Below are 576,716 nucleotides of genomic sequence, written 5' to 3' on the forward strand. Positions count from 1 at the left end.
TTGAGAGTGCCCTGGCTAGGGTTAGGAGGGATGGCTAAGGTTAAATTCAGCCCCATTGGCTGATTGGCATTTCTTAAGCGAGGTGCTAATCCCTTCAGGAGGTCAGATAAGCTCCCTAGCGGCGCCCCTGATCTTAACTTTGAGGCCAGGTTAACTCTTTCCAGGGGACTGCAGAAGAACCCCAAAGTTGTGACTATTCCACATGGCCTAAAACAACAGCAGAGCTGGACTTGGGCAGGGCCCAGCCCGGGGAGGGCTGGTTCCTGAAATACAGAGTGGACTTTGCTATGTGACCATCGCTCCAACCAGGCCATCTGAATGGAGGGCTATCCTGGGACAGCCTTGTGGCTAATGAGGACAGAAACTACTTCTCCCTGGGAGGTAGCAGAGGCCTCAGGGCTAAGGTGGGTGGAAGGTGCCAGCAGGCAGCATTGAAGGCTGGGGATGCCTTTTACCACCAGTTCTGTGTTCCAACAACCCCCCACAGTCTGATGAGTTAGGAGACCCTTCCCTGCCCAATTTCCAGTGACTCTCAAAAGTAAAAGCAGAAAGCTCCCCTCTGTGTTCACTGGGCTTTTGGGGTTTCCTGCTACCACCTAGCCTGCTGGAGGCATAATGCCTTATCCTGTTTGCATAGTAAGGGGAAGTTTCTAGCCTCGCTTACCTAACTCCAGGGGCCCCTGGGGGCAGCAGGTAGGCAGTTCTCTATGGCCAGAGATGGAGGTGCCTGTCCTTTCCCCTTCCAGGGCGTGGGGGTTCTGGCTCAGTCTTCTTTGAGTCTGATCTGCTTCCCTCCCAAAGCCGGGGGTGCCGCTGTATTTCCTTCTATGAGGGGTAGGCTGTGCTCCTGGGTTTCTTGGAACCTCCCCCACTAGGACTGTAAAGTCTGTTCCCTGTGGAGTGTCATGGCCCCCAGTGGGCCGTCTTCTGCTTTATGGCTGCTGTATCTCTGCAGCGCTCACTGCCCCGTCACAGAGCTGTGGCATCCAAGAACAACAGCAACTGCTTGTTCCATTATAAACTCAACTAGCTGAAACCCGCTGAGATGGGGGTGGGGGGTAGGGATAAATTATCCCCAACAAGCTCTCCTGTTAGAAGCCAGACCCCTCCACTGCTACCGCCTGGCTCCCCTTTGCAGGCATCTCAGCAGGGTTTCTGGAGCCTGCCTGCTGGCTGTCCCCTTCCAATGCCCTTCCTACCTGCTGTCATGGCTTCTTCCTAATCACCAGTTGTGCCAAGTCAGGAGGCTTTGGGCAGAGGACTAAAACTGCTGGTGCCCAGAAATGGAGAGGATTGGATTTTATTCCTTCTGTTTCTTTCTGCTCTTCATCCGCGAAAGATACCTCTGAAGGAGCAGGATCTTAGCAGGTCTTGCAAGGTGACTCAGGAGAAGGGGGATCTGCCTTCCAGGCTGAAGCTACTTGGGTGGTGATGAGTGGCTCACAAGGGATATCCTAGGAGATGAGCCTGGGGTTGGCTCACAGAGGACCTTGACTATTAGGCCAGAGGGTTTGGACTCCTCACACAGGTAGGGGGAGCCAGTGGAGCTCCTGTATATAGAAACAACATGGTAAAGCTATCTTAGAAAGAATAATTGGGGCAAGGGAGAGAGGGGTGCTGGGATGGCATTGGCAAGTATGGGGAGGGGTGTCTCAAGGTCTAGTTGAGAGCTGAGCCATCTGCAGGTGCATCTTGACACTCTCTTGGGTGGAATTCACACTCTGGTATCCTAGCCCATAGACTCTAGGAGTTCAGGAAGGGAAAGCCTTGGCCAGGCTCATTTTGTGTCCAAGTGCCCTGGGCCCAGGACGTGTTCTCTCTACCCAGCCCAGGTTCTCTCTGGGGCTCACAGTCTTCTGGTGTTCTCTCTGCTGGGAGGGGAAGGAGAAGGCAGGCCCTCCTTTCCTGGAGGGAGGAAGACCTCAGTGAGTGTTTTTGCCTCAGTGAGTGTTTTTGCCTGGGCAGTGCAGCTAGTCATCTCCTTCAGGGAACAACTAAGGGTGGAGGGAGCCTTGAATCCTTCCCTGGGTTTTGAGCTGCTATTTGATTAGAAACCAAGGTGTCAGGTGCATTGGTTCTTATCTTGCTTCTTTGCCCTCCCACCGAGGCTGCAAGCAGCTTGAGGTTAACCCCAGATCCTAAGCACTGTTGGATAACACTGTACCATGACCTTTCCCCTGGAGCTCCAGTGCCTTCCCCCAGGGACTTCTGCCATGATTGGGAATGACAGGTTGGTCTGGGAGCAGGCTTCCCTTGGCAGCTCCCAACAGAGATTCCCTGGAATCAGAATGCACATGGTCTCTGTGGACAACATGACATGCTACTGGAGCCCTCTGGCAGCTTCACCACATCCCTCTCTTGTGCTTTAGGTGAGGTCCCAGGTCAAGGCAGCTGATGCATGAGTGATGGTGACATCTAGACATCCCAGCACCTGAGGAGCAGGAGGATGAACTCATCTAATTAGAAAGAGTGTGTGGATTGAGCCCCTAGCATCCTTGGAAAAAGAATTTGATACGAGTGTCCATTCTATAGCTGGCACTATATTGCACAACCTCGTGAGTTTGGTATTGTCTCTATTTTGTTAATGGGAAATTAAGGCCCAGAGAGATTAACTAGCTTTCTTAAGGTTGCATGGCCAGGGCAGGGGTTTTAACTCACTCGAGGCCATTGACTTTATAGCCCACATTCCATCTTGTCCTTGTTTGCCAGGGCTACTTAGGTCCCATGACATTCTCTCCGTGCTGCTACTCAGTACCCTGCTACCACTCCCATGATCTTGGGGATGCTCGAGAAGCATCATCTGTGTGTACTAAATGCTACTTTAGAGGAAAGTTCTTGAGGATGGAGGATTTCCAAGTCCTGGTCTCCTCCCTCCCTTAGTCCCTCCTGCCTGCAGAGATTTACTGAACCTTTGTCGCATGCCCGGCACAGTGCAGCACCCGAGAGATGCACAAGGAAACGTCAGAGCTCTTATCTCCTGGAATTCATATTCTTATAGGGGAGGCAGACAATAATATACAAACACTTCAAGTAATAATAGATTGTCATACAAGATGAGAAGGAAGCAAGGGAAACTTAAAGGGTAAGACTAAGCCAACCACATGACTACCTAGGGAAGAACGTTCTGGGCAAAGGAAACACCAAATGCAAAGTAGCATGGTGTACCTTGGGAACCAACAAGGGGGGGGTGTGTGGGAGCAGAGTACGGAGGAGGTGAGGAAGGCAGAGGCCAGATCACACTGGGACTTGCAGGCTGTGGGAAGGATTTGGAATTAGGAGCCTGAACCAGCCTGCTCTGTGGCAGCTGGGAAAGCAGAACACGAGTGCAGAAGTTCAAGAAGAGACGGCAGCAGTGGAGATGGAGAGAGGGAGAAACCAGAGACAGAACCAGCTAGTTGGACCAGAAACAGAAATTGGAGGCAGAACCAGCTGGACATGTGGATGGGACATGTGCATGGGACACCTGATCAGGTGAAGAGCCCCTGGTGACACACAGGTTCCCTGCGGCCAGAACATCAAGATTTCTTCTGTGAACTGATCGAGAGATCCCTGTGAAGCATCTGGGTGGATAGAATAAATAGGCAAGTGGGTTCCCAAGTCTGGAGCCCAGAGAGGGGATGCCTGCTTCAGCCCTGTGGTGGTCAAGTAGAGCTCTCTGAGATGCTGGGAGGCGCTCATGCTGCTAGACTATGGAAAGACAGTGAGATGATTGCATGAATGAATCATACAAAGGAAGGATGTTGATAATCCCTGTGGTCACATGCTTTGGGGCAGGGATGGGGATGTAGCTGCAATTAATATGACATTTCTGTGCTGCTGAAGAATTTGGATGCATTTGGTGTTCATGGAGACGGGGCTTGCTTGACCGTTATGGTCCTTGACAGTGGAAGTGGGTGTGCGTTTTCCCCAGAGTACCAGCTGGGCACCTCACAGAAAAATTGTACCATCTTAGTCCCACCCTGCTGGGAGCTTGCCTTCAAGAAAATAGCCACAACTTGAAATACACCTTTTGGGAGCCTACTAGATATGAGGCACAGTAGGAGATGTAAGATAAGAATTGGCTTAAGCAAGACCAACAAGGAGCAAATAGCTGCCAGGCAAAATGGGTTAGGTACCCATTTTGTTTCACGGACATGGAAGGGCAGGTGGAAGGTGGCGCGGGTAGAGGTCATGGACCCTCCATGGGAAGGATGGGCATTGATGAGCAGTAGAGGGTGAAGTGAAGGGTGTGGCTGGTAAGGGAAGAGCTTGAGGGTAGGCATACAGGCTAAAGGACTGGGGTGTATCACAGAGGGACAAGTACCCCAGATTGTAGGGGATAGTGGTGCACTAATGATGAAGAGTTGAGCCCATTTGATGTAGAAGGTCTCAAATGAGTGCCTGGCTGGAGAGTTCCAGCCACATGGTGTGGGCTGCAGGAGCCCTCTAGGGTCTGGACTAGGAGGCGTGATGATATGTTCGGGACAGAGCATTTGAATTGTGGTAATGACAGAGAGGAGGTGGGATGACCAACAGGGCCACCTCCCAGTGTTCCAGCCAAAGGGGTGAGAGCAGGAACCAGGCTGAGGGTGTGGAGAGGATGAAGTGAACCCAGGAGCTTTGCAGGGATATGGCCAACAGATTTGAGATGGACAAGATGCAGAAGGGCAACGATGACAGTGACAGTGGTGCACCTTGATGATGTTAGGCCATGCTCTTGTTCTGAGAGCTTTACAAGTTTTATTCTTTTTTCTTCTTTTAAGATTCAATTTATTTATTTGAGAGAGAGTGAGCATGAGCAAGGGGAGAGGGGGAGGGAGAAGCAGACTACCCTCTGAGTAGGGAACCTGATGCGGGGCTCCATCCCAGGACCCTGGGATCATGACCTGAGCTGAGGGCAGATGCTTCATAGACTGAGCCACCCTGGTGCCCCTATAAGTTTTATTCTATTTAATTTTCACAACCACCTTGTAAGGTAAATATATTAAGTGGATTTTTTTTGGAGATAGCACTCTTCTGTCCATTTTACAGATGAGAAGTCAGAGTCACAGAGCCCAACCAGCCCAGTTACATTTGGTAGGGGGTGGAACTGGGATTCACAAACCAAGTGTTCACTCCAGAGCTTGGCGTGAACAGAATGGAAGAAGAGATGAAGGAAATGTGTCCGCAAGGGGACACGGTAGAGAAGCACATTTCAGGAGACTGGGACAGACACCCTGATCCAGAAGACATTGTTCACATGGCAGTGACATCATGGAAAAGAAGTACCATCGTTCAGTGCAAGCAAAGGATCTCAGGCATTTTGTGACCTGAGGGGCAGCGTGGCCACCTGGAGCAGGTGGCATGATCCTCACCTGAGTCCAATGCCTTTGGTGTTTACAGTGTCATGCTCACAGACAGGACTGGTGAACCCCAACATGGAATCACGCCCCCTCCCACAGCAGTGGTTCGGGTGCTGGCTAAGCACCCCTCCTTTCTGGGCCTCAGTGACCTGCTTTTTGCAGAAAGGACAGAATCTGGAGGAGTACCTTGGTTCGCTTTTGCAGAGAGGTCAGAATTTTCCTGAAATGAAGCCAGGCTCTAGCTCCCCTGAGCAGCTGGTACCACTGATGTTAAGGGTTCAACGTACAAGTAAAAAAAAAAAAATGTTTTAAAGTAACTTCTTTTTCCAAAGATGCACAGCTGCCAAGTCAATGGGAGCGGCCCCTTTCCCTATTAATTTGAGGGTGTCTATTTTGTGGGTGCCCCTGGAGGCCACACCCTAGTCTCTCCACCTACAGTGTTGTTTTTTCTAGTTCTTCTGACTCCCGTGTCAGCCTATATCTCAAAAAACACTCTTGAGAGCTTAAGGGAAATGTGGAGCTGCAAAGTGCAAGCGTCTGCATTCTGCTGTATCCTCATCCCTCTCTGGCTACTGCTCTCTCTTGCTCTCTCTTTTTTTCTGTTGAATAAGCAAAAGGAAGAGCAAATTTATTCCTTGGGATCTCATATGAAAATGCGTAGTAATTGTTTCTTTTTGCTATTGTCAATATGTTTCTGTTCCATTCCCTGAACTTTGTTCTCCGTGCCTCTGCCAACTCTCAGTTTAATGTGTAGGTTCTTTTTCCTCTGTTTGCCCTTATAAAATGGCATCATTTGCCCCCTCCAGGCCTTGATGAAGGGAGTGCTTATCTGTGTGTGTGTGTGTGTGTGTGTGTGTGTGTGTGTGTGTGTGTGTGGCAGGGGTAGGAGAGGGGAGGGAGGGACTGCTGGGGTTTGCTTTAGATCTAGGCCTCCCTGCAGCCTAGACTTGATCAAAGCCCTCACTTTACTCTGCTCCTTCCAGGTATGGGAAGTGCCTGAGCTCAGAAGTAATCGATTCTGATTTATATCCAGGTTGGGGTATAATTAGCAGTCTTGATTTAATGTCACTATGGCCTGAAACGCTGCCATCTCTTTGCTCTGTTTGAGTGTCAGTACACGGCAGGTCCCTGGGGCAGGGGCTGAATGGGTATCTGGCTGAATCCTCGACTGGGGGACCCCAGCAAGTCTCCTGTCCCAGTGTCGTCTGTTAACTGGGGGGTTTAGATCACCAGGTAACCCTACATGACGGCACTTCTCAGGCCCAGCTCCGTCCAGGGCCTGGCATTTCCCCTCTCTGCTCCGTCCTGCGAGAGTGGAGGGAAACCTCTTCCTGAGATGGGGAGCAGGATGCAGGCCCGCAGTGTGTGAGCCTGTCCCTCAACCCCGAAGACCTTGTTGGGCTCTTCCCCCAGAGAGTGGACTAACCTTGGGCGTCTCACCTAACTCACACAGCTAGAGTAAGGATTGAGCAGAAGTGGAATCCCAGATCTTAAGGCTGGAAGGGATCTGGGATATTATGAAGTTCAATCTTTTGTTTTGTGAGTGGGGGAGCTGACTGGCTAGGAGGATCAATCTTCTTGCCAGTGGTCTGCGGCCGTTGACTCCACTGTGCGGGTGCTGTGCAGTCAGGTTCATTTCACCGCTCCCTCTAACGGCTTACCTGTTGACGAACTGAAAAGCATATGTAGGGCCGCACACCTCTCTGTGTGTGGTGGTGGACAGACAGCTGGCCTGTCTCCCACCATATGCTTGAAGAGTGTCAGGGATGGAAGGCGGTTAGCTCATGTGCTGCTGTCACACCAGGGATGGGGAGGCACTCCTGTTGCTGAGCTGAAAACTCGCCTTGCTTCCATGTCCCCATGTCCCTTCTTCACTCGGGCTCAGTTGATACCTGGCTCTTGATAAACAAGGACCTCTCTGTACCCAACACTGAGCTCTTTGCCAGACAAATGCACAGACAGATGTGACGGGAGGTACCTGCACACAGCCGTTCTAGGCTGGAACGCACACCCAGCAAGGGTCAGTACTGGAAAGGTGGAAGGAAGTTTTAAGGCTGATGAGTGGTTGGGCAGTTGAGCCACTGCAGAGTGTTGTGGTCAGGGTGGGATTGGCCAGCCTGGAGGAAGAGAGGGACATCAGCTGGCTTCGAAGGTCCCAGATTGGATCGAGAAAGGTGAGAAGGAGCCTAGTTTACCTGGTTCTAGGTAGGAGGAGAGGCTGTGAGCAAGGCATGGAGACAGAGATGCGTAAGGTGCATTTGGGGGACTTGGCGGTTCACGCGGGGGTGTGGGGAAGCTTCATGAGAATGACATTTTTTTTAAAATCTTTTTTTTTAATTTTTATTTATTTATGATAGTCACAGAGAGAGAAAGAGAGAGGGAGAAGCAGGCTCCATGCACCGGGAGCCCGACATGGGATTCGATCCCGGGTCTCCAGGATCGCACCCTGGGCCAAAGGCAGGCGCCAAACTGCTGCGCCACCCAGGGATCCCCGAGAATGACATTTTTACCTTTTACCTTGGCTCTCTAGCGTTAGTGATTGGGCAGGCCAGTGTCTGATTAGATTTAGCTTGTCTAAAGCGGCAAATGGTGTCATGATTTTGGTTCAGAGCGTTGCCGAGAACCTGATGTTATGTGTGGCCAACACTTGCTTACCCACCCCGAGGATGGAATGGGCCCCAAGAGAGGCACAGTGACTTCCTGTGTCTCCCTCTTTCTGAGAAGGCTGGGTCAAATGGGGCCCTTGGGATCCGGGGAGAGGAGGCCGTGAGCCCTAGTCTTACTTTGGATTCACTTTGGTCCTTTTTGGGTCACAGAGCTCGACTTCTCGCCTGCCTGCCCACCTCAGCCCGCCTCCCTGAGAGCTGGCTTTCCGCTTATCTTAATTTATTGATGAAAACTTGTTTTACGGTCCAGAGCACAGACGGCAGCAGCTCCCTGCCAAAAGAAAGCAGCTCACAAATCGGGAAAGCGAGCTGCCTCCCGGAGATGAGTGGCTGGGGAGCGGGAGGACGGCAGGGTGAGTAAAGCATGTCTGGGCAGACACACCATGCGGTCTGGGGGGGAGACTGGCGGGGGCGGGGGGGAGCACTGGGGGCTGGGGACGGCTGGGCTCCAGCCTGGGCAGGACCTCTCCACCTCTCTCCGCCGCTGGCCTCTGGCTCACAGCTGCTCTCCCTGGTCTCTAGAACCTGGGTGAATGAAGACTGCGGCCCATAAATACTAATAATGACTCCTGTTTATAGCTGTGTGCACGGCACCACGCTAGGAAGCTTATTTTCATGAATCTCATTTAATCCCAGCTATGACTCTTTGTTGGTAGGTACCACAAATCCCATGTTTAAAAACAAGCACTGGAATAGTTGTTTTCTCAGACACCCCCTGCCACCCCAGTGGTAAATGAGGGCACTGAGGATTTGAACCCAGTCTCCCTGGTTCCAAGACCAGAGTTGTGCACGGTGTGTTCTTCTATGTTGTGGCTGGTTTCTGTCACCTAGACTTGCTGGTCCAGCTGGCTCAGATGGTCCTGGGATGGGGACCCCATCTGTGGCTCGTGCTGCTATGGCCAGCACGGTGTCAGCTCAGGGCAGACACTCTGAGGATACCTGATGAGAGACTTAGGGCAGAAGGCTCTGTGAACAGGTTACCAGTCAGGCCTGCCTTGTTTTTCCTTTCTAGAAAGTGGCCTGTCTTTGAGTTGCTTCTGTGAGCTGCTCTGAAGCTCTGTTTCCTGGTGGATCAGATGAAGCTATTCCTGCCTACCACATAGGTTGTATACAGGCATGGCATGAGAGGAGGGCTTGATTCCCGTGGGCTGCAACATCCTCATGTATAAAGTGGGATAACACCTCCTCATGAGGCTGTTGGGACTGGGTGTGTGAGATAGTGAATGTGAAAGAACATTCTAGAAAACGAACAGTGGACGATTGATTATTTCCACAATCTCCCCTTTTGTGGAAATGTAGGCACAAAAGGAAGGTCTGTCGAGCTCCACATTAGTTTACTTTGTTTCTTCTTGCTTCTTCTTGCAGAGGTAAAGTCAACAATTTTCATAACTCTGGCAAAATCAGCGAAGTAGGTATATTACCCTGGCTGGACTTCAGCAGCTCCAACCCATGTACATCTCATACACGTGGCCCTGCCTGCACATGGGACATGTCTTGCCCGCCGCTCGCTCCCTGTCCTCGCCCACCCTCCTCTGCTCCCCAGCACGGCTGCTCCTGCCCCCACCCTGCCCAGCTGGGCACCAGGGATGCGCCTGCCAGCGCTCCATCTACCCATGGCACACTGGCTTCCCACCCTCACGCTGGACCCTCTTCAGGGTCCCTGCACTCTTCAGCACTCCATTCCCACCTGCTTCCACTCAGATTGGGCTGAAAAGTTGTTGAAAAGGTTTAATGAGATGAGGTCTTGGATTTTCCTTCAGTCTGTAGGAGGCACAGAGAGGTTCCAGCCATAGGATTTGAAATTACACCAAACTGGACTAAAACCCCAGGCCTGCCAGCTCCACATGTGAGCTTGGATGAGATATGTAATCTCTGATTCTTATTTTTCCTGTGTGCAAAGTGGAGGGGAGGGAAATAAGAGTAACTGTCTTGTCTGGCTTTGTGGAGAGATGTTGACAGTGCTTGGCATGTCATGTGGGGTCTGTAAATGCCCAGTGTCCTTACCAGGCCTGTTCCTGTCTTCATCATCAGCATTGTCACCCTCGATGCCACCCTGTCACCACTGCCACTATCCACCGTTGCTACCTTTTCTCTTCTGCGCCCCCCCCCCCCAAGTGCACATGTGGGCTTCAGGCCAGGCCACGGAGCCTTGCTCATGCACACCACACCACAGCTAGCCTTCTTTCCTCCAGATAGAAACATGTCTAGGAGACACCCTTTCTGGCTGATTTGGGATGACTTAGGTCTAAACAGTGGGGCATGGTGGGTCAGAACACAGTTTCTGGGGTCAGATATCCTGGGTTCCTTCACCACTTAAGCACTGTGTGCCTTTGTTCACTCACCTGTAAAGTGGAGAAGACAGAAAGAGCACCCCCGCCCTCTGCCACTGGATTGAGAGGGCTCAATGAAGCAGAAGAGGCAAAGCACTCAGAACTGTGCTGGCGCCCAGTCAGCGCTCACAAACGCTTGTCCCCAGCAGCATGGCATTGAAGGATTAACACAGGCAAGTCAGTGGGGCGGGGGCTGGGAGTGAGGCAGGGCTCCATCACCAATAAGCTCCTTGACCTTGGACAGGTTGGTCTGGCCAGACCCTGGACAGGCAGCTTTCAGCAGATTATCTCGAATTGCATGCACGTGTGGAATAGTAGTAGTAGTAGTAGGGTGGGCGGGGGTCTCCCATTCTGCCAGGAGGATGAAGAGACAGGTAGGGCCTGGCACAGGGTGGGGAGGGGCCTCAGGTGGTCAGTTGGGTTGCTGCTGAGACCATCGCTGGCAGAGGGACCTGACCATCACCGGCCTATGTCCCCCCACAAAGCATGTCAGAAATGCCAAATCCTGGCATGGGTGGACACGGCTCCCATCTGGCAGTGTTGAATAATCAGGCCGTGGGCATAGGATCCCTGGAGAGGAGACCAGTCATGTGTCGGCCACGTCCCAGGGTTATAGCGGAAGTGTGTGTAGGTGGCTGTCCTGGGCCACAGATGGACCTGGTTTCCAGCCATGATCTTTTCTGATATCTGTATGCGTAATTATAGAGTGTTATTTGCTGAACTTGAGCTGTAGGAGATTATTAAAAGGGTGTCCATTTGGGATTGTGTGAAAGGCACCAGCAATGGACTGTGTGACATCTCTTCACCTCTCAGGGGCAGGATGAGGGGCACCTTTCTTCCAACAGGAGAATGGTCTCCACCACCTTGCCCATTCCCCAGGTTGAGTTATAGTCTCATTTGCACTCTTTGCCAGAAAGATGTGATAGGCATTCAAGGGATCCTTGCCCTGTTCCCCTGCATTTCCCAAGGAGTTTGAATAATAGCACTGTACCTTGTACGATATTTATATTCTGAGGAACACAAAGTGCTCAGCAGACATGATCCTATTCATCCTCTCTGCATCCCCACGTGCTGTGGAACTGCTTCCTCTCCCTCATTCCTTGAGCAGAGCAACATCTCCGAAAGGCCAGGTGGCCCGCCAGAGCTGCACAGCACACGGCTGCCCCCTTGGGCGCCGTCCTGAGATCTGGGCTGCTGGCGTTTCTGCCTTCTCAGAGAAGCCCAGGTGGACATCCGTGTCACTGTGATCCTTGAAGGCCCGTTTCCTAAGCCCGTCCCTGCCTCCCATAGCAGCCCTGGCTTCACATATTGCTCCATGCTTTGATGCTGTCAAAGTGCCTTTCTCCCCGGATGCAGAAAATAAAACAAATGCAGTAAGGAAAAAATATGCTGGTGATTGGAAAATCCTTCTTCAGACTCCTTTCACAAGCTCTTCTGAGTCCTAGGCATCCTCCCTCCCAATTTACAGCAACTTTGGGAGTGAAGATGGTGCCTCCTACTGTGGTCCCAGGATGTGTCAGACAGTCGTGGCCCTGGGGGTGCAGGTAAGGAGAGCTACATGTACGACCCCCACCCCAGCATAGACAGTACCCTCCCTACACTGGCACCCTGCCTCAGTGTGTTACTGGATGTGGGTGGCCTCGGGCCCCAAGCTGTTTCCTGTGGATAAGTTCTGGAGTTTGGGGAAAAGACATGTCAGCGGTGATCCACCCCCCCACACTGTCCCAATGAAGGGCAGTCTGCCCTCCAGCTCAGGGAACAGAAGCTCTAGAGGAGACCAGGACAAAGGACTGTCAGCCTCCCCTGTGGGAAGTTCATCCCGTGTCTGCCGCCTGTCCCTTCTGCGTCCCTTAGCCTACTTCCTCTTGCATATTCCCGAAGAGGAATGTGAAGCAGCTGTGTTCTTTCCCATGTGTCCTCTTGTTAGTCCGTGAGCAGAATCTCACTGTCAAGGTGTCCATCCCCCTGTGGCCAGCAAGGAGTGGGATTGGGATGGCAGGGGTCAGTTTGGGAAGCTCCGGGCTCCCGGTACTGCTGTGTTTTCCTTTTTCCCAGTACCCCTAGCTGCATGCTTGGCCAGCCTGGGAAGGGCCTCAGTGTTGCCGGAATTGATGTTTATGGACTGGTGAATGATCATTCCTGCTTTATAAGGCTGGCGGGAGCTTTATTTCACCCACTGCTCTTGGGCATCCAGCCAAGGGCATTCTGTGGTCCTTCCGGGGGGTGTTCCCCAGGCTTCATCCTGGCAGCCCACGCCCACTTCGGGTCCCCATAGGGGGTTCTGGGTTTGTCTCTACCTCCTTTTTCACTTATCCCCCGCCCTCACAACCCTCTGCTTGATTTGAGAAGGTGGAAAGATGGCAGCACCTGACAAAGTTGATCTGTGCCCTACTGTCCGCATGGAGGCTTCCAGATGGTTCAGGGTCTAGGGTGCAGGTGGAAGTGGGGGAGGTGAGCCATGGCGCAGGAGACGGAGTTTAAAGGGGCTGTGTTAAAGCACCACAAGGTGGATGCCCCTTGCTCTCCAGGCATCAGTTGTATCAGGATCTAGGCCTGCTCTTGGTACCCCTGCCCTGGCCTTTGCAGACCTGGACTCTACCTGCCCCCAGGGCTGCTCACCCTGGAGTCCCACAAATGCCTTGGTTTGAGTGAGTCCCTGGGCAAGGAAGATGCCCTCTGTATGGAGGCCAGGCCAGGAAGCCCCATCAGATGGGTAGTGCTTCAGTAAAGCCAGCCTCCTGCCTTCAGGGGCTAGAGGACACCAAGCCCATTGTGCAGCCAGCTGGGGGCCAGGACTGCTGGTGACTGGACCTTCACCTCCACCCAAGACCTTCGGCAGAGGCTATCCTCAGAGTCTCATGTAAGATTTTCCTCATCACAGACTCTTTGATCGTCATGTGCTTTCTAGAGTTTGAGGGCACAAGAGGTATTGTGATAGGACCCACTCTCAACTGGTGGAGGGGGCAGGGGCGGGCGGGCTCTAGTATGTTGGAGAGGAGGAGTTCCCGTAGTTTCAGGGTCTCTTTAAGGTTTCACAGAGAGAAGTGGACTCTTGAAACATAATTTAAGAGCTCTCTGAACCTCAGAGTCGTGCAGCAACCAGACACAGTGTCCCTGAAGTTTGGCCACGTTTAAATGCTCTCTCCTAGAACTATCTGAGAAAATAACCTCATTCTGCAATAATCAAAATGTAACTGGGTTTTAGATATGCAAATGCTTTGTGTAATGTTTATTTGGAGGAAAATTCAGCTCAGAAATATGGGTGTGATCTTCCTGTCACCTATGTAAGCTGGTGATATTGGGGGCTGCGAGGTGAAGTTGTGAAGAAATTGGAAGCTTTGAGAGAAAGTGTGGCGTCAAAAGAAGAATGACCGAGGAGTCATGCTGTTTCATGTTAAATGATGCACAACCTCAGGGTGAGCCTAGACCATGGGGGGCTGGCCACCAAGCTAGGAGGGCTTCGGCTGGATTACTGGAAGTATAGAGCTCAGAGTGTAGGAGTTGAGTGGGGTATCTGTGTACTCTGTTCTGTCCCTGTCCAAAGCTGGAATCTAACTGCGAGTGTGGGACAGGGAGGGAACACAGATGTAAAAGCCTTAGAATAGATCAGAGGAAGACTTGGGGAAGAATATTAGTTACAGGCCTTCAAATATTTGTTTCTGGTGGGCTGCTTGGACACAACTAGGACTGGCACGTGTCAGCCACAGGAAAGTGCGTTCATTCTTGAGTTAATAAGAAAATTCTAGGTGGACCAGAACTGTGCAAAGGTGGGACAGCCCTGAGTGCTGGGACCCTGGGTGCACAAGCGGGGCTGGTCAGCCCAGGGCCAGGGAGAGCCTCACAAGGAGACTTCTCACCAAGTGGCTGCTTCCCCTTTGTCCTTTGATCTGCCTGCCTGCCTGCAGGGTGACTTTGGCAAAGACATTGTCTGTCTCCCTCCTTCCCCTCCTTTATGGCACTGAATGAGCTGCAGGGCCCCTTGGAAGCAAGGGATGTCTGAAATACAAAGTAGCTGCCCCACTCCTGGTGCTGATGTATTGTCCCTTTTCCCTGCGATGAAGTTCTTGGCAGGCTGTCTAATCTCAGGGCCGGGCTGGACCATGAATAGTTGCACGTCGGGCTGTGAAATTAAAGTCATTTTGGTTTTCCTTTTTATTTTCCACATACACTAATTTATTAAATGCCATTAAATGCTGTGCTTGGCTCTGGCGTGCAGAGAACACTGGGGAGTGCTGGGACCTAGTGTTTGAAAAGCTCCTGCAAAGCAGAGGGGATGAAGCTCTGGGGGGGCAGGGGGCAGGTTGGGGGGCTCTGTAGAGACACATGAGGCAGCAGGGATGAGAACAACCAGAGGGCTCTGAGGGGAAGTGGGGCAGGTGAGCCCGTAGCTTACACAGGCCAACGAGGGGCTAAGGAGGGTGAGGTGGGAGTAATTTGGGGGCACCTGGGGGTTCTAGGAATAGGGATTAGGGGGTGTATGGGGGGTTTCTTATTCAAGTGGGTTTGTGTGTCTGGGTCTGGTCCTTTTCCTAGGCTGTGGCCTGCTCGGACCCTCCCATCCCCTTTTATCCATCCATCCATCCATCCATCCATCCATCCATCCATCCATCCATTCTTCCATCCATCTGTGGAGCAAATGTTTATGTAGTATTCCAGGCAAGTTCTGGGCCCTGCCACAGGGAAGGAATGGATGAGTGTGAACCTGGCCCTGGAAGCGCTGGTGTCTTAGTGGGCCGGGGGGCGGGCGGGGGGGCAAGTCTACACAGAAAGTTTGGCGGGTCTCTGATGTGTTGCCCTGGGCCTGAGATCACCCTCAGGGAAGGCCACCCCTGCATGGGGGAGAGGCCTTTGGCAGCTATGAGGGGTACTGGGAGTGGCTGTCCTCTGAGCTAAGTCAGAGCTAGAAGCTCAGAAGGGAGGTTGGATTGAAGAGGAAACTATGGGACTCACCCACAGAGAAATGGGATGAAAATACTTAAGAACATAAGGCAGAAACATATATTAAAGCTACAAATCAACGTGATTCAAATGAAAGATGAAGAGAGATGCCAAGGGGATATTTGGCTAATTATAACAGGCTTAATAAATGAGGTGAGTCTGGAGTGCTTGTTCACTACATGGCCGTAGCCTGGCTGGGCCTCAGTTTACGTGGTGTGCACCTGGTGGATGGGCCCAAGGGTGATGAGGAAGGTCCTAAGATGGCCTCTCTGAAAGACCTGTACCTTCTCCCTTCCCCACTCGGCGAAGGGCCTGGACAGGAGAGCCTTGTAGGAGGGACACCCAAGGGCATCACCAAGGGTGAGGCACTGTTCTAGGCCCTGGGGATTTAGCAATGAACAAAATAGACCAAGGTCCCTGCCCGCGTAGAGATCAAGGCCCCGGGCGAATGCAAGGGTAGGAACTTGTTTTCTCACATTTATTAAAAACGTTTAGAGATGCTCTTGGTTGGGGGAGGGGACAAGGAGCAGGAATCTCTGTTGTCAGGAGGGTCACTGGGCCACCACTCCTCTGCTGGGGAGCGGCGCTGGCCAGGCCTGGACCATAACACCTTGGCAGTGACCTTGGGTCCGTCCCTGCTAACCCTGGCTAGAGCCTGGTTCCCTGAGTCACCCTGCCTCACCCTGCCTTGGGTTTGACTGTGGCTCGGTCATCTCAGCTGAGACAGTCCCTTGGTTTGGGAAGGGGATTTTCCCGAATGCCACCAGGTAAGTTCTCTGGCACGGGGCCTTGGCTGAGCTGCTGCAGGCTCTGCCTCCTTCCTGTGCAGGGCACCTTCCGTCTGGGGCAGCCCTCCTCTCTCCTCTTCCCTTCCCCCATTCCTGCCGCACCCTCCCCTGCCCCTTGCTCTGGCTTCAGGGTCTGCTTCCTGTCTTCTTGCCTCCCCCCACCCAGCAAACCTGTTCTGCTGTCCTGCTCAGGGCCAGGCACCAGACATTGGCCTCTTTGCTGTGCCTGCCCAGGTTCTCACAAGCTCTTTACTCCTCTCACGCTCTACTGTCCCTTTCAGAACCAGGACGCTGCTCCGGCCCTGGAGGAACACACCAGGTTCTTTCTGTGATGGCTGTCTTCTTGCGCTGATAGCCAGAGGGTGGACGCCTGGTATGGGGATGGGCCAGGACAGGCTTTCTTGACTTATGTCCACATTTGGGACTGGACAGTTGTTTGCAGGAGGGACTGTCCTGTGCACCGTTGGCTGTTTGGCAATAACCCTGGCCTCTACTCACTCAGATATCAGTAAGGGCCCCCTACTCCTGAGTCGTGAGAGTTGTTCCCGGAGGAGCAAAATCGCCCTGGGTTGTGAACCATGGGGCAGGGACATGGCAGCACCGTGTCTCAGGCTGGGCAGAGCCTGTGCTGGCAGAGACCTGAGGAATTCTCTAGTCCAGAGCCCACATTTTAAAGGAAATTGGGCCTCAGAGAGCTAAAGAATTGTAAGGTCACACAGGGGAGCAGCATGATGAAAGCCACATCTTAGAAAAAAAGACCTGGGCAGCTCTGTGCAGGCTGGGCTGGAAAACAGGCCAGAGGCAGGAAGGGCGCGCTTGGGACCTGGGCACGAGGCAGGTGCTGGGCAGTGCCTCCCACCTGCCAGCCCGGGCTCAGCGTGCGTGCAGCAGTCTCCTGGGGTGAGGGTGTGGAAGAGGCCCCGCACCCAAGGCCAGGAAACCAGGTGTGGGCCCTGCCTGGCAATGGGACGGCTGCGTGTCCCCTCTTACTGTCCTTATCTGTGAACTCAGGGCCTGTTTGTATTTGCTTCCTGCCTGGAGGCTCTGCTGCTGAGAGGGGAGCAGAGGCTTCATTGGGCAGGAGAGCCCTGACGGTATGGGAGAGTGGCAGTGGGTGTGCAGGAGCCCTTCGTGGCACTGCAGGGTCCTCATGCAATCAGCAGATGATGTGTCCCATGCCGCCTCCACCCCGGCACTTAAGTACAGGGAGTGTGTGGGGCCTGCCCCACCTGTAGGCAGTGGATCTCACCTGGGATCCAGCCAGGGGCATGGTGGGGCCTCAGGGAGTGAGAAGGGAAGCAGGTATGAGGACAGAGCCATAGTTCCCTTCTCTTACTGTGCTGGAAGGAGGCTCCTGGGTGGGTTGTGGGGAAGCTTGCAGACCAAATAAAAAATGTGGAGCATGAAGTCTGAGAACCATTTGGGGAGAGATATGACTGGGTCCTGGGCGTTTCTGGGCTGTTGAGGTTTTCCCAGATAGAGGCTCTTGGACCTCACGGCAGTCCTCCTCAGGAGGCAGATGGAGAATGGAGGTGCACAGGGGGCCTTGCCTGCCCACTCCCAGTGGGAGCTGGCTTCCAGGGAAAGGTGTACTGTGAGAACTTTTCCAGGTCCAGGGAGGGCCCCAGTGTCCCCACTGCAGGGTGGTAGAGGCATCCTGCAGCTCCCTGGGTCCCAAAGCCAGGTCTCTCTAGCAGGCTCCTCTACCTGCAGGGAGTGACCTGGCGGCCATGGGGTTTCCTCTCAATCATTCTGGGCTCTGGCTTTTGGAACAATAAATCTTCAGCATGAAGATCATGAATTTCCATGGTATGATTAATGGAAGAAAAATTTAGATGGCAGTGTGGAAACCGACCAGATTGAAAAAGTCCCTATGAGAAGTTGGGTGAGGGTTTCGAGCTCCGGACCCGGCCTGGAGCGCCACCTAGTGGTTCTGGGCGTGGCGGCCACCGTTCCCTCCGCAAAGCTTGGTGGATGCCCATTGGGTGGACGCTCTGGGCGGAGTGTGCCGGTCCCTGGGGAGCCTTGACAAAGTTCCACTGGGACTGTCCCTGGTACAGGGGACACAGGACCACTCCACAGTGTGGGCGACCTATGAAGCCGCTCCACGTCCTCGCCTTCCTCCCCGGCTGCTTGAACCATCTCTGCTTTAGTAATGCACGGGGACACCCCCACTACTTTTGTCATGCCCAGCCTGGGTCACCTTTCTGGTTTCTCATTTATGAAAATCCTACTCATCTTTTAAAGCCCGCACGTCCTGTCAAGCCTGCCTTATCAATACCGTTTCATCGTACTGCTGCTTACCACTCCTCCGGAGCTGGCTGGCGCAGGTCACCACTAGCTTGTGCCTGATCCCTGCCGTGGCCTCCTGGTGCCCCCCCAGCTTTCCCCTGTGCCCTTCGGTGGTCGTCTCTGAACAGCAGCCAGCGTGGTCTGTCAGGACCATGAATCACGTCACTGTCCAGCCTTAGGAGCTTCCCAGAATGCTAAGAACACTACCCACCTTGTCTATACTGATGCCTGCAAGATCTTGTCTCATCTGTCCCCTGCCACGTGTCACCTCCTTCACTCTGTTGCAGCCACGTGGACAGTTTGCTCCTCCTGGGGTGGGCCAGGCTCATTTCTGCCTCAGGGCTTTTGCACTTGCTGTTCCCTCCATCTAGAACATTCTTCCATCGCATCCCCTCTTCATTTGGGTCCTTACTTAAATGCCACCTTCCTGAGAGGCCTTCCCTGACCACTCTGTATCCCGATACTTTCTAACTCCTTGCCATCTTTGTTTTTCTTCATGGCATGTACCATCACCTGAAACTGTTACTGGTATGCTCATGGAACGTCTGTGTTCCCTATAAGAATAGCCTGTTCAAGGGGTGGGGGAGGCAGGGGTGGTTTGCCTATGCTGCTCATCACCACCTCCCCAGCACTCAGAACAGGCCCTGGCACTTACTAAATGGGTGCTCTGTTTGGGTTTGAGGGAAGGAAGTGCCCCTTCCAGGGGGCAACCTCTCCCCACACCCTTACCTTCCATGCACACATGTGAGAACTGCTCTGTGCCTACTCGTGGGCTACCTTGTCTTCACTGGTGCTTTGGGGTCTCCTCTCTGGAGGTAGGGCAGCTCGAAAGTGGGATGTGCTCAATTTCTGGGGTCATAACCCAGCTCCTGACACTTAGGAGCTGCTCAGTAGATACTCTTCAAAGACCAGCCAGCACCTGGCGCTGGTCAGCCACTTCCCATGCTTCTTCCATTTAAATTCTCACAACAATCCAGAAGGCAGGCTTACTGTCCTCACTGGGCACAAAAGGAGTTGGCAAGGTCACACCACCAGGAAAGCTGGAGCCGGGTATCAGATCCGTGTCTGTACCTCCAAAAGCCCTTGTGTGTATGCTTTCACCCTGCATGGAACGTTCCTGATCCCCACCTGCCCTATGTCCACCGTCCTTTAGGGACTGCCTCTTCCAACTGATATCTTGGGCTGGGACAGTGGTTGTCTTCTCTGAACTCCTCTACTATTTATTTGACACCAGTGTATACTGCTTGGGGTTGATGCTGCTTTTTCATTGTCCCCGTCCAGCTCGAGCAGAGGCCCCAGGGAGGCAGGTCTCTGAAGAGGTCGTAGCTCTTCTGGCACAGGACGCTGCAGGCTGTGGTACTCAATAAATACCGGTTGACTGATTGATTGGCTCCTCATGCTCAGCACACTTCCTCGGAGCTGCTGGAGGGAGGGAGGTGGAGTGTCAGCTATATGGAGCATAAAATAAGGCAGCTGTGGAGACTTGCAGCCAGTGAAACAGAAGCGTCCCCAGGTGAAGCCGGTGGCGTCGCAGCCCCGGGCGAGCATGGAGGAAAGTCGGTTTTGGGGCCCAAGCGCTGGCTGCTGGCTCCCAGGGATGGATGGCAAAGGCAGTGATGGACTCGGCCAGCCCACTGAGCTCCTGTCTACTTCCATCTGTGGGAAATTGGTTCTCCGGGCTCCTGAGAATAGTGGGCCTATGGCCCTTCTGGACAGTGCAGCAGGACACAGTCGCCGGAACGTCTGGGTCTGAGAAACTGGACTCTGACGTTCTTCCCGGCCCCAGAGACAAGTCCTTGCTCACCTTCCCTGACCACCGTGCCCCTCCTCCTGGATTCCTTTCTGAATGCTGGGGGCTCTCTGCTGACAAGGAGGGTAACCATGACCACTTCCGTGTGTCTGGAACCTTCAGTATGTATTACAGGGTTTTGTGTCGTTTAAAATTCGATCCTCAGAGTGACTGGAGGAGATTCGTGATGCTAGTAGAATGCCATTTGCCAAGATGGGAAAACTGAGACAATGAGAGGCTGTGGATTTGTCTGGGTCACACAGCCAGCGTGATTTGGGCCTGTAGCCATAGCTGACCTGTGGCCCCATTCTCACTCTTTCCCTAGGAGTTAGGGGTGGGGTCATGCAGCCTTTGGGTTCTGTGGACATGAACACAAAGGCAGTACTGATCTAACCACTTTCCTTTCTCTCCAGCTCTGTGGCTGTGGGCTGCTTGGAGTGGGCATTTGGCTGTCTGTGTCCCAAGGCAACTTTGCCACCTTCTCCCCCAGCTTCCCTTCGCTGTCCGCAGCCAACCTAGTCATTGCCATAGGCACCATTGTCATGGTGACAGGCTTCCTCGGCTGCCTGGGAGCCATCAAGGAAAACAAGTGCCTCCTCCTCAGTGTAAGTTGGACCCCCATACCCCAGCCCCCCAAACTCTGATCTCCCTGCACTTGGGCCACTAGGATGGGCAAGACCTGGAATGACTGTCAGCCTCCTGGATGCCCAACCTGAGCCCTGGGAAATTGTTTCTAGAATGTTTTTGCCTGACCACATCCCTCTTCCTGCGGATCCTTGATCATCCCTCCCACTCCTTGATTGGTTGTCTACTTTCTCTCCCTCTCTTATCTATCTGGTATTCCTCAGAAGTAGCTGGCCCCTCCCATACCTGGGAAGCCCGGTCTGGGTGCTTGCCTATCCCCTGCCTCCCTGCCATCCTTGTGTGCAACCCCATCCTGGCCATGACCACTACCACGTGACCATACCTAGGCGTTCTCTTTCCAGTTTTTCATCGTCCTGTTGATCATCCTCCTAGCAGAGCTGATCTTGCTTATCCTCTTCTTTGTCTACATGGACAAGGTGAGCCTTGTGAGAAGGGAGGGGGCATATGGCGTTTCACTGGGGCATGGCAGACCAGAGGAGAAGCACTGACAGGGACTTCCCTCTGAGGAAGGGAGAAAGGGAAATGGGACCAGGGAGCTAGAAGAGGCCTGGATGAAAGGTTTTGATGAGGGCATCATGGGGAAGGGGAGTTTGGGGGGCACGTGGGGAGGCTTATTACTTGTGTAGTCTTGGGAAATAGAATCCTTGAAATTACCCAGGGAGGCAATGGACAGCCTCTTGCATTAGGGAGCTCCCCATCACTGAGAGGATTCAAGCATAGTTATGTTGACTCCTTGGAGGAGGGATTCAGGTGTGTGCCCTCAACCTGACAGGTGAATGAGAATGCCAGGAAGGACCTGAAAGAGGGTCTACTGCTGTATAACACGGAGAACAACGTGGGGCTTAAGAATGCTTGGAACATCATCCAGGCCGAGGTGAGGGGTCGGGCTGGCTGGGGGGCGGGCCCTCAGACTTGACCTGGGGTCGCCATACAGGGGATGCCTCTGGAGAGAGACAAGCAGGTGAGTGGAAGAGGGTGGGCAGAACCTGGGCACAGGACGGGAGCCAGGGCACGTGCCTAAATGGGCCCAGGGAACTGGGACATGTGGATCATCTTCACCTTAGCAAGATCGTGGGTCAGGCCAGGAGGTTCAGATTCCAAGAGGAAAACAAGTCAGTGCAGCCCAGAAGCCCCATGTCAAGTTCTCGGGAGTAGGGGCCACCCACTTGGGATGATCCACAAAGCAGAGCATGTGGTCTGGTGCTCCCACCTGGGTCCAAGGCCCAGCTCAGGGAGGCAGGTGGGTGCTTCCCTTTTGGGTCCAGCCGAGACCTAAAGAAGGGACAAGAAGGAGGCCTTTGTCTCCTCTGCTGACCCCCAGAGAGGCAGCCTTTGTGGGGCCCAGTCGGTCCAGGCAGGGGAAGGTACAAAGGATGTGGCAAGTCTGACCCTGTGTGCTCCCTGCTGCAGATGCGCTGCTGTGGTGTCACGGACTACACAGACTGGTACCCAGTACTGGGGGAGAACATGGTTCCCGACCGCTGTTGCATGGAGAACTCCCAGGGCTGTGGGCGCAACACCACCACCCCTCTCTGGAGAACGGTGAGGCTGGAGGCACCTTCCCGGGGCTTCCTCCCAGAAGCCTGTGCGGAGGACAGTGTGGGGAAAGGACACCTGTGGAGGAGGGGTGCCAGGGACACGAGGGTATTGGCTTAACATAAGATGGGTGGGGGACACATGGGTCTGAATATCTAAAAGGCAGGTAGACAGTGGGGGGGGGCTGGACCCACACTTGGGAGTGTCAGAGGGTGGGGGTTGAGTGGGGGTCTCTGGCTGTGCAGGGGGGCCTTGTAGGTAGAGCCTTGGGGGGGAGGGTTGGGCCTGCTCCAAGGCCAGAGGACCAGGCCTGAGGGCCAAGGAGGGACAGGAGGAAAGAGCAAGGCTGGTGGAGGGGGGAGGGGTGTGTGAGGAGAGGGCAGTGAGGTGTGGGGGCTGGGCAGGAGGGGCACTCATGGTCCTGCCACTGCCTTAACTCTGGTCCCTGCTCCCCAGGGCTGCTATGAAAAGGTGAAGATGTGGTTTGATGACAATAAGCACGTGCTTGGCACGGTGGGGATGTGCATCCTTATCATGCAGGTAAGAGGCCTGTCTGGAGCCTCGAGGCTCCCCTGCTGGAGCTGAGCCAGAGGAGGAAGAGGAGGTACACGCACATGCACATCAGCTGACCAGGCAGCCTGCAGCCCGTGTGCCTTCCTGCTCTGCTCTGTCTTGAGGCCTTGTCTTTGGATACCTGTCCCAGCTCTGCAGGCACCGTAGGGCTGGGCTTCTGCGGCATTCCCCCTGGGCCTTGGGCCTGGTGCTGTCATTGTGCCAGTTCCGTGTGGGTTTGCTGGAGAACACGCCTGCCCTCCTTCCCAGGGACCTTCACCTGAGGCCTCGGGTAATACATCTGAGTGCAGGCTCACGCTCTGTTGGCGGCTGTCCTGGCCGCTCTGCCTATTAGTGGGCACGATCATCATGCCACTTCTTAGCATTAAGTGAGCTCAGTATGTGTCACAGGGTGCCGAGTGGGACCAGGCAGCTGGGAAGGGCTCTGCAGGCAGTAGCTGTTATTAGCAGGCATGCAGCGAGCAGCCACACTCTACAAACCCTGGCACAGATGCTGGAGACGGACCAGGAGGGAGTCCTCACCTCCCTTCCAGAAGATGAGGCTGGCAGGGCTGGAGGGGAGTGAGAGCCTCCCGACTTTCCTGGGACAAGCATTTCCGGGACTCTGTCCTTTGTCCATTTATGTATGACTCTAGCCATTTATGAATGGCTCCTCCAGCAGGAGCTTTCGATGCCCAGTTCCCCTTGGAGAGCTTGAACTTGACTGGCTGGTCCATGGAAAGACGGCTGACATCCTGCATGAAGTTTTCGTTCTTGCCCCTCAGCTCTTGGGCCTGCGGGTCTGAGGGTCTGACCGTGTCTGATTTCCCTAAGAGCTTTCCAGCTCAGCGGACGATCCTGCTGCCATTTTGGCCGAGCTCTGATATGAGATGTGTGCACAGGAGTGAGATTCTTTTCAGCATTGAGAACAGGGGCACCTCTCGGCTCCCTGTGGTCAGGCCTGGACCACAACCAGCCAGGGTCCCCTCTGGTTATGCCCAAACACTGAGTGCAAGAGCTGTGAGAGCCACGCAGTGTCTCCCGGTCCCTCTCTGTATGGCACGTGCCCACAGCACACTCTCTGTGGTGACTGTGAGGCCGTAGGCTGGCTTCCTCCTGCCTCCTGCACTGCTCTGCGTCCCCACTCCCTTCAGGGTTCAGGAGTTGAGGGAACACAGATGAGCATGAATGTTGTCCCAGGCACATCAGTGGTGAAGACACACCTGCTGCCGCCAAGACCTCATGTCGTGCTTTGCAGAACCAAACAGAGTGACTCGACCTCCCTGGTTCCCTCCTCAGTTCCATGGTAGCTGCCTCTTAGGATCGGGTCCTTTGCGCATTCAGTCCTCACCACAACCCTTGGAAATGGGCAGATTTCTGAGCCTCCTTGAGGCGTATAAGATTCTGAGGGGCTGAGCTCATCCGTGTGCCACCTCCTCTGTCACCACTGTCTGTCTGCTGCCAGCCGTTTTCAAGTACAGAGGGTTGTCCCCGCTTGCTCTGGGTGCTGTGTGGTAGACCCCAGGCCACCAGCTTCCCTCCAAGGGCCTCTCCCCCATGTCTTTCAGATTCTGGGCATGGCCTTCTCCATGACCCTCTTCCAGCACATCCACCGGACTGGTAAGAAGTACGACGCCTGAGCGGGCTGGTGGGGAGCACCCCAGCCCCACACGGACACTGTGCCAGGGGAGAAGATTTGAGCTTTGTGTTGCCTGCCCTCGCTCTCCGGACTGCTGACCCCTGCACCCACCTCCCCAGCCCACCTGCCCCCCAGCCCACCCCGCCTCAGCCTTCTTGGTGGGTGGAGGGTCAGGGAGGAGGAGGTGTGGACGAGGCACGCAGAGATCTTGAGAGGCTGGGGGGCACCTGGATTCCTGCATCTGTGTATTTGCCAAAGAAGACAGGGTGGGCTGGGTTCGTGCTCCGGGAGCCTCCCCGCCCCCAGCACTGATGCGTTTCTGCCCCTGCCCTTCCTTGCCCTGACACTTTGTCCCTATGGGGGTGGGGAGCAGAGCGCCCCCTCCTGGTGGAGAGACTGCCTGGCGGAGGCCGCTGGCAGCCGGGCACAGCCACCAGGCAGGAGAGCTGGCAGGGGCGGGGGTCTCACTGCCTCTGGGCAAGGCCCCTGGGAGCATCTTGCCCAGGCTTTTTATACTTTACAGTGTAACTTTTTTATTTTATTTTACTCTGATTATGATTATTCAGGAATATTATCTCTCAGATAAGTTTAGGGTTAGCTTTCTGATTTATAACTTTTTACTGCGTTGGTTTCTGTAATGGTTTGATTTTTTTTTCCTCTGAGGGTGGGGGACAGGTGGGGAGAGAGGATGTCCATCAGTTTTCAATCAGGACAAACCACTGTGCCATGCTTGGGAGGCCCTGAGGGGAGGCGCACTGAGCCGCAGGGAGAGGGGCAGGTGCCTGGGCCCAGGAGCCTGGAAGAGGCGTGTATAGCCGAGGGAGCGTCCTGCCCAGCACCAGGGTGTTTACTAATGCTGGCACCAGTGGCCAGGGCAGTTGGGGGTACTCTGAGGGGCACTGGTAAGTGCTTCACCAGAAACGTGGCCGGGACTGATGTGGGTCCTTTTACTTCACTGATGAGCAGTCTTTCTTTTTTCTCTTCTTCCTTCCTCCTGCCCTCTGCTGGCACAGGAGGCTCCCCTTCCACCCCACGCGGGCATTCCCGCCACAGGTTCTGCAAAGCCCAGTTACTTTCACAGACATTCCTGCTAGAAACTCTTGGACAAATACCTCTCTAGTTCAGATGCTGCTCACTTTCTCACATTGCTTCTGGAAGGGGAAGCAGTCCTGACACTTTGCTGCTCAGACAGTGGCAGAGGACCCATGACCATCAGGAGGGGAAGATGGAACTGGTGCCCATGATCATTCCAGCCACGTCCACTGGGCTGTAGCTTCCCTGCTGAGAGGGGGGGGAGCGGGGGAAGGTGGCCATGGGGCCACAGGGCTCTGGGGCTCACTGATGGTGGAGTGGGGGCCCCAAGAGAAGCACAGGGAGGTCAGTCTGGGTCTTGCTACAGCAGCCCCAGGAGGCCGACAGCCTAAAGGACCGACCGCAGTACTGATAGGGCAGGGGTATCTGACTGCAGCAGGCACCCCCATTCAGACTTTGTGCTGATCTGAGGGAGTGTTTTTGGAGCTTAAAAAAAGACAGTCAAGAATTCACGAGACTGAGCTCAGAAAGGCTATCTGCTAGCTAGGGCTAGTGCGCTTCCTCGACGGGGCCTCGCATGTCTCCTGCACCATTTGGCTCAGTACCTTGATTTACCACCAAGCTCACATCTCCCTCTCCAGCCTCTGCTTGTCTGTTCCAAAAGCTGAGACCCAGCCACCCAGCCAGCTACTCCTCCACTCGCCTAAGTCGGGACCAGAAGTACAGAACTTTGATGTATTCAGGATTCCCGGCTTGGGGGGTGGGAGTGGAGAGTGGGGTGGTCTCAACGAGTCCAGCTGAGTGAAGACCACCCCCTGAGACTGGAGCAGAGGTGCCCTGGGGAGGTGGGTTCTTGGGTGGGGGATGGGGCGGCACACGTGTGGGTCTCCTGGCCGGGAGCTTCTGCTGCCTCCCCAGGGACTCCCGACTGCAGGCTCACAGCCCGCAGGCACGCTGCCATGCTGCTGTAGACAGACACTTGGTGACCCAGCACTGGAGTCGCACGGTGGGCTTGGTGCCTAATGACCTTGTGCTTGGTTGGGGGTGGGGCGGGGCCGGTGTGTTCGTGCCCATCAATGCAATTTCAGTTTTTGTTAAAATCAACAGCAAAAGCCTAACACCTTGGGAAGGGATGTGTGCAGCCTCCCTGGCAATCTTGTTTCTGGAGCTTCAGGGGTGTGCTCCGGCCCTGCAGCCTCCGCCGCAGCCCCCCTCTGTCCCCTTACCTGTCCAAGCAGCCATGTCCACAGTCCCCCCGACTGCCTTCATGCCTCACCCCGTGCTTGACTGTGGAGGCACTTGACCGAGTTTCCCCAGGGGAAGGCACAAGTGGTGGTGGGTACTCTCCCAAGCCCCTCACCCTCCCTGCAGGGCAGTACTCACACCACCAGAAGTCCACGCCAGGTGGTGTCTGTGGTAGCGGCCCGATCTCTTCTCAGTTTCTTCCTGACCCTGAGCTCATTGGGGTGGGATTACCCGAATGAACTCTCTCACTTGTGGCTTCCCTCACCACAGTCAGAGTTCAGTCAGGTCTGAAGCAGGCTGCTTATAGATGAGACTTAGAAGGTCAAGGTTCTCCGGACTGCTTCCAGGGAGTGCTGGCCCTAGACTTGGCCTTTTCCTGCCGTCATCTTGCAGAAGAGGTGGGCAAGCAGGGACTGAGCTTTACCCTTGGGGGGTGGTGGCAGGTATTGGGGGGCAATAGCAGGTGTCCGGGGGCAAGTCTCCACCACCTTGCCCTAGCTGGAATACTGTCACCCCCTCTCCCTGCCACCATGGGCCTGCATCCTGGGCTCTTAATCCAAAAGAGTTGCTGACCCCACCCCACATCCTCAAGTGTGGTTTGACTTGGATCCAAGTGGCCATCCCTCCTTGCGTTGGTGGCCAAAAAGTAGTCCAGGTGGATGGAAATGACCGTCCCCTCCTCTGCAGCCCCCTGCCCACCCACACTGGTGGAGGTGCTAACTAGCAGGGACCTGGTGTGGGACGGGAGCTGGGTGCCAGGTGCCTGGAGTCTATCCTACATCCCCCCACCCCTCCGCATCCAGCCTCCTGAGGCCCTGGTCTCCCATCTCGCTCCTCCGCACCCCAGCGAGGCAGTAGTCCTGGCAGGCCCTGACCTCCCTGCCCCTTACAGGCACCCAGGGCCCAGAGCCAGGGGCTGGTGCCTGCAGCCTGCCCATGCCTGGGAGCACGTGAAAGCAGGGACAGCACGCTTGTTGGTTTCAGATGCACTTTTCTGCTTGCGATGCCGTATCTGTGCGCTTCCTTCATCCTGGACCTGGCTTTATTGAACATCATGTTTTTAGCATGTTTTTAAATAAAAACTGATAATGTGTCAAAAGCACAAACAGGTTGTCTCTTTGTGATTGAGTTTGTGTCCACTCAGCTGTGACTGTGACTTGACTTGTGGTGGTTGGTGTGAGGGTCACAAAGATGGGTTAGGCACCAGCCCTACTGTTTGTCTGAGATCCCTCAGAGCAAGCACTTCATCTCCCCTTCTTGGGCCCCAGTCACAGGTCTGCTGGGCAGGGTGGGGCTCAGACCCCCCTGGGATGCCCTTTGCCGAGTGACTACATGCAGTTATGGTCGGGGGCCAGTCCAGCAGGCCTGTACGAGAGGTCTGCTCACACCTCGGTGTCTGTCACTGGTCACATGTGGCCAGTCCTGTGGGACTGGATTGCCCAGGATTGTGCCCCCAGGAGGAGCAAGGAACGAATCATTCATTCATTCATGGCTGTTGGTTTTATACAGTTTTTCCCTGGTCCCTCTGACATCCCTGGGATTCATTTGGGCCTGAATGTCTTCCAGGAGTGGGGAGAACTCACAGCATGACTTGGCCCAGGCGGTGATCTCTTAAGGGGGGCTCTGAGACAACCTCAACGGCAGCATGGGACACCAAGTCATAGAGGTCAGCAGGGAGGAGGGGGCATCTTATGCCCCTCTGAGCCCACTGATACTGTGGCTTCAGGCTATAGATGTGTTCTTGGTTGGGTTCTGGTTTGTGGAGTTTCCTCAGCTGGCCCGTCCCAGTGACGAGGTGCAGGTGGGGGAAGCTCAGAGGTCATCCTTGTTGGGGGCCATGAGTACTGAGCTGGTATGGGAGTGAAGAGTGAATGTGTGGGCCCAGTAGCAGGAGAGGGCATCTCTGGACCCTTCTGTGTGTGGGGGCAGTCTCTCTCCCTCCTCAAATGCCAGGGCATTTTTCCAGAGTATCAAGGTTCAGGACCCCATCCTGCAGCTGCTGTGTCCCAAAGCTTCCAGAGGTCTGCTGAGGATGGAGGAGTCTGAGGGGACCCTCTGTCAAAGGTCTGACTAGAATGGGATCCCTGAAGCTCCCCTTAGGAAATTTCTCAGAAGGGACCATATGGGTGTGGAATTAGGAGTTGGTCGTGAACCAGGCCCTCTGACATCCTCTGAGGACCAACCACTTCATAGATGTGTGGGTGGAAGCCATTTCCTCTCTGCCCACTGTTCTGGCTGCCATCCCCATTAGGATGCTGGCCAGGTCCCTGTGCCGTCTGCTTTTGGGGGACAGAGTGAAGTCCGCTGGCTCCCAGGGCAATGCCCTGTTAGCACTGGGCTCTAGTCAAATGAGCTGAGCCATGAAAGGCAGGCTGCCCTGGCCAGGCAGGAGAGGAGATGTTCTTCTCCAGACAGGGCTGGGCATTGTTTATCTCTGGGGATGTCTGATGAGTAGGCCTGAGCATCTGTGATGGGTGCTGGGCTCTTCAGCCCGCACGAGGGGGGTGAACAAGATGACCCTGGAGGCCCTTCCCTCACCCTGTGTGCTATGGTGCTGTGGTGGGAGAGCTGCCTCCCTACCTGTGCTCAGCAAAGGGCACGTGAAAAAGGATGGCTTGTGAGCAGCAGCCGAGCAGGCTTCATCCCCATAACTAGAACTCTCAAAATGGCCAAGGCCAGGGCTTGTGGGGACAAGATGTTTATCTACCCAAAGAGGTATCGAATCTTAACTTGTGCCAACCACTGGGGTGCAGTGGGGAAGGGTCTTGAGCCAACCCTGTGCTTACAGAGCCAGCGATCCAATGAGGACCACAGAACAAACCGGATTGCAGCCCAGGGCTATGATCATGATGCTCGCGGGATGAGAGAGGCGCTGATCCCAACTTGGGGAAGCGATGTCACAGCTGAGAGTTGAAGATAGCAGTTAAGCTAGCAAGGATGGGAAGGTGTGCCCTGGTGATGGCACTGGAGCTGGTGCACAGAGCAAGCATGAAGAGGGCGTCTGCAGAGGGCGACAGCCACCCGATCACAAGGTACAAAGCCAGGGTAGAGTTGAAGTCGAGAACCGTGGGAGCTCACTGAAGTCGTGTGTGCCTGACTCACACCTGCCCTTGGGAAGGATCCCTCTGGTTCCGGCGTAGAGAGGATAGAGAGGGGCGTAGAGAGGGGTAAATGGGACAGGGTGGAAGCAGGGATGTCAAGGAGGGGCTGCTGCAGTGACAAGTGAGAGCTGATGGGGCCCACAGGGAAGTGTCAGTGGAAGGGAGACAAAAGCACCAGATTTGAGAGACATACAGGAGAATCACAAAGACTTGATGATTAGCTGGATTCACTGAGGGGGGTGCCTGGAGGGAGGGGAGACCATTCTTCCCATTCATCCGACATGACGTCCCTCGCCCTGGACAGGTAGATGACTAATTGCACCAAATGGAGGATGAGTGTGTTTCCCGGGGTTGGTGCTCCTGTGCCCGCAGAGACCAGCATGGTATAATTAAATCTCTCCTTTTGTTTGCATTGAGCTTCGCAGCTTGCAAAATGCTTCCACGTACGTTATCTAGGTTTCTCCTGACCTGTTATTTTATCTGCTGTCACGGGGTTGGAACTTCCAGCGTTAGAGATGGGCCATGTTCGGGTGAAGAGCACTGGTTTGGGAGCTGGAGGGTCTGAATTCTCACTGTGCGTGTGAGCCCTGGGGATCACTAAACTTGTCCTGCTTTTATCATCTGCAAAATGAGGACAATACCTATTTTGCAGATTTGCTGTGAGGATTAAGTAAAACTATGTATGTAAAGGCACCCAATCGGTTCCTGGACCAGGGTAAGTGCTTGGCAAGAAATTGGTCAGATCTGAGTTCTCAGGAGGCCCCAGACCAGAGGTGGAACCCCAGGGAGGAGCATCCCCCTGGCTGAAAGCTGGGGACACAGGAGAGTCATCTCCTGGGGACACAGGGAGTCGGTGTACGTGGGGTGGTAGTGAGCTGTGGAGTGGAGACGTGCGGGCTGGGTGGGCAAGCTTCCCCCATGCCTCCGTGTTGCTCTGGAATGGCAGCATTCAAGACTCCACAGAAACAAGAGGAAGTCAGATTAGATGAATGTCGCTTTGAACACAGAAATATTGGCATTGCGATGGTCCCATCTAAAGCACTCAGCAAAGAGGAGGAGGCTATCGATTGAGCCATCTCATTTCTGCTTAGTGTCTTGACAGCTGTGGAGATGGACTATTGCATGTCCTTAAGCTAACAAAAAGTGTTATGACCCTGCATGGGCCATGCTCAGGCCAGACTCTGTGACGCTGCCTGCTGGAATCCCCCCTCTGTGGCCCTACAGACCCCAGGCGGCCCCGAGCCACCCAGGGAAAGCCTTGGGTGCTGTCCTCTTTCCCGTGGCGTCCCTGGACACAGGAGGGCAGGGGTCTGGGGGAGCAGGGCCAAATAGGGGTCTGTGGCTGGGTCTGGTGGTGTGAGACTGTCGCCCAGAGACTTTCCTTCTGGTGGCTGCAGGGTAGGGTTCTAAGAGCTGGCCTTGCCCAGCATCCAGAGCAGGGCCGATGCAATGTGCAGACACAGTGCAGGGCCTACGTGCTATTTACGTATTGGCCTCAGGAAGCTCCTTGCTCTCTGCCTCCCTCCTCGTGCCCCAACTGACCCCCTACCTGAATTCCCGGGAGCCCAACACATTCTCAATATGTGTCTTTTTCCCTGGAAAGGGACAGCAGTTCCCGAAAGGACTCGGCCTTCTTATTTACAGCTTGGCACCTCAGGGAGACATGTTGAATTTGTTCTCATCCCCAACTCGGTGTTCTCTAAACCCCAATTAGGGATCTCATGAGCTGCTTTCAGTCTATTAGAAGTCGGGTAGAAATTGCTCATGACCTCTTCAAGAATGCCCAGGCTCACAGGAACATGGCCCTTGGGGCTCAGGCTGCCCTGGGCCTGTCCTCACTGATGCTGTTGGTACCTGCTGATGGCAGGGGACAGATGGGAGCTTTCCTCACTGCCCTCTTCACCCCTGGCCTGACCAAAGGATCCCAGTGAGTCCCTCGCAGCACCCTCTCCTTCGTGCCCAGTCCTTGCTCTGCTGGGTTTCAGCCCAGGGCAGAAGCACAAGGAAAAGGGACATAGGGGCTTCTCGTATATTTGTTTTTAAGGAGAAGGTAGTGGAATAATCTAGGCTTTTGGACCTCGTATCTCTACCACCCCACCCCACCCCCGCCCCGATAGCCTCTCTATTTTCAGTTGGGGAGAGGGAGTAGGAACCGGGGTCCCAGCTCAAAGTAGCCCACCTTGTGGTGACATGACAGCCTGACACTAGAGCACCTGCTGGGAAGTAGTGGCAATTGACAGGGCCAGCTGGCAGCCATCGAGGAGGATGGCTTCGCATAGCTTCTCACTGCTGCCCACCTACCTGAGGTGGCCACCAGAGCCTTTTCAGACAGCAGGGATATTCACCCACCGCACTCTTGTGCGGTCGACAGGGGCCCAAAGGAATGCTTGTCCCCCCAGGCACCTTTGTGTGCCTGTGTACGTGTGCCCACCCATTCACAGTGATGGTAGCGGAGAGCAGATGTCTGGGTCCAACAATATGGGTGACCTCGCACGGGCCCTGGATTGGGTCCATCCCCTGCCTGAGACACAAGCTGTCAGAGGGCTACTGCTGTGATTGTTCAGGGAATGAACTCAACCGAAGGGGCCAGAGACCCATGAGAGGTGGCCAGGCCTGTAGACGTCACCTGCTACATAGCAAGTGAGCTGGCCTCTTGCAGCTTCTCCCTGGCTGAGACGCTCTCACTCCCCATCTGCTTGCCCACCCCACCCTGGTCTGGCCATCTTGGAACCCCTGGAATCCAGCTTCCCCAGCTACTGTTCAGGATCACCCACTCACCTGCCCACCTCCAGCGAGTTTTCTAGACAGAAGAGTGGATGAGACAGAATGAAGGGTTTGTGTCATCACAGCATTTCCTTCTCATAGCTCCACACAGGGCCACCTAATGCTCTCCGCTCCTCTGAATAAGATTGACGTCATTCTGCATTCGGATGCAAGAGTGTGCCGCCCTGGATTTGAGGATCGGGATGCATCAGCTGGTCCAGGTGGAGAGCAACTGGTCTGGGTAGCAGTAGGAGTGTGTGTGTGTGTGTGTGTGTGTGTGTGTGTGTGTGTGTGTGTCTGGGCTCCTGACACTCGGCTGGGAGCCTGAGGGCCAGCGGAGGGGGCCCTTCGCCCCGACCCCTAACCACATGCAGCGTTGCTGCAGCTAGTGTAGGGCGATGCCCGTGGCAGGACATGCAAACACGGGCTCATCAACGAAGCTGGCTGGGCAGTGTAGTGAGCGACGTGGGGATGTGGGCTGACCACGGCTGAGAGCTTTCAGAGGCGCGCAGTCCGAGCCTATTTGCTTGTAGCCAGGAGCCAGTGGCACGTATGCGTAGGCTAAGGCAAGGTCCAATCAGAGAAAAGGTGAGAGCCGGCAAAAATAACGGTAAGTGGGACCCCGATCAGTGTGGTCAGTGGGCTTCCTCGTGGGGCTCCCCCTTTCCCTCCCTCTCCCCAGGACTAAGGTCCGCTTCAGCATGTACAGTGGGTTGAAAGACATCTGATGAACTGATGGCCTGGGATTTCCCTGTGGATGAGGAAAAAAGCCACAGAAGGTAGTCCTAGATACAATTCCTTTATTATCATGCCACCCAGCAGGTGAGGCCAGGCAGGCACTGAGGCCAGCGAAGTGGAGAGGTGTGTTTACAACTACAGTGACTTCTCTATATGCAGTAAGTTAAGGCAACTTCTCAGTCTCTAGAATATTGGGACAACCGTATCCAAAGGCCAGCTGGTTCCAGAAGCCCCCTTGACCTTCTACTGGGCTGCCTGGAATTCCTAGTGGCACTTGCACAGGGTGTCTCTGGGGCCAAAGCAGGAAGGGAAGGGGCACGTGAGAGGCTGGGGGTACAGACAGGGTGGGGGGCATTGTGCTAAACCAGAAAGTGGGGGTGATGAGAATGGAGCTGGACTCTCCCAAAGCACACAGGAGGGTGGTGGGAGAATGGGGCTGGGGACCTAATCTGTGCCCTTCCAGGAAGAGCACGCAGGCACCTGGTCTCCCAGCCATGGTCACAGAGGGCAGAGCAGGTGCTGCAAGAACGCACTGCAGGAGGGCGCGTTCGGGGCCCACTGCAATGCCTCACCCCATCCTCGCGTGGCCAGTGGGCTGGGCCCTGCTAGACCTCCCGAGGGATTCTGGGATGCTTAGGGTGATGCTCATACAAAGGAAGGTGGCAAATGTCCTTTGTGGGGAGCTCTAAAGCAGCGGTTCTCAAAGGGTGGGTCCGGGGCCAGGAGCCCCAACATCATCCAGGAACTTGTTAGAAATGCTCACTCTCCATGCTACCCCTGCAAATTTGAAGCTCTGGGGTGACACTTAGCAGTCTCCAGGTGACCTGATGCATCCTCAAGTTTGAGAACTTCTGGTTCAGACACATCACTAGCATCCTGGGCGATGTGAGTGCCACCCAGCAGTGACAGAAGATGCGTTTTCTCCTTAGCTCGTCAACCACTTTCCCCTATGCCTCCCCCACTCTCCCCAGGCCCAAAGTAGCCAGAAAGTAGAGAATATTTGCCAGGTGGAAATTGGGGTGGGTGGCGATGAACATGTTTCAGTTTGCTTCCTCTACCTCCAAACCCAGGGACGGACCGGAGTGGCTGCAGTGCACAAGGATTCCCCCACCCACCCCGGGGCTGTCCTGGCCCTGCCAAGCCTGAGTGTCTGTGGCTGTGCCCAGGCTGAGCAGCCTGCTGAAATTCCAGGCCATCAGCTCTGTGAGACAGAGGCTGCACTGTGCCACCCTCCAGCAGTACAGCGAGGGAAAGCTAGCTGAAGGTGGTTAACATGGGCCCCCGGGGTGGCTCTGAGTGCCTGTGACCTGAGACACCCCCCCCGGCTCCCAGCAGGGGGCAGCCCTCCCAGCCCTCTGGGCCCCTAGATATGATCTCTGCATGGGCACGAGATCCCACACGCCATGGGCAGGTTCTGATTGCTGAGGTCTGGTGTGCTCTTCCTTGGTGTCAACACTGGCACCCGAGGTGACAGGCTGGCAATTCCCCCGAGCATGGTCCCCAGGGCCCCCACGTGCTGCCTGAGCCAGTCCACCAGGAGGCCCCGGCTGTCAATCGGGAAAGGAGCCAGGCCGCTCTGCAGGTGTGCGGGGCGCGCTGGCGGTGGGGCCAGATGGATGGTTCCGTCCGATCTGGGAAGGGGGGCCAGGCCGCTGCTATTGGACAGAGAGTGCCCCCTGGGGGACCCGGTGTTTCCGAATGTCAGAATGTCAGCCAGATGGCTTCCTGCAGAGATGGAGAGCCACAGGATGCCGAGGAGCAGGGGCTCCCAGCCCAGCTTCCCTGGCTTCCATCAGCTGCTACCGCCTGGCAGGTGTCTTAATTGCTCTGAGCCTTGATTTGTCACCTGTAGAGGGGGGACCAGTACCTTCTTGTTGCGATCGCCACGGGAGAGCATGTACGTGACTCACACATTCAAAGCTCACGGTAGGCCCCCGGTGACCAGCAGCATCTGCTGTGGCCCGACCTGTACAGAATGCTGCCTTCCTTCCTGGGTCCCAGCGTGTCGGGGGCCTTTTGCTTGCACACGGCTGATGACAGCTGTCCACAGGCATGCCCTTCTCTATCCGAGGAATTCATGACCATGACGTCCAAGCAGTGCCCTGGGTGCAGATCCGCATGCTCTCAGGCAGGGTGGGCACATCCTTGGCTCCAGACTCCAGCCCTCTGTGTCCTGAGCCAGAGCCTGCTGTAACCTGGGCCTCCATCTCCTCTGCCCTTGCCTCACCTCCCGGGCTGTGGGCACCAATGAGCAGGTCACCGTTCCCTAAAGCTCTGCGTTGTTCCATCTCTGTAGCTTGGGCCATCCATCCTTGGTCTGGGTGGGCCGGTGTGCAGGAGCCTTTTGCTCGCAGCCAATCCTGCCTTCAGCCAGGATGGCCTAACCCAACACGGGGGGCTGGGGCCAGTGCTACCTGCCTATCACCCTGTCCCACCTCCACAAGCCCCACTGACCTCAGTAAAGAGGGCAGTGGCTCCAGCAGGGGCCACAGGACACAGCCCTTCCCCTGGCATCACCACCACCCACGGGCCCCTCCACTGGAAGAACACAGCTCTCTTTCAGGCCTCACTTGGTAAGACCTGTCAGTCTGTGACCTGGCCTTGCCGAGAGCTTGGGAGGTAGTTATTTCTCGGCTGCACGAGTCCCAGAGAATTGGAAGGCAGCAAAGATAGTCCCAGCACCCTTTTTCTCGGCCTTGGCACAGTCCGGGATTACCAGAAAGCTGGTTTCCCTGTTAATGGATTTGCAATCGCAACCCCAGGGCCCTGGGGGGCAGAGTTGCTGAGCCAGCCAGGGTTCCGACAGCCCCCAGGGGATCTCCGGGGTAGAGGAGCAATCTGCCCAGGGAAGCTGGTCTTTCCTGTGCATGTGAGTAATCTGCATTCGGAGGGCATACAATTTCTATACATGTAGGGCAGTGTCTGGGGACAGCAGTGACCTGTGTACGGAAGAGAGCACAGCCTTCACCCAGGACTGGCCCAGGTTACCAAGAGCTGCGCTCATCACCCTGGGGCTTGCCATGAGTTAGAGGCAAGGGGTGACCTTTCCTGGCCTTGATGTTGGCAACAAGGGGTCGCTCCCTCATGGTGGGTCCCCAGCCCCGGAAGCTTAGGACCTGGAAGGTATAGGAGCTAGGTGCGGGATTCCGGGACTATGAGCTACCCACTTGTGACAGTTACTTGGAGAGGGTCCCTGTGGCTGACTCCCAAGTTGACACCTGTTCTTTGGAAAACTGCCAGCGTCTCTACTCTGCCTTTTCCAGGGTTTTGTTGTTGTTGTTCCGTTCTATCTTAGTATTTAAGAAAATGGTTCCTGAAAATTCCCTGCCTGATTCAGAGAAGCAAGAGAGAACCAAAGGAGGGGACTGGATTCACTCTGGGGAGCAGAGCAAGGGCTCTGGGAGGGGCACGGTGGTGGTCATGGAGTCTGGGACTGTGGGCCCAGGAAAAGCAAGGCCCAGGGCGGAGCACCCCTCTACTCAGCATTGAGCCTTCTCAGTGGCCCCCATATTGCAGGGCCTGTGACTTGGTCTACCCAGGAAGGACTTTTCACTCCCACCCACACGAAGAGCTGGAGATCATTTAAAAACCTGGCATTCCTGAGAATCAGGCCATAGGAGATCCCTGCAGGGCCTAGTTACTACAGAGGGGGGGGGCACAAGCCATAGTGTTCTGGGGGATCTCTCCCAGGGATGGCTTCTGGGCAGTGCACAGGGTCCTGGGGCAGCATTTGCCTGTGACCTTACCTGCCCTGCTCCTCGCCCTGGTGGTGCCTAAGCCCAGTTTCTGGGGTCTCACCCCAGGCCTCTCCACTGCCAGGCCCTGTGAGAAGGAACCAGGCCAACAGGGCGCTATCTTCCAGGTGACAGGGGTGGGTCGGTGTATCAAAGGCTGGGGCTTCTGGGGGCAGAGCCCACCCTGACTGCCCCACCCCAAGCAGAGACAAGACGAGGGGTGCTCAGCACCAGTGGGGAGATGATGTGCCCCAGTGGGGAGTCCCAGAGGGGCCAGAGTTTTTAGACCTTCATTCTAGCTTTTGGAGCTGGGAGGGAGCAAAGGGTGTGATTCTCACCACCCCCTGCAGTCCACGGGACCCCACTGCTGGTGAGGGGTGCTGGTGGCTGTTTCCTGGCAGGATGCATCCTGTGCCCAGGGATCCTGGCAGTGAGCACTTGGTAGTGGAGAGAGGGGGCTGAGGGCCCCCGGCCTGGGTGGGAGCCACAGGAGCCATGGTCTTGGGCACTTGGTGGGTCCGAAGGGGCTAGGCACACAGTAGAGGGAGTTTCTAGGCAAGCTGGTGCTGACTCTGCAGGCCTGGAAGATGGGATGTGGGCACCTGTCCTTGCGAGGGGCAGTTGGCCATTAGTAAAAATGCAGCTGGAGCCTCCGGTGCAGGCAACAGGTGAGAACCATCCCACAGATCTGCCAGGTGGAGAGAGCAGAGGAGCAAAGAGCAATCAGAACCTCAGCAAGCAGCCCTCCCCAGAGTGCCCTGGAGCAGGCCTGTCACACTCGGGTGCACACATGGGCATCCTGATGAAGGCAGATTCCAACCTAGGAAATCTGGGGTGGGGCCCGAGATCCTACGTTACCAACAAGCTGTCCACTTCTGGTCTGCGGTCCCAGATCTCCAGAGACGGGCCAATTTAACTAGATCCTGGGTGGTAGTAGTTCCGCTCCCTCACTGCTGTCTGAAGCTGTCTTTCTCTAGGAGAGGTTCTGTCTGTGTTTCGCTGCTCTCAGACTCCAGAGCAACACTAAGGTTCATAGTCAGTTCTCTGGCTGATGTACAGAAGCCACCGGGCTCTCAGAGGCGCGCCCAGAGGGGTCGCCAACTCTTCCTGTTAAGCCAGCTTGGGATCCGGCACCAGGCCCAGCCCCAGCAGCTGGCCTGACAGTCCCTCCATTGCAAGGGGCTGAACAAGGAGGCACCAGAGCACCCTGCCCAAAGCTGGGCAGTGCTAGAAATTCCCCGTCCCCCTGGGGGGTCTCACTTCGCCAATCTCTAAATGCAGCACAAGAAGCTGTGGAAGTCTCAGACCCTCGAGGCCCGTGACTATGATCTTGCTGTGATAGCGATGCCATTGGATCCCAGAGGCAGAGGCGCCGCGGGGGCAGCCCCATACCTGTCTTGTGGCACGTGGGCAAAGGCAATTTCCTCAAAGATACAGAATAATGCCCATCGTCCCCAAGAGCTTCTCGCCCCTTTGCCCTGCTCTCCATCCCCACAGGGCGGACGCTGGAGTCCCTGAGCACAGCTCGCAGCTTCCGGACTTGGTCCTAAGAGCTGTGCTAATCCACTTTCACACTCAGCCACGAGCTGAAGGCAGCCCGAGAGGCTAGCTTGTCTCCCACTGGCTTCACGCAGGTGCCATCACAGCCACCACACCCAGGGGTCATGCGGCATGCCCTGCTCCCTGGCCCTTGTGGTCTGACGGCTAACCTGTGGGGCTATCTGGATCTTTCTGGTTCTGGCTGAGGTTGGGGAGGGTAGATGGGAAGGGTTGTGGCCACACCTCCTACAGTGTGGGGTTTGTGCCGGGGACTGGGAGAGTGGAACTTGCTGGAACTTGCCCGAGTGTTCCTGGGGTGCCTCCCAAGGGAAGGCAGAGAGAGGCTGGAGGTGTATGGGCCAGACTCTCCCCAACACATGTCCACACATACAGATGGAGCCTCCCCAACACATGCAGATGGGGCAAGGATGCACTCAACATGCATGCACACGTACGCACATACACGAGCACACACACAAGCACCCTGATTCATGCCAAGGAGTAGTGGCCATCTGATCCCTGAGGGAGCACCCGCGTCTCCTTCCTGAAATCAGCACCCATCGCTTTGTGTGGCCAGCACAGGGTGAGCAGAGAAAACAATTGACAGGTCGAGTGCAGGAGCAGGAGACGGCAGAGGATGGAGGATGGGGGGGGGCGGGGATGGCAGCGGAGGGGGCCCAGCTTGGGGCAGCGCTGCACGGGGCACAGCGCCCTCTTCTGGCAGCTGTCCAGGCACAGCATTTGCCACCCATGGGGCTCTTTTTTCACAGAGAGATGGCATTCTCTCAGTTGCTTTTGAGGTTTTTGAGCCAACACCTGATTGTTACCCAAGAGCATCAAGGAAGGGCCGGAGAGGTCCCAGGAAGCCAATCCAACATGATCTTTCAGCTTTCCCTTTTAATGACCTGCAGATCCCAATCTCAGCTGTCTTGTGAGTTTTCTCGGCTCTGCAACATGTTTCCATCCTCCAAACTGGGACTGTCCAGGTGGGAGTGCGGTAGCTTCTCTTTGGGCCTGTGTGATCTTGGGGACAGGTATATCTGTCTCTGAGCCTCAGCTCTTCCTCTATCAATAGGAAAGCCTCCAGACTGTTCAATAGCCTTCCCTGGAGAGATTCTTTAAAAACTAGGATGACAGGACCACACCATCACGGTTCCCCTCCTGCACCCTGAGCCTTTGATAAGCCAGGCAGTGGCCCTCCTGAGCCCTCGGAGTAAAGCCCTCCCTCCACAGCAACCAGTCAGGATTTTGCAAATTCAATTCCCTCACCCTGTCACTCTTCCCATCTTAATTCTTCTTGTTAAATCCCTTCAAGGTTTAATTATATATCACTTTCTCCAGGAAGCCTTCCCTGACTGCCCATGGCAGGTTATGGCCTCCTATATGCTACCCCAAGCCCTAGGTTGCACACGTGCACAGTGCCTCTGCCTGCAAGTGACAACCCATGCTCTATGTGTCTCCTCTCTTGAGTGAAAGCTTCCTGGGAGAAGGGACCACATCCTGCCCGCTGGTGGCCCCGGCACTAGGCTTAGCACCTGACACAGAGCAGCTCTCATTACAAAGCTGACAATGGAGGCTCAGCCCTCAGCATCCTCTGCACAGCCCCTGGGTGGGAGGCTTCCAGAGTGTGTGTGTGAGCAGGGTGGTAGGAAAAGGATGAGCCACTACATCCTTTCTAGACAGAAGCTTCCCTGCCAGAGTATGCTGGAAATTAGCTTCCAAAGTTATCTCAAGGTGGAGTGCCTCCAGAGTCTACCCACAGTAGAACACAGAGCCCCAGGACTGGGGTCCTCACTGGCTCTGCCATGGTGGCCATGTGACAGTGACCACATTGCTGGGCTTGGTGTCTTCAGATGTACACAAGGGGGGGCGGCGCCCAGTGTTCTCTACCCTGGTGCACACTGGAATCCCTGAGGGCTTTAAAAAATACCCAACGCCAGGCCTCATCTCGGAAAGTCCGAGTCTGAATCTGTGGAGTTGGGCCTTATTGTCACGTGCAGCTGGGGCTGCCAGCACTGGCCTAGGTACCTTGTAAGGTCCTTCCAGAACGCAGAGCGATTCGGAGGTATCCCAAGACCCCCATCATCCCTTTCAGGTCTGAACATCCTGAGTAGTGAGTGATGTGTCTGGGGTGGACACAGAGGCCCCGCAGGGTCTGGCTGAAAGGAGCGCCTGGCAGCAGCATGGAAGGGATGTGTGTGCCCATCGTGTGCGGGGCACCCGGCTTCAGTGGGCCGGCCGGCGTCCAACTTCTGCGGCAACCTGCAGCCACAGACAGCTCCGGGCTCAACAGGGACCACTGCCAGAGAGTTCCAATTGTTAACGGATTCTCCAGTCTGCCTCCTTGGAAACTCCACCTGTTGTTCCTATCTGTCTTCTGGTATCCCCGGAGTGTCCCCTTGCTCCCCCACATGCCTGCCTTTGGGTATTTAAGGACTGTGATGGTTCCCTCTCCTCCCTGGCCCCTGACCTTCCCCACGTCTGACCCTCCGGTGCCCTGTGGCTCCTGTCACTCACGCGGGCCAGCGTTCTCAGCCTGGCTGCACACTGGACCCACCAGGGAGCTTTACAAGGATGCTGATACCTGGCCGTGGGCCCCAGATGATGTGACTAAATTATGCTGGGGTGTAGCCTGGGTCTTGGGCAGTTCTGACGCTGGCCAGGTGGTCCCCAGGTGCAGGCAAGGTTGAAGCCTGCTGCCGTGGAGGCTCTGCGGAGATCCTGTGTCCCTCCAGCCCACCACCATCTCTCCTAAGTATATCAGCGCCTGGTCCGCGCACATCCATGGGGCCACAAGTGACATGTCGCCAAATATCTGCAATCAGGGTTTGTTATGTTAGCCACATTTTCTGCTTGGCGTTGAGAGCATTCACGAGACATGCTGTGATGTTCTAGAATATTGCAGCACGTGAGTCTCACTGAGGCAGGGTCCTTACCAAAAATCACAGAACCTGAGAGCTCCAACAACCAACTCAACCAGAGCGGCTCCTCGTGTCTAATACCCAGGCTCCTATGTGGGATTTCCACAGATTAGAGAAGTCTATCACTTCACGGGAGGCTTGAAAAATATCCAACTCCTCCATTTTATAGGAAGGAAGCCTGAGGCTCAGAGAGGGAACGTGACTTCCTCAAGGTCAGGTGAGAAGCGGGGAGGCCCTCTGACCTCTCCTCGGGTCCTGGAGACCAGGGGCACAGGACACCGCCTTTTAGCTGCTGAGGCTTGGGGATCTTTGCAGGGCCAGGCCGGGCATGTGTGGGGAAGGCGTCCGGTGCCCACTCCGGGGACCAGGGCTGAGCCTGGGGCCCGCCGGGTGGCCAACCTGGACTCGGCCAGCTGAGTTCCAGCATCGGCCAGCAGAGGGAGCTGTGACCGAGGCTTGGCTGCCCAGGGCCGGCGGAGCAGAAGAAGGGCACAAGCTGGGCGTCGGGCGAGGGGCGGGGTCCACGGCGGGGCCGGGGCAGCCCCTCTGGGGGCCCTGAGCGAGCAGCACCTCCACAGCAAGCTGCGCAGGACCAAGGAGTCATGGGGGTACGACATGGTCCTCCCCTCCCTGGGCAGTGCTCCCACCCCTGCCTATTTCACTTTGACCTCAGGCTTGGGGCCAGGCAGGCCCACCCCCTGCCCTGGGGGTCACTGGCCCTGTCTTCAGCCTCTCCAGGCTCCCCCAGGCCCAGGAGGCCAGGGGGAAGGGGATGGAGTGTGGTCCAGACGTGGTCAGTGTGCACACAGAGCAGGCCCCTCACACCTGAAGGAGACGGCAGGTTTCTGGAAACAAGTTATCCAGGAGCTGGAGCACACAGCTGCCCCTTCCTCACCCCCCAGTGGCGCCTCCTCAGCTCACTCTGTGGGGCAGAAGGCCTGCGCCAGGGAAGTGCCAAAGGGGGCCTGCGGATGCCACGCGGGGCTTCTGGCCTGCGTGCCAACTGTTGGAGATGGGGCAAGCTGCTCTGGCCAGGAAACAACTTTTCGAGAAGGCTTTTTTTTGAGAGACAATGTGCCCACATGGAAATGAATAAAATAACGAAGGGTACCATTTATTGAACACCTGCTATCTGCTCAGCGACGAGCCAAGTGATTTACATATATATTGCTAATCCTCTCACCAAACTAGGTATAATTAGCCCCATTTTACAAACAAGGAACTGAGGCCTAGAGATGGCGTAACTAGCCCTGGGTTGTCTGCTTCCCCCTACCCCCCCGGCCTCCAGCGGGTAGAGCCCCGGATGCACAGACCTACGTGCCCAGGCCGTGCAGTGATCTGGAAGGAGCCCACACTGGCGGGCTCTCTGAGCCAGCTGCCGCTACCGCCCTCTGCTTCTCTTTGCATGGAACTCTGTGTTGGAGGGCGGGTGGGATTGGGGAAAGCAAACACCACAAGTCAGGAGGCTTGGGGACCAGTTCAGGAGATGACACCCTTGGTCTTTTCTCAGGGTCCCAACCTTCTGATCCGTGGAATGGGAGAACGAGGACACGCCTGGCCTGGGTCTCACGTGGTGGCAGGAACAGAAAGCGCCTGAAACTGCTCTGAAGTCTACAGATAGCCTGGTAAACCACCACTTCTGCTTGCGGGGAGGCCTTCCCTGTTGAGCACAGTGAGCGTGTCATGCTCATGACCTCATTCTTGTCTAGACCTTCTGTTGCACGGCTGGGGGAATCCATGAGGCAGGCAGGGACGTGGCTGCTCTACGCCTAGAGCCCAGAGGATCTCCGGGCCTCTGACCGCCACCCCCCACCCCTCAGGGCTGGTAGTCCCGGTCCTTACGGGAAGGGCGGGGCGGCACTGCGCTCCCTCTGGAACTTGCTGCGCCAGGCAAGGTGGCCACGCAGGGCCCAGCCCCAGGGTGCCCCTCCTGAATCCTCTCTACCGACCCTGGACTGGAGCGACCGAGAGACTACCAGTGACTTCCTGGGTGTAGCAGGGAGGCGGGTGGAGCAGGGACACAGCAGAAGGCATCGCTCAGAGCAGAGAGCTGGGCATACAGGAAGTGTACATCCACGGGCAGGCATGTGTGTGAACACACACACCGGGGAATGAGTGCACATGCATGCACACACACACACACACACACATGCACCAGCACACCTGAACACATACCCGTGCACACAGTGCCACGTACACCTAGATGCATGCGGATGACCCACGGCCTCACACCTACCCCGGCAGGCTGCACACACACACCCGCGTGCACACACACAGGCAGCATGCACATACCTGAGCTCACACTCACACTCCTCAAGTTGGGCCCCAGGGCCCCCAGGCATTTTCCTTCATCTTTTCTGGGGAAGAGAGTGACCATGTGATTCAGGCTTGGCTGCTCAGGGAAGGTGGCAGAAGAGAGGGAGAGGGCAGGGCAGCACGTGGGAGTGCAGAGGGCAGTGATCTGCGATGCCCACCCAGGGGAGAGGGGTTCACAGCTCTGCTAGAAAACCCCGTCCTTATCTGCCCTGCCTCCAACTCACCTGCAGACAGGCCACCCCGATGCCCACCGCCCCCATGAGCAGTAGGTGGTCAGCCAAGAACTGCTCCAGCTTGGTGATGCAGCCTCCCTGTAAGGTAAGGGCAGGTTACACACGGTGGTCCAGAGGTGGGCGAGGCTGGGGCAGGAAGGGCTGGTGGGGGTGCTGCATCCACCCAGATGAGGGCAGGCCAGAGGCTTAAAGGGCCTGGTCCAGCATTTCAATGGCCCACAGGCTTCTTGAGTGACCCAGGGGCATGCCATGGTGTCCCAGGATCTCCCAGGGCTTTGTGGAGACCATTGAAGGCCAGCGAATAGGTGTTTCCTGCATCCCCCCTCCCCGCCCCTCTGCCAAAGCCTGCCTCTCGTGGGGGGCGGGGGTGCTCCTGGATGGCCAGGGCCATGGCAGAGCTCGGCTGGAGCTTGGGCACTCACCTCCACCTTGTAGATGTTGGAGGGATGGACCCGCTGGCCACAGCGCACCACCACCGTCTTGCAGCAGCTGTCTGGCACCCGGCGGCCCTCGGCCTCCTGAGACAGGATGTACGCGCTGTGCTGCCAGTCGGCAGAGCTGTTACTCCCGCAGCACTTGAACTGGAAGAGAGACAGACGCTGAGGGCCAGAGGCCTGGGGCTCCTCCAGCACCTCCGTGTCTGGGCTGCAGGACTCATTATTCAAATATTAACCCATCCCCGCTTTGTTCTCCCTGTGATTTTTCCTTTGCCTATTATGCGTAGTGTGCTGGTCTCTTTGAGGCCCTTCTCTCCAGGCAGGTGCAGAAGCTGGCTGTGAGACACCTGCTGGCTACCTTCTATCCACCCAAGTCCTGTAAGGAGATCATGCTCGGGGTTCTGAGGGCAGGGAGGGTCTGTGAGAAGATGCATGGGGAGTAGAAGCAGTTGGGTCCCTGAGAGAGTGGGGCTGTGCACCCCGGGCAGAGCCCAGGGCAGGGCCAAGACCATGTGGGAGTGTTTTCCTAGTCACCCAGGGAAGCAGGACCCCAGGGGCAGGGACCCCGCCTTGCCTCAGAGGTTCCTGGGCCCTCATTCAACCCTTGAAGCCTCAGAGCCCTCAGACCAACAGGAACACAGAGAGCGTCCCAGAGCCCAGGACAGGCAGGTCAGTGTTGACCAGAGGGGCGGTGTCAGTGCTGGATAAGACTGGTGGGCTTCTGCTCTGCTCCAGGGCAGGACAGCTCCAGCCCGGGGCCCCGGGGATGCAACAGGACACTGCTTCTCTCTTGCCTTTCTGAGTTGAGGGACCAAGTGCCCATGTGAGCCACAGAGCCAGCTGGGTGAGGCTGTCTGTGTGGGGGTGCAGGCAGCATGGGAGGTACGTTCAGTACAGTTAACGAGGGTGTGTTAGGCAACTACTATGCGCCAGGAGTGAAGCCGGGCCTGGCTCTTGCATCAGCCACCTGGTTCCTGGCTTTCTGACGCTTCTCTGGAGCTTACTAGGACAGACCCGGGGAGACGTGTGTAGCTCAGAGGAAGGGGCGAGTAACTCTGTTCACGAGCCTGAAAAGGCCCCACAAGGAAGAGGAGGAGCCCTGAGGAGGCAGGCAGGATGGAACAGCACCTGGGGCTGGGAATAGCACGGTGTGTGCGAGGAGTCACGTGGGATTATACTTCTGCGTGGCCCCTGGACAGGTTACTTGCCCTCTCTGGGCTTCAGTTTTGGCACTTGTAAACGGGGCAGATGAGGGACCTCAGTCTGGTGTGTGAGGACCGTGAGAAGTTATTCTATAAAGCCTGGAGAAGAGGGCCCTGCAGGGCAGAGCAGTTAGTAGGAGACACCCTCTCCTACGATGATCGTTTTGTGAGTACATGTGGGTGAGGCATGCAGGTGCCATTTGTGTACTGGGGTGCAGCCCGCGGCCCAGATGCTGGCCCTGGCCTGAAGCCGCTGCCTCCTTGAGGCTGCTTCCTCAGGCCTAGCTGCAGGCTGGGCCTGAGGTCCCTTGTGCACCTCTGGTTCTAACTGTGGCTGGCACGTGTGAGGTGGCAGACACTGGCTCCCACAGTGCCCTTCCTCATGCCGTTCCCTCCCTCCCTAGGCAAGCCCAGGACCTCCTTCCTGGCCCCCCAGGTGGCCTCCCCAGCTCTGTTCTCCACTCCGAGGGCCCTCCCAGCCTGGTGCTGGGTGCCGCTGCCGGCTCTGTGTCAGGCTCCCAGCGTGAGGCGCCGAGGGCAGGGACCAGATCCTCACTCGGGAGGCCCAACAAGTGCAGACCTAGCCTTGGACAGGGCTGCCCCACAGGGTGTGTGCAGGCAAAGCGTGTGGGTGTGGATGGGTGTCCCTATGTCACGGGTGCCTGAGCCACTGTAGCCAAGGACAAGAGACCACTTCATGCAGAGATTACTGGGGGCTAAGCCAGTCCTGGGGAGATGAGGAGGGTGCCTCCCCCACTCAACTAAGATGCCCCTAAAGCTCAGAGCCCCACCAACCTCTGCTCTGCTTACTTGCCTGCTATTCCTGGCAAAAAAGACCAAGGCTTCAGGCCCAGGGTGGGGTCTGCAGACACAGAGCTAAGGGTGAGGGTGGAGTGGCAGGGAGAAGGGAGACCCCAGCGCACAGGCAGAGCTTCCTCAGATTTTCAGACATGGAGCCATCAGGATCCTGGGGCCACAGTGTCCAAAAGAACTTTCTACAGTGACAGAAATGCCTTTTATGTGTGCTGTCCAATTTGGCGACTAACCACGTAAGGTTATTAGGCACTGAAGTGTGGTTTGTGACTGAGGAACTGGTATTTATGTGAAACAAATTTACATAATCACACACGGCTGTGACCACCACAGTGGCTGGTGCAGGTCTGAGGTCCACTTGCCCCTTCTCTACCTCAGGCAGGAGTGTGGGTGTCACTGGGAGAATTTGCTGAGTGTCTTCATAGACAGGACAGACTGCCCTTCTGCCCCACGCTCACAACTGGGAAGTTCTTACAGTGGCCTAACTGAAATACCTCCACTCCTCAGGGACTGTGGCTGTCTGCACCCAGAGGAGGAAGCAGGCAGCCTTGTTGATGGAAAGAGCCCGGATCCTGGCCAGGAGATGGGTCAGCCAGCTTGCTGCCCACCGGGGCCTGGCGGGGAAAGGCATGGGGGGTGGTGCTTGGAGGTGGCAGTTGGGGGGGAGCTGGGGTGGGAGAGCAGGACACAGGACGGGGAGGACAGAGCGAGGTTCAGTATGCAGTTTTCACAGTGGGGTGGACTTCTCCACATGTGATTATACTGAGTGCTCCACAGGCACTACGAGGCTGCAGTTTTAGAGGCCAGTGTGGCTCAGAGAAGGTAAGTAACCTGTCCAGGGCTACACGGACAGAAGGATGGAGTCGGGATTTGAACCCACGTCTGCAGGGGCTTCGAGCCCATGGGGCAGGTGCTTACGTCCTGCTGGAGGCGGTCCACCGACAAGGTGATGTCCACAGCTCCGGGCTGCCTGTAGTTCTCAGCCAGGGTCCGGGTCAAGTGCTGCTTCAGTTCCTCGCTGAGCTGGAGAGCGGGGAGGGGAGGCGGCCTCAGTGGAAGCACCCAGCCTGGTCCCACGCCCCCGGGTCCTTCTAACCAAGCCGGGAGGGAGGAGTGGGAGGCTGTGCAGGAGTTCACGGGGCGGGGGGAGGGGGGGGAGGCTGCAGAAGCCGGGGCCCTGACAGGTGCCAGGCAGAGCTGAGAGGCTGGCAGGGGGAGGCCCGGCTCAACACTGGTGGCAGGGCAAGGAGGCCGGGCACAGGGGCGCTTTTAAATCTGTTTTCATTAGATGATGAGGAAATATTAAAAATATTTACAACTGTTACCCTGCAGGCACGCATCGGTTGTACGGGTGCTGGCTTACAATAACCAATGTGTCATCTGTCTCACCCTGGTCGTGGTCTCAAGCCCCTGATTCCCAGAACCTGGTGGGAGGGCACCTGACTGGCCACTTCGTCCTTGTCCGAGGCAGGCAGGCAGGCCCCAGCCCCGGGCTTTCTCCTTGGATGCCCGCCAGCTGGACTCATCCTCTGCCTCTGCTGAGAAGGGGAGAGGGGCCGCCCCACCTCCCATGGGGCATTCCCACTCCCTGACTCCCACGCCGCACACCAGCATCAACAGATGGGGTGGAGAATCACTGGATGCGGGCCAAGACGTAGGACCCAGATGTGCCTAGGATTGTGGGGGCTGGAGAGACAAGCCCCCCCATGTGTCAGTGCCCTAGCTCCCCCATTCCTATGCACCCTGCCCTGTGCTGGTGCCCCCGTGAGGGGTGCTGATGGGGAACGTAGCAGGAGGATGCTTGCACTCACCCTCTGGTAGTACATGTGCGCCAGGACCCCCGCCACCAGCTCAACCAGGAAGATCACCAGCAACAGGCAGAAATACTAGGAGAAAGGAGTGAAGGTGGTCACCACCAGCATCAGGCCCGGGCGGGCAGATGGCACTTCAGGACTTCTAGGCCGAGAACTATAGTCTCCCCAAAGCAGCGGGAGAGGTGGGGCGACCTGCGAGGGACCCCATCACTCATACCATCTGCCTCCTCTTCCCAGCAGCTCTGGGTAGCCTCACCTTTCCTGGCTGCTGGTATGGAGTCTCCACACACCCCTTCACCTCCTGGTCTACCGTCAGTTCGTTAATCCATCCACCCGTCCAATGCTTATTAAATACCTCCTATGGGCCAGGTACCCTAAGTAAGACAGTTACTTCCCTCAGAGTTATTGGTGGGAGGGAGGGGGCACAGATAAATAAGTGATTACAATGCTGTGCTACAAATATTACAATGGGGTAAGCCCTAGAAATGATGGGTGGTCCTAGGTGGGGGAGGGCAGTCTGAGAAGGATTCCTGGAGGAGTTGACACCTGAATGGCACCTCTGAGGATGAGCTCCCAGGTGGAGAAGGCAGGAAGCATGTGCCAGGCAGAGGGGAGAGCATGTGGGAAGCCTGGAGGGGGCAGACGGTGGTGGAGAGAGCAGAAGAGGCTGTGAGTGTCGGGCTGGCTGGCAGGAACCAAGGCTCAGGAAATTGTAAAGGCACGTGGCCTAGGAAAGGCATCGGTGTGTCTTCAAGCCCTTCATGGCCCTGCACAGGGTTCTAAATTCCTGTTGCCACCACTGCCTGGCCTCAAGGCTCGGGGCTGCTCTGCACGCTTCACAGCCTGCTGGCTGGCTTCCCGGCTGTGCTCTCTTGCTCCCACCCGGTTTTACAGTCAGGAGGCTCCGGGACACTGTTCCATCTGCAGGTCAGAGATGCAAGTCAGGCCCACGTGGCCAAGCTGGGGACAGGGAGGAAGGGAGGAAGCAGGCTACAGGCAGGGGAGAGGGAATGAGGGGGAAGGCAGTAGAGTGCTGCTGCCTCCTCTGGGGGAGCCCAGCCTCTACCCATGCTCAGTGGTTAGTGACATCTCCCAGGCACCGCCTGTCCCGTCTGGCCATGGTCACTGATATCTCTGGATTGCAGGAGAGAGCTCAGCCTATGACTGAGCCCCAAAACTCCAGGGCTCATCAAATAGGGGAAGGGATGCAAGCAGGTGGGTCTGTGAATGGGAAGAAGGTGAGGGGAAGGCCAGGTGGGTAGGCCGGATGGGTGGCTGTTGGGCCAGTTCAGGGGTAAGGCGAGTTCATACCAGGGGCCTTGACTGACTATCTCCCAGAGCCCAGCATGAAACCTGGCATTGGGCAGGACTTAAACACAGAGGGAGGAGAGGGTATTCCTATTCACGAAGAACATTCCTTCCAGGGGCAAGGCTTCTTTCCAAGGTAAGTCAATAGTGCCCCTAGCCCCCAGACATTTTATTGAGCCCATGGTCTCCTGGGCTCAGCACTGGCCACCATCAGGGGTGAGGGAAGCTTTCCTGGACCTGAATGATGGTGGTAGGCCTGTGCTTCTCATCTATGGGGCCTAAGGCAAGAGTACAAATGGGAGTCCCTGGTACCCCCTTCTCCACCTGCTCCAAGCTCAGGGCCATACCAGAGAAGGCCTCTGGCCTACCTGTCCGAGCTCAGTCCATCCCCTGCCAGGATCCGCATACCCCACCCCTGCCACCACCCCTGGGGGGAGAATGTGGTGAGTTTAAGGAAACAGCCACCTTGTCACCTCTATGTGGGCTCTGGATGGAGGCCTATGCTGTCCACTGGCTCCTAGTCTAGAATGAGGAAGGGAGCTGCATGTCCCATGAGGGCATATTCCCTGGGCCTCATGGACTTCTTATGCCATAGGCGGGGTTAGAGGAAGGAGGGCCCCATGTGCCCGGGGCTGTGACAGGTGTGGGATGGTGTCCAGGTGAGCCAAGGCAGGAGGCTGACAAAAAGGTCTGTGGATGGGCTCTCTCTGCTTGATGAGCCTCTGAGATGCAGGGCCTGGAAGCCCGAAGAATGGTGGTGGAACGTCAGTGGATTTGGGTTTGAGTCGGGCTCTGCTACTTCCAGGCTCTGGATGAGCAGCCACCGGTGCCTAGTGTGAATTAGGAAAACGTGCTCCAAGGAGAAACTGTGGCTCAGGGAGTTGGGTGGGCTGAATTTTGATCTTCCCCAGGCTCACTCAGGGAGGCCCTGAGTCATAGCCCCGGGATGCAGCATCCAGGGCCATACACAGGGCCGTGCCTGTGGGATGGAGCCAGTGGATGGGAAGAATGGCACCCTTGCTGCCCTGCCCATCCCAAGGGGTTCAAAGCACCCAAAGGAAGGACACTATGCCTTACAGCGATGTGACCTGCTCCCTGCTCCCAGAGTGTGCGGGTGACAATGTGAAGTGAACCAGACTGGTCAGCCAGCAGCAGGCCTGATGGCCCGGGCCAGGCTGTGCCCCAACCGGGAGCTGCCCGGTGCCCCCGACAGCCCAGAGCAGCACTGACATCCTGCAGCTCCTCTGACACGGCTGCCCTTCCTGCTCACCCCAAATTGCCCCCCGTACCCCCTTGACCCCAGTATTCTGGGGCCAGCTCTCTTTCTGCGCACAGGACCCTACATGCAGAGATGGCTAGTCAGTGGCTGCCAGGCTCCCTGGGTGCACCCTGTGCCCTCAGGGGTGTTGGAGGCAGGCTGAGAGAGGATGCAGGCTGCTGGAGCAAGGAGGGCAGCATGTTGCCCCTCGCCGCCTTCCATCTGTGGGGGGGAGAGGCTCTTCTTCCCATCACTGATGTCCCATCAGCGGGGACTGTCAGCCGGGAGTCACGCTGGATGGTAGTCATGGAGGCTTGGCAGTGTCGTGCCACTCCCCCCGGGGAAGTCACTGCCACCGCCGCTGGAAGCTGGGCTGGGAGGAGGGCCGATGGGCCGGGCGGGCTGACTTAGTACACGCCAGCCCTCGACACGCTAGGAGGCACCGAACGGCAGCCCAACCTGATGGAGTCGTCGGGGGCGAGCAGAGCACTCCCGCCCACCTGGGAGCCTGGCTGTTCAGAGGCCTTCAGGAGGGGTGTGTGGGCCAGCCTGGGGTCCTTGGGGACTGATGGCCGCATGCTGGGGAGTGGGCAGGCCGGGTAGGCCGGGTGCTGGGGGTCATGGGCCCTGGCACCAGACAGCAGCAGCAGCAGCGGTGGGAGGGCTGCAGGTGCGTGACTCACCTAGGCGGGGGAGGCCCTGAGTCAGCCCCGGTGTGACGGTCCTCGGGAAGCTGGCAAAGGGTCACACACGTCGGGATCCCCCGCCCTGAGGGTCCTGGCAGCCCTGCCTCTGGAGCAGACTGCTGGAAGACTGGGCAATGGGGCCAGTGGCTAGTGGGGGTCGGCCATGCAAGGCCGTGAGCTGTGACAAATGTCTCTCCCCTGCCACTCCACCTTTGCTTTACCGAGCCTCCCTGACTCCCCTCAGGCCAGCCGGGTCATCCCAGCACTTCTAGAGCACAGGCTAGCTGGCTCCAAACCTGCAGAGCACCCCAGTGCCTGCACACGGTCCCTAAACATGTGCCAGCCTTCCAGCCCCCGCCTGTTTGCCCTCAGTGACTCCCTGCCTGGAATTCCAGGGCCCACCTGTCCTTTGTCACCCAGCTCCATCTTGGCCTTCACTAAGTCCTCCCCGGGTCTGCAGTAGGTGCTAGCCTTCCCAGCCCAAATGCCCACAGAGCTTCATCTGCCTCCAGCTTCTGCTCCTGCTCCTCAGCTAGACTCAGGCCCTAAACACTGTTCCTCCCAGGCCGGGTGAGTGACCTCACCTTGCCCCCTGCTCCAGAGGTCACCTCTGCCTCTGGTGTTATGGCCCTGTCTCCCCAGGATGACTGTGAGTTTCTGGGGAGCAGGGACCACATCTCAGGCTCTTCTGGCTCTCCCTCAGGGTCCACTATGGTGTTGGGTCCAGATGCATGCTCAGTAAATGCCACCTGATGAAGACCCGTGAGTGCCCTTTCACCAAGAACCCCACAAGAGACAAGGGGGACTGGCCAGTGTGTGCGGGCCCCAGGCGTGGAGGCAGGAGCCCAGTCATCGTCTGATCCATGGATGGCTCAGAATTGTCACCATAGTTTAATTTATACCAGTGGTTCTCTACCTGGCATGACTTTGCCCCAAGAGGACATTTGGCCATATCCGGAGATGTGTTTTTATAGTCGCACCTGGGGAAAGGAGGGCTCCTGGCTGGCGTCTAGTGGGGAGAGGCCAAGGATGCTTCTCAACGTCACACACGACAGGCCTCACCGCAAAGAATGATCCAGTCACCTAAAATGTCACAGGTGCCGGACTGAGAACCCCATCTACACATTTAACTTCAGAGTCTGAGGCTGCTGCTGGGACTTGATTTGCGTATGTGCCCCTCAGCCCTAGGGGAGACATAAAAAGAAAGATCTGAGGCAGGCTGGCTAGTTCCTGGGAAGCCTGGACCTGAGCACACACAGAGGCATGAGAGCGGCCTACTCTGTACCCTCCTCCGAGGGGACCAAGTGGCAGGATGTCGCCCACTCTGACTCCAGGATCAGTGAAGCCTCCAGGGCTCCAGTTCCTGGGCCCTTGGGCCGTGGGGCTGTTGTGGGGATGCTATGAGCCCGAGAGCATCCACAGCCTGTTTCCCGAAGCAGCTGGGTAGCCCCTGGCTTCCCCCACGTGAGCCGGGGCGGGCTGGGCGCTGCAGCCTCACGGAAGCATGAAGACGGCTCTGGCGCTGCCAGCTCCGACACCCTATGTGTAATTTGGAGGCGTCCTATTCCACTGCAGGTCGGGATTTACCGGCTTCTCCCAGCTACCTGGCCGGGGCAGGCCCGCGCTCTACCCCCAGGCAGCTGACGTTCTCTCTGGGGCCACCAGGATTCCTGCAGCCGAGGGGCGACAGCCCGACTCAGGGCGCCTGCCGTGCTTCTCCAGAGCCGGCCCCGTGGTTTCCTACCGAGAGTGATGGAAAGGCATCGCGTCCCCCCGAGACACGGAGAGAGCAATGAAGCTTCCCTGGCAGAATCAGCACCTCATGCACCTGCGCAGCCCCAGCACGCCGTGGGGGACCTGTGACGGCGAGGCCAGGGTGTCGCTCTTGCTGGTGCCCGTGCCTCTCGTGAGCACGTCTCAGGATGGCTCCCAGCCACCCTCGGGGCGAGCACGGCGTTGGCCTCCCTGTGACCGTGAGACGCGTGCATGGAGAGGCCGGCAGCTGGTCTGAGGTCACACGGCAGGACGTGGCCGAGCCCAGCGTTTCCAGCTGCAGAGCCTGTGCGCTGGCTTGCTGTGTGCGTCACCCCCAGGAGCGGCCGGGTGGGTGGCTACAGGGACCTCAGACCCTCGGCCAGGCAGGCCAGGCGTGCTCCGGGTGGCCTCTCCCAGCGGCCTCCTCTCCTTCCTCAGGGGCCCCGCCGGGCACTCCAAATGGTAGCTTCTGCCTGCCGGGCCGCTCCTTCACGCCTGTGCTGGGGCTACAGCCACGGCTCTCGTGCCATGCGTGCCCCGCCACCCATTGCTTTGCTCGGCCCAGCCCCATCCTGGGCCAGAGCCCAGTGGCCTGCACAGCTGTGCAGCGCTCCCTACGGCCTGCACCTTTCGACCTGATGTCGCCTGGGCCTCGCTGCCCCGACCGTGGCTGCGTCATACGTTGTTAGCCATCAAGTCTCAGCTTAGGTCAGGCCTCCCCCAAGCCCACCCTGTGCCAGAAGTTCCTGCGCATGACCTCACAGCTGACATCCTTCTTTCGGTGCCTCTGTTGGACTCCTGGGTCTCATGTGTGTCCTGCCCCCCAGGACCATGGGGACTTTGATCCTTGTTTGCCCTCCTACTCTGTCCTGTGTCTTATTCTGTCCTCACAGTCCCCAAGGAACCTTGGTGAACTGGGCCCAGCCTGGACCTAACTGCTCCCTGACCTCCAGTCCCACTTGCAGTTCTGTGACTGGCCAGTCCCTGCATTCAGGGCTGTCCCCAGTCCCTCCAGAAGCAACCACTGACGCTTGGTCTGATGGGGACCAGGAATGAGACTTCTATAGGAAGTTCTTGTAGCCTCTGCCTCTAGCACCCTCCGTGAGAACTATGCCACTTCAAAATCCACCAAAGGGTGCCCCAAACATAGAAGGAACCAGTTTGGAAAGCACAGAAGGGGACCCAAACATTTCTCTTCCCTCTGTACCATCTAAGTTTCTTTTTTTTTTTTTCCTTTACTCTTTAATGGTACAGTTTGAACTAGAAGTGAAGTTGGGTATTTTCTAAAACTAGAAATCCAAAATGAAGCTGGAACAGCACAGTACTGTCTGAACCAAACCAATACTTTCTTTAATGAGAAGCTCTGCAGGAGCTATGTGGCAATATTTCTAATGGTGACATTAAGGTGATTAATTAGAAATTGCATCTGCAGATGAGCTAATGCTGCATGAGGACAAGCTGAACCCCAGATATGGCTTCTGGGGCAGAGCCACTGGTGCATATGAGCCCAGACAGCTTGGCACCAGCTGGCATTCTCCCCACAGTGTTAAGACTTTATATGACTGGACTTTTGGAACTCCTTGCTGGGCTGATTCTACCACAAAGAAGGGAACCTGCTGATGCTTTCCTCCTCGGCCCCCTCCGCTATTCTGCAGGATCAGAGACGGAAACCAAGCCACAGCTGGAAAACTGAGGAGGCGTGGCGTCCAGGCAGGTGGAGGTGGAGTTCCCAGCTCATTCTAGAGCAGTGTGGCAACAGGAGAGGAGAGGGGACTCGAGGCGCTGCCAAGGTTATGCTGCCCGGAGAAGGGCGCCGCCAGTGCGGCTGTGTGTGAGAGGGTGACAGCGGCAGGCCGCAGCAGGGCCAGGGAACTGCCAATAGGCCACATAGGAAGAGAGGGAGCCCCTGTTTAAGCGGCGATGACCTCAGGTGCATTAATTTCTGGCTATTCACCACTGGCCGGAGGCAGTCAGGGCTCAGAGGTACGGCTGCCCAACTGTTGGTGCAGAAAAGAGAGGATGTGGGCTTGAGAGCCTTAAGCCATTCCTGTAAGGTGATATCACTGTTGGGAGGATGAAGGTGACCTCAACCCCTCTGGGCCCCCGCCATTCAGCCCCTCCACCTGGGGGGCCCTGCAGGCTACATACAGGATGATTGTATTCTGGCTGACATCTGAAATTCACTCTCAGTTCCGGCCCAGGTGGGGAGACCTGGTCCAACTAGAGATGGGAAGGTGGAAGACGAGGGGAGGGAACAGGCCGGGCCTGGGAGAGGCAGGAGGCCTTTGAGGGCCACATCAAGAGAATGCCATGGAGGCTGTCCAAGGTCCAAGCCAATATGCTGGGGTCAGGAGATCACATTGTTTGGGGGTGGGGGGTGGGTAGCGCACAGGAGGAGAACCTAATTTGGGACTCCAAGCCAAAGACAGGTATCAAGCCAGGACTGCCACAAGTTCAGGGTTGGATGGGCCTAAGACAGTGGGTCCAGAGGGGGAGGGGCCTGGCCTGCTGGCTGGCAGGATAAGGGCCAGACTCCTCTGGGCACACGTCCTGGCAACTCAGGGCATGCTGCTGCTGGAGGCATTTGGGCACAGGAGAAATGGCTGACTGCTGCCTCCAGCTGTCCCCTGGAAGGACCCAGATGTTCCTGTTGGAGTCTTCTCCCAGGCTGTGGGGGAGATGTGGCACAGCCCATAGACCTCTGTGCAGGCGCCTGGAACATATGAGATTTGCCTGGGCCCAGGGCAGGACCAAGGATGGGACTAGTGACAGGTTGCTAGGGGTGGGAAACTTAGAATTAGGATAGGGTTGGCTACAGGGAAGAAGGGAAGGTTGAGCAGGAGAAGGTCCTACCAAGCTTGGACGTACAGAACAGCGCAGAGAGGTCAGAAGCTTTGGCCAAATGGAAACAGGAATCCAAACCACCTACAGGGCTCTTGGTCCTTTGCTACAGGTGTCTTCTCATTAGACTCCAAGCTGAGAACTGGGCTGTAGGCCCCCTTGTGTCTTCTCTTCTCATCCTGCTTTGTGCCCAGTAGAGCAGGAAATTCTGGGAATGTGCTAGAAATGCTTGCTGAGGTCAATGGCAGCCCTATCAATGGAACGTGGAGAATGAATTGCAAAAAACTGTAGGAGAGGAAGTGGTGGAAATTAGGTGGCTGTAAAACCCACCCCATACAGAAAAGCTGCTGCAACAGGCAGGCAGTGATATTTTCATCCACTGCATCCTGAGATAGGTGGATCTTGAAGCCAGGATGGTGCTGGTCAGAGAAGAGTGATGTCACACAAGGTGCCTTGGTCTAGGGGTCTGGGTCCAGCTTGCCTCTGTAACAAGATGCTGTGTGACCCTGGGCAAATCACTCACCCTCTCTGAGCCTTCTGCATAAAATGTGGGGCTCAGATGGGAAAAACACCTTGGTGCTGTGGCGTCATCAATCCATGCCATGTACGGACTTTGCCTCCTCTGTCCTGGCCTCCTGCTTCCCACAGGGACAACTAGAGGAACACCCCCGGCGTCTCTTCTCCTTGCTCACTGCTTGTCCTATCTGGTGAGTGGGCCTTCCTCCTTCACTTCGGGACCAGCCTGCCCTCAGGATGCCAAATTTTCTTCTCTCCTGCATGCAGTGAGTTTAGTGGGGGCAGTTCGTAGAAAAGCATGTGAGCCTCTTTCAACCAGAGCTGACGGAGGTGCTAAGGCTTCTGGCTGCAGAGAGAAAGCCACTACTCCAACCAGCTTCACTAGTAATGACGGTGACCTTTTGCTGCCATCTCTCTGTCTCCTGGGTCTTATTTTTCAATTGATTGTAAATGCCCCTTAAAACCTCAGCATGATGTGTGGGAGATGGAGTAGGCATCTATGTCAAAGGCATGTATGTCAATACAGAGGCACCGACTTCAAAGCCAGGACCAGGACATGGTATGAGACGAGCACATCCAGACAGCTGTCCAGCCACCACTACTGTCCCAGGCCAAGGGGCGTGGGGAGGCCTGCGGCCACTGCCACAATGAGAATGAGGTGTGGATCAGACACAGCTCATCGATGGGTGGGGGGGGGGGCTCCTGCTCTCTGCCTCCCCCAGGGCTCTTGGCAGGGCAAGAGCCTCTTCAGAGCTGGACAGTACACACTGTCCAGCAGGCCTCACTAGCTATGGGGCCTCAGGAGAAGATTTTTCCCCTTGGGATCAGTTTCCCCCAGCTGCCAGCTCACTTCCAGGCCACCCTTGCTAGATGTCTGCTTGTGGAGTAAGATCCATTTGAACACTGGTGGGAGGGACACATCACCGGAAAGTCAGAAACATCTGCATGTACAGAAAGGCTTGCAAGGGAGTTGTGAGGGGCTACCTGGGGCTCAGATGTCCTGCAGCCCCAGTGATCAGGGCCCGGACTAGGCTTCAGTAGGTGAGAGGGACGCTAGCATGTCTCCTTCCTGTTACATGGCTAAACTCAGAATCTGCTAAGGAAGCGTAAGGAACCGAATGGTGGGGAGGAAGTCATCCGGAGTTCAGCAAACTCTTGCATTTGGGATATAAATAGATGATGTTTAGCAACCATCCCCTGCGCCACCCCCCCCCCCCCGGCAACACAGACACACGTGTGCACCTGCACTGTCTCTAAGCCTCCCCGGCCAGCCCTACTCTGAGTGAGACTTGCTTGGGCCCCAGCTGGGGCAGGGTTGGGGGATGGGGGATACAGAGAGCCACCATGATGGGGTGATCATCTATCCACACATAACTGAGTTGAACTTTCTCCCACTAGGCCAGCACATTTTCTTTGGTGCATTAACAGAGCTGCTTTCTGCCACACTGCCTGTATCCTCAAGCTTGCCCTTCACTTTTAAGTGGATCAGGGCACAGGCAGCTGCTAACTGATCCCAAGTTCTCCACATGCTTCACTTTTCACCTGGAATGCAAACCCTGAGGTCCTGAATCGCAAGATAGGTGAAAGCCCATTGCCTGTGTTGGAAGCATGCCAAAGGGAGGTGCAAAGCTAGCCTGGGGCAGCAGAGAAGGCCCTGGAGCAAAACTCAGGTATTGACTGGGCATCTACGTGACCTTAAGCATGTCTCTGACTCTCTTTGAAGGACCTCGGCAGGCCCTGCTGGGAGAGGCAGGGTACAGGCTGGCTGAATGGGTCTTTGAGGAGCCCTTGCCTCCGGACTCTGAGGGTATTCTGCATCCTACTTCCTTGTGAGGAGCCTTGGCGAGAGTCATCCCGTCCATTTCCCTGCCTCTACTGCACCAGGAGAGGAGGTTCAGATCAACCATACAGGACCAGGAAAGGCTATCCTGCTCTGATGCAGAGGACAGCCTTGGCTGTAGGATCCATTCTTTTGAAGCCTGTGGGCAGCTGACCCAAAGGTCAAAGTGCTACCAACCAGATGAGGCTATGGCCACCCGTTGGCTGGATGGCTGATGGAATGCTGACAAAGTAATGTGAGCCTGACAAAGGAGCAATGGGGAGACACAGTCAACCTCCCCTCTGCTCCCCGGGCACCAGGATCCTTCCTCCATTATCAGCTTCTATCAAGGAAGTGGTCCTGCCCAAGCTGTGGGGACCCTGGGAGTAATTGGCCCTAAGAATAACTCCATTTATTTAGGTTCCTCCTCAAAGGAGCTTGGTCATGGTGATGGTGATGTAAATGATAATTATAGCCACATTTTATGATCTTTATATAATGTGGTGACTCGTTTCCTAAGCCTTAGAATACTCCCTCGTTCTCTTCATACCTTAACCCCTAGATAAACATAGGGATCCCAAGGTGGCCAGAAGTGGCTGAGTGACTTTCCTGAGTCCCAGAGTAAGTTGGGCAAGCTTACTACAACTTGCTTTTTTTTTTTAAGATTTTATTTATTTATTTATTCATGAGAGAGAGAGAGAGAGAGAGAGAGAGAGAGAGAGAGAGGTAGAGGGAGAAGCAGGCTCCATGGAGGGAGCCTGATGTGGGACTCGATCCCGGATCTCCAGGATCAGGCCCTGGGCTGAAAGCAGCGCTAAACCGCTGAGCCACCTGGGCTGCCCCTACAACTTGCTTTTGTTTTGTTTTGTTTTTTTTTTTAAATTTTTATTTATTTATGATAGTCATACAGAGAGGGAGAGAGAGGCAGAGACACAGGCAGAGGGAGAAGCAGGCTCCATGCACCGGGAGCCCGACGTGGGATTCGATCCCGGGTCTCCAGGATCGCGCCCTGAGCCAAAGGCAGGCGCCAAACCGCTGCGCCACCCAGGGATCCCTACAACTTGCTTTTGAACCACAGTCCTTGATTCTAGATCTCATTGCCCTGGCTAACCAACTGTCAATATACTTGATGGAAGTGTTGCAGTCTGGGGTCTCATTTTCACAAATCAGTTCTAGCACTTCTTACACTTTAATCCATCCCCTAAATATAAAAGAGCCCCTGACAAGGACCCAGTTTAGCCTGAACTATTCATCATAATCTTCATTTGGCTTAAGATATAAAAGTTTTCAGAGCCCGTATTCAAAAATCTAAAAATATCCCTTTCTTTTGATCAGGGTGGTGTCTGTCCTGGTCACCGGCCTTAGGCTTAGATGGCCTGAATTATCTGGCTCCCTCATGCAGCCTTCGCTAAGACAGAAGATCTGGTGTAAATAATTTAAACCCCATTCCCTTTCCCCTGCGCAGATTTCCTATACCGCGCCGGGCGGCATTTCAACACCAGCAAAGATGTGCTATTCCTGTCTCTGATGAACGCTTCCTTCTTAGGAAAGTGACTTTAGGGGCTGCAGAGGTGCTAGGAGGAAGGGATCGGACCAGGGCAGATGTGGTGCCATGTGAGCTGGACCGTCTCACTCTGGGTCCTTCTCAGGGAACATCTGATGTCTGGCCTTGCCCTCTGCCTGGTCCAAGCTGGATCCACATCACTCGGATGCCTGGTCTTTCATCTTTCCCTTTCCTCTTTGGGGACCACTTTGTGCAGAGCCAGACTCACTGCATTTCTCCTTTGGAGTTTCCTGCAGCCCTTTAGCTGATGAAAGATTTCAAAAGGAAGTTAGACGAGGAGGGGGAAAGCATGAAATGAGAGCAGCAAGGAGCCTCCAGGAACCACAGAACACTTTCAAACTGCCTTAATGGCATCACTTGTATCTGAACAGGAGCCTGAGTTTAAAAGTTCCTACTTGTCCTAGCCGCCTTCTTGGTTAAACAGTCAAGTGCTCAATGATTCAGGGGCTGACAGGCCAGGATGTGGGTCACTCAGAACCGCTGCTTCACCTGTGTTCTGTCCTTGGGATGGTTCTGTCCGGTTCTTTCAGAGGGGCAGGGACAAGTAAAGGGAGAAGATTCCAGGCTTCAAGGTTTGCTGTCTGCTAGCCTGCTGCCCCTGGACTGGTGGCTGTGCATGTGCACTTTTTCCTGCCCTCACTTTCAAGCTGGTGATGTGTCTGGTCAGTGATGCTGGGCCACAGAGGTCAGAGGCATGGGATCAGTTCTGTTGGTTTGGAAGAGAGAGCAGACCAGGGGCTGGGGGATGTCAGGCAGGGCTGAGAAGAAGGAGGGCGTCTAGCCCTAGCCCATCCAGCAGCCCTGGTGCCCGAGCTCTGCCTCAAGGTCCAAGGGGATGAGGAAACCTCTAGTTTGTTGGCCCTCCAAAGGGCGAGCTGAGAGGTAGATGTGTGCCGTCCTGCAGCCAAGCCCAAGGCCCTGGCCTTCCAGAAGTCCTCACATCTTCCCTGCACAGCTCTGGGTATGGAGTTTGGTCCCCCCCAGGCAGGTTGTGGCTGGATGCTGGAGACATCAGCTTTCTTAATGGCTGGGCCTGGAGGGCGGCAGACCTTGCTAATGGATGGTATAGGTTGGGAGTGAAGAGGTGGCCGTGATGGGTGGCTCACAGAGCAGAATGCTGCCAGTTACCAACCCTTGGGCTTTCCTAGTGGTCTTTGAGCGCTTATGAGTAGACTGGTCTCCAAAGAGGCCGATAATGCTGAGCATCCCTCATTAATGCCCAGGTGACCCACACTTGCCAGTCCAATGTCTTTGGACTGGGACCTCTGGATGGAGTGCTGGACCTGATGGCCCTCAAGCTCCCTTCTACATGGTCATGCTCTGTCACACACTGTTATTTCCATATACTATAATGAAAGCAAGGAACTGCTAGGCCTCCCCCCAATTCCTCCTCCCCCATCGCCCCCTTGTCTCCTGCCCTAGTATTCCAGCTGGGTTCCATAGGGGGCTCCCTCTTGTACCCACCCTGACCTCTGAAAGCAGCTGCTCTGTGCTGACATCCACAGATACGGAGTCCATGTCCCTCCACCCACATTAGCCCACTCGGCATCCCATCCCTCTGCCTCCCACCCTGCCTGGCCTCCCTATGATGTGTATTCTTATTGGCAATTCTAACAGACTGGGCTTCACAGCTCCAGCACTTACTCTCTTCACATCTCCCTGGCCAGCTTGCTCATCTGCGCAGCGGGGTGAATGATGCCTTTGAGGCAGGCTAGCTGGGGGGACGCGAGCAATGGCCCGGGAGACAGACCTAGCTGCTCACTAGCAGTATGGCCTCTGGCAAATTGCTTAACCTATTTGCGGCCTTCCTCACTTAAAATGCACACCGTGAAAGTAAACACCTCACAGGGTTGGGTGAGGGTTAACTGAGCTAAATGCAGTGTTTAGAACAGTGCTCGGTGCAGAGTTCACAAAGATTATGACTTTGCAGGGCTGCTGTTGTAAGGGCAGAGGGAGGTGGCTCTCAATGAGAGCCATTCATGTTAGAATTGCACCCTGGGTGGACAGCGGGGCGCTGTTTCCCAAGGCTGAGGAAGTGATGTGGGACCTTTAGAGGGGACCATTAGAGTGAAGATGGCTCTGAGTGAGAAGGAAGGTTGCCAAGTGAGGGCCTTCCTTCCTGGGCTGCAAAGGTGAGTCCTTACTCTTCCTTGTGGAAGGAAGGGGCAGCTGGTGATCACAGGGCTCGGTGTGGGCCAGAGGGCTCAGCCTGAAGCCTGAGGCCAAGCCGAAGGCCCCATGTCCTAAAGGGTCAGTGCTGAGCAGAAGAGAGGTAGATCCACAGAGAAGGTAGGGAATGGGATCTCTCTGGGTAGATCCACAGAGAAGGTAGGGAATGGGATCTCTCTGGGCCCAGTTCCTGTAAGGGCTGGACTTTCTCCCCAGGCCATATAGCACAGGCCCACTCATGGAGTCATGCCCCGTGTCTTCATTCAGCTGATGCTGATCAGATCAAGGATGTCCAGCAGGCTTGCAAGGACTCATACCAGGCCATGTGAGGGAGGGCTGGTAGGTGCGGGGCCAGCTCAGGGCACACCTGTCCCAGTGCTGTTAGGACCGCTCACGTCAAAGCCCACGCTCTAGTGACTGGTCCCCTGTGGGACTTTGCCCTGCTGGTGGGCCACCATCCATGTGACCTGCACCTTGGCCCTGGGCTATCCCTCAGAGCAGAATTAAAGAATTTTTTCAGGCAGGGGAGAGCCATCCTGCTGAGCCTATGCACAGGTGCTTTTGTATCCTCAGCTAAATAACTAGGTCACCACTGATGTGAGAGTCTTCAGGGGACGGCCCCTCTGCTGCCTCCTGCTCCCTTGGTTGGATGTATAAGGGTACAGGGAAGCAGGGTGGAGAGAGCACAGCCTTCAAGGCTTCTTCCTGTGACCTGATTCCATTCAGGCTCAACCTGATTTTTCATCGAGACTCGGGCTGGTTCTGGCTCTGGCCCTTCCCTGCTAAGTCCACGTGTTCTGTGGCCTCCCTTGCTCCCCCCGGAGGAGGCTTGGCCCTCGGGAGGAGATTAAAATGGGAGAGATGCCACCCAGGCACCAGGGAGCCTGCCCAAGCAAAGGGTGCAGAGAAGCAAGGGGGTGGGTCTGGCTTCTGCCCCTGCCCATCCCACCTTGGCTTCTTTTCCTGACACGATGAGCTGGCTGTGGATGGACAGTCTTCCCAGCTTCAAGGAGACTGTCCTGCCCACAATGTCACCCATGAAATCCTCTTGCCCAAATAATTGAACCTGTGTTTGATCACACTTCTAGATTCAACTGCCAGGAGAACACTTTAAATGATGTCCTAAGGATACAATCAGAAAATCAGTGGGAGAAACCATAGAAGAGATGACCTGGTTCCTTCCAACAAATAAACTGCAAACAAGATGAAAGAGAGAGAGAGAGAGAGAGAGAGAGAGAGAGAGAGAGAGAGAGAGAGAAAGAGAAAGAGAAAGAGAAAGAGAAAGAGAAAGAGAAAGAGAAAGAGGAGAGAGAGAGAAGGGTAGTGGAGCTGAGAGACTGAAAGAGACTCAGGAGACAAACTGCCCAATCTTAATACATGGACCTAATTTAGGTTTCAATTCAAACAAACTGAAAAACAGAAAGGAGAACAGTTTATGGGTCATTTGGGGAAACCTGAAACTGCCTGGCTATTTCATGGTACTAAGGGATGACTGGTAATTGTTTTGGGGTGTGATCATGGTGTTGTCATGATTTCTAAAGAAGGACTCTTCAGTTCTAGGGGGGCGCACTGAAATATTACAAACCACACGCTGTCTGGGAGCCAAGGGGAGGGAGGCAGGAAGTAGGGAGGGAACAAAGTTGTTGAGTCTGAGTGATGGGACAGGCGGCTTCACTATCACGTTCATTTCTGCGTATCTTTGAAAAGCACTGTGAAAACACCCAGAAGGAAGAGGAGGAGGAGGAAGTGGAAAGGTAGGGTGGAATGGAAGATGAAGGAGCAGCAGGTGCCACCAGGACTGGAGTAGGTGCTAAGGACCTGGAGACTGTGGCCAACAGCAGTCTCGAGGGCGACTGTCCCTCTCTGGCTTTCCCCAGGCCTCCTTGCAGGGGCCTCCACCGCGTGCTGGGGGCTCTCAGGACAGGATCCCAATGCGGGGCGGGGGGGGGGGGGAACAGGGTGTGGGCTGGGGGCTCCGGCAGGCAGGGCACTCACCGTGGAGAGGCAGCTCCTATCTTCCCGGATGATGGCGCCGAAGCCCAGGAAGCCGGTCACCATGACAAGAGCCCCCGCGAAGATGAGGATGTAGGCGGATGCAGCGAAGGTGCTGGAGGCCAGGATGCTGAGGTAGCCGCTCTTCTCCACCAGGGTCCAGACGCCCACGGCCAGGACGGTGGCCCCGCCCACCTGCGGGAAAGCCTGGGTCAGGGCAGGAATCCTCGGATTCCAGGATTCCACTGCGTGGGCTGGACCTGCTGTGCCACTCACTTTGCTTTTAAAATTTGTTTTCTTCGAAGTGCTTTTTATTTCCTTCTAGATTTTATTTATTTATTCATGAGAGACACACACAGAGAGGCAGAGACACAGGCAGAGGGAGAAGCAGGCTCCCTCTTCCAAGTCCCAATGTGGGGCTTGATCCCAGGATCTGAGCCAAAGGCAGATGCTCAATCACTGAGCCACCCAGGTGCCCCTGGAAGTCCTCAGCACCTCCAGCAGGTAAGAGAGACAGGTTGAAGAACGTCACACAGCTGTGCCACTCCAAACAGAACAGGAGAGGCTAATGTGCCACATTTCTTCAATTCCACAATGCACATCTCTCCCCAGCCCCATTTGAACATCTCTATAAATGAGATGCATCTTATGATTAATGGCATCTTATGATTATAGTCGGCGGCGCTTTTTCTTAGTGGTATAGCAAACAATGGCATATCTCACAACTGGTGGCATCCTAGATTCAGTGAAATTCTGGACTACAATAGGTTTTGAAATTCCCTGTGAGCATATGCTCTCTTCGGCCCATACAGTGTCCATGACCAGGGAGGGAGTTCCTGAGTTTGGCTCAATGGAACTGTGTCAAGAGAGGGTTTCCAGCAAAAGAGCCTGCTCATATTCTTTCTGACCCCCACCCCGGCCGCCACGATACGACTGAAAGGCTGGGGTGAGGGTCCCAACTTCACCTAGCTAGCGGTGTGGCCTAGAGATAGTCAGTTTCTTCGTATCCCAAATAAGGGGCTGTATCAGACTAGTGATTCTCCGCCTAGAGCCACCAAGGCCAACTCTGATTACTTTTTCCTGTGGATCTCATATTTTGAAGCTTTTGCCTTCCAAATACAGTGAATTAATTAAGCAATAATTCATTTCTCATTTTTTATTAATCAAAGGCACATGGGAGCACCAGGAAGAGATTCTGAGCAGCATGAAACAGTCAATGTGACCACTTTGCATTGATCTTTTAAGAGGTGTAGTCTCTTTATAGAAATACACACATTATCCATTATCTGTCAGGTATGTCAATCCCACAGGCTGAGAATCAAATTCAGGATCCTCCATCTGGTCATGTGTGGGCTTGACTGGGGATGCTTTATCTGTTGTGGGACATGGAACCCACTGAAAATCTGATAAAAAGCTTTGGACACTTTGGCCAGAGAAATGGTAAGCCGCATAAAATAATGTGTTCAGGTTTGGGATTTGAAGTCTAATCTTGTAGCACACAACAAGCCCTGGTGTAGACAGGTCTCTAAGGCTTCCTCCACTTGGACACCCAGAGAAAGTGGCATTTCTCACCCAGACTGCATAGTCACCTGGGAGTACAGGTGACAAAATCCAATCACACCTGGAATCTCTGGGAGTGGGATCCAGGTGTAAATATTTTATTATATTCCCAGGTACCTCTGAGGAGAACCACTGCGTGGGTTCCATATTTAATGGAGGGTCACAGTGTCCTGTCCCTCTCCCCCAGGAGGCGGCACTGTGCTGAATCTCACAGAAGATGCTACTTCCTGGAAGATTCTGGGGCCTGCCCTAGGCGTCCCTACCTGGATAGTTCTGGACATTTGTTCAGGACTTGAACTCCATCCTTTTTCCTGTCTGTATTAGGGTGTTTGCTTTGGTAGGAGCTTTTAGGTTGAAGGTGGGGTAGTGAGGAGCACCATCCAGTTCAAAGGGATGAAAACCCTATTACGAAAAAAAGTAAAAACAAAAAACAAAAACAACCAACAACCCACCCATGGAGCTCCCGGAGGAAGGAGTAGGGGGCTGTAAGAAATGGAGCCCCGGGAGAGGAACAGTACTGATGCTACTAATGGAGGGCTGCTCTCTTCCAGAGTTCTTCTTGTCAGTCACAGAAAGGGCTGGAATCTTGAAAAGCAGGGAGAGTCCATAAGTCATCCAGGGTGGCAGCAGGACCCCTAGCCATAAGGGAGGGGGTGGTCTGGAAATGACCCAAAGGGACCCACCACCTTGATTAAGGTCTGGAGAACAAATCCATACTTGTTCCGATGTCCATGGCAACACCAACCCTCTCCTGAGATATCACATCCAGTGGAGAAGTTAGTGTCTACAGGGGATTTGCCCATCAGGAACAAAAAAGTTTCAAGTCCTCCAGGGCGTCTCCTGCTTGGGACTTGGTGAGCTCTTCAGAAAACAATTTTGCATCTGGACAGGCAAAGTAAAAGTTGCTAAATGTTGGAATGGGTCACCAGTGGGGTACTGGGAGGCCGAAGTCAGCAGGTCTGGGTTCTGGCCCTGGCTGTCCCCCTGCCTACCCATGTGACTGCGTGGCAAACACGTCACTTGGTGAAACCTCAGTTTCTTCATCTGTAAAATGGTGCTGCAGGATGCAAGTATCTCTGAGGTCTCTTCCACATGGGTAAAATGTCCCTGTTAGTACCAGGGGCCAGCCTGCTGCCAATGCTCCTCTGGCAAGATGCTTCTGGACCAGCGGCCATGGTATGTGGACACTGCCTAGGTCAGAAGGAAGAGCAGTGGACAGGGGACCAGGAGGAACACTGCCGGGTGGCAGGGACACATCTGACCCTAAAGAGCTACTTCAACTGCTGCTATGTGCATAGAGTTGATTCAACTGTATTTGGCTCCTTACAGAAACTGTGGAATATTAACTACATTTTTCAAAACCATAGCCTGTAGCCGATTAGCCAGAAAGCCCCACGGAGGGCGAAGCTCTTGCTGGTGAAGACCCAGGCAGTCCGGTAGGGCCATGGCGGGTCACCCACGCCTTGTAATTTTCAGAGCTTCCAATATAGAGAAGAGAAACATTGCCAGAATGTTCTCTAAAAAGGAGAAGGATTGGCCCGAGCAGCTGCACATGGCTGGGCCCTGACAGATGCAGGTGGCAGCAAACCACTGCCCACCACCCCCAGTCCCATCAGGCAGAGGATATAAAAGTAATTGCAGGATTTTCTTTGTTAGGCTACTGACGGGTTTCTGTGCTGGGATCTGGGGGATGGAGTGGTGGGGTGGGGCAGGGGCCAGGACTGTGGGGCTCTCAATAAGGAAGGGTCCCCCAGACCAGAGCTCTCTGCCCTCAGTGGGGAGGCTGGAACACACAGGGTACCATGTAGTTCACCTCTGTACATGTTTGCTGGGAGCCTCCAAAGTGCCAAGCTCCATGCTGGACTGGAGAGGTTTTGGAGCTAGATGTAGGTTCACCCATTTAGAACCACACTCAGAGCTCCTTCACCCCTGGCCAGTCTCATCAGTGGCACCACCATCTGCCCAGAGCAGAACCCCTAGGGTCACTCTGGACTCCTTACTCTCCTACCATGTGCTCATCCCCATCTGTCCTCCCACCATGTTCTTTTAACCATGCACTGGTCTGGCTTTGGCTCCTTGCCTCCCCACGCCTGTATCAGCAGCTTCCCTGCCCCTGCTCAACCCAGAGGCAAGAGTGTCATGCTTCAAATACCGATCCACCAGGCAACCCCACCAAAAAATTGCCCCTGGCTCCCTGGCACCCAGAGCATCAAGCCCAAACTCCAGCATGGCTTCACATATAGCCAGAGCCTGATTAATGACCAACAGCCCCCAGGGCCAGGCAAACATTTCTCCCAGCTCCCCCCATGCTCCTGTGGCCTTGGCGCCAGTTCTGTTTGAGTTGACTCTTCAAGGGTAGGCTTGTCCTGCTAAAAGCAACTTTCCACTTCAAGGCATTCTTTTCTTGGCTCTTTGGTTTTAAAGAGCCTTTGGTAAAATAAATCGGAACGCTATTTTCCCTCTTTCCCCAAACCAATTGACAAGAGGAGAGGTCATGGGATTTACTGAGGGTTGGAGCTGGGAAGGGACTTAACACTACCTGTTCCTCCTTCAAACCCAGCTCAGAACCTGCAGGGAACCTACCCCAGTCTTGCAAATCATTCCGTCCTCCCCATGGCTTCCATGCCTTATACAGGTGTCTAGAGTGACGCGTGTCCTGGCATATTTGTTGTATTTGTCACTTTGTCTCCCTTTTAGCCTTTTGGTGAAATCTCACCCATCTTAGTATCCTGAGCAGAGCACTACACAAGGCAGTGCCCGGTAACTCCCTAGAGAAGGAGGGAGGGAGGAACAGAAGAAAGATTAAGTCTGGCCCCTTTTATATTCTGGATGAAGAAACAAAGGCTTGGAGAGGTGACTTCCCAAGGTGCCATCAGTAGCCAGGGGCCAAGTAGGGACTAGAACTCAAGAGTCTGATTGGCCAGTTCAGTTCCAATTTTACCAGCTGGGCTGCTGATCCACACAGAGCTGCTCTGCCCATGAAGCCAGTCACTCTGCTCAGGGCTGTCACCACAGGCTTCCTCCTTGACTGGTGTCCCCACAATGGCCCTGTGAGGACCACATGTGCATCCCCCCTGAGTATGAGCCTGTCCCCCTGCAAGGATGCCCTCAACTCCAAGGGCGTCCTGTGACTTCAGTATCTTAAAGAAGTGGGGGGGGGGCAGCAGAAGAACCAACCATGGGATCCCTCCTCTGTGCTGTCACAGATGACATGACCTGGGAGGCAGGCAGAGGCCTGTTCAGTGGGAGGAATATGGGAGAACGAAGGGCTTTCTACCCTCTGCAGGAAAGGGAGCAGAGCTCTTCCTTCCTACACTCTCCATGGGAGTCCTAGAGAGGTGTCCTGAAGTCACCTCACTCCCCTGGCTGGGACACACATCCTCTACCATCACTGCCTCCTGTGTTGGCTCACTGTCTCCTCTAAGGGATCTGGGGGTTCCCTGGAGGCCAAGCCCCACTGGTCCCCAAGAGAAGCACCAATACCTCAGACAACACCCTGGAGCAGCACAGAGCTTTGGGAGCAGCCAGCTCTTCCCCCCTGTTCTCCCATAGCCTGGCATAGCTCCTGGGAGGCTGGGAAAGTTTTGATTATTAACACAGCCAAGCAGATAATTAAAATAATAAATTAGGGAACAACATTTGCAGGGGTGATGGGAGCTATAGGGAGCCATGCAGGAAACGGGAGGGAAGAAAAGCATTTCTGAGGCACCACGTAGGGAAGCCCGATCCTGTTTTCTTTTTAGGGTCGGGGAGGAGGGATGAAGGTGTTGGTATTTTTGGTTCCTGACCCGGAGCCAAGGGGGGCCTCCCTTGCCCAGTGAGAAGGTTCCAATCAATACTGGGTTATTTGAAATTCCAGGGGGGTGGGGTGGAGTCAAGGATAGGGTGATGGTGAAGGATGGGGGATCAGGCATGGGTTGAGTGTTGGGGGCCAGGGGGCCAGAGGTGGGACAGAGCTTGGGCACAGAAGATGGGTGTCTATTGTGGTGTTTCCTTTGTTTTACTTAGATTCTTCATACTCTGCATGTCTGAATGCCTACACCATTGAAACATCCTAATTCAAGTTCAATCTTGAACCTTGGGGCCATTTTGGATTCCAAGTAAGCATCAGAGTAGCAGGTCTATGGCTGTAATCATTGATCAGTGGCCTCTGTAGATGGGAAGACCACTGGACTTTGAGTCAGAAAACCCAGAAGTAACATAGGTTTCTACCAACCATGTGAGGCTCAGTTTCCTCTCTACAAAATGGGAATAGAGATATAAAAGAGTGGATGTAAGAATCAATGCAAAGGGTAAACTGATTCAGAACCCTCAAATTGTGCAAGCACAGCACAGCTGATTGGGAGGCAGGTAGACTAGGCTTAATGGCTCATTGAGACCACCAGGCCTGGCATGTGACCACTGGCATCTGCATCCTGCCCAAGTCAGGGTGGAGGTAGGGCCCATTTGCACCATCCGACTGCTCCGGGTTTTGAAACTTTGGAATTTAGCCCATTAGGGCTGTGAAATCAATTTGGTGGGGTCATAACCTGCATCAAAAAACAAAACAAAACAAAACAAAACGAAATGCCACCAAGTTGAAGAGAAAATATCAGACTGCATTGTGCCCAGTAAGGGTAAGCTTGCTTTCCTGCACAATTCTTCATGTAAGCATTTCTTATGCTTCCATGTATTTCTTACATGGGTCATGATCCCTGAAGTCTTAAATCCAGTGTTAATGGGCATGGAAAGCTATAAATGAGTCTACTCAAATAGCTACACACACAAGCCAAGCACCAAGCGTGTGTCAGAAACTGTGCTATTTCCCCAAATGTTCATCTTTAATTCTTACAGGGTTTTTTTTCTTTTTTCTTTTTTAATTTATTTATGATAGTCAGAGAGAGAGAGAGAGAGAGAGAGAGAGAGAGAGAGAGAGAGGCAGAGACACAGGCAGAGGGAGAAGCAGGCTCCATGCACTGGGAGCTCGACGTGGGATTTGATCCCGGGTCTCCAGGATCACGCCCTGGGCCAAAGGCAGGCGCCAAACCGCTGCGCCACCCAGGGATCCCTTTACAGGGTTTTTAAAAAAGATTTATTTATTTGAGAGAGGGAGAAAGAGAGTGAGCCCGTGCGAGTGAGGGAGAGGCAGAGGGAGGGAATCTCTAGCAGACTCCCGAGGAACCTGACATGGCCCCAAGTTCATGACCTAAGCTGGAACCAAGAGTCAGATGCCTAACTGACTGAGCCACCCAGGTGCCCCTAATTCTTACAGGTTTTTGACACTCCCATGGAAGATAAGAAAAGAGTGAAGCTCAGAGAGAGTAAGTGCCTTGCCTGTGTTGGCCTGCTCAAGTTACCATGATAAAAAACCACAGCTGGGAGGCTTCAGCAATAGAAATGTATTCCCATCTCTCACACTTCTGGGGCTGTAAGTCCCACAATAAAGTGCTGACCCATTCAGTGTTGGAGAGGACCCCCTTCCCTGACAGCTGCCTCCCTACCGTGTGCTCATACAACCTGTCCTCTGTGCACACTGATAGAGATCTCTCTCTTCCTCCACTGGTAAGGCCACTAGTCCTATTGGATTAGGACCCCACCCTTCTGCCTTCATTTAACCTGAATTACCTGCTCAAAGCCCCATCTCCAAATATAGTCACACTGGGGCTTAGGACTTCAGCGTATGAATTCTGAACGTTAGGGTCACAGTTCAGTCCCTAGCAACTAATGTCCCATGGCAAATAATTAAGATCTTGATTTGAACCCACACTTGAGCCCAAGTCTTCCCAGCATGCTCTGCTGTCTCACTAACCCACGTAGACCCCAAAGACAGTGAGGGAGTGTGCAGGACTTGGAGTTGAGTTGGTGGCCACGAGGTAGGCTTAGGGTGGAAGAGGGCTGGGCTCCAGCTCTGGCTTTCTGGGCATGCCGCTCCTGGCACTGCACAGTGGGGCTCTGACAGCACTGCCCAGGGCTGTGGGGGTGCTGGGAAGGTGAAACAGAATGGGGAGGTGAAGGCCTTGCACAGAGGAAGCCTGCAACAGTAAGTGCCATGCATCATAGGGACTCCGTCCACTGATGCATTCCAGGTGCCTAGCACAGTGCTTCATAAACATTGGGGATGGAGTTTTATTGTTATTATAATACCATTGTTATTATTGACCAGAATGCCTGGGTGTCAATGCTAGCTTTCTTTACCACCACTGTAAGATCCTTTGGGCAAGATCCTAAACTGGGTGAGCCTGTTCCCTGCCTAAGGATAATGGCCATACAGACCGCGGGGGTTGATTTGAGGATCGTGTGACATAATCCGAAGGTCTTTCTCCAGCGGTGCCTTACAAATGCTAGGCATCATATCTGCCCCGAGGAAGGGCTTTTTTTTTTAATCTTCTCTGTGCTGGATTTGGACAGAATATGGCAAGATGATGTACAGGGAAGGAACACTTTTCGGGGAGAAAGGGAGTTTGAGTGTTCACCCCATAGTAGAAGGGCACTCTGCCCCTGCCGTCTGGGCTCGCTCTCTGTGTCTGCACAGGGTAGTGGTGGTAGCAAGGGGCGTCAGGGAGCAGTAGCTGGAAGATCCTCCCTGATGCTCTGTATTAGAGTCAAAGGAGAAGGCAGAAGGAGTGGGAGCATTGACCAGTGTAGACACTCGCATTGCTGTGTGTCCTGTAAGAGGGGCTCAGATGGAGGGCCGGCAGCCGGACTCTGGGGTGTGCGTGGGGGGATCATTCTCTTGTGGGAAGGGGTCCTCAACGACACAGCCCCCTTCGTAGGGAATGCTGGTAAATTCCCAGGGCCTTGGCGTGCTACAAAATGTATGACATTGTGCCCTGCATGGGAGGAGATGGGCCAGCAGTCTGTCCCATATCTACTTCTGAGGAGACAGCAGCGCATCCAGGGGACAATGCCAGGATGTCCTTGGACTGGAGACAGAGGCCTGAACATCCCCGAACTGACCATCTGTTATAAGGTGGACGAGGCCTGGCTGAATGGGTCCTTGGGAAACTGGTCCATGTCCATCCAGGCCACCAGGCAGGGGTATTTTTAACCCAGAGCAAAGAGATCTCTATGGGGGAAGCTGACCCTCCCTGGGAGCTGCTCTGGTAACATGCTTGCTGCCCATCTGCCTAGGCTGCCACCCTCATGTCCCTCTCCCTGCCACTCCCAAGGGAATGCAAGCACTGAGTGGACAGACTCTGGCCTGCTCTGGCTGGAAGAGCCCCTAGGGGTGGTCACAGGCAGGACATGCAAGGTCAGGGCACTTCCAAAGATATTCTGGGCCGAGTGCCTCACAACAACAGCCATCTGGCCCTGCCAGCTACTGTCCTCGCTCTTCTCCTGGGGCCCAGCAGGTATTGTCTACATGGAGTACCTACTTCCTTGGCCCCTGCCCCCACTACTCTCCTGGGAGTTCTCTCAATACAGCCACCAATAAACTGTGTGGTCACACCTAATGGCCACTTTCCAGGCCTTAAAATACTTGATAGGTCCTGTCCCTTTAACACGCCAGCCCTGCCTCCCAGTCTCCTGCTTCTGGGACACTGTTCCTCCTGCTTTGCCTCCCCCTCCTCACCTGCTCTGACCTCCCCTCCTCCAGCCTCCCTGGGGGACCCCTCCTGTCGGCTTGCCTGGGGCTTTCCTGGTGGCAGCACTGAAGGTCTCACAACCTAGGAGCTCCCTTGGTTAGGGCAAATGGGGCCAGTCTCCATGCTGTCTTTGGGGGTCCTTACCTACTTCTGTGCCTGCAGCCACCATCTGGGTGGGAACGATCCAGACTTCCCATGAGCCAACTTCCCACAGAGCATCCCTGCTCATATGTCTTCTGGCAACTCAAACTCACTATGCCACCATCCAAATTCTCCTTCTGACGCCAAACTGCTCGTCCTTCTGGTCTACCACTGCAGTGAGGGGCTTCACCATCCACCCAATCTTTCCTCTCAACCAGCTCATGACCTAGTTTTACCTCCCAAGTCCCTTGCTTGTCTCCAAATATTTCCATTCCTGGTGTCACTCCCATGGGGCAGGTCACCACCATCTCCTGTCCCGATTAGGGCCAAATCTAGAGGGGATTTCAGCAGGGATCATCCCTAGGTGGTGAATATTATAGCTTGAATTGTGTCCCCAGAAAGGTTTGTTGAAGTCCTAACCCTGGGACCTGTGAATGGGACCTTATTTGGAAATAGAGTGTTTGCAGATGGAATCAAGTTACAATGGGGTCATCAGGGTAGGCCCTGATCCAATGTGAGTAGGGTCTTTCTAAGGAAAGGACAATGCCACATAAAGACAGAGACACGCAGGAAGAACAGCACAGGCTGGCAGACACAGAGATTGGAATCATGTAGCTGCAGGCCCAAGAATGCCAAGAATTGCCGGCCACCACCAGAATTTAGGAAGAGTCCAGGAAAGATTCTACCCAGAGTCTCAGAGGGAGCATGGCCCCAAGGATACCTTGATTTTGGACTTATGGCCTCCTGAGCTGTGAGAGGCTAAATTCCTATGGTTTAAAACCACCCAGTTTATGATACTACATTATGGCAGCCCTATGAAGCTAATTTACTGAGATACAGGCAATTTTTGTTTTATTTATACTTTTCGGTATTTCAGGGATCATCAATGGTGGAGAGATAGGCTTTTATGATACGGAAAAGCATACTTATTCCTAAAAAAAAAAAAAAAATCCTCACTCAGCGAGAATCCTAAGCACTCTATTGGATTTATCTCTAAGAATCAAAACTACCTGCACCCACACAGCTTACTGATCGCATCAGCGTGGCTTTGTTTAGTCCGCTGGTTTCATCAACCCAGCTTTACTATTCCAGGTAACACTTGCTCAAGACGATAAAAGTTGCAAATAAAATAAGTTCATTGTTTGTTTTAGGGACTTTGCAAAAGGCATTTAAACAAGCATCAAATGATTCCACTTTTTAACAGATAGCATCAAATGAGCGTCTACTCTCCAAGGCTCTCCCAAACTCTGGCCATGCTGTGCCCACCAATCCTTAACTACCATGTCATGATCCTTTGGGGTTTTAACACATTGCCCCATCTCAAGCAATTTCATTAGTCTTAGCGAAAGGCCCGGAACACACAGATATAACCTATCTGTGCCTTTGCTTCTCGGAGATGTTTCTAAGACTCTGTCAAGGGAGGGCATTGCTTCCCTGGGGAAGCAGGAACCTCAGATCTGCTCTCTCAGCAGGCTGATTTGGTGTTTTTTTCAGGCCTTCTATTGCTAACATATCTGAAATGCTGCATTTACGGAATGCCTTCTACATGCAGAGACCGAGCAAAGCACTTAACATGTACCATTCTAGGGCACCTGCTAATCGAATTGTTAAAAGATAAATTGAGGTATATTAAACATTTTAAGAGCTTCTTTGAGCAGAAATTGATTCCAATTGGGCAGCAGTCAGTCTAGCAGATAGAAAGGAGCTCCAATGAGTTTGTACCAAATGAAAGACTTTTATAGCCAGATGAGTGTGGGAATAAGGCTGTTATATTTGACAGAGAAGCAGGTTGGTTATTGCAAGGTTACTTCCCTTTACGGGAAGGCAGGGTCTATCAGGTGGGTTACCTAACTAGTGCTCATCAGGCGATTCCTGATTGATGGTTTAAGATGTCATTTCTAGGAGAGCCAAGACTGTAAGTATCGGTTTGGTGACATTAAGCTTAGCATGAGTGACTCCGTTTGGGGCCTGTTGTCTTATTTTTAATAAATCCCAAGCAGGTAGAAATGATTCCCATTTTGTAGCTGGGAAAGACTCAACCAATGTTAAGCGGCTTGCCTCCAGGTCATCCCATTAGTAAACAGCAAAGCCTGCTCTCCCAGGACCCTTCTGCCTCTCCAAGTTAAGGGAGACTGTAAAACAAAATACATACACGCATTCCAGGGTCTGGTTATTTTGGGGGAACCGATGATATTCTGCTCTCAATTACTCTGATAATTGCCTCAAGTAGACAGACTCCACTCCTCCTGGAAGACCTCAGCGAATAAGCTTCCTGAGAGGAGTCACCATGGCGGTCATTCCCATGGCCCCAGCCTTGTGCCCCAGGACTTTGGTTTCTCTTCCCTGGGCTTGGAGAATGTTAACCATGAGAGGCAAATGGCCTTCCATGGAAAATGAGCAATTATTTCAGGCAGGCACATTTCCCCCAAGGCACTGGTACAACAAGTTAGCAGGGAAGAAAGAGCTGGACCCGTTGTACAGCAGGCTGAACACAAAGCTCATTGTGATGTTTATGCATCCTCTATTCAGATGCCATGTGGTCCGGACTCTACGCCAACCTGCAGACCAGATTCTTTTCTTCCCCCTCAGTAGCAAATGTACATATTTGCTTTAAAGTAGGCAGAATTTGTCCATGGGTGGTCTTTGATTTGGAAGAAATCAACCTGAGTGGTGACTCACAAAAGCAAAGGTGATCTGACTCACTCCGTGCTGGGCCAGGGGATGTGTGTGCACAAATTCACTTACCCAGAAGAAGAAGTTAAAGACGAAGAGTAAATACTTCAGGTAGACGATTAGCCAGTCGTCCTGCTCCACCTTGTAATGGGCCATGGTTGCTGGGCCTGCAAAGAAGACACATGCGCTGGCAGGGGGCATTGCGGAGAACCACCTTGCCCTTCCCAGAGCCAGAGCCCCTTCCTAGCCTCTTTGGCTAGGTGGGTCGGAGGCTGTGGGTATGAAACTTGGGAGCAAAGATCAGGGAAATGTAAAGGCTGACGGATGCACAACAGACGTGAACTGGGCAGAATTTTTAGGCTCTCTGGATCTTGGTTTTGCCCCTTTGCCATGACTCTAACCTACAAGTCTTCCTACAGACTTTGCACTGGTCTTGTTGCATTCATACTCCCCTCTGCTGTGTCACCAGGGTCACAGGACACAGATGTACCTGTCTTACACACACACACACACACACACACACACACACACACACACACGTCTCCTCATGCACACCTGGCATGCCTGCTTGGCCCTGGACTCTGGCACTCAGGACCTCTGTGTGCCCAGGTGAGGCATGAGCTCCAGATCAGACAGTCCACACTGGAAAGGACCTCAACCTCACCCACTCCACCCCACTGGTCCCCTGTACCTCGACTTTCCAAACGAGGAAGTAGAGCAGCAGACCTAGTCATTTGGCAGAAGGAAGTACAAGAGCTCTGCAGTCTGACTCCCTGGGTTCAACCCAGGTCTGCCACAAGATACGCGAGACTCTGGGCAAGTCATGCAACCTCCCGTTCCTCAGTGTCATCATCTGTAGCAGAGATGATAATGATGCCTACATTGAAGGCTTGTTTAGAAGATTAAATCTATGTGAGGTGCTTAGCATAATCCTTGGCACACGTTAAGTGCTCAATAAATGTTAGCCATTACTATTAGCATGCATAGCAGGGATTAGGACCCAGGACTCCAGCCCTAAAATTCCTAGTGTTTGCCCTGGAGACATGCTCCCTCTCCTTGTCCTGATGCCCACTGATGGAGTCCCTGGGAACTGCGACACAGGTGGGGTGACACAGGTAGAGGAGGTTCACTGCACCTGGTAGTCCTAAGTGCTTCTCAGTGACTCTGAACAACGACCCTTGTACTTTCTTCTTCTCCTAGGCACCTGCCTGTGCTCTAACACTCAGAGTGGCTGCTCCCTGAGTAACTGGCTGTCTTGAGGGAACCTCTTTTATTATTTTTTTTAAATTTTTTTGGAACCTCTTTTAATCTAGAAACATAAGCAATGGGGCACTGGCTTTGCTCCCTTACATCTCTTTCTCCCTCACTGCCCCCCTCCAGCCACCCCTCCTTGCCACCACCCCACTCCTTTTCCTGGGTCAGTGCTGGGCCAAGCCCAGATCATTCCTCCTAAACCACCATTCTGCCTTTTATTTCAAGCTCCTGGGCTCCTAAGACAGGGAGAGGAAGAGAGAAAGGAAAAGGTGGCTTATTTGGGATTTCTATTTGCAGAACTTGAAGAAGGTAATATAAGAGTTTTAGTCTTCTGGTTAAAAAAGGACAAAACCCATTTTTCTCCAATTTTGTCTGAGAGGCAGTGTGGTGGAAAAAAAAATACAGAAGGAGAAAAAAGGAAGCCTATAAAAAAATGTGCAAAACATGGTGACAGATGGGGTCAGCTGGGCGACTGGAACCGGAGCTATTATGCGGTCATTCCACAGGTGGCCCTGACAAGAGCTCCTCTGCACCAGCGTGGGCCATTAGGAACTGGACAGTTTGTTTGGGGCCTGGCCTCTCCTGTCTGTAGCTCTCCTCCCAAACAGGGCCCACAGAACCATGCCACAGACTCTTCTAGACCTGTAAACTGGAGGAGTCAGGACCCTCTAAAGGAAGATCGTATTTCTGAAAAAGGAGTTGAGGCAGAAGACAGGATTTAACAAAAAGAAACACATTTTTAAAGGTAAAATTTCACCCATTAGTGGTGGAGACAGAACCACAGAATGTCAGGGTCATGGGAAATTTTGGGTTCATTAAGTCGACCTTCTGCAGAGACGGAATGTCCCCACTAACACTCTCTAAAATGACATGACTAATTGCTGGTCGCAGTTTCCTATCCCCCACTGCACCTCTGCTATAGGTAGGGCCCCATTCTGGGGGTGGCAGAGGCCCTGGAGAAGTTGGCAGTACCAGCTTGGAGCCAGATGCTTGGATCTACAAGCTAGCCTTGTCATTTCTCGGCTGTGTGACCTCGGGTAAGTTACCTGACCTGTCTGTGCAGCTCACATTTATTGGCCACTTATTATGTGCCAGGAACAGAATTAAGTGCTTTATACACGTTATCTTATCCCATGTTCCCAACAGACCTAGGAAGTACAAGTTACTTCCATTTTGAAAAATCAGGTAACAGAGGCTTAGCTAGTTACATAACCCGTCCAGAGTCACATAGCAAGTAAGAGGCAGAGGCAGGAGAGAGTGCAGAGCGTCTGAGCTGCCCAAGGTCTTACCAGTTGGGCGTGGCTCTCAGAACCAGAGCTACCGGGGGAGGCATTGAGGAAGGGACACAGATGGCTGGTTTCCTTGATACGTGTTCTCTCCGTTGGCCTCAGGACCCGAATCCCTCAGCGTTAGTGGGTACTGGCCACCTGGAGCAGACACTGCCTGGCACCCCTTCCTGTGGGGTGCAGCAGGGTTAACTCCTGGCATGTAGGCAGAAGTGCTGTACGCAGTTTCTTAGAGTTCTCATTTTGGGGGCGTATGTTTCACGTGCATTTGAATAAATGACATGAAAACTGCCGTTGTAGGGTACGGAACTCTGTGTGTTCGTTAGGCCAAATTCGTTAACAGCACTCTTCACATCTATTTCCTTACTGATTTTGTATCTGCTTGTCCCTCTCTCTGTTGAAAGACTCCCACAGTGACCATGAATTTGTCTCTCCTTCAGTTCTGTTCATTTTTACTTGAGACATTTTGCAATTATTTATACAGAGTTGGAGTTTTGGTATCATCCTGGTAGATCGATCCTTTTGTCATCAATAAATGTTATTCTTTATATCTGATAATCAGAAATATCCTTAGACTGAGGAGGGAGCATGTCTCTCCTCACCCTTTCCTTCTTCCTGCTGCCTGGAAGGTTGATTAAAGGACTGCAGCTCAAGCAGCCACTTTGAGCTACGAGTTGAAAAGAGCAGTCATAGTTTAAAAAAAGCTTGAATCTCAGATGATTTGAGAGCTGGGCAATCTTTCTCAGGGAAATCAGTATGCACAAGTTTCCCTTTTTTTTCAATGCAAACATGCTCCTTTACCTTAGACCTTCTTCTGGCTGCTTCCCTAGGCTTCATTTGGAAATATCTGCCCGAGTCCCCTCTCCCGAATCCCTAACCCACTGCCATCCTGCACTGATGCCACTCTGGCACAGCTGAATCCTCACCACCTCACATCACTGGGCTCTCTCTCAGCATGTGGCACTGTGGCCCAGCCCCTGCCCCCTGGCTTCTGGGACCCGCACTCCCCCGTCCTCCTAGTCTTTCCTTTGCACGTCAACCTCCCCTGTGGCTCCTTCTTCCCCCTCCCTGGGGTCATTCCCCCACTGTCTCTTAATGGTACTCACTGCCTGCCTGTGGGTGTCTGTCTCCTGCTCACCATCTCTGCTGCCACGGGTCTGGTTCAGACCTTGCCATCTCGTTCTTGGACTGCAATGCTAACTTCTTACCTGGTCTCTGGGCACCCAGCAGCCACAGCCCGTCCACGCCTGCCAGGGGACTCTCTGAAATGCAAGTCCCATCAAAGATGACTTCACTGAACCCCTTCCTGCCAGTCGACATCACCTTCAGGACACCACATGCCCTTAACTTGACTGCTTAGTGAGCCGGGACAGGTGGACAGGGAAGGGAAAGCAACCACCATCTTAGGAGAGGGGCATGCCTAGCCCACTTACCAGATGGGACCCCAGGCAGGCCGATAGCTGTCCTGAGTACACCCTCTACAGGACCTTGTTTTCCTTGGCCTCCGGTGTGGTTAGAGAGTTAATACATGGGAAGAGGGGTAGGGGTGGGGGTGGGGGCGGGTGTTCTGGGGGTGAGAATGGCCACAGTGGCCCCTGGAGAGGAGAAAAGGAAACATATGCTCCCTGACCCAACAGGTATGGAGGGACCAGGGCTTCTGAGCCTCTGAGAGTTCTGAGGAGTGTCTGAGGATTTGCAGGGAGCAGACTTTCTAAGTGGGTTTTACTTCTGTCCAGGGGAGTTGCACTTCCTGAACCAATGAGAGGCAGTGTCCTTAAGAGGCAAGAGGCAGACAGTCGGGGCAGGCAAGGCAGAGACACCTGCTCCCCTCAACTCCCACCACCCCCGGAGGTGGTGCTCAGCATCTGCCGTGGAGTCCTGCACTAGTCTGAGAACATAGAAGAGGTGGCGGTGCCTCCTAGGGCCTCGCTTCAGGCAGGCTGATGTCTTCTCTGGCCTCTTAGGAGACCTGCTGCTCCTCCCTCTGGGCCTTGGCTCCCAGGTGGCCCACATTTGGAGTCCCAGCTCTGCAAGTGCTGCCAGCCACATGCCCCAGGGTCAGTGGGGTCCCTCCTCACCTTCCCCACCTGACTGCGGTGCCCACCTGCAACAGCAACTGGTCTGGGTCCTTTTCAGTGTTTTTAAAATCTAACAAGCTGCCCGATTTCGACTTTGTTGCGTCTGCTGCATTGTGCGGCCTAAGACGGGGTGGCTGAGCTACACACGGAGGTGGGATGCTTGGGCTTGGGCCCTTTCTTGCTGCCTGCATGTAGGCACCTTACTTCTCTTCTCTGGGAATCTATTTTCCCATCTAGAGGGCAGGACAGTGGCCTTCCTGAGAAGGGTCAGAGTTATCTGGGGTGGCTAATGACCTAATTTGCCCAGCACCTACTGAGGGGTTTCCCAGAATATTGGACTTTCAGTGCTAAAACCTGGGTCACCCCAGGCAAACCAGATGATGCGTCACCCACTCCCAGACGCTGTGGCTGCTGCTGGTCTGAGGACCACTTTGAAACAGTTCTTTAAAGCCCCTTCTATGTCTGCAGGTCCATAACCCTGCACTGTGATAATCCTTTGCATCTGAATAGACAGAACTGAGTGGGGAGGGGGGATGTGTGTGTGTGAGAGAGAGAGAGAGAGACCTCTCGCACAGAATTCACATTTGGGACGCAGCTCCTGCTGAATGTCAGATTTCCCAGCCAGCCTGGTAATGGGACTTCAGAGTGCCTGTCCCTCCAGGCCAAGGCTCTGAGCACACAACAAAGCCGGTGGTCAAGGGCAGCCAGAGGCCTCGGGCTGCTAATGGCACAGTCAGGACCTACACCAGAGGACAGGATTCTCAGAAAAGCAAGTGCACACGCCTTGATGGTGAAGGGATAGATTTGAGGGACTTTCATCAGGCCAGATGTGTGAAGTCATGAGCTGTGAGAACTGGGGATCATGATATCTTCTACTGCCACCCCACCCCGCCCCGAGGAAACGAGTCTCAAATGCAGAAAAGATAAAGGGTATGTGGAAAGAGCCCAGCTGGCTGGCTGGGAACTCGTGCTGCACAGGGCCAGGCCAGGGCCAGCAGCTGGGAGCAGAGTGGACCCTTCCTGTGGGCTGCTGGCAGCCAGAGCTGAGTCCCTTAACGGTGATGGGTGGCAAGGGAGGCAGACTGTCAAAGTCACAGGTGAGTACATTGGCACACTTGGCCCCTGGGCCAGCCCCAACCTTCACTCATTCAACAGATGTGCACGGAGCACCCAGGAGGTGCCAGGAGCCATGCTCAGCACCACTGGCGCTAGTCCTACAGAGCTCAGGGCAATGGTGGGGGCGGGGACAGGCATGCAGATGACCCCTACCCCCTGATGGTGGCACAGAGGAAGTGGCAGTGATTCTGCCACATGGGGACATTTGATCTGGATGTTTGGTCCTTGAGGTTACTGTGGGCAGAACAGGAAGGAAGGCTGCTCAGGCAGCGGGGACGGTGTGATGTGAGCAGAGGCCGAGAGGCCTGGCTGGCACAGCAGAGAAAGGCTAACAGATCAGATTAGGAGCTGGGCCCAGTCTTGCTGCCACACTTCAGTTGTGACTCCTCCCCTTTCCCTCCACTCTCTACTTCTGGTCTTGCACAGACTTCTTCTGGGTCTGCTCCCATTCACAGCAGCTCAGGGTGGGTGGGGGGGGTCCTGACTCTCGACCTCCTAAGAGGTGAGCACCCTGTATCTGAGGTGGCGGAGGGGACTCCGGGGGAGCGAAGTGATTCTACAATAAAAACAAAACCAGTGTGCATATGCTAGGGACAAACCAGACCATACCCCATCCCCAGCCTTTCCGCTCAGTAAGTGCCAGTTTCTACCTCTGGGTTTGCGGCCAGGAAGCAGCCATGCCTGCAGGATGGCAAAAACAGTTGGAAAGGAAAAAACACAATCTGAGTGGTTGAATTTATAACTTAATTTAGGTTCCTAATGAAGCCTGGTTGCAGTCCTGCGTAGCGTGCTTCTTTCCCGCATACAGACAGCTTTGTCCTTCTTTGTCTTTGTCTTTCTCTCATTTAATTTCCACCTGCTGGACCCGTTCCTGGTGGGTAGACAGTCTTTCCAAAGCCATCAGGAAAGCGGGGTTTTCTCCAACCCTCTGAATAGGTTAGCTGAAAGATGCCCAAAGGGGCCCTGAGGGAGCCTTTTGAGAACTGAGCGAGCCAAGCCTGGGGTAGGCGTGGAGGGGTGGGGGGGTGGGGGTGGATGACACAGGGCCAAAGTCATGCTGCAGATAGGTAGTAGGGGAGAGATCTGGTCTCCTAGTTCCATGGCCACCAACAAGATTTTGATTGACTGATATAATAATAATAATTAAACACTTGCTAAGTGCTAACTACGTCGTGCTAGGTAGGCACTGAGCTAAGCGCTGTACGTGCAGTAAGTAATTTATTACTAATAGGATCCCATGATGGTGATACTACCCCTTTTACAGAAGAGGAAACCAAGACATGGAACTAGAAAGTGGAGAGACATGAGCATCGTGGATGCAGATGTTTTACTTTGGTCTGGACAGTTCTAGTTTTGGCTTCTTGTAACTTCTTTCAGTTTGGTGGCCTCTGGTTGAAGCTAAGAACAAGGAAGCCTTCCTCAGGCAGAGACCCCAGGCAGGGCTGGCATGCCTGGGTCAGGAGTACCATGGTGGCTGTCTCCACCAAGATACCAAACTGCTTGGGGGAACCCGGCGGGGGGGACACCACTCTCCTGGTCCTCCATTTCCTCGACTTCAAGGCTGAGGACTTGGCAGCTGCTAGGGCTACAGTGGGCCATGGGGTGGCCTGGGCCTCTGGGCCACCACCAGTTACTTTTATATGACCACACTTCTGGTGTGCAGGTAAAGGAATGTGGGCAACTCTTCTGGACCAAACTTAAGGTTCGATTGCTAACTATAGTGTCATGTGGATGGTGCTGTAGGCGGAACCTGAATTAAAATCCTAGCACTAAAAAGTCTTAGTCTTTATACTCAGAGAGAGATGTTCTCCTAAGTACATGGGTTATTTTTTTACTTCATTTCCAAGTGCCAACATGCATTATGTGGATCAGTCAGGGCTCCATTCATAACCTGAAACAGGTGGTTTGGCTTTTTCCTTGTTCTCCATATTTATAAATAAACTGAGGTTTGGACCACCCTTTCATATGTTTTTCCTGGGTCTTTTTGTAAATTGTAGCCTAACCCCATGAAATGAGGACCTCCCTAGTTCTTCTGACAAGCATCAATGAACACACAATGATAACTAGTCAGCAGGTTAGAAGACCGGGTGTGAATGCCAGCAGTGTGACCCTGGGCATCAGCTTCCTCTTCTGTGAAATGGACCTGATGCTGGGCCAGCTTTGTCTCCCTTGCAGGGTGGTGTGAAGATCTGGCAGGATGGAGAGTTCACAAGAACTGTGTGCACTGTAATTTCTTAGTCTCAGTGCTACACAAAAACAAAGGGATCATTACAACCAACTCCCTAAGAGCTTCTCCAATGGAGGAAAATGTGTGGGTAACCCCTAGAGAATACATTAGCCGGAGGCCATGTGTCTGAGAGCTGGAGATAGTGTCTCACGGCCCCTGCCCCTAAGCCCACCCACCTGCTAGTAGACTCTACCTAGATGATCGTGACAGGACACCTGTTCCCTGGTGACAAGAAGAATCCACCACAAAAAATCAGGACCTTACCTGAACATAGCAGATTGGTTCAGACAGGAGGGTCATTTTAAAAGTAGAGGAATACAGGGGCGCCTGGGTGGCTTAGTCATTTAAGTGTCTGCCTTGGATCAGGTTATGATCTCAGGGTCCTGGGATCAAACCCCAATATTGGGATCCTTGCTTAGTGAGGAGTCTGCTTCTCTCTATCCTCTGTGCCCCCCACCCCTGATCATGCTCACGCTCTCTCAAGTAAATAAATAAAATATTTTTTAAAAATAAAGAGTGACACAAATATTAGTAAGATTTAACTATGGTTAATAATAAGGTGAGCTCAAAATCAAGTAACCAGTGGTGGAAGGAGACAGGATAAGAATTATAGAGAATTATGTTTTCTATAGAAGTATAGAGGAATCAATTTGGGATTATACATTGGACCCTAGAAATTGCCCACTGACACCAGGAACAAGCTCCTTGGGTTTCCACTTCCCAGTCTGAACTTATGAAAATATATTGGGACATTATTTTTCCTAGTCTTCTCTTGCTCTCTCCCCCTCTCTCTTTCTTTTTTTTATCATTCATCAACATCTTACTTTCTAAGCTCAGTTTCTCCCAACGTGACCGTAAAATTCAACTTGTATATAATTTCCTGCTGGATAGGTTGGCCTAAGTTCCATTCAAAAGGTTCCTAAACTCTCCTACATTGACCACTTGAAATTTTCCAGTCTGAAAGTGTGACAAAAAAATCACTTTAGTTAGATAAGTCTTCCTTAGAATGTAGATATGATTAAACATTACTCACTTGTATTTTAGTGCAAATTTGTTATATCGGATGATTTCCTCTTTTTCTAAACTTTTAAAATTGAAACTTAACAAATATAAAGTGCAGAGGTTTTAATTGTATAGCTTTTAGATCTTTTTCAAAGTGCATACATGCATTCAAGGCTATGTGTTTTCCTCTGAGTTCTGCTTTGGTTGCTTTCTGCACATTTTGACTTGCGGTGTTTTCACTTCAAAGTATTTCATTTTGAAGCATTTTCTAATTCCCACTGCAACTTATTTCTTGCTCCAAGATTATGTGTGTGTCTCTTGCCTTTAAAACATTTTGGGAATATTTTAGTAGTCTTTTTCTTCTTTACTTCTGGCTTGATTCTACTGTGGCTACAGAACATGCTCTGTGTAATTCCAGTCCTTTGAAATTTGTTGAGACTTGCTTTATAGCCCAGAAAACCGTTCCTTTCAGTGGAAGTTCCATGTGCATTGAAAAGAATGTGTAGCCTACAGTTTTGTTAATCATGTTACTAAAATAATAAACGTTATGAAATAAATAAATAAAATATTTATGAAATATAAAATATTTAAAAATAAATAAAATAAATAAATAAAATAAAAGGCAAGGGTTACAGTGGTCATGAAGCACCTCATCTTGGCTCTCAATAGGGCAAGGCTCCGTCATCAAAGCAGGACTAATGAGGTCATTAAGCCCAGAAGGTGATGATGTACCCCTACCCATTCCCTCTCTTCTCACTATGACCCAGTCCTCACTCCTTTGACTCAAGAGGACTAGGTTTGCACCTACTAGCCCCACTTCTGCTTCTGGCTTGCTGGTGACCGTGAGCCTCAGTTTCTCTCATTGGTAAAACTGGAAGGACTATCTCACTCACTGACCACTTCTGTATCACCTAAGGCTCTGTGTATATGATCTTATGCCTATTATTAACAATGGCTAATATTAATTGATCATGTGCCATGAGTTGGGGATGGTTCTAAGAACTTTTTTTTAAAAGATTTTATTTATTTATTTGACAGAGAGTGAGAGAACACAAGCAGGGGGAACAGCAGAGGGAGAAGGAAAAGCAGGCTTTCCACCAAGCAGGAAGTACACTGTGAGGCTCAATCCCAGGACCCTGAGATCATGACCTGAGCTGAAGGCAGGTGCTTAACTGACTGGGCCATCCAGGCACCCCAGTTCTAAGCACTTTGTAAGTAGTATCTCTTTTACTCCTCACAGTAACCCTGTGAGTGGGCATGAGCATCATCCCCACCTCACAAACAAGGAAAGGGAGATGGAGGTCATAGAGCTTGCCAGGGTCCACACTGTTAGTAAACAGGGGTGGCATTTAGAGTCAGACAGTCTGGCTTCAAGGTGGACTCTTCTCGGAGGGACCATATGTTCCAGTCTGCCCACACAATACCAGTGTCTCCAGTACAACCCTGATTTGCACCTACTGACTACACATATTTATTGGTAGTGCCCCTTTTCATGTAAAAAATGTCCCAGTTTAGATGTTCAATCCTGGCCTTCATATTGATTCACCACTGTCTCATATTGCTTGTCAATAATACCCATTATTCCCCAAGCCCCTGAATTTCTTTGCCCTATCCCCTCCATATGCTGTAGATTTCCCCAACCCCCTACGTGCTCTTACACACAGGGCCACCAAGCCCCAATCGCTGAGTCTAAGGCATTTCTCTTAACTACATCATTTGCTAAAATCTGAGTTCAGTTCTGTACCCTGAACATCCACCACAGCACCCGGGTGATCACCAGATGTTGAATGGAGGAATGAACAGATGAACACATGCACTCATGGGCCATGGGAAAGCTCCTGAATTTTCTAAGAGTCATATAAATATTTCTCACACAGTTTCCCTGGACATCTAAGTCAAAGATGATGAAAAGATAGAAGCAAAACTCACCCTATCCCTTCTGTATCCTGAACCTGCATGAATGTGGAGGAATCTGGTGGATGTTAAGCCAGCCCAAGGACTGGCTGTTTCTCCCCAGAGCTTTCTGTGTCCCCTCCACACCATCCCCTCTTTCCCTTCATCTTTCAGTTCCAGCCTCAGGTGAGAAACACAGACCTCTGTCCAAGGTATGCCAAAGTAGAAAATCCTTTTGAAAATCACCCAGATGACGACACACTAACAGGGACAGGACAGCCCCTGCTGGTGGGAAACACCCGGTAAATGGTTAGATACTTCCTCATGGAATCAGACCTCACAAGGAAGCACACAGCAGGAGAGGCAGCCTTGACAGGCTTGGAAGATGAGTGTGCAGATAACCCCCTTCTGAACTGCACACCTTCTTTTTCTTGCCTTTGCACCCACCCTTCGAGATGGCTGTCCAGTGGAGGCTGGGAGAGTTGGGAGCCCCGGAGGCCCACCCCAGTGGGACCTCAGCACCAGTCACCTGCGGCTTCCTTCCTTCGTCCTGTACAAGGCTCAGCAGCCAGGCAGTGGAGCCAAGCCATGAGAGCTGGGAGTGTGTGTGCACCGGACCTGAAAGGAGCTCATTAAATAAACAACTGCCCGATCCGAAGGAGGCAAGCCATTCTGCCTGTGTTTCAGAAATGTAAGATTTCTAGTCTTGGAGACAAGGTGTTTGAGAGCCTTGAGAAGCCACCTCTGGTCCTAGTGGCCCTCCCAGACTCCCTGGCCAGGAGTTAGAAGCCTCAGTCCCCTGCAGTGGCAGCTAGTGACTAGGCCAGGTCTCTCATTTAGTGGTCTCAGGTGCCATCACCTCTACAACTGAGGGGGCTGAGGCTCCTCTGGCAGACCCAGAGATCCGTCGCTGGCACTGTTGGTGTCAAAGTCAAGACTCTCTGGTCTGGGCTATCATCAGGCTCTGAGGAAAAAAAAAGTATTTTTTTCAACCTCCAGCCAGAGTTGATTTCTCTATCCAAGCTTGGTACTAAGAGCATGGAGATACCTCCATGAGAAGCCTACCTTAGCAAGAATGGAGGTTTCGGAGGTGGCCCATTCGGGGAATGCTCAGGATTTATATGGTAAAGAGCAAGGGCAGGAGGAAGGCCCCAGAGCCTAAGGTATTGGGGTTCAGCAGAGGGGTGGCTCATAGGAATGCAACAAAGACAGGGCAGCTACATTACTCAACTCCAGGGTGAGCTGTGCACATCAGGGGCCCCATGAGAGGCTGCCCCTGGAGTTGTGCAGGGCACTGTCGATGCAGGTGTGTACAGCTGCCCTGGCAAGCACCCAGCTGCTCATTTCTGATCTTTCTCTCTCTCGCCCTGTGCTGAGACTGGATGTCTTTCATTTGATGAAGCCAACTGCGTGGACTCTTGACTTTTATTAGAAGTTTGCAAACAGAGGCCGGGCAGGACAAAATACATTAGTGGGCAGACATTTGGGGGCTGGTATGACTGACAACCTCCCACCCCCATGTAAATTTTTTTAAAAAGGCTTTATTTATTTATTTGACAGAGAGAGAGAGAGAGAGAGAGAGAACGAGAGTGTGAGGCACAAGCAGGGAGAGCAGCAGATTCCTCGCTGAGCAAGGAGCCCCAACATGGGGCTCAATCCCAGGACTCCAGGATCATGAACTGAGCTGAAGGTAGATGCTTAACCAACTGAACCTCCTAGGCAGCCCCCTGTGTACATTTTTAAACATATAAGCCTTAACTTTGACCTGCAGATAGGTATCCTCTTCTTTCTTCTAGAGGATGGGAAGTGGATTAAAACTGATTTAAATCTGATTTCTAAGATAGCCAAGACTGTTAGTGGTCTATCAAAAGTTGCTTCCCTTCCCTCATTATAATGAAGTTGTAAGTGGATACGTGGCCACCTACGTAGCAACCACATGTCCCAGAACTCTCAGCAGCTAGATCTGGCTGAGTGGTAGTTCTTGACAATGGGATGTGAGTAGAAATGCCACTTCCAGGCTTGCCCCTGCACATCTCCACGATCTTTCCCCTGACAGCAGACCACAGATGTGCCTGAAACCCAGCTTCCACCACACATGAAGGAGAGCACACCAGAGCAATGGTTCTCTAACTTTAGGGCACATTAGAATCACCTGGAGGGCTTTTACAACCATAAGCAGCTGGGCCACCTGGCCAGAGATTCTGATTCAGAAGGTCTGGGATGGTGCCTGAGAATCTGAATTTCCAGCAAGTTTCCAGGGGATACTGATGATGCTGGTCCAGGAACCACCCCTGGAGACCACACCCTGCTCTTGGGTATGATAAAGAAACAAGAAGGCAGGAACCCGGATCCCTGTGTGACTGTGTGGAGCAGAACAGCGTGCCTTCCCTGGACTGTTACAAGAGAGAAAAAGAAACTTCTCTGCCCTGTTGTGTCTCTGGTACAGAAGCCCAGCTTTGTTTCTAACTGAATCCTACCTCCAGGAGTCTTCTCTGTATAATGTCCCACTCGAAGAGAAGAAAGGAAGTCCAGTGAGGTGGTCGTCAACCAGACCAGTGCCTAGAGCCAGGATGCAATTGCAGGTGGAAGGCTCCCAAGCCTGACCTGGTTGACTTACTTCCCAAGTCCCATGTGGCCCTGCATCCTGTCTCCTTCTCAAATGATTGCCAGGCGCTTCTTCTCTTTGCCACCGAGGCCTGAAGCTTCACTTCACTGTCCAGTCACTGAGCAGCTCAAGATAGTCCAGCTGCCCCCTCCATGCCACTCATCCAAAGTCACTTCTGATTGCCAAAGCCAGAGGCAGCTTTTCAGACTTCATCCTGCCACTTCACCTCTGCCAAATTTGAAACCACTGAGCCCACCGCACCATCCTTTTTTTGAAAGGTTTTATTTATTTATTCATGAGAGAGAGAGAGAGAGAGAGAGAGAGAGAGAGGCAGAGACACAGGCAGAGGGAGAAGCAGGCTCCATGCAAGGAATCTGACATGGGACTCAATCCTGGGTCTCCAGGATCATACCCCGGGCTGAAGGCAGTGCTAAACCGCTGGGCCATCAGGGCTGCCCTCACACCATCCTTCTGAAGCTCTCTCTTCCCTGCTGGTGTCTCAGCCCCACCCTCTCCCAATCCTTTCCGTATCTCTAATTTGCTCTAATCTGTGCTTCACACCACCAAGTCTCCTCTCCTCAGTCTCATTGGCTGGGTCCTCTTCTTGGTGCACTTCTTTAACTAAAGGCTGGCACTCCCACTGGAGCAAAGTGGGGACCAATCTTTGTGCTTTGCCTCCTGCCTTCCTTTTCAACCTCACTCACACCCAGTTCCGCCTATGTCTCCAATGCCGATGACTCTCAGAAGCCTGCTGGGCCCTAGGCTCACTCCTGTGGCCACAGGTCCTGCCAGCCCAGCTGAAGCTAAGTCCGTATCTCCCCTACCAACCCACCCATCCTATATCCCTAATCCTAGCAAGTGACACTCCCATCCTTCCACTCATCCAGTGCACCAGTCTTCAGGATTATGTTCTGCTCCTCCTCCTTTTTCAGCATCACCCCTTGCTGCCCCAAAACTTATTACTTCACCAAGATGAAGAGGAGATAGTCACATCAGTGTCATCCAACAAAATGCACAAAGTGCAGAGAGAAAAGTGTGTCTTGGGGTGCTGAAGAGTAAGTACTATGAGCAAGAGTCCCAGGACAAGTGGTAATCGGGCAAAGAAGTGGGAATTAGCAAATTGACAAAGCAGCCATATGCCAGGCTCAACATTCTGGACCTGATTATAAAAGCAATGGGCACCAGTGGACTTTCTGATTCAGGGATTGATAGAATTAGAGTCACCACTTATGAAGTAAGATTAAATAAACCCAAATGGTTTAGCAGGTTATACACCAGATCCTAGGGCTGGGGAACAAGCATTCCTTTAAATTAATTTTTTAAAAATTCCCCATAGAGCCCAGGCATCTGAAGGGAGAAGCAGGCCTGGCTGCTTCAAATCTCTGGCTGATTTTCTGGGGCTCTGTAAGGCCACAGCAGTGGACACCGTGTTGTCTAGGGCAGTTGAGGGCAGGCCAGCCTAGCCCACCATTAGTCTAAAAAGCTGGCTAAGGTGGCCTACCTGGACCAGGCTAGGGGAAAAGTGAAACCCTAAACCCAATGAGGAAAATCACCCTTCTCTGAACAAGGAGCAAAGGGTTTTAATGTTGACACATCAGGTCTCAAAGACACCTTAAAAAAAAGAAAAACTGCATTGCCTACTACACTTCCAGCTCCCTCTAAAAACCAGCTTCATTTTAGTGAAGAATACAGTCTATAATTTAGACTCGGAGGGGGATCTATATTAGAATGCTCCCCAGTCTTCATGAATGAGTGGAGGTATGATTTCCATCCAGCAAGAGCTGCTCTTTTCATCTCCACCCATGTGGAGACACTCGAGGCCCTCTCCAGGTGGGGGCTGCTTGGTCATCACCCCCAAAGGAAGGCTGGCGCTTGGCATGAGGGGGATGGGGCTGGGGAGTGTATGTGCTCCTGGAATCCAGGAGGGGACAGGCACTAAGTAAGGGTGGTCCTCTCTCCCCATGATTCTCAAACAAAAGGGGATTGCTGAGAGGATGCCAGGAACGTCTGCTGACAACAAGGGATGATATTTATGGAGGCATTAGCAGATGGGGTTTGGCTGTGGCTGGGCAGGCAGAGGCCCAGGTGTTGGGGGGTCTAATTCAGGATTTCCATCACTACTTGCCAGTACTTTGGGCAAGTCACCGCCTCTCTCTGTGCCTCAGTTTTTTTATGGGAAAGTTGGTGTTCTAGCAGTACATTCTTTCAAAGAAATTTGTATGTAGAACCAAACGTATAAAACAGATAAAGTATAGCTTCTTGGGCTGAAGGGGTGTGCTAAGTCTCCTTCCCCACATTCAAGCCCACTTGATCACTGTCTCCCCCTTTCCCCTCCTCACCTGAAAGCTGGAACCACAAAGAAATCCAGCTCTAGCACTCCGTGAGATTCTATGAGCTTTTTAATTCTTTGATTGCATACTGTCCCCTGCACTTGTCCCTGGTCAAAATAAGCAAGGGGAGAACTGCTGGGATCTACAACATAGAAATCTACATCCTGTATCATAATTTTAATTTTTTTTATTTATGATAGTCACAGAGAGAGAAAGAGAGAGAGGCAGAGACATAAGGCAGAGGGAGAAGCAGGCTCCATGAACCGGGAGCCCGATGTGGGATTCGATCCAGGGTCTCCAGGATCGCGCCCTGGGCCAAAGGCAGGTGCCAAACCGCTGCGCCACCCAGGGATCCCTAAATCCTGTATCATAGATGCATGAGACCCAGAAGTGACCTCTGAGATCATGAGAAAACTTTCATTTTATAGATACTTCCACTTCTGTTGACCCCCACCTGGCCCTAGTTCCACCCCATTGTTTTCCTTTTTTTTTTTTTAACTAAAGGAAAATACACTTAATATAAACTTGTACCCACCGAGCAACCACTCCTCACTCCCCCTATCCCGGGCTCCTGGAAACCTCTACTGAGCTTCCTTATGGATTTGCCTACTCTGAATACTTCATATCAATGGAATCATATAACATGTGATTTTCTGTGTCTGGCTTCTCTCACTTAGCATAATATCTTCAAGGTTCATCCATGCTCGAGCATGGATTAGTACTTTATTCTTTGTTATAGCTGAATAATATTCATTTATATGTATAGACCACTTTTTGCTTATCCATTCATCTGTTGGTTGACATTTGGGTTGTTCCCGGCTTTTGGCTATAGTGAATATAGCTGCTATGAACATTCATGTACACATTTTTGTTTGGGCACCTATTTTTAATTCCTCTGGGTAAAGCCTAAGAGTGGAATTGCCAGGTCACATGTTTAACTTCGTGAGGAATTGCCAAATTGTGTTCCAAGGCCTCACCTCATTTTTTTCAATATGGCGTCTGTCCTAAGCAAGTGGGCCCGAGCATACTGGGCAATGGCTGCAGCCCTGCATGCTGGCATGTGGTTTGCTACTTCTGTCCTCTCCAGGCTTTAGCTCACTGATGGCTTGCACAGAGGATGGGAATAATAACGATAATAATAATGACATAATTATTACAGTACTTCTCACAGCAACTAAAGATCCTTAAGGACCCCCATTTTACATATGGAAAAACTTACTCAAAAACACACATCCTTGTCTGAAATACAGGTCCACCCTTGCATCCACAGCCTGTGGGCTCTAGAGGAGTCTTCCTACCCTCTCTCCCCTCCCCCACCCCCAGCCTCCAGTCTGGAGATCCTCCTGCCCAGGCTCTTGGTGTCTGTTTCCCAGGAGCATGCCCTGGTCTGGCTCCTGCCAGGCTACTTCATGAGCTGGGCTGCCTTCCAGGTTCTGCCACTACATCAGGCTTCTCTGATTAGCGCCCAGCTCCTAGCTGATGATGAGACCACCTCTGCCCAGTAGACTTCTGGCATAGCTGGGCCCCGCTCTCTGCCCTCAGCTAGGGCCCCAGGGACACTGGGGCATGAAGATTGAGAGAGCTCGCTCCCCTTCCTCCTCAAGGCAGCTGCTGGCATATGTGGGCTCACGCTGACCATCACAGTTTTCCAGACCCTGTACACAGCCAGGGAACCTGAGCCTGGACTGGTCTTTGGCAGCACCTGAGGCCATGTGATTCTGGCAAGGCAAAAAGGCTGTCAGCTACAGACAAGGTGGGGCAGGAGGCCAGCCAGCGCTGCCCTCTCTGGTAGGTTCTGCTCTGCCAGCTAAGGCACAGAGTTGGGGTGGAAGCGACAGGTCTTCCCTGTCACCCACCATCTACCCACAGGTGATTCAGTCAACAGCCAGCTGCAGGTCCCTGCCAGAAATTCAAGAAGGCCAGAGGGCTGGGTGGCCATGACTCTGAGAGCAGAGGGACAAACTCCCAAACATCCACAGTGAGCCAGATGGACGTGGGAGATGCTCTGGGCCCCATGGACCTCCCAAGGTTGGATTTAGGGCTCAGACTGGAGCTGGAGACTCATGGGACATCTGTTCTTAGGGACCAGAGTATGATTTCACTGTTGTGTGTGTGTGAGGGCGGATGGGGTGTAAGACATAGCTCCTTGAAGTAGTCTAGAGGATGTGAAAGGAACTCTGGGCCCCAAGTCAACGATGACCCCAGCTCAGCAAGGACTCCTACCAGGTTTGACTCAGGGACCCAGGTCCTCAGATGTACAGGCCCTCTCTGTTGTCCTCTCCTCCAGGATGGGATTCCCTAGCTGGGGGCAAAGTACTCCGCGCAGCGGCCTCCCCAAGCCCCCAGCTGCAGCCACTATTTGCTTGACCTGGTAGTCTCTGGAGAGCTGGCTGGGAAATGACACTGGGTGGAGCCAACAGAGGACACCTGTGAGCTTCAGGGAGGAGGTCCTTGCAGAGCAGTTTATGCATGATCCTGAGTGCAGGTGGGAGGGGGGCTTTTCTTCCCTCCACCATTCCTGGTGCTAGAAGGGTGCTGGGGATTGAATGTGAACGCGAGCCTGGTTCCCTATGCTTTGGGTTGTAATATATGTGGAAGGAAAACTGCTGTCATTTTTACCAGCTGTGTAAACTTGGGCAGGCTGTCCTAAGTACAAGAGCCAGTTTCCTCCTCTGTCCTATGGGGATAAGAAGGCGCTTAAGGACCTCAGAAAGAGTAACCTTGAGGACCAGTTAGCACTGGTTGACTGCCACCTGCTCCCTCCCGACCCCGCCAGCAATAGCAGCCTCCTTTACGGAGAAGAGGGTAGTCAGAAGGCTCTGCACTCTGGCAGGGATCAGCCAGGCTGGAGGAGAGATGCTCTTGGGTGGAAGGAGGGGTGCCTCTGGAGAGGCCTTCATTATGGGGCACACTAACTGGCTCTTAAGTACATTCACAACCTACTTGCTGGGAATCAGAAAGGCATAGACACTCCCTTCCCGGCAGCAAGAAAAAAAAATGCCTGAATGACATAAAAACTTGTCTCCTTTCCCAGAGAGTAGGATTTATACAATTTCTCATTTGTTTTCAAAATAGTTCTGTCCTCTGGAGCAGGATACCATGGCTTAGCAGTAAGCTTAAAAGACCATTTCTTCCAAGGGGTTCTAAGTTGGAGGGCCTTGAAATTATAAGAATGAAAATGTTATATGTGCTGGGGTTCCCTAGGTTTTAGCAGGTTTCCCAAAGAGGTTCATGACCACACCCAACAAAAAGATTAAGATTCCTATTTTGGGGAGTTATAGACAAGGCCTGAATTATCAACTCCCAGGAGAAAGGCCTTGTGTTAGGCACAGAATCAGAGCCCCTGTGGGCCCCAGGGATGCCATAAGAGGCTGAGCTGGGGCTAGAAACCAGTATCCCAGGTATCCAGACCCTGGTTGAGCTTGATTCCTATGTACCACATGGACCGACAGAACCATGTTCTCATATATACGAGGGTGAGGAAGAGAGCATGTATGCATCCAAATTTAAATTCCAATTTTCACTTCGGGGCTTGGATGTAAATCTGTTAGGTCTTAAGTCCAGAAAGTGATGTAATTTATTGGACAGAGTGTGGAAGCTGCTAAGCTCCCTGATAAATAAACCATGTTTCTTCATCTCAGTTCTGTGAAAACATGTTTCCTAGGGACATAGAAACCCCCTTAGAAAGTGCTAGAATCCTCTCCCTGCAGGAGAGCCAAACACATAGATTCTTGTCTTTTAAAGATATTTGACTCTTCTGGGCAAGGAAATAATGCACTCTCGTGGCAACTAACCAACAACCCCCGCACTGTTACCCTAATTCTTTCCAAAAAGAAGGAAGAACTTAGTTCCATGAGTTATAGAGGGAGGATGTTATAGAAACAGACTTGGCATCAGAACACTCTAGATATTGCCCACATCGGCTCCTGAACAATGAAATGTACTGATTACATCACCATTAGCATCACTACTTATTGTTTATAAAGTTTAGAGAGCTGCTGCATGTCCCAGGACTAGAATATGGAGAAGGAGCCTGTCCGCTCCCATATGTTGGCCAGACTCAGAGGGTAGATGTCATTTCTCGTTTCTGCCTGAGTAGGTCTGAGAAGGGCTGCCCTCAAGTGCATATCTCTGATCCTCAGCCCAGTGCTTGGGCTTTAGGAGGACTGCAGGCTCCTGACACTGCCAACAGCCATGATCTCTGAGCTCCCACTGCCTCTGGTTGTTACTGAGCCTATTAATACTAGGACATCAGGAAATAACAAGTCTACAGTGCTTGGGAAGTGTGAAGAACTCTAAAAGGATGGCTCATTATTATTGATGGTGATGATAATATGTGGCATGTAGTATTTAGGTACCACTTTGGCTGCTAATTTCCAAAATGAGGAGGGAAGAATTTAAAGACCCAGTCAGTTCTATGGGTCGCAACTGCATTCTTGACAACTCAGTAGAATCTTTACTCTAGTTACCCATGTGCTTCTGGTCTTTGAATTCTTTCTAAGATGGCACATCAGCAATCCAACTGTTGGGTAGTGTGGGCTCACCTCCTGCCAAGGGTGCACAAGACACTGGGAAAGAATTAGGAGAGTGGGAAATAACTGCTTTCTAAGTCTATGAGCTCACCCAATTTAGATGTATTGAAATGCCACATCATGCTTGATCATGGGCAAGCTTCCCCACCACCCCACCCTCACCAACTTTGAGGCCAGACCTCCCTGGATTTGAATCTCAGTTCTGCCATTTTTTTTAAATTCATGAAAGACACACAGAGAGAGGCAGAGACATAGGCAGAGGGAGAAGCAGGCTCCCTGTGGGAAGCCCGATGTGGGACTCGATCCCAAGACCCTGGGATCATGACCTGAGCCAAAGGTAGATGCTCAATCACTGACCACCCAGGTGCCCCACAGCTCTGCCATTTGTCAGCTGTGGGATTTGGGGAAGGTCTTTAACTTACATGTGCCTCAACATTCATGACAATAAAATGAGGGGAATAGCACTGATTTTTGTAAGTCTGTGATGATCATATGAGATATCATATATGCACACAACACCTAGAACAACAATTGCACACAACACCTAGAACATGAGTCCTATTACACTCCTCAGTGCCTCACAGGCTACATTGTTGGAGGGCAGGCAAGTGGGCCAAGTTTCCTGGGGTAATCCTTAGAGGAGGCAGTTGGGATAAGACAAGGCACCCAGCATCAGTGGGGTGCTGATCAGCAACAGAGCTTTCCTGCTTCCTAGGCACATACATGTTTATTTCCATTATCTCTAAGATAGTTCAGAAGTGGGCTTAAACCCCCAAATTTATCAAATGGGTGCCTTCTGTAACTTAAAAGACAAACATATATAGTAATGAAAAACAGAGCCCAAAGCTAAAATTATTGTCAAGGACAATTTTCATAAGGGAGGAATTCGTTATTGCTGTTGGTGGCATTATTCTTATCCCAAGCTCACTTCACCTTCTGGGCCTCAGCTGTGAGCAAAAGAACAATTCCAGTTATTTCCAGCCTTAGATTGCAAAGCAAGACCTTGAGGCCCTGCTGTGCCACCTGCCTGCCTCCTCCTTCCCTCCTGTGCACTCACTTGGGACATGATGTTGGCCTGGTTGGGCAGGCTCAGGTTTGAGAGGCCACATGCCTCAGAGTAGAGTTCTCAAGCTTGAGGTGGTGCAGAATGACTTGGAAGCCTTGTTAAAACAGATCTCTGGACCCAGCCCCAGAGAGCTTCTGAGTTAGCAGGTCAGAGTGGGGCCCAGGATTTTTAATTTATTTTACTTAAATCCAATTGCCCACATATAGTATAATACCCAATGCTCATCCCATCAAGTGCCCTCCTTAGTGCCCATCACCCAGTCACCCCATCCCCCCTCCATCTCCCCTTCTGCAACCCTTTGCTTGTTTCCCAGAGTTAGGAGTCTCTCATGGTTTCTCTTTTCTCTAATTTTTGCCACTGACTCAGTTTCCCCTCTTCCTTTATGGTCCCTTTCAGTATTTCTTATATTCCACATATGAGTGAAATAATATGATAATTGTCTTTCTCCAATTGACTTATTTCACGCAGCATGATACCCTCCAGTTCCATCCACATCATAAATGGTGTTGGGAAAATCGGACAGCCACATGCAGAAGAATGAAACTGGACCATTCTCTTACACCATGCACAAAGATAAACTCAAAATGGATGAAGGGCCCTGGATTTTGAGAGATGTTGATTCTGCGGTACTCTACTTTGAGAACATCTGCCTCAGAGCAGATGTTCAACCTTAGCTACACTAGACCCACTGGAGGAATTTGTGAAAATCTCGATTCCAAGGCTGCAGGCCGGTGAATGAAAGTGGGGTCTCAGAGCTTGGCTCCTGAGAGACTGTGGTTCGGAGGCTAGGCCTTCCTCTAGCACAAGCTAGCTCCTGTGCCCGCCTTCAGTGCTCTGGGGTCCTTGAGCTGTCCGTAACCACAGGTGGGTTGACTGGAGCTCTGGAAACTGCTTCTGGTAGAAGACCAGCTAACAACTCTCCCAGGCTCTGCAGGTCGCGTGGTCTAAGCAGCATGGTCCTCTTTGTCCTTCTGTTGTTTCAACCTTTTAACTAAGCTTAGCTTGCGGGTCATGGTAAACAGTTTGCAGACCCCTGAAGAACAGCATGTCATGCGACTGTCATATTTATTTTTAAAATTTTTAAAAAGATTTTATTTATGTATTCATGAGAGACGCAGATACACACACACACACACACACACACACACAGACACAGGTAGAGGGAGAAGCAGGCTCCATGTAGGGAGCCCGATGTGGGACTCCATCCCAGGACCCTGGATCATGACCTGAGCCAAAGGCAGATGCTCAACTGTTGAGGCACGAGGCACCCCCTGACTTTCAGACTTAATCACGAAAATATCTATTTACAATTAGCATTACTCAGACAATGAATTAAAACCCACGTAGAAGGTAGGCCAACTTAAAAGGAATAAAGGAACAAAGCAAATGTGGTCTCTCTGCTATCTGTAACTACTTCTAACAGGTTCATGTTAAAAAAAAAAAGAGGTGGAAAGAACTTTTTCAGTTCATGGTATTAGTCCTTGCTTCCTAGTATTCACTGGGAACTTGAGGTTTTCACCCCCCGTGAAAAGCTCTTAGCCAGTAGCCACGCTATCAGAAAGTGTTAATTGCTGAGTGTTTGTTTGTTTGTTTATTATTTATTTATTTATTTATTTTTATCGGAGTTCAATTTGCCAACATCTAGTATAACACCCAGTGCTCATCCCGTCAAGTGCTCCCCTCAGTGGCCATCACCTAGTCACCCTGTCCCCCCTGCCCACCTCCCCTTCCACTACCCCTTGTTCCTTTCCTAGAGTTAGGAGTCTCTCATGTTCTGTCTCCCACACTGATATTTCTCACTCAGTTCCCCTCCTTTCCCCTATAATCCCTTTCACTATTTTTTATATTCCCCGAATAAATGAAACCATATAATGTTTGTCTTTCTCTGACTTACTTTACTCAGCATAATACCCTCCAGTTCCATCCATGTCGAAGCAAATGGTGGGTATTTGTTCTTTCTGATGGCTGAGTAATATTCCATTGTATACATATACTACATCTTCTTTATCCATTCATCTTTCGATGGACACCGAGGCTCCTTCCACAGTTTGGTTATTGTGGACATTGCTGCTAGAAACATCGGGGTGCAGGTGTCCCGGAGTTTCACTGCATCTGTAACTTTGGGGCAAATCCCCAGCAGTGCAATTGCTGGGTCATAGGTAGTTCTATTTTTAACTCTTTGAGGGACCTCCACAGTTTTTCAGAGTGGCTGTACCAGTTCACATTCCCAACAATAGTGTAAGAGGGTTCCCCTTTCTCCACATCCTCTCCAACATCTATTGTTTCCTGTCTTGTTAATTTTCCCCATTCTCACTGGTGTGAGGTGGTATCTCATTGTGGTTTTGATTTGTATTTCCCTGATGCAAGTGGTTCAACACTCGTAAAGCAATCAATGTGATAGATCATATCAACAAGAGAAAAAACAAGAACCATATGATCCTCTCGATAGATGCAGAGAAAACATTTGACAAAATACAGCATCCATTCCTGATCAAAACTCTACAGAGTGTAGGGACAGAGGGAACATTCCTCAGCATCTTAAAAGCCATCTACGAAAAGCCCACAGCAAATATCATTCTCAATGGGGAAGCACTGGGAGCCTTTCCCCTGAGATCAGGAACAAGACAGGGATGTCCACTCTCACCACTGCTATTCAACATAGTACTAGAAGTCTCAGCCTCAGCAATCAGACAACAAAAAGAAATAAAAGGCATTTAATTTGGCAAAGAAGAAGTCAAACTCTCCGTCTTTGCAGATGACATGATACTGTTCATAGAAAACCCAAAAGACTCCACCCCAAGATTGCTAGAACTCATACAGCAATTTGGCAGTGTGGCAGGATATAAAATCAATGCCCAGAAGTCAGTGGCATTTCTCTACACTAACAATGAGACTGAAGAAAGAGAAATAGTCAATCCCATTTACAATTGCACCCAAAAGCATAAGATGCCTAGGAATAAACCTAACCAAAGAGGTAAAAGATCTATACCCTAAAAACTACGGAACACTTCTGAAAGAAACTGAGGAAGACACAAAGAGATGGAAAAATATTCCATGCTCATGGATTGGCAGAATTAATATTGTGAAAATGTCAATGCTACCCAGGGCAATTTACACATTCAACGCAATCCCTATCGAAATACCATGGACTTTCTTCAGAGAGTTGGAGACTCTTAAATCTTAAATCATCTTAAGATTTGTGTGGAATCAGAATAGACCCCGAATAGCCAGGGGAATATTAAAAAGAAAACCAGAGCTGGGGGCATCACAATGCCAGATTTCAGGTTGTACTACAAAGCTGTGGTCATCAAGACAATGTGGTACTGGCACAAAAACAGACACATAGATCAATGGAATAGAATAGAGAATCCAGAAATGGGCCCTCAACTCTAAGGTCAACTAATATTCGACAAAGCAGGGAAGACTATCCCCTGGAAAGAGGACAGCCTCTTCAATAAATGGTGCTGGGAAAATTGGACAGCCACGTGCAGAAGAATGAAACTAGACCACTCTCTTACACCAGACACAAAGATAAATTCAAAATGGATGAAAGATCTAAATGTGAGACAAGAATCCATCAAAATCCTAGAGGAGAACACAGGCAACACCCTTTTTGAACTTGGCCACAGCAACTTCTTGCAAGATACATCTATGAAGGCAAGGGAAACAAAAGCAAAAATGAACTGTTGGGACTTAAGATAAAATGCTTCTGCAAAGGAAAAGAAACAGTCAACAAAACTAAAAGACAACCTACAGAATGGGAGAAGATATTTGCAAATGACGTATCAGATAAAGGGCTAGTTTCCAAGATCTATAAAGAACTTCTGAAACTCAACAGCAAAGAAACAAACAATCCAATCATGAAATGGGCAAAAGACATGAACAGAAATCTCACAGAGGAAGACATAGACGTGGCCAACAAGCACATGAGAAAATGCTCTGCAACACTTGCTTTCTGAGTATTTTATTCTGGCCAGGCACTTCCAGTCCTAACTTCCTGTCTCCTTGCCTCACTTGTCTCACCACAGAGGGAGGGATTCATTTCTTCTGGAAGGTCTGGCTTCCCTAAGCCTCTCTGTGGGCAAAAAGCACCCCCAAAATGTGGAGTCATCCAAAAAGCACCACCTTGATTGGTAACTAAGCCACACCCTTCCTCAACCCAAACAATCTGTTTGGTTTGGGTATAAAAATGGTCATGCCTAGAACAGCTAGCTGGTATCTTTGAACCTCAGACAAAAACGGGCCATATCCACCTCTACTCCTGTTCTTTGTTCCTTCCTTTTGAGCTCCTTAAACATGCTAGGCCTGTAAGTAAATGATCCAAGCTGTTTAAAAATGTAAATGATTTCAAGGAGAAGGATGGAGACCTGGATAAGGAAATGGAAGTCTTTGCTATTTTCTAAAGATATAAAATCCTCACTGGAATCTGAGGGCACTCGAATGGCCCAATCATTTAAAGGATGTGTTCTGCCCAAGTGGGCCACCATCCAAAAATGTGACCAAAATGAAAGGCCAAGGGTTGAAGCCCAGCTGGCGTTGGGAGCAGGCAAACTGCAGACTCCCACTATCTCGAGCTGAGGAGGGTTCCGGCACTTGGTTTAATGCTCTGCTATTGGCATCTTGCAATTTTTAATAATTTTATCTTTGAGCTCGTGGTTTGTAAGTGAAGCCCCATGTGATGGTGGGCATGAATGTGAGGAGAGAGGCGCAGTGTGTGTGTCCACTGTTCCTTGCTGATCTCATCTGATATGCGATGCCCATGAGCTCAGAATTCCCTGGGGATCCTCCAGGAGAGGTCCTCTGGGAACCTCAGAGTGAGTACAAGGTAAGGTATTCTGTTTATGACAAGGCAAGTGGGTGCTAATGGCCCAAGGAGGTCAGTCTTTCTGCTGGAACCAGAGCTTTGCAGAAAGCAAACTATGCATTGTAAGAAACACATAGCAGCCACGGACCCCTGTGATACCCTGTCCTTTTCTGTATGTCGCACTTCCTGCATTAGTCATCTACTTGTGCTCAAAATGATGAGCCAAAGGGCTGAAAGTGGAGTGTAACAGTGTTTGACAGAAGGTGCATGTATCCAGAAGGTAAACAAAAACATCAAGGTTTTGTGCATTATTTCCAGTGCTCTGAGAAGAACAGAACATGAGCTAGGATGTATGAATTGTGTGATTTTGGTGATTCTACATATGAGTTAAATGCTCATATGTTGGCATTTAGCTTACTTCATTTTTTTTTTGTTTTACTTACTTAAGTAATCCCTACCCTCTACTTGGGGCTCGAACTTACCACCCCAAGATCAAGAGTCACATGCTCTTCCGCAGGAGCCAGCCAGGTGCCCCTACTTGCATTTAAAACTGACATTGCACAATATCAAGATGAATGAGTAAAATGCATGCTAATGCTTTAAAGTTTTAATTTTTCTTTACTTAGAATGCCACTGAGTGGCCAATAAAATCTACCGTGACAGGTCAAGAAAGAGACTGCAGAAGACTGGAAAAAGATTTACATGTTAGTACTTTTCATGGCACTTTTTCCTGCTTTTTGAACCACAGGTCCACAGGTTCATTTTGCACTGGGTCTGACAAACTAATGGCCAGCCCTGGTTGAAGTGCTTCTCCCAGAGGCACAGCCTTAGTGATGACTGAGAAGCTCCCTCCTGAAATATCTACGCTATGAGCCCTCACTGAACTCCTACTATTTGCCCAGCTGGGTGCTAGTTGTCAAGGATAAAAAGTCAAAAACATCATTTCTACCCCCAAGCTGTGGTGAAGAATATAATTCTGGAACCAGAGTATTGGACACGGCTTCCCAAGGATCAGAATCCTAGTACTTGTTTGTGGAAGAGGGTCTGAGAGAGAAATGTGTTTACAATACTTCAAGAGCACCTATGGAAACATGAGCACTTACCTGTCAAAAAAGCTTCAGAGGCTAGCTACCACACCTCCACAATCAAACAGGATAGTGGAAAACTTTTTATAATTTTGCAATCTGTTCCAAACCTCAGATTAGCTGGACAACACCAGCCCAGTCCTGTTCTTTGTTCTCTTCTCTTCTAAGCCTTTAGACACCCTAGAATCTATTGGTTAAACGGTCTACACTGATCTTTTTAAAATGTAAAGGATAGAAAATAGAAAAGTAGACACTAGGTAATGAAAGCACTATTCACTCTTTATGGTCTTTGATTAATTGTTTTTGATGGAGAAACAAATTTTCATTTGTACCAAAGCGTGGCTGACAAAAATCTTACCAAACATTGGTTCAAAAAAGAAGAAGAATCTGGAAGTCAGGGCACAGGTGAGAGCCGCTGCAGTATTCTCTGCCGCTGCCTGCCGTCAAAGAGGGTCAGGGAACTCTACTTTATTTCAAAACTTACTACTTCAAAAGAGATCAGGGAACATCAGAGCAATTTCCTTTAACATTTCCTGAACCCGTGTAACAGCCTCAATTCTTGAATTCTTGGCATTTTGCAGTAAAACCCCTTAAGTCTTTAAGAAGGGCCAATTTGTACACAGGGCAGTAAGGCAGGAGGGAGCTGCTTAAATCTAGCTGCATCCTGCTCACCTGCTGCATCCCCACAGTCCTGTGTGGGGAGCGGAATGGCCTGGGGGGGCACCCAGAGGAGAAAAAGGGTGGTTGGCTGGACAGGGTGTACCCCCCAATGACTGGCAAACAAGATCAGGGTTGGGACTCATGGTGCAGCAGTCACCACCTGGCGGGCCCCCTTGTCATTGAGAAGCCTTGTCCAGAGTGTTCATCTTGGTCAGCCCACATCTGGGTGCTCTGTGCCCCTCTTTGAATTTGGGGTTCTCCACATTTAACTCAGCCATTTGTACCCAGGCCAGCCGGGAGTTAGAGATCCTTTCTTTGGTGGCAAAGGAGGAACCAAAGCTCAGTGAGATCACATAACACACGGACAGCCACCCACAAGGAAGGGATTCCAGGCTGGAGTGCCTGACCCAGAGCTGGGCTCTCCACCCTGCCATCCACACCGGTTTTCCTTTCATTCCCTGAGCTCCAGCTGTGGCTTGGGTGAGCACCACACCATGGAGCATGCACTCAGCTGTTTTCTCCTCTCTTCCTGGGAACGATTCCAATCTCCTAACAACTAGATGCTTGGAGGTCTGGGCCAGGTCTTTAGGTATTCTCAGGCCTGAAGGCTCTCATAGGAGGCACTATGTGAATATGTGCTATCGATTGGCCCCTCCTTCAACTCTGCAGGGTAACCCCTTGTAAAGACAGACGTCATGAATCCAGGAGCCCACGGAAGTCAGCCAGAGCTGGGCCGGCTACAAGAAGTGAGGTCAAGGGTCAGAAGGAATTAACAGGGGTTCTGTGGGCAAACAGAACCTTTTTACTTTTCTCCATAGTCTCCCTCTCAGTCATGAACCCAAAATAGCCCAACTAAACAACTGAATGTCTTTCTCCTTAAGGTTGTGCTATTAATATATGATATTACCATTACATGTTACATACTATTAGTACATACTTATATATTATATGTATACTATATATACATTATTATATACTACATATACTATTATATATTATATATTATTACTATTTTATTTATTATTTGTATTACTATATAGTATATAATAGTAATATATAGTATATAATACTAACAGTACATACTATAATATGTAATTATATAATATGTATAATATATACTAATAGCGTGTACTTAGTATATGTTAATGCTACATATTATATACTATACATTCATTCAACCTACATAATTACATATATATAATATTATGTGTTACATAACTATATCATAGTAGGCGTGTGCTATACTAACTCTCATGGGGTTTAACAAAGGTGGCGGTCAACATGTATTCTGTGCCAAAGACCTGGTCACAGTCCTGGTTACGAGAGCCATAACGCCACCTGCAGATGGATTTACAGGAAGAGACCACCCCGGGCCTGACAAGGCTGCTGTAAATATGGCCCAGGGTGCGCCATTATGTTGCTCTCTTCCAGGCTCAGTAATGGCTCAGAGAGAGGGCACCTTTCCACCACCAGCTACTCAAGAAAAAGCATGCTGAGTTGACATCTACAGGGCAGGAGACATGTCTGGGAGGTCCACCTGGGAACACACTCCAGGCTGGATGATGACAGACACAGTCATCCTGAACAGGCAGCTCTCAAGTATCAGAGTGTGGCTTATCCACTTTGCAGATATTACTCAGTATCCCCTCCTGCTCAGTTCACATGATTCAGAGTTTCCATGGACTGCCTGTTGCTGTACTGTGTGCAAAATAATTTTCATATTAACCTTATCCAAAAATTCAGGAAATTAAACCAGTTACAAAAAACACAAACCTATGACAACTTCCATGGCCAAGCAGAAATCATCTGCAGGATCTCAATGTTTGAATCACCACCTTTGGTCCTCCTGGAGGGCCAAGCACGTACTACTTCCAGCTGCAGTACTTTTATTTCAACTTGGAGTTGAAAAGGCCCCTAGGAATCTTCTGATACAATGGTTTTTCCAGTTTTATCTTTGTGGGAGGGCCTTTTCTTCAAAGGAAATCCTACCTGGAAGCCAGCCTATAACTCAGATTAACCCCAGCTGTTGGAGTGAGGGACCCATGGCCTGCCTTACAGGTTTGTTCCTCCCTCAAAAGCTCTTAGGAACACAGTTTGAAAAGCTTGCCGCCATTCCCTGTTTATTAAGTTACTTGCTTGCTCTCTGACATAATCTTCTTTGAGTACCTACTGTGTTCCGGGTGTAGGTGAGCCAGGAGGTAAGAAGGCCAGGGGAGGGCCCTGCTTTTCCAAATCTTCCAGTATGGCTGGAGATAGCAGAGCTAAGTTCAGATGATGGCAAGTACTATGAAAGATCAGATCAAGGCAATGAGCTTGTGGCCCAGGAGGAAGCTCCTTCAAACAGGGGATGGAGGAATGACCTCTCTGGAGAAGTGAAACAGGAGCTGAGGGCAGAACAAAAATCTGGACAGATGCCCTGATTTTGATCACTGAGGAAGCAGACCTAAAGAGGTAAAGTGACTCTCCCCGGGTACACCAAGCAAGTTGGAAGCAAAGTCAGGACTTGACCCTGGGTTCCAGGCCCCCTGGCCAAAGGCTTTTCCTTCCCAGTGTTTATTAAACAGCCACCAAATGCAAATGAGGCACTGTGACAAGGGACATCCAAGTGCCCACCACACCCCAACCATAGCTTGGCTGCCTGTCATGACTCTCGGCATCCTCTCAGCCCTCCTCAGCCGATTTGGGCCTGGCTCTGTACCCCAGAAGACAGCACCATGCAGTTGACATCCCACACCCATGACAATGCTTGGGGAAGCTTCCTCCTCCCCTATCTCCCTGGCTTCTTTCCAACTGTGGCGAGTGCTCATTACTGCTCCTGCTGGTGGCTTGAAGATAAAAGCAAAATGGTGGCTCACCCGGAGGAAGGCTCTCGGAAAAGTCCAGCTGCTCTAGGGTTACACAACAGAAAGGCCAGTCAAGCCAGTTTTCCTCCTGGGCTGTAGAAGGCTTTCACACAAAACCTGCACCACACAGGTCTGGGAGTATCTCACACACCAGGAGTCCAAAGCTGGGCTCTAGGCACATGCTGCTCTGATGCTGAGTATCGGCAACCCCCAACCAAAGAGCTCCAGGCCCTCAAAGTGTTCCCCAAGCCTCTGACTTGGACTCAGCCCCATGAGCCCAGCATTTGCCTTTCACCCTTGGAGCCTAAGGCTGTCCCAGCACTTTCTCAGGCATTAGTCATTTTGAGCCTCCAGGTACCTCCTGAGGGAGGCAGGACAGCAGTTCTGTAAGTCCCATTTTGCACACAAAGCAACTGAGCCCCTGAGAAACCTCTGCAGGGAACATCACTAGTAATATAGGTAACAACCACTGATTCTGATTCAAACCCGGGGCTCCAGACTCCAAAGGTAGCTATCATCCAGCTGCTCACAAATTAAATACGGAGTATCCATCCTGGCCTAATACCACACTCATTCTCATCCCACCCTTCCACCTACATCTTATGCCTTGGAGTGTATTTACCAGTGTTTCCAGATGCTGTCTCTTCTCTGTGCCACCCCTGCCTCCTAATGTTTGCCCACACCCTGGAGAGATCTGTAGCAATTCAGACCCAAGGTGAGATGCTCTACTGCCCAACCCAATTGACCCCTCCTCCCTTCCATATTTTTCAGCCAGTTCACGCTTGTCAACACTGCACATACCACTGGGAAGACAATACACCCTACAACCATCCACATCTTCCTTCTTCCCATACCAAAGCAGCCAACTGCACCTGCAGGAGTGGACAGGCAAACACAGGTGACAGGGCCTGCCCAGCCGTGTCCTCACAATACACAGATGGGCCCCCATGGGATTCACGGGACCTGCCGGGCAGGCAGGCCTGCGGGCGCATTAGCCACACCAGCCGCCAGCATTTAGCAAACTCTCTTTGGCAGGGGGTGCTGAGCCAAAGTCCATCACAATTCTAGCTAGAATTACTCTGGACTGGCCACCCGGGCCTTGGGCCTAAGAGCCAGCTCCTAGAATTCAGGTGGACAAAGAGAATGACATTTTGAAGAGACAGGCCCTGGGCACGCTGGGCTGCGCGGCCCTCGGAGGCCCGGGGCTCTCTCCGAGCGAAGGCCCCGCGCGCAGAAGGGCGGACCCGAGAGCAGAAGCGGGGAGACCAACGCCGCGGCCGCCCTGCGGGACCCGGGCCCGGCCGCCCGCCCCCGTCCGCAGCCAGAGGCCCCGCCACTGACCGGCTCTGAACCCGCGGCCGCGGCGCGCGGAGGGAGCTGGGCCCCCGCCCGGCCCCCCCGCCCGGCCCCGCCCGGCCCGGCCCTCCGAGCCCCGCGCGCCCCCCGCCCCGCCCGCACTTACCGGGCTCCGCACGCAGCGACGGGAGCCGGAGCCTCGGGGCGCTCGCTGGGCACCCCGCCGCGCTCCGGCCGTCCCACCCCGGAGGTCGGGCTGCCGGGGGCCCCCGGGCACTTCCTGCCGGCCCGCCCCGCCCCGCGCCGCGCCGCGCCGCGCCCCGAGCGCCCACCCTCCCGGCGCGCCCCCTCCGAGTCCCGGGCTCGGGGCCTCGCACCCCTCCGAGTCCGGGGCTCGGGGCCTCGCAGCCGGCGGCGTCGCCGGGAAGCCCCAGCCGGGCCGCGTCTTTGTTCGGGAGCTCGCCCCGCTCCCACCCGGAGCTCCCAGAGCCAGGACGTGGGAGTGAGGGGCCGCTGTGCTTGCCCGGGATCCCCGCGGGCCGGGGAGCGGCGGCTCGCACAGCTCCAGTCGGCCCGGCCGCAAATCCTCCCCCTCCCCGCCCCCGGGGCCTCCGTCAGGTCTGGCTTGACCCTGGGTGGGTCGGCGGCTTAGGTCCGGGAGAAAATGGCCCGTGGGGGCTTCCAGAGACTCTAGGGACAAGCCACTCGGATCCCAGCGAGCCGCCCCTCGCCCTCTGCCTATCCCCTGTGCATAAGAAGACTCCCCTCACTGCCCTGTCCCTTCCGAGCGCCCTGTGGACCATGGGCTCGGCTTTATGTTTCCTGGGCCCAGGGAGCATCAAAACCTCTTCCTAGACTGGAGAAAAGCAGAAGAGTAAACACAGAGCCCAGGCTGTGCCCTGGCTGAGAACAGGTGCAAAGCTGCCTATGACTGGCTCTGCTCTGACTGTGCAGCATATTATTTCTCAAAGCAACAAAGGCCGGTGCTTATCCAACCACTGTTCTGTTGAAACTGGACTGCAGCAAGCAAGGTTACCCATTTACCAGGGGGGCTAGGTCAGGGGAGCCATTGGAGACAGGGATTGCTGACAGAGGCATGGCACCAGAGCAAAAATTCAGCAGAGCAGGCAAGGTGGAGGTTGCAGGGGGTGATTGCAATGCTCCCTGTGCGGGGCAGACCTGAAGTGGGAGTGAATGTGAAAGATGCAGTGGAAGGGGGTTCCACAGAGCCTGCCTTGTGTGTTGTGGATGGAAGTGTAGCCAGGGGACCTGAAGAAGGACTACGTTGGCTGTGGGTATGGAAGTCTGGAGGAAGACCCGGAGTGATGTGAAACTGAAAGAAGACAAGAAGGAGAGAGTTTGAACAATGTAGAGTGGGCCCGGCTAAGGACAGATTCAAGCTTGAAAACAAGCTAGTGAGGGGCACCTGGGTGGCTTAGTTAGTTAGGTGTCTGCCATTGGCTGAGGCCATGGTCCTAGATTCCCAAGATCAAGCCACATATTATTGGGCTCCCTACTCAGCAGGGAGCCTGCTTCTACTTCTCCCTCTGCTGCTCTGCCTGCTAGTACTTCTCTCTTTCATAAATAAATAAATAAATAAATAAATAAATAAATAAATAAATAAATAAAATCTTTAAGAGAAAGCAAGAAAAGTAAGTAAAAGAAAGGAAGAAAAATAAAAGAAAGAAAAGGAGCTAGTGAAAGAAACTGACACCATCTCAGAGGGTCAGCACTGTGTAGGACACCCAAATCCAGGAGAAGCCCATGCTACAGGGACACCCAAGAAGAGGGTGCCCAAGAAAACTGGATTAGACTTGGAAATTAGGAGATCTTTGGGAGAATTCCGTGAGAATTATTTCAACAGTGGGGAGTACAAGCCACATTGCCCCTCCTTGGGGACATCTATTCCAATTAGCTGATACAGGAATACAAAGGCACATCCCCTTGCTTTCAGACCAGGAGACCCTGAAGGGTTATCCCAGCTCCAGGGCTTCCCAAGGGATCAACTGAGGCCTCCGTGAAAACTGCACATCAGTTCAAGTTCACTCTCTGTCCAGTCCCACTTTCTCACTTGCTTATAGGTATTGCTCCTAAGACTACTTATAGCAGACCTCCTACCCACAGATCTCCATCTCCATGGAGAGTCCGTTTTCCAGAAATCCAACCTGAGATGTGGGGTCAGTGAGAAAGGGAGAGTGAAGTGGAGAGGATGAAGACAGAGGGCATGAACATCTGGCCCCAGCAGTAGGGAGACAGAACAAAGTGGCAGGAGAGAGGCCTGAGTTGGCACAGATCATGATGGCCTCTCCCTTGGACCTTCTTCCAAGACTCTAATGAAATAGACCTCTCGTGAAGACCTTGAACTCTAATGGAGTCGTTTCAAGAGATAGAGGTCATCGGGAAAAGTCAGAGAAGATGGTGTTAAAGGAAAAGACAGAAATGGAGAGGGAGAGGAGAGTTCTTCATGGTAGAAATGGTTTTTCCAAAGCGGGGCAGAGGGGCAAAGGAGGAACAGGCCTGAGGAGAGAGAACGCTGTCGGTAGGGTAAGGATGAGGGAAAGTGCATGTTCACGATGTTAGTAACATTAAACCAGTAATTCAGAAAGAGAGAGTTGGAAAGTATTCTGGAGGGACCTTGTAGCAATATGAGTGGGCAAGTGATAAATGAGCCTCTGCAGGATATCCCCTCTCCAGCACTGTTCCCAGGAACATTAAACATCTAGAGCAGAGAACCAATAGAAATAGGATATGTCATTTAAAATTTCCCAGTAGCCACATTTAAAAATGTAAAAAGAAGAATCAGGTGAAATTAATTTTAATGATATAATTTTATTGCACACAGTATATCTAAAGTATGTATGTTCATTTCAACATGCACCAGTATCAAAATTATTAATGAGATATTGTCCTTTTCCTTCCTGCTAAGTCTTCCAACTCTGATGTGTATTTCATACTCAGAGCACATCTGAGTTTAGATACTACATTTTCTTTTTTTAAAATATATTTTATTATTTTTTAAAAGATTTTTTTATTTATTTACTCATGAGAGACACAGAGAGAGAGAGACACAGGCAGAGGGAGAAGCAGGTTCCATGCACCGAGCCCAATGTGGGACTCCATCCCAGGTCTCAAGGATCACGCCCTGGACAGAAGGCAGTGCTAAACCGCTGAGCCACCCGGGCTGCCCTAGATACTACATTTTCATTGGAAATACTTGATCTGGGGTAGCCCTGGTGGCGCAGCGGTTTAGCGCCGCCTGCAGCCCAGGGCGTGATCCTGGAGACCTGGAATCAAGTCCCATGTCAGGCTCTCTGCATGGGGCCTGCTTCTCCCTCTGCCTGTGTCTCTGCCTCTCTCTCTCTGTGTCTCTATGAATAAATAAATTTAAAAAAAATTCTTAAAAAAAGAACTCTGAAAAGCAATAACTCTAAAAAAAAGGAAATACTTGATCTGTATTTAGATTTCATAATGTTTATTGTTGAAGAAGTAGAGTTACAAATCTCAGTTGCTTCAAACATACTTATGCTTTCCAGTAACCAAATCAAATGGTCAGTTTTTAAATTTAAGTTTATATTAAAATTCATTGAAATTAAAAAATATAGTCCTTCTGCTGCACATAGCACATCCCTAGTACTGAATAGTTGCATGTGGCCAGTGGCTACCACTCCAGACCACACAGGTCTATAATATGAACTCCTGGACTTGTGGGTTTTGTTTTGTTTTATCCTCACCTTTGACAAAAGGACAGACCCTGCCCCTCCCACCACTCCACTAACAAGATCCCACTGTTCCATTTTATTTCACAGAACACACTTGAGAGAGCAGGTGAAGAATCTGTGAGGAGGGAAGAAGGGGTGTGACAGGTCAGATGAGGAGTGAAGAGAATGGGACATGAGTCAGAAGACTTCTGTTCAGTTGCTCTGTGTTCACATGACAAATGTTATCATTTCTTTGCCCAGAGATTGAACTGAGAATGCAGGAGTCAGCTCTTGTTATGGTCTTCCCCAGTGAGTGGTTTCCCCTGAGCTCCAAGCACTGGTTGAGTCACAAATGCTTGGGCATGGCTGCAAGGTCTGGGCCTCATTTTTTGCAGCTGCAAAATAGGGCAGAACATCTCTTATTTTTGGGGAAAAAAGAGAGGGATTGTGTAATCCTAAACACGAAGCTACGGAGGAAGTAGTACCAAATTTGGAGACCTGTGCTCCTCCTCCAGGCCTGCAGCATGTCCTCTGCACCTGGTGGGAGCCAGCAGGCTCTGTCTGTACTGTGGCACATTTGCCTGTCATATCTGATGGAGTGACCCAACATGGAAAACTGGAGTAGAGAGGTTGTAGAAACTCTCTACGAGATGTAAAAATCATATGAATAACACTTAGACTCCCTTTGCTCTAAAATGGGCTGTATCTATTGCTTGGAGTTACAGGATAGAAGCTGTGGGATGTGCATGCTGGCACATCTATATCCATTCCTAGAAATTGAATTTCTGTAGCTATTCCTAGAAATAGAGTCACGGAAAATACCTTTGTTTGTGTATGAATGGTTACATGTATGAATTCACACATACTCACACACACATTGCACTGAAGAGTCTGACCTGATATTATTGGTGTCCTCAGGATGTATGGACACATTAGCTTAGCTTAGCATTCAGATTGTACCATCACAGGACAGGCAGCATAAAACTTGAATTTCTCCATCCCCTGAGCACAAGCCTGTCTTTCAGAACAATTTCCAGTCACTACCTAGGAAGGTTGCAAGGAAATGAAGGAGCCCTTCATGATCTCTCCTCCTGCCTCCCTGGCATTCCTGCTTGATGAAGGTGCCATGCTGCTGTGGCCCTGAAAAAAAATCTTTGTACAGATCCCGAGCCATTCCCAAGAAAACAACTATGTTCCTGGAGGTAGAAAAACTCAGGTATAAGTCATGCCCCTCTGCATACGCATCATACAGTGTGTCTGACTCAGCCTGTTTTCCCTTTTAATCTTTAAAGTGGGAGAAACTCTTCCCAAGAGTCTTACTGCCCTCTAAGAGAGTGGAAACTGGCCTTGGTTTCATTATCTGTGTGAAAAATACAGCTACATTGCATCTGGGCAGCACCTTTCCTCTTCCAGAAGGACTGGCAAATGATCAGATGTTAAATATTGATCAGTTTCAATTAGCTTGAATTCAGCCTGCATTTGATTATGAACTTGATGACTTTGTCTACTTCTTTCTGGAATGATATCTGGTGTTTAATAGGAGGTGGAAAAGAAATGATTGTGGTATCAAACTGTACCATTTCAGGTATAATTCCCATGAGAAAGATGTTATACTAGATGTAGGAGTTTTTAAACTGTTGTGAGGTATACTTCTAATGACATCAAGAACATTAGTTGCACTAATTAGTGCTTGAAATAATTATTGATCTTTATTAGCAGTGTCAAAATAATTGGTCAGATGTCCAATTGCTTGAAATGCTCTCTTGGCATTCTACATGAAGGACTTTACAGCTCTCCCAGGAGAACATTATTTAAGGCAAAGCATAGAAAAGCACATCTAGGGTACAGAAAACATAAGTACAGACAGCTGAGCAAATATATAAATAACATGCAAAATGACACTTAAATATTTACAGCTTGAATTTTTTAGTATGTGTAGCACATGCAGCTAGCCCTCTTTTCATCTTCCCCAAGTTTTTAGAGTCTGCTTCTATAACTGGGGCATAGGCTTTTCCAAGTGTCCAAGGTCACCTGCTGTGGGGGAAGAGAAGGCTTTGGATAAACATAGTGAATATTCTCAGAGCATCTATGTTAAAATTTATTTTGGGGGAATAAATTTTCAAAAGTATAGCATCTGTATATGCTGATTGTAGGAAAATTCAATCAACATAAAATATTAAATAAGAAAGTAAGATTATCTGAAGAAATAGTAGCCATCAGAGATAATCATCATATTGTTTTGATAAATACCCTAATTGTGTGTGTGTTTGTAAGCAGATTTATTTCATTTTAGAATATATTCTAGTTATCTTTTTATGTCAATGGATTTAAGAATATATTACATCATTTTTGCTATAATGTATGAACGTACCACAGTCTAGTTAACCAATCCTCTCCCCTGTTGATGGATATTTAGGATGTTTTCAATAAAATAAGTATTTCCAATATGGTTATGCAAACTTTTTCCTATATATCTTTGCCTAGCTAATCAACTGTTTCTTCATGATAAATTTCAAGAAATAGAATAGCAGAAAATATATTTTTTTGCAGTTACACACACATATACCTATATATAAATATATATGTAAATATATATATAATGTAATGCATGTAATGCAAAAAGTTGGTAGAATGTTTCTTTAAAAAAAGAATATGTTTCTTTTTTTATTTTTTATTTTTGGTAGAATATGTTTCAAAAATAAATATGGTCATTACTTTCTGAGAGAGGATTGGGGATGTAGTTAAAGAGGAACTTGATCAAACTTATAATGTTAGTTTTTCACAAGGAGAAAATATCTGTATAACTTAAACTTAGTTAAAATTGAAATTAACAGAAACAAAAAAAAAGGACAAGATAAAGTAATTATCAGTTGACAATCACACATTGTTGGAAATAAAACTGCTTCTGCTGAAAAAAAAATTAAAGGTAAATACTGGAAGAATAGAAATAAGACTGATCTTGAGGGCATTATGCTAAGTGAGTCAGAGAAGATAAATACCATATGATATCACTTCTACGCTGGAATCTAAAAAACTCCAAACAAATCCCCAAGCCAAGCTTATAGATACAGAGAATAGATTGATGGGTGCCAGAGGTGGGGTTGTGGGAGGAGAAATGAGTGAAGGGGGTCAAAATGTACAAACTTCTAGTTATTAATAAGTTATGCAGATGTAATATACAGCATGACTGTATATTATTTTTCAACATACTGAATGTTGAAAATTCAGCTTAAAAAAAAAGAGTTTTGATGCTTTGAAATGGCCTCTCAATCTCTCCCATCCTCCATCCATCTCTCTTACCCAAAGAAATAAATCCAATAGAGAGAAAATGTTCTAGGCCTTCTGGTCTCCCTCAGCCATAGGGCTGGTCCTATGGGCAGGCCACCTGCACAAGGCTCCATGCTTCAACAGGACCTGCACTTCATTTAATCCTCTGTTGTTGCTGTCTTAAAATTTCTAATTATTTTCAATCAAGAGGCCCCACATTTTCATGGGTCATACAAACTAATCCAAATGTAGCCTTCTACTCAGCAGAAGTGGCTCCTTGATATTTCTGTCAGCTATTTAGTAGTGCTATGGGTAGTAACTACCCAAATTAAAAAGTTAAACAGCGTTTTGTTGACTCCAGAGAAATTTCCGTCATGTGGATCTTCAGAATGATCCGACTTTTTCTGCTGGGGTGGTGCGGGAGTTTGAATTTGAGACAAGAATAAGACAGGAGTCACACTCTTAGTATTCTTTTGTGAGCTGGCTTCAACCTCCGCTCTTGACACTCATACTCTTTCTGCCCTCTCCAGCCACACCACCATATGCAGCTCAGCAAACAAAATTTGTTCATTCTTCCACATATTTGCCCAAGAGGTTCCCATGACTTGGAAGCCTTTCTTGCCCTATATCCTTGGTGAACTCTTACTCAACCTTCAAAACTTGTTTTATTACACCACTTCTTGGAGTCCCTCCTTGACCTCTCTAGGTAGAACTAAGTGCCTTGCTCCTATTGATCTCATGTCTCCAGTATGAACTCAAGCACAGAGCTGGAATTATTTTCTTATACATTTCTTTTCCACGAGCTTGGTAGTTTCCAACCTTTTTTTTTTTTTTTGGTTTACTTTACTAATTTTATTGTGTGTGGCACACTTCAAGGCATTAAAATACTAAAACAATTTAAATAAGTCAAGAATAATTATAGTGCAATTATTGCTGCAGTATAACTGGGTCTTACAGTGAGTTCAAAAGCATCCACCCTTACCACACCATCGTTTGCTATCCCTCTAATACTAGTTTGCTGCTATGAATACCTGCTCTTGTCTATTTCATATGTTACATTACCTTGCATTCCAAAAGCCATCATGTTGCCTAGGTTTTATAGCTCTTACCTCTTCTCATAGCCAGCTTACTCCACTCTCCACTATCATGTGACTTTGGGGGCCTGGGTTCCATTTGACTGATACTGCTAATGTGCATTTCACATTAGAGCAAAAGTATATGTGAGACATTGATTGAAATTTGACATCTCATCATGACCACCAGGATCAGTTGTGCAGATTGTTCACTGTACCAGGGTGCTCAACTGAAAAGACAAAGGGAGACCAATGACTGGCTATAATCTGCTCACCAGACTGTGGGCCCACCAGACTGCCTGCCCAGAAGGGGTTATGCAAAAGGTACCATTTAGACTAATGGTTCAGGATACCCCAGGGTGCTCCAGCAGGTCAGTTGGGAACTGCTGGAGAGCAAGGACTGGATTCTATTCATCTTTACTTCTCCAGCACCTGGTGCTGTGATGGACAATAATAGACTGAAGTAAATGTGCAATTATAAAACAATCAAGAGACTCTGTCGATAGCATTGCAATATGATTCAGGCTTAGTCTAAAACACTGTTAAAATAAATTTCTCAAATCTGGTCAGTTGAGGTGGTGGCTCTTAAGTGTACTGGATATGCTGGAGTGATGTGGCCTGCCCTGGCCCCAGTCCCCAAATGTCATGAATAGCCCTGGATCCTTCACCTTTGTGCTACAGTCCACCAAAGTCTCTGGGAGTGTGTCAAGTTCTTAGTCATCATTCATCAGGTGTACTGCTCCTGACAGGCAGGCAAAGCAGCACCGGTGCATGCCCTTTTTATCAAACAGTGATCCCCACAGCCTGCGGCCTGTCCCATTTCCTTCATGGTACATGTGTGATGAGCACAGCTGTAGAAATTAGCATTCGCTGAGCATTTTAAAGTTTAGAGTTGGAAGATGGCTTGAAGGTTGTCTAGGGTGATCTCATTTCCCATTAGGAGAGGGATGTGATATCACCCAATCGGTGTTGGTAGAACAGCAACCAGAGCCCAGACTAGGGCTACCTCCCTCCTGTGAATCATGTGTATGCCCCCTATTCTTTCCTTTCATTCAGGTCCATGGTAGCTCCCCTCCTTGACCTCTCCTTCCATCAGCTGCTCTCCTTGGCAGTTCCCCAATCCTACTCTAGAGATAGCAGAGCCGAGCCTGGGAGGGGCGGGCAATAGGAAATGGCAAAAAAGATTTATCTTCTCCTCTTCTTGCCTACAGCTAGCCTGGGTCTCTGTCAGCAGAAGTCACATTGCCACTGCAGGATTTTGTGCTAATGAAGAGTGCTTCTGGCCAGACTCACAGGATAGAGGCTGAGGGTGAGGGGAAGGCTGGCTGAGTGAGGAGATAAGTGTAGTACTGTAAGCAACTCATATCTGACTTTATATCAAGCACTGCATCCAGAAACGGAAATCCACACACTTTCTTCAATCACATTATTCCTACCACACATTCCTCACCTGGTCTCAAGGGTTTGTTTCTGAAACCTGGTAGGGAGAAATGTCAGGGGCTAGCAGGTAGCTTTTTAAAAGAAGTCTTTTGGGAGCCTCGCATGGGATCTGGCCCTGCCCGAGGCTTAGTCTGTAGGGGACCCAGAGGGATTAGGGTTTTTCCTTCATGCTCTCAGACTCTCTGCTCTCAGTCTGGCCTGGGGGATGCCAGTCTGCTTTGGGACCCTCCAAGGACATCTGGGAGCTGCCCTGGGGACTCCAGGGACAGTGTACTTCCTTCCACTTGACAGATGGGGGGACATTGAGACTTCTGGAGAGAGGAAGCAATCCCCAAGGGTCATAAAAGGAGTGAGACCCTGTGTGAGAATCAGACCAAGAAGTTCCATGATCCTTTCTGTGTAGCACCCTGGCTCCTGGCCCCTCCTCAATTCCGTATGATGGCTCTGAGGGATGTCTGCTTGCACTTGGGGTCACAGAGCTTAGAGGACATGGTATTTGGAGAGAAGGATGAGGGGGTAGGAGATTGAGTTCCAGGGCAAGTATTTGTTGGAAGAGAGGTAGGAAATAAGGATGAGGTCGGGGAGCAGTGGAAGTGTGTCAACTGCCACAGTGGTCCTTGGCCATCTTAGAGTTTCAACATAGAAGCTTTCTCCAACCCTCATGATCTAAATGAGAATCTCTACATTATTCTCTCTGCCTTTTTTTTTTAAGATTTTATTTATTCCTGAGAGACACAGAGGCAGAGACATAGGCAGAAGGAGAAGCAGCCTCTCCTTGCAGAACTCAATGCAGGACTCGATCCCGGGACCCTGGAATTACAACCTGAGCCAAAGGCAGACACTCAACCACTGAGCCACCCAGGTGCCCCTCTCTCTTCTCTTTTCTATTACAGGCCTTATTAAAAATTGTAGCTGCCTATTTCTGTGTGTTTTTCTTCCTCAATGTCTGCCCAGCCATTAGATTGTAAGTTCCACAGACAGGGAACATATTGGTTGTTTGTTTGCTCCAGGACCCAGCATGCCTGGTGTGTAATGGGCATACAACAAATATTTGATGAGAGAGGGAATATTTTTTAAAAACATTTATGATTCAATTTGGACAAAGATATGAACCAAAATACCACTGACCATTGAATAGCTCCAACTTGCCTCTGAATACTCATCATTAAGTGCATGTTTAACCCAAATACAAATTATGAAGATGATTTTTTTGGATTACCCATTATTTCTTTTCTAAGTGCCAGGGTCAATAACCAAAGGATTAATATATTTTCCAATGGACATGAGTTATTTAAAGGTACAAGCGTATTTTAGATTTTATTATTCCACATACTTACTTCACCACATAATTAATGATCCAGTCCTAGACGTAGTGATTTGTGGTTTGTTTGTCTTCCTTTCAGGCAGAAAATAGTGCGAAGGGATTTCTATTTTGCTCCTTTGACATGAGTACATAAGGGTGTGTCTTTAAGAATCACAAGGGACTGAAAAGCCAGACCCACAATGCATAACTTCAGAGGATACCTGAAAGGCATGCTTGGCTTTGGGCGCAGCCTGCTCTGCTGCCTTAGGAGAACCCCAGCTCTATGGTTTGACAGGTGTATGCCCTAGAAGACTGCTGTCATTGCTTGACCACTCATCTTCCTCTTCCTATTCTTGCCCCTTTTCTTCTTCTTTCCAGGGCATCCAGAATGATCTATTCAACACTTAAGTGAGACCATGGCACCTATGTGCTTAAAACCGTCCAGTGACCTCTTATTGTATTGAGAGCAAAAACAAATTCTCTCCCTGGCCTGAGGGAGCCCTTGGCCTGCATCTCTTACCTTCTCGCTTTTCTCTCTCCCTGAACTCAGGCCCCAGTGGCCTCCTCTTAGTCAAGCTCCTCCCCCACCCCCACTCAGTGGTTTTGCACCTGCTGTGAACTCTGTGAGGACAGCTCTCCCTCCCAGATCTACACCTGCTCCTTCTTCCTGTCATTCAGGTCTCAGCTTAGACATCAGCCCCTGGCAAGCTTGACCTTGACCCCAGCTCTGAAGCACACCCCGGTCACTCTCTTGTGTCTTCTTTCTGTCTTGTTTTCTGTGGAATTTGTCACTATCTGATATCAGCTATCTTCTTGTTTCCATTTATTTGCTTCTGCTCTGTCTGCACCACTAGGACACAAGCTCCATGAGTCTTGGGTCATTATCTTTGTTGTTCTTCGCTATATCTCTAGTGTTTGGCCTGTGATAAGTGCTCTAGAAATATTAAGCGAATGCATTAAAGTCTCTAAGTAGGCTCATTGGGGTGGCGTCCCAGCCTGGCCTGTTGATTGACTGGGAGAGGCCACCTTAGAGCCTGAAAACCATCAGGAGCTTGTTTCACTGGAGAAAGCAAATGGCCTACAAGTTTAGAGGCCTGAGTTCTAGTCTCTCTTCTTACTGTTGCCATTCACCTGTCTCTCAGGGCCCGCTTCCTTATCTGTCCCCTGAGGGCATTGGACTGAGTGAACTCAGAGGTCACATTCTGGTAGTCTTTGCCACTTCAGCGCACTGCCCTGCAAGCACATAGTAGTCAGAGGCCAGCTTCCTTGAGGAGCAGAGGTCTTGGGGTAGCTGCAGCCACAACACCCCTGCTTTCCATCATAACTATGACAACCTTTCCATCTGCTCCTGATGTTGGAGGAGATGCCTGACTGTTTGGGACCTAAAATGGAGAAGAAAACAGAAAGTAATACTTCTGGAGGCAAGGGGTTGCACTAGGAAGGGTATAGGCACCAGACAGAGCTGGATTTGCATCCCAGCTCCTTGCCTACCAGCTGGATAACCCTGGACATTTGCCCTGAGCTGTAGTTTTGGCAAAGAGAAATGCTTATACTTGGCTTGCAGATACGCAGTGAGGATCCTGTGAGTTAACAGACATGAAACTGAAGAGTGGTCAGCTCCCTCCCATTATCTTTGAAAACCTGGGCATGTTCACCTAGTGCCTAGGTTGCAGATGCCCTCCTGCAGCTTGTTCTCACAGAGGCCAGAAGGAGCTGCAGCAAAAGTGCAAGGTGGCTTAGCGTGGTAAAGGAAAACCAAAAACAAAAACCCCGCAAACACCCCCATTTGTGAGAAAAAGCAAAACATGCACCAGAAGTTTCTATTTTGCACTAGAAACTTCTGGTGCATAAGCCTAGAGGTGGCTCTGCAGAGCTGGAAAGGAGAGAAGTGTTTATCACTTTTTCCTGAGCACACCACATTTGCATTCCTAGAGAGTCTTGATTACAGGGCTCCAAGCAAGAAATGGAGTTGCTTGGTGGGCTGGCTTACCTCAGCCTAGACACAAATCACTTGTATTTTTGTGTGTGGAGGTAAAGAGCTGCTATTTGGTGAGCTTCTATATGTGCCAGAGACTGAGCTTCTTATTTTACATACTGAGGCAGGCAGGACAGGTTGGCGCACTCAGGCCCCAACCACCTTCTTTCTCCTCTGCTTTCCTCTTTTATAGAGGCTGGGAACCTAAAACTCAACTTCCCAGCACCCCCACAGAAGGCCATGTAACATAGTCCTGGCCAATAAGACATAAGTGCAAATTTGTTGGCAAGGACATCTCTTCCTAACTAAAAAAGATAAAGTTTCACGAAGAAAAAACCTGTTATCTCCTTCTCACCTCTCTTCCTTTTGCTTGTACTGTGGATGTGATGCACCAAGGTACAGCAGCCACCTTGCAACCATGAGGCAAAGTGTGAGGATGAAAGCCACTGAACTGTCTGGCCCTTTGTAATAACATATTGTCTCTCGTTGGAAACACTATCAGTATTAGAGAGTACATCCTTATTTAAGTCCCATTAGGAAATATAAAACGCTGTTAATTGAATTATAATTTGTTTGTGAAGCACATCCAAATTCCCCAGGTGTTACTATGCAAAAGGAAATAAAAAGTTCTTAAAATTGATGAGATTTGAACATGTGTCTGAACCCTGGCAAGTCTGCCTCTAGACTTACATGAGAACAACATTCTTTTTTTTTTTTTTTTTAATTTTTTTTATTTATTTATTTACGATAGTCATACAGAGAGAGAGAGAGGCAGAGACACAGGCAGAGGGAGAAGCAGGCTCCATGCACCAGGAGCCTGACGTGGGATTCGATCCCGGGTCTCCAGGATCGCGCCCTGGGCCAAAGGCAGGCGCCAAACCGCTGCGCCACCCAGGGATCCCAACATTCTTTTTTTAAAAAAAAAAATTATTTATTTGAAAGAGAGCATGAGGGAGAGAGCACAAGCAGTGGGGAGCAGCAGAGAGAGAAGCAGGCTCCTTCCCTGCTGAGTGGAGAGGAGCCCAATGCAGAGCTCAATCCTAGGACCCTGAGATCATGACCTGAGCCAAAGGCAGGCACTTAACCGACTCAGCCATTCAGGCTCATTCTTTTAGGCATGGCTGTCAGGCTTTCTGTTCCTTTTGGCAAAACATTCCTGTTGACTCCTGACAGTCATCTCCTGAGATGGGTATTAATACCCCTATTTTACTAGCAAGGAACCTGACACATAGAAGGATATGGACTATAGATCCTATAATCACGCACAGGGGAAGCAAGAGCTGAGTCTACTCGGGGGCTGGACTTGGCCCCAAACCTGACCTGTTCCATTGCTTTTCCTGCCATAGACATGGCCTTTGTGGTGTAGCTAAGAGGGATGATGGGCTGCACTGCGGTTACACCCTGGCCCCCTTCCCCTCCTCTGGAGGCCGCTGCCCTGTCCTTCACCAGGACCCAAAATTCATCCCTGTGAGCTGGGAGCTCCGCAGCCTTCTGCCACAGGCTTCTCAGTCACGGAGGCAGTTTGTTTTCTTGTCTAGTTTCTCACTTGCCTTCTCTCTGTGTCCTTCCCCATCCCCTCTGGAGCAAGCGCATTTGACTCATTTGACATCTCTGTTGGGAGGACTGCATCTTCCCCCTCTCCTGGGCTCCCTGCTGATTTCCAGGACGCCCACAGGCTTCCAGGATGTGGGGCTGCACGTGGTGGAGCAAGGAGTTTGCAGAGGAGGACTCTCTTGTCAAGGGCCTCTTGCAAATTAGCCAGTCAGCTTTTCTTTGCCTTGGAACCTGGCCTTGGACGACAGCCTCCTGGAGACCAAGGGATGGGGGAATGGGGAGGGCTAGGGCTCTGGTCCAGATGGCACAGGGAGAGGGTTTGTGCCTGTAGCTTAAGGGAGTGTTCCCTCCTAAACTCCCATTTTTTGCTTCCTGAAGCTGAAAGGAGGAGAAGCAATGGTTGAAAGGATATTAGCCTTAAGTAAGAAGGAACTGGCTTCCCCAGATCTCTGTTATCTGCTTGGGAAGAGCAACGGAGAACAGTAGACACAGACGACCCGGGAGACTGGTCAAACCAATACATTACAACATTAATTCTTAGTGTGTGTTTTAAGGAATCACTTGAAATGTCCAAGAAGCACCAGAGGAAGAGAATGAATGGCTCATTTGAGAGCTACTCATGTGAAAGGGGTCCCCATGCAGAAGTCAGGGCCAGTGGGCACAGCAGCCATCCAGGGGCAGGGAGGGGAGGCAGTGGCTGTGTCTTATGCATGGCCGTTTGTGCTAGCCTTTCTCTTCTCTTCTCTTCTCTTCTCTTCTCTTCTCTTCTCTTCTCTTCTCTTCTCTTCTCTTCTCTTCTCTTTCTCTCTCTCTCTCTCTCTTTCTTTCTTTCTTTTTTCTTTCTTAATTTTTATTTATTTATTCATGAGAGACACAGAGAGAGAGGCAGAGACAGAGGCAGAGGGAGAAGCAGGCTCCCTGCAGGGAGCCCGATGTGGGACTCGATCCCAGGACCCCGGGATTGCAACTTGAGCCAAAGACAGATACTCAACCGCTGAGCCACCCAGGTGTCCCCTTTCTCTCAGACGGTTGAAAATAGAGGACTGGGGGAAAAAATAGAGGACTGGGAAGGGAGGGAAGGGGTGGGCTTTGTGCCATCTCCTCTGGCTCCCAGCAGAGGCAGAAGAGAAGTGGAAAGCTTCTGAGAGGCATTTCTTCTCTGACAGGAGGGAAACACACGCAAATGATCTTTTCCTGAGGAAACCCATGGAGAGCAGCCCTCCCCCCACCACAACTCCAAAAGCCTGCTGGCTAGAGAACTGACCTTGAAAACTCTTGTTTCTGCACAACCCAGCTTCAGTTCAATCCCACCCTGGCCTGGCACCCCAAACCACAAAGTTCCCATAAGAAATATTAAGGGCCTGTGCACCTCACAGGAAGTCTCAGATTGCAACCATATGTCCAAACTGCTGACTTGGCGTAAATGGATCAAATCTCCAAGTCTGTGTTGGTGGGGTGGAATTTTGTGCCGTGGATGGTGAGGACTCACCATTTGAATGTGTGCCAGGCTGCAGGGAGCCTCTGGCTTCATTTGGATTCTGGCTGCAAGGGGTTTCTTTCGTAAATTAGCCTTATGGTAATTATTTGCCTTTCTTCTTTCTGCAAGTGAAATATCTGGGCACATTCTTCTGGACCGCATGTGGAGCCAGTGGCTTTTTTCCTCTTACTCATCTGTAGGGCTGGTTCTTGCTGTTTTCAATATTCACCATCCTGCTATGGGGCTTCCTGGGGCACCAGGAAGATTTATCGAGTGCAGGCTGGTACAATTTTTTAAAATTAAACTTTTTATTTTGAGCTAACCGTAGCTGTATATGGAATTGTAAGAATTCATACACAGAGATTCCATACAATAGCGCAACCAGAATGTTGACATTGACACATGAAGATATAGAACATTTCCATTATGAGAATCTCTGATGTTGTTATTTTATAGCCTCACCACATCCCTCCCTCCTGTCACTCCCCTCCTTCACCCTTGGCAACCACTAACCTGTTCTTCATCTCTCAAATTCTATCATTTGAAGAAAGCTATATAAATGGAATCACACAGTATGTAACCTTATGGGATTGGATATTTTTTCCTTTGTCTCACTCAGCATAATTCTGCTTAGTTATGTTGCTGTATGTATCCAAGTAGTTGTACGTATCCAGAGTTTTGTCTTACTGCTGAGCAGTATACCATTATGTGGATATACCACGGTAACTCTCACCCGATGCACCCGGGCTGCTTCCAGTTTTTGGCTAATGTCAATAAAGCTCCTATGAACAGTTGTGCACAGGCTTTTGTGTGAACATAAATTTTTCATTTCTCTGGGATAAATGCCCCAGAGTGCAAATGCTGGGTCATATGGTAGTTGCGTGTTTAGTGTTGCTGTTTTTTTTTAAACTGCCAAACTGTTTTCCAGTGTGGTTGTACCATTTTACATGGGCACTGACAATGTGTGAGTGGTCATCTCTAATCCTCACCTGCACCAGATGTGGCCACAACAATTTATCTTAGTCATTCTGATAAGCGTGCGTGATATCTGAACGGGATTTCAATTTGCATTTCCCTAGTGGCTAGTGACATTGCACGCTTTTTCATGTGCTTATTTGCCATCTGTATATCTTCTTTGCTGAAATGTTTGTTTGCATCTTTTGCCTATTTTCTAATAGGGTTGTTTGGTTTTTACTACTGAGTTTTGAGAGTTCTTATATATTCTAGATGCTAGCTCTTTGTTGGATATGTGGTTTGCAAATATTGTCTCCCTCTTATGAGTTGTTTTCTTTTTTTCATCCTCTTGGGAGGGTCTTCTGCAGAACAAAAGTTTTAAATCTTGATGGAGTCCAGTTGATAAATTTTCCTTTTATGGATCATATTTTTGGCATCAAGTCTAAGCATTCTATCCCTAACTCTGGATCCCATGATTTGCTCCTGTGCTTTTTTTCCTGAAAGGTTTATAGTTTTACCTTTAAGTCTGTAATACATTTTGAGTTAATTTTTGTATGCTGTGTAGGGCTTAGGGCAAGGTACTTTTTCCTCCAGATGTCCAATTTCTCTAGCACGATTTGTGAGGAAGGCTATCTTTTCTCCACTGAACTGTTTTTGTGCGTTTGTCAAAAATCACTGGAACATATTTGTGCCAGTCTGTTTCTGTGTTCTCGTTCCTATTTCAGTGATCTATGTGTCTATCCCTTCACTAATACCCTATGGTCTTGATTACTTTTGCTATATATTATGATACAATGTCTTGGAATTGAGTAGACTGATTCTTCCCACTTTATTCTTCCATTTCAAACATTGTTTTACCTATTCTAGATTCTTCCTCTTCCATGTAAATTTTAAAATACTCTTGTCTACAAAGAGTACATACAAAAATCTTGCTGGAATTTGATTGCAATTGTTTTAACCTGTATATATATTTGAGGGATAATTAACATCTTTACTATGTTGAGACTTCCAAACCATGCAAGCACTAAGTCTTTTCATTTATTTAGATTTTTGATTTATTGCAATAGTGCTTTGTAGCTTTAAGCATGCATGTCCTGTACATGTTTTGTTATATTTAAGCCCAAATACTTATCATTTTTGAGTGATTATAGATGGTAATGTATTTTTAATTTTGGTATTTATATATCCATTGCTAGTATATAGAAATATAACAGAATTTTGTGTTTTCTGTGTCTGCCAACATTGCCCAACACACTTACTAATTCTAATGGTTCTTTGTAGATGTTTTGGAATTATCTACATAAAAAATTACTTAGGATATAATAAGGAGTGTTTTATTTTCTACTTTCCAGTCTGTATGCCTTCTCCGCCTTTTAAAAAAATTGTGTTAAAATACACAATTTACCATCTTACCCATTTTTAAGTGTATGGTTCAGTGGTATTAAATATACTCATACTGCTCTGCAGCCATTACCACCATCTGTCCCCAGAACTCGTTTCCTTTTGGAAAACTGAAACCCTATGCCTATTAAACATTAATTCCCTGTTCTCTCCTCCTCCAGCCCCCTACAAGCTACCATCCTCCTGTCGGTCCTTATGATTTTGATTACTCTAAGTACCTCATTTAAATGGAATCATACAGTATTTGTTTTTCTGTGATTGGCTTAATCCACCTAGTTTAATATCCCCGAATTTCATCCATGTTATAGTATTCTGCAGATTTTCCTTCCTTTAGTGTTGATATATTTTCATGCTAATAATATTCCATTGTATGTTTATATCACATTTTGCTGACCTATTCATCTTTTTAAAAAAAGATTTTATTTGTTTATTCATGAGAGACACACAGAGAGAGAAGCAGAGAAGCAGGCTTCTCACAGGGAGCCTGATGTGGGACTTGATCCCTCAACTGGGATAGCACCCTAAGCCAAAGGCAGATGCTCAACCACTGAGCCACCCAGGCGTCCCTCTATTCATCTGTTGATGGGCACTTGGGCAGCTTCCACGTTTTAGCTATTGTGAATAGTGCTGCTATGAACATGGGTGTACAAATATCTCTTCGAGATCATGCTTTTAATTCTTTTGGATTATACCATTATACCCAGAAGCACTGTGTCATACTGTAATTCTATTTTTAATTTTTTGAAGAATGTCTAAACTGGTTTCCACAGTGGCTGCAACGTTTGATGTTCCCAACAACAGTGCATGAGGTTCCAATTTTTCCACATGCTCGCCAACACTTGTTTTTCTGTTTTCTTGACAGCATCCTTCCTAGTGGGTGTGAGGTGATATCCCACTGTAGTTTTGATTTGTATTTCCTTAATGATGAGTGATGTTGAGCATCTTTTCATGTGCTTATTGGCCATTTGTGTATCTTTGGAGAAAAATCTGCATGAATCTTTGGCCCATTTTTGCCTTGAGTTTCTTTTTGTTGTTAAGTTGTAGGAGTTCTGTATAGATTCTGGATATTCGTCCCTTATCACATGCGTGATTTACAAATATTTCCTCCCATGCTATGGGCTGCATTTGTACTGTGTAGATAGTGTCTTCAAATGTACACATTTAAAAAATTGTCATGAGGTCCGATTTGTCTATTTTTTTTCTTTTGTTACCTGTGCATTTGGTGTCAAATCCAAGAAATCATTGCCATGTCCATTGCTGTGAAGTGTTTGTCTTATGTTTTCTTCTAAGAATTTTGTTGTTTTAGGTTTTACATTTAGGTCCTTGATCTGTTTTGCATTATTTGTGTGTGTGGTGTGAGGTAAGGATCCAACTTTATCTTTTTATTTCCTGTTCTGGTCTTGTCATACTGAGGAGAACTTCCAGTATTACGGTGAATAGGAGGGATGATGGAGGGCATCCTTATTTGTTCTTGATTTTGGTTAGAAGTATGTGGTCTTTCACCTTAAGTATATTGTTAGCTATAGATATTTTTGTGGATGATTTTATCATATTTATGAAATTTCCCTCTGAATTACTAAGTGCCCCTGGAGCCCTCCTGGCACTGTGATAGCTTCTTTCAAACCTTCCCTGGGGAGCAGGAGAACATCAGTTTAAATCAATCACGATTTGCTCTCAGTGATGAAGTCCCTTCTTACCTTGTCAAATCTTCGGAAAGGAGGAAATGGCTGTTGAGTATAGATAGCCAGAGCCAATGGCGTCAGCCATTAGAGGAGAAAGAGGATCTTCAGGTGGAATCAGAAGCATTATAATTGGGTCCAAAGAGGTCTCAACATCCCTCCCAGGATCTCCAAGTCTAGTGGGATTTAGTTTTTCTGCCATCAGATGCCTCCAAGGTAGCAACATGGGCCCAGACTTAATACCAACTCTGTCCATATGGTGAGAGCCTGCAGTGGGAAATAGTACTTGTTCTTAACCGTGCTGACTTTGTTTTCTCTCTGGGCTCTTGTTCTAATAGTAAAACAATTAAGACTGGAAGGGACTTTGGAGATAATGAAAATTATTTTATAGGTGAAGACACTGAAGCCCAGAATGGGGAAGTAATTTGTTCAAAGTGAGCTAGTAATTGACCAAGCCAGGACTGGGTCAGTTGAACACTACATATGGAGCTCTCAATTACCAGCTTTTCTTTTATTTCTAATGTCTCAGTGATATCTAATAGTTATTGAGTGCTTGCTAAGAGACAGAGTACTTACTAATTGACTTTTAACTTTTTAAATTTTAATTGCTATAACAACGTTATTAAATAGATACTTTCATTGCCTCCATTTTGTAGATCAGGAAATTGAGGCTTAGAAAGATTAAGGAAAGTGCCAGGGCCTGATTCTAAAATCAGCACAACTAGCTACTACACCATACCACTTCCCCAGTAAGATAAGCCTTTGCTTTCTTTTGCTGTCATCTATTCTGGATGGATTAGGGAGACATTCTCCAAAGGCCAGGCAATTTCTCTTAGGTGTGCCTACAATGTTGGTGTCTCCCTACCAATTGGAGGAAATGTGGAGGGAAGATGAATCCATTCATTCTAGTTTTCCATGACTGAGAAGGGCTAAGAGGTGAAGAACATGATTCAGCCATATTATTTTGCTTTTTCTAAAAAGAAAACTCCTTATTAAAACAACAGTGTAACTATTAGGCTATGTCTTAATTATAACCTAGAGTTTACAGTTCTTACGGAAAGATATGATTAGGACAAAATTAAAATATGGCAGTGAGTATAAGTTGTCCCACTCAAGTACTGTTTTCAGTTACTCCTTATTTAAGCTTTGGCTTTCTTTACTCTTTTATATTTTTCTCAGTGATTCCAGGGTTTCCACTGTAAAACTATCTTGCCTGTACAAGGCTTCCAGGAAACCAAACCAGCCACTGACAGCTTTCTTGTACATACAGTCTGAAGGAGGCAGTTCTCTGGGCAATTCTATTTTGCCTGTGTTGAGTTATTCACAACCAACCTCTCTATTCTCTGGTCTACTTGTTCTTCCATTCATCCATCCATTAAATTATTCTTTCATTCAACAGTTACTTATTAAATGCCTACTTACAATGCCTACTACGTTTTACTCTTTACAAAGAGTTCCTGTGGCTTGTTTAGTTTCTTGAGTATGTGTTTTTTCCTCTGATAGGCTATGAGCCCTTCAAGCAAGAACAAGAAAGGGTCTTATTGCAATCTGTGCCAAGTACCTGACATAGAAGAAGGTATTCAATCAATGTTTGTAGAATTGTATTATCCATCCCATGGTGCCTGTCTTCTCTTCAAGTCTTCTTAAACAGACCTTTCTTTCCACTTTCAAGTTTCATAGGACATTCAAAAAGTACAGAGAGACAATTAATTTTACCAGAATCTGAAAGCAGATACAAAAAGAGGGAAAAAAGTCAGGAAAGTGTTCAGGAATAATCAGGAATAATCAGAATAATCAGGGAGTGTCATCCTCATGACTGTGGTAATGTAGATGGATTTATCCCAGCCCTGGGTAGAATTTGATTGCTTCATTCTACATGTAATCTTTACCACCTTTTGGGTGCCCCTTTTCTCTCTAGTGTTCCACATATGGATCTTTAAAAAATTTTTTTAAAGACTTTTATTTATTCATGAGAGACACAGAGAGAGAAAGGCAGAGACATAGGCAGAAGGAAAAGCAGGCTCCACGCAGGAAGCCCGATGTGGGACTCAATCCTGGTACTCCGAGGTCACGACCTGAGCTGAAGGCAGACACTCAGCCGCTGGGCCACTCAGGCTTTCCCCATATATGGATCTGATGTCCCTCCTGCCTTAGAGATGGCTTAGTGACTTGAGCCATCTCACATGGCACATCAGGGACTGAGATATGGGGAGAAAACCGTCATTTTTAGATTTTAATAGTCAAATCTAGATATCATCACCATCATATTATATTCACTATTTATGACCTCTTAAGTGTCAAGAATTTTATATGCATTCTTTCCCCCCAAATCTTTCCTCTGATAACATTTCAAATCCATAAGAAATAGTAAGAATGTACAATGAAACATCAAGTTTCACTAATTGCTTTAATTCTTACACCTACTTTCTTATACCGTTTCACATTTTTGCTTTAACTCTCTCCCTCCTTCTCTCTCCCTCCCTCCCTCTCTATTTTTGAATCATTTGAGTTACTTGCAGACATTGTGACACTTCATTCCTAAATATTCCATCATATATCTCCTCAGAACAAGAGCCTTCTTCTACATTACTAAAATAAAATTATTGCACTGAGGAAATTTAACATTAAAACAATTCCGTTATCTATTATACAGTCATTATTCAAATTTTTCTGATTTTCCTAATAGTAATCCTTCCTCCCGCCCTTCTCTCCCTCCCTCTCTTCCTTCCTTACATCTATCTAGGATCTAAATAAGGATCACATATTGCATTTACATTTCATACTTCTTCAGTCTCCTTTAATCTAGAACACTTTCTCAGCCTTTTTTTCCTTTCATGCCATTGACAGTTTTGAAGAATCCAAGCTAGTTATTTTGCAAAGCGTCCCTCAATTTTGGATTTTTTTTGGATGTTTCCTCATGGAAAGATTTGGAATAAATATTGTTGGCAAAAATAATTACATAAATGATGCTATGTGTTTCTCAGTGAGTCACATTAGGGGGCAGAAAATGTCATTTTGTCTCGTCATTGGTGATGTTATGATCACTGGGTTAAGGCAGTGTTTGCATGATTCCCACACTGTGAAGATACCATCTTCCCTTGTAATTCATAAGTAATCTGCAGGGTAATACTTTGAGGTTGTGTAAATATCCCCCGTCATTCTTTCATCCAACAATTTTAGTATTCACTGATGATAATTACACATTATCTTTTCAAACGCACATAACAACCCAGTGAGGTAGATACTATTACCCATATTTTTGCAGTGAGGAAACTGAGTCTCAGAGAGATGAAGAAACCTGCTCAAGTACCCACAGTTGGGTACTTGTGGCTACCCAAGTACCCACAGACTGGATTTTCAGTCTTGGCCTCTACTCTTACTACTTACTGCACTATACCATCTGGAGGGAGAGATCTCATCTCTTTTGCTTCAGGCAAGACAAGAAAAAGTGATATTTAAGATCACAGAAGACACAATTTATTTTAACTTGAGTCTCTTCTCTTTATTCCCTAAGTATTTTTTTTTCTTGCTGAAGCCTGATGCCTTTCAATTCACCTTTTTCTATTACCTGAACCACAGTGAATGAGTCATGTTTTTGTCCAATTGTCCCTAGACTATGGAATTCTGCCTTGGTTGATGCAGGGTGTCCAGGACCTCGATGGCTGCCAGTACCTCATTGTGATGGATGCAGTTACATATGGCAGTGGTCCATTCAGGAGTGAGAAAGACCCCTGCAGAAATCCATAGGATGATTACAGTGAACTTATCCCCGGCTGTGTGCCAGATCCCTGGGCACAGGGCTACGCAGCAAAAACAAACCATGGCAGCCTTGAAGGGGATCACAATTAGGTATGGGGGAAATACAATTCAACAACCATGCTACTATGTGCCAAGTATTACAGTAATTACTGTTCATTTGCTACTCTGGGGACATAGAAAAGGGAAGGATGCCTTGAATTTGTGTGGGCATGGGGGAGGTTGCTGGAGAAGATAGGCCCTCCAAGGTGAAGGGAAGAAAGTATGAGAAGGAAAGGAAAGGCAGGGCAGAGATTGGTAGACATGTGATGAGAGGATTCTGGAAGGTACCCAGAAACACACCCTACCATAGACTCAGCAGTACTTGCGTGGCTGGGGATGGTTGCAACTGTCTCTGGCCATCAGAAACCTACTGCTGGTTATCAGCTCGTCTCAGTTCAAGGGTTTAGACATGAGCTCAAGCATCCTCCATTGCTGCCCCGTGTCCACTGCCATTTGTGTTGTAGGCACGGGGGTAAGGTGGGGAAGGGAACCAGGGGAGGAAGTGGTGAGGATGCTGAGGAGCAGGGACAAAGTGCCCTCAGGGCACTAATTGCAGCTCCAGGTGTGTAAGGGCCCTGTGATCTTCCTGCTTGCTGCTCAGTACACCGCATAATGGACATTTAGTTATGGAATCTAAACAGCCTGAATCTCATTCTGTCCAAGGGAATAATCACATCACAAGCTGGAAGGAAGGAGTCTGCTGCGCTGATTAGACCAAGGTATACACAGGCAGGGACAAGTTCTGGCTGTCATTTTTCTGCTCGGGCCGCTGACACACTGCATAATTCGGGCCAATTAGGAAACAGCTGCATACCTATCAGTGAGTTGATGTAATGACGTCATACAGCATGGCCTTGGGCTGTGCTGGACCTCTCCATGCCCTTCTTGCCTTAACGATAGTCAGCAAAAACAGTGACAATTAAATGACATTTTACTGTGCCCAGGTGCTTTAACTTATTTACACAGATTACCTATTTAATACTCACAGTAACCCAAACAATTAGGCAGTACAAGGGTTCCTATTTTGTATAGGAAGAAACCAAAGCTCAGAAAGGGTAGGTAACTTGCCCAAGGTCACACAGCTAAGGAATTGTGCAACTGGGACTGAATCAGGCAGTGTGATTCTGGAGCCCACACCCATGCCCACTCAGCCACATTGCTTCTAGTCCCAGGAAGACGTAGCTCAGGCAGGAGTGCTAGTGCTTGTTACACCGAGTGATTATGTTGTTCATTCACTTTGTTGTTTTTAGCTGAGAAACTCCATGAAGGAAGGGAATGGCCATTTTATTCACCATTGGATCCCCAGAACCTAATACTGTCCTCAGCACATTGTAGATGTTTAATATGTATTTTGGGGTGACTGACTAGCAAAGGATCAGACCACAGAGTCTATTTCACATTTTGCAGGAGAGGCCAATGAAATCAGGCTTTCTCTGATCTCCATTTCTCAGTGTGTGAGCTCTCTTAAGTCGGGAGGGGGTAGGTTATGGGGAGATTCACCAGAGCTATTCCTTCCTTTGCCCTTACTTTTACCTCCTATAGCACCCACTCATGCTTTGATTGATTTATTCAGCAGATATTTAATGAACATCTATGACATACCAGGTACTGTTTCAGGTAGAGGAGTAAGCAAGACAGATAAAAATTCTTTCTCACATGGAGCTTGCAATCCAATGGAATAGACAAACAATAAACAAGTCAAATAATGCCATATGTGCAATGGAATAGATGCTTATGAAGGAGAGTATGATGTGTCAGGAAGAGAGTGAAAATTTTAGATAGATGGCCAGTAAAGGCCTCAGTGAGAAGGTGATATTTGACTATATATTAGAAGGAAGAAAGAAGGAAAGTACTGCAAATAATGAGGGAAGGAGATTTCCAGGCAGCAGGTGCAAATGTCCTGGGGCAAAATCATGCTAGATGTTAGAGGAACAATGGGGGAGGTCAGGGGTTAGAGGAACAATGAGTGAGAGGGAAGTGATGGGAGACAGTTCAATAAACAATTGTAGTCAGGCTGTTCTAGATCTCAAGTCCTCTAGATCTAAGTCATGACCCTGGCCTTTGCTCTGAGTGAAGCAGGAAACCACTGGAGGATTTTAACAAAGGACATAATCTGACTTTCCCTGTTATTACATAATGTTACTTATATGTGTATCTATCTTCCCTTCTACATCCCAAAGTTGGGATCATATATATAGTCCCAATGCTGAGCACAGCACCTGGCATAAAGCAGATGTTTCAATACATTGCTATCAAATGAATAGACACACAAAAAATACAGAACAGAATGAACCAACCTAAATCACAGTGCAAAGAGAGGCCCAGGGAAAGGATCCATACATTCTGACTGGATGAGAGAGGGATGTTTTATGGGGCAGGTGCCTTTTTCATCTAGGCCAGGAAGAATGAAAGACTTCCCCTAGCTTAAGGGAAAAGAAAAAGTTTATTAGGCTGAACAAGGGACAGGAGCAAAGGTTTGGAGGTATGAGGGTGCAGGACAAATTGAGAAAACAATGAATAGTTAAATGTTTCTGGAGCACAGGATGAGAGGAGGCTCATAGCGGGATAGGAGGCCAGAATTACAGACTTGGGCCAGATCGCATAATGACTTGTCCGTCAGCTAACAAGGGTGGATTTTGGACTGAAGGCAATGGGGAGCCATCACAAGATTTTACAGGTATGTGAATCCATTTCGGAGGGTGGGATTCAGCTCATTAGGTTTTGGCTGTTAACTGGATCATGGCTTGTAGCCAAAGCAGGTAGCAGGCCATGCCAAGAATGATGTCTGGGCAAGCTTGTGCAGGCTCTTTGTGCAGAAGGAAAGAGTCCATCTGGGGGGTGGGGGTGGGGGGGAGAGGCTTCTGACACTGCACAGTGAAAAAGGTAGCAGTTACTCAGGTATGTTCCACAGGTACCCGTGTCCAGATCAGGACTAGCTATGGTTTCATTATGCCACTCATCCAACCCACCCACCCTTATGTAAAAATCCATCAGCTATAAGGCTCCCGGGGTTATTTAATTTTTTCTCCTGGGTTGAGGGAGGTTGTTGAAGTTGACATGACCTGCTCTACCCCTGCATGGTGTGCTGCTCCACTACTATCTAGTCCTGAAACAAGGCATTGGTCACAATGATTGAGGTGTTCCTTCTAGAAAGGAGGAGCTGAGGCTTCTCCTTCTCAGCCAGGAGGGGGAGTGCAAAGGCACCATTTGACAGGTCAAGCTTTGAACTATTCAGGCCTCTAACTGTTGTGGGCAGAGGTGCTGTCGGTGGTGGGGAAATGGACTTCCGGGAAGCCCTTTTATTGTTGATTTTTTTTTTTAAGATTTTATTTATTTGAGAGAAAGAGAGTGAGCAGGGAGCAGAAGTGGAGGGGAGGGAGGAGAGGGAGAAGCAGACTCCCCGCTGAGTGGGGAGCCTGGCATAGGGCTCAATCTCAGGATCCCGAGATGATAACCTGAGCCAAAGACAGATGCCCAACCGACTGAGCCACCCAGGTGCTCCTCGGAAGCCCTTTTAAAATGGAGATGGGTTGGGACGCCTGGGTGGCTCAGTGGTTGAGCATCTTGCCTTTGGCTCAGGGCATGATTCTGGGATTGAGTCCTGTATTGGGTTCCTCCTGGGGAGCCTGCTTCTCCCTCTGCCTATATCTCTGCCTCTCTGTATCTCTCATGGGTAAATAAATAAAATATTAAATAAATAAATAAATAAATAAATAAATAAATAAATAAATAAATAAAATGGAGATGGGAGTACAGCTGAGTTGAGAGTTGTCAGCCATTCCTTTGAGGGAATGGGCTTGTTCTCAGGCTGGAGGCCAAGGCTACCACCTTCCTGCTCCAACTCTGTGCTATCAGGCTCTCCCATGCTGTCACCTTTTTGCTCCAATTTAGTCTTTCCAGGTTAGCTGCAAGGGATCCTTGGTCCCCACCTCCCATACCTACTGCTGTCTCGTTACCCAGCTGGCCAACCACAGCTCCCCAATGTGTTTGCAACCTAGGATCCCTGCCTGTAATTGTCCCTTGACAGCACACTTCAGTATCTTGAACCCACAAAACACAGCAGCAGATGAGCACATGGCTTTTCAGGTGAGGAGTTGGGGGAGCTGAGGCAGGAGCAGGAATAGCATGGCTGGGAGAAACACAAGCTTTCAAGCAATTTGGGGGAGTGGAGGGAGAAACTTCTACCAGTAATTCCCAGTGCCCTTTGCACTGTATTTTGTGAAGGAAAGCATGTCGTCCTCTGCTGAGGACCAGCTGGTTTGCCAAGGTGGGAGAGAGCTGGGCTGCAGGGACTCGGGGACTTCGTGAACCTGTCATGGATGGAAACCACATGAGGAGCAGAACTCAATAAGGAACGACACACTTGGATGAGTCCAGTCAGAGTCATGGTTGTCAACTGTGACTTTCCTCACAGTGCAGTCAGGGGTAATCACTCTTTCATTTTCTCGGGGTCCTCTGGTAGTCCAGGCTCATTATGTACATGTGGTGTGGATACTGAGACATTAGCTGGGTTGGCCCTTCCTTATTTACTCCTTCCAGGCAAACAATAGAACTCTCATCATGGAGTCAGATTACAAAAATTAACTATAAGTGTTTGGGAAAGGGCACAGCCGAGGGTGGACACATGAGTTGGATTGAGAATAGGTCTCTCTCCAGGCCCAGATAGAAAAGATTTTTTTGGTTTCCATCCTTCCATTAGGGTTAATGGATAACTGTCAATATCTTTTAAAGACTTTAAAAAATGCTTGTAACACTTGACCTAAGAATTTAACATCTAGGAATGTCTCCAAAGAAATTAGAAGAACCACAAATATTGAAAATAAGAATATTTATTATCACAGTACTATTTATAGTAATAAAAACTGCAGCCATTAAAAATTGCTATTTCAGAATATTTGTTGACATAGGACATTTTTACAATTTTTTAAATTTTAGAAATAATTTATATAGAAAATTACAGCAAATATAACAAATATCTATATCCACTGCAGCCATGTTTAATAAATGTTAACATTTTCCATATTTAAGAACTTTTTAAGATGGGTGCCTGGGTGGCTCAGTGAGTTAAGCGTCTGCCTTTGGCTCAGGTCATGATCTCAAGTTTCCTGGGATTGAGCCCCATGTTGGGCTTCCTGGTCAGTGGAGAGCCTGTTTCTCCCTCTGTTCCTCCCCTGCTCATGCTCTCTCTCTCTCAAATAAATAAGTAAAATATTTTTTAAAAGTACACTTAAAAAGAAAAAATAACTTTTTAAGAAATAAAAGCTTTTAAGAAATAAAAGGTACCATTGAAGCCTCTTACATTCCTTTCTTCCTTACTTTTTCAGAGGTGACTTGTTTCCTGAAATTTGTATGAATCTTCCCATCCAGAAATTATGCTTGTACTATATATCTCCATAAAAATATAAAGCATATTTTTTATGATTTATAAAAATTGCAATATCCTGTAATGTGCTATTTTCACTCACCACAATTTTGAAGATTTACTCATTTTGATGATACTGATGAGATTTTTTTTATTGTTCTAGATAGTGTTTTAACTACACAAATATACTTAATAAACTTCTTTTTGGTCAGATTATACCAGTTCCATGAGTCATCTCTAAGAGAACACACCCATCTAACTACCACTCGAGTCAAGAAAGAGCATTGCCTATACCCCAGAAACTCTCCGTCATACCCTCTTCCAACAACTATGTACTATTTTCCTCTCCAAAAGTAGCCACGGTCATATTTCTAATAACATCATCTGGCCTGTTTTTGAGCATTATATAAAGGGAAACATGTCATGTAAACATTTTTGAGAACTAGTTTTGGTGTGTATAGATTTCTGGGGTTGCAGTTAGCTTCACTTTAGCACTTTCAGGTTTGTGTTCCATTGTCTTGTGGCTTCCATCATCTCTGTGGGAAATCAGACATAAGTCTTATTGTTGCTACTTTGGAGGTAATGTGTCTAATGCATTTAAGATTTTTTTCCTCTTTTGTTTTCACTAGTTTTCCTGTGGTACACCTAGGGATGACTTTATTTATGGGATTCAAATATATTCTTGAATCTGTGAGTTGACACTTTTTTTTATCAGTTTTTGACCATTATCTTTTCAAAAATTATTTCTTCTTTTTCTTTGTGGGACTACATTTTCAGGTATGTTAACTCTTTTGATCATAGTTCCCAGTGTTTTATCCTCTTTTGTATATTTTGCATTTAAAAAATTGTCTTGTTGGGGGCACCTGGGTGGCTCAGTTGAGTGTCTGACTCTTGATCTCCACTCAGGTCTTGACTTTATGGATTCTGGGCTCGAGCCCTGCATTGGGCTCCATGCTAGGTGTCATCTTCCCTTCTGTTTCCTTAAAGGAGCAAATCATATTTATTTTTTAGTCTATGCTGGTTAACTACAGTATCTGGGTAACTATTTTTCTATTTCTCTCATTTGCTTTTATTCATGGTTTTTGATGCCATTATCCTACTTTTTGGTGTGTCTTTTAATATTTTATTGAATTCTGGACTGTTACTTATAACAGTTTTTAAAGACTCCAGAGGTTGTTACTGACATTAGGAAGGGTTCACCTTTCTTCTCTTAGACGGGCAGAGTGGATGCTGATTGCCTGGCTCCATCCAGGAACTAGGCTGAAGCAACAGTCAAGGTTGTTGCTACAGTTTGGTAAGGCTCTGTCTAAACCTGGTTTGCTCCTGGCCCGTGGGCTTAGACCTCCACGGTTTCCAATCGAGTCCTGGAATGTTCACTGGTGCCCTTCTCCCAAACTCTAATCTTTGTCTCCTCAGTACTGCGAAACTGCCAGAAATACTCTGCCAGGAATCTTAGACTCCTGCCTTCTGCAGTTAAAAGAATTTGGCAAACGTATTGTGGCAAAACTCAGACATATTTTTGAATGTCCTCTGATCTCCAATTTTTGTCACTTAAATTCCCTGAGACTTCTGGAGCTCTGATGATTTCTTGGTCTCCTGCAGTGACCAACACCTGGGAAAATATTCTCAACTATTTCCTGTCCACAGAATTGACAAAGGCCCTCAGAGAAGCAGCAGCTGCAGGTCAGCAGCTTCCTCTCTGCAGCTTTCCCCTCTCTGGAATCATATCCTGTGTCATCCTCACTGGCCCACAGGCTCTATGATGCCTTTAAACAAGATGTTTGCATTTTATCTGCTTTTCTAATTGCACTCTGTGGGGCATTGGTCTGCCACAGCTTTCCATCCTACCCGGTAGTGAAAGTCCTCCAGGACTCATTACCATATACATGTTTCTGAATGCCACACATTTTGTTTTGAAAAATTATAGAGATAAATTGAGGTTCTGGGTGTTGTTATCTTCCTCCAGAGGGGATATAGGCTTGCTTCCAGCTGTTAGCTAATCTGAGGGTAGGTCACTTTGATTCCATTAGGAATTGACATAATTCAAAGCTGGGCTTCTGTCTTTGTCATCAGAGCATAGCCCTTTGGGGTCCCCTCTGAGTTCCTGGGGTGTTTACCAGGCCCCCTCCTTCCTAGTGGACCCTGGACTGAATTCTGGTTTTACTGCCCCCAAAAGACTGCTCATTGATTTCTCAGCCTCTCCATCATTGCTTTTGTTTAGAGACTCTAGCTATTGCTTCCTGGGGGTAAAGAAGCCCCACATTCTGAGTTCCTTTCTCTTGATTTCCTTCCTCTTTCAGATGATAGCACCACAAATTTTCACTGCCTTGACCATGTTTCACAGGACTTCAGATTTTGTTATATGCTCTCCAGTTTTTTTTTAGATTTTATTTATTTATGAGAGAGAGAGAGAGAGAGAGAGAGAGAGAGAGAGAGAGAGAGAAGCAGAGACACAGGCAGAGGGAGAAGCAGGCCCCATGTAGGAGCCCGATGTGGGACTTGAATCCGGGACTTCAGGATCATGCCCTAGGCCAAAGGCAGGCGCTAAACTGCTGAGCCACCCAGGGATTCCCTCTCCAGGTTTTCTAGTTCCCAGAGGGAGAGTTGGTCCAAGCCCAACCCAATCAATCAGTAACAGAATAGAACTCTCAACAATATGTGTGTGTGTGTGTGTGTGTGTGTGTGTGAAAAAGAAAAGCAGTTTTCAAAACAGTATGTGCTGTATGGTGCTAACTTGGTTAAAAATAAGAGTATGTGAGTAGGGATATAACTCAAGTTGTTAATGGTGGTTCTTTCCTGGATGACTGGTTTATAGATGACTTTGTATTGTCTCTATGCCTTTCTGTGTTTTCCAAATTTTCTATGATAAATGTGTTTCTTCATGTTTTAAAAAATGCTTTTTTGGAGAAAGACAATGGCCAGAAAATAGTAGACAAAGGAACACTAGAGGGAAAAATGAAACCCCAGAATCATGGAGGAAGGAAGTTGGGGCCCCAAGAGATAGCTGGGAGGGGCTTAGCTCATCTTCATCTTATTTAAACCCCTCATGGTCCAGATGAGGAAATCAGAGCCCATGAGGCAGCACGGCTTACCATCCAGGTGGAGACAGCACTGGTCAGGAGCTGGTCTGCTGGAGAGGTACAAACTCTTTCCAGAGGACTTTGTTGAGTAAATATGGGCTGCCAGAGTCACATGGCCCTCCCTGCCAGCTTGGGCCCCAGCCTGGGGCCAGAGCTGAAAGTCAAGAAGTCAGCTTGCCTCAGCCAGACCTTCTCAGGCAGAGTGGTGGCTGTCAATGGGAGGCCATGTTGTCTTTCCTCTGGCTTTGATTTTGTTGGTAATTAGCCTCAATAGGGGTTGGCCCTTTCTACAAGACACATTTCTAAGCTTCGCATTTGAAAGCTTCCTTGGTCTTCCCAGGTCTCCCTCCCCATATACTTCTCTGGCCTTTTGTACAACTGCTCTAAAGTCTTATGATGCTATTCTGGCCATTCCATGATGAATAGTGAACTTGCTGTCCTCAAGTATATTTGTGTCTTTGCCCACATGGTCCCCTATGGAAAACCTCTTTCCCATTCCGATTCTCTTATCCTAATTCTATCTGCCCTTCTAGATTTAACTAAAGTTGTCAACTTCTTCAGTGGGTAGAGTCCATGCCTCTCATTTGGAATGGATTCTTTAGGCTTTGCATTTCTTTTTTGCTAATTGTCAGACCTTCTTATTGAGACTATAAATTCTGGAAGATAAGGATCATTTCTCCATACCCTGGCATCTTCCCTGGAACAAAAGACAGGGTCTTGCATAAGGTGGGCACTCAGTAAATATGCAAGGAGCAAGTGGTGAGTGGTTTGAAAGAAATGTGTTTGTGAGAGGCTGGGGCAGATCTAGAAGGAATTGACAAAGAATTTCGATGAGCAGCCAGCAGAAGGGTGGGCAGCAGAGAGCTCATTATCAGAGCTTGGCAAAAGCTTTCTGCTGGCTTTTCTTTCTTCCCTTGATTCTGGTGTCAGCTTCAGAAAAACATGAAAGGACCCCAGGTTGGGAGGGAACAGATATTGGAAGGAGAAAAATGAGTTGTACTATTTGAGGTAAAGATGAAGAGGAAGCAATGTAATGGGAATCCAAATCTGGAGAGGTCGGGGGTGGGGGTGGGGACTGCCTGGAAAGGGATGGACCTCTGCAGTTCGAACACATTTTCTCAGGCATGAGGTAGGCTGGCCTCCTGAACAAAGAACTGGAATATCAGTTTGGGCCAAGAACAAACAGTATGTGAGTTTTGGTGTCAAATAATGATAAGCCAATGTATTTGGGGGTTTGGAAGAGGAATACTTCCAGTTCTTTTGCAAAGGCAGCCTTACCAAGGGAACTATTATATTGATCTAAAGCCAGAGTTTCTCAGGTTTTTGATGGCTTCCATTAGGTACTTGAGCAGAGGTGTGTAAATGAATAGGGAGTCTAGGAGATTTATAAACCAAGGATGTCTTGAGAGATTTGAAGTCCATAAATTTTGGGGTCTCTTCTTTGGAGCAATGAGGTTTGTTGGGGGAAAGGCTTTGTAGTTTATTAGAAGTAGCTGATATAACAATCAAAGGTCCGCCAGTAGCATAGGAATGGAGCAAGAGAGGGAATCTTGTCTTTACTTTGCTTGAGGGATTTGGATGGATGCTCAGAGCCTAGGCTCAAAGGAGTTTCCTTTCAGAAAACTAGTCAAGCAACATAAACTAATTCAAGAAATTGCATCCAGCTCTCACATTATTTACAAACAAATAAGGTCCCTACGGCTTTGGAAGTAGCTTTTGAAGGATACCCAAAGTGTTCCATTTCAGTGATATGTCTGAGGAGTGTGAGGGAGGAGGAACTAAGACAGGATGAACTTTTACCTATCAGAGAACCTCATCTAAAAGGGCCTGATGATCTGATCCCAGCTCACATTAGCTCAGGCACAGGGCTTGTATTTCACCCAAAGGCCTTCACTCCACTCCATTGCCCCCACTTCACTTGAGTGGTTTGCAGAATTCCCCAGGAACTCCAAACAGCACCTGGAAAGAGTGAAGGTGGGAACAGAAGATGAAAATTCTACCCACTTGACTTCTTTTGCCTCCAAGAGCAACCTTGGGTATGGTTTGTTTTCAGAGAGGCCTTATTTGTCACTGTTTGCCTGGTTTCAGATCCTAGTTCTGCTGCTTACTAGCTGGGGGCCTTAGGGCCAGTTACTTGACCTCTGTGTGCTTCGATTTCCCTATCTGTAAAATAAAAGTAAGAATAGTATCTACTTCCCAGGGTGGTTGTGAGGATTAGATGAGCTAATGCACGTGAGACACAACAATTTCTGGTGTCCAGTAAGTGCTTGGTAAACATTTCTAACATTATTCTTATCAGCTTTCAGCATGGTGGCTCCTGCAGTTCTAAGGGATGTGCCCATCCACCTCCCAGTCAGGTGTGAAGGAGCCCATTGCGGGAGCGAGAGGAAGTCATTGGTTGTGAGTTCCCCGTTTCTAAACTGCAAACTCTTTGAAATGCTCTTCGGCACCTATAATGGGAGAACTATGATGGAGACAGGGTAAGTAGGCAGAAGAGGGAAGGAAGAGCAAATAAACCAATAGGTTACAGGATAAGGGAAGCTGGACTGAGTAGTTTTCAAAGAAGTTTCCTTGGAACAAAAACTTACACATTAGATTTGGCCATCAGTGAATGAAGGGGTTGTTAAACTTCTTTCTTCCTGGCTCTTTCTATGACCCTGTGTTTAAGATGTTGGCAGTGCTGGATGCTACAGAGGCAGTGTTGCTTTAAGAAGGTGGTGTGAACTGAGTGTGGTTAAGACAGATGCTTCTGACAGCCTTGGTTCCTTGATGAGCTGCTGGTCCAAATGAGCAATAGGAAGAACTGGAACTCCAGGCCAGTCCAGGGTCACTGCTGGTGATGCCAGTGCTCTATCCAGTGACCAGAACAGCTTGGAACATCTGTTGAAATTGGTATCCTGTGGAGACCTTCTCCAGATCCTGCCACTTTAAGCTCACAGTGTGTGTGTATGTGTGTAGTGAGTGTGGAGAAATGTACTCTAATTTGTCAAGTTTAAATCTAACTCCCTGGGGCACCTGCATGGCCTAATCAGTTAAGCATCAGACTCCTGATCTCAGTTCAGGTCTTGATCTCAGAGTCATGGGGTTCAAACCCCGTGCTGGGCTCCATGCTGGGCATGGAGCCTACTAAAAATAAATAACTCCCACTCCCTTCACTGGGCCCTAACTTCCAGGTTTGTCCTCTGCCCATGCTCTCTTTTGTTTACTTTTAAAAAAGACTTTTGTTTGACAGAGGTAGAGAGAGAGCATAAGCAAGGGGAGCTGTAGGTAGAGGGAGAGGGAGAAGGAGGCTCCCTGCTGAGTAGGGAGCCCAATGCAGGACTTGGTCCCAGGATCCTGAGATCATGGCCCAAGCCAAAGCCAGATGCTTAACCAACTGAGCCATCCAGGCACCCTTCCTTTTTGTTTAGATGCCCTGCTGGTTTTTCTTTCTGGAGGTGGTTGGTGTAGACCCACTGAAGTAGTGTCCCTGGTGGCTTTTGTCTTCTCTGGAGGAAGGGTGGGTGGGGCTGGGCTCCTTGTGTGAAGAGGAAAAGGATGAGTGTGTGCTGGGGGAACAGGTGATGTAGAAATGGTGAAGTGGTATGGAAGATGGAGGAGTTAAATGTTAAGGGGTGGGTAGAAAATGTACCAAGATATTTTGAGGGCTAAATTTGTTCTGGAAGTTAAATGCATAGAATGTGATGAATCAGAACAAGAGCCACTTAAGAGTTTTAAAGCCGTTGGGTTGCCCAGGCGATACACAGACATTCTGTGGACGATTTGTTATTAGCAGTAAACATTTACATAACACTTCACCTCCTCAAATATTCATCCATAAACCCTGGAGTGTTAGTGATGGCCAGGAAACCAAGACCTAAGGGAGACATATGATTTGCTCAAGGTCACTAAACTAGTTTGCTGTAGAGCAGACAGAAGAGCCCCAGTCTCTGTGCATCAAGCTGCTACTGGAAGGGACTTGAACTTTGCTTGATTATCTTGCCTTTCAATGCCCAGTGAGGGGTGCCAAAGCTGATTGGTCGCAGCCTTCAGATCAGGACCAGGTAGGTGGAAAGTGATCCACACTGACCAACCAAGAGGCTATATTTGACCTTTCAGCTTCAAAACCTCCTGCCTGGATCTTCAACCCCTGGAGCCTCATGTCTTTTGCCTGCTCATCCATCAGTGTTCTCTCTCTCTTGCAGAATGGCCCCACCGACCACCCAGTTGCCTAAGCAATTTGGCTTTTCCCTTTTGCTCACTCCCCACCCACACGGTGTTTACATAATCACCAAGACCTTTTGATTCCATCTGTTTAATATTTCTTGAATCCCCCCACTTCTCCATCTCCATTCTGACCACCTGTCTACTATATCAGCCTACTAATTGCCTCTCCATACCCACTCTTTATTCTTTCCTACTCACTCCCCTGTTTCTAAAACTTTTTCAGGTCCCTCTCCTGCCGAGGCTCCCAATGACCTCAGAATAAAGCCCAGACAGACACATTATCACAAGATTCCTGAGATCCAGACCATCCACTGCTCTGTTTCACATTGTACTCCAAGTTCCAGAATGAACTGGTGTTCCCTGAGCTTGTCCTGCTGTGGGTAGTTTGCCAATAGGGCCAGAAGGAGATAGAGAAAGATCACAGAAATGTGTAGGGAGAGAGAGAGAGAGGAAGGCTTAAAACCTGGGCCTGGGCTGTACTGAACTATTTGCCCGCACTGAAGTACTGCCTTTGTATGGGATTTTCTCAACTACAGAGCACTGTTGTCAGATTCAAAAGGTGGGTAGGATTTATCAAAGCAAGCCTGCAAACTCAAAGCTTCCTCTCTTCAGACAGTATGTCCTCATTTGTGAGCAAACACAGTCACCCTTAAGAGGCTTGACATTTCTTACTGGGCTATGTGACAATGAGCTAGTCATTTAAAGTAATGAGGCTGCGAGCCTTGGTTTCCTCATTTGTGAAATGGGAATGACAGCTGTCCTACTATGTAGATGTCTTCTCCTTCTCCTTCTCTTCTTCTTCTTTTTGGCTGTGCAACCTGTGAACTACCTTCTTCTTTTGGGAAATCCTCCATTGTGTGAGCCTCTGTGGAAGGGAAGGTATGTCTCTCCAACTGGGAAACTTAAAAAGCTATGCATTGTGATCAGCCCGTGACAGCTAGGGAGAGAGATGCTCCTGCCTAGGTCTTTGTACCCTGAGAATAATGTGGATGCTGCCCAGTTGAGAGTCCTTCCAGTAGAGGCAATGGAATCCCAGTGACATAGACAGTGGAGGTGGCCTCAGAGGGTCCAGACAGGATTCTCCTTGCGACATGACCTTGCTGCCTTTCCTCTGTGCCTTCTAGTCAGTGCTGAGACCTGCCTGATTTCCTCTCAGTGAATTCCATTCATGTTCAGCTGGCCAGCCAATTTCTGTGGATGGAACTGAAGCTTAACTCAAAAACCCACCTCCTTCATGGCACAACTAGGATAACACGGGACTGTTAGTTGGGACTTCAGTAGAGTGCATCTCAATTGTAGGGGGTAGTAGTGGGGGTTGGGGCCTGGGATAAGAGGGTCTACTGTACCCATGCTTTAAAAAATGGTCACTACTCTGATATGGGTCAAGCCCATATCCAACATCAGGTATTTCATTGTAGTGATGAGATATTGTGAATAAGCTTTGTAAAGGAAGGAACATCTAAGACACTCTCCTTATCTTACCAGTAGAGAGCCCTCCCACTCCTCCTCCTCGAGGTTTTAAATTTAGCTTAAAAACATAATTGTGCAAAAAAGATGGAGAGAGGCAGAGGTCCATTTCAAAAGTAGACTGTCAGCACTGAGGAGCAGACACTGATTTCCTGTACCTGGTCCTCCAGGATCAAGAGTCCAGTTCCAGCAAACTTTGCTGTCATTTTCTCTGGTGGTGTGGAAGGCTGGACAGACACCCTGAAAGCCATGGGTACAGGCTTCCTCTGGCAACGGAAGCCTGTGATGGTCTGGGCTTCACTTGAGGGGGCACTCCCCCAAATAGCTTGACCCCCAGGCTTCCTGCCCTGCCTAGAGAGGATCCCTGAGCTCATGACTGTTTGTTCTGCTCCTCGATCCTAAGAAAGCAAGTGCCAGGACAGCAGGAGGCCAGGCTCTAGGCAATTTTCCACACTAACTGGTTTGGGCTGGTTGTGTAAGATGTGGTGGTTTCATACCCCTGTTGCCCCAAAACCGCTGTTTCCTCTAGTTTGGAAAACGTTCAGGCACAAGAGCCTGAAACATGCCCCTGGGGACAGAAAAAATATGCTATTGAGCCCCCACTCATGGGACCCATCCCCCTTAACTACCATTTCTGGGAAGGAGGCACTTTGAAGGTACAAAACTTAAATTATAGTGTTTAATTTTTTTTCTTACATTTGAAAGAGCAAGTTGTCAGGCAGACTTAAGTGAAAACAGAGCTATTACCCTCACAAAGAACTCAGTGCAATAACCAAGTGGATTCAGGCCATGACAGCTACTGAGGGGAGTTTGCATGATCTCTCTGTATATCTGCAGAGAAATGCCAATTGCTAGCCTGGGTAGATGCTTGCTGAGGGCAATATGGTGTCTGTTCTTTGTGCTTTCTCTTCCAGTTTCTAGTCTTCAGGTTCTTTGGGGGCCGAGGTTCAGGTGGAGTTGTGGGGAGACAGGGTCTGGACTTGGGCTCTGGAGTAATGGAGCAGCCCTATAGTCAGCACTCTCTTTAGCTTCTGGGACTTTGGTTTCCTCATCTGTAAAATGAGGGAGGAAGGCTTGATGATTGCCAAGCTCATTTCTAGCTAGCTTTTTTTTTTTTTTGGTGACTATGTATTTCCCCCAAGCCTCTGATGTGTCCGAGGCTGGGCTGAGGTTCAGGGTTTGGGCTACAGCCATTCTCTCCCTTATCATCCATTACAATGAGCAAAAGCTGTTGTCCCCCATGGGTCACTGGACAAATATCCCACTGCCTCATGGGGAATGCCTCTCTGGAATTACATGGGTTTATCTTGGTAATAAGCAAGGAAAGCTGGAGCAGCAGGTCCCTGGTTGTCCTACCTGAAAATTAACTGGCCACCTACTATTATCTCAAACCAAATTGATGGGAGGACCAGGGAAAAGTCACACTGTCCATGGATCCCAGCATCAGACCATCAAAATGCAAGGCAGCAAAGAAGGGCAATTTGCTTAAAAAAAAAAAGTTGAAACAAAACCCCTAGAAGCTGTTCCAAAAATAATCCATTTTAACCAAATAAGTTTATTTGATTGAATTTAAAGGAAGCTAATATGAAAGTTCATATGTTTCCTTCCAAGCAAAAAGCCAGATGATATAAAGCATGTTGTTGGTGCCAGACAGACAGTACATGTGAAGGGGAAGGAAGTCGTGGCCAGATTTGCCTGAGATCTGGTAGTTCACCTTTTAAATTCATCCATCCTGGGCAGCCCCGGTGGTGCAGCGGTTTAGCAACACCTGCAGCCTGGGGTGTGATCCTGGAGTCCCACGTTGGGCTCCCTGCATGGGGCCTGCTTGTCCCTCTGCCTCTCCCCACCCAACCCTGTGTGTCTCTATGAATAAATAAAATCTTTAAAAACAATAAATTCATCCATCCTCTCAAACTGCATTAACCACCTCCGCTCCCCATCCCCCACCAGCCTTGTTACCTTTATGTAGGTTGAGGCAAAGCTAGAGAAGAAGCATTGTTTTTGTCGCCCGTTCAACACCTGTTGGAGTGAATTAGATCATGGACTTGCAGGGAAGGCTGTGTCTGTTGAGATTTTACAGTTCAGTCATCTCTTGTTGATGCTTGTATCTCACTGTCCACCACCCCTGCCAAGGGACAAGAAGAGCTTCTGCACTTCTGCAAGTAGCTGCTTTCATCCTGGCTGGAAAGCCCTTCCTTACAGAGAGCAGGAAACTGCCTCCCTGTCATATCCTTCTAAAAGTCACGGAAAACCAATCTCTCTCTGCAGTGACACTTTAGTCCATCCACTAGCTCCAGAAATCACACTCATGGGATGCTTGGGTAGCTCAGCAGTTGAGCATCTTCCTTTAGTTCAGGGTGTGATCCTGGAGTCCCAGGATCGAGTCCCACATCAGACTTTCTGCATGGAGCCTGCTTCTCCCTCTGCCTGTGTCTCTGCCTCTCTCTATATAGCTTTCATAAATAAATCAAATCTTTTTTTTTAAAAGAAGAAAGAAATCACACTCAATCTTCTTGTCTCATCTGGACATCAGACTGTAATGTTTCTCACAGGAGGAAAATCCTCTAAAATCCACGCCACCTTACCATCTCCACGTTGGCATCTCTCACCAGGACCAAGATGGTAGTCATCCTCCCCCTGCAGTTTGACCTCCACTGTTACCAGCCATGTCCACGATAGCCAAACTGTGGAAGGAGTCTCGGTGCCCATCGAAAGATGAATGGATAAAGAAGATGTGGTTTATGTATACAATGGAATATTACTCAGCCATTAGAAACAACAAATACCCACCATTTGCTTCAACGTGGATGGAACTGGAGGGTATTATGCTGAGTGAAGTAAGTCAATCGGAGAAGGACAAACAGTGTATGTTCTCACTCATTTGGGGAATATGAATAATAGTGAAGGGGAATATAAGGGAAGGGAGAAGAAATGTGTGGGAGATATCAGAAAGGGACACAGAACATAAAGACTTCTAACTCTGGGAAATGAACTAGGGGTGGTGGAAGGGGAGGAGGGCGGGGGGTGGGGCTGAATGGGTGACGGGCACGGAGGGGGACACTTGATGGGATGAGCACTGGGTGTTATTCTGTATGTTGGTAAATTGAACACCAATAAAAATTAATTTATAAAAAAAAATAATAGGAGTGGGCAAAATTTGCATTGATCAAGAAGCTTGTATCTCAGAGAAAATGAGGCATTGGGTCACACCCAGGGTTGCTCACCAGGGTGGGGGCAGAGGAGGGAAGCTTGAGCATATTAAAGTACAAACCAGGAGAAATGAGAGTAAGTGGCAGCAATGAGGAGGGGTAGGTAATGCTTTTGGCAGGTCATGTGGCTATTAAAAAAGCAGGGATTTTGATGTAAGGTTGGAAGAGTCTGGAATGTGCCACAGAATTTAAAGAATTCAAGGCTTCCTTCACAGCCTGTGGGGGTAGTATCCCTAGGATGGGATGCAAGGGAATGTAACAACCTTAGGGTTTCAGAGAAGGGTTCCCAATTAAAACAGAAGGCCCACATTGAAGAGGGTTTCGGGCAAGGGCCTAACATAGCTGAGATGATGGTGGTATCAGAGATGACAGGCATGTTCATGGTAGGCCCCACTACCAGATGGGGCTCCTGATTTTCCATTGGTTTTATTTTCCATCTTGAAGAAAGGAAAAGTCAGTCCATCATCATTCTGGTTTGTTGAGATGTTCTTAGATTGTGATTCTATCATTCAACATACTGGACAACTGCAGAGGAAGACTGTCTCTTACAGACCTGACTATCTAGTTGGTGCAGAGTGGACATACTTTGAAATAACCATTCAAATCAATGTATGGTGCAGTCCAGGGGAAAGATGGGTCAGAATGCAAAGGAGGTGACATACATCTTTACCTAATCCCAAGACAATGGAGAGCACTTGAGATTCCTGAAAGAAAGACCTGAAAGGAGGGAGGTAGGAAGAGCTGGAGGGAGGGAAACTGCTCAGGGGACTGTGTCGCAATAGAAAGGATGAGAAAGGCTCTTCTGATGAGGGTCTACAGGCCTCAGGGCCTACTTGGCCTTCCACTCCAGGTTGTCATCTTTATAGATTGTTCATACTATCCTGTTTGGTTTCTAATTCTGGGAAATAATTCTTTTTTGGTTTCATTTTGCTTAAATTAATTCAGTCATGAAGTAAGGTGGTGAAAGTATGGAGATGGATTAGAACTAGAGTAGGAACACTGAATCAGCATATGGAAAGAAACAATTCCACTCCCAGAAGAAATTATGAAGCAGGATAAATGCTGGCCTCCTATCCAAAACCAACTTGGAGATGGTGGAGAAGCCAGGGGGAGGTGACTGGGTCCAAGAAATTCTGGGGGAGACATCAGGAAATTGGATGTCACTGGGGGAGAAGTTGGAAATGATGGTTAGAAAGTCAGATGCTACTTATGCTACTTTCAGATGAGTCACATTCTATCCCCATTGTTGCCCTGGCTGGATAATTGCTTTCTGCTTTGCCACAAGGTGTGAAAACAGCACACCCCTACCCAGTGCCAGCCAGAGGAGGGAGGTTACCATTAGGAGAGAGGCAAGCCAGACTAAGCTAGTGTGAAGGTAAAGGTGGTTGTTAATCTCCCCTAGAGTGGCCTTCTCTCCTCCCCAGTCATAGAGGGGAGTGGGCTGGACAATTAGCCAAGGGAAAAAGCAACTCTTAAAAAGAGAAGTACCCAGGGAGATTCCTCTAGGGGTAGGATCTCCTGGCTGGGTTGGGCCCAGATTGTCCTGCAAGAGGCTTTGTGCCCTGAAGCAGGGCTTTCCTCCCTTTAGTTCACCAGCAGGGACACAAGGATCCCATTTCTTCCTGGAGTTTATATTACTTGCCTACATAGTTGACAGTTTTAAGGACTATCGGGGGAAAATTATCAGATATCCAAAGAGAATGATCACTAGTGGAAAAGGTTTAACATATTGAGTACACTATGTTGGAATGGGCAGAATTAGTGTAGCAAGTGAACAAGAATTTAAAATAAACATTATATCTTCAAGGAAATATAGCAAGTTGTTGTAAGCCTGAAGTAGAAAAAAGTAGTTAACGAAGAACTGGACAATTTATGTAGAATGCTGGACTACATAGGTAAAAATACAAAAATTAATAAATCATCATTAGACATATCAATGGTGAAATTTAAGTACATCAAAACTTTCAGAGAGAAAAAAATAACCAATAAAAGAATAAGAATTAAATTGGTATCCATCTTTTTAATAGGAACACTGGTTTCAAGAAGACAGAATAATCATCATCACTATCACCCCTAAGGAAAGGATCCAGAGTTTTATAGACAAAGAACCAAGAATATCTCTTATACAAATTGTTTCAGAAAATTGAACAAGGGAGAATTCCACCTGATTTACTTTTATGATGCTAGTATATACCCTGGGCTTTAAGATTAGGTAAGTACAATAAAATTAAAGAAAGTTATGGTCTTATTTCATTTGGATTTCCTGAATAAACATTAACTCACTTAATCCAAGAGCATACTTAAAAATGCATAATGGACAAGTAGATTTACTCCAGAAATGCAAGAATGACTAAAAATCATAAAGGCCCTCAAAGTAAATGGCTATAAAACTAGAAATAGAACTTGTTTAATTTAATAAAGGCTATATATCAAGAATTTACTGCAGGCATATATATTAACAGAGAAAGAATAAATTATTGAAAATGTGGAATAGGACAAGATGCTTACAAAACACTTTTACCATTCAGTTTGCTACTGGAGGTACTGACTATTGTGATAATACATGAAAAATGAATAAAAAGAATTATAGAGAGGGACAAAAGTTAGTGCTTGTATAACCTATCTGGGAAACCCAACAGTATCAAGTATCTAATAGCCCAATAGGCTATTAGAACTAATAAGAAATGCCAGCAGAATTATTGGATGTAAGGCCAACTTACAGAAATCAACAGTGTTCTCTTATAACTAAATGGAATATCAGATAGGAAAAAAATATTTTCAGGAGCAACAAAAATTGTGAAGTACCTAGGAAAGTATCTAACAAAGAATGTATAAGACCTTTAAGAACAAAAATTTTAAGTTTTGTTAAAGATCATTATAAGACTTGGGTAACTAGAGAAGTTACCATGTCCATGACTTCATGTTGAAAATGTAAACTCTTTGCAAACTAATCCATAAATTCAGTGAAATTCCAGCAAGAATTAAGCAAGAACTTTGGGATTAGCTTAACAAATGATTTGAAAATGTATATGAAGTTGTTATATGTATTTTTTATTATTTATTTATTTGTTTGTTTGTTTGTTTATTTATTTATTCATGATAGAGAGAGAGCAAGAGAGTGGCAGAGACACAGACAGAGGGAGAAGCAGGCTCCATGCAGGGAGCCCGACTTGGGACTCCATCCTGGGTCTTCAGGATCAGGCCCTGGGCCGAGGGCAGCACTAAACCACTGAGCCACCCACGCTGCCCTGTTATATGATTAAGAAAATTCAGATTTCTAACTTCTACCAAATACAAAAATAAAATCTAATTAATTGTAGACTTAATGGATCCATGGGAAACAAATGAATTGTAGTTCTAAATGTGAAAGGTAAAATGATGATATTAAGATGATAAAAAGATTTTGTGTATCTGTGTCTGTGTGTGACTTGGGATGGAAAAAAGGTTCTTAGGCAATACATAAATAGCACAGATCGTAAGGGGAAAAAACTGGTGGACGTGACCACATTAAGAATTTCTGTTAAGTAAATGGCACCATAGATGAATGTGACAGATTGGTGATAGACTTGAAGATATTTGTTATTTTTAAAATGGAAAGGAATCAATTTCTAGAATGTGCCAAGAACTACCATAACAAAGAAAAATAGGAAATTTTTTAGAAAATTAGGCAAAATATATGAACTCACAGGAGGTTAACAAATATAAAAGAGATGCTCAACATCAGTGATTAAGGACAAGCAAAACAGAACAAGATGCCATTTTCCATCCATAACATTAGCAACCACTGGAAAGTGAGGTGCTACCAAGTACTGGAGAGGATGTGGGGAATGAGGACTCTCAAGACCACTGGTGGGAGTATAAAACTGGACATCCTAGAGAGCTATCCATTGTCCATGTTCATGTCCTGGTATTGCTTTGTGACATTATTCTATAATTCAGGAATCTCATTCTTGGGTATGTAGCCTGGAGACATACATGAGCAATTCTAGGAGAAAATATGGGTAAGGATGGCCTTTGAAGGCATTGTTTATGGTGTCAGAGAGCCAGCTGTTTCATCAACACACCCTACACTGGGGGACTGGGGAACTAGTTAATGATAGTAATTATTATTAGCTAGCTCTTTTTTTTTTAGCAGTTTTTCGTGCCAACATGTTTCAAAGCTCTTCAGATATGCCAAAAACTTATTTAATCCTCATAACACAAAGATATAGTTACTGTTAGTATCTCATTTTATATGTGAGGAAACTGAGGCTCAGAGTAGTTAAGGAATTTGCCCAAGGTCACACAGCTAGCAAGTGGAAGATTCAGAATATGGTAGGTGAATATAGTGGAACACCTTGTGGTAGCCGGAAACCAGGAGCTAGATTTAGGACAAGATTGTAAAAAACAGAGCTGAGTAAAAAAGTGGGCTGCAGAACATGATACCACTCTTGTAATGTAGACCTATGTATTCACCAAAACTATCAGATATCCTTCAGTGAAGGAGTATATGTGCAAGGATATTTCAGTGGGTTCCTATAATGGGAACAAGGATGAAAGGAAAAATGGGGGCCTTGCACACAATGGTGATCATCTATGTTGATCTGGAGGGCATGATGAACTTAGTACTTGAGGTCCAGACATTAAAAACACATTTGGGACAGTTGAGGAACTAAGGACAATGTATAGCTTAGAAAGAAGGCTGACAGCGTGGTGTCCCAGAAAGGCCCCTACATCAACCCCACTCACTGAAGACTACCAGGCACAAGCAAGAAAAGATAGTAGGGAAATAAAGATTTTGTCGATTACCATTCACTTTGTAATTTATCCACATGTACAAAATTAAAAGCAGGCCAATGTTCTCCTTGCAATCTAAAAAGGTTTCTGGGCCACCTTTCCTCATTGCTATTTCCTGGATATACTAATTTTAACATAACCCTAAGCAACATGAAATTAGGGAGTAAAAGCTATTTAAAATCCCTCTCTCTTTCTCTCACACACACACACATCATAAAATGGCACCACTTCCAGATTCTCTACAGTTTCATGGGCATTTTTTTTCCCTCTCACAGTGGGACATGGTTGATATATGAAGTTATAGAAGAAGCTTCCTGGAAAATTAAGCTGATGGCAGGAGCTGTTTCAGACACTGATGTGTAGAAGCAGGTGTTCAGGTGTGATGGGGCTGTGTGTGTGCCGGGGTGGGGTGGGGTTGTTTTGGGGGAATGATAAACATGGGTAAATTTCTATCTTTTTTTTCTTTTTAATAACTCACATTCCAGCTGAGATTTCCAAATGGGCCAGAGGTTTACACAAAGCCATGATGAAAAGGCAGGGCTGGCCCTTAGGGAAAACACTCAGTTTGGTGCTAGATTGCTATGGCTGGTGGAATTACTCATTCCTGGGCTGGGCAAATGTGTCACAGGTAGAGACACATTTGCCCACAGGAGAGGTTTTCTTCACTTTGCTCTTTAAGTCCTGCAGAAAGAGCATGGGGCTGGGTAGCAGAAGAGTCCCTAGTCTTGATTCTGCCTATTGCTAGCTGCGTGAGAGGTTGGTCATGTATTAAGCAGTGATAATTAGGCCAGTCCCACCTACCCTGCTGGGGCAGGAGTGGGGGGGCGGGGAAGAGGGGTGCACTGTGTAGGAGGTTCATGAGGTTCAACCTGCAAGATGCTTTCAAAACCATAATGTGCTATATGGCCATAGAAAATAATTTTTATTCTTCCTACAGTAACACAATGTGTTTTCATCTATACCTTCTCTAACTCACAGTCTTGGGGGGTTCTTTCTAAGTCCTGGCAGGGGGATTAAGCTTCTTACATTTCACTTACAGGAAATCCAGGGATCAGTCCCAGATACCTCCCTGTGTCAGCAAGGCAAGTGAAGCTCAATATCAAATTGTTTTCTCCTTGCTTATTGGGAAGTTATGGGTTCAGGGTGGTATGGGTTCAAGATGAAGAGTCCACACCTGTGGTGGTGAGGTTGGTTTAAGATGTGGCCTTGGCTGCTGTGTGACTTTGTGTGAAGGTTACTGGACTACTGGTGTCCCCCTTTACCTACATAATTAAAAAAAAGTAATGATTTGGTGAAGATGGGTAGGACCCACTTATTCACTGAGTTTATCTCAAAGTCCTGGAGAAATACTTGCCTTTTCTTGTCACATATCTCTATCACATTTGTCTTTGACACTCACTTGCTTTTTTCTTTTTAATAAATTTTTTATTGGTGTTCAATTTGTCGACATATAGAATAACACCCAGTGCTCATCCGGTCAAGTGCCCACCTCAGTGGCCCGTCACCCAGTCACCCCCACCCCCTGCCCACCTCCCCTTCCACCACCCCTAGTTCGTTTCCCAGAGTTAGGAGTCTCTCATGTTCTGTCTCCCTCCCTGATACTTCCTACTCATTTTTTCTCCTTTCTCCTTTATTCCCTTTCACTATTTTTATATTCCCCAAATGAATGAGACCATATAATGTTTGTCCTTCTCCGATTGACTTATTTCACTCACTTGCTTTTAAAACACCTTAATACATTTACCACAGAACACTGGGCAACTTTCAAGTGCATGCCTTTGAAAGGCGAACGCTCTCTACCTTTTCAATGTCAGCAACCCGAGGTAAGCCAGGGGCTGAGCTACTGTGACAAAGCTCTGGTTTCAGCCATAAGAACCCAGATCACCACTTTCTCTTTTTGAGCTGCTATTATCAGGGTGCAGGAGATCTCTATTAATAGACTAAAGATTTCATGCTGCTGGTGATTTTTCTAAAAGGAGGCAGTAATGTAGCCAACCAGGCTCAGCTGCCCCCTTTCACATCAAGAAGTTTCTGCTGGGTGTGTGGCCATCACTGGGTTAGGGGGCTGCTAATAGGATTGTGCTGCCCTGAAATGCAAAATACAGCAATGAGTTAAACATCAAGGTGGAGTTATTCCCCACTGATCAATCATAGCACCTTCCCACCAGCTTTGAGGCCTGGGTGTTAGGAGAGCTGGATTTAGCAGGCAAGGTTGCTCCATCTCCCCACCAGTGCCCTTGCTTTTATCTCTGAAGTACAGACTCCACATTCTTGCTCTTGACAGCCTACCCTGCTGGTGGGGTTCTAGAGGGTGAGGAAGGTTCAATTGGTTCAGTTTGATTCAATTCAGCAAACATTTACTCAACTCTTACTGTGTGCTCAAAGTATACAGAAGCAAGGGTCTTCTTTCTTTTAAATTATATTAAATATTCTTGTTCTAACAATTCAAATGATAAGCTAGAAGGTCATTCTCCTTTTAACCCCACCTCCCAGGAGTAGCCAATGTTGAGTTTGCACCATATGCTTCTTTAGCTTTTCTATGCTATATGTTCACACAGGCAGGAGTATTATCAAAATAAAAATGACACAATACAATGTTTTTTCTTGGCTTCTTTTTTTCTTGCTTAACCACACAACACAGAAAGTTTCTAGATTAACACATCTATAAATCTAGCTCACTTCTTATCAATAGCTGCATACCATTACATATTATGAGTATTGCGTAATGTGTCTTTAGTCGTTGCTCTTTTGATATGCATTCAGGTTATTTCTAGCTTTTTGCCCAGATACTCTTTCTGGAAGTAGAGTGTGCCTAAAACAGGGAGTAGACAGACCGAGGTTTGAATCTCAGCTTTGCCATTTACTATGTGACCTTATGGATGTTCTCCAAGTTACTCCAGCTTCAACGTCTCCCACTACAATATGGTGGAAGATGGAATGAAGGGTCTGACACATGAGTGTCTAAAACATGTAAGCAGTAACTCCAGGTTCAGGAGTCTTCCCTGTTTTGCCAGATTTCTCACTGCTGTAATGGGAGGATAGGACTACATGGTCTGTGGCTCTAAGGAGGAAGTCATTGGAGAAATACAGATCCAGGTTATGCCAACTGTACAACATCTGCAGATAAAGATGCAGCCTCCTTTGAGAGGTAGAGCCTGGGAGGAGGGTGTCCCTGGGAAGCCCCAGGAAGGAGGTGGACCTCCTGCTTCTGCTCTGTGAGCTGCACACCTTTAAGGGTTCTCAGAGGGCACATTGTGTTAAGAGAAATGGAGGGGTCTTCTGCAAGGTCCTCATGCAAGGATCCTCTCTGATTCAGTAACGATGCCAGGGACCCTGTGCTCTGCCATATGTCAGCTGCTGTAGCCACTACCACCACCTGTGTGAAGGACTGCAGCCACTGGCATTTCTCCAATAAATAAAGATTGTCATTATTTACCTAGATGGCCTCAATTTTAGTGATTAGAACATGCAAGTGCCATAAAACTAGTCTTGTATTATCAGTCCTCCTTGTTGAAGAACTTAGAACACATGGGATCTGGGTGTCAGCCCCCTGCATCCTGCAGATCAGGTCTCAAGGTGGAACATTGTCTTATCTCACTCATGTTCATAGACTGGCTCCCCAGGCGCCAAGATGTTGACATGATTTGATCTTGAGTCTCTTCATTCCAGGGGCCAGAAGCCAGTCAGATTGTCCCAAAACCTTTTTGCTATTTCTCTCTGGAGGCTCCAGGGCCATCAGACAAATGCATCCCTGATGGCCTCCACTGACACTGGGTGTTTATGCAGATTAGGCCCCTCCAACAATTTGCCCAAGCTTATCTTTGTACTCAGACTTTTTCTAGGTCAGTGGCTCAAATAGTGGGGCATATACCGGTTTTAGTAGTTGATTCATGGTAAAATGAGAAAAATAACAGTGGTGAGTTTTCATAAATCTATGCATACTTAAAGGACTGCTTTTTACCCTGTCAGATTAGAGAGATTACCTTTTTGGCATTAAAACATCCTTTTCAAAATGGCAGTCCTTTCTTTTTTGATAAACGGAAACATTTAATTTTCAGTGATATTTTAGTTTCTGTGATTATTCTGTCCAAGAACTTTGCCCATATTTCCACTGGCTGCTCATGTTTTTTATATTGCTTTGTAATTTATTCTACATTTTAAAAACATTAACCCCTAAGGAAAATATTTGCAAAAACTCACAACTTGTCACATGTCAATTAATTTATGTATCATGCTCTCCATGTGTAGTTTACATTTTTATGTATTCATATCCAATTCTTTTTGCAATTTTGGTAATAAAAGCCGTGGAAAAACAAATCTACATTTTATCTCAAATTTGTATGATTTTTTCATTTAAATATCATTACTTCTTAAATGTATTGGTTTCTCCCTTATTTTTATGTCCTTATTTGAATGATTTAAAAAATAGACAATCCCATATGGAGTCCTAAACTTTTAGAATTTTCATGATTGTAAAATCTGAGAATGTAGAACACTATTCTGGATAGTCTCTCTCCCTGTTCCTCCTGGGTACCATTGGTCCCAATGGAATATGCTCAGCAGTCCTCTTGTAGCACCTCATGTAAGCTTGAGAGATGTCACTGACACAGTTGGCTTCATGGTCTACCGTTCTGTGATCTATTTTAAAAATACATGTTTTCTAATAAGTTTTCTATTTTTCTAAAACCTTAGATTCCCCTCTCAGCTTACAGCTCAGTGTTTTTCCTGGTTGACTTGTTAGCATAAAAGTCCATTATTAGCTCACGGTTACCATGTTCATGCTCAACATCAGGGACTACATTTACACTTTTCAGTAGACTCTAATGCAGTCTGTTGTAACTTCCCTTCACTAGGGCTGTGGTTACTGACTCAGTGATTCACATGGGAAACAAAGGGATTGAATCTCTGGGACCTGACATTAATCTGATAATGAAAAAAAATGGTGCCTTCCATAACACCCTTTCTGCTAGATAAACTCGCTCTCATTGTCTATTGTCTATTGTCATGCGCAAAGTTGCTGCTTAAATTTTAGAGCATTCATGGTTTTTAGGGGGAATGAAGGGTCTCAAACAGGGCCAGGGACAGAGAGGCTGGCTGTGTCAGAAGTTTGAGGCATTGTGGGGAGAGGACTGGGTGTTTGGTCCAGCAGGCACTTATCCTGTGAGGTTTACTTGTGTGACCTGGAGCAAGTCATGACTCCTCTGTGCCCCACCTTTCTTCATCTGGGGAAAAAAAAAAAGGTGTTCTCTAACATGGAATGCCCATACAAATCACTGAGGTATAAAAATGAAGATATTAGACATTGTACTGATACTTTGTCTTTAAAAATTACCTGGTTAGTGACTGGTGCCCTATGTCAGGTGCTTACGTCCTCAGCACCATACTGAGAGGTTCATTATGGAGAGGTATTGGCAGTGGCCTCCTTATTGGTTTGTGAGCTGTCAGCATACTGTAATGTTCTGCAATCTACCCATGCCCCATGGCCATGTATTAGATAGTTTGAACCAAATTAACCCTCATAGAAAGGATGAATAACTTAAAGATTCCTGCAAGGAAATGCATAAAGATAACAATTCTGTAAGGACACAGCAAGAAAAGCAGCAGAATCCACCCTTCTGCACCTGGAACAGTCTTTCCATCAGTATCATTATGAAAAACAATGAAAGATCTGAGTGGATCAGAAAAGAAGTTGACTTAAAAATCTCAAATTCTCTTGGCTTTCAGTACATGGACTTACCCCTTCTTATCAATGATGCACTTTGTGTGGTGTGCCCATTGTGCCTTCGTGAGGTACCTTTCTAAGCTTGGAAGATCATTAAATGTATGAATTGTATCAAAAGTTTGATATTTGAGATATTTAAATTGACGTATCTCAAAGTATAATACTAAAGTTTTTTTTAAAAACGATGCAAATTATACCACATTGCTCTCACTAAAAATATAATGGACAGTATTTTAATGAGAACAAAATTTGCATAATTAACTAGATTTAAATATATTGGGAATATTTAAAAATTTTTATGACATCTTTTCAAAAAGTCTATTTTTTGTTTGCTTTACAATGAACATATTAGTACTGAAGTACATCCATATGATTTATACATAATGAGATATACATTTGGGGGTATGCTGTAGTATTTTTATTGATATCCAATAAAAGAAGGTTAAGGATGTGGATTTGGTGACTGTGGAATAATCTTCTGGCCATGATGTTTTCTATAGGATTTCCTTCAGAAGTCAGGTCACAATTATAGGAAGAAATGTTTGGGGGATATGTCAGGATCTAACATCCAATGGTAATTTTTATTTTTTAGGAGGAGGAGAGGAGAGAAAGAATTCAAGCTGAGGGAGAGAGCAGAGACCCTGAAGCAGGCTCTGTACCCACCACAGAGCTTGGCTTGGGGCTTGATTTCACAACCCTGAGATCACAACCTGAGTTGAAACCAAGAGTCAGATATTTTACTGAGCCACCCAAATGCCCCCAATATTAATTTTTAAAAGATCATTCATGATTCGTTGAGACCAACAAATAACTTCTAGCTTTTTATCACTGTGGACTACAGAAATATTAACAAAAGGATGCGGTCTTTGTTATTTTGAATGTCCCTCATGGCTGAGCTGTGATATATAAATGCTATAGATTTCTCAGGGAATACACTAGGATAAAACATTAAATGAGAATTTATTGTTTACATTTTCTAAGAACTTATTATAATGGGAGCAACTTTTAAATCTCTATTATTCTAAAACTGTCCTGAAATTTATAATACGATCAAGATGCAGGTAGACCAAAAGTACAATTGCTGTTTAAAAATAAATGTAAATAGGGATCCCTGGGTGGCGCAGCGGTTTGGCGCCTGCCTTTGGCTCGGGGCGCGATCCTGGAGACCCGGGATCGAATCCCACGTCGGGCTCCCGGTGCATGGGGCCTGCTTCTCCCTCTGCCTGTGTCTCTGCCTCTCTCTCTCTCTGTGACTATCATGAGTAAATAAAAAAAAATAAATGTAAATAGTTCAGCAATATTTTGGGAAACAAGAGTCACGTGGCCTTCTTGGCATTTTTTGATTTTGACTAGCAGGGCCATTTGGAGGCTTGGTGATCCCAGGAGGGGACTCACTCCTATTTTTGGATGAGGATATCCAGGGAAAGAGCAGGACCCAAAGAGAAGACAAAGAGAAGGACAGAGCCTGGGCAGGAGCCTGCTGCTAGGCAGGTGGTGGTCCACCTAGCCTTTCTGGAAGGAAGGAGTCCTCTTGTCATGAACTCCTTGTTTGTCTCCACTGGAAATACGGGATTTGGGGATGAATGGAGGGGAGAAAGAGTGGAAGGAAGGAAGAAGAGGAAATCATGGTGGCCAAGAGGATGTTCTCAAGAGAGAGGACTGAATCCTTCTGTTTCAGAGGTAGCCTCACCCCATTGCCCAGGGAGCGGAGAGCAATGTTCCCTGCTGGATGCTCTGCCTGAACTATCAAATCCACTTCTAGAAGCTTCACTTTAACCACTGTTTCAGTGGCTCTTGTTCTCAGGTCTGCAACCTCCTGTCTGGAGGGAATGAGGTTTCTGTCAGCCTCCCAAACTCTCAACCATGAGCAAGAGCTTTTCAGCTCAAGAGGCAGAATCTGGCTTTGAGAAGAAGAAATGCTTCTTTGCAGCTTTTCTCCAAAGTCTTTGAATCAATTTCTGCAGGTCTCCTGCTCTTCATCTTGTCATTTGTTCTGAGTACTCCTCTCTTTCTAAGTCACGGTCTCCATTCACAGCTAACATCCCAAGAAGCTCCATTTCTTCTTCTTAAGTTTCAGTAACTCCATATACTGTCTCCCGAATATTCTGATCTGCACTTCTAATCTAGGCTTAAAGTTCTCTCTCCTCTTCTTCAGCAAAGTTGATACAGGTGGGTTTTTCTTCTCACCCTGGGTGTTTAGATGTGCACTTCACTTTGCCACATCAGTCAGTTTCCTGGCTCCAAGAGGAGGAGATGTCATCTACATGCTCTCCACCTCCTGATCCCAAATCCTCCCCCATGTCTCCTCTCCAAGGGAAGCTGCAGGCTCTTTTATCTTTAAAGAATGTTCCTGTAGGGACTTGGTCTGCCTTTCCACACAGGTTGTAGAGATCAGTATGGAGACCTTGTGTTTTCTTTAGTGCCTGTAACAATTTTAAGAGTGTTTTAGTTTCTTATTCTGATGGATTTTTCTTTGAGAACTTAGAACTTTTTTGAAGAGTCAGATATCTGCCCTTTTTTGATCTGAGCATCTAGGTTCCTCTTTTGCCAGCTGGTTTGCTACAAAACATGTGATGGACCAAATCACAGGGTGGGGTGTGTCCAGAGTTTTAGTCTTTTCTCATCATGGAATGAAACTTGAGAGCTTTACATTTTACTAGAACAAGTGCTCAACTGCTAGTGATGTGTTCCTTGTCTTTTTATACAGCAAATCTTTTTTGCCTACAACCAGGAAATGCACAAACTATCACGGCATACTCCGTCATCTGTCCTTGATACCCAGAGAGCAGGCCTTGATGCCCTCGTAAGATACTTTTTCCATGAAACTTTGCATATGGTGTCTCCTGAGTTCACCTACAAGGCAAAGTTATGCCACAGGGCTCCATGCTGCCACAGAGGAAGTGCCCTGTGGCCACCCAGGTCATCTGCGCTACCACATCTACCCAGAGCCAAGCCTGTACCAGGCGGGCAGGCTAAAATATGCCTGGAGAAAGTGGGGAAGGAAGTGGAGTGAAAAAAACAGTGAAGGACTTCACATACCCTCAACCCTGCCAAGGGCTCCTCTTCCCTCTACTTGAACTCCTTTAATAGACCTCGAGGAACCAACCACTCCATCCTTTGTATTTGCCATCTCTTCCACCCAGAAAGCCTTTGCTCTTACTGCCCATGTGGCAAGCGCATGCCCATCCATACCATTGGGTCTCATCACTCATGTGTTCTCAGAGGCACAGAGTGCGTGTTTGGTGTTCCAAATGTTTGTGGAATGAATACGTGAAGGAGGGAAAAAGACATCTTTGACCATCTCTCAAGATCCACACACAATATTCTGCTGGTTCAGCAGATGGTTTCATACAGGGAGTTTAAAATTCCTATGGGTGTAAAAATATTTGCATAATATAATAAAAAATATTTAACAAATGTTCAACATGGGGTGATCATGAACCATTCCTCAAAATTCACCTTTTGAACTACAAAGAAAACCTCATTATTGTTTGAAAAAATTATCTGATAGAGATTATTTTCTGTAACTACATTTCAGGAAATTTAGGAACAAGTAACAAAAATCAAAGTGAAAAAAAACCGTGGAAATTTTAAAACTCTCCTTAGTAAATTTTGCATGAGAAAATCAGAAGAAACCCAAACTGCACAATTGTTTAGAAAATACTAACACTTTATATCAAAATCTGTGGAAGATAGCCAGGATTATACAAAGAGGAAAATTCGTAGCATTTAACATTTAAAACAAAAAGTGTGGAATTAAACTAGACAATTAAACATCTAGCTAAAAAAGTTAGAAATGGAAGAAAGAAATACAAGGAAAGCAGAACAATGGAAATAAAATAGAAACAAATGTTTTGGAACTTGGAAAATCTGAAGACTTGATAAAATCATGCAAAAGCTAATTATAGGGTGGTTATTATTTTTTTCTTTTAAGCAGAGAAGGCAGAAATACAAGATTAGAAATGAGGAAAAGAGGCCAACAACCCAGATCATAGAGGAAATGACTTTTCAGAGCCTGTCTTCCAGAATATTGGAAGATGAAGATACAGGAAGCTGATGGCAGCTCTGGCCTGGGCTCCTGAGCAACCTCCTACTCAGGACCTGTCACCCCACCATGTGAACAGTCCAGTCTCTTCCATTGTGCCTACCCGGTTTCTTGGGGATGGGAAATAGGAAACTCCCATCCAGACCACAAGGTGGCTGTCATCCCAGGGCTGGGCCTGGAGCTGAGTCTATGTAAGCCAGGCTGGGGTCCACCACCCCTTGGAGGAATCCTCTACTGGAAGATTGCCTCTGTTTGGCCTTGTTTGTAATGTTCTGTGCTTGTTACCGTCCAATATAATTTTTAAACAGTAAAATGACAGTCTGGATTTAAAGGCCTCTATGGGTTGGATTATTATGCAGATTGAGGGAAGTGCAGACTTTACTTCTGGGACACACAGGTGTGTGTTTGTGGGATGAATGAATGAATGAATGAATGAGCAGACCAAGGACAAAGCCAGTGTTTGAGGACCTTGAAGGTGACCTATAACCCTGTAGATTCTACAGACGGTCCTCTCAGTAGAACTTAAAAGCCCAGGGAAAAAGCCAAGCTCCAGGAGGCATTATAGGTCCTAGGATAGCATTACATTTTATAAGCTATGAATTCTCAAGTTTAGCATGCCCAAAACCAGAACTCTTAGTGAGAACTCCCAGACCCTCTTCACCACCTCTTCTGTCCACCTAAATGGCCCGATCATATGCAGACAGCTTCTCAAGCCAGTATGCCAGGGGTTACCCTTGATTCTCTTCTCCCCTCCTGACTTACATCCAGTCAATATAAAGTCAAGACTGCTTCTAAGGCTCTTCCCCAATTGACACAGTGTTCTCTCTCCCTCCACTACTTCCACCCAGGTCAAATCCATCATAATTTCTTGCACACAAGAAATGCTACAGCAGCCTCTTAGCATAGGGTTCATGTTTCTTCTTGTTCCTCCTTCAGGTGTTCTCCAAGGACCATCTGGAGTTATCTAAGTGTAAACTGACCCGTCCCATCACTTGCCTGGTTAAAACTTTCCAGGCTGTCCATCAGATCCTTTCCTTGCCTGTAAGGCTCTACAGAAACTGGCCCCTGTCCACCTCTTTAGTGCTTGTCACTATCCCCACTCACACAGTATGCTTGGCCACAATAGCCTTTTTTTTTCTGATCTCCAACTTTATTCATACCTTAGAGACCTGCATTAGCATCCTTTTCTGTGATGCCTGCCCCCAAATCTTCTTATAATTGCATCTTTTCTAATGGTGTGATTTCAGCTTAAATATCATCTCTTTGAACTCAATTCAGGGTGCCATCCTCACTCTACCACAGCTCCCTATTATAGTTTCAATATATTAATGAACAGGGAGATCTAAAAGTCTCCATGCATTTCCATACATCTATGGAAGCAGCCAATAATGAGTGGTTCATTGTCCTATTCCTCTTTAGCCTGGAACCCAAACAAGGATTTGGGTTAATTTCCTTTCTTATCAGATGTGCTATAGAGCTCTTTTCCCAGCCATGTGGGATCAAAGAAAGTGCTATTCCCAGATGTTGGTAAATGCTCCTACCCTGCATGCTGTGCCTTTCTGGACCTCATGTCTCTATACCTGGCAATCATCCTCCCAGACATCTTCTCCATTCTGGCTCTGTCATTTTGCTATTTGTACTATTTTGGCCTGTGGGCCTTGAGGGAATGGGGACAAGGGAAAGGATACCTAGTTTGGATACTAATCTTGGGACCACTGTCCCTGGCAGTTCTGGAAATAGCTTCCCTAGGGCAAAGTCTTCAGGAGGCAAGCAGCTTTCTTCCAACATGAGCTACATTCAGTCTTTTTTTTTTTTTTTTTTGCAAAATCTGATTTTTCTGCCATCTTCTCAGTTTCCTCTAGACAATTTTTTTTGTGTGTGTGTGATCAGTAAATATTGAGTGAAAGCCTTGGGTCAGAGGGGCAATTTAGAGGTCAACTCTCTATGAGTGGGAAGGGAAAGGCAGACAGTTTCGCCAGTTAGTACAGTTCTGATTAAAGGAGCCAGGCTAGCACATTTCAGGGAAATTGTGCAGGCTGCAGGAACTCATGGGATAAGAGGACAAAACAAGGAGAAAACTCAGGCAGGTTAGTGGTGGGTGTGCCTTCTTCCAAAGGCAAGAGTGAAGAGGATCAACGTGGTGAGCAGAAGGAATGTCGAAGCTGACCTGCACGTGCTCCCTCAATGATGGTCCCAGCAACTGGCTCTTTCCTCATACTTGGGCATTGCAAGGGAAGACCATGGGTGGAGGAAACACATGGTCTTCAAAAGCATGGCTGCCATCAGTGGACCCCTTAATTCTCTTTGGGAAAAGTTGGGGGAGATAGTGGAGGGAGAGCTTTATACCACACAAATGCATGATTGTTGCAAAGGGGCAACTTTGCATAAAGTGTAACCATAACAGGGTTATTTGGTACCATAGGGTGGAGAGCACTCCCACATGGGTGCTGACCTCCCAGTCCTGCTTTGAATCAGATCAGGAGTGTAAATAATAAAGCCAGAGATACATTCACATTATTTCACATGTTCTCATTGTCATGGCTGCTGACACAAAACAAGCATCGAAAGAAGGAATGCTCATCCTCTTGGTGCTGCGGGGCAAGCTGCTCAGAGCAGGGAGCCATCCTGAGTCAGTGACATTACCTTTTTGCTTTATTTTTGGTCACCAAACGCTGACTTCTATTAAGTCACTGTGTTGATTTCAGTTGCTAGTAAAAAGCTATATCAGCTCCTGCTAGTTAAATGAGTTAATGTTTGTGAAGACCTTAGTACAGTACTTTAAAAAAAAATCATGATTGCAGCTCCGACATTTCAACTTCTGAATGCTGATGGCCTGTATCAACAAACACTTTTCACGATTCCCCAAAGGGGGATCAGGGCAGTGCTGACTGGTTCAGTTTGTCTGCCAGATGGGCTTAATAGGCAGAGAGGAGAGAAGGTCGAGGTTGGTGCATACAGATCTTTGTTTTGACTAATATTATCTGACTCTGGTGTCTTCTGTACATGCTCTACAGCCGAGTCCATCTCTCTTGAGCCGTGGCTTCCATCCACATGCATATGCTCTAGGATGTGTGCAAGCTGTACCTCTTGTCAGTGAAACTGGAGCCTATTGGTTTGCAATGGTGGAGAACACACCAGGGCAGCATTTATTGGGGTCAGTGCCTACTTAGAGTCATCTACCTCCTGGCCCCACCAATAGGGGTCCCACATAATTCCACTTGGGTTTAAAGACTTGACTGGTAAGCCTTCCCTCCAGGCCTGCATCCTGGACCAGGAGGGAGGGGAAGACCAAGTCCATCCTGAGGACATATGGCACACTTCTCACCATGCTCACCTCCTCAGGCACACGCACTGCCCTCCTGAGCCCTGGCCCAGAGACGTTCATGAAGTTCAGGAGTGATTCTCAACCACCGGCTTACTGGCAGGAGGGGTACAAGCCAAGGTCCCTAAGGTAAGCTCCTTTTAGCTTAGGTTACCTGCCCCTGAACAGGTAGGTAGGTTTAAGGATCCACGCACCCGCTCACTTGCTGGTATCCTCACTCCTTTGCTGTTTGCCCCTGGTCTGCTCTAAGAACTCCAACTCAACATGCCCCTGGGCCTCCTGCTTCTCCAGATAGTTTCCTTCTCCTGTTTATACAATCACCTTCATGGGCACCACCAGCTCTCCTGCCCACTATCTTAGCCCCCCCCCCCCATCCTGACCACTGTGCACTGTCTCACTCTGGCTGTGCTGCTTTAGTTGCATGTTGTTCTGGAAGAACACCCATCCTGATTGAATGCCAGCTTGCACAGGCCCTCTGAGGGGACTCTGAGAGCCAAGGCCCCAGGCTGGGGACTTGACTGGCCCTCCTTAATGCGCGGAATATCAATCAATCAGACTTCTACTTGAAAGCAGAGCCCCAAATGTGTGTTAAACAGGCTTCTTCTGCAGCCTACCGATGGAAAGGGCAGGCTTTCCCTGGGGATCCTGGGCAAATGCCAGAGTGTCCTTCGGATTAGTTCAACCTCTGATGAAGGCTGTTGGTAGGAATAGATGGACAGTGATTACTGTTAGAAAATGTGCCTTCTCTCTTCCTTTTATTTTATGTAACTCAGGAGGGCCTCCTCCCACTCCAGTATGCTTTAGTATTGCATACTGGCCCCAGCTTTCCAGAATGGTGTTAATATACTGCTTCTGAACCAAAACATTCAACCACCTTGACTAACTTCCTTGGTAGGAAAAACATTATGTCTCTTTATATGAACTGAACACAAAACCCTTTCTGTACAATGTAGAGTGAATTCAAGGGTGAGGGTTCATGCTAATAAGCCAAGAGGGCTCCCCTTGTCCATTTCCAGCAGAATGTGTTGACCCACAATGAGCTTCCTGTGCAGCCCTCGTGAGCTGGAGATAGAAATAGTGTAAAGACAGAGAAGAGCGTGTAAGAGAGGGAAGTGTGTGCAGAGCATTTGATGTTGCATTAGGATAAGAGAGTGAGGTCTCACTTTTGTTTTCCAAAGTGGGTTCTTTGTATCAGTATACCTAAATTATGAATCAGTTCTATCCTCTTCCAAAACTAGAGATACATGTGGTGTTACTGGAGTTGTTATTTCTTGACCTTAAAATATCTTAATTTTATTGGAGGCATAAGTTAATTTTGTTGGGGTGCATACCTAGTGCATTTTTCATTTTCTCTACAACCTTTCATATCTTCTCCAAATATGCCATGCTCTTGTTATACCTCTGTGCCTTTGCTAATGCTGTTCCCACAGTCTGGAATACCACCTTCTCCACAGTGCCCCTCCCACTCTAAGTAACCACATTCCTACTAATTCTTCAAGATTCAACTCAGACACTACTTTCTCTGGGAGCCTTCCCTGTCTCCCTTACCTCGCCCCCACCCCAACCCTAGAGTTCCTCTGTACTGATCTCACATACTCCATGCATATATTTCCTTCTTCCTACCCATATTTTAATTAAAATTTCAGTTGATGTGTCTCTCTTCCCTTCTAGACAGTAAACTTTTTGGGAACAATGGATGCATTTTAGTTATGTTTGCATTCCTCCCAGTGGTCACAAGCCCTGACACATGCTAGATGCTTACATTGCTGTTGTCTTCTCCTACCCTGACCTCTTTTTCCTCACTCTAGACACTTTCCTTTTTTTTTTTTTGAGAAGAAACTAAATTGTCTGTGGGCATACCTGCCATAAAATGTTCTTATTTTTAGAATGGCTAATGCATAGGGATGCTCAACAAATTTAGTCTATATCAATAATTTGTGAACTTTCTGGTCTCAGAACCTCTTATCTTAAAATTATTGAGGTCACCAAAGAGCTTTTGTTTATGTGGGTTATATCTATTGATAGTTATATTATAATTTAAAACTGTAAGATTAAAAAAAACCCTATTAACTCATTTAAAAATAGCAGTAATAAACCCATTGCATGCTAACAAATGTTTCTGAAGCAAAAGATTTAGAACAGTGGTATTACTTTAGACTAGTTTCTCAACCTTGGCACTATTGAAATCCTGGACCAGATAATTCTTTGTGGTAGGATGCTGTCCTGTGCATTGTAGGATGTTTAGGAGCATCTCTGGCCTCCATCCACTGAATGTTAGCTTCACCCTCACCTCCTAGTGATGACAACCAAAACATTTCCTAATGTCCCCTTGGGGCTGGGGGAGCGGGTGGACAACATCACCCTGGTTGAGAACCACTGTATTAGATTTCTGCAAATCTTTTTAGTGCCTTGATTTATAGAAGACAGCTGGATTCTTATATCTGCTTCTGCATTCAGTCCACTACAATATGTTGTTTTGGTTGAAGTATATGGTGAAATATTAGCTGTACCCAGATAGGTAGCTAGAAAAGGGTAAATATTTTAATAGCTTTTAAATTAAGTGTGCATAGGCTTCTTTGATACTATGCCAAAACTCCACAAGTGGTAATTTCTTAAAGGTTAGTTGTAATTTGGAATCTGAAACCACATTAATGAACTTTTCCTACTCTGTTACATTAAAATATATTAGTTGACTTTAAGCTTTAAATGGCCCTCTCAGTCATGTGAGATTTTATAACATCATCCATTAGTTACTTGGAAAATGTTTACATACTTCTTTTACATGTTGACATATCTCATTGCACAATAGAAAATAAATTACATTTGTTAATATTACTCTTCTTAGTAGAGTTTTAAATACTGGGATGTTATGAAGGTCACAATGAAAGGTACAAGTTTTCCAAAATTCTAATTCCCTCTTGAAAGCTCAAATTTTGTCACTGGCAAAAAAACACTATCAACTGTTTTCCTTGAAGTGACTGGTTTACTTATTTTTGGAAACAATAAAAGGCTACCAAATACCAAAGTCTACGTGTTTGGATTATAAATTGTCCTTTCAAAAACTAATGTTTCATGTAAGAAATGGCTAGTTTAACTTGCAACTCAATTTGCATGTATGCTTTTCCTCAAGACAACCATCTTATTCTGATGTGTAACCAAGGTATTTTATATGTACCTCTCTTGTCAGAGTATATTTTAAAAACTGTACCCAGGAATCTGAGGTTTCACTAGATTGTTTACTGCTTCATCAAGAACGTTCCCAAGTGACACTCTTTGTTTTTTCTGTTGTGCAGGTCCCCAAATGTGAAAAACCAAGGTATTTTATATGTACCTCTCTTATTTGTCAGAGTATATTTTAAAAACTGTACCCAGGAATCTGAGGTTTCACTAGATTGTTTACTGCTTCATCAAGAACGTTCCCAAGTGACACTCTTTGTTTTTTCTGTTGTGCAGGTCCCCAAATGTGAAAAACATGGTGACAAGCTCTGCCTCTATTGTGCGAAGGCACAGCTTACTCCTCACAGCTTTTGCACCATCAGCACAAGCGTCAATACAGTGACAGGGGCAAATAACATCTTAGTTTTATTATGAATATAATTTTGATCTCATCGACCCTGAGTTTTGGGGTTCAGAGGCAAACAGACCACATTGCTAGTCTAACTGATGTTGCTTTACTTTGATCATGAAATGAAACTACTCCAAGAGCCAGTCTTGAGAAAGGAGTAGCTTTGGTTATATGATTAGCTCATGAATTGCCAAGGAAATAGTCATGGATTCAAGGTTTCAGGCTGGAAGGGCCCTCGGCGGTGGTCTAATCTAGCCCCTTCCATTTACAGACCAGCATACTTTGGCCCAGAAAGGGGAAGTAACTCACCCAGAGTCCCACAGCTGGTTGTGACAGAGCCAGACCTAGAACCCAGGTCTTCTGATTCCCAGTCCAGTGCCCTTCCAACCCCCTCCCCCCGCGTTAAACAGTCTTAAGTGGTGTCTTGCACAAACCCATCTGCAAAAGGACCCTTTTGGGTAAACAACGTTGTATTACTGTTGGCATATTTACTGATGGCTTACATTTCTGGGTTTTTTTGCTCAGCCAACATCGGGGAGGCTGCCTGTTTTCTCCAGTTGCTTGACCTACAATTATTCTAATTGGTTACCAGGTGTACAGAGGTGCTTAGTTATGCCTTTGTGCTCTAACGGTCAGAACCCCTACGGGGTTGGTTAACCAAGAGACTGTGTGGATTTTTCCACTCAATTAGGTCACCTCACAATATGATTACTTAAGGACTCCACATTTCCACTTTGCGCCTGTCTCTATAGCTCACTTAGGGGAAGCCTCTGGAACATTTTCCATGGGAACTGCCTTAACTGGGTTGCTCTGATGTTACTAATTTCCTTATCCCAGTCGTCACGTTGATCTACAGTGCCTCCTGGCATTTCACGAGAAGACCGTGGCCCTCTTTTTCTGTCTGGCAGTTGGGGAGTGGAGAAGATAGATGTATCTTTTCCACATAAATATGCTGCAGAACACCAAGTCCAAATTATTAATGACTGCTAAGATGAAAACCTCTTCCCTGTGACCTGCAGTCTTTCTTTAAGAAGAAAGTACCAGGTCTGTTTGACTTCTAGACAGTGGACCTGAGAAAATTGTTATCCTTTTCCTCTTGGTTTCATTCATATGCCATGAGGAGAGAACTTATTGGGAAATTTTAGAAGAGTCTGAAGTGGAACTTAAAAGTTATTTTTGGCCATTCTGGTTTTTAATTTTCCCCACCAGATAGATTCAAGAGCTTGTATCCTGAGTGGTGTCGTGGAAGCTGCCCTGGGCTGGGATCCCCCTGGCCAGGGCCAGAGGCTGGCAAGGTGGCCCTTTTGGTCACTTTCAGCACTCTGATCCTTCCACTGGTACGAAGAGCCCACATTCAGAGATTGTAATGTAAAGGGCAGCAGCATGGCCTGGAAACTCCTGGTTTCACAAACAATTCCCTCTGGTGGTCTCCCACATCACTCAGGTTTAGAAACTGGGTCTGGTGTTTTCCAGGTCTCCTCCCAGGACTCCTATCTCCCTGGGCTGGGCTTCTGGAGCCAGGCCTCTCAGGATGGTGGAGCCCTCAGGATTGCAAAACTGGTTGATTTTGGGGACTGCTAAGGGCAGAGGAGAATGAGCACCATAGCCTTGATCACTTTGGGGAAGCACCGGCTCCCCTAGAAGCTGCTGTAGAAATACCTAAAGACCTGAGAAGCAAGCATCTCTGGGTGGGGCAGGAAGAGAGGCCAGATATGTCAGATTTGTTCAGGAGTCCTGTATATCAATGGGCGGAATGGCAGTTTTGCTGGCATTTCAGAGAAAATGAAACCAAGTAACAAAAAACCCATACCTTCTTGTTCAGAGTTTACAATCTGATAGGGGAGAGAAGTAAAATCTCCTGGATAGGATCATATATTAATATGGTCAAAGATCATCTCTAGGACTCTGGAGGACTCATCCCTTGTTGTTGCTGTTGATTGAACTCCCACTGCGTGGCAGGCCAAGTGCCAGGTCCTGAGGGGCGGTGGTTCACACAAGCCGGTGGGGTACCAGAATCAGCACGTAAGGGAGTGTGTTGGAAATACAGACTTCAGACAAGCCCTTGCAAAACCTGAGTCATTAGGAAGCCACTGCACTGCGGCTGTGAAGATGAGGAGGACAGGGAAAGCCCTTGCTTTCCATAGGGAGATCCTAGAGGCTACACTTTACATGTTAAGGTGACCTCGAAGTAGGTTTGGGAATGCAGGGTCAAGACCTGGGGGGCACTGAGTAAAAGGACATCCTTAGAAGATGGACTTCACCCTTCCACAGTCAGGGAGGACTGGGCTGAAACCAGCTCATTCAGAGGGCATCATGCCTTGTTCTGACTGGTCTAGGAACTGAGCTGGGTGTTGGGGTTTGGCCACACTGGCTTGTCTCCCTATCTGTCCCACCCACACATCTCATATCAGGTCCCCTGTGATTGGAGTCCCAATGTGGCCCAACTGTTGGTATCCTTTGTACTCTTGTCCCTGTATTCTATTTTTCAGGCTCAGTGCGTAAGTTTGGCCTTTCAGCACCTGCCCCATGCCTGCGAAGGAGTCTCATTCTAGCCTCTAGTGGAGCCTTGTCTGGAGTGCTCAACATGTGTTGTCTCATGTGTTTCTCACAGAAAATTGGTAACAGGCTCTCTTTCAGGTATCAAGGAGCAGTGATATACTCCGGCCACCTCAAGTAATGGGGGCTTATTGTAAGGATACCTGAGGAAATAAGCCGACTCAGGCAACAGTCTAGCTCTAGCCTCAGAGAATTGGACCTACCTCGGGGCACCAGGGCAAACACCGACTCTAACCAGGAGTTTGTTTTCTCTCTGCTTCTAGCCCCCAGGCGGGCTCTTTAATCTTTTACAGCTGAATGCCTGCTGCCCCCAGGGTGCCTTTTGGCTTCTCTTTTGATCTCTTGTCAGTATCTCCAAGTTTCTTTGAACTCCTTAAGTGGGAGGACACAAGGCCCTGGGGCCAGGTACCCAGTGAGGCTGCCTCAGGGGCCGCTGTTAGACTCAGGTGGCTACTGTCAGCTCAGGCACTAATCCAATGTCCAAACATTTGCGGGCAGGGTAGTGGTGTCACAGGGTACAAAGCATGGTGACCCGTGTGGAAGAACAGGCTGCTTTCTTCACATCTGGGTGTGTACTTGAGGGAACAGAGTTGTTTTAAGAAAAGCCTGTCCAGGGGTGTGGGAGAGAGCTGAGAGTGTGGCCAAAGCCACCCACCACAATGTGGGTCAAGGGCCGGGTCCGTGTTCAGATGCTGTCAGAAGCTCTTTCTAACGGTGCTGACCAAGTCCCGGGACATAGATGTACATACCTCTCTGCTGCGTGTCCGAAAGCTTTGTGCGTATCTCCCTACAGTTATCAGAGGTCTTCAGAGGTGCCACCAAAAGTTTACAGCAGACTCTTAAGTAAAAGTTGGGGCTGGAAAGGATTGTCAGGGTCTGCGTCCAGCAACCTACCCCATGCCTAGTCCGGGATGCTCGGCTTCCCCCACCCGCAGGCCTGCATCAAGTCCCCTCCCCCAAACCTGGCCCCTGATTCAGCTGCCGGCTTACCTGCCAAGGCTTCTCCCTCTAGCTTTTCAAAGGCTTATATATGGGGAAAGATAGGAGACCTCAGGAACTAGTTAGGTGGGGCTGTCACTGCATGACTCCCTTCAAAGTTAGAATTACTCATTTCAGAGGGGAATATTTAAAGTTTGATGGGAAATGAATCACTGATCTTAATGAAAGACCACATTCTGTGAAGGCGCTCTAGAGGAGGGGGTGAGGAAGCCTGAAAGGAGGGGAAGCCCACCACAAAGGAAGTCATTCAGGCTGAGCTTTGAAGGAGGGAAAGAGAAGGGGGCAGGGCGGGAAGGGGCCCAGGAAAGCTGCCGGTTTTGACGTTTCTCAGGCGGGAGATTAAGTCTGAGTGAATGAATGGCTCCCAGGCCCTCACAAAAACACAATGGTGCACTAACTCACACTTTGTGGCTGGTGGGTTGGATGTGGGGGCTGGGAGCTGGAGGTGGGGAGGGGGCATAACAGGAGAGGATGAGGACCCTCAGGACAGAAGGAGGGGTGAGCAGGTTGAGGGGCGGTACTGCCTTACTTCTGCCTCCTACTCCCCAAACGGGATGCAGTTTTCTCTGTCCTAGCCTCCCTGAACGAGGAAATCGTCATGCACTTAGCACGAAGAGGCTTTCACATGGCCGGGAGAGGGCTATTCAGCAGGAGCTTTAGACAGCAGCTCCACCCGGCCATTCCTTTCTCCCCACCCATGTCTGAACCACCACTCCAACTTACAGAGAGCTGCTAAGTGACATTACCTGCTCTCTGGGCTCTCTGCTTACTGAACGCCTACTGGGCCAAAGACCTTAACCTGCCTGCCACCCCTCTCCCGGTGGCGGCAGGCTGTGGGGAGGGATGGTGGGGTTGAGCCTGCTAAACTGAATGTGGCTAGGTCCTCTAGCTTCTTCCCTCAGTGGCTCCTGGACAGACAGCCAGACAGGTGGAAGGAAGAAGGGAGCAGGCCGACTTTCCATTTTTGCAGTTAAGACACCCTAAATCTCCAAGGGGTAAGGTGACATGTCTGTGCCCTCCTTCCACCCCATCAGGGATATAAGAGATGAGACTGGGCTGTAAAATGTAGAGATAAAGAGCACAGGCCCTTGACCACGCAGCCCTAGTTTTAAACCCAATTCCGTCTCTTGCTAGCTATGTGACACAGGGGAAGTTCCTTAACTTCTCTGAGCCTGTTTCCTCATCTGTAAAATGAGGATAATAAGTCCTATCTCACAAAGCAAGTGTGAAGATGAAGTAAGAAAATGTGTACAAACTGTTTAGCCCAGCTCCTGGTCATGCAGTAGGCGCTCAATAAATGTTACTTTCCTTCCTTCTATGAACCATATTTCCCAGTGACCACATCAAAGTATATGCTAGGCTGCCACACCACACACCACCCCCTATGAGGACATGGTAACCCTCCCTTGACTGCCTTTCCTCTGGCTTCACCATTCTCTATAGCCCAAGCTACAATTTCTGCTGGGATGATTAATTTCTGTCTAAGCGATGGGATGGAGCCATTAGATCAATATTCTTGACATTTTTTCTGGATTACAGACCTCTTTGAAAAAGTAATGGAAGCTATCTATGGATTCCCCTCCCAAGAAAAAACTAACACTCATACATCCACCTATGCCATTTTTCTGTAGGATATCAGGGGATTCCCAGGATCTCTGAAGCCACATGGAAAACTCCAGATGGAAAGTCAGGACACGTAGGCATAAATGCGGCAATGTGAGTAATTTGTTGTGTAGCCCAGTTGCTCCCCAATTCACAAAGCCTTTCCCTTGCCAGATGGCCAGGATGATCCTTCTTTATCTATCCAATGAGGTGGGAATGAAGAAGAGTCAAGGAATGTGAGTGGCTGTTCAGGAAGGTGGCCCAGGAGGGAGAGTTACAGGATTGAGCGGGCTGGGCATTGAGGAGAGAGAGTACGGAGGATCATATAAGGGGCTGAAGCACTCATGTTGGCCACTGTCTCTTCCCTCTTGACTAAGTATTGAATGAGACAGAGAGAGAAAGAAGGTATGTTATCAGGAAAAACTGAAACCCTCTAGCAGGGAAAGTAGGTGAACAACAGAACAGAAGCTGTGGGCTCTCTTAACTCAAAGGTTTTAGAAACAAAGGATGGATTTTCCTGGTGCAGCTCAGGTCTAGCAGTGTAAGGTTGGGGACTGGCCTCATTGACCATACCTGCCATGGAAACATTAAGGCCAGAGAAATAGAGTCCTGGTAGGATTGTGCCCCCGCCACTCTTAAGAGAACAAAGGAGTATTCTCTCTCTCTCTCTCTCTCTCTCTCTCTCTCTCTCTCTCTTTTGCAGAGAAGGTGTCTCATAAAGATGAAATGCTATGTGGTCTCTTTGTTCTACCAGTATCTGAGTGTGTTTCTGAGCCTGGGCCCAGCACTGTCACACTCTCAGAGCCCTGGGAGAGGAGAGACAGGCCTCTCTGGCTAGGCTGGCATGGGGGCATCAGACTCAGCTGCAAGCTCTGAATTCTCAACTCCTGCTGGGAAGGATGTCCTGGTTTTGCTAAGCACATATACCTTTACTACAGTCACCTTGACCTTGAGCTCATCCTTGCTGCATCAAATTTTTTTTTCAAAAATATGATTTCAAAACCACACATAGTGGAAACTTTGGAGAATATAGAACACCAATACAGAAAAGAAGAAAATAAAAATCACCTGCAATCCCACTACCCAGATGTAAGCACAGTTAACATTTGGTTAGACCTTTCCAGTTAGCCTTTCCCCATTCCCCCCACCCCCACCCCCAGATTTAGCACCATTTTAATCCTATGTCTTCCAGGTTACTGGGGGCTTTGGGCTCTGTGCTTCAGTTTTCCTGTTTAGAAAATACAGCTCCCTGCTAACAAGATTACCCAACTGCTTTCATGTGGTTATCTCATCCTCTTAGCCAGGAGAAAGGCGTGTCCACCCATTATAGGCAGCAAGGATAAGAGAACAGGAGTAATAGGCACAAAGCCACACAGCAGCCAATGGAACCCCAGGGACCCTAACTCTTCACCAAAGGGTTGTCCAAGAATAACTTCACGGAGCTGAGAGCAGACATATACACTGGTCTGCTAGGGCCTGCATGATACACTTGTCCATGGTCTGTCAAGACATGTGCCCATGCCTGTGACGCAAAATCAGAATAGCAACCAACCCCAAAATAGAGTTTGCAGTCTGCTTTTCAAGGCAATCAGACATTCAGACAAAACTTCTTTTCCCCACCATCTCTGTCTTATTCACCTTCAGTATGGACAGGCTTCCTGACCTTTCATAATCAAACAGGCCTCTATTCTTGTGTGGCAAATAATACATGCCGTGTCTGCTTTAGACTGCTTTGGCAGGCGTTGTGGGCTTTTCAGTGCTGTGGGTCTCACTCTGCTTGTCCCCGTGGTCAGTGGCTCGTTAGTCCCTTCTAAGGTTGTGATTTAAACCCCTCCTTCATGCCTGGTCATCACAAGAGGCTTTTCCATTCCTCGTAGAGGAAGGTCAAAGACTGATTTATTTGCCAACTTGCTCAGAGCGTCTCCACTTTAAAAAAATGATTGGCCCCATCTGTTTGGTACTCACCCACTTGCTTTTCTAGTGAAGAACTTTTCTTAAATTTAAATTATGTGTCCACACAGTACAAATGGGCACACTAATTTTTGTGAAAGTGTCCTGACAGCTGATGGCAGGGGCAACCATTCCAACTTCCATATTCCCTGAGCTATTCTGGCTACAGTAATTTTGGAAATCAGAGCCTGGTTTGACTGACTAGAACACAAGAACTTCTGGATAGAGTCACCAAACATTGACTGTTTGGAATGAACAGCTCTGAACTCAGGCTCTCAGCTGTCTTTCAATGTTCCTCTTTGATGGAATAGATGGGGCTCCCACTGGTTCCCCCCGCCCCCAATTCTTCCCCACGTCTGGGCAAATCTTTCTTCTACCTACTAGGCATGACTTCAAGCCAACGTTGAAAAAGCTCTGATTTGTTGGCCAGGGGGGCAGATATGGTGGCTATGGTATGGGTATCCCAGCCTAAAATAGTAGGACTTTCCTAGCATTCCATGACAGATCAGGTGTGCTCTCCCCAAAGTCACTTTTCACTGTAAATGCAGTAGTGTTTCTTTCTGCATGATTGGGAGTCAGGGCCTTTTGAATTCTATCTGCAAATTTATGTAAACAATATGCAAAAATTTGTGTCAAAAATTGGCAAGGGAAGACCTTTGGTAGACGAAGTGTAGCTGACACCTAATACCTAGTGGGAGACTGTTTTGAAGGTGGGGGTGCAGATGAGAGTCAAAGCCAAGGAGAGGAGGAAGGGGCTTGGTTGGTGTCTGCACCAAAGTCTGGGGTCTCCCTTTTCCCCTGCCTTTCAGCTTGAGGGTGGCCAGTAAAAGGAGGGGAGAGTTGGGGGCTCCCTTTCTCTTTCTCACTATGGAAGCCCCTTGAGAGGTGGGGATGCAATCTATTGGCTTTCCCTTGGTCTGTTCCAGGTGCCACATCTGGTGCTGAGAAAGCGTTTGAGAGGGCCTGACCTCCCCATGCCGTTACACCTACATTAAACTATATCACTTTATAACTCCAAATTGAAACATTTTTATTGCCCTTCTGGGAGGTTAAGCTTTGTATATTTTACCTTTCTATGATACCTCTCTGACTATCATGGAACCATTTAAACTTGGAAGTCTTAAAATTTAAAGGTACTTCAGTGAGCATCTAGTCCAACCCCTTATGTTTTACACATAAGTGTAAACACATGCTTATTCTTATTAGTGGCTTATCCCAGTTCACATACCTAGACTTAATCCACCCTTCACCCTTCTAGGTGACACTATTGATTTAATAGCCAGCTGTTGACATTGTGCCATTGGAGATACGCTGGGAGTGAAAAATTCGTTTCTTCTAGAGAGGCAAGTGTTACTTTATGAACACACATCTCTGTCATTCTTAGGAATCTATGTGGGTGTTTATGGAAACCATCAGCTACTAATCACGCTTTCCAAAAGACCAGGCAGTTGGTCAGGCTACAGTGATTGCTCTTGGCTTGTAATACTTTCTGGGCTGTCTGAAATTACCTAATTTTTCTGGTCATTCTACTCTGGTTGTTCATGGACAATGATATCATTAGAAGTAATGGTGAGGAGGAGAAAGAAGGGAATGGCAGAGTGGGGTGCAGGAGTAAGAAAAAATAAACATTTATTGAGTTATTATATTTCTGACATTATGCTTAGTGCTTTACCCAATATTATCCCCATTTTACAGATTGAGGAAATTGAGGTTTAGAGAGGTTAAGTAATTTGCCCAAAGTCTCTCATCCAGTTAGTAAGAGGACCCAGGTTTCAAACTTGGGGCTTCCTGATTTCAGAGCTCAAGCTCGTCACTCCCATACTCATGGGGCAATGGTATAGGGATAGAACCAGGTTTCCAGGAAACTTCTGAATGACCATAGCAAACAGTAATTCTTTTATATGCTGCTGTTGCTGTTTTGATGACTGGCCTTGATGGGACTTTCACTACCGTAGTGGAAGTGAGGGTAAGAGGAGGAAGGAAATCCCCTGTGTTAGCCTTGTTTAGGATTTGTTTCTTCTTGCCCGCTTTCCTGGGGCTGACACTGTAATTCTTCTAGCAGGTGTTGGCCTGAGGCTGCTGGGGCTTTACTTCTGTGCTGGTAAAGGCAGATTTTAAGCTCAGATAAAAATTCATTTAGCTCTGTATTTATCCATCCAACAGGTATTTATTAGACATCTCCTCTGTCAATTCTTGAGCAAGGTCACTGGCCAAACAAACCTGAGATTCAGAGATCCATAACTAATTCAACAAGCTTTTTGTAGATTATCTGGGGTAATTTTTTTTTTTTACAACCCTTTATCTTGTCAACATCTCAGCTATTGCTTTGCCAGCAGGAACCTTTACCATGAAGAAACAGGGGAGAGTTGGAAATGTTGGGCTGCTTAGTACCTGACCTAAAGTTTTGGGGAAGGATATGGAAGCCAAAGACTAACAAGAGGTTTTGGCATTATTTGCGAATATCCCTTCTCCCTGCTATTCCATTTCCTTGGGCACTTAAGCTAGGCTCATGTTGTAAGGGCCCACTGTGCACTTAAAAATCCATCCCAGCATCCTCATCTCAGCCTCAGAACTAACTGCCAATCACCACTTGCCTGCCCCAACGGAATTAACGGAAGCTACCAACAGCCCTGCCCTGACCGCATTGGACAGAACTACCTCCTTAGTGGGCACGACTTCCTCCCTCTTCTGAGATAGCCTCTTATCTTAAAGCAGGAAGTCCCTCAGGTGCAGTCCAAATTTCAGACAGAGAAACGAGTGGGGCTGGCCATTCATTTATTCTCATTAGGAATCACATTATGTGGTTCAGGATAAATGCCATAATTGCTCCTTTGAAGAGTTGCTGGCAGGGGCAGACAGAAGCCAAGATGAGGGTAGACAAAAGAATGAGAGTGTTTGAGGAGGGCTAGCAGTTCCCCGACTGTAACCAATATCAAAAAGCATGGTAACTTTGGGCTGAATGGGAAGAAGCCAGTTTGTTAAGTCACAGAAATGTCTTTGTTAGACCTGGCTAGTCCTTTCCTGAGATCTTGGAACATAGCTGCAGGCAGATGGAAAAGGCATGGCAAGTTTTAACTGCCATACACGGTTAGGGACCACGCTTCCTATTGGAGTGGTGAATGGCGAAAGTCCCTAGAGTCTGTGTAGAAAGAGTGAAATTAGCAGAAGGCCCTAGGATTCAGGGTTTGATTTTTGTAATATCAGAGGCATTTGGGAAGAGAGAGACATTACCCCAAATCATAATTTGCCCTGAAAGTGAACCTTCATGACTAAAATGTTACTTTGAGAATTTCTAGTTTTTGGCGTTAAGGTTATGGTTGATGGCTAAATGTTTATACATGCAGGTACGTGGCACATGGACCTGTCTTGGACTTCTAGAAGATTTTCTCTAGACTGAAGGTTGCTAGCTAGGTTAGAATATCAAGGAAGGTTATAGTTGCTTTTTCTACATATTTCCAAGAAGTTGGACTTTCAGAAGACTAGCGGAGGTTTGCTGTAGCATAGAGGAAAAAAGCACTGCATTTTTAAATGTTAGTCCTGCCAAGCTGTGTGCTCCAGGAACAGACCATCTAATATTTTTGGCTGTGCTCTAGAGAGTAACACCTACCTTAGAAGATGCTTTTAATAATGATCAAGAGGAAGAATAACCAGGATAAAAGATATGTAAACTGTAAAGAACTGTTATCACCTTACAGTGGTGTTGGTGGCAATCTTTATACTCTTGGGATGTTGGTATACATTCTTGCCTAGAGCAATTGTATATACAGGATAATCCCTCCAGCTTCAGGTTCCTTCTTAATAAGGTTAAAAAATGCTGATATTACCTGGTGCTTAATAGAATAGACCTGCTGCTTTATCACAGAAGCTATGGGGCTGAGGGAGCCTCTGCTAGCAATACTCAAGACCTTGGTTACAAATGAGTGGAATGCATAAGGGGGAGGGGATCTTTACCAACCGTTGAGAGCAATATGAACGGCAAGTTATTTTTGTTCAGAAACACAAAGCAAACAACATTAGCAGTAGCAGTGAAAGGAATGCAAACCACATCTTGCCTTTTTAAAGCAATAAAGGAAGGGAACAAAATTATACAGGCAAAGAGGTTCTTTTGTTTCCCCAGCCATGAATCCTGGTTTAAAAGTGCACCCAAACCACAAAGATAGTCGATACCATCTCAACTCCTAGTGTAATGCGTTTATTTTTTAGTGTACTTCTTTAAGAAAAGAAAAATCTTCCCAATAAAGCAACGCCACACTTCAGCTTGCTTTCTCATTTGAGCTTTATGTTTATATTCTGTTGAGAAAATCTAAAGACATTATCTGTTTTCAGTAGTAGTTAATTCTGCCTAAGCAAGGAGGAGGAGGATAAATGTAACTTTTTTCAAGCATACACTCATTCACTTACTCACTATTTGTTAAGATCTATCATATGCCAGGGCGCTCTGCTGGGTGAGAATAATAAAAATCAACTAGAGACTCTACCCTTAGGGAAGAAAATATATATATGCCAGTATGTGTATTTTGTCAAGAGAGAGAACATGTTTGGGATTTAGAAAGAGGAGCAGTTCTTTGTAGTCTATCTGATCTGCTAAAGGGAGACTAAGCGGCTGCAGAGGAAATGGGCGTGAGCACCAGAGGTAAAGTTAAACCAGATAGCAGGTGGCCTAGAATAATGGGTTAAGGATTTGTGACTTTTTTTTTTTTTTTTAGCAGGGAGTAGCATGATTGTCTGGCTATAAATAGACCCTGAAATTTGGAGTCTTACTTCTGAGAATGAACTCAGAAGATCATTGCATGGATGGATTGAAGGATGTCTTGAGAAGGTTCAAAGGGGAACAGCACTTTTAGCTTGCCCTCCTGTTAAGGTTATATATGCTGCTGCTCATTCTCCATTTTGCATAAAGAACTATGCATGTGTACACAGAGTTGAATTCTTTCAAGGTAGCCTCAGTCACTGAAGAAACTGAGACAACGTTTCTAACAAATTACAAGACAGAAATTCCACATGGCTGAAAGGGAAAAACTGGCCACTCCTGGCTGGAGATGTTTCTTCCTAGGAAGCAAGGGCACTGAAGCAGAACATGATAACATCCTCCAGCAATCAGGAAGGATGAATGCATCTGCTCCTGATAAGGGGCAAGATGCGGCAGTGCACCAAGCTCTGGTATCTTGGATCAAGTCTGGACATTGCCACTAATTTGCTGTGTGACCTTGAACAAGTCACTTTTCTTTCCTGGGCCTGAGTCTCCTTATCTATAAACTGAGAAGTTAGACTGGATGGTCTCTAAAGTTCCTTGAGCTCTGACATTATGTGTTTATGGGGGCAAAGGAAGGCTGTTGTGAGCTCTGCCATGGCAAGTCTGATGATCCCCCATTTTCTCCTCCCCCTCATTGGTACTGAGGTAGGCAACTCAAAAGGATGCACTTTTGCTCAGATCCCTGGCCAGGTCTTACAACCTGAGCTCAAGTCCTGGCCTTGCTGGAGGTTAACAATGTGAACTTGGGCAAGTCACTTAACCTCTATAAGCCTCCATTTCCTTAAAAAAAAAATTAATGTGTCAATGCCTTCTAGCCAAAGATTCTTCCTTTTGGCCATGGAAATAGAGCCAAGCTATAGGACATTAAACCTTGACATCCAGATCTTGCCCTTTACTGAATTTATGCTGATCAGAATCAAGGGGGTGTCCAGAGAACATAGTGTGTGGTTGGACTAGGGGTTAGTCTTCTTCTGGTTCTTCTGTTGCAAGGTGAATTGTTGGCTCCTGTGACTTGATAATTCCTGCACAGTAGCACCAAAGACCCTGGGCAGGATATATCAACCAACTGCAACACAAGCAATCATTAGAAACAAAAGGATGATTTGTTTTTGTGACAGGTCTCAAAGCGAAGGGGTCTGGATTGTAAAGCTCAATGAAAACATGTGCCAGAATCCATCTGGGTCTGTTTTAGAAAACCAGGTGGCTTTCATCTTTTACTTAGTCATATACTGCCCTGCTTGTCCTATAGTATTGACATAGGGATAGCAAGGCATGTTTGCTGTAATATAAATTTCTCTTTGACTATCTGAGAGGAACTCTAGGGCCATGTGATTATCCATGCGATGATCCAACTCTGGTTAATGGAATTTAAAATGAGCTACTGTCATTTATGGTGCCTGTTAAAGTGAGAGACAAGTTTGAACTACTTTTCTCAGTGGTATGAATCCCTACTGGGGGAACTGTAGCTCTCAGAGAAAGCATGATGTACTCTGTGCTTGCCTGTTTCGGAGATTTTCACATATGCTTTTCAGGGAAACTTGATCCAGTGGAAGGGTGGTAATTTGTAGCACCTGAAAGTCTCCCATAGCTATCTTGAATACATAGGGTAATAAGTTAATGTGTTGGCAGGTGGGTGGAAGCACAAAGTCCACATGAGAAATTAAGCCCCTAGTGGGGGTGCAGACTGTATTGGGAGAATAAGTATCATTTGGCATAACAGCAGTGAGCTAAGTTTTCATCCCTCAAGGTGGGCAGATCCCTTGAGTGGAGTTAAATAGTTCCTGCAGAGCAAGAACAGATTGAGAAGAGCCCCCAATATTAGTTCCCATTCCCGATGGACTAGATTTTGCTGATAGGATTGCAGTTACCCCAGCAGAAGCATCTCGTTGAAGTGGGGTAAGGTTCAGTTTTAATAGATTCAAGTCTGGAGTTAATTATGCAAGGGAAACTTAAGAACCAGAAGGAGAACGTAGAAGATCATCTACCTTAAGTGTCTAGTTAAATTTTGTAAAAAAAAAAAAAAAAAAGAAAGAAAGAAAGAAAAGAAAAGAAAGAAAAATCAGTTAAATTCAGAACAGTAGCTAAGGTTGGAGAAAACTACAAGAATTTCATTTTTTCCTCAAGTGGCAGAAGACCAGAGTCAAAAGTAACGGGAGGATTGTAAAGAGCTCACACTGAGAAAAGGGAGGAGTCAAATATAGTAGTATGCAGTAGATGACCTGCATGTGAACCAGAATCTCAGCATTTTTTGCATGTCTCCCAAAGGAGTCATTATCATGATTCTATTTAGTTGGAATATAATTTTATATGTATGTATGTATAATTTTTATTTTTAAACAACTTATGGCCACAGTGGAACTTAACTACATCATAAAACCAATGTTAAGGGGCACCTGGGTGGCTCAGTCAGTTAAGCATCTACTTTTGGCTCACTCAGGTCATGATCCCAAGGTTCTGGGATCAAGCCCCACCCACATCAGACTCCCTGCTCAGCAAGGAGTCTGCTCCTCCCTCTACTTCTGCCCCTTCCCCACTTGTGTGTGCTCCCTCTTTCTCTCGTGCTCTTTCATGTGCACTCTCAAATAAAATATTTTAAAAAATGAATAAAACCAATGTGGAAAACTTGGGAAGTATGAACTGTGAGAAGCTGAACCATGCCTTGTTCAAAGCAAAATAGTAGGCTGGCATATTTGTATACGGTAAAAATTTTAAGGACTCTGAATCAAGCCCAGGACTACTGTATCTTGGAGATAAAACCTTATTATTTCACAAATGTGTTAAAAAGAGAGAGACTATTATCTAAATATGCTTTTCAGTGCCCATAAAATGACCTCAATTGAATAACTTCCTTTGTAGACATTTTTGACTGTTTACCTGGACTGGACTCTAGATAATGGAATGATGCTTTTGATCAGCCATCTTTACATTTTCCAAAGGGAGGGAAAAATAGAGGGATAGAAACCAAAAAAAAAAAAAAAAATTAAAGGGAGCTAGCTTCCGATAAGTGTGAAATTACCACTGAGGGTAATTAGGGTAATAAGGGTAATGAGATTTTTTCTGAAGGAGAGGTAAAAAGGTTTGCTGTGGAAAAATGGATTTTGACATATACACTTGAAAGAGAGTGACATTATACTGTTTTGCACAATAGCTTGGACCCTTGACATTTTTTCAAGCTGTATGATAAAAAGCCAGCACTTAATAATCCTTGAAGTATGGAAACAAAGGAGAAAGCCTGTGTCTCTTACATTAAACAAAATGATCTCTCTGTTAGACATGACAAGCTCTTCATGACGGTTTCTTCACTTTCTGTACTGCATCTGTACCATCTTCTTTATGTCAAAATTCCCTCAAGTGGCCATTGCAGTTTCAAATTATCTCTTATATTGTGTTAGAGAAATAGGAGATGCCTTCACACATTAGAGAACAAGAAAGCAGCAGGTGTTTGGCCCAGAAGAGTGCCATTTTACCTAAAGAAGATCCCCAAGTGAACCAGAATAGACTGTAAGGAGACTTTCTGTCTCTGGAGTTGGTCAAGGCTCAAAGGCTGATTGTCACCAATTAGGGGCCAGCCAAAAATCCTCTAGATTCCAGGCAGATGAGACATTAATGAAAGCAGTTTTCTGGAACAACACAAAGATCAAATTGGGGAAGAAGCCTTTTTGAATGGTGGCTTGGGGTAAAGTCTGTCCAAAAGAATTCTGATCTGAGGCGATCTCCTGAATTCCTTTGCCATGGAGACCAGGCTCAGGGACTGACTTCTTGGGCCTGTGTCTGTGCTCTTCATGTAGACTTCTCCACCTAAAAATAAAAAGCATTTAAGACATTAGACAGACATAGGAGCAGCTGTTAGAAGGCTACTAAACAATTTCACTAGGGAACAGTCCCAAACTGACCAGATAACTGAGAAGTCCCACAGCATCACATTTCTAAGAAAATAGAATAAGCTCAAAGGCAGAAGGGCCTCAAAGAAACACTGGAATGCAACTAATCCTGAGCTTACCTCCTAGCTAGGGGCTGCATAGTTCCCCAAACAGGCATAGAGTCAAGAGGTTTCAGATTTGTGTATACCATAATGAAGGCAGGAGTCTCTTGGCTCCAGGAAGTGAGTGTTTCTGCTGATTCTTAGTAGAACTTTCATTTCTGCCGATATTCTCCAGTTAAAAACCACCACCAAGAACATACCTGTGGTTGAACAAAGTTGAGTTCATTGACTTGTCTCAAGAAGGAAGAACGTACACCAGGAAAGAGAATGTTAGAAAAAATTTATGGGACTTTGGCTTGTGTCTGGTGTTTTTTAGGAGTGTTTAGGAAGGTGATGGAGCTTTTCCCTCTGAGTTGACTATTAGCAATAAGCAGGTGTAATGCTATGATTGAGTATCTGGGTAATTCTTATCTAGAAGCTGAGAAGGATGGAGGAAGGCTCAAGTTGTGGTTGGTAAAGAAACAGCAGTTTATTTGTATTATCCGGGATGAGGAGGTGCTTGATAAGTCTGTGATTTGCACAGTGACCTGATTTTTTGTCTGGGCTTTGACAAGATTGCGAAGTAGTCCTTTTTGTCTCCCTCGCAGTCACAAAATCACTGTGTCTGATGTTGGTGTCCTGTGAGATTATGTCCAATAGAACACCATGGCTACATCCTAATGTACATCCTAACAAATTGAGGCTTAGTTGTGAATGTCAGGCCCATTCTTAAGGTCAGGGGCCACTTTTCTCTTTCTTGTATGAACCAGCTCTTTAGTGCTGGTGAGAAACTCAAAATAGAAAAGATGTATAAAAGGATTTGTAAAAATGAATAACACAATGGAAATGAAGTGAATGCTTTTTGATCCTTTTCACACTTAGAAGGCACTAATCCAGAAATCTTGGCCATTGAGAAAATAGGAAATTGAAAGCAAGCATGTAACACATCTGAGCATGTTAAACAAAAGTGCCCAAATGTCCCACATTTTTACAAGAACTCAGAGTTTTCTAGGAGATTGATCTGGTCTGTTTTCCACACATCCTAACAAGTTGTGTTATCATGCTCACAGAAAATGAAAATACAAGGGAGAAGGTGAAGAAAATGTTCAGAAGCAGAAGCAAGAAGTGTAGCAACAAGTCCTGGCACTTGAACAGGCCATGAAGACATTATGCTTAAAGGTATCAGGAAGCTAGATACCAAGGACCACAAGATGGATGATTCTATTCCTAGGGAAGTTTCCTGAATGGACAAATCCAGAAAGACAAAAAGTAGATTAGTGGTGGCCAGGGGCTGGGTTGGAATGGAGAATAGGAGTCACAATTGATGGGTATGGGATTTCCTTTTAGGGGTGGAGAAATGTTTGGAATTAAAGGTGATGGTGTCACAGTTTTGTAACCTTCCTAAAAACCACTTTGCAAGGGTAAATTTTATGATATGTGATCCGTATCTCAACAAAAAAAAAACATTAGAAAACAAAGAGCATTAAGATCTGGCAACCTGGGAACCTGATAGCAAGGTGCAGGATTCAGGCACTCAGAAAAAGTTGACTCCCAAAGCAGAGTCATCAAGAGCCAAGAGTTCTATCTGCCTCCCGATCCATAACCTCTGGATTTTCCTCTGTGCAACCCCACACATGTGACTCACAGCCTTGCTTGACTGCACATTGGCTGAGGTGTTGAGAGATATAAAGACAAATAAGACATGGTCCCTGCACTCTGGATGGACCACATCTCAGGGCAATGATGGGTATTCACACTAATGTCCCCAAGCAAGTCATCATGAAAAGGTGACATTGTATTTTCAAAATGCTTAGTTTAAAAAGGCAGAGGAGTGGATCATACATAATTTGTAAACAAAAACAAAACTTTCAAAATTGCCAGCCTTTTAAAGCAATCTTAAAACCTCTAGTGTCAAATTTCAGTTAGCTTAAAGATAATGTTATACTTTATGAGGAATGAATCATTTCCCGCTGAAGCCAGAGAATGAGATGCTGCTGCATCTGTGTCCGTGGAAAGGCAACCAGCCTCATACCTCAACAACCTTAAGAAAGTGGATGTGTCAGAGTGTTTCAAATCCTCCAGTCTCCTGGGCATGGTGACTGTACCAATTATACTGACTTTTGTGATTTTTTTTCCCCAAAAGATTTGATGTGCCTCTTACTCAGAGGGCCAAGGGAAGCACTAAGCTATGGTGGAGCGAAAGAGGGCAGCATGTGAGAATGGGGTTGGGGCTGGGAGTTGCTGAGGGGAGACCTGTTCAAAGCTGTCCTCTTTCTTCAGTTCTTTGTCATTTGTTTTCTCTTCTGGGCGGGTGGGTCATACCCGTGTGCCTTACCTAGATCATTCGGCTGGGAAACCACTGCTGGTGTAGACATATCCAGTGGAGTTTTCTGGATGGAGGAAATGGGGAAAGTGTGAAGTGGGCACCCATCTTAGAATGGTCTCTCTCAGATGGTAGGAACGAGGCACCATCACAAACCACCACCTCCGGTGGACAGCTGTGTCCAGGGATGCCCTCCAAGGAGCGTCAGACAGAGGGAGAGGAGAATGGACATTTTCCTTCAGCTAAATGTGAACCTGGCAATTTGGGATGTGATCCTTAGCTCTCAAGTGCCATGTCCATGCTCAGGCTACTTCAAGGGACCCAAACTTCCAACTTGCCACAGACCTTGGGACATGGGGCCTGCTCTTGAAAAAAAACATTTAGGAGTACTTTTTTTAAGACTTAAGTTCAAACAGGCTACTGGAAAAGATACATTTAAAGAGAAGACGCCCTGCTTTAATGTAGCAGGTTTCCACTGGGGCCACACTCTGGTGGAGTCCAGACATTAGTGACCAGTGTCTTGAGTTCTGATAGTGTGTGAGGGTGACAAAAGGAACAATGGTTTCTTCATGGAAAAGCAAGTGGCAGTGATGGTAGTACCTGGGGGGGGGGGAGGGGGGGAGGGCAGGGCGGGTGGTTCAGTGACTATACTGTCAGATACTGGATAGAGAGCCAGATCTGGGCTGTGCAGTCGGCTGTGCTTTTTGGCAGGAATGAGAAGGGCAGGATGGAGTGACAAAAATGCCAAGAGTCTTTGTGTGGTGACTCACCCATGCTCCCAGCCCTCCCCCATCCATTCCTGTGAATCTGTACAGATTTAAAGAACCCAAGTATTAGTCAGCCTCTCTCAGAGACACAGAGACCCTCTCAGGTTACTTTCAATAATGGGAATTTATTGTAAGGATATTTCTGGAAATTGGGAGACCACAAAGCCTCAGGGTTTCATAATCAATGAGGGCAGATTGGCTTCTATGACCCTGGAACAGGAGCTCTGAGTTATCTCATCCTCTCTATGACAAGGTAAAATTCCTCAATCCTAATGCTTGGTTCTCTAGAAGCTCCCTTGTCTCTGCCTCTACAGATCCTGCTGCTCTGCACCAACAGCATGTAGTCTCTACTTATTCATGGCTTCTGCTTACTTGTGGCTTCTTTCTGTATCTTTTAGCTTTAAGTCATACTACCAGCTGCCTTTTCTTTCACATTCACACTTCTTCAGAGAATTCAATTAGACTATCGTCACCATGCCCACGTTAGTAGCCACTTTTGTGCTAGGCCACCTCAGGGGCCACTGGCCAATACATGGGTCATCCGTAAGTCTGATGCCTGTCCCTGGTCCAATAAGCAGTAGCTGGGAAAACAGCCTTTTCTCCTGTGTGGAAGGAGACTGTTAGTAGTAGGGTGCGTGTGTGTGTGTGTGTGTGTGTGTGCGTGCGCATATGCGTGTACATGTGTGTATGTAGTGGGGGAAGGGAGGGCTGGGGTTGGGGGAGAGCTCAAATGGGGGAGGAACAGAACAGGTCTCTTAAGATTTGGCCTGTCTGAACTTTTGTGCTGACTATAAAAAATACGAAGCACTTGGTGCAAGGGTGGCGGGTGTTTTGAAAGGATTCCAAAGGCCTCTGCAGTGTGTGGGAGAGACACCAATGCCCATAGCACTGCTCTCCAAGTCAGATCTCCCCATCAGATTGCAGAGAGTGGTAGGCTCAGAAGGTACAGCCTCATTCTTTCTCTTTCTTTCTTGATTCTGTATATGAGAACAAGAAAAGGTGACTGGAAAAAGAGATGACTTGGAGAACATTTTCTGGCTGCAGGACTGATCTGCAGGTTGCCATAAGAAATGGATTCTATGGTGCTCCTGGCTATCAACACCTCACCTCATCTGCTAATGCTACACTTAATATTTCTAAGTCTTGAAGTCTAGTATTTGGAGTTTGGCAAGTGCTCATGTTTGGTAAATGGATGAATGGATGTGTATGAAAGCATGAATTTGCCATCAGCCCTTTAAGGTAGACAGGCTAGGAGAAGTCAAGGTTCCTGGTTTTGGTAGAACAAAGGCCTAGCTTTGAATCCTGGCTTTGCAACTTGCAAGCTGTGGGAAAATGGGACAAGTTACTTAACTTCTCTGAGCCTCCCTTTCCTCAACTGTAAGGTTAGGACAACACTCACTTCAAAGTTCTTTGGGAAGTCCAAGTGACTATATACTTCCTAGCATGGGGTCTGACACAGGGTGCTCAAGTGTTGAGGGCTGGAAGTATTAGGTTAGCTCAAGGAGCCTGGGGGATAGGAGCAGGCCATTCTTCACATGTGGATACAGCTGCACAGGCCCATTGGGGAATGAACGGCTTGCCTGCCATTATGGAGAGACAACATGAAGGGCAAGTCCACACCCCAGCTGCTTGTCTCGTCTTCACCTGGAGTTAGCAAGGCTGCCGTGCCAGGACTCAAGTACCATTCTTGAGTACACAGGGTTAGGCTACGTATCTGGCCTGCAAGAGCCATTTCTAGAAGTCAGCCCTTTTGGAAGCAGCTGGAGAACATCTGGATCTAATACAAGGATAATGCCACCAGCAGTACCAAAATCTGCATGGGGTAAATGAAGGCTTAGTCAGAGAACAAGTCTGTGGGTCAGTTTGGGGCAAAATCTAAAAGCCAAGAGGTAACTGGATCAGAGAAAAGGAAGCCCTGGGGTGGGAGGGGGAGGATGCTGTGCTGGGAGAGTGAGCTCTAACGAGAAGCCAGGAAACCTCTCCTTCATATCTACCCCTCATCCATCTTAAAAATGGCAATTCTGGAGTCCCCATGTGTGCCAGCTCACTGCCAGGCAGCCTCTTCTAGTCTGAGTCTGTGATGCAATGCACACAGAAGAGGTAGGAAAGAGAGGTAGTAGGCAGGGAAAGGCACTAGGTTCGCAGAGAAGCTCCAGTCGTGGTGACACCTTGCTGAACGTGACTGTTACATTCTTGTATTCTGGTGGAAGACAAGGCTGCTGTAATTAGGAATGTCTGTTACGCTCCCCACCCCCATTAAAATCACCCTCTTCATCTCCACTATCCAGAACTAAGAACTGCTCCACTTCTTAATGTGTGCTGGGTTCTCTTCCATCCCAACTTCTGGTCAGCTTTGTGACCTCAAGGCCTCCCTGTATCAAGGACTTAGCCTTTCCATTTCCTCCCAAGAGCCCCAAGAAGTCTCCTCACGCCATCACTTGCTTCTCTGTAACACATTGTGCCAACCACTCCTGCGCCATTTCTACTCCTTCACCTCATTGTCTGCCTCTGTCAGCCTCTGGGGAGGGGCTAACTCAGTCTAGCTAAATGCCTGCTCTGCTCCTAGCTGGGGTCACCACCACAGCTGTCTAAGGTCACATCACTTCCTCCATTTAGGCCAGCACTGGCTTTCCAATCTGTGCTTGGTCCTTGGTGCTGCTGCCTTCCCACAACCCTTCCTTGGACCCCGGCTAGCTTTACGTGCTGCCCGCACAAAAGTCACAAATTCTCAACCTGTCAACTTAGCTAGCTTTCTTTCCTACCTACTCTCCTTACCTCAACTCCCAGAAGCAACTGGAAGTACAACTCCCTTGTACTTCAAGGTCAAAGAAAAGTTCACTATGGGAGGATCTTGTTCACTCTCTGGCCCCTCCAGCCCACTCTTCCTGGTAGCTTTTCTTCCCATAACAATGGCAACTGGCTATTATTATTGAGAATATCTAATACTTGTCCACAGCATTGAGTTCCCTCCCCTCCCCATTCCTCAGTGAGCTTATTCCATGGATGTTCCTTCTCTCATAGCCAAGCCCTTTCCTCACCTTCTGGGGTCTCCCATTAGCATTAAAATGTGTTCCCTAGCTCTTTGAATATAAATGACAAAACCCTCTCTCAACCCTAGATCCCTTCTAGAAACTATGGTCTTGTAACTGTCTTTACTGTCAATTTTCTTGAGGGTATCATTGCATTTATTATCTGCTTTTCATTCCCTTTCATTCACCTCTCAAACCTCACAGTCCGGCTTCGTAGACCTAGCTTCCACAAATATTCCGTGCAACCCCATCAGCTGAAATCACTGCTGATCTCTGGATCATAAAGTCCAATGGATACCACTCAGGCCTCCCAGACTTGAAGGTTCCTCTGTGTGATGCCATTGACTGCTCTACCCCAGAGATGCCCTCTGGTCTTGGCTTCCATGCCAGTGCTGTCTCCTGGGTTTCCTTCTGTCTCTCTAGCTGGTCTTTTTCATTCTCCTTCCTGAGATCCTCTCCCTCTGTTCATCCTACTTAATGATTAGGGTTTTCCAGAGTTCTAGTCTATTCTTTGCAATTCCCAGTCATCACTTCCTCCTTGGGTGAGCTGATTCTCTTCAAGAGTTCAAATGTGATTGTGATGCTGATGACTGCCCACTGGATGGAAGCCTAGCCAGGTGTCCTTCCTGAGGATCAGATGGGTTAGCCACCTCCTGAAGGGGCATCTTCTCTTGCTACCCCAAAACTGGATTTCTTTCCTGACCTCTCAACCTGCTCTTTCCCCTTTGTTCCCTATCTTGGTAAATATTATGTGGCCAACTGACCAAATTAACTATTGATGTGAGATCCAGCTCCTACCAATCCCACTGGGTGCTTTCCCACTTTCTTTTGGCAGTTCATTCTCCTTTCTACCCATACCCAGTCCATCATCAAGATCAGTTGATTCTACCTTCTTACTCCCCATGGAGTTCATCTGCTGCCATAACAATACTTCAGACCCCTATTCTCTAGCTAGGATTTATGAGCACCCTCCCTGCTTGCACTTTCTGCCTTGCTGTGTGACTCCTCCCATCCATTCTCCACACAGTTGTTAGAATGAACTTCTAAAAATGCTAATCCGTTCATGCCACCCTCCTGCCTAAAATTCTTCAGGGCTTCCCCGATGCCTTCAGGATAAAGTCCAAACTCCTTAGCGGGGTGTCCAAGGCCCCTCACATCCTGTGATAATATAAACATGCCTAATGTTTGGACTTGGAGAGACTCAGGATAACCCAGACTTGTGCTCGAGGTGGGGCAGCATGTTGGCTGTGTGACTTTGAGTTAAGTTACTTAACCTCTATGAGCTTCCGCATTCTTACATATATATAATGATAGTAATATGCCTACATCGGGGGTGCTGTGAGGATAAAACGAAATAACGTATACGTGCCTTTGTTTTTGTGTTTGTCTAGCAAACTGCCTTGCTCATTGTAGGCATGCAGCACATGAAACCTGCTATTTATTTCCCCCTCTCTGCCCCGTCCCTGTCAGCTTTTAACCCAGTGCCCTCAGATCCAGTGCCCCTGAGCCACTGCCAGAAGACACATTTCTTTTTTCTTTTCCACCCAATTTATACTGTCTGCAGCTCTGTGCCCACCTCAGCGCCTTCCTCTGCTTGAATAACTCATAATCATTTAGGATTCTTCACTGGAAGTTTCACCTGAACACCCCAAGGCCAGCTCCTGGGCCTAAATGTTTCTATAGCAGTCATTTCACACTCCTGTCAAGACCTCATTGTCTTACAATTAACCTTCTCAAGTGCTCTTCCCTGACCAAGGCCTTTCCTCCAGGGTAGGGATCATGTCTTACTTATCTTTATATCCCTAGTACCTATATAGTACCTCAGTTATAACAGGCTGTTAGTATACATTTGCTGAAAGAACAAACTTAAACATGGAACTCTACCCAGGTGGTATTCAAATTCTCTTATTATTTATTTGCTTGTAACATTTTCATTCTTGTTTATTTTTGTTCCTCTTGGGAGTAGGGGAGTATAAGCTCCTTGAAGCCAGGGTCCCTGGCAGAGTGGTGTCTATAGAATTAGCATATAGGTGATTCTCATCACGTATTGCTGACTGCTTGGCCTCTGAGAGAAGGGATATCTAATGATGAGGAAAGTGGGTCTTACTTTGTGCAAATCAAAATTAGTGGTAATGGAGGGCCCTAGGCTGGTTTTGAGGTGGTGGTGGTCACAAAAGGTGGCATTTGGGGGCTGAAGGCAAGGGAGATTTGGGAGGGAAGGTGCAGAGCAGTCCTAGAGGAGGAAATGCATGGTTTCTTATTCTGGTTAACTGGGAGAATTGTGGACATTTGCCCTGGGGACTGTCAAGCAAGGACTGACCTTTACCACTGAACTGGTTTTAGCTTTTGTTTTAAAATCAGTTTTCAGGTGGGTCAGAGTGTCTATGGATGTCACTTCTCATCAGTTCATGACTGAACCTGTCTGCCTACTTTTAGTTAGAGAGATCCCTGGAGGTTTCTTCCTCTTCAAGATCTGAGTTGATCTTGCTTGCTAGCTCTCAGCACAGTAGAGTCCTTAGGTCTTTAGAACCCTACCATCTCCTGAGTCATTAGAAATTACTGAATACTGGGGTATTCATTACTTTTGATCTCTAATAGAAGTGGAGATAGATTGCAAGTAATCTGTGCACAATCCTGTCTCCCTACCACATCTGTTGTTCTGCAAAAGCTGGGGCATTATTATTCCCTCTATCCACACTGGTGGGACAAGCTTACCTCTTTCACCACCCTACCCACTGGAGTGTCAGACTGCTGATTCCTGGTTCCCTCCCAGGAGAGCCCAGTGCCCCCAGAACACTCTTGTTTGTTATGCTCACTCTCTTCCACATCCTGTAAGTGTATGATGTATGTGGAGGATGAGAGGCTAAAGACTGATTAATTTTGTGCCTTAAGAGTCTCCTTTTAGACACCCTTTTCCATGTCAGAGCTTTTAAAGTTGGCTTTCTGATAATTTGCTAAGAAATGGGATTGGGCTGGGTGCTCAGCAGAGCTTTAGGAGTCATGTGTTTTGTCTCCTAAGAATCTAACATTTTAATAAAGGGAATACCTCACTTGGGTAACTGGTCATAAGACCGATTTTCATAAAAATCCCTTTATCCTCTCTCCCAACACGGTGAGTTTGAGCAGAGGCCCAGACATTTCCGGGCCCTGCCAAGAGACAAATCTCCTTAAAGGGAACTTCAGCTACAAGTGAGAACTGTTCGGCTTACACAGGTATCCGCACTTCTTGCTAGGAGTCAGGGTGTTTGGGAACGACAGAGGTTGAAGCTGCCTTTCCAGAGGCTTCTAAAAAGGATGAGCTCTCATCTGCATGGAGTAGAAGAAATGTGGGCCTATGGGGCAATAGAGGACTAAATCTGCTGGTCTATCTGAGGACAGACAATTTCTTGGAAGTCTGATTCTCTGCTTGAATTAGGTTTTGCTATTGGCAGGTTTATAAACAGTGAACCAGGGAAGTGTCTGTGAGTTGGTCTGCATTTATATGGTAGATCCACAGGTGCTCAAGGCTCCTCATTGGCACATGTATGTTCTCTCTCTTCCTCTCCCATCTCTCTCTTAGGGCAGGAGTTTTTGCTCAATGCTGTGCGGAGAGGTCATGAAATGAGGCAGTCCCTGCAAAAAAAGCCTTCTCAGGCAGAGGCTTCCATGGCTGGGTCAATCAGAATAGTCAATTGAGGGATAATTTCCCTGGAGCACTGATGGCAATCTCCTACTACTTTTTCTACTTTCTACCTAATGAAGCATCTGCAGCTGTTTGCGGGTTCTAGGATGCAAGTATCCTAGTATGCAGCTAAATGGGGACTAGGCTTCCAGTCTGCCCATTTGGTAGATGGTGAGAAAGGAGGGTCCCTCAGGAGCTGGGCCCACAAGGCTCTAGCCTTGGAGAAATCAGGCAGCATCCTGTATCATCTTTTGCTTCCTCAGGAATTTATACTTGTAGGAGGGTCAGCTACAGTGATTATAAGAGAACCAAATTTCCTTATAGTAATGCTGGAAGTGAAGAGCAAGCTAATGGGTGGGTGGTAATGAGCACTGTGGGGCTGCAGTGGTTTGTTTACAAGACTTCCTAGTTGTTCAAAAATTATTTTAAAAATCCCACTTCCTAATCTTTCTCCAGAATAACAAACGGCAGTGAGCCTAATGATAAAAGTTCAAAGAAGTGATCAGTTTTTTAGATACACTCATTCATTCATTCATTCATTCATTCAACTAGTATGCATAAGCATCTTCTATGTGTTTAGCACTGAGCCAGGCATTGAGAGGGAAATGAAACAGAAGGTGTGATCCTGGCTTCTTGGAGCTTACAATTGAGAAATCAAGAGGCATGGCCAGGAAACAGCTAAGCATCTGCAGCACAGAAAGGCAGAGTGGCTTGACTTTTCTTTATTCAACTTGGTTTGGGCATGGAGTGCACCAGGTACCTGGATTTTCCTGCAGCAGATATTCTTACAGCTTTTGAGTTCTGAAACATTTTATTTGAATACTTTGATGGGGGAATCTTTAAAGGGATAACCTCTTTTGCCTTATAAAACCATTCACAGGGACACCTCTGTGGCTCAGTGGTTGAGCATCTGCCTTTGGCTCAGGGTGTGATCCTGGGGTCCTGGGATCAAGTCCCACATCAAGCTCCCTGCATGGATGGAGCCTGTTTCTCCCTCTGCCTATGTCTCTGCTTCTCTCTCTATGTCTCTTGTGAATAAATGAATAAAATCTTAAAAAAAAAAAAACAATTCACAGAACACAATTTCATCTCTTTCTAATAGTTTGGTTCTAACTTGATCTTTCCATGAATATCCCCCAAATTTTTCTAGTTGTTGGTTCTTCTTTCTTCCAAACCAATGGCAGTCATTTCTTGTCAAGTTCTAGCTGCTACTGTACCCTAATTGGCTGTAACCATTAGAATTGAGGATTGACTGGAGACATGAGAAAACTATTTTGTTTAATGAGCAAGCTTAACTTTATACTCAACATAAGGGTAATAAGCTCTGGCTTGGTGGTTGGAGTGTTGCATGTACAATGTGATAACTATTCTCCTTACTTTTCTGAGAGTGTTTTCCTTCCCTTAAGCTATATTCTGCATAATTACAGTTGTTGGGTGTAACTTTTGGCTAAAGTAGGACAAAACTCTGTAAGATGAGGTGTCAAATCAGTAACATTGTCTTTGTCTATAATACTATAAAAGTTTAAAGAAAAAAAAGATTCCCCATAGGCTGGGAGGCCACAGGAAAGTTTTCATAGAAATGAAACTTAGTGAGACCTTGAGAACATGACAGGGCTTTGGTGAATTGTGGGGAAATGGCCACATTGTTTAGAAGGGGTAGACTGAACTCTCCAATGGAATTGCTCTTTATGATATAATGCTTCATGAGCTTATATGCAATGCCACGTCATCTACCCTGCCACCCTATACAGGGATTTAGTCTACAGCACCTTGGCTTGGGCCCTCTACCTTCTGTAGGAAACCATGGTGAATTCACTGGCCATGAGTGCTTCCTGGATTGTGAGCATGAATTGCAGGACAGAAAGTTATACCCTGGCTTTCACTCAGGTGACATAAAATGAGGCAGTATCACTGAGCTTCTATGTGTACTTCAAAGGTAGAGGAGGAGGAAGACTGGCTTCATCTCCTTCTTGTGCTGTCAAAGGCCCATCCTCTTCTCTAGAATCCAAATTTTCCTAATACTTCATAAAGATTACAAAATTACACTCAATATCAGGAGGAACCAGTGGGTACTAGCTCATGTTATAATGAAAAATATTAGGGTCTTTTTTTCAATTTACCAATCTTTGGAAAATCTGGAATGACAAGAACACCCATGCCACTAGGCCCTAAGATTCTACTAACTGATGCCAAATTCTCCATCCACTTAATATGGGGGAAGGGACATGTTGAAATCAGTCACTAAGTCAGTGAATTGACAATGTTTTAATTGTAGAAAATTTTAAAGTAAAAATTACCATGAAGTATGTGAATCCATTCAGTCATCCAACAATCCTTTATTGAGAACATATCATGTCTTTTTGTTTAAGATGAGGGGTTAAGTAAAATTGGCAATCTCACCCTTCCATCCAAAATTCCCATATGTAATGATAACTATTCTCATAGAAATGACATACATTTTAAAAATACACCCAGTGCTAGAAAACAAGAAAGGATGTCTTTGGTAGCTCAGAAACAGAGCTCCCTGAGGATGGGCAGTAGTCAAGATCTGATGAAGGAAGCCACAACTCCAAATGCTGCCATTAAGGATTCCTTAAAAATGGGTTCCATGTCTCAAAATGGCAAATATGAGGCAAAAGGAAGCCTATAATACATGACAAGGCAAGTAGTTGGGGTTACCAGGAGGATCAGGCAGGCAGATGACTCCCTCCACACCTCTACATTTGACCTTCTCAGGATAAGCAATGAGCAATAGAGATTGCTTGGATGGTCAAAGGGAGTAGGTTCCAGGTGAAATCATTCTCCCTATCCTCCCTATTTTACTCCCTACTGGCTCACTCTACTGACATCAGGCCCTTCCCTCACTTATGTTGGACAGGCTGAAGTAAAACGTGCCCCATAGTACATCTTACTCTTTCCCTCTGTTGACCAGATTAACATGGGTTTTCTGCTACAAAAATGAGCATGTATGTATAATTCGCCAAAAATGTGTGGAAAACCAATAATGTGAAAAAGAGGTACTGAATGCAGTAAAAAAAAAAAAAAGTTCACACTCAAGAAAATGTTAGTAGTGTAAGCAGAAGAGGACTTTTCTAGAGTTTTTGGAAGTTACTGCTATTAGGTCTATAGAAAAAAATTAACCAAAGACCTTGGAAACTAAAAATGTTCACAATAAAATTTAAAAACCAACAAATTGGCAGGACTGTAGACATAGCCAAAGAGTTAATTAGTGAATTGGAAGATGAAATGGAGGAATTCTCTTATGTTACCTAAAAGATCATGGGATGAAAATATGGAAAAAGTTAAGATTTGGAGAACATGAATTCAGATATTTTGGTATCTGTCTACAAGGAATTTCAGGAGGATAGAATGAATGGAATGAAGAAAAGAAAACAGAAAAGAAACCATTCCATAAAATCGACCAGAAAGTATAAAATGATTAGTATAAGAAAAAAGTCCCAAGATTCAAAGATGATGATAGAGAAAAGACCTGTAACTGGATACATGACAATAATAAAGAAAAACTACTATAAATGGAGAGAAAAAGGAAAAGGGAAAAAAAACTTTCAGAGAGAAAAATATACGAGAGTGACAATAGATTTCTTCTAGATGCAAAAAGGCAGTGGAACTGTATGCACAGAACTGTGGGGGCAGTGGGGAAGATACTGAACTGGAACTGTATACCCAGTAAAAGTATCATTTAGGTGTGTATATATGAAAAAGAGTCATTTTGGACATTACAGGTTCAAACAGTTTACCATTCACTGGCTCCCTCTATAAAAATTACTACAGAGGTCATAAAAAAGAAATGGGAAGAAAGTCAAGGACCTACTTTTTGCTACCTGTACATACGTCTGTCTTAAACAGAGCAAGGCAGTTTCAATTAGCTCACATCTGGTTGAGGAAGAGTGAAAGTATCTGTCCTCTCCACAGGACAACTGGCTAGATAGAAGCCAGACATACCTACCGCCCAGACAGAAGGTATAAGCTGAGCTGTCTGTGTAGTTTCACCATATTAAAGTGTGGAATGGGCAGGGCATGTTGGCAATCTCCTCTCAATCCTGATCCGAGTTCTTGCTTTTATCTTTGGATTCTAAAGAGTCATGGTTAGGGGTTGCCATCATCCCCATTACATATTTTCTTTCTCTTAATTCTCAAATCTATCCCTTTAGTGTTCAGAGGGGATGAGACTGGGGGCACTATCTATCTCCCTAGACTGATGGTCTGGATTGCAGTAAACACAACTGTGTGACTTCTTCTGATTGGAAGCACTACAATGGCAGACTTAAATTGCTCAGGTCATCAGGCATATGCCCAGCCAAGCAGACAGAAGCATGGCCTGGGTCTCTGGGAACTCTGCCCAGTGGCCTGGCAATTTGGGACACTGCCAGCTCTCTTAGATGGAAGGGGAAGACAAGTCAGGAAGAGGTCCTGACAGCCTTGGGCAGGAAGAGAAAAAATTTTTTGTAGGAAAAAGGACTTCACCAGAAGTCCAGGCGAATCCACAAAGTGCTGCTTCAGGAAACCTCCTGGTGGGCCTGAGAGGGGCATATTGGGCCATCCCAGAGGTCAGCAGAATCTGAACCAAGATACAATAATAGATTCTGGCTCAGAACTGGTCTGGATCTTTTCCACAGAGTAGGATTTGGAAACTTTTTCCCCTCAAATTTCTATGCTCTGTATAATTGTGTTTGATAAAACCAAGTGAGGCTTATGTTCCCAACACAAATCTGTGGTTCCCTGGCAGCTTCTCCTATTTTAGGTTGGGCCTGGCCCTCTCTGGGGAATCTAATGCCCCCTCCACCTATGTGAGTATGGCCTTTGTCCAGTGATTCTCCTTGACTCTCCAGATTGAAGGAAGGTTGGGAACCAACCATGCTCAACCACCTATCTTCAGGAAAGTCATAGGACTGTGGCTAATATATTTTTAAATATAAATTTATTTATTTATTTATTGAAGTTCGATTTGCCAACATATAGCATAACACCCAGTGCTCATCCCATCAAGTGCCCCCTCAGCGCCCATAACCCAGTCACCCCATCCCCCCGCCCACCTCCCCTTCTACTACCTCTTGTTCGTTTCCCAGAGTTAGGGGTCTCTCATGTTTTGTCACCCTCTCTAATTTTTCCCACTCATTTTCTCTCCTTTCCCCTATAATCCCTTTCACTATTTCTTATATTCCCCATATGAGTGAAACCATATAATGATTGTCCTTCTCCGATGGACTTATTTCTCTCAGCATAATATGTCAAAGCAAATAGTGGGTATTCATCATTTCTAGTGGCTGAGTAATATTCCATTGTATATATAGACCATGTCTTCTTTATCCATCTGTCGATGGACACAGAGGCTTCTTCCACAGTTTGGCTATTGTGGACGTTGCTGCTATAAACGTTGGGGTGCAGGTGTCCTGATGTTTTCACTGCATCTGTATCTTTGGGGTAAATCCCCAGCAGTGCAATTGCTGGGCCATAGGGTAGCTCTATTTTTAACTCTTTGAGGAACCTCCACACAGTTTTCCAGAGTGGCTGTACCAGTTCACACTCCCACCAACAGTGCAAGAGGGTTCCCCCTTCTCCACATCCTCTCCAACATCTGTTGTTTCCTGTCTTGTTAATTTTCCCCATTCTCACTGGTGTGAGGTGGTATCTCATTGTGGTTTTGATTTGTATTTCCCTGATGGCAAGTGATGCGGAGCATTTTCTCATGTGCTTGTTGGCCATGTATGTGTATGTCTTCTTTGGTGAAATTTCTGTTCATGTCTTCTGCCCATTTCATGATTGGGTTTTACTGTTTCTTGGGTGTTGAGTTTAATAAGTTCTTTATAGATCTTGGATACTAGCCCTTTATCTAATAGGTTATTTGCAAATATCTTCTCCCATTCTGTAGGTTGTCTTTTAGTTTTGTTGACTGTTTTCTTTTGCTGTGCAGAAGCTGTTTATCTTGATTAAGTCCCAATAGTTCATTTTTGCTTTTGTTTCCCTTTGTTGCTAATACTTTTTAAGCCTTTTATTATAATTGTAGATTGTACAACTCAGTAGGGGACCCTTGAAGCCACATGTCCTGTCCCCTGCTTCTAGGCAGGACTGAATTTAAACTATTTTCCTTAGATAACTCTAAGATAACTTCTCTGCTTTTTTTTTTTAAATAAGCCCCAAAGAAGCAGCTACTGAAGCATCTCTTGGGAAGGCTTTCCTGTGTTTCACTTGCTACTGGCCACAAAAGATTAAGATACTCCCCTGAAGACCTACTGGGGAAATGACCAACCTGAGAGTTCTTCCCATCCCCCAAAGAGCTTTGAGTGCACATGACCTTATGCCATCTTTGCTTAGGAATAAAAAGACCTCTTTATTCTTGAACTTACTGTGGGGAGTTTTTATGTTATATGTTCATGTCAGGTTAAACCCTCAGATGTTTTTCAGGCACTGTATGCCACTTAAAGCATCTGAATAGAACTACAGCAAACTGTGTCAACAGGGGCAGAGGGTAGGAAGTGTGATGGGAAAGGTAGTGAAGGAAAGGCAGGTGCTATGGCTGCCTTGCAAAGAGATACCCAGGAGTACCAATCTACAGATGCATTTCACCAGGCTGCCCATTCTTGTGCCTGGATGACACTAGCTGACATGTTTCTCTATAAACTTCCGGCTAGACAGACCTTCTCTTGCTTAGACACAGTGTTGCTTAGACACAGTGTTTTTAAAACACACGATTCCTACCAGGAGACCATGAGATTTGAACTCCTTAAGGTGTCATTTAAAGCTCATCTTTTCTTTTTTTTCTAAAGAAAAACAAATATGAAGATAGGTAGGGTTGGGTATTCTTAAGGTGCAAATGCCTGAGCCCTTGGAGTACAAGCTTTCCTGATAACGTTTTTCTGGGGACAGCATCTCTACTCTGAACGCCAGCCACACAGGGTTCATGATAATAGAACGAAAGAGTTGAAAGTGGCCCATGAATTCAGCTTGTCCAGACTCCTCACATTACAGAGGAAGAGATAAAGACCAGAACTACAAAGGGCTGTGAGGGCAGGGACAAACTTTAGTCACCCCCTCCTTTTGCTCAGAGGTCTCTGTCTTGGTACTTCCCCACCCTATAGTCTTCAGCAACTTGTGACAGAAATGGAGCTAGAATTTGAGTCTCCCTATTAAAGTTCAGTGCTTTATTCCTGCAAGGAGCACCATGCTTTCTCTATAGACTGTAAGCCAGGCCAGAACTTATAGGGAGTGAGGGGCAGAAGAATGAAATAAGTGTAATGATTTTAAAGAGGGAAAAATGACCCCAAATCATGTTCCTACCAGTCTGATGCTTGACCTTCCACCATTAGAGATTCATTCTTTTGTAACTTGGAGGTGAGGTAGACTTCCATTTATATATTTCTTGAAATATAAATACGTCTGGGAAGGCCACCAACAGCTGATAGCTAATAAACTGCAAGGGCTATTTCTCCAAGAACGTTAATAGTCAACAGCATGGTGGTATGGAGGGGAAGCCAAGGCAAAGGAATTTTGGAGTTCATTGAAATAAGACAACAAAGTTGGGACTGATTTGAGAATGGGTCCACTTTGTTGTAGACATTCAATAAATGCTACTATTTACCTATCCAACTAAATAAGAATCCAGACACATTCATGAGAAATTCCCTTTCCAAGGCATGAACAAATGTTTGGAAGCCCAAAGGAAGGACAGTGCTACCTACACCCATTTGCCATCAGAGGATGCCCATCCTAGGGCTTTCTATGTAATGAGCATCGAGGCTTAGTTGGAGCCAGGTTCCCACCTCTTCCTCAAGGCTTCATTTACATGAGTTACATGGGCACTTTTGTTTATGGCTGAAGAATGGAGGAGTTTATACTACTATCTTGTCGGTGGAAGACAAGGGAGGAAGAAATTGAACAATAGTGGGGCATGGTGTGTCATCTACCTACCCCAGCACTGGCCTTTGTGCCCTCCTATAGCAATGGAAGAGTTCGGACCAGAAGCAGAGGGGCTGTTCCTCCAAAAGACTTGATGAGACTGGGTGAAGGAGTAGGCTTGGGAGCTCAGTAGATCTGCTCCTGCTTCCCATTACATCCAGAAATTGCTGGGTGTACTAGAAGACAGAAATCCTGGTACAGCTGTCAGCATCCTCATGAGGGATGTTGCCAACATGGGCAATGGCAAGGCTCCTAGAAGCCACTTCACGGTCACTGGACATGAGCTAAAGGAAGCCAGAGATAGAGAAGAATGAGGAGGAGGAGACTCAAATGTGAGTATATCTGATGTGGTCCTTCAGGGTCTCCTGGAGACCGTTGGGAGGGTCTTTAAAAAGGGAGAAGGTGCTAAGGGATTCTCTGTAACAAGAGAGGCTGAGAAAAGGAATTTGGGGCAATTGTTACGTAGTGCAACACAGGCTAGAGTGGCCTGCTTATACTGGAATTCCTCTTGTATCATTTGAACCCTGCCTAACATGCCAATAGACAAAAATAAACTCTGATCCTGGGGCCAAGGAAAGGAGATTTTGGCTCTGGTTAGAGAAAAGTCCGGTAGTTCAGTGATCCAATCTCCCTTTGTCTTACCCAGATTAAAATCATGATTCTATAGGACTGGAGAGTTTGTTCCAAACTCAGTCTGGGAAAGAACAGTAAGAAGAACTGTGTCAAGGACTTCCATTATCCAAGCACTGGAAGGAAGTTCAAGTCAAATCTGGTCTTAACTAACTTGGGATAAAATGAAGCATAAGGAAGAGGACAAGGTTTGCTCAGAGCCTCCCAGCAGGAAACCAGAACCTTTCTAGGATCTGGCTTAGGGGCCAGGAGGAAAAGATATAGGTATAGATTAGAAAGAAATAAACAAAAAGAGAGAAACAAAGAAAGAAAAAGCCATTGTTGCAGGCTGGAAAAAAGCCAGGGCATACATGCAAAGTTGTATATCATTCTCTCCTTCTTCCTCCACCATCCACCTGCTAAAATGCTGGGTCTTTCCTTCCTTCCTGTGATTAATACCACATTTTCTCAGGATGCATTAACTAGGTTCTGATGTAGTTGTATGGTATATTTGGCCACTGCATAAACAGAGTTTTCCAGGAAGTTAAAAAAAAATCAACATCTTCCATCCTTGCAAATATGGTATGCAACCCAGAATGACACTACTTAGGGCATTTACTAAGCAGATGTGACAGAAAGAACTGCAGCAAGAATACGGGTTGATAGGTGCCATTTAGATGGAGTTATCCTGTCTAGAGCCATTGTCAGGTTGACAGATACTCTGGCCTCTGGGAGTGAGGTGTACTTTTTGTGTGCCGGAGAGTAACATAACAGCAGATGCAGTTTTGCTGAGTTAAGTCGGTCACATCCGGCCACATGCTATATACCATCACACCCATTTATTGAGGTCTACAATGAGCCTGATTCTGGGTCAGTCACTTTGCAAAAACCCTGAAGTAGGTTTTACCAGGCCCACCTTTTTTTTTTTTTCCCAGGTGGGAAATTTAGTAGGACTCCAAGAAGTGAAGGATTATGCCCAAAGTCACAGAGTTAAAATTTTAAGAATCTGGTAAAATCTTTAAAAAAAAAAAAAAAGTAAAATCTTTAAAAAAATGTTAAGAATCTGGACTGAAAACTAGGCCTGGGCAGCTCTGAGATCTGTGCTCTTTCCACTGGTGGAGTCAGAAAGACACAGGCTCTGAGCAGTCTTCAACCCCTTACCAGGTATGTGACTTGAGCAAGCAAGCTCTTTACCTTTCTGACCTGTCCTTTCTTGATCTATAAAACAGAGGCAATGATGCAGCTAACTTCTGGGGATGGTGTGAGGATTCAGTAGGGTAGTGTGCAGAATTCATTTAGCATAGTGCCTAGTCTAGAGTGAGCACTTGGCTGGAAGTCACTATTCTGAGGTCACTAGGCTCTTTCTTTCTTCTGTGAGGCCCCAGGAGAAGAACCACACCCCCAGGAGACAACTCTTAGCTTTGCAAATAGTATTTCCATCCCAGGAGAGGGATATATCCTTCCCTCTGGGAAGCCACAACTGCATTTGAATTAAATGCATATCTGGATGGTCCAAGAAATTGAAGTCACTCTTCTCTTGCCATGTGATTTTAAAATATCACCTAATCTTAATGTAGTTTTTCCTGTGGAATAACTTGAATAATATGACTCAGGAAAGTTTGTTAGGATGATAATTGATTTTTGTTCTCCCACAGGTGAATTAGCCATAGAGTGGACTCTTTCTGGTAAGATACAGACTGTGGCTGGCTTCTCCAGCAACAAAGCTGGCTGCTTTCTGGACCATCATCTGTGACCATTACTGTGTCCGGTGGGACAGAACATTAATTTGAATATGTTTTGGAGCCAAGAATCATTAGACAGGTAGAAATTCTATTTGACTGTATCTGGATACATAAAATGAGTCAAAGAGAAGTAATTTTTGGATAATCTGCTGATTTGCCTTATTCGGCCATCAATATGGATCATTGAGACTTGATGGCGTTATGCTGACTACAACCTGGTAGCCTGTGTTGTCAAGATATTCACTGGTAAGGGACCCTGGGTGACTCATTTGGTTAAGTGTCTGCCTTTGGCTCAGATCATGATCTCAGAGTCCTGGGATAGGCTGGAGTCAGGCTCTCTGCTCAGGGGGGAGTCTGCTTCTCCCTCTCCCTCTGCCGCTCCATGCTGCTTGTGCTCTTTCTCTTGCTTTCTCTCTCAAATAAATGAATAAAAAACTGAAAAGAAGAAATTCATTGGTTCTCCCACTGAGCTCTATCCCCTGACAAGTGTTGGAGAAATCAGGTGATGGCCATTTATAATGACTGGTTACAGTCTTTTTAAAAAATATTTTATTCAAATTCAATTTGTCAACATATAGTACAACACCCAGTGCTCATCCCATCAAGTGTCCTCCTTAGTGCCCGTCACTGGTGGTTACAGTGTTTGAGGCTGCTACAATCAGGCAGTACTGCTTAAAAAAAAAAAAAAAAAAAAAAAAAGGAGGAACTGCTTTTGACTTCTGGAAAGCCCGGTGCTGGAGTAAACATGGTCATAAGCATTACCTACAAATCTCCTTTATAAATCTCTGACCTGACAGGAATGTAACTTTCCACTCAATCACCCTTATAAGTGGAAGGGAGAGGCTGTTCTACTCTTCAGCCTTTGTTTTGGCCATCGGAGTTGAATTTTGTTTTGTGATGCATGTGACCAGTCTTCACTGTGACTTGGGTGTGGCTAGAATCATAGTTTATACCATGCATAAAATGGCAAAACAGAAAGAGGATGTAGGGCTTGTCTCCTGCAAACTTCTTCTTTTAAAGAAATGGGCTCAAGAGGTAAAGTGACTTTCTCAAAGGGACTCATCTATTTAATGATGGAGCTAGGATCAGGGCACAGGTCCATTGACCCCACAGTGACACTTTTCCTCCACGTACGTATATGGTCTTATATGATGGGGTGCTGGGAAGGACTTTTATTTGAGCACTATTTCCTGGGAACTATGCTAGGTGTTTTCATCTACATTGGCTCATTTTATTGTCACAGCCCTTCTACCAGAGAGAGATCACCATTAAGCCATTTTCACACAGATGGAGAGGTTACTGGTCTATAAGACCACAAAACCCATGTTCTTTCCTCTGGGAAGGTAAGAGAGAGATAAGGGTGGTTAAATAGTCCAGAAAGGAAACCGATGGAATCAAGCACAGCTTTGTTTAGCTACCTCCACTCACTGTGCATTTTCAGGTGGGGCTACCCCTGAGACCCCAGAGATCAGCCCTTCACTAGGGCAGGTCATAATGTGTCATATCTCAAATGACATCAGTATATAATGTATCAGTATATAATGGGGAAGAAGCAAGGCTGAAAACTTCTTAGTTTCAGGGGCACACAGGAACTTTAGAATCTTGATGGAGAATGTATCCCCAGCCTTTTCTGAGTGGAGGCTACTGTGCTTCTGGTCCAGACTTTATAGCCTCCAGGATCTCTCTGTCCATGTCAATAAATACTTTTTTTGTAGGACCTTTGTGACTATAAACCAATGATTATAGCTATATCTAACCTGTTAGAACCAATACATATGGCCCTTGAAAGGGCCTGAATCCATTACCAACTCTTCCTGGGAGAATATATGTCATCAGGGTAAGGATACATCTTTTCATTTTTTAGTCCAGAATGCCTAGCACAGTGCTTGGATCCTAGTACTTAATATAAGGGCTAATGGAAGCAAATGTGTATTGAGTTATTACACTGGATAAACTGAATTGATTTCTAGTTAGCCTTGGAGGATTCAGGAGGGATTTTCCAGAAGAAGTTGAGCCTTTGTTAAAGATTGGGTGATGGGCACGGAGGGGGACACTTGATGGGATGAGCACTGGGTGCTATTCTGTATGTTGGTAAATTGAACACCAATAAAAATTAATTTATAAAAAAAAAAGATTGGAAGAGGAGGAGAGGAGTGGAGTTTATAACATCCACCAAGAGGAAAAAGCTAATTTCTGTTGTGATAGCATTTTAGAAGTACTATTTTAATACCTTTATGGTTCTACTACTGTATCCCTCTTCCAGGGCCTTTCCCTGAAGAAATTTCAGTTCCATCATAGGCCACTGGGAAAGTCTAAATATCTTTTGAGTCCTCCTCATCCAGAGAGAAAGGCAGTCTTTTAGGAGAATAGAACAAGAGTATTCAGTTTTTTAGGGGCACAGAATTCTAAGGATTTAGCTATTGATGTAGAACTACTAAGAAAATGCTTCTCAAATATTGTTAGAATAAATAATCAAACCAAATGCTTTTATATCCAGGACAATACAATGATGAATTGATTTACTCAGGCATTATCACAGCAAGAAAGAAATAACATTCTGGTTTTAATGGTAAAAGAAGAAAAAAAGAACCCCAAATTTTGCAGGTACTGGTGACACTTTTGCAAGTTATTCTTTGGGATGTAGTTCAAGAAATAATTGGGCTTTGGGTTAGAAAAATAGGACGCAAAGGCTTTTGTGCAGGAGAACTGCCCAGGTGTGGGTCTGCATGGAGGCTCAGCCAGGTAGCTAGCTGGCTGCTGCAGCCTTGGCTTGGCTCCCATCTGGCCCAGAAGATACTAAGAACACTGCTGGGTGAGCTGCCACAAAGTGGTGATGGATCACATCTGTGGCCTGATTCTGAAGGAGCCATGGATTCACTGCAGCATGCTGTGGCCATATGTGAGCCCAGGTCACATGTGAGGTTCTTCTAGAGGGAGGAAGGGGAAGCCACATGACATACCTTATACATCTTTTATTTTTGAATGAGCCAGAGTCTGAGCTTTCCCAGACACCTTGGTATGCAAGTTAGAGACATTGCATCCTGACGGCAAGGACACTGGATTTTGGGAAGCAACAAAGGAAGTGTTGACTGACTCCTTAAGTTGAACATTTACACAATCTTCACCTCCTGGAGGGTTCAGAAATGAAAGGAGACAATTCTGGAGTCACTGCATGGGGTGGATGGAACCTTAAAGGCCTTGCTCAATCTTTTAGGGTTTGTAGTTCCACTGCAACAGCTATGCCAAATAATACAGCTGACCGAACTCTTCAGTGGTAGGAAATTCACTTCTCTGTGGCATCTCACAAAACTAGATAACTTTTCCAATTAATAACCCTTCCCAAGAGTCTCATTCCAACTTTTGAATGCTGGTTCAACCATCAGCACATTTTCATTTTCAAGAACTTTATGGGTTTCAAGGACCTCTGTGTTAGAGATGGACCTTTGTATACTGTGGACCTATAGTTTTAGGGGGTCCTTTCTGTAACTTAGGGATCTTCTTTCTCTGTGAGACCCTTCATCTTTTCCACATATCCTTATCCAATTGTCCTCAACCATGACTGCACATTAGAATTAACTAGATAATTTTAAATCATCCTCTCTGGAGGTTGAACCAAAGGATTGATATTTTTAAAGCTCCCCAGATGATTCCACTATGCGGCCAAATTTGAGAACCACTGTCTTATTTACAAAATTTGATTAACCTCTTGAAAGTCATGCTATAGAATAAAGCATCCTAGATTTGAATACTGAATCTATCACTTGGTCAACTCTCTGTGTTTTTGTTCTTTCATCTGTGTTTTAAGGATAATAAAAGTACTCCCCCAAAGGAGTTGTCAAAAGAACTGCACAAGCACACATCAAGTTTAGATAAGTCTCTGGCATGTAATAAGTGCTCTATGAAGTTTGACTCAGAGCCTAGGACAGGGCCTAGCAAATGTTAACACAATGCTTATGGTCTTATCATGAGCTAGGCATTATCCTATGCATTTTCCATGTACTAATCAATGTATTTTGTTGCACTGAAGACATAAGTGAAATGTGTCTTCAGGACACCTCTACTTGGTGGGGCATATCGTCCCAGACTATCTATTTAACTTACATGTTAGGGATGCTCTTATGGATCCACTTATAATTCTTGTCATCCCATGTATCTTTTTGCATCCCATCAGAATCCTTCCTAAAGCTTCTCTATGAAAATTCTGTACATTTGCAAAAGCATTCAAGGTGACAAAATCCAGAGCTCCTCAATGGTTAGTCCAATACCTTTTGTTGCCTATCGTCAATCCCAGTGTTTATTAATGAGCTAGGCGTATAACAGATGTCCAGTAAATTCTTTTTGGAATGAAGAAATTATTATGGTAAAAATTATGGTAATATACTTATGCAAAAGGGAGGGAGAAAGACTGAATTCCTGTGAATGGTGAGGTAGTGGGAATGCCTACTTATGTGCTAGGTACTTTTCACCCATCATTAATTTTCACCACTGTAAGAGAGGAGTGTTCAGGTAATCTTTTGCTGTGTAACAAAGCACCCCAGAACTTAAGTCTCTTAAGACAACAATTCTTTTGCTTGTGAATTTGTATTTAAAACTGGGAGCACAGCAGGAATAACAACTCTCTGCTACAAAGGGCTCAAAAGAGGACTGGAGTATCCACTTTCAAGAGAGCTCACTCCAACCATTTATGGAACCACTTTGGTAGCCTAAGCTTCTCACTTGCAGCCCCAGGTTGGCTCTGGGTTGGATGGGTTGGAATTTTGGAAAGCTCTTGCCAGGAGAATGCAGCTCTCTATCTCAGCCTCTCTACTCCCCATTCTAAGGGGAGCTGTGTCTGTGCTTGGGGAGAAGCCAAGCCAAGCAAAAGATTTCAACAGAGAACGGAGGAAACACACCCACTGAGGTTCTCATAGCAACATAATCACGCACAGGCAGCAGCCTATTTCGGTGGGAGCTTGTCTCAGCTCCCCTCCTCCCTGGTTAGTCACAGAATGGATTGCTGCATAGGCAGAAGCAGTGTGGGGTATGGTGGGGGAGAGTGTTGAACTGAAAGTCAGGAAGCTGGGGAGCTGCTCTCAGATGCTCCCTCAGCTGGCTCCAAGGATCATGGACAAATGTCTTCCTTTCTCTGATCTCAGGGTCTTTATTTGTAAAATGAGAGGATGGGGCTAAAGAGCTGTGAGGATCCTGTCTGATTTTCATTGATTGTATGAGTACTGAGACTCTATTGGTAGTGGATGAGATGTTTCATAATCTTTTGTTTCTGAGAAAAATGCTTAGAGAAAAGGGCGTTCAAGAGGGTAAAAGTTATTCTTTAGATTCATCTCATTCGTCCCCCTACAACTTTCTGCATGTTGGCAGTATGTTGGAAGGTGGATGACCAGCTGTTGCCAAAGATTCTGCTCACTCACTCTCAACACTAGTCAGGGTCTGTGGTCTGAGAGAGGAAAAGGTTAAGGAGTTAGGCTCATTCCTTCATTTACATTCACTCTTCCACAACACACACACACACACACACACACACACACACACGCACACACACACGCAGGAGGCCATTAACTCAAGCCTGTTGCCCATTGTCTTTTCAGTTTTTTTTTTTTTTTTACTGACTCCCACTCTTCCACTTCTCCTCACCCTCCTCCTGTTATTGCAATGCATCCTCTCTTTCCCTTAGGACCAGGTGATGGAGACATCTTTAAATTCTGGCCCATTTCTTCAATGGACTCTGAGGTTAGTTGAGGACAACCAGGCTCACATTTCCTGGCAGTCAAAAGGTGATGATAAAAACAAACAGGTCATGCATGCAGGGCTGATCTCCCTACATAAGTACAGGGATGAAGCGAAGAGAACCAGGGTGCTCAGAAGCATCTTTTAGGTCCCTGTCCTTGACTTGTGGGCTGAAAGCTTGAAAGTGCAGCTGTCTTTGAAGAAGTCCAGCCTGAGTGGCCTGTTGCAAAGGGAAAGACAGAGTGCCCTCCCCCCCCCTTGTTCTATTTCCCACCCGCCTGACAGATGGCCAGTAAGACAGAGAAAAAGAAGCTCTCAAAGTGAAGACAGGAATGCATTGTATAAAAATTCACACCCCCTGCTGCCGCCCAAACTCCCTTAAAAAAGGATCAAGAGAATCCTAATGGGTACGTGACATCCTCCCTCTCTCCCATAAAAGGGACTTCAAAATCTGGTGACGATGGGGGAGGGGTGAGGAGGGAGAAGAGAAATGTGTGGGCAGGGGGCCGCTCGGGAAGACTGAGGCAGGGGTAACAGGCCTATAGGTTCATGTATTTGACTTTGTCCCACAGTCTTTCCGAAGCCACCTCTGGCCGAACCTCTGGCGCAACCTCTCAGCCTGACAGAGGCTTGGAGCCCCAAGCGCCTGGACAGGGTCAGTGGGAGAAAAGGGAGAGATGACAGCACACTTAGCCCTAGAGTTGAAGGAGTTAAGGACCCTCCCTCACCCAGACACCCACCCCTTCGCTCCCGAAGCGGTAATTCGCCGAGGAAGGCACCAAGGATTGACGGAAGAGCTAGGGGGTTGGGGTGGGGTGGGGGCGAGGTAACTATGGCCCAATCTTGCCCAGAGCTTGTCCTGGGTGGGAGGACACACAGCCGGGGCTAGGCAGAGGCAAGAGCCCAGCCCCGCGCCTGCTTTCTCCGAGCCGCCCGCGTGGCCCGGCGGCGCCCCGCGGCCCTCGCCCTCCAGCTGTGCGCAGCGCCGGGGAGCGGGGGTGCACGGAGACCCCCGGAGCCCGGGGGAGGCGGCGGGCCCGGGGGCGCTGGGGGCCTCGGAGTGCGCCCAGCCGCCGCCCGCCCTACCGAACCTCCTACCCCGCCCCCACTCACCCGGCTCAGCCCCTAGGAGAGACGCGCAGGAAGCGTGTTGCTTCGCCCAGCGGATCGGCAGAAGTTGAGAGGAGTTGGTGGCTGCCTCCGGCCGGCCGGACTCTGCCAGCCTCGGGAGAGGAGCCGCCGCCGCCGCCGCCGCCGCCGCCACCGCCGCCGCGGAGCCTTCGGGGCTGCCTCCCTCCAGCTCAGCCCGCAGCGCGGGTGGAGAGGGGCGGGGAGGGGGTCGGGTGCGAGAGAAGCACTTGAAACTGTGTGAAGGAATCCGGAGCAGATGAGAAGGGAGGAAAATAAAACAAAGTGGAGACTGCAGAAAAGACTCAACCGTAGTTGATTGTATCGGCTGACGCTCCAGCAGAGGGGCTGGGTTGGGTTTTTTTCTTTTCTCTCTCTCTCTCTCTCTCTCTCTCTCTCTCTCTCTCTCTCTCTCTCTCTCTCCTGTCTTTCTCTCTCTCTCTCTCTCTCTCTCGTTTAAAGCTACACCAGCTCTCTCTTTCTCCACTATCCCTGTATCACCAAACCCTTGCTGGCTCTTATGGGCATGAAACACTCCTCCCGCTGCCTGCTCCTAAGGAGGAAAATGGCGGAGAACGCTGCCGAGAACACCGAGGTAAGGAGGCGAGAGGCCCGGGGCTCTGGGCGACCCCGGCAGCCCACCCCGGACCACCGCGCGCCGCCGCCGCCGCCGCCGCCGCCGCCGCTCAGCACCTAGTGCCAAACTTTCCCCGGCTCCATCCCGCTTGCTTCTGCCGGCCGAGTGTGTGTGTGTGTGTGTGTGTGTGTGTGTGGTGGGGGAAAGGCAGTGCATGTCTCAGGTCCCCTCCCTCTTGAAAATGCAAAAGAGTCGCGCTCACCCCGGCTCCCTCTCCTGTCACCCGCTGCTCGCTTCTCTCTCCCCAAGTCCCAAACCCTGGGCGGCAGCGCTCCCCGGCCCTCTTCTCTGGGCTGCATTAGGGCTCCACCGTCCCGGCTTTGTGCAAAGCTGGAGTGGGTGATCCCGGGGGCCACGCCGGCTCCCTGCAGCGCCTTGACCGTCTCCAGCCGCTGCCTCCGCTTTACCCTTGAAGCTCCAACAGTCCCCAGCTCCCGGTCCCCGCAGCCCCGCGGAGAGATCCGGGCCGTTTGGGGGGCCCGAACCGAGCCGGTGATGGGACCTGGGCAGCACCACCAGACTCGCTCGCCCAGATCCGGGCCGGGGAGAGGTCTGCAGCCCTCAAACGTTTGAGCGGCCTCGGGGGCGCTAAACCCGGGTAGGCAGCCGGAGCCGCGGCCACCTTCAGGACCAGGGACAGCGCCCGCTCCTGCAGCAGCCGAGCCCGCGCCGGGTGGGGGTTGCGCGCCCAGGGCTGCGGCGACCAGGGGTCTGCCGCCACGCGTCCCGCAGCGGACCTGGAGGAGGTCGCTCTAGCTCCGCAAATTGCGCTCTTGCCAGCCGCCCCCCCCCCCCCGACCTCCACCTTCGGCAGCCCAGTAGCTGCCCTTTCTCTGCTCTCGAATTGGCCCTGAGCCTCCAAGAGCCCTGCTGGGTTTTACGTCTCAAGACTGGAGGCTGTGTTCCCTGGCCTCGTACTGACCCTGCTGTCGTTACAACTGCGCTAGTCCGTTGGCTCTAGGCACCTGTAGTCACGAAGGGGATCAGCGTGGGCAGCCCCCTTACCTTCCCGGAGAAACGGTGCGCCGAGGTGGGGGTGGAGTGGGGTATGTGTGTGAAGATCATCCCTTACTCGGTGGCAGGAAAAAGACAAGAGAGCAAACTCCCGGGCTCTATTAATAGCCGGGTGTCTGGTGGGGCTGCCGTACATTTCACATATGGTTACCCATATGCAGCGTGGGGCGGGGATGGAGGTGTGGCGCGGGGATTGTCCCTCTGTCTTGCTGGAATGCAAAAAGGTAAAAGAGACCCTTCTTCATCAGCAGCTAACCCTTACCCCACAGCATAGGCAGCAAAGCTTTTAAAATCCCCATTATCTGAGAGACTAGAAGCAGCATGCATCTGGCAATTGTCGATTTCGAAAAACAAACACGCTCTGGGGCTTGAAAACAGTAGGGCATTCAGTAGCTAATGCTGTCTCCTTGAGTTAGGGCAAAGCCAGCATGCCTGAGGTCCCCTCACACTTCCTCTTCCCCAGCCCGCAAGGGCGCCCAGCTTCACAGCAGAGAGCTAGCCTTACTAATCCCCTTGCATCCTCCCTCTGATCGCCCACCCGCGGAAGAGGTTGCTAAAAATAGCTCAGAGTCAAGGCTGCACTTCTGTAAAGTGTTGGACCAGTGGGCACGTAGCAGTCCTTGCAGCCAGGTGGCTGGAGCGCTGGAAGCAAGAAACAGCTTTCTTCTGCTCTTCCCTCCCCCCTCTCGGTTTCTAAAAAAAAGTTTTCACGGGTCTCTAAGCCCCCGCACCGCGGGGCGGGGACACTGGGTGCAGACCCTCTGGCCAGATTCCGCACAGTGCAGTAGTGGCTGCTGAGCTCCCCACCTTGGCCAGGGTTAAAGGCGTCCAGAGCAGGCAGAGAGACGCGCGCCAGGCTATTTTTACTTGCTTCCCCCGCGGCTCCACGCTCCCCCTTCTCAGCAGTCGCACATGCCAGCTCTGCTCAAGGCATCAATGAAAACAGCAGTAGAGGCGGCGGAGCTCCTGGGAGGAAAAAAAAAAAAAACACGTCTCATGCCTGGCAGAAAGGTGTGGGGGTTGCAGACCCAGCTGGGCTTCTTGGAGGGCGGTGAGTCTGGGGGGTTCAGTGCTTAGCAATTTCCCTTGAGAAAGAGAGGTTTCACACTTGGTCAAACGTGCCCAGTGGAGGCATCCAGGCGCGTGACAATCACTTGGTTTTCCTCCAGGAACTGACTGTTTTGGGAATACACCAGGATTAGAGCAGTACTTCCAAAAGTAGAGGTATTATGGGTTTGCCTGCATTATGGTGGGAGAGAGAGAGGAAAGGACACCTGTGTGTTTGCGTGTGTGTATGTGTGTCAATGGTGGTAGTGGTCCTTGTTGCTGATTCAACATCTTTATCAGACCCTGACTCTGTACCAGGAATAATTAGGTCCTCCAGATTGAAAGATAAGGGCAACCAGACCTCAGCCCAGAGAGGAGATCACAGTCTGATGGACCACAGTGCCCAATAATCCAGATAATTCTATAGCACCTTTTACTTTTGTTAATGTCATTTGCAAGCACTTTATCTCATTTCCTCTTACGATAATCTTGTGAGGTAAGCAAAGGTTACTATTCATTCCATATCCCCATTTTATAAGTGATGACACAAGAGCTGAGAGGTCAAGCAGTTTCTGAAAGTCACCTGATGGGCTAGGACAGCCCTGGAACCAGACTGCCACCACTTCTGACTCATTGCCCCTTGCCCTACATTTGCTACTTCTAAAATAATGTTATGTGTGAGTAGGAGTGTGTGAGGAGTCAGGAGGGCAGAGATACTTTTTGAGGGAGAAATGTCTTGTTGAGGGTAGGCAAGAAGGTCTTTCTTTCTTTCTTTCTTTCTTTCTTTCTTTCTTTTACAAGATAAAGATAGGGAAAGACATTCTCATTGTCAGACAGAAGGAGAAAGTGAAGAATAAAGTTGCTTATATTGTGAGCAAAGCCTCCCTCAATAAGTGAAGTGCAGAGTTGGGGCAGTGGAAACATCAGCGCACAGGCTTGGTGGGCACAGTATGTCCTGGATGGCTCTGAGTGCGCTCTTTAACTACTTTGACTTCAGTCCCCGTATGTGTTCATTTGAGCTGGTTCCCCTTATGGTACAGAGTAAGCATAGGATATAAGAAAATACTGTGACAGCCCCTGGCACATGATATACATGAAGCAATGTTAGTTCTATTTACGCTTTATCGGGCTCCTTGATATACTTCTCTTCCTCAGCTAAAGGCATCATCACCTCTGCTCCCTGCATATCATCAGGAACTTTCTGATATGGCCTTCTGAAAGACCTGCAAAGCCTCCAGTTTGACTATTCCATCCTACTGTCCTATTCAGCTCACTATCAGTGCCCGAGGCAGGTCATCTTCGCTTTTGCCCTTTCCACAGCAGTAGCCTCTTAACTGCTGGTCCTCTTCTCTAATCCCGCCTCATCGTTATCACTGCTCAGTGGGGTTTCAGAAGCACAAATCTGCTCACGATCACATATCTCTTTAAAAACTTACCATGTTGCCATACTGCAAACAGGATACAAAATAAAGCCCCGTTTTGCTAGTATAGTATACAAAGTCCTTTCGTACCTGCCCAATGCAATTCACTGTACAGACCACTTCCTGCCTGAATTGTTTTGTGCATACTGGTCCCTCTGCTGGGCTGCTCTTTCTCCTTCTTCTTGGGGAAAAAAGTCTTCCTCAACTTGCAACACTCAACCCAAAGGTCATTTCTTCTGGGCACCCTTCCCAGATCTGCACTTATCCTCCACCCTCATGGGGAGTGAGTACTCATTTTCATTTTCCTTCTTCTGTGTTCTTAATAAATTTCTCATTTTTCCTATTGGCTCTTTATATGTCTATTTCTTCAGTTAGATAATGAACTTTTTTTTTCTTTTTGGCATACCCTGTTCCTAACACTGTGCCTGACACACAGTGAATAATAAATGTTGACTGAATTGATTCATGTGATTATGCACAAGCAAGCTTATGAGCCTTCTGGATTTTACTCATGACTTTCTGAAAATTGGGCTTCCTATCTCCCTCCCCTCTGCTATTATGGACCTTTAAAACTCAAAATGAGTAAAGATTCTGGGAATCAAGTTGCTGCAGCAACTCGAAGAACGGGTACATTTTGGTTGTTCATGTACCTATTCAGTATTCTGTAATTACTGACTCTTACTATGGGGTGTTCATCTGAATAGCAGATAAATGGATTAATCACAATGCCCAATTACAAACCATGGGGGGGGATAATGGACTTTTCTGAGCTGCTGCTTGCTTTACTGATTCTTGGTGAGAGCCTGATGCATTATTTATGGTGATGACTCCCTGATTGGGGTTTTAGCACCTCAGAGGAAAGCCCTCAGGAGTAAGAAAAGAGTTTTAGCAAAGGAGTCGTTTTAGAGACTGGTTTTTTTTTTTTTTAATGTTCTATTGACTTACTGACCCAGGGAGAGAGAATAATTATGGGTTTAGAAAAATCCTACAATGGAACAATGGGGTTAGGGTAGTAGAGAGTACTGCTCTATGAGTTAAGGGGAGCATTGAGCTGACTTCTGACATGGAGTATGTGGCTGTGGCTAATGGATCCCTCTCCTCAGGAAGTTCCATCCAGCTGATGTGTGTCGTCCTACAATATAAAGGTCAGAGAATTGAGGAGGAAGAAGACAGGAGTAGGCAAGACATAGGTCCACTTCTTTGAGGATGGTCTGCATCCATGTCTCCTTCCAAAGAGTGTTAGTGGGAGCTAACTCACCATATCAGCTCTAGAGCCAGACTGCTCAGCTTAAAATCCAGCTTGGATTAAGTGTTGTTAGGTTGGATATAGCTTAACCTCTCTGGGCCTCTTAAAATTGTTGTGATGATTAAGTGAATTAATTCATGCAAAGGGTTTAGAATATGGTGAGTGCTCACTAAGTGTTTATGATTATTATCCTGCTAACTTGTAGGAGTCTTGCTGAAAAAGTGCAAACCAGATGAACTCTCCCACTTCCTTGTTTCTCTAGCTGAAATGATCCATAAACCATAATCCACATTGATTTTTCCTCTCTCAGAAAACAATGATTTCAATCCTTAAGTGAGTTCAGAAGAATTAAGAAGATACCCACATTCTACCCCCACCCTCCCCCACCCCGAGAAATTTGGCTTTTCAGAGAGTCCTAAATTGGCTTTTGGCTGTCAAGGAGGGTGAAATACAACACTTTCATCTCCAATTCAGGAGTGGGTTTCATTTCCTCTTCTTTGCTAACTGCAATGTGAAGTGATTATCACATACCAGTGTGGAACGTGCAAAAATCTATAAAAACAGTACTTACACCTTGGAGTCTACTGTGCCAGCAGGGGAAAAGTGGGCAGCATGACAATATGTGAACTGCCAAGGTAACTGGAAGCTGGATCATGTTGTGTGAAATGCAGGCATTATTGTACCATTGTGAACAGACTTAGTGGAGGCATAGACAGAACACAGGCAAATGGGGATCTCCAAAAGGTCACTTTGTCCAGGCTGCGGCTGCTAAGCACACTTACTTAACCCAGGATATGTAATGGGCTGCTTGGTTTCTCACTGAAAAGCTCTAGAGAAGGTAATTTCCCCCAAACTTCTTATGTATCTCAGTAGGAAGTTCTTCTAGAAGTGGAGCTCAATCTCTTCTATGAAATCACCTTTGTTTACATTATTCCAAAAGGAGATAAAAACTGTCTGGTTGTCTTTGGGATTTTGGACTGTATTAGGGCTGTCTCACCCTCATTACTAGCTTTTTATTTTTTCAAGGTATTCCAACCTCTGTGTCTCTGATAGTCTGACATTAGCCTTCTTGTATGAATAAGTAGGAAAGGATTGTTTAAGAAGACTTGCCTTTCCTGTGTTATCCAGCCCATCGGATATTTCACACATCAAATGGCTTTTCCACTTCACTTGTTATCAGAATTCCCTCAAGCATCACAGCTTTCCCTAGATTTGTAATGGGTGACCCATGAGTAAAGAGCTCTTTTAAAAGTGTAATTTTGTAAGAGCAAACAGCTTGATGTGCACATTTTCATAAAGTCTTAGTCTTAGAGCTGGATGGAAACTCAAATCATTTAAGCCAAGAGATGGAAAATCTTGCCTGGTATCACAGAGATCTTCAGTGCTGATGTTGAGACCATGTTTACTTCTAGGTCAATGCTATTCAGACATTGGCATTTAGACATCGGCTTTGATCCTTTAAACATAGCATCTGATTTATTGTTTTTATTTTTTGTGCTAATTTTTTAGTAGGCCCTGTTATAAAATGTTGAAAACCAGAGTTTCTGTACATATAATCTAGGAACATAAACTCTGTGTATAATGAGATCGTGGTCCTTTCCACGTGACCTTTAAAACGCCTCGGCATACAACACCTTGTTCGTTCAATGGATGCCATCATACATTACATATAGGCACACATGCATTATACAATGTATGTCAGACATACGTTCATAACACTCTGGGTTACATATTATCTCCATTTGGTGCCCAAGAAGCCAAAGCATAGACAGTGTTACTTGCCCAAGATCCCACAAGTAGTAAGTGATGGAACTGGGATTCAAACTCTTCTAGCCACCACAATTCGTGCTTTTTCTGGTTTATGAGGCTATGAAGGCACCTTAGGGACTAGACTAGAAACTTAAAATATGAAGAGAAAGAATGGGGAAATTAAGAGGAGAAATGAGGTTTGGTGGATTTGGAAGAAATTGAAAACAAGACATCAGTCCCACCTTCCATTTTCTGGGCTTTCTTTCCCAGCCTCCACCACCACCCTGCCATCCTCATTTTCACAGTCATCAATGCTATGCCCTGTGGGTGGCAGGGACCTGATATGACTTGTGGCTGGGACAATCCTCATTCCACACCGCCTACTCATGTAAGATATCCTTATGCCTGGAGTCCTCACTGGTGGACTAGAGGGGAGAGGGGGACTAGAGGGGACAAGAGGGGAGAAACTCTTGTCTAACACACTATGCCTCTTTTGGGGGGTAAAATGAATTGCAAAGACTTCAGAACAGGAACTTTGGTTTTTAAATGGATCTTTGTGGTTTTATCACCTGTGTTTGTTTTCTAGGGCTGCTGTAAGAAAGGACCACAAATTGTCTGGCTTAAAACAGCAGTAATTTATTCTCTCACAGTTCTGAAGCCAGAAGTCTGAAACCCAGGTGTCAGCAGAGTTGGTTCCTTCTGGAGGTTCTTAGGGGGAATTTGTCTCTACCTTCTTTCCTAGCTTCTAACTGTTGTCAGCTATGCTCAATATTTCTTAGCTTGTCAACACATTGCTGCAATCTCTGCCTTCACCTTCACATGGCCTTCTCCCCCATGTGGGTGTCTGTCTTTCTTCTTCTTAGAACCACACCAGTCATACTGGATTAGAGCCCACCTGAATCTAGTATGACTTCGTCTTAATTACATCTGCAAAGAACTTTTTCCAAACAAGTTCATATTCATAGGAGGTTAGAACTTCAGCACATTTTGAGGGAGGGTGACTTGATTCAACTTGATTCAATCTATGACGTCATCTGACACAATGTCCACATATATCAGGTTTGGGTTGAAAATGGCAGACAAATGACTGAATGAATACATAAATAGGCCTCAGAACAATTGCAAAGTTGATGAAGGTAGTGTCTCTCCTCCAAGTCTCTTTGCTCCTGCTTGCTCAGCGGTCCACCTTGCCCACTGGCTTCTCAGTGTCTTGATCGGGACTTCCTTCCTTATGCAGTAGAAATAATTATAACAAAAGCTGCCATTCTAATGTCCATATTGTGCGTTGGGCACAGTGTTAAGTGCTTTGTAAGCATTGCCTTATTTAATTTACACAAGAAGATTATAATGCAGCTATTTCTATTTCTATTTTGCAGTTGAAGAAGTGGGAACTTGCAGTGGTTGATTATAGAGCTAGAAAGTAGCCAAGGTGGGGTATTCTCAGAATTGGAATGTGCTCTGCTGTTGACTTGGGCCTCCTGTTTTTATCCACATCCCCAACTTTGAGCTTATTCTTATCTTCGCCCCACACCAGCTCCCACTTACTGAAAGCTTCAGGGGATTTGGGAAGGAACTGATGCATTTCCATGCATATTCCAGAAAGGGCCTATGGCTAATTGGAGCCTGTCACTCTGTAGCAGCCTCCATGTATTAGATCCCCTCATCCTCCTAGGAGGTTTGCTTTGTCATTGCCAAGGAATTATTTTAGTGAAGCCCATTACTAGCTTATTTGAGGGGCAATTCTGTGAGGGCTGGAGGGATAAGGATTTTCTTGTTATTTTCTAAACAGTTAAACCATGTGGGCTACTGACTTCTGGCCTGAGGCGGTTTTGTGTGAGGTTAAGTGTGTAACCTCTGGGACTGGCATGCCTGGTGTCAGATTTCAGTTTACCAGCCTGCGCAAGTTATTATCATCATCTGTGCCTTGGCTTCATCGTCTGTGATATGGTAATAGCACTTTATACCATTGAGTTATTAGGGGGATTAAACAAGTTATTTCACATAAAGCACATTTCTGGCACATGGTAAATGCTCAAGAAAGATGAACTGTTATTTGTAATCTGGGTTTATCCAGTGCTGCCACAAAAGGGGGAGCCGATGAATGGAGAGCCTTTACCACTGATGTTATGGAGCTAGTTTCAGCAGAGCTGGAGCAGAGAAGCCAAGGGAGGGTGTCTTTGATTTAGGTCAGTCAATCACTGAATCATCGACTCAGCTGGAGCCATGAAGATGGTAAAAACAAGGAAGGCTTTTTAGTACCCCCTGGTCACTAGCCCCCCATGTAACGTGCTTATGTCACTGGAGGGCTGGGGTTCTCTGTGACCCACTGGCTGGCCTACCTCCACTCCCAGCTCTTGGAAGAAGATGTCTGGCAACATTTAAAGAATGAGATGGAAACCTCCCTGGGTCCCTACAAATGTGAGAGAAATGAGGGATGGGAGAGTTTTAATCATGCTCTGTGGCAGACCTTCTGAGGGAAGGCCCAAAACCTCAGACTTTGTCTATGCCCTTCATAAGCCTTGCTGCTAGAAAGAGAGCAATCCCTTCTTGGTTTACTGGATTGATTGATTAGTAACTTTCTTCCATGTTCCTACTGAAAGAAACTGAGGCACAAGAGAAGGGAAGAGATAAGACAGAGATATTTTGCAGGCTCATGTGGCAAACTGGATGTTTAATGACTGACTTAAACTCCCTGTTCCCTCCCCTCTTTGCCATAAATCTAGCAGAATATATTCACTGCGTGTGAGGCCTGACCTGGGGGAGGTTTAGCCAAGATGCAACCAAGCTAATGCCACTACAGAGGGAAGGGCCATTAGCAAATTCATCAGTTAGGGCCCTGTTTGTAGCTCTCTTGTGCGAGGTAATCTCTCCTTAGCTGAAGTAGAGCGGTGGCCTTCCAAGGCTGGGCCTGCTGGCAAATGAAAGGCTACAATTCCCATGGACAACCTTAAATTCAGGGACTTCATCTGTCCCTGACAAGCAGTTATGACAGCTGCTCTCCAAGGAGGCTCCATCAGACCGTCCCACAAAAATAATTACAGCCCATCAGACACGTATACAAAATCCTAATTAAGGAATGCTCTCTACTTGTATGCATTTGGTCAGCTCTTTCCTCCAGGTACATGGCAGGAGAATGATGAATATTTATTGAATGAATAAAGATAATAAACCTGTATATCACATATATGCCACACCAGCTTTCTTTTTGTTAGAATTTCTTTCTATTCCCCCTTCTCCAGAATTAAAGTTATCCTTCCAGGGTGGTATAGGGGAGCGTTTTGGAGTCAAATTTGAGCTTCAGTCTCACCTTCATCCCTTTGGGATTACAAAATCCACTTTACAGGTTAGCCATGAGGATTAAATTTGATCATGGAATAAGACATAGAAAAGAATCTTGACAAATGTTTTCTTTTTTCCTTCTGTTGTAACTGTTGATTTGCCCAGCTTTTGTTTTGTTTTTAGGGGAAAATCTGTAGTACAAAGCAGGAACAGTAACTTCTAATGTTCAGTCTGGGTGGATATAAATGACCTAGTCCAGACTGTAGGTTGTGTGGGTGTCTTTATGCGCAGGGATATTTGCATACACCTGTAGGTTCATCATGCAGAAGCACATGCGCAAACACTTACAGACTTGTCCTATGTGGTTTGCAATTAGTAGTAGGAGATACATAAGGTACAGATTTAATTACTAGCCTGGAGCTTCTGAGCTTGACCCAGGACCTGATGACCCAAAATGGGGGAGTGTGCTGTATGTGGGACCCATGCTAGGGTGAGGTCAAGTGTGGGATTCTGAGGGAGAGTCTTATAGAGATAGATCTGTATTGCAGGGTCAAAAAAGTTATGCAGCCCTGACTTGGCTAATGTGCAACATTTATTATGCAATTCGGGTACTGTGGTTTTCCTTTGGGCTGGGTTCTGAGTCACCTCCTTTTCTAACTACCCACTTTGCCCAGGCCATCTTATCCCTTCTCTTGGCTTCATTACTAGTTTTTATGCTGATGATTCCCAGACTCCAAGCTGCAGCCCAGATCTCTCCTTTGAGCTTGGACCCTCATAGCCCATGGGACATCCCCACTGAGAGACCTCACAGGCTCCCCTGTGGGATAGCATTTCTTCCTAGCAACCTGCCTCTCCTCTTGCTGATTCTTATCCTGCTTAGTATTAATCTACCAGTCACAAGCCCTGACTTGCCTATCTCCTTTCTCCACAGTGAGTGATGATTCTATATCCCACAGGTTTGTCTATTTCTTTGTACTGAACTTATCCTCCTCTTTCTGGTCCCACTTTTATAATCCTGGTTCATGGAGTCCCATCTCTTGCCTGGACCTCCTGGACACTACCTACACATCTTCCTTTTCCTTGCTAAGATGTATTTTAAAAGCAGCATGAATCTGGTTATATTTTTCACCTCCTTAAACCCCTTCGGTGACTTTTCCAGTATTATTAAGAGAAAGGTCCCCTCCTTACCATTGTTCACAGGGCTTTGCCCGAGTGCTTTTCCACCTTCCTTTTCCTTCCATCCTTCCTTCCTTCCTTCCTTCCTTCCTTCCTTCCTTCCTTCCTTCCTTCCTTCCTTTTGTAGGATTTTATTTGTTCATGAGAGACACACACAGAGAAGCAGAGACATAGGCAGAGGGAGAAGCAGGCTCCCTGTGGGGACCCTGGTGGGGGGCTTGATCCCAGGATTCTGGGTTCACACCCTGAGCCAAAGGCAGATGCTTAACCACTGAGCCACCCAGGCATCCCCTTTCCTTCATTTCTTATAAATCCTTTCTGCCCACTCCAGCTATACTTGACTGTATCCCTCTCTTTATTTTCTGGGTACTTACTACTCATCCTTTAGGTCTCTGCTTAGAAAGCACTGCTTCCTTGAAGCCTCCCCTGACACTACCCCCTTATCCAACCTTATCCAAATCTGGCTTCATTCTCCCACACATGTGATCCCATAGTACCTGTGCATCCTCTGTCATGACACACATCACACTGTACTTGCTGATTTCCTTGTCTAGAAGTCTACCATAAGTTTTGTGAGAGTAGGGGCTCTGTCTGTGTGCTGTTGTTCATCATCAAATCCCAGCACCCTCCATAGCGGGTTTATTAGAGGTTTAAAACCATTTGTTCAATGAATGAACATTGCTACATGCACCTTTCTGGTATGGAAAGTGTTCTATGGAAGCTGGTGTTTATATGGTTATCTATCTATTGGTCCTTTCCTAATACGCTGGTCTCAGCCATGTCACGTAGGATCCTACCATAACAAGAAAGTCTCCCGACCCAAAGCTATGCTGTAGTTAATCTGTCCCAGTTAGATATTGACTGCTGTTGGCCAAAGCTTTTCTAGAATTGCAGGAAGAAGGTTTATGGTCATGGCAAACTGAGTGAGAGCAGACTTTTGGATAAACAAGGGTATAAGTTTAATATCCTCCTGAACAGGCAAGGCATAAATTCCAGAAAAGGTGGGGGTCAGAGTTTTGCCTGAGCAAGTGGTAATTCCCCCACACTTTAGCAGTGGCAAGATGCAGCAGAGAGACCATGAAGGCTCCTGAAAAAACCTTGCTTGAGGCAGAGGAATTTAGGGGTTTAGACCAGACAATATATACCCAGCATCACTGGCTCATGAGCAGTGATGAGCAGGAGACCTAATGGGGGATGTGCCCAGATAAGGGAATCTGAATCGCCCAGAGGCTCTGGCTCCTAACCAGAGGCACTCCTAACTGCCGACTCCGGCTCCAGGACCCAGCTGCTCTGGAGAGTGGGCATGACTCCTGCCCCCGGCTTTGCCCAGGCTACTTTATTCAGGGTATATTGGTCCAGCACTGCTATTCACTCCTCTGTTTATAAGGTTAAAAATAAGATGCTCCATATTCCAGGATGTGAAGAAAACCAAACCAATGGCTTGGGCTGCCAGTCCTGCAGGGTCCTTGGATTTTTCCCACAAGGCCATATCTGATGGCTTTTCTTGGAGACTTCACAGAAGCTCTGCCAAGCCTGCACCCACCTCCTTTTCTTTTTCCAGCTCTGCTTCAGCATCAAAGATCCACAGTCTTAGAGCTCTTGAGATCTGTCTCCCCACCTCTGGAGTATATTCCACGTGATCTAGTCAAGACAGTCAGGCTCTGTCCTAAGCACTAAGGAGGAACTGCCTCAACTTCCCTTGGCTATTTGCTCTAGCTCCTTAGGCCCTCAGCTGATACTAGGTAGTGTAGAAAGAGTTGAGAAACCAGGAGGCAGAACCCATGATCCAAACTCTGTTGTCATCTGCCTTCTATGACTCTCAGCTACCGAATGAAAAATGGAACTGATCCTAATCTATCTTACCTGATAGGGGTGCCTCTGAACTAAATGAGACCATGGGAATAAGGCCATTTGGGAAAGGGAGGAGGTATTGTGCAAGACTTAAACTTTGTTGTGATTCATTTGCTATCTCAAGTGCCTCCCAGTGCAGCGTTATGCCAATTTCCCCTTATTGAGTTGTCAGTGGAGTTGGAGACAAGCTCATCGCCATCCTCCACATGGCTTCCCCTTCCAGACATGCCCACGTGTGCTAAATTCGTGCTGTGCAAAATGGGAGATGTTTTCCCCTTCGGTGGCAAATGGCATAGAAAGTGGAGGTTTGGGGAAAAGCAAAAAGATGCTGTCAATCTGGGCTTTGGCTTGGTAAGGAGCAGACCTCTTTTAGGGTCCTAACTTGAACAAAGGGTGTGAGGATAGGCAGCTTGCAGGCAACTAGCTATTTATCTGGGAAGAGAGTGATTTTTCCTCCAGAAACCTCTGCCTTCATCTTTGCTTTCCACCTGCTGGCTCAGTTTCCTCTGTTCTCTCTCATTTTCCAGGCTTGGGCTTCTAGGCTTCTAGGAACAATGGCTCTTTCTTTTTCAGGCAGGAGAGACTGTGAAGAGTTTACCATTCAGGTGGCATGGGGAGACAGCCTCAGTTTCTTGGTTCTGGGCTCTGTGGGCCCGAATGTTGGAGAGAATCCAGTCTCTGGCAGCGACTCCTTTAATACCCAGGCAACTGATGCATAAACTTACTTGGTGTCACAGGTCTAACCTGTTCTGAATGTGTACAGGGCAAAAGGAAAAGAAAGGGAAGATTTGAGCTTCAAATTTCTTAAAGCCATGCTTCTTTGTTGTCCCCAGTATGCAGTGCTAGACCATCATTTCTAAAGTGTTGCACCTGGCTTATCTCCCAGGTACAGGCCCAAGCCAGGATGTTGTACTCCTTTGGATATCACCGCTGGTGTCAGAAGCTGAGCTTCATACTGGGGGTCTGGGAAAGGGGTTGGTCCTAGGTTACCATTCTCTGACAGGACCTCACCACCAACCTTGGAGACTCCCCCCTTGTTACCCACTGTTATGGACTCATTGCACATGACCAATCCATGACATTAGACACTGTTGGTCATTGAGTTTTTCTTTCTTTCTTTCTTTCTTTCTTTTTTCTTTCTTCTTTCTTTCTTTCTTTCTTTCTTTCTTTCTTTCTTTCTTTCTTTAAGATTTTATTTGTTTATGAGAGAGACACAGAGAGTTCTAGGCTGCCTTAAATACCATGCATTGCTGTTGGTTTTAGCACTTTCTGTCTTCTCTATTTTGTTTATACTGGTCAGCCAGAAGCTCAGGTTTCACTCAGGGCTGGTTTCTCAGGGCTGTGTAACTATTTGCTCTGGCTTTGTCTTTCACCAAACTTTTCCTTTTACCAGGCCTCAGATCCCCAGTTGTGAACACAATGGTGATAAATAATGGGAAGACGTGAGCCAAACCTGTTCATAGTTTTTGTTTCATCTGGCCTCATAGAGGCCAGCATTTAAAAATCGAGAGATTTCTGATTAGAAGATAATATCATTGGACACTGGCCACCTCTTAGAGAAGGTGCCCATCCTCTTCCAGCCATAGTCCTCCTGCTTACCTATGGTGGGTGTCATCACCTGGATTCATTCATTCCACTGGTTCATGTCACCAGCTTGGTCCCCTTGGACATGTCTTTTTGATTCTTGGGCTCCTTTGTATTGAATCTAGTCCCTTCTCTTTCTATAGATGGGAATCCAAGGCCAGAAAGGGTAAAGGCTGACTCAAGGGTGCACAGTGAGTTAGCGAAAAGCTAGGATAAGAAATAAGAGCTGTTGGATCTAAGAATGCCCCTAAGTGGCAAGGCTTTGAATGGAAAATGTTTTGGGCAGGGGCTGTCACTGCTGGCCCTACATCTCAGGATCTTGACCTTAGAGCAATACTGCTTTTCCTAAGTCTGTATTAAAATTTGGGAGGCAGTTTCTACTAACCTTGATTCCGTGTTGTTCTAATTTCTAACACAATGACCTTGAAATAAGAATTACATATTCTTTCTTCAAAAGATCGGCATGAAGGTCAAGTGAAATGATAGTGAGAGTGTACTTTGCATAGTACCCGGTTAACATGGTAGCTGTAATTTTGTATGTGGTGGTAAGTGTTGATCAGGATTGCTATATGCTCACCTGTTTTAAGCGAATTCAGAAAAGCAGACCTGGTTTGCATATGGAAGTTAAACCCAAAGGGATCTGAGGCCACATATGGGCCCCATTCATCTGGGAAGGCATTTAGGGAGTGGAAGGGGAAAATTGACTCAGAAATCCTGCCTACAGTCAACTCTGGCAGCACGAAAGCCCTGACTTCTATCATTTGCTGACATCAGGGACGGGGGGAGGGCGGGGGGCGGGGAGTAAGTCACTTAAACTCTGAGCCTTAGTATTCTCTACTGGGCCTTTTGTCTAAACATCCATCCAATTATTCATTTAACTAGTCACTCCTTCTACAAGCATTTACTTAGGATGTACTATGTGCCAGTCCCATGTCATGCACGATGATAAGCCCTGGGGATGCAACCAAGTAAGAAACAGTCCTTGCTTTTGAGGGTGTCAGACAAGATACTTTAGCAGAGGGTGTCAGACAAGATACCAGCCATTATAAGGGTATTGTAAAGACTGAAGGGAGCATCTATAGAAGGATGCTGTTGGTTGACAAAGGACAGGACTTGTAATTTAAAAAAAGATTTCACTATTTGCTAAGAACAGCAATGCAGGAAAAAGAGAGGCAAAGGATGCCTGCTGAAGGCTGCATGCTTCAATACCTTCTGTTCCTTAATATTTATTAGCACAGCAAAACCATAGACTTTCTTCTATATAGAGATGAAGGTTAAACCTTCCCCTCACTTGTCCTGTGGTTGCGCAGGAGAGGAATTTAATGATACTCACCTGGGGAAGGGACCATGGCACTCATGGAGGGGGAAATTCCATGATTCTTTTTTTTTAAAATTTATTTGAGAGAGAGGCAGAGGGACTATGAGTGGGGGTAGGGACAGAGGGAGAGGGAGAGGCAGATGCCCCACTGAATGGGGAGCCCTCCTCAGGGTTCAATCTCAGGCTCCCAAGATCACAGTGTGAGCTGAAGTCAGATGCTTAACTGACTGAGCCACCCAGGTGCCCCAATCCCATGATTCTTAATAAGTGATCTTGGGACCCTCTGATTAGTAATGTTAAAAAGCTGTCCTAAAAGGAGTCTTGTAAAGTATTGAGATTTATCTTTCCCTAATAGGCAGATGGCATGTTCTGTGACAAATTTCTTCAGGAGGGAAGGTGTTTAAAGGAGACTTGTTATAGGGAATGATATCTGAGTCTACTTGAAGACTTATTGGAGTTGTCCAGGTGTGGGTTGGGCAGGTTTGTGGCAGTAGACAGGGAGGAGCTGGTGATTCTAGGCAGAGGAATAGCAGGTACCAAGCACGGCCACAAGGCCTGGGCGCAATGCATCAGGGAACACAGAGAAGGGCAGTAGGACCAGAGAAGCATTTGAGGAGGAACCTGAGGAATAGACAGGGCTCTATTGTGGCAGAGAGTAGAGAGCTGTAATGCTTGGTAACAAATGTGGACTCTATATGTGAAGACTCCAATAGCTCCAGCTTCTGCATATGCCTCATGAACAAAGTGCTTGCTAACAGCTAACCCAGTTTTCCTGGGCTCTGGAGTGCTCAGCCTCCTTTGAGATAAAGCAGGGCAGAACAAGCCATTCATGTGGAGGAACATGCAAGAGCCAGCACAGAGTGGGGCCAGAGTCAAGCATGGAGGGTGGCAAAATGTGCCCTGGGGACTCTCTGAGATAGAGCTGCTTGGTGTGGGATGAAAGTGGGCCTCCAGGGATGACTTCCAACTGCTCCATCATGGCATTTCAGCTCTTTTCTTTGCATAGCTCCCCCATACACCCTGTCAAGGGAATCATTCATTCATTTATTTGCTCATTCATTCATGCCTGCAAACAATATTTATTGAACACCCAGTGTCAGGCACAGTTATATAAAGTGGGATTACCGTAGCACCTGATGGTGCTTGCATTTATAGAGCTTTCACTGTATGCAGAAAACAGACATAAACCAATACCCAAATTATTATTAGGTACCAATAAAAGTTCTGAAGAAAAATAAAGTAAGGAAATAGAATGTGATGGAGGTGGGGTGTTTGCAGAAAGGGTAACCTGGAGAGGCAACTCTGGAAAAGTAAGATTTGAGTGAAGACCTAAATGAGGTGAATGAGGAAACCATTCAAATACATGGACAAAGCAGCTGGTGCAAAGTTCCTAGGTGGGGGCAAGTTTTGGGTGTACAAGCAGCAGAATGAAGTCCAGGCTGATAGAGACTAAATAGCGGGAGGAGGTTGCAGAGGTTACAGGTCCTTTTAGGTATGAAGGGGATAAAAGCTTAGAACCCAGAACACTGAAGGGATGGCAGTTGGACTCTGGGCCTTCCTACTTCTTCTCCAGCCTTCCTTTGCTTCAAGATACTACCTTTCCCAGGCTCTAGGAACACCCATAGGTATTCCTTGGGCAAATGATCAGTTCATCTTGTCTTTTTCCTCTTTCCTATCATTATTTCTTTTTTCTGCTTCAACTTTATTAGTAATGAAGGTGACATTTTAAAAAAGATTTTTCTTTAAAAAATATTTTATTTACTTATTCATGAGAGACACAGAGAGAGAGAGAGAGAGAGAGAGGCATAGACACAAGCAGAGAGAAAAGCAGGCTCCCTATAAGGAGCCTGATGCGAGACTTGATCCTGGACCCCCAGTCTCATGCCTTGAGCCAAAGGCAGACATTCAACTGCTGAGCCACCCAGACATCCCTGAAGGTGACATTTTGTTCTGCCCTCTCTCAATTTTTTTCTTTTTTTAAAAAAATTGAAGTACAGTTGACATACAACATAGCAATTCAACAAATCTAGACATCATACTATGCTCACAAGTGTAGTTAGCATATGTCATCATACAACACTATTAAAATACCATTGACTGTATTCCTTTTCCTGTACCTTTCATCCCCATGACTTCACTAGAAGCCTCTACTTTCCACTCCCCTTCACCCATTTTGTCTATTCCCCCACTCCTCTCCCCTCTGGCAACTGTTAGTTTGTTCTCTGTGTTCATGGATCTGTTTCTGGTTTTTTGTTCATTTATTTTTTTTTAATCCCACATATAAGTGAAATCATGTAGTATTTGTCTTTCTCTATGTGACTTATTTTACACAGCATGATGCCCTCTGGTCCATCCACATTGTCTTCAATGGCAAGATGTCATTCTTTTTTATGGATGAACAATATTCCATTATATATATTTATATATACCATACCACATGATATATATATTCATTCATCTAAGGACGGACACTTGGGTTGCTTCCATATCTTGGCTATTGTAAATAATGCTGCAATAAACATATGGTACATATATCTTTTCAAATTAGTGTTTTTCTTTTCTTTGGGTAAATACCCAGTAGTGGAATTGCTGGATCATTTGATATTTCTATTTTTAAGTTTTTTGAGAAGCCTCCATGCTGTTTTCCACAATACTTGTTCCAATTTACATTCCCACCAACAGTGTGTGAGGGTTCCCTTTACTCCACATTCGCATCAATATTTGTTATTTATTGGTTTTTTTGATACTAACCATTCTGACAGGTGTACGATGGTACCTCATTGTGGTTTTGATTTGCATTTCCCTGATGATTAATGATGTTGAATATCTTTTCATGTGTCTATTTGCCATCTGGATATCTTCTTTAGAAAAATGTCTATTCAGGTCCTCTGCCAATTTTTAAATTGGATTATTTATTTTTTTGTTTTGGTGTTGAGCTGTACAGGTTCTTTATATATTTTGGATATTAACCCCATATCGGCTATGTCATTTGTAAATATATGCTCACATTCAGTTGTTACCTTTTCATTTTGTTGATGGTTTCCTTTACTATGCAAAAGCTTTTTATTTCAGTCTAATCCCAATAGTTTATTTTTTGTTTTTATTTCCTTTGCCTGAGAAGACATATCTAGTAAAATGTTGCGAAGGTTGATATCAAAGATACTATTTACGTTTTCTAGGAGTTTTATAATTTCAGATCTCATATTTAGGTCTTTAACCAATTTTGAGTTTATTTTAGTGTATGATGCAAGAAAGTGGTCCAGTTTCTTTTGCATGTAGTTGACCAGTTTTCCCAGCACCATTTCTTGAAGAGATTATCTTTTCCTCATTGTATATTCTTACTTCCTCTGTTGTAGACTAATTGACCATATAAGCATGGGTTTACTTCTGGGCCCTCTGTTCTGCTCCATTGATCTATGTGGTGTTTTGTTTTGTTTTGTGCCAGTACCATACTGTTTTTGATTACTATAGCTTTGTCTTTCCTATCATTATTAAAATGTACTTTCTTCCTCCTTTCAGGAATGAAGAAACTTGATGAGCTAGTTTACACTAAGTTGTCAATTTAGACAAGTAAATGCTTTGTGTGTAATATTAAACCCAATAGCACATAACATAAAACTTACTATCATAACTATTTTTAAGAATACAGCTCAGTAGTATCAAGTACATTCACATTATTGTGCAACATCACTACCATTCATCTCTGGAACTCTTTCATCTTGCAAAACTGACTCTATATCCATTATACAATAACTCACCATGTCATCGCCACTCCAGCCCCTGGCAACCACCATTCTACTGTCCATCTCTATGATTTTGACTACTCTAAGTACTACCCTATATAGGTAGAATCATGCAGTATGTGTCTTTTTGTGACTGTTTTCTCTTACTTATCATAAAGTCCTCAAGTTCATCCATGTTATAGTAGTTGTAAGAATCTCCTTTCTTTTTAAGATGGAATGCTATTCCATTTTATGCATAGATCACATTTTGCTTATCCATTCATTCATTCATTCATGGGCACTTGGGTTGCTTCTTCATTTTAGCTTTATGGATAATGGATAATATTCCTCAAATATCTATTCAAGACCTCTCTTTCAATTTTTTTAACTATGTACCTATAAGTGGAGTTGCTGGATCATATGGTAATTCTATTTTTAATGTTTTGAGAAAGTGCCATACTCTTTTCCATAGTGGCTACATCATATAACATTCCCACTAACAATGCACAAGGGTTCCAATTTCTCCACATCCTTGCCAATACTTGTTATTTTCCTTTTCTTTCTTTCTTTAAAAAAAATATTAGCCATCCTAATGAATGTGAGGTAGTATCTCATTATACTTTCAATTTCCATTTCATTAATAATTGGTTCTATTGGGTTTTGCTTCATATATTTTGCATATCTTTTATTAGATCAATACGCATTTGAAATTATGTCCTCTTCATGAACTGATCTTAATCATTATGAAAAAAATCCCTTTTCCTGATTTTATTGGCTCATATCTATTTTTTCTTATATTAATATAGCTACTTTAGCTTTCCTTTCATTAGAGTCAACATAGTATGCCATTTTTCATCCTCTTACTTTTTTTATGCTAAAAGTAAGTTTCAAATAGGGTGGCATAGAGCTGTGTTTAAATCTAATATGACAACCTTTGCTTTTTAATTGAGGTGTATAGACCATTTATATTTAATGTAATTATTGATACTATTGGTTTCAAACTTAGCATCTTGCTATTTGTTTCTATACCACTTATCTGTACTTTGTTACCCTCACCCCCTTTTTTTCAGCCTTTGGTGGGGGGGTAATACATGAGTATTTTTTGTTATTTCATTTTATACCCTTTCCTGGTTTATTATCTATGACCTTTTGTGCTTTTACAAAGTGGCTGCTTTAGGCTTTGTAGTGTATATATTTAATTTATGACAGTCTATCTTTAAGTAAAATTACAGCACCTCACGTATAAGAATCTTGTAAAAGTATACATCTGTTTTTCCCCTTCTGGCCTTTGTGCTATTGCTACCATCCATTTTATTTCTATATATGTTATAAATACCACAAGACATTGTTGTTTTTTTATTTAAACAGTGATCTTTTAAAGACATTTAAATAACAAGAAAAAAGTTTTTTAAATATATATATATATATATACCCATTTTCAGAGCACTTCATTCTTGACATAGATCCACATTTGTACCTGTATCATTTCCTGCCAAAGAATGTCCTTTAATATTTCTTATAGGGCCTGAAGATGATGAAATCTTTCAGTCTTTGTAAGACTCAAAAAGTCTTTATGTTGCCTTTATTTGTTTATTTTTTAAGATTTTATTTATTTATTTGAGAGAGAAAGTGAGTGAGACAGAGAAAGCACAAGCAGGGGGAAGGAGAGGGAGAAGCAAACTCCCTGCTGAGCAGGGAGCCCAGTGCGAGGTTCAGCCTCAGAACTCTGAGACCATGACCTGAGCCAAAGGTAGACACTTAACTGACTGAGCCACCCAGGTGCACCATATGTTGCCTTTATTTTTAAATATAAAGATTATTCACCATGACCAAGTAGGATTTATCCCTGGGATGCAAGGCTGGTTCAACACTCCTAAAACAATCAATGTGATTCATCATATCAGCAAGAGAAAAAACAAGAACCATATGATCCTCTCAATAGATGCAGAGAAAGCATTTGACAAAATACAGCATCCATTCCTGATCAAAACTCTTCAGAGTGTAGGGATAGAGGGAACATTCCTCAACATCTTAAAAGCCATCTAAGAAAAGTCCACAGCAAATATCATTCTCAATGGGGAAGCACTGGAAGCCATTCCCCTAAGATCAGGAACAAGACAGGGATGTCCACTCTCTCCACTGCTATTCAACATAGTACTAGAAGTCCTAGCCTCAGCAATCAGACAACAAAAAGAAATTAAAGGCATTCAAATTGGCAAAGAAGAAGTCAAACTCTCCCTCTTCGCCGATGACATGATACTGTACATAGAAAACCCAAAAGACTCCACCCCAAGATTGCTAGAACTCATACAGCAATTTGGCAGTGTGGCAGGATATAAAATCAATGCCCAGAAGTCAGTGCCATTTCTATACACTAACAATGAGACTGAAGAAAGAGAAATTAAGAAGTCAATCCCATTTACAATTGCACTCAAAAGCATAAGATACCTAGGAATAAACCTAACCAAAGTGGTAAAGGATCTATACCCTAAAAACTACAGAACACTTCTGAAAGAAATTGAGGAAGACACAAAGAGATGGAAAAATATTCCATGCTCATGGATTGGAATAATTAATATTGTGAAAATGTCAATGTTACCCAGGGCAATTTACACATTTAATGCAATCCCTATCAAAATACCATGGACTTTCTTCAGAGAGTTGAAACAAATTATTTTAAGATTTGTGTGGAATCAGAAAAGACCCCGAATAGCCAGGAGAATATTAAAAAAGAAAACCAGAGCCGGGGGCATCACAATGTCAGATTTCACGTTGTACTACAAAGCTGTGGTCATCAAGACAGTGTGGTACTGGCACAAAAACAGACACATAGATCAATGGAACAGAATAGAGAACCCAGAAGTGGACCCTCAACTTTATGGTCAACTAATATTCGACAAAGCAGGAAAGACTACCCACTGGAAAAAAGACAGCCTCTTCAATAAATGGTGCTGGGAAAATTGGACAGCCACGTGCACAAGAATGAAACTAGATCATTCTCTTGCACCATACACAAAGATAAACTCAAAATGGATGAAGGATCTAAATGTAAGACAAGATTCCATCAAAATCCTAGAGGAGAACACAGGCAACACCCTTTTTGAATTTGGCCACAGTAACTTCTTGCAAGATACGTCCATGAAGGCAAGAGAAACAAAAGCAAAAATGAACTATTGGGACTTCATCAAGATAAGCTTTTGCACAGCAAAGGATACAGTCAACAAAACTCAAAGACAACCTACAGAATGGGAGAAGATATTTGCAAATGACCTATCAGATAAAGGGCTAGTTTCCAAGATCTATAAAGAACTTATTAAACTCAACACCAAAGAAACAAACAATTCAATCATGAAATGGGCAAAAGACATGAACAGAAATCTCACAGTGGAAGACATAGACATGGCCAACACGCACATGAGGAAATGCTCCGCATCACTTGCCATCAGGGAAATACAAATCAAAACCACAATGAGATACCACCTCACACCAGTGAGAATGGGGAAAATTAACAAGACAGGAAACAACAAATGTTGGAGAGGATGTGGAGAAAGGGGAACCCTCTTGCACTGTTGGTGGGAATGTGAACTGGTGCAGCCACTCTGGAAAACTGTGTGGAGGTTCCTCAAAGAATTAAAAATAGACCTGCCCTACGACCCAGCAATTGCACTGTTAGGGATTTACCCCAAAGATTCAGATGCAATGAAACGCCGGGACACCTGCACCCCGATGTTTCTAGCAGCCATGTCCACAATAGCCAAACTGTGGAAGGAGCCTCGGTGTCCATCGAAAGATGAATGGATAAAGAAGATGTGGTCTATGTATACAATGGAATATTACTCAGCCATTAGAAACGACAAATACCCACCATTTGCTTCAACGTGGATGGAACTGGAGGGTATTATGCTGAGTGAAGTAAGTCAATCGGAGAAGGACAAACAGTGTATGTTCTCATTCATTTGGGGAATATGAATAATAGTGAAAGGGAATATAAGGGAAGGGAGAAGAAGTGTGTGGGAAATATCAGAAAGGGAGACAGAACATAAAGACTCCTAACTCTGGGAAATGAACTAGGGGTGGTGGAGGGGCAGGAGTGTGGGGGGTGGGGGTGAATGGGTGACGGGCACTGAGGGGGACACTTGACGGGATGAGCACTGGGTGTTATTCTGTATGTTGGTAAATTGAACACCAATAAAAATTAATTTATTAAAAAAAAGAGATACCACCTCACACCAGTGAGAATGGGGAAAATTAACAAGGAAGGAAACAACAAATGTTGGAGAGGATGTGGAGAAAGGGGAACCCTCTTGCACTGTTGGTGGGAATGTGAACTGGTGCGGCCACTCTGGAAAACTGTGTGGAGGTTCCTCAAAGAATTAAAAATAGACCTGCCCTACGGCCCAGCAATTGCACTGCTGGGGATTTACCCCACAGATACAGATGTAGTGAAACGCCGGGACACCTGCACCCCGATGTTTCTAGCAGCAATGTCCACAATAGCCAAACTGTGGAAGGAGCCTCGGTGTCCATTGAAAGATGAATGGCTAAAGAAGATGTAGTATATGTATACAATGGAATATTACTCAGCCATTAAAAATGACAAATACCCACCTTTTGCTTTGACGTGGCTGGAACTGGAGGGTATTATGCTGAGTGAAATAAGTCAATCGGAGAAGGACATTTTATGTTCTCAATCATTTGGGGAATATAAAAAATAGTGAAAGGGAATTAAGGGGAAAGGTGAAAAAATGAGTGGGAAATATCAGAAAGGGAGACAGAACACGAGAGACTCCTAACTCAGGGAAACGAACTAGGGGTCGTGGAAGGGGAGGTGGGCGGGGGATGGGGGTGACTGGGTGACGGGCACTGAGGGGGCACTTGATGGCATGAGCACGGGGTGTTATTCTATACGTTGGCAAATTGAACACCAATAAAAAATAAATTTATTTTAAAAAATAAATAAATGTATTTCACTGGGTATAGAATTATAAGTTGAGAGTTTTTCTTTTTTCTTTTCAGTACTTTAAAGATAATTGCTGTCCTGTCTTCTAGGCTGTGTTGTTACTTATAAGTTGGCTGTCATTATTTTGTTTGTTTTGTATATAGCATCTCTTTTCCTCCTTCTTGGCTGCTTTTAAGATTTTCTACTTTTCAGTGTTTCTAAGCAGTTTGATTATGATGTAATTTGGTATAGTTTTTTCTGCCTCATATTTCTTTTCCTCAGGGTTTGTTGAGTTTTTGGATCTGCAAATCTATGGTTTTATTATTTGGAATTTTTCAGCCATCATTCCAATATTTCTTTTAACTATTTTTCTGTTTCCCCTTTCATTGGGTACTACAATCACATGTGAACTAGGACACCTGAAGTTGTCCCACAGCTCACTGATGCTCTGTTTGACTTCTTTTATTGTTCAATTAACATTAAGTGTTATATTAGTTACAGGTGTACCATGTAATGGTTCAACAATTTCACACATTTCTCAGTGCTCATCAGGAGAGGTCTACTCACTGTCCCCATCCCCTCTTTCACCAATCCTGCCCTTTGGTAACTATCAGTTTGTTCTCTGTAGTTAAGAGTCTGGTTTTGTTGTTGTTATCTTTTTCCTCTTGCTCATTTATTTTGTTTCTTAAATTCCACATATGAGTGAAATCATATGGTATTTGTCTTTCTCTGACTTATTCCACTTAGCATAATACTCTCTATATATTCATACATATTATTGAAAATGGCAAAATTTCATTCTGTTTAAGTACTTTTCAGTCTTTTTTTTTCTCTTTGTGTTTTATTTTGGATAGTTTCTATTGCCTTATGTCAGATTCACCAATACATTATTCTATAATGTCTAATCTACTATTAACCTAATCCAGTATATTTTTCATCACATAATTTTTATGCCTAGAAGTTCAATTTGGGTCATTTCTCTATCTTTCATGTCTCTACTTATCAGGTTTAATTTTTCATCTAGTTTCTTGGACATATGAAATAATTACAATAACAATTTTAATGACCTTGTCTAACAATTCTGTCATCTATGTCCTCTCTGGGTTGATTTCATGTGATTGGCTTTTTTTCTCATTATAGATAGTATCTTCTCACTTCTTTGGTAAGTCTGATAATTTTTGACTGAATGGCAAACATAGTGTAATCCAGACCTTGGGATATTGTTGGGTACTGGATATTTTTCTGATATATTGTATTTCTAGGCTTTGTTCTGGGATGCAGTTAAATTATTTGAACAGCTTAACTCCTTCAGGTCTTGCTTTTAAGCTTTGTTTGATGGATTAAAGCAGTCTTTAGGGCTAATTTCTACCACTAAGGGAAAAACAATGTTTTGTGCATATTCATGAATTATGGTTTTCCACTCTGGCTTAGGGGGACAAAAAGTGTTCCTGTCCCTGTGTGAGAACTGTAAATCAGTCCCTCTGTCTTCTCTGTAGTCCTTTTCCTGGCATCACATAGTTTCTTCACATGTACGGGTTGATGCATGTCAGCTGAAGGCGTGAAGGGGATTCTCTTCAGGTCTCCAAAGCCCCTCCTCCTTTGCTCCCTGCTCCACCCCCCCCCATAGTCTTCTACCCTCCAATATTTTAGCCTTGCAAACTCTCACTGCCCTGCTATCTCCAGAGTCTCACTTCCATTTGTTCCACTAAGACAGATTGCCAGCTGGATTTCCACTCCCTACACTTGCAGCCTGGATACTCACACTAGGCAATAAGCTGGGCCATTATGGGATTCAATTTTTTTTGTTTGCCAACTCAGGGATATAGTCTTTCTTTCCCTGATGTTCAATGTCTTGAAAATTGTTATTTCTTATGTTTTGTCTGGCTTTTTGTCTGATCATGGGCATTTCCTGGGAGTGCTTTTAAAAATCCAGATTCCTGGAGTCTGTCATTGGCCAATTTGAGGCCATCTTTGAGGTAGTGACCAAATATAAACCACATGGCTGACGCAGTCCTCTTTCTAACTGAAATGCCAGTATTTCCCATGCAAACTTGCATCAGCATCTCTGATTAAAGGAGTCAGTCACTTCTGCTCAGGATCTGGGTGGAAATACATTTATTTGGAGTAAATGGATTTGCTAGATAGAAAGTGTCTGGAGGGGTCCAGAGAAACTAGATGAGAATCTTATGATTTTCTTTCCAGTGTATGACTCTGTAGCTCACTTTTCTTTAGCCATGAGCTTACCAGTCAGATGATGGAGCCTGAGGCATGAGGGTCAGCTCTGGGATTCAGACCAGCTATGCTACACAGGCTGAATCCATCAGTCGGCTTCCCTGAGCCACAGTATCATTACCTGCAGTTCTGGCCTTGCACTACTTGGTGTGAAGAGATTGTTGGGAAAATGTCTAACAGCCATGCTTGAATCTGTACTTGAAACCACTTGTAGTCTATACAGATGGAATTATGGGTGCTTAGTAAATCCATTCTATATTTGAAAGATATTTTCTTCTCCTAGAAATCTCAGGAGATAAGACACTTCTTGATAAAGACATTTGGAGTACCATTGAACCCTCCAAGGAGTGTTGAGTATTATTAAGATTCTAATAATTATTTTTCTCAGTTTGTTTCTTCCTGCTGTCTCTCTACCCTTTCAAGGGGAATGAAATGTCTCTACTGACATGGTGGGAAGAAGCCTCCTTCACTCTACTTTCATAATATATTTATGAAGGGCAATATCGACCCAATTGAAGTGTAAGGATACTGTAACCAACATATCTTTATTAAGCCCCAGCTCAATGCCAAGTATTAGAGGAGAAACTGTAACACATAGGATATGGTTACTGATCTGAAAGAATTTACTTCTTGGTTGTGGAAGCAACACCTACAATTGTGAGACCATTTGTCAACAAAACAACACAGAATGTAACCAGTGGCTTTGGACTAGCAGATGCCATACGAGCTCAGAATAGAAGTAGAAGAGACCAGGTGTCAGGGGCTGGAAAAAATGACTGACTTACCACGATGGCCATGTTCCTGAAGATAGCAATGCACAATACTCAGAAAGCTCCCAGGAAGGGGGAGCAGAATAGAACCTAGAGAGTGGACAATGTGGAGAGGGGGACCAGAGTCAGGCAGGCAGAAGAGCAAAACACTAAGGGTAGCCAAAGCCACTGTATCTAGTGCCAGAGATGAGCCCAGAGAACATCCCAAAATAGCATAAAGGCAGAGATTCAGATTGCCACAGATGGAAGTCTCATGCTCCTTTACCACACTTTATGATTTCCTCTGAATATTTACATATTCAGCATCTTTCCATCATCACAGTAGGCTCGTGAAAGAAGGAGGACACTTAATTGTTGTCATCTGACAGTAAAGAAAACTGAAGGTAGGAAAGGTTAAATTGCTTTTGCATAGTGACCTAAATAGGACAAGAAAAAACCAAGACCTGAACCCACAGATGTTCTATTTATACGACCTCTGCCTGTTACCCTCTGCCTCCATGGATGACCCAGCCTGGGATGGGGAGCCACAAATCCAGCTCAAGTCCTACACGACGATTTGACCCAAATATGAAACTCCAGCTTAGTCCAACTCTGAGTGAGGTGTAGGTGTGGGGACATTGGCTGTGTCTTTCTGCACATGTGCCCGTACAGGAAAGCGGAGAAGGAAGCCAAGTGCTTGGTGACCTCTTTCAAGTCAAAGGAGAGAAAAAGGCTCTAGTTGCTTTGGGGAGGGAAAAGGGAGGAAGTGGGGTGGGGTAGAGGGGAGTCTGCTTTTTAAGACCATTAAGGAGGAAGAGCCAGGAGCCAAGCATCCAATTAACCTGACATCTCTTGCAGCCAAATATCTGAGGATATAAGAAGAGAATTTAATATGTGGAGGCTTGCGAGAAAAGTGACTAATAGCTGGAAAACAGCCCCAGTTTATTTAAAAAATAGGTCAGGCCCAACAAATCCAATAGATTCCTTCCCAGCAGTTACTGATCCAGGAGACAGAGGGAGTGCCGTGTGGGTGCAATGCCGTTTTGATTTGAAGCAGGCGCTGCTGTTGTACCACAAAGAGACAGCCAGGGGCTGATGGGAAACACCCAGACACAGTGCACAGCTGCCGAGGACTGCCTTCAGAGGTGAGGCACATTGTGACCCCGGCAATGACAGCAAGTTAGGGACTGGCCCAAGGCCACCTAGCCTAAAGATGGCACAGCTACACACACAATTCCAGCTCTTTCACTGTGGGAGCTAAGGTGATTTCTGCAAACTATGTCTGCCTCTGGTCCAAGTGTCCGAGGCCCAGCCCTGACATTGTTTGGAGTATCACAGGCTATGCCAGGCCAGCCCTGGGAGCTGCATTAAAGGTCAGAGAGTAATGGAGAAGGCAGGTAGCTGTCCTCAGGTCTGTCTGGACCAGGATCTCATAGGCATCACTGCGGGGGAGTTCGTTAAATGTGCAGCTTGTTGGGTCTCACCCCCACAGACTCTAACTCCGTTGGTCTGGAGTGGGGCCTGAGACCCATCCCAAGGTGGCTGATGCAGATTTTAATAGAGAAACAGGGTCCTAAATCAGAGTCCCACAGATGGTTTCCTCAGAACATTAATTTCTAGAGATGTTTATAGATCTCTCAGGAAAAGAAGGATGTCGCAGCCATAAGTTTCATAGCAATAGACACCGTAATTCCTTCTTGAAGATCCACGATTTGTTTTAAGCAAATTAAAGGTTTAAAAGTATTGGAATTAAAGAAATATCTTTACATTTTTCAGTATAAGTATATATCAAATCATTATGTTGTACCTTAAACTTATATATTTTATGTCAATTATATCTCAATAAAGCTGGGGACAGGGAGAAAGAAACTCTCTTTAGCTTATTTGTTCAAATTTACTTGGCCATGCAACCCCTTTTCTAGGAGTATCTATTCTGTGGAAAATACAATGCAGAAAAATGTAGCTCTAGACCAGTGGAGCTCAAACTCTGTGATACATCAGAATCACATGGAGGTTTGTTGGAACAGATTGCTAAACCCTACCACAGAGATTATGATTCAGTGGTTTCTGGTAAAGGCTGAGAATTTGCATTTCTTACAAGTTTCCAGGAGATGCTGCTAGTGGTGGTCTGGGGACTAGACATTGAGAACCTGTTTTAAAGCCCTCGATAAGCCCTGGCTCAGGCAAGTGTCCTGCCAGGCCTACTGGCAACATTCCCCAGTGCAAAGCATTCTTCAGGAGGAAAGTGGGAACTGAGAATAACGGGTGGCAGGACCTGAGGAAGGGGATTCCATGGAGGACAGCTTTGGAGGGAACTTGAGTCTAAAGTAGTAAAGCATGTGAAGATGGGTTCTGCCAAGATGCCAATCATAGTAGGGACACTATAAAACAGGATGATCCCAGTGGGTGACAACAGCTGGCACTCTTTGTGATATGCATCACACATATGGCCTTGGCCTTTCCCGAGGGGGGTCTAGAAAGAGTCTATGCCCTTAAAGAGCCATCTCTAGCGAGGGATATGAGGATGATGGTTGACAAATGTACAGGCCAGAGTGCCCTGGAGGGCCATGCACAGGAAGAAAATACACAGTCTTGTGGAACCAGCAGCATCCAGATGCTTCTCCCCATCCCCCAGACTTGCAAGTTTCTGACTCCCAGAGTGAGAAACCGTAAGCTGGGGCTATGTACTCTAGCATAGCACTTTGTCTGGGGAGGCTGACTTTGACATTGCTCTGCTGGGACTCATCTTCAGCCCAGATGATAGGAAACATGGCTGTGGAAGAGTAGATATGAGGGTGGAACTAGGGTTTTCTTTGTCCAATGGTAGACATGAAAACTATAGTTTTGATGTGATCTTGGACAATAGGAGAGGTCCACATGCCCAACAGAGCCCTTCCTTGCCTTGCTGTTGCCTGACATTCTACCATTAGGATTTTCTCCTTTCAGTTAAAGCTCTGGTCCCTATCTCAAGGCAGACAGATGGTGCTGGAAAAGCTCACACCAGGTGATTATCAACTATATGGACCACATGATCAGTCTTGTGTGTAAACATCAGGATGAAGAAAGGGTGTGATGAGTGTCTGAGGGTGAATGTGGGCAGGGGCCAGATGTGAGCACAGACTAGAGGAAGGTGAGGGACAAAGGCATCTGGGAAAAAAGATATGGTGAGACCTGTGGCAAGGGAGTTACCCCTCCTCCCACACCCTCCTCTGCCCACCTGGGTGGTCCACCCTTTGCAGTTACCTTTCTGTCCCCTCCATGGGATCTCAAGCCAGGCAGGCTTCTGCTGAGGACAGAAGACTCAGGTCAGAAAAAGCTCTCTTGACATTTGGAAAACAGAGCAGGATTTGGCTCCTCCAGTGGAGCCTCTTGTTCTCAGAAAAATCGTTTTTACAGCTTGGGCTGGTGCCAGTAAGAGCCATTTATAACCCAATGGGCTTGGGTTAGCTTCAGCTGCCTGGTGCAGAAAGTGCTGGCTTTTCTCTGCCCCCTGCTGCCTAACTATTCCCCATTATATCTCCTTTACCTCCTCCCTCCTTCCTTAAGACCTCTTTTCCCTCTCCCTAACCCCTTCCCACCCACCCATCCCTTCTCTATTTTCTTAGAGGTTCCAGTTCTGGATTTGCCTGTGTGACCCTAGATACATTCTCTTCCTTATGTGGGCTTCAGCTCCTCCTTCTACAAACTGGAGTTTACTGTTTGCTCTCTTTTAAACTCAGTTACCTTGGAGAGGTACCCACCTCTGCCTACCTTCCTCAGGGCTCTTTCTTCTTTTCAGTCATTACCTATTGACCCTTTTTCTGCACCCAAGCCTGAGCTTCCTATCTGGGCCAGCTTTGCCACCTTTTTCTAAGCACAGAGCTCCTAGAAGTAGCTCAATTAAGCTTGATGTGACCAAACTAAACTAACCATAGCATCAATGTCAAGGGTGTGACTTTGGTGTCTGTATGATGGATATTGGTTTACACCCTGGCTCCATTACTTATGAGCTCTGACTGAATTTTTTTGAACATCAATTCTTTGTAAATTTCAGTGCTTTGCTGAATTACTATGAGAATTTTATGAGATGGTGTTCTTAAAGGGCTTAGCACGGTGCCTAGCCCTCAATCAGTGTTAGGGATCACCATCACCATCATCATCATCATCATCATCTTATCATCTAACATCTACTCTTATTTTCAGTTGGAAGTGAGTTAGGTTAAAAAAAAAAATGCTCTCCCTGAATCTCCACACCTGCCCACCCTCCCCCTACTCTTTGAGGACCAGCTCAAACAGCACTTCTTCAGGAAGCCATCCTCCTTTTGGTCTTCAGCTTTGGTGTATCTTATCTCAGCATTTAGTGGAGCCTGGGCCCATCCACCCCAGCAGAATGGGGTGGGCTAGGAAGATCATAGCTGATTTGCTGGGGAGAAAAACTGTTGAAGATGCCTTGGGAAAGACCAGGCCTGGAGGCAGGTCACAGTGTCTGCAGAGTCCCAATCAGCAGTTGGCATTAAGAGTAGAAGACAAAATCACAAATCCTGGCAGTGACAGGTGAGTCTCAAAAGATCAGGAAATCCAGCAACAAGCTATTATGAGCCTAAGGCCTTTTGGAGGAGGTGGGAGAGCAAGGCAGGGCTGCCTGTACTCATTGCAGCACCAAGTATCCCACTGTGTCAAGGATGGAGACAATGATGCAGGAATAGTTATAAGCACCAGACAACAGGGCAGAGCAGAGAAGGCAGGGCTGAGTCTCTATGCTGCATAGAAGGGTGAAAATGTCTAGTGGGAAGGAACTTGTGCACAGGGAGAAAATTGGGGTTGTGTTAGCCACAGCTGTGTGGAGACTGAGGGACTGGGATTGTGCAGTTTGGCCTCCATCTCACACTGTAATCCTAACCCTTGTCTGCCCTCTCAGCCAATATATATACACCATATGAGTTGAAGTTTGAGGACTGCCTTTGCCCAGAGCCTCTGGTTGGCCTATGGAGGAGTCAGGGCTTCTGACTTTCCAGATAAGACCAAGTCCAAGACCCACCCCCTACATTGCTCAAGTATTTCCAGGGCATAAAGGGTAGGCAGATGTGCCAAAGCCTGGGTTTTCAGAGCCCCTCCAAGAAACCTTCCATTGTGGTTGAACAAACTTTGATAGCTTCCTCAGAAACATCTGGATTCCTATACTGGTTCCTATATGCCTATGTGGGAACCTAGAGGGTTTGTATACACCTCTTTTCTTCCACAGAACCTGCACAGTGCCTTGCCACAGCTGATGTTCAGTAGGTATTGATGGAAAGAAAAGCAACACCCCAGGTAGCTGAATGCCTGGGGATCACGGGCCACTGCCATTTCCCACCCCACTCCCAGCCTCCTGGGACAAGGCACACCAATTGGCTAATGGGAAGAGTGCAAGTCTACTCTGCAAGAGGCTGAGCCAGGCTGACAGCCTTTGGGAACAGGGACTGAGCCATAGTTGCTTCTTTGTCCTTGTTGTTATTGAGGTGAATGAACCCCCAGTCCATTCACCCCCTAGCCTTATGAATGCAATGCATGGTACATACTTTCTAAGTTGGCAGCTGAGGAAAGAATCTCAAGGATCCCTGTGGAACAGGGAACCTTGGAATCAGAACTAAGGGGTGCAGGAGGCCCTGGGAATTCTAATTATGTATGTTGCCTGGACCAGCTAGGACTTTTTCTCTTCTTAATAGCTTTATTTTTTTAAAGATTTTATTTATTTATTTATTTGACAGAGAGAGAGAGAATATGAATAAGCAGGGGAAGCAGCAGGTAGAGGGAGAGAGAGAAGCAGGTTACCCACTGAGTAGGGAGCCTGATGTGCGGCTTGATCCTAGGATCCTGGGTTCATGACCTGAGACAAAGGCAGAAGCTTAACCATCTGAGCCATTCGGACACTCCTTCTTAATAGCGTCTTTAAATAGAGTCAAGATTGGAGTCAGCTTCATGGATGGAGCCTTTTTCAGTGTTAGAAGTGATTGCACAGCTTCTTAATACAGTGTCCTTCTGGAAAAGTGAGGCTAGATAGAGGTTGTCTTTGTTTTGGTGCTGTTGAGTGGCCACTGGAGTGCAATGCTTGTTTTGCACGTCCTCAAAGGAGGGGCAGTCAGAACTGGAGGGATGAGGACACATCCTCCCTAAGCCTCTCCCCCCAGGTCCCCTGGTGCCTCCAAGAAGCCAGAAACCTCTTCTCCCTGGTCCAACCTCATTCCCCTCTACCTCCTTTCCTGGATGTCTCTTCCAAGGAGCCCCTTAGCCTGTCTCTGAGCAGATGGTTTCCATCCAGAGTGCCAGTCTCACCCTCTTTCCAGAGATCTGGGATCACCTCTTCCTCCTCCTCCTCCTCCTCCTCCTCCTCCTCCTCCTTCTTCTTCTTCTTCTTCTTCTTCTTCTTCTTCTTCTTCTTCTTCTTTCTTCTTCTTCTTCTTTTTGCTAACATTATTAAGTTTTGGTCTTTTCAAAAGTAGTAGTACGTGTTAATGGCATACATTTTAGAAAGTAGCAACAAGCACCAGAAAGGAAAGAATTAACGGTTTACAATCCGACACCCTGTCATAATTGCCACCAATTCTGGTGACATCCTTGAGACTCCCCTCTTAACACAGGCATGAAAATATTTTAATTTTAAAAATATGATCATGCGGGGCAGCCCGGGTGGCCCATCAGTTTAGCACCGCCTTGGGCCCAGGGTGTGATCCTGGAGACCGGGGATCGAATCCCGCATGGAGCTCCCTGCATGGAGCCTGCTTCTCCCTCTCCCTGTGTCTCTGCCTCTGTCTCTCTCTCTCTCTGTCTCTCATAAATAAATAAATAAATAAATAAATAAATAAATAAATAAATAAAAAAATCTAAAAAAAATGTGATCATGCTGTCTATTCTTCTCCCACTTTTTCTCCTCAACCCACAGTTTATTGTGATCATATTTTTTTTAATTAAACACTCTGCCACGACATTATAAGTGGTTATATAGCATTCTGTTGCATGGATGTACCCTAGTTTACCTAATCAATTTTGTTTCGTGGAACCTCTAGTTTGACTCCTATTTTTACATTGTCTGCCATGATTCTTTCCTCAGGATGAATTCTAAAAAAAGTAATTACTGGGTTTAAAGATTTGTGCTTTTAAAGACTTTTAATGCATTTTTATCAAACTGCCTTCCAGAAAAAATCCTTGTTAGAACTATATACAAGTACCTCTTTTTCTGTAACCCTTACAAATGCAGTGTGTTCATAGTTGTGGGAGGAGTCAGGCTTATTTGGTAATTAAAAATAATAATTTTTGTTATAATTTGAAGCTATCTGGTTTCCAGAGGCCAAATATTTTTGCCACACATTCATTTGCCATTTGTGTTTATTTTCATGTGAATTGACCATAAGATCCTTTGTCCAATGCTAAGTGGGGGATGCTTGCTTTCCTCTCATTGATTTATATGAGCTTTCTGCATATTAAAGATATTCACTTTTATCCATCTATGTTAGAAATGTACTTCTCAGTTTATCATTTGCCTTTCAATTCTATTTATGTTATTTGTTGACTGAGATTGCACTACTTTCTGCTTGCTAGACATCTTTTCTTATATGACTCAGTGATATTTCAAACTTCACAAATCCAAGTGGAAATTCATTATTCCCTCCTCTCACCCCACCTGCTCATCCTGCTGACTTGCTTATTCCTATTAATATCAGCACAGTTTTCCTGGTCATCCAGGCTTAAAGTGTTGAGGTCATCTTGGGTTCCAATCTTTCTCTTTTCCCCTATATCCTGTTAGTTGCCAACCCGTAGGCAATCTCTATGGAGATTTGATTTCTACAGTTTCTCTGGCAGGTGGGCCACAATGTAGTTCTGTAATTCTCTGACAGGAGAATGGTAGTTCCTGTTCTCTATTTCTTGACTGGACCTTGGAAATGGCCTCATAAGTTCATATCTTGTTTCCCCAACCCCAGTCCCTTGACTTGTCATTTCTCCTCCTTGCCCCTCCTGCACATCACCACCACATTAATCTTCCTAAAACAGAGCTCAAGCATGGGACTCTGGTTACAAACCACCAACAGCTCCCCATTGTCTTGTATGTAATTACAACCTTTTAGCCTGGTCTTAATTTCCATTCAGTGGAATCTCCCACTATCTGGGGCAAGTTACTCCTCAAACAAGCTCACAGCTTTCCTGCCCCTTTACCTTGTTGCTCCAGCCATCCCCTCCTAGAATTCCCTCCCACCATTTCCACCTACTAAAAATCAATTCAGAAAGCTCCCCACCTACCCCACTGCCAGCTGTCTCAAACTTTTCTGACTCTTTAAAGGGCTTTCTCTTTGAAACCTCCAAAACAATTTGCTTGAGCTTCTCTTGTAAAACAAATCCTATTCCATAATCCAAGTAGAGACTTTTAAGGTTTACATTCCTACCAGTAAGGAAAGTCCTTTGAGGGCACTCTTCTATGTCTCCATTCTTCCACAGAACCTGCACAGTGCCTTGCCACAGTTGATGTTCAGTAGATATTGATGGAATGAAAAGCAACACCCTAGGAAGCTGAACACCTGGACATCATGGGCCACAGCCATTTCGCACCCTACTCCCAGCCTCCTGGGACAGGACACACTTAATTAGCTAATGGGCAGAGTGTTAGTCCCCTCTGCAAGAGGCTAAGCCAGACTAACAGCCTTTGGGACCAGGGACTGGGCCACAGTCACCTCTTTGTCTTCATGGTTTGACTTGCGGTTATTGAGGTGAATGGCCCCCTAAATCCACTTATCCCTTTGCCTCATGATTGCAATGCATGGTACATGGTAGATACTTTGTAAGTTGGCAGTTGAGAAAAGGATCTCAGGGACCTTGTAAGAAAGAAACCTTGGAATCAGATTGAATGGCAGCTAAGGGGTGCAGGAGGCTTCTGTGACCCTGACTATGCATGCTGCCTGACTTTTTCTCCCTCTAATATATTTGAATAGAGTCAAGATTGGGGTCAGCTTTATGCATGGAGCCTTCTTTAGCTTTAGAGGTGACTCTGCAGCCAGCATGGGAGTATGCAATTGACACAGTCTATTTTTAGCCTCCCAGAGACCGTGACCAACATCCCAAGCTGAGGGTGGGCACACCTGCTGCATTCTAATAAGGCAGCCCCAATTGCCTCTGCCAGCCAGCCAGGATCTCGCCGACCTTAAATCTGATGTTGCTAAACTGGGAAGCCTGCTTATTTCCCAGAGGCTGTAGCCTAGATACACCAGGAAAATGGGACCATCACACTCTCCTGAGCTCCGTCCCCTCTAGCCCAGGACACAGGGCAGTCTGGGGGCTGTACACACAGCACAATGGAGAGATGGAATCGCTTGGGGTTCTCGATCTTGCTCTGTCCTAGGGCTTCCCTATTTGCCTTGTTGGGAAGGAGGTTAATAAGTCTGAGCTGATTCAGCTTACAAAAGAGAAAATAGAGGCATGAAACAGAGACATGTTTATGTAATTGGAATAATCATGATAATGGTAATAATAATATTAGGGCTTACTATTGCCAGGTGCTGTTCTAAATGCTTCACATATATGGACTCACCCAAACTTCTTGACTGCTCTCTCAGAGAGGTTTGATTATGAAGTCTATTTTATGGAGGGGGGAGACTGAGACACATGATGAGAAATGATTTCTGAAGGTCATTTGTCAGCGACTAAGTAGCAGGGTTGTGTTTCAAAGCCAGGCAGTGTGGCCTCAGGATTTACACTTTACACCATAACACCTGCCTTTCAATATCTATTTCTAATTTTACTAGAGGCAGATGGATCCAGGAGTCCTGAAGGACTGGATAATACTGCTTCTCTATATTTTAAATTTCTTCCCTGCTTTGAGGCTTCTACTGTGCTGTGCACACCTGGATTCCTACGCTCTGGGGAAAGAAATTTCTTCTCCTGGGATGACTACATGTCTGCAGTCAAGCCAAACTTTTTGGGCCACAAAACTCTCTGAACTTCCTCTCCTTCTCCCTCCTCCTTTAGCCTGTGAAGGAGGAGGGGCTGTCCAGTGACGGGCAGCAGTAGTGGGGTGTAGAGAGGGGCAGGATTAGGAACTCAGAAAGAGCAGTGCTTGATCAGGTACAGGCAGGAGGCCACACCATCAGCGTGAGTATTCAAAGTTCAGAGTAAACTTCTGCCTAAGTTCCGAGTACAGTTCACAGAAATCAGTAGGGAAGACAACAGGTATGAGGCCCCAGAACCTAAGAGGCCTACATTTTGGGGCATAAGTGCTGCCTGCTAGAGAGAAGCCCAGGGACTCAATCTTCCTAAGGGTACAGGTGGGATTCAATTTAACAAATACCTATTATGTGCTAGGCCCTTTTTTAAGCACTTCACAAACCAACTATCTGATCCTCAGGATGACTCTAGGATGTTGGAATCATTTTATTCCCATTTGAGGGATGGTGAAAGCAAGGCACTGAGTGGTTAATAATTTTGCCCAAGGTTGGTTGCATAGCTCCTAAGTGGCAGAGCTCGGGTTCCAGTTTTGGCAGACTGGCTCTGGAATCTATACTCCAGCCACCATGCTATGTGATGCTATACATCTCTTCCTTTTCTATAGTGAATAGTGTTCACTATTTGCCTATAAGTTCACTATTTACCTATTGTCTTCATTTAACAGATATGGAAACTGAGGCCTAGACTGGGTCAGATCACCTGACTAGTAAGTGATAGAATTGGGTTAAATTGAGGTCTTTTTGGCTTCTCAGTAGCATGACACCTCTCCACAAATCAGTCATCAGTTGGCATGCCAAAAAGCTGGAAGAGTCCATCTGCCCCTTAGGAGTGACTGTAGTGGCCGACTGGAGCCTCAGGGCTCGGGGAAGGGAAGGAAGAAGGGGCATCATCTCAGAGGGCAGGACCTTGTTGCAGCTGTTGACACTAGGTCCCTTCTCTTCCCCTCAGGTGAGCAGTTCCCCCCCGCAACCCCCTCAACCCGTCGTCCCACCCAAGCCTGTGCAATGTGTCCATCATGTGTCCACTCAACCCAGCTGCCCAGGACGGGGTAAGATGTCCAAGCTGCTGAACCCAGAGGAGATGACCTCGAGAGATTATTACTTCGACTCCTATGCCCACTTTGGGATCCATGAGGTAAACCATGTTGAGCTTGGCCCTGCTGTTTCACCGCTGTTTTCTGAGGCAGCATAATGTGTTCAACTGTCTACTGTCATAAAGTGGGGTTTCCCAGTGGTCCAAGGCCCCTGGCCCTCCCTGCCTTCTGTGAGTCTCTCTGGGAGAGGGTCAGGGCCAGGCTCACAGCAGGTGAGTAGCTGGAAGCATATGTCTGTGTGTTTCCCAGCCAGACAGCAAGGGGCCTTAGGGTTTCTTTGTTTTATGGTCCAACACCTGTGTCTCTTCTTGACCCTAAGTCCAGGTGATCCAGGTGGACCAGGTGTCTTTGCTGTAGGTGCCTGCTCGAGGAGCTCAGATGCTTTGTAGCTTGAGTCCTGAGGCCGAGGACACCTTCCAGAGGCCATGCTGTCTGGTCTTCAGGGAGGCATGAACATGAACCCTTAGGTCCTAGGCCAATGAGCACCTCCAGGGGAAGAAATGCAGCAAGCTCCCTCAATGACCTGGCCCAGGTCTGCCACCCTGATTGATTCTCAGGAAGTTCTTATGTCTAAATAATTGTCTTGTACCATAGCAGGGAAGATTTATGTTCATTGTAGAACAGAACAGAGCTTCCCTACAGCCAGGAAAACTCCACCCCCATCACCTCCAGCATTTTCTCCAGCCACCCAGATTGGGGAATGCTTCCTCATTAGCTGGGTGCTTACACAATGCCAGGCACTGCTCTAAGCACATTATATGTATCATTCTACTAAATCCTCCTAAGAACCATATGAAGAAAATATTTCTATTATCCCCTCACAGTATGAGGAAATATTGAAAAAAGGAACAAAGCCTTTCTGGCTTTGCAAATGCATTTTCAAAATAAGTCTCAAAGTTCCCCCTTTCAATTAGCTGCTTCTGTAAACCCTTCCTGTAACAGAATGGTGACACTGTCACTGCCAGAAGAGTTTTAAAAAATAATAGCCAGCGCTTTTTTCCCTTTTGGTTTTTTGAGTGCTTACATGCTGGGTGTCATTCCAAGATTTTACGTGATTGGCTCATTTATTCCTCAGGTCAATTGTATGAAGTTGGTCTTAATATTATTTTGTCCCCAATTTTATTTATAATTATTTGTTTTTAAACAAGACAAATCTGTATTATTTAGTAATTACTCTTTTTGTTTCTGTTTTGATTTCATATATTTCTTTTTCTAAAAAAGCATATGGTCCCCTATGCCATCCACCCACCTATATAGAAGTAATACAAATTTATTATAATGAACTTATGGAATACAAGATTATTTGTTCCCACTTTTTACATGAGGATGTGAGATCATAAGAATGCAGATCAACTTTAATTCATTGCTTCTTTTGCACACAAGGTCACACATTAATAAATGGCAGAGCTAGGAATGAAACCTTCACATTTGGGGCCCAGGGCTCCATTCCTAACTACCATGCCATATAGACTTTAAACCAGGTCTTTCTTTCTTTCTGGAAACGTTGACTGTGTTCCTGCTCATTCCTTTACAATTCTTTTTTTTTCTTTTTTTTCTTTTTTTTATTTATTTATGATAGTCACACACAGAGAGAGAGAGAGAGAGAGAGAGAGGCAGAGACACAGGCAGAGGGAGAAGCAGGCTCCATGCACCAGAAGCCCATGTGGGATTCGATCCCGGGTCTCCAGGATCGCGCCCTGGGCCAAAGGCAGGCGCCAAACCGCTGCGCCACCCAGGGATCCCCCTTTACAATTCTATACGGAGATAGAGAGTGAAGGAAGTATCCCTCAGTTAATTCTAGACTCCAGGGCTCATTCACTCCCAGGAGACTCAAGGTTTGATCTCCCAAGAACTACTATCCACATAAAAGTGTTAGGCCTGGATCTGCTGGGGAAGAAGGTAAGGTCCTGTATTTGTTCTGGGGGTCCTGGGCAGCTGGGCTTGCTGTTTGTTCTTGGTGGCTCAGATGTCATCTTACTGCAGATAACTGATCTAACTGTACCTTTCCTGATCCTGCTCTCCATGGGAGTGGGCGCTGGGGTGAGGTGATGCACTGAGCCCTGTCTTGAGCCTGTGAGAGGTTCTGGGAGGCAGAAAGGACATCTTCAAGAACTCATCTTGTCCCTAGAGGACACGTCATCCATGTGACAAATTTGAAGAGGCATGTGGTTCTGGGCACCTATTTCAAGGTAGATTCCTAGGAAGAGATGTTAATTTCCCCTGAAATGCCTCCCCTTGCGCTTGCCTGAAATCCCTCCTCAAAAAACCAACCAATCAGCCTATCCTTCCCTAGTCTTTAAGCTCCACTCCCCCAATGGAGCCTCCTGTGATTGACCCCTGGGACACCTCCCTCTGAATGACTAAGTTCCTGCTGGTCCACATTTTTGGCTCCTACGATGTGCTCTTCTGTGCTATGATTAACCTCTTTAATTCCCAGGACTTGGTTCCCCCACCTCTAACCCTAACCCAGGGCTTGACACCTGGCTGATTTGTAAAGGTTTGTTGACATGGCTGCTAATCTGATCACTTAGGTGATGCCTGATCAGCACGTGACTGGGCATCTGGGAGGGTGTGATCTCTAGTGGAGAAAGAAACCAAGAGCCATCAAATAAATACTGGACCAGCTTCCCTCCATTTTATGTTCTGATAGGAAACCCAAGCTTGTACATGAACATATATAAATTATAGTGCAGATTAAACTAATAAACATGGAGCAAATTATCCTCCAGTCACACATAACATTTCTCTCCTTAGTAACCTGCCCTGGAATAGTTTAGCAACACTTTGCACCTGGAAGTACTTCTGATCACCTAGCTTAAATCACTCCTGCTACTGTAGGCCATCTATCACTAGATCTAGCTTCTGGGGAAATGCATAGGTCTTCAGTGTAGAGGTGGCTACCTAGTCTCCCTGCACCCTTGAGGTTTCCTTCAACCCTATTTGGTCTCCAAGATCATCTGGTATAAAAAAAGTTAGGAGGGCATGTGGATAGACTCTGAACACTGTTTTTTGAAGAGACAGGGCCTGCTCATTTCTCATTATCAAACACCAGCAATCTCCATTATGTGCCAGACAGCTTGTGGCGATGCCTTTGCCTCCTCAGTCTGGACAAGACCCATACCTCACCATCCAGAGCTGAGCTGGCCATTTGACAGTCTTGTCTCATCATTAACAAAATGCTCACAGGGGCAAGCAGCAGCACCACCAACTTGCTGATTAATAGTGATCAGTGAATGTTTAGGAAACATGGTGAGGGATGGTTTTGGTTTTATTAGTCTGTAAATACAAACAAGAAGTGTTGAGTTTGAGGGATGGCATTGCTGGGGGCTGGAGAGCACAGTAAGAGGTGATTCTGGACACTTCTATTCTTCTATCCTGTGGCCAAGACCATGGTGTTGTTACAAGGCAATTCTGAGAGGAATGGAGTCTTGAATAGGAGAGGAAAGGACAGATATGTGCTTACTGAGGCTTCTGCTCAGAGGGGAGGAGGCCAGATCCATGACCTCCCAAATCCCAGCTGTGAATTCCAGGTGTCTTTGATAGTTTGTCCCTGGGCTTGGTTCCTCAGCAGCCAGAAGAATCCCTGCCAGTGGGGCCATGTTCCCAGCCCCCCAGTCCTGGCCACCCATCTCACAACCAGCTAGCTCTCTTCTTGACAATCTTGCTGCAGGTTCTTTTGAAATAGATTCTTCAGGGCCTCATTTCCCAGCAATTAGTCAATGTGCTGTCATGTGTTTAATAGGTAGGGAAGCTGGGAGACAAAGGCATCCACAGCTGGGGGCTGGGAATTGTTTTCAACAAAGAGTGACATATTCTTGTCTGAAATGTCTGGAGACTTATTTGGCTTTTCTCTACTAGGGATGCTTAAAGTAGGGAGGGAGGAAGGGGAGAGAGCTTCTCTTTTGGTGAGGAGCTGGGGAAGCCTTGCTAAGTCACAACTCTTCTCCCAGAACTTATACCTTTGGACCTAACTCCTGTGGTCTGGAGCCTTAGAGGAAAGAAGGGGTCAAAGAAATAACAGAAGGCATTGAATTAAAAACGGGCATCGGGAGCTCCCCTTTAGCAACAACAGAATCTGCGGAGGCACCGGGCCAATCTAATTTCATCAAGACAGGCAGTAAAGACTTCCAACTATGGCTATGGCTGACATATCTCCAAAAACTTTGCCACTATTTTGCCTCCATTCCTCAGTTATTTGCTCACCTTCAACTGTTTTCTTGCATGGATGAAAATAGTGACAGTTGTCACAAAGAGCCAGAGCTAACATTTTTTGTAACACTTACTACATTTATTTAATCATCACTGGAACTCTACGAAGTAGGTACTATTATCAGTCCATTTTCCAGAAGGTGAAATAGACAGACAGAGGCTAAATGATACTCTGGGTTAAAGACCTCAAAAGTATGGGAGCTGTGATTTGGAAAATACAGGTGGATCAATTTCTAAAACTGATAACAATAGCAAACCAGCAACCCTCTGTGTTGATTTTCTCAAGCAATAAAATGATATCTGGAACAGCCATCATAATTGGAATCACCACCTGATTGTGTTTATGATAATCTATGGTCATTCTCCAAGATCCATCTCCGTCTTCTCACAGGCAAACAGGCCACTTGAATGGGGACGTGGGTGTCCTGGAATTAGTGTCAGTTCAGAATGAGTGTCCAACAATCCTCAAAAATGTGTTTATTTTCTTTTCTCCCATATAGTCACACAGTAATGTGGTAATGGCTGCAGGTCCTCTTGGTGAAGACTAAAAGAAAAATGAACAATCCATTTTTGGCAATGTAACAGGGTTTTCTTTACAGAACATGGCTTTTCCTTCATCAAGGGGTCTGGCTCTGTTAAACTGGCTCACATCTAGGAATCAACTGAGCAGCGTGACTCTCGATTTGGTGATTCAACTTCAGTATACTTATAATTTTTCTGTGTAAACAGATCAAGTAAGAATTCAGTATGCTTCCCAGCTATTTCTTTTCTAGAGACTCTACGATCTCTTTTCTAGAGACCTATGGCCGACACCAAGTCTGCAAGTCAGACTGTTCTAAGTACCGCTCTGGCTCCCAACACCTTTGCAGTAACCACATCCACCTAATATATGGTGATGAAGTACTGTGATTTGACCTGTGCCTCTGCAGAATCCCAGTTTGATATTATTTCCATTGCACTTAGGGATCTCAGTTTGATGGCAGCAGTTCCCACTGTAATTTCTGACCTATAGAGAAGAGCAACCACAGAGCTCTTCAAGGATGCTGGGCTCCCCTTGCACACTTACTTTTCACAGCCGTGGTGAAAGGTCTGTTCTCTGATATTGGTGAGTAGTTCTCACATGACGAATGCACTCCAACATTCCAATCTTCTAAGTCTTTGGATACCTCTGTCTTCAGCATACCAAGGAAGTTCTAGCATTTCAACTTCATTTAGTGGGGGCTAACCTTGGGTCCATGTTTCAGCTACCCAACTAAAACCAACTGTTAGAGGCCTTCTAAACCTCTAAGAAAAAAGTGAATCCAGAAGCTCTGCTTAGTAAGCCCATATCAATAAGCTTGGCCCCATCCAACTTTACATTCCTTTCATGCTAATCCCACATCCCCATACATATTCCCCAGGATTCGATCTATATAAATGGGAAATATCCTGTAGTCCTTGTGATGTGACTGCTTATGAGTCATATTTTATACCGCACCCTTTGGGGTCTGTTTGAGTTGAAAATAGTTATAGGTCTAGCAGCAAAGAAAGCACGGTTAGGTCCTGAGGAGAATCAGCAGTACTTGCAAGCAACTATCTCAATGGAGGCCAATATGATTCTTCGGGAAAAGGAAAACTAAATCCCTCAGGCAGGGGTAGAAGATGCTTCTACTGGCAAAGAAGATCCTGTAATTTAGGAACTTGAGGTCCCACCTTCATCATATGTTACCTATATGTTTCCATGCCAATTTTCAAGATCCTGTTTTTTCTCAACAGATGCCTCAACTTTAACAAAAGAGGCCTTACAAGGATGGTAACACAATTTGGGTAGTAATTCAGGCATTTGCAAGACTAGACTTTGGATTTGGTTTTTAGAAAGCCTGACCCTATACCTACAGGAAATGTTTTTGTTTGTATGTTTGTTTTCTCCAGAGAAATCAAAGAAGCTTTTGGGTGCTATATGCAGATCTTGAGCTGGGAATTTAAATTCCTAAGGTTATTTTCTTTCTCCAAGTTCTTTAGAATAGTTGGTAGCAACCAACCAAGTAATCCACCCATTATACTTCTTGTGTTGACTAAAATATTCTAACGTAGCAAATACTCAATCATCCAGAATCTGGTTTTCCATAGATACTTTATTAAAAGTAACTAAATAATATTTGACTCCTTTGCCATTTCATGCTACTAACCACCAATGTCCTCCAATAGACTCATTAGAGCCTTTAATTCTAATCAGATTCCAGAAAACTCAAAATCAATTCAGGGAATATATCCTTATATTCTCAGTATCAAATTCTGTATCAGTCAGAGTTCAACCATGAAAGTAGATTCAGTAGAATGGATATATAGATATAACCGTACAGAGAATTAGCTTATGTAATTGTGTAAGGCTGTTGTCCCATGTCTGATACCGGAGCTTGAAGTCCACAGGGCAGGTAGTCAGAAAGGAATATGAATGTAAAATATTGGGGGATCAGGAGTAGCTAAAACCAATAAGCACAAGCTTGAACCCTATGTGGACAGACTGGAAGACATGCCCATTCTAGCCTTTGACTTTGATGGTAAGCATATCCTATAGAGGCTGGGTGTTTCACCATGGAGCTAAACATACATAACCAGCCCAGGAGACAGAGAAACAGAAGAAGGCCCAGCTGCTGCTTCATGCCAACAAAGTGAGTCAACATATTGTCAATGACAGGTGGGCACATTGTCAATGACAGGAAAGATTCCTGCCTCCTTTTTACCTTCCAAATCTCACAAGAATCTCCTCTGTGGACCACTTTAACTGGTAACATAGTAGAAAGAGAATTCTGGGAAATGTGCATAGCCTGGCCAAGGTGACACATTACAAAGCTTAAAAAAAAAAAGCAAAGTCTATAGAAATAGGAGAAAAATACAAATCCCTAACTATGGTTAAATTTTTTAAAAATACTTCTCTTTTGATAACTGATAGAACAAATATACAAAAGATTAGTAAAATGTGGAAATTTGTGGATACAACCAAATAACCTGACCTAATAGGCTTTTGCAAATATTGGCTCCCCAAAGTAAAAGAATAGACATTCCTTTTAAGAACACATTGAAATATTCACTAAGCTAGATCATATGCCAGGCCATAAACAAACCTCAATACATTTCAAAAGACTGAAATCATGCAGACTATGTGATTTTGATCATAATGAAATTAAAAGTAGAAACCAAAACCAATAAATTATGTAGAAAATCTCTAAATATTTGGAAATTAAGCAGCACTGAAACAGGGGCAGAGAAGAAATAACAAGAGAAATTAGAAAATATTACACACTGAATGATAGTGAAAACACAATGCTGTGAGCTGAATGTTTGTGTCTCTCTCAGTATTCATATATTGAAATCTTAACTCCCAGTATATTGGTATCAGAAGGTAGGCCCTTGGGGAGGTTAGTAGGTCATGAAAGTGGAACCCTCACGAATGGGATTAGTATCCTAAGAGGAGACATGACACAAGAGTCCCAATAAGTGAAAGAAGGCTAGAGAGTGAGGTCAGAGTCAGAGAGAGAGATTTAAAGACAATGGAGACAGATGTTACAGTGATGCAGTTGCTGGCTTTGAAGGTGCAAGGAGCCATGAGCCAAGTAATGCAGGTAGCGTCAAGGAGCTGTAAAGGCAAGGGGATGGATTTTGTATGAGATCTTCCAGAAGGAACACAGCCCTGCCAACACCTGATTTTAGGTCTATGAGACCTGGATGAGACTTCTGACCTCCAGACTGTGTGATAACAAATCTATATTGTTTTAAATCACTAAGTTTTTGGTAATTTGTTGCAGCAGCAATAGAAAGTAACAGTCTCCTAAAAATTCTGCTAAAGTTATTTTTTGTTTTTCCCCATATTTAAATATTTATTTAATCTTTATTTTTTACAAATATTTAACCTTTAAGTAATGTTCTATGTCCCGTGAGGTTATGGTTCGGCCAACATTTTCTCACAAATCATTAGGCACTGCAGTATCATTTATTAGATAATCTATCTTTCTCTCAGCAAAATAAATTTATAATGTATTCTGGAATCTTGAAAAAATAAAGAGAGACATGAGGGCTTGGCTTTTCACTCTGTTCTCCACCACATGAGAATACAAGGAAAATATGACCATCTGCAAACCATGAAGCAGGGCCTCAACAGAAAATGGATCTGCTGGCACCTTGATCTTGGACTTTCTAGTCTCCAGAACTGTAAGAAGTAAATGTTTGTTTTTTAAGCCACCCGGTCTGTGGTATTTTGTTATAAGTCTGAACTAAGAAACAGACACATGAAAATTTGTGGGATGTAATTAAAGCAAAACTTAGAGGGAAATTTATAACTTTATTTATTTAGAGAGAGTGGGGAGAGGTAGAGGAAGAAGGAGGGAGAGAATCTTAAGTAGGCTCCAAACTCAGTGCGAAGCCTGACTTGGGGCTCAATCTCATGAACCTGAGATCATGACCTGAGCCAACATGGAGAGTCAGACTCTTAACTGAGCCACCAATACACCCCAGAAATTTATAACTTTAAATTCTTATATTAGACAAAAAGCAAGGTACAAAATCAATGATCAAAACTTCCACTTTATGAAGCAAAGGAAGCAAATAAAACCCAAGTAAGTTTGAAGAAGCAAATAGTAAAGATAAGAACACAAATCAATGAAGTAGAAATAAAACGAGAGAAAATCAACAAAGCTAGTAGTTTGTTTTTGAAAAGACTAATTAAACTGATAACCCCTAGTTAGAATGATCAAGAAAAAGTCAGATAAAATACAAATTATAATCACATAAAGACAAGGACATCAGTAGAGATCATATAAACATTTGAGAGGTAATTTGAGAATATTATGACAATGTTATGCCCATTTGATCTCTTAGCTGAAATGGATAAATTCCTTGGAAAAACACTTGGTCAGAACTGATGTAGGAATGCATGGAAAACGAAAACATTCTTCTGTCTATTAAAAAATGGAATCTTCCCACAAAAAGGATTTACTGTTGAATTATATGTCAAATATTTGAAGAAGAAAAATATGAGGAGAGAAAACTTTCTAACTTGTGTGATGAGCTCAGCATAACTTATTACCAGAGAAGGTAAGAGAAAATTAAAGATTAACATCTATCATAAATATAGATAGAAACATCTGCAACAAAATATTGGTAAATAAAATCCAGCAATATTTAAAAAGGATAATACATCATGACAAAGTGTTGGTTCAGCGTTTGAAACCAATCTACGGAGTTTATCATATCAGAATAAAGGAGAACAGTCACATACCATTTCAATGAATGTAGAAAAAGCATGTGACAGAATTTAATGCCAATCATGATAAAAGCTCTCAGCAAATTATAAATAGAAAAGAACGTCTTTATCTGATAAAAGACATTTTTAGAAAGCCCACAGCTAACATTATACTCAATGATGACATTTATATTATTGGAACAAAGAAAGAATGTGTCTTCTCCTATTTTATTCAATGTTTTATTGCCTGGCAGTCCTTGCCAGTGCAGTAAAACAAAAGAAAGAACAAAAAATATAAGGCATACAGATAGGAAAAAAGAAGTAAAATGTTCTTCATTCATAAGTGGCAAGATTTTTTACCAACAGAAAATAGAAAAACAAAGGAATCTATTTAAAAATCATGCCACAATTAATATGTGAAGGGAATAAGCCTGCAAAACACAAGGTCAATATGTAGACTGACATAAGACAATTAAATATGAAATTTTTTAAAAAAAATCATATATAGTACCTTAAAGTAAAATAGTTGAGAGTCAATATAACGAAAGAAATGCAAGACTTCTAAAACCTATATAAAACATTGCAGAGAAAAAACAAAACAAAACAAAAAAAACATTGCAGAAAAATTAAAGAAGACCTAAGTAGATGGAAGGCTGTGTCAGTGTTCTGGACTGTAAGACTCAATATTTGTAAGATTTCAGTTCTCTCCAAATCGACCTACAGATTCAGTACAATTTCAATCTACTCCAGGGGTTGTTCTTTGTGAATCAAGAAGCCGACTCTAAAATATATATGGAAATGCATAGGATTTAAAAAAAAAAGAAAGAAAAGAAAAAGAACCCACCCCGCCCCCCCCCAATACCAAAACCTCGTAAAAGAAGAATTAGGGCTCACACTATTTTATTTCAAAGTTAATATAAAACTACAGTAATCAAGTTAGTGTTGAATTGGTACATTAATGGAACAGATCAGAGAAGTCACAAATATATAGTCAATCGATCTTTGACAAGGATGGCAAGGTAAATCAATGGAGGAAATGATAGTCTATTCTATAAACGGTGCTTACATCATCTGCTTTATATAAAAAAAAATGAACTCACATTCCTAACTTACACCATATGAAAAAAATTAATTTGACATGAATCATAGATTTAAAGGTAAAAACCATCTGAAAGAAAACATAGAAGAGTATCTTTATGATCTTCAGATAGACAAAAATTAGGCAGGACTCAAAAATATTCTAATCATTAAAAAAAAAAAAACCACCTAAAAACTTGGCCTTTATCAAAACTAAAAAACTGCTTTTCGAAAGACAACATCAAGAAAATGAGAAGGCAAATCTCAGATTGGAAGAAGATATTCACAATATGTATGTCTGACAAAGGATTTGTTTCCAGAATATATAAGTTCCTACAATTCAATAAAGAAAAGACAAATAGGTAAAAAAAAGTGGACAAAAGACTCAGACACATCATAAAAGATTTATATGAATAGCCAATAAGCACATGGACAAGTTATCTACATCAATGATATCAGGGAAATGCAATTAAAACTGCAATGTGATACGAGCTCATATCTACAAGAATGAATAACATTTTGAAAAGTGATAATACTAAGTCGCTGGCATGTAAAACAGCTTGAGAGTTCATTCATTGCTGGTGGGATCATGAACTAGAGTAACTATTTTGGAAAACTGGTAATTTCTTATGAAATTAAACACCTACCAGCAAACTGACTTCTAGGTATTTACCCAAGGAAAATGAGACATATCCTTGAAAACACTTATACAAGAATGTTTGTACCTGCCTTAATTGCAACAATCCAAATACCCATCGACAAGTGAATGGATAAATGTTCATACAGTAGGATACTAGTCAACAACAGCAAGAATAAGGAAAAAGGAACAAACCTTGGATATGTGCAAAAAAGTAAATGAATCTCAAAAACCTTATGTTGAGCAAAGGAAGCCAGACACAAAAGTGTACATACCATATGATTCAATTTATATGAAGGCAGAAGGAAGCTTTAGTGATAGAAGTTAGATGATTGGTCACCTGGGTGGGGATGGGGATTGACTGCCAAGGGGCATTAAAGACTTTCTAGGGGTATATAGAAATGTTCTATATCTTGATTATAGTGGTGGTTACCCAGGTATATACATTTGTCAAAACTCTTATCTTACCATGCATTTAAAATAAGTGCTTTTTATCATATGAAAATTATGCTAAAATTATACTTAAATTATATTGTAATCACAATACTATTGGGGATGAGTTAGTCAGAAGCATTGGGGTGCCTGGGTGGCTCAGTCAGTTAGGTGTCTGACTCCTGATTTTTGCTCAGGTCAGGTCATGATCTCAGGATTGCGAGATTGAGCCCAAAGGTCAGATGCAGAACCTACTTAACATTCTCTCTCTTCCTCTCCCTCTGGCCCTATGCCCCTGCTTTTCTCTCTCTGAAAAAGAAGAAGAAGAAGAAAGAAAGAAGAAGAAGAAGAAGAAGAAGAAGAAGAAGAAGAAGAAGAAGAAGAAGAAGGAAAAGGAAGAAGAAGAAGAAAGAAGAAGAAGAAGAAGAAGAAGAAGAAGAAGAAGAAGAAGAAGAAGAAAAGAAGAAGAAAGAAGAAGAAGAAGAAGAAGAAGAAGAAGAAGAAGAAGAAGAAGAAGAAGAAGAAGAAGAGGTGTTTGCTGACAGCTTGAATGGAAAAAGATCCCTGCCTCACCACTATTTGCAAATTAATCATATTTTCCTTAGGTTGGAGACAGTTGTAAGGGGTAACCTACTTTCTTTTTGGTCACAAAGGACTTAAATAGTGGTGGATAAAGAAATATGTTTTACATTCTTTTAAAAAAAGCAAACAAGAAGAGTATGCACACACACACACACACAGACCACAAACCTCCTTTAATAACCTGTTTGATGACAGTTCTATCACTGTTGCAGAACATTCTGTTTCAGGTTTAATTTAAATCCCTCAAGTTGCATTGCACTCATCTTTCTTTTTGTCCTTTGGGAGATGGAAGCTTTCCCAATGCTGGGCATGCATTTCTCCTCTTATAATACAAAATTATCTTTCCTGGGTAGAGTTTTAAGGCTGGAGTTGTTTGTAAGTATGTAGGTAACCCCTAGTCCAGCTGTCCTACAATACTCTCCTATGGCCTACATACATCATTGAGGGTTTTTTTTTAGGGTTTTTTTTAAATTTAAGATTTTATTTTTAAGCTATCTCTATACCCAACACAGGGCTCAAACTCACAACTCCAAGATCAAGAGTTCCATGCTCTAGTGACTGAGTCAGCCAGGTGCACCCATTATTGAGATTCTTTTTTTTTTTTTTAAACTTTTTTTTTTAATTTTTATTTATTTATGATAGTCACAGAGAGAGAGAGAGAGAGAGAGAGAGAGAGGCAGAGACAGAAGCAGGCTCCATGCACCGGGAGCCCGACGTGGGATTCGATCCCGGGTCTCCAGGATCGCGCCCTGGGCCAAAGGCAGGCGCCAAACTGCTGCGCCACCCAGGGATCCCCATTATTGAGATTCTTAAAAAATTTGGCAGAACAGTCCTGGGGTCTTGAGGTCCATGACCTCGGTGTACTCCCAGGTGGCTTGAATACACTGACACGGCCTTTCCTTTCCTTCCACAGGAAATGCTGAAGGATGAGGTGCGGACACTCACCTACCGGAACTCCATGTACCACAATAAGCATGTGTTCAAGGACAAAGTGGTGCTGGACGTTGGGAGTGGTACCGGGATCCTTTCCATGTTTGCTGCCAAAGCAGGAGCCAAGAAAGTGTTTGGGGTGAGCATGCCACTCCCTCCTGCCCATTGGCTGCCTTTTTTTTTTAAGATTTATTTATTTATTCATGAGAGACACACACACACAGAGAGGCAGAGACACAGGCAGAGGGACAAGCAGGCTCCATGTAGGGAGACATGGGACTCGATCCCAGGACCCCGGGATCACACCCTGAGCCAAAGGCAGATGCTCAACCGCTGAGCCACCCAGGGGATCCCCTGCCCACTGGCTTCCATAGAACCAGCCCCTCATTGCCTTACATCTTCTCCTGTCCTTCCTACAAGTGCAAACCCAGGGCCATCCCTTGCTGGGGCCATACCCTCGAGGACAAGTAAAGAAAATTAAATGTGACTCTCAGGAGGTGGGGGCAAGCTCCCATGGCATTGGTCCTGGCTCCTTGCCCTGACAAATGCTGACATTTACAGAGGATTTTTGACTTTCTGGAAATCATTCTGGTCATGATTACCTTAGAACACTTAGTCCTACCATCAGCTTGAGAAGCAGTGCAGTGTGGTTATATGTGTGAGCTTTGGCTTGAATCTCTGCTCTGTGTGACTGTACCTCACTTTCCTCATCTCTAAAATGGCCATAATAACAATACCTCACCCATGGAGTGATCGTCTAGAATGAATGAATTTAATACATATGTAAAATGCTTAGAACAGGGTCTGGCATATGACTAATGCCCAGTGTCTAATATGAATATAGTTGGGATGAGGCCCTAGGGGATAAGAACAAGATAATCTCCTTCCTTTATCCTTTAAAAGGCAAGTTGGTAGGTTTAAATTCTGCTACTCTGGCTGCTGCAGCCCCTCCAGATGGAAATGGAGGCTGACCCTCTGGGAAGCCTCCCAGCTTTCCTCTGGCTCCCACTACACAGCTGTGTACTGCCTGATGACAGGGAGGCTGGGGGGTCTGGAGCTGGGAAGAAACCCTAAAAAAGAAGAGCCCCTGAGTGGCTGGCTGATATTTGCAAAATGCAGAGGGTCCAAGGCTGGAATATGGGAATTAGTCTTGATCAAAATTTAAGACACACTACAATTTAGCTCCCAGCATGTGCATGAGACAGCTGTTTGCAGAGACCCATGGGAGCTGAGCAGCTCTTGGTGGGGCTTTGTTCCCTGTGCATTTAGCTGCATTGTCCTGTAGCCTGTGCTGACAGCCCCAGAGCTTCCACATCCCCTTGGCTACCCCTCACTTGGCCTCAGAGGCCTATCCCTGAGTCCCCAGGAGGGACAGTGTTCCTCCTCCATGCCTGGCTTAGAAAGTGTCTGGGCCTTGGCTGTAGAGGGTCTTCTAGAAATGCAGGCCATCCTCAAGGCATCTCCACCACAGACTTGACTGGAAAAGCTATGGGGTACTCAGCTGAGGCACTCGCTAATTTGATAGGCCAACCCAGATGCCCCAAGTCAAGTCCTGCCCTCTCCACCTTCCAACTATCCTTCACTGTGCCTTCCTCACCAGAAGGGAGGCTTCCCAGCAAGGGACAGATTCCATGTCCAGTGAGGTCAAAGAGCCTCTAGAGGGGACTTGATTTTTCTGGCCATCCCCATGCTTTCCTTCCCAGCACCATCTCTGAGGCCTCTCCGCCCCCATCTGGCTGGGGCATGGGTAGCTGGGCTGCCCTTCACTGGTTTCCAAGTGGCCAGCGGCTCCTCCTACAAAGGCGCTGTCAGGAGGCGCCCACTTGGCGCCTTCCAGCTGTGGTGACTATCCCAACTGTCCCAATCTGTCTGCTTCATGGTCTTTTGCTGTCACAGCTCTTTTATAAACAGCTCCCACATTTAGCTGGGCCTCTTTCCTGATGGCTCATTTCACAGTTTCTCCTGTTCCAGGTTCCCTCTTCTACCCGCTGCTCTTCTCCAGAAAGAAAGAGCCAGGGAGAAAGAGGGAGAGAAGGAGAAAAGGAGGAGAGGAGAGAGAGGAGAAAGGGGAAGAGAGGAAGGGAGGGAAGGAGGGAGGGAGGAAGAGAGGAGAAAAGGGGAAAAGGAAAGCAAGATGGGAAAAGAAAGAAGGCTATAAGGCCACCAGGATGCTGGGGCTTGGGGGCCCTCTGCTCTGAGTGGTTCACATGCTTTGTCTTATTTAATCCTCCCAATGACCAAGTAAAACAGGGACTCTTTCCTCACTTATGAGGAAACTGAGGCACAATTGGAGAGTGGCTGAATGGGAATCCAGGCTGCCTGGCTCCAGATCATGCATTCCTCACTGTGAAACTCCACAGCCTCTTGCAGATGGATGCCAACATGGCGAGCAGGGGGAAGAATTGGAGCAGCACAGTCCCAGAGAAAGTGGGATCAGAGGCCACAGGAAAGGGCCCATCCTCTTGGGCTCTGAGCCTGATGGAGGTCTATCTTCTCTGATGGAACCATGCCTCCTGACCCTGCAGGTGCCCTTACCCCTCCCCAAGACTTTGATGGAGGCTGCAAGCAGCTCCCTCCAGTGCTCCAATGCAAATACTCTCCCGGAGGCCCTGGGGACAGTCTGAGGGGGGTCCGGAGTGTGGAGGTGAGTGGCAGCCTCTGTGGGGGCCAGCTGAGGAGGTGAGAGCAGCTGTTAACAGCTGCCTCTTTGGCTCCAGCATCCTCTGGCCCTCCCCTGATACATGCCCCAGGCTGGGGCTTGATCTCCCACTATTCCCACAAGGCCCCCTCTCAGCTGCTGGTCAGCTCATTTCTCACATATCTTGGCCCTTCGTTTAGGAGATTTGGGGAGTTTGGAAAGACTTGGAGATTAAAAGAATTAATTATCTCAAAGGTGGGCACCACAGAAGGGGTGAGAGTTAGTGTGTGACCTGTATGGTGGGATGAGTCTCAAGACTGGCCTTGAGGCCTTGATGTGGCATTTCTCTATCCTGGAATTGGGAGGTGGGAAGTAAGAAGAGTAAGGTCCCTGGACACTCACAGCAGTTCTGGCTATGGCTTGCCTTCCCATGTCCTCCTCCAGGAGGACCTCATCACATTCTCCTCTGGCCAGGAGGAGGCCTGCCAGCTTCTTCTGAGTCTCCCAACTTGAGGCCGGGCCCTCCATTGTGAAGCGGTGGCTGAGAGTCACGCTCATGACAAAAGCAGACAGATTCAAATGCAAGAGCCACTGGCCTGCTGATCAGGAGGGCTGTAGTTTTCAATTTGTCACAAAGTAATGATATGGCTGTGGGCAGGTCACAGTACCCCCTTAGGCTCAGCACCTCCATCAGGTAAAATGGTGCTAGACATGCTATGATCTTTTTTTATGCCTCGCTCCTTTGTTCTGTGCTCTTTCTAGATCGAATGTTCCAGTATTTCTGACTACTCAGAGAAGATCATTAAAGCCAATCACTTGGACAACAGTAAGACATACCTCCACATATTTTCCCATGGATGCAGGGGGTGAGGGGGCTTGCACTTTCTTGTTTGCGTAGTACAGACTGACATAAGAGGGAAGAGTACAAACACTTGGCCTTGGGATGGTGGAGCCCAGCTGAAGCCCTATTTGGAGGACTGTATACAGGGTTCCAAGGTTCCCCATCCCAGCCATGTCAGCCAAGGGCACGTTATTCCCAGCTCAGCTTCCATGGCTTAGCCACTATTCCTTCTGCTTGGCCCCAGCTGGAGGCATTCTATTGAGTTTTGCAAAACAGCAGCTATTCTTCCTCTTCTTCCCTCTCTGTAACCCCCAGCTCTACATCTCCCCAACGGCCAACCAGGGGCATTCTAGCAGACCCCAGGCTCTGCCTTTGGAAGAACGCAATCCTCTACTGCTCAGGTCCTCTATGGCCCTGTTGCTTATGATGCTGTCTTGGCAATTAAGCTGCCCTAAGGAATGGGACCTTCTCCAAGTTGGAGTCTGGTTATAAAGAGAGGCGCCCTCTCTTCCCTTCTTCCCCTCACTCCTTTCCCATGATTGCAACATTTCCCAGGCCTTTCCTCCTGGAACCTAGCTTGAACACACTCACACCACAAGTGTCTTCAATCCAAAGAACTCATTGCATCTTTTATCAGTCAACCTGATGAGATTTAGCTCCCAAGTCCTATGCTGAGCTGGGCCAGGTCATGTAGGATTTGTAAACTAGGAAAACAAAGTTGAATTTTTTTTCTAATGGTGGTTGGAGGCATTTGGGAGAACTTGATGCAAAGGAGAAGTATTTTCTATGGAGTATGGATAAGAATGGTTTGTAGGCAGCAAGAGTGTAAGCAGAGACACATTAAGGAGGCTATTTCAGTGCTCCAAGGATGTACTGTGGCATGGATAGTGGCAAAGGTGGTGGCAGTGGAGGTTAAGAAAAATGACCACTTTAGGCTAGAGGCAGGGGACTTGTTGATGGAATGCACATGGGAATGATAAAAAAGACAGGAGCAAGGGCTATCTTGCCGCCTTGAGTAATGGGTGGGTGGTGGAAGATTGAAAGTAGAGCATTCCTAGGGATGATAGGACAGAGAAAGAAATCAAACGTTCTTTTCAGCACATGTCAGGTTTGAGATGGACATCAGTAGATGTGTCAAGTAAGACTGGATATATGAGTCTGCAGTTCCAAGAAGAGCCAGAGTGTGGGATATACAACTGGGAATATTCAGCATTTGGATGTTATTTGAAGCTACAGAATGACATCGCTTAGGAAAAAGTATAGCTGGAAGAAAGGAATGGGCCAAATATAGGGCTCTGGGGCATTTTAACATCTGGAGGTCAAGAAGAGGAGAAGGGGCCAGCAAGAGGCAGAAAAGATACACCTAGTGAGGCTGATGGGCATTCAGGAGAGAAATGTACCATGAACCCAAAGGAAAGAGGAAGGGACAGCTGTAGAGGATGCTGAGAGATCATGTAAGGTAAGAACAGAGATGTGACCATTGAGTTTGGGCATATGGAGGTTACTGGTGTTCTAAACAAGAGCAGACTCAATGTAGAGGTAGGGACTGAAGTCCAGTTAGATAGGTTAAGGACACACCGTGAAGGGAGAGCTATAAAGTAAGTTTTCCTGCTGTATTGGGGAACAGAAAAATGGAGCTGTAGCTACAGGGGGATGTGGGTCCCTGGCAGAGAGTTGTTTTTGAAGGATAGAGATATGGAAATGTGTGATTCAATTGTCCAGTAGACAGGGAGATAAAGGAAAAAGATACAGGAGTGAGGCCCTTGAGTTCAGAGCACAGGTGCAGAGGTTATCCTTTTCCTTGGAGTAGGACCACTTGAACCACAGAAACAGAAGGAAAGTGGGGAGTGTGGGTCCAGATAGAAGTGAGGTGGTGGTGGAAAGCCTCTGGTTTATTGCCTCCTTTTCCTTTTTGATGAATAAGACAGTTACTGGCAGAGAAGAGGGGGATGAGAAGAGACAAGAGAAGGGATGGAATGGTCTTTTAGAAGGAGGGAGGAAGGCAATACAATAGTAAGACTAGTGGGCATTGCTGGGGAATGGTCAACACCTGCTGGAGGAGTCAACATAGACAGGCAGGAAGCTTAGTCCACATGCGAAGTCCCCCTTACCATGCTCACCAGCTTGAGTGTAAGGAGGGCTTCCGGGGTGGGGACTCTGACAGGAGAGCACAGAAGCTGATTTCAATAATGGGTCATGGAATCTAAGCTGGGTAAGGCAGGAAGTGAGGAAGGGAGGGGGTGATGGTGGATGAGCGACATTAAAACGTTAGGGGTATTGGTGGACAATAAGCAGAGGTCCAGAAGCCTCTTTCCAGCCTGAGAAGGGGAAATGTTGCTCAGATGCGCCTGACCTCTGGCTTTGGTGTCCAGTCTCTGTTGGTTCGCTCATGGGAGTGAGCTGTTTTGTACTCTCCTCAGAATGTACCTGACATGGTCAGACGAGCGAGGTGAAGTCTCTACCTACCTACCAAAGATGAGAAAAGAAACTGGCCAGTTCTTTCTCTGTAATGGTGAAACAGCCCGACATCCACATGTTTTCATCTGCTAGCCCTTCCTCCAGCTCTGTACCGCAGGCAAGAGGCTTTCCCTTATTTAGCAGATGTGGAAGCTGAGGCTAAGAGAGCTGAGCTAGGGCAGAACCTGTGGTCTTGGCTCTTGCTCCTGTACTCCCTCCCAAAGTGTGTGTGCCTTGATGTGGAAGCCGCACCAGTAGCTGCCAATCCTGAAAATGAAAATTAAAACCTTAGGAGAGGAGAGTGGGTGCAAATAAATATCCACTCAGACATTCTCTCAGCCCTATCCCTGGGCCCTAAGGGACCTTCGAAGGACGTGTAGACCATTCCCTGCCTCTGTACAGGTTCACTTGGGCAGTGATGCCTGCCCTTGGAGAGAGGCTGTGCCCAGCCCCCTTACTCTTTATCCATCTCTTGCTGCCAGCTCTTAGGCTTTAGAACCATAGTGCCCCTGGCTTGCAGAGGGTGGCTTCCCGCAGCCACTGGTTGAAGTGGTGGGCCTGAGTTGGAAGAGGGGACGAACATTAGCTGAGGAGTGCCTGACCTCAGGAGGAGGGCAGGTTGGCTCTGTTGCCAGGAAAAAGAAAGCCCACAGCTCCTCATCATGCCCTCTGGCTCACACCTGAGGGACCTCCCCCTCCCCTCCCCTCCTTTGCTTCAGACTCCTGTACATTGTTTTATTCCCCTCCCTTTCCTTCTTCACCTCTTTCCTTTAACCCTCAGAACATTCCAATCTATAGAAAAGGTGCGAGTTCCTCTTTTTCTGAATGCTTTGAGAGCAAGTTGTTGACATGATGCCCCAACAGCCCTGAATACAGGAATGCACGTGTCCTACAAGCAGGGACATTTCCCTGCAGAGCCACACAGTGACCATCAAGATCAGGATACTAATGTTCTTGCATTGTCATTATCTAATGCTCAGATCCTACTCCTGCCTGCCATATGTCGAAATAGCATCCTTCACAGCAAAAGGATTCCATTTCAAACCACATGTAGCATTTAGTTGTCACATCTCTGGTTTACTTCAGGCTGGAGCAGCTACATCCTCCTCAACTGTTGTCACCTTGATGCTTGAGGATTAAAGGCCAGCGTTCTGTAGGATGTCCCTCAGTCTGGGGGCATGGGATGCTTCTGCACTGACCAGTTCAGCTGAGATGCTGTGCCCTTCTCCCCGCACATTCTTGGGGACGTGCAGTTTGGCTTTGTCCTGTCACTGACAGCATTGACTTTGATCACTGATTAAGGCCATGTCTGCCAGGCTTCTCCATGGTCAAGTTGTTCCTTCTCCTTTTGTAATTAGTTAAGATTTTCTGGGGGAGGCATTGAAACCATGTAAATATTTTGTTCCTTATAATTAATTTCTTATTTTATTCAAAAGGTTATATCTATTATTATAATACTTATTATGATACACAAACTATTCTTAATTTGGTCATAGGACCTCCTTTCAATCTGGCCTCTGCATCCTTTTGACATTCTTCATGTTTTTGTAAGCTTTCTCATTTGTTGGCACAAATGTTCCTGGCTCATCTTTTATTTTACATGGCTTTGTTTTAGAATCAGTCATTTCTCCAAGGAGTCTTGAGTTCATTTAGTGGACCATGGCGTTTTAAAAAATAGGATCTGGGGCTAAGTGTGCTCATTAGTTTTAGCACATGCACACACACCTTTACACAATGTGTGTTTCTGAATCTATCTATCTATAGATACTGTCAGGTGTGAGTTCACCTGATACCCCAGCTCTAACCAGCACCACAGGGTACTCTAACTTCCTTCCTTTCCATGTTGGAGATTCCTTTCTCTGATAGTGAAAAACCTGGCCCCCACTATTCTTAATATGTTTACTTATTGAATCAATCCCCCCATATGCGTGCCATATCCCATTGTCATCACCTCCTACCCTATGCAGATGTGTCTGTCACCTGCATAGGCACTCTCCTGTCCCTGCACAGACTCCAGTTTGCCGAGCCAGGCCATTTCCTCTGCCAGGACCCTCTCGCCCCCTTGGACTTCACCCTATCACCACCTCTTCATTGGGATGCCTTGCTTACCAGCAGTCAGGCTCTCATGTGCTGTGCAGGGCTGCCCTCATTCTGCTCAAGCTTTAATCCCCCAAGCTGGCCCCAGGTGGCAGCCACACACACCTCTTCCCTGGGGTCCCTGAACATCTGGTTTGCTCAGTCTCACCTTATGGCTTTAGGATGGAATCATTCCATGCTCTGTATTTTGATGGCTCACACTTGACTCTATGCTAGTGAGCAAAAGCCCAAGAGGGACAAACCATTGTCCCCAAGTAAACAAACCATTGTCCTCCCCATGCCTCATACCTGGTCCTACCCCTCATACCCAGTGTACTGAAGAGGAGGGAATGCCAGGACCAGGGGCCTTTACAAGGCAAAATTGTTCCCACTTCTTCCTTCCCGGGCATTACAACAGGCGGGTGGAGCTGGGGAGGCCACCCAGGGCCCCGTGTGAGGCACCCACTTGCTCAGCCTTGGTGTGTGTACTGGAAAGAGGACAGCTTGACTGTACAAATGCTTCCATGGAAATGCTTTTGAAATGTTGCAACAGCCAATTGTGTGGGGCTCAGGAGTGTAGGTGTAGAGACATAAATAACAACACAAGACATAAAATACCTGCTACCCAGAATCAATCAAGGCCTCTCCCCCTCCACCTCCGCACCCCTCCTGGGGAGGGGTTTATTCACATGGAGACGCACACCTCCACGAAGCCACCTGCAGTGGTCACGCAGCTTCACATGGCTTCTTCCACACGCGTGGCCCACTCACGTGCTCAGAAGCTCCTCTTTGATCGAAGCACTATGATTTCCTCTATTTCCCTGCTGAAGAGCTAGGGCACTGCCAAGATGCCTCCAAAGGTTGATTTGTTTGTGTAAGTTGACATAGAAGCTCAGGGATTGAAGAAATTTTTATAGTTCTAGAAACAAAAGAATTATAACCCATTTACTTCCCAGAAAACTAAACAGAGAAAGTGTATCCCTCCTTTCTTGTCTTTTTTTGTACCTGCATGCATCCTAAAGCACGAGTGTCATGGTTGAGGAGGCCTGAGCATAATATATTGCACAACAGAGTGGCAGTGGGCAGAGGAGGGGCAGCTTTGTACTGTCACCTCACCTTTCTGGTCCTCTGTCTGCTGCCTAGAGAGGAGCTATGTCCCTGCACAAGCCTGCAGGCTTAATGCGGGATGCAGGAGCATGTTCCTGGAATGCCTGGTGCCGGGCTTTGTGTGTAGTAGGCGCTTAACAAGCATTAAGTGTAGGTCTTTTCAGACCTCGTGCTCTACACTTTGCTCTTTCTTGGCCACATACTCTGAGACTTTCGTAGACGATGCTTGAATTCTCCACTGTGGCAGGTTTCCTTCTGTGGCCTGTGGTCATGCCATCCTGCATGGTGCCCCTGACAGGGACCCCACCACCAGCCACCTGGGAGCCATGGTTGTGAGAAGCATTTGCTTCTTGGGTGGGGGATGTCTGCATACCTGCAGGGTTGCTGACACTCCCTTTCTTTCCTCCGGGGCCACGGGGAGTAGAAGCCTCCTCCTCAAGCGGCAGCCCCTTCTCCTGCGTCCCCCGATGGTACTCCGCCCCCCACCAGGTCCTTCATTCTTTGCTTTGGTTTGAGTCACCGTATCCCCTCTCACCCTTGGAGTCATGCTAAGAAATAAATCCAACCAGGCAACTGAAGGGACCCAGATGCTGTGCTTCTGACACCACAGCCTCAGTTTCCATTAGCAGTCATGGAAAATGCATGTCACCTGGCACCGAGCTGGCATCCACTACAATCTGTTGTCCATACCCATATCTGTTGTGTATTGGAGTTAGCACCAAGTGGTAGCTCCTAGCCTATGTCTGAAATCCAAACTGATAGTCATCTTTTTTATTCATATTAGACTTCACGCTGGTAGATTTGGTCCTCCTTACAACCGCTAGGACTCCTGAGAGCGTGGCTCTCCCAGGGTCGTCCTTCTGTGCTTGGTGTTCCATATGTGTGATGGGTGCCCTGGGGTGAGCGTGCAAGCACCTGTCGGCTGGTCTGTGTTCAGCTTTGATCAGTGCCTTTGAATACAGCCAAATAGCCAGTGTTGAATCCATATAATAACATGGCATATCCAGGAGGATGCCATGGAAGCAAGGCCTCGTCTGAGTCTCCATTGGAAGCCCCCACATGGTGTACTACAAGCACAGGGGGAGGCTTAGGGGGTGGTGAAAAGCACTGACTCTGGAACGAGGCTTCCTGGTTCACACTTAGTTCTGCCTGGTTAGCTTGTGATCTTGGATACTTTATTTTCTGTGCCTCAATTTCCCCATCTGTGAAATGGGAACAATAGTGGAGCATACCTCACAGGGTCATTGTGACAATTCCGTGTTACTATATGCAAAGCCATGGTGTGCCGAAACAGGCTCCTACAGGCTCCTCCTGAGGGCTAATTGTTAAATTTTCAGTATATGAAATGGATGAAGTCACCTTGGTGGCTTGAAGCTGGCCACAGTGGGAATATTTATACCACAGAAATCAGCAAATGCTGCAAATCAGAGCTACTTCCCCTGGAACCCTAGTTGTTAAGTATTTACTAGCATACCACTGTGTAAAACATGATGGTATCCCGTGGGCAGTAAGCAGCCAAAAATGTTAGCTATTGTTATTATTATTTCATTTATTAACTTGACTAATAGCCCTGTCAAAAGAAGAAATGAGATTAATCAGATCTAATTGTTTTTAATGAACCTGTGCTAGTGACTCCTGGAAATTGCTACTTCCTTTCCTAACTGCTTGTGAAACAGCCTATTAATAATCTTAGGGCTGGTTTTCCCACACTCATTCCTTCAGGCATTGTTGTCCCACACTCCACCTTCCACACCCCATGCCAGGTGCTGGGCACCAACCACAGGCTCTGGTGAAGCTCACCATCTCACAGAGAGGACAGACACAAACGCAAGTAAACAGACATCATGATAGAATTACAAATTGTGAAAGGTCTTAGAACAACTCACAATGGCGTCATTGAGAAAACTGGGGTGTCCACTTCCAACTCAGGGGTCACAATGGCACGCCAGAGCTGGCTCACACCGCTCACACAGCCTGGCTCTTTTCTTCTCAATTGTGCACGGGTGGCATCTGGTGTAAGCAGAAATAAGCCATGGTGGAGACATTTACACCCCAGATACCAGTAAGCACATTTGCCCCACTCCCAGAGCCAATTGTTAGACCCTGACCAGCGCAGTACCGGAAGTGAGGAAGCTTCTGGAGAGAGAGCAAGGAGGCACAGAACTGATTGACAAAAAGGCCAGCTGCTGAGTGGACAGAAGTGTGCACACAGAGGGACCGCCTGTGCCCAGTTCCCTGAGATGGGAGACACGTTGTGCTTGTCCCATGTAAGCTCTAACTAGTGAATGACTGACACTTGGGATGAGTTTTGGAGTCCTGGAGCCTAGGGGAGGTTTTGCTGCCTTGTACATTTGCACTGATTCAATCACCCTGTCCAGTACCACTGCCTTCCTAATCCCTGCCCCACTTGGCCAAGCCTGTACAATCCTCTGTCTGTGGCCAATGTGTGAGGTATCTACCCAGGCTGTGCTGTGCCAAGGATCCTAAGAGGTGGGAGATAACTTGGGGTGCGGGTGACTCCCAGTATGGTTTGATTGCCCAAGTGTTAGTCCAGCCAGGGAAGGTCTCTGGCCAAAGCTATCAGGATTTGGGAGCTCTAGCTAAACAGACTAGGCCCTCGAGCCTCAAGGGAGCCAGAGCAGGCTAGGACACGAAACCAGGCAGATTATGCACTAGAGTCAAGGCAGAAGCTCAAGCCCTATGCTCTTGGGCAAAAGGGGGGCTGGGGAAGCAAGCCATATTGAAGTTTCTACTATATTGAGGCTGCAACACGCCCATGGCTCATCTATGCCACTCCAGCTATGGGGTCCATTTCCAAGTCCTACCAGATATTGAGGGTAAAGTTGTTGTCCTCTTTTGCCCACCATTACTAGCTCAAGAATGGGGCTGGGTTTGATCTTGTCGGAGAGGTTTATCCAGGTATCTGGACCCTGGAGAAGACAAGTGTGGGAAGTTGAGGAAGAGCCAATACCAGGGAGGGGGATGGGTTCCTTCTCTGCCACCCTGATGGCTCATGATGCTCTACATCTCCTCAGCCTACTAACAACCTGACCAGCCTCAGGAGAAGGATGGGTCAGTCCTTGGCCTTCCCTGATTTCTTTTCCCCCATCATTCCCAGGCAGTTGCTTGGGAATAATAATAATTATTCCCAATAATTATTATTGGGAATTATTATATAATAATCCCACAAGGTAGGTAAGTCAGGTATTATATCCACTGGCAGATGAAGGAAGGGGAATTTCTGGGAGGCAGGTGACTTGTATCAGGTTATACAACAGGCCTAGCTTTTGGCTCTACCTTTCGATTTCTCTAAACTCCAGTTTTCTCATTAGGCAGATGGAATAATAAAACCAACCACACAGGTTCTTGTGAGGGTTACAGAGATAATATAAGTAAGATCACTCTGCAAGCTGCTATTCAAATGCTAGTAATTTTTTGCTATCATAATTAGGACAAGTTTGAGGATCTTTTGTCTTTGAACCCAAATACCCTTTTCTTTTTTTTTTCAAAATTGCTTATTCACCCATTCATTCATTCAACAATGATTTTTGAATGTTTGTGAGGAGTCAAGTGCTCTGCTAGGTCCTGGAAATGGGAAGCTAGAACAGACAATTAAGAAGAGGAGACCATAGCCTGGAGGCAAGTCAGGCCCTTGGAAGGTGTGTGGCAATGGTGTGGGTGTTGCCAAAATAGGCTTGTGAACAGCTTGGCAAAGGGGTGGCTAGTGGCCATGCTGCGGTGGGGATGGCATCAGAGAGGCTCTACTACTCAGAATGTGCTCCCTGCCTCGCACTCATGACCCTCATGCCCACTGCTCTGTGGCACAGAATCTGCTCTGGGGAACAGAAGAGTCTAAACTGGACCACTAACTTTGGACCTTTGGGGGCGGGGGGTTGACGCTGATGGACATGCTGGAGGCCCAGATGACATCAGGCTGGCCCGATTTGTTGTTGTGTTAAGTCAGACAAATAACCTTAGAGAGTCAGATTGGCTAGCTTTCTGTAATAAACACTCAAGATAAAAGGAAAACAAATCCAAGAAAGAAAAAAGTCTGGATGTCTAATTTGCAAACTTGAAATTACGGAGGAAAAATCTCCCAATTTAGAGTTTAGAGCGTATTTGCTCCTTATCGTGCACTTTGTTGTGATTAGTCATTCCAATATTGGTAAGCCAAAGTCCTGTTACCTGAACAAACTTTCCATCATCTCTATCGAATAAAAACATAGCTTCAAAGAGTGACCTCAAAGCAGCCTTGAGCTGACACAGCGTTAGTGTTGTGGGGTCTGGATTGGGAGTAGAGTTCTACTGCCCATAGCTGCTTAGAATCTGAGTATCTAGTATCTGAGTGGCTAGGATGCCCTTGAAAAGGCTTGAAGTGGAGAAGGTTCAGATGCCCACACAGTTCTTGGAGCCAACCCATTGCATTGCACTGGCCAATACCCCCCAGTTGGTTGCTATAAAGCCCACCACAAGAGGTAGCATTTTGCAGATTGGGAAATTGAATCTGGGAGCTTAAGTGGTTGCTGGTGGTGACTATAGAAAACAGGAAGAATATCCCTGATGATTCAGATGGGCAATTATATTTGGGTCCATGGAAACAACGTGGCCTCTTTTTTTTTTTTTTTTTTTTTTTTTTTGTCAGCCTCAAGGAATTGGTGCAAATTAGAGTCAAACTGCACATTGCAGGCACTGGTTCTTTACTGCTGTCAGCTACTTCTACCAGTAAACTTTGCAGAATGCCTTTTACATTCTCAATATAATATTTTGAGAATTAAATCATTTTGATACTGCAGAGCATCTTTGGGATTTTTAGGTTTACTCCCCCTCCTTTTTTCCCCCCACAATAAGGAAACTGAGTTCCCAAAGGGAAGAAATGTTTGATCAAGGTTTGTTGTCAGCTGGAACAAAAACAGAAGTTGTCTGCCTCTAAAGCACCAGCATAAGGTTGTGAAAATTGAGCATTGTACAGAAGCACCTGAGCGAGGGGATGAGTGGGGTCTGAGATCCAGTCCACAGCTGGACTGAGGGGAGGCCTGCCTTTTTTCCTTTCTCAAAGGGCCAATCTACTCACCAAACGAAGCAAGAGCTACATCTGCTCCAAGAAATGTTTGGATGCAGAAGGTTGATGTTAAATCAACAGAGGCACAGACTGTTGATCTTTTTAAAATAGATTTAATTGATTCCTTCTGTCTTTCTATGACTCACTGTGTGTATCTCTCTCATCTATCTACCTATCATCTGTTGGGCCCATAGTGTTCAGGATATAGCAACTAATACATAAAGTGCTACTGCAGAGAACAGGGATAGCATTCATTCATGCTGGGGACACCCCAGGAATATTCTCATCTGTGAGACTAAACTATAAGTTCTTGTTCATCTCTGCTTCTTGAATTCCTACTAGAGTCCTATCCATGGAATCATCCCTGGTGAATCATATACTAGTCACCCAGAGTGGAGACTGGGGGGCACCCCGGGTAGAACACATCTTCTGAGCCACATAGAGGTCATGATCTAATGCAGGAGATGGAGCAGACCTATAGCCGCATAGACACATGCAGACATTAGGGAAAGCTTTCAATAAATGTGCAAAGCAGGGCACCTGAGTGGGTCAGTTGGTTAAGCATCTGCCTTTCACTCAGGTCGTGATCCCAAGGTCCTGGATTCAAGCCCCACATCAGGCTCTCTGCTCAGCCGGAATTGCTTCTCCCTCTCCCTCTGCCCCTGCTCCTACTCTCTTTCTCTCTCTCTAATAAAATCTTTTTTTTATAAAAGAAATGTGCAAAGAAAGAAGAAAGGGAGGCCACCTTGAGAGCATCACAATAAATGAAAGAAGTCAGACAGAGAAAGATAAATACTGCATAATTTCACTGAGAAGTGGAATCTATAAAACCAAACCAAAGCAAACCCAGACTCATAGATACAGAGAACAGATTGGTGGTTGCCAGAGGTGGGTTGTGGGGAATGAGTGAAGGAGATTAAGAGGTACAAACTTCCAGTTATAATATAAATAAGTTGTGTGGATGTAATAATGTGCTGCATGAGGAATATAGTCAATAATTTGTATCAACTTTGTATGCTGACAGATGGTAACTAGACTTATCCTGATGATCAGTTTGCAGTGTTCATGTACAATGTCAAATCACTGTGTTGTGCACATGAAATTAATATAATATGATATGTCAGTTATTCTTCAGCAACAATAAATATTTGTAAAAGTAAGACAAACCAAGCTTTGCACTCAAATAATGAGGCAGGTGGGTCAGGCATGTATTTGTCAGTTCTTTTTCAGAATGAGAAATAAGTTGGGCACTCTCAGCATTTTCAAAAATTCCTTACTTTGTCCCCTTATGAATCCTCTTGGTTCATCTTGGGCCCTGCTCTAGTTTGAGTTCCTGCTGTTGGGTTGTAGAACTTCCAGAGGAGCAGAGGTTTGAGACCTACTCCTCCCACCCCTTCAGAACCTTTTAGAGAAGACTAGGCCTTCCTGTTCTTACCACTTAGGCGTAGGGCTCATGAGTAGGAGCCAGGAAGGCCGCACAAGCCTGGGCTTCACTCTAGAGTGATCAGGACTACTGTGCATTTGCAAAGTGTCTGACTGCTTACGGAGGAGACCTTACCTGATTAAGACTTAATTAAACGCCAGATATTGGAGAGCAAGTCATCGTTAGAGGCTGCTAATGGACACTTCATCACCTGTATTATCCAATGTGAAGACATGAAACAAAACCAGTGACCTGTGTGTCCTTTGTCATCCAGGAGCCTCTAACATGAATGAATTTTTGTGAAGCTCAGTTTCAGGACAGATGTGTTCTCTTTGTTTGTACATGCTTTTGTTTGTTTGTTTTTCACTCCTGAGTACAAGCTATTGTTCAATTTTCCCAGCAAAGCTCAGGCATGGTGTGATTTTTCAGAAGATGGTGCAGAAAGAGAATTTCAGAGCATGAATATGTGTATCCTTTCAGAGGAAATGCTCAGATAGAATCAGCCAACCAATACATCACCTTGTCAATTTCACAGCAGCATCTAAGATAGTGCTTGCTATGATCTTTGTAGCAACGAATGCAAAAAGAGACTCCAAAATTATGTGTATGACTATGTCAAATGATCAAAAACCCAACTAAGAAGTTTCTCCTGCCATGGAGGGATAGAAAGGTCTTGGAAGTGACTTATAAGCAAAGGCCACTAAGGGTTCTGGCCTTATCCCCTCACATCTCCATCAGCTGGTCAGCAAGGTGATGTCTACCTTCTTTTGAGCCTCGGCTATAAGCCTGGCACTTCACATTTGCTATTTCATTGTTATCAGTTCAACTACCCATTAAGTAGATACTACTTTCCCTGGTTCTGTGGGGAATTGGAGTTCAGTAGATCAAGTAACTTGTGCAAAGTCATATAGTTAACAATGAGCAGATCAGGACTTAAACCCCTGACTACCAAGCCCATGCTCTTATCAAGACACCAAATTACCATCCTTATGGACCTACTGGGGAATGAGCTCTGGATGTGAACAAATGCAAGAACAAGAGGCTTCCTTGCCCTTTGGATCTGAGCCATCACGGTGCCCTAAAATGGGTTGGGGACCATGATCAGAGTGTTAGAGTCATAGCATATCAGAGCAGGTCTCTACTTCGAAACCCATCATTCAATCCCTTTAAGCGTCAGTTCTAAATGAGAATAATAATAATGTACTTCATGGAGTTGCTGGGAAGATCACATGATATGGTACATATCACAGGCTTGGCACAGGGCCAGAACATAGTCACTGCCCAGTACATTTTAGGGAGAAAACATGCAAGTAGTTCACAGTTCTCTTTGTATAGTTAGCTTGGTGAAGGGTGAGGTATGTCACATCCTAAAAGCAGAATCAGAACAGGGCTAAAACCTGTAGGTCTGGCCCTGAGGTGGGGTGCTCATGGTTTCAGGCTAGGGTCCCTGCAAAGTGTGGCCATGGGGTTCTTATTTTCCAGTCATCACCATATTTAAGGGTAAAGTAGAAGAGGTGGAGCTGCCTGTGGAGAAGGTAGACATCATCATCAGCGAGTGGATGGGCTACTGTCTGTTCTATGAGTCAATGCTCAACACGGTGATCTTTGCCAGGGACAAGTGGCTGGTAAGTGTCCTGCATGCTGCCCCATTGTTGGTCTGCTGGCTGTCCTGCTGCTATACTCCTGGCCAACAGTTTAGGAAGAAGATGATGATTCCAGAGGAGGGTTAGGCTAGAAGGTCACCTTCTCCAGACCCCTCTCCTTAAACTAGATTTGCTTCAGGGGACAGAATGATGGTACCCAGGTCCAACATGTCTCCCACATTACTCTGTAGGTCAAATCTTGGCCTCTTTGGTTATAATCTACACCCATTCTCTGTTGTCAAGACAGAAATCTATTCTGGTCAACAGGTACCTAGGACTTGGTTAGCTGCCAGAGAGCCAAGCATGCTTCTGATCTTGGCTTCTCCAGGCTAAAGGGTCATGACACCTTTTACTTATGCTTACTGAACTTAGTTTTGCCCCAGTACATTTGTTCTATCATCTCCACATAGGTCCCTCAAACTCTCCCTGCTCCCAAGTAAAAATTGAGCATTACCATCTTAACCCTAACCCTGGCCAAGGTGACAGTCTGCTGAATGAGAAATGCTGGCAAGGGGATGCCTGTCTGGTGACTCTATGTGCAGTTCAAAATGTAATGTCTTTGTCAGGTGAATAGATTACGAGACCCATTTCCCCACAATTCATCAACAGAAACCTGGAGGGCTTATGTTTCCAGACCGGGCAGCTTTGTACGTGGTAGCAATTGAAGACAGACAGTACAAGGACTTCAAAATCCACTGTAAGTCACCTTTTAAGTTTTTGTTGGGCATTTTTTTCTTTTTGTTGGGCATTTTTTTTCTTTTTCATGTTTGTGGTGGGAAGTACTACAGTGGCCCTGAGGTGAGCATCCAGTCTCATGAACACAGCTGCTATGCCAATGGAGGAGTTTACCTGTGACTTATTCTGGATTATTCTCTCTATGTGTTTTCTTCTAGTCCCCAAAAGTGGGAGGTCTACAGAGAGAAAATAAGCAATGAGGTTGATGTAAGAGACATATGCTGGAGTGAGAGAATGAATGCAATGTGAATGAAAAATGACTGAAACAGCAGAAGCTAATTTTTGTAGAGAACATCAGGCCAGGGGGCTGGGAGCCTGTGGAGGTTCAGTTATCCCAAAAGTCCACAACAGGTGTCAGAAATGGCAGATCGCTAGCCAGGTTGACCATTCTGAATCCCGCTACTTCATGCTACTTGATTTTATCAAAATAACAGTGACTCTTCTTCATGTTACGTAAAATATATATTCTTTTTTGAGGTTATTTTGGAGGAATGGATGGCAGTGGGGGTGAGGAGACTTTGCGCATGCATATATGTGCACACATGTACATGCATGTGTTTGTGTGGTGTGTGTCAGGGACTCATATCAGGGACTCATATCCGAACCTAGATTCATACTGTTCAATCAGATGAAAACTTGTTCTTTTAGGGGAAAAAAACAGCCAAACAAACAAACAAACAAACGAACGAACAAACACCATCTCCAATGTTTTATCTGGTCTGAAAAGGATGCTTTGTTCTTTTTAATTTAGAGAACAGCATTTCTCAGTGACACAAACTAGGTCCTCAAGCTTATTCCAAATGCATTTTTGTCACTTAGAAACATCCATGTCTCCTCAACCAGAACTAAACACTTCAAAGGAGCAAAGGACCCCTCATACAGGCAAGCACATACACAATCCAACCCAAAGTATGATGCAGAAACTTCACATGATGCAAAGGGGTCAGCAGATTTGGGGTTCCTGCCCCTGCAGTAGTCAAACCTTCCTGGGCAAGATCACTGTGGAGGGATTCACAGACTGAGGATGATCAGTGACTTCTGCCCTGAGAGGCTGAGACTCAGTAGTTTGACAAATTGTTGCTCCATTATTCACACAACTGCCATCTAATTATTGCTAGTGCAACCTCAGCTGGACTGCACTATGGAATGTATACATTTGTTTGTGTGTTCATTCCCTTCTGGAAATACAACATCAAAGCACAAAGTTCAGAGTCAGATTCAGAACACAGAAATGGGACAGTTATGCCACCAGTCAATCTGGTGTCATTTCTAAAATTCGTTAAGCAATGAGAGGGAGGGTGGCCTCCATTAAATGATCATGTGCCGGCCCTGGGTTCAAAGCCTACCTGAATGACTGGAAGCAAATTACCTAACCTCTTTGGCCTCACAGACAGTATCATCAATCCCATAGACTAGTTGTGAGGATTAGGTGAGATGAGGTATATCAAAGGATGTGATGGCTCTTGGTGGTACGTGGCACCAGACTGATCTATGCTCTGAACATGTCCCTTTCTGTTTGTAGTTCTGGCAAGTGAGCCTGACTGCCAAGCTTGTTGGCCTCCAGTGGCTCAGAATCTAGGACAGATGTGCTCTCACCGTAGATTGTAGAAACAACTCAACAGTGAACATTGATCAAATGCATGTATAAATAGGACATATTTTTCCCTGGAGCTACATTATAATGCTGCTTTTGAAGTTCTTGCTGTGTAACTATACCAAATAGTGTTTTTGAGGAGAACCTTCAGGTGCATTCTTCATTCTTATGCGTAAATATTTATTGAGCCCTGACCCTGGGCACAGCTCTTTAAGGAACTTCCTCATGGTTTAAAAGCAAACATACCTTACCCTCCTCCTTTTTCTGGACTGTGTTTGGGAACCTGTGGCATATACGTTGTAGTGAGCCAGCTGGAGCTGGAGAGGACTTGCACAGACCCTGGGAAGTGCTAGAGGGAAGATCCTAGAGGGATCTCCAGGACTGGAGATCATGTGATTTAATCTCATGCTGCCCACTGCAATTTTCATAGCTTCTGGGAAAGAAAAACAAATTTAAATTAGCCTCCTTTTTTCCTGTGAAATGTTTACTCTGGAGTCGTCTTTTCTCTCTCTCTCACTCTCTGCAGTCTACTATTCAAAAAAACCCCAGACCCAAAAAATAAAAATCAAACATACATGTAAAACTTATTTTAAAAACTGTGAAGTTTTCTATTGAAACATTTTTTAATGATCCATTTTTGTTTTTAGTAAAGGAAGCAAGCCCATTTTAAAATCTGTTTCAAATAAACAGAGATTTTGGTTACTCTGAGTTCTAAATCAAAAGTAAAGCATAAAGGTTGTTGGTTGCTAAGGGAACAATTGTAAGCAAATTTCAGTTGGTTCAAGAACTAGCCAAAAAAGAAAAATCTTAAAGTGGGGCAGGAAACTGAGAAAAGCCCAGACTCTTTCATGAAGTAAATTGTTATAAAACAGCCTCTTTCCGGCCCTCTCCTACTTTCCACCACCCATTCCTCCCTCCTCTCCCCTCCCTTCCATCCCACTCCTTTTTTCTTTACGTTCTCAACCACATGCAACATGAAAACCAAGAATGAGTGAAACACAGAAGTTGCCCTCATTTTGCTCACCAACTAGGAGAGAACACAGAAAAAAGAGAGGCAAATGATTGGCATGTACTAGGCCCATTATATCTTGTTGAGTGAATGAATGAATGAATGAACAAATGAAGGAGTAAAAATAAGCAGTAGAAGAAAGCGCAAGGTGTAGTATTTTACCTCCAGAAAGGAAGAATCATTTTCAAAAATTTCTATTATAGAGGAGATTTATAGAATCTTAAAACTAGAAGGAAATGTGGTAGATATTCTATTTGATTTCTTATCCAATACATGAATTTCCAACCTGCTAAGAGTCAGAGGTATGGGCACCAGCTTCCTGGCACAGGAGAAGTTGAAAAGGAAGGCTTCCTATGGAGTCAGTGGTGCTTGCAGCCTGAGGGAGGGTGGAAAGGCAGGACCTCTTGGAGGGCTCAGTTCCTCTCCATTCGGCTCTTTTCCACCTTCACACCAAACATCCAGAGTTCTATTCTCTGGCTCTCTCCTATCTTATTTTATTTTTTACCATTTTATTTGTTTATTTGAGAGAGAGCACACAAGACCGGGGAAGTGCGGAGAAGAAGAAAGAGAAGGAGAAGCAGACTCCCCGCTGAGCAGGGAGCCTGACACGGGGCTTAATCTCAGGACCCTGAGATCATGACCTGAGCAGATGCTTAACCAACTGAGCCACCCAGGGGGCCCTCTCCTATTTTATACAAAGAGTTGTCTCTGGGCCTGAGAGACTAAAATGTATGAAACTATTGTAAACACCTTCTCTTCTGTCTAGAGGAGAAATGGCAAGTAGCACCTCGTGGCACTTGTTCTATTTTTCCCTCTGAGCCCATTTTGAGGCAATTCCATCTGCCCAGTGGAAAAACTGAAACTATGGCCAGGGTAGGGAAGGAGGATATAGCTCCAGCTCTCTCCAATGAAATATAAAGTTGGTTCTCTAGTAATTCATATATTTCTTTTTCTGCAACTGCTTTTAGGATTTTCTCTTTATTTTGATATTCATCAGGTTGATTCTCATGTGTTTATATGTGTTTTCCTTTGTACATATTCCCACTTGGGATTCTACAGTATTCTTGGATCTATGGATTAATGATTTCATTAATACAGGAAAATTTCCAGCCATTATCTCTACAAATATTTTTTCCTGACTGATTCTCTTTCTCTTCTTCTTTGGGGTCTCCGATTACACATACATTAGATACTGTTTGATATTATCCCATGGATCTCAAGTGCTGTATTTTTCTCTCTTTGTATTTAAGTTTGCATAATTTTTATTGACCTATTTTGAAGTTTATTCATTATTTCTTCTGATGTATGCATTCTGTTAATAAGCACATTGAAAGAATTCTTAATCCCTGATACTGTGATTTTCATTTCTAGCATTTCCATTGGCTCATTTTTATAGTTTCCATTTCACCAGTGAAATTCTCCATCTGTTCATGCAGGTTTTTCCGTTGGATTCTTTAACTTATTTATTACAGGTAATTTAAAGTCGCTATTGGATAATTCCAACATCTGGGCTACCTCTAAGTCTGATTCTATTGACTATATTTTCTTCTGATGATGGGTCATATTTTTTTTTCCTCTTTCATTAAACTTGTAATTTTTTCTTAATGCTGGGCAATGTCAATAAAAGAACAGTAGAGACAGATGCACTATATTTATGCCCAGAAAAGAGGATGCCTTTTCCTCTGCCAGGCTGTTAAAGTGGGGATTTGAGTTGATCTAGTCTGTCATAATGATAGGTTGGGGTTTGGCTGTTGCTTTAGTTACATTCATCATGCCAAAGTGCAGTCCTTTTTTTAGGATTTTCTTTTCTCCTTTTTTGGGGACAAGAGTTTGTTTTTTAGTCTGTAAACAAAAGTTCACAGGTCCTTCTGATGCTATTGTTTAAATTTAAATAAGAAAATTAATGACAATATTTCCTGGTAGCCAATGGCCCTCACCCCACATACACTCAGTCAATAAACAAGACAGAGTTGCAATGAAACATTAATCTGTTTGATTAGTGTTGTCTCCCATCCCTGCTCCACTGATGTTAAAGGAGCTAGTGGGAAATAAATGGTTAGCAGAAAGAAGAGGAAACAAATTAATGTCCTGGGAGAATTTTCTCCTGAATAACTGAAGCCAGGGTAGTCTAGCTAGGGAGAAAAACATGAATTAACTGAAATTAATTAATTAATCTGAAAAGGTAACTAAAATACTGGACATTGCAAAGCAGTATAGACCATTAAATATTTGGGAATGAATTTCAATTACAAATGCATTATCTGTGTGTTTGTATTGTGCTAAATGCTGGGTTATAGGCGCTGAGGATACAGAAGAAGTAGTCCCATGGTTGAGAGTGGTTAGAAAAGGTTTCACAAAAGCATGAGATATTAAGCTCACCATTTCTTGATTGTAAGGGACTTCTTTTTTGAGAGAGAGAGAGAGAGAGAGAATGAGAAAGAGAACGTGTGCACACGGTGGGGGGAGGGGCAGAGAGAGAGAGAGAATCTCAAGCAGACTCCCCACTAAGTACAGAGCTGGATCCCATGACCCTAAGATCATGACCAAAAGTCCAGTGCTTAACTGACGGAGCCACCCAGGTGTCCCTATAAGGGGCTTTAAAGATCATCTAGTACAAAGCTTTTCACTCTCTGGTTGGAATTACCTATAAATATCTTTTTAAAGATTTATTTATTTGAGAGAGTATGTGGATGCACATGCATGTGCAAGGGGGAGGGGCAGAGGGAGAGGGAGAGAGAGAATCCCAAGTGGACTCTCCACTGAGTGCAGAGCCTGATGTGGGGCTGATCTCATGACCCTGAGGTCATGACCTGAGCTGAAATCAAGAGTCAGACTCTTAACCAACTGAGTCACCCAGGCGCCCCTACCTACAAAGATTTGTAAAATTCCCGCTTCCTGGATCCCAAATCTGTGGACTCTGATTCAGTAAGTCTGGTTCAGGCCCAGGAATTTATATTTTAAAAGTGTCCCAGTTGATTCTGGAGCACAGAACCACTGAACCAAACTCACTTTACAAGCAAGCTCAGAGAAGAGGATGGATCTCTCACTGGTTGTACAGCTTAGACGGTGGCAAAGCCAAAGCTCAAACCACATAATGATAACAATCACTATGTATCAGCTGCTCTATGTGCCAAGCATCCCCTCCTGCACTTTACATTATATTATCACATTTAACCCTCAGGACAACACAATAGAGTAGCTGTGGTTATCATCATCTCTATTTTAAAGAAGAGACCAACTCTTTGAGAGCTGAATTTTTGCTAACATTACACAACAAATAAATGGCAGAGCCCAGAGTTGAAATCCAAAGCCAAGGCCTTTAACCATCACACACATAGACTCCCTTGGGTATTTGCCTGACACTTGCCCTGAACCTCAACTGAAGGCAGGGCTGAGAGAAGGAAGGAGCAGGAACATGGTAGCAGGTGTCTTAAGGAAAGATTTTAAATGAAGGCAACATGTTTAGTGTATATATTTTATCTGGGGAGAGGACTGATAGCTATTTCCAGACTGTAGAAGGGGATCTCCTCTGAAGCACATCCCATTGCCAACCGAGCGGCTTCCTTCTCAATCATAGGTTTCAACTGGGAATTTGGCACCAACCTCATGTGATTTAATGGTATATGACTGGCATCTTATCCTCAAGCCAGAATTTCACGAGTGCTCACCCTCTGGGAAATAATTATTTTCTCTGACTCTTCTCCCTGAGGAAGATCTTTGTGTGCCTTAGAAAGGAGTCAAAGAAGCACAGCTTTCACGGACTGTTCCCACCTCCGCCCTCACACACCCCCTCTCCTAAACATATAGAAACATAGTTCCCAAAGGTACCATTTGTTTGATGCACATTTTAAAAGGAAATTTAATCCCATAAGATTTTAGAGAAAAGCATCCCTCCTTGGATGCTTTTCTAGACTCCTCTGAATAAGTAGACAAATGAGATTCAGCTGCTCGGTAACTAAAGCCTCTGCTTAGGCCACCTCTGCAGTACAGGGAGAGGAAAATGCATTCTCAGTTGCTCTCACAACTGAGTCTGTGTACCTGAAGGGTTAGGGGACAAGCTGGAGTGAGCCCTAGCTCCATCATCTCCTTGATATGTGATCTTGACCCAGATACTGTGTAAGGGCCAGATACCAACTTCTCCCAGCCTGTTTCCTTGGCTGTCAGTAGAAGTATCCCCTGGAGGTTGCTGCATAGATTAAATGAAGAGTCTGGCCTGAGCTTGGTGGTCAATCAACGGTAGCAATGAGTGCCACCATTTAAGGATGGTTTTGGGCCATCAGATGTGCATTCATTTACTCACCAACCCTGTACCCTACATCCTTCTCCCTCTCAAAGCATCTTATGAGCAGCCACCAGGGGCCAACGAACACCACTGGGATGGCTGGGTAACCTATATTTCTTATAGGATAGATTCTTAGTGAGTGCATCATGGCATGTGAGAAAGGCAAAGGCTCTCACAGACACACCCTCCCCCCTTGTTTTGCAGTTGAAAAAATGGAGGTTCAGAGAGTTTAGGGAATTAACACAAGGGCCTGGCCAGTAAGGATGGTACTGGGATGCAAAGTAGTCTATTTCACTTTAAGAGCCCATGTTTCTCTCTGCTTTGCTAAAGGTTCAGTGGGTGGGGACAGGAGAAGTAGAGAGATAAGTCTTCTGAGTGTGCAGAATGGCTTGAGCAAAGGCATCAAGATACAAATGAGGATGGCAGATAGGGATTTGTAGGAGGCTCTCCTGGCTCAGAGAGAGGGATAGGAAAGTAGACACAGGAAGAGTCAGGCAATCTGGATTCTAGTCTTGACCTTGTGGCATTCTACCTGTGTGACCTTAGAGAAGTTTCTCAGCCTCTCTGAACTTTTGTTTTCCTAACCATTAAAGAGATCTGTACATCCTGCAGAGGTTTCCACCCAGATGAGCAATTCTTCTATTCTGATTGCAGGAGAACATGGGTTGCCCTTCACCCTCTTGGGCATGCTGTGCTCTAGCACTTAGAAGGGCTGGGAAGACTTCCGGGGGTCCTGCTGCTGGCCCTCATGTCTCACTCTGTTTTCACAGGGTGGGAGAATGTCTATGGCTTTGATATGACCTGTATCCGGGATGTTGCCATGAAGGAGCCCCTGGTGGACATCGTGGATCCAAAGCAAGTGGTGACCAATGCCTGTTTAATAAAGGTCTGCAGACTCATTCTGCTTGGGCCCAAGCATGCTGGCAACCCAGCTGTGCCACCCTGGAAAGCTGTGGGCCTGAAGTAAAAGCAATACTCAGCTCCTACACAGCCCTGGCCTGGTGAAGCAAGGCCACCTTGGCCAGAGCCTCTGGCACCCCAAAGTTACTGCCAGTCAAAAGAAGATGCTCACACTAAGCAGAGCCACAGAAAGAGCCACTGGACTCCATGGTGGCACAGCTGAAGGGAGGGAATCATTTCACATCCCTTGGTGGTGCAAGGGGAAGAGTCTGGGGGAGGGGGGCATCAGAGGAAAGGCAGGAGGGTATGCTCAGGTTTGGGGAAGCTCCTCCATTCAGAGGTGGATGGCCCTCTTAGGGAAGCAATCCCGTACCTCAATCTGCTGTGTAACCGGCATTATACTCCCACTTCTGAGCACACATCTGACTCGGCCAGACAGAGCTACCCAACCCCGTTCCTGAGTGGTCTTGTTTGTACGTGTTTTAACAGCTTTTCTGACAAGGCTTTCTTCAGTGCAAATTAAGAACAGCTGGTCAGCATCCTCAGCACACCAATGCTTAGTGCATTCTTATTAAATATTCAAACATATCAAATTTGATAGAGTGAAAACAAAAGCTTCCCTTGACCTCCCCTCCCTTTCAACCCCATGCTCTTCCTGGAGGTAATGCTGTTCACACATCGGATTGATCTTTCCAGCCCTTTCCTAAGAATTTGCATTTGTATATGCCAATACATTATGTTGAACATATAAACTACTGATTTTTTTTTAAATCTAAGAAGACATCCTTTCATATGGTTAAAGCTAACTTTTTAATTTAAAAATCTGGTTTCATTCTGTAAGTATTCATTGGCTGACCCAGCCCCCATCTTGCTAAAACATACTTGCCCGCTCTGGTCCTGTACATGTCACTTCTTTTCAGAGAGTATTGGGCTGGAGACCTGCAACATTTTCAATGGATAAAGGGGAAGATTCTAGGGTCACAGGGATGAGGAGAGGTTTCTGAAGTTCTGATGTAAATCGCTGCTTTGCCCAGGTCACAACTGTCCTTTGTCCCTGGGCACAGTCTTCCTAAGAACCACAGCTCTTGATCCATAGTGTCACTGCAGCATTTAGAAGGGACCTCTGAGGCCAAAAAAACTAGGAGAGCCTCACACAGATGAATCTCATCAGATGCTGCCTCCCTCTTATACCATCCTGCCCAAGAGGTGTGGCTGGGAGTATAAGTCTTGAGCTCTGAGCTTGACAGTGTTCTCACTACGTCTTAACTCAGCCCATTCCAAGTCCAGGCAGGATTGGTTGCAAGCAAACTTGTCCTTTTTGGGTTTTTTGTCCTACGGGCCCCTCTGTCCCTGAAGTCTTTCCCTCTCCCTGTCCCAAACAAGAAGCAGGAAAGTACACCCCCAAACTGGTGCAACTGAATTTGCCCGAATGACATGTAGCAGCTATGTGTAACAATTAGGTACCTGCATGTCGTGACGTCAGCTTGAAGATACAACTCCTTCAATGTGCTTTGACCCCAGGTGGCTTTCTACCTTTGGTGGGTAAGTGTGGCCACTGTGCTTCTGTAGGTCTACTGTAGGTCACATGATGGACTGGCCTGCTTCTCCTCCCCACCCCATACCCCTACCACCAAGGCCACTCTGGCCTCCTGCCTTCTTCCCTCCATTCCCAGCAAGGGTCTTAATACCTGAGTGCAGCTAGGAGCAAAGCAACCAAACTCAGGGAAGGGGATGCAGAAGGGCATGCATTATACACACTCCCGTAAACTCCTTGGGGCTTATGAGTATGTGTCAGGACCAGAGCTCTGTGCTGTAGTCCTGTACCCTCCTTGTGCCCACAACCTTTCTTGATGTCTTCCCTGACAAGGGTAAGGGCTGTCTGTGTGTGCCTCTGCAACTGGGAGAGCTCCTCCATTAGCTTGCTTGGGAATGTGCTAAGCAACATTTTGCCAAGCCTGTTGGGAAAACACTTGCCCTTCTTCACACACTTAATTGCTACTTTTATCGCTATTAATGTTGCAGAGTGTGACACTTTATTATAATTAAGGCTTTGTTTTGACCAGACTTCTGCTCTGAGATGTGCATTCCTAACGTTATTTAGTGGTGGGGATAACAGCGGTCAGGGGCTCTTAAGAGCGCTTGATGCCTCCAGAGCCCTCTGCTTCATGGGGGTTTCCTGAGGCTGAGTCAGGGGGACCCCCTGCAGTGTCAGAGATTCTGCTACAGCAGGAAATCAGAAACCTTCCAGCACAGGACTCTGGGCTCTAGGAAGCCAGAGTAATGGGTTTGGCTCTGTAGGCTTTGGGTCTGACGGGGGGTGGGGGGGGGTGGACCTGAACCCAGAGGGCCCCTGTGTCTCCAAAGCTCAGCCACAGCTGTCCACTTTTGCAAGATGCCCTGGCCACGATTCCAAAAGACCAACTGCTTCCATTGTCACTATTTTATTTTATTTATTTTATTTTATCTTCGTGAGCTCCACGCCCAATGTGGGACTCAAACTCACAACCCAGAGATCAAGAGTCCCATGTTCCACCCCCGAACCAGCCAGGTGCCCCATCACTGTCATCATTTTAATGTATAGCTTCATTACTTCTGTCTTGAAGCCCCTTTTGTTCCTTCAGATGCTCCATTAAGATGTAAATGTCTGTAGCAGGGAGTTGATAGCTGACAGTGGTTGATGCACATCTGAGAGAAGGACCCTATGGAGGTAGAGTTGCTGATCCACAGGGATGGTGTGTGGTGTGTTTGTGTGTGTGGTGTGTGTGTGTGTGTGTGTGTGTGTGCCCCCTGAAAGTCATGAAGAAATGAGGGGGGTGACCAGAGAAAGGAGCCAGGTCTAGCTGTGTCCCGGAGCCGACTTTCCAGGGCTCACTGTCTGTGCTCAGGCCGAGAGGACTGCTATCTTTAAGTAAGTGATACAGAGTCATGGAAGATTTTGGATTCAGAGGACAGTACAGTCTGAATGGATCTGAGGGATTAATGGGTTGGTTTGGAGAAGAGCCCTGGGGATGTGAGAAGGGAGGCCCATAAAGGAAGACTGAGGGCTGTCAGGTGCTGTTTCACAGCAAGGGTACACAGACCCATAACGGGCAACAGTCTGATGGTGAGGGCCAACCTGCTGAGGTGAGCCAAAAGTACAATGGAAAGACCAGGCTAGGCTGGAGGCAGAGGGACTGAGAGAAAAAGATAACACGTACCTCAAAAAGAGCCTGGAGCCTGGCCCTGGCTAAAAAGGAGGTGGTAGTCAGTGAGTGTATAGACACCGTGAGCCTGGTGGATTGTGCTAATGCCATTAACAAAGACACAGTTAAACACATCTTGCTCTGAGCTGTTGAACTGGAAGGAACCATGGGCAACATGTGGCCAGTGGGATGATGAATGTCATGTAGGCTGACAGGTGCCAGGTTTAAAAAGGAGTCATGGCCCAAACTTAATAGGATGACATATAATGGAGGACCCTACACTCAATTCCCAAGACAAAAGGAAAAAAAGAGCATGAACAGAATGCCGTGGAGGGAAGGGGCTTGGCCAACCAAGTACTGTCTGAGCCAGCAGTGTGTTCTTCAAGATTGGAGACTGCTAAAGTATGTCCCAAACAAGGAAGGTGATGGAGTCAGAAATCATGACTTGCGAGAAGTGAATGAAAAACCAGATGGAGTTTACATTAGAGAAGAAAAGGTTTAGGGGGCCCGTGTGAGCTGGAATGGGCGTTTGGCTTATTCCATGGGTGGAAATTTCAGAGACTGGTGTGTACTCTTCCTTACACGTTTTGAAGAGGGACCCATCCATTGGAGATGTCAGGAAATGGAATCAGCTTCCTGGCAGGTAGTGAATGCATCATCCATGAAGGTGTCCAAGCAAGCACCAGATGGCCACTTCCCAGGGATGCTACACTGGTGGCTTTCTAATCCCATCAAATTCTGCACGCCCAACCCAGGGCTTCCCATTCCATTGATTCTTCTTCCCCATCCTTGGTTCCAGAAGCACAGCAAAAATGGCCTTTGAGGTGACATCACCAAGGGGCTCTCCGTTCCCCTCAATCTGCAATCCCACTCTCCAACTAATAGGTCAGAACTTCAACTTCCCCCAGAAGGTGTGATGGCTGCACACCACAGACCACAATAGGGCTCTGATCTGACCTGCTTCTTTGACCACACCTCTTCCTTTGTCCACCCCCGTGGAGGCAGGACTTCTCTTTCAAGGCCCTGGATATTTTGATTCTGCTTTTCCTATATTTATTCTAGATACATATAGAGATAAAGGTCATTTCTGCTACATCATCCTGTGTCTTCCCTGCTCTTGTATCCCTATTCTCAGACCCCTCTTCTAATTATCCCCAACATACTCCATCATCTGGGCCTCAGGAGAGCCCCTTGGAACCAGTCCAGGCACACAGATACCTATCTGGCTCTTACAGAGTCTTCACCCTGACAATGGGAAGCTTCCTTAGACCTCACTGAAAGCTGCCTGGATGCCTCTAAGGCTCTTGGGAGGTTTGCCCTGTCTCATCAGAGCCAGCAAACAGCAGGACAGCATCCTTCACACAGAAAAGAACAGCACATTGCAAACTGTCTTTCATTATACTTACTCCCCACGCAACATTGATTTTCAGCCACTTCCCAACTGAAATTGTTAGAATTATTAGTTCTTTGTGTTCTCCATTTCCTGACCAGAACTGAAAAACTCCTACTTCTTATTTCTTTCTTTCTATCTTTCTTTCTTTCTTTCTTTCTTTCTTTCTTTCTTTCTTTCTTTCTTTCTTTCTTCTTTCTTTCTTTCTTTCTTTCTTTCTTTCTTTCTTCTTTCTTTCTTCTTTCTTTCTTTCTTTCTTTCTTTCCTTTCTTTATCTCCTTCCTTCCTTCCTTCCTTCCTTCCTTCCTTCTCTCTCTTCCTCCTTTTTCTTTCCTCCCTTTCTTCCTTCTCCTTCCTTCCCTCCCTCTCTCTCACTTTTTCTTTCTTCCATCCAGGCCTGGTGTAAATGGCAAGCAGAACTTCCCTCAGTTCAGTCTGTGACCTTGGGTGGGCTCAGGTCCTCAGTCTCAAGATAATACTTATGTCTCCTGTTGCTGGGAACTTGAATGTCAAAAACTTGAGAAATGACTAATATGGTTCACACAAATCATGGGGGAGGCTTGATAAAGCACAGATTGCTGTTTTCATTCATAGGTCTGAGATGCCCTCCCCACCCCCACCCCACTAAATATGTGCACCCAGGTGATGCTAATGCCCATCATCCCAGACTGCACTTTGAGAACCAGTGAAGGGAGCAATGTTGAGGTGGACTGCTCTGAGGCTGCTCAGATTGGGCTCAGAAATGCTCTGTCTCATCAATCTTCCTCTCCCCTCTCCTCCTTCTCCCCCATAACCCCTCATCCCCAGAAAACCGACCTTCTAAGTTCTGTCCCCCTCACATTCTGATTCAAATGTATTTGCACCATTGCCTGAGCATACCCCACCCTAGAAAGGATGGAGGAGATCACTGGGAGGGTGGTAGGTGGGCCTGGGGAGCCACCCCAAAAGTAATGACACTCCCAGAGAGTCTACTGTTGGTGGTCTTCCACGAGAAGGAAAGTGCTACTGACCAGGACTCAGAGCTGGTGGAGGCGCTAAGTGTCGGCATTCTCTTTCCTCTGGGCCACAGGAAGTGGACATTTACACAGTGAAGACGGAAGAGCTATCATTCACATCTGCCTTCTGCCTGCAGATACAACGAAATGACTACATCCATGCCCTGGTCACCTATTTTAATATTGAATTTACCAAGTGCCACAAGAAAATGGGGTTTTCCACAGGTGAGCCTTTTGTGGGCACTCACTTCAGACCCTCCCCACCTTCCATGCTGAGGCTTTGCAGAAGTGACTGGGGCTGGCCTCCACCTGGGGGAAGGAAGGACCTGGGGCTAAGCCAGGGGCTCTTGCTTGGCATCCCATAAGCCTTCTCCAGCACTTCCCCCATGCATCTGGCTGCTGAAGGAGAAGGAAGCTGAAAGAGTATGTGGTGTGTATGAAAAGGTAGATGAAAGTGTGTTTGAAAGTGTGTATGACCAAAGCTGAGAGTGTGTGTTGGGTAGGGAGAGGCAGGGGGGAAAGGCCCCATTTCAAAGGCACATTTGTTCATTTAATATTTACTGAGCATATTCTGTGTGAAGGGTAAGGATACAGAGTGGAGTAAGATTTCCCTATCTTCAGTGCCGTGCCCAGGTCTCTGAATACGCTACGGACTGTGTCTGTCTGTCTCGTTCCTTTCTTTGCTGTTTCCACCCTAATCCATCCTTCATTAAGTTCCTGACACTATTCCCCAAGAACACCTGTGCTCCCCCACCTCTCAGCTCTGCTTCAGACGTGTCTCGCTGCCTGCAATAGAGAACCCAAATTGCTTAGCCTGGTAAGACCCGGCCCCAGTCTGCTTCCATCACCTCATTTCTCACTGCCCCTCCTTTGGTTGGCCTTCCTCTCCTGTTCCTTCACTGCACACACAGCCCAGTCGCACTGAGCACCTTGCAGTCCCCAAATTTAGCAAGGCTTCTTAAGTCCCTAGGCCATGATCTCTGCACATGCCGACCCCTTGTTCATCCAGGTGTGCCACGGGGACAGGCAGATCTTTTGTCAGAGGCTTTTGTCATCTCCTTTCTCCCTGGATGCATCTGCTAGGGCTGCCATAACAAAGCACTACAGGCTGGTGGTTTAAACTACAGAAATTTATCTCTCGCAGTTCTGGAAGATCGAAATGTCAGCAGGTTTGGTCTCTCCTGAGGCTCTCTTCTTGGCCTGCAGGTGGCCTCCTTCTCTGTGTCCTCGCATGGCCTTTCCTGTGTGTGTGTGTGTGTGTGTGTGTGTGTGTGTGTGTGCACTCCTGATGTCTCTCTGTGTGTCCTAATCTCCTCTTTCTAAAAGGACACCAGTCACACTGGATTAGGGTCCACCCAGAGGCCTTATTTTAAAGGCCTCTTTAAAGGCCCTGTCTCCAAACATAGTCATATTCTGAGGGACAGGGCCTTGGGGCCTCAGCTCATGAATTGTGGAGGCCACCATCCAGCTCCGAGCACCTCCCCATCCCTGCCCCTCACCTGGCCAACTCCAGCACAGGCCTCATCTCTCACCTCAGCTATGACTCGAGGGCCTCCTTAACTCCTGGTCAAAGTTAGGCGTCCTTCATGGGGCTCCCTGCCCTCCCAGGCTTCCATCATTTAGTCAGTTAGGTGGTGTAAAAAAGAGGAGGTAGTATAAAAAGTCGAGGAAGAAGTCCTGCTCCCACTCATCCCAGCCCTGTGCCTCAGAGGCATCACATGTTAATAATTTCTTTTGTATCCTTCCAAATTATTTCAATGGTACACAAGCACATGCATAACTATATACACCTTTTTTTTGGCTTTTTATTTGAAATAGTTCTCATATGAAGTTGCAAAAATAATTCAGAGTTCTGCGAACCCTTTACGTGTTTCCCCCATTGGTGGCATCTTATGTAAGTACAGTACCATATCCAAACTACACCTTTTTTTTTAAAACACAGGTGGCTTGTACTAAACACACTGCCCTCTGCCACCTTGTCTTTACTTAAGATGTACCTTGGGGATCCTTCCACAGACTCACAGACATAGCTAACATATTTTTTTTTAACAACTACACAGGATTTCAGTGACAATGATCCTCTTTTACCTGTGTACAGAAGGGGCAAGAGACTTATCTAACCCCTCCCAGAAGGGCTTTTCCCAGAACTGGTGTCTTCTGACCACCAATACCACAATATTCTGGTCTCTATCATCCAGACCAGTGCTGGTACCCCCTGTCTTGGGAAAAAACAGAGACCTCCAATCTGTGTCATTTCCAACTACTACCCTCCTTAGAGGGGCAACAGGTGAGATTGTCTCCCTGGTAGTCAGGTATAGTCAGGAGGGGGAAGGGAGGTTTTACTTGAACCTTGAAGGGTGGGTAAGACTCAGCCTCAGAAGTGGCAGCAAGTGGGAGGGCTGAGGACCATGTCTGTAACTGGAAGCCAGGGATGAAGCCATAGCAACTGGCCCTGCCTCTACTATCTTCAGGACGATGACTCCTCTGGGGCCTGCCCTGCTGTAGGTGATGAGAAAGTGTAGTGAGGGCCCTCTGGAAAAAGTTCTGTGTCTATAAAGCCTAGGATCCAGCCCATAGCTCTCAGCCCATTACTCTCAGCTCTCCCTTCCCTGAGTTTATTTCCATTTCTTGAGGTCAAGCAGACAGCCTGGACCCCTGTCCAGAGACGGCTCTCTGGCTCTGTGGTGTCAGGAACAACATTCCTGATGCCTCCACATGAAGAAGGCTTGGTTAATCTCTAGTTCAGAATCAAAGAAGGTGATCCTGGGCTGTCTCGGGGATGGTGAGGATTTGCCCTCAGCATTAAAGTCTCCAACCTATTGGTGCAATTTCTTCCTGCTCTGTGGTCGCAGCCACACTGTGGTTCCTCACAAGTCCCTATGAGAGAAATGACAAGGTCTGCATTTCATAGGCTCAAAGACCATGGGTCTAGATCAAGGTCTGAGCTCACCGATCTGTCTCTTTGCAGCTATGGTGCTTTGTTGCCTCCTCTTTGCCCAGAACCCCAGAAATAGGGGTCTGAAAAGTCACCCAAAGGTCCTACAGTCTTCCACTTCCCATGCTTTGGTACAGACGTTCTCAAAGTGTGGTCCATGGCTGGCAGCATCAGCATCACTTGGGAACTTGTTAGCAATGAAAATTCTCAAGACTTACCCCAGACCCTCTGAACCAGAAACTCTGGCGTGGGGCCCAGAAACCTGTGTCTTACCAAGTCCTCTAGGTGACTGTGATGCACAAATGCCCAAGAACCACTGCCCTGGCACAAAGGACTGAACAAGGTGATTGTGAATTTGGCCCCTATTGATGCCTTTCTGGGAAGGGAATTCCATCTCTTTGTTATCATATGCCCTCTTTTCTCATCAAGGCCAATACCTTCTGGCTGGCGTAGGTCCCTCTTGCTGTAGCATCTCCATAGGGATCAGGGGAAATAACTTGTTTAGCCGCTTCCTCAGCCACCTGGGGGAATATCCACAGGAGGTTTTGCTTCCAGCATGTGGCAAACATCTTTACCAGGTAGTGTGGGTTTGGTAGTGGCCTTTTCAGACCCTCTGTACTCTGACTACATAGAAAAGAGCATTTGGTTTTGGTTTTTAAGGCCCTCAGATGCATCGAATTAGATTATCCTAATTCCTGGTTCATGATATCATTGAGTCAGGCACAGCTCACTTTTTGCTTATTTATTTATTCATATAATGAACATCTGTGAACTCACCACTAAGTCAGTAACTAGAATGTAAATAAAGTATTATTAACTAGCATGCAATAGTAACTAGAAAGAAATGTATTACTGTTATTAGAATGTAAATACATTTGTTAATATCAAGAAATAAACTATTACTAATTAGAATATAAATATTAACTGGAAGTACATTATTAATTAATATAATGGTACCATTTATAATTAACAAGTAAATTAATTCACAGTCACATAATTAATCCCTGTGAGCTCACCACCTAACTAAATGGATGCTCCATCCCATCTCATCATCCCCCTATGTTGCCTCTAGATGAACATTATGCTGAATAATTTCATGTTCTTTATCCCCTTGCTATTTAAAAAAAAGTTTTATCACATCTATATGTATGTCAGAACACTGTATTGTTTGGTCTCAGCTGTTTTTGAACTTCATGCAGAGTGTAGTCTGCTGTATGTACCCACTTCCCATCGATCGCCTGCCAAGCTTTCTTTCTCAGCCCAGCCACAGCTGGCTCTGGGGGGCCCACTCAAAAGCACATCATGTTGTGTGCAGCTTGAAAACAATCCCTGTTAATGGCTCTGACGTCCCCTCTCTGCAGCTCCAGGCAGAAGCTGCTGCAAATGGGCACAGGAGCCCAGGGATCCAGGCTGTGCCAGCCAGTGGGCATAGCCTCCCCAGTCCTTGGACACATCCTCAGTGGGTAGGGGCAGGAAGTGGGAACTGGGTCCCTTGGGGCAGCCGGAGTGGGTGGAAGAGCAGTAGCTGGAGTAGAAGCAGACCTGGGTTAGACTTGTAGTTTTTCTAGGAGTCAGCCAGTAGGGTGGCCAGACATAGGAGATGGGCCTTAAGTAAGTTACTTTCCGGGCCTTGGGCTCATTATGTGTGAAATGATGCAATGGGACCAAGATACCTAGCAGCCCCTACCTGCTTTGCCATCCGATGACAGTGAGTAATTATCTCAGGTCAAAGAAACTTCTTGGCATGTAGTCTTTCATTCTCCAAGAAGCTTCTGACCCCTTGGGGAATATTGGAAATTTATAGCTAGGAAAAGGACTAAATTTCAGAAAAAGCTACCATCCACTTGGCCACTGAGAAGTGAAACAGGAAGCAGGATTCCATTTTCTGAAAGTGGATTTCCCTTTCAGAAAGCACCAGGAAAAAATCTTGTGAGAGGTCTTTACCATTTGTTCCTACTGTCCCCTGAGCTCTGCATCCCTGTCCTTGGTCATGAGAACAACCCAGCTACCTGAGTGTCTTCTCACTTAGGCTGCAGGATGTGAGGGGGAGGCAAGGCTGTATTGGTTGCTGTTTCCCAAATTCGGGACCATATGTGGCACATGATAGACATCCTGAATTGATGTCTGTTGATATATATATATATATATATATATATATATATATATATCACTTCCCATGATAATTATATGGGAGTTATATTATAATGGCTTATTATATTATATAATGGCTTATTATAATGGCCTAGCAATACCCTAACATGGGCCTAATGTGTCATAGGTAGAGTGGCCATATAATTGATCTTTCAGTTAAGGACACTTTTGATAGTGAAAAGGAGAGCTGTTCATAGTTAAACCAGGAAGACAAGCAAAATGGAGCTGTCCTGGGCACAGCAGATTTGGTCACCCTTAGTATGCCCTTTCCCCCTGGTCATCCCATCTAATCCTCAAAGTACCTGGGGAGGTAAATATCACACCCCACATTCTGCAGATGTAGAAAATGAGCCCCAGGGTTATAGGGAAAACACATGGCAATGTGGAAGCAGGAAACTGGACCTGTTGTTGCCTAATTAAATGTCCTTTCCACTCTTGCCCACCCAGAGATGTTATTAGATGCAAACGAGTGTGTTTGCACAGTGATTTCAGCCATGCTGTGTGTCTACAGGACCTGGGGGGGGGGATTTTTATGTCTTGACAAGTCTGCCCCCTTTCACATCCCCCACAATGACTAAATTCAAGTCTCCTGGAGTAGAGTCAAGACATCTGAATTTTAATCAGTTTTTCCTGGACACCTCAATGGAGAATTAGTATTGTAAAAGTTGGTTTAGACAATTTGTCCACGACTAATGGACCCATCACAGAAATGAACCTTTTGGGGAGGTTCTCAAACTTTTGATGTTGATGGCAAAGGAAAAAAAGTCAATTTCCTCAAACCCAAGGCTGGCATATTTTTTGGACCACCATCAGGCACCCCTAGGCTTGATGCCTGCCAAACCTGAGCCAGTGAAATCTCTGGGACTCTCCTAAGGCATCTGGTTAGGTGACAGAAGGAAGATGCTTGAATCTCCTTGCCTGAAGATCTTTAAGAACAGGAGAGACACCTGTCTGAGTGGCGTAGGAGGAAGTAGAGGGAAGAGTGCTGTCAGTCATACACTGCCATTCTCTGCACACACCAGAGACTATCTTTTGACAATTTATTTAGGTGTAGTTGGCAGGGAAGGTGCTGGGACAGATGGACTTTCTAGACAGCGGTATGCCTTAGAGGCCATGAAGGCGGGATATGTTTAGGGATCTAGGATCTGAGAGGCATAGACTGCACATTCATGATCCTCCTTTGAGCTTTTCCAAATACTCAGACTGCTTTTTCCTGGCCATGACCTTGAATTTCAATTGATTTCCCAAATGCACACATTGAAGGCTATGCAAGTCCTTAACCAAACCACTAACATTTGATCAAGCTAGTTCATTGCAAATGGTGAGGACAGATTCTTCACTACCATTTAAATAGATCTTGGGGTTTGTAAGATCTTAGAGATGACCTGGTCTGACTCAGCACATGATGAATTCCCAGTCAGTGGTTGTTATAGGAACACCTGGAGGCTGGACTTCTAGTAGCTCAGACAAATGTGGAACAGCTTTTTCCTGATGAATTAAAAATCTACCTTCTAGTAATTCCCAGTGACTCTTTGTTCTACCTCTAATGCCTTTTGTAAGGCCACATGTAAGTCTTTACATGTGACAGATTTTGAAGTATTTGAAAGGCACTTACTATATTCTCCCAAGTCTTCTCATTTTTAGCTCTGGTCCTAAGCAAAGAGAAAATAAGTATTGAGTCCTGCATCCAGGTGGAGGAAGGTAAGATCCTAAAGGGCCAAGAGGAACTTACTATAATGGGTTCTTCTACTAGCTATAGTTTTCAAAGTCTCCAACGTAATTGAACATCTCTGGGTACCTTGAAGCATAACAAAGTGTCTACTATTTGGGTTTTTGCCATTGTTCGTTTATTCAATACTTACAGATCTAGCAAGTGTGGTGGTAGACACTGAGGATATCACAGTAAACAAGCTTGGCATGGTGCCTGTCCTCATGGAAATTTCAGTCTCGTGGAGAAAGCAAACAGCTGAAAAAAGACAAAGGCATTTATGCTACAGTGTGATAGGCACTATGGTAGCATAAGCTCAGGGTGGATCTTCAGGCAAAGCTTCTCAGAGAAAGTGACTCTGAAGGATGAGGAAGAGGAAGCCTGCTGAACAGGGAGGGAAGAATATACCAAAGACAATTGGTGCTGAGGAAGATGGCCCATAAGTAGGACCCATCATTTGACTGTAGAACATGTAGTGTGCCGAGAGAGTCTGGATGGAATTTAATGGCAAATATGAAGGGGGTGTGCCAGCATCCATGCAGCTTTGGATCATACAGAAAGAGTGAGCTGTGGACCAGTAGTGGGGTTCTTGGATGAGAATTATCCCTTATTTCCTTTTTTAAAGATTTTTCTATTTATTTGAGAGAGAGAGAGCATGCACATGTGAATGAGTGGGGCAGGGGAAGGGGCAGACGGAGAAGGAAGGAGAGAATCTCAAGCAGACTCCTCGCTGAGCATGGAGCCTGATGTGAGGCTCCATCTCATGACCCTGAGATCATGACCTGAGCTGAAATCAAGAGCCAGAGACTCAACTGACTGAGCCACACAGGCACCCTCATTTCTTTTTGATCCAGTTTGGAGGACCCCACAGTAGGCTTGGGCCAAGTGTTCTAGGTTTGGTTCTAGGGCTGAGAAGTGGCTGGGAAAGCGATGTGTAGGCTGTGGGTATCAGTGGGACACCGGTTTAGCTATGGAATTTGCATACATGATGTCATTTAAAGGGAGACAGGATGGCCCTACTCTACAAATCTCCCCTTTAAACTGTCTGAACATCTTCACTCTGTTGAACTAATTTAAAAAAACAGCAGCATTTTGAGTTTCATTTGTGTTAATGAGTTTAGTTGGTGAGAGGGTATTCATCCCACCCCCTTGGTGAACTTATATTATGAGCAACTTTATCTTCTGATTCCCTACTAAAATCAGCAGCCTTGAGGAGATGGGAATTTGATGGAAGGAGGAGCACTGGGGCTGAGTGAGGATTCCTAGGGCATGGAGGCAGACTACAGGGGCTAGGCATTGACCCTGCAAGAGTGCTGGGAGTTGGTTCAGTGAGTCCGAGAAGAAGCCCAGCAACTTCCAGGCAGGGTCTCAGTCTCAGTTCTTCTGGAGATATCTTCTCTGACCCTTCCTTCCCACTTCCCTGTTCTCCCCTCAGCCCCCGATGCCCCCTACACCCACTGGAAGCAGACTGTCTTCTACTTGGAAGATTACCTCACTGTCCGGAGAGGGGAGGAAATCTATGGGACCATATCCATGAAGCCAAATGCCAAAAATGTTGTGAGTACTGAGGCAGTCTCTGCCTGGGCTGGGGTCAGAGAGAGAAAGGTACCCATGGAACTGACTCCTGGGAGCTCCCAGGACCCCCTCACCCAGGTGCCCAGGTGCCTTGTGTACAACCAGACAAGGTCCCAGGGGAGGAGCAGTTAGAAAGCCAGGTTTAGATCTGACTGGGTGTTGTTGAAGGCCTCTAGCCGTGGCACCTTAAAACTCAAGGGTGATAGATTTTTCCATAGACCCCACTCTGGACTCTGAGCCTTGAGGACAGCTTCCAATTCTTCATCAGAGGGGCTTTGAACACAGAGGCGGTTGTCGTGGGTTTCAGCTCATTTAGAACAAGCCCAGCCAGGAAATAGCAGCTTCTGGTGGCCTGGAAGATATTCAGTTCACATTTCTTCAGTGGGGCCTGGGGGGTTGGGGATCGTGTGATTCTTTTTGAGTAACCGCGGGTGCAAACATGTGTGTTGAAAGAGTCTAGAGAATGCTTTGAGGGTTGTGCCACAGAAGACTCAACACCCTACTCTGTTTTCTCTCAGGATAAAATCAGAGGGAACATTTCTATATTATAACAGGAAGGGTTTAGGTTAGAAATCAAAGAACTTCCTGTGAGGATAATGAGACACCAGAATAGATTCCTGAGGGCTGTTCGTGGGAACCCCTTGGCTAGAAAACCTTAGAAACACGGTAGTTACCCATCCCTCTGCCTGCAGGAGTGGGTGGTGCCTGCGTTGCTACCGCACTAATGCCGGGACCCTTTGCTCCTTCTTTGCAGCGAGACCTCGATTTCACGGTAGATTTGGATTTTAAGGGACAGCTGTGTGAAACATCTGTATCTAATGACTACAAAATGCGTTAGCACATGTGGGAAGCTGCAGAGAGCGAGCAAGAAGAGAAACTCTTACCTCGATCTGCGGCTCTGTCACAAGGAATACCGTTTGCAGGACTACACACTCGAAAACCAGAGTTTTAAATTCTGCCTTGAAGATTGGTGAACTCACCAGGGCTCCCGTGAGCCCTGCCACTGGACAGAGAGCCTCCAGCTCCTCAGCTCTGCTCTGGGAGCCCTTCACAGAGGCTTTGTTGTCGCCGACAAAGAGCAACCTCCAGTGCTGTGGCTGGGACCCCGAGGATGGAAAAGTACACATGTATACCCGTTGTCCTCCTTAACTGTGAACCTCCGGAACTTCCAAGTTTTGCATGCTGCAGGCATCTAGGACAGATTGCTTCACTAGAACCTGGAGACATAGTGTCTTTGATAGCATAAGCCAGATTACCTATCTGTGAGGTGGTGTGTGCGTGTGTGTGTGCGCGTGCGTGTGCGTGTGTGTACGTGCACAGCATATATATTAGTTTCTTTACCCACAATACCTGTATATGGGTATATTTCTGTGTTCATTCAGGGTGTGTGTGTGTGTGTGTGTGTGTGTGTGTGTGTGCGTGCGTGCGTGTGCGTAGAATATCTATTACTCTCAGAGGAGATTCTGTTGCTTTCAAATAGGAATTTGTTTTGTGATTAGTTCTCCCCCTTCCCCACCCCCTACAGATGTTAAGCAACTATGAAATGTTCTCTGTACTAGCTCTGGTCTCCTTTTGACTAGACTGTGGCTCTGAACCCTGAGCATAGTACCACGCACTCTGTTGGCACTCAATAAATGCACATGAGAGCGAAGCGATGGCCTGGCTGTGTTGCTGGTGTTCTGGGGTGGGAGGCTTCGGAGGACAACAGAGGCCACACTGGAATTGAAGATCAAAGGAGCAACAGATGCTGCTCCCAGCTCCCAGAAGGCAGCTCATGGTAGAAGCAGCCATGAAGTCACGACTGGTCCAACGGCACATTCCCTGCAAACTCTTGGGGTGGGAAAAGGGACTTACCGGTGAGGTGTGGAGATGTGAGCTAACCAAGGGTGCTTTGTGTGTGTGTGTATTTTTTTATTGGAGTTCGATTTGCCAACATATAGTATAACACCCATATGCTCATCCCGTAGGTGCCCCCCTCAGTGCCCGTCACCCAGTCACCCCATCCCCCTACCCACCTCCCCTTCCAATACCCCTTGTTCATTTCCCAGAGTTAGGAGTCTCTCGTGTTTTGTCACCCTCTCTGATTTTTCCCACTCATTTTCTCTCCTTTCCCCTATAATCCCTTTCACTATTTTTTATATTCCCCATATGAGTGAGACCATATGATGATTGTCCTTCTCTGACTGACTTACTTCACTCAGCATAATACCCTCCAGTTCCAATCACGTCGAAACAAATGGTAGGTATTCGTCATTTCTAATGGCTGAAGAATATTTCACTGTATACATAGACCATTCATCTTTCTTTATCCATTCATCTGTCGATGGACACCGAGGCTCCTTCCATAGTGTGGCTATTGTGAACATGGCTGCTATAAACATTGGGGTGCAGGTGTCTCGGCTTTTCACTGCATCTGTATCTTTGGGGTAAATCCCCAGCAGTGCATATAGGGTAGCTCTATTTTTAACTCTTTGAGGAACCCCCACACAGTTTTCCAGAGTGGCTGCACCATTCACATTCCCACCAACAGTGCAAGAGGGTTGCCCCTTCTCCAACATTGTTGTTTTCTGTCTTGTTAATTTCCCCCATTCTCACTGGGGTGAGGTGGTATCTCATCGTGGTATTGATTTGTATTTCCCTGATGGCAAGTGATGTGGAGCATTTTCTCATGTGCTAGTTGGCCATGTGTATGTCTTCTTCTTCTTTTTTTTTTTTAATTTTTATTTATTTATGATAGTCACACAGTGAGAGAGAGAGAGGCAGAGACACAGGCAGAGGGAGAAGCAGGCTCCATGCATCGGGAGCCCGACGTGGGATTCGATCCCGGGTCTCCAGGATCGCGCCCTGGGCCAAAGGCAGGCGCCAAACCGCTGCGCCACCCAGGGATCCCTGTCTTCTTCTTTTTTTTTAAGTTTTTTTTTAATTTATTCATGAGAGACACAGAGAGAGAGAGAGGCAGAGACACAGGCAGAGGGAGAAGTAGGCTCCATGTAGGGAGCCCAATGTCGGACCCAATCCCAGGACTCCAGGATCATGCCCTGGGCAGAAGGTAAACACTAAACTGCTGAGCCATCCAGGGATCTCCCATGAGTATGTCTTCTTTGGTGAAATGTCATGGTTCTTGTTTTCTCTTTCGTTGATATGATCTATCACATTGATTGTTTTAGGAGTGTTGAACCAACCTTGCATCCTGGGGATAAATCCCACTTGGTCATGGTGAATAATCTTAATGTACTGTTGGATCCTATTGGCTAGTATCTTGTTGAGAATTTTTGCATCTGTGTTCATCAGGGATATTGGTCTATAATTCTCCTTTTTGGTGGGATCTTTGTCTGGTTTTGGAATTAAGGTGTTGCTAGCCTCACAAAATGAGTTTGGAAGTATTCCATCATTTTCTATCCTTTGGAACAGCTTTAGTAGAATAGGTATTATTTCTTCCTTAAAAGTTTGATAGAATTCCCCTGGGAAGCCATCTGGCCCTGGACTTTGTGTCTTGGGAGGGTTTTGATGACTGCTTCAATTTCTTCTCTGGTTATTGGCCTGTTCAGGTTTTCTATTTCTTCCTGTTCCAGCTTTGGTAATCTGTGGTTTTCCAGAAATGCATCCATTTCTTCGAGATTGCCTAATTTATTGGTGTAGAGCTGCTCATAATATGTTTTTAAAATCGTTTGTATTTCCTTGGTATTGGTTGTGATCTCTCCTCTTTCATTCATGATTTTATTAATTTGAGTCTTTTTTCTTTTTAATAAGGCTGGCTAATGGTTTATCTATCTTATTAATTCTTTCAAAGAACGAACTCCTGGTTTTGTTGATCTGTTCCACAGTTCTTCTGGTCTCTATTTCATTGAGTTCTGCTCAGATCTTTATTATCTCTCTTCTTCTGCTTGGTGTAGGTTTTATTTGCTGTTCTTTCTCCAGTTCCTTTAGGTGGGAGGTTAGCTTGTGTATTTGGGTTTTTTCCAATTTTTTGAGGGATGCTTGTATGGCGATGTATTTCCCTCTTAGGACAGCTTTTGCTGTATCCCAAAGATTTTGAACAGTTGTATCTTCATTTTCATTAGTTTCCATTAGTTTCTCTTTAATTCTTCTCTAATTTCCTGGTTGACTCATTCATCTTTTAGTAGGATGTTCTTTAACTTCCACGTGTTTGAGTTTCTTCCAAATTTCTTCTTGTGATTGAGTTCTAGTTTCAAAACATTGTGGTCTGAAAATATGCAGGGCATAATCCCAATCTCTTGGTATCAGCTAAAACCTGATTTGTGACTCAGTATGTGGTCTATTCTGGAAAAAGTTCCATGTGCACCAAGAGTGCTTTAGAAGAGAAGGCTACATGTAGCCTGGAGGGAGACCACGCTCAGGAACAGGAGATTCTCTGTGATATGCATCCTGCTCGGAGGGCCTGGAGAAAGCAGGCAATGGAGGTCTTGGGTCCCTCCCTGGGAAGAGACTGGGGCAGGGTAGGAGTGGAAGGCCAGTGGGGGGATTGTCCTTGTCCAGGGTGCTGAGAGTTTGCAGGACCGCATGGTCTTGTCCCTGCTCCCTCACCCCTGACCAGTGGCTGGCCTGACCTGTCACCCTCTGTGCTAACAGGAGGTCATCCACCTTGAATGGAGCCTTCTTACTGAGCCCAGGGAGACACTGGGTCCTAGGACAGTTCTCCAGGTTCCTCCTGCAGCTCTTTCTCCCAGCATGTTTGGTAAATCTCCAATGCTCTCACTTTCTTCAGCCCTGCCACCTCTCAGATTCTAGATTCTGGCTCCATTGTGGAGAGGGCAGAACCAGATGAGGGATTTAAGTGGCTGGGAATGATAACCTAGGGGAAAGACAGGTCTTACCTGTGGGCAGGGACCCAGACCTAGCTGCCTTGAAGATTCAATTGCCAAGGAGCCTGAGGGTCTGCCTTTTTGCTATATGGGAAGGAACAGGGCCAGGCTCCTGGGTCATGGAGGTGTAAGCTTACCTCTGCCTTCCATGCCCCGTGGACCTTGGGCAAGTCACATCACTTTCTTTATCACCACTGAGGAAAGGGAGCTGGATTAGGTGAATGTTTTCTACACCGTGTCCTGGGGAGCCCTAGGGCTTGGAGGGAAGTGCCAGGGTCAAGTTGGGCAGAACTCTGGGTTTCCGTCTCTCCAGAATAAAACAAACAAGGAAATCCAATTCTTTCCTTGTCTGTTTTAATTTTCTTTGGGAAAAGGACTGTATTACTAAAGATAAAAATGAGGGATGCCTGGGTGGCTCAGTGGTTGAGCATCTAGCTTCAGCTCAGGTCATGATCCCAGAGTCCTGGGATCAAGTCCCACATCAGGCTCCCCTCAGGAAGCCTGCTTCTCTCTCTGCCTGTGTCTCTGCCTCTCTGTGTGTCTCTCATGAATAACTAAATAAAATCTTTTAAAAAGTAAATAAAAATGAAATAAAGAAATGAAAAGGAACCAAGAAAACCAAACACCTCTGAAAATGATGTACTGAGGTGACCCCAGAGTCCTCCTGGCCCTAATACTCTGAGGTCAGTGTTATCTTGGACTTTATCTCTTTCCTTCTCTCCTGCTGTGAATCCTGTGCAATTTCACCAAGAGCTGCTGCCAAGTAGCATTTGGGTCTCGGCTGGGTGCCCATCATTTGGCCCAGAACCACATTTCTCACTGACCTGCATCTTTATGCTATCTCTTGCCCGCATTGGCTCCAAAATATTCTCTCTGGGACCATCATCAGTCAGAAAGGGGGACAGGCTCCGTGGGCAGATGTGTGTGTGTGTGTGTGGGGGGGTCTTTGCTTAGCTTTTAAAGGGGGCCTCCTGAAGGCACACACAGCTCTGTGGTTGTTCCATTTGGCAGGCAAAGTGAATTTCAGTCCCCACTGCCCCTTGGTCTGGTGCTGTAGTATAGTGCAAAAACTATACAACGGGGCTCAGAGGCTCAGAGAAAAGCTGTGCTGGACCCCTTAGAGCCCATGTTTGTTTCCTTCAGTCAAAGGCTGTCTTGTGTTCCAATTTGGAGCCAATCATGCTTTCCATTGGTGACCTGTCAGCAAAACTTGTAGCCTCAGTCCAAGCACGGTAACCAGATAGATCTCCGTAGGATGGGAAATACACTGTACTTTGCCAGGTATGGTGAAGTGTCTTGATTTGGTTTGGGTTTGGGTTATGCTTTAGCTTCTGAGATAGGTAATCTCATCTGTGTCATCTCCCCTGATATCCCAGGTGCTGGGAAGGAAGAAGGGCCATTTAGAGATAGTGGGTAGAGCTGAGCAGGCCCCAGATGGGGCAGAGGCAGAAGAGCCCTTGGCTTGGCTGTGGGTGGGGTGTCCTGGGGCTGGCAGTGCCCTTGTGAAGGATCAGTGACTCCAGCAGCAATAGCCTTTACTATAACATACTTGTTGGCTTCCCCAGAGTCCGGGGAGTGAGGGCAGAGGCAACCCCACCCATTCTGTAGGGGAGGCCCACTGAGGCCCCGGAAGGAGGAGTGGAGTTGTAACAGAGTTGGACCATGACCACAGTCCCGCCCAGTGGCCCCTCCACTCCCCATGCTGATCCCTCTGAACCCAGGTCTGGAGGCCACTCGTATCTGGAGATACGTACAGCAAGCATCATGTAATGCTTTTCATCCACATGTGTTAGACGAGAAGGACAGGAAAACTTGAGGAGACAGCAGTGGATGTATTAGGAGAGGGAAGGGGGCTGGAGAAGGACTTAGGGGTGGAGGCTTCCCCAGAGGGCATTTGAGGGAAACTCATCAGTGGGTTTTCACTGCGGTGGCATTTGGGGAACCTCTACATTCTGCCTTTCCTTGGGCAGGGAGCCCAGCCAAGCTTATGGAGGATCCCACCCATGGTCAATGGGGTAAAATCATACATTGGTAGCCAACCAGGATGTGACCCCCACTTCACCAGTTGCTCTAAGCATTTGGGGCCTGCAGGCCTCCCAGACATCCCTGGGGCCCAGGGGACAACTGAGCCGAGCAGAGGCCATGGGTCTCTCCAGCCACCGAGGAAGAAGGTCATCCCTGCAGCTTACCCCAGCCCCGGGTCTCCAGCTTCTGCCACGCCATTCGCGCTGCTCCTGGGCTGCAGGGCTGGAGCCTAGAGAGGCACAGCAGTCCCTTCCTCCTGCCCACTGAAATGCTCTAGTGGGAACTGTAATTTCCTTCTGATTTGGTAGAAAATAAGCAATATCTGCCTGGAGCATGTTCTGAATAGAAGTCGGTGTGTGAGATGAGGTCTTGGCATGACAGTAGAGATGCTGTAAAGATGACTTCACTTGTGAAAGCCTTTCTGTCTCTGACTCTGCTTTTTTTTTTTTCTTTTTAAAAAGACTGTAAAAAACCTATGAGTGGCACTCCTGTCTCTCTTCTTCCCTTCTTCCTCTTTGGGGGAACTTCTCCATTCCATTCCTAGTACTTCTTCCCAGATCCACAGCCACAGCCACAGGGTCTCTGGTGATCTTATTTGGACTCTTCTACCTGAATCACTCTGAGGACCATTGCATGTATGGTCTCTCTTCCCCACTAGAATGTAGGCTCCAAGGACAGGAACCGGCTTCTCTCTACCTCCTTGAACAGCATCAGGGTGCAGGTGGGAGGAGACAGGGTGACAGCTGGCCAGCTTGACTTCATGGAATGTGTCCAGGAGCCTTTCTAGGACTACCAGGCTCCTGTCTCTTCTATCTGTGGCCCTGGAGGCATGCTGACATTTTCCTTGCTTTTGTAAAAGCCACCCCGTGGAGCTATCTTCCTTGTGCCAGACCCTCTCTGCTCCCCTGTCTCTATAGCGTTCATCTCCTCTGGGTACCATAGTTGACACCTTATGTTGAGGCCCAGCCTGAATCCAGACCTCTGTAACAAAGTGAAATTAAGAAAGACATCTTGGCCCATTCTTGTGCCTTGGATCGATCAGTCACCTGGCTAAGAGTTTGTCCTTGGCTTAATGGCCAGCTGTGACCATGGGGTGATCTCCTTTCTTTAACCTTTGGTCTCACATACTAGGGGAACTCTGTCTTGTTCTCATACCCTATCCCACCCCTGCCACTGCACAGAGGTCCCCCACCCTGGAGCCCTCTTCCTGAAGACAGATTTTTCTGGGTCCCTGCCTGGAATCTTGAATAGCATCACTCTGCATACCTGGCTTCTGAGTGCAACCCCACCGATGTGGCACTTAACTTATCTTAGAACCTTGGGCTGCCACATGCTGTGCCCAACCCCTGGCCTGTGGTCTTGGGACTGCAAGGATAAGCCTGCTTGAGGTTGGGTGATCTCCTCACACCTGTGTAACCACAATGAATTTCCTGGCTCCATGTCTAGAGCCTCCCAGGCTGCCTTGAGCCCAATGCCTTAGAAGCAATGAGCTCATATTCAGCTAAGGCTCAGACATAACATGTTCAAGGATCAGAAGTTTGGCCAACAGCACTTATTGGATACTTAATGAGTTCCAGGCCCTGAGCTGACCAATGGCATGCAGCAGAGCCAGCAGGCATCACCCTACCCTCATGGCCTCACTCTCGGTTGTCAGTCTCTGGGCAGGCTGGGCTCACTCCTGCCCCCAAACTGAGAAATGAAGTCCCTCGGCCACGTTTCTAACCAGCGTGTTCTACCCTATCCCACCATATCCAGAACCTGAGTGCAGCTCAGAACACAAGCTGTGTCAGGGTGAGTGGTGAGGTATTGGCCTCCTTAGCATCTCTCCTTCATTAAGCCTATGAAACAGGAAGAAAATATGCCTGAATTGCCCTGGTATCTATGAATTCCGTAGAAGGGCCCAGTCTGTCATAATCAGAGAATGACACCCCGGAAGGAGGCCATTTATCACAGCAGAAGTGAAAAGGGTCTTTCCCAAATACTGGACTCTAGCTCACACCTCAGCCTCGGCAAACTGAGCAGAAGGAACTCCTGGGCTGCTGGGTCACTTGACCCAGGCCCCGCAGTCCCCCTTTCGAAAAGGCAGCATCAGTCACTGGACAGCTCTGCCACAGGCTGTGAGGATTGGAGCCACAGACTGAGGCAAACCCCAGTGACGCCACTTACTAACTGTGACTTTGGGCAGGTCCCTCCACATCCACAAGACTTAAAAAGAGATGACCTGGATGAAATGAGATAAACATAAAGCATCTCTGGAACCAGTAACACACGATCGCAATTCCGGTTATATTTGCTATTTTAATGATATTTCTGTCCTGCATTCTAACTCCATTATTGAGAAGCATACCTGGATGCCAGTGCCTGAACCTGTGGGCTTCTGAGGGTCCTGGCGGGTGCAGGATCTGCTGTCAGAGCCACGGTCAGCAGCCAGCAAGGCCCCAGGACAGCAGGCCTGTCACTGCAGGTGACACACACATAGAGTTTCTACCAAAAGCCCTGGGCTAAAGTGGCCTGCTTGGTGGCTCCTGTTCATTAGCTCTTTAAAGGCCTCACAAGTGGTTTGTGGAGATCTCCCAAGCCTGCATCAGGAAGTGACTGACACCAACAAATGTGTGTCCCTCCATTAGAACTAAAAGATCCTCAATTAACGAGATGCCATAGCCCCACCTAGGGCACTCTGGGCAGGGCCTCCCCTTCCGGCTTTGTCCACCTGCATTTCAAAATGTAAGGACTTCCCAGGTACATCAAGACTGAGCCTAGAGTCTACATCCAGGGCCTGGTTTGCATCCCGCGGAGAAGAGCAGTAGCAAACCAAAATGTTCGCTTTACTCTGGAATCCAACACATGCTGCTTTTCCTAGAAGACTTTCCCTCTAGTGGTATTTGGTTTTGATAAATAATGTATTGAGTTTGTGTGCTCAGAGCATCTATTCTGTTTGATGGCCAGGGTTAGTGGCTTGGAAACACGTTCTGGGCCTGGCAAGAGGGATGAGGTGGGGACCTGGCTGGGAACCTCATCTGGACTGCAATAACCACATAAATGCTTACATGAGAGTTATCTGGCTCCACTTAATAGGAAATAACCAGCCACCTCTCCATTGTCACAAATTGACATTAATGTGTCTGAGGCACATGCCACTGTGGTATTGTGAGTCAGAGGGCGTTAGAAGTACAGAACAATAGCAATCCCTTTCTGTGCCCAGAGCAAGGATTGAGCCTCCCAAGAGAGCTTCTGTGCAGAAAGACAAGAGCAAAGCCCAGAGATGCAGAAATACTGTGTTGCACACCCTGCCACATGGTCTAGGATTAGCATGTCATCACAAAACATGGAGGATCTATTTGGGAGCAGGAGGGCATGCCCTCCCCCCTGTTGTCTGGAGACAGGGCGTGGCTTTCAGATCAAGCATGGGATGCTACTTCATCTGCAGCACCAGGCCTGTAGTTACAGTCCCATTGGAACGAGAAGAGCAAAGTGAGTAGTCTTACCTAACTTCCTCCCTTCTGTAGATATTTCTTGAGTCCCTCACTTGGAGCAGACTCTACGGTAGTCACTGGGAACACAGGAATAAACAAAACTAGTGTGCGTGCCCTCTTGGAATTTACAGGCTAAGGGAGGAGCAGAGCCTAAATAAAAATGATAAATATGAGGAAAGAGGAAAGGCAGAGGCTGAGGAAGTAAGAGCACTAGGAAATCAAGAGAGCTTCTCGGGGGATGCCTGGGGGGTTCAGTCGGTTAAGACCTCCAACTATTGATTTCGGCTCAGGTCATGATCTCAGGGTCATGGGATCAAGCCCCATGTCACTCAATGGGGAATCTACTTTCTCTCTTTCTCTCTCTTTCTTTCTCTCTCTTTCTTTCTGCCCCTCCCCCCATTGCACTCCTCTCTCTCTCTCTCTCTCTCTCTCTGAAATAAATAAATCTTTAAAAAAGAGAGTCTCTCTGAAGATACAACTTTAATAGGAATTCACAAAAGCAGAAACAGAGGGGTGAGGCAAAGGAGGGAGAAGATGGGGAAGCATCTGTGCCAAGGCCCAGCCCAAAGGTGGCCACAGTGTGACACATTTGAAAAAGAGGGGCACCTGCACGGCTCAGTGGTTGAGCATCTGCCTTTGGCTCAGGTCATGATCTTGGAGTCCTAGGATAGAGTCCCCCATCAGGCTTCCTGCAGGGAGCCTGCTTCTTCCTCTGCCTGTGTCTCTGCCACTCTCATGAATAGATAATAAAATCCTAAAAAAAAAAAAAAAAAAAAGAAAGGAAGAAAGAAGAAAAGAAAGAAAGAAAAAAGAAGAAGAAGAAGAAGAAGAAGAAGAAGAAGAAAGAAAGAAAGAAAGAAAGAAAGAAAGAAAGAAAGAAAGAAAGAAGAAAAAGAGGAGCAGAGAAGAACAAAGACCAGGGCCAGGGCATAGCAGTGAGAAGATACAGCTACGGCCCACGGTCAAGGGCCTTGGGAGGCACAGTGTCAGGGAGATACTTGCCTTGGGCACTGAGAAGCCACTGAGGGTTTAATCAGGAAAGTGACAGGACAATATTTGCCCACGACACATGCTCACAATTTAATGAGCTCAAGTTGGCAGTCCTTTACTCTGGAATCCGGTAATAGACTTAACCTAATGCCTGCTTCAGAAAACCACAGACAACCATAGACAAGGTCAACATAAATCCAGCAGGGCCTCCAGGAGCCACGAGTGGAGGGTGGAGATTGAGGCTTCTCTAGAATGCCGCTGTGGAAAATGGCTTGAATACAAATTGCTTCATTGTAGGAATGCCTTGTTCACCATTCAGTGATCTACAAAGGAGCAATTTGTGCAACTCTGAGATTATTTGCATTATCCTTTCTGGTGTCATGTCATACTGCTCTCCTCACAAGGCTGGCTTCCCCTCGGCTCAGAGGATGTAATTGTCTGGGAGGCAGAAGGTGGTTGGTAGGGTTGGTATAAGGCTGGCTCTATATCTCTGGATGGTTCTCCTGTCTCTGAGCCCCAGGCATCTGTTTCCAGGGAAGCATAATGCTCAGCATCGCTTTTAACTCACAGACGGATTCTTGAAGGCTCTTTCAGAGGCTTCGTGGGTCATAATGGGTTTCTGATATTATGACAATTGCTTTCTGGCCATGCTTGGTTAGCTCAGTTGGATACAGCATTGTGCTCAAAGCCAAAGACGCAGGCTTCACAGATTCACCACTCAGTTTCATGGTCATGGATGATGCCTTGAACTCCAGCCAGCCTTGGAGAGAAACAGACCTGGGGCTGAAGTGTGACTCCTGCAGCCAGTGGCTCTGAGGCCTGCTGAGTTACTGGGAGTCTTTGTTACTATGTGAATTCTTCCTCTGTTCAATGCGGATGAGACTAATGCCATTCTTCAGGGTCGTTGCAAGTGTCAGATGAGGTAGTCTGAGATGTCCTGCTGACTCACCCCACACAGCCTGCAGCATGTGGCAGCTGCTTATAAACGGTAGCTCCCTGTTCTTGGAACTGAGGGCCCCAGATGAGAACAAGCAGGTGACTCTGGGCTCTCTTAGGGAGGAAGGGAAGGAGAAACAACTCCAAGTAGAGTCTCTGCCCACAGTAGATGGAAATGCTTGCTTTCTGGGGCCAAAGAGAGAAGGCACATGATCCTGTTGCTTGGAAGCAATTCTGAAGGCGGTTTTGCAGATGCCTGGATTAGAGACACCCTGTGAGGTCAGAGCAAAGCCAGGGTTTGGGGAAACCTGAGGTCATTCAACATGACTCAGGCCCCAGGCTGCCAGCTGTGTGGAGCAGAGTTGGACCAGGAGCTCATACCTGGCCATGATGGTGGGAGGCTGCCCACGGTCCTGAGGACCTGTAGTCACTAGGGAACAGAGGAACCTGGGCTATACTGGAATGTGGATTCTGGAGCTAGGACCCCAATTCTCCGTCTCCTGGCTGAGTAACCCCAGGCAAAGGAGCTAGCCTCTCTCTGCCTCAGTTTCCTTGACCTGTAAACTGGCAGTACTATCTTCCTCAGAGGAAGCGGTAAGGATTCAATGAGAACTGTGCCCGGTGTGGAAAATTAACAAGGCAGGAAACCACAAATGTTGGAGAGGATGTGGAGAAAGGGGAACCCTCCTGCACTGTTGGTGGGAATGTGAACTGGTGCAGCCACTCTGGAATACTGTGTGGAGGTTCCTCAAAGAGTTAAAAATAGACCTGCCCTACGACCCAGCAATTGCACTGTTGGGGAATTACCCCCAAAGATACAGATGCAATGAAACACCTGCACCCCGATGTTTCTAGCAGCCATGTCCACAATAGCCAAACTGTGGAAGGAGCCTCGGTGTCCATCGAAAGATGAATGGATAAAGAAGATGTGGTTTATGTATACAATGGGATATTACTCAGCCATTAGAAACGACAAATACCCACCATTTGCTTCAACGTGGTTGGAACTGGAGGGTATTATGCTGAGTGAAGTAAGTCAATCGGAGAAGGACAAACAGTGTATGTTCTCATTCATTTGTGGAATATGAATAATAGTGAAAGGGAATAAAGGGGAAAGGAGAAAAAATGTGTGGGAAATATCAGAAAGGGAGACAGAACCTGAGAGACTCTGGGAACGAACTAGGGGTAGGGGAAGGGGAGGTGGGCGGGGGGTGGGGGTGACTGGGTGACAGGCACTGAGGGGGGCACTTGATGGGATGAACACTGGGTGTTATTCTGTATGTTGGCAAATTGAACACCAATAAAAAATAATTTATAAAAAAAAATAACTGTGCCCGGGATGCAGTCAACATGGTGTATTTTCACTATTATTGCTATGATTACAGGCTAAGGCTCTGACTTATGCCAGGCTCTGATTGTCTCCAGGACCTGGACATGTTGGCCTCTGAGAACCTCACCAGTGTGAACCACACTCCCTGCATCTCTGGGCAACTTTCTGTGCCTACACCTATGATTCTGTATTACCAGAATCTGTTTTTGTGTCTGTTCCCCTCGCCCCGAGACTGCAATCTCCTAGAGGGAAATTTCTATAGCTAATTCATGTTTATGTTTCAATGTTGAGTACAGTCCCATGGCCCATCATAGACACTGGATAAATATTTGCCAAAGGAGCAGATGACATGCTGCCATGACACTCCTGCTGGTTGCCAGTACACCTGTTGCTTCTGTTCTTGGTACCTCCTGTGTGGCCGGCCCCGTGTAGGCCTGAGGGTTCTCATCTATGAAACAAAGGTACTTGCTTGGGATGATCTTCAGGCATCCCCCTCACCTGCTCCCAGCACCAGCCTGAAGAATCTGTGATTTTCACATTCTATAGTTTCAAGGCTCTTATTTTGTGACCCTGGGCTCAGAGTTTTCCAAGAAGATCCTATGCCAGACTTTTCAGTGGGAGAAAGGAGAATGGCTGGTGGGCTTTTTTTTTTTTTTCGGGGAGGGCCCAGGGTCAGGGTGAGAAATATGGCTCAGGGTGGAGAATGAAGGTCCCTCCAGGACTACAGAAAGACACCCCAGAGGCTTTGCCAGTGAGCAGCCAAAGGAAATGGAAGGGTAGGCCCAGCTGCAGGCTTCTCTGGGCGCTTCACTGCACTTTATTAGTCTGTAACTCTCCTGAAATGGGACTATCTCTTGGAAAATCATTTTAATAACCAAGAGGAAATGGAATTAAGGGTACTGGCTGCCTGCTGGCCGAGGCTGACTGACTCTCATCTAGGTATGGACTTAATTTGGCTCTGCTAATATTGCCTATTGGTTATCTCTGATTAGATTCCCTTTTGTGTGTCATTCCCCAGAGTGTCCCCAAACAAGGAGGCTGTGAAGATGTGGGTTCTGAGGAAGTTGAGGGAAGGGGTAGGAGGAGTAGGACTGTACAGGCATCTAGCATCAGGTAGAGGGGGCTCGGATTGACAAACAGTAGATGGAAGCTGAGGGCAAACAATGTGATCACATTTAAGCACAGTGACTCTGGCCCCAGACTTAAGAGTTTGGGGGCTGAATAAGTCCCAGCTCTGTTGCTGGCCAGCCTTGCTCTAGAGGAGGTCTTCATGTTCATTGAGTGTCTAGTCCCACAGAGGGAAGATGATCCATAGAAGGTGTCATGAAAGAAAGTTATAAACTCTGAAGTGCTCTATACTCGTGGGTATTCTGTTACTCCTGCCCAGCCCACAAACCACATCTAGCTTTCACTATTTATATGCATGGAAATTTGGGTCTGGATAATTCAAAGGTGTAGATGATACAAAAATCTAATTTTATTTGGCTTGAGGTTTGCAGCATATAATCCCCATCTCATTCTGAGAAACCACCTTTCCTAAGGTTCGCTGTATTTATTTAGAAAAAAATCAGTGGTTAAGATTTAATGACTTAAGGTACGGGATTGATGCAGGCTGGCTGGGTCCAAGGACACAGAGGGTAGAGACAAGAGAGGTCCTTGACTACGTGCAGGATAGAAAGCAAATGCCAGCCAGCAGGGAGTGAGAGCAGAGTTTACTGAAGTTATAGAGCAGATACAGACAGCATCTGGGAGACTCGGAAAAGAAAAGGAGCAAAGACTCGTCTTTGCTTGGGGCCTGGAATTTTTATTGAGGATTATGATCTGATGTAAGTATCCTCTAAGGCGTCCAGGAACTGATTAGAACAAGGCTAAGGGTCCAGGTGTCCTCTATAAGTCACTTATTCCTTGGAGTCACGGGATCTTGGTGCCAAGATGTCTAGCACCTGTGTATCATGGCTTCATGGGGTCATTCTCATCCAGTCCTTCCTTAGATGTTATCTGTTATGCTGGATGACTTCTAAAGAAATCATTGACTCCCTGTCCCTTCCAAGGAGGACACACATTATTTGCCCTATGAGGCACGTGTAAAGTGGGGTGCAGGTCCTAGCAAGGATAAAAGCAGGACAAGGAGCAAAAGGCAGATTTTTATGGATTCCTTCAGTTTCCCTATCTGAGAAGGAGGAAGTATTGACCTGCCTGGAAACACCCTGGATTGTGGGAATGCCAAGGTTTAAAATGTGGCCTGGCTCATGAGCAAATAGGGGTCACTTTGGAAGTTGAGGTTGGTTGGTTATGAGGTTCTTTCTCCCTCCTCACCACATCCTGGTCCTCTCACCACAGGTCCCGGGACCAGCACAGAAAAACCTTACTTCTCTTCCCACCCTTAGTCACAGATCTGACCCTGTTACTTCCTCTAAAACCCTCCACTGTGGGTAGCCCGGATGGCTCAATGGTTTAGCGTCGCCTTCAGCCCAGGATGTGATCCTGGAGACCAGGGATGGAGTCCCACATCGGGCTCCCTGCATGGAGCCTGCCTCTCCCTCTGCTTCTGTCTCTGCCTCTATTTCTGTGTCTCTCATGAATCTCTCATGAATAAATAAATGAAATCTTAAAAAAAAAAAAAAACCCTCCACTGGTTCCTTGTCACCCACAAGATGGTGTTTAGGTCCAGGTGGGCTCTCAGGGTTTGGTCTCATCTGCTTACACCCCCAATTCATGCTCCATCCCTGACCCTAGAATCCTCACCCTGCACCTGCCCACAAGCCTGGCAGCCAGCACTGCTGGATCCCCAGACCATCTTCCCTCTTCCCCTTCTCTTCTCACCATTGCTATTCCCCACCACTTGGACTGCTCCCCTTCCGTCTTTGCTGGAGGGCGCCACTTTACCTTCCTGCTCTCAGGCCACCATTCAATCCTTTGATAAAAGGTAGCTCCCCCAACTCCAAACCCAGAGACAACTTAGTCTCACTAACTTCCTACGTCCCAGAGCACCCTGCACTGTCCCTCTCATTTCCCATCGCTGCTGTAAAGTTCCACTGACTTTGAGCACCCTGATTTTTTTTCTCCCTTTTTATGGTCCAAGGGCATAGTGTATTGCTTGGCACAATAGCACATATTCAAACTTTCATGGAAAGCATTTCAAGCCATCAGTTGTGGGACTACTGAGGAGGGGTCAGGGATGAAATTGGAATGGGTAGAGTGTGCAGTTTCATCACAGAGTGTGGTGTGTTTGTGTGTGATACAAGCATGAGTGTGTGGTGTCTGCATGGTGTGTGTGGTATGTTCTTGGTGAATGTGTGTATGTGAGTCTGAGAGTGTGTGTTGTGTGTCTGAATGTGTGTGGGTGTGTAGAGTGTGTGGTACATGTGTGAGTGTGTGGTATCTGAGTATGTGATGTGATGGTGTATGTGGTGTGTCCAAGTTTTTGGTATGTTTGCATGTACATGTGTGTGGTGTTTGTGTCACACATGTGTGAATGTGTGGTGTCTGAGTATATGGTGTGTGGTATGTGAGTGTGTGTGGTGATTGTGTGTGGTATGTATGTGGTATGTGTGTGATGTGTCTGAGTCTGTGGTGTGTGTATGGTGTGTAAGTATTTGGTGTGTGTATGAGGTCTGAGTGTATAGTATGTTTGCATGTACATGTGTGTGAGGTGTATGGTACAGGTGTGAGTATGTAGTATGTGTGGTGTGTGCTATATGAGTGCATTTGGTGAGTGTGTTTGGTGAGTATGTGATGTGTCTGAGTGTCTATGTATGGTGTGTAAGTATTTGGGGGGTGTGTGTGGTACCTGCATGAGTGTGTGTGTATGAGTACCTGAGTGTGTGGTATGTGGTATAGTTCCATGTATGAGTATGCGTGAGCATGCGGGGTGTACGTGTGTGAGTACGCTATATCCACAGACATACAGTGAATTCGGTGTAGCAGCTGAGCCCCGACTGTCCCTTGTGAGTGTGGAACATCAGCATGTGGCTGCTCTTTGAGGCCTGGTAATGAGAGGGTGTGTAATACTATGGAGGCCTCAGAGCCCCAGTAGGCCATCTGCTTCGCTGATGGCCTGCTGCATGGCTGTAAGCAAGTCCTTGACATTCTCTTAAAGAATCCAGCCAGAGGGAACAGCATAGGCAAAGACACAGAGGCACACAAAAGCAGATCCAAGGGCAAGAAAAGGTTCACACAACAAGCAGATTTTTCACATTATTCCATTCCATTATTTTTATTGCTAATAATACTAATATTAAGCAAAAGGTTTAAAGCTCTTTTAACTTCTACTTACATCAGAAATTCTGGTGTGTGTGTGGGGTGAATATTGGCATTATTTTTAACAATAAGACAGTAGAAGTAGAATAAATAAAAATAAATAAACTAGTAAGGAAAAACTGCCCAGATGATTCCAGTAGACATCCAAGGTTGAGGACCACCAGGTGGAACTACCACCTCACCCGAGCCACGGACAGAGCAGTAGAGCCACTTCCAGGTGAGGCAGCCTCTCCTAGTCTCCTCACTGCAACTCTGGAGCTGACCAGCGGCCCATGGGCTGAGGACCTGCTGCGGGGACCACTAATCAAGTCTCAAAGAGATGATAGAGCTTAGGAAGAATGACTTAAATTGTAGCTGGAGAAAATTGGGCTGGGTCAACCAAAGTGTGCCATGGCCCCAGGTCATCCCCACTCAGTATCCGGGGACAGACAGGTACCCTTGCTGTGACTGGAGCCTGAGAAACTCTCACAGGTGGATTACTGGGAGCTGTGGGGCTCTGGGCTAACAAATGGCCTTCCTGAAAAACTGAACACACACGCTTGGGAAGGTGGGCTGTGCCCTGCCAGGGCAGTGGGCCAGGAGCCAGCATCACAGCAAGTCATCCCTCCTGCCTGGGCTACAGCCTCCCCATCTGTGACAGGAGGCAGGTTGGTGAGCCTGCCCAGGGTTCAGTCTGGGGCTACCTTTGCACACGACAGTCAGTGCAGAAGACAACCCTGTCACCGCCACCACACCATGTGGGGAGTGAGGGTGCCAGCATTCATGCTGGGGGGCCTTGTTCGTGTCCCACAGAGTTGAAGAGGGAACCTAGACTCTGGGGTTCCCAGCCACTGCTCAGGCTGAAGACTGCTGTGCCAGCTAGAGACACAGAAGGATGAGGAGAGGGGGAGATGGGCCTCGTGAATGAAAACTGCCTTGGGAGGGGGCAGGAGAGAGTGGGAGGAAGGGAAGAGGGTGGGATGGGCACAGAGGGAGGAAAACGCAGCCTCATCTGCTTGTTTGTGTTTCTTGTATTTAAGATGCTGACTTTTAGCATATTTTTAAATCCATCAGACATGAAAGGCTGATTTAAATAGATCCGCAGTGTGAAGCTGGTAATTTCACTTGCCACAATAGAGGAGCTGGCAGGACGCTGGCAAAGATGCAGCACCTCTCCCCATGCCAGGCAAGCTGTGGAAGAATGGGGAGACTTTTAGGCCAGGTGCTTTCTACTCCTGGGCAGTGGGAGCACGGGGAGTGGATGGTGGAAAGAGACAGAGATGAAGAAAACTGGAAAGGGAGGGAAACGTGGGGCAGGGGAGAACATAGAGAAGGGTGAGTGGCAAAACTAACTGGAGAAATGGACCGGCTCAACATTCTCCTGGTCCAGGGATGCTTCTTGGTCAACTCATCCAGACTCCCTGGCATGTCTTATACTAGTATACTTTTACTTCAGTCTCACTTCAAAACAATCCCAGACTCTCAGGGTTGGTGGGGTAGAAGTAGAGGGAATCCTAAGAGCAGAGTGTTCAACACCTGCTTGAATACCTCCAGTGTCAGGGGCTCGCTATCTGGTGAGGCAGCCTATTCCATTGCTGGGCAGTGCTCACTGGAACACACTTCCTTAGGATGGATCATAATCCCCATGCTCTGTGCTGGGTGGTCCTAATCTGGCCCTGTTGAGTCATTCAGAGTGAGTGTAATGCCCAAGTCGGCCCTTCATCATGGAACACAGTATTTGGGTCCTCTCCTACTCCAGCCCTCCTATGCTTGTCCCTAGTCTCCTTACCATAAGTGATTATAGCATAAATCTTTCTAAACCAAAGTATTTCTGGATGCTAATGAGTGTATTTCCTGCTGTAGTCAATGCAACAAAATTTCAGGAGTTACAAAAGACTTGTCATTCTTTTTTTTTTTTTTTCATCTCATTCAGCACACTGTTATTCAGCCCACATTCTGAGACCAGGTTAGCCCCTCCTGTTGGCACATAGGATATGAAGGTCCTGTCCCCAGGAGCTTCTCTACAAGGAATGGAGCCAAACCCATAAAGAGAAGTGTAGGGGTAGAAGTGCCAGGAGCCCTGAGAGTCCTTCCCCAGTCGAATCCAAGGTTGAGTGGGGCTAGTTGAGGCCCTTAAAGGAAGGGAGTCTTAGGGTGATGGCATTTTTATGGAATGCTGGTGTATACTTGTGGGTTTCCAGGTGTTTCCTCCCCCTTGAGTACACTAATGCATCAAGGGCATTAAGTAAGCTTGTCTTCCTTTCTTGCTCCCTTAACTCTGATACAGCCTGAGACAAATACCTTAGATCCTCAGTTGCTGGACATTGAAGAGAGCCAACCTTATATTCATTCATGGAATAAAAATATTTATGAAAGTGTTTTCTGAAAAAACTATAGTATGGTAAAATACACAAAATGTAAAATTTGCAGTTTTAACCATTTACAAATGCACAATTCAGTGACATTGTGTGCAATCACAATATTCTGTGCAACCATCACTCTCCTCCAACTCCAGAGCTTTTCACCATCCCAAAGTGAAAGAGTCTATAAACCATGTGTGTAAAGGTAGTTCAATTAGGAGTGAACTGTTGAAGTCTTGACTGGACAACAACACATCTATTACGTAAATAGAAAAATGAGTAAGACAAGAACTCTGCCAGTGAGAACCTCGTAGTCTGCGATGGTGGGACCCTGCCCTATTTCAAGGCAGAGTGGAAACATGACAAAGCATTCTTTGACAGGAATCTGTAGCTTGAAGGAATGCAAATTTTCCTTATTCTACTAGCCCAGGGAAATGGGAGATGCTTTCACCTAGGGCCCCAGATTCTGGTTACCAAGAAGTGTGGGACTTTGTTTCTTATTTTGTTTGGTCTTTTGCACAGGGAGATAGATGATGATGTAACAACTAACATTTGTCTAGAGGCTTTCAGTTGACTAAACCCTTTCCCTAGAGTTCTTGTTTGACCTTCACACTAGCAGACAGTAGGACAGGGAATTCTATTTTAACAGATTTGGAAGCTAGGGTTCAGAACACCCAAGCAGTTCCAAATTTTGCCTAAGGCCACACAACTTGTGTGCAGGTTCGTATTCTGAGCTGACCTTTAGAGGTTACAGAAAACATCTGTGAGAGGCACAGCCTGGTAAAAATGGTCGGTTCTATATTTGGAAGGAAGAGAACCAAGCAGGGAGGCATCTTTATACACAAAGGCATGGAGCCCAAGTCAAATTGAGTTGTTGAGCTGCCTGAGGGTAATGGATTGCTACTAGCAACAGCTGGGGAGGCTGCAGGGTGATGAGATGGAATGCTTTGATGGGCATCACACTGTCTGAAATGCAATTGAATCACAGCAGCTGGAATGCTTCTCAGCACTCTGTTTTAAGAGCCAGAAGCAGCAAATCATTTGAAGCAGTGAGGGAACCCCATGGGTCCACCAGACTACAGAGATCCAGTCATCCAGCCTCTGGGAACTGAGGCTCCATTGGAGTGGCTCACCAAGTGGTGGGCCTTGTTCTTGAGAAATGATGCTCTATTCTCAACTGTTCCTATAAGGCAAACATTGTTTGCCAGACACTATGCCAAACATGAGGCAGAGATGAATGCTCCTGCCCTCGGGAGTTCAGTCCAGTGCATTTCACTCATTACAAGCCCTGTGGGCAGTGTGTATAAATAAGTACAATACAATATCATTACAGAATGGCCTTGGGGAGCCTATGGACTGGATGTTAAATCATACCCTGACACTCTGTCCTTGACCTGGTGCTACACACGCTCAGTGAATTCTAGCTACATAGTTATCTTACTTAAATTCATTATGAGGCTCCTTGAGCTCTACATGTTTCAATTCCAAGTTAAAAAAAAAAAAAAGCCCATTCCCTCTGTCCATGTTTTTGGGCATTTTTGCTTAGTAGTGCAATGTTTTCATGGGTAGCATTTACTTTTATAGGTCAGATGGATCCAGTCATAATTCATTATGATGACATATGCCTCACTGGCCCTAGGAGTCCTCATCTGCTGGGAGGGGAGTCTCCTGGTGCATGTCAAGAGCCTGCAAGTACCACTTCTGAATCAGAGCCAAAGAGCTGATGAAGTTCCAGCTCTGAGAAAGGGGCTCATTCTTGGATTTGACTCAGTCCTTCCCTTGGATGATAAACGATACAACCTCACCAAATCCATCTCAGTTTCTATTGGTTTCAGGTCCTCAGCCAAGCACCATATGGTTTCCCAACCCCCATCATTTCCAGCAAGGTTCTTCCTAAGTAGGGCACTTCGCTGTAACTGGTTCCACTGAACTGTATGAAAGTTGGAGTTATGATGTTCTTTGTTACTGCTACTGCTGATAATTAGCATATTTATTATTAGGAATATTAATAGAGTTAGGAAGTGGGAGAGGTTTAGAAAGATCCTACATCATGTCAACCATCATCATCCCTACCCCTCACCCTGACACACACACACCCAGATAAGAAGGGAAGAAATAACTAATAAAGTAAAATCTTAAAGATTTTGACTGAACTTGGAATTTGTGTAGCCAATTTCTTTTCCCCAAATAATGGGAGGAGAGGTGACAGTGCTCCTAAGCCCAGTCAGCAAGAAATTACTTAAATATTTGTTTCTGTATGTTTGTGTACTGTGATTTCATTATTTTGAAGTAATTAAACACTTCTGATCTGTAGTATTCCTCCATCTATCCCTTTGGAGTGAAACTGTGGAATGTCTGGCGTCCTGGCAGAAAAGCGAACGCTGCCTGAGGATGTCTGGCCTTCTTTCACTTTCTCAAGGAGGTGGACATTACCTTGGGCAGCTCATCTCCAGCAGGATATCCAGAAGCTCAAGGGGGTAGGGATGTTTCTCAGATCTGAAGGATTTCTGAGTTTCACGTCAGTCATCCAACACAGAAGACAGGAAAGGCTTTAGGGAGGAAGTTAGAAGTGGGGCTAAAGCATGAGACAAGTCCTGGCTATGTTGTGTGAAGTGTGAGGAAGGAAGAAAGGACTAGTAAGTAGAACTTGATTTGCGCACAGTACAGATAGCTAGCAATCCGAGGTCTTTGAAATTTTAAACCAGCTATTTTAAGTTTGTTCAAAGATCTAAAGGAAACCATTTCTAATGAACCAAAGGAAAGTCTGAGAACAATGCCCCACCAAATAGAATCAACAAAGATATAAAAATTATGAAAGAGACCAAATAGAAATTCTGGAGTTGAAAAGTGCAATAATGGAAATGAAAAGTTCCCAATAGCATATTTAAGCAGGCAGAAGAAAGAATCAGTGAACTTGAAGATAGGGCTATAGACTATCCAGTGTAGGGAACACAAAACGTAATGAAGAAAAAATGAACAAAACCTCAGAAACCTGAGGGGCACCATCAGGCATGCCAACGTATGCATCACAGGAATTCTAGAAGGAAAGGAGATGGAAAAAAGGTGTCAAGAATATTTAAGGAAATAATGACCAAAAAGATCCCAAATTCGATGAAGCCTATCAATCTACATATCCAAGAAGCTCAAGAAACTCCAAGTAGGATGAACTTAAAGAGACCCATAGCGAGACACATCAAAATCAAACTGTTGAAAGTCAAAGACTTTCAAAGAACTTTGAAAGCAGCAATAGAGAAGCAACTCATCATATAAAAAAGAGCCTCAATAAGATTAACAGCTAACTTCTCATCAGAAACCATGGGGCCAGACACAGTGGATGGTATATTCAAAGTACCAAGTGGAAAAAAATCCCCTGACAACCAAAAGTTCAATATCTCACAAAACTATCCATCAAAACTGAAGGATAAATCAAGACATTTTCACATAAACAAAACTGAGAGTGTTGGTCTTTCGCAGATCTTCCCTACAAGAAATACTAGTGAAGTGAAAGACACTAGATAGTAACTTGAATCAACAAATTAAGAGGACTTGTAAAGGTAAATAATTAAATATAGAAAATGCTATGAATGTATTTTTCATTGATAGCTTGTTTTAAAATCTGATTTAAAAGAAAACTGCATAGGGGTACCTGGGTGGCTCAGTCAGTTAAGCATCTGCCTTCAGCTCAGGTCATGATCCCAGGGTCTTGGGATCGAGCCCCACATGGGGAATCCTTGCTTAGCAGGGAGCCTACTTCTCCCTCTTCCTCTGCCACTCCCCCTGCTTGTATTCTCTCTCTCAAATAAATAAAATATTTTTTTAAGAAAAAGAGAACTGCATAAAGCAATAACAATACATCTATGTTGGTGGAAATAAAATGTATAAAGATGTAATTTGTGATAATAACAACATATGGAATGGGGAATGGAACTATGCAGAAGCAAAATTTTGTGTCATATTGAAATTAAGTTGGTATTAATCCAAACTAGATTATTATAAACTGAGATATTAATGGTTACTTTCAGGGTACCAACCAAGAAAATAAGTAAAAAATATATATATAGTAAATGAAATGATAAGATAATTAAAATAGTATGTTAGAAAATAACTAACACAAAAGAAGACAGTAATGGAGAAATAGAAGAACAAAAAGACATATGAAATAAAGAAAAGAAATTGCAAAATGGCAGACATAAATCTTACTTTACCCAATATATTAAATGTAAACAGTAAACTTTCCAATTAAAAGGCAGATATTGGAAGAATATATTAAAAAAAAACAAAACATGATCTTACTGCATGTTGTCTACAAGAGACTCAGTTTACATTTAAAAGCATAAATAGGGAGAAAGTACAAGAATCAAAAAGGTTATAGCAATAGCAACCAAAAGACAGCTGGAATGCCTCTACTAATATCAGACAAAATAGACTTTAAAATAAAAATTGTTACTAAAGGCAAGAAGGACACCTTATAATGATAAAGGATCAATTCATTAAGAAGACATAACAAATATGAACATATATGAACCTAGAAATAGAGCCCCAAAATATTTGAAGCAAAAAACTTTAGGAGAAGGCAGCTCTGTCCTAAATACTTGACCCCCATGACCACTAGGGATTTATTCCCTTGAGCTAGGGTTTTGTGCCCTTTAAAGTTCTTCATTAACACACACACACACACACACACACACACACACACACACACACACATATGAGCGCCCACACATGTATATACATATAGCCCTTAACCCACCATTTGCATTAATACCTTAGCTGAAATTGGTTTAAGATCCTTCAGAGCACTGACTGCTAGTGACAGAAACAAAGGGTTGAGCTATTTTTGATAAAACATAAAGGTGTGACCTGGAATGAGCCCTCAGGAGAGTAGGGAAGAAGGATGGAAGTGTTAACAGATAAAGAGTACAGGATGGGGAGTGGTGGAAGAAAGCTAGTGTATCACAGAGGAACAGAAAAGACCTCAAAGAGACTGCCAAGAAAGATAAATGCCAGACAAATAGCAAACAACTGCGGCAGACTGCCTGGGTGGCTCAGTTGGTTAAAGCATCTGACTCTTGGTTTCTGCTCAGGTCATGATCTTCAGGGTTGTGAGATCAAGCTCCATGTCAAGCTCCATGCTCAGTGTGGAGTCAGCTTGAGATTCTCTTCTTCTCTACCTGCCCCTCCCCCTGTACATGCTCTCTTGCTCTCATGCTCAAATAAATAAATCTTAAAAACAAACAGACAAACAAATGAACAACTGGGGCTTTGGTTTGGTGCTGAAGCCCCTGGTTTGGCAACTCAGGACTGAGGGCAGCAGCAGATGCCAGAAGCAGCACAAGGAGTCAGAACAGCAGAGAAAATGTGGGACCAAGGATGGTGATGGGCACAGGTCATTCTTAGGTAAACGTCCTGGCACCTGGTCTGAGCTTCTGTCTGAATTCTGGAGAAGCATGGCCGGGAAAGCAGAGTGGTTTGTGGGCTGAAAGATATAGGTACTGATTGGAAAACCATTGGAACAAAGGAGAATAGGGCCAAGAGGCAATGCTGAAAACAAGCTCATAAGCCAGGCAGATGGGCCAAGCAACTGGGTACTCAAACTAGGTAGTGTTTGTGAGAGCACCCACTTCGGAGAGATGCTTAGTAAGTGTTACCTGGTTCTCAATCCAAGATTAGGGCAAGGCTAGTGGTAGGGGCAGTGACTCGAGGTTGACAACAATGGTAGCTCCTACCTGTTAGCACCTGTGTGTGCTGGGCACTGTGCTAAGTATTTCACATTCATTGCCTCACTTAATGCTTAAAACGTCCATGTGAGGTAGACATTGAAACCTCTGATCTACAGATGAACAGGAAACCTGGTCAAGTGACTTGCTCAAGATCATTGCAACAGTATAAATGGTTTGGAGCCAGAGGCTTCTCTGACAGCACTCTGCCAGGCCCTGGGACAGACTCACAGTCACTGGGGTGGCTTTGATCACCTTGATGGCTTACAAGGAATGGGGATAGAAGAGGAAGCTCTGATGTAGGGACTCAGAACTTCTCAGAGTCCCTCTGAAGTCCCATTATCCATACTTGTTTGAAGTGGGGTTAGAGAAAGAAGCAGTAGTGGCCTAAAGACCCTTCCTGCTCTCTTTTCTCTGCCTGGACCTTTGAGGGTTGGTGGGGATTTACCCCATATGCTATAGGGTCAGGCGCTATCTCACTCTATCCTGCTGTAAACCCTGAAGGCACTTTTCCTAAATGGAAAAATGCACCCCCAAGCCAGGACTAGGCCTAGAGGATAAAGGCATCTGTGGGCTTGGGAAACTCCAGGTATAGCCTGCTTGCCCCATAAATTCCAACTACCATCTCTGCTTTTCTGCTTTCAGAAGCAGGAGATCTGGTTTCCTTTCTTTATGATGATCCTTACCCTCTATCTGCCCCCCTTCTTGGAACAACACATGTTCGCACAGCAACACACACCCACACAGATACTGGAGGGCCACTTCTGGGTGACCCATTATCCCCTGCATCCCATGAATGAGACCATTGCTAGTGCCCTTTCTTTGAAAGAGTTTTTTCTGTGAGTTCCCTTCAAATTTAGACTGAGGGCCAGGGCCAGACTAAGTTGGAAAATGAAGGTATCATCATAAACATTCTGAGCAAGAAGAGCCAGAAGCATCAAAGAGCCCATCCTTCATATTACTGATGAGATGGTAGCCCAGGCAGGGAGCTGGCTGGCCCAAGATCTTGGGGCACACCCTGGTGTTCAGTGCTGGGTTTAGTTCCATGGGCTCCCTGGTGCCTCCAAGCACTAAATGAAGGAGAGAAAAGCCTGTAAAAAGGGGGAAGACACTTATGTGATGATCCATGGGGCCCTGACCCTTTTAGGAATCTGGGGAGGAGGCTTTAGGGAATAGCCTTAAAACTCTGACCAGTGGATTCTCTCCTGCCTGGCTGGCTGTGTACAGTTGTCTTGAGCCCTCTTGGAGGCCTGTGGACACTTTCTTCTCCTCTCCCTTCCTGGGTCTCGCTTGGGTATGGATACCATTCACTTTCCTGTGGGGCTGGGCCTGCAGCCCTAGGGTGGTAATGTTCAGTGATCTTCATACCTTTTCATCCAAGCTCCCACTCAGGGTGAGAGCACCCTTCCCTTGCCAGCCCCCCCGACAGCCAGCCAGTAATGCTGGAGCCCTGCTAGGGCTAGGAATTTACTATCACCCAGATGGAAGGAAGCACCCATGGGCCCAGATCATTCCTGCAAGCACCCTCTGCTGGTGAAGTCCCAGGGGCACTGAAGCCTATAGCTACACTCTGCTCACTTTTCAAACACCAGCTATATGTCAACAACACAGCCACACTTTCTTTTTTTAAATACAGTCTTCTAAAAAAAAAAAAAAAAAAAAAAGAAAAGAAAAGAACATGAAGTCTCTAACTATGGACCTGGTGCTGGGCCTCACTGCCTGCATGTCAATCTAACTTGTTAATCATCATGTACAATTTTTCGAAGAGCTATTTTGAGAAACATTGGAAAATGGCTTTTACAAAGCTATATATACCTTATTTATATTCCAGAAATGGTCGCTCTGTTTAGCAGCAGATGGGCTTTTCCCTTCGTTTTCTTTTCGTCTCTCAATCAAAGTTAAGCAGGAAGTAAGCCCACTCCCTAACCCCAGGCACACATTTATCACCCACAGTCCACCCTGGAGTCAGGGTCATGGTTGGGTGGTTCAGAGGAAAGGGTGTGGATTTCTTGTAAGGCACATTTCAGAGACCATGAAGGAACAAATACAGGAGGCATGGTGGCTGCTGAGAGCCTGGGTTCTGCAGCCTGGAAAGGTGGGATGTGCTGGGGGTGGGATGTGCAATAGAATATGGATGCCCTGGCTTACTTTTCTCAACACCATGTGGGCATCTCAAGGTCCATGAAGCATATACCAAGAGCATCCCATTGATATCCAGAGAACAGGAGCCAAAGGAAGCCCAACCACCCTGGCTCTGCCAGAGTGCTATATCTTTGGCCTACAAGAAGCAGCAAGTCTGCCCTGTGCAGTTACCGCAGCAACCACAGTGCTGCAGCTCCTAAGGGCAAGGGGAGCAGAAGGGAGGTGGAGAAGGCATGTGGTGATTTTTCTGGAAAAGCCCATCTGTTTCTTTTCTCCACAAAACCAAGCTGGGGGTGTGTGTGGCAGGAGGTGGTGGTGGGATGGGTGCCTGGGTCTAGAGAGAGATCTGGGTCTAGAGAGAGATCTGGGTCTAGAGATAGAAGACTCCAGAATGCTGCAAGAGCAGCTTTCCTGCCTGGATGTTCTCCTCTTCCTGGCAGTAGAGGCAAGTCACTGACAAAGACAAAGGCTTAAGCAGTCTGTGGTGGAAACATTCAAGCAGGAGCCTATGTGCAGGATTCAGGCTAAAAGTCTATGACCTCAGACCTGCATGGAGCAGTCCTAGGAGGACTCTCATCAGCCACAGCAAGACTTCTTTTTGGCAGGGCGGTCAGCCTGTATTGTGTCCTCCCTTGCTGTATCTTCCTGTTTCTTGAGGATCCTGGAAGAGGGGAAGGTACAGTGTCAGTAGTGGAGAGCTGCTAGATCCTTGGGTTACAAGCCATCTGCATGATAAGGAGGGAACTCAGTCTCACTAGGGCATCAGAGTATTTAAAGTCTCCCCCTCGGAAGTATAGGTACATAACCATAATTTGTAAAGACAAAGTTTAGTCAATATGGATCCTTCATGAAGGATCTTCTTTCAAGAAGCCTCCCCTGATTCTCCAGGTGGTGTAAGTACCCCTGCCAGCATTCTGACCATTCCCCTGTTATAATGCCATCATCCCATGTCAGAATGTACTGCTTCCCTGGTTGGCTCCCTCAGGCAAGAAAGTTGCTTGAAGACAGAGACTGTATATTTTGTCTCTGTGTCTCTGTAGCCTATCATAGTACCTGGCACACAGTAGGGACTCAGAAAATATACTTTTTGGTTACATACTCTATAGAAGGTCTACAAGTTGCCAAAGTTCATGATTAGATGTAGGAGGTAAAGGATTAAAAATAGTGGTATCTTATCCCTGCTTTATACTCTCAACGTGCTTTCACCTTAACCATCTCTTTTGATATTTATAAGAGCCTGAGTCCACAGGGATGATATGATTGATGTTCTTTGTTAGGGGCAAAGCTTAGAGAGATAGAGTGACTTGCCCCAGGGAATTAGTGGTGGAGAAAAGCCTACAGCTTTCCCCATGGTCTTCCATAAGTTCACAACCTCTCCAAAGTATAGAAAAAGTTGTTTTGGATAGATGGATAGTTGAGTTGATGGATACATGTATGAATAGATAAATGGGTGGGTGAGCGGATGGATGGGTGGAGAGATTGGAGGAATAGGTCAATGGTTGGATGGATATATGGATGGATGGATGGATGGATGATAGGTGAGTGGATGGCTGGATGGGTGGGTGGATAGACAGAATGAAATGAATGCTTATAAATAAATGAATAAATGAGTGATTGTCCAAGTATTGAAAATAGGACCCTGTATGGTTTTGTTTTTATCTTTTAAATTTTGGTATAGGTTGGAGACTTATGAAAATAGTCTTTTGGCAGAACTAACCCTTTGAGCATTGTCACCTTGGGTGCCTCTAGTCCTCCCGAAGAGCCCCTCCTCTCCTTGGCTTCTCCACCCCCTCCCCTGAAGCCCATATTATAACTGTTGTTTCTAGCTGGCTGCCAACTAATTCCTGCTAAAATATTAGCCACTGTTCAGGGACCTATGATATGACCTTTCCCAGAGCATTTGCATTTAAAAAGAAGATCCCTGGGAAAAAGGCAGCTTTTCAGACTCAGAAGAAGAAGACTGCAGTGGGGGTGAGAGGTAGGGAGGCTTTCTTTTTTGTCCTTATTGTATTGCAGAAGGCTTGTCCCTGAATCCCACACAAAGGCTTCAGCCTCCAGCCCCTTTACCCAGAAGGTTCAGACAGAGGGAGTATCATCCACATAGAAGTGAATGCCATGCTTCCCCCCAGACCTTGATTGTCGGGATGTGCCTCTTTACCTGGCTAGATGGAGCAGAGACTCTTTGGTGTTGTGACCGGAATAGGCACTGCATTCATAGAAGATCAGATTGTTCTCCTGGAATTATAAGACAGAGGAGAGAGAAAGAGAGTCCTGGGGGTACTGATCAGAAGCATGGGAGATGGGAGGAGAACACCTCGTGGGCATCAACCCACATCCCTCACTTCCTCTTGGAGACCCCTTTCATTCCTCTCCCCTTCCTGGTCCTACCAGAGAAGGTTGATTTCCCTCTCCTCAGGCTCCCTGTCTAATATACGTTCTGTGATTACAGAACTCTCCCAGATGAGTTTTAACAATTGTAAAACCCCAAACTGTATGCTGCCTTAGTGCTTTATGCTTTCCCAGATTGCTCTCAGGTATGTATATGTTCATTTCCTTTTCACAGCAGCCTGTGATGCTGGCAGATACAAAGGCTGGGATGGGCCACATTCTTCCCACTGCACAAGCAGGGAAACAAAGTGCATGGTATAAATGGTGGCAGTTCTGTTCATTCAATGACTTAGTTAATGGCAGGACTCCCAGCAACATGCTCTTCCCAGGACACTGGCATTCTATGACCCTGGGGCAGATGTCACTAAGGCACTCCAGTAGAAATTCTCCTTCACACCAGTTAATTAATATTCCTGCTGCCGAGGCCAGGGTTGGTGCCAAAGGACAATTGGCCAACACTTCAGTAGGCATCGTAGGGGCTCTTGGCCAAGGGTCATCATTATATCCATTTATAGCTCCTGTCAATAGAGAAGCAGGAGCTCCCTTAGGACAGTGCTAACACATGGAGCATGGAGCCCTGGGGGCTGATGCCCTGAGGGGATGCAGGCAGCTGAATGCGGACACTTCCTCTGAGGTCTGCATATCTGGAGACTCTACAAACACTGGCTCACAGTTCTGCTTTCCTGATTCATACCCCAGGGGCCCACTCTATCCTCTGGTCCTCTTCACCCAGCCCCTGTCCACACTTCTGTGGGAGCCTGACTCTGGGCCAGTCTATGGAAGAATAAAGGCTCCATGGTAGGGGGGTAGGGGTGGAGAGCACACAGGATCTAGAATTAGAAGACAGAATTTGTCTTCCGGCTTTCCTTCCTGATCCCATCACTGAGGACCTATGTGATAAACTGAATCAATCAAAACTTCTCTGAGCCTTGTTTTTGTTTGTTTGCTTGCTTGCTTTTAACTGACCAAGAAAAGACAAAAGGAAAAAAATGGGATGATAAAAATACAGGTCTGCAGTTCATGAATCAAAATCCTTGGATCCAGAGACTGAGTCTCAGAGAAATAACAGATGCATATACCATATATTATATTACCCTCAGAGGGTCCAGGATAGCACCCTATAATCAAACATAGTAATATTTCTTCAGTGAAACATTTGAAAATTCACTCAAACAGGGTAAACAAAGACCATAAATGCTTCACGTCAGTTATGGTCAGATTTTTCTGCCAGATGAAACATGAGAAACCTTTCTGTTGGCAGAGTCCTTCCAAATGTCAGTATTGTGGCTAAGGGACTGCGACAGGCAGTTACCTCATCACTCTGCATGGGAACATCTGCAAGACCCTTCTTCCTCCTTTTTTCCTTGACCTTTACCATCTGTGCCGGTCTTCCCAGCCTCAGGGGCCGTGAGTCCCTGAGTTTAGAGTGAGCACACTAAGAAATATGGAATCCTGGGGCTGGAAAGCACCCCCATCTTTCCAGACATACAGTTTCCTGAAAACCACTTGGAGGCAGTAGAAAGAGCCCAGAAGCCAGCACAATCTTGCTGCCTGATTTCCGTCAGGCCGTACTGTTCCCCAGTTTGGGCCAGAGGGCTAACGCTTCTTTTAACAGTAAGTTTTTGAGTGCATGCTTTGAGTTTAAATTTATCTCAAGTTCACAGGCTCATTGAGCCTGCAGGCTCAATCTTGATAGAATGGATAAATTCTTGACAGAGCTATTCAAAGAAGAATCAGCTGCCCTCAGATAGTGAGTATTTCATCCCTGGAGGTGATCAAGTGGAAACACAGATGAAGGGATCCAAGTATCTGATAGGGGATTTAAATAAGTAACCTCTTACTACCTAAGAATTTATCATTCTGAATTCCAAGGAAAAGAGTTTCCCTATATCTTCATCATCCCCTGCCACCTCTGTCTCGCGATGTGGGACTTTCTACAAAAAGTTCCACCTACACAGGAGTTGGGCCATTCCTATGATGCCAGGATACCCGTCTTGCCCACTTGCTTCCTTCTCCAGGGGGCTTCCAGAGAAGGCTCCCACCAAGGCTCCTGAGCACAGGCCTCATGGCCCTTGGGGTCCCACCCCAACCAGAGAGATGGAAACGTTTGTTCTTTACCTTGGAAAGTTGTTCTCCGAGGCCTCGGGGAACTTCCCGCTCTTTCTCATTGTCAACTTTATTGCCCAGCAGAAGAACAGGAATGTAGTCTCCCACAGCTTCCTGCAGAACAGATAATACCCCAACTGAGAGAAGCATCCATAAAGAAACCCCAGAAGGGCAGGCTTAAAATCCTGGCAGGAAAGATGCAATCTGGCTTGCAACACCCCTGCTGCCACAAGCAGGCCAGGCGATAATCCAGTCATCACAAAAGCTAAGAGGGAGAGTCATGTTCTCTGAGGGTCTCAGTTTATGAGGCTTCTGCAGGGTGCCTCAGATCTGCCTCTGGGTACCTCCCAGATTCGGCTTGCAGTGACTTCTCCCTCCTTCATCACTCATCCTTGCTGGATGGGACATGCAGGCCCCCTCAGGTGTGCTGAGGGTAACGGGATGAGGGGACAGTAGAGCCTGATAAACTAGGTGTCCTTTAACAATGCTTATTAGCATCTCTGAAAGCATTCCTAAGTGACCGGACTTAGTCTAAACGAACCAGAATGAACCAAAGGAATTCATGTAATGTGGTTTGGAGCAGGTCTAAGGGCCACTTTGATTAGACGTAGCATCTCCAGAGGCCTCATATTGAGCACAGAAGCTCCCAGATGGTTGGGTCCAAGTCTCATACCTGGTATTGGGTCCCTAGTGCCCAGTATACAACTGTTGTGTGCGTAATTGGAGGTCACCCCGTGGGGTGCGCAGCACCCTGTCTCTGCTTGCTCTGGCTCTGACTAAAGCCCCACAGGGGAAAGAGCTCTGTGACCACAAGTAACAGGTATTCAAGGGGTCAGCTTTCTTCACTCCTCTGATGACTGTGGCATATCAGCCACCAGCCCACACCCCAGTCTCGGCATCCCGGGGTGTCCTCCCTTGTGTAATGTGTGTACTTTCTGTGCCTCTTGGGATGGCAAACAAAGGGCCCACAGCACGCAGCTATTAAGTGAGTATATATGGTAATATTCACATTCGAGCAGTTTGTTATTTTTACTTAGTGAGATATTTAATTGGGTCTTTTAATAATAATTTGGTAAACAATAATTATTCATTTTAGCTAAAATGTTTTACTAACGAGAGAGGGTTGGGGGATGATAGAAGCTAACAAGCCCTTCCAGTTTTTCTAAGAGTTCAGCCACTTTATCTAACCACTTCATATCAATATCCCAAGTCCATCCAATAGATGCACATATTTTAAGTTTGAGTGCAATTATCTTTGAAATCAAGCCTCCATGGCTCCTTAATCTATACGTTCACTTTATTGCAGTTTGGTAGTGAAAAAAATTCTCATTTACTCAACGAGAACATTAAGCCTCAGAGAATCCGAAAGAATATTTGATAACAAAGTCGCTGCGTTATGAGGAGCCTTTAGTCTACAGTCCATGATTCTCCAATGTTTTTCTCTACATTCTGGTTTCCAGTGAATTCTCTGCTACTTAGTATCTTATTAACTAGAATTCTCTCAAAGTGGTATTTCCATCTATTCATGGTCAGATGGTAATTCATGTTGGTAATGCATCTTCTGATCCATCACAAATAGATCAAATTATGTGCACTGTAGTTGATGTGCTAAGTTGATTGCACCCTTTCCAATTATTTGCAAATGAGAAACTACTTATGGCATAGAGACCATGCTGTGGCTCCCTATTACCAGAGCATTGAGTAATAGGAATACCCCCATTTTCTGACTGTGTTGTGCCACAGAAACTTGTGTGAAGACTTTTTCACAGAAAAGGAAAAAAAGAGGAGAAAGCAAGGAAATGGGCCAGAAGGCTTGCTGTGTGGAGCACATGAGAGATATTTGTAGATTTATGTGTGAGGGATGACTAAGCCTTGTGGGATTTCTTGACATGGAAACTCTGAAAATATGAGCATCAGACTTGAAATCCGAAGGCAGAATTCGAACCTGGATTCAGGTAGGTTGGAATGGGTGATGGCTTCAGCCTCCTCACTTACAAAGGGGATGGTGGGTACTGAATGACCGAATAGGATCAGGTAAGGAAGAGTCACATGCCCAGCATCTGAGCCCAGTACACCACAGACAGCAATGCTGCCTCTGAGGGAAAGGCGGTTGGGGTGTGGGGTTGTGGCAGGGTTGGGGGGGCAGCTTCTTTTTTTAAAGAAATTCCTGGATATAAAAATAAAACATCTTAGAAGGAGCAGAAAAAAGCCAAGGCCTCCCCCTACCCTGCCACCCCCCAGCTGTGGCTTCTGTCCTTTGCATTGTTCCTCTCTTATGCAAATACTCGGGACAGCTGGCTTCCCTTCTGTGGGCCTTGGATTGCTGCTGATAAAGAATTCGGTCTATCCCCAAAGATGTGGCAAAAATAAGTGAGCACCAGCATAAGGCCAGAAGAGTATGCTGGCCATCATAGGCAGTCAGTCATCAACACCCTGGCCCAACACTGGGCTCTGACACAGGGCCACAGGGAGGGTTGGGGCCAGGGTAGGTGTCTCGTGGTCCTCTCTGACCTGAACCTCAAATCTTCGGCTATCTGCCCAAACCTTACATTCTTCACGTACCCCGCCTAGTTGTTCAGCCTGTATACAGCTTGGCACAAAGAGGTTCATCAGTACCCACTGACTGACACAACACTCCCTTTTGAAAGTCTAAAGTGCATCTCTTTTGGGAAACGAGTCTAAAGTCTACCCCACCTCTGCTGACATTTCTATAGATGCCAGGAGAACTCTGTAGGCATGACAGGTCAGAGAGAAGGAAGCAGAGCTCTTTGGAAGGGCACACAACCCAACCTGACTGTGTGGGACCTGTCCAAATCATTCCTCTTCACAGACTCTCTTCTGTGAGCTGTGAGATGGACCTATACAGCTGCTTCCTATCCTCTGATACTCTGACATAGAAGTCTCTCCATTCCTCCAACCATTTCAGTTGCCTTTCTTTGAACTCGTGCTTGTTGGAAGACAGACGTGTTGAAATTCAAAAGATTACCCACCTCTGACTTTAAATAACACGAGCTGTCAACCTGGAGCAGAGGACTGACATTCAGCTCAGAACGTGCAGCTGTTGGGTTTGGTTGGCTGTAGTATGTGTGAGTGTGACTGTGTGTGTGTGTGTGTGTGTGTGTGTGTGTGTGTTAATATGCATTTGCTGGGAGGCAAGAAAAAGCACTTAGCCAGGATAGTGCTGCTATTTCTCTGGAGCCAGAACAAAAAAATTTCTCAGCACATTAAAGCATGTAGTTATGCTAAGAAAAAAATGACTGCAAAATTATATCTTGGGGGTTTCCATATTTATCCACCCCCTGGACTATGAGTCAAAACAAGATTTATTTGTGTAGTTCGTTTTAAACTGCCAGCACTTCAAGCTCAACTTGGAACATGGGGGAAAAAAATCAAACTGCTATTTTTTGCTCTGTGCTGTGCAAAGATCACAGAATGAGAATTAGCTAGTGGTCCACGAAAGGAGAGGAAAGTGGGCCTGGCCCCTTCGAGCTATAGAATTGTTCTGCTGTGAGGTGGAAGTGGCAAGGACTGAAAAGAAATGAACACCTATTTTTCAGAAGCAGATTTCAACCATGGACCATGTGATGCTCTTGTCACATAATGCATAATGCAGCATAATGCAGTGGCAAAGCCCTAGATTCTAGTTCCGGCTGGGCGTCTGGCAAGCTGTGGGTACTTTTGGACAAGTCACTTCCTCTCTCTGGATCACAGGACTTTTCATCCATAAAACCAGAGACTGCATTAGATTAATCTTCAAGTTCTTTCCCAGCTTGGAGACACTGCTCCTGTTGGCTTAATGACTCCAGTCATTTTCCACCTCCTTGACTTATAGGCCTAACAATACAGGGCTCTCAGAGTGACAAAAGATGGAAACAAGAAGTTCAACATGCCAGGACCACAGACATCAGGGACCAACAAACTGGATTTGAGAAAAATACCAGCCCTTTCAGGTTTGTACCAAATCCTATTTTCCCTAACTGATACAGGCCCCAAAGTCTCCAGGCATCCAATTTGTCCCATGGTCTAAACATGGGACCCTTAGAGCCCAACCAGTTTCTTCTCTGGATTAGATTGGCTAAACCAGTCCTCCCAAGGAGAGATGAGAAGGAGGTGGGGGAGGGTTGGAAATAGTGAGTTCCCAGGAATGGTTACTTGCTTTGATGTGCTATATGGTACATAGGAAATGTAAATGGCAGGAGAATCAGCACAGGATGTGCCTGGGCCTCTTCCGTGGAAGGCCTGTGGGCAAGGTAGAGCTGCCCCGGAGAGGAAAATGTAGGAGGACAGCCATGGGGACCAGGCTCTCCCACCTCATAAAGCAGAGCAAGTGTTAGGTCTCTTGTGCCAAAGGAGCTTGGTTCCGTTGGGGCTGGAAGGATCTATTATGGTCCTCTCATCCGTGCATACTCCAGCTCTATCCTGGAGCCACCCGTGCCCAGAGGATCAAATGCCCCCTGTAAGAATGTGGGGGCCAGAACCCTTTAGAGCTTCTGCTCCACTCTGTCATTGGGTGATCGGCCAGTTTTGTGGCCTGGAAGTGCTGAGCTGGGATAGTAAGTACTTCCTTTATAGGGTACTCTACACCCCACCCCACCCCCCAAACATCTGTTCCCACCCCACACAACCTCTTCCAAGAGTGAGTCTTTGCCACGTATAATCTGTGGCAATTTAAGCCCTTTCTTCTTACACTGCTTTTCAGGTTGCAGGAGGAAGGGGCGCTGCGAACAGCTGGCCAGCATTCACTTAATAATAAGGCTTCAGAACCTGAAGCCTGTTATTAAAGCTCCCCCTCCACCCTCCCTTCTCCAGGCGAGGGAGTTGGCAAAGTGCTTGGAGCTCTATGGAAAAATAAGGTGCTCCACAAATATAAAGTACTTATTATTTTCAATCCCCTCCGATCAAATTAGGTGTCAGGTTTTAATCTGTCACCTGACACCTCTGATTGCTGGTTGCCAAGGCAGAATGACTTCAGCTTTTCAAGAATCTTGAGAATAATTGCATTCATGATCCCACTGTTCCACACCTTTGACACACACTCCACCATCTGACGCTTGATCACATGTTCACACAACTGCCCCCAGCACTTGTTCTTGAAACCCTGGGCCACAGGGCTGGGTCCCCGTACCAAGTCCCCCAGAGTGCCTCACCAGTGCTAGACAGGTGGGTGATGCTCAGTAGATTCTTGTTGAAGGAACGCAGACATCTTTGAAAGTGATTCAGAACCTTGCTTCTCAAAGGGTGGTCCCCAGCCTGGCTGCATTGGCCTTGCCTGAGAACTTGTTAGAAATGTAGAATCTTGGGGCCTATCTAAGATTCTGAACCTGCGGAGTCACATTTCATATTTTCACAAGGTCCCCAGGAGATTCCTCTGCATATTAAACTTTGAGATGCACTCTTTAGGCTTGGAATCAGGGCAGCAGGGAATCAGTCTACTGCCTTTTTTCTTTTTTTTTTTTAAATTGTATTTCTGGGCTCTGAATCGTTCTATTTGGGAAAGAAAGCCTAACATCTGTTTTGTTTGAAAGCATCATAGGTGATCCTGATTATTCAGGTTTGGAATCGCCATTTAGAGTTTTACCTGTACCTTCTGCTGATAGTCTCAAGAAGGAAAATCCAAACTCCCAATTATACAGAAAAGCCCCATCCGCACCCAGAGAATTCTGAGCAAAGCGCATTTTGGCGTGATTTCCTGGGCCATTGATGCAACAGGGCTTCCCTGAGGACTCTTGCTGGGTACGTGCTGACGATGCTTTTCAGCCCTACCCAACTTGGGAACATGGCAGTCATCAGATGCTTGGCCTGGTTTTCCGGAAAATGACCAAACTGGTGCTTCCAGCTGCAAAGATGGCCCTCTGATATCTCTTCGCCTCACTGCCACCACCATATTCGACTGATATTCCACCTCTCTGACTAGATCCCGGGCTCTTAATGCAAAATAGGGGCCTCAGAAACTACTGCTCCTACTGATGACAGAGAGCACGGTTCTGCAAGTTTGCCTCTATCCATCCCTATTAATCCCAGACTACTGCCTTTCAAACTGCCTCCTCTGCCTGCAGTTGTCCCTATCAAGGGACAATGAAATGGCCATAGCTGGGAAAAGAATGGGTGGTGCAGAAGTCATGGCCTCCATTTCTTCCTTTGAGAATGAAATGTTGTTTTAGATCAGTGATTTTCTAAGGGAAACCTGCTTGTCTAACAAAATTGTGCCCAGGGACGCCTGGATGGCTCAGCGGTTGAGTGTCTGCCTTTGGCCCAGGGCATGATCCTGGAGTCCCGAGATCAAGTTCCGCATTGGATCCTGCAGGGACCCTGCTTCTCCCTCTGCCTGTGTCTCTGCCTCTCTCTCTGTGTCTCTCAAGAAGTAAATAAATAAAATCTTTTAAAAAAAATTGTGCCTAGACTTCCAATAATGAAAACTGAATGAAGCCAAGTAGCTTTGACTGACCTGGGAGATGAGGGACCCAGATTTGCAACCCTAGGCCCTTTCCTGCCCTCCTCAGTTCCCGGAGGACATCGTTACGTTTCCAGGGCTCTAAGGAAACAAATTTGAGAACCACCAGATCAGATAACCTCTGAAGTCTCTCCTGGTGTTTAATTTCTGTGAGGAAGATAAATTTGCAGCATTATTAAAAAAAAATCGTGTCATAAATTCCAAAGTTTAAACAAGAGTCACTTCCAGATATCCGTCCCATTTTTCCACTATTAGCTCGATGTAGAGCCATTCACCACATTTCAAAACTTACATTTTCTCTACTGTAAGGTTCTCAAGTACAATCATTTTGAGAAATGATTTGTATGAAGCAAATTTCAGAGAAACCTTTGAATCTGGTTTCCACTCTTGTTCCTTATTTTTCCTGGAAACGAGAGGGGTGTGGATTAGCAGCAGAGAAAGGAGTGGCCCAGCCAATCTAAACTATAAGAGAAACAGATTTTGGTGGGAGGAATCACAGATCTTAGGGCCAAAAGGATGAAGAAATGAACAACTTCAGTGTTCTGCCCGCATGACAAAAGAGTCTCCGTTCACGCCTCCCACATCTGTGCAGCACGAGTTCTGTGGGACCCGTGCCAAGTGCCAGTTGCACAGTGACCAAGACACGGTGTCAGCTCTCAGGCGGCTGGAGAGCGGCAGGAGTGGGCTGGCACAGGGTCCTTCACAGCAGTGCTACTGTGTGGGGAGGAGGAGGGGGGTTGCCAGGTCCTAGGGTTGGAGCAGAGGGTTGAATGTAAGCTCCATGAGGACAGGTACCTTGTCTCTTATCTGCTGCTCTGATTCCCAGACCCTAGAACAGTGCCTGGCAGGGCTTTAGACAAATAAATGAGTAACACATGGATCCTGCAGGTAGCAGGAGTGGGGAACCCCACGTGATCATTTTGTTGAAGACTCTTCTGAGACCCTGTAAAATAAATACGTGGCTTGTCCACCCTGACTGTGGCCTTGAGAAGGCTGCATCTGAGGGGTAGACGTCATCAGAGGGTTAAAAAAAAACATACAAATTGAAGCAGCTTATTACAAATATAAATCAAAGTAGAGTCTTAACAGATAATCCAGAATTCAAAGAAGAGGCCTGTTGCCTGGTGAGCCCTAGCCAGCATGCCTCTGGGGTGAGCAGGGGGGCCCTCGCATTGTAGACCAACCTCCCCTCCTGTGAAGGGTCATGGCAGAGGCCCGAAGACCCTGTGTGGTGCCGCTCCTGGGCTGGGCACAGCTAGGTCCACTGGAGCTGGAACGGCACAGAGGGCAAAAAGGGGGGACAGAAGGCCGGTGGGACTCAGCTAAAATACTGGTTTCTTGGGGAAAACTTCCTTGACACTCCATCCTGAGTCCCTCTCCCAGTCCTATCTTTTTTTTTTTTTTTTAAGATTTTATTTATTTATTCATGAAAGGCATACGGAGAGAGGCAGAGGCACAGGCAGAGGGAGAACCAGGCTCCTTGCAAGGAGCCTGATGTGGAACTTGATCCTGGATTCCAGGATCATGGTCTGAGCCAAAGGCAGAGGCTCAACCACTGAGCCACTCAGGCGCCCCGCCCCTCCCAGTCTTATCCTATTCACTCATGGCACTTATGGCGATTATAATACAGTTATCGGTATAATCTACGTCTTTCAGGTGCCCTCCTCCATGAGGGCAGGGACTGTGTCAGTTTTGTTCATACCCAGGATCCAGGGCTGGGCTGGAGTTGGCCCTATGAAAGCAGAAATCGGTTTGTTCCTTGTTCCCATAGAAGGCGAGTTCTGAATCAGGTTTTGGAAGAGCTGAGTGGGGGCAGGACACAGGCAGGGACAAGGGGGAGGCAAGAGTTGGCATAAGTGCTCACCTCCACGCTGCTCAGCCACTGCCGGATGGATAGGAATGACTGTCTGGCTGTGACATCATACATGACGATGACGCCATCGGCCTTCCTGAAGAACTGCTGGGTGATGCAGCGGTACCTGCCACAGAGGGTCACACATCAGGGAGTGCATGGCTTCCCCCCGCAGCCCTCTGGAAGGCAGGTGGAGGAGGCAGGGTTTGGCCAGGGATGCTCCTCACCTCTCCTGACCTGCTGTGTCCCATAGCTGCAGCGCCACATATGAGTCATCCACACGTACCATCTTCACCTGATAATCGATGCCTACAAGATAGAATGAGCCTATCACGTCCAGATCAGTAAACAATTCCCCGACATGTCTGGAAGCAAGTGAGGCCAGGGGCGGCAATCCTCCCTGGGTAGCTCCCCCCGGGAGGGGCTGTGGGGAATTGGACAGGGACGCTCGGAACCCGAGTCCTGGTCCTGTCTCTGCCATGGTGGAGCTGGAGGGTGTGGGTCAAATCACTTAATCTCTCTGAACCTGCAGAACCTCACTGCAATGTAATCCAGACCCTCTTTAGGGATTCTATAATAGGGTTCAAATGAGATCACATATGTAGAAATAGATATGCCAAGGCAAAGAGAATTGTTATTTTTCACAAATCTACTCCCTCCCTGCAAAGATGGAGGAAGAGGAAACTGTCCTATTTCTTTTTCTCCATCCTCCCTAAAATCCTTTTCGAAGTTCCCCTAACAAAATTCAAATATCCCTGGGGGGACGGATCGTACTTTCAGACTTCCATCAGCCAATGCAAAGGTATGTGGAGGGACTGGGTATACAGAAGGGGACTGGGTGGCAGGGCAAGGGAGGGTCAGAAGAGAAGGGGTAAGGGAGGAAGAGTCAAAAGCAACATTCACCCTTGAGATGAGCTTAAAGCCTAGCCCCTGGCCCAGTCAAAATCATCTCTCTGAGGCCGTGACCCTCCCAAGTCTTGGACCAGAGAGACAAGGTCAGGCATTCTGTACCCCACAGGGGCCCTCAGAGATAAGGACCTTAATGCAGCTTCTCCGAGAACATGTGAGAATATTCAAATGCTTAACGCTTAAAAAAAAAATTTCCACCTCAAGGCATCAAATCTGGGAACCAGAGGGCATCCCTTGCCACCTGCAAAAAGCCCGGAGGGAGGAGTTAAGACAGCCTATCTGATTGATGTGCAAAGCTCAGTAAGGGACAGCAACAGAGGCCAGACAGAGACAAAAGGGACAACAGAGAAGCAGTAAATAGGAAAGGTCATCCCAGCCATTGTCTCCAGGCAAAGCCTAGTGCACCTGGGAGCTCCAGAGTGGCAGGAAGGGGGGAGGAAGAGTCCTGGGCTCCTAGAATGTCAGACCAGCAGGGGCTCTAGAGACCTTGTGCCTCACTGGTGAGGGCCAGAGAGGTCAGCACATTTGTGCATCCGGGAAAGAAAAAGAGCGATTTTGTCCAATTGGTAGAATGCTTGACATTTCTAGTTTTCCTATGCCATCCCTCCGTCTTCACAGTGTTCCTGTGACACCCACGAGGATTATTTGCACACATGTGCATGCCCAACCACACACACTCATGCACATGCACACAGATGTGTGCGTATGGACTCCCAACCCCCACAGTGAGACAATGAAGCAGCCAGAGTCCAGTGACCAGATACCTTGCCCACTCTAGGCAGCAGCTATAGCAAGTTGCGAGCCAGCTCTGAGGCTCATTTTTTTTTTTTTTTTTTTTTTTTTTGCAGCAGTGCCCTGTTCCCCAGGGACACCTGGTGGCCTCATTAACCTAGAAAGTCCAGGCTAAGTGTTCCCAACAAAACGGATTATGACTAGCTGGGCTGAATCTAGGCATGAGTGTTCTTAGCTAAAAGTGTAAGGGTCTCCCCAGTCTGTGCTCTGGTGGACTGAAGGAGCTGCTGGCTGTCTGAAAACAACTCTGGAGAAAGCTAAACATGGTCAACATGCTTTCAGGGCCTGATCGGAAAGCAGGCTGAGGTCTAAAGCCCCTGAGGTAAGAGCCCTCCCCTGGAAAGTCATGCAGGCCGAGGGGCAGGTGTGGCTGCTTGGGGCAGTTGGGCCTTGGCTGCGGTCATAGTCCTGCTCTATCTCAGTAGGTAAATACTTTGCTGGAGGACAGGGAGCTTGTCTTGTAGGGAGCAAGTTGCACCAGGGAGTACTTGAAAAATGGGTGCTGTGCCATGGTGAGCTTGCCGACAGCCCCTGCTGGGGACACAATGTACTTGTCTCGGCAACCTCCAACAGAGAGGCCCAGAAAACAGATAAAGTCACAGAGTGGGGTGGGAGGGAGACAAGGATGGTGACAGGAGACACAAGGAGTCCAAGTCCAACAGAACACGCAACACACAATAACCAGAGAGCCTGTAATAAACTGGTTTCTAAGACCACAAGCAGTTCTAACATTTCAGGAGTTGGCAAACCCATGTTGCACATTGCAGCCTCAGTTCTGCACCTGACCAGCCATGTGACCTTGATGACATTATGTCACCCTCCTCATCTGCAAATGAAGTGTGATAGAGGGTGTAGAAGGGTAGGTTACATGTTCATAATCTTTAAGTTCAGCTGTAGCATTCGACAAACACATGGCAGTGACCCCCGACTTGTAACCTAACTGGTTCCTGAATGACAGTGGGGCATCAGGAGTCCCCGTCACTGAGAATTGTGTAGTGTCTCCTTATGGGATGGTGTGAGTCAATGTTGGGCTGATGGACTCCAGGAAGGGTGACATTAACCCTTCTGGACAAGACAGGCTCAAGATGTTATCAGAGGGGGATTTGGGAGTGGGAAGGGCCTGCAAGTTGTCATGGAGAAAAACTCTAGGGATTTCTCTGTAGAAATAGGGAGTGGGGGATCCCTGGGTGGCACAGCGGTTTGGCGCCTGCCTTTGGCCCAGGGCGCGATCCTGGAGACCCAGGATCGAATCCCACGTCAGGCTCCCGGTGCATGGAGCCTGCTTCTCCATCTGCCTGTGTCTCTGCCTCTCTCTCTGTCTCTCTGTGACTATCGTAAATAAATAAAAATTAAAAAAAAATAAAAAAAATAAAAAGAAATAGGAAGTGGGATAGAAACCAGACTGGTGGCCAAGAAAGGGTAGAGTGTACTCTGTTGGGGGAAACCTCTGGAAGAAACGCCTTGGGCTGTGGCCTGTGTTTTAAGGCAGGGGCCTGTGAACCAATGTGGGGCAGTGGAAGAAGCACGGGACTTGGAGTCCTGGTTTCCAGAGAGCTTTAGCTTCTATTGATCAGTCCTGCCATTTACAAAATGAGCTCCAACATTCTACAGAAACCATCATTTGACATCGCCAGGACAACCCCACAGGACTCAAGCACTTGCCTTTGAAGAAATCAGATGGTCCTAAGGTGGGGTGGGCGGGGTGCCCCAAGTCACACTGTCCTATTGCAGCATTTATGTCATGCACAAGCCAAGAGTGGAGTACAGATCATGTCGGTATGAGGGAGCAGGAGACCTGAAAGCCCCTCTGATGGTGATGGTAAGGTTTAGGTGCTATGTCCCTATTATTGCTGCCTTAACAGGTGGTGGCCAGAGCCCCAACCTAGGGTTTGACTGCTCCTCTGTCTCTTTAAAGGGAGCATCTTTCTGGTGGCTCGGATGACATCTGTTACTGACATGTGTACCAGAACAAGGCACCTTGTGTGGCAGGGAGACTAATTTCAGCTGTCGTTCCAGCATGTTCTGAGCAGTGTGATGAAGGGCATTCCTGATTTGGAATCTTTGATATTTTTCCCTTCCTAACTTGTAGGTGTTTCCATAATTGGTCTCCTGGGAAGTGCAAATTAGTCTGATTTTTCCTTTTTCAGAGGCTTCCAGTTCAGGGGCACAAGTTGGAAATGTAAATGGAGCCTGATTTCATCGATAGGAGAGGCATGCTGGGTGCATTGCTCAGGGGGATGCCTCTGAGGGCGGGGGTCTGGCATCTACTCCTCCCCATCTCCCACAAACCTGTGCTAGAACCCTGACCTGTGGGGGCCTATCCCACAGAATGCCCCCAGGAAGGCGAGTCCTCCTCCTATAGTCCTTGCTTCCTGAAGCACACTGGGCTCACTCCCAGCAAGGCCAGACTTCTCCAGACTTGGGTCATAGCCTCTGCTCTTCTTCCTGTCAGGAGCCTGATTCTTCATCTAGGGATGTTCTCAGTCTTTGTGTGGAATGAGACTGAAGGCAGGGGACAAAAGAATGTTCCAGATGTGATAAGAGCATTGGAAAAGACCCAACAGTTAGAACAGGATGCTTGAAGCATATGGAAAGAGACCCAACTACAGGAGCAAGTCTGGGAGGAAGGGGAAAAACATGAAATCTCCCAAGGCAGGGTTCTGGAGAAAGGAATGTTTGTCTTATAGGGTTAGCTTGTCAGACAGCTGAAGACTAAAGACGGTCTGAACAGAGAACCAGACTTGGAAGCCATCTTCCAAGGGGACCTGATTCAAATCCTCCAGGAGGAAAAACTTGAAGCCTCCAGGGGGAACAAGTCCTCTTCCCAAGATCACATAGCTGATCAGTGGCAGAGCCAAGATGAAGATCCAGGACTCCACAGGGCATATGGGTGGCTCATGGGTGAGCATCTGCCTTCAGCTCAGGATGTGACCCCGGGATCCTGGGATCGAGTCTCACGTCGGGTTCCCCACAGGGAGCCTGCTTCTCCCTCTGCCTATGTCTGCCTCTTTCTGTGTCCCTCATGAATAAATAAAATCTTGAGGAAAAAAAAAAGATCCAGAACTTCTGATGTTCCACTGAACCTTAGCAACCTCCCCTGCCTGTACCAACCCATGCCTACCCCTCAGAATGGGCACATGTCCTCACTGCTCGCTGGGTGCTGAGGACATATAATTCAATATGCTTAGGGGATACTGTGGAATGGTACAAAAGGGGCATGTAGGGGAGCCAATATAGCACTAAATATCAGCTGAGGGGCTGTGGACAAGCCTCTTAGCCTCTTGGGCCTCAGTTTCCTGATCTGCCCATTGAGCTGATAACAGTACTTCCCTCCCAGGGTTGTGTGAAGATAGATTGAAATGATGACTATAAAAGCCCATGGTAAATATGCAAATCATATTAATCTATTTTCAAATGCAAAGAATATATTTTCAAATTAATATGTAATTTTAAATATGCAGACCACACTAATATACTTTCAAATACAAATAATATATTTTCAAATACACAGACTTATCACTGTGGCTCAACGGTACACAGTAGTCTCACAACGGATTTATTTTTTGCTTGAGTGATTCAAGCAAAAGGTAGAAGCTAAAAGGTCAGTATGCCCTTGGCTCTTATGACCCATTCCAATGCAATGAGCAGCCCTGGGTGAAGGGAGCAAAGGCTTCTATCTGAATAAAATATTACTCGAGTGTGGGAACACATTAAGCCATGATCATCTATTAATGGCTGAGCCTAATGAGCTTCCACGATGAAATCCAGCTGTCACCCAGCAGGCCTGGAATGCAGAATGGGGAAGATGTGATAATAAAAGGAGCCACCCAGAGCACTGTCCTCCCCTCTACACAGACACACACACACACAAACACACACACACACACACACACACACACACGCAGAGCAGCAGGGCAGGAACCTGCTGGCCCCAGGGGAGGCGGGCTTTGTGGTGTCTCAGTGTGCACCTCAGGAGGAGCCTGAAAACTCAGGGCCCTGCTGAAAATGGAGGAAAAAAGATAGAAAGGGGATGGGTTCAGAGGGGAACATAGAGCCTATCTTTGCCACTGCAGTTCCCCTCAGGCTGGACAAAGCAAGTGATCAGTGGTTCTACTCTGTGTGGGATGAGCTCGGCGTCTGGCACAGTGTGGGAGGTGGACTTGACCTTGCCCCTTCAGCCTCACTGGGGAATAAGAGGCATGGGCCCCTACCAGCCTGACCCCACAGCCACTCCCACTGGGCTCCCAGTCCCTTCCTGGGCCCCCTTCCCACACCCTCCCTTCCCAGAGGGGGCCCCTCTGAGAACTCACCCACAGTGGCTGCCAAGCCTGGGGCAAACCGGTCCTCGCAGAATCTCCTTAGGAAGGACGTCTTCCCCACAGCAGAATTCCCCACTAACACAATTTTGAAGAGCCGGTCTGGGATGGAGAGAGGGGCTTCCTCCTGCGGACAGCACCCAGTCTGGCCAACTGCTGGCACGCTCACCCACCCATCCTCCCACTGCAACCTGTCCTTTAACCAATCCCTGCGGTGTCCAGGGGCAGGTGACCACCTGGCCTACTGACTAGCAGGAGTCTGGGATGCAAGTAGCTTTGGGCTCTGGGCACAAAGGCTCCTTCTAGCATCAGCAGGAGGGAAGAGAGACACTCATTCTGCCACTTGTCATCTGCCTGCTTTGTTGCAGGCCCTGGGCTGGGTGTGAAGACACAGGGACAAGGGGGCAGGTCTGGTTTGTGTGGACAAAAGGAGGCAGCCATGGAAACAAATCCTTGCAACGCAAGCTTCCAAGTGCTCCAGGAGCTGGGATGAGGAGTCCGGGGCCCACAGGAAAGGACATTTTGAGCTGGGCTCAAAGAAGAGGCAGAGATTCTCCATGCAGGGGAAGGACAGGTGAGATATTTGCAGGGGAAGAGGGAGATGGGAAGAAGACACATGTATATCACAGGGACAGAGACGGCCCAGGGTGGTCCAGGGGACCTTTATTTCTGTCCTGTCATTGAAAGCCTGGACCAAATGGAGGATGCTCTTGCCTCCCTGCACCATGCTCGTCCTTCCATCTCATCAGCTTCCATTTAGGATCCCATCTGCCTGAGAAAGGATTTCCACTCAGTAAGCTGGGAAATCTGCTACCCAGACCACTGGGCGGAGCTTTCCAGAGTCCACGGGTCACCGCGCTCCTTTTCTTTTGCCCATCAGCCGGCAGGGACTGGGAGCAGTGCTAGGACACTGGGGAGGATGGACTTGCTCTAGGACAGCCTGGAGTGCTAGGGTGAGGAGCTGCCTTGCACGATCATTGTCTTCATCATTGCCTCCTGTAAGCTGCTTGTTTGCTCACCCAAATCCTGCCTCCAGGTCCAGCCCAGCACTGCCTGGCCAAATGAGGAAGATCTTTTGAATATATTTAGAAGCGGATTTGGGGGAATTAGCTCCTCTCATTGAGCAAATACTATAATGGAGTGGCAGCAGATATTAGCAGTACTTGAGTCTCAAAGAAAAGCCATTAACAGCCTTTTGGGGAGAAATCAATTCCATGCAGTACTTAGGAGGGAATTCAAGGTCAATTATGGGAGTTTCAACTAAACTTAAAAAAAAAGAAACAACCCACACTCACAAACTATGCCCTCCACTTGGTTTTCTTTATTCTTCCAATGCGTAAGGCATAGACTCAGCTGGTCCCTGCATAGCCTCTGCTCCAGCTATCATTTGTTGGAGACTAAAGCTCAGTGCAGCAATCTGTGTATCCCTAGGCATGTCTACAGGTATGGAATGTGAAGCCCAGAGCAGGACAAGATGGTTCTTTCTGCAGAGGCTATGCTGGTCCTGCTCTAGGAAAAGCAGCGGGTTTTTTTGTTTTTGTTTTTGTTTTGTTTTGTTTTGTTTTGTTTTTGCAGACCAAAGGAGATGAATGCATTGATGCTCCAGCTCTGGGCAGGACCCACCTGACAGTCATGTTCACTCATATAACCTGTGTCCCCTCTGGGGGACAATCTGTAGTGTGACAACCAGACTGGTGGGGGGCGGGGGGGAGGAATGGAGTAAGATCTGTTCTCATTCTCTGTCTTGCCACTGAAAAAAAAAGCTTTAAGAAAATAAAAGTAATGCATGCTAATTTTTAAAACTAGGAAAAACAGAAATGTAGAGAAGAAAACAATAATTATTCATAATTACCCTGTCACCAGGAAATGGTCACTATTCATATTTGAATGCATTTCTTCCAGGCTTTTTTCTATATAGATGGATGAATATATATTTTATTTAAAACAATTATAGACATTTATTCTACTTTCTCATATATTATTAAATTATAAATATTTCTGAGTTACTCAAGTTTCTTAAAAATGTGATTTCTTTTTAGATTTTATTTATTTATTTGAAAGAGAGAGAGAGCTGAGGACAAGCTGAGAGGGGGCAGAAGGAGAGGGAGAAGCAGATTCCCTGCTGAGTGCAGAGCTGGACTCTGGGCTTGATCCCAGGATGCTGAGATCATGACCTGAGCTGAAGGCTGACACTCAACTGACTAAGCTACCTAAGGTGTGCCTTGAAAATGTGATTTTTAACAGTGCTATGATATTCTATTGGATTTTTCAAGTGTTTGCTAATATACATAACCATTTTTGAATTAAATCTTTGTCTGAATTTGATTATTAGGAAAAATTGCTAGGAGTAGAAGTGCTGGTTCAAAGAATGTAGAATTTCTAAGTCCTTGATTCCTGTCAAGGAATCCTTCCTTTTTTCCAGAAAGCTTGTACTGATTTATGCTTCAGCAGCCTGGCATGGAAGGGCCTGCCTCATAGCACTCTTCCAAAGAGTAGACCCTCTGTTGAAGCTGCTATGTGACTTCTTAGAGAGCATATTTCCTCTCTGCTGCAGCTGCCATCCCAGACTGGATGGTAGCACCCCTCGTGGAGCCAGCACCCAAATGAGAGCACATGGAAAGAAGATGGGCTCATGTTCCTTGGGGGCTGGACCAGGCCTCACACCCTGGGCTTCTACTTCCCAGGGGAATAGACATTTCTGATGTGCCCCATCAAATCACATGGCCCAGCACACACAGATGCTTAGTTTTTCCCTTTATTCCATCCCCTCCCTCTTGATACTTTTACCTTTGGAGCATAGTGTGGGGTATTTAAAACCCCAGTGTGCCCCTTGCCTCCAAGTGTAGGTCTGTGCTGAGGGGGATGTGGGAGGGTATGTGGAAGGGAAGGGCTGCTACCCACCTCTGGGGCCATCCAACTCTCACTCTCCCCCTGGCCCAAGGCCCTTTGGAGAAGGGATACATATGCACAGATCTTAACCCAGTACCCAAAATGACAACCAATGCCAAGAAGTCCCTGCAGTGGTTGTAAAGCTTTCCTGGCAAACATGCTAATATGGCCCTTGGAAATGGTCAAGTGGCAATGGCTCAGTCCTAGAGAGTTGCCCCAGTGTACAGGGAAGAGCCTCTTTCACATTGTCATGGACATTTCTGTAGCCTTTTAGAAAGTCAAGTAGGAGGTAAAGGGTTTGTGGAGTCTATTCCTGGGTCACAAGTGAGATGAGGAACATCATCTCCATGAACCAGAGGAAGATGCTTATTATGGCCTCCTTATCCTACAGAATTGACCAAGAAGCCCTGGTAGGGAGTACAGCAGGGAGGTAGAAGAGAGGAGGATCACCCTGAAGGGAGGGATAAGCAGGGCACTTGGGAATGAAAGGAAGATTAGCTGATTGGGAACCTAGAGAAAAATGATGGTACACAAACTTTACAAAGCAATGATTGGTTTTGCTGAGAACAGTTACAAAATATAAGGGAAGATGTGCAATTTTGAAAGTATGTGATGTTTTATGCTAAGAGCCAAGCAGAGTGTCTGTCTAAAGTAGTTATTCAGTAAATGCTTTTGAATCTGAATCAGAAAAGAGAACATAGGGTAGGGAATAGGGCAAACAACAGAAGTTATAAAGAGAATTTACTAGGACCCCTGAGTCTCCCCAGTGACCCTCAGTCCAATAGAGCAAGCTGGTATCTGAAGGACACAAATATGGTGATTCATGAGACCAGACACATCTGACTTCCTGAGATGCCTTTGGGGCTCTTGGGTTTAAATGCAATGGACAGGCATAAGAGTGGCACCTACAAACCAACACAGGATGTGTCCTTACTTTAGACAAGGCTTCTTTTCCAACAGGTTGCCCACGAGGAGATGTAGGCATGGGTTCCAAAGGTCTGGTCTGCTGGCTTTGTCCTTGCACCCTCTGCTGGGAGACCTCTTCCTCTTCTGGACATTTGCTCAATGGCTGCTCGAAACTGCCATCCAGGAGCTGGGGAAGGGGGTCTTCTTCAATGGAGATGATTCTGCGGAATGTCCGGGGGAATGGACCCCCAGCCCCTGGCTCCTCTTCTGGAAAGGGATATCCACTCAAGCCTAGGGAGCTTCTCCTCCTGGAGAGGCCAAATACATCTTCTTCCTCCTCTGACTGGCTATTTTGGAGTAGAGAAGAAAGAGAAATGGGGAGAATATAATAACATATATCAATATGGAAACTGGAGAGATGCCTGATAGCTCTGTGACAAACAACTAACTGAAGAGCATCAAACCTTAGGGACAGAGAGCTCCAGGAAAGGAAAAGAAAACCAAACAGATCCAACATTCTTTAGTCCATTCACCCAATACACTTCTGTAAGTGCTTAATGAATATGAATGTAATAAGGTAGTGGCGATGATAATGGTGAAGGTGGTGGTGATGATGATGGAGGTGGTGTGATGCTGATGAAGGCAGTGGTGATGAAGGCAATGGTGATGATGATGATGAAGGTGGTGTTGATGATGAAGTTGGTGGTGACGATAATGATGGTGATGATGATGATGGAGGTGTTGTGAGGATGATGAGCGCCAGGTATTTAGCTAATGACACAGTCATGCACAGATGAACACAACCCCATCCTCATGGAATGTTCAGCTAGTGGGGGGCTGAAGCAGTAATGGCACAACTATATACACTTCAACAAGCTGTGAGAAGTGCCAAAAAGGAGGAGTAAAGGATATAAAGAAAGGAGCATAAAAGATCTGGAAATAAAGCATCTTTAGTTAATAATCAGGTGACCTTGGCTGTAGTCCTGACATCAGCCCTTACTGACCGTGACACTAAAGAAAACACTTCAACTCTTCCAGCCTCAGTTTCCTCACCATGGAATGTGGCTCATCTGCCTTGCCTATCTCAGTAATAAGACAATGCATAAAAACAGATGTCTTCACAAAATAGTCCTCAGCAAAATGAGCGAGGAGGTGTTGCTGCTCTGTGAGGAGCCCCCACCACTGGCTCAGAAGCAACTGCCCATTTGTGGATGGGCTTTGGGTTTCAAGTAAGTCAGGCAGGGCCCCTCTACCTGCCTTTCCTACCTTTCTCTTTCAATGACCCTGCTAGTCAGTGTCCGGAATAAGTGGCCTCAGAGGCCTACATGCATATTTGCTTCCAGAAGCATCAAGAACAAGGGAAAGCAGTAGGAGGTAGAGGGAATTGGGCAACCAGATATGAGCCAATGCACAGGCTGTATTTTCAGGTTTTGAGAGCAAAGGCCTCACTTCCTGGCACAGGAAGTCAAGTCTCTGTGAATAAACAGTTAAAGCTGAGAAGGGTTTTAAATGGAAATCTGGCAGGGAGAACCTTAAGTCCAAAAGTGAAACACACATGCACACACACGCATGCAAGGATTAGAAAAAAAAAAAAAACCGGAATGCAAATTAGGTGAGCAGGTGACAGGGCCAAAGGAGAAAGAAGATAGATGAGGGTCACATGATATGAAAAACAGTGAAGCTCCTTTCATTTTGCCCCCTGGCTTATAAAAGTTATTATTCCTAAGAACCAATAATAGGAAGGGAAAAGAAAAAACTGCACGTATCATTGTTCTGAAGTCAAGTGCAACTCTGAAAGATAAGAGAGTGCTTGCTCACAAAAACGGTGACTTAATTTGGGTCCCTTGATACAAAATAAAGAATTTTGTAGCAATTCAGGGACCTTCTCATTTATTTATAAAATCATAGTTTTTAATAGAAGCTGACTGTCCTCTTTCCAACAAATTTCTTCTATAGTCTAACAAGCCTACTGATGGCTTATTCACTTTAGAACACAATTAGTATTCCTATCCATTTTCACTCTGCTGGCACACACGAGTACATGCATGTGTGCATATGCAAGCAAGTGTGCCCATACACACACAGCATGTTGTTCGGAAGGCCTTGCAACCAGAAAAAAAAAATGACTAGGGAAACAGCCCTAAAATGAAGCATTTCTTGGAAAATGCTTTTGATTTGGGAAATTCTCAAACACTACTGACATCCTGTAATACTCTCAGTTTAGCACGACTAAATTCATTTTTGGTTTTGCCACCAAGGGCTATGTATGAGCAGCAGACAGTGGTGGTCTCTGCCAAAGTCTGTATTGGAATTTGGGGTGCATGATTTGTTACTTATCTGATTACTGTTTCTTTTTCTTTTACTCAACCCTAAGCTCCATGAAAGCTAGGGTCTATTTAGCTCACCACTCTAGCACAGAGCATAATATCTTGCCCATAGTAGGCACTCAATATGGATATGGCAGGATTCGTGTTTAGTTTTGGAGTCTTCACAGAACTGAAAAGAATGTCGGTTACACAGCAAGCAATCAGTGAATGTCTATTGAATGAATATATTCAGCGCTGAGCAACCAACAGGCCAACTATTATTGCAAAAACTTGGATCCCAAGTTGTATCCCTTTGCTGAGCTATTTAGAAAAGGGATTGAGGATAATTGGGTCCAAAGATTTGACCAAGGTGCTTGTCAGGGTCTCCAAAGTCACTTCCCTTTTTTGTATTGTGTATTTCATGCTGCTGTCCTCAGGGTCTCCTGGATGAGCAAATTCGTGAACTTTCTCCCTACCTTTGATATTTAGGGGTCTGGTTGCCTTTGCCTTTTTGTGGCCGTCTATGTGGATGGAACACATGCCAAAAAAGAAGAGAGGGCAGAGGACTGGCTTGTCTCTCGCAATGTGCAACGAGCCACTCCTCTCGGGACTCAAACTCGATTATTGTGCTGTCTAATCGCAACCAAAAATGTTATCTATGAGGTAACATTAAATATGAAGTATTGAGAGGAATCTGTCAAGCACGGGCCCCATTCCTGTGTGCAAAGGAGCTCAACTATTGGAGACACCATGCCACACTTTAATTACCCTTCAGAGCCAAAATGTCATGTCCCCAAAAAACCAAGTGCATCCATTCTGCTTGACAGAGAGCAGACTATCTTCCAGCCACGTTCCACCTCTCTCCCTTGACACCTTTCATCTCCCTTCTTTCTCTACTCTTCTAATTTCCGGCACCTCTTTGGTTCCTATCTGCAGGCACATACTAGAAGACAATGTCCTGTCCTAGAGACCTGCTCTGCACAGTCCTCCTGACACCGGGATGTCAGAACAGGAAGGGGCATCCTCTGAGATTCAAGGGGAGTGAGTGCAACTGGCTCTGGGCTTCCCCACTGGGGCCACTTCTTGAGAGCCAACCTATGGGCTCAGAGCCATCTCCCAGTAGGTGCAAGACAAAGGAACACATAATAAATGAAGAAATCCAGGATGACTTACCTCCTAAGAATCCCTCTGCCATCCACATATTTGCCTATCACAGAGCCAGATCTCTGTTTCCAGTTTGCTTTGGAAGCAGCTGTGTTTGCCTTGGCCGCCTTATCTTTCTGTAGAAACACAAAGTGCCCTCAGATCCACACCTGCTGATTTGTCCTACTGTGGAGCCCCAAAAGGGCTCCACTTTCCCCCTTCACAGGTCAGGTTCTAAACAAAATTCCAAAATAAGAAGTTTTGGTTTTGGCTTCTCAGTCCAAGACGGCTTTCACTTAGTTTGGTTGGGATCTAAAAAAAACCAAAAAACAAACAAACAAAAAAAAAACCAAAAAAACAAAACAAACAAACAAAAAAAAAACCTGCAACCAATGCCATCCTCCAACACTGCCTTTTATTGCCAGGATCTTGCCAAGTTGTAAGGGAGCTCTTCCACCTGAACAAGTTAGAGACCCACACACCAAGCTCTAAAGTACAACTGATTTCTCTTGCTGTGGGAAACAGCTCTCTGAAAGGCCTTGAGGATCCCACAAAAGCGAAGTACAGCAAAAGCAAAGGCTTTCTTTCTCATTTTGAAAGCTGCTCATATAACCATATCTGGCATAAAGAAAAAAAAATAGAACTTACAGCTCACACTGGGCCGTACAATCAGTAGAAAGGCCCCAGCATCGACCCCCTGGTCCTTCCCTGGCACATCTGAAAGCTAGCTCCTCCCGCAAGGCCCCCTATTGGCTTGAATCATTTGCCTGTTCGGTTTGCAGGGTCTCCTCTACAGGGAGAGTTCTGGAAATTATTAGCCCTCCCTCAACTGTACTTGGGGTTACATAATTTAAAAAAAATAGACATAGACAGCTATGATAATCAGTGCACGAGAGTATAAAATACTATTTTAAACAAGGAAATTGTTAATATAAAATGCCAAATGATTAAAAAATAGAGACCTCTCTGTATAATAAATTATATTTTCCTTACCTTGTCGATGTATTTGAAGTTTACTTAAGGTCAGGAAACTGATTCTTAAACAAGTTTTCTGGCCTTATTATTTGATTTATATCTTTTTAATTTACTGACCAAAGTATATTTTAGCTTTCAGTGCAGTAGTCATGGGTGGTAACCATGCAGTCAAGTATTGTTACCAGTACTATCATTGAGCTGTATTTAAAATTTTAGTACAATATATTAAATGGAACAGAGGTTAATATTCAGGTACTAATTACAACTAGTCTGGCCTTGTTGGCAGTTAAATCTTATTTTGAATTGCAAATTGGTTAAATTCTATGTGGAGTTTGCTGAGAAGAGAATGAAGACTACTGAAATGCCATTTTAGTTGTTTTCTGACCATAACCACAATGTACTAATGAATCTGTGTTAAAAAGACTATTTTAGATGTATTTCCTGCTTTTGTAAGCATTAAAGATTTATAAGAAGATTATTCAAACTGTTTTTTATAAAATGAAAGCTATGATTTTTAATTTAACGGTTCCCCTGCCCTCCTTTTTTGGAAGATACTCTGATTCCTTGTTAACTTTTACCCTAAAGCTTACATATGTTTTTTCTCATATGTGCTTCATGACATACAGGCAGCTCATGAAGGGATCTAATTTAATTTAGTGTTGTATGTACGTTCATGGCAAAGTTTTGAAAATAAAAAATGTGTTTCTTCAAAAAAAATTTTTTTTAAAGGCAAGCTCTATGCTAGAGGTGCTTGCACCTTCCGTAGAGTTTCTTTTTATTTCTTTTTTAAAATTTTTTAAAAGATTTTATTTTATTTATTCATGAGAGATGAGAGACAGAGACACAGGCAGAGGAGGAAGCAGGCTCCATGCATGGAGCCCGATGTGGGACTTGATCCCGGGACTCCAAGCATCACTCCAGCACCGGGGCCGGGCCGAAGGTAGGTGCTAAACCGCTGAGCCACCCAGGGATCCCCAACTCAGGTTTCTACCCAAGGTCTATACTGCAGGTCTCCCTCAGGAGCCTATAGCCTGTGACCCTACTAAGCAACTTGATTTTTGAAATGAATGTTCACTTAATATTACTGAAGTATGCCTAGTAGTCCCATTGATCTACTTCTTGCTTCCAACAGTGTTGGGATGGAACAGACCCAGGGACACCCTTTTTTCCAGCCTCTGGCCACCCCTCTAACCTCTTTTCTAGTTGCCATAAGAGCTATTTCTCAGCTATCCTCGGCCTCTGAAACCAGTTAAGTTTTTTGAGCTTCGCTCCTTATTACCAGTTAACCATGATTGTCAGAATTATTCCACCAAGGTGGAAGCAGCCATTAACTACCTGGTCAACTTGTACCTGTAGGCCCTCCTGCACCTCCTCTCTATGTATTTCTGTTCCAACCATGAAGACATGGCTCAAAGGGTGTGGGCCACTTTTCTCATGAGTTGGTCAAGGAGAAGTTGAAGGGTCCTGAGTATCTCTTGAAGATGCAAGAGCATTGTGGCCACACCCTTTTCCAGGACTTTTTTTTTTTTTTTATAAATACAATCTCTTTACCTTTATCAAGAATAAGAAAATTTAATCATAATGTGATTTAGAAGTAACAAGTGAATTGGGAGATGTTAACAAGGGTTCATTGTGTGTTTCCAGATATGTTTTGTGTGCATGCATTTCTATCTACAAGTATCACTGAGCTTTTAACAATAAGTTAATGTCACACAGTGTGGTAGATGTATCTCTGAGCTTAAGAAAACACTTTTAACAGTATTTACCATATGTTTATATGAAGAAATGTAGAAAAATTATGGTACTGAATTTAAATGAACATCTACTTTATAAATAGGCTAGCTTGACTGGACGAAGTTTATTTGACTTCTTACATCCAAAGGATGTTGCCAAAGTAAAGGAGCAACTTTCTTCTTCTGATATTTCACCAAGAGAGAAGCTGATCGATGCCAAAAATAAGTGCTCATTTCAGCATGCCTGTTCTCTTGCCTCCTCCTGCTATGAAAGCTGTTTTGCAAGTTCATGGTAACTTTCACAGTGGAAGGACTCACGTGTATTCTGGCTCAAGGCAATCCTTTTTTTGTCGGATGAAAAGTTGTAAAATCTCATTCTAAAGGCTAGGAAGTCCAAGATGGAGGTGCCAGCTGGTCTCCTTGTGAGCATTCTCTTACTTTTTACCTTTGCTATGTCTTCTCCTCAGGATCCCTCCATCTCCCACCCAATATTCCAATGCAATGATTCAATACACAGTTTAGAGACTGGAGTCCACCCCGTTACCCTTCACAGGAGTACTGACGATTTGCAAGATGACAAGGAGAAGAGATTACGTGGAATGCATAGGGAAGTATTTATGGGCAGAAACAACTGTGCATCTTTAAAACACACTCCTTGGTTTGGCTCCAACTCCTCTCTATTTCCAAAGCCCCAGAGATGAGAAAGGGACCAGCTCAGGGGATCGATTAGGCCAGTGCCCTGCAGTGAGTGGGGGCTTGCAGCCCTGCTCACAATGTTCCCCAGCAGATGTCTTCCAGGATATGAGGGGGAGTTAGATCACAGGAAGAATCTTTCATTAACCAATCATCCCCCACAATTCCCAGTGATTCTTAATGAGAGAAGGAGGGGCTGCAGTGCTCCCAGGGCCCCTGAAGGTATGGCTATAATGATTCCAAATTAATCTTTAATTATTATCCAGCATGAACATGATTTTATCCCTCTTTCTTCTATTCCCCACTAGGGTTCTTAATTCCATTCCCTTTTCAAAGCAAAATGAGTTTGGCAGGTGAAAGGAAGTGAGGCCAAGGAATTAGGGTGACATTTGGTTTTAAGTTTTAAAATAAATTCAGTGTTACTTCTAAAACAATTATAACTATTATCATCATCAAACAAACGTGTAGGCTTAAGTGTTGCTCTGATAGTACATAGAGGTGGGCGGTAGAGAAGTTTGCTGCCAATCAGTGACAGGAAAGAAATAGGGGTATAACAAGGTTCCCCCCAGGGATTTGCAGTTGTAAACCAGGCCAGACCTAATTCATAGCAAACCACCCACCTTATGCTGACCACATTCAGGCCACTGTCCAGCTCAGAGCCCAGAGACCATGACCCTCCTCTTTCCAAGAGTTTTTCTAAAAAATCCCTATAATATGGAGAAAAGGATAGGAATTCCCTTTCCTCATGTGAGAGTTGGGATCATGGTTGGGGAAGCTAATGATTTTCCCAGGACATATGGGAAATTCACCATGTGCTAGATCCTGATGATTAGGAAGTTACATCAGTGAGTCCTGCCCTCCTTTTCCTTCCCTTCAGACCAACCAGTGACTCCTATCTAAAGAGGAGGATGAGTAGGAGAGCATGGAATCTTGGATTTTGTTCAATGTGGCTCAAAGTGAAGACCTATTATAAATTGATATGGCACTCTGTGGTATTTGGGAGAGTATGTAAGTTCAGGTATAGAGGAGCAGGGGTCCCCATAGGGTAAAATATATGTATTTAAAATCAACTATGTTAATAGTGAAATATACATTTTTAATTCATTCTATGATGGTATAAGAATGCAAAATATTCATCAAGAGATAAAAATTTTAATGAAGAAAAGAAAAACCTGTGAGCATTTTCATTAAAAGTGATCATGACATTTCAACTGTGCCATCTCCTGGCTTTCCATGTCCAGGAAATCTGTGATCCTCCCAAATATTTTAGTCTCTGTATGCCAAGAGGAAAGTGTGTTACTTCATAGAAAATTCACACACTGCTACTCAGTAGGCCACCCTGTGCATTTTTATTATTAAAAAAAAATCCATGCCATTGTCTGCTCACACAGAAAGATGAGCCTGATGTCATGGACATTCTTGGGCCTGTCCCAGCATGGGCTCTGACTACCAGTGAACCCAAATGCTGTCGGGAAAAGGATCACAGAGCAATTACCTGAAAATGTATGTCCCGTTCATCCCGAAGGTGCTTGTTTCTTTCCCTGCAGATGGAAAAAGGGAATCTATTCAGACACAGCGTTTGCAGTGAATAAAGCCAATAGCAGCCAGTTTGCCAGTGAGAGAGGTGCAGAGAAAAGCTTGACGTGGAAGGCGCAGTGAGTGTAGAATGTCTTTCCTTAGGGATTATGACAGAGGTTAGTTTGTCAAGCTGTAAGTCAGTTGGAGGCAGGGAGTAAACAGAGTGGCCCTTCAGGATCCTGCACTTCAGGATCAGGGGGTGACCAGGAATTCCAGCTGCACCTGTGAACTTGTTATTGGGTGCTTGCACTCTCTCTGGACCATTCATTTCATGCATGCATGCAGTCACTCAACAACTGTCTCCTGAGCACCCATTCCATGCTAAGCAGGGTTCTAGCTATCAAGGTTACAACCAACAAATAAAAGAAAAAGTTCCTGTCCTTGGGAAATTTTATTTTAATGCAGAGGTAATTGCTATTGAGAGAGATAAACCAGGGACTAGAAAAGAGTGTCTGAGGGTGCAGTGGTGTTTCAGCAGGGCATTCAGGGAGACAGCATCTGAGGCTTGAAGAGGAGAGGGGAGCGATGCTGGTATTTGAGCTTGGAAGAGCTTCACAGGCAGAGGAGACAGCAAGGGCAAAGCCTGGAATCAGGCTCTCTTGGATGTGTGTGAGGAGCAGAAGGGAGGGCATAAGAGTGCTCAGAGGAGAGCCATTAGGATATGACATCAGAGAAAGGTGCAGGGACAAGTAGAGACCTGACCATTCGTGGTCTTGTGGGCCATTGTAGGAACTTGGGATTTTACTCCAAATGAAACATGAGGCCATGGGGGGGGGGGGAGTGGCAGCAGAGTGTCCTGATCTGACTCACGTTTTATACAGAGCCCTATATAGTACAGATGCTGGGCTAAGAATACACTACTGGACACAAGAGTGAGGCCCTGAGAACTGACCACTCTTTTAGGCAACATGGAGGTCACTGGTTTCACTTCCAGTGCAATCGAGGTAGAAGGAGCCTGACTAGTGCGTCAAGAGGGAGGAAAAGAATGGAGACAGAATGCAAACATAAGCAATTCTTTTGAAAGCCATTAAAAAGATGAGAAGTGGCTGGATGGGGAAGTGGTGACAGGAGATACCAGGTAAGAGATGTCAAAGGGACACAACTGACCATGGAGGAGAGAGAACGCATGCTGGAATAGTCCTCGACAAAGGTGAGATATTCCAGTGCACGGCTGGGAGCCAGCTTTATGGGGCAATGGTCCACCACGCTGGAGAAGGCGAGAGGTGGATGCGGATGGGCATGGGGGATGTGCTCACGTGGCGGTTGTGCCTGTCTCCTTCCAGGGCACCCCTGGTTCTGTAAGCAGGCTAGCAGCCTTGCACCTGGGTGAAGGCTCAAGGGCTCTGGGAAGCCCCGTCTCTATCAGGGAGTATGCTGTGCTGTCTCCTGCTTCGTGCAGCCATCTCCGTGCATATAGTCACTCATACACATCATCTGATTCTCAAAAGAAGCCTGGGAGGCAGGTATGAGAAAATTAACACTCCCAAGTAAATTGCCCAAGGTTACAGAAGGTCATAAGGGGCAGTGCTAGGTTCCAAAGCACATGTTCCTAAGTGTCCTGAAATTGTTTCCATTTGCCCCTTCCTCAGCCCGTCACATCCCAGCCACTGTCCTGATTCCACCTGCTTCCTCCCCTCAATCTCAACTCCACATTCTTGCTAGCCCTTGCCCAGCATTTGCTCTCTCCTTGACTCAGTTTCCCCATGCTCTCTGTCACTACCCAGTGATTTCACTGTGGAGGAAAAATCTGCCATGGGGGCCTTCTCCGTTGTATCTGGGCTGCCATTGGCTGCAGACTCGAAGCTTGTAAGCGAGCAATAGCACAGAAAGGCTTCAGGCATGTGATTCTGCACAGATGCTAGTCTCTGTCAAAAAGATCCATATGCAGAAAGCTGCCTTGTCATTCTCTTCTGCTCATTCGCTTTCAATCTTTCCTTTTCTTCTAAGTACAATAGAAAAAAGGGGGGAAAAACCCTCCAAAACGTGTCCTTGTTCTCTTCCTTCCACCAAAGCCTTCCTAAGAATCAAGATTGGCTCTCAAATGGATTAGAACTTGGCTACATCCAAACCCCATTCCATCCCCCCAGCCTGGGCAGCCCCGTTTGAATCATGTATTGAGTGAAGTAAGTCTGAAATGCATTCAGCTCGGAGCACTTTTCAATTGGGTAGCATCACAGATGCCAGACACGGTAACCTCACCTTGCTTTCAAATAAAACGAATTAAGAACCGGGACGCCTGGGTGGCTCAGTTGGTTAAGTATGTGACTCTGGAGTTCGGGTCAGATCATGATCTCAGGGTCCTGAGACTGAGCCCCATGTAGGCTCCATGCTCAGTGCAGAGACTGCTTGAGGATTCTCTCTCTTCCTTTGCCCCTCCCCCACTCAACCTCTAAATAAATAAATGAACAAACAAATAAATACTAAAAACAAGTCAGAGTGTCCCTGATTTAAGTCCACTCACTGCACTTTAAAAATCAGAACCCAGGGTGCCTGGGTGGCTCAGCAGGTTAAGCACTGGCCTTCGGCTCAGGTCATGATCGCAGGGTCCTGGGATAGAGCCCCGCTGAGCAGGGAGCCTGCTTATCCCTCTCCCTCTGCCACTCCCCCTGCTTGTGCTCTCTCGCTCTCTCTCTCTGCCAAATAAATAAATAAATCCTCAAAAAATAAATAAATGAAAAATAAAAATCAGAACCCAAAGTCCCCATGCCTCATCACCAGGCCCAAGAGGTGTCTGGCAGACAGAACATATTGCAACCTGGAAACCTCACAGGCAAAAGTGAAAAATCTCATCTTTCCACATACCAGTTTGGTTTGGGGTTTGGGGTGAGCACATCCCAGACCAATGAACTTTGAATTTCCAGTGAGTTTTAGCAAGCTGAGGAGACTCTAAATTCCTTTGTTCTGTTTGTGCTCTATTCATGATTCATTTACTCACTCAACAGACATTAAGAGAATATGGAAGAACCCAGAGAATCAGCCAGATATGGATCTCAATTCTGGCTCCCGCAGTGAGTAGCTGTGTCTCTTTTGGTAAATTGCTTCATTTCTCTGCTATCAATTTCCTCCTCTGTTAATTCCTCCATCAGCAACTGCCCTCCTCTCCTTAGTTTTGTTGAAGATGAAAGGGTGCTATATCCGCCCGAGGGTGGAAGCTCAAGAAATTCAGTTCCCTCCTATGGGAGCAAATACCACAGAAGGTGCTGTGAGAGAGCCACCAAGAACAAGGCCGAGCTACCTGCAGAGGCACAGACTGGAGAGGGATGTGAGTGTGTGTGAATGGACCACACACGAGCCGAATGAGGGCACTCTCCCAGCGGCTACGACTGCCCAGAACGTAGGCAGGGAAGACTCTCAGATTGGCCCTTCCCACCCAAGGCACCTGGGATGTGATCTCGGAACACACCAGTGCTCACGCACCTCAGGAAATCCAGCTGCTTCAGGAGTCCCGACTTCTCGCGCTGCAGGCTCTCTGTCACGCGGTACACTTCCCTGAGGAAGAGGCAAACACAGCATTGATGAGCTTGCATTCTAGGGGTGTAAGCTACCACGGCGTGAGGGGTTGTGCTGAAGTTAGATGCCTTGGACCCTCACCCTGGAACCCTGCAGGCAGTACCCCACACTGGGGACAGGAGAGGGTTTAGAGGAATACGCCTCCTCTGGGGAGCACCTGCTATGTGCAGGTGTTTTCAGCCATGAACTCACTTAATCAGCACGCATTCCCTATTTGGAAGGTGAAATGACCCCTTCCAATGGGGATCCAAATGATCCCTTATCATTTCATAGACAGAGATAGTCAAAGAGTCAGTAACTCTCCCCGCGTCACACAGACAATCCATAACTGAGCCAGGGTTCTAATCTAAATTAGGACCTCCAACTCCCAAACCCATGAACAGGGCTCCATAATAACTGCACTGCCTGCCCGGGCTCTAGTTGGTCCCATCCTACCCCGAATTCAGAGAATTAGAACCAATATTCTTCTCCAGTCCAATCTTGAGGGTGAGAGCAGAACTTGTATTTTTTTTTCCCCTGACGCTGATTTCATTTGTTTCCAGGAGCTCCAGAAGAATCCTTTCCCCTTCCCTATCTTCCTCTATAAGCCTCCAATCTGTTCCTAGATCTCTGGAGTTTCCACTGTTGGCTATTCATTTCTTTAACTTAGGATTTCTCATCTCTAGCCACAAGCAGAGATTAAATGTATCAATTATAATCAGATGCTTATATCATAGCATGAGCATGTCAATCATATCAGGAGTTTTGAGGAAGGGGAGGGAGAGGTTCAGAGCTAGGTGGGGTGTCTGGAGAGTAACTCAGAGGGTGAGCAGAGGTTGCTCTGGTTTGGTCTTTTTTTTTTTAAGATTTTATTTACTTATGGGGGTGGGGGCAGCGGGCAGAGGGAGAAGCAGGCTCCCTGCAGAGCAGAAGCCCAATACAGGACTTGATCCCAGGACTCCGGGATCATGACCTGAGCCAAAGGCAGCGGCTTAGCTGCTGAACCACCAAGGTGCCCCTGTATGCTCTGGTTTGTTTGTATCTCTACAGGGAACCAAGGGCCCACCCAGCATAAAGACAGAGTTAATAAATACCAGTAAGAAACAAAAGGAGAGTAGGGGAGGGAAGAAGGAAGGTGGGGATGGAGGAAGGAAGAGAGGAAGGAAGGGGTGAGTGGAGGAGAAAAAAAGAAAAAAGGAAAGCAGAACTGGATGACATTGGAGGATAAGCCTCGTTGAACTTCACAACTTTGCCTTCCTCCTTCCCTCTGTGCTTTGCACCATGGTTTAGAAATGATTAAATCGCCCCTAAGCTTACTGCAAAAGGCCTGAAGTTCCACATTTCCAAACCACAGCAGAGCTTCTAGTATAGGGAGCATCTTCCAGCCTCACAAACGTCCATTTCCCTAGGCTGTCCAGCTACCTGGATTGTGCACACACCCGGGCTGGGCAAGGACAGTCACTCATCTGCCGCTGCCCCCTCAATGCTATTTACTGAGCTGGCAAAAACAGCACCTGTTTGCTTAATCCATCCAGACTCGGGCCAAACCCACCATAATCAGATTCCTTAAAAGGTCTTTTCCCCTTTATAGAATAATTATAAAGTTCATCTACAACAATAACAGCCTGAATCAAATTCTAAGTTCACCTCAGACAATCCTAATTAAGCAACAAAACTTCTCTAGCTCCTGCAGAGCTTCAAATTCCTAACATTTTATTACCAATTATATTTAATTTCAACTTGAGGGAAAACAATGTATTTTCCATTATCCAAACCGGGTCCCCAAATCCCTGTGTCGGATTCTGCTGTGATTAGCAGTACGTGAGCGCGGCTGCCTGTGCTGCCGCTGTGCCCGGGGAGCCAGATGGCTCTGTGGTTCCTCCGTCCCAGCCCTGCGTTCTGATCCTCAACCAGAGGCAGACAGTTCCACAAAACTGAAAACCCTGCTGAGGAAAACCTCTCCTTGGAAATCTGAGGTCTGTGTTCTCACAGAATGTTTGATTTACGAGCCAATTTCTAAGAAACGAAGCATTCCAGGTGTTTGTCCTGTGCACATAGCACCAGTTGGCCTTGGAAGCCACACACACACACACACACTCACTCACTTACACACACTCACTCACTTACACACACATGTACTTACACATATATGCTACATACCTATGGGAATGCATGTCTACCTATTTGTCTAAATACAAATACATACATCCGTTTAGATATACACACATATTCAGACTTTTCATGTGTTAACAAAAACAAAGACATTCCTGAAAAACAAAATGACACTTGGATATTTGACCAAATGACCTTCTAACTAGACATCATACAGGTTTATACCTGGTAATGTGTGGACCAAAAAGGGAAAGAACTTGGTATTTTTCATAGGAGTGACTGCTGAGAGGTTTATGATTGTCTTTAGAGAAATGCTGTTGGCTTTGTCTTCTGGAGGGGGATGAGATAGGGAGCATCTCCAAAATATATTGTCAAGTGAAAGTGCAGGCTAATGCAGAACATCATGCTACCATTTCGTAAATGAAGGTTGTGTGTGTGTGTGTGCGTGCTTGTATTTGCATAGAACATTCTGGAAGGATCCACAAGAACCCAGGACTGATGACCTCTGCATGATCACAGGCCTGGAGTCATGGGAGGGGCAGGGGGCATCCAGGCCTCTTTTTGAGTGTATATCCCTTCGTGCCTTGTCATAAACTACCTACCCCCACATAAAAATTCATTAACAAGATAAAAAGAGGTACCGTTTTTCAGCTGACCTTCATCTTTATATTATCTCTCCTGTCTGATTGTTCTCTCTTTATCTTATTTTAAAATCAAGTTCTCCTTTCTTGAGCATCTTCAGAGAAAAGAAAAATTAATTCTGCCCATTCAGAATTCTAGCTGATAAATGACTAAGTCTTTTTATCTCCCAGTTGCATCCTCTCCCTTCCCAGCTGCTCTGGTGCAACATCAGGCAGCAAGATGTGGGAAGGAGCACATGCTATTGGGAGAACTAGGTTCTGTCCCTATTTTCTGACATTAATTAGCTGTGTGGCTTCGGGTCTGCTGCTGCAGCTCACCGAGCCTCAGTTTCCTAGTTTGTAAAAGGAAGGGGTGGATTAGGGTACTTGGGTTCTATCAGTACTGTTGGTCTGGGATTCGTTCTACAGAGAACAAGCTGAGGCTTTCACTGCCCTTGTCTCCTGACCTCCCTGGACAGGACACTCTCTCCTGGGCTCCAGGCACGCTTTCGGACTGCAGGAGACACTGCACGCCTTTTGAAAGCAGGTCATGGAGGTTCTGAAATCATTTATCTCTCCCTCCCAACCCTCTTTTCCAATTCCCAGCCTCCAGAGATTGTGTCTTTGGCTCGGTTAATTAAGATAAGACTTCAGAAAGATTCTTATCCTCATGCTGCGATGTGATACCCCAGCACTGGGTGTTTATTTCCATTTGCTGTTCTAATGCTTGTGCCTTCAGATGTTTGTTGTTTTAGAACTTGATTGAATTTTAAGAGCCTGAATCCTTAATTCTGTTGGTAAAGTTAAATGCCTTTGCCTTGTTGGCCTGCTCTCAATGAGGCGAACCGATTTTGCTTGTTGACAATGAAATACGCTGTCCTGCCACTGGTCATCCAAGAATTGGAGTGAAGGGATTTGTTTTGCTTTAAGTCAGCTACTAGGGAATACAAGGGTTTTGTTTTTTGTTTTTTGTTTTTCTTAACTAGAGAAATCTTACTAGGGTAAAACTCTACATGCAAACACATTTTCTTCGTCCTCCTCTTGCCCCTGGCCAATCAGTCTCAAGCAGTACAGCACAGCACATACAGAACAGACAGCAGAACAATGATTTAAGCCGATGGACCCAAATATTGTCAGCAGTCAGACGGAGGGACGGCTTTCCCTTCTGAACAAGGGAAGAGTTAACATTTGTAAAACTCAAGCACTGCTATGCAGTACTGCCCTCTGAAATCAGACTCTCTCTAATACCTGGCACAGGGCTAGGCACGTGTGACCTCCTGCAGCATGAATGAATGAGAGCATGAGCGAATAAGGAATGAACGATAGCTAGTCCTACTGTCTAGCTGGCTCATTACTCACTGTGGGGAGTCAGCCGGATGTGTCTAGCACTGAGCATCATGTGACAGTTACTTAAAACCCCTGACCCTCAGCTTCCTCTTCCAGAGAGTACATAATAATGGTACCTGCCCCATCAGGATGCTATCAAGTTCGTAGGGAATAATGTCAAATTATGGACATAGGGGTGATACACTGAATGCATAACACAGTAATCAGTGCAGAGCAGTGTTCAATGTATGTCTGACAAGTGACTAAGTAAACAAATATTCAGGGAAATGTGTGAACAAATAAACAAGTGAGGTCCTTGTCCTGGGCCTGCCAGGGAGTGCATTTGCTCTCAGAACCTGATGCTCCCAAGATGAGACAAATGTCTGGTCCCCAGGAATTCCTCAGGCTCAGCACACTGACCTAGCCCTTGATCCTGCCTCACACGTGCCTCTGCCTAGCAGGCCAAAAGCAGCTCACTGACAAACTGGGCCCTGAGAGATGCGGGCTTCCCTGCACTGGGCCCACCCAAAGGAGAAAGTGGGCAGACTGGAGTGAAGATTCCAGGGCACTGTCACATGCTCCATCAGATTCTTTTTTTTTCCTTTTTTAAAAATATTTTATGTTTATTTACTCATGAGAGACACAGAGAGAGGCAGAGGCAGAGACACAGGCAGAGGGAGAGGCAGGCTCCATGCGGGGAGCCCGATGCGGGACTCGATCCCAGACCCCGAGATCATGCCCTGAGCCGAAGGCAGATGCTCAACCACTGAGCCGCCCAGGTGTCCCAACACTCCATCAGATTCTATGCTGACCCTCAGGAGCCTACCTGCTTCACTCTTGTCCTGAGTCTCCCTGGTCTCTCAAACAGGACAGTTACCTCTCTCTCTTTCTCTCTCAAGCAAATACATTTTTTTAAAGTTTTTTAAAAATAAAATAAAAAGGGGTGTCTGGGTGGCTCAGTCAGTTGAGTGACTGACTCTTGGTTTCAGCTCAGGCTGTGATCTCGGGTTCCTGGGGTCAAGCCCCGCAATGGGCTCTGTGCTCAGTGGGGAGCCTGCTTCTCCCTCTCCCTATGCTCCTCCCCCTGCTCCCCCTGCTCATGTGTACATGCTTTCTCTGCCTCTCACATAAATAAATAAATCTTAAAAAAAAAAAAAACTCTGATAGTCACTTATGGTCCATCTGCTCACTCAGTCTTTTCTCAATTACTGCCTTATATTTGTTGGTTGAATAATGCGTCCTTCTAATTACATAATACATTTTCCAAGAATAGGGTTCTAGATTTCCTATGAATCTTAGATTATGCTTGCCACAGTACTGGTCTGCCTAATGGCCTCAGGATCCCAGAAGAGGTTTTCAGGGAGCAAGGAGCCCGCAAGCCCCACATGATAGGCAAGGCAACAGGGTCTCCAAGAGAGGAGAGAGCTCGCTCACAGGAAGGGGTGGGGCTGGCCAGCAGTGACAGGAGCTCTTGAAGGCCTACTCACATCTCCTTCTCCTGGTGGAGTTGGCAGGCCTCTTGTTGGAGGCTTTCCAGCTGCTGCTGGGCATCCTGTAGCTCCCGGGAGGTCCGCTCCAGCTCCCGAGCCAGCTCCTGGTTTGTGACTTTCAGCTTGGTATTCTCAGCCTTGGTTTCATGCTCATCATTTTGCAGCATGGTGCACTGGCCTTCCAGCTGGAAAGGAGAGTGGGGGAGCAGAAAGGAATGATAACCACCATCTAGACTGGCCTGTGTCCCGCAACTTCCCCTCAATTTCTCCACTTGGTGGGTGGGAGGCCCTTGCTGCCAGTCCTCGCTGTCCCTGAGCCTCAATAGGCTTTGTCCTGCTCCTTAATTCACAGGGATGCCCTTTTGGAGGCAGGGAGGAACTTTCAGAGTATATCTCATCTCTCCCCCGTCTCCACAGGGCTCCTGAACAGCCCGGAGGGAGCAGCACCATTCAAAGACAGCTAGGGAAGGAAGGTGAATGAGCCATCTGTGTCCCCCATCCCAGGGATGATCATGCTGATCATTATCATCTCATCCATGGTCTCAAAAGCTACAACCCAGCAATTGCACTACTGGGTATTTACCCCAAAGATGCAGATGTAGTGAAATGCTGGGATACCTGCACCGCAATGTTCATATCAGCAATGTCCACAATAGTCAAACCGTGGAAGGAGCCTTGGTGTCCATCGACAGATGAATGGATAAAGAAGATGTGGTTTGTGTATACAATGGAATATTACTCAGCCATTAGAAATGACGAATACCCACCATTTGCTTCAACGTGGATGGAACTGGAGGAGGGTATTATGCTGAGTGAAGTAAGTCAATCAGAGAAGGACAATCACCATATGGTTTCATTCATAGGGGTAATATAAGAAATAGTGAAAGGGATTATAGGGGAAAGAAGGGAAACTGAACAGGGAAAATTTAGAGAGGGAGACAAACCATGAGAGACTCCTAACTCTGGGAAACAAGCAAAGGGTTGCAGAAGGGGAGATGGGCAGGGGGTTGGGGTAACTGGGTAACAGACACTAAGGAGGGCACTTGACAGGATGAGCACTGGGTGTTATACTATATGTTGGCAAATAGAACTTAAATAAAAACAAATGAAAAAAATTAAAAATTAAGAATTAAAAATAAAAGAGACACCCTAAATCCCTCTTGTCTTTTCAGCCAATTGTCTCCCTCAGCCCTAATGGACACGGAAAGCAGCTAAGTGGCATTCTTCATAGAACCATCCTTCTCAGTTTTAAATGCTGACAGTTAATCTATTTATTCCCTTTTTTCTTCACTCAGCTAAATAAGTCCACTTCCTTTAAGCTAGAGAAACTTTGTATGGTGGCCAGAAACCCTGGAAATTCTTAAGAAATAGCTAAAACAGGTCAAACCAAACATATACCTTTTTTCATATCCCTAAAGCAACTAAAAAACCTGCATTTGCATAAGCGCAGCTTTTCTTGGCTGGTGGTTTGGTTCTGCTTTGCAGAGCTTCCAACCCTCTCACCAGAGGAGGACTCAAACCAAAGCAAATATATCATAATAAATTTAGTTTAATGAATGTGGCCAGTAAGAGGCGGAGGAAGCAGCAACAAGGAATTTTGTGTGATTCTCAAGAGGCTCCTGTGTAATCAGGCAAGCATGTAGTAATTAAATCGAGTGGCAATCATTCATTTGAGGGATAAGTCTAATTGGTAAGAATTTAATGCATAATAGTGATGAGAAGAAAGAGTAGGGGAAGGTATGGCTGTGGAAGGGGAATGGCAAGGCAGCTGGCAGTTTCTGGAGTTGAAATCATCTTGCTCGCAGAAGGAAGAAGTCAAAATCCATAAGTCGGGTAGCAGCCGAGGGGACAGTCTCTAGCTTCAGCATGGGGCAGCTTTGAACATATTTTAATGTGTTGCTAAAAATAGCCTCTCTATTCAAATGGAAGCAATGTGTCTGGGTCTATTCAGGTCTAGATTCCTTCCAGCGCCAGACAAAACAAAATGAGAGGTCAAGTGGCACCCGGGCCTCTGTCCCCGACAGGCCCTTGCTTTAGTGAGGAAGCTGTGAGTGTCAAGTTTGCCTAAGTGATCAGTCTTCCTGGGTTCATTGACCAGCCATGGTGGATGGACACTGCCCTATATGATGCACCACCCAGACTGCCTCCCAGGGGCTCAGGTCCATCAGAGGAATATCTGGTGTCTGCATCCATCCTGTGGGCTGATGGGAACAGCCACAAAAAAAGGATACAAACCTTTCCCGGGCACATAGGAAGACAAGGGATGGACAAATTGATCTTTGAAGAGCCTCTTCCAATTGGAGATACCCATGGCTATCCAGGCAGGAAGACATCACCATTTGCAGCCTCCCCTACACCATCAGTGACTATGTCCCTTGTACCTCAGCATCCCTCTTTTCTCTTACACAAAATGTAGGAAATAAATGAACATTTTGGCATTCTGGTGGCTCTTGAACATAATTATGTGACGACATCTTCAGATGCCTCAAGGGAGAATTCTTGGCAACTTTCCTAAATGAAACACCTGGCACTGGAGAGGTAATGGCTTTATCCTGGGATCACCTGTGATTTCAAATGCTATCTTTTGTACAGCTGAATGGCTCTTCTTGGATTAAAAACAGACAAACAAACAAACCCAAATCCTTAAGTGAATAGCAGGGAAAGTGGGCAAAGCCAGGAGAGGATGGAGTGAAGAGCCAGGTGCTTTAAGGTCACAATGACAGCATACCCTCTTCTGCTTCTGGATAAGTTGCTCCAGCTCCTGCTCCTTCGACAATAATTTCTTCTCCAGCTCCTGACTGTGGGCCTGAAATCTCTCTGTGTCCTGCCAGGCCGGAAAGAAGGACATGTGAGGCCCAAAATGCACCTGGGATGTAGATATTTTCCCCACCTTGGACCTGCTCGACAAACAGAGCCCACCCATCCTTTGGGACTTAGAGGCCCTTCCCACGCCATTCCCAGGCTTCGGTATCCTGCCTGGCTGGCCAGCGAGGCCCAGTGAGACAGAGAGAGGGTGAGCCCTCAGTAAGGCATGACACTAACTCCCACCAAGTGTGACCATGACTAATGCCTGATGCCTGTGCGCCGCCCCCCAGAAAGAAGGCAGCATCAGTTGGCGGTGGAGTCCTGAACACAGAGAAGGGACAGGAGCCTAAGTTTGAATCCCAGGCCCCACATCTTCCCATCTGTAAAGGGGGGGGAGCATGTAGAATGACCTTCTAATGTGGATTCTCTGCTCCATGGTGGGCACTAGCACTCGAACTTAAACTGCCCTTGCTCAGGAAACACAGGGCACGGCAGGCATCTTCCTCTCTAGGGTGTGGTTCCTTGCTCTTCCCCACCGTGACTGAGCTGGCCCAGCCCTGCTCTTTGTGAAATCTCTGCTCCTGTGCTCAACAACAGCCCATCCCCTCCTGCTCTGAGCAGAGAACTCCATGTGAGGAGCTCAGCATGGGGTAAAGAGAAAACTATGTGGATTGTCTGGTCACGGAGTCGGAGTCGGAGCCGGGTCCCTCCGCTGGGCATCAGGAGACTGGGGTTCCAGCCGTGGCCTTACCCAGTTGACTTACTTCACTCATCTATCATTATTTCTTTGTTCACAGGATAAAAACAAAAATATGCAGGCCACCTGCAGCTCGCCACTCTCCTGAAGGCAGAGAGGAGGTGCAAAACATACAGGAAGAGGAGAAACCATTACAATGTCCATATAGCTCACTGCAGGAGCCCCGGGGTTCCGCCTGCTCAGGAGGAATGCCCAGCTGTGGGATGCTGCATGCTACAGGGGCTATGGGGATGGGCATGACAGCGCCCCGGGGGGCAGGAGGGCATGCAACCACTCCCAGGGTACAGGCCTTTGGCTCAGGATTAGTTCCGGGGCTCATCACCTGTAGACACTACCTGGTTCCTCAGCCCGTTCTCTGGCAGGTAAATAGAGCTCAGGCAAAGCCTGTGATTGTCCTCATGTCAACCACATGCAGTGGACAGAGGCAGGACTTGACCAGGCAGCTCCTGCTCTCCACACTTTGACCAGGGGCCGAGCTTCACTCAGCTTGGTCATCGCACACAGAGTAGGTGTCCCATGCACGGTGCTGGGGATGGGGAGTTCCAGAATTCCAGTGCCATGCTGCCATCCCCTCAATGGGCCTGCAGAGTGTCTTATTTCCCTTGGTGGCACAGACTGTCCAGGGCATCTATTATCCTGGAGCTGGAGCATGCAAGCAATAGGTATTTCCCTCATGGTCAAACTGCTACTTGTAGCACCAGGATCCAAGCACTGGCCAGAAGGGCCAGCCCCTCCCATGTTGCCATAAACTGTAACACCAGGACCCGTGGGTGGCTCAGCAGTTGAGTGTCTGCCTTTGGCTCAGGTTATGATCCTGCGGTCCTGGGATCTAGTCCCGCATCAGGTTCACTGTGGGGAGCCAGCTTCTCCTTCTGCCTATGTCTCTCTCATGAATAAATAAAAATCTTAGAAAAAAAAAAGAAAAAAGAAACTGTAATACTACTGTCCTCACGCTGTGGTCAGGCAAAAGCTGGTGTTTGCAAAGCCAAACACATCTTAATGGTTTCCATGTTTATGCAAAAAGTGTAAATCTAGGCACCAGGCCTGAAAGGCATGGGGTACTAAGAAGGGGAAGGAGGGAGCAGAGAGTGGGTGCAGGGATACAGAAGCATGGTTCTATCACCTGGCATGATCCTAATGTGTCTCTGAAGGTTTTCCTCTGACCTCATCCCATTCCCAGTTCCCAGGCCTTGGCCCACCTTTCACTTCTGGTAGCATGCTTCTTTCTTTAGCAGGACTTTGACCTGTAGTCATGGCCCAGCAGTAGATCATTTGGGATAAAGGGAGGGGCTCCCCTACTGCAGGGAGGAAAAAGTCTGCTGTTCTCAGAAAACTATTTTAGGGTCCACTAGGTGACAAGTGTTTGAGTTCTGTCTGCCTGATACTCATCCAACTACGTCAAAGGTCCGGGACAGGCTGAATGTTCTAAAGCTCCAAAAAAGAATAAGTGGTGGGGGGTGAGGTCTGGAAATACTGACAAGCCTTCAGAGGGGTCTCATTGGAGAATATGACTGGCTTTTTCTGGAAAGCATTCTGACTCCACTTCAGTTTTTTCGTTTTTAAGATTTTATTTATTTATTCATGAGAGACACACACAGAGAGAGAGGCAGAGACACAGGCAGAGGGAGAAGCAGGCTCCATGCAGGGAGCCCCATGTGGGACTTGATCCCAGGTCTCCAGGGTCATACCCTGGGCTGAGGGTGGCGCTAAAGTGCTGAGCCACCTGGGCTGCCCTCCACTTCAGTTTGAATGACATTTGTGATAGATAATAAATAGAGCCTTGGTGTGGGTAATCCAGCCAGCATAAAATTAAAAATCAATTCAAAACAACCTGCATTAAGGAGGAGGGATGGGGTTGTGACCATAGCCCAGGTATGGTTCTTTTTTTTTTTTTTTTTCCAGGTATGGTTCTGAGAGGCAGGGGACGACATGGTCTCTATGTTGTATCCTCATAAGTAATATGCTAAAACTTATCCCCTAGGTGGTGTCCCCAGGAGGTAGGGCTTTTGGGAGGTGAGTAGGTCATGAAGACAGAGCCTGCATGAGTGGGATTGGTGCCCTTATGAAAGAGACCCCCCAGGCACCTGGCTGCCCCCTCTGCCACATGAGGACACAAGGAGAAGGCCACAGCCAAAACCAGAAAGTGGGCTCTCACCAGAACCTGACCACCATGGGGGCCCCGGTTTTGGGCTTCTGGCCTCCAGAACTGTGAGAAATAAATGTTTGTTGTTCATAAAACTCCATTTTATGGCATTGTTTTAACAGCAGCCTGAACTAAGGGAAGAGGCTACCATTTAAGATCAAAGACTTTTCTATTGAGACCCCACCGGGGGATAATCCAAAAATGGATAAGAGAGAGTTTCCTGTAGCTTTGTTTCATAAATATGTTCCCAAGAGGACCCTGCTTAGCTTGAAAAAAAAAAGAGAATTTTGCCAATCTTGACCTCCCAACACAAATAGCAGGGCTTAATAGGAGGCTCAGACTAGGACGAGGGGATGTAAGTTTTAAATGTTCTCCCACAGTGTCTGAGAAGGGGGTAATTTGACCTGTCTTGGGCATTACATTTTCTAGGTGTCTAAGGGAAAGGACCGGAAGCATAGGCTCTAATGATGGTGTCCTGAGGGGAGTTGCTGGGAGTTGCTCTGGGAGATGGTGCCCAGCGGAATGAACTGCATTCAGGCGGGCCTGCCATCTAGGTGTGGGGATCAGCCAATGTGACCCAGGCTAGAAGCTGCTGTAAGGGGCAATGCATGGACCCTCATCCTTTCATTTATTTATTAGCTCATTCTTTTGTCCCTTGTTCATTCATTCAGTGATTCAACATGTGTTCGTTGAGTGCCTACTATTCAAGTATGGCTGAGGTGCTGTGGACACATGAGCAAGTGAAGATCCCTGCTCTTGCAGAGCTTTCCTGTTAGGAGGAGACAGATCCCAACCAACAAAAATAAGCAAGGAAATTAACTGCCACATTTGAAGGTGACAGATGCCGTGAAAAATCTAAATAAAGCAAAGAAACAGGGAACCCACAGTGCAATGGGTAGGGGTGCTGCGATCTTAAACTGGGGAGGGGGTCAGAGCAGGTGATCATTCTGCTGGGCCCCCGGGGCCAAGCCCTAGTGTGGATGACTCTTACTTTCAGGAGAAACTGTTCCTTCTCATGTTTTATCTGCTGTTCCATTTCCTCTTAGAGATGCTGGATTTCTTCATCATAAGCAGCAATTTTCCTGCAAAAGTGGCAGAAGGAGAGTCTGATGAGGTCGACAAAGACGTGCTTCATCCCAGAGCACAAGTCCTGGAGCCTGGGCACCAGAACTCAGTCAGGAGCTTGGGATGGTGGGGGTGACTGTGTAGGTCAGGTCAGCTGAAGCTGCGGGATCAGTTCCTTAGGGTTAGCTGACCACACAGACCTAGCAGCACCTTCTCCTCCTCCTAGATGAGGAGGCCATCATTTCTAGCTGACCCACACACTTCTCAGTGAGGCCTCCCTGGCTCCATCTTCCTTAGCCCTGCTTTATGTCAACAGCAAGCCCCCTGGCAGCTGTTAGACGGATCTCCCTATTGGCCGCTGCTCCCTACACCTGAGTCAGCATAAAGTTGTGTTGTGCAGGCTTATTTTTGGGTTCTTGGTTTGGGTTCTTGTTTGGTCCCCTTCCAACTTCGGATGCCTGGCTACCTCAGCACTCCCTGAACTACACTGTAGAGGGCTTCTGCCACAATTGTATGCTTAAGTTTGTGTGATCCACATTTCTCGGAAGATCTCAAGATTCTGTGACAATGACAACCACTGCCACTATGCACCCTACAAAGGAAGGAGGGGCCACTGAACAGATGTTCAGTGCTCATGCCATCTCAGGCCCATGGCCCCAGGCAGATGGCATGAGAAGGGGCAGGCTGGTTAAAGGTGGGTAGTGATAATGAGACGTCCTCATCCACCCTTCCAGCATCTTCTCCCTACACTGAAGAGACCCACAGGACAAGAAGTAAATACCTGGGTACTCTGCTCCTATATAGAGACCAAGACAAATATGGCTATGGGAACAAGGTTTATAGGTCCTCTCTGGCATTGTTCCTCTTTCTCTCCCAAGATAGATTCACCTTTGAATGCCTCCCCCTCATGGTGGTCCTCATCACCTCCAGATTCAAACCTGAAGGCTGAGCATTTGAACTGAAATGGAAGTTATCCAGCCAAAGCATTCCCATTCCCTGGACACTGCACTGTTATACCTCTTCTCCAACCTGCAGTTAGGTTCTCTCTGGCTCAGTCCCTCCTGGTTTTCTTTCTCACCTGCTAAGTGGAATCTCGGCTCAGGAGCAGGCTGATGTCTTGGCCCTCAAGGTCTGTTTTGAACACATGCATACTGTAAAATTTGGCACTTACCATTCTAAACTCAAATGGTGGCAAGCCCTCTCTGCCCTTTATTCAAGTAAGGAGAGTTTAATAATTAAGGAAATGGCTCTGATTTTCAGTTCTAAGAGGTACTGGGGAGATTTCTGAACAAAACCTTAGGATAGCAATGTGTTTATTCCTCTGAGTCCTTCATTGTTTTAACTACCACCTCCCTAATGTCCACTCAGAACTCCAGTCCAGTGCCAGGCCTTCCCTGCTGCCTGAGTATGTTCCTTCCTCACTTATTAATACCGGCACACATGCAGACTGAGCATGACTAAGGAGCCTTTTTTGACTGGCATCCGGCCTGTTCTGTAGAAACCACAAAACTGACCGAGACAAGGCACTGGTATGAGATTTCAAGGCCAAGGTCATTCATATCAGAGCAGAAGCCTCTAGGTTCCCTCTCTTGGCTATACCCTCAAAGCCAGAAACCCTTTGAGTTAGTATGGCAATGGCCTCAGGATGCACTCAGCAAAAGGTAACTTCTTTTTTTTTTTTTCCAGAAATCGGTGTTTTTTTTTATAATAAATTTATTTTTTATTGGTGTTCAATTTACCAACATACAGAATGACACCCAGTGCTCATCCCATCAAGTGCCCCCCTCAGTGCCCGTCACCCATTCACCTCCACCCCCCGCCCTCCTCCCCTTCCACCACCCCTAGTTCGTTTCCCAGAGTTAGGAGTCTTTATGTTCTGTCTCCCTTTCTGATATTTCCCACACATTTATTCTCCCTTCCCTTATATTCCCTTTCACTATTATTTACATTCCCCAAATGAATGAGAACATATAATGTTTGTCCTTCTCTGATTGACTTACTTCACTCAGCATAATACCCTCCAGGTCCATCCACGTTGAAGCAAATGGTGGGTATTTGTCATTTCTAATGGCTGAGTAATAGAAAAGGTAACTTCTGTGAGCTGGAGCCCTGTGTTTACTACCATCCTGGGTGTAGGAACTGTCTTGTTGGCTAAGAGTAAGAAATCTCTTCTTGCTCAATGAGAAATGTTTTAGATTGTTACTTTTGCTTGTCCATAACAAGTATAAGAAAATCTTGGAGAGGAGTGCCTAGGTGGCTCAGTCAGTTAAGCGTCTGCTTTCATATCTCAGGGTTCTGGGATCAAGCCCTGCATCTCATCAGGCTCTCTGTGCAGAGAGCCTGCTTCTCCCTCTCCCTCTGCTGTTCCCTCTGCTTGTGCTCTCTGGCTCTCTCTCTCTCTGTTAAATAAATAAATTAAAAAGAAAGAAAGAAAGAAAATCTTGGAGAAAAATAAGGATCAGAGGTACCTGTTATTGAATAGGAACACCTCAAGGACAGAAATAATGCTTTTTGAAGGGACTTTCAGAAAGAAAGTCTTCTCTTGGTCCCTGGAATTATCTCTCTATGTTCAAAGAAATTCAGGTGCTAGATGGCAAATGGTATCAAGGACAACTTTAGATAGTGATTCCAGCTACATAAATACTGAAGAACTAATAAAGTGAGATGAGAGAAACTTAAAAATTGATTTGCTCTGATAAAGCAATACTAATTACAGTCATCCATATAAACTGTTTACCACTTGTGCTTAATAACCATACAGGGCATCAATTCTATACCATCATTAAATGCATTATATTAACTTTGCTCTAAGTTTTATTGGATTAAATTAATAAACTTTGGTTTTTATGCTCACATGTCAGTTTGCTTGTCATAAAGTAAGTAATTTTCAGAATGCTAAAAAACCAAATAGGGGGAAGGCCAATGGAGCCTCTGAATGGTGCCTACTTCTAGCCCTCATTAACAAAGGCTGAGTCCATTGCAAAGAAAGCCTGGGGTTCCAGGTAGGCATCAATGAGCCTGGGTCCAATCTAACCAGACCCATCTATGGAACCAAACCTCTGGAAATTCTTTTGAATAAAGCTGGCATCCTAGGGGGTTGGCCAGGCCTGAAAGTCTTCTGAGGATGAATCCTATAGGACTGAATGACTCATAACCAGCCTTAGTCAGACACATGAGCCCCAGGAATGGGGAGCATCTTGGTGCTGTTCACATCATTCACACCACTAAACCAGCTCAGGGATCTTAATATCTAATTCTGAACCCGAAATCAGTTCATATCCTCAGCGTGACCTTGAGCACTCTGACCTCCTTACATCCCAGAGTAGCATCTGCCCGGATTGTCCTCCCTTGGCCCAGCACTGGCATGACAAACAAGAGAGAGCGCATGAAAGGCATTTGGAACTGCAAAGCCCTAAATAAATGTAGGGGATTATTTATTATTGTAATTATTGTCATGGGCTGTGGAGGGCAAGAGCCATTGTTCCCAAAGGGGAGGAAGGTCTAAGTTTCAAGGGTAAGTGTTGCTGGGTTTGGCATAGGTAAGAGGCAATCAGGAAGATGCAGAACAGAAAGCTTTACCAATAAAGTTTCTGTCATATCAATCTGTTAGACACGCAGGCTGTGTGTAAGCTGGACCTGCAGAGCCAGAAGCCTGTGCCTGTGGGGAGCTCTGCAGCGGTGGTGAGGACGGTAATGGTGAGAGACACTGAAAAGGTCTGCACATGTGGCGTGCGGTGTGTCAGCAGGCACACCATATTCTTCCACCAAAGGAAAGAAGCAACCGATGATGTTTGCTTAGCATATATATCGGTGTTACCACAATTTCTAAAACCACTCATATCGCCTGATGCACACATATACTTTTTCGTCTTCTCTGTGTGGATTTCGCGACCTATCGGATTCCTCACTGACCCCTTCTCTGAACTCTTTTAACATCAAATGTCTTTAACTGAATATTTACTTTCAAAATCCTGAAAAATTGGGACACCTGGGTGGCTCAGTAATTGAGAGTCTGCCTTCAGCTCAGGGTGTGATCCTGGGGTCCCAGGATCGAATCCCACATTGGGCTTCCTGTGGGGAGCCTGCTTCTCCTTCTGCCTATGTCTCTGCCTCTCTCTTTCTGTGTTTCTCATGAATAAATAAAATCTAAAAAAAAAAAAAATCCTGAAAAACTGTCTCGTCTGGGCTTATGCTGTCTCAACTAGGTTAGGACACCCAGACATTTTTGTCATCCACAGAGTCAATGCCCAAAATGTGAATGCTGAAAATCTGTACAAAAGAATGTAAGTCTTTGGATACCTAACTCAATAGCCCATGGAAGGAACATACTGGGGGAATACCAGATTACAGAGGAACTGAAGAATTTCAAGGTTGGAAGGTCTATCTGATCCAACCACCTATTTTCCCAGTGCTAAAACCCTTGCCACAATGTCCCTGCCACATATTTATCCAAACTAGGTTAGAACACCTCTAGTGATAGGAAACTTGGCTGGATCTCTAAACAGCTCTTTCATCTTTGGAATATTCTGGATCACAGAAATATATCTTTCTATGACCTTATCCCAGCTCTGCATAAAAACCTTTTATATATTTGAAAACAGCATTAAGACTTCAAGGAGTTGCCTTGGGTTTATGCCATGCCTCTCCACTTCCTCCAACCATGTCTCACACAGATTTTTTATTTTTATTTTTTTGTGTGTCCTTTTACCTTTCTCTTTACTTTTCTCTGAATATGCCCTGATTTAGTTTCCTCCAGCCATGGAGCCCCAGACTGAATGCCCAGGGTGTGAAGTCTGATTAGCACAGCTTACAGCTGGACTATGCCTCTTGTTCTAGATACTGCATATCTATTCATGCAGCCTAAAATCACATTAACTTTTCTTGGCAGCCACACCACAGTTGACGAATGCCGAACCCATTTGTCAAGTAAAACCTCTAAATCTTATGTCTGTGTAATTGTTTTTCCTTTAAAGATGGTGCTACTAAATCATATCTCTTCCACCTTGTGCCTCTGTCATTGACTTTTTGGACATCAGAACAAGATCTCGGACGCAATTCCGCTAGATTCAGTCCATCTTTCCAACCTGACATTATCTTAATGGATCCCAGTTGGTCATCCAGTGTATTCAATGACCTTCCAAGCTTCGTTGGTATTTTAAATTTTCAATCATAATGTAAAGTAAATAATGTATTATGTTGATTTATTGGTTTCGATGATTTAATTCATCTGAAGGTGTTTGGAAGAATGTCTTCATTTTTATTTTTTTAAGATTTTATTTATTTATTTGAGAGAGAGAGCACGAGCAGAAGGAGGGATAGAGAGAGAAACAGACACCTTGCTGAGCATAGAGCCTGATACAAGGCTCAATCCCAGAACCCTCAGATCATGACCTGAGTTGAAGTCAGACACTTAACCAACTGAGCCACCCATGCACCCCTAAGGAATGTTTTTAATATATAAAAACTACTGGTTTCTAGTTTATTGTATTAGTAAATATATATATATATATAGATATATGTATATATATATATAAGGTATCTACTTCTTAAAATCTATGAACTTTTCCTGTGTAGTCAAAAACATTATCAGTTTTGCATTACTTTCATGCGAAGAATGTGTATTCTATTGTGGGGCACACGACTGTATATTTATCTCTTAAATTAAGCTTGTTGGTTGATAGTTTTAAATATTTTATATATTTATTGTACTTTTTGCCTGACTAATGTATCAAATCCTAGATGTTTGTTAAAATCTTCTAAAGTCTTGTTTTCATCAAATTTTCTTTGTTTTTCTAAAAGTTTTTGCCTTATCTATTATGCTGCTATATTATCTAAGGCCTAAAAATTTATTTATGTTTTATCTTCCTTATGGATGGAACTTTTTCAATTACTACAAAATATTCTTCCTTATCTCCCTTTGTTCATGTCATTGGTAAAAATATTGAAAAAACAAGGGCAGCAATCTGTAATAGAGCTCTCTGAACTATTAATACCATGTGGGCATAAATATTCAACCTATCTTCTATTAGGCATTCTCAAAACACTCCCACACAACCCAGGGCAGTCTTTAATTATTCCCCTGCAAATGTAGGAAGGAAGCAGCAGAGTAGTCATGAACACCAGCATTTATCCTCACTTTCTTGCTCTTTCAGTATAATGTCTAGATAGTGCCTCTAGCATATTCCAGTGTAGTCTAGGTTATAACCTGCTGACAGCTATGGTTGGCTTAGAATTCATTAGACCCAGAGTAAAAAGGCCTTGGTTCAAATCTTGATTCCGACATTTACAAGCTTTGTGGCCTTGGACAAGTCACATGTTCTCAGTGACATTCCTTCAGATGTCAGCCAAGGGGCAAGTAGAAACTGAAGGGGAATCCTGCAGCAGCAGACATGTGTGAAAATGGGAAACATAGGAAACAGAAGACTCCAGAAAGGACAAAACCAGAGGTGGCTCAGGAGAGAAGACCAAGTGTAAAAAGAGAGAGCCATAACATCACCATCGACGTTAAGTACTGGTTAAGCCCTTTGTAAAGTAACATTCTGGGTAAAATAATTTAGACTTATGGAATGGGCTCTGTACCCCAGGATTTTAGCATCTAAGAACACCAAGTCCAATATTAAAAAGTGTCATGGAGGAAAAAAAACAAGGGGAAGAAGCCACACATCCTGAAGTAGCCCCCACCCCACCGTGCCTTCCTGGCTCTGGCTGATGGTAACTCTGTGAGCGATCACAGAGCCCTACCTGGAGGGAAGTGGACAAAGCCACTTGAGGAGTGGGGATCATGGTAGAGTTCACAGTGAAGGGAAAAAAACAACAATTATATACTGAGGATGCCACAGGGCAGTCACGGATCTAAAAGAATGAGTCCTATTGAAAACCAGGATGAAAAGCCCAGGTCCAGCTTAGAGGATAGAATGGCTCTCAGGGTGCCCGACTGTAGCAGATGCTTGCTTTGTAAAGGAGAACCATTAGCATGTCTGTGGTATTAGAGATTTAGGATAGGATGTGTGGGAAGGAAGGAAGGGTGGAGATACAGTGATTCTCATGTAAATACAAGGCTTAGTTCTGAGAGACCTTTACAGTTCATTTGCAGGGAACTGGAAGGTGACATGTAGTTAGCAATAACTTACCCTGCCAGGTTCCCACAGGGACGGCAAAAATTAATTAACTTTCACAAAGTGATTTGCACATGGAGAGTTAAGGTACCACACTGGAGTAAAGCAATAATGCTCAGTACCAGTGGGGTTCCAGCTAACGACACACAGGCCAAGGCCTTTCTGCTATAGAGTATTGCTTGGTCAAAATATCCTCCTGTTCCCTCTTTCCTTTTTGCCTTCACTTAGAAAGAGAATCTATTCAGATTTCAGAGGGTCTCAAAAAGTTATCTGGTCAACCTTCTAGGTTCTAGATAGGGGTGTGCTGAAATCATTTCAGGAAAAAGTAGTTTCTTCCTTCCATGAATGAAGGTATGGTCTTGACCTTGGACAAATTGCATTTTTCTACATGTTAGATAAATTACAGAAGCTTGAACTCAAGGTAGAACTTAGACATGCCTCTGGCCTTGGAGCGTAATCATCCTGATTTCATCTGTTTCCATTTGGACAGGCAGTGGTCTGATCACGTCTCCTAATTTGCACAGACAGTCTGGTGAAAGGCAGATATGAAGAGAGGAAGAATTCCCCTCCCCATCAGAGACTGGGCTTACAAAGCTCATGTATTCCCAACCTCTTTGTTTGGCATGTGAAAAAAATGAGAGTCAGAGCAAGGAAGTCTATGGGCATCCAGATACCCAGGGTCTGAGTACAGGGGAGGACCCAGGCCTGGGAAACGATGACTCTCCTCCCCCAAAGGTTCTCTTGTCCCTGCAGCTTCATATTACAGAATCCCAATTCTCAGGCTTATGTCAGGGCAGCAGGTATCATAGATAGGCTGCCTGTCAGGCCGTAAGACACATTCTCTCCTGGTCTAGACACCATCCCAGAGCCCTGGGAAACCACTCTAGACAGAACGTGCCTGGATAGTGGCTGGGCAGGGGCTGCAATTTAAGGGCCCCCATGCTCCCCAAGAAACTGCCTGAGGACTCAGTTGCACAAGAAAGACTGTGCAGATGAGGAAGTGATCCCAACAAGGCCCTGGGGAGTCCTTCTGAGTTTGTCAAGGCCAAGTGTGGCCCACCAGTGATGTGAAGCAGGCAGCCTGGGTGGCTTCCCGGGTTACTGAGATACAGATGACTGAGCAGGGCAGAGCACAGCCCATGGCCTGTCTTTGATCTAGAAAGCACTTTCTTCCAAGAGCTCAAAGCACTCTCCAGACACCGCCTAAGTCATCCTTACCCCCAGCCTCAGGGTTAGATCCTGGTAAAGAACCCAGCCAGGTCCATGTATCCGGCAGATGCCAACTCTGGCCAAAAGTCAGAATCCCGGGGCACCTGGGTGGTTCAGTAGGTTAAGCGTCTGACTCTTGATCTTGACTTAGGATGTGATCTCAAGATTGTGAGATGGAGCCCTGCTTTGGGCTTCACACTGGGCATCTCTCTCACTCTCCTTCTCCCCCTCCCTGCACTCACTAGTGTGCGTGTGCTCTCTCTCAAAAAGTCAGAATCTCTCAGGACAGTTTATAAATGCAGACTTCGAGTCCCCACCCTAGACCAAATGAATCCGGCCTTCCTGGGGTGGGACCTCAGCATCCCCTAGTGATTCTGGCAAAATATCTGAATCTACTGCTGCCTCCAGACAGTATCACTCTACAGGTCCTGGAGAGCGGAAGCTTGGTTTGTTTTTTCCTTCCACGAAAAGGTAATTGGGAAGATGCTTTCCATGGCAAAGGAATTTGTAACTCTGATGGCCAGAAGTCCTTCCTAAACCTACATTGTATCCATCATGCTAAATGTAAAGTTCTCTGATCTTCTGTGTGGTGAACAGGAGGAGCATAGCTCTATTACAGGGTAGCCTCCACTTCCAGGGAGAGATCCGAGGGAATCCTCCAGGTTCTGAAGTTTAGAGGGAGAACTGGGCTTCAGCCTGAGGTTCCTGCATTTGACCTTGTGCCCACTGCACCCCATGGGGCTGTGGCTACTCCCCAGTGGAAATACAACTGAGTCCAACATTGGACTCAGCATTCCAACTCAACCTTCACTCCAAAGGACAAGGAGGTGGGAGACTGAATGCTCCCAGACTGGCCTCTTTCCCCTATTCCCAATATGTAAGTGAAAAACAAAACAAAACAACAAAAACAAAACAATCCAAGACAGGGCACCTGGGTGGCTCAGTGGTTGAGTGTCTTGCCTTTGGTTCAGGGCGTGATCCCGGAGTCCTGGAATCGAGCCCCACATGGGGCTCCCCACAGGGAGCATGCTTCTCCTTCTGTTATGTCCCTACCTCTCTCTGTGTGTCTCTCATGAATAAATAAATAAAATTTAAAAAAAAAAAATCCCAGGCAGTGAGGTAAGGAAGGCCCCCGAGGCTGGTCTCCCTGACACCAGCTATCCAGGAGCTTGTCTCAGGAACTCAAGCTAGCTGCAGGCTCCTCCACCCCTCTCCCCTGCCACCCTCCTCCCCCCAGAACCTGGAGGGAACCTGAAGTGGAAGCTGGGATGGACCTGGTTTGCTCACTGCAGCAAAACAGTAACCCTGTGGGGCATGATCCAGCCTGGGGAGCTGGAACAGGGCCCCCACCCCCTAATCAGCCTCATTTTCTCTGGGCTCCATGGGAGAAAGAAATATGATGTGTGGTTTGGAAAAGGAGGAGGAAGCAAAAGCCTCTTCTGCCAATGGCAATGCTGTCTAGCATTTCAACGCTACAGGAATTCTCTGGTGGGCTTTATGGCAGAATTTTTAGGGCTTGACTTTATCAGTGTGATCATAAACTCCTCCAAGATGGGGACTCTGAGTTCTATTTGCTCAACTCAGACCTGGACACAGAATAAGTGCTTGTTATGTGCAGGCAAGAGTAACAATGCACTGTGTCTCCAGGCTATGTGCACAGCACCAATGACTACAGCCATGTTTGGGACAGGTGCTCATTTTCCAGGTGGAGTTGAAATGTTTCCAGTTTTCCACACTGGAAAGCCAGCCCATGGAGGAGCCTGGGAGATGTTCTAGCCTGAATCGGGCCATTCCCCAGAGCATTCCTCCTCTCCCACTGATGCCTGGACACACTGCTCCCACACACAGCCCCAAACTTCCCGACTCATCTCCTAGAAGGTGTCTCAGAGTCACTTAACCTCACCCTGGGTTATTTGTCAAGACTCCCATTTAAATATTCTAGATGCTATCGGGGTTTCCAGCTTCTTGTCCAACTACTGAACTCCAAGGACCCTTATTGATCATCTGGTCCAGTCATAACCCAGAAGCGGGAAGTGACCAGCGTTTTTGTTTCTTTAATAGAAGACACAAGAATAAAAGAGAATGTCAGAGTATGTCACATGCAATAAGGGTGAACTCCATTTCAGGAAATTTTCAATTACACACACACCTAAGTGTATGGCGGTTACAAAGTCAAATGCATATTTTCTGGCGAGTCACAATCACAGGAAGTTTGAAAAACACCAAGCCTATTTTCTCATGTTGCCAATAAGGCAAATGACACACAGAGATGTAAAGCTAGTTACTTGAGGTCACACAGCTAGCTGGTCAGTGGCAGTGCCTGCGCAAGAGCTCAGTTTTCTCCTGCCTCCTATTTTAGTGCTCTGCTCACTAGAGCCGCAGGTCTCTGGTTCTGTACCCAGAGAACACCCCTGGTGTGGGACAGGGCCATAGAGCTCTGGGAACCCTCAGCCCCACCACAGCTGCCCAGCTAGGAGTGGGCCCCCATCAGCTGACCCAGGGCAGCTGTACCTGGCAGGGATATTGACAGGGGATGGGTACAGACAGCTAGAACCTTTGGCTGAGCTAACTTTGCACATGCAGCCAAGAATGACCTTGACTTTCATCTCAATAACTTTTTAATCTTTAAATTAGGGCAAAAACACTAAAAGAGGCGACTTTAGGATGAATGCAAGGGCTAACCAGCTCGGAAACTAGTCAAGAGCATTGCTCTCTCCCTTGGGGAGTGCAGGGCCACAGAGAAGCACCCTGCAGGGAAGATTCCAGGCTATGAGCTGGGTCACTGCCAGCTCATTCAGGCTGTGACCACTCTCACCCTCCTTAGATGAAAGAGTACTCCTCTCTGCAACATGCTACCTGTATCTGTAGTTCTTCAGGGTGATCAACACTGGGGTCAGAGGAAAGTAGGGGTGTATGTAGGAAGGGTCAGAAAAGAATACAGGCCCTTATTATAAAGGAGAGAAAAACCAAGGCTCAGAGATGCCAAGAGACTTGAGCAAGGTCATAGAGCTAGCTGGTTGGAGAACCGTGCATGACTTAAATTCAGAGCTCCTGTTTCCCAGCTCCCCACTTCTCAAATCCACAAAGCCCCTGGACATTTTGTTACAATGCAGATTCAGTAGGGTTGGGGCGAGGCTTGAGATTCTGCATTCCTAAGAAATTTCCAAGCAATGCCAATGCTACTGGCTCTACCCCATGTTATCTGGAAGGTTATATAAATGGATCTTTAAACTTCACCACTGCTTATATCAAGGCTCAAACTCTCTACTGTAACCAGTGAATCCTCTAAGACTAAGAAACATACTTGTTTAAAATAATAAGCATTATTATTTTAACATGCATCAAATACTTATTTTGCTATCACCCCTATCTTATGTATAAGGAAGCTGAGACTCAGAGAGGTTAAGTAACTTAGCCTTGAATCACACAGCTAGTAAGTGGCAGAGCCAAGATGCAAACTCAGCTCTGTCTTGACTCACAGCTTAACCAGCTAAAAGTGGTGCAGAAGCATAACCTCAACCCTTCCTTTCTCTGAGCCTTGGGAGCTTCTCCCCAGAATGCTCATGACACTCCTCCAGCCAAACCGTGTTTTCTCCAGCACTACTTGGCCACAACTTTCTCATAATTCCTGCTCCTAAAGGTCTTTTTTCTCCAGATCTGTGTAAACCTAATGGACTCCAACAAGTTATTTTTAGAGTGATCTAGGGGAGACACAAGGTGCAAAGATGTTAAGGGTAATGTGTGGTTGGCTGATCCACGCAGTAAGACACATAGTGATCTCTTTCTAAATCAGGGGCATGTATGCTTTCACCAAGGCCATGTCAGCGTAGACTCTGAAGTCTAGCAGGATGGACTCTGAAGCCCTGCCCCAGGAGGCAGTGCCAGGCACTAGGAGTTTGGCAAGGAAGGGTGCATCGTCTACGCTGGAAGTGTTGAGGACTCCCACACAACAGGAGTGATCTCTGGCAGAATTACTGGGAGGACCGCTTCGGCGCACTTTCAGGTGCTACCCAAACCCAACCCTGTGTTTTGGCCACACCTTCAGGATTATGAACCATCCTTAGTTACACCGTGCTTCACCAATTGTGAGCTCACTGCTGTGACATACATGTGATGACTATGGACAAGGGTGGCACCCATTTCCACACGTGAATGAACATCTAAATGGCTGGCCCAATACCTGTGGCACAAGGCTGACTCCTGTTGGCTCCAGGTTCAGAGTTCACCTTGCTGGGGCTGCCTTCTCCAAGCAAAGAAGTGTGAGAAACCACTAACTACTGCAGAGGCCCTGGTGGCCAAGAGGCAACAGGACAGATATGAGACTGTGATGCTCCAGAGAATGATCAGGAGGGGACTCAGTGGGGCCCAGGGCTGGTCTGCAGGTAGGGGGTAGGCCCGAGGTGTCGGGCCTCAGTGTCTAGATGCAGGGAGAGTTGTTTTCCAACCAGCCTCAGGTGCAAGGCTGTCTTGCTCCAAATGCTGGCTCTGCCACTTACAAGCTGTATGTCCCAGGGCTTGTCATTTACCTTTTTAATACCTCGATGTCTTTATCTATAAAATGTGGAGAGCAGTGAATAGTCCACATGAGCCGGTATATATATTTAAATAGTGCCTAGCCTTTTCAAAAAGGGGGAGGGAGGAGGAGTGCCTAGGTGGCTCAGTCAGTTAAGCGTCTGCCTTGGGCTCAGGTCATGATCCTGGGGTCCTTGGATCCAGGCCCATGTCAGGCCCCTGCTCAGTGGGGAATCTGCTTCTCCTTCTCTTTCTGCTGCTCCCCCTGCTTATGCTTGTTCATTCTCAAATACATAAATAAAATCTTTACAAAATAAATACATTAAATAATAAATAGTGCCTGGCATGTGATGAGGGCCTGATTAACGTGAGCAAGGGTATATATATATATATATATATATATATATATATATATATATAATAGCCAGGGGTCCCTGCCTCCACTCTGGCAGACAGTGACAGGGAGGAATCATGGAATGAGAAAGCACACTTTGTGTTTCTATTTTTCACACACACGTACAGAGAATGGTCAAGGCTGAGTACCCACTTTTTCAGAGCACACTCCAGTTCATTCTTCTCATCGTGAGCTTCTTGGAGCTGGGAGAAGGTCCTGGTCAGGAAATCCTCAAAGCTGGACAGTAAGTGAGGTTTGTCCTTCTTCAGCTGCAGCCAGAGTTGCTTGATATCACTTTCACTACAAAAGGAAGGGGGACATTAGTATCGGAGCATGGGAGCACCAAGGTCCCCAGATGTGAAACTGACAGCCAGCACATCTCGATCATGCAGTGATCTAGCAGTGGCTAGCATTTACTGAGTGCTTGCTATATGCTAGGTACTCTATGCATATCAGCTTATTTGACCATCATGGTAAACTAGGAGGCTGGTGCTCTACTTCCCCAGAAGAGGGTGAAGTGAGCTGTCTCAGAGCACTCAGCTGGTAAATGACAGAGTCAAGAGTCAAATTTGGGGCCATCTGGCTCCTGTGTTGGCCTCCTTCAACTTGCACTCCACTGCTTCCACCTCTCTGGTTTTTCCTGACAGGCTGGTGGTGCTGAGCATGCCCAGCCATGTGCTGGAAGCATCTAAGAATGTCAGGACGAAGGGAGGAGGACAGGAGCGTAGTGCATGTGAGGACGAATGCCATGGAACTAAAAAAGGAAGCTTGTTGCCCCAGGAAGGACGGTCCTCGCAGCTGAGAGGTACAGACATGCCATCTGATGGATGGCAGAAAGCAATTGCCACTGTGGGGGCCAGAAGAGAATATGCAGCACCCCACTGGGGCCCCATGGCACTGGGAAAACCTGATAAGTGACAGGAAGGGAAGACACAAATCTGCGAGATGTATGCACACAAATGGAATGACAAATGGAAAGCTTTCACAGGCATGCAGAGGGAAAAAGACACAGAGTGACAAGCCCAGAGCCTCCCTCCTGCCAGCCTCATCCCTGGCCAACAGGCACAATGAGCAGGTGTGTACATAGATACACAGGGCCACACAGTTCGGTGACAGGAAGAAGGAGGCAGTGGCATGCTATCCCTCTCTGGAGAAACCCCAAAATCTCTGGCCAACCATCCTACAGAGCCAGGGAGCAGTCTGATCTGCAACCCATGAAATTCTAAAACCACAAAGATCTGAGGGTAGCTACAACCAGGAACCCTTAGGATAAAGAATAAAATCCTTTGTTCTTGTGTTACAAGTACTAGATGGGAGCAACCTTCCTCTGAAATGACATCTAACAGTGCCATGTTAGCAATGGGCCTGGGCACGCAGAGGACTCTTTGCACCCAGCAGAGGGAGGCCCACTGAGACGTAAACCTACTTCTGACTAGTTAGCAGATCATCCATCCATTGTCCCTCCCACTTTTCCTCCCTTGCAGTCCTCCAACTCATCTGGACCACACATCCGCCTGTCACCCAATGAGTACTTCTTATCTGTTAGAACCCAGGGCTGATATGACATGAGGTGATCTGGGAAACAAGGGAAGGAAAGTAGGGTCCTCCCTTGTTTCCAGAATGAGTTCCATTTCCCCCACATGGAACATGCTATGGTGGCCCACTTTACTGTACCGCAGATATGATGGAGATGGTATAAGGGGTTGAGATACACAGATCCCAGAGACATATGACGATGGCCTCTCATCATTGGGACAGGCTGCTCCCTTCATGAAGTGAATGCATTATAAAATCAAGGTCCACTTTGCTAGCTTTGGTCTCTCTGTTCATACCTGCCACGTTCTTGCTGGAGGAGCCAATTGGCTAGAGCCTCCAGTGAGATTTGCAGACCCACCTGACCCTCTTCCAAAGCTCATTGAATCACTTCATCATGGATGTATCACCTCCCCCCCAGATTTCTGAAGAAGGGACAACCCATAAATTCTTGATAAAAAATAAGTGAAGGCCCATACACTGTCAAATCACTCAGCCAATCAGACCACTGGGAGAAGCTGGGAGTTTGGACGTCCAGTCTACTGTTTCTGCTCCTCGTAGAAGGGTGTAAGGGGTGCAGGACTAGATGGGATTCTGGGATTTCAGTTGACTCATCTGCCTACTTCCAGAACAACATACAAGCTATTCTGGGGAGTGGTTCCTTCAAAGACCTCCAAAGTCTTCACAGCCTCCTTTATGTCCTTATCTGGGGCCCCATGGTCTTGCCATTCCTCTCATGCTGCAACAACAGCCACTGCCTTCTGTTTAGCTTCCATGGGGATGGAGAGTGCTGGCTGCCATCTTCTGCATATCAATTTCTGTGACCACTTCTGAAACCTTCCCTAGAGCCTTTTCTCCCCCAGAATGCCTCATGTTGCCTCAGTTCTCCACAAGCCTCTACAGAGGCCCTCAGAAGAACATTGGGTGAACTCTGTTTTGAGAGCCTTTGCAAGGAAGGGGGGGCTGCCCCAGAAAGGAGGGATGGACGGAGAGGTGCCTCTCTATCCTGACAGTGCTATGGATCACCCATATGGGCCCTCCTCCCACTCCTCCAGGAGGAGGCTTCACGGGGTCACTGGCATGGTCACTATGCTCTGGTCTCTTGTCCTTGGAGAAGCTGAGTCAGTTCTCTGACTAACACACTTCCCACCCACCTGCCCTCATCCACACTCTGCAGATCTGCCCCTGCCCAACCCCTTCCAGGCCTGCAGCGGGGTTGCCCTGCTGTCACCACTGCCCCTGGGGGCAAGTGCACTGCCCATCCAGAGCCTCTCACCAGGCTCTCTCGCAGGCCTTTGCCTGTCTTTTCTTGTCTGGCCACAGGTTTTGGCCAGCCTTTCTCAACTCTGACGTAGTCTATCAAATAGTTTGCTCAAAATCTGCAGAGCTACAGACTGATGCTTTGGCCTGTGTGTTGTGTGGAGGCCCCTCCTTTCCTGCTACTTCTTCATCATTCTCAACCTTGGGTTACTTTTCTTCCCAAGCTCGGGACACATCAGCTCCAATCATTAGGCCATTCCCTCTCCTGAAACATAACCCAACCCAAGACCAAAAGGCCCAGAAGTAGAAAGGCAAAATGCAATGGGAAAAGGGAGAAGATCACAGTATTCCATGTTTTTAAGCTACTGGTTTCCCCAGCTACCACACCACTTTTTATCTTATTTTATCCTATTTTTGTTTCGTTTCATTTCATCTTAAATGTCAGATCCATTTCGAAAAAAAAAATGGGGGTATTATGTTTTATTTGAAGTTCCAGCTATCTGAAATTTTCAGCTGAATCACTGATTATCCAAGTGGTGGGCTGGAAAAAACTGATTAATTTCCCACCTCAGCTTCCTGATGGGTTTGGTTTGGCTCAGGGATGCAGTGTGCAAATGCCTCCACATGAGGTGCCTTTGCCAGGAGCATGCTGCTGTGGAGCTGGCCAGGATGCCCTGCAGCCCCCCAGGGTTGACTCTGGGGGAGGTGGAAATGCTGGTGAGGTGGCAGTGACAGGGAGCCCGTAGCAAAATGGCCGGAGAACCCATCCAAGCCTGGTGCAGCCGTCTGTGACAGCTGTCCTCACAGAGCCAAGGACTGTGCTGATACCGTCAGGTAGGAGTGAGGAGAGGCATAGCCGTGTTTCCCCCTGAGAAAAATGCAAAAAGCATGGATGCCTGGGTGGCTCAGTAGTTGAATGTCTGCCTTTGGCTTAGGGCATGATCCTGGCATCCCAGGATTGAGTCCAACATCGGGTTCCCCCAGGAAGCCTGTTTCTCCCTCTGCCTGTGTCTCTGCCTCTCTCTGTCTCTGTGCCTCTCGTGATTAAATCAATAAAATCTAAAAAAAGAAAAGAAAAATACAAGAAACAGAGACAAGTGTCTGCCAAGGGCAGGCTGGACAGAGCAAGTCTCCTAACTGGCAGCCCAGAACCTGGGGCATGGCTGAGCACTAACAAACACTAATGTTGCACGGGGCAGATGAAGCAGTGGCTCCCAGGCTGGGCTCCATCCCCCAGTCCCTGTCACCACTTACTCTTCCAAAACCCTCGAGGCTCCAAGTTTGTCCATCAGTGTTTGGAACTGGGTCTCCTCATCGTCATCCATGTGGCCCACATGCTCTTCCCCTCTGGACTGGTACACCTTCTCTTCCTGCAGCTGGGCCACCTGTTCCCCTGCATCTTCTTGACCTGGCTTGTTCTGGCTGAAGAAGAAGTGACCTGGGGGGACACACAGCACCGGATCTGAATTTAGCGAGCAATACTCACCCAGGAAGACCTTCTCATTCTTAGTTGCCAGGAATCGTGTGAGGCTCATCCAAAAGAAGAAAAGGGCAACCCCCCTACAGCAAGCATTCCTGGACACTATCTCCTGGGTTTGGGGGCTCTCCCACTTCCACGAGACGCTGAGAGACGCTAGAACCTGGGAAAGGCAGAATGGATGACGGTACGATGGCGCCTTTGTGGTTCCTAGACCTTAAAATCTAGCTTTGAGCTCATCTCTTCACTGATTTCCTCTCTGGACAAGAGGCTTCCCTCCACCGACCTCCAGCAGCCTGACTGCGCTCCGAAGCATAAGCTAGTCATTCCCACCACTGGGATCACCGTGCTTCACGTTCACAAACGATTAACAATTTTGGGTGCACTTTCTCCATACTCAGACTGCCTGTAATATACAGCGATCTGTCTTATGCTCTCAAGGCAGTTATAAGCTCCTAGAGGTCAGGAAAGGCCTCAACCACTTCCAAACAAACTATATGGCACTTTGTTTGAGGCAGATGTGTGATAAAACTTGCCCACTGACCAGTACCTGCTCTGATCAATACCTGATCGCTATCTGATCTGATGGTGTATCAGGTTTCTTTATCTCGTTTATGAATCTCTGGTCTCTTTCCTCCTGGGTACCTTGAGAATGACTGGTCTATTCAAACCCTCTAGAAAGTCCTCTGACAGTGTGTTCCCCTCCATCTGGAAAACTCAGCCAGGGGATCCCTGGGTGGCGCAGCAGTTTAGCGCCTGCCTTTGGCCTGGGGCACGATCCTGGAGACCCAGGATCGAATCCCACGTAGGGCTCCCGGAGCATGGAGCCTGCTTCTCCCTCTGCCTGTGTCTCTGCCTCTCTCTCTCTCTCTGTGTGTGTGTGTGTGTGTGTGTGTGTGACTATCATAAATAAATAAAAATTAAAAAAAAAAACTCAGCCAGACCCAGGTTGAAATGAACCATTTCAGCCACCCCACTTTGTTGCACACTGGTAACATGGAAAGAAAAGGAGATAGAGAGGCTGGAAATCTTATCTCGGCTCCCCCTTTTGTGACAAGGCTTCTACCTGAGTTTCCCTGCATACCCCTTACCCCTCTCAGGTGGGAGGGGACCTGGCCATGACAGTGTTGTGGGTACTGAGAGAACAATGGTGTGAACAGCTGCCATGGACACAGAATGAGGCCCAAATAATCCAAAGCTTAGAAGTTTCCGGAGAGCTGGGAAGCTTGTGCTACACAAACCCACAGATCTGGTGGCAGAGGTGTGCCCTTCCATAGCTTTAGGTAGATGCATGCCCTGGGGCCCTGGCACCCATCAGAACTTACTGAATCCAGTGGTGAACTCCTCTGGTGTCAGGAAGCCATTGCCGTCAGCATCCAGGGCATCGAATACATCCTCCAATTCCTCCAGGCTGAGAGGCAATTCCTCATGGAGCCTCTGAAAACAATCCAGACTGCACTGGTTAACACTCAGCTCAGCAGAGCTTCCTGCCAAAAATGTCTAGAGCTGGCCCTGTCCCACAAAATATCCCTTTACCGTGCTTCTCCTCCTTTGAATGTTACAACATCGATGATTTACCAGGTGCCTACTAATGTGCTAGGCAATTTTCTAGGCGATTGACAAACAAATAAATATTTATCAATATATTTATAAATATGCGTACTTGTATTTAATTCTCATGACAATCCTTTAGGTGGGCATTATTATCACCACTTTCTACTGGAAGTATGAGGTTAAAGTTCCTTGCCCAAAGGTCACCTAGCCAGTAAAGAACCACACCAGGAGTCAAATCCAGGCCTGACTCCAAAGCTGGCCCTCTTCACAACCATAAAGAATGGAAACTGTGCAGGACTGAATCCTGTTGTGGGCTATAAGCTACATGACATTCCGTTGTCAAGTTAAATGAGATAGCAAACATAAATAACTTGGCCCAGGGGAAGCATTCAATAAAAGGTAGTAGGGAGAAAGAGAGCGGGACAGACAGACAGAGCGATCCACTGACCCACCAAGGCCAGCCAGAAAGTGAATGACAAAGGAGCCAGGTTTCGCCCAGTCCTCCCTGTCTCTGCAAGCCCCATCCTCTGCCATGCTACCTCCCCTGCTAAGACATAGGTACGGGTCACACTCGGAAGCCTCCCTTCATAGAACCACTCATGTCCCTGGGTCTCAGCACATTTGTCAATTTCTGTGGACACACATTTTGATCCTTTGGCCCTGAGGGGATGGTAGATAAGCTCCCTTCTTTTGTGTAAGTGACCTACACCCATCACTTCAGGCTATGTCCCCCCCTTCTGCTTCCTATTGGCTCTCAACTCATTCCTGAAAAGATGTTAACTGCCATGTGCTTAAGGTATCAATCCTCCAAGAGCATTTGTGTTCTAAAGGGGAACTGGACAGGGTGGTGCACAAGGCAGCTTTAAATAAAAGCTGAACCTAAATCCAGGCCTGACTAGGGACCATGCAGGATGCAGGATAGGAGGGGAGGGACCAGCTGCTGTTGGGATAAGGAGCAAGTGGCTAAGTTCCTGACACTTCCCTCTGGCTTTCTGCCTCATGTGCAGTGGCCCCAGGTCAAGGCTGATCAGCATAGTTGAAGCAAGTGTTCTCTTCTGCCCTAATAATCTAAGTCCCCAGACTCCCCAGGGGAGTTCATTACAGCCCAGCTGATCTTCTTCCTCCCTTACCCAAGAGACAGCTGCACAAGATTGCCAGCATCCAAGTAACTGGCAGCTGAAGACAAGGAGCACAGGGTCGTAGGAGAAAGGTACATACCCATGTGAACAATGAAAATGAGCCAGCAGGTGTGAAAGCCCACAACATGACTTGCAAGAACACTTGGCTTGATCCTATGGCAATCTTCTAGCTGATAAGTCATAAAGTTTAATTTGGCAGATAGTGTATTAAGGGAGACTGTGGTGCATTACAAAGTAGAAAGATAGGATGCTGTGGAAGCCATTTAGAAGAACTGAATTAAATATGAATGAGTTTTTTAGAAAGGAAGGGAGTTAGAGTGTGTGCAAAGCATCTAGAAGTACATGTGCTTAGCATACAGCAGAATCTCTGGCTTATCAACAATCCTTAAACCAGCTGTCTCAAAAGCCACAGTACGAGAATGAGGGAGGTGGGGTGAGGAGTGAGTCAATTTTGCAAGGAGGAAGTTTATTAGCTCCGCTGGAAACCAAAGGCATCAAATGGGATGTAGAGGGAAAACCCAAGTGACTCTGGTCTGTTCCTCTAGGTGATCCTCCCTCCTCCCTCCCCACTGTCAGCCTAGGACTGTTGGATCTGACCTGAGATATGCCTCACACAGTGCTGGAGCTAGAGATGGGCTGCAAGGGGGCTGCAGAGGTTGGTGGGACCCTCAATCTGCCTTTCACCCAAACCATCCAGCATGTGGGTACCTCTTCTATCGCTAGCGTGAATCTCGAAAAGCTGTCATACCCCGCCCTGAGGCTCCATTCCTGAATCTAACACAAGTCCCTCCATCACCTAACCCCAGCCTCTCTGGTCTATGACTCAAGCTGGTTTCCTCTTTTTGTCGTCAGTGAACCTGGGACAAGTGATCTTAGATCCTCCCAGGAGTTCTTACTCTTCCTGTCCCAGCAAATTAGTACCAAGTTCTCCTTTAGCCTTCTCTGTACCACACCAGATTCTTTAACTTCTCTTTGTTGGCCCTATTTGAAAAATCCTTTATTCTTAATAACCATAATCACTTCTTGTTTATCTTTGTTCTCAGGTCCTGCAAAGCCATGTAAAATCAATTCATTCTGGCCTTGTCCCCTGAGCACCTGGTACTGTCTACATTTTCAATTCACTGAGGTAAGCAGAGCAAAGGAGGACAAGACTATCCATTGCACTGATCAGATAGCCTGAAAGGCTCCAGATTTGCCTAAAGTCACAGTGGAGACCAGTGCTGGGATTAAAGAGCTGATTTCCCATTCAGGACTTCAGCTACAGTCAAATGGTCCTCTGCCATGTTCTTTCTAGAATTCCCTGTTGGGCATTACCATTCCGCACCTACCCATCTACCACCAAAAGTTTCTTTTACCAGCAACACCACGTACTAGCCTTCTAGAGAGCCTGTTTCACTTGTACATACTGTTTCATTTCCATCTGGAAGGGCAGGCAGGGAAGGAGGAGAAATGGAAAGTGAGCTCACCCTATTCATGCTGTCATGCCCCATGCCTAAGCAGCTCTGTAAAACTCCACCACTCCATGAAAGCCTGCCTCCCACCACTGCCATCAAGCTAGCTCTGAATTCCTACCTCATTCAGGTTCTGCAGCCCCCTGGGGTAGGCCAGGGTATGTAGGTCCCCTAAACACATTTCCTTCTTTTATTAGCCTCACATCAGCTTGTATTTTATATACTGATAGATGCAATTAGTTTTTGAATGTCTGGTCCTTCAGTGGACTGGAAGCTCTGAGACAGGGATCCTGTTCATTTTCACTTACTATCGTGTTCCTAGATAGCTCAGGGATGACCAATAGGAAGTATTCAGACACTTGTTGAATGAATGAATGAATGAATGAATGAGTGTCTAAGAATGATGGCAGGAGAGCCTGAACTCCTATTTAAGGGGCATTGGTCTGGATCTCTCATGCTTCTGATCCTGACCAGCACTCCTGCTGATGCTCTGCAAGGTCTTACAGACTGGACATTTTCCAGGACGTGGAACAGGAAGCAATCCTGCAGCAGCAGTGCTGAGGCCTGGGACTCCCAGAACCATGAAAAATGCTGTCTTCTGCTATGCACCAGCCAGACCCCTCTACCTTCCTGGTCACTAGCCCAGTAACATGCTTTATGCTGCTGAAAGTGAAGGGGTGCACAACTTCAAACATATCCAAAGAAAACTCATTAAAGAGAAAACCAAAAGAGATCCAGCTTTACAGTCAGAATTAAAGTCTCCCTCCTCTGGGGGCTTCAACAGCATCCTATTGAGACCTCTATTCCAGCACCAGCTACTCTCTTCCCATGCCATAGCTCAGCCATATCAAACACCTTCAGGGTGAGAATTCAAGGTCTGAGAGGTGAGATCTACACCTTTATTCTGCTTTATGATTTCATGTGCTTGGTTCAGGCTGTTTGGTATAGCCTAGGGTTTCTTAACCTCTGCACTACTGAAATGTTAGAATGGTTAATTCTTTGTTGGGGGAGGGAGGGAAGCTGACCTGTGCATTATAGGGTATGAGCAGAAGATGCCAGTAGCACCTCCCTCTCTAGTACTTTCGATCGAAAATGTTTCCAGACATCACCAAATGTCCTCCAAGAAGTGAAACTGCCCCACTCATGTGGAGTGGACACAAACAACAACACTGGCTGGATAGGAGTGGAAGACTCCTTCTTCAGCATGAGTGTCTTTTCCTTATCTCCAAGGAAGTACAGATGACTTGCACTTAAAATCAAAGAATGATGGTTTGGCGGTTATGGATAACAGTATTGTGGTTCTTCAAAAAATTAGAAGTAGAATTACCATATGATCCAGCAATTCCACTTCTGGATATCTACCCAAAAAAATTGAAAGCAGGGACTCAAAGAGTCTTTCACACCCCTGTTCGCAGCAGCATTATTCTCACTTGAGGGTGTGAAGCAGCCCAGGTGTCCACTGATGGATGAATGGATGAACAATGTGTAGTATATAGGTACAATGAAATATTATCTAACCTTATAAAGGAAGGTAATTCTGACACCTGCTACAACATGGATAAACCTTGAAGACATTATGCCATGTGAAATAAGCCAGTCATAAAGGGGCAGATACTGTGTGGTCCCACTTACATGAGGAATTTAGAGCAGTAAAATTCATAGAGACAGAAAGAAAGTACAATGGTTGTTGCCAGAGGCTGCAGGCAGGAGGCAATGGGAGTTAGCATTTAATGGGTACAGAGTTTCCATTCTGGAAGTTGCTAATGGTTCTAGAGATGATGATGGTGATGGTTGCATAACAGTATGAATGTGCTTAAGGCCGTTGAGCTACAGCAAATGGTTAAGATGGTAAATTTTATGTTATGTGTATTTTGCCACAATTTAAAAAATCACAGTGTGGAGTACATCAGGCTGAGATAAGACATGGGACACAATTCCCCATCTCCCACTCCCAACACACACACACACACACACACACACACACACACACACGTATATTTATGGAGGGATATCCAAGTCCTGGCCTCAGAGCCAAGTGCTCTACATTCGTACACTCATTCAATTCTCTTCTAACGCTGGGAGGTAGCATAGCATAAATAATTCACAGATGAAGCCCTAGAGGGCTTAAGAGCCACACAAATTCATATGCTACTAAATTGCAGACTCAGGGTTAAAATTCAGTTCAATTTGCTACAAAAATCCTAGAAAGTCTTTTTGTTAACCTAAGCCAAGAATCATCTAACTTTTTCTGTAAAGGACTAGATAACACGTATTTTTAGGCTGTGCAGGCCACTTGGTCTTTGTCAGCTATTCACTGGAGCACAGAAGCTGCCATGGACACTTGTAAATGAATGAGCACAGCTGTGTTCCAATAAAACTTTACTTTGCACAAGGAGGCACTATTTGGTCGGTTTGCCACCAACTCCCAGATGATTCTTCTTCTTCTTTTTTTTTTTTTTTTCTCCCAGATGATTCTTAACAGTTTGGCTAGTCGAGGAACTCTAGGCAGTGTTGGGAGATAGACACTTGGCATTGGTAGGTAATCATTTCACTCTGAAAAATCAAGGAAACAGGGTTTTTGAGGCTCTAGGTTTCTTCAGAGATCTCCTGCCCAAACTGACCCCATCATCCTCTCTGGACTGAAGGAGTCCCTTCATGACTTATTCTAGCCCAGCTTCTCGAATCTCTCTGTCCCTTGGAGGCAGGAATGACTTCCAGTCACAGCCCTCAGCCCCCTGACTCTGTTTGTCTAAGGGGCTGTACCAGACCTCACCCCACAAAGCAGTCTTCACCCCAATTCTGCCTGGATTGATCCCCATGAAACCCAGAGAGGTTCCTTGTGGAGGAGAGAGTGCAGACCCTGCTCCTTTCCTTCTGTGGTCCCTGCTCTCTCAGAGTGGGCTGGCTCCATACTGCTGGGGCTCAGGTGCTGTGGCCATCTCCCCTGCCTCTCTGATAAATGCAAAATCCATCTGGCCCTCTGCAAATGCTTTTTTGGTCATTCAGGAGCAAGAAGAACAAGAGCACCAGGGGAGGAGCTTAACTCTCTCTGTGTCATTCCTTTTTCAAAAGGACAGCAAGCCCTGCATGGCTCCTTCCAACTGTTTCTCCACTCACCTCTTCCAGCCTCTACGTTGGCCCTCCCATCTGACTCACGGCCTCTCCTTCCTTAAGGGGTGTGCTTCAAAGAGCCTTCCTTCATGGCCAAATTTGTGTGTGTGTATATGTGTGTGTGTTTGTGTGTGTGCACAATCTGAGTGCTTCTGCTTTCAGTTTCCATGAGGCTGAGCTAGGAGCTAGAGGTGAATAAGGTGTTGGCAACCAGGTCCAGCGAGCTGACCACCAACCGAAGTGGGGTGATTTCCTGGCAAAGCAGCTAAAGCTACAGCTGTCTCTAGCAACAAAATAGATCCTCATAGACCAGCTCCTACTTATTGAGTGTTTACTTAGAGGTAGGCCCATGCCTATATTTTCTCACATCCCTCTGAAATAGATATGATCATTGTCATTTTACTGATGCTCAGAGAGATTGAGGGATTTGACCAAGGCTGAACAACAAGTTAATACAAAAACAGATTTAAATCCAAGCTCCTTGAACTTTTATTTGCACTTAATCCTACATTGTCTGGACACTTCAGCATTTCCTAAGGGCAGACAACTCTCCTCACTCAGATGCACAGCCTCCTATGTTATCACCACATTAACCCAAGTAAAGAGCTCACCAAGAACTGTGAGAGGTGAACCCAAGGGGCACACGGAGTTTCCACAGAAAGCCCAAGGTTGACTATATGTTGGTTAGTGGTCTCCACATAGTATTTTTCCAGCCCGTCTTGCCCCAGACAGGACCAGGGAAAGCAGCAAGAGACAGCAGTGCTTTTGATGGTACTCTCTCAGCCTGAAGAATGGAAAATTTGAAATGCTTCACTGTCCACAGGTACACAGAAGCTTCAGGGGAAAATGGAGCTGGTAGAAATGAATGCTAAGGATGTGCAAGCATCTGCCAGGTAGGATGCCTATCCCCTTCTTCGCGTGCCAGGGTCAGGAGCAAGAACCGAGGAGAAATGTAGCTGAGTTGGTATCTCTGGAACTCAATGGTTAGGACTTCCACCCATGCCAAATACAAATGATGTCTAACAATCTAGACTTTATACCTTAGTCACCATGCCTCTTCCTCCCTTCATTAAAGAGTGGGCCACAGTGAGGGTTAATTGGGAAAGATACAGAGTGGAAGTGCTGACTTGCACCATGCATGTGGCCAACAGGTGACCCTCTCGGTAAATGTGAATTCCGTTTTTTTTCCAGAAGGGAAAATCAAAAGTTAAGCATGCCATTAAAACACCATGACCAACCACCACTCCCACAAACCTTTGAAGGATAATTATGAAGTTCATAGACAGGGTAGATTAAAGATTTCCTCAAAGCACACTGAGTCTAGCCTGCCATGGGAAGGGAGACTTGGGAAATGAGTGCTGGTGCCAGAAATGTATTGGGTGATCAACGCTGAAAACAAGGGTGTTTGGAGCTCACTTGTGGGTGAAACTGGCCCCATCCTCCAGTACTTTGCCCTCAATTTGCAGCTACTGTACAGTGGAAGAGCTTTAGGAACACCTGAAGCCTGAAAACACCATCCTGTGGGGCCAGGGAGAGAAAGACCCGCTGCCTTTCACCCAGGCCACAAGGCTCATCTCTTCACAGCTCCCATGTGTGAGCCCATCTGGGGCTGGTGCCCATGAGGGTCTATATTCCACTGCTCAACTTTAGTGTATTCCAAAAACCTAAATTTAAAAAAAGAAAACTTGACCATTATAAGACTTCCTTTCCAACAGCATCTTGACAAAGCAAATGATGAAAGGACTGGAGGCAGGGTTGCTTTAAGCATGCTCTGATTGAGGATGCATTTTATTTATTCATATCAGATGAAATCATGACTGTAGCATTAGGGATGTAAGTAACATACCGAGAGGAAGTTTTTGACACTCATGGGGGAAAGGCACTAGACCAGGGGTGGTAAAGTGACACCCCTGGGCTATAAATCAGACCCATCACCTGTTTTTTATGGCCAGTGAACTAAGAATGTCTTTTACATTTTTATTATTTTTATTCAAGTATAATTAATATACCATATTAGTTTCAAGTGTACAGTATAATGTTAAATGGTTGGGAAAAAGGCAGAAGAAGAATATTTTGTGACACGCAACAATCATATAAAATTCAAATTTCAGTGTCCACAAATAAAGTTTTATTGGAACAGAGCCAAGCTCAGCTGTTTACATGTTGCCTGGGGCAACACGATGCTGAATGGTCATGGCGGTGCACACGACCCACAGAACCTAAAATCCTTATTCTTTGGCCGTTTACAGAGAGTTTGCTGAGCTCTGCACCAAGCAATGGTGTGCACTGGGTTTCTGAAGTATCTCTCTTGGGACATATTTACAAGAAGTTAAGTGTGGTTGAGTGTGAGAGCTAGGGACAGATAAGGAGCTCTAGAAGCATCTTTCTCTCTGGTCCTTGCACCTGCCACTGTGCCTGCTCTGAAGGCACACATAGCACCCTGGTCTAGCTCAAGGCTTTGCTGTGAAGCAACAAGCTGGTGCCTCCCACTTTGTTTCAGAAGGTTCTCTGCCATGTCTCACCCAAGTTCCTTATGTTGCTGTCGCCATTTTCTGTAGTCCTGGGAGTTACTGAGTCAGAGAAGGGAAATAATCTCTGAGTGTGACAGCAAGCAAAAGCCAGAATAGGAATGAACCCAGGAGATCTGGCTCCCAGTAGAGTTTGGGCTGACACTTCCTTCCAGGGAAGAGTAGATAGCGTTTTCTTCTGCCCCCACTGGGGCAACCCCTAACCCAAGACAGGAAGACCCATACCATTTGGCATTCCGGGTGGGTAGGCCTCTTACCTGCATGTCCTTCCTGGCGATGAAGCCCTTGCCTTCGGTGTCACAGGTCTGAAAGAATTCCTGTGCCTTGCTCAGCATGGACAGCTCCTGGGTCTCCTTGCATTCCAAATTGTCCTGGGGACCCATGCAGGCCCCACTCTCCTTTGGACCCTGGCCAGATCTCTGGGGTCTAGAGACCACTCTCCTGTCAGGGGTAGCCATCCCAGTTTGTCAATTTCTTCAAGTCTTTGCAGAATCTAAACACAGAAGATGAGAGAGACAAGTGGGTATGTGTGGATGGAGTGAGGTATGTCCAGCCTCTCTTAGCAACCACCTCCTCATTAGCAGAAGCTCAGGGCAAGGGTAAATGGGCCATGATCAGCCAGCCCATCAAAGAAGGAAGAGGGGGAAGAAAAAAAGAGACATTTCCAGATTGAAAGGAGGTGAGTAGAGGAAGCCTGAAAACAATGCCTCCCCATTTAAACTAACAACAAAATAGATCCTCATAGACCAGTTCCTACTTATTGAGTGTTTACTTAGAGGTAGGCCCATGCCTTGGTCTCCATATATATTTTCTCACATCCCTCTGAAATAGATATGATCATTGTCATTTTACTAATGCTCAGAGAGATTGAGGGATTTGACCAAGGCTGAACAGCAAGTTAATACAAAAACAGATTTAAATCCAAGCTCCTTGAACTTTTATTTGCACTTAATCCTACATTGTCTGGACACTTCAGCATTTCCCAAGGGCAGATAACTCTCCTCACTCAGATGCACAGCCTCCTATGTTATCACCACATTAACCCAAGTAAAGAGCTCACTAAGAACTGTGAGAGTCAACAAGTTCTTGGTGAGCTCTTTACTTATGCGGCAGACCTTTGCAGGAGGGCCCATGAGCATGCAGATGAAAGTTGATGAATGGGAGTTTGCCAGGGCCTCAAGGAGCTTCCTGTCCTACTGGACTTGCCAGGCCTAGTTTGGTGACACCCAAAGCTGTCTCCAGCCAACACAGAATCCCATATTATATATATATATATACCCTGATCTGACTTTAAAGCCTCTCAAGGAGTTTTTTTCAAAGGGTGCATTGTGATGTGATGCTATGAAGAAGGTTTGTAGAAACCTGCCTCTCGTCTGGACTCTGCTACTTCAATGACCATGTACCTGCCTGTCTGATCTTAGTTTCCTCATCTGTATAATGACAAGACTGGACCTATTTGTCTTTTTTTTTTTTAAGATTTTATTTATTTGAAAGAGAGAGTGAGTATGAGCAGGAGGGAGGGGCAGAGGGAGAGAGAAAAGCAGACTCCCCACTGAGTAGGGAGCCCAATGACTCAGGACTTGATCCCAGGACCCTGAGATCACAACCTGAGTCAAAGATAGACACTTAGCCAGCTGAATCACCCAGACAGCCCCAGACCTATTTGTCTTTAAGGTCCCTTCTACCTCTGTTTGTAAGTCTATGAAATTTCAACAGAATAAATTGCTATTAATAAAAATTGGGTTAATGTGATGAAAGGAAATATCAATATCCCTGAGTTTTCTATCTGAAGACTTTTTGGAAATAGGCTTGGTCCACATTTGCAGTATATGATAGCATTTGAATGTTAAAATACAGATTCACATTGTAAATGCATTTGGGGGGAAATCAGAAAATGAAGTTCTAAATCATATCTCCTATGCCTTTGTCAGAAAAAAAGGTGGAAAATCACTGTATCAGCAGGTGGATTTGTCTGATTATCAGAGCCCAGGGCACTGGCTCAGTTATACTGTAAATCCAAAGTAATCTGTGATTTCAGTCAACATCCTACCAGATGTGTCAAGAGCTGGAATGCTATTCCTGGCTTTAGGAATGCACTCTGTGTAACAAAGCCTGGGCAACGTAGAGTAACTTCACCTTCTACCTCCACTTGGGCTGGACGATGGGCTCCCATCTGCCACCTCTGACCAGCCCCTTCCTCAGGAATTGTTTCTCTTTGTCCCTATTATATAGTGTGAACTGGGCATCACCTAATCATAGACAGATTTAACATTTCTATTCTGTCTTGCCCAGAAGGAACTAAATGCCTTAGTTATAAGTCCCAAGAGAGGAGGGCCATTTCTGGGCAGCCTTATGATGTGCATTGCCCAGAATATCTACTCTGAGCTTACGAAGGGCTTTTGGATAATAACAGTGGTAACATCTAAGCTTCTGCAAATGCACAGCATGAGCAGAACAGTCTATATCTTTCTGCTACCTAGTCAGGACTGTCTCAAGGTGTCTGTCATCCAGCAGCCCCTGCCCCATTCCCAATTGCTGTTCCCAGAAGACTCTACTAACAACATTTGACATTCCTTGAGGGTTTCCTCTTGCCAGCCCTCTGACATACTTTATTCTGATAGAACCTGGTATCCCTCTACTAGGTAAGGATGACTAAGATTTCCATCTCACAGATAAGGAAACTGTGTTTGGGAAAGGTTAAGGGACTTAGATCAAGGTCCAGTAGAGTTAGAGATCTTAGGTACTATACCACATGGCCTTCTATCATGGGCCCCAGCTATGGGCTTGCTCTTAATGGTCTACTTATCCCCAACAGATAATAACCTAAGTCCACCACCCAGAGGCATAGTCATCATTTTAACATTTATCATTCATTTATTCATTCACTCATTCATTTATTCACTCATTTACTCATCTACTGATTACCCTGTTGCAGGCTCTGAGCTAACACTGAAAAACGCAAACATGAATAAGACATGGTCCCGCTGTTAATGAGTGATGTTCAAATGGTGGGGTTTCAGTCATGGTAACTCACAGTAAAGGAAGATATTTGGGGTTAGGTCTGTCCTCCATACCCTTCAAAAGAGACTACAGAACAATCAGCTACTACCTACCACTTATGTGAGCTGAAGTGAGCCATTCTGGGCATGGCAATTCGTAGAGACAATCTGCCAGTTCTAAGTCTGACTTTCTCTGGTTCTCTGCCTTCCCTGACCCATTTCACAGGTGATGCATGGCATGAGAGAGCTAATAGTTCTAAGGCAGCCAGCTATGAGCGACTATTAGAAAGGCACCATGTCTTATTTGATTTTAATCCCCTTTCCTAGCCAAGACTATGGTATATAATAGGTGCTCACTGGTTGTCTGCTGAATAAAGGAAAACCAATTTTTTGGTTGAATTCTTTGCAGGGAGGTCAAGAATTTGTATTTCAGTCAGATAGTTCTATATCTGGATTTTTATCTCATAAAGAATAAGTTCAGACTTTCATTTCCAGAAAAGATGGAGTAACAGAGACTGAACTTACTTTCCAACTGAAATAACTTTAAAAAAATCCAAACAAAATATACTTTTAAAAAATTCTTTCTAAGACACTAGACATCAGGCAACACAGGACAGTGATTCTTCAGTAGGGCTGGGACTAGGGTGACTTAAATGAAGCTCCAAAAGTGCAAAACTAAAGGAGGCATTTACTCTCAGGTACTAGCCTTGTACTTGTACAACTCTGAAAGTGAGTGTCTTCTTAAGGGTGAGATGCCTAAGATACAATATTTAAAGAGAAATCCATTCTTAAAACTGCATTTAAAGGGAAATCCATTCTGAAAACTTAAATTTTTGTACCCTAGGGACTTACCCACCTCATTCTAGCCCAAAACTTGTTCCTAACAAGTGGAAAACAAACAAAAGGAGCCCTATTATTGCCTAAAGAGTTTTAAGGCCATGACACAGGAAGGGAATATCCAGGCAGTGCCTGGCAGACTCTCCAAGTTGAGAAAACCCAACTATATGCTGCTTTCAAGAAGTAGAGTTTAAACATTATGACACAAATAAGTTAAAAGCAAAAGGCTGGAAAAATATACACCATATTAATACTAGCCAAGAGAAACTGCATATTAATATCAGGCAGAGTCTATTCTAGAACAAAGAATATATTAATGAGAATAAAGAAAGTAATTCACAATGATAAAGAAATCAAGTCATTAATAAGATAATAATAATCCTAAATACTTATGCACCTGATAACAGGGCTTTAAAATGCATGAAGCAGATGGAATGAGCACTGGGTGTTATACTATATGTTGGCAAATCGAACTCCAATAAACAATAATAAATAAATAAATAAATAAATGCATGAAACAAAAACTGATAGAATTGCAAGGAGAAATAGACAAATCCACATTCATATTCAAAGATTTCAATTTCACTCTATCAATAGTTAATAAAACATGTAGAATGAATGAATTGGTAAAGATACCAAAGCGAACAATGCTGTCAACCATCTTGACCTAATTGACATTTATAGAGTACTTTACCCAACAAAAGGTAAATATACTTTCTTTTCAATGCATATGGAATATTTACCATGAGGGTCCATATTCTGGTCCATAAAGCAAGTTTCAGTAAATATTAAAGGATTCAAAGTCATATAAAGTACATACTTAAACCACAGAGAAGTATGTGAACAGAACAATAACAAAAAGATCTCTGGAATATCCCCAAATAGGTGAAAACTACATAACATACTTCTAAATAACTCATAGGTCACAGAAGAAATGGAAAGGGAAATGAAAAAGTATTTTGAATTAAGTGAAAATAAAAGCACAATATATCAAATTTGGTAGTGTATTGCCAATGTAGTACTTAGGGGAAAAAATATCTAGACACATATATTAGAAGAAAGACCTCAAACCTATGGCTTCAGCTTCTATCTTAAGAAACTAGAAAGAGAAAAGTAAATTAAAACCAAAGTAAGGAGAAAAAAATAAGAGTCTGATCAGAAATCAATGAAATAGGGGATCCCTGGGTGGCTCAGCGGTTTAGTGCCTGCCCTTGGCCCAGGGCGCGGAGTCCCGGGATTGAGTCCTACGTCGGGTTCCCGGCATGGAGCCTGCTTCTCCCTCTGCCTGTGTCTCTGCCTCTCTCTCTCTGTCTATCACGAATAAATAAATAAACCTTTAAAAAAAGAGAAATCAATGAAATAGAAAACAGAAAAGCAATAGAGAAAATTAACAAAAATAAAAGCTCATTCTTTAAGAGGATCAATAAAGAGAGAAGAGACTATAATATCAGAAATTTGAGAGGTGATAAATTACAAATTCTATTGACACTAAAAGGCTAACAAGAAAATGTTATGAACAGTTCTATGCCAATAAATTTTGACAATTTAGATGAGATGGACAAATTCCCTGAGAATCACTAAATACTCAAGCTTACTCAAGAGGAAATAGGTAAAATGAGTAACATGATTAAGGAAATTGAACTGACAGTGACAACCCTTCCTACAGGAAAACTTAAGGCCCAGATGGCTATATTGATGAACAATACAAATATTTAAAAAAAAAAACAAATACTAATTCTATGCAAACTCTCTAGAAAATAGAAAAAATATAAAATATCTTCTAACATATTCTGTGAGGCCAGAATGACCTTATACCAAAACTGGACAAAGACATTAAAGAAAAGAAAAATACAGGCCAATATCCCTCATGAACATAGATGCAAAAATTCTTTAGGAAATTTTAACAGATTGAATTCAATACCATATATAAAAAATGAATATATCCTGACCAAGCAGAGTTCTATCCTGGAAATGAGAAAATGTTTACATTTGAAAATCAACAATGTAATTCACTATATTAACAGATTAAAAGTGATAAGACTTATGATCATCTCAGTAGACACACACACAAAAAAAATTGACAAAACCCAACATCGATTCCTGATGAGAACTCTCAGAACGCCAGGAATAAGAAAGAGTGTGCTCAACCTGAAACAGGGCATCTACAAAAAAAACCCAGTAGCTGGTATCATACTTAATGGTAAAAAAGCCAGATGCTTTCCCCCTATGATCAAGAAAAAGACAAGAATGTCTACTCTGAACGCTTCTATCTAACATTGTGTTGGAGATTCTAGCCTGTTCACTGAGGCAAGAAAAGAAATAAAAAACATCCAAATTGGACATGGAAAAAGATAAAATCATCTTAAACCCCAGATGACATGATTGTCTATGTAGAAATTCTGATGAAATTCACGAAAAGCTACTAGAACTAATAAGTGAGTTTGACAAGGTTAAGAGATACAAGTTTTCTCTATAAAAATCAATTGTATTTCTGTACAGCAGCAACAAAAACCTAAAACTGAAATAAAAAGACCATTTACAATGGCATCAAAAATATGAAATACTTAGGGACATAGTGACAAAAATGTGTAATATCTGTATACAGAAAGCTTCAAAATATTGATGAGGGAAATTAAAGAAGACCAAAATAGGTGGGTAGATATTCATGTTCATGGTTTGGAAGACTCAGAACTATTAAGATGTCATTTCTAGCTTAAATTCATCTCTAGATTCATCTCAATCTCAATCAAAATCCCAGCAGGATTTTTTGTAGAAATTGACAAGCCAATCTAAAATTCATATTGAAATGCAAAGGACCTAGAATAGCCAAAACAATTTTGAAAAAGAAGAACAATATTGTAAGTCTAACACTATCTAATTTCAAAACTTATTATAAATCTATAGTAATAAAGGCACTGACTGTGGTACTGGCACAGAGACTAAAAAGAAAAAAAAAGATAAATGGAACAAAAGAGAATAGAGAATCCAGAAATAGACCCACATATATAACTGATTTTTGACAAGAATGCAAAGGCAACACAGTGGAGAAAGAATAATCTTTTCAGCAAATGGAACTGGAATAATTGGATATCCATTTGCAAAAAAAAAAAAAAAAAGAATGTCAGTGCATACCTTATGCCACATACAAAAGTTGGTTCAAAATGGATCATAGACCTAAACGTAATGGCTAAAAATATAAAACTACAAGGAGAAAATATCCTTGTGACCTTGGCTTAGGCAAAAATTCCTTAGGTACAATTGCAATAGCATAATACTTCAAAAAATGGATAAATTGGACTATTGGACTTTGCAAAAATTTTAAATTTGTTGTTAGAAAGACACCATTGAAATACAGATTGGGAAAAAATATTTGCAAAGCATATATCTGACAGAGAATTTTGATCCAGAATACGTAAAGAGTGCTTAGAACTCATTAATAAGAAAATAAAGAACTCAACTTTTTAAATTGGCAAAACATCTGAACAGCCACTTCATCAAATAGGATGTATCGATATCAGATAGCTACATGATAATGTTCAACATCATAAGTCATAAGGGAAATGCAATCTAAAGCCATAATGAGCTGTCACTACACACCTATTAGAATGGCTAAAATGAGGGGCCCATGGGTGGCTCAGTTGGTTAAGTGTCCAACTCTTGATCTCAGCTCAGGTCTTGTTCTCAGGGTCATGAGATCAAGTCCCATGTTGGGCTCCATGCTGGGCACGGAGGCTACCCTCTCCCCCCCCAAAAAAAAAGAATGGCTAAAATGAAAAGATTGACATACTACCAAGTCTTGGCAAAGACGTGCAGCAATTGGATGGACTTGTCACACAGCACTGGTGGGGATGTAAAATGGTACAGCCCCTTTGGTAAACATCCGGAAGTTTCTTTAAAAACTCAAACAGATTTCTACTGGCCATTCCACTCCTGCCATTCCACTCCTAAATATTTACCCAAGAGAATAAAAACACTCTGTCCACACAAAGACTTATACATGAATGTTCACTGAAGCTTTATTTGTAATAGCCAAAAACAACACAAATATTCATCAACAGGTGAATGGGTAAAGCAAACTGTCATATATTATGCAAGGGAATGCTACCCTGCATTAAAAGAAATGAACTATTGATCCAAGCAACAAAATGGATAAATCTTGAAATAATCATGTGAGCAAAAAAAGCCAAACAAAAAGAGCATATAGTACTGGATTCCATTTATATAAAATTATAAAAATGAAGACTAATCTCTAGTGACAGAAAAAAGAGAAGGGAGGGTAAAGAAGGGTGAGAAGGAGAGATTACATGATCAAGAGGAGAGTTTTTTGGGGTGTGGATATATCCACAGTTTTAAATGTGATCATTTCATGGAGATATATATGTGTGTATGGATACATATGTGTGTATGTCTATACCTACGTGTATGTGTGTGCATACATAGGTATACACGTACACATGTATATCCATCCATACATATGTACATACAAATATACACCAGAACTTATCAAGTTGTACTTTTTTTTTTAGAGAGAGAGAGAGTGTGTGAGCAGGGCGGGTTAGAGGGGGAGAAAGACGGAAACCCCAGCAGGCTCCAGGCTCAGCATGGAGCAGGATTCCAAACCCCACTGGGAGCCAACATGTGGCTCAATCCCACAATCCTGAGATCACGACCTGGGCTAAAACCAAGAGCTGGACACTCTAATGACTGAACTACCCAGGCGTCCCTCAAATTGTACACTTTAAATACACACAGTTTATTGTATGCCAATGGGGCCAGGCCAGTACCTTCTCAAATCCCCCAACTTGCAAATCTAACCCCACCTACTGTATTTAACCCCAGAAGCCTGATCTTTCCTCCTAAATTCAACCCTGGCAAGCAGGAAATGGTAGAAAATGAAGTAATTTCCCCGTGAAAATCCTCAGTCCCTTATTGTAGGGAGCTCAGTGAACTCTGCAAATAAGGACGTAGGGCAGATCATGCACTCAGCCCCCTCTCTTTTTCCCTTTCTCTCCTCAGGTTTGGCCTGTCTTTACACAGCATCTGTGTGTTTCCCAAGGGAAACAGAAGACAAAACAACAGAAGGGCTTCTACTTTTGTTTCAAAAATAAAATGGAAGCCCTGTGACTGGCTCGGCTGTTTCACATTTGGGTGAAGCCCAGGGTTGCTTTGGGCTCTGGGCTACACACAGCTTTCTGCCTGGAACATTTTTTAGACCAACAGACAGTATGACCACAAAAGCGAAACCAGTGGGATATATTCCAAAGGGAAAGAGGAAGAGTCATCGCCATCACATGGGGAACAGTGACATCACTTTTTATCTGCCTGTCTCTATCCGAACTCGAGGACCACTCTTCTCCCTTCAGAGTGGTTCCATAAAAGCCTTTATACATGGGTGGAAATTATCCAGCCCTCAAACATTTCCAGGAACATTTCTCAGACTTCCAAAGTAATTCTAGCAGCTTAGTAACTGCTGCAATTGGAAAGGTCATAGATCAAAACTGAAGCCCTCTTAGAGGTTCTAAGCTAATTTCCCCCTTACTTGGGGCCCAGCGGAGATGGTGAGCAGCTGGTACCCCACACACACCACACCCACTGCACACTTGAAAGCAGCCATTAAATCACCCCAATTCCCCTTGAATCTCCCCTGCAGTGGGCAGTTGGGAAACTGAAAGCATAAAAGGCATCTTAAGGATTTGTTGGAATCTCTTTAATTATCTCAGCTTCAGAGGAGGCATTCTCCACACGCCCAGAGTCTCAGCCATTCACTCTGAGTGGACAGTGTCAGAAGACGGCTGGGGTAGGCAGGTCTTGTGCAACTGCAGAGGATGCAGTTCGATATGAATGGATGTGAAATGCTCAGGAGGGAAGGGTAGGCAGTGCACCTCTTGGGCAGGAGCCAGTTAAGAAGCCTCAATGGGAGGTGTTTCCTAGGACTGAGCAAAGGCAGGATTGTGAGTTCCTCTTCCATCCTATAAAATTAATCTGCATAGGTCAGTTCAGACCCTCGGTGTTGTCTCAATATCAGTCCACCTTCTCTGAGAAGTCTTATTGGCCGCGCAATCCGGACTGCTTTGCCCACTGTCCCTCTGAAGACTTACTGCTTCGTTCATGCTTTCAGCATTAGAACATACCACTTGGTCTGGTTGGCTAGAGTTTCAAGTGTGCATGGTAGGACTTACTTTTTCCTCAAAGGCAGAAGCTCTAGGTCCATAAATCTTAGTGAGTATGAAATTGATATTGGAACATTTAAATAAATAAATGTTCCACCAGTTCCCAGTCTGGTACTTTGCACATAGCAGGTACCTAATAAATGTATGTTGGCTTCTTAACTGACCATTGACAGTGAGAGCTGAGAGTGGTAAATATCTGTGGTATAACGAAAAATACATACTTGGTCTTTGCCCCTGGTTCCTGGCACAGAGCTCCTGAAATTTCCTGAGTGAAAGCAATGTCCTTTGCTATTCCTAATGAGCCACTTTTGACCATGCCTGAATTTATGGGGAAGCGCTAACTCTTGGTGGGCTTCTAGATAGCTTCAGGATGGGGACTGGGTTCTGGAGGAAACAACCAGGAGATGGGACAGTTGACATTCAGCAAAGACAAAGGGGCTGGTGCTTGAGTTGAATCACCAGTGGCCAATGACTGAATCAGTCATGCCTCGGTAAGAAACTTCCATAAAAAGCCCTAGCCTACGGGACTCGGGAGCTTCTGTGTTAGTGAACACATGGAGGAGGTGAGAGAGCATGGAAGTGCCATACTACTCCCCCACACATACACCTCCCCTTACCCTTCTCATCTCTTCCATTTGGCTGTTCCTGAGCTATATCCTTCATAATAAACCAGTCATGTAAGTGAAGCACTCTGCTGCATCTTGTGAGTCGTTCTAACAAATCACTGAGGAGGGGAATGTTGGGCGGGTCAGTCAGACAGATGGGTGACAGCCTGGGACTTGAGACGGTCTTGTGTGAAGGGGCCCTCAGCTGCGGGTCTGTGCTAACTCTGGGGAGTGAGTGTCAGAGCCGAACTGAGTCACAGGACCCACATCTGTGTCTGAAATAGCATTGAGAAAGAAGACATCGAAATATTTGGCAAACCAGTTCTCCAGGGTGAAGACGGGGAAGGCCCTGGCTTGTGGCATCTGCCTGTTTCTATAGTGTCAGGGTTCCCCCCACGGCCCATGTCAAGCTACCAGCAATCAGCCCTCACTGAGAAAGAAATGGTGAGGCTAATGTTTCTGCAGGGTGTCCTGATCTCTGAATCCCCAGGAATGGGTGTGCAGGCAATGGCAGTAGATGCCTCCTTAGGCTGTGACCCTCCACCTCATCCCCAATCCGAGAGTTAAGAGGCATGGCCCATTTCAAATGCATCTTAGTACTTGGGGAAAAAGTGCTGTGATCAAACCTCAGGGTTTCATAGGTGGTCTGCCCGGTATTCATATGCATGACCCTCCCCTCCTCCAGCAGCTCTGGGCAGACCCTCTGGTGGGACCAGGACACTGAGGCTGGTACATAGCTCTTTTCAGTGAGGAACAAAGGTGCTACTTTGCAGGGTACCTTTTACCACCCTACAGCTCAAGACTAAAATACTTAGCACAGGAACCAGACCAGTCTAGAAATAGCCTTTCCCTGTGCCATAGGCAATTGTTACCTACTTCTTTCACACACAGTGCAGCGGGGCTTTGGACCAATCCCACCCCTTCTCTAACAGGCCTCTCACTGTAGTGGATAAGAATCCAAACTCCAAGGCCAGGCTGCCCACAGTACTAGCTATAGGGCCAAAGACAGTTTTCCTAAGCTCTCTGTGCTCTACTTTCTCATTTGTAAAATGTTAGCTATGGTTTTATTCCTTTTTTTTTTTTTTAAGATTTTATTTTTAAGTAATCTCTGCACCAAACAGGAGGCTTGAACTTACAACCCTGAGATCAAGAGTTACATGTTCTTCTGACCAAGCCATCCGGGTGCCCCTGCTTATTATTCTCTCTCTTTTTAAAAAATATTTTCTTTAAATTGAATTTGCCGACATATAGTATAACACCCAGTGATCATCTCATCAAGTGACCACTTAGTGCCCATCACTCAGTTACCCCATCCCCCCATTCATCTCCCCTTCTTCAATCATTTGTTTCCCAGAGTTAGGAGTCTCTTATGGTTTGTCTTCATCTCTAATTTTTCCCCACTTAGTTTCCCTCCTTTTCCTTATGATCCCTTTCACTATTTCTTATATTCCACATATGAGTGACACCATATGATGATTGTCTTTCTCCAACTGACTTATTTCACTCAGCATCACACCTGGTTATTATTCTTATTATGGAATTCAAGTGGTCTTGCTTCACTCCAGATAAAACTCTAACAGAATAAATAAGCAAAAAAAAGTATATATATATGTATATATATACTACATGAAGAGATACAATCAAGAAGCCCATAAATCTACCACTGACTGCCACAGCTGGATGGGACTTGGTGGTGTGATGTCACCCACTCAAGGCCACAGGGAAGGTCGCATGCCTCATCAGCCCAAATAAAGGGGCAGGTGTATGGAAACGCCTTTGGGAGGGCAATCTTTCTACTGTGCCGCCTGCTGTCACTTATGCAACTGCTATATCCTGCCTCCTCTTCCCTCAAATTAGGTCCAATTTCCTTGTTCTCGCCTCAAGGGAGACAGGGAACAGCTGTCTCCTACCTCCATAAAATAACTCTTCCAGGTCTGGACAACTATTATTAAACATCCCCTTCATACTTCTCTTGCTCTATTATAAATACATTAAAGGCCCTGATAATGGTTTGAGGTCTCCGTGAGATGGTTGCTGTTCACCCCAATTCCTCTAATAATTAGTGGTTGTAAACCACTTTGAAGATAAAAGGCATTTTATAAGAGCTAAGTCCTATTATGATTAGCTTCCCAGTATTTCCTTGCTGATGCTGAGGAAGGAGCACATCAAAGCCAAACATCGCCACAGCGTGATATCTGTGGCTAATTAGATGTAGTTCAAGGCGACTGCTATATATTAAAGAAACTGCTGCAAAATTTAACAACATTTTTAAAAAGTGCCCACTCTCTTCCCAACACGAACAAGTTCTTTTCAAAGGCTATCAGGGTTGATGCCTGCAAGACAAGTGCCTGGTGAGGACCAAGAGCTGATCCATCCTCTGGGCCCAGAAGAGAAAGACACAACAATGACACCTGGCTTTGTATAAAGGCTCATTGGTGTCAACAAGATTCTAGGTCCCCTATCTCTCTCTCTTTTTTTTTTTTTTTTTTGAGGGACTATCCTTCTTTGATACAAGCAAACAAAGTAACACTGTCCTGCTCTGCAGATGAGGAAGCTGCAAAATGGATTTTAGAGGCGGACATCAGCATGTACAGCTGGACAAAGTTAAGGCAGAAGTGATCAGGGCAACACTGTGGATGCCTCACTCACAGACAGCCCCTGGGATATTCGTACAAATCGTCCCCCACCCCAGCAGCTGCACGCCTTTGCTTCTAATGCCCTGCACCTGTGCCTCTTAGAAGGCCAGCCTTGGGCTACTGCCATGGCTTTGCCCACACAAAGTTGGAAGTTCCCGAGGTTCCTTTGGTCACCTCTGAGCAGCTGGCAGCCAGTAACTGGCTGGGGCAGAAGTGTGAAAGCCCAGCAGGGATAAACTCTGAGCTGTGATTTATAGCTTAGATCACTTTTGTGGGACTAGGCTGAGGCTGGAGCTCCACTTGACATTGCCCTCTGGCTACTTCTACTCTCTTGTCCTGCTTCCCACTCCTTTATTGCGTTCTCCCAGGAGCATTGCCTTAATTCCACCCATTTGCATATGGATCCCCCTCTAGGGAAGTCAGATGAAGACAACTTTCTTGACTCAGCATTCATGGGACCCTTTCTGCATATTTCCTGTTACATGCATCCTCCCAGATCCCCTCAATTCTAAACCTTCCTGGCCAGGTCTCCAACCTGAGATATCTATGGTTCTCTGTATTCACCCCTATGCCCCTATTCTCTCTTTACTTCTTAGAGCCCCTGTTTTCCCTGAGACTGTGATATTCTAACTGCTTCTAAAGAAAGGAATCTTCGGGCTCTCCTTGGGTGCCTGGGAAGCACTGAACCAGGCGGATGGTGAGAGACACAGAGACATATTGAAGACTATCCTTTCCCTCAATGAATATACATTTTTGCAGGGGGACAAAATACAAATAATAAATAAATGAGGCAGAGGACAAGAGCCACATGAATGTGCTCAAGGAAAGCTACAGGAGCAAACAACTCTAAGAACAGCCGCCCCCAAACAAGGCCTCTGTCTGCTGCACTCCATGCTACACAATTCTGGCTCTTTTATTTCATCTTAAATGGTCAAGAAAATGGAGGTCAGCTCTGGCAGAGATAGTCTGAATGAGTGGGTGATCTAAAAAAGCAGCTTGCATTTAATTTTGCTATGCATTGTTTTGTTTTGTTTTAAATAGTGCTTTCTCAGGAAATAGCTTCAGAGAGGTTAAATAATTTGTCTTAGGTAAATGACTCATTAGTGACGGAATGTGAATTCAATCCTCAGCCTGCCTAACTCTTTAAAACCCAGTTTCTCTATCTATAAAATGGGACTAATGATTCCCATATCACAGAATAGTTAAAAGAATTAAATACACACACATACACAGGGTATCAAAAATATCCGGTATAATAAAGCACTATGTCATAGGTGATAGTAATGTTATTGAGCCAAAGGATATTTTATTTTATTTTAAAGATTTTATTTATTTATTCACGAGAGACACACAGAGAGAGGCAGAGACACAGGCAGAGGGAGAAGCAGGCTCCATTCAGGGAGCCCTATGTGGGACTGGATCCTGGGTCTCCAGGATCACGCCCTGGGCTGAAGGCGGCGCTAAACCATTGAGCCACCTAGGCTGCCCGAAAGAATATTTTATATGCATATTTTAAAGGCTCTTAATACAGACTACTAAACTGCTTTCCAAAAACAAGAACAAAAACAAAAACAAAAACAGTTAAGCAAGCCATGACAGCATTGCCAAGGGGACCTGACCATGCCTCCTTACCGCTTTCAGGATAAATCTTAAATTTGCAGGACTACCATCACCTCTTTATAGTCATCTTCTCCCACCTGACTCACCACATTCTCTTCTCTCCAAATGATTTCCTATTCTCTCAGCAATTTAATGCCTCAGCATCTTCAAAAACACCGTTTACTCACCTGGCATGCCCTTCTTGTCTATGCTCAGCCCTGTGAACATTTAAGAATTCTGTTTAAGGAGCGCTTTCTCTGAGAAATCATCTTGACCTCAGCATAGTCTGACTTATATGCTCTTCCTCTGGGCTTCCATAGCCTCCTGGATTTACATCTACTGGCAGAATTATTCATGGTAGAGATTTACTTGTTGGATGCTCCTCCATCCCTCTCTCTCTCTCTCTCTCTCTCTCAATCTCTTTCTTTCCTTTTCTCTCTCTCTCTCTCTCTCTCTCTCACACACACACACACACACACATACACACACATACACAAACACACACCACCTGCAAATGCCTTGAAAGAATGGATCACATCTCATTCCCTGCACTTAGCAAAATATCTGGCTCACTGACAGAACTAAGTAAATGAACATATATAAATAATAATTAAAAAAATACACAAGCCCATGTTCTCTTTTCTGATTTAAGGTGAAGCATAAAAGAAAACCAAGGACCACTGTTTCAGGCGTCTTCTACAACAGCCACTCAAAGATCTAAATTCGAACATTTTCTCTCAGGTCACAGTCCTGCGGGAATCATGATGAGTTTGGATAGCATATTCACGTCATGAATTTTAGTGGCTGGTAGAAAATAAAAGGGACAAAAATTTGAATCCAAACTACAGAGATAAACCTAACTGGCAATTCAGCCAACAGTTCCTAACTTTACCTCATCAAACCTCTAATCTGAGTTCCTTCTCTATTACTTATTCTTGTTCTGTCTCAAGCTCCTCTATCAAGAGGCTGGCAGGAACCACAGTGCCCTAAAAGGTCCTGACCAGGCATCAAAAAATCTGATTCAAGTGCTGACTTCACCACCTTGTGGCCTTGGGAAAATTGGTTCATTTCTCTGAAAAGGCAAGAATAACTGTTTCTTACCTGTCCCAACAGAGGAAGGTCAGATGAAACACTGGATGTGAAAGTGAATAGCAATGCTATGTACAAATACAAATATACCCTTATCATTGCTATGGGAGACATCAGAGTGTAGAGAAAGGAAAGCAGAAGAACGGTGGGCATGCTCCATTAGGGAATCAGCTCCTGTGAGTGACAAGTGGCTGTGAAGCTGCATATCATAGACAGAGGCCTACAAAGTTTCCAGGCTTTTCTGCCCTATGTAAAAGAGCTAGGAAGAGTGACAAACTTTCTCCTGCAGAGGCATTGTTTAAACAAACTTAAGTGATAGCTATTTATTTCACCAATTTCCCCAATGTAGTAGAGCTAACCTCTGTTATCTAGTTTTTAAGAAACTGTGTACCCATATCTCCGATGAATACAGATGCAAAAATTCTCAACAAAATACTAGCAAATCAGGCAGTCCGGGTGGCTCAGCAGTTTAGCGCCACCTTCAGCCCAGGGCATGATCCTGGAGACCAGGGATCAAGTCCCACGTCAGGCTCCTTGCATGGAGCCTACTTCTCTCTCTGCCTGTGTCTCTGTGCCTCTGTGTGTGTGTGTGTGTGTGTGTGTGTGTGTGTGTGTGTCTCATGAATGGATAAATAAAATCTTTAAAAAAAATACTAGCAAACCAAATTCAACAGCACCATTAAAAGGGCCATACACGGGATGCCTGGGTGGCTCAGTGGTTTGGCTCCTGCCTTTGGCCCAGGGCATGATCCTGGAGACCCAGGACCAACTCCCACATCAGGCTCCCTGCATGGAGCCTGCTTCTCCCTCTGCCTGTGTCTCTGCCTCTCTGTGTGTGTGTGTGTCTCATGTGAATAAATAAATAGAATCTTTAAAAAAAAAAAAAAAGGACCATACACCATGATCAAATGGGATTCATCTCTAGGTTGCACAAATGGTTCAACATATGTAAATCAATGAATATGATACATCACATCAATGAAATGAATTATTATAAAATCACATGATCACCTTAATAGATGCAGAAAAAGCATTTGACAAAATTCAACATCCATTCATGATAAAAACTCTCAAAAAAATGGGAATAAAAAAATGTGCCTCAACATAACAAAGGCCATACAGGCAAAGTCCACAGCTAATATCATACTTGCTGGTGAAGGGTTGAAAACTTTTCCTCTAAGATCAAGAACAAGACAAGGATCCTCACCACTCCTGTTCAACACAGCACTAAAAAGTTCTAGCCATAGCAATCAGGCACAAAAAATAAGTAAAGGGCATCCAAACTGGAAAGGAAGAAGTAAAATTGTCTGTGTGTTGATAACACAATTTTATATACAGAAAATTTTAGAGTCCACCAAAAAAACTGTTAGATCTGACCAATAAAGTCAGTTAAGTTGCAGGATATAAAATCAACATAGGGGGATCCCTGGGTGGCGCAGCGGTTTGGTGCCTGCCTTTGGCCCAGGGCGCGATCCTGGAGACCCGGGATTGAATCCCACGTCAGGCTCCCGGTGCATGGAGCCTGCTTCTCCCTCTGCCTATGTCTCTGCCTTGTCTCTGCCTCTCTCTCTCTCTCTGTATGACTATCATAAATAAATAATTAAAAAAAATAAAATAAAATCAACATAGAAAATCAGTAGTATTTCTATATACTAACAACGAATTATCTTAAAAAGAAATTCTTAAAACTCTCATTTACAGTAGCTCAAAAAACAATAAAATACTTAGGAATAAATTTAACCAGGGGGGTGAAACATCTAAACACTAAAAATGATAAGACATTATGAAAGAAATTAAAGAAGATTCAAATAAATGGAAAGATGGTCCATGTTCATGGATTAGAAGAATTAATATTGTTAAAATGTCCATACTACCCAAAGCCATCTGCAGATCCAATGCAATGCCTCTTAAGATTCCAATGGCATTTTCTGCAGAAATAGAAAAAAAAAAAAAAACAATCCTAAAATTAGTTTGGAACCACAAAAGACTTTAAAGAGCCAAAGTGTATCTGAGAAAGAGGGACAGAACTGGAGGTATCATGCTTCTTGCTTTCAAGCCATACTGTAAAGCTATAGTAATCAAAACAGTATGATATTGGCATAAAAACGGATGTATGCACCAATGGAACATAACTGACTCCCCGAATAAACCCACACATATACACTCACAAAAATTAACTTGAAATGTATTGAAGACCTACAGGTAAGATCTGACACCATAAAACTTTTGAAAAAAAAAATAAGGAAAAACTCTCTGACACTGGTCTTGGCAATTTTTTTTTTTTTTTTGGATAGGACTACAAAAGCAAAGGCAACAAAAGCAAAAATAAACAAGAGGAATCACATCAACTAAAAAAGTTTCTGCACAGCAAAAGTAACCATCAACACAATAAAAAGGCAACCTACAAAATGGAAGAAGAATACTTGCAAACCACATATCTGATAAGGGGTTAATATTAAAAATATATAAGGGAATCATACAATTCAATACAAAAGCAGAAACAAAACCAACAGAAAACTCCAAATAATCCAATTAAAAATGAACAAAGAACCTAAATAAACATTTTTCCAAAGAAGATATTCATTTAAACAGACAACAAGAACATGAAAATGTGCTCAACATCGTTCATCATCAAGTCAAAACCTCAATGAGATAGCACCTCACGACTGTTAGAATGGCTTTTCTCAAGGATAACAAGTATTGGTGAGGACATGGAGAAAAAGAAATCCTATGCACTGTTGGTGGGAATGTAAACTGGTGCAGCCACTGGGGAAAACAGTATGGAGGTTCCTTAAAAAATTAAAAATAGAACCACCGTATAATCCAACAATTCAGTTTCTGGGTATATATCCAAAGGAAATAACATATCGCAATGAGATGCCTACAACCAACATGTTCACTGCAGCATTGTTTACATTAGCCAAGACATGGGAACAACTGAAAGTATCCATCAATAGATGAAATAATAAACAAAATATGATACTAAATATATTTATTTCATATTACTCAGGCATAGGATGCCTGGGTAGCTCAGTGGTTGAGTGTCTGCCTTCGGCTCAAGGCATGATCCTGGGGTCCTGGGATCGAGTCCCGCATCGGGCTCCCCATGAGAAGCCTGCTTCTCCATCTGCCTATGTCTCTGCCTCTCTCTCTGTGTCTCTCATGAATAAATAAATAAGTCTTTTAAAAAATATTATTCAGACATAAAATGTAATATACTCAGCCACAATAAAGAAGAATGCCCTGCCATTTGTGACAACACAAATCTTGAGGACATTATGCTCAGTGAAATACCTCAGAGAAAGACAAATACTCGAGGATCTCACTTATAGGAAGAATCTAAAAAAACAGAACTCATAGAAACAGAGAACAGATTGGTGGTTGCCAGAGGTAGGGAATGAAGGTGGGTGGAAGGAATGAATGAAAGTGTTCAAAACCCACAAACTCCTAGTTATTAGATAAATAAGTCCTAGGGATATAATGTACAGGGTGGTGACTAGACTTGGCAGTACTGTATTGCATATTTGAAAGTTGGTGAGAGAGCAGATCTAAAAGTTCTTAAGACAGGAGAAAAACTTAACTCTGTGCTGTGACACACATTAACAAAACTAAGTGTGCTAATTGTTTTTCAATTATACATGTATGAAATCATTTTATTGTACACCTTAAACTTATACAATGTTATGTGTTGATTAACATATGTATTTCAATAGGGACACCTGGGTGGCTCAGTAGCTGAGCATCTGCCTTCAGTTCAGGGTGTGATCCCGGGGTCCTGGGATTGAGTCCCACACTGGGCTCCCTGCAGGGAGCCTGCTTCTCCTTCTGCCTATGTCTCTGCCTCTCTCTGTGTGCCTCCCATGAATAAATAAATACAATCTTTTTAAAAAACAACAACAAACAACAACAACAACAACAAAAAACATGTACTTCAATAAAGCTGGAAAAAAAAAGGAAGAAAGGAGATATCCTCAGGAAGGTTTGGAGAGAAATGGCCTGTCTAAAGACTCAGGTTTTCGAATCTAAGCACTTGCTGATGATCCCCATGAAAACTAAAAACAGCAGCAGTGGCACCAACCGAGGCCTGATGACAGGGGCCAAGGGAGGCAGACTTCCCATCTTTCGTTTTTATTACTCACCTCACAGATCCTGACCCCTCAGAGGAGGGGTAACTCACTACTCCTGATTTGAATCCCACCTAGGAAACACACAGATATGAATCACACCTTGTTTTGCACTGGGGGCCACGGTGGAAGGGGTTTTATGCTAATCTGGGGGAAATTGGAGGAAGTGTCCCTCCCAGCAGGGCTGCAGTGACTCAATAGAAAACAAGGCTGGGAGCACCTGGGTGGTTCAGTGGGTAAGCTTTCTGCTCAGGTCATGATCCCAGGCTCCTGGGATCCAGCCCCACATCAGGCTCCCTACTCAAAAGGGAGCCTGCTTCTCCCTCTTCCTCTACACCCCACTCGTGATTGCTCTCTCTAGTGCTCTCTCTCAAATAAATAAAGTCTTAAAGAAAAGAAGAGAAGAAAAGAGGAGAAGAAAAGAAAAGAAAAGAAAAAAAGAAAGGAAAAGAAAAAAGGAAAGAAAAGAAAAGAAAAAAGAGAAGAAAAAAAGAAAAGAAAGAAAAAAGAAAAAAGAAAAGAAAAGAAAAGGAAAGTCCTATCATCTTCCAGGTTTGGGAGAGGAGAAGAAGCAGAGGGGTAGTAGTGGGAAGTGTGCTTAGTGGCCTGGGTCTGGAGACTGTGTCAAGCCTGGTGAGGGCAAAGTCTTGTGCAAGACTCACAAGGAGGTAGCCTCAGGGCTAACCAGATAGCCCATCTCAAAGCCCCAGCTTTCAGCAGTGCTCTTGAAGCTCCTTTGTATCCAGTCTGCAGATGCTGAAGCTCATCCTTAAAACAGAGATGAAGAATTGCGACCAGAATCACCACCCTCCCTAAGAAGGCAATGGAATAGTGTTTCAAAGAAAAGCCTAAGGAGCCCCACAAGGAAAGCAAGCTGAAAGGTGCTGGAGGAAGAACAGGCTCTGGGACGAGATGGTAGGCTTCCTTGCCTAGTGCAATTTGGGGATATTAAGTCTGTGGACCTGGAGAGGAAATTTGCAGAATGCACTGGTCACAGGTTAAGTAGCCTGGGCTGAGAGCATGCTCAAAATCACTGGAGGTAGCAGTGGTGATTCAAATGGGTCAGGATCATCTCTCATACCACTGCTAAGGCCAAATCTCCAACTATAGCTGGATCTAGTGGACCAAATGCATATTACCATTGCATTTGGCCTCTGTACAGCTCATATGTACAATCCATCTGAAGCAAATGCTTCCTATTCTATGTGAAGTTGTAATACGGCACTTGGGTGTTCCTTCCTTCATTCAATAAGTATTTATTATGTGCAGGTACTGGTTTTAACTGCCAAAAGGCAGCAATAAGTCAAATCCAGCAAGCATTTGACCTTGTGGAACTTATATTCCAGTAGCGAGAAACAAACAATAAATATATAAGGGTTAAGTACTTTCAGACTGTGACAAGTGCTGGAAGAAGATACCCACCCTCCCAAAGTCTCCTCTCGGTACCCCTCCCTGGCATCACTGCTGAGTTTGCTGGAAGCAACCAAAGAGGGGAGGATCCACCATCTAGTGGCCTCCCAGGCCCTGACCTTCACAAGGCTGGGAAATGGGAGAACCAGGGCGGAATGTTGCCCTGTCTGCCCCCAGCTGCTGATATCTAGGAAGCTTAGGTCATACTGTTTAGAAATGAGAAAGTACTTAGGCTATACATGGAGATGTTGATAGTATTATGTCTAGATGGTAATCTTAAGAGATGAGTTATTTTTATTTTCTTCTGAATTTTCTAATGATTTTGTTATTACAGTGTATTCTTTTTCCAACAATGGAAGAAAAATCTCTTTTTAAATGAGAAGATAAGCCTAGCCAAATCAAATTAATAAGAAATATATTTGGACGGGTAGGGAGGGCCCAGATCTCAGGACGGTGGATATCATCTCACCATACCACTTTGTGGTTTATAAAGCAATTGCACTGAATTTTCTCCCTCCCCCTCCCAAGACTTTCTCAAGGCTACACAGCAAAAAAACCTCAGTGCAGGAAAATACCTGACCGTTAGGTCCTTGACTCCTTGGCCAGTATGTTTTACATTACTCCACCTGACCTACTGTGACTGACCTCATTTCTCTTTATAGCTGAAGCCTTCAGAAAGCCTCTGAGCACCGCAGGCCCCATCTGCCCCCTCTCTCTGCCCTCATCCTCCCCTACAGGGAGCATGCTGACTCATCCGTTCATCCATGCGTTTATCAGACTAATCTTTCTTGAGCCCCTACCAGGTATCGAGCATTGTACTAGGTGTTCAGGATACAGCAGAGAACCAAAAGGTCCCCCAGGGCCAGGGAGAGGCTTTAACTAATGAATGAATACATAATATAAATGTAACCATGGTAAAGAGTGTTATGCAAATAATTAGCACCAAAGGGAGCTGACCGGGACTGGGACTCTACCAACACTTTGCTCAATAAGGAGCAACACATTGTCACAGAGTCCCCAAGGAGGGTCAGCCAGATATTCTAGGTGGAGGCCAAGATTACAACAGCCCAAATCTCAGAGAATGCATATTTTGGATGGAGCAGCAGCAGGCAAAGCCAAATGAAAAGTTATTTAAGGACTTCATGCACACTAACGGTAATAAAAGAGCCCCCCAAACCTTCTCTGGAGCAGAGAGGAGATGACCAACCAAATCATCAGAATTGTCAAAAGTCAACATCAGAGATGACTGTCGCTGAAAGAGGTCACTCACAGAAGTTGGGAACGGGAAAGGAAGAGCATGACCATACAGAAAATGTGTAGTGAACCATACAAGACAGGAGCTTCTGGGTCTGAGTGGCACAGGCTTGACCACAAGACTTCAGGACATCACAGGTGGGAGAGGCCTGAAGGAGGATGACATGCAGGAAAATCTTTGCAGAAGGTGGGACTAAAGGTGGGACTTAAGTGGCCTTGGAGAGGGAATGGGATTTCGATGCTCTTCAGGGTAATCTCATTTAGCAAGGCCACCAGGATGTCTGGAAAGCGCAGCACAGTCCGAGGCACTTTCTCTTCCAGATCCTGGCAGCTGGCTTCCTGGCCTCTCACCTGTCTGGGGACTGGAGCGGGGAGGCCTGGTTCTTCTATCATATCTGAGGGTTGTTTTTTTTTAAGATTTTATCTATTTATTTATAAGAGGCACACACACACACACAGAACGAGAGAGAGAGAGAGAGAGAGAGAGAGAGATGCAGAGGGAGAACCAGGCACCTTGCAGGGAGCCTGACATGGGACTCAATCCCGGATCTCCGGGATCACACCCCGGGCCGAAGGCGGCACTAAACCGCTGAGCCACCGGGGCTGCCCACACATCTGAGGGTTTTTAAGTGTCCCTCTAGCTGTGCTCTGAGGAGCCAGGAGCACTGCTGGCCACCCAAGGTTGAACATAAAGGCTGGTTTCAGTACCAAGCAGGTTGGCAAATGAAAAGAACACCTGGCTAATTAGCATTCCCATGCATGGGGTTTTACTGCAATATATCCATAAGTGAAGCTCAGAAATATCCAGGTGCTGACAGCCACTAGGGACCCGATATTCAGGCCAGGTTCTCTTCTCAGTTGCCATTTGCCTTCACAGCACTGCCACAGGGACCTGGGCTATTGGGCTATCCTGAGCACCCTGCACACACCAGCCACTAAAAGATAACAGTAGCAAAAATATTTAATAATGGTAACGAACTTTCATATGGGGCTTGAGAGTCAGAGGTTTTTGTAATCTATTGCTACATGGTTTTCAAAGGTTGTGCTGCCTTATTTGTAAGAACATGCCATGCCTCCTGTACAACAGCTGCGGCAGGACTGGGCCTGGTGGTGCCGAACACCCCACAGATACCTCTCCACATGACACTGAGTCATCTTCAATGACACCTGCGTCTCCATGTGGCAGGACGGCCTGTGGGTAAAGGAGGAGGGCCTCAGGTGAAGGCTCTGGGAACCTGTGTTCATCCAGAGCTCACTCTGCACCTTCTCTGCTTGAGAAACACAACGTTGTGGCTTTAGATGGCTCTGGGTTCAAGTACCAGCTCGGCCCCTCACTAACTGTGTGACCCTCAGCAAGTTACCTGACTTCTCTGGGCCACTCTCCTGCTCTGAAAATAAACATGGGTAATAGGAGTCTGTCTCATCAAGTCGTAAGATAGTAAGATAGAGAGTACATGAAGTGCTTAGCACAGCACCCACCCATACTTAGTGCTCAATAAGTCCTGATTCCATTACTGCTCCATTCCATTCCATTACTGCATTCCATTATCATAGACAGTAAGCACTGCCTCAGTCCCTCGCCCAAAACCACAGACGAGGACAAGACTCATGGCACAGACATTGTCCCTCTTGCCTGGTGAAATCAGCATGCTGTGGCAGGGTGGGCCCTGGGTACCCGGGGAGGCACTCTGGTTTGGGTAGGCAGCATCATCCCGAGGGCAGCTGGGCAGACAGGGCCTGCAGTGGGGCATTTCCCTCGGCCATCACTGGGGCAGACAGTGGAGTCTTGCTTCTGAGTCCTACAACTGCCTTGTTCAGTGAGGACGCTGCAGACCACATGAGGTCACTGAGTCCTTGAGATGTGGCCAGTCCAAATTGAGATGTGTTGTAAAAATAGCCTAGTGCAGGGGCACCTGGGTGGCTCAGTGGTTGAGGTCTGCCTTTGGCTCAGGCGGTGATCCCGCCTGAACAAGTACTGCATCAGGCTTCCCACAGGGAGCCTGCTTCTCCCTCTCCCTGTGTCTCTGCCTCTCTGTGTCTCTCATGAATAAATAAATAAAATCTAAAAACAAAAAAAGTAACCTAGCACAGAAAAAAAGGAAGGTCAGACATCTGATTATGCCTGACTACCTGTGAAATGATATTTGGGGTATTTCAGGTTAAATAAAATGTTAATAAAATTAATTTCCCCTGTTTCCTTTCCTTTACCTGAACTGGCTACTAGAATACTGAAAAGCACATATGTGGCTCACATTCGATCTCTACTGTGCAGCACTGGTCTGGCTAGTAAGCTCCATGCAGGCTGAGGCTTTGTGGTTTCCAGCACATGGAACAAGCCCTGAATTATGAGTGAGCCTACAAGTGGGTAGGAAGTCTGGAGGAGAGCTTTTGAGAGCCCGAGGCCATGTGTGAGAAGGTGGGGATAATCCTGAGGCAGTTTGGGGGGTGGTGTGGGTTTCATAGGATGAGTAACCTGAGTCTAGAAAAAGTATTAAAAACGTGTCCCCCAAACATCCAGATTCAAACCAAGTGCATCTCAAACCTATACTCTTTCTACTAAATCCCTTTACCTCCCACAGCAATACAGAGTTACAGAAAGAAAAGTAGATTTTGGATTTTTTTTTTAAAGCCTATTTCCTCACATGAGCACTAATGTCCTAGCGTGGGACAAGAACCTTGGCCTCCTTGGGCCTTAGGCTCCTCATCTCTTTTGTCCTATGTGAGCCATGAGGCTGCATCAGTTTCTTTTTCCTGGTGCCTAGAGAGAAGAAATTCCATGCCAGAAGGTAGTCTCCAAGGCTGAGTCCTAAATATTTTCTTGCTCTCTTCTCCACTCTTTGGCTCCCAAAGAGGCTCTCCGGTTGAGATTTCTTTACATCGCCCAAATCAATAATTTGTTTGTTTAAGGGTTCACTTTGATTTTACTTCGTTTTAGATGCTTTTCATCAGAAGCCAAAACCTTGCAGACTTTTTTCCTTGATCTTATAATGAAATTCCCTCAGAGATATTTAATTCTAGATAGAGCTTTAGCTATGCCACATATCCTTTAAAGAAAAAAGACATCTAAATAACAAACATCCTTCCATCTTCAAATAAAAATCTCAGAAGGCAAACGGGCTTGTCTCCCTTACATCTGCCTCTACTCTTCTGTTGCCAACTATATCAACGAATTCCCTACATTTTGTTTCAAAAAAAAGAAAGGTACTCAATATACCACAGTCTCTCATGTTTCCACACATGCCCTGAAGGGCCTGATGCTCTGTGAACATTCTCTGCTGCTTTGATGCCAGTGAAACACGCTTGTGTGCTCTGCTTGGCCTTCACCTGTGGCCTGCTGAGTGAATTCCCTTCCTGACTTGATCCCAGCCTCCCTACACGGAGCTTTCTGGAAAAGAGTCTGTGTTATTTCCGTTTCCAACCCTGACTCAAAGGCCTCTGGAATTTTAACCTTAAAAAAAAAAAAAAAAAAAAAAAAAGAGTATTTTCAAGCCCAAATCGATTTCTTGGAGAAGATCTCACCCACCTCTCTCCACCGTGGGTGAAACGCCAACACTATTTTTGATCAGAAAGGATAAAAAAAGATTTACCAGACCCAACCATGTCTTTCTAAAGCAAGCAAAGGGCTTCAGCCAGGTAACAGGGGTCAAGACCTGCCTTTTCAGTGTGACCCGATGCAGGATGCAGAACACAATCACCAACCTGTGTCTCAGCCACTTGTTGAGTCATTATGGATTTGTGTTTGTCTTCCCTGCCACCCAGCAGACTGGTGCTTGAGGAATACACACGCATTTTAGTATATGTGCTGCCGAAGCGAGCACTACACACGCATTTTAAACAGGCAGCATGCACCAAGGCAACAAATCTGCTTTTTCAAAATAATGGTGTGCTGCATTCCAAAGCCAAACAAGTTCATCTGGTGGTTCTCTTCAGCTAAGGTTTACGGATGGACTCCTTAGTGCCAGACATGTTAGGTAACAGGAATAAAAAGAACAGAATATTATCCATACCCTCAAAAGCTCACAGTCTAATGGAGATAGACATATGTAACAAACTTAAATGTAAGACAGAATGAGAAAACGTGGTAAGAAAAACATGTGTGTGTGTACTGGAAAAGGATGGGAAGAAATATACCCCAATGTTAATAGTGAGTGTCTCTATTTACTGGATCTATGGGCAATTTTTCCCCTCTTCTTTACTATTTGTTATAGTCTCTGGTAGCTCTCTTTATGATAAACATGCATTGCTTATAAAAAAAATAAGGTATGTTTTTCAAGAAAAAAAAATCAACAAATTATAAAGGACAACTATTTGGGTGATAAATTAAGTCTTTGTGGAGAATGCGGTATGTCTACTAGCCCTGCAGGATAAGTTGAATTGGGTAGTGAGGTGAGGGGAGATGATCTCAGGCAAAGGAGCAACGTGAAATGGCCCCCAGAGCCAGAGGGATGGGGAGGGCAATCTGGGAAAATGTAAGAAGATAGTACACATAGGTACTCACCAAGAGTGGGAACTGCAGCTGGGGGTCCAGGGTGCCGCGAATACCATGTCAAGTAGACTCAGTTGCTTGTTTTTTGTGTTCCTATGGCCCTTTGCTTTGGTTCCCAACATACCACTCATTACACTGCATTATACTTGGTTGTATTTATGTCTATCCCCCACTAAATTTGTAGCTCTTAGGGGACAGGGATCAGGGCTCATTCATTCTGTAACCATAGCACCTAGCATAACAACTAGCACGTTACAAGACTCAAAAGATGCCTTTTGGATGAACTGGAGTCTAAGAGGATTACTCTTTATTTTGTAGTAGTAAGGAGTCATCAGAAGATCCAGAACCGAACGTATTCCAGGCAGTCACTATGTGCCAAACACTACGCTAGCTATGAAACTCTATTGTCTTAATTGGTCCTACCCATAATCCTATGTGTGCCCTTTGTATGACACCCATACTGTCCACCCTTGCTTACACACAAGGCTCAGAAAGGTTGAGTAACCTCCCTCAGATCATACAGCCAGTGGTCAGAGAAGCCAGGACAGTCTGAGGACAGTGGAGGATGCGGTCAAGCAACAACATCACAGATGTTAAGGAGACTACACCAGTTTGAGGCTGTAGGGACCTGAGTTAGCCCAGCTGCTCAGAGCAAGGAATTGAAGAAGTGGAGGGGGGCAGTGTGGAGGCAGTGCTAAGAACGGAGGGCTGACTGTTCCTTAGCTGCTTCCCAAGCACATTTATTATTTCTGAAGTCAACATAGGGCCACACAGCACTCAGAGGGACTCGCCCTATACCTGGAAGAGCTCCTGCCCACCAGAAGTAGGACTTGTGGGGGTGCCTGGGTGGCTCAGTGGTTGAGCAGTTGCCTTTGGCTCAGGTCAAGATTCCAGGGTTCTGGGATCAAGCCCCACATTGGGCTCCTGGCTTGGCAGGGAGCTTGCTTCTCCCTCTGCCTCTGCCTGCTGCTCCCCCTGCTTGTGCTCACTCTCACTCTCTCAAATAAATAAATAAAATCTTAAAACAAAAAAAAAAGTAGGACTTGTGCAAAGAGCCCCCCGCCCGACAGTGCTCTGCCTGAGAGTCACATGAGGTTAAGGCCTCAGGAAGGGGTAGCATCGTGCCCCTGTGAGACTTGACACCACCAATGGTCTTCCATCTCTGCTCCCTAACATTGGCCTCACATCTCATTTGAAGATGCTATTCTCCTTCCCAATCAACAGTGGCAAGGATGGGTGCTCAGGTTCCTGGAGGCAGGGGGATGCCCGGGATGCCCTCTAGCAGGACATTCCACTTGCTGGATCCCAAAATCACTCCTGAGGCTAACGGCTCCATTCCAACCTGCACCCAGCATTTTGCAGCCTCTCTCTCAACATCAAAACAGTAGCCACCGACCTAACAGTGCCATGGGGTGGTGTCCATACAAGGAAGTGACCTCCTTCCTTTTAAAGCATTCATTCCCAGAAAATGAAATGAAAGTGTTCTTATGCCCTTCCCTCGTTTCTGGGACAGTGGGTACTGTTAAATCCCCAGCACAGCTGACAGTTGAAGACTAAGAATAACCATGGGTTGGTTGTTCCCCTCTGTTTCCTCTGCTCTCTGCCTCCAATCCAGTCCCCTACCCCCACCCCAGCTCAGTGCACTGCACTCTCTAGGTGGTTCTTGCCAGGCCACGTCTGATTGCCTCTCCACCCTAAAGGCAATCATGCTCAGGTCACCTCTCTGCTCCCATGCTACTGGTCCTCCTTATTGAGAACAGTGCCTGGGAAATGCACACACAAGATCCAGCAATGTGGGCAGTGAGCCCGCATCCAGGGTGCTGTGACCCCCGCCCCCCCTCGGCTTCCGTGCAACCAGCCAGAAGAGTCAAGGAGGACATAGAGTTCACGCATTGTCAATTAATGATTTCCCTTGCTTATGTTTGCAGATAATAGGGGATGGATTTGCATTCCATCGTGCAGTGTCCACGAGATGTCCCCACGCCTGCACATGCCTTGAGATTGGGTGCTCTCATTCCAGTGCAGAGGACTGAGGATGGTCCCTCTGGAATTCATCAGAAGTGATATGACAGCACTCAGGGTCTGCAGTGGGATCAACGTTGAAGACCTCAGCACATCCAGCCGATGACAGCAGCAATACCACCCAGACCTGCAGAGCCCGTGGTGGGTTCCCCACTCAGCAGGGAATCTCCTTGTCTCCCTCTCCCTCTGCCCCTCCCCCCCAAATAAATAAATCAATGTAAAAAAATTAAAAATTAAAAAACCTTTAAGACCTCCTATATTCCTTCCATCTTATCAGATGCTATCCACCCTTCGGGCAGTGTCTTGGTTTTCTAGGGCTGCCATAACAAATCATCAAAAATTAGGTGCCTTAAACATGGCAAAAATGTATTCTCTCATGGTTCTGGAGGCCAGAAGTCCTAAATCTAGGTGTCCATGGGCTCCTAGGTGTCCACAGGCTTCTAGGTGTCCACAGGCTATGCCCCCTCTGAAGGCGCTAGGGGAGAAATCAGTTCTTTCTTCTGGCATCTGGTGGCTCCATAGGAACACTCTGTCCTCACATGGCCTTCTCTCTGTGTCTGTCCTCTGAAGTATGTGTGTGGGCTTTTGTGTTTGTTTTTGCTGAAGTTACCCGGTTTCTTAGGACCAACTTGGGGAGAACCACCATTTCAAATCCCAAGGTCTCATCGCATCTCACCCAAGCAGATACTAGGGGTGATACCAACTTTCCTGACTGCTTTCTCATTCAGGATTCTTTCAATGTAGCCACAGATCAGACTGCCATCTACTGGTTTTTTAATGTTGCACAAATGTCAGAGACCTCAGAGACCTCCAGCGTGTTCCATGCTCTCCAACCCACACCCTATTTGTACAACAAATATTTGGAAACACCCTCTAGGTGGCCTGAAATGACACTCCCAGATAAGCAAGTCAATCCACATGCATAATTTGGCTCTAGTTGTCATATACAGGAGAAAAAAGGAAAGCACTTTATATTAAAATAATAAATATCTCAACATGTAAGTGCTCATGCATGACTGCACAGGAACACACTAATGAAGTAGTCATGGCTTACACCTGCTTATAATGAATAAGATTAGATTATACACTTCACAGGAGTACAGGGAAATGAAAACGAGAGGACAACGGAAAAAAAATGTCAGATGAGAAATAACAAACCCGCTCACCGGTTTGTATCTGATGATAGGAAGAAGGAAACAGCCCGTGCTGAGGTAGGGATAATATATCAGGGAAAATAATGTGAAAATAGGTAAAACAAGGAAGTATGCTTTTCTTGCGAATGAGTTAAACGTTATATAGTGTCATAATATTTTATTATGCTGACATGGGACAGGTGGTGACAAAGAACCATGGGAAACATCGTCTACAATCTGGAGATCCCACCCACAGAGTGGAGGCAGGCATTCAGGCCCGAGCCTTAAAAAAGCTGTGGAAGCAATCTCCCCCTTTCATTCAGGCAGGGGGGAGAGGAGGCCCAATTGGAAACTGTTGTTTGATACATCTCAAAGAGGAATATCTAACTGTGAGTGAAAAATAAAGGCAACCCCAAAGTAAGTCATTGTAATGTCTAATTTTTGCAAGAGATTTCTCATAAGTGTCCTACAATGTCCTACAACTGTTTATATTCATATATTAGAACATAAGCTATTTTATTATTTTTTAAGATTTTATTTATTTATTTGAGAGAGAGAGAGCACGAGCAGGGAGGGGCAGAGGGAGAAGCAGACTTCTCACTGAGCAGGGAGCCCAATGCAGGACTCGATTCCAGGACCCTGGGATCCTGACCTGAGCTGAAGGCAGGTGCTTTTGAGCAATACTGACTGAGCCATCAGGCACCCTAGAATATAAACTATTTTAAAAGCAGTTTTGATAAAGAAGTTTATCAACATGGTGACATTTCATATGCCTCTGCTAGTGTAATAATGTGTTGTCCTGCAACTGTGTGTGTTAGATGAAGCCTCAAATCTCCTGTTACAGATCTGCAAGTGGTTTCCTTGTTTTTGCAGTAACTACATATTGCACTGCAACTCTTGTTAGTTAAGTGTATGTTTGGAAATGCTCTAATCGAGACAGAATACATTGAGTGGGGGAAATTATTCAGTCATTTCAAGATTTTGTCTTTTATTTCATTGAGGCTTCTCTTTGCCAAAAAAAAAACAGCTTCTCAATTACTGGGCTTTTGGCATCACTTCTTTGAAAAGTTTTCAGTATTACTATGTAGAAATATATTACTGACTTACATTTGTTTGGGTTTAGTTTGGCAGGGCAGGTAACAATTCTTCACTGATGGGGCTGGTTTGCACATGGCACGACAGGCACCCCCAGCAGTAAATTCTGGGGCATTTGTCAAAGCCATCTCACAGATTTACAAAATGGCTTCTGGGGCTTCAGTACCCAAAGCACTGTGGTCCATAGGCCTGCAGCAGATCCTGGGAGTCTGTTGGAAAAGCAGAATCTTAAGCCTTGAACTAGACCTACTGGATCGAGTGTGCATGTTTGACAAGTCCTCAGGTAATTCACATGCACACTGAATGCGTCTGTGAAGCACTTCTCTGGGGGCAGTCTGATCCCACTAGGAATACTGAGCAAAGCCAACCTTACTCGTAGCTCGAATGAGGGAGCAGGTCCAAGGAGGTGGGTCCACTGTATATTTTGCTCCTCTTCTTGTCACTAAGCTCCTCGGGGACAAGCAGGGGAGGGGATTCTTCTCTTGTATCTGCACACAGCCACAGCCAGACAAACACACAAAGCTGTGGCCTCAAAAGGCCCCTTGTGTGTCATCTCTCGGGACTAAATTCTCCTTAACCAGACAACAGCCACCTTCCATGACTCATCTGTAGAAGCACAAGCAGTAGATCCCCAACACACGCTTGGACTGAGTTTCAACACCTCTGCTTTGAAAATTCCACCAGCTGCGCAAGGCCCAGTGTTTAATGAAGAGCAACCCCCTCCATCCCCACTCCCTCTGCCAGTGGGCTGCAGTGCTTAGCCACACACTCAGAGAAGGACTACATAAAAGCAGAACCCCTGGTTGTTCTGTGATATCTACAGAGATGCTAGACGCTGTGGCATGCAAACTTATGGAAGAAGAAAAATAAATGGCAGCCATAAAAAAACAGGAAAGGAGTTTCCCTGTGACAAGAAGCCCCAGCAGGAGGATCCTTCTGCTGACATGTGACTTAAAAGGTCAGATAGGGGTGCCTGGGTGGCTCAGTCCGTTGAGCATCCGACTCTTGATTTCCACTCAGGTTGTGGCCTCAGGGTTGTGGGATTGAGCCCCACATCAGACTCTGTGCTTAGCGGGAGTCAGTGGAAGATTCTCTCCCTCTCCTGCTGCTCCTCCCCTTGCTCATGCACACATGTGCACACACTCTCTCTATAAATAAATAAAATCTTTAAAAATAAATAAATAAAAGGTCAAATTTAATGACTTATGAACTACACCCTGCTGGCCCAGGCCCCCTGCTCACCTCAGCTGCTAACCACCACCCAACCCCACCCCACCCCCAACCTGCCCAAACCCCCCTGCTCCTGACAGAACAGCCAAGTATGAGAAACCCTGAGATGAGCAGCAAAGGGGAGAGGAGGCTTCCTTCAGCCCACCTTTCAACCCTGACTGAGGCCGTCTCCAAGGAGCCTGCAGCTTGCAGAGCTGTGGCCACCATCAGCTCCACCCTGGGCCACATGTGAGCAGAAGGATGGCTCAATATCTTAGCCCACGGTCTCCACTTCCGGGCCCTCACTTCCTTCCTTCACAGAGCAATGATAAAGACCCAAGACAGCTAGAAACCACCCACCCTGTTACTCCACTGGTAATTCATTTCTTTTATCACATTGAGGCCCCAGCCTGATACCTCATGCCATTCCAGTGCCACATTTACCAGGTGGCACTGCAGCTCTCTGCTGACATGTCCTAACTAGGCTCCAAGGATCAGGGTGTGGCTCACTCCTCTCGGCTCTCACATCTGGCACAGTGCCTCACCTTTGGAACCTGTTCTGTGTAAATGTTTGGGGACCAAAAGAGCAGAGGGGGCAATGGAGCCGATTACAATGTGACAGATCATCAAGGATGAGCCATCACCTTTGGTAGGAGAACAGAAATACATTCTGGTTACAAGCCTTCTTTAGGGCATGTCACTGACTCCCTCATTTTCAGAGCTGCTCTCTTATCTTTGTCGTGACCATCATCACCATGCCGCCACGAACAGCAAGCTTGAAAGGTGAGAGGTGCCACTCTTTTTCAAGACGTTGGAGGTAGCATAAAAGATTAGAATCAGGTTCTAGAACCAGAAATTCTTGGGTTTGAATACCCGTTCTACAAAGCATCAGTTATGAATCTTGGCCAAGTGACTTCACTTTGACACTGTTTCCTTGTCTATAAAATGCAACAAGGAATACCACATCCTCATGGGGCTTTGGTTAGATGGTACATGTAATAGTACAATCCTTTTGACTGTCATGTTCATTTTTATTCCGGGTCTCCAAGCAGCTTACTCAGGCTGTGCTAAAACAACCAGTGAATAAACAGAGTTCCTTTCCTTCCTCTCTGAGGCAAAATGGCATGGACATAATGAGGCAGGGCTGCACATCCATAGTGCCCGGACATGTAACACAGATGAGCCAACTTGTCAGGTGCAAACAAAGCAGAATCACACCCACACAGACATCTGCCCTGTCCTTTTCATCTTGAAAAAGACCCCCTTCGCTTTCATTTGCCAGTTTGAAGAGACATGAGTATCTGGGTGATTTTTTTCCCTTTCTCCTTTATCTATCGTAAGAAGGACAGCACAATTCTAATGCTCAGTGGCAGTCAACTCTCAGACTTAATGGAAGACAGAACGGGCAGAAGGACGGGGAAATGTCAGAGGGGAACAGGCTAGTCCCAGGGTCAGGGATCCTTAGAGACAGTCGCCGCTCAGTCCAAGCCAGTGGTTATTAGAACCCAGTGGTTCCAGTCCTTTTGATAATTCAAAGATTTCAGAATTTTTAAGTGTTATACACATTTAGCCACAAGACACAATGGCAAGCTTACTCACTGCACCATTAAGTGCAATACACACCAAATGACTGGAAACGACCTGTGTCCATAGGTAGGGGATTGGCTGAATAAATTAGGGTACATCCCAACAATGGAGCATTATGCCCTGTCAAAAAAAATATCAGAAAGCTCTCAACATACTAATAGGAAAAGAGCACCAAGGTAAATTAAGTGAAAAAAAAAAAACAAGATTAAAAAAGGTGTGATACTAAGAAAAAAACATGACGGAGACATCAGGTATATTTGTACTGATCTGTATTTGCAAAATGAAACTCCAGAATGATGTATAACAGTAATAAAGCTGATTACTGTCCCAGGAGGGGGCAGGGCAGGCAGATAGAGGCCAAGATAAGAGTTCCCTCTTCCCAGAGTGATTTTACTTTTGAACTTTGTAATATATTGCCTATTCAAAAAATTATATAAAAATATTTTATTAAAAAATATATTTTATAAAAAAAATACACCAGCCACTGTGAACAAAGTCTATCTGCAGGCTACAAATGGCCTGTAGGTCTTTGGTTTATGACTTCTGTGCTAATGGGTCCTAAACTGGGGAAGTAGAAAAACTGGCAGAAAGGGAACAAGTTTCTCTACATTTGGAAACAAGCAGGTTATTGAATATCTGTTATCTGAGACTCCCTGTGAATTGCCTGGCAATTAGCTGGCTGGGTCCAGAAGCTTCTCCTCTCCCAGGGGAAGAGGATGCAACTTCCCACAGGATAAGGTGGGGCTCCTCTACTTTCCTTGAAAGTTAAGGCTGGAACCCAGTGGTCTGCTTTTTCCCCTCCATGGAGGCCTCTCCTCAACTTGTCTATAGAAAGGGAGAGTGATAGGTGTGTGGAGGTCCACCTATGGAACATGGGATCCTGGTGTGTCCAGCTGGGCCCTATCTCATGCAAACTCCTGGAGAACACCAGAGGACAGAGAACAGAGGACACATGCTCCTGCTGACTCTTCTCAGCACCAAGAGACACTCTTAATATTCACCCCCTTGCCTTTTGTACATGCTTGTCTTGTCACCTTGAATGAGCTCACTTAGTGTTCTAGGTTGAATTGTGATCTCCAGTAAAGACTTGTTGAAGACCTAACCTCTAGTACCTCCATATGTGAGCTCATTTGGAAATAGGATCATTGCAGATGTCATTTGGCAAGGTGAGGTCATCCTGGAGTATGGTGGGCCCCTAGTCCAACAAGAAGACAGTCACGTGAAGATATAGATACAGAGGGAAAAAGCCATGCAACAATAAAGGCAGAGCATGGATTATGTGGCCACAAGCCACGAAATGCTGAAGATTGCTAACAAACCCCCAGAAGATGGGAAGAGGCAAGGAAGGATTCCCCTACAGATTCGGGAAGGAGTATGGCCTTGCCAACACCTGGACTCTGGGCTTCAATCCTCCAGAACTGAGAGATGATACATTTCTGCTGTTTTAAATCACCATGTTTGTAGTACTTTATTATGGCTGCCATAGGAAGCAAATACACCCCAGCAGCTCTAGTGGCAGAGGTATCTGATGCTCTTCCATCCCAGTAGGTACTAGGAAGCCATTGATGGCAACTCTGATCCAATGAATGAAAACCGGGACCTGCACTGATTGGATTTTATTGTATAGGTATGCAGTAAAAATCAATAATTACTAAGTACTGACCTTGTGAAGAACATAGGGGATATAAAATGTTCAATTATTGCCCTCAGGGAGTTGACAATGTGGTTGAAGATTTAAGACAGACATGAAAAATTATAATACATATATACATACACTGATACACACTATATATGTGTATGATACATATAATACAATACACTTCACAGAGGCCAAAGAAACATGACCTCACCCCTCAGCAGATACTATAGAAGTCACTCCTAACTAAATCCCACTAGCCTGCCATCTGGCCTCAATCTTCTACTATATTTCATTTTAGCTGCTACTGATAATGTGTGTTTGGGAAAGTGTTAGGATGTCAGGCGAGTAGTCAATTTCTAGAAGCTGTCACCACTGCTCTGGGCATAGAACCCAAACTTGTTACCCACTGCAGACACCCACTGCTGTCTGTGATCATTACCTGCTACCCCTGCTCAAAGACTTTCCCATCAGCTCCCTTTACCTATTCAGAGACAAAGACCCTAGATTGACGAGCCTATTCTATGGTTTGCCACAAATCTGACCTGCAGGAAGCACAAAATCCAGGTAGTTTGGCAGGTTGACTACAAGAGTTTTTAAGAGAGGTTACAGAAACTCAGAGACTCCTACCAGAGCTACCGCATCATCATTCAGAACATCTGCTTACTTGGCCCATCCTTCTCGCAGGCTCCCACTACACTTGCCTCTGGGAACCTCTGATTCTTACCGTAAGGAAGGCCCGTGTCCCTTTGCACACCTGGGTTCGGGGAGGCAGCCCACCAGGACTGAACTCTCCCGGAGCTCTTTCTGAAGCCCAGGCCTCTGGGTCAGGCTGCTCCAGGAGGAAGAGACGTGGTCGTGCGGAGTGCCAGGTGGACACCCAGGCTGGGCTCAGTAGGAAAAGTGGCAAGTCGCTGCTGCTCCGCCCTTGGCAAGCAGCCTGCTGGCGTGACTTTGGCTCCAAGCCATTCTCCTGAGGGGCAGCTTTGGCCAAGGCATGACCTGCAGATGGAACAGACAGAGGAGAGGTCTCTTCGCTTTGATTTCAAATAGTCATTATAGATACTCAGAGCAGAAAAGGTCTTTGAAGTCACTTAATTTCTATCCTGTTACTTTTCAAATAAATTTCCAGCTAGGATTTGGGTCTGGTTTTGAAGCAGACACTGCTTAGGCAAGCAACACCCATTTCTCCCCTGTTCCTCTCTAACAGAGCTCCAATGATGTCACCACTCTGGCTAAGCACCCGGCCGGACACTTAGCCCAGGGGCCCTATGCAGTCAGAGCAAATGCAGGCCCCTGGTCCGTGAGAAAGGCAGGAGTGGGTTTCTCACTCTCTCTGGTCTTAAGATATGAGAGGGGCCTCCTAGGGGATGTTCCTGGAAATGTTTTTTTGGCTCTTGAAAAGAGAGATGCTTCACTGCTATCAGAGGTTGTCTTATCTGGCCACATTGTGACCATGACGGGAAGCATAAGAGAAGAACAGAGCAAGAAGAAAGCCAGGTCCTTGATGACATCACTGAACCAATGGATTAAACAGCCCTGGTGTCACCTTTCCTCCAGACTTCTCATTATACAAGTAATACATATCCTTGTTGTTTACATTCACTGAGCTGAGTTTCGGGGTTTTGTTTTTACCATCTACAGCTAAGATTATCCTAAGTGATGTGCATTCAGATGTTCCCAAAACCACAGGACGATATTCCTAGAGCATAATCTTACTGTACTGACTACAACTTCCCAAACGTCCACATTGTACTTTCTCTCCACCTTTTCTTTGGTGATCAGTCCTCTCCCCAGATCTAACCCATGTAACCACCTTGTCAATACAGTATTCAATTCTACAGCATATGCCAATTCAGTCATTGAATTCATTAAACATTTCTGAGTCCCTATGATATACCAGACAGGGACTCAAAAATGAAGTCCCGGAGGATGCATGGTGGGTTAGATCCACTCCTGGCCAGGAGGTCGGTGAGTGCCATGTGTCGAGTGTTTAGTGGGAGGTGCACATCAGCCTGGGTGTGCATCAGGGACCTGGGGTGGGGAATGCTAGCAAAAGCACCTCGGAAAAGAAACTCCGTCTTGAGGGAAGAGCAGAAGAGTGTGAGCAGAGAAGAAGGAGAAAGTCAGACCTTCGTAACCAAGTATATGAGGAATGATCAAAATCATAAACCATGATGGCAACTAACATTTCCTGAGCACTAACAAACCAGGCATTGTTTTTTGTGCTTTCTGAGGATTAACTCATTCAGTCCACCACCAAAGCTGATGAGGAAGCTCAAATTATTAGCCTCATCTTATGGAAAAGTAAACTGAGGCATAGAGAGGTTAAGTGATACAGGAAGTGAGTGGCAGAGGCAGGATTTGATCCTAGGTGGCAGAGCTCCCCAGGTTCACACTCTTGACCCATCTATACCAGTGATTCTCAAAATGATGACCAGCACAACAGCACCAGGAGCCCCTGGGAATCTCACAAATTCAGATCTTTAACTTCCTTTCAGATTTCAGAATCAGAATCTCTGGGGGTGAGACCCAGCATGTTGTGTTTTAATAAGCCCTCCATGTGATTCTGGAAGCCCCATAACGTTTGAGAACTCCTACTCAATACCATAAACACATGATGAGAAAGGATGGCATATTCAAAGGAAGATGAATGCTGGGAAGAGAAGCAAAGCCAGCAATAAAGATGGGGTAGGGGGAAGAACCCTCCATATCAACCTAAGGAGAACGGGCTTCACTGTACAGACATTTTGGAGAAATGTGAGAGGTGAGGCAAGGAAACAGCATGATCAAGCTTTGTTATTTAGGACAAGATCTCTGGAGGAGAAAGGGCCAGAAGGAGGGAGCCCAGGTAGGAGGAGGTACCAGCAAGAGCATGGGTTGCACTCAGTGGTGGCAGTGCAGAGCCAAGAGAAATGGGGATGCAAGAGATAGATTGTGATAATAGCTGGACAGGGGATACGGGGCTGGCAGAGGTATCCAGGGTGTCTCCGTGGCCTCTAGCTTCAAAAGTAGGCTGCTGGTGAAACTATTTAGCCAGAGTGGAAATGCTGGAGGAGGAACAAGCTTGGCAGGGAAGATAAAAAGATCTACTTGTAACATGTGAAGACTGGGTATCTGTGGGACATCAGGTATTTCAAAATGCAATGCTAAAGAAGGATCCGGTACTCAGGGGCAGGGTCCCGGCTGGACATAAAGGTTTGGGGTTCACCAGCAAAAATGTGATGCTTGAAGCCAAGATAAAGCTAAAGCTGATCATAGATTGTGCAGGAGGGGAAAGAGTGAAGGATGGATTCATGTAAGACACTAACTTTTTTTTTTATACAGAGCAAGTACACCTGTGTATGAAAACTTGAGGGTGGGAGGGCACAAGGGGAGGAGAAGCAGAGAGAGAGAGCTGCTAAAGATTGCAGGCTCTATGCCCAGTGCAGAGCCCAAGGCGGGGCTCAATCCCACAACCCCGAGATCATGGCCTGAGCCAAAATCAAGAGTTGGACCCTTCACCAACTGAGCCACCCAGACGCCCCAACACTTACATTTAAGGGATACCCAAAGCAAGAGAGCAAAAGAGACTCAGAAGCAGAGCTTAGAGAGGCAGAAGAAAACAAAGGAAAGATGCTGTCTCAAAATCTAAGGATAAGCCAAGTTGGAGAGTGCTTAAAGAAGTAGAGTTGACCACGGTTTTAAATGGGAAGTTCTCACATTTTAAGATTTAGAAGAAATACTGGATTTAGCAATGAGGAGGTCACAGGTGAACTCCGTAAGAGCAGTGCCAGTGGAGGGTTGGAGGCAGAAACCGGATCCATTCACAGATTCATTCTCTAGATGGGGAACATATATCACATGCCAGGCTTTGTGCTTTATGTTGGAGATACAGGGACAACTGGGACATACATGAATCCAATCCTCACCAGATGGTGGGGAAGACACACAATGAACAGAAATTACAAAAATAATTATGGAATCACAACGAAGACAGGAAGGGACATAGAAACTGCTCACTACAGGGAGCGTACAGCAAGAGGACTAGCATGGAGAGAAAATGAGGGATATAAGTTGGGTCCTCCAAGATGAACAGGGGTGAGCCAGGGAAGAGGATGGAGAGCTCCCAGAGAGAAGGAACAGCAGGTACAAACACCGTCACGGAGAAAGAGCTTTCATGTGTTCAGGAAATCAAGGAAAAGAGCACAATTTTAACGTGGTTGGGGGTGGCCAGAGACGAGGTTAAAGAACAAGGCTCTGTAGGATTTCATCCAAGCAGTGGTAGGAAATCACTGATGTGAAGCTAATAAAAGTCTGGGCGAGTCACAATCTGATTTGTATAAGAGATGACTTTGGCTAATAAAAGTCTGGGCGAGTCACAATCTGATTTGTATAAGAGATGACTTTGGTGAGGGATGAAATGAGGAAGGGAGAGGTGGGGATAGAGAGTGGATATATTACGAGCAGTTGGGGATATGTTCCAGTCCAGATGAGAGATAGTGGTGTCCTGCAGCAGCGTGGCAGATGAGTGGGTTTGGGCGAACAGACTCTAGGGCCACTTAGTAGGTGGCATCAGGAGGACGGAGGGATTGGGTGTGGTAAACAGGAAGGAGGGGTTGAAGCCAGATCAGGCTCTATAGTCCTCTCTACATCCATTTTGGATACTCCCAGATGACCACTGGGATGGAGTAACACGTACCTCTGAATCTCAAGCAGAGATAAGACCAAGCCCCAGTGACTTCGCTAGGACTCAGCAGCAACTAAGAGACAAGTCTTATCAAACCTCCTCTCCTCAGGGCACCCCTAATCCCTTAGAGATAAAATGATTGCTCAGATAGGAGGTTTCTTGAAGACTCCCTTGTTTGGTCATAACTACTTACGAGGCCATATCTTCGGGGATGGGGCACAAAGCAGAATAAGCCTCCATCACTCTGCCACTGGGCTGGGCAAGCCACACTGACTGGCTTATCATCAAGGCATGCATGCACTGGTCATAACATGCATTCAGTACAGTATGGACAATTCTAGGTCTCAAAGGCCAACCTCCATTGGATTACTTTTTCCACTCATAATTCTGTCAATTTAAAATAAATATGCTAGACATCTATTTCTGACATTATGAGAGGCCGAGTACTTTGACCCTCCCAATCAAAACAAAAGAATCTTGTACAAAAAATATTTTTTTTAAAATGTTTCTAACAGCATCAATGAGCTAGCAAGAAAGGAAGGAATTCAGTGGCCAGGCACTCATTCAGATAATGGAATATCCAGGTTCTGATTATAATAATGACTATAATGTAATTAAATAAATTAAAGACAAGCCTGCAAATATGTCTGAGGAATAATAACAACAGCAAATCATGAGAAATAGTCAAGATTTGGGGGAAAAAATGGACCAAAGGGAATTTTTAGAAATAAAAATTAAATAACTCAAATTACAATCTGTGGACAGACTTAATAGCATATTAGATACACCTGAGAAAGAAGTAGTGAGCTGGGAGCTAGGTCAAAAAAAACTAATCAAAATGCAGCACAGAAAGACAAAGACTCAGAAAAATATGAAAGAGAGCTTAGGAGACATGAATATGAAAACCAGCAGGTGTCTATTTGGAGTCCTAGAAAGGGAAAGGAGAGAGGAAGAATCTGAACAGATAATGGTTACAAATTTTCTAAAAGGGAGGAAAGATAAGGGCACCTAGATGGCTCAGATGATTAAGCATCTGACTCTTGATTTCAGCTCAGGTCATGATCTCAGAGTCCTGGGACCAAGCCCCATGTTGGGCTCTGCACTCAGCAGGGAGTCTGCTTGAGAATCTTTCTCCCTCCTTCTCCCTCTCCCTCTGCCCCTCTTCCAGCTCCCACTCATGTAAGTAGGCTCTCTCTCTATCTCAAAAAAAATAAATAAAATCTTTTTTTTAAGCAGTCAATGAGAGGAGACAAGTTTCCTTCCAATGACTATAAGCCCAAAAATGGTGGTCAAAGACTCAACATGCTGAAAGAGAGTAACCATCATCTGAGAATTCTATACTTGAAGAAAACATTCTTTTATTAAAAGATTTATTTATTTGAGGGGGAGGAGCAGAGGGAGACAGAGAAAGGCAGATTCCCTGCTGAGTGGGGAGCCCGACATGGGACTCGATCCCAGGACCCTCAGATCATGACCTGAGCCGAAACCAAGAGTCAGACACTTTAACCGACTGAGCCACCCAGGTGACCCTGAAGAAAATATTCTTTATGAATAAAAGAAAGTGGGGGCCTTACTGAGTCAGTAGAGCATGCAACTCTTAATCTCAGGGTTGTGAGTTTGAGTACCATGTTGGGTGTACAGATAACTTAAAATAAATTTTAAAAATAATTAAAGACTAAGAGAAATGAAGGCATTATCCATAAACAAAATTCTAGTTTGCCACAAGCAAACCCGCATGAAAGGACATTTTTAAAAGGTATATTTCTGAAAGGAGGAAAGTGATTCTAGGTGGAAGATCTGACATTACAGAAGGAATAAAGAACAAGGAAAAATAAAAAGGATTTTCTCAGTCCACTGACGAAAGAGCATAGATCTGGAGTCAGACACGTTTACACTCATCTCCTGCCATCATGTCTTACTACCTGTGAAACCTGAATCTTCATCTCAAAAATTCATAGAATACCACTTATGCCAGGCTGCTGTAAGGAATAAATGAGCAGACACATACAAATGCTCCCAACATAGCTTCTGTATCTAGAAGATGTCAGATAAATCCTAATTTCCTATCTCTTCAAAAAGTAATAAATAAACAAGTAAGGAAGACAGTGTTAGCAACAGGAGAATTACAGCCTCTGCTTCGGTGTAAGATACACTGTGGCACTTTGTCATTGGCAGAGGAATCTGCACCACAGAGCTGACCTTAGCACCTGTTTCCTTGTTATCTTTTCAGTATCGAGCCTAAGATCTTTCAAACACAGTATCTATGATGTCTTTGTTTTTAAAATATCGCATGTGTACACACACGTTCCAGGGATATATACACCCTGGGCTTTGGTTTAATTCAATTTTAAAATAATGTGTGTTCACAGTTTTTTGAGGCCATAAAAAACGTGTTGGCTCATCCATAGGGCAAAATGGCCCATGCCACCCATTCTCCTGTCCTAGGGCTCTTCTGCCAACAAGGAGACAGCGAGTGGCACACAGATGATGACCCCTTTGTGGCTGCTTCTGCAGCCCAGTCCTCACGCGGAGAGACACTCTCCCTAACTCCATCTTTGATGTCTCTCCATTTCATAAAGACTATAAAAGAAAAGTCCTGGGCAGCCCGGGTGGCTCAACGGTTTAGCGCCGCCTTCAGCCCAGGATGTGATCCTGGAGACCCAGGATCGAGTCCCACGTCAGGCTCCCTGCATGGAGCCTGCTTCTCCCTCTGCCTGTGTCTCTGCCTTTCTCTCTCTCTCTCTCTCATGAATAAATAAATAAAATCTTTAAAAAATATATTTAAAAAAAGAAGAAAGAAAAGTCAGCCAAGAAAAGTGAGCTTGGACCCCTTGAGGTTTTCTACCTAATTTTCATTTGGCAACTATTTGATGGGTAGGGCAGGGGGTGGGGGGGTGGCGGTGAGTTGGGGGTAAAACCAGGGTGGGAACAGATAAATCCAGAACCAATCTTCCCTTGATGCTATCAAGAAACAACACCAGTCCTGAAGTTTTAAGACCCAGGCTGGCATCCTTACTCTGCCCTCTGTTCCCATCTGTGTGTCCTTAGGCAAGCCACTGAACCTTTCTGATTTTATTGTCCAGAGGCAGTCATTATATCATATTTGTAGAGCATTTTATAATCTACTGTTTCCACAACCATCATTTCATATACTGTGCACGGCCGAGTGTATAACACCCAGCATAATACTCAGCTCATTGATTTACTGTGAAGATTGGAAAGCAGAGCCTGGAACTGCTACACAGACTGAAAGGAGCTTGGTCAACCTGAGAGACCTTCACCAAGGTGCTGACCTTACTCTGTTAGGGGAGGAGAATTTGCAGTCCAAGCAGCTGCATCCGAATTCTGATTCTACACTTACCACCCAGCTGACCTTGAGCAAGTAGCTTGGCTTTGCTTCTAGAGTCCTCACCTCTAAGCTAAGGAGGAGAGTCATAGTCCCAGGCTCCTAGCTCACAGATTGGGAGGCACTTAATGGAATAGACTTGAATCTACACCAAGTGAAGCCGACAGGTGTCTGACCATACTCACCTGCACTCACTGACACCCTTCATCCTCTAACCTTTCTTCTCCATGGTTACCTCTACTCTCCTCACCCCTGAGCAAATATTTGTGAAGAAGGTCAGACCCTCTGGATATCAGAACATGCTTGGGATTGCTTCTTTTCTTTCTTTCTTTCTTTCTTTCTTTCTTTCTTTCTTTCTTTCTTTCTTTTTTTATTTTATTTATTTATTTGAGAGAGAGAGTGGGCAAGAATGAGAACACAAGCATGGGGTGGGGTAGAGGCAGAGGGAGAAGGAGACCCCTCACTGAGCAGGGAGCCCGATGCAGGCCTTGATCCCAGGACTCCGGGACCATGACCTGAACTGAAGGCAGATGCTCAACTGACTGAGCCACTCAGGTGTGCCCCCCTTGGACCTATTTTAATAACCTACGAAATAAATGATTAATTTAGCCCAGCCTGGTGAATGGGTGGAGACTACGTGGCTGCAAAAAACACAAGCAGCCTCCATTTAAAAGGTCTTATCTTACAGATCCAGTGAAATGCTGGGACACCTGCACCCCGATGTTTCTAGCGGCAATGTCCACAGTAGCCAAACTGTGGAAGGAGCCTCGGTGTCCATCGAAAGATGAATGGATAAAGATGTGGTTTATGTATACAATGGAATATTACTCAGCCATTAGAAACGACAAATACCCACCATTTGCTTCGACGTGGATGGAACTGGAGAGTATTATGCTGAGTGAAGTAAGTCAATCGGAGGACAAACATTTTATGGTCTCGTTCATTTGGGGAATATAAAAAATAGTGAAAGGGAATAAAGGGGAAAGGAGAAAAAATGAGTGGGAAATATCAGAAAGGGAGACAGAACATGAGAGACTCTTAACTCTGGGAAACAGGGATCCCTGGGTGGCGCAGCAGTTTAGCGCCTGCCTTTGGCCCAGGGCGTGATCCTGGAGACCCGGGATCGAATCCCACGTCGGGCTCCCGGTGCATGGAGCCTGCTTCTCCCTCTGCCTATGTCTCTGCCTCTCTCTCTCTCTCTCTCTGTGTGACTATCATAAATAAAAAAAAATTAAAAAAACCTCTGGGAAACAAACAAGGGGTGGTGAAAGGGTAGGAGGGCGGGGGTGGGGGACCGGGTGATGGGCACTGAGGGGGGGCACTTGATGGGATGAGCACTGAGTGTTATGCTATATGTTGGCAAATTGAACTCCAATAAAAATAAATAAATAAATAAATAAATAAATAAATAAATAAATAGGTCTTATCTTTGTAAGGTGCATTCCCATTGCCACTGCTTCCCTCCACTGTCATGCCACGGTACAGAGACGTGAAGGGCAGCTATTTTATCAGTGAGGTGGCTGAGGACTACAGTAAGCAAGTGCCGTGAATCCGCTAAGTAGAACTGCTCCGCTGAGCTTTCTAGACTGTCCATCAGCCTGCATTCGCTCCCGGGAACCAGGTCCTGAGAGAACTGCATCCTAAGAGGACCTCATCAGGACTTCCATCAGACTGGCATTTGCATTTAGATAGGACCAGGCAAGAGGACATGAGGCATGGCTTTGTCATTCAGCTTGCATCTTAGGCTATAAAAGAAAACATGCCCAGGAGCACTCATCACGCTCTAATAGGTCTGGAGTCTAGAGCCTAAGTGCACTGAGCGGTGGAGTGGCACATGTGTTCCCTGGGCGAGGGCACGGCAGTCAGCCATGCCCATCACTGTGCTAGTTAACACCTCTTTCTAAAGTGCGTCTGGCAATCATCACATGGTTTCGCTCATATGTGGAATATAAGAAATAGTGAAAGGGGCCATAAGGGAAAGGAGGGGAACTGAGTGGGGAAAATTTAGAGAGGGAGACAACCCATGAGAGACTCCTAACTCTGGGAAAAAACAAAGGGTTGCAGAAGGGGAGGTTGGAGGGGGTTGGGGTAACTGGGTGACGGGCAATGAGGAGGGCACTTGATGGGATGAGCACTGGGTGTTATATGTTGGCAAATTCAATTTAAATAAAATATTAAAAAATAAATAAAGTGCATCTAGGACAGCCCAGCCCTGACTTCACAGCTGCAGACAGAGTGTGGCATGGCTGCAGGTGCATGAACTAGTTGGGGACCCAGGCACTCAGGAGCAAAAGGGACTGGACAAGCCGCCATTACCAGGCCTCAGTGGAAGGCTGTGGTCCTATAACCAGGGCTGAAAGGAAATTGGGCGGCAGACATGAAAGAATTCAATAGTGGGCCTATTGTTAGAAGAGTTATCACCTGGGCTCCTCCTCTCAAACTTTTCTGGTGGGTAACTGTCTGAAGAGGATGATTCTGTGGGTGGCCCTGCCTGCTTCTACTCTATAGCCCTCTAGAACCTTCTGCAGCGTGCTGAACATATCTCCATCCTAATGGAGCTCAGTCCATATAACACACTCCCACATCCATACAGATTCTAGAAACCTCCAAGTGTAGACACACATGTGCCCAGGCAGGGCTGGCTGTGCTTGATTTTATACAGCATCCCTGTCTGGGTGAGAGAGAAAGGATCAGAGAGTCCTGGCTCCTCGAATCTTTTGGATGGTAAACTGAGTTAGTGATAACCAGCAGGAGGATGAGGTAACCCTTAAAAATATCGGTAGGGTTAGGCATGTCTTAAGGCATGGGTAGCACTTCATGGGTTCAATTTCCATGTGGAAGGGCCCTCAGACAGTGTCTATTAAAATGAACTGAAGGACCGTCACAGAGCACTCCTCCCAGGGCTCCCTGTGACCAGCTATCTGCGGAATTCTACTGTTCCTGAAGGCCCAGCTCAGTTCTCGCACCCACTAGGACAACTTCTCCAGAGCCCATTTCCTATTAGAGCACACACTCTTCATTCCACTCTCTTGCCAAGTCACCTGTCCTGTCAAATAAGTATTAGAGCCTTTGTTCTTTCTCCCAGCACAACATTACTGCACACAGTAGGTGCTCAGTCAGTATCTGCTGATCCATTTGGTTGAGGTTTTGGGGTTTGTTGGGGGGGGTGCAGTGGGGGCATTAACATTCAGTAAAACCACATTGATTTAGCCCCTAAAGTGTCCGAAAATTCAGATGTGGTATGTGGTATAATGTGATTGTTATTCAGAACAAATTAGAGCTCTTCATTCTATTTCTAACTCCAGTAAATAGGGCTTGTGTGTTTTAAAAAAATATATTTTTAGTTTGCAATGTGTGATTACATAATGGAGGCCTAGTAATTTTTTTTCATTAACATTCATTTCACTTAGCAGTTCCTTTTTTTGCATCTTTGTTTCTGATTCAAGCTGTGGTCCAGTGTATTAAAATTGCACTCCTTAAAAAGAAGCTCTATAGCAAACTTTTTAACTGGCATTCCCCACCCCTATATTTCTCACTGGCCTGTGCCTGCAGCAGCTTATCTCACGTGGAATCAGGGGAATCTGCTCCCCTATTACAGGTGTGTTAGCAGAGCTCTGTGATTCAGCAGACCCCACAGCCTTTGTTAGGGAGCCATGCTGTGCAGAAGGATCGGCAGCAGGGGGTGGCATTGGTGATGTAGGTGTCTATACCAGAACTAGATGTGTGAACTCAGATAAGGTATTTAGCTTCTCTGAGCCTCAGTTCCTCCATCTGTAAAATGGGGATGCTAAGTCCTAGATTAGAAACAGTGCCTGGCACACGGTAGCCACAAATAAATTATCTTATGCATGAGGCCCATGTGAAAGTCTCCTGGACACCTTCCTGCTTCTACCCTGACTGGACTGGAGCCACATATACCAAAACCAGAACCTTGAGCCTCAGGCAAAGAGAAACCCCAGAAATCTCAGTATGGGGCAACAGAGCAGGGAGCATAGTCCAAGCAGCAGAAAAGGTGCAGAGAGACACACTGCCGAAGATGAGACTGCTAGAGAAAATGTCTGCGGGAGAAATAGGAAATACATTCTGGCATATTTGCAGCCAGGACGACCACGTTACCTGGCCCTGAGAAAAATGCAGAGTCGAGCTACATCAGGACATCAAGAAGGGACGGAAAAGCACAACCCATCATGATTAAGAATAAGAACTGACAGGGTGACCAAGCCCTGCCCCTAGAAAGGATTTGCCATCTCTCTGCCTGGGGAAGCACCCATGGTCAAAGCTAAACTCCCACTTTATAGTATGCATATAATTAGTGGAAAAGCTTAATTTAGCAGTTTGGTAAATTCCATTAGCAGTTTATGTATGGTATGTAATTAAGCTATTTCCAAGCAGATCTTTTTTGGCTAGCTCCTGTTAAGAATCCTCCTCATGGAGAGAATTCCTGTAATACATGCTCAACTCTATGCTAATTCTAGAAACCTTCTGGAGTTGACACTAACGTGTGAGGCAGGGCTAGCTGTGCCCGAGCCTATACAGTGACATTCCCACCAGGATGAAGCAGGAAGGTCAGAGAGTCCAGAGACAAACTCTGCCTCTGACATTCCCATGATGTGGGACGTTGCACCTTGGATGCAGCCTCCTCACCTCAAGGGGTGCTTGATCATAACTACATATGGGACCAGCGGGATAAATACACGAGGTGCTATATAACATGCTGAGCACAGAATGCAGCCCAAAGAGGGCAGTCTCACAGAAGCCCATGTGGCAGACACGGAAACTAAAATCCAAAACCAAAAACAAACACCAGAAAGTAGCACAGAACAGCAGCAGAAAGATTGTCCAAGTGGAGGGGGCATCTGGTGGCTAGGCCACCATGAGTAAGGAAGGTAAGAAAGAGCAAGATTGTGGAATTCTCTGGGGTTAGGGTTAATACCAAACCCTATCAGTTGGGAAGATGAAAAAAAAGCTCTGGTGGTGGTGGTAGTGGTGGCCACCCAACACTCCAGATGTTCTTAATGCCACCGGACTACACACTGAAAAATGGTTAAAACTGTGAATTTTACGTTCTGTATATTTTACTCCAATTAAAAAAGAGACAGAGTTACCGCAAAAAAATTCAAACTAGAGATGCCTGGGTGGCTCAGTTGGTTAAGCATCCAACTCTTGGATTCCACTCAGGTCATGACCTCAGGGTTGTGGGAATGAGACCCATATCAGGCTCCTCACTATGGGTGGAGCCTGCTCAAGATTTTCTCTCCCTTCTCCCTCTTCCCCTCCCCACTCACGTGCTCTCTCTTTCTAAAAAAATAAATTAAATAAAGCAGTACCCTAAAACTCAACTGTCAGCCCACTGAACACATCAAAACAAAAATAACATAAAGGAGAGTTAGGGTCACCCTCTCTCTGTGAGATTCTGAGGAAGGCCGCATCCGTGCACCCAGGCTACCACCTCCATCACGTGGAGCTGATCTTCACCCAGGACGTCTGTCTAACATAAGCTCCCCCAAGGACTTGAAAACCCGTATCAATCACAGACCATGGCCTCAGAGAAAGAGCTAAGATTCTTATGCAGAATAATTAATCTTTCCTGATGGTATCTCCCTGACAGTTATTTCTGATCACGATTCAGATGAAACCGAAGGAAATGTCCAAGGATCTCCTCCCCTTCCCCTCCATGTTCTCTGGGGACAGTGGTGCTTCTGTCTTGTCCAGGGGGAACACTTGCCTTTGGGAAGAATGCCTCTAACTTTCAGTCTTGCTCAGGTAATAAACAGAGTAGCTTCAACACACCACCTTCTCCTTCCCCGCACAAAAACAAACCCTGGCTGGAGGTACATGTGGCCTCTCTGGCCAGTGTCTCTGACCCCCTTGGCCATGACCTCTCTGATGTCCACAGAAAGGCATACCAGCCTGGTGCCACCATTCCGGAGAGTAAAGGACTGTCTTGTGCCTCAGGGCACTGCTGCTCCAAATGCTCCATCGCCTGAGCCTAGCCACCAGGGCTCAATGGCATTTCCTAGCTGTCATTAAAAGCCCCAGGGTCAGCAATCAGGTGCAGAATTCTGCTAGAAGCTGGACACAGTGAGATGGTAACACAGATCCCCGTAGGGACCCTCCAACTGTGAGGATCCTCCTGCCCAACCACATGCCTTTTCTCACTGTGCTCTGTACTCTATCACAGGCCCTACCTCCAATGCACCTACTTTCTCTGTGCCTTTCCAAAGTTGACCCTTTCTTCTGGGTCCAGCTCAAATCCTGCATGTTCTGGGAAGTCACAAGAAATGGGCTTGACTCTGCGTGCTCTGGACAACAACAGCACCGGCTATCTTTTTAGACCATCCCTCCTAGGGGACCATGAATGCTGAAGGGACATGCCCTCTCTTCTTAAACCAGAGGCCCTGGGGACCCTTAGTTGGCCCAGTAGGGGCTCAGTAAACACAAATGCTGATTAGGTGAGAGATGCTGTCCCTGCCCTCTGGGGAATTTCAGTCTAAGCCTGGCACACAGACCAGGACTGGTGGGGGCGGACCATGAAGCCACCACCACAAAGGAACCATGAAAGCCTTCACTGAGGTGCGCTTTCACACACATTAGCTCACCCAAGACAGGCTGGCAGGTAATTATTCCCATCTCACTGAAGAGACAAGAAAATCAGGCTGAAGACACATGGCTGGTTAGAGTCAGAACCGGTGTGGTTCTGGTTCTGGGCTTAACATTCAGAGAGGCAGCCTGAGGAATGGCTGAGAACATGGCCCTAGGGCCAGGCTACAGGAGTTCAAATCCCAGACTGGCTTCTTGTTAGCTGTATAATCTGGGGCACGTTACTCCACTTCCCAGAGCCTTGGTTTCCTCATCCACAAAATGGGGAAATTGAAAAAAAAAAAAAAAACAGTACCTATCTCACGAGGCTGTAACAAGGGTTGAACAAGTTCATTTATGCCAAGCTCTCAGCCTCACCTGGTGCATTTCTGTGCATCCAGCCTCTAGGTACAGTGGCAAGAGGGTCCTTGAATTTCCAGGTTTCTCAGGTTAGGGCTGCAGGAAGTCGGTCTTCCTCCCCTTCCCTCCCAGTGTGTGCAGGTGTGTGGTTATGTGGCTTCCACATGGCAAAGCTCCATCAATTCACCTGGGCCCAAAGCAAATCCTGGAGCTCAACACTGAGCAATCTCTAAAATAAATAAAGTGAAAATAAACCAATTGGCCAGCTAACAGATTTTCTTCTTGTCTGCCTTGGTAATTAAGCCACTGTAGCCAGCCACATATTTCCCTGGTTCTGCTGCTGAGGTAAAAAGGGAGTTACAGAAGCTGCCAGGCCAGAAAGGCAAATACAGGCCCTGGGAAGAGGGCAGCCATGCTGCTGGCCCCAGGAGGTCTTGGCGCAGCCCAGCCTGGGCACTCAGTCCCATCTCTCCTCCGAGGCCAGAAGGGCCTAGAATTACACAGCTGGAGCTCCCTTACATAAGGAACACTTTCTTGCCTCCCACAATTTCTCAGGTCCAGCCCTCCAGGCAGGGCAGCTCATTACTGGCTCTTCTCTGTGCCAGTTCATTGGGAACCTGGAACCTGAACCACATAGGGAGCCTACCTGTTCCTACCTTCCTGCATCTCTTAGTGCCTGCCGGAGCATTACCTAGGGTCAGGCTCTGTCCACCACTTAGATGCTGCCCCGTAAACGCCTCCCTCGGCCAGCCCATCCAGGATGTGTCAACACGCAGACAAGGGAAGAAAGAAAGAAAGAGCCTCACCAACATTTTGAGAAAACCAGCAGTTGGGGAGCCCAGAAGAACTGACAAATGTAATACATTGTCTCCACAAGATTCTGTGACAGAAGAAAAACCCATATTCCTCAAGCTGGGAGAGGTCCCTGAATGTAACTTTGTCCATCAGACAGTGGCCCCCTTGGGTCCCCCCAGGCCGACAAGTACCTTGAGGCCTCCACTCCCAACACACTGGGCCTTCAGATGATCTTGCTGTGTCTAACCCAGTCCATACATCCTCTGGGGGCCTAGCCTGAGAGGCCAGAGCAGCTACAGGGCAAGAATGAACCAGAACTAGAAACTGGAGAGGCCAAGGGCGCCTGAACAAGGTGCATGGCCTGGAGAGGACAAAGCATGCTTCCTGCGCCCACCCCCCGACACTTCACCTCCAACCACAGCTGTCCTGTTATCCAGCTAGGTCCTGCCTAGTGGAGGCCTGAGAGCAGCTGTAAGGGGAGACAGTCACCCAAGAGCTCACATGCTGAGTCCTGGAACAGGACAGGGAAGCCCTCTCTATCTTGATGCTGGTGGTGAGTGGAGGGCCAGGGTTGTGTGATGCCGAAGGTCCAGGCTCTGGAATAGCCAAACTACTGCCTGGGTTCAAATTCTGCCTCTACCAGTTCCTGGCTGTGTGACCTTGGCCATGATGCCTTGCCTCTCTGTTCCTAGTTAATTTTTCCATAAAACAGGACAACAGCCAAACAACTGGGTTGTAGTGAGACTTGAACCAGGAAACAAATGTCTGCCGCTTAATGGGTACTGGCTGTCACGAGGGTGACCTGTTTGTCCAGGGTTGTCCGTCATGACCAGTATTAACACTCTCCTTTTCACTCTCAAAAGTGAATGGATTGCACGAGAAATTACAAAGCTGACTAGCTCTGGTTTTTTCTAAAGTCCATCTCGGTATGGCTCTGCAGCCTCTCTGAGCCCTGGGGAGCCACGTTCCCAAAGCATAGGTCCCCACAAATAACTCTGCCCATGCCACGGAATGGTCCATGCCATGGACTGGGCTTCTCCTTCCTTTTCCTCTTCACTATGTCTCTCCCTTTCGTTCCTCTTCCCCCTAGCCCATCCTTTCCTCTCTATCTCCTCCCCCTCAGCACCGCAGAAGGCTGGCAGGGCGCTGCAGAGGTATCTTTTGACTTTACTGGCAGCTCCCACTGACCCTTGGATGGGACACCTCACGAGGGCTCTAACCTGGGCCTTAGCAAATTTCTCTTCAAGGAAAGGAAACAACTGGAGATGTCAAAGAAATTACCTGGTCACTAGATGGATAAGTGGAAATAATGGGCCATTTGGCATACGTTTGTGTGTTGTTTAAAGGAAAAAAAAAAAGAACAATAACAGCTTAAAATGGCCCACTGGAGGCCAGAACCTGTCTATAAAAACAACCAAACACAGGGCAGGTTCCCCAGCAAGTTCACTGAGTGTAAGTGGACAGACATATGGACTCAACAGGCTTTCCCAAATGTTCAGGGAGATTCACTACATCTTGGCGCATACACACACATATACAAGGGTACACACACATATACACATGCACCTACACACACATACAAGCCTGCACACACACATGCACGCAGATGCACACACCTGGGCCCGAGTCAGTGGGGTGGCTGAGTCACAGGGCCAGACCACAGCAGGAACAGGCCAGAGAGGAAGTGCAGCCCTGGTGTCAGCCCATTTCCTGACCGCCTTCCTTTGCTCTGGGAGGTCCTCTTTCTGTCTCTTTGTCCTTTGATTCTCTATCTCTCTCAGTTTTGTTTTTACACAAGGCACCAGCCATGCTGCTGTCCAGGTCCACGTGGCAGGAGCTCCTGGCAATGCCCCGCAAGTGAGTTTTCATTTCTAGAATGAAATGTGCCTCTTCTATACACTGAACTGTGACCTTGGGCAAGTCACTTCACTCTGAGCCTCAGTCTCCCCATCTGTGAAGTGAAGAGGCTGGGCGTGGCAAAAGGGTCCCCCATGTCCTTCCTGATCTCAACCCCGGTGCTTCTGTGCTCTCCTCCAGTCCCCATCAGGGATCTTGGGCACCAGGGAGCAAGGGTTAGGGGTGGGGGGAGCCCTGCTGTTCCCCTGCACAGGGCGCGGGGAGAAAGCCTCCCCTGCCTCCCTTCGCCGCCGCAACTCCATGCACAGGCCCAGCGCACACAGGGCGGCCGCCGGGACCAGGGGAAGCGCCGGCCTCCCTCCCGGGCTGCCCCGGGCAGAGGGCGCAGGGGAGGCGCGCGCCCCCAGCCCGCAGCCCTCCACCCCTCCTCCACCCCGTCGGGCACTGTACCTTGGGCGTCGCCGCCGTCCCTCCGACCCGTCCCGCCGCGGGCTCGGCTCACAGCTGTCCTGTAGCCTCCGGCCGGGCGGGCCTGCTCCACTTTCCCCGCCCCAACCCTCGGCGGCCGCAGAAGTGGCAGCGGCGCCCTGGAGCCGGTCTGTTGGCGCCGCCGCCCCCTGGGCGCCCTCCGGGATCGGCGCGCGCCGCGCGGTGGGGTCGCGGCTGGCGGGAGGCGACCTCAGACTGCCAGGGAGCCTGGGCGGTGAGGGCGGGGCAGCTGCTGACTTAGCCGGCCTGACTGGTCAGGCTTCCCGGGCCCCTCTGTTCCCCAGTCCCCTATGCCCCTTGCCTTGGTTCTAGAATGTTCACAGGCTGCAGTGTGCCCTGAGTTTCTCTCCCTGTGGGTCTGCACCCCGGAAAACCCCACCACATCCAGGCTGTTACCTGCATGGAATTTGTCCTTTGCGCTTTCCTGCCTCTCCTATACACTGAGCTGTGGGCATGCGTGCCCCTATCATAAAACACCCAATATATATTTATTAATAAAGCATTAAATCTCCAGGGACCTCCCAAGGTTCAGGCTGAAGCATACCCCTCAGTCTGGTATACAAGGCCACTCTGGCCACCAGCTAATTTTCCAGCCTCACCAACTCTCCTTCAAACACACACATGCAACGGGGTTAGGCACACAGGGAGTTCTTACTTTGCCTGGAATGCCCTTCCCCTTTCTTGTCTGCCTGAGCAAGACTTGTCTGCATCCAGGCCCCACTGAAATGTCCTCTTCTTGGTGAATCCTTCCCCAGACACTGGCCCCAGCGGAACACCCCAGTTTCTTCTTTGTGAGCAAACTGTTCTGATGCTGGTGCCCATGTTAGCACACCACCCACCCCCCCGTTTCCTCTGGTCCTACAACAAGGATTTTGTTGTGTATTGTTTTCGTTTTTATTTTGGGGGACTACTGGAAGCCTTGGTTGTCTATGGGAAGTGAAGAAGGGCCACTGTCAAGGAGGCTGGCAGCATAGGCAAGAGAAATGCAAAGGAGACTCAGAGGTGTTTGCAGATCATGGTCGAGAATCTGTTGAAGAAAGAAGGAAGGGCGAGTGCAGAGGGGTCAGAGGTCCTGGTTCCAGAGGAGGCATGAGTGGGGGTGGAGAAGCCTTTTAGCTCAGAAACAGGGGCAGAAAATAGAGGATGGGGAGCAAGGCAGGAGGGGAAGGCGGAGGGATCCACCTGGGTGAGGGTGGCCACCATGTTCACTAGGAGGCAGGACCATAAGTAATGGCTGGAGGGTCTGAGCAAGCCAGGGGGTTGGGTAGCATTGAGACACCTGTGCTGTGAACTGTTGCCTCCTCTGTTGGGGGAAAGGGACATCCAATAAGGGAGAAGTAGCAAATAGGCTTGGAGAACACAGGAACAGTCCAAGAGGTGTGCTTCCTGAGTCACCTTTAAGCTCCATGGCACCCTTCCTCCTCACATCTCTATGTTTTCTTGCTCACATACTGCTGCCAGAGAGCTGAAGGCCCGATCGTCTCTCTTGGTCATCCCAGGAGAACAGTGGAAACATTCACTGTTCCAGTTCAGGAATTCCCCTGCTGGTCCTTCTTCCTTATTGTGAGTGGCTATGATTATGGAGTTGCCAACTGGCAGAGGCCAAAAAACAAACAGACCTTTCAATGTTGACTCTTCCAGGTGCCGTGCAGCATGGCAGCACCTGCCCCACCTCCCACAGCCTCCCCAGCAAAGTTCAAATCAAACAGTTGCTGAGGGGCAGAAGGTTGGTGAGCTCTACAGGAGCAAGTGGACTCCAGGGGAGATTGTCCTATATCTACAGCTTCCATCTTTCTCCTGTTGGAAAATGCTGGGCTTGTGGGGGCTGGGGGAGGAGATATTTTCTATGAGATTGTAGGGGCCAAGTCAGACTCACAGATCTTACTGAAACATAAAGCTAGTGCCTGTGTGGCTCAGTTGTTTAAGCATCTGCCTTCGGCTCAGGTCAGAATCCAGGGGTCCAGGGATGGAGCCCTACATTGGGCTCCCTGCTCATCAGGGAGTCTACTCCCTCTGCTTCTGTCCACCACCCCCCAACCCCTATTCATGCTCTCTCAAATAAATAAAGAAAATCTCAAAAAAGAAAGAAAGAAAGAAAGAAAGAAAGAAAGAAAGAAAGAAAGAAAGAAAGAAAGAAAAGAAACATAAAGCTAGAATGTAGGAAAAATAAGGCCTCCTTAAAGATATTTATGAAAGCCATGTACTTCCCCTGCAGGTTTCACCAATCTGGAATCCTTCAGAGGTTGGACAGGTAACATGTGAGCAATGACTTTCTTCCCTCTCTCCCACACAAGAATGGGCTTCATCATTCAGATGGAGTTGTAGTTAGGGAACTGGAAAAGAACTAAGTTACAGAGCCAATCCTGTCTATCGTCGAGGGGGAATTATGGTCCAGGATGACTTGACCAGTGGCAGTGGTGACATGACTACTCCTGGCTGTGAATGCAGGATTTCATTCCACCCCTACCATCTACAAGTGGACTCTGTTGCTACCTTGGGTGGGATATTGGTTTTCCCATCAGGAATTTCTGAATTTCCCATTTATGGAGCAGGGAAAGAAAAAGCACCACACAATCAAGAGTGTCCCCTAAAGGACAGTAGAGCCATAGCATTATTTCTGCTAAAAAAATTTAAGGACTTGCAATGAGTAATGTGTTGCCCAAAAAGTACAGGAAAACAAAGGTAGAATTAGCCCCTGTGGGAATGATGAAATTAATGTTTTATATGTACTCTTTTGCTATTTATAGAATTTTTTAAAATGTATTTATTTGAAAGAGAGAGCACAGCAGGGAAAAGGACAGAGGGAGAAGTAGGCTCCCTTTTGAGCAAGGAGCCCCTTCTGGAGCTTGATCCCAGGACCCTGGGATCATGACCTAAGCCAAAGGCAAATGCTTAACCAACTGAGCCACCCAGGTGCCCTGATATTTATAGAATGAGAAAGGAAAGGACAGTTCTTCTGTCCTCATGAGTTTGCTCTCTCACGCATGTGTACACATGCACACAAAACCCAACTGCATTACCCTGGCTACTAATGTAATAAATAAAGCAATCAGAAACACAGGGAAGTAAAAAAATGGTTCTGTAAGCCAAGAAATGTTTGTAAGCCGAGTTTGGGGGATGGAGCCCACTTGCTCCTGAGAGCAGTGACAACAAAGGGAAGCTGCTGCCACTTACATTACGGGATGGCTCCAAATTAACTAATTCTTCCACTATCAAAAGGTGGTCAGGAGCATTTCCATTTGGCAAGATGTTTTGGTAAAGGAAAAACAAACTGTTGGTTTTTCTAAGCTGGTGCTCTCAACCAATACTAGATTTTCGATATCAAAAATTATACGAGCTGACAATTTGGAATTTGAGAAGATAAATTCTCATGACCTATTGAAAAAAATATACAACCATCTCTTGACCCATTAGAAAACAAAAATAATCAAAACAGCAACTGTTTGACATGATCTCCAAGACACACAATCATGAGGCTCTAAAACAGCTAACGAAATAGAAATATAATCTCAGAGTTATAATTGAATTTTTTTTAATTTTTTTTTATTTATTTATGATAGTCACACAGAGAGAGAGAGGCAGAGACACAGGCAGAGGGAGAAGCAGGCTTCATGCACCGGGAGCCCGACGTGGGATTCGATCCCGGGTCTCCAGGATCGCACCCTGGGCCAAAGGCAGGCGCCAAACCGCTGCGCCACCCAGGGATCCCCTATAATTGAATTTTTAATTCTGTTTTGAAGGTTGAAAGTCCTCTTATGTCCTGTGGAATTTCTGTAATGTTTCTTGTCCCCCATCTCATCTCCACATTTATCCCAGATTTCAGTGCCTCTCTCTGGACTATGCCCTTGACTCTGTCCTCTCAATCTCTCCTCTATCCAATGTAGCCTACACGCACAACTGCTGGGTGATGTTGTATATAAGGCATAGCTCCAGACATGTCCCTTCCCTACACAACAAAACCTTCCATGAACACCCCTTTTGCATTTTCAGAATAAAAGTCATAGTCTTTTGGTTGGCCTCCAAAGCCCTCAACAACCTCCAAGCTTGCTTGTCACTACTTACCCATAAATAAGTGGTAAAGAGCCCCACATTTACTTTTGAGTAACAGTAGCTCCATGACTCAGTTTTCTCTGCCCAAAGGGCCTTCCCTGCCATCTCCATCCAAAGTCTAGGACCAGGCAAAGCTCTTATGCTGTCTGCTGCAGGAAGACATGGCTCATTGCTCATAGCTCTTCCCTTACCTCCCAGCTACTTCTCTTAGAGACATGATCACATCGCCAGCCACCTTAGATCCAGTTTACCCTCACAGCTGATGCTGTGAAATGGGTGGGGACTGAGAGGTGGAAGCTAACTCTTCAGCTTTGAACCAGCCAGGGACTTCTGATCTTCAGTTTCCTTACCTGTAAAACATAGTTACAAACAGGACCCACCTGAGAAGGTTGGATTGCGAGAAGTAAATGACATAATTTGTGTGAGAAGCCCTTAGCACAGTACCTGATATGATGTCAGGGCCCCCATGTCAGGATAGAAGAGTATATTGGCGGGGGAGGGAAGGAGGGAGGGACAGAGAAGACAAGACAAGGAAAAGAAGGAAAGAGAAAAAAAATCAATAGCCTTTCTTTTCTACTGGAGTCAAAGGACCATTACCTCTTTTAGAAAGAGCACATACTTATAAACTTCCTTGAAGATAAAATTTTAGACAAAAATGGCATCAGGGGGATTCCTGGGTGGCACAGCGGTTTGGCGCCTGCCTTTGGCCCAGGGCACGATCCTGGAGACCCGGGATCGAATCCCACGTCGGGCTCCTAGTGCATGGAGCCTGCTTCTCCCTCTGCCTGTGTCTCTGCCCCTCTCTCTCTCTGTGTGACTATCATAAATAAATAAAAAAATTAAAAAAAATGGCATCAGGATGGGAGCCCAGGTAGCTCAGTCTGTTAAACATCTGACTCTTGGTTTCGGATCAGATCATGATCTCAGGGTGGTGGGACCGAGCCCTGTATTGGGCTCCACATTCAGTGAGGAGTCTGCTTGAGATTGTTTCTCCCTCCCTCTCCCTTTGCTCTTCCCCTCGCCATGTGTACACTTTCTCCATCTCTCTCTCTCAAATAAATAAAATCTTTTTAAAAATGACATCAGAAAAAAAATGACATCAGGATCATAGAAAGGGGATCCCTGGGTGGCGCAGCGGTTTGGCGCCTGCCTTTGGCCCGGGGCACGACCCTGGAGACCCGGGATCGAGTCCCACGTCAGGCTCCCTGCATGGAGCCTGCTTCTCCCTCTGCCTGTGACTCTGCCTCTCTGTCTCTCTCTGTGTGACTATCATGAATAATTAAATAAAATCTTTTAAAAAAAAGGATCATAGAAAGGATGAAATCAATTAATCTTTTTATTTTTTAATGATTATTTATTTATTTATTTATTTATTCATGATAGAGAGAGAGAGAGAGGCAGAGACACAGGCAGAGGGAGAAGCAGGCTCCATACCGGGAGCCCAATGTGGGACTCGATCCCGGGACTCCAGGATCACACCCTGGGCCAAAGGCAGGCACCAAACCGCTGCGCCACCCAGGGATCCCCTCAATTAATCTTTTTAGATCCACGGTGTAAATTTACTAGGGAAATTCTATTAGAAACTTAACATTTTCAAAAAGGAAGGATCTGTGGAAACCACCCTGTCCAACTCCCATTGCTTTTCTTCTAGGGAAACTGCAAAGGGTGAGAGCTAGTAAGTGGCTGAGTCCAGACTGGAAAACTGTCAGCCCAGAGCTCTTACCTTTCTTGCACATCACCTCCCCAGCTTGGGAAAGGCACTATAAAACCTCATGTTCAGAGAGAAACTTCTGGCATGAGACTCTGAAGAGTCTGACAAACCAAAAAGCAATTATAATGCTTGGCCAAAACTGTCAAAGACGACCATTTCAGCACCTTGGAAATTGACTGGAGATATGCAACAAACCAAGAAGTGTGTGTTCATGAAAATTACTGAATTTTGAGTATGGTCAGCAAGACTCTATAATGTTCTTGCCTGGAGCTATTCCGATCCCCCCTGCAGTTCTGCTGTTTCATTCAGGCCAGCTTGTAAAAACCAGCAGATTTTTGTCACTGCTGGAGTGGTCTCAGTGTGGAGCAGTATCAGTTTGTGATCTCAAAGCCAGTGGACAGAGAGCGCCTGCAGCTCTGCTAGCCTGAAAGTGCAAACAATGGACTGGTGTCTACATAGGAATCTAAAAGGACATTTAGGGAGGAGAAGCAGCCATGGGGAAACTGACAAACTCTCCGCCTGTCATAGGTTGACCAGGGCTATATGTATGTGCTGCAGAGACAGGAGCAGCCCAAGCCACTCACACATCCCTGGCCCATGGAGCCTGCTGCATGTACAGGGAATATAAAGGGCTCAATGAAAAATAAAAGCCTGGGCAAACTTGGAGGAATAAAAGTTTGACCTCTGCGTGTGCTCTCCAGCTTACTCACAGATCTATTAGCAAAGAGTGGAGGCCTTACTGGCTCAGGGTATTTGAGGATAACCTCTGGGCAATCTTTGGCTGAACACTAATCTAGACAGACACAAAGGTGACTATAGGAAACTAGGCTACAGAATGAAAAGCAAGAAAACAAAACAGCAGAGACATTCGTGGATGCATATTGCAGGGGAGGCAGACTTCATGGATTTAGCCCAGACTAGTTATTAAACAAACACACAAAACAACACTGAGGGGGAGGAGAGCTCCAATACCTAGTTACTAAAATATACCAAAGCCAGGGCGTGCAGGGTGCAAGAGTACTCAACGTCTAGGGTTCAAAATCACTCACTGCTGACAAAATCCAAAGGCAGAGAGATGAGTGGTGGGGAAAGAAGAAAGGAATTTATTTCATTGAGACACTGGGAAAATAGCAGAGACTAGTGTTGCAAAGACTGTCTCCAAAGTGCCAAAAATACATCCAGGTTTTATAAGGAAACTTGAGACACCAGTTGGTGGGTACTTGCAAGCAGGCAGTGAAGGTTGCGTTGACCATTGTCTTGGGGTGGGTCCTACAGGGTTTTGCCACTCAGAGCAGTCATTATGGCTTCACAGGGTAATCTCCATTCCCACAGGGGGGATGTTTGCCCACAGGGTCTCTTGCCTTAGTTAAGAGATAAGCTGGAAAGAAAAAATGAATCAATTAGAAAGTTTGAAGTCAAAATGGAAATGGTTGAAGTCTTTTTTCAATACTATGTAAAATATTAAGTTTTCAATAAAGAAATTGTAACACAGTGGAAGCAACAAGAAAGTGTGACCATATTCAGGAAAAAAAATCAGTAGAAACTATCTCTGTGTTTGCATGTCCTAAGATGTCAGGCTTATCAGACTAAACCTTTAAAGCAGCTATTATAAATACGTTTAAGGAACTAAAAAAATATTCAAAAATTTAACAAAAGTATGACAACAATGAATGAAAATAATCTTAATAAAAAGATAGAAATTATACAAATGAATCACTCCTGAAACAAAAGATAACACAAAGCAATGGAATGACATGTTCCAAAGTGCTGGAAAATTCTGTCAACCAAAAGTTCTATATCCAGCAAAACCATCCTTCATAAATGAAGATGAAAAAAAGACAGTCCCAGATAATGAAAGATCAAGAGGATGCATTGCTAGCTGACATACCTTGTAAGAAAATAAAAGGAAATTCTTTAGTCAGAAAGGAAGAGAAGCCAGATGATACTTAAATCCACAGTAAGAATGATGATCCAGAGATGATAAATACGTAGGTAAATATAAAGGACTCTATAAATGTATTTTCTTATTCCTTCTCCTAACTTCTTTAAAAGAAAGAAGTTGTATAAGCAAAACTTATAGCACCATTATCAGTAAGTATATAATGTATAAGTAATGTAATGTATAAGTAGATATGATAATAATGGAACAAAGGAGGGGAGAGGAAAAGAAGATATATTGAAACTTCAGGGGGGCAGAATTTGTCACCCCAAAAATATGCCTCTCTGCTATGAGGATTATTTTAGGTTGATTATTTTTAAGAAACTGTAGAATCAGGAAAAGCTCTTTACCTCCCCCTCAACTGCCTAAATTTGCACTGGAAAGGAGGCCTGTACCAGAAGAGACCTATTATCAAAGATACCCTTTTACCTAAGAAGCTCATCTGTGTAACTGGACAACCTGTTTTCCAAATAGCTCCTCCTCCCTTGTCTTTATCTTCTTTGTGTTCTCAGACCCGTACACCTTTCCTTAACTCAGGAAGTTCCATAAGCCTCAACCACCTGGCTGCCCTTTGGGGCTCCTATTTTTATGGGACTTTCATACATATGAAATCTGTTTATTTTTCTTTTGTTACTTTGTCTTACATCAATTTAATTTTTAGAACAGGCAAAGAATCTAGAAGGGAAAGTTTCTCCCTGCAGTTGACAACTAGAAAGGAACCTTGACTAGCTAGGCACTGCTGATTCTGGGACTCTTACTGCTGGTTCTGGGGCTGTTGCTGCTGAGAGATCCTGGGGCCTCTGACCAAAGCCAGCAGAAGGTAAGAATTCTTACCATGTCAGTCTCCTGGATCCCTGCCTGCAGGGTCTGATGGCAGTGAGAGTGGTGAAAGTCCTTTATTTTTTGTAAATTTAGATTGGCAGGAAAGAATATGTGCATGAACTATTCCTTGAGGGCAGCCTGGGAGGCTCAGCGGTTTAGCTCCACCTTCAGCCCAGGGCCTGACCCTGGAGAGCCAGAATTGAGTCCCACATCGGGCTCCCTGCATGGAACCTGCTTCTCCCTCTGCCTGTGTCTCTGCCTCTCTTTCTCTCTCTGTGTCTCTCATGAATAAATATATAAAATCTTAAAAAAAAAAAACTATTCCTTGGATATAGCAACTCGGGTAAAGATTTGTTATGAATACCCTTAGTTTTTGTTGATCCCTTTTGTCCTAGAGATGGTCATCATTTTCCTTTGTCTCTGTCTCTGGTGTAGTTTGTCATAAGGAGGAAAACCACTGGGTAGAAGCCAGGCATAGATCCATAGCCTGTTGTTCACAACCAGCCTCACACACTGATGAGTAAGTTCATGGTTCTTGATGAAGTTTTGGGATCATAGGTGAGGTCCGGAGCCGATGACCAAGAAATAATTCTTGAGATGTCTTTGGTGCAAAATGGTTTTGTTAAAGCACAGGGATAGGACTGGCGGGCAGGAAGAGCAGCTGTCCCAGGCCTGTGGGTAGTGGTTGATTATATACTTGGGAGTTGGGAGGGGTTTAAGGATAGCATACTCTCTAAGGAATTTTGGAAGCAAGGTTTCCAGGACCTTGAGGGGGCTGGCTTTCATTGGGAAAAGGTCACCATCTAATAAAACCTGAATCATGAGACCCTTCAGATGTATGTCGGTGGGCCATGTGCCAAGGATGATTGCCCACACGTATCTTGGGGGTTTAAAGATAAAGGGAAATTTCTAAAGGAGTTTTTATATGTTAAAGTAGACTCTTAGGGTCATAAGGGTCGGGCTAGGATTGCGTTTGGCCTTTAGCAAAGTATTAACATTGAGGCAGTTGAGTCAGTAGAGGAATGTGCCTCTGCCTGTTTCAAGGACTTGTCAATGTGCTGCCCCAGGCTCATGCCTTGTCCTCAGCTAGCCCTATGTTCCCCCACAGTTCTTACCAGACCAGACCAGCCATATGTTTAGATAAACTTTGCTGTGAGTGAATGTACTCAGGAGGTAAGGGCTATCGCTAATGGGGATCTCAGAAAGGAAAGTGCGTGGTGGTGATCAGCACTGTTAGAGCTCTGGCCACCTAATGCTAGGCTCCCGAGTCAGGATAAGTTGGTCACAAAATAGGTTAGACTGACACTAGGTCACCCATCAACCTCAAGAAAATTTCTATGCGATGAGATATAGCAACACAATCCCGACCCAGCAGCACATCCCTCTTGGGCATTAATTTCACGTTGAGAAACCCAAGGATTGGCCACAGCTGTTAATGTGCATGGGCGGGGGGGAGATAATATTTTCCTCTCATCCTGTCCTATGTCTTGTGAGCTTGGCTTTATGACCGCTGAGGATATTCTCTCTTGCCTCCACCAACCAGAAGATGCACGTACTGACATGAATTTGGAGGATGGCCAAATAGGCTGGATCCCTTCAGCAGTATTTTCTTTGTCCACTGTGTCAGCTCTCAGGAGAATTTGTCCCAAGAGGTCCCAAGACATCTGGGCCTATTGTTATCTCACCCTCATTGCCCACTAGTCTCATGGGAAACTGGAGATAGCATTTTACTCATTTGGCCAGACAGAAATGTGGTTTGCATCCCATTTTTGGCTAGATCTTTCTTTCTTTCTTTCCTTTTTTTTTTTAAAAATATTTTATTTATTTATTCATGAGAGACACAGAGAGAGAGGCAGAGACACATGCAGAAGGAGAAGCAGGCTCCCTGTAAGGAGCCCAACGTGGAACTCAATCTCGGATTCTGGGATCACACCCTGAACTGAAGGTGGACGCCCAATTGCTAAGCCAATTGGGACGCCCAATTGTCCCATTGGCTAGATCTTTCTTAGGCTAACTCTGGGAGTGAACATTGTGGAACTTGGGAGGGCTGTATCTTTGCACTGTCTTTCAGGGACATCTCTTGTACTCATGATTAAGCCATTAAAAGGCTTACTGGTTTGAGTTGCCGTAAGATCTTATTCGCCAATGGCCCAATGGTGGATCCTTTGAAGTGGCTATACTTAAAAGAAAAACATTTTTAATTAATTAATTAATTTTTAAAAGATTTTATTTATTTATTTGGCAGAGAGAAAGAGAAAGAGCAAGCATAAGCAGGGGGAACAGGGGGGAAGGGGCAGAGGGAGAAGGGAGAAGCAATCTCCCCGCCAAACAAGGAGTCCGATGTGGGATTTGATCCCAGGACCCTGGGATCATGACCTGTGCTAAAGGTAAACGCTTAACTGACTGAGCGGCCCAGGTGCCCAGAAAAGCAGTTTGTTTAAAGAGAGCTCTCATCCTAAACAACTGGCTTACTGGTACCTATGAAAAGATCAAGCTAAAACTGGGTATAGTATAATGGCTAGCCCTAGGAACTCTCTTAATAAGATGGAAGAATAGAAATTAGACTTAAAACAAAAATTAAAATCCGCATCTACCATGAATTTCCCTTCTCCTCATCTCCAACTCTCTGACCCTGACTCTCCAGAAGATCTTTTGAATCTCTGGGCCCTTGATCTAAACCTTCTCTCTCAAAATCTAGCAAATTCCCTTAGACGCTCTCACTTCCACCAGCTTTCCCAGAAAATCCCTTCACCAGCCAAATGGTTGGTTTGACTTCCCATTCTTTGCAAGATTTACAGAGAGCATTCTGGTCTGATCTCCAGGCCTGGGGTAGACAGGTTACCCACATAAATACTAAAACCAGGAAATTAATTTAGCAAAAGCACCTGAGACGGACAATAGCACTCACTGTTCTGTCTCTTATAACTCCTGCTTTCTAGGACTCTGGAATCTGGCTCTGCAAACAGCAGGCAATGTCCTGTGTAGATGTATCCTGGACAACCTCCTCTCCCCTTACTAAGAATTCCTGTCCCCTGGACAGCAGTGGATACTCTAAGTCATGAATTCCTTTTACCTCCTCTTTCAGAGGATCGTGCTAAGTTTAGACAAGTTGAAAAGATTACTGGCCATTCACAACCCCACTAACAAAGACCTCAATTAGCTGTTAAAGAGTGTTCTTCTCACCCCTGATAATACTATAGTTATCAGACAAGCCAGACAGTCCACTGGGGAATGCCTCCTAACACACACCAAATAGGTAACTAGAATTTTTCCCAGGTCCTTGTACAAATGATCAGGAAATGGTTCAACTGGAGGCCAATGTTCAGGGACTGATAAGAGCAATATTTAAGTCTTCCCCCCACTAAGGTGAATTGGTCCAAGATTGAACTGTGCACTCAGAAAGAATGAGAGCATTTGACGGCTTTTGCTGAACGATTTATACAGATATTTAAAAAGGCATTCTGCACTATACTCTGAAGTTTTAGAACATAGGAATCTTTTGATTTCCATCTTAGTTGGAAATCTACCTAACATAAAGAAGCAAGTTTGGTTGGATGGGTAGGGAATTGATATTCAAGCGGCAATTTAGCACTTTGAGGAGTTAGAAACAACACATTGTCTTGCAAATCTCTACAAAACCAAAAATGTAGCTCTAGAAGCAACGCAAAGCTCACTTATCCTTACCAATTCCAAGAACTCTCCTATTCATCTCAAAACTCTTGTGAGTGTTGTAAAAGATCAGGTCATTGGAAACAGCAGCGTAGTCCTGCACTTAAGAAAAAGAAGGAAAATTTTAAATTATAATAGTAATGACTCTCGATCTCTGATTAATACCTCAAAAGAAAACTTGCCTTTGTAATGTAAATTTTCTACTTCCATCTTCTCTAGGACTTAAGAGCCGGTCTTTGAAATGAAAGTTTTAAGGGAGAAGTTTCTCATCAGGAGAGGGAAAAGGGACAGAGCTGGAAATTGGACTCATGAAATATCTTAAATGTCCTCTCTACAGCTATGAGTAAAATACTTTAGCCAGGTGAGCAGGCAAATTTAACTTATCCCAACTGCTGAAGTAAATTTTGGATTCAACTGTTCTTTTGTAAACTGGTTAGTTTTGGATCATTTTGCACCTGACTCATGGCTAAAAATGTAAAACAATGGCTATAAGGTCTCTGTCTGTGTCAGTCTGTATGTTTATGTGTGTTTGTAAATGCATATAACAGTTGTGTGATATTATTTTTTTAAAGATTTTATTTATTTATTCATGAGAGACACAGAGAGAGGCAGACATAGGCAGAGGGAGAAGCAGGCTCCCTATGGGGAGCTCAATGTGGGAACTCAACCCCAGGACCCCAGGAACATGACTGGAGCCAAAGGCAGATGCTCAACCACTGAGCGACCCAGGTGTCCCAGATGTGTGATATTTTTCTGCCTCAAGATGGTACTGCCAAGTTAATTTATCAAAAGCTCTATTTATTTAATTGGCTTAAAATTAAGTGCTTATAAATTGAGTATTCCTAAAGTTCTCAGAAATATAACAGAAACTGACCCAAAGGCCTTTCAGGTTCACATGATCTGGAAAAATATTCACTATTAAAGCTAGTTGAAGTTCATTGGTTTAATTAAAATATACATGCCTTTAGAGTTATCAAAATTGACTATAATACAACTAAATCTCCTTGAGTCTACTATTCTTGTCATCTCACAGAATCTGTCAACAAGAAAAATAATTTGGGATGAAGGTTGGCTTGGTCAAATGTCTCATGAGGTTTTTATGAGTAGCTTAAACATAATTGTTGGGAGCAGAGATAGATACAAGCGGGATAAGAGTTCGAGGTGAGCTTTTTAGCAATTGTTACATTTTGCAGTATTTGTACTTGAAAATAGCTTCCAAAATCCTTTTGGTAACTTGAAACTTTAGAGTTATGCAAAGTTAAGTTAAATAATAAAAAACTATTGAATAGCTAGAGCATTCCAAATGAGATTAAATAGTAAAACATTACTGAATATAGGCTAATCTTTTGGCTTCCTATTGCAGAGAAACTAAAGATATTCAGGACTATTTGTAAACATGTCTTGTACCACATTGAAAGACTATGATACTAAAAAGGGCACATGCTTCTAAAAATAATGAAATGAATTCACAAATCTGCCAACATAGAGAATATTGGTTTGACAGTTGACAATTTCCTATTTCTTGGTTTTCACTAGAAATTAAGGTTTCCCAGGGTTAAAAATTCTATTAAATATATGTAATGAAACATTCAGAAAACATAAGGGAAAAATTCTGTATGCAAGGAAAGTCAAACATGGTTTTTTGGTTAGAAAAAAATATGAGAAATGGAGACATTGGGGACAACAAAGTAATTTGGTCCAAAAGTGAAATATCTGATAGGAAAGGAAAGAAACAAGGACAAATTAGTAGAAAGTTAGGGAGAGTTGAAGAGAGAGTCTGACCTCGTGTGGTCAAGTGGGCTGGGATTGAATGCATGTATTAGAATGGTAGAAAATTCAGCTTTAAGATTAGTAGTGTACTTATGTAAAACTGAAACTTGATTTTCTCTCATCTGCTAAACAGACAGTTTTCTTGGACTATTGGCCTGCTCCCTGTAAGAGATTATGAAAAGTTTCTCTTTACCTTTTGAGTCATCTGCCTAGGAAGAAAAGATTTTGCGTTTTATCAAAATAATTCCTTGTGTTTCATGTTGTCTTAATCAAGCCTTTGATTTCCCTAGAAAACAAAAACTTCTCGATATTGGAAGAGCTAAGTTTCCTCACAACTATGTAACTCTCTGTGTTTGCCTTTGAAATCTTTTATTGTCACTTTGGTTAAATAGTTAACTAAGTATTGTTTCATAATGATCTGTGATCCTTATTAGTCAAGTGTCAAAACCTTTTGATATTTGTGACAAATTTCCCTAAATCAAATTGTAAATGAAATCTTTTTGACCTTGAACCAACTGTGGAATTTTCCAGGCGGTCCCTAGAACATCTCAAAAGGTTTGTTCTCTCTCCTTATAAAAAGGAAGATACTATACTAATTCTTATTTAATATGTTAAATTAGGGCAGCCTGGGTGGCTCAGCAGTTTAGCACCGTCTTCAGCCCAGGGCATGATTCTGGAGACCCGGGATCAAGTCCCACGCCAGGCTCCCTGCATGGAGCCTGCTTCTCCCTCTGCCTGTGTCTCTGCCTCACTTTCTCTCTGTGTCTCTCATGAATAAATAATAAATAAATAAATAAATAAATAAATAAATAAATAATCTTTAAAAAAATAATAATATGTTAAATTACATGAGAAGTATTGTCAAATAAGAAGTAACAGTAAGCCTCTTTTATGTTGTATTCGTATAGAGGTAAAAGCATTCTAGAACTGAATGAAATTCCTAAAATTCTAGTATGTCCTGGTATAATATTGAAACTCTGCCATTATCTTAAAGTTTGTGTGTCACAGAAATAATAAAATTTCTTTGCTAATTGTATTATAATGAACTCTTATCAGAACTTTAGCCTTGAAAGTCTTTTGTCATTTACAGTTATTGTTTTACTCTGGTGCTTTTGCTAAAGCATTCCCGCAAAAGTGTTTCATCTTCAAGTGAATTGATGGAAAAGACTCTGGCAAGCAGAGGTTTCTGATCAAGATACTTGCCAATAGGATCCAACAGTACATTAAGAGGATTATTCACCACGACCAAGTGGGATTTATCCCTAGGATGCAAGGGTGGTTCAACATGCATAAAACAATCAATGTGATAGATCACATCAATAAGAGAAAAGACAAGAACCATATCATTCTCTCAATAGATGCAGAGAAAGCATTTGACAAAATACAGCATCCACTCCTGATGAACACTCTTCAACGTGTAGGGATAGAGGGAACATTTCTCAATATCATAAAAGCCATTTATGAAGCCCACAGTAAATATCATTCTCAATGGGGAAAAACTGAGAGCCTTTCCCCTAAGATCAGGAACATGACAGGGATGTCTATTGTCATCACTGTTATTCAACATAGTACTAGAAGTCTTAGCCTCAGCAATCAGACAACAAAAAGAAATAAAAGGCATTCAAATTGGCAAAGTAGAAGTCAAACTCTCCCTCTTTGCAGATGACATGATATTGTATGTAGAAAGCCCTAAAGAGGGACGCCTGGGTGGCTCAGCAGTTGGGCATCTGCCTTCAGCTCAGGGTGTGATTCCAGAATGTGGGGATTGAGTCCCACATTGGGCTCCCTGCATGCAGCCTGTTTCTCCCTCTGCCTATGTCTCTGCCTCCTTCTCTTTCTGTGTCCCTCATGAATAAATAAATAAAATCTTAAAAAACAAAAAGAAAAAGAAAACCCAAAGACCACCCCAAGATTGCTAGAACTCATACATAATTCGGCAGCATGGCGGGATACAAAATCAATGCACAGAAATCAGTGGCATTTCTATACACTAACAATGAGTCTGAAGAAAGAGAAATTAAGGAATCAATCCCATTTACAATTGCACCCAAAACCATAAAATACCTAGAAATAAACCTAACCAAAGAGGTAAAGGATCTATACTCTAAAAACTACAGAACACTTATGATCATAAAACCGAATGGGTAAGGACTTCCAGAACTAGTGGAAACACTGGATTCAAGAAAAACAAGAATTAATAACATGGAACTGAATAAACTGATGAGGATGATTATAACTTTTATGACCTTTTGTTTGAAACTATTTTGTTCTTCCAGATTCAAGGAAAAAATTTTCTTAACCTACCTATATTTTAGAGCAACAACTTGGTAAACTGTACCTTTGTAAACAAAGATGAAAGAATTACATTTTCTCCCTACCTGATCCCTTCACAATTTGGAAACTCCTAGTGAGTAAGTGTTCGTATTTTCATGGTAATATAGTTTACATGCAAAAATTGTATAAGAATCTATTTTCCTTGGACCCCTGGGTGCCTCAGTGGTTGGGCATCTGCCTTTGGCTCTGGGTGTGATCCTGGAGTCTGGGGATCGAGTCCCACATTGGGCTCCCTGCAGGGAGTCTGCTTCTCCCTCTGCCTATGTCTCTGCCTCTCTCTCTGTCTCTCATGAATAAATAAATAAAATCACTTTTTAAAAAAGAATCTGTTCTTCTTGTAACAGGACAAAATTGGAAATATCTGTTATATTACCAAGGCTTTGGCTGGAATGTCATATTTGAGAGAGATGTGCATAGAATCAGATAAGCTAGATAGTGTTAAGGAACTAAGGCTGCCATTATGAGCAAATTAAGCCCCTTAGGAAAATAGCCTGTTACTTTGCTTACAGCCTTCCTATCTAAATAGGTATAAGGAAGGTCACTTTCTGGCAGATGCAGGCACCTCAGAGTCTTGGGACCTCAAAGAGAGGAATTTACCCAGATCTATAGGTATTGCAGGCAAAGTTTGATGGTAAGCCCTTTAGCTTGGCTTCCTAGCCAGGAGAAGCTATTAAAAGTTTAATCTAAGGCGCGCCTGGGTGGCCCAGTCAGTTAAGCGTTGGACTCTTAATTTCATCTCAGGTCATGATCTCAGGGTCATGAGATTGAGCCCTATGTCAGGTTCCCTGCTGGAGGTAGAGTCTGCTTGAGATTCACTCTCCCCCTCTTCCTCTGCCCCTCTCCCCTCATGTGGAAGCTCTCTCTCTCGCTTGCTCGCTCACAAATTAAATAAATAAAAATTCAGTCTGAGATTCTTTATGAAAAGTTGCAGCAAAGCAGATTTAAAAGAGCCGATGTGGTCAACCACTCCTCTTGCTTCACTTATGTAAATAATCAGGCCAAGTTTTTGAAAACTAGACATATTTTGCAAACAAATTAGTCTTAATTTGGCTATCTTTGATAACAATTAAAGTGATTTTAGAGAAAAAAATTATGTTTCAGTAGCATACTTTTGTAGATATTAGATTCCATTACTGGCCATTGCCTTTGAGGTTTTGTTATTTACTTGTAAGCTGGACTAGATCTTGAATTCTTCTAGTCTCCTCAAATATCTGGCTACAAGTCTTTCAACTAATATTTCCAATTTTTTCCCATTCTTTGACTTGGGATCATTGAGAACTAAAACTGCCCTTCCCCCTGAATTCCTGCAAACTGAAGCTAGATGATTTGTTATAAACATCAGAAAAATTGCCACAATAGCTCACATGTAGACAACGGTGTTCATGCCCGTTGCTGAATGGACCACAGAGAAAGTTTACCAGCACATCTAATGACATCGTCAGAAACATTCAAACTGCAAACCAGGAAAACTGGTCAGATTGTCCTTACCTGTCCTCATTCCATCTGAAGATGCTTTCTAAACCTGACATTTAGAAATATTCTCAATTGGCAGTTTTCAGGACTCAGACACTAAGTTTATAATTTGCTTTTACCATTAACTTTTGTTTTTCTTTAGTTTACTTGATTGTTTTGCTTGCACAATAGAGACCTAACTTTGGGAGCCCACTGGCAAGACTGCTTCCCAAAATTAGACTACTCTAACTGAACTCATCTATTCTCAAGACTGACACTGGTTCAAGGAGATTTGTCAACTTAATTTCTGGACTGTGAAACTTCTTTTTTTTTTTTAAAGATTTTAATTTTTTACTTATTTATTCATGAGAGATGGAGAGAGAGAGAGAGACAGGCAGAGGGAGAAGCGAGCTTCCCTCAGGGAGTTCAATGTGGGACTCGATTCCAGACTCCAGGATCACGTCCTGAGCCGAAGGCAGACTCTCAACTGCTGAGCCACCCAGTCGTCCCTGGACTGTGAAACTTCTTATTTGAAGTTTCAAAGGCAGTACTACAGGGGAGGAGAATTTGTCACCCCCAAAATATGCCTCTTTGTCATCAGGATTATCTTAGGTTGGTTACTTTTAAGAAACTGCAGATTAAGAAAAGCTCTTTACCTCCTGCTCAACTGCCTTAGAAAGAGGTCCTATACCCCTTCTTCTCTAGGAAAAGAGCTATTGCTAGAAATACCTTCTTTACCTAAGAAATTTACCTTCATAACAGGGCAACATTTGCTTTTCAAACATCTCTCACTTTCCTGTAAATGGTCATCCTTCTCTTTCTATCCCCAGACTCCTATACCTTTCCTTGGCTCAGGATGGTCTACAAGCCTTTTTTTTTTAATAAAGATTATATTTATTTATTTGAAAGAGAGACAGAGAGAGAGAGGAGTGGGAGGGGCAGAGAGTGAGAGAGAATCCCAGGCCAACTCTCCTCTGAGCATGGAATCCAACGTTGGCCTCAGTCTCACAATCTTGAGATTATGACCTGAGCTGAAATCAAGAACCACCCAGATTCTATAAGCTTCAATTACCTGGTTGCCTTTTGGGTCTCATATTTTTATAGGGCTCCTATACATAAGAAATTTGTTTTTCTGCTATTAATCCAACTTAAATTAATTTAATTATCATCAGATCAGCCAAAGAACCTGAAGAGAAAAAAAAAAATTTCTGCCTTTGCAGAAGTTTCTAGAATTAATTATTATTATTATTCTGAATTAGATTGTCATAAGTTGAAATGCATATTGTAATACCTAGTACAAGCACTGAGAAAATAGCGAAAAAATATATAGCAAAAAGGAAAAAGAAAACCCAGAAGAATTAAAATGACACACTAAAAATATTTATTCAATATCTATTCAATACAATAAAAAAAATTATTCAATTTATTCAAAACAAGGAAGTAAGGGAAGAGGATAGAATTTTTAAAAATGAGAATAGGAGGCAAATAGCAAAATAGCAGATGTAAATCCAACCCGATCAGTAATTTACTAAATATGAATGACCTGCTATGATATTGTGATTTATAATAGGAAATATATATTTTGTCTTTGTCCATGGTTTTCAGTTCACAGATCCCAAAATTTTTGGAATTTCCTAAGTGATGAGAGCAACGGTGACATCTTTTTTGTGATCTTTTGTCCTCAATTCCTGAAAAACGCTTCAGAGCCATAAAAGTGAATTGGATGTCTTGTTATTCATAACATGCCCCTTTCCACCACCACTAAGTTTCTGTAAATGAGTTGACTTTTGAAATCCCCTAAAAATAGGGGATCTGGTTGCCAGGGTAACCAACCAGGATTAGAGGGCTGGAATTTTATGTCCCTGATTTCCAGGGAGGGGAAAGGGGCTGAAGATTGAATCATCAATGGCCCATGATTTAATCAATCATATCCATGTAATGACGCCTCCATAAAAACTCAAAAGGATGGGGTTTGGGGATCTTCCAGGTTGGTGAACCAGAATGCTTCCACATGTCATCATGTCAAGCCTCAAACCCCATGAGGACAGAAGCTACTCTGTGGGGGACTTAACTCTATATTTCTCTTTACCTGGCTGTTGATTTATATCCTTTAATATTCTTTGTAATAAACTGCTAACCTAGTGGGTAAACTGGTTTCCGAGTTCTGTAAGCCACATTAGCAAATTAATCAAACCCAAGAAGGGGGTCAGGAGAACCTCTGTTTTATATGCAGCAAGTCAGAAGCACAGATAAAAACCAAAGCTTGCAGTTGAGGTCTGAAATGGTGGGGGTGGTGGTGAGGGGGATGGAGGAGTGCGGGGCGGGGGGGGGGCAGTCTTGTGGGACTGAGCCCTCAGTCTGTGGAACTTGATGCTGCCTCTGGGTAGCTAGTGTCATAATCCAGTTGAATGGTAGGACACACAGCTGATGTCTGAGAATTGCTTGGTGATGTAGGAAAAACCCCGAGACATTGAAAGTGAGTACAGAATTGGGAGTAAACACTCCACTCAGAAGGCACTGATTGTCAGACTGAATAAAAAGGGCAAGACCAAATTCTTTGCTGTCTATAAGAAAAGTAACTTTGATTCAAAGAAGCAAGGAGATTAAAAGTAAAAGATGGTGGGTAGAACTCTAGTTTCAGCTATGACACGTAAAAAACTTGAATTCCTCATGTCCATCCCTTCAACAGGATAAAAGCTGAGCAAACCAAAAATAAGTGACTTTTCTAATATCTCCTGATATCTGCAGAGACAGGTCCATACAGAGAATCACAGCCTCAATCAGTTTACCTAAAGGGAAGCCACTATAGCCATAAAATGGTAGGAATACTTAAATGATAATTTTGATGAATTGCTAGAGGCTGAGTATGGATTTACCTGAGAGTAATAAGCTCCTGCAGGTGTATTTTCAGGAAAGCCCCCACATTTACATTACCTTTATCTTCAGGAACACCACCAAATTCTCAAGGTGAGGATCTGACAAAAACTTCTGCAAGTTTCGAGCAGAAGTGAAGAGAAAGTAACCATTTTTACATATAGGTAGAGTGTTCTTCATAACAAAGATCTACTCTGCAAAGACCAACTTTACCAGAGAATCTACCTGGGGAAAGCCAACTCCAGCTCCCTATAGACTTCCTGTTTCACCTAAAGGATACAAAAGAAGACAGAGAAAAACTTCTGAAGGTCATAGCCCAGAGACTCAGGCACACTGAAAAATCAAGATTGAATCATAAGATTATAGAAATCTTCTCTCCTGAACACTTCATCAGCACATCACAGGGCTCCAGTATCATAACAGCAGATTACAATGGAGAGAGCTGAAAAACAAGGATAGAGGAGGTAACTGAAGCTCCTGGGGACTGCAGGCTCAGTAAACACTACATATAGCCTAGCTCCTACCCAGATTGACATGAAGCCTCACACAAAAGGCCTGTTTACCTCAGTTCCTATTGCCTAATACATTATGTCTGCTTTCAACCAAAAAATTATAAGGCATGCTAAAGGGTAAGTAGAAACAGTCTGAAGAGACAGAGCAAGCATCAGAAGCAAACATAAATGTGACATAGATTTTGGAATTCTGAGGTATGGAATGTAAAATAACTATGACTAAAATGTTAAGGGCTCTAATGAAAAAGTGGGCAGTGTGCAAGAATGTGAACAGAGAAATAGAAATTCTAAGAATGGATCAAAAGGAATACTATAAATAAAATATCCTGTAACACAAATGAAGAATGCCCTTGATGAGCTCACCGGTACACTGGACACAGCTGAGGAAAGAATCAGTGAAAACGAAGCTAGGACAACAGAAACTTTCCAGACTGAAATGCAAAGAGAAAAAAATGAAAACAAAGGAAGAGAATATCTGATAACTGTGGGACAATTATAAAGAGTATAACATATGTCTAGTGGGAATACCAGAAGGAGAAGGAAGATGGAAAGGAGCAGGAGAAATTGAGTAATAATGGCTGAGAATTTTCCAATATTAATGACAGACATCAAGCTGCAGGAAACTCAGGGAATACCAAACAGGATAAATACCAAATTATCTCTACCAAGGCATCTCGAATTTAAACTTCAGAAAGCCAGGGACACCTGAGTGGTTCAGTTGGGTAAGCACCTGCCTTTGGCTCAGGTCATGATCTCCAGGTCCTGGGATCCAGCCCTGCGTGGAACTCCCTGCTCAGTGTGGAGCCTGTTTCCTTTCTCTCCCTTTGCCCCTCCCCCCTTCATGTGGGGCGTGCTCGCTCTCTCTCTCTCTCTCTCTCTCATAAATAAATGAAATCTTTAAAAAATAAAAATAAACTTCAGAAAACCAAAGGCAAAGGAAGTCTTCAAAGAAGTTAGGGGGCAGGGTAGAGGAAGGACATCTTACCTATAGAAGCACAAGAATGAAAACTGGATTGGACTTCTCATTACACACCATGTAAACAAGAGAGTAGAGTAAAATATTTTAACAGTTGAAAGAAAAAAAACCCACCAACCTAGAATTCTATGTCCAACAAAGTTTTCTTTCAAAGGTGAAAGAGAAATAAATACTTTCTCAGATAAAAACTGACAGATTTTATTACTAGTAGGTCTGCCGTGCAGGAAGTTTTTTATTTTATTTAATTTTTAGGACTTATCCATTTATTTTAGAGACAAAGATAGAGAGTCCATGAGCAGGGGGAGAGTCAGAAGAAGTGGGAGAAGTGTGGACTCCCTGCACAGTGGGGAGCATCACATGTGCCTTGATCCCCTGACCCTGAGATCACGACCTGAGCCAAAACCAAGAATTGGATGACCAGCTAAATGAGCCACCCAGGAAGCCCTAGGAAATGTTTTAAAAGAAACTCTTCAGAGAGAAGGAAAATGACATAGTTTAGAAACTTGGATCTATGTAATCAAAGGAAGAATATCAGAGAAGAAATAAGTGAAATATTAAAGAAAATTAATAATTAAAAACTTAAAAATAATAAAATTAATCCTCTTACTTTTGTTATTCTTAATTGATCTAATAGAAGGTATTTGTTCAAAGTAATAATAGTTATGATATACAGGGTGATTACAGCATTTGGCCAAGTGAAAGACAGCAATATTGTAAAGGATAGAGGGAGGAATTGAGAATAGTAAATGTAGAACTATTTGAAAGTAGATTTATATTAGTTGTAAATATATATTGTAAACTTTAGGCTAAGCACTAAAATATTTTAAAAGTAAGTATAATTGGGGGCACCCAAGTTAAGCGTCTGCCTTTGGCTCAGGTCATGATCACAGGGTCCCTTGAGTGAATCCTGTGTTGGGCATCCTGCTCAGGAAAGAATCTACTTCTCTCTCTCCTTCTGCCTTTCCTCTTGGCTCATTCTCTCTCTCTGTCAAATAAGTAAATAAAATATTTTTTAAAAGTATAACTGATGTTCAGACAGGAGGGAAATGGACTATTATAAAATTCTCAATAAAGAACCAAGAGAAGGCATTAAAAGAAGAGAATTAAAAAAAAAAACAAGCACAACAAATATAAGACAGTTATAAATGTGGTAGATATTCACTTAAAGTGTGAATATGAAATACAGAAATAAAAGACAAGAGATTGCCACAATGGATAAAAACATAAGACCTAACTGTCTATAAGAAACCCATTTTAAATATGAAGACACACGGGACGCCTAGGTGGTTCAGTGTTTGAGTATTGGCCTTCAGCTCAGGGAGTGATCCCTGTCTGGGATCAAGTCCCGCACTGGGCTCCCTGTGAGGAGCCTGCTTCTCCCTCTGCCTATGTCTCTGCCTCTCTCTGTGTCTCTCATGAATAAATAAATACAATCTTTAATAAAATGAATATGAAAACACAGATAAGTTAAAGAGGTGAGGTAAGAGAGATATCATTTTCAAATCAAAAGAAAGCTATATTAGTTATGTTAATATCATACAAAATATATTTAAAACAAGATAAAAAGATAAATTATTAGTGATTAAAAAAAGAACATTATATAATAGTAATAAAAGGGTCAATTCCCTTAGAAGACACAATCCTTAACATGTATACACCTAACAACAGAGTATCAAAATAAGTGAGGCAAAAACTGATAGAACTGCAAAGAGAGATAGACAAATCCACTGTTGTAACTAGAAACTTCAAACTCCTCTTTCAGTAAATGATGGGTTCAGCAGACACAAAAATAGGATATAGCTGAACTGAATAGCACAATTAATCAACTGGATCTAATTGACATTTATATAATACTTTATCCACCAAGTGTAGAATACACATTCTTCTCAAATTCACATGGAATATTCAGCAAGATAGATAACATTTTAAACCTTTAAACAAACCTTAACAAATTTAAAATAGAAATCATACGAAGTATGTTCTCACCACAATGAAATTAAACTAAAAATCAATACCAGAAACATGGCTGGAAAATCTCAAAATCTTTGGAGAGTAAACAATACATTTCTAAATGAAAGAAAGAAAAGAGAAATTTAAAAATATTTTGAACTAAATTAAAATGAAATACAGTTTATTCAAATGTGTGGAATGCAGTAAAAGCAGTGCTTGCAGGAAAATTATAGCATTGAATGCATATATTACAAAAAGAGAATGATCTAAAATCAATAACCTTAGGAAACTAGAAAAACAAGAAGAAATTAAATCTGAAGAAAAAAATATTAATAAATGAAGATGAAAGGTCCATGGATTGGAAGACTCATTGTTATGATGTCATTCTATCTAAATTGATTCATAGAATGGACTTATTAAAATCTTGTCAGGCTCTTTGGTAGATATGACATGTTGAATCTAAATTTTCAGGGAAGTACAAAAGGCCTAGGGTAACCAAGACAATTTTGTAAAAGAAGAAAAAAGTGAAAGAAGTTACACTACATGATTACAAAACTTATTAGACATTTCACTAATCAAGGCAATGTGGTATTGACATTAAGATGGACATATAGAGGGATGCCTGGGTGGCTCAGAGGTTGAACGTCTGCCTTCGGCTCAGGGCATGATCCCAGGGTCCTGGGATCGAGTCCCACATCGGGCTCCCCACAGGGAGCCTGCTTCTCCCTCTGCCTGTGTCTCTGCCTCTCTCTTTGTGTCTCTCATGAATAAATGAATAAAATCTTTAAAAAAAAAAGATGAACATATAGGTTATTGGACCAGAATTGAGAGCCCAGAAATAAAACCTTAAATTTATAGTCAATTGATTTCAACTAGAGTAATAAGATAATTCAGTGGAGATATGATCATCTTTGCAACAATAGGCTAGGATAGGGGATAGCCATATGCAATAACATGAACTTGGATCATTCTCTCACATCATATACAAAAATTAATTCAAAATGCATCATAGTCAAAAAGAAATCCTCATGCACCAGTGGGAATGCAAACTGGTGCAGCTACTCCAGAAAATAATATGGAGGTTCCTCAAAAAGTTAAAAATAGAACTACCCTATGACCCAGCAATTGCACTACTAGGTATTTACCCAAAGGATACCAAAATACTGATTCAAAGGAGTACATGCACCCAGGTATTTATAGCAGCATTATCAATAATAGCAAAGCTGTGGAAAGAGTCCAAGTATCCATCAATTGATGAATGGATAAAGAAGATGTGGTATAGTATATATATATATATATATATATATATATATATATTCCATTATGATATTCCATTGTGTACATCCCATTATAATATTCCATTGTGTGTGTATATGTGTGTGCATATAAATATACATATATATACATATATACATATATATAATGAAATATTACTCAGCCATCAAAAAGAATGAAATCTTGCCATTTGCAATGACGTGGATGGGGCTAGAGTGTACTATGCAAAATAACTTAGATATGCTAAGCAAAATAAGCCAGGAAAAGAAAAATACCATATGATTTCACTCATTTCATTTCACATATGAATTCACTATGTAGAATTTAAGAAACAAAACAGATGAAATAGGGAAAAGGAAGTAAAAATAAAATAAGATAAAAACAGAGAGAGAGGCAAACCGTAAGAGACTCTTAACAATAGAGAACAAACTGAGGATTGCTGGAGGGGAGGTGGATGGTGTATGGGGTAAATGAGTGTTGAGTATTAAGGAAGACACTTGTTCTGATGAGCATTGGGTATTATATGTAAGTGGTGAATCAGTAAATTCTACTCCTGAAACCAATACTACACTATATGTTAGCTAATTTGAATTTAAATAAAAACTCGGAGGGAAAAAAATGCATCATAGTCCTAAGTATAAGGGCTAAAACTATGAGACTTTTCAAAGAAAATGTAGATGAAAAATCTTTGAGAAATCTTGTGAAAGTCTTCATGGCTCCCAAATAGAAACTGTAAAAAAAATGGACAAATCGCACTTTACTAAAATTAAAAATCTTTGTGCTTCAAGAAACTTCAACAAAGTAGAAAGTCTAGTCATAGAATATGATAGAATATTTATTAAAATATATATCTGATAAAGGACTTCTATCCAGAATATGAAAAGAACTTTTATAACTCCATAAGAGACAAACAACCTGATTTAAGAATAGGTAAAAGACTTGAATAGGCAAGGAAAACATAAAGAGCTAATAAACACATGAAAAGGTGCTCAACATCATTAGTCGTCAGGGAATGTAAATTAAAATCCTAATGTGATGCCACCATAGACTCACTAGACTGCTTTATTCAAGAAGATGGTATTGCTAAGGGTATGAAAAAGTAGGAACCCTCACATATTTCTGGCAATAATAAAAATACTTTGAAACCCTGTCTGGTTGTTTCTTTAAATTAAATATAAGCTGGGGTGCCTGGTTGGCTCAGTCAGTAGGGCATGTGACTCTTGATTTGGGGGTTGTGTGTTCAAGTGCACATTGGGTGTAGAGATTTCTTAAAAATAAAATCTTAAAACAAATAAATTAAACATAAGCTTACCCAGCAATTTCACTCTAAGGAATCTATCCAAGAGAAATGAAGACATGTCCACACAAAGACAGAAGTAGATGTTCCTGGAAGTATTGTTCATAATGGCCCCAACCTGGAAATAATCCCAATGTCTATCAGTTGGTAAATGGTTAAACCCAATATCGTATATCCATACAATGGAACAATATTCAGCAATAAAAAAGGCATGAAATACCAGTACATGTAACAACATGGATGAACCTAAAAAAAATCATGCTTAAATAAGCCAGACTATATATGTTATGAGTCATTTTATAGAAAATGTCCTGGAAAGGCAAATTATCGAGACAGAAAATAGGGCAGTGGATACCTGAGGCAGGGTATTGGAATCATTATTGACTGCATGTAAACTCAATAGAGTTTTTAGGATGCTAGCAATGTTCTAAAACTGGATTGTGATGGTTGTAAAACTCTATAAACTTATTAAAATAACTAAATTGTATACTCATAATGAATGAATTTTTTTAAAGATTTTATTTATTTATTCATGAGAGACACACACAGAGAGAGAGAGAGAGAGGCAGAGACACAGGCAGAGGGAGAAGCAGGCTCCATGCAGGGAGCCTGATGTGGGACTCAATCCTGGAACTCCAGGATCATGCCCTGGGCCGAAGGTAGGCACTAAACTACTGAGCCACCCAGGGATCCCCATAATGAATGAATTTTAAGGTCTGTAAATTAAACCTCAATAAGTCTATAACAAAAGGAAATCTGATGCTCAGTACTGATTCAACAATAGAGACATGACCTTTGGAAGATCAAAGCCCAGAGTGAGAAGCCCCTTATCTGTCTAGACAACATCATCTCACTGTGACACAAACTCCCTGTCCTCTCCAGACTGCACCTGGCCCTAGCCAGAGCTGGTCTTATTCAGGTCCTGTCCTTCCCTCCTGCCCATTGCCCCCATGGACTAAGATGCTGCCTCCAGCATCTCTGGAATAGTGTGCCAGCTTCCAGCCATCTGCTCAACACTTATCAGTATCACAACGTAGAGATACTTCTGATACCAGTCATAGTCCATAGGTATTTTAAACGTAACAAAAATCAATTCTTGCCTATAAAAAATAAAAAAGAACTGAAATGTGCATAATATACACATATGTTGGATGATACTGTCTGCCCTATCAAGAATACCTACAAGCTTTTAAAACACGTGTGATGTTTATTTACCAAAAATGAGTGTGTCCAGAAAACCTAGGTGAACGATGAAAGGTGAAGATGTAGCACATCAGTGTCTGAGATGTGGAGTTTTACTTGAGTGACACATCTGTGAAGGAAGAGAAGGTTGACATCATCATTTCCTCTGCCAACTTTGTTTGCTGGTTTTGTTTTTCTTTTTCTTTTTCTTTTTTTTTTTTTTTAAGGAAAGTATTTCTTCGGGGCTGCAGCTGGCTGCCTCCAAAGAGAGATCAAACCAGCACATTTCCTGCTCTTGCCTTTCTCTTTTACTCTGGACCCAGCCACCAGCTGAGTTTTTCAGGGCTCGAAAATGCCTTAACCGCTCATTTTATGTTTCCTTAACTACTCATTTCTTGATTCTTATTCATTTTCCAACAGATGTTTATTGAGCTCCTATCAGGTGCAAAGGGCTGTTTTAGATGCCATGGGGGATACAGAGAGAGCAAAGAATGACCTGCCCTTAGATAGTTCACAGTCTAATTAAAGCAAGAGGTAGATAAGGTATGTACTCAAATAACTAAACTATTAGGTAACATGTGATAACAGAGATACAAACTGAGCTATCATTGAACAAGGGGAGAAGTATTTTATTTTATTTTTTAAAAGATTTTATTTATTTATTTGAGAGAGAGAGAGAGAGACCGTGAGAGAGATCATGAGTGTAGGGGAGGGGCAGGGGGAGAGGGAGAAGCAGGCTCCCTGCTGTGCAGAGACCCCCCCCACCCACCCACCCAGCCCGACTGGGGCTGGGTCCCAGGACCCTGAGATTATGACCCAAGCAAAAGGCAAACTCCCCAGGTGCCCCAAGGGGAGAAGCATTTTAGCTGGAACATACAGGAGAGTCTTTACAGAGAGCTACTGAAATCAGGCATTAGGAATGAATATAACTTTGAGCCGCAGAGCTAAAGAAATATGGGAAATTTAAGTATAGGGAAGGATATGTGCCTGGAAGTAGCGGTTTTTAGAAATGGGAAAGCACAAGGTGTATTTGAGAGAAAAATAGTATCATTTTGTTAAAATGCGCAATATGTGTTGGGGAGCAGTAGCAGATGTTTCTATAAATATAAGTTAGGTCAAATCATGAGGGAGATTGAAGCCTCATGAAGATTTTAATTCATCTCCAGACAGGCTGTATTAACCTTCTCACGACTCAGGGCATGTAAGTAATGGAGGCACAGACTCAGTGGCTCTATCTTGGAAAGATCCTGAAGCTATTTGAGGAAAACGTCCTGGATGATCACAAAAATATGGATGGTTTTATGAATGGCCTTTAGGCCCCATCCAGTCTGAGGCTGTAGAGTTTGGCGGTCCCGGGGAGGCCATAAGCAGAAAATGAACTCTTCCCCCTTTTGGTGCCTTGTGTAGCCAGAATTATGTCTGGCTCATGAAGGAACGATCTGGCCCCTGAAGAGGTGCCAAGGGATGATTTGCTCAGCAGTCAGTCTGTTCTGGAGCTCAGAAAATGAGGATGGCCTTTGCACAGCACATGGTCCCTGCGGGTGGTTGTTTCTGCCTCGTGTCTTAAGTACCAGGTGGCCTGGTCACCACTGCTGGTACCGTGGCAGGCAAACCTGTGGTGTGTGCCCATGCTGCTTTAAGATCTGTCCGGTCACTGTTCATTCCACTGTTTACACAGAATCTTAAATAATACCCCATGGAGGAACAGTGCAGCCCCAGGCAGAATGTCAGAGGATTTCAAGAAGGCTGACAAACATGCCAATCTGTACCAGCTCTTACTCTGAGGGTTGTCCCTGAGACGACTTGGGTCGCTGGTGCCGGGCATACAGAACAACTGCTGAGGCCAGATGTCCTACATTAGAAGCAGAAGGCAAAAAGGAGAGAAGTGGTTCACATATATATCAGAAGGAACAGAGAGGTGGGAAATGGAATAAATCAGACGACTCACTTGTTAAGATATCAGGGGAGATGAAGGTAGGAGGCTAACACTGTCATTAAAACAACAGAACGGGGGCGTCTGGGTGCCACAGTCAGTTAAGCCTTCAACTCTTGTTTTAGCTCAGGTCCTGATCTCAGGGTCATGAGATGGAGCCCGTGTTAGGCTCAGTGCTAAGTGCTGAGGGTGGAGTCTGCTTCAGATTCTCTCTCTCCCTCTCTCTCTGCCTCCCCTTCTGCTCCTCCCCCTGCCTGCTTACACTTTCTCTCTCTCTAAAATAAATAAATAAATAAAATATTCAAAAGAAAAACCCATTCTGTTTTGCAAAAGGCAGTGCCTTCTTCCTGCAGCAGTGCCTGGAATAACCCCGAAAGGGAACATGATGAGCTTAGGTGCTGGCTGTGCGGGTGGAGAAGCAAACTGAGCCGAGGTGGAGACAGGGAACAGCCAGCACTGAACATGCCACAATCATTCTGAAGGCTTTAGCTGTTGCAATTGGAAGCAGAGTTCAAATTCAGGGCATTCAGTGGATTTGATTACCTGCACTTTCCTGGGTTCTTTTTCTGGTTCAGACACTTGACATGCCATCTTTACCCCGGGTACCTTTTTCCTCAGCAGAACTAAATGACCTCTGAGGTCCCATCTGTCTTTAAGACTGTCCATTTCTTTCAGGACCTTTCACTGCCCAGGCTCAGAGTACACTAAGGATCTGGGGAAAAAAGTTCAAGTGGCTCAGGGGATCTTAAATGTTTTGAAATCAAAAGACTTTATATTCAAAAGTGAGAAAAAATTGCAGAATCCTGGTCAGACAGTTAAATTGGGATATTCACTTTCTGGCATCTTCTTTGATTGGATTACACACACACAACACACACACAACATTTCTAAGGGTAGGAGAGGAGACAAGGAACTTAGGAGTAGAAAAAGTCAGTATATCTGTTAAATATCTTAATACGTGCCTGAATTGCAAAACTTGAATTTCAAATGAAAACATCTACAATCTAATTCTACTTGTAAAATTATCTTGGAGCCCTAGCCAATTCTACAGATCAAGTCATTGTTTTTCTTAATCCTTTCCAGGCTCACAGCTCCTACACATGCCTGGTTCATTTTTGCTCCTCCTTCTGAATTTTGCATTCCATCAATGGCATCATTATCCACCCAGCCAAGAAATATCTTTTACCCCTCATCCCCACCCCCACCAAGTCTTGCTTGATGCCACCTTCTTCATGTACGTTGATTGAAACCTCTTCTGTTTCCCATCCTGTCACCGATTTAGTTCAAGCCCTCGTAATTGCTCATCTGCACTGTTGCCACGCCCCCCTAAATCACCCAGGTTCAATTATTCAAGATATGCCTTTTGCACTAAGGCTCTTATTTAGACCCTGAGAACGCATCAGTGAGTAAGAGAGCAGTCCCTAGTCTCGTGAAGCTTCTATTGTAGTGGGAGAGCCAGACAAGAAAGCCACTAAACAAAATGCATGCATATCATGATGAGTTCTAGGAAGAGAATAAACAGAGAGATGTGAGTGAGAGAAAGAGCAACCAAGAGCAGAGAGCAGCTGGCTCTAGAAGAGGAAATGTGGGAGCTAAGGAGGAGAAGAAGCCAGCCTTGCCCCACCCCAAGCATTCCAAGAAGAGTAAGTACAAAATGTTGGAGAGACTAAGGAACAGGGAGGCTAGAATTTAGTGAGCATGAGCTACCAATTCAGAGTAAGGCAGGTGAGACCAAATAACAGAAAGCCTTTTTGTCCTCAGATTGGAGTTGGGGATTTTTTTTTTCTAAGTGCAATGGGTACTGATGGATAGCTTTTAAGCAGAGGGGTAACATAATCTGACTTATGTTTTAGGAAATCCCTCCGATTAGCATAAGGTCAGTGGACTGGGATGGGGGTCAGGTGAAAGTAAGAGAGTATTGTGCAGTGTTGCACTACTACAATAGTGCAAATGAAGGGTCGTGGTGGCTTGAACTAGAGTGATGGTGGAAAAGATGGAGAGAAGTAGATGGATCTGGGATGTACTTTGGTGACACTGCAGACTTGATGGGTTGGCGAGAGGCATGAGGGGAAAAGAGTGTGTCTAAGGGGATTGTTTGGTAGCTGATCAGATGGATGGTGGTGACATTTACCATAATGGGAAAGGCAATGGAAAGATTAGGTTCCAGAAGCCAAGTGGAGTAAAGTTTTTAGGTATCAGCTGCTGCAGGTCAGAGAAATATCTGGACTGGGGACATAAAATTGAGAGTCATCACTCCATAGGTCCTGTTTAAAGCAGTAGGACTAAGTAGGATCACCTGAAACAGCAGCAGTGGAGCAGGGTATAGCTAGAGAAGGAAAGAGAAGGGGGAAAAAGAGAAAGCCCAGGACTGATGAACCTTGAGATCCTCCAGTTGGCAGAGGCCAGGAAAAGGAGGGAGGGGGATCCCCAGGTGGCTCAGCAGTCTCTGCCTCTCTCTCTCTCTCTCTCTCTCTCTCTCTCTGTCTCTCATTAATAAATAATTAAAAAAAAAAAAGAAGAAGAAGGGAGGGATCCCTGGGTGGCGCAGCGGTTTAGCGCCTGCCCTTTAGCCCAGGGCGCGATCCTGGAGACCCGGGATCGAATCCCACGTCAGGCTCCTGGTGCATGGAGCCTGCTTCTCCCTCTGCCTGTGTCTCTGCCTCTCTCTCTCTCTGTGTGACTATCATAAATAAAAAAAAAAATTTAAAAAAAATAAAATTAAAAAAAAATTAAAAAATAAAAAAAAATAAGGGAGAGTCAGCAACGGAGGCTCTAATATTCACAGCCCCAATCTATCCTGCACATGGAGGCCAGAGTGATCTCTACAACACTCAGATCTGATCCCATTTCTTCCCTTCTTAAAACACTATGAAATTCTTTATGTTCTGTCAGGAAAATATGCCCCTTTACATGGCCCACAAGTCCCTTCACAATCTTAACCTAACTTTCCAGGTTCATCTTCTCACATCTAGCACTTTAAAATTGTGTCATGATTATTTGGATGTAATTTAAGGAGAAGGACTATCATTAACTCTGCATTTCCAATGCTTTGCACATAGTAAATGATCAATAACATTCATTGAACAAAAGGGGGGAAGGGAGAGAGGGAGGGAGAGAGGGAAGGAGGGAGGGAGGGAGGGAGGATTATTCTTTGTGTGAGAAACTTCACAAAAAGAACACAAGACAACTAACGCCCATGCCATCTTCTTGGCATTTTTGGAAACTAGGAATCTGAGCCAGAATGAGAAGATCGCCATCTAGAGGTAGAAAGATACAGAAATGGACCCATTCTGAAGCTTTTCCAGAAATACAAACCACTGAACCTATACCAAAAAACCTTTTACCTTTTTAAGAAGCCAATTAATAACAACAATATCTATGAATCAGTTAACAAGGAAAAGTATTTCTCAAATTCCTCATGGGAAATTTCGGAAGAAAACACCGAGTCTCCCGATCTCCAAACTTATAAGGTGCAAATTGCTGTTTGTCTTTTACAACAGAGCTGAAATATTGGCGACTTTGTGCAATTGGATGTTGAGAATTTAGTAGGAGATTCTAACCCATTTCATATATCAAATCATACCCTATTATATCAGTGATGAGATGACACCTCCCTGCTTGGGGAAGTCAACTGCTCCCACAAAGACAGCACGTCGGGAGAAACATTCATGACGAAAGACCACGGCCCTAGTTGTGGGCACCATGACTCCTGCAATAATGAGTGACTAATGTCTCAGAGCTTCACACATCTCTGAAGTTCCTAACAAACCTGATGAGTGACAGCGGCAATCAGCAGCTCTGCTGATCAACTGGAAGTTGTCAACCAGCAATTGTTATCATTTGAGTAGTTCTGTTTTACGATTTAACAATGGGTGGAGAAAGCGCTGGCATGTGGATTGCAATTTAAACACTGTGCTGTACCCACGTGAATTAGCACTGCAGAGGATATTTTTATGTTCCTGTTTTTATTTGAGCCCTATTGTTTCAAAAAACATAAAGGTTTGGTTTGGGTAGGCAGATTCCATTTGCTTATTTATAAAGGACCAACTTCCACAGTGCTCCATGGCTCAGTTAAAACCTCTCAGTAGCACATGTAATTGAAAGAAGAGTGGAACGAGAGTGGAAAAGCAGAATTCTTATCCCAGCCGTGTTGAGCTCAGGCAAGTCCTATATTTTTTTTATTTAAACATTGGATTTGTGAAATGTGAAATCTGTGCGTATTTTGGGGGGGTATTCACTGCATTCTCCTCTTAGATTTTTGGGAAGAACAAATGAAATAATGCATATGAAAGCATTTTTTAAGTTTCTAAGAACATTTTCCTGCGGTATAATTTACACACAATGAGATGCACAAATCTTAAGTGTATAGTTCAATTACTTTGACAAACATATGCACCTGTGTAACCCACACTTCAAAATACAAAATATTACCACCACCTTCCAAAAGGTTACTTTAGGCCTCTTCCCAGTCAGGACTCCCCAGCCCCTCTTTCATGGTCAACCACATCTCTGATTTTTTTCACTGAATATGATTTTTTTTTTGCCTATTCTAGAACTTAAAATAAATAGGGTAATACAGTATGCATTCTTGTGTATCTGGTTTCTTTCATTCATCATAATGTCTGTGAGATTTATCCATGCTGTTACATATATCTGTAGTTTCTATCTTTTTTAAAAAAAGATTTATTTATTTATTTATTTATTTATTTATTTGAGAGAGAGGGAGAGTATGTGCACACATGTACATGAACACAAGTGGAGGCGGGGCAAAGGGAGAGAATATCCAGGCCGACTCCCACTGAGCTTGAGCCCTACCAGGGCTGGATCCCATGACGCATGAAATCAGGACCTGAATCAAAACCAAGATGCTCAACCGACCAAGCCACCCAGGTGCCCCTGTATCTTTTTACTACTGAATAATATGCCAGTATTTATGTATTCTCCATTTTAAGAGTGCCATTTGATGAGTTTTGACAAACGTGTATACCCAGTAACCACCACCACAGGCTAGATAGAACATTTCCATTACCTCCCAAAGTTCTCTCATGCCCCTTTACCATCAACCTCTTCTCACACCATGACCCTCAGCACTACTGCTCTGCTTTGTATCACATTAGTTTTGCTTTTCTAGAATTTCATATCAATGGAATCATACAGGGGCACCTGGGTGGCCCAGTGGTTGAGTGTCTGCCTTTGGCTCAGGGCGTGATCCTGGGGGTCCTGGGATTGAGTCCCGCATCAGGCTTCCTGTGTGGAGCCTGCTTCTCCCTGTGCCTCTGTCTCTGCTTCTCTCTGTGTGTCTCTCATGAATAAATAAATAAATCTTTTAAAAAACAAATAAATGGAATCACACACTGTAATCTTTTGTGTCTGCTTTGGCTAACCGTAATGTTTCTGAATCCATTTACAGGGTTGCAATGTATCAGTAGTCTTCTGATGAATGACTACATCATACTTTGTTTATCCACTAACTGTTTCAGGTTTCCTATGTGGGACTATTATAAAGAAAGCTGCTGGAAAAATTCATATTCAAGAGTCTTTGTTGTTGACATATGTGTTCATTTCTGTTGGGTACACGTATGAGAGTGGGATTGCCAAAGTCTTATAGAAGCGCTGTAAGAAACTACCATACTAGGATGCCTGGATGGCTAAGCAGTTGGGTGTCTGCCCTCAGCTCAGGGCATGATCCCGGGATCCAGGATCGAGTTCTGCATTGGGCTCCCTGTGGGGAGCGTGCTTCTCCCACTCCCTGTGTCTCAGCCTCTCTCTGTGTCTCTTATGAATAAATAAATAAAAATTAAAAACTACCATACTGTTTCCAAAGTGGCTGTATCATTTTTGCACTCCCACCAGGAATGTATGAAAGCTCCAGTTGCACCACATCCTTGTCAACACTTCATATTTCCAGGGTCTTTAATTTTGCCCTATACACAGTAGGTGTGTAATGGCATCTCACTGTAGCTTCAATCTGTATTTCCTTAATGATGAAGTAATGTTGGACATTTTTTCATGTGCTTATTTGCTATTTATATATTTTCTTTGGTGAAATGTCCATTTAGGCCATTTGCATTTTTGATTGAGTCATTTGTCTTCTTATAATTTAATTGAAAGAGTTCTTTTTTATTCTGGATATAAGTGTTTAATCACATGTTTTGATAAAACATGTTTTAGGCACATGTTTTGCAAATAGCCTTTGATTTGCCCTTTTGTTTTCTTGACACTATCATTTCAATGGCAAATGTTTTACTTTTTTAAAAACATTTTATTTATTTATTCATGAGAGACAGAGACGCAGGCAGAGGGATAAGCAGGCTCCATGCAGGGAGCCCGACGTGGGACTCACGTCCTGTGTCTCCAGGATCCCGCCCCGGGCTAAATGTGGCACTAAACCACTGAGCCACCGGGGCTGCCCATGTTTACACTTTGATAAAGTTTAATTCACCAGTAATTTTCATCTGTATGTTGCGTCCTACCTGTACCTACCTACCCAGGGTGACAAAATGTTTTTCTTATGGTTTATTCTAAACTTTTAAAATTGTAGCTCTATGTTTAGGTATATAATATTGTGAGTCCTAGTTTATGTATAATGTGTCATGAGTCAAAGTTCATTTTTTTCCCTATGGCTAATTGTTCATTCCTATCAGTTAAAAAAGACTATCATTGAATTGGCAGATTTGACAAAAGTCAGTCATACTTTTGTGGGTATATTTCCATATATATATATGAGAGAGAGACAGAGAGAACATAAGTGGCAGGATGGGCCGAGGGAGGTGAGGGATAGGCTGACTCCCCACTGAGCAGGGAGCCTGACACAGACTCAGGTCTTGATCCCAGGACCCTAACATGACCTGAAATGAGGTCAGATGCTTAACCGACTGAGCTACCTGGAATTTCTTGTATATATTTATTCAAAATTACTTGATTACTGTAATTTTTAATATATCTTGAAGTCAGGTAGTGCAAACCCATGCAAATTTTCTGCTATTTCAAAATTGTCTTGACTACTCTTTTCTTTTTTTTAAAGTAGAGTAGGGCTTGAACTCACAACCTTGAGGTCAAGCACTGAGATCAAGAGTTGGATGCTTAATCAACTGAGCCACCCAGGCACTTGACTATTCTATGACCTTTGAGTTTCCATATAGATTTATTTTTATTTTTTATTTTTTAAAGATTTATTTATTCATGAGAGACACACACACAGAGGCAGAGACACAGGCAGAGGGAGAAGCAGGCTCCCTGCTAGGAGCCTGATGTGGGACTCAATCCCAGGATCTGGGATCACGCCCTGAGCCGAAGGCAGATGCTCAACCACTGGACCACCCAGGCATCCCTCCATATAGATTTAAAGATCAGCTTGATAATATTGTGTTGAATCTATAGAACAATTGAGGACAATTGACTTCTTAACAATATTGAGTCTTCTGTCAATAAATATCATTTTTTAGTGTAAAGGTCTTGTACATGCTTTTAAAATTTATTCTAAGTATTTCTTATTGTTTAACACTATTGTAAATATTTATTCTAATTTCCAATTATTCATTGCCAGTATATAGAAATACAATTGATATGTTTTGCAGTGTCCTTGTATTGTACAATCTTGCTAAACTCTAATTAGCTCTTCCATTCACTTTTTTGGGGGGTGGTATACAAGGTCATATCAACTATAAATAAAGATTGTTTTATTTCTTCCTTTCCAATTTACTTCCCTCTTTCCCTTCCTTTCATTTCTTTTTCTTACCTTACTATAATGCTAATGAGCTCCGGTATAATGTTGAGAAGTGAAAAAAGCAGATATTCTTGTCTTCTCTCCAGTTCTAAGAAGGAAGCACACAGTTGTTCACTGACAAATATGTTAGCTGTTGGTTTCTTATAGATTCATTAGTTTGAGGAAGTTCCATTCTATTCCTAGGTTGCTGAGAGCTTTTATTATAAATGAGTTTTGAGTTTTCCCAAATCCTTTCTCTGCATCTGTTGAGTTGATCATATGGTTTTCCTTTTCGTCTATTAATATAATGAATTACATTGCTTGATTTTGTCTATTAATGTGATGAATCACATTTAATCACATTTAATTTAATATTTCATTCTTGAGACAAACTCCACTTTGCCATGTTGTTTATTCTTTTTTATATTTTGCTAGATTTAATTCGCTAACATTTTGTTAAGGATTTTTGTATTTATGTTCATGAAGTACATTGTTTTGTAGCTGTCTTGTAATAACATTGCCTAGTTTTGGTATCTGAATAATGGTGAACCAATGAGTTAGGAAGCATTCTTTGTCTTCTGCTTTATAAAAGCATTTTTGTAGGATTGGTATTATTTCTTCTTTAATTATTTAATAGAATTCACCAGTGAAACCATTTGGGCCTGAAGTTTGTGGGCAGGTTTGAAATCACATATTTAACTTTTTAGATAGATATAGGACTTTTCTGTTTATCGATTTCTTTTTCAGAGGACTTTCTCAGTTTGTGTTTTTCAAGGTTTTCATTTCATTTAATTTCTTGAATATGTTGGCATACACATTTTCATAATATTCCCTGATTTCTCTTTTAATGTCTGTAGAATCTGTAGTGATGCTCCCTTTTTCATTCCTGCTATTGGTAATTTGTGTCTTCTCTCCTTTACTGATTGGGCTGCCTAGAGGTTTATCTAATTTTGATTTCTTCAAATAAAGATGCTCTAGTTTCATTGACTTTCTCTATTGCTTTTCTGTATCATTTTCTATCCTTTTGTCTTTATTATTTCCTTCTACTTACTTCAGGTTTAACTTGCTCTGCTTTTTCATAGTTTTGTAAAATGGAAAATAAGATTATTAAATTAAGACCTTTTTAATGTGATCATTCAATGTAATAAATCTTTTGATAAGTACTGTTTTAGCTGCAACTCAGAAATTTATGTATGTTTTCATTTTCATTCAGCACAAAGTATTTTCTAATTTTCTTTAATTTTTTTTTGACTGCAGGTTATTTAGAAGTGTGTTAATTTCCAACTATCTGGGGATTTTCCCAACATATTTATCATTTTTGTTGTGGGCAAAGAACACACTCTGTGATTTCAATAATTTTAAATCAATTGAGACTAATTTAATGGAGTAGTATATGGTACATCTTGGTAAATGTTCTATGTGGACTTCAAGAAAATGTGTATTGTGCTCTTGCTGGGTGGCATTTTTATATATATCAATTAGGTCATACTGGTTGATAGAGTTTTTCTATAGACTTACTGGTTATTTTCTAAATGTTTCATCAATTACGAAGAAAAGAATGTTGAAAAAAATTTTTTAAGATTTTTTTTAAATTTATTTATTCATAGAGACACACACAGAGAGGCAGAGACACAGGCAGAGGGAGAAGCAGGCTCCATGCAGGGGGCCTGACATGGGACTTGATCCAGAGTCTCCAGGATCATGCGCTAGGCTGCAGGCGGCGCTAAACTGCCTCATTGTATTCCACTTCTTTTTTCCTTTGTGTTATTGCTGTCATGCATTTTATTACTACATATTTTATTAATTCCATAATACAGTATTTTTATTTTTGCTATAGTCAATTGTTTTAAAGATTTAAAATATATGATAAAAGATCTTTTATATTTATCTATATACCTACCATTCTCAGCATCTTTACTTCTTTTTATTAATCCAAATTTTCATTTGCTGTCACTTGCCTTTTGCCTGAAGAACTTTGGTTAAGACCTCTCTTAATGCAGGTCTCTGGTGATGGGTTCCCTTGGCTTTTAATCAGATGAAAAAAAAGGTTTATTTTGTATTCATTTTTGAAAGATGGTTTCCCTGGCTATATAAATCAAGTTTGGGCTTTTTTTTTTTTTTTTTTTTTAAATCTTTCGGCATTTTAAGGATGGTGTTGTACTGCTTCTGGCTTGAGCAATTTATGACAAGAGGTGTGCTGTCATTTTGTTGTTCTGAACTACTGTGTCTTTTTGGGTTTTTTCTTACTCTTCTGACTGTTTTAAGATTTTTTTTTCTCATTCTATCACTTGTTATTGGAAGTTTAATATGGTGTTTTTAGTGCAGTCTTCCTTATGTTTACACCAATTGGGGTTTGTTGAGGTGCTTAGATCTGTGGATTTATAGTAGAAAAATATTGGTGTTATTTCTTTAAGTAGTTTTTCTCTTCTTTATTTTGGGATGCCAGTGACACATGTTTAGAATGTTTGATATTGCCCTATTCTTGATTTTTTAAAAGTTTTTTCTTGTTTTTTTAAAGTTTTTTTTGCATGTTTTGATTTCTCTTATTATGCTTTCAATTTCACTTTTTTTTTTGCTTCTATAGTTTCCAGTCTTATGTAGTATATTTTCCATTTCATTTATGCTTATCATCTCTAGAAGTTCTATTTGGGTCCTTATTATATATTTCATTTCCCTCTTCATTATGTTCATGTTTTTATTTACATGTGTCAGCATATTTATAATAGTTGTTCAAGGTCCTAATCTGTTAATTCCATTATCTTTCTCATTTAAAAAATCTATTTCTATTGGGATGCCTAGGTGGCTCAACAATTGAGCCTTTGGCTCAGGTTGTGATCCCAGAGTCCTGGGACTGAGTCCTGCATTGGGCTCCCTGTGAGGAGCCTGCTTCTCCCTCTGCCAGTGTCTCTGCCCCGGTCTGTGTCTCTCTCATGAAAAAATAAGTAAAATCTTTTAAAAAATCTATTTTTTATTGGTTTATTTTTCTTCTGGCTATGGGTCATATTGTCTTGCCTCTTTGGATGCCTGGTAATTTCTCATTGTATGACAAACATTGTGAATTGTATGATGTTGAGTTCTGGATTTTGTTGTAATCCTTTAAAGAATGTTGGATTTTTGTCCTAGAATATGACTAAGTTACTAGAAGATACATTTATTCCTTTACAGAATTACTTTTAAGTTTGATAAAGTGGGTCCAGAGCAAACCTCTACTTTAAAGGATGACTCTTCTAAGAACTCTGCCCAATGTCTGTATTGTATTGTATTCTAGTCTTTTTCCATTCTGGTGGATGGAATGGGAATTATCCCCAGCCTTGTATGAACTCTGAGAACTGCTTGATCTATTCTTTCTGGTGATAATTTCCTCAGCCTCATGGAGTTTTGCTCCACACAAATGTAGACCATTAGCTAAAGACTTGAGGAGACCCTGATGCAGTTGTCTGGAGTTACTCTGCACCACAAATTCTAGCTGCCTTGGCCTCCCCAAACTCTGAGCTCTGATCAACTTAATGAGAACACAGGACTTCCTTTGGATTTCTTTGATCTGCTTTGCAGGCTGGGTGATCAAAGTGCTCACCTAGTTTGTTTCTCTTCTTTCAGAAATCACAGTCCTATATTCCTTGTTGCCTAATGCCTTTTAATTCTTTAGGACAGGAAGACAGTTCCCAAAGCCATTGATATACATAAATTCTCATGATAGCCCTCTGAAATAGATATTATTATTATGCTCATCTTTATAAATGAGAAAACTGAACATAGAGGGATTTTAAAATCTCACCCAAATTCATAGCTGGTAAAGGTTACAGGTGGGATTTGAACCTAGGAAGTCTGGCCCATGCTCTTAAGCACTATACTATACTGCCCCTCAAGAAGTATTAGGAATATAAAAATCTCTAAAGCACTTAGATATTTAAAAAAGGAGTAGGATGTAGCCCTGATTTCAAATTTAAAGAAGAGGATGAATGGAAAGCGCCTACAGAATAGCTTGGGTCTTGACTCAGTCAGTGTGGGCCAGGTGCAGCTGTGGGGGTAGATGTTTTGTAAATACTAAGAGGCACCAATGCTTGGGTAGGCAAGTGGGTGAAGCATGCTTTCAATATAGAAGAATGCCCCTTGGACTGACCTTGGCCACATCGGCATTTCAAAGAGTGATGTGTTCAATTTGCCCAGCAAGGCCGAGAGTCAGCACTTTGCCAGACAGACATGATTGTCTAGAGAGCAAATCAGAGAGGACACTTTGCAATTAGAGAAGCTGCTATGGAAGCAGGAAAGTCAGGGTTCTATAGAAAAAGTCACTGCTGACAATATAGAACAGTCAGTATCTCACGACTAAAGTAGCAGACCTGATGCCTGACTTACTCTCCTTCACGTACACAGAACTGCTTCTATTTATCCTCCTCAGACTCATTCCTTCCTGGCAGTGAAGAGGGTCTTCACAGTTCAAGTCTATGCCCCTGCCTCTGCACACATCAGTCTTATACTCTCCAGAAATGTCACGGGTTCGGGAGGTAAATGATACTCTGCATGTTCAATGTTTATCACCATCCATTTGAAAGTCATAACAAAGGAGCCCTAAAAAGTGATCTATCCTGTAGTGATTGATTTTTGGTTTTACTCAGTTTCTTATAAAATGAATTTCTCAGCTCTATTAACTTTGTACCAGGTGTTTGCTCAGTTAAAAACCTCTCTGGTATTCTGCATATTTTTCCACAACAGGCTTCATAACACCTTGTCTTGCTTATCCAATACCTTGGCAGCAGACTGCATTTTACGGCTCCACTCCAAGAGATGTTTTCATGCAAACCTTCAGTTTTTTAGGAGCAAATGCCTTTCTTAGTCAATCTATCTTCCTTTTGCGTGATGATGTTTTGGGCTTCTTTCCACCATCGGGATGAAAAAAAAATGTACTTTCCATCTGCACCAGTTATTAATTTCATGTCTTTCAGCTCCAAACCCACCCTCTGTATCCTGCTTTATAATACAGGAGCTGGGCTCTACAGGCTCTATTTCTCTTTGCCAGCTGGCTTAATGTTAGGTTTTGACAATAGGAGGTGTGGGAGGGACAATGCAAGACTGGGGGAGAAAGGGTCTTTTTCTTCGCCTTCTGGTTTTCTGTTTTTCAGTGTAGCAGGTCACAGATCAAATGCAGTACCCCAGCAGTGTTTTATAGCAGTGGCAGGCTGCCCTTTGCAGCTCAATGGTGGGCATCTTCCACTCATTTCCCCATCACCATGCTGCAGGAGGCATGCTACTGTCACAGCCGGAAGCTCTCTCTGAGGTCTGAACACAGTCTTGCAAGGGCCTTTTCTCTTAGTTTCTAAATTTGTTCCTTGATTAGTTTTCCCTTAGTTCTCAGTGCAATAGCTGCTTCCTGTAGTTACTGCCTCCCTGGTCCTTAGTATTCTGTTGTACCCCTCTTAACAGTTAACCACCCTTTGTAGAGTTAACAAGTCTTTATTTAAAAATTTCCTGTTCAGATTTCTGCTGTGATTTATGTCTCCTGCCTGGACCCTGATTAATATACCAGTTTATAATTCATTTGTGTTTGATTTTTATTTTTGAAAGATGACAAGAACAAAGGACTCTATTTCATCAGGGTGGGTGTGTGTGTGCACACTCGCACACGTGCACATGTCTGTATGTGGTGATTTATCACAGTGGTTAAGAGCATAGGAACTGAAACTGAATTGGCTTTGCCACTTCCTAGCTGTGTGTCCTTGGGCAAATTGTCTTTTCGTGCTTGTGTTCTCATCTGTAAAGTGGGGATACCTAGGGTTGCTCGATAAAATACAATCTATCCAGGTTAAATTTGAATTCCAGATGAATGACAAATAATTTAGTATAAGCATGTCCTGAATATTGCATGAGCATCCATTTTGTATTTTATTTGCTAAATCTGACAATCCTAATACCACATCATAAAAGGTCAAATGAGTGATTATGTGTGAAGGATTTGGAACAAACTTCGCAGATGACAGTCACGCCATAGTCATTCTTTTGCTTGTGTTACAGTAGATCAGCACCCCTTCTCAGGGACACTGCATGAATTGTAATGTTCCTGCTATATTTATTGTTCCCCTTAACGGCATTGTCCACAGCCCCCCACCTTCCATCCTTCAAAGCCAGGCAATCTTTTTGGTAGGTGTAGCTACTGGTGAGATCAGCATGTGCCTCTTACTCTGGGCAGCCCCATCTCAGGTTGGGCATCATCAGTCTATGGGGCAGCCTGTGAAAATGGTGCTGGCCACTAGGGTAGTAGGAATGAGGTAAGGTAATCCGAACTGATGCAGAATACAGAGGAGATGGCTCAGTGAGGATCGAAGGGAAGAAGCACAGATATGCAGAGATGAGAAAATTCATCATGAGGGGAACTTTGAAGCAGAAAGGGGGCGGGCATCTTGAAATGCTGAAATCCTGCTATGTTTCCTCTTTCTAGTCCTCAGGCAACCCTACCATGAACACCCTTTTTCTCTTGAGCTAGAAGTGAGTTTCTGCTCCTTGCAGACAAACCAACACTCACAAGCACACAGATGCACACACACACACAGTCTCTCTCTCTCTCTCTCATACACACACACACACACACACACACACACGCACAATCAAATACATGAACATCACTACTTCATTTAACAAATTATATTTTGGGTGCTCTTAGGGGAGGGAGGTAGAGATAAAAAGTTGGGGAACACCATCTCCCTCCTTGAAGACACAGTGTCTGGAGGATTGGGAACAGGAGAAGGTAAGGCATAATGGACTCCTCAGCAAATGTCAGAACTGAGGTATGTGGAAAACATAGTCCACTAATGTACTTGGTAGGAATTTCCAGTTCATCAGCTGGCAGAGTTAATATTTTCTGAAAAATATATTCTCATACTAGGAAAAATATGAGATAGGACAAATTTTTCTTTTCCTTCTAGGCATTGAACTACATCCAATTTTTGGTGTAATGTGAGTATTCCAGAGATTATAAGCATGGAAAGATAGAAGGAACACAGAAAACTGAAAGCCTCAGGCAGCAGGAGAAGCAAGACATTCTATAGTTTAGGGCAATATGAATGCAGACATGATAGTCTTTAAAGTGCATAAATGCATAATTACTTATAAATTCCATGCACAGTTGCATATCTGCACATGTATACATGCATAAAAATATATATTGAAGACATACTGAAGTTTGGTGGATCTTCCATAGGTGTAATGCTTGCATCACAGCTCTTTCCCAGTAGATCACAGAATCATGTTTTCTATGGTATCTAAATATTGGGAACTGATAAATTACACAATTCTTAGAGGCTTTGGGGGTCACGAGAAAGGACAAAGGAGGACAGGGAGAGGGGGAACTGGAAGAGAAGAGAAATACAGCAGAGACTGAAATGTACAGGAGAAGTGGGTGGCTCTGCACACCCCCTGGGAAGGCCTCCAGCACTTCTGGACTCTGGAGATAATCACTCTCAGGGTGTCCCCTAGTGGAGCTCAGGGCTTGTTTACAATATAAATTAGAGCGTTGTAAGGTGAGCAGAGGACAGTTTCTTCTCTTGTTTGAAGGACTCACAGTGCTCTTTTTTCCTCAGGTCTCCAGCTCCTTGTACATATGCTTGAACTTACACCAGAATCCCTGAGTCAGGAGAATCAATATTGTTGTAAGAACCCCAAAGAAAAGTATTTCACTCTCTGCTTGGTCAGTCACTGCAACTACTCACAATTTATCACTCCGATCTAGTGGTAGAAGTACCCTGCGGGGTTGATTATAGGTGAGGAGTGGAATGTGCTGCTAGTCATTCACAAGCATTTGCTGAGCCACTGGGCACCAGAAGCTGTGGTAGATGTAAGGCACTTACTATATTCCAGGTGTGTCCTAAGCATTGACTCATTTAACTGTCCCAGCAGCCCTGGCAGGACTGAGCCCAGGCTGTCTGGCTTTGGAGTCTAAATGCCTAGTCACAGTACCATGCTACTTTGGATACAAATGTATAGCATAGGCCTTACTCTCCGAGAATTTAAAAGTGGGTATATCCCCAGTGTTTCTCATTCTTCCAAAATGGGGGCTCCAAGTTCCAGCTTCTGATGCTCAAGCATCTCTTACACATGGAATATGGCAGTTGTTGCAATCCAGGACAAAACAGGCCATTGAGGGGTGCCTGCGTGGCTCAGTCAGTTAGGTGTCTGACCTTGGCTCAGGTCAAGATCTCAGGGTCCTGGGATGGAGCCACATGTGGGGCTCCTCATTTAGCAGGGAGTCTACTTCTTTTCCCTCCCCCCCCCACTCGTGCACATGCACACTCTCTTGCTCTCTCTCTCTCTCTCTCTCAAATAAATAAGTAATTCTAAAAACTCAACAGGTTGTTTAAAGCAAACCTGCTTTCCCTGCTATAGAACAGGCCAGTCTCCACTCAAAACAATGACTGGACCATCTTCTTTGGATATGTAATAACAAAACTTCAACAATCACTTTATGGTGACTTATTTGATCCAAGAAAATTGTGTATAGGTTAAAGCACACTTCCCCAGTAAATTATACTATAATTGCAAGGAGAGAATTTAAAACTTTCTTTAGAAGGAGTCTAGGAAGATCAACCCATGTGGCCAATCAGTAAGAACTTCACTAGGGGACTCAGTGAGCAAGGCCTGGTGGGCAGGGTGTTGCACTACAGGTTTCTATATTTGTTATTTCTGATATGGCAGCTAAATACATCACAGCTTTAGGGCTCTGTGAGCCAAGTCTGATCAGAAGTTCCCCCCTGGATTAATGATCCAAGATCAGAACAAAATACAAGTGAAGGAGCAAAAAACTCAAATTGTACTGTTGACAGAGATCCTATTTCCAGTGGTTCTAGTGCCAGAAGGGGTGAGTTAAAAGTGAATTCTGCAAGTGGATGAAATGCTAGCGTCCCAAGGTTGCAGGGTAGTGACATAAATTCAAATATTAGGGCCCTAAGCATGTCAGTAGCTTCTGGTGCCTGGAGACCTCCATTCCAGGAGACAACTGGGGTCTGCCTGCTTTTTGCAGGCATGAAGCAGTAGCTTGTATAAGGTCAGGTAGGCTTGGGTGGTGGGATCTCAGGATTGCTCTTGAAGGTAGTGGGAGTTAGTTCCTCATAAGGTTCATTTTATGTCTCCTTTACCCCAGTGAATGGGATGTTACCCATCATTAAAGACTGATCTCTTTGGGTTGCTCTCTCTGTGTGTCCCTCTCTCCCTCTGTCTGTTTCCTTTCTCCTCCCTTCCCCTCACCCCTCCACATAAATTCCTGCTTGAGAGAGCTCATATGGCCTTGTCTGAATGCTTGGCTTTGGAGTCAGACAGATGTGAGTTTACATCCTTGTTAGCTATTTGACCTCAGACATGTCTCAGTCTCACTAAGCTTTAGTTTATTTGTAAATTAGGATGATAACACCTAGTCCATTGAATGGTGAGGATTCATTGAAATAATGGGTATAATTGGAAGCAATTATTCTGTTTTTAAGAAATTCATATTCAGGTATGATTTATAAGACCTGTGTTTCCAAAGAAAGGGGAAATGGTGTAGTAACAGCACAAGTAAACCCAGACACTACAATTTCTGAGCTGGAAGAGATTTGGGAGATCACTTGAACTGGGAAGGGTACTGAAAGGCGGAAGAGGTAGAAAGGAAGGTAAGGAATTAAGGATTTCATCTGAATTTCATTCATTCGTTCCAAAAATCTGTCCTGAATATTATCATGTTCAAAGGGCCAGGCCAGACATTTTCATTGCCTTAAACTTTGTTAGCATCTAGTAGAGGGGATAAGAAATGGACCCACTTCAGGATCAGCCTCATGAGAGCTGTTCTAAGGACAAGTGCACATCTCCCTAGAGGGAGAGCAACAAAGGGTGACCTCTATGTACATCTGCCCTGGCAGGCTGCCTCATCCATCTGATTATCTTTCCTGTTAAAGATCCTCAAAGCAAGTAAGTTCATAGCTGCCCTTGGTAACCAGTTCTGAGTTTTAAAACAGTAACAGGCAATTCTTCTTGATGTCTAACTAAAACATCTTGTGCTGCGACACCTGGATGGCTCAGCAGTTTGGCGCAGGCCTTCGGGCCAGGGCATGATCCTGGGATCCCAGGATCAAGTCCCACATCGGGCTCCCTGCATGGAGCCTGCTTCTCCCTCTGCCTATGTCTCTGCCTCTCTCTCTGTGTGTCTCTCATAAATAAATAAAATCTTTAAAAAAATTTTTTTAAAAAGGTAACACATCTTGTGCTGCAGTTTAAATCTGATCCTTCTGGTCTGTTCTCAGAGAAGATAGAGAGCAGCTGGCCACCACCTTCTGCATAACAACACTTTAGGGGAATGGAGACTGTTATTAAGTCCCTTTTGGGCTCCAGATACAATTACCTGTCACGAGTAGACTGAGGAAACAGGATGCAAACACTGTAATTCATTTTCATGGCAAGTGAGTTTCTGTGGGAATTTAGCAACCCGGAGGCCAGTGCAATTGCCTTTGTCAAGTAAACAAGGGACAAGATATTGGGGTAGGCAGCTGTGAGGTGGCCGGTGATTTTTTCCCAAGGGCAGTAAACTACGATGTATCGCAGGAAAGAAACACTTCATCACTATTACAACCTAGAGAAGTTCATTCTAAAGCCTCAGTCTTAGAGGAAAAGGGAGGTTTGCTCCCCAGTCAGAATCAGTCATCGTCTTAGGGAGAAGCAGGGGGTAAAATGAGCAGTAAAGAGGTAAATCAATTAGGTTTTAACTTGATCTTAACTAACTTGATGTCATACTAATAGTTGTTAAAAAAAAAAAAAAGACATCTATTTAAGGGTGCCTGGATGGCTCAGTTGGTTAAGAATCTGATTCCTGATTTCAACTCAGGTCATGATCTCAGAGACGTGAGATCAGGTCCTGCATTGGGCTCCACACTGAATGCAGAATCTGCTTCTCTCCTTCCTCCTCTCCCTTTGCCTCTCCCCGTGTTTGTGCTCTCTCTCATTCTAAAATAAATCAATCTTAAACAACAAAAAAAAGATATCTATTTATTATCTCCTAAGCCCTCAGAAAATAAGCCTCAAATGGTAGTAGTTTTAAACTACAAAGTACTGAATATTGTTGGGGTAATAATGCCCATTGCTGAAGTAATAACTTCCAATCCAAGAAATACTTTTCTATTTGCAAATATTAAGGAAGGGTAGCAGAATATGCCACTTCAAAATATGCTGCTTAGGTATGTTTATTACTTTGAACCAGTGGCTCTCCAAAAGACAGCAAATACAAGGAGAGGAGTCTTCTGAACAATCCTATCTGCCTAAAAACAGATCTTCCAAAAGGAACTCATTTGTCATAAATCCCCTCCCTGGGAGTCTGATCAGCCAAGGAAGACTGACTCTCATCACAGGAGAGGAGACTAGAAGTACCACACCCAGACAAAGTGTGTCACAAACTATTATATCTTTCATCTGTTCTCCTGAGGGCCCATTTATCTCCCCTAAAAAACATTTACTCTCCCCTAAGAGGCCTACATCCTACCCCCCTAAGAGGCCTACATCCTACCCCCTTTCCCTATTAAGATGATACTTAAGCCTGAATTCTAAGCTACCTCAGAGAGTTACTCATTTTTATACATAGGTACACATGTTAATTAGCTTCTGTTTGTTTTTCCCTTGTTAGTCTGTCTTTCATTACAGAGGTCTCAGTCAAGAATTCAGAAGGTAGAGGGAGAACTATTTTTCCTGCCCTATGTTGACCATGAAACTTCTTTGTGTTTTGTTCAACTTCTCTCTCAGTAGTCAACTATTTTATAGACATCAGATTTGAAGAGGTATTCAGAAGTTAACACATTAATCACTTCCCTGTCTACTAGTGTTCAGAGATGGATCTCTCCTGTCCTTCAAGAATTCTATGAAAGGAAACCGAACTCTTGTTAAAGTACATGCAGCATTTACATGGTATGTAAATATATCATTCTTTTGCTACCATCAATGAACATGCATCTTGATTTGTCAGAATCTCCATCTTTTTCTTTCTTATTTTTCTCTTTATTTCCATATTGTGCTGTCAGAGCTCCTCAATTCCCATCTGAGGTTCTTTGAGATGAAAATGCCTTTGTTCTAATCTATCTTCCTTCTGCTATAGGTGAATGCAACAGTCCCATGTTTGAAATACATCTGGTCCTGACATTAGACTAACATGAGGACCTTCACATAAAGCAAATCCCGTTGTGCAGAGGGGGGAAGCAAGAGTCTCGGTTGTTTGGTCAAAATCCTATACCAGGGCACAAAGTACATTCAGGAATTTTTTACCTTTGGGCCACTGATGGGGATCCTGGGCTATGACATTCTTCCTAAAAGGTGTAACACCAAATTTGGCTAGATGGGGGAGGATGGATGAAATGAACTTTTAAGAAGACTTGCAGTCAGAATGTATTTTTAACTAATGCATTGTTAAGAGATTAATATAGTACTTAGGTCATATATCCCAGTAGGTCTGGATTCCTAGGGTTCAAAACTTCAGTACATTCCTGGATATTGACTGCAAATCTCTCTTCTTGATCAATAGTATAATCACTTCTCTCTCCTATCTAGCAGATCAGGTTTTGGGTAAGACAAATTGTCAGGCAATACAATTAGGATAAAAAATATTTCTTGAAGTTGAAAAGATACATCAATATCAATATGACTAAATTGAGCAGGGACACTCCCTCCCAACCTCCTTAGTGCCAGTCCCTTTCCTAGTGGAAAGACTTTTAAGAATTTACTACATAGAGTTTAAGCTTGGAATTTTTCTTAACATATGCCATACTCACTTTCCTATGTCATTAAATGTTACTCAGAAAGATCATTTTCACAGACATGATGTTCAATCTTATATATATGCTGAAAATCTTACATATATGCTGTAGTATATTTAACATTCCCCTACTTTAGTTAGGTATATTGTTTCCATTGTTTAATCTTATAATGTTACAATGATCACCCTTTCATATTAAAAATAACAGGAACAATGTCAGGCATTTATTTAGGCTCAAAGGCAATCACAAAATTATAGTTTCTCTTTGTCTAGTTTCCCAGCAACTTCTAGGGTGGGAGGAGATCTAGAATGTTTTGGTTGCTCACAAACGCAATTATTTCCTAACAGCATGGCCAGTATGTTGTTCAAGTATGGCAAACACTGGCACCCTATTCAGATCAGGGAGGCATTCGTTCACTGTTCTATGCTCTGTGCTAGGCACATTATATTTGAAATACTATGCCTGTTCCAGATACCACCCTTCATAAGCAACATGGACCAACATTTAGAGATCAATAAAATCTTGTATTATCAATGAGTAATGGCTGAGAGAAGGGAGAGGTTTAACCTTGAGGAAGAGATCAGCCTAAGGTTATGAGACCACAGATTTCAAATACAGGAAAGAACATTCTGGAGAAGAAGAATTTAGATTTACCCCCATGCTTGAAAGCTATAGGAGGATTTCAGAGGATGTGGCCTAGAACAATTTAGAAAATAATAAAATAAAAGGAAAGCTAGTGATACCCTATGGACTTTGCCAGATTGCCTCTTCCCATCTGAGGACTGTGAGGTTGGAAGAGCAGGGTTAAATTAGAGATGGCCTAGATATGAAACAGCTGGCTCCTCTTCTTGGCCAAGGTTCCATCCTTGCCTCTAGCCACCTTCTATACTTACCTCAGGCAAGTTCATCTGCCTCCAAGTCTTTAACACCCACTTATCCAAACATGATTTTCCCATCTACATCTCCAGCCCTTGCCTTTCTTCTGAGCTCCATTACTATCTGGAGAAGAGTCATCACAGTTTAACTGTGATGGAGGGGCACCTGGGTGGCTCAGTGGTTGAGCCTCTGCCTTTGGCTCAGGTTGTGTGTCTCTGGATCGAGTCCCACATGCCCTGCAGGGAGCCTGCTTCTCCCTGTGCCTGTGTCTCTGCCTCTCTCTGTGTGTCTCTCATGAATAAATAAATAAAATCTTTTAAAAAAAAACGTGATGGATCAAAATCAAGATGTATCTCCCTGTCTTCATTAGTTAGGACTCTTGATTGCAGGTGTCAAAACTCAACAGTAACTACCCTGAGGCAAAAGTGTAATTTATTGGCTCATGTTAACCAAACTGTAGGACAGGCAGGAATCAAACTAGCATCAGGGATGCCTGGAATCAGGGACTGAAAGGCCACCAGAACTCACTTTCCTTCTGTCTCTCATTCCTGCTTCTCTCCACATGTTAGTTTCCATTTTTCTCTACTGAAGACCAACTTCTCCCACAGATGAGACATAACCACTGGAATCTCTATATTTACAACTTCACAGACTCATCATCAGAAATTCCAGAAAAGTTCCTCCCCTTAGTGCCAATTAAAAATTCAGAATTATCAAGGAAGGTCTCTGGGTCACACGTTGACCATGTTGACCAAACACTCAAGATGAAGAGAATAAGACAGTAGGACTGGACCAGCATGCATCTGGCATGCATCCCCCAGAACAATCATTATAGCTAAGGAAATGGGGTCACATTAAAAAAGAAAAAGAAAGGCAGCTCTCATTAGGTTCATGAATTCACATAGGGCAGAGGTATTCACAGGTATGTCTGCTGTTCCCAGGAAAGGGGCACAGCATACAGTAGACAAAACATTAATGCCCACTGCATTCTCCAGCAATGGTCTGTCTCCCATATTCTTCATCCCTACCAATGACATCACTTCTCATCCAGTCTTGCAAACTGTGCCTCAGCTTCTTAAAAACTTTGGTCAATTCCTCAAAGATCCACACTCCTTAGCTTAGAATGCAAATCCCTTCCCAATCTGGCTCCAACTTACCTTTTCAGCCTTATCTCTTTTAATTCTGTTCCACTCCCACACTCTGCTTTCCTCACAACCACCGTGCTGTCACATTTGCTTACTCTTCCTCAGACACACAGATCCCATCCAAGCTCTGCACATTTGTCCACACACTCCTCTTTGCCTGCATTTTTTTGTCCTTTCTCATTTTTGTCACCTTCAAGATTAGGTATAATATCTAGAATATCTAGAATTTTTGTCCTTATTCTACCCTTCAGGCACATCTTGTATTTCCCATGACATATTAATTCATCTCTCTGACAAGTACTTATTACATGGAATTATCATTTATTTGTTTAGGTACTTGTCTCCTCACCAGGCCAAGAGCTCTTGGAAGGCAAGGACTATTCATTGTTCATCTTTGAAGTCAGTCCTAGCAAAGGGCCTGGAATGTGAATGGCTATCATCTGACACATAGTGGATGGTCAATAAATGTAGAATGACTAAAGCAATAATTAACATTTTCTAACTTATAGAATTCATTTGGTAGTTTTAATAACTGAAACCACATATTACCAAAACTAAGGCTTTTTTTTTTTAAGGAAATGAGAGTTAATTAAGAGATAATGAGTGGGTTCATTTGTTTTCATTATTTCTACCCAAAATACTTCATTCACATTTGCCAATTGCTATTGCATTGTCCTCCGTCCAGTCATATGCTGAATGTATGTATCCAGTCATATGCTGAATGTTTTTGAAGGCTTTTCAGTGTTCTGTTAGCCCAAACTGTAAATAGATTTTCTCTTCCCTGGGTTCCAGAGTGCACACTGCACCACTGGTAAGAAAATGAATATTGTATCTGTGGAGCTGGCTATACACTAAGCAATTCACATACCTATTGGTTAGTCATGGGTTCTCCCCCTAGATGAATAGATTTCAATAGCAAAGATCCAAACAGTTGTGCAGTTTGTAACAAGTGAATTGTATTACTAAATAAGAGCCTTTATTTTTGAGTGATAGGACTTTTGTGTAGGTCCTCAGAGTTTATTCAAGATTATTCTTGCCCCATCCCTCTGCAATTTGCTTTCCCACACAGGAGGTGAAGGCATAAAATACAGCTAGAGGCCTCCCACAAACCCATCATATTCTCTGCTGTTGCCTCTTCCCCTCTGAGGGTTGTGAGGTTGGAAAAGCAGGGTAAAATCAGAGATGGCCCCAGACACCTCGGGGCATTCCTCAAAATCTAGATTATCTATGAGGCTGTTTCCTGCTTGTGGAAGTCACGTATCCTGTGTGACAGCAGGGGGAATACCTGAGAAGTAACAAGCTAGATCACATGACTTCCTGTGGAATCATTCCTCTTATTAGAATAAACTGGACTCTCCAAGGTCATCTGGTAAGAGGGTCAACTTTCTTTAAAACACCTCTAGCTACACTAAAAGTACCCTCAATCTTTGCTATTTTAGTATATTCTGCTTATTATTTAGCTTTCCCTTTATTTTAGTATATTTTGCTTAATAATTAGTCTTCTGTCTACCCTCCATTTTATGGTCCAAGTCTGATTCTAAGCTGGAGAACTGTGAACATAAATTGCTTTGCAGAATTGCTCTTACTTTTATTGTTGGCAGCTTTGAGAGTAAAAGTTGTGTATGGCAGAAGGGGCCTTCAGACTACTTCATTTTACAGATGTGGGACTGAGGCCCAGGAGGAGGAAGTGACTTGCCAAGTTGGTGGAAGAGCCAAGACTGGATTCAAGTTAATGCAATGATTTGTAAGACCAACAATTTATACATGTGTGGATATTCAAGGCATGCAGCTAGGTGCTGCTAGAAGAAAAGAGGACAAATTACAACCTGGCTCCAAGCACTTGACAGTCAATGATCGCAGGTTATTTAACTGCAGTCTATGATAATCTAGATGAAGCCAAAGCATTAGATGCAATTGTTGCTATAGTTGACTATGAAAATACACAAAATATTCTCAGTAGGAGAGTCTCAGGCTAGAAGGGATACCCAAAATTCTACTGTCCTTACCCACAAATCTGCTTTATTCCCAATCCACTACAGCTGTCTGGAATGGACAAGACACAGATCTGTCTCGGGGGGATGGATGGACAGTAAGGAATCTAAACCACAGATATATTCTGGGGCACCTGGGTGGCTCAGTTGCCTAAGGGTCTGACTCTTGATTTTGGCTCAGGTCATGATTTCAGGAACATTATATTGGACCCTGTGCTGATGCTCTGTGCTCAGCATGGAGTCTGCTTGAGATTTTCTTTCTCCCTCTCCCTCTGCCCCTCATCCTGTTCACACACTCTCTCTCATAAATAAATAAAATCTTAAATAAATCATAGATATATTCTTATTTATATTGCTTGGACTTTCTGTGCCTTGGTTTCTCTTTCCAGCATTCCACATTTCTTATGCTATCTGAGAAGTGAAGGATTATGTTGAGATCTATAGCACTGCTGCACTACAGCATGACTTCTCCCAGACCTTCTGGCCCTCCCACCAGTGCCTTACAGATACCCTCCTCTTGGAACTACTCAATCAGTAATAAAATTGTATTTCATCACTGAGCAACTAGCATAAGTCAGTGCTAAGTGCTTTTCATGCCCACACAGTCTCAGATAATTCTCACAACATCACTAAAAGAAAAGGAACCAACAGTTCAGAGGAGTCTGGCAACTTCTCCAAAGTTACATGGCTAGAAAGTGGCAGAGCTGAGTTTCTGACTAAAACTGTATTTCATTATAACACATTGTTTTTCAAACACAGAGTGCTAAACACAGGACACATATATTTTCAAAATGTTCACTTAAGATACACTTATTTTTTATTTTATTTTTAAAGATTTTATTTATTTATGTGTGTGTGTGAGAGAGAGAGAGAGAGAGGGAGAGAGGCAGAGACATAGGCAGAGGGAGAAGCATATTCCTATGGAGAGCCCAATGTGGGACTTGATCCCAGGACCCTGGGATCACACCCTGAGCCAAAGGCAGATGCTCAACCACTGAGCCACCCAGATGCCCACCTATTTTATTTTTTTTAAATGAAGGATATCAGTGCTAAGATCAGCCAAATATAGCCATGTTGCAACAAAGTTATGCCAAAGGACCACTGGACTAGTAATCACAATGCCCATGACTGGGGTCTGTGCCAGCTCACACGACCTCAGGGAGTCAGACCATTCTGTCCTCCACGGTGGCAAGTTATTATCTGATACCCTGCCCACTCCCAACCAGGTTCATAGGAATAGTCTGAAATCATACCTTTTAAAAAATTTTAGTGTACCAAGTTCAACTCCTCAGAGTTTGAGAGAAGTATTTCAGAAATGTGTGTTGGTATGTCATGGATTCCAATTTTAAGCCAAGCTAATGACGTCTCTTTTCTGACACACATTTTATAAAGAGCAAATAATATGCATATTGTTTTCTGAGGCATTAACTTCACAATTGTAAGAAACAGAGTATCTTGTCTGTGTCAAGGAGGATGGTGAAACCCAGGCTCTGTATCTTGCAAATGATATAGAGCATATCCAGGAGACAGTACCACAGGCAGATAAAGAGCTGTAGAGTAAGGCCAAAGAGAAGTTAGAGAATGGAGACTAGTTTATATTTTATTTTATTTTTATTTTATGGCTGAAGAGATAAGTTTTGAAGAGTGTCTCTCTGTTCACGGATTCAGAAAGTATCCAATAATTATTTGCTGGGCTAAATAAAATTTCACATGAGAAAAGGAGAAGATAAGATGAAATGCTAGCATATGAATGAATGGTTATATAGGAAGAACTTTTGAACGGTCAAGACTCTAAAACATTAGAAGAGGTCATTATTGGGAAGGGGCCCCCCTTTCCTCAGAAATTACTACAAATGGGATAAATGCATACTCTGGCGGACCTGAGTGGGGGCTGTCCCACCTGGTGGCAGAGGGAGAAACCAGATTATTTCTGGAGTGTCCTTTTATCCCTCTCTCCAAAGGGCAGACAGGTACCCAGCTCCCAGATGGCGCTGCCAGTTTGAAGGGAGGTGCTGCCACCTAGTATTTGTTGCTCTTATCCTGAGTGGCACCCACCGGCCTAGAAACCCCCAGTAACATAGTCTCTTGTCCTCCAGCCACATGTCATAGCAAAGCCCTTCAAGAAACGTGATCACATTAAACTATTTGTTGACTGAGAATATTCTTTTTGAGAAACCTATGAGTAATTAGTACAGCACTGAAATGTGAGAATCCAGAGTCCACTTACACCTTTCATGTGGTGACTATGTAGGCGGCTACAGGTAACACTCAGAAAACTCGTTCTGTGTGCCTGTTCTATTAGAAAGACAGGGGTCAAGTGGTAGAAGATACTAGGAGGGGATTACAGATCAAGGTAAGATTTTCTAATGTTTGGCATCAAACTGATACTGCCTCATGGGAGTGGGTGCTTATTGTTACTATGTCCAGACACAGGCTGGAGTAGTTCTTTATGGGAAAGCTGAAGAAGGCATTTACACCATCAAAACCATCAAAATGACTGACTGAAGTGCAGTCTTTAGCTCTCCTCTCATGCTAGACGTGGAGCTCCTTGAAAGCAGGGCTTTTTACCATTGTGTCCTTTGTTTAGTATGGTGCCTGGTATGTAGTACATATAGATGTTCAGTGAGTGTTTCATTGAGTAAATGGATATAATCACTTAGAATTTCCCAGAAGGAAGAAAACTAGCCCAAATAAAATAGTTATTTACCAAGTTTAGAAGGACAAAAAGATTAGCCCCGGCCATTTAGAAACTGGCCTGGCATTCAGCTAAGTCACATTATTCTCCTGTAGAAGGTGAACTATCTCACAGAATTTGAACCTCAGACAAGGTTATTGGAGACTGTGATAAAATGAGACAAAGTGAAGCAACTTCATAATTTTGTCTAAGCACACACAAAAATAAGGTCACTGTATACCTGCAGAATACCAAACATCCCATCTTTCAGCCAAAATGAGAGACTGCTAGTACTTTACAAATTACAGTGTATCCCCTGCCTAGCCTTCCCAGCCAGCCAGATAAGATGTACTGAGATCCCCAATCAAAGATTCACCCTGCTGTCTGACAGCATCCAATCCAGGGCAAAACCCTGCTTCCTTAGATGCTATCCCAAATGACCCAACCAAAGCCCAAATCCTATGATAAGTTCTAACACTCCCTTACTGGGACACCCCACAGTTCCTCATGGCCTGTGTTCTCCCTCACTGCAACCCAACTTGTTTAACTACAGGACTGCTTCTGGTGGTCTTCTGTTGAAGGCCACTGACCAAAGAGATGCTAAGGAAAAAAAAAAGTATGCCTCTACCTCCAAGTGTAATGGGAATCCTCTAAGAATCCCAGATCTGTGAGGGTTGAATTAACTATAGAACACTTCCAAAAACAGGAAGGGCCTTCTAGATCACTACCCACTAACATTTACTGAAATTTACTCTATGCCAGGCACGATACACGCACTCTGCAGGAATGATTCCATCACATGAGGTAGGCATTATGATTATCCCCATTTATAGATGAGGAAATTGAATCACAGAGAAGTTCAGAAACCTCTTCAAGGTCAGCTAGCTGGTGAGTGGTGGAACCAGGAATCAACTCGGTCCTCTGACTCCAGAGCCCATGCTTCAGATAGATAGGACTTGAAGGTAGAAGGCAGGTAGGCAGGTATGTGTTTTGGTGGAAGTAACAAGGCATGAGCAAAGGCACGGGCAAGAATACACAAGTCTACCTACCTAGCAAGCATCTTGATTCTCCTAGTAAGTTGTATGAAGACCTACACCATCTCTGCTTCCCTCTCCAGGTACCCCTTAGCGCTGGTCCCAGTTCCCTTAAAGCTGACTCCCAGGGCCAGGTACGGGGTTGGGGGCAACACTTCTGGTTCTTAAAGATGCTTGGATTCTTTAATTTTCAAATTAATTAAAAATGCTACAACCTGCCTCCCTCACACACACCTTGTTCCCCTCACTTCCCAAAAGCCTGACATGACACAGTTGGGTATGGCCAGGGGACTGACATCAATCCTTCACCTAATTAATACCCACTCACCTTTCAGATCTTTATGTTCAAATGCCACTTTTTGGGGCGGCTTCTGTAATTCTCTAGGTTACAGGCTTTCACAGTGGCCTGAACTCCCCTTGTTACAGTTCAGTATGTCCTCCCTGTGAGACTTTGAGTTCCACGAGAGCAGAGGCCATGCTTGACTTGTTCACTGCCTGGCACATCGCAGGACCTCAGAGTGGTAAACTTGAAAGGAAAGGGGGACGGAATGGCAGCAGAGGTTCAGGGAGGGGCAGGACAATTCCCTTCCCTTTCTATTCCAAACTCTAGCTTCATAATGCATCACGATCCCTGCTACTGTACTTTCTTGACCCCAACACAAAACCATCCTCAGTCAGGTCAGATGCTGTCTAGAGAAATCTAGCCATGCTCTGTCAGGTCTTTTACATCTAACAAATTTTTGATAAACCTCACCTTCTGAAAAGTGAACCTTCCCCTCTGTTGATTTATCCAAGATCACACTGAGTCAAACATCAAAACTAGAAATAAAACTCACATCAGCAACTCTCAAGATGGTGCGTGATCTCCTTCTTAAAGGAATAAAGTGGAGGAACTGGGCTCAAACACTGAATTCACAAAGAATGTTAATCAAACGTGAACTTATAATGCCTGCAGCATCCACATGTTATCCAGGAGACATTAGAGCATAATGAGTCCTTCAGGAAAAGGGATTTTTTTTTTTTAAGTAACAAGGAAGCCCAAGGAGTACAATCTGAATTTATAATTAATATTGCAAAAATGATTTGGATTAAATCCTGGATTATGATTCTCCCAAACTGGCTTACCCCAGTGAAGTTAGCATAAACCAGAGTAAGAATCAGTTTCCTGTATGACCTCTTGGTAGAGGGTACAGGAAGGCTAAAAAGCTGCAGGAAAAACAAATGTTTTTGGCATTATCCTGTGTTCCAGACACATGAGAAGCCACTTAAAAACGAGTAAAACCCATGTTAAATTCTTAGCTGCATCACCACACAGTGAGAAAGTTCAATAAAAGCCAAGTTCTCAGCCTGCAGTGCTGAAGAATGAAAGCCAAGCAATTAGAACTGAGAAAATTGATTACATAATCTTACAGCAGGAGACTTAACTCAGTAATAGCAAGGAATTTACTGTCTCCGTGTTAAGAATAACCAAGACATCTTTTTACCTGTGATGGGTCAGGTGCAGTTCAGTACAGGAAGGGGGCAGGGAAAAGAGAGAGCCAGCAGAAGCTCTTCACCACCTTCCAGCCTGTAGTCTCTGGAACATGAGAAGTGAACCACCTCTGCAAAACAGTAAAGCTTTAATGGATGAATTTAGAACATCTCTCCAAGGACATGTAGGGCTCACGTTTCTTGTATATATCACTCATAAAACCCAGGCAGCCCCCAAATAACTGTGTACTTCATATTTTTTTGAAATGTCCATTTCTGGGGTGCCTGGATGGCTCAGATGGTTAAGTGTCTGCCTTCGGCTCAGGTCATGATCCCGGGGTCCTGGAATGGAGCCCCATATATCGGGCTCCCTGCTCAACAAAGAGTCTGCCTCTCCCTCTTCCCTCCCTTGCTCATGGTCTCGCACTCTCTCTTTAAAAAAAGAGAAAAAAATAAATGTTCATTTCTTCCATCAGTGTTGCCCCTAGTGACATCAAAAAATTATTCAAAGGAAATGAGGCCAGGCAGTTTGTTTTCACCAAACCTCTTTCTGCATATAGTGCAAAGGGATAAAAATAAGTCAACTCCTTGCGCTAAAGTTTCTAATAAAAACTAATTTTGACAAGGCTTTGTTTTTCTTTTCCTTGCTATTTTCCATTACCTTTTATTTTTCCATTTTTACAAGTACAGAATGTGTAATTTCATCTAGAAATAGACTCTCTCTTCGCATTAAACAAAATACGATGTTTATTTAAAAACAAACAGAACATCCTTCCCCAGGGAGAATGGAAGATGTGGAGTGCTGCAGTCAGATTGTTCCCTCTGCTATTCCTGGTGACCTGACAGGGTGGCCTCAAATCCTGAATGGCCTAGGAACAGAACCTGTAAACATGTCACATTTCTACACCATCAGAGTTGCATTTTGTCACACTGAGCCTTACCAATTGGCCAACATTTACACAGACTGGGACACGATTTTGATGAACAGAAAGACATGTCTTTCACCTGTAAAATTAAGACATCTTCAGATAGCTCCCTCTTCTTTTGCCAACAGAAGCTTAAAATAAAGATCAAGTGAAATGCCTAACTTGCTTCAAAAACTTACTGCGGACATACCAGGGGTGGCTGGAGGCTGGATGAACTTCAGGAAGCACGCTCCTCAGGTACCTGTAGACACACCTCCCCTAGAACTGCTCCTCTGAGCCCGGGAAGGGGAAGGGGTGCACACCGAGAGTAAAAGACACTGTCTGTAGGTGTTTGGCCTTGAACTGTTTTAGAATTTTCAATAGCAGGATAAATGATTTTCCTACAGATTATCTGGTTAGCTGTTGCTCACGATGACTTAAACCAAAACCAAGAGACTTCCCTCACATCTGTTAAGTGAGTTATATTAAGAATTAGAGGCAACAGGCTTCTCAAGGGCTCATTAAGTCTGAGCTGCAAATGTAGGCTTGAGTAATGCAAGGGGAAGATGAGACGCAGAAGTCACAGAAACAAATACATGGCATACACAGACAACCAAGCCCTGCTATGGAAAGCTTTAATCACCACATGTAAAAACAATATAGTCACATATCAAAAATGGCTCCAAATGCTTTATCATCACCATAACAGTCTAGAAATGAAAGTTGCACTAATATAAAAACCTTACTGTTCATAACCCCAAGATTTATGAGACTCTTTCTTATAAACACTAAACACTTTTTTTTTTTTTTTTTACCCTGAGGCTGACATCAAAGTGAAAAAGAAAAGTCACTATTGGCTGGCATTTGTTCAGTGTAGAGTTTTAAAATCATTTATTCGTTGATCTGGAACAGGTTCTCTTTATTCTCCCCATGCATACTACGTGAGGATAGAGGGAAAGGGGGCAGATGGTTGTGTCCAGTCTATTATATACTAATTAGGATTTCTCAAATCAATTGATCAAAATGAAGAATTTTAATATCAATTAATGCTACACTATCACATTGAAAAATTTATCAGATTTAGTTCTTTCTTATAAAAGGAGAGTTGGCAGCACATTGTCAGGCAAGAATAACAGAATTCTTTCTTATAATATGTCTCTTGCAATGCTCTCTATTTACTACATCTGAGCCAACTAAGTTCAGAGTTCATACAGACTTCCCTGCAAACCTCAACTCTGGGTTCTTAGTCACACCTTGAGATAAGATCTGCACAACTACAAGAATAACTCCCAAATGCTACAACAGTGACTCCATTTGAGTGATGGGAAAGGTGATTGTGTTAAGTTGAAAAAAAGGAAGCCATGTTGAAATGGAGATTACTATAACATTGTGTGTGTAAATAACAAATAAATAATTAACAAAGATTTTCAAAACCTGAATTCCTAGCGTCTCTAAGATTGTTCTTTTGTGAAATGTGTCTAGAGTAACAGTTAGCTACCTCTCACAAGGCAGCCTGGTGACTTTTCTCCCCATTATTTCCATGATAATCTCTGCCTGTTTCTAAAATGGGCTCTTCCTAAATATTCACAGCATTTCATGTAAACTGGCTGTTAGCATGTACATCTGAGTCAGGAAATCTTTGTTGCTGCTTGGTTTCAAAATATTGTGCATAACAGTTTCCTGCGTACTATTTACTTTCAACTGTACAGTTACATGTATTCTGGGCTACAATAAAAATCTGGGGATATATGGCAGTTGAAGAATTAGTATGTCTCATCTTGCTCCATACTCTACATTTTTATTATTTCTAGATGCCTTCCTAACAGAAATGATGGAAATGGACAACACAGGCATGGACACTTATTGGCTTTTTCCGGAGAAGTTAAATTACATTCACAACCTCTCAGCCAAAACTGAATAAGGATAATGGAGAGAGAATTCAGTATTAGATTGAGCTAGGAAAAGGTTTCCTGGCAAGGCTTGATACAAGTGTTCTTTTTTTCAGGGATAATCATGAAAAATCAAGTTGGGAAAACTCAACAATCATATGGCTGATTCTTCCATGTGACACCTGAACTCTTGTATGACATTTCTGCCAAATTGTTGTCTAGCCTCTGCCAGAATACTGCTAGGAGCAGGAAGCTGTTCCAACATTACTTATTCTTCTTTAGAATAGAATAAGAGCACAATATGTGGAACAGGTAAACAAACTTCCATTACACATGATTATGAACTAGATCTAACTTTCAAGAGTTAGCAGCTTGTCAATTAACTACTCGAAACACTAAACCAGATTTGTTCCAAGCACCTCATATGTTCTGCAATGATTTGAAATGGGGAGATACAACTTTAAGAATGTGAATATTATGAATCTTGTTGAACAGCTGTGTGTAGTGGTGAGCAGATAAGAAATCTTACAAATGATTATTATAGGGACCCCAAAGCAAAGGGAAAATACATGTTTTGGGAAAGAAATAAATGTTTCACTTCGAAGAGGCAAAAAACACTGCACTGTGTACAAGAATTCAAGAGCCCAGGGAGGGGGTGGTGAACTGTGGCTAATTACAGTCTGTAGCACTTGCCAATTCTGATGTAAGGGATAAGAGAATGACATGTGCTGTCTGAGAGTGCAGCCTGCTCTCCCAGGGCAATCAGAAGCGGGACACTCTACCTTGATTTTCTCCTTTTGGCTGGTCTAGCAGCTCTGTAAATAATGTTTTTATTTCTGATTTCTCCCACAATACTCAGCCTGCTTCGAGGTTTTCAAATCCCCGCTTCAGAAGACCAACAAGACGACATACTGATTGGTGAACAATAATGTCAGGATTCAATTTACAAAGGATCAATTCCTCTGAAGGGACACAGTTATGTCTGTTTTTTTTTTTTTATTTTTTGGACATATATATATATATATATATATGAATAAATATAACACACACATAAACTTTACAGACTCTGAATGATCATGTTAATTGAGACTCCGCTGATTCAGTTTTGAGCGCTTTCTCGAGAACTCTGTGGTAAAACGGCAATGGCATCAATCTTTAACAAACAAGACTACGAGCAACGGACAAAAACAAAACAACAAAAAACCAACCTTAAAGTCAGTATGTCTTTTTATATGGAGGCCACTTTTTTTCATATCTGTTTCAAAAGTATCAGATAGTGAACATTTTAGTGGCTAGATGACAGGAGAACAAATCTTCCTGCAAAAAAAGCACAGAACTTGCTTGACCACTGAGATTTGGAAGTGAAATCAATAAAAGTCTATTAAGTACTCAGGATAGATCTGGTTGGCATCAAACACCACAAAGATCTTTGGGTCCCAGGTATCATCCACACAGCTGTCATATAAATTCACATAGCTCCCGTCTTTGGAAGGAGGTCGCATGTATTTGGAGTCTCCATTTATGTAATCTCCAATTAGCACTCGAGCGAGAAACATAGATTTATACGTTCTAAACAGATGCCGCTGTTGCAAGCTTATGCCATGAATTTGGAATGTGTTTCCATGTTTTATGTCGTCTTTGCAGAAGCGACTGGAGTAAGCAGCATCTCTAGCAAAATAGGTTCCTTAAACAAGAAGGACCAGAGGGGGGGGGAAAAAAAAGCCAAGATTACTCTGAAGAACATATGAGACACAAGCAAAAACACTAATTGCTAGGGGAATGAACACATGGAATCATCTAAGGAAAAAAGATGTGGAATTTCCTCCTCTGTAGATCTCTGAGAGAGAATAGAAATCATGGATAAATTTGGTATACAGACCATTCCCCACCACCAACACCCTCCCCTACTCCCACTAAAATGAAGTGACCGGACTTCTGTTTCTGAAAGAGAGCTTACAAAGAAATCCAGTATGTAAGACAGAGACCAACTGTTCCTGTAACTAAATGGGCAGTGAGACCTGGGTTTTAGCTGTCTGGGCCTCCCTCCTATTTAGACTTGCCTCCAGTGCTTTCCCCGGCCTGCAGTGCTTGTCCAGGGCCAGCAGCCTCTGCTGAGCACAGTGAGAATGTCTGGTCCCCAGAGCTTACTTCAAAACCCAAGAAACCACATTTCTATGTCACCGGGTAACAAGTAAAGAAAATTTCTGGAGCTCACAGAGCCCCAAAACCATGAAAAGACTTCAGAAGAGTGCAATGCTATTCATATCTGAGCAATCCAGAAGAACAACTTCACACAGGTTCATCACCTAAATATGAAAACTCAATAAAGCATCAACTCTTCCGAAATGGTAGGCCTAAGAGACTGACATCATAAAGGAAATATTTACCTACAAACCTGGAAAATGAATTGCAAAGTTTCAGATTATACCATGCTGACAGGATTTGTGGCAACACTATTCTGGTCCTCTTATAGTTAAATCAGTGGAATGGCCTTTTCAGTAACTATTTTAAGAATTAATTCACTTTTTAAAAATGTTGCATGTCTTGATCCTAAGTAGTAGCCAGCTCTCTTGCTGGAGGTAAGGTACAAAGACCAGAAAAATAAATGTCCATCCCTCCCTTTTCTCCTCATCTCTTGCCATAATTTCCTTGAGTAATGGGCATAAATTGGAGAGCTTGGACTTCTACAACACTAGAGCAAAGGTGAGGAATTCCCCCATAATTCCTTATTGCTCATTAATATTCTTCCTTACCATTTTCTAAAACTCAAAACAAAAATTACTAGTACCTAGACCTGTCCACAATGTAATCAATTTATTTTATAGATTTCTATATATTTGACATAAAACAGTTTATTATAGAGGCTTATCCATGGAAAGGATTTATACATGGAAATTAAATGGAATGCAAAAATCAGCTAATCTGGACATGATGTCCCATCTGAACGGCTGGGACTTGGGGAGTTTTTTAATCTGATAGAGATGTCAAAATCCTACTTCTACCTTGAACATGCAGGAAGTGGCTTTTCTGTGGCTCAGAAATTCTGAGGGCATTCAAGGAACCTAGTACAGTAACTTTAAATTTAATGACTATCATCAAACTCCTGAATTATAAAACAATCAATTACCTCTACAGAGAGGAGATTCTCTCCTAGGACTCAAACTAGATCTGGAATTTTGATAATTACCTTTCCCAAAGAGAGCACCATGTATACCATTTATTCTCCAGTCGAAGTTATGAATGCAAATTGCTTCCACAAATTCACTGCTGGTACCATGAAAGAGCATTTGTTCATTAATCTGAGGCACACCTCTTTTCTTCTTGAGCTGAGCCTTTTTCCTAAAAACAATACACATAGGCACAAAACACACAGAGAAATAGACTATAAGTAGCACTTATTAGTTTTCAGAAGAGCCAAGTTTAATAGAAAGGGTGAAATAAAATACTTCTTTAACATAAATCATTAAGTGGACAAAGCAGCTCTGGAAAAGAAATAGTCTTGAATGCTCTTGGACACATAATAATCTTATGAAAAATTATTTTTTTATGAAAAACTATTAGTTAAAACTGAGACTTAAGGCTGAAAATGAAAATGATACCAAAAACTATAGATAGCCCAGATGACGCTCCATTTTAGGAAAGGTAACAGATTGCCTAATCCTGCCAAATTCTACAGATGCCTAAAAATGACACTGTAAACAAATAATATAACATAAAGTTCATAGAACCTTTAAATAGTGAACTCCTTGAGCAGGGACCATGCCTTATCCTTTTATCTCCAGAGACTAGAAAATGTTGGTTGGATTGAACTGAATTTTATATCTTAGGGCTGGAAGGAACATTAAGCCATCTACTTCAACCCACTTCCCAATGGACAAATCTCTTCTAATACATAAAAAGATACCCAATGCAGGATTGACTGTAACAGTGAAAAACAAACTGAAAACATTATTCCATAGAAAAATAGATGAATAATTATATATTTATATTAAAATTGATGAACTAGATCTACACGTACTAACATAAATAATTCTTGCAAAATAATGTTGAATGTAAAAGAATGTTGCAAAAAGAGATGTATGAGGGCACCTGAGTGGCTTAGTTGGTTAGGCAGATCCGCCTTCGGCTCAAGTCATGATGGTGGGGTCCTGGGATCAAGCCCCCTAACAGGCTCCCTGCTCAGGGGAGATTTGCTTCCCTCTGCCCCTCTACCTACTTGTACTTGCTCCCTCTCTTTGTCAAATAAATACAATCTTAAAAAAAAAAAAAACTGAATTGGCTGTATTATATACCTGAAACTAATATAATATTGTGTATCAACTGACCTTTAATAATTAAAATAAAATTTAAAACTAAATTAAAAAATTAAAAGCCCATATACAAAGATGAAGAAAATGTAACAAATATTAAAATATTAGAAATCTGATTGGCCGGTACAAAGGTCTCTGCAGACTAACTGTTGCATTTCCATTTTTTAAATATTTCATAGAGGTGCCTGGGTGGCTCAGTTGGTTAAGCATCTGCAGCTGCCTTCGACTCAGGTCATGATCCAGGCGTCCTGGGATCAAGCCCCACATCTGGCTCCCTGTTCAGCGGGGAGACTGCTTCTCCCTCTCCCTCTGCCACTCCCCCTGCTTCTGTTCTCTTGCTCTCTGTCAAATAAATAAAATCTTTAAATAAATAAATATTTCATAAAAAAAAGAGATTTTAAAAATTTAGAAAGAATCCCCCCTCCCATTATATCTCTGATAAAGAGTTACTTAACACCTGCTTCAATTCATTCCAGTACTGCATAGTCACTGCTTTGTAAGAGCACAACTATCTGTCACCAGTGGGATTGTTAGAAAGTACATCCACCCTAACACTGAACCAAAATCTGCTGTCTTGTTAACTTCTGCAGATTGGTCTTAGTTATTCTCTTCCAAACACAGAACAATTCAAGTCACTCTGATACAAATCAATTCTGCAATTATCCAAAAATAACTAAGAACACTGACCCAGGCTTTCTTCTCCAGGTTAAATACATATTCCCTCACCCATTCTCATATAGCATAGCTTCCAGGCCTTTTTCTATCCTGGACAGCCTTTGGTAGACAAGAATCTGCTGGATATCTTCCAATTTATAAATGTCAGTAAGAAACAGAAACAGAGTCCAGATAGTATTAGCCAGCATTGGCTCTAGGGGTGCATCACTGTATTCATTTTGTAGCAGTGGCATAAATTTGTAGTCACTCAAAACATATTTTTTTAGTCTCTACAAACCCCTAAGGCTTTCAAACCAGACCTCTTTTTGGATTGCTATATTTGTACAACTGGTTCATAAACCTAATGTAGTGGATTGATTTTAATTAAACTTTATCTTGAAAAGTAATTTTTTTAAAAAATGCATATTTATAAACAACATGCAGCTTAGTGACTTTGTGGGGGAAAATGACAGGTGCATTTAAATGAGAGAAATGGAAATTGTCTTTCTCAAGAGTCATTTGGCAGTATGTATCAAAACTTAAATATATATGCTTTGATCCACTGCTGACAGTCTTTCAGATCATTAAGCACGAGGTTAGAAGGATGTTCATTTTTTTTTAAGATTTTATTTATTTATTCATAGAGACACAGCTAGAGAGAGAGGCAGAGACACAGGCAGAGGGAGAAGCAGGCACCACGCAGGGAGCCCGATGCGGGACTCGATCCTGGGTCTCCAGGATCACGCCCTGGGCTGCAGGCGGCGCTAAACCGCTGCGCCACCGGGGCTGCCCAGAAGGATGTGCATTAAACAAATACGTGCTTCAGAAAAATCCAGCATGTTTTCACTAAGAACAAATTTGCCCATTTTCTTTTTTAGACCTTTAGGTACCACCTGACCCTCCTCCTCCTCCTCCTCCTCCTCCTCCTCCTCCTCCTCCTTTTTATACAATGCACATTTGTCACTGTTCTAAGGAAAAAATCTTTTTTTTCTTTTTTTTTTTTCAATATTTTTTAAAGATAATCAAATTTGTTTTGACTGCTCCAGTCTTCCAAGGTCTTTCTGATTCATGATTCATTCACACAACAACAAAGCTACTCTTCTGGTATTTAAATCTTTCACAAGTGTGATAAGCAAGCCCTCTAGGTTTTCATTCAAATTACTGATAAAAATGTTGAAGGGCTCAAGAAGCAAGCAAGCATGCCACTCAAGTTACTCTTGGCCCAGGACTTTTAACTGGGTATTATTTTTTTTTTAACTTTTTCTTTAAAGATTCTATTTATTTATTCATGAGAGATACACAGAGAGGCAGAGACAGAGGCAGAAGCAGGCTCCATGCAGGGAGCCCAATGCGGGACTGGATCCCGGCCCCGCAGGATCACGCCCTGAGCTGAAAGCAGACGTTCAACCGCTGAGCAGCTTAGGCAGCACTAACTGGGTGTTAATTTTTCTCTTTGAACTATCACCTGGAAAACATTTCTCTATCTTGCTACCAGCACAAAAACCTTTGTCAACCGCTTTGTAGAAACAAAGTTATATTGTCTAAGGGGTAGGGTCATCTACCACTATAGTAATCCTCTTATTCTTTGCTAGGCATTAGTGAATCCTGTTTTCCTAAGTAAAGATTTTAGTATACATTCTTCTAAGGTCAAGCTTCACCATCTGTGATGACTAGAATCTACTCTAAAATCAGGATATTCACTTATTACCACTTCTCAGGCACAGATTAGAATAATTTTTGGATTAAAAATTCACTTGAGTCTTAGTTTGGACATTGAAAATCTGCTCAGTCACTGGGTTGGAAATGGCATATATACCAGTTGGAAGGCAGAGTGGGAGGGGGTAGGCAAAGCTTTGCATCTCCACAGCATAGTTTATTCTAGGGCCAACTACTAAGGCACCCATGAAATGTGGAGATTCATGACATACTATGACCTTGGAGTTCTGAAAACCCTAACACTGAACTCTAGGACCTCTTGAGCTGTAGCTAAAGCTTTGTGGAACATCATAGGATTCAAACTACACAAAGTTCTTCACAACCATACCCACCCCACAGTCATTTCTGAACTCCTGGAAAATACTGCAGCACCCACTTCTCAAAGATACCTTAAAATTACCCACCCTCATAGGGACTAGGGTGCCAAAAGGACTAAGTTGCCACGTGCCTTGAATTACAACAGGAATATCTCTGTGCTCCAGATTGAAGTAAGTTCACCTAGGTTCAGAACAGTGGTTCTCCATCCTGGATGAACATCAGAATTACTTGCAGAACTTGCTAAAGATAAAAATGTCAGAACACAGAGGTTCTGATTCAGTAGACCTGGGATAGGTGATAGGAGCTCTGCAGTGATTCTGATAGGTGGCCAGAGCTGACAACCTCTCATCTAAATCCACATTCTTCATGAGATAGCAGCTTTCACTTCTCTTAATTCCTTGCTGCCGCATCTCAACCCCTGGGTCAATCTAACCACCTCCCCTCTCTGCTCTTAAATATGGACTGCTGAAATAAATCACACAACATCCCCAGGTTTCCACTCCAAATTCACATATTCTGACATCAGCTTAGCCCTCAACACCGATGGAAATACTATGGTTCCCAAGTTAGCTCTTTCTCTCCCATTTTCCACAGTGGCCTTTCCAAATCTCCACTTTCCCCTTATCTCTCCCTCTTAGCTACATCTCCCTAACTCTTCATTCTCTGTAGGCTGCCTCACTTCTTATTTTGCCAAAGACACTGAACTTTTCAAGGAGAGAACTCCATTACATAGCCCCTCTTCTCATCCCCTACCTCTACTTATCTATAAACATGACTGGACCATCCTCATCTAGCACCTTCTGTACAGTATAGTATATTCTCTGAATTCCATCCCATCGCACCTCTTTAGGAGCCTTAATGCATCAATTACACTTTCCCTTTCTCTTGTCCTTTAAACTCTCCCTCCCTGGGTTCTTTCCTACTATAATTTACACATGCTCAGATCCCTCCAATCTTTAAATTCAAAAACTATAACAAAACAAAACAAAGACACCCTTCCCAACTCCACAGTGCCCATCTTCTCACATCTTTCTTCCTCTTCACTGCCAAGCTTCTTTGAAGAGTTGTCAACATTTGCTCTGTATACAACATAGAATCTGCCAAAATGGTTCTCATCAAGGATACCAATGACCTTCTTGTTGCAATATCCAAGAACATATTCAATATTATTTTACTTGGCATCTCTTTTGTATGTAGCCCTGAGGATGACACCTACTTGCTTAAACCACTTTCTTCCTTTTGATGTCCTTTTCCTCTTCTACTGGATTTCTTCCACTCTCTGTGCTTGTTACTTCTCAGTTTCTGCCTTGAGTTTTCCTCTGTCCGTCCCTTGCAGAGTTCAGTCCTTGGTCCTCTTCTTAATCTACATACACTCCCTGGTCATCTTATCAATTCTATGGCTTCTACGACCTCACATTTTCTAGTAATACCCAAACCATTATTTCTAGCCTATACCACTCTCCTGAGTCATGACACATGTATCAACTACTACTTCCTCCCCATCCTCCCTAAAGACAAAGACCAAAATCAGTTCCTACCCATATTCCCTTAGTCAACTGAAATGAGTCAGAAACTCTGGAGTTACCTTTTCATATCCTTACACTGAACACATTAAATCATCATTCCACATTCTTAGTATCTCAAACTCGCCCTCTTCACTCCAACACAGCAGATGCCACTTGGTTTGGGCCACCTGAACCAAGTTTAATGTTCAATTACTGAAACAATTTCCTAAATTAGTCTCCCTGCTTCTGTAACTCTTATTTTTTTTAATTTTATCTCACCACTCTTGAGAAAGACATGGATTTCTTCTGTATATATTTTTTAATTTCAATTAACATACAATGCATTATTAGTTTTAGAGGTAGAGGTCCATGATTCATCAGGTTTTTTTTTTTGATTCCTCAGTTTTATATAACACCCAATGCTCATTACATCACATGAACCTAGTTACCCCATCCCCTCCAGCAACTCCTCAGTTTGTTTCCTATGACTAAGAGTGTCTTATGGCTTTTATCCCTCTCTGATTTTGCTTTATTTTTTCCTCTCTTCCCCTATGATCCTCTGTTTCTTAAAATCCACATATGAGTGAGATCATACGATAACTGTCTTTTCTCTGATTGACTTATTTCACTTAGCATAATACCCTCTAGTTCCATCTATGTCATTGCAAATGGCAAGATTTCATTTTTTTGATAGTTGATTCATATTCCATTGTATATACATACCACATCTTCTTTATCCATTCGTCTGTTGATGGACATCTGGGCTCTTTCCACAGTTTCTCTATGGTGGATATTGCTGCTATAAACATTGGGTGCAGGTGCCCCTTCGGATCACTACCTTTGTTTTTTTTTAATTTTTATTTATTTATGATAGGCACACAATGAGAGAGAGAGAGGCAGAGACATAGGCAGAGGGTGAAGCAGGCTCCATTCACCGGGAGCCCGACGTGGGATTCGATCCCGGGTCTCCAGGATCGTGCCCTGGGCCAAAGGCAGGAGCCAAACCGCTGCACCATCCAGAGATCCCGGATCACTACCTTTATATCTCTGGGGTAAAACCCTAGTATTGATTGCAATTGCTAGGTCGTAAGGTAGCTCTATTTTCAACTTTCTGAAGAACCTCCATACTGTTTTCCAGAGTGGCTGCACCAGCTTGCATTCCCACCACCAGTGTAAGAGGGTGCCCCTTTCTCCACATCCTTACCAACATCTGTCGTTTCCTGATTTGTTAATTTTAGCCATTCTGACTGATGTGAAGTGGTATCTCATTGTGGTTTTGATTTGTATTTCTCTGATGCCCGGTGATGTTGAACATTTTTTCATGTGTCTTTTGGCCATTTATATGTCTTCTTTGGAGAAATGTCTGTTCATGTCTTCTGTCCATTTCTTAATTGGATTATTTGTTCTTTGGGTGTTGAGTTTGATTAGTTCTTTATAGATTTTGGATACTAGCCATTTATCTGATAAGATATTTATAAATATCCACTCCCATTCTGTTGGTTGTCTTTTGGTTTTGTTGACTGTTTCCTTTGCTGTGCAAAAGCTTTTTTATCTGGATGAAGTCCTAATAGTTCATTTTTGCCTTTGTTTCCCTTGTCTTTGGAGATGTGTCTAGCAAGAAGTGGCTGTGGCTGAGGTCATTCTTCTCTAGGATTTTGATGGATTCCTGCCTCACATTTAGATCTTTCAATCATTTTGAGTTTATCTTTGTGTATGGTGTAAGGAAATGGTCCAGTTCCATTCTTCTGCATATGGCTGTCCACTTTTCCCAACAGCATAGAGTTGAGTGCCCATATCTGGGTTCTTTATTCTGTTCCATTGATATATGTGTCTGTTTTTGTGCCAATACCATACTGTCTTGATTATCACAGTTTTGTCATAGAAACTGAAGTCCGAGATTGTGATGCCACCAGTTTTGGTTTTCTTTTTCAACATTCCTCTGGCTATTCCGGGTCTTTTCTCGTTCCATACAAATTTTAGGATTATCTGTTCCAGCTCTGTAAAAAAAAAAGTTGATGGTATTTTGATACTTATTTCACTGAATGTATAGATTGCTCTAGGTAGCACTGATATTTCAACAATATCTGTTCTTCCAATCCATGAGCATGGAACATTTTTCCATTTCTTTGTATCTTCCTTAATTTCTTTCATGAGTGTTCTATAGTTGTCTGAGTACAGATCCTTTGCCTCTTTGGTTAGGTTTATTACTAGGTATCTTATGGGTTTTGGTGTTATTGTAAGTGGGATCAACTCCTAAATTTCTCTTTTCTGCCTCATTGTTAGTGTGTAGGAATGCAACTGATGTCTGTGCTTTGAGTTTATATCCTGCCACACTGCTGAATTCCTGTATGAGTTCTAGCAATCTTGGGGTGGAGTCTTTTGGGTTTTCCACATAGACTATCATGTCATCTGCAAAGAATGAGAGTTTGACTTCTTTGCTGGTTCACATGCCTTTTATTTCTTTTTGTTCTCTGATTGTTGAGGCAAGGACTTTTAGTACTATGTTGAAAAACAGTGGTGAGAGTGGACATCCCTGTTGTGTTCCTGATCATAGAAGAAAGGCTCTCAGCTTTTCCCCCTTGAGAATGATATTTGCTGTGGGCTTTTCATAGATGGCTTTTAAGATGCTGAGGAATATTCCCTCTACCCCTACACTCTGAAGAGTTTAATCAAGAAAGGATGCTGTACTTTGTCAAATGCTCTTTCTGCATCTCTTGAGAGGAGCATATGGTTCTTGTCCTTTCTTTTATTAATGTAGTGTATCACATTGATTGATTTGCAGATGTTGAACCACTCCTGCAGCCCCAGGAATAAATCGCACTTGGTCATGGTGAATAATCCTTTTAATCTTGGATTAAAGATCCTTTACTCTTGGATCCTATTGGCTAGTATCCTGGTAAGAATTTTTACATCCATGTTCATCAGGGATATTGGTCTGTAATTCTCCTTTTTGATGGGGTCTTTCTCTGGTTTCAGGATCAAGGTAATGCTGGCCTCAAAAAATGAGTTTGGAAGTTTTTCTTCCATTTCCATTTTTTGAAACTTCTTCAGAAAAATAGATATTAATTCTTCTTTAAATGTTTGGTAGAATTCCCCTGGTAAGCCATCTGGCCCTGGACTCTTGTTTTTTGGGAGATTTCTGATTACGGCTTCAATTCCTTGCTGGTTATGGGTATGTTCAGGTTTTCTACTTCTTCCTGTTTCAGTTCTGGTAGTTTATACATCTCTAGGAATGCATCTATTTCTCTCAGACTGCCTAATTTGTTGGCATATAGTTGCTTATAATGTTTTTATAATTGTTTGTATTTCTTCTGTGTTGGTTGTGATCTTTTCTTTTTCATTAATGAATTTGAGTCCTTTTTCTTTCTTTTTGATACATCTGGCAAGGGGTTTATTGATCTTGTTAATTCTTTAAAGAAGCAGCTCTTAGTTTCATGGATCCCTTCTACTGTTCTTTTTGGTTTCTATTTCACTGACTTTCACTCTGATCTTTTTTAATTCTCTTGTCCAGCTGGGCTTAGGCTTTACTTGCTGTTCTTTCTCCAGCTCCTTTATGTGTAAGGTTAGGTTATGTATTTGAGAACTTTATTGTTTCTCGCGAAAGGTATTGCCATATACTTCCCTCTTAGGATCACCTTTGCTGAATCCCAAAGGTTTTCATTTCATTTGTTTCCATGAAGTTTTTTAAAAATCTTTAATTTCCTGGTTGACCCATTCATAATCTTCAGTAGGATGCTCTTTAGCCTCCAAGTATTCGAGTTCTTCTCAAATTTCTTCTTGTGACCAAGTTCCAGTTTCAAAGCACTGTGGTCTGAAAATATGCAGGAAATTATCCCAAGCTTTTGGTACCAGCTGAGATCTGATTTGTGACCCAGTATGTGATCTATTCTGGAGAATGTTCCATGTGCACTACAGAAGAATGTATATTCTCATGTTTTAGGATATAATGCTCTGAATATATCTGTGAAGTCCATCCGGTCCAGTGTGTCAATTGAAGCTGTTATTTCCTTGTTCATCTGCTTACATGATCTGTCCATTGTAGTGGGTGTGTTGTTAAAGTCCCCTCCTACTATTGTATTATTATTGATGTGTTTCTTTAATTTTGTTATTAATTGGCTTATATAGTTGGCTGGTTTCACATTAGAGGCATAAATATTTACAATTGTTAGATCTTCTTGTTGGATAGACCCTTTAATATGATATAGTGTCCTTCCTCATCTCTATTACAGTCTTTGGTTTAAAATCTAGTTTGTCTGATATAAGGATTGCCACCCCAGCTTCTTCTGTTGTCCATTAGCATGATAAATGGTCCTCCACACCCTCACTTTCATTCTGGAGGTGTTTTTTGGGTCTAAAATCAGTCTCTTGCAGACAGCAATTGATTAGTCTTGCTTTTTTATCCAATCTGATACACTGTCTTTTGATTGGGGCGTTTAGCCCATTTATGTTCAGAGTAACTATTGAAAGATACGAATTTAGTGCCATTGTATTACCTATGAAGTCACTGTTTCTGTATATTGTCTTTGTTTCTTTCTGGTCTATGTTACTTTTGGGCTCTCTTTTTGCTTAAAGGATCCCTTTTAATAGTTCTTGCAGGGCTAGTTTAGTGATCACAAATTCTTTCAGTTTCTGTTTGTCCTGGAAGTATTTTTATCTATTCTTCTATTTTGAATGACATCCGAGCTGGATAAAGTATTCGTGGCTGCATATTTTTCTCATTTCGTATCCTGAATATATGATGCCAGTCCTTTCTGGCTTGCCAGGTCTTTGTGAATAGGTCTGCTGCCAGTCTAATGTTTCTACACTTGTAGGTTACCTACAATCTACCTGAGCTGATTTCAGGATTTCCTCTTTGTCTCCGAGATTTGCAAGTTTCACTATTATATGTTGGGGTGTTGACCTATTTTTATTGATTTTTAAGGGGGTTCTGGACTTGAATGTCTGTTTTCTTCGCCAGATTAGGGAGATTCTGGACTTGAATGTCTGTTTTCTTCACCAGATTAGGGAGATTCTCTGCTATAATTTGCTCCAATATACCTTCTTCCCCTACCCCCACCCTCTCTCTCCTCCTCTTCTGGGATCCCAATTATTCCAGCATTGTTTCACTTTATGGTAACACTTATCTTTCAAATTCTTCCCTCCTGATTTAGTAGTTGTTTATCTCTCTTCTTAGCTCATTTATTCTCCATCATTTTGATTTCTACATCACTAATTCTCTCTTCTGCTTCATTTATCCTAGCCATTAGAACCTCCATTTTTTATTGCATCTCATCAATAGCCTTTTTTATTTTAACTTAGATTTTAGTTCTTTCATTTCTCCAGAAAGGGATTCTCTAGTGCCGTCTATGATTTTTTTCTAGCCCAGATAGTATCTTTATAATCATTACTCTGACCTCTAGCTCCAGTATCTTATTTATGTCCATATGATTAGGTCCCTGTCAATCAGTACTGCCTCCTGTTTTCCTTTTTTTGAGCTAAGTTTTCCCATCTTGTCGTCCTTGCAGAAAGTGGTCGCTTTTCAATTTGTAAAGTTGCAGCTATTCTTTTCTTAGATCTCTGGTAGAGTTCACAGGTGTTCAAAATGATTTGATAGCTATCTAGCTGAATTCCTAGGACCAGATAAAACTAAGGTCTCTACTCCTCCACCCTCGTGGACCTCTAACTGACTCCTTTTTTAAAAATTATTTTTTAAATTTAAATTCAATTTGTCAACATATAGTATAACACCCAGTGGACTCCTTTAAACCAGTGTTTCTCAGCCTTTGCACCACTGCCATTTGTGACTGTTATGAGAGGCTGTCTTGTGCATGGTAGAATGTTTTTCACTCCTGACTTCTTTCTAGTTGATGCCAGTATTAATTCCTCATCCAACCACGTGACAATTAAAAATCATCTCCAGTCATTGCCAGATATCCCCTGATGGGCAAAATGACTCCTAATTGAGAACCACTACTTTAAACCCCTTTGCCATAGTACAGCCTGATAAATCATTTTTCTAAAATGCAAATTGGATTGATCATTCTCTTGCTTCAAGTTCTATAATGGATTTCCACTGTCCATGAAAAAAAAATCCAAACCTCTCAGTTTTGAGTTGTAAGGCCCTGTATGGTCTGCTCCTGCTAACTCTCTGACCTCAAGTCAGAGTAAAGCTACTGAAGAAAATCACAAAACTGTTCCAACAGCTCTACTACAAACTCCTGAATGCTCAACCTTCTGACTACCTTTTTACCTTTTTCTCTAATCATTTATCATAATTTTTATATTCATTTTGTGGTGCAACTGCCTGGGTCCTCATCTGAGTTATGATTCTGTTCACTGTTATATCCCAAGTGTGCCTAGAATAGCACCTGTCACAAAGTAGGTGCTATAACATATTTGTTGGAAGAAGGGAGAGAGGTCAAAAAGGCCTGAGCAACATCAAAACATGCTGATGGACTCATGTGGGCCCCTCTGCCTGTACAGTGAGCCAGAGATTATAAGATGATGAGAGTAAACTAGGATTTTTAGTCTTTGTGAAGATGTCAAAATAACAGGCTGTTCTTACAATGAGACCAAGTATTTTCTACTGTCAGAGCAGGTGACAGGTTCATTTACCATCAGAGATTTCTATAGGCCAACATTATGCCAAATCATTAAGGGCATCAACAGAGTGAAATGATTTCCAGTAAAATTCCTGGTATACAATGTTTAAACATGGGGATTCACTGGTACATTTTACCACTAGGATTGAATTGAGACAACTCAAATTATGAGTTCAATTATAATTGAAATCCACTTCAGAGGCCTGATTAAGAATAATGAATTAAGTTTTCATCAGACCATTTTAGAAAATTTATCTTTATTCACTGAGAGAATAAAGTTACAGGAGAGAGAGGTCTCCATCTTCCTTGACAAAAGAATCATCTAAGAAGAACCTAATAAAATCTTCTAAACTCAGTTAAAGTCATTATTGTCAGAAATAAAAGTTGGCTTGGTTCAAAGACTCAAGACTGTAAAGAATATACACTGAAAAACCCTTATTTTATCATAAGCTATTATGCTAATAAAACCAGGAATATACTCAGGCTGTATTATTACTCATCAGTAACATGAAAGAATTCCATGTATCATTACCAAAAAAAAGTCAGCCTGATTTTCAAATGTATAAGGTCTGCGATTTACTTTGAAATACTTCAGCAACAATAATAGAAATAAAGGAGATAGGTTATGTTTGGTAAATCTTAACATGTTTAGTCAGGATGATTGATACATTATATTATGATGCATTATATTCATTATATCAGACTGTATTATTTGAAGTTTTCCTGAGTAAATATTAAAAGTCTGCTCATATTTAGGGGCACCTGGGTGGCTCAGTCGGTTAAGCAACTTACTTGTCATTTCTGGTCAGGTCATGATTTCATGGATCCTGAGACGGATACCCACCTGGGGCTCCATGTTCAGCAGGGAGTCTGCTTGAAGATTCTCTCTGCCCTTCCCCCCCCCACTTGCATGCATGTGTGTGCATGTGCTCTCTCTAAGATAAATAAATTTTTTAAAAAGGTCTGCTCATATTTAAAAAACATAAATTTAATAAAAGTATTCCAGGAAACCATTATCTTAAGTAATTTATGTTATTAAAAAATACAGCACAATAGGTTAATTTGGACAATACCTTTAAGTTTTCTGTAACAGGCTTTATTTTTTAGGGTAAATGCATACTGAGCAATCCAATGGGTAGTTTCCAACCTAAATTAAGTAGTCAATTGAAATTTTATTTTTTTTTTCAATTGAAATTTTAAATCTGCTAGATAACAATGTGCCTACCAGGACATTTGAAGGTGTGTCTCACAATATCCTACAAAACAAAATAAGCAAATGACTACAGGGAAGATGGTATAATTGCTTTTTTAGAAAATTCAACAATGTTTCCATGACTTCTAATTCCACATAGAGGGCTGTACCACTAAAGCCAGGCCAACAAAACTTAAATAGTTCTCTAGACTCCTTTCTAATGCTGATTGCAGCCACAATATACAGCTCTGCACCTTGAAAGCCACAGTACTGTAAGCCTGTAAGCGAGCCTAGTCTTGACCTTGAGGGTGGCTCTCTGTCATCTCACTCCCCACCCCAACCCCTGGAGAGCACACTGAGGAGGAGCGCTGAGATACACAGCTGGTACAACACGGCCAAGGCAACACAGGTCAACATTTGTGCTTCGCCTTCTCCAAGACTCCAGAAGCCTTAGAGGCCACAGACAGGGCTTGGGCCAGACGCTGCCTCACCTGCAGAAGAACTCCCACAAGTCCAGGTTTTGAATTCTCTGAATTCTTTTAATTCTGCTGCGGTCCATTGTTTTCCCAAAGAGACTGGCAACTTCGTTATACTCGTGTGTTTGACTGTGCAAAGGAACCAGCTGCAAAAAGAAGTTTGCATAGTTTTACTGGGGCCCCTTCCGCTCTTGGCGGTGCAGCTCGCCAGCCCTGTTCTTACCTGATAGGGCACATCAGTGTTCACGTTCTCCCAGTGCGGGGGCATGGGGATGGCCTCATTTTCACAGATGTAACTTTAAATGGCAAAAGACAATACAGTATTAGAAGCTGGTGATAATTATGGCTGATGATTTAATTTCGCCTTTTCTCCAAAGCTGAAATTTTTTATGTTTGGGATATTGTGACAAACACAATTAATTGAAGCCTTCAGTTCTTTATTTTCAAATATTTACTCAATGTCTCCTGTGTGCTGCTTTTTGGGTGTTGAACAGATAACTTTGATGGAAAACAGCCAATCTTGAATAACATCAAAATTTCAAAAACAGTTTTTAATTCTGTCATGTTTTTCTAAAATTGCCAGAATTTCTTTAAAATGTAAAGAAGATTTTAGATAAAGGAAAGGAATTTCCAAGAAGAAAAGCAAACTCTTGATAATAAACAAACTCTTTAACAGATTGATACTGCCTACCAAATAAAATCCAAATTTCTCTGCCATTCATTCAATGTCCTTCAAGCTCTAACTCAAACCTAAACTTTTCTTTGTTTACTGCCCTCTTTTGCCCATTCACAGCCTGAGGTAATTCACCTAGAGTGGCCAATAAAACTTTGAAAACCTGCCCACCGCGCTGAAGCCACTGGATGGGAACACAAAAGACAATAAGTTGGAGGGTTTCATGGCAAAAGGCTGAAAAGAACATACTAGTCCTCTCTTGGGACTGGAGGTTACTGAAAGAAAATCATAAATTTCAAGCCTATCTTTAGCTTCATTTTTAAAGCTCATTGTAATTCTTGAAAAGATCCTACAATCATATATCTTCAGAATGTATATATAAAGAAGCAGACAGCGAGCAGTTTCCTTCTCTCTCTAGTCCTAGCAAGGTCTGTCCAATTGTACCTCTTGCCCCAAAATGAAGTAAGCAGGGTTTTCAGACTTTGGAGTTATCACAAACCAAATCTTCATACAAATGGTAGCAAAAACATGTTTTATGCAGCCATTTCTTCCCACTTCTTATGTTCCTAGAGATCTTTCTGTATCAGGCAATAGAGTATCCTCATTCCCAGTCCCTACCACAGAACCTGGCCCAAACACTCAATATATAGTGGCTGAATGAGTAAGTGCAATCTATTTTGCAGGTGCATAGAGTTCCATGTTGCAGATGCACCACCATTTATGTAACAGGTCCCTTGTTGATGATATTTGGTTTGTCTTTGACCTTTTGCTACTGTTAAGAATGCTGCAAAACAACAAGGTTATCACTTTGCCATTTTACATACCCACTAGTGTATCTGTAGGATAACATCTTTGAAATGGAATTTCTGAGTCAAAGAATATATTTGTTTAGGATTCTGAGAGATACTGCCCCAAAAATGCCCTCCTTAAAGGTTATACTCATTATCACCAGAAATAGAATTCCTATTTCCCCACAATCTCTCCATAATTGCTTGATCAAACTTTTGAATGTCCGACAGTCTGATAGTAAAAAATAGTCTGGTATAATTTGTAGTTCTCTTGTTACAAGTCAAGTCATATGTTTCTAATGGGTTGTGGGTCTTCTACTCAGAGATTCCTAAGAGATATTACAGAGATGAGCCCTTGATGATAATGAGCACCAGTACTTTCCTCAGTGTTTGGTTTCTGTTTTTGTCTTTGTCTTGTTCTTGTCATTTTTCTTTTTTTTGGGGGGGGGGTTGTTTTTATTGTTTTGTTACTTGCCTGAAGTATCTGTTAGCCTCAGAAAAGTTTTTTTTCTCTAATTTTATGTAGACTGTAGCCTTATTAATTGTAATTTCCTTGCCAGTAGGAAATGTGAATCAATCATCTTGCATGTAATACATGCTCAATAGATCCCTGCCATAAATAAATATTTCCGTATCAGTCCCCACTTACCTACCTCATTCTACTGTAGCCTACTTAACTGTTCCTCCTCTGTTATTATCTTGCTTATTGTCCTCTAGTCTGGTTATTCTCTCCTTCTCCTGACTTTGTTCTATGGTTTCTAAAGTCTCTGACAGAACAAAGTGATCGACCCCCCCCCCCCAGTGTGCTTCTTCTCCCCACAAAGTACACCAGAAATAACAACATACAATTACATTAACATTTTCTATGATTATATTTCATTTTTCTCCCAGATTACATACTCTTGGAAGTTAAGTAATTCCTTGATTATATTCCTTGTAGTTAAGAATAAATATATGATGTGGCTGGCAAGAAAATAATATTTTCCATATTCCATAGTAGAAGTATAGGGCATTCATTATATATGTACTTGAAAAGCTTTTAAATCTTGATACTAAAATATAAGCCAAAAGTTGTAAGAAACAAACTGATAGAAACTTAAAGCATTTTTTTCCTTACTAAAATCCTTTCAAAATAGCTCCTTGGGAAGAGCAAAGGAGCACTAATTCACATGCTAGCATTTTTCTTCTATTGATTCTACGTTCTTTGAACAGCAGGAATTCCAATATTTGCTTGGGCAGAAAGTAGGATGTATGCTCTAAGATTTTCCCCTTCAATTGCATTCACATGAATAACAAATACTTATTCTCTTCTGGCATCTATGCCTTTCTTTTTAGGCTGTATACAACCAGGAAGAGCAAAAAGGAAAATGTGTGACCAGTCCCAGGAGCAGAGAGCTGTGCAGCCAGCCTGCCACTGCCACACTCCCACCTTCTGTAGGTCTCCTTTGGTCATGACAAATTTGAAATCACTCCTAGGAGTTGCCCAGTGGGGATAAATGGAAGTAGAGATAAAGTGGGCAACTGCCTAAGTGGATTTACGGTCCACGTAACTGGATGGTTCTGTCAGAGTATTTGCCAGGTAATTCAAACCTACTTCAGTAAGTTATTTTAAGGACTTATAGCAGAGGTCATGTGGCATTCTGTAACTGTCCTGATGTAATAAAAAAAAATGTAAATGCATTAAGGGGAAATGAAGAGGATAACAGGAAAGGAAACAGGGCAGAAAATAATCATATTGTTAGTTCATCAACTAATGTGAAATTCAGTAATGAAAACATCAAGTTTTTAAATTAAATAAACTACCCAAACATTTTCAGTCTACTTGTTCCTCTGTCAAATACTATGAAAAAGGAGAAAAGCCCACTCTTTCTATCCCTATTCTCTTTACAATACCTGAAAGCACTGATAGAAAAGGGGGCTCTTTTTATTAAGCGCTGTTTTCCAGTGATGAGATTCATTTGCTTCATTTCTGTAAACAAAGACAAATATATTAGATAAGCAGTAGGAACATACTGTGCTGTAAACAGTCACGAAGATGTGTAGCCATACCACATGGCGATGGGGAGTCTTGGGGGGCTGACAAGCGCAGTCTATCAAGGACACCTCACTATTCATCTTCTTATCACGACATAAAAGTGCTATTCAGGGAGCGTGGCTTCGACCTACGCTCATGCCCAGGATGCTTGGCTCATGCTGCTCAGTAGGCAGGGCCCACTCCTTTCTGTTTCATACTTGTTGTAAACTGATACTCCAGTGCAAGAGTTCCAAACTTAGGAAAATGAAGAGTACTAGGAAGAGAGTGAAATTATAAAACCAAACCTTCCAGTTGGTTTTATTAAGTGGAAAGTGTACTTTGATTTCTCCAACAATTTTGGTAATGATAAAAAGATATGTTACTGCTATAAAACTTACATAATTCACAGAATTTCAGAAATTTGTACATTTCTTGCCTTCTTTCTAAATTGTCCATCCATACCAAAAAACAGAAAACCCTCTAGACTCAATACATATTTTAAAGAGATTCTAGTGATAAAAGACTAATTAACTAACTGAAGGTGTCATTTTCCTCTCTCTTCTGTGACGTAGCTGTGGTAATATCACCAGGTCCGTTTCTTCATTCACACAAAGCTAAGTAGTAAGGCTTAATGTGAGATGCTAGTTGTCGTACCTTTATCTCACTGGCAGCATTCCATTCCTAAATAAAGAGGTTCTCCCATCCAGGCAAATGCTATAAGGTATAAATTATGTTCTGCCCTTTCTGGATTCTCTTAGGTTCTGCACACACTGGCATCACCACTGTGCAGGAAAAAGCAAGATTATCTGAGCACAGGGAGCAAAGCCTTGTTGTCTTCTCACAGTACCTCAATCTCAGTTTCTGCCTCACCATTTTTATCGAGAGCACCTGAGTTGGCTTGTGGCCAAATGGTTGGGACTAATTTTGCAAATAGTACACGTGAAATGCTGATACCTATACCTTTGATGGGGAGGGCTGGTGAAACTGAATTATTATATGTGGCTACTATTCTTTGATAAAGACATTTTTTTAAATAAACTGCATTGTTTGAGAGAAAGTATTCCCCAAAATATAGTTTACTAGAAAATATTCTTTCAGAAACATGTGGCTTGCTGAATTATCTGCCAAATGCTTTGATAAACTTCATCCTCTTCATGAAGCCTGATATGTGTGCTTATCACAATGCCCCAGTATTGCTCCAAACTGCCACTTGTACACAAGATGTCTAAAAGGTCTAGTAGACACCTTCTGTCTAGACTGTAGTGAAAAGACAAATGTCAGGGCTCCTTAAAGGCAGCCTATCTGCTGAATGTCATTTAAAAAAAAAGTAATGGTTAGTCAGGAGAAAGAATACAATGGTTTTAGCTTTTGATAATAAAACAAGCTTTGGTGTGGGGGGACAATGATCGTTAGAGATTTGGTTGCATCAACCTCTTACTGGACAAACCCCCTTTACCATTTCTGGGCCTTAGCTCATCCAAGGGGATCTCCTAAGGTTTCACTATCCTACTGTACTACAACACACTATTAACTCTGTCATAAAGATACTACTCATACAAGCTAGGATGCAACAGCTAGAGGACTGAGTCATGGAGCAGCCAAAACAGGCTCTATCTACTAGGCACCTGGCTGGCTTATTCAGTAGAGCATACAACTCTTGACCTCAGAGTTGTAATTTCAAGCCCCTTGTTAGGTGTAGACATTACTTTAAAGATAAAATCTTTAAAAAAAAATCCTCCCACAGAACATAAAGACTCCTAACTCTGGGAAATGAACTAGGGGTGGTGGAAGGGGAGGAGGGCGGGGGGTGGGGGTGAATGGGTGACGGGCACGGAGGGGGACACTTGACGGGATGAGCACTGGGTGTTATTCTGTATGTTGGTAAATTGAACACCAATAAAAATTAATTTATTAAAAAAAAAAATCCTCCCCATCCAGGTTCTGTATGTCTCTATTGTCTCTATGCAACTAACAACTGAAACTAACAGTGTGAAACTAAAAGAGTTGAATCTGACAGGTTTTTCATGGGATACCTAAAACCACACCCATATATCATGGATGAAATCCAAAGTGGGGCTGATTTCCATATTTGCTGGCTATTCTGTAGAAGAGCCAATGAAATCACAAAATGGTAGAAGGCAATGTCCATTACAGAAATAACTTTTTGGCAAAAGACACCAGGATAGGAGATGGTTTGTTCAGCTAAACTTTGGTCTTAAAACTATCACCAGCTATCTATGACTTTGTCACTAACCTCTCAGACTGATTCTCAAAATACTAAGATTCCCAACTACTTCAAAAGGCTGATGGGATGATGAGTAAAACAATAGCTGAAAAGTTTTTTATGTTCCTTAGAAGTGTTACATAAGCTCAAAATATCTAACAGTTTCCAAATACATTAGTATCAATAGGCATACAAGTTCTCCTTTAGAAAAGGTAATGTTCCTCAAGAAGATTTTAAACTTGAATTTTTATAGAGAGATTTCTGCATATGACACAAAGGATTTACTTCACTGTTTACAAATATATCCACTAATTCTCATCTTCAGAATTGTAGATTTTACTGTATCAATATACTAAAAACACACAACTATTAGGGAAAAAAAACATACCTGCAAAGTCTATCTTGTAGCTGAATTTGGAAGTAGTAAAAGAAATCGAGCCACAAGGGTTTGTTTTGAAGCTTTTTTCGATATCTTCACTGCTAACTGAACACTGAATGTTGGTATCCGGCTTTAAGACAAACCAGAGAGTTTCATTTACCAGCTGTTCACATCAATGGCCTGGCCACAGAGGCAGTTCTGTGGTCACAGATACAGAGCATGGAGCGACAAGGGGAACTGACGGATGGCCTGTTCTAGTTCCCACACACAAGCAGAATCACAGCTAAGCCAGTGTGTGCAGAACGGTGTCAGGATTTCCAGAAGACACTACAGCAACTGCTTAGAATCCCTCTTTCCAAGTTGTGACAATTTTTACAAATGATTACAATAATTGCTATTTCCTCACTGGCTCAAATTAAATCTTCTGTAAGGAGGCTTGGAAGTAAAAGAAGACCACAGGCTTTTGAGTATGGGTTCAGATTCACACTAGCTGTTAATGTGACTCTGGACGGATCCCAAGAACTTTTCTGCGTTTTAGTCTCTTTGACTGTGAGACAGAGTATTACCATCTGTGTCAGAACTGCTGGAAGGCTAGAGTAGAAAAGGTACCTGCAACATCTAACATAATACCTGGCGGACACAAGGTGCTTAATATGGGCTTGCTCTCTTCCCCTTCTCCTTATCCACCAAACGGAACTTGGAGTTGCTCAGCCGTACTGACACTATGCAACTCAGTCACACTCGCCCTCTGTGTGCGCAGTGAACGCGCACTGCTTCTTCTAAATACATGATTGAGAAAACCTGGGGAAAGGAAAAGGAAAAGGACTAGAAGGATTTCTCATTTTTCTTTTAGTCAAGCTATCTGATGTCCTTCAGGGTCTGCACTGGTATGCTTGTGCGGCAGCAAGGTGGCGCTAAGTGGACCTGAAACCCTTCTGGTACGTTCTGGAGAGGAGATACCTGAAACATGTGCCACTTCCCACACTCGGCCAGATAAAACCAGCCCCACTGTGTGTCTGACGTGTCCATCTCGTCCATCTCTCTATCGGTCCTCTTGGGTAGGAATTCCTCTGCTTTCTGAAATGTCTCCTGAAAAGGCCAGGAAGAGGCAGAGGAAGAAATGCTTTTCTTAATAACTGATATACTTTCTCCACAACATTTTTCTGCCTACAAAGAGCTATATTCCAAGTGTCCTTCCCACAGTGACCCCTTAAAAATCCCATCCTCTTTGGCATACTGACTCTGAAGAGAAACACTTACAATGGCTGGATATCACTGCTTAACAAATAAGACAAATAATAATACACTCAGGTAAGATATATCAATGCCCATTCAACCATTTAAATAAGCTCTGTCAATATCTACAAGCACTCAAGATTTTCAATATACTGCCAAGAAATTTGTCTTATCATATGTTCACACATTTGGTCAAAAGAATCCATCCTATCACAACGAGTTATGACCAAATACACCTGAGATTTCTTTTAAACCCTCATTATTTCATTTAATGGCATGGGAAGATGTTTATAATCTACAGTGTTGAGTACAAAAGGTTACAATTCTAATAAAAATTCACTTATTTTTACCCACACAAATGTATGTGTATATACATGTATTATGTGTATATGCACGCACACACAGAGATAAAAAGTCTAGATGGATATACAATAATTTATCATAGTTTTCTCTAAGTGTGAGGATAAGAATAGTAATTGTAGTAACTTTTATCTGGCTCTTACAATGTGCCAGATGTTAAGTACTATACAGATAATAACTCATTTAGGATTCACGACAACCCAGTAAGGTAGGTATTATTATCCCAAATTTATAAATGAGGAAACTGGAGCACAGAGAGATCACAGAATAGGGAAGCCAGGATTCAAACTCAGGCAGTCTGGATCCAGGGTTTATGCACGTAACCACCATACTGCACTGCCTTATACTTCATTGTCAACGATTTTACAGTCTTCTCTATTTCAAGGAACTCATGTCCACACTATCTTTGAAAAGTTTTAAACATTCTTGAGTGGAGATTGTGATGAAGAGAGGGTCACCAGAAAAGGGACAGTGAGGTTAGTCAAAGAAGATTAACTTTATCTCGAATGTGTCCTCATTCCTTGAGGGTTTTTGAATAAATTTGCACAACTGATATATGAAAACAGTCTCTGTGCAAAAAGAACATTCTAGATAAAGCTAGACACATTTTTTACCAACCCTTCCATTTCTGGTATCTTCTCACCTTCCTTCTCCAGGGTTAACAAATTCTATCATTTACCCTTTCTGATGTGCGTGTGTGTGTGTGTGTGTAATCATATACACACATACACACATATATACTTATTGGTGATATGTTAAAAATTTTAATTCCTACATCTTTGAATTTTTTTTTACAAAAAATATGGACTACTTGAGTAATTTGGAAAATAATTGGTTTTAAATTTCATTTAAAATGGTCCATCCTGGATAAAGAAGATGTGGTCTATGTATACAATGGAATATTACTCAGCCATTAGAAACGACAAATACCCACCATTTGCTTCAACGTGGATGGAACTGGAGGGTATTATGCTGAGTGAAGTAAGTCAATCAGAGAAGGACAAACATTATATGTTCTCATTCATTTGGGGAATATAAATAATAGTGAAAGGGAATATAAGGGAAGGGAGAAGAAATGTGTGGGAAATATCAGAAAGGGAGACAGAACATGAGAGACTCCTAACTGAGAAACGAACTAGGGGTGGTGGAAGGGGAGGTGGGCGGGGGGGGTGAGTGACTGGGTGATGGGCACTGAGGGGGGCACTTGATGGGATGAGCATGGGGTGTTATTCTATATGTTGGCAAACGGAACACCAATAAAAAATAAATTTATTAAATAAATAAATAAATAAAATAAAATAGTCCATCCTGTTTCCAGAAAGCTGTATAACCTGGAATAAGTTTCTAATTACCTCGTCTAGGCCACAGTTTCCTTTTCATGAAATAGAGAATAAAATCTCCTTCCTCACTGGACCATTGTTAGAAATGAGTGAGATAATGCAGTAAAGTGCCAAGAACAGTACCTGAGCTCAATGAAGGGGGCTTGTTATTTTTTATTCATGTTTGGAAACTTCTCCAAGGACTGCTTTATGATTATTTTCTGGATTTTTCCTTCATGTTTTAAAGTTGACTGGCTGCTAAGAAATGAAAAATAGAAAACCCTAGTGTCAAGTGCTTCAGGAATAGGACCCACTATTTGCCTTATATCTTTTAATCAGAAAAATAAAGGCAATGATTTAAAATTTAAGATCAGTTGTCCAGGTTAACTACTCAAAACTCCTGCACTTCCTTCAATTATTGTTCACACTGTTTGGCTATTTTACTGTGAGAAAGAAATAAAACAAGAGAGACCTAAATTTATTTTTTCTTTTGAAAATAACTCCCCGGGATCCCTGGGTGGCGCAGTGGATTGGCGCCTGCCTTTGGCCCAGTGCGCGATCCTGGAGACCCGGGATCGAGTCCCACGTCGTGCTCCCGGTGCATGGAGCCTGCTTCTCCCTCTGCCTGTGTCTCTGCCTCTCTCCCTCTCTCTGTGACTATCATAAATAAATAAAAATTAAACAAAATTTAAAAAAAAAAAAAAGAAAAGAACTCCCCAAATTTGGAAGGATTAGTTAATATATGTGCTGCCAAAACAAGCACTGGAAGGATGAGTTTAAAGGTAATAGTTAAGATAAACATTTGGCTTATGAGTTCTACCTTTTCTCTACTGGAAAAGGGAAATGAAAACAAGAAAGAGGAAACAGATAATGCCCTTTATACAGTATACATGCATCATGTGTGCTTTGCTATGTTACGCTGTCCCTAAGATCACACCTTAAGTCAGGTTACAAGTATAAGTGTTTTAAGTCCTTCCAAAACTGCCTGTCATAAGTAACTCTGGGTGGGACCTAGGACAGACCCTCATCTTTATTCCTGTTTTGGAGAGGGCAGCACTATAGATAAATGCCATTGTATAGAACATTCCTAATGCGCTTTACATTTTACAAAATTTTTTGTCTTCTATAGCTATTCTAATGCTATTTCATTTAATGGCATGGGAAGATGTTTATAATCTACAGTGTTGAGTACAAGAAGGTATAATAAATAGAAACAGTACGATCTAATTCTAATAAAAATTCACCTATTTTACCCACACAAATGTATGTGCATGTACATGTATTATGTGTATATGTATACACACACAGAGATACAAAGTCTGGATTTTTATCTATAGCCCAATGTGCAGACGTCACTATCTTCCAATTAAAGTTAGGGGAAAAAAGAAGCACAGAAGGGATCCCTGGGTGGCGCAGCGGTTTGGCGCCTGCCTTTGGCCCAGGGCGCGATCCTGGAGACCCGGGATCGAATCCCACATCGGGCTCCCGGTGCATGGAGCCTGCTTCTCCCTCTGCCTGTGTCTCTGCCTCTCTCTCTCTGTGACTATCATAAATAAATTAAAAAAAAATTAAAAAAAAATAAGCACAGAAAATGCAATTATTTTGTTAGAATCATAGAGTTAGCAGAGGAGCTAAGATGGCAGAGTAGTAGTAGGACCCTAGGCTTACCTCCTCCTTTAAACACAGCTAGATAAATTTCAAATCATTCTGAGCACCCAAGAAATCGATCTGATGGCTGAAAGAACAAACTGTACAACTAGGGGGAGAGAAGAGGGCGCACTGTAGAGGGTAGGAAGTATGGAGACATTATTTGGAGGAGAAAAAGATCATGGAAGCTGCAGAAAGGAGAGAGCCTTGATCATAGAGAGAGGAGAAAGAGAATGGGAGAAAGTGCACAGGGGATTGCACAAGGAAAACACTTCCCCAAACCTACTGACTAGGAAAACGAGAGGGACTGATCGTATAATTAGTTTTTATAACCGGTGGGGCTCAAAGACTGGAGTTTTAGAAGTCCATATTGTGGCCACTGTGGAGTCCAGCAGGTGCTGCAGTGCTCCTGGAGAAGGAGGGCTGAGGCCCAGGAGCAAATGTGATCTGAGGATCCCCTGGGATGCACTGGGAGAGATGAGTCCCCCATTCTTGGAGTGAATCTGGGAGAGGTGGCATGGCCTCTTAGGGGACAAAGGAGCCAACAAATGCCATTGCACTGCCCTGTTCGTTAGCAGAGGGGCAGAGACACCTGCTGAGAGCAACTGGCCTGGATGCCAGCTTTTTGCTGCACTTTAAACTCCAAGCTCTTGCACATTCATACAACTGCCCTTCTGGGACAAACCAGCAGTAGCCACAGCATGGGGAGACCCACCCCCAGAGGACCAGTCCAGATCTGTGCCACACTGGGTCCCAAAGGTTTGTAGTTTTAAAACTTAGCTGGCCTGTCTGAGAACACAAGTGCACTATACTGCTGGGTGGGCAGACGGACCAGACACAGACAGGGTGAAGGCAGGGATCTGAGAGACACCTGGGACACAGGAAGGGAGATTGTAGGCTTTTCTGGAAGGGCTTCTCAGACAGTTGCAGGCACAAATTTCCCTCCCATGGGACAAGGGAGAGGGCTGGCGCCATTTCCGTTCCCCACCCCTCAGTATAAACTAACCTTGGTAAGTAGCACAGCACCAACAGTGGTAGCTTAAACTGCTTGCACCAAGCCCCACCCCACTGCACTCTGTAGGTGCTTCTTTACTAGGGCAAGTGTGCCTGAGTACCAGAACAGTGGGCCCCTCCCCAGGAAGACCAGCACAAACACCCACAGCCACCAAGTCTCCTGATAATTGAGGGCTGCAAAGCTCTAGCTCTAGTGGAAATAGGATCTGGCCTCTTTTAACAAGCAGACTAGAGCATATCTAGTTAAAACTTGCCACACTCTGGCCAAGCCCCAAATACTGCTCACTGTAGGCAGAGCCTCTGCAGATGACTGGCCTGAAGGATAGAGCAGCCAAAACACAGTAGCAGAGTGCACATGGCACACACCGGAGACATTCCCTAAAGTGCCAGGCCCTAGACACTATATGACCTCTTCTTCATAAAGCCATTACTCTGAGAACAGGAAACATAGCAGGCTTTCCTAACACATAGAAGACAGAGACCTAGATAAAATGTGAAGACGGAGGAATTCATCCCAAAAGAAAAACAAGAAAAGGTCATGGCCAGGATGATCTAACTGAAATAAATATAAATAAATTTAAAACAACAATCATAAGGATACTGAGCTAGAGAAAAGCATAGAAAACACCAGGGAGTCCTGCACTGCAGAGATAAAAGACCTAAAACTAGTCAGGCTGAAATTTTATTTATTTATTTATTTTTAGGCTGAAATTTTAAAATGCTACAACCAAGATGCAAAACTGACTGGGTGTAATGACTGCAAGGACAGAAGAAGCAGAGGAATGAATAAGTGATATAGAAGATAAAATTATGGAAAATAATGAAGCTGAAAAGAAGAGAGAAAGACAAATATTGGATCACATATGTAGACTAAGGGAACTCAGTGACTCCATAAAGCATAGTAACATTTGTATCACATGGGCCCAGAAGAAAAGAGGGAAAAGGGGGCAGAAGCTTTCTTTGAGTAAATTATAGCTAAAAACTTCTCTAATTTGGGGAAGGTAACAGATATCCAAATCCAGAGGCACAGAGAACTCCCATCAAAATCAACAAAAGCAGGCCAGCACCAAGACATACTGTAAAACTCGCAAAATATAGAGATAAGGGGAAAAAATCATAAAAGCAGCATGAGAAAAGAAATCCCTAACTTACAAGGGAAGACAAATAAGGTTAGCAGCAGACCTCTCCACAGAAACTTGGCAGGACAGAAAAAAGTGGCATGATATATTCAACGTGCTGAATGGGAAAAATATGCAGCTAAGAATACTCTATGAGGCAAGGCTGTCATTCAGAATAGAAGGAAAGATAAAGAGTTTCTCAGACAAACAAAAACTAAAGGAGTTTGTGACCACCAAACCAGCCCTGCAAGAAACGTTAAGGGAACTCTTTGAGTAGGGGGGGAAAAAAAGACCAAAAGCAACAAAGACTAGAAAGGAACAGAGAACATCACCAGAACAACTTTACAGGTAATACAATGGCACAAAGTTTATACCTTTCAATATTCACTTTGATATAAATGGATTGTTCCAATCAAAAGACATAGGGTGTTAGAATAGATTAAAAAAAATCAAGACCCATCTATATGCTGCCTATAAGAGACTCATTTTAGACCTAAAGACACCTGTAGATTGAAAGTGAGAGGATGGAGAACCATTTATTATGTTAATGGATGTCAAAAGAAAGTCAGAATAGCCATACTTATGTAAGACAAACTAGATTTTAAACCAAAGACTGTAACAAGAGATGAAAAAGGGCACTATACCATAATAAAGGGGTCTATCCAACAAGAAGATCTAACAATTATAAATATTTATGTTCCCAACTTGGGAGCCCCCCAATACATAAAACAATAAAAACATAAAGGAATTTATTTGGTAATAACACAGTAATAATAGGGGACTTTAAGACCCCACTTACAGCAATAGATAGATCATCTAAGCAGAAAATCAACAAGGAAACAATGGCTTCGAATGACACACTGGACCAGATGGACTTGACAGACATATTCAGAACATTTCATCCTAAAGCAGCAGAGTACACATTCTTTTCAAGTGCATATGAGATATTCTCCAGAGTAGATCACGTACTGGGTCACAAATCAGCCCTCAACAAGTACAAAAACACTGAGGTCATACCATGCTTATTTTCTGGCCACAATACTATGAAACTTGAAGTCAACCACAAGAAAAAATTTGGAAAGACCACAAATACAAGGAGGTTAAACATGCTACTAAAGAATGAATTGGTCAACCAGAAATTCAAGAAGAAATAAAGGAAATACATGGCAACAAGTGAAAATGACAATACAGTGGTCCAAAACCTTTGGGATGTGGCAAAAGAGGTCAAAAGAGGAAAGTACAAAGCAATGCAGGCCTATCTCAAGAAGCAAGAAAAGTCTCAAATACACAACCTTACTTTATACCTAAAAGAGCTAGAAAAGGAACAGCAAATACAGCCTAAAGCCAGCAGAAGGGAAATAATAAAATTAGGGCAGAAATAATCAATATAGAAACAGTCAAACAAAAAACCCCCAGTAGAACAGATCAATGAAACCAGGAAATTTTCTTTGAATTAATAAAATTGTTAAACCCCTAGCCCAACTTATCAAAAAGAAAAGAGAAAGGACTTAAATAAATAAAATCATGAATGAGATATCATAACCAACACCACAGAAATACAATTATTAGAGAATATTATGAAAAATTATATGCCAACAAACTGGGCAATCTGGAAGAAATTATTTTCCTCTCCAATGGAAGGGCTATTCTGTATAATTAGGTTCAAATAGTAAGTCAAGTTTAAATTAATAATTTCAAAATACAATGGATCTAGATCAGAACACATTTATAGGCAATAAAAGGAATGTGTGCAAGTCATCTGTCTTGGAGTAGACAATTAGTAAATGCTAGCTGAATGAATTAGTTTAGCCACCATGCCAATTTTCAGTTTTTAATTGGCAGGATTGATAACTGCACAGCACACTATGAAGAAAAACGGTAGTATAAAGTGAAAAAGTATTTTGTAAATCTTCAAGTGCAGTGGGTATGCTAGTGGAATCTGTCTATAATGCTATCTGTTCCAAAGACAATATTTATGGAGCCTGGGAACAATCTGGATCATCAAATAGAAAGGCTATGTGGAAAATGAGTTTAAAGTCAAAATCCCAGTCTACAGGAGAAAAATGATGTCACCTTCTAGATCAGTTAAAAGCTTTCCTTTTTTGTAAGGTTTTATTTATTTATTCATGAGAGACGGCTCTCCGAGACAGAGACACAGGCAGAGGGAGAAGCAGGCTCCCTGCAGGAAGCCTGATGTGGGACTCAATCCCAGGACCCTGGGATCACAACCTGAGCCAAAGGCAGACACTCAACCACTCAGCCACCCAGGTGCCCCAGTTAAAAGCTTTCTGATAATTTTCTTATAGTTAACAAAATATATTATGTTGTATAAATATAGTATCTTGAGAAAATCGTATTTGCTAATGAAAACTTCCTAGTCTCTATAGCAAGTATATACAAAGCCTGCTGTTAAAAGCTTAAAAATGGTGGAATTTTTGGGATGACAGAGTAAGGAGCTCAGTGGATGTTCTCCCCAGAAAAACTGCATTTTAATTGGTGAACCTTACTTTTAAAAACAAAAACAAAGAAAAAACATGTAAAGTCTCTAGAAATTGTCCTAAGGGCATATAGCAAACGGAGAAACATTTATTCAAGAAAATCTACTAAATCTCAGAACAGGCAAGAGTCTGAGGCATTTGAGCTAAGATATATTCCATTACCTCCTTCCACCAGTACTTTGTTATAGAAGCTCTACCTCAGGAATGTGCTGAAAAGACAGGGGCTCCCTTTCCCTCCACCTCCTAGTCCTGGGCTAGTTTCATCCTGGAAGAGGGTAGGCTGCTGATGTATCTCATCTTCAGCCTAGGAATATAGGTGTATTCTGAGCAAGCAACAGAGGGGATTGACATCTTGGTTCTTCCACCCAGTCCCAGTTCATGGGGTGAAAACTCTACTCCAGGCCCAGTAGGTTAAGAATACTGAGTCCCGATTGCTACCATCCTAGTTTGCTCATAAGGTAGAAGTTCCATGCCAGGAGGAGTAAGTCAAGAAGATCAAAGGCTACCAACACCCCTTCCACCCAAAGTGCAGGTATCACTATGGGAAAAGTCAGCTCCCACCCCCAGCCCCAAGTGTAGTAGTACAGAGGTTCTACTGAGGGGAAAAGACATGCCATAAGGACAAAGAGCTCCACATGTCTGTCCAAAGGGACTGACTTTATTTGGAACAGAAAATAGAGAACCTCATGCCTAAAAGCATTATTGAAAAAACTGGAAATCTTGAGGAAAAACAACTAAAAGGCCCAAAGCTCTGATACAAGCAGAATAGTAGAGCATACAGAAATTTAATACAGAGAATCAGGGATAACCAAGAAAAGCCCTCCTGAGACTAAAGTTAAACATGAGTCAGGAAGGCTGTGTATAAGCACTAGGCTGTATCCACCCAGGAATGATCAGAGCAGGTCATGAGACAGACTTGAAAATACTTCCTAAGCTGTACATGGATGGATCATCACAGGGTAGAAGCCTCACCAGCACAAGGGGCTTAAACACAACCTCTGATCAAACACTGAACAACTGTCCTTTCTCCACTTAACTTTACTTTTGTTTTTAAAATAAATAATCAGTTATTTATATGTTTGCGGGTCTACTTCTCGACTCTGTTCTGTTCTGTAATCATTTTCTCTATCTCGTTGCCAATACTACACTGTTTTGATGATTGTAGTTTCACACTGAATCTTTAAATCAGGTAGTGTTAGCACTCCAAATTTGTTCTTCCTTATCAGAATTGCTTAGCTATACTAGGTCCTTTCAATTTTGATTGGGATGGCATAGTGATCAATTTGGAGATAATTGCCATTTCAACAATATTGAGTATTCCAGCTCATGAATGAGGCGTATATCTTGACTTATTTAGGTCTTTCTTAACTTTTTTAAGTAATGTTTTATAGTTTTCACTGTATAGGTCTTCCACATCATTTATTCAAAATTCATGCCTAAGTATTCCATATTTCTGATATTATTATAAATGGAATTTCATTTAAAATTTCAATTTCTGATTGTTACTTGTATTTAGAAATACATTATTTTTTGTACATGGGTCCTGTATTCAGCAACCTTATTAAGCCCTCTTATTAGTTCTAGATTTTTGGACATTCCATCAGATTTTCTATATAGGCGTTTTATAGTCTTTCTTCTAGCATATAGATGCCTGCCATTTCTTTTTTAGGCCTTATTTTTCTTGTCTTATTACACTGATTATAATCTCAAGTACGATGTCAAATAAAGAATGGGCATCACTTGTTTGTTCCTGATCTTAGTGAAAAAGTATTCAATCTTTCACTTTTGTTTGATATTAAATATAGGTATTTAGTAGATGCCCCTTATGTCAGAGGTCCCCACAATCATCTTCAGGCTCACAGAAGGATTCACAGGACTCAGAAGTTGTTCTACCCATGGTTACAGTTTATTACAGTAAAGTATACACAGTGAAATAAGCAAAGGGGGAAAAGCTCATGGAGTGGTCTAGAGGAAACCATGTATAAGCTTCCAAGTGTCCCCTCCCAGTGGAGTCACATAGAACACACTTAATTCATATGTGTGTGGCAAGTGCAAAGCACTGCCAACCAAGGATACTCACATGAGTCTAAGTGCTCAGGGTTTATGCTAGAAGTTACTCACATAAGCATATAGCACCCTATGTGACTGACCTTAGCTGCCGACATTCCAGACTTCCAGAGAGAAAGCAGGTGTTCACCATAAATCTCACTGCCAGTGTAAACTATCTGGATAAACTGGTAGAGCATAGCTCAAGATGTCAGGCATGCAAATATACTCATTAGACAAACTAAGAGCTCAGTTCTCTGGAGCTAGGCAAAGGACAGTCAACGGAAACAGGTCTTTCTTGAGAACATACATAGTTTGAGCACCCTAGGCCTGCTGAGTTAGTCCTTTTCTGCATATCGTTTATCAGGCTGAGCAAGTTCCCTTCTACTCCTAGGCTGCTGAGAGTTTTTATCAGGGATACTGGATTTTGTCAAATGCTTTCCTGCATACATTGAAATGACCATACAGTTTTTCATTTTAGTTTGTTTTTATGGTGGATTACATTGATTGCTGTTCAAATATTAAACCAACCTTGCATTTTTAGGATAAATACCATTTGGCAATTATGTAATCTTCTTATAAGTTAGACTCAATTTGCTAAAATTTTGCTTAAAATTTTTGTATCTATGTTCATTAGAGATATTGGTCTATAGTTTCTTGTAACATCTTTGATTGGTTTTGGTTTCAGGATGTCGGCTTCATAAAATGAGTTGTGAAGTATAACTTTCTCTTCAACTTTCTGAAAGCTTGCGCAGAATTAGTATTGTTTCTTCCTTCAGTGTTAGAATTTACCAGGGAAACCATCTGCACCTGGGGTTTTCTTTGTGAGTAGGTCTTTTCTATAAATGTAAACTCTTTAACAGATTTGGGGTTATTCATTTATCTCCTCTTGAGGGAACTCTGGTAGTCTGCATCTTAGAATATGCCCATTTTGTCTAAGTTGCCATACTGATTGACACTGAATTGCCCATAAAGTTCCCTTATTACCTTTTAATGTCTGTAGTGATATTAGGTCTTTTCTTGTCAATATTGATAATTTGCCTTCTTTTTCCCCTGATCTCTTTGTCTAGAGGCTTATCAATTCTACTGATATTTCTCAAAAAAAAAAAATCTCTGCTTTCATTGATTTTTCTGTTTTCATTTCAATGATTTCCACTCTAAATTTTATTTCCTTGCTCCTGCTTGAGTTTAATTTGCTCTTCTTGTTCTAGTTTCTTAAGAAGGAAGCTGTAGTTTCACTGATATGTGACATTTCATTTCCAAAATAGGCATTAAAGTAGCTATAAATTTCCCTTGAAGTACTGTTGTAGCAGCATACCACAAATTTGATATGTTGTCTTCAGACTTTCTCTTTGAATAATGGGTTAAAGTGTTTTTTACTTACCAAATGCTTGCAGGTTTTACAGATCTTTTACTGAATTCAAATTAAATTCCATTTTGATCAGATAGTATACTGTACATTAACTAAGTTCTTTTAAATGTCCTCGATTTATTTTATAACCTAGAAGATGGTCTGTCTTATGAAAGGTTCCCTGTGTAGTTGGGAAAAAAAAATATGTATTCAGCTGTTGTTGAGTATAATAGTCTACAAATATGAATTAGATCAAGTTAGCTGATAGTGTTGTTCAAGTTCTCTATATCCTTGCTTATGTATACCTACTTATTCTAGAAATTGAGAGAGGAGTATTAAAATCTCCAACTATAATGGGATTCGTCTATTTCCCCTTACAGTTCTATTAGTTTTGCTTCATGTATTTTGAAGCTCTTATTATCAGATATATAAATGTTTAGGATTGTTACTGATTAACTAAACTCTCTATCATAGGAAATGACATTCTTCATCCCTGATAATATAATTATCTCTGAAATCTTTAATATACCACTCAAGCTTTCTCTTGACTGGTATACCAATCATAGCTCTCTTTCCATTTAGCATTATACTATTTGTATCTTATTTTCAAAGTGTGTTTCTTGTAGACAACTTATAATCAGGTCTTTCTTTTTACTCATCTGACAATCTGTGTTCCAATGGAAATGTCTGCAGCATTTACTTTGGTATGATTATTGATATGGTTATGTTTAAGTTTATCATCTTGCTATTTGCTTTTGTTCCATGTGTCCTTTGTTCTCCTTTTCATCTTTTTCTAGCCTCCTTGGATTGAGTACTTTTAGGATTCCATTTTATCTCCATTGGTGGATTAACTATAACTCTTCGTCTACACACACCATTTTCATTTCAATTTCATCACTTCCCATTCACTCTAAAACCCATTCTAATTCAGTTTTTCTAGCTTCTGGCTCAACATCTCCCATCACCATCACAAACAAGCAAACAAACAAACAACACTTGCTAGGACTTCCAAGGAGCTTCATGTTGCTAAGAGCATGTATGCTCTTTTATCAGTCCTCATCTTCTTTGACCACTCAGTAACATTCCACAGTTTATCCTCTGTCCTGAGTTACTCTTTTCTTGATTTCCATGAAATCATACTCTCTAGATTGTCTTGGATTTTTGGCCACAAGTTCTTGATCTCTTTTGCACCTTGATTTCTATGCAGCCTGTAACTTTTGGGCTCGGTGGGCTCAGTCCTAGCCCCTTTTCTTGTCTTTCTCAGCATCTTTGAAACATGGTCCTCAAGAATTATGAAGTAGTTCATGGGCATTTTCAGAGGAAAAATTAAAGGAATTTGTTCATATGCATTTTGCAAAGTTGAAATATAAGAGTAATAATGATTTTCATGAAAACTTTAATTTCTTTAAAGTTACCAACTCACTATGTCGTTATAATCAGTCTGTGTTGATCATTTCATATCAGCTAGTGCTCAGCAAATATAGTGGTGTACAACTAAGTAAATTTTCACATCATTTTCAAACAAAGCCTCAATTTACTTTCGTACAGAAGAGACCAAGACTAAAGAGGCATTCCTCAGTTAAAACAGGTAAAGGTCCTGATATCACTGAGCATTTGTCAGTCCAAATTTAATGCCCAATTTAATTGTGAAACAAAACAAGCTATTGACAAAACTTCTTTATTAAATGACCCTGTTGGAAGTCACATAGTATCAATGGCACATGTTATGAGAGAGCTGTTATTGTCACGTGAGTGTTTCAGCATATGTTTTGTCTTAAAATTGAACAAAGCTCTTTGTGGAGGAAACACAAATCAGTTCTTATATATACTCTGTAATGAGATAGAAGTACACAACTTTTTGTTTTTCTTATCAGTGAAAACTCACAGCACAAGGGAAGACAGTTTTCACTTAGATGGTGATAATTTCCTGAGCTGTGACATGGATTGGAAAAGGTGTGACCTACTCAGAATTGACAGACCATGAGCTATACAAACAGCAAGAAAAGGTGTTGCTCCAACACTAAAAGGTGTTTTAAACACATGGAACAGTTAGAAGTCAACAATATGCCTCCTAATTGTAATTGAATGTTGAAGGAAATAATGAAAATTAAGTATCAGCAAATCTTGACAACTCAATATGTGCTCTTGAATGTGTGGAAAGAAATGGCAGTGTTTGCAAAATTACCCTTCCTACTCGAGTTTAAAGCATGTCAAGGAAAAAAAAAGTGCTGACAAGAGTTTCCAAAAGGACAGATCAGATAAAAATATTTCTTTATGATGCTGATAATACTAATAGCCATTCTTGATTTCCAGAGGCCTACTTAAATATATAGCTAAAATACACTCAGCATCTGAAATAACCTGAATCTATTATTTCAAAGCCAAAATATCCCAATTTTTAATGAGGAGAATAAGATGTCAGATTTTTCAGTCACAAAACCATGCAACAAATGGTTCGATTGCTAGGGTATGATTCCTTCCCAGAATCTGATGGCTTTCTTCACTCATCAGAGAGTGAGACTGATTTTATTATTGTGGATATATAAAGAACACATCCAAATATTACAACAAAACATGAACAGATACTTTCCAGAGACTGAAGTAATCAAAGAAGGGCTAAGACATTTGCTGCTGTCTTCCAAACGTTCAGGCTGGTTGAAACATTCATCCCTACAGTTACTTAATCTTTTAAGTGTGTCGATTTGGCAATTATTGAACACTAGGAACAGTCTTCAGGGAGAAATTTTCTCATACTTTCTCAGTATGTATTTGATCTTGGCATTCCAAAAAAATCTGAAAGAACCAGCAAACACCAGTTGCAAATCTTGACAATCTATGATTATAGAATGGAATTTCCTAATTTAGTAGAAATACAGGGTAAATAAAAAAATCAGAGTATCTGGATCTAATCTATAGCTCTACCTATCTGTCAACAAGTTAGATACATACTTTGTAAGAAGCTACAAAAATATATTTTTCAATAATAAAAACATTAATTTTTTAAATACTACTTTCTTGTTTAAAATTGGTGATCATTGGGATGCCTGGGTGACTCAGCGGTTGGGTATCTGCCTTCGGCCCAGGGCATAATCCTGGAGGATTGAGTCCCACATCGGGCTCCCTGTGTGGAGCCTTCTCCCTCTGCCTATGTCTCTGCCTCTTTCTCTCTGTGTCTCCCATGAATAAATAAATAAAAATCTTTTAAAAAAATAAAATAAAATTGGTGATCATGGAGCATGGGTACTGAAAGTTTAGGAAATATTGTCCCAGGGGAGCTCACTTCATGCCATGATTTTAAAAGCCATCCAGGGATCCCTGGGTGGTGCAGTGGTTTGGCGCCTGCCTTTGGCCCAGGGCGCGATCCTGGAGACCCGGGATCGAATCCCACGTCAGGCTCCTGGTGCATGGAGCCTGCTTCTCCCTCTGCCTGTGTCTCTGCCTCTCTCTCTCTCTCTCTCTCTGTGACTATCATAAATAAATAAAAATTTAAAAAAAAAAAGCCATCCAGACAGACTAAGGGCAAAATTGCCACTTCTAGCCCAGTCTTCCCCTCTGAGCTCCAGACTCACCTACCCAACTGCTTCTTTGACTTTATTGCTTGAATGCCTCACCGGTGCACTAAACCCCAAACCAAACTCTTGATCTCTGCCATATCTTCCCCTTTCCAAGTCTCCCCATCTCCACGAAAAAATTTCATTCCTCCCAACTGCCTGTGCCAGAAACCTAGCACTCTTTATCCAAAGTACAGCCTGAAGTGATCCACTTCTATGTCTCTCTCCCTGCTATCATTGATTTAGTCCAGAACACCTTCATCTTCACCCTGGACTACACTATAGCTCCCTAAGTGGTCTTACAGCCTTTCTGATGGCCCTCTGTATTAGTTTTCAATTGCTGCTGAAACAAATAACCACATACTTCATGGCTTTGAACAACACAAATTAATTATCTTACACTTCTGCTGAAGTCTGACATGGAACTCACTAGGCTAAAGTTGCCATGAGCTTGATTCTCTTCTGAAGGCTATTGGGGTGAATCTGTTTTGTTGGCCTTTCCAACTTTTAAAAGCTACCCACACAGGGCATGGGGGTGGCTCAGTGGCTGAGTGTTTGCCTTTGGCTCAGGTCATGATCCTGGGGTCCCACATTGGGCTCCCCAGAGGGAGTCTGCTTCTCCCTCTACCTGTGTCTCTGTGTCCCTCATGAATGGGTAAATAAAATATTTAAAAAGTAAAAGCTACCCACATTCCTTGCCTTGTAGCCACCTTAGTCTCCAAAGCCAGCAAAGTTGACTATTCTTCCATAGTAACATGTTTCTCAGACTCACTTCTTTTGTCTCCTTCTGGCTTTTTAAGGATGTTTGTGATTACACTGGGCCCACCTAGATAATCCAAAACAATCAATCTCCCAATCAAAAGGTCAGTCTTAATTTCCCTTTGCTATGTAATTTAAGATATTCACAGTTTCTGGGGATTAGGATGTGGGTATCTTTGGGAGGCCATTATTCTGCATATCACACTCCTTAGTAAGTAACTCATTTTCCACACAACAGCCAGAATGATCTTTTTAAAAACATAGATCTGTTCCTTCCCCTTCCTATATAAAATCCTCCAATGGCTTCCCACTCTTCTAAGAATGAAGTTCAAAGTCCTAAACATGTGCCACAGAGTCACACTTGGCTAGTTCCTGCCCACCTCCTGGCCTCATCTCTTGGTTCACTGGGTTTCAGCCACACACCGCTTCTTACTGCCTCAAACACAAAGCTCCTTTCTGCCTCGGGGTCTCTGCTCACTATTTCTGTGTCTGAATAGCCCTACTCGCCTCCCATCCAACCTTTACTGGATCAATCGATGGAAAAGTGGCTTTCATAGTGTGGACTTACCTGATCTCCCAGCCTAATATTAGCTCCCCCTATCATACAGTGCCATTGTTCTCTCTCTCTCTTCTCTCTCTCTCTCTCTCTCTCTCTCTCTCTCTCCTCTTTTTTAGAGCTTTTACTGCAATTGCATTTAATTGTTATTTGTGTAATTACTGGCTTACTCTCTGCCTCCCTGCACTAGGCTGCAAGCTGGTAAGGGCTGGGACCTGGTCTGTTTCGTTCACCACTGTAAATGCTGAGGCTTGGAACTGACTGGCTTATGGTAGGTGCTCAATAAATAGATGGGTGCTATCAGATATTATTTCAAAAGCAAATCCAACTCCTCGAGGGTGAGCTGCATAAGTAACAAACCTCAACATTCTGTTTGAGGATTTTAGACCAGGTGCGTCATACTCAGCACTTCACCTCACCCCAAATTTCAAACCTGTTACAAAAGTCTGCCTCCAGCCTGTATCACAATTCTGATACTCCAAAAACCATTAGACTCATTGTCTTGGCCTTGTGCTGTATCTGCTATGCCAACCCTGGGGAGGCCAGGTCATTTCCCTATTGCTGCCCATGCGCTGCACCACTAGAAAAAAAGTTCTCAAAATATGTAAGTTGGTGTTACAAAAAGGTCATGATTTTCTGCAGCTCAGTAATCTTTCTGTCCCTGTGACTTTCCTCATAGGCCCTTCTCTACCTACTTTAAGTCTTATATCCTAAGTCAGACTGGAAAAAGTACGTGTTCTAGAGCTAGAAAGTCCTGGATTTAAAACTTGGTTCTGGGGATCCCTGGGTGGCGCAGCGGTTTGGCGCCTACCTTTGGCCCGGGGCGCGATCCTGGAGACCCGGGATCGAATCCCACATCGGGCTCCCGGTGCATGGAGCCTGCTTCTCCCTCTGCCTGTGTCTCTGCCTCTCTCTCTCTCTCTCTCTCTCTCTCTCTCTCTCTGTGACTATCATAAGTAAATTAAAAAAAATAAATAAAAATAAAATAAAATAAAACTTGGTTCTGTCCTCATTCAGAAAGGCCACCCAACTTTAAAACTTAGCTAGTATCATCCCTAAAAAAGGGAGGATAATAATTTATTAATTCCTTCTTCACGCAGGCATCAGATAACCTCAGTGTGGGCACGTTTGCTTAGCATCGTCTCAGCCACCAAACACTGGCACATCACACTATTCACTCAGCTTAACTCAATCCACTACTAGAACAATTAGAAAGAATGCCAAGATACAGGTATCTGTATATGAACCCATGATGAAATGTTGATCTAGGAAGACAGCTTCATAGACACCGTGTTCACTACAGAACTTTTGTTTCCAGGAACAAATCCTACCTCCATCCTCCCCCATGCCCAAAACACACTGCCTGACTCAGAAGAGATATTACACAGATATTAGTTACCACCACCCATAACTCCTCCATCCCCTCTCTCTGAAAATGCCCATACTAAGACTTTACTCATCAGATATGCACTTTTTCCATTTCACTCCTTTATCCAAACTGTACCCGCCATTCTCTTTCACCTTTGTGGTCTGTGGTCATTTTGCTTATTTGCCCTTCCCAAAGGACCACTTCTATAAGTTCAACACCTAGCTCAGATTTTACTTATGTTAGTAAACCTTCCCAGTCCTCCAATATCCTCTGGTATCACTTCTCCCCAAACTATATTGCAAGACCCCTAAGGAGCAGACTCTGACTCGATCCATGTTTGTAATGCTCCTCCCCAGTGTCTAGAATGTTTTATATGTGGTAGATACTTAGTAAATAGTTGTTGAGAGGGTGAAGTAATGAGTCAATGATTGGCTTCTCTTGTAATCCAATTTGGGACTAGCAGAGAGACAATCAGTAGAGGTGTCTGTCACCTGGCTCAGGAATAGGGTTAAGACTGAAAAGATACGTTTGATAGGCATATTCACTACAGTAGTATTTGAAGCCTTGGAGTTCACCAAAAAAAAAGGATGTGCTAAGAAAAAACAAAGGTTAACACTAGAACATTTCAAGGGTAAAAGAAGGCAGTGTAGTTAAGATGATGATTCAAAGATAAATCACAGGGCAGCTCAGGTGGCTCAGTGGTTTAGCACCGCCTTCAGCCCAGGGCCTGATCCTGGAGACCCGGGATCGAGTCCCACGTCACGCTCCTGCATGGAGCCTACTTCTCCCTCTGTCTGTGTCTCTGCCTCTGTGTGTGTGTGTGTGTCTCTCTCATTAATAAATAAATAAAATCTTTAAAAAAAAAAAAGATAAATCATAGAAAGGAGAAAAAATCCAAAGCAATACAGTCCCAGGGGAGAAAAAGAAGAGAGTCCTGAAAAACACCTCTCGTTCATTAATGTTGCAGAAAGACAAGAGATTGGAAGTATAAAGTTCGCTACTGTATGTGTTGATTCAAAAGTTCTTGATGAGCTCCTGGCAAGTAAAGTGTTAGGGGCAGAGTTGGGGCTGGAGGGGCAGAGGTATGAAAAAGAATGAAAAAAAGTCTAAGGCTATTCTTTCAAGAAGCTTGACAGGAAAAGGAGAGATAAGAATCATAGTGCCTACTGAGTCTGGAAGCAACTGTGAATATAAAATAACAGAAAAAGATGGCTCAGCAGGTAAAGCACTGCACTAATACACAAATGTTACCACTGCTGTCACCCAGCAACAGAATACAGTAAAATAGGACATGGATAATCATATATTCCTGTTGTCTACTCACCTGTGTGATCCTGAGAAAATAATTTTCCCCTCCCTTAGCTAACTCATCAGATTCTTTTAGTAGAATGAGTTCATATGTGGGAAGGAATTAGGGAAGAGTTTATCATTGAAAGTAAATTGTAATACTGTGACACATCGGTCTGTAATCTTACAGATGTTTGTCATTTTCGATTTCCTTCATCAGTGAGACAAAGAGAAACTGAAACTCCCTGATATTTAATAGTGACTACTTACTCCAATCCCAGCAAAGAGGAATAAGACAAGTGACACAAGAGGGCAGAGAAAGGCAGGATAAAGTCACAGTATACACAGTTAAGGCAGTGTTGGCAATTCCTTTCTACAGATTTTTGCACCTTTCTTAATGGGGGTACATAAGTCAGGGCTCCCTCCCTCAGATGGATGGAGAACTGCCGAGAGCTCTTATCAAAACTGAGTGTGCCTGCCGCTTCTGCCAATCAGATCTGCCTTGGCACGGACATTATGCTTGCCTCAAGGTGCCTGGTCAGTGAAAAGCTTGACTAGATATCACTGACCACATGACTGTCTTGAAAGATAAAATTTTGTACTGAGACAAAGTTTATAACTCCTTGGTTATCCTGTTTTAGGTTTCTCCCCCAAGGAAATGTTGCAAGCTCAGTGGTGGTTTTCCAAACTCAAACCATGCAGTATAGACTTTTCCGTTTCTGTTTCACTTGGAAGGGGCAGCTGCATCTGAGTATCACGATGGCCCGTATCAGCATAACATTTTCCTAAAGCCACTTGTGAGTAGAATACAGTATCATACAGAAGGTATATTTGCAATAAGAGATATATCTGCAGCTCATAGGTGGTATATTAAGGCCATAGATGCTACCAAAAATACACAGGGAGAAACCAGGCAGAAGTCTTCAATTCAAGCAGCTCACAGTGGCCTTCCTTCACAAAGTAGAATTTATTATCTCACTCAATGGTAAGAAATGGCAAACAATTTCAGTTGATGGGTAATGCAAATGTTATCTGCATTTATCTTCAGGATACATTGTGGTTTGCTTGTTTGTTTGTTTGTTTTAAATTCCTAAGTGTCTGGCTTAGGGTAACATTAAAACTAATTTTCATTCCATGAACACAGCTGGACAAACTGTCCAGATGCCCATCCATCAATATAAACTAACAAATTACCAGAGAAACACAAAGAGAGAATGCTGACTATATTTTTAAAAACTGAACTGTCCTTATTGGTAGGATTGATATGTTCATAGGACGGAAACCAGCGTCAGTAAGGAAACCTCGTAGCATTAAGACATATTAGGGTAGCACGGTAAGGGTAAGGGTCGAAAGAACAATGTGGGATTACATGTAGAAGGTTCACCACTATTAACAAAAGTCTGTTTGCTCTAGTGAAATCAAGCAAAATTGCTAGGGTGCTGACAGAAGCAGCAGCAGCATTCCTTACAAAGAAATGAGATGATGCTATAATAAACCAAATGCATCAGGTACTCACGAACATCTTCATAATCCTCACAAACATACAAATGACCCCACAGTGAATGCTAATGTATAAGCGATGGAGGAGGGAGAATGAACAGTAGGAGCAAAGGACTGTCTCTAGTACTAATCCAGTCCCCTTTGCTAACTCAACAAATATTTACTGAGAGCCTCCTAAGTGCCAGGCTCTCTACTCTCTACTGTAGCCTGAAGATACCAAGTAAACAAAACAGGTGACAAAGGCCCTGCCCACGGGGAGCTTACAACATAGTGGAGAATTTTTTTGAAATACGTGCCTTTGAGCAAGACATCACCTAGGTGACTAAAAAAATCGTCATGGAGAAACCAAGACTAAAGGGACTGCTAATAAAAACTGAAAACACACACAGCAGATGCACATACGTACATACACACATACACGTACGATGCTACAAAACCAAGATTGCTGATGACAGTGAAACAATCTAAAAGCAGAAAGCACATCCTCATGATCCTAAGTTACTTTTGCTAACATCAAATACCAGCAATCACTTTACTCTGACGTGGCCTGATAGTGCGGGATTATAGGTAGGAACAACAACAACAAACAAAAAACAAAAAAACAAAACAAAAAAAAAACTTCGATGATGAGCAGTTACACAAAGACTGGGATGCCACCACCCTGTGTAACCAACAAAGGCAAACCAACACACTAGTTTCTGCTGGACCAAAAACCTAAAACGTAACGGAATTCACTGAGAGACTCTCCCAGTCTTCTGGAACTATATTCCAGAGGTGGGGGGGGGGGCGGGGGGGGGGGAGTCAGTGCTGACCGCGGCAAGAGTCTCAAGTATGAGCACGAATTGGGGCAGTTATCTCGGCCTGCGGGACAGCTCACAGCCTCGGCCCAACAATTCGCAGGGAGGGGCTCTGCCATCACCCCGGTCAAGGCCTGAGGTGGCATCTGCCCTGGCTCTGGGCACTTCCCCCTAGCGAGAGCCAGGGAACAGCTTCCAGTCCTGGAGAGCTTCACATTCAGTGGATGCGTAAAAGCAAAGCCGACCAAAACTCAGGCAGGCTCCGCGCAAACACCGGAGGCAAACAAGAGGGGAAGAGACGGGGTGCGCAGCTGAAAAGTCCAGGTCATCAGTTCTGTCCACCGTCGTCGGGAGGTCAGAGCACGCCCCGGCCCCCGCGTTTGGAAGGAAGGTGGTCCTTCCACGGAACGGCTGAGAGAAGGGGCAGGACGGCTCCTCCGAGGCCGCACGCCGGACACCGGGCTTCAGACGGGCGAGGCGCCGCCAGGTGCACCTGAGGCCAGGGAGAGGAGCGGCCGCCAAGCCCCGCAACTCCGACGAGGAGGCAAATCACAAAGGCGGAGAAACCACAGCGAGTCAAATAAATAACAGAGAGCGCTAAGCGCCGGAGAGCCCGCGGGGCCCTCTGCGCCGCTCACAGGGCCAGGGGCGGTCGGGGACCCGAGGGCCGGGATCTCCGGGGCCCCGGAACTCAACACCCGGCCTGAAGCGGGTGAGGGGGAGCAGTTCCCGGGAACCCCCTCCCGCCCCTCTCCCCCATACCCCGCCCATTGGGTCCGCCCCGTCCCGCCCGGCTACTCACCGGATTCGCTTCCCACATAACGGTGGCGAAATCGAGCGGAGAGAGCCTGGGGGAAGGGGTAGCCGCGGGGTCGGGGTGTTGGCTTTTTTCCGAGGGCCCCCGGGTGCGGAGGGATGGAGAGGCGACCTTTACGTAGGCCTTCCTTCTACCCCGCCCTGTGGCAAGCAGCGTCTCCGGACCACCGACCCTCCCGACTTCCGCCCGAAGCCGGCCAACCAGCGCTGGCCCCGCCCCGCCCCGGAAGCTCGTCCTGCCCCAGCCGCTCCCTTCCGGGCCGGTGGGCGGGGCTTGTGCTGTCGGGGTCGTCGGGGGATTTAAAGGGCTTGTCCGCCCGCCGCCCGCCGCCCGCCGCCCGCCGCCCGCCGCCCGCCGCCCTCGCGGTGGTCTTTCCCCGCCAAGGCGTCCTCGAGCCCCGCTGCAGTTCCTCCGGTGTTCACTGACCTGGGTAGCGGCCAAGAGCCCCACGGGCCCAGGAATTCATAGCCGCGGGGCTTTGGGGACAAACCTCCCAACCTCCCAACTCTAAATCTCGTCTCTGCGTCTCTGTGTCTCTCATGAATAAATAAGTAGAATCTTTTTAAAAAACCTGTGGAATACAGGGAAGCTTGGGTAGCTCAGTAGGTTAAGCGTCTGCCTTGGGCTGACGTCATCACCCTAAGGTCCTGGTATCAAATTCTGAGTTAGGCCCCCTGCTCAGCCAGCCAGGAGCCTGCTCCTCCCTCTGCCTGTGTCCCTGCCCCTCTCTCCCTGTGCCTCTCATGAATAAATAAATAAAATCTTAAGAAAAGAAAAAGAAAAAGAAAAAAACCAACCACAGTATCTGACGTGCAGTAAGACCTCAGTAAGCGACAATTATTTCCCCGACCCCGAGGCAGGCTGTGGAGCACAGGACCTATCCGCAGTCCATGCCCTCATGGAGCTTAGAGACCAGGGGAGAAAAAGCAAAAAAAACAAAAACAAAAACAAAAACAAAAACAAAAAAAAAACCAAGTAATATAGATAAATAGAAAGGTGCAGTAGGGTTTGTAGGCAGCATGGCAAGTACAGGGTTTAATGAGACTATGTTTCCCTAGGACAGGGTGTCTGCCTTCCTGTCGTCCCTCTACAGAGCTTAGGCTAAGACCTCAAGGATGCACTTCTTGGAGTTACTTGGATAGAGAGCTCTTTATCTTTATCCAAGTAACTCCCAAGAAAAGGGGGGAATCTTCTAGGCAAAGGAATAGAATCTACCCAGGGGAAAGGAAAAGGAAACTGTCATATATCTTTCTGAGCTTTTCTATAGCTACACACATTTTTAAAGATGATCAAGGAATTCCTGCAGAATCAGAACCTGATTCCTTCACTTAATATCATAGGGACAGGGATGCCTGGGTACCTCAGTGGTTGAGCGTCTGCCTCTGTCTGGCTCAGGTCGTGATCCTGGGGTCCAGGGATCGAGTCCTGCATCAAGCTCCTTGCAGGGAACCTGCTTCTCCCTCTGCCTGTGTCTCTGCCTTTCTCTCTGTGTCTCTCATGAATAAATAAATAAAATCTTAAAGAATATATATCATATGGATAGCCTTCACTCTGATACATAAAAAGTAGACTCATGGCATCCCATGATTTGTATGTGAATCACACACACATTTGAAATAATCCATTGTGATAGATATTTAGGTGGTTTTCAATTTTTTATTATTCTATAAACATTCTTGTACAGACATTTCTGTGCATTTACCTCCTTGGAATTAATTATTATAAATGGAATTGTTCGGAGGCACTTGGGGTGGCTCAGTTGGTGAAGCGTCCGATGGTTTCACCTCAGGTCATGGTGTCAGGGTCCTGAGACAGAGCCCTGCTTGGGGCTCTGCACTCAGTGGGGAGTCTGCTTGTCCCTCTCCCTCCCCTTCAGCTTCTATCCCTCCCACCTCCACTCATGAACCTACATGCTGTCTCTCTCTCTCTAAAATAAATACATAAAATCTTTAAAACAAATAAGTGGAATTTCAAATTTTGATGCATATTGCCAAAGTACTGTTAAGAAGAGTGTATAAATTCGAAATCTCTCATTTCTTCTTGTAAATGGATTGAAATAGATTTCTTCACCTTATTTCTTTTTTCACTTTGCTTTTTGCAAATAGTCAACCGGTTGTCCCAATATCACCTGTCAAATAATCTGTTCTTTCCCCACTACTTTGAAGTGGCACCATTAATCACAAAGTGTGCCTGTTTCTGAACACTCTTATCTGTTCTATTAGCGATATATCTGTTTATTCCTGTGCTATGTCACAATTATAATAACTTGTAACATATTTGCTGTTTCATAAAGCAAGTCCTCTCCTAATTCTTTTCTTTTCCGAATTTTCAAATTCATGAGTCTTTCCATTCAGGAATACATCTCTTCATGTATTTAGGTATTTTATATTTCAAATACATAAGATAATTTTCGTAAAGATTTGCACAATTTTTGTGACGTTTATTCCTAAATATTTTATGGTTTCTTGGTACTATTGTGAATGAGATATTTTCCATTACTGTAAATTAGGAAAACTATTCACTTTTGGGTTTTTTTTTAATTTATCTTGTATTCTAACACACTGAAATGTCTTAATTCTAATAATTTGCCAGCTAATCTCTCTCAATTTTTATGTCAACAATCATATCACCTACAAATAATGCAATTTTCTCTCTTCCTATTGGATCAACCAAAATCTCAGAACACTTGAAGAATACAGGACAAGATAATGGGTTTTCAGTTTATAATGCAGTAAGACAAGCATTTGCCTCTAGTTAATTCTTGATATCATTTAAATACACTTCATCTTGGGGTGCCTGACTGGTGCAGTTAGTAGAGCATGTGACTTTTGATTTTGGGCTTGTGAGTTCAAGCCTTACATTGGGTATGGAGATTACTTAAACATAAAATCTTAAAAAAAAATACACCTCACCTGAGGTTTAAATTAGGAAAGGAGGTTAAATTTTATCAACTGTCTCTTAATCTCTATTACCATATTCACTTTTTACTCTCCCCTACTAATATAATGAACTATAATAGATAGCCTAATGTCCAACCCACCATTAAATTCTTGAAATAAAGTCTGCTTTGTCCTGTATATCTTATTCTTTGAACACACTGCTGGATTCCATTTGTTACTCTTTTATATAGGATTAAAATATATTTATAATTAATGAAACTGGTCCATGGTTATTGGTGTTTTTTGTGTTTGTGTTTAACAAATTTTGTTAAGTGAATAGTAGCAGTTTAAGTTATTTAGCTCTTCTTCAAAGATGGAGATTTTTACAAAGCAAGTTTAACTGGAAAGATTAGGACCGAGTCCTCAACCTTTTGTGGGGTTGGGATTATACTTCATTTTCTTGAAGTCTTGGGGTTGCTTGAGCTAGTGGTTGGAGAATGGAATGGAGAGAATACAACTGGTTTGAATATACATCACCTTTAAAAATATAAACTGCTATATCTCAAAGTAATATGAAGGTAACATTTCACAAGCTGAAAACAGCTGTGCAAATTTTAGTATTATTTTTTTTCTTATCACTCTTGATTTATGACTGCTGAGAGAGCAAGAGTGGGAATAGACCTTAGTGATCATTTAGTCCTGGGGTGGCAAACTCATAGCTACTGAGCTTTAGCACACACAGAGTATTTAAATTTTTTTGGAAGTGGCCACCATTTTAAAACTGGAAAATTTTACATTAAATACTGTCGCTCCCCCCTCTACAACTTCTGTTAGTCACGATATTCTCACATATGTCAACAACTGGCCAAAGTCTTGCTGATCCCTTCCCACTAGAAATGGCCTCTCAGGTTTACCTGAGTTACCAGGCCAATATCTCTCATCCTTAAATTACCTACCTGGACCCTCTGGGTATTTGAAATCATACTAATAATCCACCTCTTATTTTTCTGAGGAAACGCAATGCATCTGGGACTTTCTAAAATACCCTCATAGAAAACAACTTCACTCTACCTTCTCATACCTCTCTCAAGGGTGGGCTTAATCACTGGAGCTCAACCTCTTATAGTCTTTTGATAGATTACACTCTGCCTGTAATGCCTGACATTTTTCGGGCACAAAGTCCGGCACTGGGAATGCTTTCCTCTGTATCACAGCTCTGGGCAAAATGCCATGGCAGTAGAAACTATGCATAGTGACTGACCACAGTCACTGGCTTTCTCAGGAACACCAAACAAATGGAAGATAATTTAGTTTATCTTTCATGTTTTCTATGTGTATTCTGGGTGGAGGCATCTAGAGCCAGGCTAACCCCAGGCCCAGGATCCTGAGTGATTGCAGTCCCCCTTCCACCTGGTTGAGTTTATGAGCTCTTTGAATGCCAGAAGAGGAGAGAGGAAATGCCTGAGGGGAAAGAAGAAGAAAAGGAACAGTGGAGACCTATCACTGGAAAGCATGAAAATAATCAGAAAACCATTAGTTGAGCAGCCAGGCAAATTTGTGAAAACAAAATCAATCTCACATACAGACAATGGGAGGAGAAAGGAAAACCAAGTGAGTGGTGAGCTGCAAGAGACAGCATCACTTATTATTTTAATGTCATTTTCTGTAGTTGTTTTTCTTTTTAAAAAGCCACATTTATGGCCGGAAATAGGGGAGCACTAGAAATGCATATAGAGGACAGGATGGATTTGACAGAAAAGAGGAGCCTGAGACCGGAAGAAGGCGCTAAAGGGGAACCGAGGGGCCACAAGAGGGTACGGGGAGTAAGGAAGAAAAACCTGCATTTGTGCCCATCAGTCTCAAATATAAAGACCCAGCCTCCATCTGAAAAAGAGCCAACAATGAGGCAGCCCCAGAATCAGCCCTACTGTTGAAGTCTGATGTGTTAACAACCCCAGCAGGAATTAAGAGGTGAAATAAGCAGATGAAACATTTGCTGAAGCTGAGATAAGCATTCCTGGGGAGGAATTTTTCAAAAAAAAAAAAAATCAAAATGAATCTTGTAAATCTTCCTAATTAGGAGACATGACCAGAAATTAAATTCAACTGAAAAAAAATGAAGTGCTAAATAACTCACCCACTAAATGGCAAGGCTCTATTGAAAATACCACTGATTATTACTTTTAGCTGCTCAGGGAAATTATCTAGGCACAATGATGGACATCAACATGCAGCTCACAGCAGCAGTCAAAAGCAGCAGCTGAGATGTGTGGCCATCCTAATTAGAGGATGGAGGGTCTGAAAAGGCTCCGGAGCTGTGACATTCCAGGCTGGGGCTTTCCTTCCAGGAATGCCACATTAGAGTTTTGGTCATCACATTGTATAGGAGAACTTAATGGGACTGATCCGGAAAGGGGAAACAGAAACGACTTGGAAAAAGAGTGTGAGAAGCGTTAAGGTTAAAAGCGGAAAACAGGCAAATGCTTCCATAAGACATCATTTTAAAAATTAGAAAAGAAGGAGGCAAGTACAAACCTTGGGTGGTGGAAAGAGAGGCCGGGGTGCATGAGGTCATTTGAGGCATGTGGGGCTGTTGCCTGTTTCTAATGAACAGAGAGGTCAAGAAATTACAACAGATTGTGTAATATGAATTACTCTTCGATCCTTCATTCAACAAATATTTACCAACCTCCCTCCATGTTCCAGGCGCTAACTCTAGCCTCTTTGGATTCATCAGTGAACAAAATAGAGACAAATCCCTGCCCTTGTGGAATTTACAGGCTAGGGAGGACGGGCAGGGCTCTGGCTGGGGAAACTGATAATGTAATGTCATAAGTAGACACATTGTATGGTATATTATGGGTGATGAGAACTATACAAAAAATACATATATCAAGATAAAGGATATTGAGTCATCAGGATGGTCCTCACTGAGAAGGTAACATATGAGGAAAAGTCTGGAAGAGGTAAGGGAGCAAGTGTGATGGATATCTGGGTAAAGAGTATTCCATTCAGAGGGAACAGCCGGTGCAAAGTTCCTAAGGGCTGTGTGTGTGTGTGTGTGTGTGTGTGTGCGCGTGCTCTTGGACAGTGAGGAGCAGAGATGTGCGGATTGAACAGGGCCTGGTATAACAATTAGCAAATACTTAATGGCACAAAGTATATGTCCGACACTGTTTTAAGCTCTTTATATATATTAACAAGTATAATGCTGACAACAACCCTAATAAGGTGGGTTTTCTCATTACCCTCTTTTATATGTAAGGAACTGAGGCTCAGAGAGATCAATTAATTACCTTGGCCTCAGACCAAAGCTTCAAACCTCAGTAGGTGCTCAGCCTCAGAGTCTGAGCCCCTAATACTACTCTAATGCGATTTCTCAATGTGGTTTCAACCCATCTACTTCTGATACCAGCCCTGGTTACAATTGCAATTGGAATTCAAGTACTCTCCCGCGATAAATCTACATTCTTCTTTATTTAAAAAAAAAAGCAGAGTTGCTCATTCCTTTATCACCTATATCCTTTTCTCTCTTTGTTCCCTTCCTCCACCAATTCAAGGACAGGTCTCTTCTGCAAGCTCACCATAAACTTCACCATGAAGTCCACTGCTTTTGCTCAGCAAATCAAGTAAATGTCTATGGATAGAGCTTTGGTTCAGTGTGGGAAGGAGTTGGGGAGCTATAGAAGGGTGCTTCTGGAGACTAATAATGCCCTACAGATCACTACGAGGCAGGACAGAGCATACACTGCATTTAAAAACCAGATACTGCTTTTCCTTCCACTTAAAAAAAAAGATTTATTTATTTATTCATGAGATACACAGAGAGAGAGACAGAGATATAGACAGAGGAGAAGCTGACTCCCTGATGCAGGATTCCATCTTAGACCGTGGGATCACGCCCTGAGCCAAAGGCAGATGCTCAACCACTGAGCCAACCAGGCATTCCTTCCTTCCACTTTAAAAGGCACTGTAAGGCCAGATCTCACAGTTCATGATTTGGTGTCCTAATGAGACAAATCAGATGCTGGACTAGGGTATGTCAGTGCCATGATGCCCAAACGCACAGAAAGCAGGAGGTATGTTTGTAACATACCAATCACTGGCTGTTCTCATGCTTTCTGTGCCCCATTCTCTCAAGATACAGCACCTTTATACTACAAACCATTGATTTATGCACTTTATTTTTTTAAAGATTTTATTTATCTGTTTGAGAGAGCATGAGAGAGGGTGCAGAGGGAAAAGGAGAAGCAGGATCCCGGCT

General features: G+C 45.3%; 5 protein-coding genes across 17 annotated transcripts in view; 2 read left to right on the forward strand and 3 right to left on the reverse strand.

Moving 5' to 3' along the window:
- TSPAN9 (tetraspanin 9) overlaps positions 1-25,093 on the forward strand; it is a 198,086-nt gene extending 172,993 nt beyond the window's left edge. For all 8 annotated transcript variants that reach the window (XM_055315444.1, XM_055315439.1, XM_055315445.1 and 5 more), the window contains 6 exons: positions 20,538-20,729; positions 21,111-21,185; positions 21,542-21,643; positions 22,180-22,311; positions 22,762-22,845; positions 24,426-25,093. In XM_055315444.1, the coding sequence (XP_055171419.1) occupies positions 20,538-20,729; positions 21,111-21,185; positions 21,542-21,643; positions 22,180-22,311; positions 22,762-22,845; positions 24,426-24,497 (657 nt within the window). In that variant the 3' untranslated portion in view covers positions 24,498-25,093. The remainder of the gene's footprint in view (positions 1-20,537; positions 20,730-21,110; positions 21,186-21,541; positions 21,644-22,179; positions 22,312-22,761; positions 22,846-24,425) is intronic.
- Positions 25,094-33,420: 8,327 nt separating this feature from the next.
- TSPAN11 (tetraspanin 11) lies at positions 33,421-108,585 on the reverse strand. 3 transcript variants are annotated; one of them, XR_008663180.1, is made up of 9 exons: positions 108,475-108,585; positions 76,304-76,398; positions 64,296-64,487; positions 48,382-48,456; positions 47,489-47,593; positions 44,541-44,699; positions 44,110-44,196; positions 43,862-43,926; positions 33,421-37,797 (listed from the first exon to the last, which is right to left on the reverse strand). XR_008663180.1 is itself a non-coding variant. In XM_055315617.1 (8 exons), the coding sequence occupies exons 2-8, from the start codon at positions 76,385-76,387 to the stop codon at positions 37,738-37,740; spliced, it is 762 nt and encodes a 253-aa protein (XP_055171592.1). In that variant the 5' UTR covers positions 76,388-76,398; positions 108,475-108,585; the 3' UTR covers positions 33,421-37,737. The 3 variants fall into 3 exon arrangements, 1 of the variants encoding a protein (XP_055171592.1); XR_008663181.1 differs by lacking the exon at positions 33,421-37,797 and adding an exon at positions 43,210-43,229; XM_055315617.1 differs by lacking the exon at positions 43,862-43,926.
- A 105,299-nt stretch (positions 108,586-213,884) lies between these two features.
- PRMT8 (protein arginine methyltransferase 8) lies at positions 213,885-306,817 on the forward strand. The gene is made up of 10 exons (XM_055315565.1): positions 213,885-213,994; positions 252,257-252,442; positions 265,470-265,625; positions 268,887-268,950; positions 282,570-282,712; positions 283,340-283,427; positions 291,121-291,236; positions 296,892-297,042; positions 305,047-305,168; positions 305,941-306,817. The coding sequence occupies exons 1-10, from the start codon at positions 213,920-213,922 to the stop codon at positions 306,022-306,024; spliced, it is 1,185 nt and encodes a 394-aa protein (XP_055171540.1). The 5' UTR covers positions 213,885-213,919; the 3' UTR covers positions 306,025-306,817.
- A 22,796-nt stretch (positions 306,818-329,613) lies between these two features.
- CRACR2A (calcium release activated channel regulator 2A) lies at positions 329,614-461,490 on the reverse strand. The gene is given in 19 exon segments (XM_055315638.1): positions 329,614-333,882; positions 335,380-335,456; positions 337,728-337,829; positions 346,031-346,145; positions 346,246-346,327; positions 352,030-352,162; positions 355,859-356,177; positions 359,310-359,416; positions 364,176-364,221; positions 367,676-367,747; positions 373,293-373,480; positions 376,024-376,119; positions 379,992-380,082; positions 393,449-393,595; positions 397,343-397,526; positions 398,891-399,002; positions 407,606-407,841; positions 443,967-444,241; positions 461,296-461,490. Coding segments are annotated over 17 exon segments (2,157 nt in total). The 5' UTR covers positions 407,807-407,841; positions 443,967-444,241; positions 461,296-461,490; the 3' UTR covers positions 329,614-333,797.
- Positions 461,491-522,246: 60,756 nt separating this feature from the next.
- PARP11 (poly(ADP-ribose) polymerase family member 11) lies at positions 522,247-569,759 on the reverse strand. Of its 4 annotated transcripts, none has more exons than XM_055315489.1 (9): positions 569,559-569,759; positions 549,408-549,518; positions 547,309-547,437; positions 546,358-546,478; positions 543,625-543,700; positions 540,494-540,566; positions 540,286-540,416; positions 526,706-526,857; positions 522,247-525,202 (listed from the first exon to the last, which is right to left on the reverse strand). In XM_055315489.1, exons 3-9 carry the CDS (start codon positions 547,384-547,386, stop codon positions 524,886-524,888), a joined length of 948 nt encoding a protein of 315 aa, XP_055171464.1. In that variant the 5' UTR covers positions 547,387-547,437; positions 549,408-549,518; positions 569,559-569,759; the 3' UTR covers positions 522,247-524,885. The 4 variants fall into 4 exon arrangements, with proteins under 4 accessions (XP_055171464.1, XP_055171463.1, XP_055171462.1 ...); XM_055315488.1 differs by having other exon boundaries at positions 549,408-549,521; XM_055315487.1 differs by lacking the exon at positions 549,408-549,518.
- Positions 569,760-576,716: the final 6,957 nt, after the last annotated feature.

This window comes from Nyctereutes procyonoides, unplaced genomic scaffold (assembly GCF_905146905.1).
Source record: "Nyctereutes procyonoides isolate TBG_1078 unplaced genomic scaffold, NYPRO_anot_genome, whole genome shotgun sequence".
Taxonomy (NCBI): Eukaryota; Metazoa; Chordata; class Mammalia; order Carnivora; family Canidae; genus Nyctereutes; species Nyctereutes procyonoides.

What these genes read in the sequence shown, in the direction of transcription:
- TSPAN11 (XM_055315617.1), bottom strand. Translation starts at nt 76,387, where the DNA reads ATGGCCCATTACAAGGTGGAGCAGGACGACTGGCTAATCGTCTACCTG. An exon ending in TGGACCGCCTCCAGCAGGAC is followed by an intron (nt 44,700 to 47,488) that starts GTAAGCACCTGC and finishes TCTCTCTTCCAG; the next exon opens with TTCAAGTGCTGCGGGAGTAA. An exon ending in TCGGGGTGGCCTGTCTGCAG is followed by an intron (nt 37,798 to 44,109) that starts GTGAGTTGGAGG and finishes TCCACCTGGCAG; the next exon opens with ATCTGTGGGATGGTTCTCAC.
- PRMT8 (XM_055315565.1), top strand. Translation starts at nt 213,920, where the DNA reads ATGGGCATGAAACACTCCTCCCGCTGCCTGCTCCTAAGGAGGAAAATG. An exon ending in ACGCTGCCGAGAACACCGAG is followed by an intron (nt 213,995 to 252,256) that starts GTAAGGAGGCGA and finishes TCTTCCCCTCAG; the next exon opens with GTGAGCAGTTCCCCCCCGCA. An exon ending in CCAATGCCTGTTTAATAAAG is followed by an intron (nt 291,237 to 296,891) that starts GTCTGCAGACTC and finishes TCTGGGCCACAG; the next exon opens with GAAGTGGACATTTACACAGT.
- PARP11 (XM_055315487.1), bottom strand. An exon ending in TTGTGGGAGTTCTTCTGCAG is followed by an intron (nt 526,858 to 540,285) that starts GTGAGGCAGCGT and finishes TATTGTTTTTAG; the next exon opens with GAAAAAGGCTCAGCTCAAGA. An exon ending in TGGTGCTCTCTTTGGGAAAG is followed by an intron (nt 525,203 to 526,705) that starts GTAATTATCAAA and finishes TTCTTGTTTAAG; the next exon opens with GAACCTATTTTGCTAGAGAT.